At 42.6% G+C, this 551,010-nt stretch overlaps 11 protein-coding genes and 1 long non-coding RNA gene across 24 annotated transcripts; 5 read left to right on the plus strand and 7 right to left on the minus strand.

Moving 5' to 3' along the window:
* The first annotated feature begins 107,671 nt into the window (after window positions 1–107,671).
* Window positions 107,672–113,636, plus strand: NANOS1 (nanos C2HC-type zinc finger 1). The gene has a single exon (XM_081005323.1). The coding sequence runs from the start codon at window positions 107,969–107,971 to the stop codon at window positions 108,848–108,850; it is 882 nt and encodes a 293-aa protein (XP_080861449.1). The 5' UTR covers window positions 107,672–107,968; the 3' UTR covers window positions 108,851–113,636.
* Window positions 113,637–115,626: 1,990 nt separating this feature from the next.
* EIF3A (eukaryotic translation initiation factor 3 subunit A) lies at window positions 115,627–147,569 on the minus strand. Its single transcript, XM_081005192.1, has 22 exons — window positions 147,411–147,569; window positions 143,599–143,789; window positions 143,122–143,258; window positions 142,631–142,794; window positions 141,742–141,941; window positions 140,635–140,843; window positions 140,295–140,466; window positions 139,745–139,849; window positions 138,257–138,355; window positions 136,465–136,581; window positions 134,960–135,145; window positions 133,782–134,129; window positions 133,054–133,158; window positions 132,822–132,935; window positions 132,114–132,236; window positions 130,771–130,924; window positions 130,141–130,325; window positions 121,430–121,524; window positions 119,115–120,043; window positions 118,109–118,277; window positions 117,457–117,650; window positions 115,627–116,867 (listed from the first exon to the last, which is right to left on the minus strand). The coding sequence occupies exons 1-22, from the start codon at window positions 147,457–147,459 to the stop codon at window positions 116,647–116,649; spliced, it is 4,266 nt and encodes a 1,421-aa protein (XP_080861318.1). The 5' UTR covers window positions 147,460–147,569; the 3' UTR covers window positions 115,627–116,646.
* A 2,597-nt stretch (window positions 147,570–150,166) lies between these two features.
* DENND10 (DENN domain containing 10) lies at window positions 150,167–167,983 on the plus strand. Of its 3 annotated transcripts, XM_081005316.1 has the most exons (10): window positions 150,203–150,307; window positions 151,014–151,131; window positions 151,798–151,994; window positions 154,240–154,319; window positions 155,470–155,618; window positions 156,912–157,023; window positions 163,542–163,642; window positions 164,367–164,474; window positions 165,230–165,324; window positions 165,934–167,983. In XM_081005316.1, the coding sequence occupies exons 3-10, from the start codon at window positions 151,962–151,964 to the stop codon at window positions 166,108–166,110; spliced, it is 855 nt and encodes a 284-aa protein (XP_080861442.1). In that variant the 5' UTR covers window positions 150,203–150,307; window positions 151,014–151,131; window positions 151,798–151,961; the 3' UTR covers window positions 166,111–167,983. The 3 variants fall into 3 exon arrangements, with proteins under 3 accessions (XP_080861440.1, XP_080861441.1, XP_080861442.1); XM_081005314.1 differs by lacking the exon at window positions 151,014–151,131 and having other exon boundaries at window positions 150,167–150,307; XM_081005315.1 differs by lacking the exon at window positions 151,014–151,131 and having other exon boundaries at window positions 150,175–150,307; window positions 151,778–151,994.
* A 687-nt stretch (window positions 167,984–168,670) lies between these two features.
* SFXN4 (sideroflexin 4) lies at window positions 168,671–183,704 on the minus strand. The gene is made up of 14 exons (XM_081005320.1): window positions 183,597–183,704; window positions 181,961–182,026; window positions 180,446–180,520; window positions 179,725–179,751; window positions 179,583–179,637; window positions 178,764–178,789; window positions 176,299–176,352; window positions 176,117–176,200; window positions 175,955–176,017; window positions 175,123–175,210; window positions 173,570–173,685; window positions 171,897–171,982; window positions 170,929–171,046; window positions 168,671–169,594 (listed from the first exon to the last, which is right to left on the minus strand). Exons 1-14 carry the CDS (start codon window positions 183,633–183,635, stop codon window positions 169,517–169,519), a joined length of 975 nt encoding a protein of 324 aa, XP_080861446.1. The 5' UTR covers window positions 183,636–183,704; the 3' UTR covers window positions 168,671–169,516.
* A 2,629-nt stretch (window positions 183,705–186,333) lies between these two features.
* PRDX3 (peroxiredoxin 3) lies at window positions 186,334–195,101 on the minus strand. The gene is made up of 7 exons (XM_081007249.1): window positions 194,953–195,101; window positions 194,157–194,277; window positions 192,931–193,072; window positions 191,806–191,941; window positions 189,065–189,168; window positions 187,608–187,773; window positions 186,334–186,492 (listed from the first exon to the last, which is right to left on the minus strand). Exons 1-7 carry the CDS (start codon window positions 194,995–194,997, stop codon window positions 186,439–186,441), a joined length of 768 nt encoding a protein of 255 aa, XP_080863375.1. The 5' UTR covers window positions 194,998–195,101; the 3' UTR covers window positions 186,334–186,438.
* Window positions 195,102–195,936: 835 nt separating this feature from the next.
* LOC308477115 lies at window positions 195,937–210,254 on the minus strand. The gene is made up of 2 exons (XR_013986396.1): window positions 209,458–210,254; window positions 195,937–196,250 (listed from the first exon to the last, which is right to left on the minus strand). It is a non-coding gene; the product is annotated as an uncharacterized lncRNA (long non-coding RNA).
* GRK5 (G protein-coupled receptor kinase 5) lies at window positions 205,373–364,629 on the plus strand. 4 transcript variants are annotated; one of them, XR_013986355.1, is made up of 17 exons: window positions 205,383–205,790; window positions 252,774–252,869; window positions 282,454–282,566; window positions 298,492–298,569; window positions 328,453–328,553; window positions 331,278–331,370; window positions 333,665–333,728; window positions 335,344–335,484; window positions 336,439–336,629; window positions 339,497–339,534; window positions 340,883–340,972; window positions 342,019–342,227; window positions 348,851–348,988; window positions 350,696–350,833; window positions 355,002–355,133; window positions 356,690–360,660; window positions 360,719–364,629. XR_013986355.1 is itself a non-coding variant. In XM_081005260.1 (16 exons), exons 1-16 carry the CDS (start codon window positions 205,739–205,741, stop codon window positions 356,538–356,540), a joined length of 1,683 nt encoding a protein of 560 aa, XP_080861386.1. In that variant the 5' UTR covers window positions 205,373–205,738; the 3' UTR covers window positions 356,541–364,629. The 4 variants fall into 4 exon arrangements, 3 of the variants coding, with proteins under 3 accessions (XP_080861386.1, XP_080861385.1, XP_080861387.1); XM_081005260.1 differs by having other exon boundaries at window positions 205,373–205,790; window positions 356,532–364,629; XM_081005259.1 differs by having other exon boundaries at window positions 356,690–364,629.
* Window positions 364,630–367,915: 3,286 nt separating this feature from the next.
* LOC308477085 (uncharacterized protein) lies at window positions 367,916–375,903 on the minus strand. 2 transcript variants are annotated; one of them, XM_081005335.1, is made up of 3 exons: window positions 373,448–375,018; window positions 373,161–373,413; window positions 367,916–368,840 (listed from the first exon to the last, which is right to left on the minus strand). In XM_081005335.1, the coding sequence occupies exons 2-3, from the start codon at window positions 373,359–373,361 to the stop codon at window positions 368,322–368,324; spliced, it is 720 nt and encodes a 239-aa protein (XP_080861461.1). In that variant the 5' UTR covers window positions 373,362–373,413; window positions 373,448–375,018; the 3' UTR covers window positions 367,916–368,321. The 2 variants fall into 2 exon arrangements, with proteins under 2 accessions (XP_080861461.1, XP_080861460.1); XM_081005334.1 differs by having other exon boundaries at window positions 373,161–375,903.
* A 13,576-nt stretch (window positions 375,904–389,479) lies between these two features.
* RGS10 (regulator of G protein signaling 10) lies at window positions 389,480–409,353 on the minus strand. 3 transcript variants are annotated; one of them, XM_081005342.1, is made up of 5 exons: window positions 409,200–409,353; window positions 400,779–400,897; window positions 399,615–399,701; window positions 399,020–399,163; window positions 389,480–391,620 (listed from the first exon to the last, which is right to left on the minus strand). In XM_081005342.1, the coding sequence occupies exons 1-5, from the start codon at window positions 409,246–409,248 to the stop codon at window positions 391,474–391,476; spliced, it is 546 nt and encodes a 181-aa protein (XP_080861468.1). In that variant the 5' UTR covers window positions 409,249–409,353; the 3' UTR covers window positions 389,480–391,473. The 3 variants fall into 3 exon arrangements, with proteins under 3 accessions (XP_080861468.1, XP_080861469.1, XP_080861470.1); XM_081005343.1 differs by lacking the exon at window positions 409,200–409,353 and adding an exon at window positions 406,784–406,899; XM_081005344.1 differs by lacking the exon at window positions 399,615–399,701.
* Window positions 409,354–425,408: 16,055 nt separating this feature from the next.
* On the minus strand, window positions 425,409–445,150 carry TIAL1 (TIA1 cytotoxic granule associated RNA binding protein like 1). Of its 4 annotated transcripts, none has more exons than XM_081005308.1 (14): window positions 444,859–445,148; window positions 439,283–439,350; window positions 436,143–436,239; window positions 432,841–432,939; window positions 432,567–432,621; window positions 431,957–432,044; window positions 430,019–430,094; window positions 429,239–429,347; window positions 429,028–429,123; window positions 428,859–428,943; window positions 428,050–428,173; window positions 427,601–427,740; window positions 426,892–426,983; window positions 425,409–426,512 (listed from the first exon to the last, which is right to left on the minus strand). In XM_081005308.1, exons 3-14 carry the CDS (start codon window positions 436,152–436,154, stop codon window positions 426,460–426,462), a joined length of 1,029 nt encoding a protein of 342 aa, XP_080861434.1. In that variant the 5' UTR covers window positions 436,155–436,239; window positions 439,283–439,350; window positions 444,859–445,148; the 3' UTR covers window positions 425,409–426,459. The 4 variants fall into 4 exon arrangements, with proteins under 4 accessions (XP_080861434.1, XP_080861433.1, XP_080861432.1 ...); XM_081005307.1 differs by having other exon boundaries at window positions 432,841–432,990; XM_081005306.1 differs by lacking the exon at window positions 439,283–439,350 and having other exon boundaries at window positions 444,859–445,150.
* An 8,327-nt stretch (window positions 445,151–453,477) lies between these two features.
* BAG3 (BAG cochaperone 3) lies at window positions 453,478–473,940 on the plus strand. Of its 2 annotated transcripts, none has more exons than XM_081005270.1 (4): window positions 453,478–454,006; window positions 469,324–469,665; window positions 471,085–471,450; window positions 472,705–473,940. In XM_081005270.1, exons 1-4 carry the CDS (start codon window positions 453,821–453,823, stop codon window positions 473,467–473,469), a joined length of 1,659 nt encoding a protein of 552 aa, XP_080861396.1. In that variant the 5' UTR covers window positions 453,478–453,820; the 3' UTR covers window positions 473,470–473,940. The 2 variants fall into 2 exon arrangements, with proteins under 2 accessions (XP_080861396.1, XP_080861395.1); XM_081005269.1 differs by having other exon boundaries at window positions 453,480–454,006; window positions 471,082–471,450.
* Window positions 473,941–506,287: 32,347 nt separating this feature from the next.
* Window positions 506,288–548,540, plus strand: INPP5F (inositol polyphosphate-5-phosphatase F). Its single transcript, XM_081005199.1, has 20 exons — window positions 506,288–506,585; window positions 518,929–519,009; window positions 528,777–528,913; window positions 529,305–529,433; window positions 531,462–531,629; window positions 531,830–531,886; window positions 532,771–532,969; window positions 534,283–534,462; window positions 535,549–535,616; window positions 536,470–536,594; window positions 537,201–537,278; window positions 539,258–539,378; window positions 539,742–539,870; window positions 541,181–541,298; window positions 541,845–542,043; window positions 543,706–543,777; window positions 543,917–543,990; window positions 544,436–544,564; window positions 545,308–545,395; window positions 545,854–548,540. Exons 1-20 carry the CDS (start codon window positions 506,489–506,491, stop codon window positions 547,013–547,015), a joined length of 3,411 nt encoding a protein of 1,136 aa, XP_080861325.1. The 5' UTR covers window positions 506,288–506,488; the 3' UTR covers window positions 547,016–548,540.
* Window positions 548,541–551,010: the final 2,470 nt, after the last annotated feature.

Here is a 551,010-nt window from a genome sequence, read left to right on the forward strand (position 1 = left end):
GATAGGTTTAATCTTCTTGCAGTCCATGGGACTCTCAACAGTCTCCTCCAGCACCATAATTCAAAAGCATCAATTATTTCAATAATCTCTTTAAAACAAGGGTCTGTCTCCTGCCCCTATTTACCCTTCAACCAACCAGCATTTGCTTCTGGTATTCCAAGACTTTATGAAATTCCTGGAGCAGATTAGTATACTGAGGACCAAATTACATGCACATCACAGAAAAAAATCACTTTACCCTGGTTTTTTGGGGGGAGAGGAGACCGGTGCTTTTCAAGAAATGCAGCCACGGGAGACAGTCCTGTGTAATGTGCAGTTCATGGTGCAAGGGCCGCCATGCCCCTTTGGTCACATCCCCATCCTGGGTGCCCCATTACTGACTGTGCAGTCAGGCTGTTCGGCATTCCTAATGTCCAGCTTCTAGCTGCCAGCATATGGAACGTCCTCAGGGGAGATGGAAGGATTTTGCTTTTTCCAAGGGATGCTCTGCACCTGGCCGGAAGCTCCGGAACCCAGCTGGCAGCCCAGGCAGCTGCTGCGATTACAAAAAGTCAGTATCCCTTGTAATCACATCAGCACGGGGGACACGCTCATAACATAAGCCCAGATTTGTTAGCACTTCCAAGGCATCAAAGGCTGGGGGGAAGCCAGCTGACATCGCACCATTGGACCACATGAGCAACACTGCTTTTGCAGTGGAGACGCCAATGTGGGCCATATCAAGAGAGGCCATAAGGATCTCTCCGTAGGTGGAAAATGAAACAGCATCTTGATCAAAAGGCTACCAAGACCTGTGCCCTACTGAAAAAAATGGTCCCCTTCCTGCCCCTTTCATATCAACCCACCTGATGCTAATCATAGCATGCCACTAGCTAAGAGCAGGTCCCCAGAGCACCAATACTCTTGTGGTGGTTCAGTCAAATCAAACCATGCTGCCTACTACAGGGAAATATACACAACAATCCATCCAGAATCAAAATGATATTAAAATGGAAGATATTTTAGTGTGTGTGTGACTCTATTGTTGAAATAAATGTGACCTTGAAATGTTTAATCTTGGTTGGATTGTGCCTCAGGAAACATTAGCCAATCTGGCCTAAGGGGCACCGGCCAGCTTATTGGTCCAGGGAGCGGACCTGAGTGAAGTCTGTATCTCTCAGGTCTGCTCCCCCAAGCAGATAGGCTGAATTTGAATTGAGCACCTTGCGGTGCCCATAATGTTCCATGGCAGTTGGGAAGGTGTGCCAACGGTCCAGGACCAAGATGGTGAGGCACCACAGGCTTGGAGGTGTTGCGGCGGGCCTCAACTGCCGCTCACCATGGAAAGAGGTAAGCGGCCGTTACACTAGGGAGTTCTCCTGAGCAAATCCTACTGAGTAGCAAATCCTATTGAGATTAGTTCTCTTGCATAACTCCCATTCATTTCAACAGGAGGCCTGGATGGTGGATTCTCTCATAGTGATCAGCCATGTCTTGAACATGAGCAAATTAGAGATAATAATTTGGGAGTTTCAGGGCCAGAATCAACTGAATACTTGTGCTAGTGGGGGCCAGCACAATGAGTCCTGCTAGTGCAATGTGGCTTTTCCTCATCTCTTCTCCCCATGTGCCCCAAATCAGCTCTGTGGGGTTGGGAGAACATGCAAAACGTCCCAGGTCGCACGTAGAGAGAACCCATCTGAAACCCTGAAGAGCCATTGCTAGTCAGTATAGTCTATATGGAGCTAGATGGTCTGATTCAGTATAAGGGAGCTTCCTATGTTCCTGTGTATAGGAGCATAATTTCCTGCTGGGTTCATGGGACTTGTACCTTTCTATAACATGTAGCAGCTCAGTGCATTGAATTAGGATGCACATCCCAGGCCTCCCAGCAAATCCCATGCCTCTCAGCAAAAAAAGGATGTTCCTCAGTATATATAGGAATATTTAGCCAGTTAAGGAATTTTCTTCACAGGAAAGAAGCTCAGAATGATTTAGCTCTTTTCAAGTATTCTGCAGTATGCTCAGAAAACCCAAACACATTCTGAGACAAGCTTGAAATAATTTGCCCACCATTAGAGCAAATACATCTCTCCTTACTGCCAAAGAAAGTGTATTGGAACAGCCATGCTACCACACTGACTATGTCTCATGATGGCACCTGCCCTAGAGAGAGGGAAATGGACCACTGAGCATATGTATGAGGAGGAAAGCCCTTCCTGATCTGGTGGTCCACAAGCAAGGCTCAGGAGTTCAAATCAGAAAAGAGATTTCATAAATGATTCAGGTTCTCTGTCTTGAAAGCCACCGTTCTTCCACTTTGACACCTGCCAACCTATTAGAAGAGTATTCTTTCACCTTGGATAATGCCAACAAATTCAACTTGGATTTTATCATCAGCGTCAAAAAATTAGTAGCTCTTTTCTGAATGATCAAACTCTGAATATCAATGGCATATCAATGACTATCTGGTTAACTGTTTCCACCAAAAGAGATAACCTCAAAGGAGGTGAGTTACAGTTTTCAAATTAAGCAAACAGTTCCCATTTCACAAATGAGGGTGGAAAGCTGTATTTGCTTCAGCTCCAGCACTAATCTTTGCTTTCATGTGCCTGTAATTGCCACTGAGCTGGTTAAATGCTGTTTCCATGAAGAGCATCAGTGAAGCCAGTGGTTCTCATCATTAGGCAATTTTTGCTAATTGTAGGTTTGTGGCTTCAGTTTGCTCCGTGTGCATAGCTAGCCTCTTCCTCCAAAGGAAAAAGTCTTGTAAAATAAAGAGAAGGTACCTAAAGGGATGCACACATCTATCTATTTCCCAGGCAGCCACCATGCACAACACCTGCATTGCTTCGAATTGTTCTCTTGTACTTGTTGTTTTAATCTGGTTGCAATATGCTGTGCCACTCTAATCAGACTCTCACATTTTTCACAAAATGTCATGTGTGTTTATTATTAGATTAGGCTTAAGAAGGTTTAATTTTAGATCTTGTGATTTAAGTGGTGCAGTGAAGATTAAATGCTAGGCATAATTAAAGATGCTGATGTAGATGGAGTGAATTATAAACCTCATTAAGTGCAATGTCCTAGACAAGTTCAGGAGATAAGCTACAAAGGAACCAACTCCCTCCCTTGATCCTAAAGTTATTAGAAAGTAGATTCAACACACCGAGAGAAAGACGCACATAAATTGAAACGAAATTGATCATTTATAATTTTTATTGAATGGGAGCCAGTTTCTTGTGTAATTGATTCTCTTGCTATTCGCAGACTACAACATTTGCTATTTAAGTGAAATATTTTCTCCCAGACACAGAAGACTATGGTTGCAGAAATTCAGCACAATCCATTGCCCAGATCAGCAGCAGTATTACAGTACAGGGAAGAAGACTTTGAAGAACTTTGGCCCCTCACTTCAGGAAACTTGGACTCAAGTATTCCGCCCAGGCTTTTTTATTGGTATCAGGGGGTGGGAGTGAAGATGGACCCCAAAGAATGTAACCATCTCCAGACCTTGGCTAATAGGTGTAATGAGGGTTTGGCTTACCACTTATGATGAGGATTGTTGTTTGCCTGCTATAAAAATGCTTTGCTTCCACTTCAAAGGCAGGGTACCTTTTCAAAGTTGAAGCTCCCAATGTCCCAATGGAACCAACACTAGTTCATGACATAGCATTGTTCCCAAGGTGTTCCCAAGATGGCTGCCCCCATTTCCCAGCCTCCTCATCTTCTGAATCATGCCATATAGAAATCTACACAAGTTCACAACATTGCATGAGCAGGTCTGGGTGGGCATAGTTCTCTAATAATATGTGGGCAAAGGAATAAATGCATAGATTTGATTCTTGACATGAATTAGAATCAGCTTGATTGCAATAAGCTCCTCAAATGAGCTCTGATCCTAACATTATATTAAGCATGTGAGCACAGGAAACAATATTCCTTCCTCCCCTCCCCTCCCCTCCCCTCCGACAAATTTGTGAAAACAGGTTGGCTCTGAATTCATTTATATTGCATATGAGCTTTTGCTGCTATAAACCTCATGGAAATGTGCATTTATCTCCCTTTTGCAATCAGGTAATGTCAAAGTCAATAAGAAGCAGTAGCTTGATTGGGGGGAGGAATCTAAAAGAACCGCTACACTTGGAAATTGTACATGGCAATGACTTGATTCATATCCAAGTGATGCAACTGTCAGATTCTTATATCCACTATCAAGATGTCAGATTAATGTTCATCTGGTGGCCTGAAACCATACTGGGGTTGGGAGTAGGCTGTAATCCTTTCTGATGAACCATCTCGTAACTGCTGGTTGCTGAGATTCTTGCAAAGAGGGCTGAATGAAGTAGGTGGGCCTTGATCTGGTTGAGTAAGGTGTACCTGGTGTGCTTAAGCAGTAGGGCATAACTAATCAAGATCACTTAACACAAATTAGTTATGCCTTATGCGCTCTCCCCAAAAAGTGCACTGTGAAGTTTGCCTGTCACTGCCTTGTAGGACAAAATCCACATCCCAGGATTGCATCCTGACTTTCTGTAGTACAAATGGAAACCACTGTGCAGCCCACACCACGACAGAAGAAACGCCTGTGCAATGTTATTGGGTACAAGAGCAAACGCTTCATTTACACAGGAAAGGGGTGTGGAATTAAAAACATGCAATCCAACCAAGCTTTTACTAACTTGATTATGCAGATTTTGGCAGATGGATGCTAAGGGCCTTTCAAACAAACACAGAAGATGTTTTCTAATGATTGGCAGATAGGTATCTCGATGTGGGTATCTAACTGGAAAAGCTCTTTGTGGCTACGCAAACAGATTGGGTTTTCTTATCTTTGCTGCCACATTAGATTACTATTGGAGAAGCCTGAAATTGGGACATTTTCTGGAAGGAGACCCAGCGATCCCACTGCATGCATTGAGTTCACCAAGTCATCCTTCATATCCTTTCTTCAATTTAGGGGTGAATTTAAACCACGTACTTGCTGATTATTATTTTTCACATTTCCAGCAGAGTAGAAAAGTCCTGCTAATATTTTTGGTGATTGCTTTTCAAATGCATGAAAGCATTTGGCTATCCAGCTGTTGTAGTTTTGGGGTGGGAAAGTATTTCCCTTGTACTGAGTTGGCTTTGCCCACAATGATGTCAATCAGAAGACCAAGCCAAATCTGACTGGATCTGTAGCATCTTGGCATCATCCCAGCAATCTTCAATTGGAGATCACTTGTGCGACTAACCAGCAATTAGAAGGAGGGAATTGCTATCAAAGCAACAGCATATAATTGAAACAATGGGAGCAAAGGGTTAAAAAGTGAACATTCTCAGAAGTAGGAATTTGGGGGTGAGAGGATATTTCTTTTTCCTGCCCATCCCCACATAAAGGACATTTTTTCAACCAGGAAATCAAAATGAGAGAACACTAGGACAAGCTCTACTTTTAATGAAAGAAATCAAATAATGTTCAAAAGCAGGAGTGGTTAGCCTGTGGGCCCCCAAACGTTGTTGGACTCCAACTCCCATCATCTCCAGCCCAGCATCTTGAGGTTCACAGGTTAGCCACACCTGTTCACGAGTGTCAAAAGCTGATGTGGAGAATGTACTAAAACTATTGTTTGAATTTGAATGGGGGGGGGGGACCAGCTTTTAATTTGAATGTGCATTTCTGACTTTTGGGAATTAATTCCCACTGGCAGCAATAAATAAATGTTTCATTTATTTTTGATGTTTCACCCTTAATATTGCTTATTATTATTATTATTGTGCAAAATGTAAATTTACTGCATTTGAGCAAAGCAGTTCTTCAGTCGTGTGGTTTGTGCTGAGATACGTCCCTCTGGAATTTAGCCTTTAGTCTCTGGGTTTTTCTGGCTTGCAGACTGCTTATCATCACCTTGGTAACCCTTAATGAAACAGAAATCTCTCCAGTTGTTACCACTCTGCTGTTTGTTGTAGCATAAATCATAGTGAATTAGTGTGGTGCGTACTAGATCGTGGCTCTTATGTTTGGATTTCTCGGGCGCTCTCTCTGTCGTCATGTAACCCCTTTCACCAGACTCCTTGGGCAGCCATAAGGGCAAGATTTCAATGTTTAGGGATAGTTAAACCTCCTTCAACACACTGCAGATGCTAGTTTCTTCCCAAGGAATGAATGATAGGCAACCATTTTTCTTCGTAATTGGGCTTGTCCTTCTGAGCTTTCTTTAAAAAAACAAAACAAAACAATCTTTAGAAAACTGGGATTGCATACCTATCAACTGTCTCAGAAAAACTGAGACCTTCCATTTTCCCCTACAAGAACACAGATGCCATTTTGGGCCTTGTGCTCTTGTGTGATTTCAGGCTGAGTTCTTGCCCTGAAAAAAAAGCATTTTATCTGGGTCTGTGATCTGGTGTGGTGCCCCAAAATGCACGGTTTTGGGCCACGTGCCCCCCAAAAGTGCGATCTCAACCTGGTCACGTGACCCACGGGGGATTGTGGACCCAGAAGATGGCATCCCAGTTCAGGGGCCACTTTGCATTGGAGGATATGGGGCTGAAGACTCAGTGGTAGAGCACGTGCTTTGCATGCAGAAGGTCCTAGGTTCAATTGCCAGCATCTCCAGGTATGGCAGGGAAAGAGTTTTGTCTGAAATCCTAGAAATCCCCTGCAAGAGAAGACAATGCCTAGCCAGATTGTCCAATGGTCTGATAAGACAATCTCCAATGGTCCTATGAAAGAGCTCTTCCAGCTAAAAATATTGGTGCCCAATGAACTATGGGGAGCTCCCAGGAAGCCATCACCACCACTTCCGCCCTGATTTCTCCAAATTTCACTTACCATTATGATGGGGGAGGGTTACTGTTAGCAGGAAGTCTTGGAAGCAGCAGAGGCTTACAGGGAGGGGGGGTGACAGAGGTCTAAACACTCACACAAAACATCCATTTATGTGTTGATTCAGCAGAGCATAGGAAATGTAACTCCTAATGCCCCCTGACTCAATTCTTTGACCCAGCACAGATTGAAAACTAAATTTCCCATGCTCTCCGGCAATTAATAATTTGTCTTTTTAAGTACCTAGAGAAAAATGAGCCTCTCATCTCTCTGTTGACAATCCCACCCAACCCCTCACAAGGCTAGGTTTGATGGAAAGGTGGGAGGGGGGCAATTACACAGGCTGGGATGGGCTTGCAATGGACTGAGCTAATCAAATATAGAAAAGGAATAGCTGGCTGTGGTTAACTTCGGCAAACTTAACACAATCAGTGGTGCCCATGTTGTTGGATGCTAACCCAGTAGTTGAAGAACATTTCACAATGTGCAGGTGTTCCAAACATGCCCTTTTGGTTTCTGTACCAAAATGAAATGTTGCAATTCCTACATGAAAACGACAGAAGAATATTTCTACAATCTGCAGCTAGCACAGGGGCTAGACCACCTGAACACGTCTTATCCCAAATGCTCAGAGAAACACTGCACCAGTGAACCTCCAAGAACTTACAGTGTTTGTGTAGAAACTCTCCACAAGATCAGGATATCCACACTGAACAGCACCTTTTAAACCATAGAGATTCCCCATCATCAAACACAACACAGAGGCATTTTCTCAGATGGACGCCACACTATTTGGGTCATCTATTCCTTAGGGAATAGCAGCTATGGTGCAGAGATCTCTACCCCAGGCAAGGACTAATAGTTTGGGGGCCAGCCCTCCTGCTCAGATGAGGTGATAGCAGAAAGGTGCTAAGAAGAAGGGCCCATGCCAGAGAGGGTTTTGCAGCTTGAGGAGCCAACCCAGGAAGACAACCTTGCCTCCGGCAGATTAAAGAAGGTCAGGTGTCCCCTGAGGAAAACTGCTTCCCCTTTGTCCCAGTGCCTGTTCAGACTCCTCTGACAGCTCTGCTTCCAACACACCTCCTCATTAGAGCCCACAGTACCAAGCTTTATCCAAAGACAAGTTACGGGCATGAGATGCTCTGAACAAGAATAAGAAGATAGATTGCCTTTCCTCCTCTGATGGCTGAAGCAAAACTAATAAGGTTACGTTATATCTGACCTTAATCTACTGAACTGCGCCTCCATTTCTTGAATCCCTGCAGCTAGACATAAATGAGCCCTGCTGAGATACTTAGATTACACAAACTTACATGTACATCTAATTATGCAGGCACTGTCTTTTTCCATCAGTAGATGGCAGCATTTGGGACCAGTTTTTATTATTTTGTTTTGAAAGCTTATGATCACGTTAGGTTAAAAAAGACTTATATACTGAGGTTTCTTCACCACCAGGATGATGATGGTGGTGATGATGATGATTTTATTCACCACCCATAAGTCACAAGTTGTGATTTTAAAGCTCAGTGCATCCCTGACTCAGTAACCAAGAGTGATGAGGTAAGAGATGCTTCTTCTTCTTCTTTCCCTCTACCCAGCTACAGGTGCACAGATGGGTGTGTATGTGTCACTTAGGATTTCCCCCCTTCTCTTTAAAAACATGGGACTGAATTTCAAGGTCTTGGCTCTTTCCCCAGGGGTGGGCAATTCTGAAAGGTGAGTTGCTAAAGAGAAATCTTGTTTTACATCCCATTATGAATTCTGGGAATTCACGGCAAGATCCCCACATCTCACACAGTCTTTCAAGAGACACACATTCAGATGGGATACGGGTGTACCCTGCTTATTAATAGCAGCACTCCAGCTGCCAAGTAAGTTCCCAGACATTCAAAAGGTCGCTGGTAGAAGTTTCTGTAAAATCTTGTGCTTGTCAAATGACATACAGCAGAGCAACATCATTGGGGAATGTTAAGGTTGTTTCATCTCAGGGAGGGAGGAGGGGACCTCAGAATTTTCAATTAGCATCACCATCACCAAGTCATGTGAAAAATAATACAGTGAGACTCAACTTCCTGCCAAGTTTCCCAGACTTTGCCTTTCTCTTGTCATTGCAACACAGTGCTTTCTTTAAGCAAACCTAATGAACTTGCATTCCTCTGCTGGGCCGTTCCCAGCATGGGAGAGATGCTTGGGATTTTGCTGATGAAGTTTCCTTGCTAAGGAAACTGATTTTGGGAACAATGAACAGACAGGGCTCTCCCTCCCATCCCTATTTTGTTTTTTTTAAAAAAAATAGCTGCCATAGTGTTTTACACGTCTGTTTTTATGCCCTCCCACTCATAGTATTTGGTTTGCTACATAAATGAAAGTTTGCATTATCATTTTAAAAAGAGCAGAAAACATAGTAAAAGTCACAATTGCATCACAGACAGACTTGCCTAATGGTAATAAACAAAGCCCAGTTGACGAAAGATCAAGGTAAGGCAAGGCAAGGCACCAATCCAATAGCATTTAAAAGCCCAAAGATGTGAACTTAAAAAAAACAAAAACAAAACTGAAATAGTCTGTGGCAGAACGGGAAAGCTAGCAGTGGCTGCACAAGAGCCCAAATCTCATTGACATCAAACTGTGCATAGGATAGGCAGCACCAAGGTTATTGACCAGAAGTGAACAGTAACACTAACTGAAGTGCAGAGCAGCTTTTGAGCAGGATAATAGGGGTCCAGACCAATCCTAGGATTTGTATCTGACTACAGCGAGAAAGTGCATACAAGAAGAAGCCCCAAAAAGCATAATAAAGGGATAATAAGTGGAATACACACAGACATGACTGGGATCCAGGAAGAGCAGTGCACAAGGTTTGTTGGCAAAGCAAGAAAATTCAAGCCACATTTGACACCTTGGTCTGCAGGCTGTCATTATTTTTACCTACCTAAGTCTAAAGACATTTTCTTCTTCTAATTTTCCTAAGCATGCTTAGACACACAGACATTATAAGGCATGTAGGTCAAATGTGTACCTTACATGTGCATTTGTTCTGCACAGTTGAGGAAGTCTTTGATGCAAACGTTCAAAACATAAATAAACTAATATGGACAATGATTGTGCAGGATATGCAAATGAGTTAGATTTCTCATGGGCAGACTACATGAAAATGCCCTTCAACAGACACTCTCCTTTGTCCAAGGCTACATGCATTAAGAAGATGTGATGGGACCCTCAAATTTCACAAATGGCATCATGCCCATTGGGCCACAATTCAGTTCGTCATTAGGGTAGTTCACAAATAGATGTAGACCACTTGATTTCACATTACCTGGTTAGTAATCAACAGGACTTCATAGCAGGCTGTGGACTGGCTACACTGAAAAGCAATGTCTTTCAGGTGAGATGCAAGTTCTCTCTGTGTTGTTATCCAGTTCTGGGCACCACAATTTTAAAAGGAAGTTGACAAGCTGGAATGCGTGCAGAGGAGGATGACCAAGATAATATAGGGTCTGGAAACCAAGCTTTATGAGGAACAGTCAAGGGAGTTGGGTATGTTTAGCCTGGAAAAAAGGAGACTGAGAGCAGCTATAATAGCCATCTTCAAGTATCTAAAGGGTTGTCACATAGAAGATGACGCAAACTTGTTTTCTCCTGTTCCAGAAGCTAAGACCCGAACCAATGGATCCAAGATACAAAAAAGGAGATTCTGACTAAACATCAGGAAAAACTTTCTGACAGTAAGAGCTGTTCGACAGTGGAATGGACTCCCTTGGAAGTTGATGACCTCTCCTTCCTTGGAGGTGTGTAAACAGAGGTTGGATGGCCATCTGTCACATATGAGCTTTTTGAAATTCCTGCATTGCAGGTGGTTGTACCAGATGACGCTCATGTCCCTTCCAACTCTACAATTTTATGATTCTGTTGTTGTTATTTTTATTTTTATTTTTATTTTTATTTATTTTTATTTTTATTTTTATTTTTAATTTTCTTTTTCTTTTTATTTATTATTTATTTTTATTTTTATTTTTATTTTTATTTTTATTTTTATTTTTATTTTTATTTTTATTTTTATTTTTATTTTTATTTTTATTTTTTTCTCCTTTTCCCCAGACTAGGACTCAAGACGGCTTTCAGATAAAACAGAAATAGCTTAAAACAGAAAAAATAATAGAAAAGTTATTTGATCTCTGAAGGCTCATTCACATAGAAAACTTATCATTTGACGCTGCAGTCATCAAGAGAACAACATGCATTTTTTAATGATCATGAGTGACAACAAGGATGCATTTGGGAAGTGGTAGCTTCCTGAATAAATTAACACAAATAAGATATTGTGAGTGTAATGTAAAACAAAGCAGCCCTAGAATATAACCCCTAACTATAAGCAACAGTAGAATTAACAGTGATTAGGAGCATGTTATGATTTAATCAGAGATTAATCTGTAATAAAACATTCTCTTTCAAACATAAATGGTAAGCAGGTGGTGAGCTGTGATTACACTCATTACTGCTACTTATTAGCTTTGAAATATACTAGGCAATGGCTGTGAAAAGTGCCAAAACATCTCAGTACTTGTGCTGATGTCCCTCATCCTGCTTCACCACCTGTTTGTTTCATTGACCCCTTAAATTCTACTCTTCCATTTGAAAGCCTGCTGAGCCAAAAACTGGTGCATCAATTTAATCCACTGGAGGGGCATGACATGTGTTCTTTGTTTCAATTTAATCTGTTTAAATCTAGGCCCAGTTGAGCTCTCCATTTTTGCTGCATAAGAGGGCTTCTTTTCATTATACATTGACACTGGATCCTCCCAATAAACATATTTAACTCATTTGGGTAATACAGATACCCAATTTCTACCAAAGATTTCCGATGTTCACTAGCTTTCAGCATGGTCCTTATGAGAGCCACACACTCTTTGCCATCAAGGGTAGCAATGAATTACCATTTACTGGGTGGTCACCTGTCATCACTTTAAAACTTTCAATATTGTGGCTATAATCCTTCTGAGAGCACATGATGAGCTGGGTGTTCCTCCAGCACCACAACCATGGAAGAGTAAAGTTTGGCTCACAACAGATGATCAGATCTCTACATGCTTGGAGTGGTGACGTTTTGAAAAACGATGCATGCAGTAAATGGGCTTGCATCTCAAACCTATAAGCAAAGTAGGAGAACTTTAAGCTAATATGCTTGCCTCCCTTCTAGGCTAAAACTGAGTTATTTCACCAGCTTCTGGCTGTACCCTTTGAGGCTACTGCTGTTGGCTGACCCAATAACTACATTATTATTATTATTATTATTATTATTATTATTATTAAATTTTAATTTATATCCCACCCTCCCCGGCCAGAGCCGGGCTCAGGGTGGCTAACACCAGTAAAATCACAATAAAAACATAATAGGGGAGGAGGGGGAAAAAATTAAAATACGGGTTAAAATACAGTTTAAAATGCAGCCTCATTTTAATAGTAGCCCATAGTTCAAAACCATAACGGGAGGGAAACAGAAGGGTCAGACTGAGTCCAAACCAAAGGGCAGGCGGAACAGCTCTGTCTTGCAGACCCTGCGGAAAGATGTCAAGTTCTGCAGGGCCCTGGTCTCTTGTGACAAAGCGTCCCACCAAGTCAGAGCCACTGCTGAAAAGGCCCTGGCCCTAGTTGAGACCAATCTAACCACCTTGCGACTTGGGACCTCCAAAGTGTTGTCATTTGTGGACCTCAAGGTCCTCTGCAGGGTATACCAGGAGAGGCCGTCCCGTAGGTACGTAGGTTCTAGGCCACATGGTAAACCACACAGCACTTCCTCCTCTTCAATGGCTCATTGTGTGAGGCAGAACCCAGGGAAGGCAGCGCCCGCTCTGCCCTGGGCCATGCCATCAAGCAAACCGAGCCGAGGATGGTGGGGAGCAGGCCTGGGGTGGGGTGGGGGTTTGAGGGGGAGAGGGGAAAAGGAAAGTAGTGTGAGGAGAAGTCGCCAAGGCAGCTCTCAGCAGCTGCTGCTCTCGCTCTGGTTGTCGAGTCGACGGGGGCTGCAGGAGGTGAGCCAGTCACCAGTGTGCAGCCAGGGAAGTGGACTTCTAAGCAGTGTTACGATGTGGCAATAGTTGTTTGAATTATAAAACACCACACTGCTTCACAAGCCTTTCTCTCTCTTTAAAATCATAATAGCTAGCTATATGATAGAGGGATAGATGATAGATGATAGACAGACAGACAAACAAACAAACAGACAGACAGACACATGACTTGCAAATTTCATAAACACAGGCTGGTGGATTTTGTTCAGATGAATGCAAACAAGACAGGTACTAATAGAAAGACGAGTCTAGCCTGATAATAATGGAGAGAAATTTAAATCTTCCAGATACTGACTAAAGTGCTCAACTTTGTTTATATGAGAACGTAAATTTTAGAAATTGAGGTCCATATCTCTAAACACCCACAAATCTTTTGTAGGTGATGAATTGTATAGAACATTCAGTTACACTGGAAGATTTTGAAGGAGAGCTTCATAGCCCTTCAGAGTATTCTTTAGAGGTTATCACTGCAAGGCAGGTGGAAGAGGAAACAGATGAGCTTAACCCTATAAGAATAATTACGATGTATTATTAGCAACTAATGGCAATCTAATGAAGTCTTTTCAGCAGAGTCACCATCGACTGCAATATTTCTCTGTCAGAAGCATGAAGGATACTTGAAATAGAATAATACATCTTCTAGCAATTTCTCAAACTAAACGGGGTTTGGAGAAAGCGCTATATCATTAAAACTTCCTGGACTTGAAAAGATAAAACGATTAAAATGGCCCTGATTCCGTTTTCTGCATATAGCCCCCCACCTTCCTGCATTGTCTGACAAGCCATGCTAGCAAGTCACACGAACATCTTATGTCTGTAGAGAAGTTAATATTCCACTCTTCAATGCAATAGAGATTCTCAAATAAGCCTGGAATTCAGTAGCAGGTGGCATCACACTCCTGACCTCCCATTGCCTGCATCGCCATTGCTTACTGGTAGGTAGAAGGGGAAGAGCAAGGCAGTCTCATGGCTGGCCAAATACAAGGCCAAAGCAGTGTGCACTCTTTATTTGATGGATATTGCAAGCTGTCCAGAAAAATTGGTTATTAGATGGCACATGAATTATTATTATTACTGCCAATATTAATATTATTAATATTTAAGACAGAATCTTAAAAAGCAGAGACATCACCTTGCCGACAAAGGTCTGTATAGTTAAAGCTATGGTTTTCCCAGTAGCGATGTATGGAAGTGAGAGCTGGACCATAAAGAAGGCTGATCGCTGAAGAATTGATGCTTTTGAATTATGGTGCTGGAGGAGACTCTTGAGAGTCCCATGGACTGCAAGAAGATCAAACCTATCAATTCTTAAGGAAATCAGCCCTGAGTGCTCACTGGAAGGACAGATCCTGAGGCTGAGTCTCCAATACTTTGGCCACCTCATGAGAAGAGAAGACTCCCTGGAAAAGACCCTGATGTTGGGAAAGATGGAGGGCACAAGGAGAAGGGGACGACAGAGGACCAGATGGTTGGCTAGTGTTCTCAAAGCTACCAGCATGAGTTTGACCAAACTGCGGGAGGCAGTGGAAGACAGGAGTGCCTGGCGTGCTCTGGTCCATGGGGTCACGAAGAGTCAGACACGACTAAACGACTAAACAACAGCAACAATATTTTCTCAGCTCAGTACTCCATAGCATTCACAGCCTAGGTAGGTGAATTATTTTGTCTAGTTTACTAGAAAGCCTGTACCCTAAACAAAAGGCCAGACACACAGTTAAACAAATGCCTGCTTACAATGTACCTTAGAATGCAGAGAGGATAGGGAAGTACTAAATTGATTCACATGTGTGTGAATACATGCTATCAACCATCACTTGTTAATGTGGACAGACAACATCAAGATCCAACTTCAAGGTACAAAAGTGCACACAATAAAATTGCAGCTCACACATGCATTTACACTCTGGTGTAAACACAGTCTCGGATTTGTCTTTGACTCATAACCTAAGTAATAAAACTTGACAAATACAAAAAAAAAAAGTGTTACACTACTTTCAAATTAAAGGCGCAAAGGGGAAAGAAGCCTTCAGAAATGAGCCTATTTGAGTCCAACACATTGGGGGAACTCTTAGTCACAACCAACTTGCAACTTTAGCCTCCAATTTTGCCTGTACTTTTTAATTAAGGCAATGGAGAATGACAACACCTGGGAAGGGTTAGACAAAGTCATTTAACATTTACACAAATTGCAAACATTCTCATCAGGATGAAACTCATTAAACTCATGATTGGAAAGTGCATGTTAAGCATCCATCCGTTTATATGGCCAGTGATTAAAGCACCCTTTTTACTAACAGAAAAGTTATGCAGAGCAGAACATTCAATCAAGTTCATATTGTTTTCAAGCATAACAAGAAGGAATCAAATCCTTCATTCTTTCAGTCATCAAATGCTAGGTTTTGATATGGAGTAACCTTCTTACTTGAAATATGGTTTCAAGGCTCTCAGAGACCTTTCAGGCAGTAGAGTCCACTTGTGCTCTGAAGGGATTAGGTTACACTGGATTCAAGAGAATGAATATTCTCTATTAACTAGAGAGCCTTTCCTGTCTTCTTGTACCAAAGAAAAGCTTTGAATAATGATGAGGTAGTTCTCACAAGGGGGAAAGCCATTTCACATTGCTATCATGAAAACAAAACAAGTCAGGGGGCTTTCAAGATCTTTCTACTCTGCATTCCCAAACACACACACCCCAGCTCAAGCAAAACAGAGAACGGAGAATTCATGCAAAAGCTTCTCTACTGTGTGTAAACAACAACAAGAACCAAAAGCATGTCTCATCTTATAGATGGTTCTCCTGCCCAGTAGAGTACCAGTTATCTGTACGAAGCAGAAACAGAATCCAAGGCACTGAGGTGTGCATGTGGATACTCCCATATGTGATTCAATATATTGTGGAGTACATTTGGAAGTTGCAATTCCCTAGGTTTGAACAGTCAGCAGTGGCATTTATTTTTCCTTAACCAAGCAGTTCTACGGAGGTGGGATGGAGGAAGGTGGGGGGAGAGAAGCCTGTGGTGGATGAACCATCATTTTCAAAAGGGGGTATCCCGGCATCTATTCCCCCCCCCCACCATCCCTTAGAGTCCCTGTCACGGGGGGGGGGGGGAGGCCAAAGGCCCCAGGCCTACCTTTGGAGTGAGGAAGTCCAGCGACGTCCTTCCCGAAGAAGCTCTGGAGCCAACTGAGGATTCCCAGGTAAGATCCTCCCTCTATTGTGTGGGCAGGTAGTCCCTCCCCTACCTGGCCTGGTCTCCTTGACAACGCTTCCCCCAGGCGGGATTGGACAACTGACTGAGGTAGGCGGGGACCTCCAGGTATCCCACCTGGGGGAAGGCAAAGCCAAGCCTGTGCTGATGGAGCCGCACCGGGTCCAGGGGCTGCGCGCGTCCACGCAAAGGGCGCCCCCCATTTAATGCGGGGAGCGGTCATTCCTTAACCAAGCAATTCTACGGAGGTGGGATGGAGGAAAGTGGGGGGGAGAGAAGCCTGTGGTGGATGAACCATCACTTTCAAAGCCCTACCAGGTTTGAAATGGAGTGGATTTTCACATTTCCCCCTCCTTTTTCCTCACCAGTTCCTCTTCTTAATCCCCACCCTCTTCCGTGAAGGGATTGGACTTTTCTGTCCTGGACTGTTTGTATGGACCTTGTTTATGGGAGTGCATATCTTTCTTGCCTGCCTTATATCTTTTTTGCTTGGTCATTAGAGGATTATAGGGTGAACTTGTGTAGCCATATAAGAGGAGACAGTGATATAAAGCAGACAGAGAAAAGTTACATCAACAGGTAGCCAGCCTGGAAGTCTTAGACCAAGGTGGATCTCAGCGTGGAAAAGAAATGCCCCCACAGGCCTGGGACAGAAATACAGCAAAGAAGGACAGTAAGAGAACAACAAAATGGTTTGCATAAGATTCCATCGCTTGGGAATATGCTTAGAGATAGGGACATAAGATTGCAATTAATCTTTGCTTGTTTGCTTTTTTGCGCTATTGGGGAATTTGCTGGTTTTCTTTAAATTTTCTTCTTTTTTTTAAAATGATATTTATTGAGAATTTTAAAGATACAAAGAATAAAGAAGGAAAAGACAAGAGAAGGAGAAAAAGAGGGAAAGAAGTAGATAAACATAACAATTAAACAATACAGATCAATAAAAACCAAAGTAAAAAAAAAATAATAAAACACACAATGCATCTAAATCAAAAACAAAAATAAACAACAAATTTAAAAACAAGTCTAATATTCCCAAATCCTTAACTTTCATTAACTTATTTCAACGACCTCCTCACACCTCCCTTTTTTGTATTCTAGTTGTTAATTATCTCAGCAAATCCTTTCCATCTTTCACAATATTCTGTCATTAAATTACCTTAATCTATTTTAACCTTCTCTTACCCTAAAAGACCTTAAAACTTAAATCTTATATATACCAAATTCTTTTAACCATAACATATTCTTACATAATTCTTTTTTGACATTTCTGCTAAAGCCAAATAATTTCATTCCAACATTTTTCTAATACTCATTAATTTTACGATACTTTTCTAAATAATTTTTTAAAACTTTCTTCCAATCTTCATCCATCGTCTCTTCTTCCTGGTCTCGGGTTTTGTCAGACCTTTCTCGTCCATCTAATCCATCAACCTGGTGCTCTTATGTCCGAGGCTCTTAAGTCTTTTCCATGTCCCTTCTGCAGGTCTTCTTCTTGTTTATACCTGCCTTTTACTTTGTCTTTTGTTGATCTTTTTCTTATTTTCTTTCCTTTCTCATTGGGGGATAGGTCTCGGGAGGACTCCAATCCAAAAATATCTCCATCTCTCCTCAGCAGATCAGCCCATTCCCCACAGTCCCATTCCCCACAGTCAACACTGTAATCCAGAAAGTATTTAAAAGCATGTTTCAAAGTCTTGCCAAAATTAAGAGCCCTCACAACTCCAGACCCCCCCTGGTCCACTCCAGATTCAAACTTCGAGAACAGCGGCTTATACTCCTGCAAGACCTTGGATCTCTCCATTTGTGTTATTTGAGGTTCAACAGCAACCTCCTCCATTTTCTTCTGCACTTGCACTTGCCCTATCGAAACAGGTTCCTGGGCTGGTTCTTGAATGGTTTCTATATGGGTATTCACCGTTTGTCCAAAGTTTTTAACTGCAACAGTCATCAAATCCATCTTCTCATACATCTGCTCCAGCAAAGCACTTGTCTTGCAAAAAGCAAGCACCAAGACTTCTTGTAAACACATTTTTTTTCCCAAGGTTAGAGTCTGGTCTCACGATCCTAATCATACAGCTGTGAAGTCCCCAGATCAGTTCCGGCAACAAATTAACAAGCTCCCTCTAGAGGAGACAATTTTGATTTGTATCCATCTTTTAAAAGCAGGACCAACAAAGAAAAATTACTTTCACTTTTCAAATACTTTGTTTCTTTTGATTGCAAGAAGCAACATTGGAGTCAATTTGTTTCCCCTTTTTTTTTACTATCTGTCAAAAGACGTTCCATTCACAGTCGATGAACTTGCCCATAAATTTCTGTCTCTGACACCCCGTTCCCAGGTTTGAGACGATGGAAAATTTATCTTTCTTTACTCTCTCTCCTGCAGGCTTAAACAGTCAAATATCCCCCTCTTTTCTCCTGCTTCCAAGAGGGGTTTTGGTGGTGATGAATGAAGGAAATTTAGAACTTTATATACAACTTTCCAGACTTTAGCTTACAAAGTTTTTGCTTCAATCTATTTACAAAAAACGGGAGGCGGACTTCCTGTTTAGAACCTTCCCGTTTCGGTGCCAAATTAAAATATTTCTTAATCCAATTTTCCGTTCTACTCATGGGTACTTGTTTAGAGTCCAATTGTCCACAGGAAAAAGTCAGCGCTCTCCGGCAACGGCTGTGCGGCTTCACTCCGTAAAAGTAGCGGTTGATTCAAAACACCGCGCCACTCACCCCACGTCGCTTCGGATCCCTGAAAAAGGGTTTCCCTGCGAGTAGGGCACTCCTGGTGTCAGCCGAATCCCACGTTCCCAGGCTTCCTCTGCCTGGGATTTTTAAAAGGTCTTCGCCTTCGCCGCGGCGGCAAGACCCGATTTTCACGGAGCGGGTTCCTCTCGGTCAGAGGAACTCCGCCATTGCCGATGGCGCTGACCCGGAAGTCCTAAATTTTCCCTTGTAATACCTTTTCCTTTGAAAAACATAGGTTTTTTTATGTTAAAAAACTTTTGTTCCTAAACCTTGCAGTCTCAGATAATTGTAAACACCCTCATCCCAGGAAGCCATAACCCATGGCATCTTGGGAGGCTTCAGGGAGACCCCAGGGAAGTGTTTAGGTAGGTTGGTGGATAAAGGTCAGGCTGGTAAGGATAATTTTCCCCTTTACCTGGTGGCAGCGAGTTCTTTAAGTGGGGAAGGGTGGCTGCAAGCAGAGGGGTACACTCTGCTGTGGCCAGATCTCCCTTTGCCAGGTACCACTGGAGCCAGAGTGGCTGAGAGGCAGCCGCCACATCTCCCATTGGTGCTATCTAAATGGAGGGAGAATAACCATGGCAACTTGAGGTGTAGGGGGCAGCTTTTGCCTTTTGGGGGGGATGTCCTAGGAAACAATAGGGCCTTTTCTCTAACTGGTTCCAGAATGTCCCCATTTCATCATTAGTACCTTTGGAACACTGAAGGAAGATCAATAATAGCAATGGGATATTGTTATGGCCAGCACTGGGAAGGCCTCTAGCATCAGAACTCTCCCTTGGACAAAAAACAACCTCACTAAACAGGAAGAGAAAGATCCATAGTATTCAGGAGCCCACTCTTCCTGGAAGTGTAGAGCATAAAACTCGGGATCATATGTTTGAGCCCCACATTGGGCAAAAGATTCCTGCATTGCAGGGCATTGGACTCGATGATCCTTGTGGTCCCTTCCAACTCTACAATTCTATCATTTCCTCCCTCCCTGACTTCTGGGCTTACCAGCAAACACCTTTAACTGTTGCTCTCATTTTGCTGTTCAGTTTGCTCCCAAATGGTCATGGAGAGCCGAGATTTCAGTTTGATTTCTGTGCTTTGGGCGTGTCATTAGGGAACGTGTATTAATTTTATGGCATCTGTACCCCACCCTTCCTCCAGGGAACTCAGAAAAAAATGCATGTGGTCCTCTCTCCCACATACATCCTTTAGCCTCACAAGGATCAGTAATGTAAGGTAAAATGAGAAACAGTGGCTGTCCCAGGATTAACCAATGAGTTTCATTGATTTAGCAATACTGTGCCCACTCAAGTTGTACATTCTTCAAGTTGTACATTTTAATCCCATTTGCTCCAAACGCTTTGTATCGTTTAGCAGCATTTCCATTCACTTTCATCAGTACTTCCATTCTCTTTCATCAGTACTCCAGAAGAGCTGGCATGTACTATTTCATTTTCTTGCAACACCTGTCTCCCTACTAAATTTCCTAAAATACTTGTTTGTGGCAGGCTCAAGAGAGGCTTCCCCCACCCCCCATTCCTTTCCCTTTTTTGCAAAACACTAGTCGAGCAGTAAGCAAGAGAACAGCACAAACAAATATTTAATTTAGCCAAGCAGTAAATCTTGCCTAATGACAGCTGATCTTTGCATCCAAGTAGCTAGAACAAGTGATACATTCATAATGCAAAGAGCCGGAGGCATAGGTCTCTGCGTTTAGAAAATGGCTTCAGGGTTTGTTTGTTTGTTTGTTTGTTTGTTTGTTTGTTTGTTTACTTATTTTGTCATAGGGAGGGGGGTTGTTTAATCCCTATTCAGCAGAAAACACCAGCACAGGTATTTTATTTAAACTGACAGCTAATTCCACGCCACCACGCCCAAATATTTTGCTGTCATTTGATCGCAAACGGAAGTGGGAAGGCAAAAGCTTTTCATCAGTGGAAAACATAGCCCAGGAAATGTCACCATGGACCACAATATTTTTCCATACCGAGCTGTTAATCTAGAGAGAACACTATCATTACAGCTAACAGCATGGCAGAAAAAATAACATAGTTTCGTTTACAGGCCTGTATCCTTTGAAGGGGATCTTCCACCTTGCTTGCAGGAATAAGAAAACAGCCAGCATCACAGTTATGCATATTTCATCCTCGAATGTCTGTTTTGGCTAGTTAATGAGTCACTGGTTCTATTCTAGTCATAGCACTAGGCTGAACTGAAAGGGATGTGACCTTCTAGGAAAGTGGTGGTATTGGTGGAGGAAGGAGGGTGGCAGCAGTCCAGCTGCAGGCACTCTTGGAAGAAGCTGATGATCATGTTCCATTTCAATCTTGGTTCAGACCTGATTTGGGGACAGGATCAGTCTTGGACACCCAGATGGATGACCTTCTGCTCAGGGAGAGTGTGACTTTGTTGCCCTTGTTTGACCTCTTGGAGCTTTAGACACGATTGGCCGTGGTATCTTCCTGGACCATCTCCATGACTTGGGAGTTGGTAGCCCTGTGTTGCAGTAGTTCTGCTCCTAGCTATGGGGCCAGATTAAGAGAATAGCATTGGGGGATTATCGCTCCACCCCAGTTGTGTTGAATACTTATTTTGTAGTACCTTATTTCATGGGGGGGTTGGGGGGAGACCTATTTTGGAAACTGCACCAGGGCCTCCAACCTCCCTAGTCCAGCTTTGCTCAGATGCAAGACTGCACATTGGCCTGTGAGTCTGGGGATTGGCTAGCAGAAATCCTTAATTTAAATTCTATCTTACACCAAGCTGTTCTCTGCTCTTAGGTCCTTTGCTCTTTAGAGCTGACAGGCTCTTGTTTGTGTGTGCTATTGTGCATTGCATTGAGGCCTCCTTATCGAGAGCATCATCTCTGACCATGTGACCACACCTCTTTGCTTTTCAAGAAAGGACCATAGCTCAAGAGTAGAGGGCACATGCTGGGTGTGCACAGGGTCTTGGGTTCAGCCCCTGTCCATCCCCATTTAAAAGGTTCAGAAAGCAGATGATGAGAAAAGTTTCTGCCTGAGACTGCCAGTCTGTGTAGGCTAGAGGCAGTCAATGTGGTGTACTCCAGAAGTTGTTGAAGTACAGTTCCCAGCATGGCCATTGTTCAAGGATGATGGGAGTACAATTTGGTTCTGTGGTTACAGTGTCAAGCCTTCACTAGATCTCAAATCTCCACTCAGCCCCAAATATTACTGTGTGATCTTGGGGCATTTTGTAGCTCTGTTGCAAGGATAAAAAGTAGGGCCACCTATGTGCTTTGAGTTCCTTGAAGGGACAGCAAGTTAAAAATTGAATAGATAGATAGATAGATAGATGATAGATAGATAGATAGATGATAGATAGATAGATAGATAGATAGATAGATAGATAGATAGATGATAGATAGATAGATAGATAGATAAGAGAGAGAGAGTGATGATAGATATAGATGATGATGATGAAAGATGATAGATAGATAGATAGATAGATGATAGATAGATAGAGTACAGTTTTTAAATCTGTTTGTAAATCTGGGTTGAAGGGGAAAGCACTCGACAACCCTGCTTCAGAGTGGACCCATTCTACACATCCATGCCCATTTAATTGGCATGAAATTTCTCCTGTGCTATCCCTTCTTTCTGTGTACACGTGCCTCACACAATGTGGATTTAATTGTACAGGTGAGAAGGAAGAAGGAAGTTAAGGAAGGAAGGAAGAAAAGGTGGGGATAAACTTTAAATGGCCAGAAGAGTAAATTAGGAAGTTCAGGAAACCCGACAAATCAATGTCGGGATATGAGCTGGAAATAATTATACTTGGTGTTTATGTCTTTTTAAGTCTGTGTAAAACTATCAATAAAGTCTACAAATAAATTCAATACAAATTTTAGGTAGGCAGCATCAGAAAAGGACATGGCAGAATGAATGAAGTTTGTATTGCAAAAATGCATTGTAGATTTATGTATAGCTCCTATTTAAAATGCTTCTAAATTAAAGCATTTGTGTGTGAAGTGCTTCTTAATTAAGGCATTGTGTTTTGTATTTGAAATGGATCTTGAGTTAAGTTTTGCATTATGTATCTGAATTGATCAGGCATAGTTATTTCATGGAAATGTAGGAAGCTGACTTATACCAGGTCAGACTGTTGTAAACAGAATGTTGAGGCCAATTTTGGAGGAAAAACTGGGCAATATAGAAACCAGCATCAGCAGAAGTATCCTGCACTAGATGGTGGCTGCAGAGGGTCACAGCCTTTGCAGACCACCCCTTTGGTGTGCCAACTTTCAGGGGCAGACTTTGGTAATCTTTCATAATATGGCGTCCTGTGTGAGAATGAAAGAAAGGGAACTCACAAATATTTATCAGCCACTCAAAAATAAGGTAAGTGCACTCCAGCCATGGGAATTTCACTGAAATTGTCTCTCCCTTGGACAGTTTTCTAATGCAATTTCTTTTCTCATTCGTTGATGGAGAATGGGATGGAGAAACTCAGCACTAACCAGCAGCAACAGATGAAGCAAAATATATTCTTGTCTGTTTTTAGGTTCCTATAATGAGGTTCACCAAATAATAAATGAGCGCAAGTCAGGTTATTCTGGACATGTTTCTGTTTAGAACAATAATAGCAAAAGCTATAGCTTCTCTTCCTCATTAGGGTTGTTTGATTCCTGTCTTAAATTTACAACTGATTCATCTCTGTCAAACACGAGAGTTTCCTAGTGATATGGATAAGCATTCATTGCTTTTTAATTAACAAATATTTTCCTTTAGGGGTAACCTTAGGGGACACTACTGCAAGAGCGCTAATGTAAAATGAAGATTCATCTTCTGTATACATCTCAAAAAGTCACTTTGTTAATATTTTATGCCTTGGCAAATAGTGTACACAGAGCCAGTTTAAACTCACTTCAAGCTCCATTCTGCACTTCTTTCCTTAAAGGTCAGGAGTTAGTCATGGGCTTCATCCATCATAAGCTGTTTCACATTAAGAAGTGTTGCACCTACAGCAATGCAATACAATCCCTTATTTGGCTGTGCTTTTTGTCTGAAAAACCCTTTTCCTTCCATGATGTCATTTAAGAATGAGGAAAGGAGATGGGAAAACTGCTTATAAGCCCAAAGACAACTTTCGCACAGCCTACGTCAGCCCCAGTTCAATCACAAATTGGAACCAGCCAGCTTCCACACAGCCAACACAGAGTGCAGAATAGATACCACCACTGACCTGTAGTCAGAAGACTATTCTAACCATGCACTACAGATACACACAAATGGGCCAGAGCAGTGGTCTTCATTCTTTTCTTTTTGCAGACTACAGTACAGTGGTACCTCGGGTTAAGTACTTAATTCGTTCCAGAGGTCCGTACTTAACCTGAAACTGTTCTTAACTTGAAGCACCACTTTAGCTAATGGGGCATCCTGCTGCTGCCATGCCGCCGGAGCACAATTTCTGTTCTCATCCTGAAGCAAAGTTCTTAACCTGAAACACTATTTCTGGGTTGGTGGAGTCTGTAACCTGAAGCGTATGTAACCTGAAGCATATGTAACCCGAGGTACCACTGTACTTGAAAATTTCAAGGGGTGTCAGTAGGCTACTTTGGGTTTTTTTTGTTTTTTAAAGTACATATGTAACTCATTGTTTAATAATGTTGCTTCTTCATTGATGACATCATCATCAAAATCAGTGCTATATTATGAAAATAAGAAGGGCCCTTTTAACTGGTAATTTTTTCAGGGTGGAATCCACACATGTTACCTAAAGTTTTATAAGTCTCTCCCTGAAGCTGATACAGTTGTATCCCCACCCTCTTCCCACGGCTCCTAGCCCTTCACCTTTCCACAAGCTTATAGGAGCTTATCATTTAATGCAAAAGCCCCACTACCAACAGGAATGAGCCTGCTCCCCACTCCATTTCCCATGGGGTGGGGACTCCCATCCCCATGTTCTGCTTCTTTACCAGTTCATGGCCAACCAGAGGAATATGACAGAGGCCACGGCCAGTTTGGACAGAACTGATAATAGAGTGGAGCCATAGTGTTGCTGAGCAAAAGCCTGGCTCCTGGCCACAGCCTTCTGAGAAAAATGCAAAGTGTCTCTTGTGTGCTTGGCATCCTGGATAACATAGGATATTTTGGTTGGAAACTGAAAGAAATCAGCTAGTTTACTTGTTGTCTGGAAGTTTTTCCATGATAATGAATAGGCAACATTGCATTTTCTGGATATTTAAATTAATTGCCATGTGCAACTGGTTTCTGGGGGCCTTTTCGGTGATGGCACCCCAGGCATGGAATGTCCTCCCCAGAGAGGCTTCCTTGGGCCCTTTCGGTGCCAGACAAAGACCTTTTTTACTTCCCCAGGTGTTTTGAGTTTGTCTTTTAGTTCTTTCAATGCAGTTTAATATGGTGGTGGTTTTCTCTTTCCTGTTTCTTTTCATTATTTTTGTTTTGTTTTATTTTGCTTGCCTTTATAACATTGCATGGCTGGTAAACGGCTTTGTAGATGTTCGGTTACGCATGCTGCAAACAAATAAATGAAACCCAGCCCCAAACCACGGATGGTGATCTTGTAGCAAAGCGATGGAAAGGCTGGGGCGTGTGTGGCAAGTGTCACTGGGAAAGAAAGGGGAGGCTGGCACTTGTCAAAGAAGAAAGAGTTGAGGAAACCTCTGTAAAAAGCAGAGATCAGCTTGGTTTCAAAGAGGGCAGCTTCACAGATTAAACCAATAATGTGTCCCTCGGCTTCATATAACAATAGCAGCCTGCTTTGTTTTAAGAACAAGTTAACTTTTCTATGATAGGGTGCTTATTAAGAGGTTTTTGTCCATTCTTCCTTTGTCTGCAATGCTGAGCAGGCTGGGGGAGAGAAGGTCAAGTGGAGTTCTGGACAGAGCACATACAATGGTGCCTTGCAGAGAAAGCACGCTCCCGACATGAATAACCAGGAGATTAACAATTCATTTCGCTCCGGAGGAGAGGTAGCTTGCATTAAAGGCGCTATCATTTCTCATGACTTTCATACGGCACAGCCGCTGAGAGGCATTGAGACGCAACCCCTTTTATTTTGCACAAGATTGTTTCTAAAGCTACTGTGGTGATTGGCAGTCAGCAGAATATAATCGCAGTTGACATTTCAGGTCAATAGGAATCCAGGTCTGGAGCCAGCCATTTTGGAAGCAATCCAGTTTGTCATTTCAGTTCTAATGAAGACGGCGCTGTGACACATTTTATGCAATAAAACCTCATGTAGATTTCTTGATATATTTTTTTAAGAATGGATTTTCTCTGCAATGCTTTAAATGGCACTTTAAGTGTTCTGTGTTTAAAGTTCACGTGTTATTGTTTCGCTGAATCAAGCTAATAGCTTTCCTCCCACTCTGCTTAAAAATAATAGAGCAGCGCTGCAGTCAGGTTTTCTATCTTTGACTTGTATATACAAACTTTATGAAAATAAGTCCCACTTGTGGTCTGGATTACATGAGTTAGCCAGAAAGGGGAAGGTGAGGCAGCTGGAGGGCCTGATCCTGCCTTGTGATGGTAGTTAGACTGGATGATCCTTTGATTCCTTCCAGTTCTGTGATTGTGATGATGGATCTGTCTGCAGAGAAGCAGCAAACGTAATGAAACGGAAAATTATCTAGCTTTGAACACAAAAACAAACATGTCCAACCATGTGATTTCTCAAATTACACGCAGGCATATCTCTGTAATTATTGCTCAAATTAGTGCAGAGATACATTTCAAGGACTTCATAGAACCACAGAATTGTTGAGTCGGAAGGGACCCCACAGGGTCATCTAGTCCAGCCCCCTGCAATGCAGGAATCGCAGCTCATTTGTGATACTGTGCTTTGCTTCTCATTTGTTTTTAATCAGCATTCTCCTTCCAGCCATCCCACTGCGAAGACCCATCGCTTCTGCTGCGACGTAAATCAGCGACCTGGGCTTAAAAGCCAGGGCACACTATCAGCAGATCAAACTGCACACAAAGGATAGGCGTGAAGCTTGTGGAAGCATACTACAACTACGGATTTATTCATCTTAAATCAGGACAAAGAAACATGTCGTCTCTCTCTCTCTCTCATCTTCTCAGCGAGAACAGGAAAAGCAAAAGCTATACACAATAGAAGTTCCCAGCAAGCTGTGCTTGAATGTACACAGACATGTGACACGCAACAGTTCCACACGTCTGCTCCTTAAGGTGGAATGGAAATCTCAACATATGTTATTGAAAGGCTGATTAATAAGAATGTTGTTCGACCCTGAAAATGCCAGTTGCAGGAGGACTGAGATACAAGATTGCCTATTATTTATACTGGGATGGGGGCAGAGTTGAGATTGCATGAGTATTGCCTTGAAAGCTGCTGGGATTTGGGTCCTTTCTAGATCTTCAGATGTCAGCAAATAAGGGTACCCATTTGCCCACCTACTTAAAAACGTACCACCAATGCAACATGACATCATGAGGTCACATCACAGCACGGGCGCCATTGGGCACCCATAACCTAGGGCCCAAGTCAGCGCCCCTGTCCTATGACATCTCACATGAAACAAACACACACACACCAAGTGCATCATTTTTCAGCAGCAAAGAAAAGTCTCTATCAAACAGTGTTCTGGGCCACTGTGACATCAGCAGCAAACAGACCAATACTCATTAGCACAAGGATTTACACTTGTGCAATGGAATTTCTCCCTTTCTTACCGCCATGTATGGTCTACCCCCACCCCCACCCCATTGGAATCTAGAAGGTAGGGAGAACAGAACACCCAGTAGAGTTTACCTCCAGCATCTCATTGACTGTCTCCATTTGCAAAATGTGTACAGGTCACAAAATTCTGTGTGGGAGTTTATGCCCATGGAAAGAAACAGTTTTCTCATATATATATATATATATATATATATATAAAATTTCTGGAGGTCGTGGGTGATTTTTTATGATCAGAGGAAATAAAGCAGTGTTTCTTATTCTCTGTTGAGGCACAGCCAACACAGAGAAAGCTGTACATTATACTCATTTTCTGCCCTCCCCCCTATTTGCATGTTGGGATTTTTGTTTAAGGTTCAAAAATGACAATCACATCTATTCTTCTTATAAATGTAATCTCTTGTACAAGCTCAAGGGTCTTCCCTGGGGTGAGAGTTTCCACCTTTTGGTAAAATGATACACTCCCAGGACTGAGGAAACATGACCCCTGATGGAGATAGAGTTATTAAAGTAAGGTGACTTTCTTGAAGCTGTATTCCAGAAATGGAGGCAATGAACCATTAAGATTTTTTTTTTGTTAAATTCTGATTAACATTGTAAATTGTTTTAACTGATTTTTAATCTACTAATTGTCCTGGGAATGTATGGCGAAGGCAGGTAAGCAGTATCAACACCATCATCAAGATTCCCCATGAGAGACTGTGCCCTTTGGGTTGCAAAAGGTTGTCTCCCTCCCCCACCCCCCGTTTATTTTGTGTTGCATTCAGAGCACCAAAAAAATTACTTCATTTTTATACATTCTGTAAAACTACAGATTTCGTGACTCTAGTTTCAAGTCTTATTTGTGTCTTGTACAAAACACTGATATTGATACAGATAGCTGTGCACTCCCTTGAACTCCATTTTCCCCTCTATTTAATTCCACAGGCCAGTTGGGAGTTGTAATATTTTCAAGAGTTTAGCTTACAAAAGATCTAAAAATAAACCAACTTCCATGAAAGGTTTGGCCTCTCAGTCTCCAATTTCAGAGAGAAGGATACGTCTGGTCTTGGCTTTAAGCTGCCAGGAGGTTCAGAGCTAATATAAAGGAGTCACATTAGATTGGGTTGGGAAAAGACGAGAAGATAAAGTGAATTCAGCTTGAACTAACAAAGCTTCTATTGAAAGTTTTAGTTTCATCTTTCAAGGCAGTGGAGGAGAGGAAAGATGTATTTAGATACAAGAACCCATTTCCCCAAACAACAATTCTACTTTGACATCATTGCAGCTCCAGAGTACACCCACAACTTCTCTGCAAGTAGGAAAATACAACCTCTATATGTGTTTTAAGAGCACAGCCAATTAGCAAGTTTCCTTGATTTCAGCTGGATTTATAGACACACTTTTTGTGGTTAGATTTAAATATACCACGCTAAAACAGCCAGTTTGTTGCAGACGTTCACCATCAATATAACTTTGTTCACATATATAATGCTCAATCCCTAGTTGTGAGAGCAGACTATCATGTTCAGAAATATAAACATTTAGATACTTAAGTCATCCGTTCTAATGTCACTGAGAGCAAGAAGGCTGTCTTTGTGGGTTTTTGCATCCTGACAGCTTAAATTGGGTTGTGGAATAACTGGGTATAAAACACAATAGCAAACCTGTCACAAAAGCATGTTAATCACTGTGCAACTGATACATGACATCCACTGGTGAAAGGCATTTTTTACAGTGTTTCATTAAAACTAAAAGGAGGATTAAGAGCCTACTCCTTGATTAATGTCTTCTATGACTGCAAGATGTGAGCTCTAGATATGACTGAAATATAGCGGATATGAAATTAAGTATCTGCCAGTGGAGCCTTCTAAACACATACATGAGTAAGCACTAAAATAATTAGTTAATTCATCAAGGTAGAAGAATTCTTCTTAAAGCCATACCTGCGGCACCACAATCTAACTTCCTCACCCACTGTGGAACCAAACAATCTTGTTGCATGACACAGAGTACAATTGGTACCCCACCAATACACTCTTGCTAAGGTCAACACCTTAAAAATAGAAATGTTCATCCACTTTGAACAAAACCAGCTACGAAGCTGACGCATGACACTTTGAAGATATTTGGGTCTCCTCCAAAAAGAAGTGGGTTTTGTCCGAAGCAAAGTAGGCTCTTCCCAAGGTTTCAGAAAAGTGTTGGGGAGGAGGTTCTGGTCAATACCTGAACCTCCCCCAAGCCCTCCATAAAAGGAAAATGCCAGGCAGAAGGAAAGGAGAAGAGTGTTGTTGTTTTGTGACTAACAGCTGTATCTTCCAACTGCAGAATAACCTTATCAGGGCTCTCCAATCACTACATTTGGGAGGAACAGTGAAGAAAAACAACAAAAATTATTCCCGGGTTTCCAATACCCTTTTCCAAGTTGCGTCTCCCACGAGCAACAACATGGTGGCGGCTATGTTTGGGTTGTGTGACCTTATTACAATCCAGGCCAATCCTAACCTAAAGCCCGTCCTAAAATGCAATCCCTTGTATCCAAAGTCTTGTTTGCTCTTGCTACTCTTTGTGTTTGCTTTGAATCAGTTATCAGGTATGTCATTTCCCTTTGCTTGGCTCCCACCCCCCACATTTGAGCCTTACTTGATAGTGGCAGGGAATTACATTTATATTCCACTTTTCCTCCAAGGAGTTAAGAGGTGACATACCTGGTTCTCCCCCTCTCATTTTTAATCTCACAGCAACCCTGTGGGGTAGGTTCAGTTGCAAAATGTTGACTGGCCCAATATCACCCAGTAAACTTCATGGCTGAGGTAGGATTTCTTCTTAACTGGATACTATTTCCACTTAATTTTTTTTTTTTAAAAAGATATTTATTCCAATTTTAAGATTACAAAAAAGAAGAAAAAACCATACAAAATAGAATAAAACATATAACAAAAAACAGACAGTAAGAAAAACTCAACAAAAAATATAAAAATACATTACAATGAAATATAACAAAAATCGAATTAAACCTTTACAACCTTTTTCCCTTTTACTTATTTCCGTGACTTCCTCTCACCTCCCCGCTTTGTATTCTAGTTTAAATCGTATTTCCAGCAAATCCTTCTAACCTTCTTTTCATTTACTTATTTTAACATTCAATAATATAATTAATCCTCCTCTATCCTCAATTTCTATACTTCATTTTTACTTAATCCATTATGTCATATCTGCCAAAACGACCTAATATTCTTTTTCCAACCTCTTTCTAACATTCTTTTATGTTGCAGTATTTTTGAAGATATATTTTAATTTTTTTCCAATCTTCTTCCATCGACCCTTCTCCCTGGTCTCGAATTCTGCCGGTCATCTCAGCCAGTTCCATATAATCCATCACTTTCATCTGCCATTCTTCTCGGGTAGGCAATTCTTGTGTCTTCCAGTATTTCCCAATAAGTATTCTTGCTGCTGCTGTCGCATACATAAAAAAAGTTCTATCTTCCCTTCGCACCAATTGGCCGACCATGCCCAAGAGGAAGGCCTCTGGTTTCTTTAGAAAAGTATATTTCAATACCTTTTTTAATTCATTATATATCATTTCCCAGAAGGCCTTGATCTTTGGGCACGTCCACCAAAGGTGAAAGAAAGTACCTTCGTTTTCTTTACATTTCCAACATTTATTATCAGGCAAATGATAGATTTTTGCTAGCTTGACTGGGGTTAAGTACCACCTATAAATCATTTTCATTATATTTTCTCTTAAGGCATTACAGGCCATAAATTTCATACCTGTGGTCCATAACCGTTCCCAGTCAGCAAACATAATGTTATGTCCAACATCTTGTGCCCATTTAATCATAGCAGATTTAACCGTTTCATCCTGTGTATTCCATTTCAGCAGCAAGTTATACATTCTTGACAGGTTCTTAATTTTAGGCTCTAACAATTCGGTTTCCAATTTGGATTTTTCCTCCTGGAAACCAATCTTTTTATCTAGGTTAAAAGCCTCCCTTATTTGATAATAATGAAGCCAGTCTCGAACTTTAGTTTTTAATTTGTCAAAACTCTGCAGTTTTAGTTTATCTCCAACTTGTTCTAGAATTTCACAGTATTTTGGCCAGTTTGTCTCCATATTAGTTTTTTTCAAAGCCTTAGCCTCCATTGGTGACAGCCACCTTGGTGTTTTACTTTCCAACAAATCCTTATATCTCACCCAAACATTAAACAATGCTTTCCTGACAATATGGTTCTTAAAGGCCTTATGCGCTTTAACCTTGTCATACCATAAATATGCATGCCATCCAAACACATTATCAAAACCTTCTAGGTCCAAAATGTCCGTATTTTCAAGAAGTAGCCAGTCTTTCAGCCAGCAAAATGCGGCTGATTCATAATAAAGTTTAAGATCTGGCAGGGCAAATCCACCTCTTTCCTTTGCATCTGTTAATATTTTAAATTTTATTCTAGGCTTTTTGCCCTGCCAGATAAATTTAGAAATATCTCTTTGCCACCTCTTGAAGCAATCCATTTTGTCCACAATTTGCAATGTTTGAAACAAAAACAACATTCTAGGCAATACATTCATCTTTATCGCAGCAATTCGGCCCAACAATGATAACTTCAATTTTGACCATATTTCCAAATCTTTCTTTACTTCTAACCAACATTTTTCATAGTTATCTTTAAACAAATTCACATTTTTAGCAGTCATATACACCCCTAAATATTTCACTTTATTAACTAATGTTAATCCTGTCTCCTTCTGAAACCTCTCTTTCTCAATCTCTGTAAGATTTTTCTCTAATACCTTAGTTTTCATCTTATTCAATTTAAAACCTGCTACTTGACCAAATTCTTGAATTAATTGCAATACTCTTTTTGTACTGGATTCTGGCTCCTGTAGTGTCAAAACTAAGTCATCAGCAAAAGCTTTCAATTTGTACTGTTTAGCTCCGAATTGTATACCCTTAACCAATTGGTCTTTCCTAATCATATTGAGCAAAACCTCCAGGACCGATATAAAAAGCAATGGGGAGATTGGGCAACCCTGTCTTGTTCCTTTCTCTATCTTAAATTCTTCTGTGACTACATTATTTACGATGAGCTTACCTTTTTGTTCCGAGTAAATTGCACCTATACCATTTTCAAAACTTTGGCCTACCCCCATCCCCTGCAAATTTTTCTTCATAAAGTTCCAAGAAATATTGTCAAAGGCTTTCTCCGCATCTACAAATATTAAAACCGCTTTAGTATTAATATTAACTTGCAATTTTTCTAGAATATTAATAATATTCCTCGTATTATCTGACAGATGTCTCCCCGGGAGAAAGCCCGCCTGATCTTTATGAATCTCTTTCACCAATACATTTTTTAATCTTTTAGCCATAATTTCCGCAAAAATTTTGTAATCCACATTAAGTAGGGATATGGGACTGGATACTATTTCCACTTAAGAACACAACTCTGCCACTCTCCAAGTCTATGGTCTCTTTAACATATTCTGGAAGGTTGTATGTGATTCCCCCCCCCCCCAATATAATAAACTATAATAATCTGAGGTTAAGGACACATTTATTATTTCGCAAAGCTCTTTAAAATGTTAATCACTGTACACACACACACACGCCATTAGCCACTGCAAAAACTACCTGCAAAATACAAGGTTCCAGGTTTTGTAGAGTGGTGGCACTGAAGTGAGAAAATTAATCACTTTGGTACCAGAAATGGAACATCCTAGGTTCATTTAGATTAACAGACTGTTTTGAAACTAATGATATATATAGATATATATAGATATATAGATATATCCAGTGCTCAGTCACAGATTCTTTCATGCTGTTTCTCCAACTCTGCATTGCAGTGACCTAATGGGTGAAAAGAGAGAGGAGACAAATTGGAAAGAGAGGAGGTCAAGCAGGCTGAACACTGTCAGAAAAAGAAATAGTATGACAAAATAGTCTGTTTACCCCAGCTATTTATTTCCTATTTCCATCGCTACGATTCTTCTCTGCTCGCCACCCAGAAAATAAAACAGGGCTGCAAAGTGTTTTCAAACAGCAAAAGAAAAAGCAGCCTAAACTGATACAAAATTATCTAGACAAAAATATTACTGTCAGAGCTGCTTCCAGATCCTAGCTCACAGAGGATCACGCTAGCCAGCGATCATTAAATAAAAGTCTTTATTGAGTTACAGTTTCCATTCTCAAGCTGCTGCGTGCAACTCTACGTCTCATGGTTAGATCGGCGAAGCTCCATCTGAGTCTCCGCCCCTTGTACACCAACTTAATATCCTAGCCTTGCTCCACCTTTTCCGCCTGACTGTTCTTCTCTGGGTCCCTCTGCCCCCCGGGGTCTCTTCCTTCCGGGATTCCTCTGACGCTGACGCTGACCCCCCTGACTCTTCTCCCTCCTTTCGGCGGGCTTTAGGACCTGGCTCCCTTTCCGGGCTGCCTACTGCGCCACCTTCCTGTGCATTTGAACTTGGCACGCGCGCCCAACCTTCCACCTTCCGTCTGACCGTTTCTTCGCTCCCCGATGGAGGTGTGGCCACTCCTGACTCGTGCCCTCCCCCCTGTTGTGAGCTGCCAGCGCTTGATCCCTGGCGCCCTTCCTCTTCCCTGCTCTCTGGCGGTGACGCTGGTCCTGATTTCCAACTGCTCCCCTCTGAGTCCCCTCTGGCTCTATCTTCCTGGGGTGTCCCCCTAGGCTCCCCCCTTGCCCTGGCCACTGGTGCTCCTTTCTGTGAATCTTCTGATTCACTGGAAAGACTCGGAGATCTCGGGTCGTCGTCATCACTCATCTTTTCTTCTGCCTCCTCTCCCTCGCTCTCTGTTTCCTCCCTTGCCCTTGCCTCTGCTCCTGAACCCCTGACATCCATCCCCCCCTCGAAGCCCCCTCTTCCCCCCTCCCCTCCTTCCGGTGCGGGATCTGGGTGCTGCCGTGTCAGGGGGACGAATGTCGGATACAGTTCGCTTCCCGTGGCGGGCCGCCATCCGAAGTCTTCCGGTTCTTCCTCCCTGCTCTCGTTGACGACGGTCACCTCCGCTTCCATCTCTGTGCCGCCGTGCTCGAAACCCGGGTCGTCCCCGAAAACGTCCATGTCCGTCTCTCCCTCGTTGCCTTCTGGAGACGTTGCTCGTCCTGGACCCTCCAGCCACCTTCTGCGGAACTGCTCCTCTGGTCGATCATCCCACCAATACGAGGGTTCTGAAGCAGATCCCGAGGGTGACCCCTCTGGGGAACGGGCGTCTCGTGTCGGTTCCTCGTCCGAGTCGAACCCCCGGAACGTGCTGGCTGAAAGCGTGGGCGTGAAAAGCCAGTCGTCGAAAAAGTCTGCTGGCATTGGCCTATGTGGGAAGAGGGCATGAAACTCTTCTTTGAGCAGAGGTTCGTCTAAAGCGTAGCCCGGCACCCAGCTGTTGGCACTGGCCGGGGTGCCCTCCTTGGCGAGAAGGTATTCTACCCCCTCTTCCCCCCATCTGGAGTCCAAAATCTCCGTGACTTCGTTGATGCGCTCCTCCTGTGCCACTCCCCCTTGCCCGGTTCTCTCTCGGAGCGGACCCGGTGCCGTTCCTGGTTCCTGAAACCTGTGAGGTGCCTTGTAGGGAGTGAGCACCGATCTGTGGAACACCGGATGCATTCTGGAACCCTCCGGAAGAGCCAGCCTGAAAGCCACCGGGTTGACCTGTTCGTCGACTTGGTAGGGCCCCAGTTGTTTATGCCCTAGTTTCTTCTTCGCCAACGACCTGGCCGGCACTGCGTGGGCTGCTAACCAGACCCAGTCTCCCACATGGATCTCTTCGCCAACCCTTCTGTGTTTGTCCGCTTGTACCTTGTATGCGTGTTTAGCCAGCTCCAGGTGCCGCCGCAGCTGATCGTGGACCTCCTGCAACTCCGACGCGAACGCATCTGCTGTCTGCGGCTCCCCCTCCCCCATTCTTTCCAGTCCCGGGAAGGTTCTAGGGTGCCTCCCGTTGTTGGCGAAGAACGGCGTGACCCCCGTGGACACGTGCTTCGTGTTGTTGTAGGCGAACTCAGCGAGAGGCAGGTAATCCACCCACGTCGCAGGCTGTTGATTCGCATAACATCTCAGGTACTGCTGCATGATGGCATTGACCCGCTCCGCTTGCCCGTTGGTCTGCGGGTGTCTAGCCGACGCCAGGTTGATCTTGACGTTCAGGAAGCCCATCAGCCTCTGCCAGAAGTTTGAGATGAACTGTCGCCCTCGGTCGGACAGAATAGACCGCGGCAGACCGTGAACCTTGAACACGTGGTCTATGAACAGTTTGGCGGTTTGTTCCGCCGTGGCCACCTTTGCACACGGAATGAAATGTGCCATCTTGGAGAACAAATCCACCACCACCAGCACAGCCGTCTTGCCCCTCGAGCTGGGCAGATCCGTGACAAAGTCCAGGGCCACTCTCTCCCATGGCTCGAACGGAGTTTGCAGCGGTTCCAGCAGTCCGGCCGGCGGTCTGTGCACTGGTTTGGCCCTCTGGCAGGTGTCACACCTCGCCACGTAGTCCGCGACTTCCCCTCTCATTCCGGGCCACCAGAAGTCTCTGGCTACTAATTCCACCGTCTTCTCCTTGCCAAAGTGCCCGGCAGTGGGCGCGTCGTGCAGCTGCTGCAGTACCTTGGCGCGAAGTTCGTCTCCCGGCACGTAGATGGCCCCTTTACGGATGAGCAAACCATCTCGCAGCTGGAACTCGTCGGTCGCTGCCGTGCCCCTGTGCACCTCTGCCATCGTTGCTTGCGCGAAGGAGTCATCCTGCAACGCTCGTCGCACCGCATCCAGGTCAACTGTTGCCGCCGCGCACGCCCACACTGTCGGTGCGAAGATGTGCATGGCGGCCGCTGGCGTTGCCTCCTCCAGATACTGTGGCTTACGGGAGAGAGCATCCGCCATGATGTTGGTGTCCCCCGGGACATACTCTATTCGGAAGTCGAAATTCGCAAAGAACTCAGCCCAACGTATCTGCCTCTGGTTCAGGAACTGTGCCGTGCGCCAGTGCTCTAGATTCTTGTGGTCCGTGCAGACCTGCACCGTGTGCTTGGCGCCGATCAGGAAGTGCCTCCACGCTTTGAACGCTGCATGAATGGCCAGCAACTCCCTGTCCCAGATGGTGTAGTTCTGTTCGGACTTGCTGAGCTTCCTTGAGTAAAACGCTCCCGGCCTCCAAACCCCCTGCGGGTCTTTCTGCAGCAGGACTGCTCCCACGGCTCTGTCCGAAGCGTCTGTCTCCACCCTCATCGGCCTGCTAGGGTTGACATGAAGCAGCTGCTCTTCCGACGCGAAGAGACGCTTGAGTGCCTGAAAGGACTGCTCCGCCTGCTCTGTCCAGATGAACTTCTTTTTCTTGGAGCTGAGCGTGTCTGTGATGGCCGCTGTCTGCATCGCAAAGCCTTTGATAAACTTGCGATAGAAGTTCGCGAAGCCGACAAACCGTTGGACCTCCTTCCGGTTGCGTGGGCTTTTCCAATCCAACACTGCTCGGACCTTGGCGCTGTCCATGGCGAGCCCTTTATCAGACAACTTGTAGCCCAGGAAATCCACCTCGGTCACGTCGAATTGGCACTTCTCCAGCTTGGCGTAAAGCCTATGTTGCTGTAGCCTGCTCAGCACTTCCTTGACGTGTCTGTCATGCTCCTGCTGCGATTCCGAAAAGATCAGGATGTCATCCAAGAAACAGACGCACGTCTTGTAGAGGAGCCCCGCCAACACGTGATGCATGAAAGCTTGAAAAACGTGGGAGCCATTTTGCAATCCAAAAGGCATAACTCTATATTCGTAGGTGCCCAGGGGCGTGAACATGGCTGTCTTCCACTCATCTCCCTCCCGCATGCGAATGAGGTTGTATGCCCCTCGCAGGTCCAACTTGGTGAACACTCTGCCCTTCCGTACCTTTGCGAGGAGGTCGTCGATTCGGGGCATGGGGAAGTCCGATGGCTTGGTCACACTGTTCAAGATGCGAAAGTCCACTACAAGTCTTTTTTGGGGCGTGTCCCGCTTCTTAACAAAGAATACCGGACTGCCCCCCGCTGCCTTGGACTCTCGGATGAAACCGCGCTCCAAATTATGATCTATGAACTCTTTGAGTTCCTGCAGTTCGTCCTCAGACATGGAATACAGCTTCCCTTTGGGCAGCGCCGCCCCCGGCAGCAGGTCAATTTTGCAGTCATATGGTCTGTGGGGGGGTAGCCTGTCTGCCTCTTTCTCGCAGAAAACCTCCAAAAATTCTGCGTACTTGTGGGGAACCGCTTGCAGCGTGCCTAGCTGCAGCTGTGACTCCTCTTCCCCTCCTTCCTGCCTGGGCACGATGCAGTGTTCAGCGCAAAAGGAAGAGCCGAAGGTCAGCTGCCTCTGGTACCAAGCCAGCGTCGGGCTGTGCTTGTCCAGCCAACTCATGCCCAATACAATGGGCGTGTCCGATAGTTGAGTGACATTGAAGCTGATGATTTCCCTGTGATTCCCAAGTCGCATCACCATTGGTGGCGTCTGCTTCACCACTTGCCCCCCTAGCAGCTCCCTGCCATCCACCGTGACAACCTGCAGGGGCAGCGTGGCAGGCAGCAACTGTATAGCGTGCCGGTCGACAAAGTCCTGCCCTATAAAGTCCGCATTGCTTCCGGAGTCAATGGTGATTGGCACGTCCATGGTGATTCCATTGGGCAGCTGGAGCGACGCGGTGAGCTTCACTACCGGTTTGGGCGGGAGGGGGTCCATGGGCTGTAAAATCTCTGGGGACTGCTTCACTGACACGTCTGGCTGGGCCCCAGTGCCTCTTCTTCCAACCAGACTCCTTCGTTTCCCTGCTGTGGTTGTCCTTGCTGCGTTGCTGCAGTTACCATTGCTGAGGCTGCAGTGTGCTTGTGGAGCCTCTGGGGACACTCTTTCGCCATATGCTGTGGATCATCGCAGATGTAACACTTCCTGTTCCCTCTAGGAGGCTTCGCTTTCACTGCTGCCGGTGCTAGGGCTCTGGCTGCTGACTGAGCCCTTGCACCTCCAACCTCCATAGGTTCCGCTCCTCCTCCTGGCGGAGGCGTGGATTGTGCACGCGCTGCTTCTCTGGGAAGGAAGGAGGAGCCCCTGGCTGGTTCGCGCCCTCCACGCCCTTCGTCCCTGCTCCACGGACGTCCTTCCAGCCGCACCCCCACCGCCAGCGCCCTCTGAACGATCTCCTGCGTGGTCCGGGGTCTCTCCCCCCTCGCAATTTCATCTTTAACCGAGCCGTGCAATCCCTCCCAAAACAGGTCTCTTACAGGAGCCGAATCTCTGTCCCATTCCAGGGCACTGACCAAAGCGAAAAAGCGGGCATGGTACTGCCTTACGCTGGCCCTCCCTTGCTTCAGTCCATGTATCTCCTGCCGAGCAAGCTCCACGTCAATGCTTGATAAAAAGCACCCATCCATCGCTTTAATAAAGGCATCCGCATTTTGGAGCGCCGGATCCTTATCTCTCCACAAATTGCGCAGCCATGCTTTAGCATCTCCATGCAAATGGGACATGATGAATCCCACCTTCTCTTGCTCATCTCTAAAGTCTTTGTTCAGCAGTTGCAGTGCACACATTACATCTGCTCTAAAGTTGGGGTACTGTTGCAAATTCCCATCGAAGTGAGAGACCAGACCGCCTGTTCGTCTCCCCAACCCAATCCCCTCCGGTTTGGGTGTCAGTTGCCCTTGCTTCGTAAGCACTTCCAACCTGACCTGGAGATCCCTGTAGGCGGCAGCTGCGTCCTCCTCTCTCTTCCTGGATGCAAGAGCCTCGGCATTCAGTCGTGTCACTGCTTCTCTGAGTTCCACTATCTGCTGTTCGGCCGTCATGTTGTCTGCCGTTCGTGAGCTCGCTAGTAGGCACCCGCTTTCTCTCCTCTCCGCGAGGACGTAGATGCCCACAATCTAGGGATGGAGCTTACTGTCAGAGCTGCTTCCAGATCCTAGCTCACAGAGGATCACGCTAGCCAGCGATCATTAAATAAAAGTCTTTATTGAGTTACAGTTTCCATTCTCAAGCTGCTGCGTGCAACTCTACGTCTCATGGTTAGATCGGCGAAGCTCCATCTGAGTCTCCGCCCCTTGTACACCAACTTAATATCCTAGCCTTGCTCCACCTTTTCCGCCTGACTGTTCTTCTCTGGGTCCCTCTGCCCCCCGGGGTCTCTTCCTTCCGGGATTCCTCTGACGCTGACGCTGACCCCCCTGACTCTTCTCCCTCCTTTCGGCGGGCTTTAGGACCTGGCTCCCTTTCCGGGCTGCCTACTGCGCCACCTTCCTGTGCATTTGAACTTGGCACGCGCGCCCAACCTTCCACCTTCCGTCTGACCGTTTCTTCGCTCCCCGATGGAGGTGTGGCCACTCCTGACTCGTGCCCTCCCCCCTGTTGTGAGCTGCCAGCGCTTGATCCCTGGCGCCCTTCCTCTTCCCTGCTCTCTGGCGGTGACGCTGGTCCTGATTTCCAACTGCTCCCCTCTGAGTCCCCTCTGGCTCTATCTTCCTGGGGTGTCCCCCTAGGCTCCCCCCTTGCCCTGGCCACTGGTGCTCCTTTCTGTGAATCTTCTGATTCACTGGAAAGACTCGGAGATCTCGGGTCGTCGTCATCACTCATCTTTTCTTCTGCCTCCTCTCCCTCGCTCTCTGTTTCCTCCCTTGCCCTTGCCTCTGCTCCTGAACCCCTGACAATTATGAATGTTTTAAAGGGTTGGAAAAGAACACCGTGGTCAACCCCAGGGTGGGAGATCCATTTAATGTTTTAGATGCTCTAAACCTCCATCTGTTGATGCAGTCACTATGCTCATACTGATGCAGAGGGGTTAAGGAAGGTCTCCACCAGCTATTACAGAAGATAATTGTGCATAACGTTTCCCCCCAGACTCACATCCTATATATGACTAGTGAATACTCTCCCAGTGCCTATCCCTGTATAGTCAAAATAACTTCTAATATATTTAAATAATTTTTCATGGGTGGTCTTGATTTTTTTTAGGAGAGTTGTACAAGGTCCCCCCACTTCACTTTGGAGCACACTCAGTATTGGCCCCCTATTCACTTCTGATCATTTTGGGAGGCCCTTTCATCCAAAGCAAAATTGAGAAGAATAAAGTGTCTGTGATCCCTTTAACTTGCATTGGGAAACCAAAACAGCCAGAGCTTTCTGGTTTCTTCACATAGGTGCATGAAACCTGCAGGTATAGTAGCCCCACAAGAGAGGATTAACCATACCAAATTCCAGACTGGTACAGCCAGGGGTTTCTGTTCTCCCTACCTTTACCACTTGTTGCTGTTTTTTTCAAAAGTAAAATGTCCAAAACTTTCAGGTTCAGTGGTTCACAAAGGTACATGAAACCTGCAGACATACAAAGCGTTCTCACAAATATTGGCACAGGGGAGAAGTGACACAGCCTATGTAACTAAGAACTGAAGCCTAATAAGTGTGAGTGACTAAGAGGTATAAGTCTGTATTAATGCACAGACAAGGGGCAGCACACTATTTTATTTTTATAATTTATAAGTAGAGGCTGTGTTGGATTAGGAAGGATGGGAAAAGACAGAAAAACAAACAGGTAAGCTGGCTATAGCATAAAGGATAAGTGACCAGGATTGATTGGGAGAGGATACAGCTGTGAATAAAATGTAAAACCAAAGACTATGGCCCAAAAATGGAGGTGGGGAAAGGAAGGTGACACTGCCTAAGTAACTAGTCTAATTAAACCCTGATTCAGTCTGAATACACCCACCTCTCCTCAGTATTCAAATACAAAGTGGCTGGACAAAGTGGTTGCCTAGCCCTAGATTTTAGCAATTCACATTCTTTATAAAAACCTCAAATTCTTCTTTCTTTGCATCCCTTATTGCCTGCTTCCATTTCTTTTGCCAGAGTTCCTTTTTATTCTCCTCTTTTGGACAAGACTTCCATTGTCTGAAAAACATCTTCTTGCATCTAATAGCTTCTTCCTTGAGTCGCTCATTAACCAAGCTGACATCGTCTTGGTCTGATCGGCAGCCTCCATTCTAGCTGAGCTTCTATTATTGTGATTTTGAATAGCCTCCGAGCATTCTGGAGAGAGTTGACCCTCTTGACTTTCCCTTTCAACTTCCTACAGTTCCAGTCTACTACTTTTCCTACGGTTACAATCAACTGTAGCTATATTTGAGCATTATTTACTCCTGTGTACAGCAACTCAAGAGGAAGGAGTGGGACCACACAGCAAGTGGGCCAAGGAGAATGGAATGGAGTTTGGAATTGGGTATGGCTGGCTGGCACCCTGTACAGAAGCAATAACTATATATATATATATTGCAGGTACTATATGTATGATTGTTATTTTTCATTTATGATTAAATTTTTCATTTATGATTGCTGATTTAGGTGTAAACCTCGCAAAAGATAATAGATTTTTAGAAGTGATGTTCCAGACAATTATCATATGTGCCCAGAATGGAAACCCAAGTGCAAATAAAATTTCAACAAAAATGTAAGCAGGCTCTTTGTAGCACTCCTGTCATATGGAACTCTTAGCCCACCCTGGTCCAGCACTCACATGCTTTTGTGGTACAGAGAGGCCAAGGCCAGAGTAAGAAGGAGTTGCTGGTTATGCATTTGCATCCCTTCAAAATGTCATCCAAACAAACCCATCTCATGCTACCTGCTCTTTATTTCCTCTCTTCATTGTGAGAGAGGAGACAGAAATAAGCACTGTGAAAGTGATGGAAATGGCCTAAACTAGGCTTCCTCAACCTCAGCCCTCCAGATGTTTTGAGACTACAGTTCCCATCATCCCTGGCCACAGGTCCTGCAACTAGGGATCATGGGAGTTGACTTTCACGCACAAATAAGACCCGGAAACACAAAAATCTCATTTCCTTGTCTATAAAGGAGATGGGCAAGTTGATATTGCAGGCAACAGTTACACCAGCAGCCATTCCTTCATGGATAGTGCAGGTGTCTTAAACATAAACACAAGTTTCAGAGCTAGTTCCAGGTTTTTGCACATCTTTGGACCAGATGCTTCTGGTAGGGTCTTTTCCTTAAGTGAGCCACTAACCACCACCTCCTCCTTGCCACTGCCTCTTTGCTTGTCTCTGAGCCCAAGCTGCACCACCTCAGAGGAAGAAGACAAGGCATCAGGAGGTTAGAGCTCCTTCTCCTCACTCTTTTCGTTGCTTTCAGTGAAATGTGAATGTACACCTGAATTTTGCAGCCTTGTTGATCTCTGAATTTAATTTTGTAATTGTTCTGAAAATTATATAGCAAAAAAACAAATAAACCAAACTAATTCTCTTTCTCTTTCTCTCTTGCATATTCTTTCAAAGCAATCATATGAAAGAAAAGGTGCTACATTGAAAGTGATTGCAAGTCTTCATTTGCATCTGAAGTTGAGCAGAAGGACAGCAGATCTTTAAAGTGCTTTTGAAAACTTGATGATTTCCATTCATTGTGATTCCCTTCAGAACTTCATCAGCCCAGCTATGCAAACAGCAGCACAGCCAAAACAACCCGCAAACTGCAGCACCCAAGGGCATTTCAGCTGGTAATGTTTTCACCTCTCAACCGCCGTAGATGGTTACAGCATGGGGAATGGGAGGGACTTCAGTTTTCCTATAGACGGCATACATTTATCATCTGATTAAAAACATTTATTTATCTCTCTAGAAAAACATCCATCTCCTAACAAGCAGAGACATTTATAAATAACTTATGGTGCTCCAGCCGACTACTAAACATAATGATTTAGGATGAAAGAAGAAGCCTCTCTGATCATTGTCCTTTAGAGTTCCAAAGCCCATTTTTCATGTTGATCTGCTGTCGTCGATAAGTGATTGCCTGATGGTATATTGCATTTCCTCTGCCGTGCTAAGTTGTTTGCAAAAGGAACAAAGGACAACTTGTCACATCAAAGAAAGGACTGGAGCCCACTAGGAGGTGAAGCAAGAGTTTATACTCCCTTGCCCTGAGTTTTGACAGTTAATTAGTTCTCATCCAATTTATGTTCTTGTGACAGCTAGGCTAGGGTCAACAGAAAAAAACCTTCAAGGTTAGACCTGTGCAAAGTATACCTAAACGTCACAGGTTTTTTCCTCCATCAGGATTGATGGAATAACTACCTTGTTTATTATTACCTGGTATGAAAAGAACATTCAGATCTCCCTCTATACAGTTATACATGACAGAAAGGTTTGTTTACACAATCAGGTGTGGTTATAAAGGCAGCTACTTGGAGATTGACAATATCAAGCAAAACAGTTTGCTTCAGACTTGTTTACCTATACAGCGATACCTTGCTTCTCAAACTTAATCCGTTCCAGAAGTCCGTTCCAAAACCAAAGCATTTCAAAACCAAGGCGCGCTTTCCCATAGAAAGTAATGCAAAATGGATTAATCCATTCCAGACTTTTAAAAACAACCCCTAAAACAGCAATTTATCATGAATTTTACTATCTAACAAGACCATTGATCCATAAAATGAAAGCAATAATCAATGTACTGTACTATAAAATAAGTAAATCAGTACTGTAGATGATGAAAATTAAATTTAATTTTTTTTCTTACCTGTATTGATGATAGTCATTGTTTGGATGGGAGGCTTTTATCCATTTCTGCAGTCACACAATCAATCAATCAGTAGCTGAACTTGGTTCCACACAGTCACAAAAACAAATTAACCGAAAAAGCCTCAAAAAAGCAAAATAAATAGCAAAAACAAAAGCACCAAACTTAATCCATTCTGGAAGTCTGTTTGACTTCTGAAATGTTCGAAAACCAAGGTGCAGCTTCTGATTGGTGCAGGCGCCCCGGAAACAATAGCCGACAGCCGCATCGGACATTCGGCATCCAAAAAACGTTCAAAAACCAGAACACGTTTGGGAACCAAAGAGTTTGAGAACCAAGGTACCACTATATTGTGTGCTGGTGCCTCATATGCCAAGGTGGCAAGGAAGGACCGGGTGGACTGAACTGGGGGAACCTGGATTGGAAGAGGCAGCGGCGTAGCATGGGTTGTCAGCACCCGGGGCAAGGCAAGTAATTTGCGCCCCCTAACCCGGGGCAAGGCAAGTAATTTGCGCCCCCTAACCCCTAACCTGCCGCCGCTGCCAGCTTCTTCTTGCTGCTGCCTGAGCTGGTCTGGTGTGGTTCTCTCCCACGCTCAGCGCTGCGCTGGGCGGCCGCTGCACTGTCCCTCCCCCAGATAGTCCCTCGCTCTCTCTCCGCACCGCACGCCTGGCACCCACCCCCTCCACAGTGGGCGGCGACCCAGCGGCTCGGATCGGATTCGCACAGCCAGCACTGCAGTGAGAGAGAGTGAGTGAGCCAGGTAGGGGCAGAGAGCTGCGAGTGCGAGCGCCCCCCCCCCAGGTGTTGCGCCTGGTGCGGCCGGCTCCCCCCTGCACCCCCCACCCTATGCCACTGGGAAGAGGAAAAGTTCCACCTGTGCACCCCAACTTCAATCATTTTGAAAGGGTGAGCAGGGATGTCAACTCTGCCCTCTGACCTTCCTGTGAAGTGGAGAGGCTCAGGGGAGGCTTGAGGGAGCTTTGATCAGCTGAGAAGGGTGGCAGAAACTGAGCAGGAACCTGAACAGGGGGGTGCAGTCTTGTTGCCTCAAAGCAAGGGCCTCCACCAGAGATGGGAGCAGACCCACCCATCCCAATTAGCAATCCCAAAATTCCCACAAGGCAAGAGAGTCTTACAAGTGAGTGCATCACTCCTTGTCTGTAAAAGCTTAGTGGATGAGGTGGGAAATAGTTCTGTCCCATTAGGGATTTTCTTGGCCTGCTGTGGAACTCCTGAATTATGACTCTTGAGCACAGAGTCTGCTGTCAAGCTTGTACTTTTATTTGCCTGAATAAAGATATATTTCCTACTTCCAAGTAAGAACTTCTGTGGGTGTCGGGCTGGAGCCAGGAAAATATCACAACTGGGTGGCTAGAGGCCTATCAGGTGCATCTATCACATGCAATTAGCACCACTACCATGACAAGCAGGCTAGCAACCTATGAAGTAGAAAAGACCCAAGCAATTGGCCTCTCAGTTTTATTTATTTATTGTATTATTACATTTCTATCCCAGCTTTCTTTTAATGTGCTCAAGGTGGCATATGCGGTTCTCGCCATCTCATTTTTATCCTCACCAAAAACTCTGTGAGAAAGCGACTGGTCAAAAGTCATCCAGTGTGCTTCCTAGCTAGGTCAAGATTTGAACCCTGGCCTCCAAGTCCAACAATCTATCCGCTACACTACACACACTTCCAGAAATGCAACTGGCCTACACAAAATTTGGGGCTCATCCAGACTTCCCTTTGTCCCACTGTTTCTCCCATTTGTCCCATGATTGTCCCAACAGATGTTTGTTCCGATTCAGCAGCAAATCACTGGTTTTCCTGGGGAAAGCAGCATAACAAAAGAAAATCATCTCGGACCCCCATGCCTAGAAATCATGGGACAAACAAAAGTGTGGAGCTTGATTGGGTTTGTTCCCCTCTCAGATTCCAGTACAATTCACCTCGATTGATAAGCCTCATTTTATATCTTTGTTTAAATGGGTGATTTACACAGCCATTGGTTAGCACCTCTTACTTTTATTAAAAAACAGAGGCTTTTCTTACAGCAGCTTTGAGAAGCACATCCCCACACAGCGAATGCTCGTTGGTCACATGCTGGGAATTTGATGGAGAGCCAGGGACTGTTTCTCGCTGAAGAAATAAGCTATTTGCACTCATGATGGGTTACATTCTACTACTGTTCAGAAGTGGACTTTATGACAACCTGAAATCAACTCCAAAATAAAATATTTCCCCAGTGGCATGATGTATTTCAATGCTTGGCATCCATGTACCAAGATGGCAGCTTGATGATAATTACAGGAAGGCTTCAAGCAAATGCTGCAACATTCATTGTGACACTTTTGATCTCTATCAGGTGTTAGATTTCATCTCTTTCTTTCATCATCCACATTCTATAATTGGTTAATGGCTTCTGGTCTCTCTGCCTGCTTCTTATTTAAATTGTCTAATGCAGTGCTCTGACCCTCCCTCACTTCCCCCCATACAACTTAGCTCTTTTTGGCTTGTTAATTTCAGTAACTACCTTTCTCTAAGGCAGTATGTAATGAGATGTGGTTCTTTATTATTCAGCTCTTTGTGAGGAAATTTAGGGCACATTCAGGCCACTCTAATTTAGGGAAACGAGTGCACTATATCAGATCAGATCATCCCCAGCAAATAAACTGGTGGGCTGCTTCAAACTGTACTGGTTTCCAGCACAATCCAAGTTGCCTGTTCACTCAGAAGATGTTTCATCTTTTTCAGTCAAATCTGGTGGTGGCTGGACCTCCTTGACAATTATTTCCACTTACACATATGCTTGTCTTCACACACCCATTTACTCTACATTCAGCCTATGTACACACAATGTTATGTACACACAATGTTAGGCACAATCCATATCTATCCTGTATCTACCTTCTTGGGGTTTTTAAATGCATTTTGATGTGTCCCCCCCCAAAAAAAAAATTACCTTCCATCAAGAAGAACACCCTGGCTGCATTTTAAGTCTACGTTGCATTTGATAGTGATGTGGAGACTGTTCCCAATCGACTTGTGGGGACTTCATTCATCATATTTTTCTGAGGTAAAGTTTTGTATATTAGGAATGTCTAAGGGATTCACTATGTGAAATGAAAAGGGTTAAAGGTAAAGGTAAAGGGACCCACGTCTCCGCTCCTCCACATGCAGCTGCTGGGTGACCTTGAGCCAGTCACACTTCTCTGAAGTCTCTCAGCCCCACTCACCTCACAGAGTGTTTGTTGTGGGGAAGGAAGGAAAAGGAGAATGTTAGCCGCTTTGAGACTCCTTAGGGTAGTGATAAAGTGGGATATCAAATCCAAACACTGAGCATTAGGTCCAGTCGTGCCCAACTCTGGGGTTGCGGTGCTCATCTTGCTTTACTGGCCGAGAGAGCTGGCATACAGCTTCCTGGTCATGTGGCCAGCATGACTAAGCTGCTTCTGGTGAACCAGAGCAGTACACGGAAACACCTTTTACCTTCCCGCTGGAGTGGTACCTATTTATCTACTTGCACTTTGACATGCTTTCGAACTCCTAGGTTGGCAGGAGCAGGGACCGAGCAACGGGAGCTCACCCTGTCGCGGGGATTCAAACCACCGACCTTCTGATCGGCGAGTCCTAGGCTCTGTGGTTTAACCTACTGTGCCACCTGCATCCCAGAATGAAAAGGGTTAGCTGCATTTAAATTCCCTTGACAGTGTGTACAAGGTATCAGGGGGACAGCAAACGGTTGGTGGTCAGTGCAACTGTCAGCTACATGTTAACAGGGGAGCTTTGAGAAATGAGGTCCTGGTCATTTATACAGAGAAATCTGTTAGCTTTTATTGGTTAAGCAAGTGGACATTCTGCCTCACCCACACACGGCCTAATTGTTATGGCTTAATGAGGGCGGGAAATTCTATTCCGATTTAAAACGATTGGCAGGAGAGGAGACCCTGATGGAGCATTAAAAGCAAATCTCTACCTGCAGGAGAGGGAATCTGCGAGTGCCTGAAGGTTGGCAAAGAAGAGGGCAGAAGATTCAGCTGAATGCAAACCTGGAAGCTGAAGCCAGGTGAGGGGCGTCATAGCCTGATGAAAAGTCAAAGATATGACATCACTGGTTAGAGCAGCAGAACAATGGGAAAGAGGAGAATTCTCATGAGAGGCTTTGGGGAGAGCTCAGAAGCCAGAAGCCGGCATAGAGTCCTGAGTTCCCAAGGCAGCAGAGAATTGCTGGACCAGAGAGGGAACTTCGGCAGGAGTTCTGAATCTGGGTGTCTCTTAGGGTTGCCACCTGTCCTGTATAGTACAAATTTGCCCTGTATTTTAGGTCCTCTCTCTCTCTCTCTCTCTCTCTCTCTCCCAAGTTAGGGATGCTCACCAAATGCATGTATTTGAAAGACTGTGTGAAAGGTCATGTATTTAAGTTCTAGGTAGCCAAGCACAAACAGATTTACAAATTCATGTGTATGTGTGTGCACACGTGTGACAAATTCCAGAGGGACACTTCAGCACCAGATGGCAGTAAATCTCCCCCAACCACCCTGCCCTGCCCTGTATTTTTCCAGAACAAAGGTGGCAACCTCTACTCCAGAGGCAAGTGGCCAACTAGAAGACTTTGGGTATAGTCCTCATTGCTTGGATTGGTGGCAGTTAACTGGGGTGGAATGGCACAAGCTGGGTAATGGGCAATTGGTACTGGATAGGGGGAAGTACTGAACCTTATCAGTGGCTATTAAACCCTGATGACCATGTTCTACCCCCACTGTCAGAGGTGGTATCCTCTTTAATGCCACATGCTGGACACCACAAGAGGGAAGAGTGCTGTTGCACTCCAGGGTCCTTCTTGCAAGCTTCCCATAGGCATCTGGTTGGCCTCTGGGGGGACAGGATGGTGGACTTAACAGGCTGCTGGCCAGATGCTCTTCCTCTGCCCTTTTAAAGCAACAGTTACCTGGTATAGTACCTATTTTTATTTAAAGCAACAGTAGGCAAATAAGTTTGATGTAAAGTAACCCTTAAAGCTAGCATTACCATTTGTTTCATATATTTTTATCTTAAAACAAAATATATCTTGCTTTAAATTAGTCACTCTAAAAATGAGTCTGGATTGTTTTTACCCTTACAACACAGTTACTGGTGGGTGAATCAAGCTTAATAATTCAATAGTAATTTAAATACAGTCGTACCTTGGAAGTCGAACGGAATCCGTTCCAGAAGTCTGTTTGACTTCTGAAACATTCAAAAACCAAATTGCAGCTTCTGATTGGCTGCAGAAAGCTCCTGCTTCCAATCAGAAACTGTGGAAGTCCCGTCGGACGTTCAACTTCCAAAAGAACGTTCGCAAACTGGAACAATCACTTCCGGGTTTGTGGCATTTGGGAGCCAAAATGTCTGAGTTCCAGCGTGTTCGACAACCAAGGTATGACTGTATATATATGTTTGAGAAGAGAAACTGCTCTAGTTCTGCAGACTCAGTAAGTGCCTAGACGCTTAAGGAATGCTACTGGTTTGAAGATGACGAAGCTGGAAAGATCCTCGGATACTGCTGCCCAACAACGATATAGAGGACATCCAAATTTTAGTGGTTTTCTAACAAGCTGATGTTTCCTGCTGTCGAATGTACTAAAACACAACATTGCTCCAGCAGCACTCTTTTCACATTTCTGATTCCTTTGTCTACACGTCCATCAATGATGGGAGTTGCTGAATAAAAGCAACAACTCTGATCTCCAGGCCTAGCCAGCTAGACAACACTTGACACATATGCCTGCTAAGTGCTGCTGATGGATTTGAAAGGTGACAGGATTGTGTGATGCTTCTTTATTGTGCTCTTTAAGCTTTGGCTGAGATGCTCTGGGTGGATGAGCATCCTTTGGTGAGAAGGGTCTACTTTTTAAAAGCCCAAACAACAAAACATTACATTAAATCATGCAACAGATTAAGAGTGCCTTCGGGTGCTGTAAAAATGAACAGCATCTTACAATTCCATTAGAAGAAAGTCAACTGCACTTATTCTATTCACATTTTCCATTCCGCCCCCCAAAAGAAAAAAAAACCTCACCGTTTAACACTTCTGTTATCATAAGAGCTTCTTCTCTGGCAAAGCTCAAGCTACCTGCCGAGATTCAACTTTCCTTGTCCTCTCTGATGAGAAACCCTGGGGAAGCCACCTACATTTGCCCTCTCCTCCTGCACATTCCAGTCTTTCAGCAATACAGCTCCATATAATGTTGCCAGATACTTCGGAAAGTAAATGAGAAGTTAAAGCATGCTAGCTGCATCCCTAGCCACCCCCCTGCAGTTCTTTGCGGAGAGCATGCCATATTAAAACAACGCCTGAGGCATTTAATAACTTTGATCAATGCTGAGCCTTTACCACCCTTTTTGTTCCCAGTTATGACCTGCTTTCTACTACTAGCTAAACACACTTATATACTCTCAGCCTTTCTGGTTGCTCCTTTGGGGGGGGGGGGGCTTCATGTGTTCATCTTGGCCAGTAGCTCAGCTCAGGTCCAGGCTGTTATTGAAAAAGAAAGAGCCTTGTCACCAATGGTTAATTTCAAAAAAAACCAAAAAAAAAAAAACCAAGGTGAATCCAAAGGCCTTTTATTTCGAATGTGTTGAAACTAGGAATGGGGAAATATGTCAATTTCAGTTTCTTCCAGTTTCTCATGTTTCTATTCTCCACATTTCCATTTCAGTTTCAGAGAGAGATATTTTTGCAAGGCAATTTTCCCTAATATAATGCTTTTTATATATTATTTACATGAATATATGCACACTGAGATCTCTTGATACAGAGTGATATAATTAATTAATTAATTTATTTATTATTGCACACTTTGACTTCTGGCAACTTTGGAGGTCTGACAGAAGCTCTTTTCACCCCTGGGGTATTTATATGGTTTCATCCCTGCGAGGAATCTTTGGTGTGCAATAAGGTTTGACTTCCAGTTGAAGTTTCTCCCACATCATTCACATTTATGGGGTCTTTCTCCAGTGGGAATTCTGTGCGCCAACTTCTGCTAGTGTATGCAGTTTTGTACACAACACATGACCAGGGGCTGCATTGCAAAATTCAGGTAAGTACAAATTTTGAAGGTTGTCTGTGTTTTAGTTAACGTATTGTTTCAGAAAGTGTGAACTAGGTAAGTTTTCCTTTAAATGCAACCTGAACTGACTTTCTCCCCCATACCTGGTAGGAACCAAAGGTGGTTACGCTGCTGTGAAGGAGTAACGCTTCACACACGCTTGGATACCTCTTTTCTTTATCATCCATTTGTGTGTTCCAGGGTGAGTCCTCTGTTCAAGGCGGGTTCAGGGTCTGAGCTTTGGAGAGCTGTGGTTGAAATTCAGCTTGTCTCTGAGCCAGTCTTCAGAGCTGAATGTGCTGCCTGGTTCACTTCAGATACAGCCTAAATAAATTTGTAGACAGCTTCCTTTCTCCCAATTCCTAAAAAGTGATTTGGATTGTAGAATCATTACAGAGTTGTGTTTCTCAGAAAAGCCCAGGAAGTTCTAGGGAATTTCTTTCATGCTACCTGGAAAGCTGGGATCTTATGATGGTGCAAGGCAGCTGTTTGTGTCCCTCAGAGGTTTTGGGACTTGCAAGTGAGAACTGCACGTTTAACCCCCCAACTCATTATAAAACCCATCAGATAGCCAGTAGACATCATTATCAGCCATCACCAACCTCACAAGGCTGTTGTGAGGCTGAATAATTTATTTTCCATTGCAGAAAAATAAGACGACAGACATAACTCATAACTAAATGAATTCCTGTTGTGAGGGTTAAAAAAAAATGAGTTGACCTGTGGCATTTATTATCAACATATTTATAAAATACAATGTCAAAGCAATGCAGGGCAGGGCAATCTAATAACCAAAGCAAAATAAAACTAGTGTGAAGGTAAAGACCCTCAGTTTGCTTTAGCTATTTTCATAAAAATACAGACCAACAGCTTCACAAGCCTGTACCTGATTTCCAGATTCAACACACACACACACACACACACACACACACACACCCTGCATTATAAATACAGTCAAGGTCAAGCACTACAAATAGAGCAGATAATTAGGGGGCAACTTTGTGCTCTAGCGCAAACAGATCAGAGCATGGAAGATATTCTCCTTTAGGGAAAGAAGCTAAATTGCATGTAGAAAATCAACCAGTCATCTTTATTGGATTGTATATGCACACCTTCCAAAGCTCAGGAAACTCCCAGCTGAGGCAGTGCGGTGCAAGCACATTAGCAGCGCACATTTGTGGTTTTGGCAGCAACTGTTCCTCTTAATTATTCATTCAGGAAGCACAGATGTGAGTGAGGAGTGCTTTACAAACTTGAATGGCAACATTAGTGTACACAGCCTTCTGTGCCCTCTTCCTGCCCCCCAGCCTTACCAGCAGAGAGCTAGGATTTCTTCAGGAACTTCATTTTGATGTAAATTTTACCATGATACCACTTGCCCTCTCCCAACATCTTCTGCTAAGCTATAAGGAAGCTGCATTTACACCCCCATTAGATTCTCACTCACAACTTAAAGATATCCCGGCCCCATTGCTGCACCAGAATGGATGCTAGTGTCTCTGACAGGTTTATGAGGGACCAGTGCTCTTCCCTCTACAGCTTATCATGTATCTCAAAGCAGTGTGGCTGCTGGCAAACCACTTGGTATGTTGCAATGGCAGCAGGAGTTGAAGAAAATGACTAGCAGTGCAGCCCTGATGGTGAACCTGTGGCCCTCCTGGTCTTGTTGCCTCCAACTCCCATCAGCCTCTGCCAGCACTGCCAGCAGCCAGGGGTGATGGGAGCCAAAGTTCCTCAGGTTCCCCATTCCTACTATGCGTGTATACTCAGAAGTTGACAAGCAGGTCTGGGATAGCCTCAGAGTGTAACCCTATGCCCCCTTCCCTAGCAGAAATCCCAACTGAACTCAGTCAGGCTTGCTTCTGAGTGTCCTCGAAGGCTGCAAAGAGGGGTGGACTTCAGTAATATAACACTCTGAGCAAGGACAAAATTCAGTGCACCCCCCCCCCCCCCAGTTTTCTTTCTTACTTATTTTCACAAGAATTCCTTTTGGTACAGTTGCATTCTTAATGGAACTTCTCAGTAGGTACCCGTATAAATTGTTTTTGGTTTGGTTTTGTTTTGTTTGTTCATTTTAGGTTTTTAAAATTATTTTAATTATTTTGCACTCCCTCAGCTCGGCGTCCTGTGCAGGGGAACTGCTTGAACCACCCTAAATCTGACGCTGCTGTAAACATATATGCACTTACCTGGGAGTAAGTGTAATTGATCTCAGTGGGACTTATATGATTTGAGTAGGTATGCATAGGATTATAGACAATAATCTGCCTTTTCACCCCACTTTTGCTGTGGTGACTAATTGTGTAAGTGCCTATTGACTCTTAATGGTGGATTGTAACAACACAATACAGTGGTACCTCGGGTTACATATGCTTCAGGTTACATACGATTCAGGTTACAGACTCCGCTAACCCAGAAATAGTACCTCAGGTTAAGAACTTTGCTTCAGGATGAGAACAGAAATCGTGCTCCGGCGGCGCAGTGGCAGCGGGAGGCCCCATTAGCTAAAGTGGTGCTTCAGGTTAAGAACAGTTTCAGGTTAAGAACGGACCTCCGGAACGAATTAAGTACTTAACCCGAGGTACCACTGTACAACCAAACCATATGAGTGGAAGGTTTTTGCATGTTACTGGAGCTAAGGAAGGACTACAATGGTAGTAGGTTAACTCAAAGAATCTTGGCACCTTAACTACCAAATGAGGCTAGTATCCAATGCCCACCATTAGCCAACTTTGTCTCCTAGTCAGAATCTAGATTAATTGCCAACTCTCATTGTTCTGGATGCCGATGAATCAGCAAGGGATACACTCTGGACATGCTCAGTGGCAGTGTGACTGCTCTTTGTCCTTGTCTGGACTGGAGAGGTAATGTTTTGATATGTCTCTAGCAAAATGAATTCTACACTTGAGTACAGGCACTCTGGCCAATTTGAGTATTTGAAATCAGATGTCAGACAACTCGGCCGCGGTGCCACAATGTGTTAGTGCATGTTACCAGAAATGGCCTAAGATTATTCCTACATTTGTGGGCGAGTGGGAGCACACAAACACACACACAAAAGCCCAGCAGAAAAGAATTTTAAAAATGCAAAGCCAGTGTTAAATATGAATGCTCTCTGAATGATCTTCAGCAGGAAGGCAAAGAGTCTCACAGAAAACAAGAGTAAAATCTCTTTGTGCTGTTATGAACGACCAATGTTTTTAACATTTTTAAACCCTTTATCTAGCATTAAATGAAATTTAAGCAAATATTCTTCAGTGTTATAATAGCTGGAACAAAACCCATTAGCCAAGCTAAATGAATTCTGCTTCCAGGCATTGTGATACATTATCAGTTACTTCCTTCATCCCAGGGGAAATATTTCACTATAGCTGTCAGTCAATTGCATGAATGCTTCGACTTGTACCAACTGCATCACATATATTGATTTTTGACGAATGACGTCTCTCTTTCTGGGCTATTATGGTTTTGTTTCCAAACCTTATTTAATTGTTTGACTTTTTTTTTCCCCAAGAAAAAAAAGGCAAAATGTTTATTCTCCAAAGGCTGTAAACAGAGATCTCGGGTCTAGTTACTATGACAACCCCACTTGATACAGCAAGCCTAGATTATCTCTAATGACAGACATGAAGTTTAAATTGCATATTCTGAACAAACAGTGCACTGTTGACCTTTTATTGAAAAATGGAATACAGCATGATTAACATAATGTGGCTGATAAAAAAAGTTGTAAAATAACGTGCTTTAATCATTACCTGCAATACTAATCTTTAGCAACCTGTTCATCTGTACATAAAACTCTAAAAAAAATCAATTTCAGTACCATTTTCAAATCTTGGTAGTAATGTAATTTTGCAAAATAGACTTTAAGAAGCACTTGTGGCTCTTGCACTTCCACCTTCCATTGTTTCTTTCAACAGGGGAATAAAAATAGATGCGGAAATATAGCTATTTTGGATGAGGATGATGATTATGATGATGGTTAAGATAAAGAAGAATAAACTGTGAAAACTTCTTATGTTTATATCTCTGATGGTTAGAGGAAGTGCAGGTTTTCTTTTTGGCAAGTGCCATCACTTGAAATATGCTTGCTTCAGTAAGATGAGAATTTGCATTGTTATTGTGTCAGCTTCATCCATCAAATCCGTAATGGTGTTTGAGTGATTTATTTCAGAAGTCCCTTTCTGAATCAACTCACTGCTGACAAAGTGGAGATTTTAAGATGGCACTACCAAGAGTTTGTGGAATGAAAATTTCAGAGGTATTCACAATCTGAAATGTCGCCACGAACTACATGCCACAAAGCTAAGTTCCGGAATGCATCCACCATTAAAATGCTTGCCATCTTTTTACCTTTGCTGTTTCTCATTGTCATACACTCCTAGGTGGAGCACTCCGTACCCTTTCTTAGCCCATGTGATTTTTTGTAAAAAAAAAATCTTCAGAAATAACCCCTTGAGTCAAATCTGCTCTCTCAATAAGGTTTCACCTAGTCCCAGGGTTGCCAGCTGAGATCAGAAGTAGAGAGCTAGAAAAACATACTGAAGTTTATGGCACAGTGGAGAAGGGGGTCTTACTGGGCAACATAGTAGCCTTGGGCAAGCAGAGAAAACAGTTGTGGAAATGTCCCATTTTTAGAAGGTCAGAAAGTGCTTTGGTCCATCACCAGCCCCACTATTCATGCACAGAGTGGCTCTCTGACAGTACTAATTCCAACAGAAGCCCTTTCACAGACCTAAAGAAGTTTTCTGTCCCATACAGTGGTAGTTCAGGTTACAAACACTTCGGGTTACAGACTCCACTAACCCGGAAGTAGTACCTCGGGTTAAGAACTTTGCCCCAGGATGAGAACAGAAATCGTGCGGCAGCAGCAGAAGGCCCCATTAGCTAAAGTGGTACCTCAGGTTAAGAACAGTTTCAGGTTAAGAACAGACCTCAGGAACGAATTAAGTTCGTAACCAGAGGTACCACAGTATAAGCAACTCTTCTTCCCTTGTCTCTTAATCAGAAGATAGTATGCTGTTAAACTACACAGCACCTATCACAGTTGCAAATTTCATCAGGTAAATACATTAGCAGATACATTAGCACTCAGAGTTGTGTCTGCAGTGTTTTTTCAGAATGTTAATACATAGAAAAGCTGGCACACACATGAAGGTTTCTATTACACTAAGAAGAGCTACATTGCCTTAAGGGGATAACAAAGCGCTGAAGTGTTTTGATTTTCCTAACTCTTTACCTTTAATTTCATTCCTTCAGCATTCATAAAACAACAACTGGAAACATTTGTGGCACCTAATGAGTTGTCATCTGCATTTTGTTTTCATTTTAATTCCATCAGTGTAACTGCCTAGAGGATGTGGGCTCATGCAATGCCAAATTAAAAGACAGCTTCGGGAGAATGGCTAAAGCATTTGGAAACCAACATCATGTTCTGGTCATAGGCTGTGTACACGCTAACCCATTTGTAGCACAAAAGTGTGCAATCCATGAATTGTTCATGTTCATCCTCAACTTGCTGCTTTCTATCTAGGTCCTGCCATCCATAAATGAAGCATCATCTGTAGAAACTGCTTCACTGCCCTTATACTTTGTTCTGACTTTGATGGTCCCTTTAGCCTGCGGAATTTATTAACCTTGCAACAGGTCTTATTGAACGATAGTGATAACATTTTCTTTCTACACCTGATTGTCTCATTACCATGTGAATGCATTTTTGCTGTCTCACCAGAAAGACCAGGACAATAGGAAAATTCAACAAGGTTATACCTAGAAACCTAACCTAGAAGCCTAGTTAAGGAAGTTTTTCTCCTTCCAGTAAACTAAAGTGTCGAGAGTTCAAATTCACAAGAACAATGACCCCCCCCCCTTTTTTTTTTACACAATACCTTCAGGAAGTCAGGCAGCTGATCCTCCTTTGGTTGAAAAAATGTCTTTGACTCTAGACAAGTGCTCACTTAATTTGCTGTGTGTTTATTCTTAGAGATGTAACTAGGTTTATAAATATCAGAAAGTTAAGACAAGATTTAGTTGCCAGAAATTGAAATCTGTTTTTACCTTGAACGATCAAGACCTATTTAACACTGCCTACACACAACTCACAGAACTAATCTAAACAATCAGTGATACCACAGAAGCTGGAGGCTTGTCTAGCCATTACAGAGACTGCCACAATGGCTCATGACAAGGAGTCCCCAAGATAATCGCAATTTTCACTACACAGTTGCATACTTCCCATGCCTTTCTCAGAAGAGTTATTCCCCTTCTGAGTGTTTTCACAGATTATCACATAGCAAGGCTACTCATGAACAAAGGGTCTGTGAAGAGACAGTCACATTCCCTAAAACAACCCCAGGTTCCACGCATAGGTTGGCTGTGCAAATCTGTTTACCGGTCCCTGTACTGATGTGGCCAGCAATACTGGCATAAGGTTTGGAGCACACAATACAGTTGTATGACAGGCATGCAGGTGATTCCATCTCAGTCTACAAGTGTTTAAAGACAATTGCCACATGGAGCTTGGCTGTCCAGTTTTGATAGTCAAGCTCTTTCTGGCAGGGTTCATGGATGAAGTGGAAGCATGGAGAATCCATGGCTGATCTCCACAATCTTGTGGGTATCACTTACCATGGAGAAATTTTTTTGGGCAACATTTCCATGACAACTGTAACATGTCTCTGGTCCTTGGTTTTATATCGAGTAAGGAGGTGGGTAATGCAGGGAAGGATTTGGACAGAAGCCGGAGGAACATTTATATTTTTGTTATCTGTAGATTTATCAAAGCAATCAAGCAGTCATTCACCACACACACACACACACACACACACACACACACACACACACAGTCCACCTATGGTATCTTTACCACACATCAGTTACCATCTCAGCTGTTCATCTTAAACCCTAAGACTTGCTTTGTGCTTCAGATTTTACTCACAAGGGCATGATCCTTGTATAAGAAATGGAAACACAAGTGTCCTTTTGGTTACAGGTATTTTGAATGCAGAGAGTTCAACCAAACACATTCCTCTGACTATTCATAAATCACAAGATAGTAACAGAAGAAAAACTAGTGGGATCAGGCCCATGGCTCATCAGGTGCAGCATCCTCTTCTCACAGTGGCTGACCAGATTCCTATGGGATGCTTACAAGTGGGACCTGAGAACAACAGCCTCCCCTCCTGCAGTTTCCAGCAGAATGCATATCTACTCAATGAATACTGAACGAATATCTACTCAACCCACTGAGTGCAGCAGAAGATGGCCCAGACTCCAAGAAGACTGGAATCTTATTCCCTCTATAGATTTAGGAGCACGCCGCTCAATTTTATTATTACCCAGCCTGTGAAAAGCAAACGAGACACTCCCAAGCTGCCTGGCATGATAAGAATGTCTTTTTTTTTTTTTAAGAATATTTATTCCAATTTTAAAATTACAAAAAAAGAAGAAAGTAGAAAAAGAAAAACAAATCACATACATCTTATACAAAGAACAAACAATACAAAAGAAAAATACAAAAAACAAAAAATCACCATAAAAAGGTAACAAAAAATCAAATTAAACCTTTAAAGCCGTTTTCCCATTTACTTATTTCCGTGACTTCCTCTCACCTCTCTGCTTTGTATTCTAATTTGAATCGTATCTCCAGCAAATCCTTCTAACCTTCTTTTCATTTACTTATTTTAACATTCGAAAGTATTTAATTCTCCTCTATCTTTATTTTACACTTCATATTTACTTATTCCATTATACTCTGTCTGCCAATACGGTCTAATATTCTTCTCCAACCTTTTCTAACATTCTTTTATATTACAGTATTTCTGAAGATATATTTTAAATTTTTTCCAATCTTCTTCCATCGACCCTTCTTCCTGATCTCGAATTCTGCCGGTCATCTCAGCCAGTTCCATATAGTCTATCACTTTTCTCTGCCATTCTTCTCGGGTAGGCAATTCTTGTGTCTTCCAGTATTTCCCAATAAGTATTCTTGCCGCTGCTGTCGCATACATAAAGAAATTCCTGTCTTCCCTTCGCACCAATTGGCCGACCATGCCCAAGAGGAAGGCCTCTGGTTTCTTCAAGAAAGTATATTTCAATACCTTTTTTAGTTCATTATATATCATTTCCCAGAAGGCCTTGATCTTTGGGCACGTCCACCAAAGGTGAAAAAAAGTACCTTCATTTTCTTTACATTTCCAACATTTATTATCAGGCAAATGATAAATTTTTGCTAGCTTGACTGGGGTTAAGTACCACCTGTAAATCATTTTCATTATATTTTCTCTTAAGGCGTTACAAGCCGTAAATTTTATACCTGTGGTCCATAACCATTCCCAGTCAGCAAACATGATATTATGCCCAACATCTTGCGCCCATTTAATCATAGCAGATTTAACCATTTCATCCTGTGTATTCCATTTCAACAGCAGGTTATACATTCTTGACAGGTTTTTAGTTTTAGGTTCTAGCAATTCCGTTTCCAGTTTAGATTTTTCCTCCTGGAAGCCAATCTTTTTATCTAAATTAAAAACCTCCCTTATTTGATAATAGTGCAGCCAATCTCGAACTTTAGTTTTTAATTTGTCAAAGCTCTGCAATTTTAATTTATCTCCAACTTGTTCTAAAATTTCACAATATTTTGGCCAGTTTGTCTCCATATTTGTTTTTTTCAGAGCCTTAGCCTCCATTGGTGATAGCCACCTTGGTGTTTTACTTTCCAACAAATCCTTATATCTCACCCAAACATTGAATAATGCTTTCCTGACAATATGATTCTTAAAGGCCTTATGCGCTTTGACTTTGTCATACCATAAATATGCATGCCACCCAAACACATTATCAAAACCTTCTAGATCTAAAATGTCCACATTTTCAAGAAGTAGCCAATCTTTCAGCCAACAAAAAGCGGCTGATTCATAATATAGTTTAAGATCTGGCAGGGCAAATCCCCCTCTTTCCTTCGCATCTGTTAATATCTTAAATTTTATTCTAGGCTTTTTGCCCTGCCAGATAAATTTAGAGATGTCTCTTTGCCACCTCTTGAAACAGTCCATTTTATCCACAATTTGTAATGTTTGGAACAAAAACAACATTCTAGGCAATACATTCATCTTTATCGCTGCAATTCGGCCCAACAATGATAATTTCAATTTTGACCATATTTCTAAATCCTTCTTCACCTCTGACCAACATTTTTCGTAGTTATCTTTAAACAGATTCACATTTTTGGCAGTCATATTCACCCCTAGATATTTCACTTTATTAACAATTGTTAATCCTGTCTCTTTCTGAAACCTCTCCTTCTCTATCTCTGTAAGATTTTTCTCTAATACCTTAGTTTTCATCTTGTTTAATTTAAAACCTGCTACTTGACCAAATTCTTGGATTAGTTGTGGCATGATAAGAATGTCAGGCAAAGGTGTCTGTAAACTTCTGCTGACCCTCGACATCAGCCAGGTCAAGAGCTCTTTCATTAACTCTAATGGTTTGCATATTAGAACTCCACATAAAAGAATCTTATTGACTACCAGGGTCAGGAAGTTCACAAGATGTCTTGGTTGCTTCAACAATGTGTTGGTGATTCTTTCTGACATGAAACCTTTGCTAATGAAGCACTGTTAGTACAGGGCTTCAGAAGCAAGACAACAGTGTGTATGGATTCAGACAGCCCATTATGTAGTCGAACAACCTGGGATTATTTAAATAATTAGAAGTCTCTTCTATTATTTGTGGGAACTACCATAGCGAAATACTAAGCAGAGGAAGCTCGATGGCCACCTATCAGGAATGCTGTAGCTGTAGATGACTTTTTTAGTTCCTTCCAAATCTCATGACTCTGTAGTTCATCTGAATGGTCAAAAGAGCAAATGCACATAGATATTTGACTTAACATTAGTGTTACTCACCTACAGACCGACCGGCACACTGCTACAGAAGAGTTTGTGTAGATTTAACTAGTCAGGCAAGACATCCTAGAAGTCACACGAGTTGACAGTGAGTTCAGCATTGTGCCCTGGTTCCCTGCAATAGGGAAGGTAAATGATTAGAGATGGCAAAAAAATCCATTAAACAAATTGCGTAAAGTTTTTAAAAAATGTAGTTGAGAAATGCCCGGTTGATATCACAGGAGGGCAGATGCAGAAACAGGATAACTAGGCAGGACAAATCATCAAGGCTTAGCTGCAGTTCTACTGTAAGCATCCAAACCTGGCTGTCTTTGAGCAAAATCTGATCCCTCCGATGGGTGCACAATTTCCAAGAATGTGGGGCAAATTGGAGTGATTCAGGAAAGGTTCTCTTATTTATGGTGCACCATTAAAGGGCATGTTGAGGCTGATCAAAAACTCCCTACGATTCTGAGTGGCTCCAGCTCTCTAAAAACACACAATCAGATTTTTTTGCTTGCAAAACAAAATTTGACTGGGGAATACTCAGACCTGAAGATGGGAGATGGTACACAACGTCTTTCATTTTGACTGACAGATCTAGCTGTTAATCATAGTGAATTATTTCAGCAGGGCACACCAATCACAGTGATTTGGGAGAGGCATTAACAACTGTGTGTGTTTTTCATTGACCTGTGCCTCCCCCTGTGCAAGTCAATAAAGAGATCTTCATTGTATTCCCCAAAATACGAGGGAGGCAGAAGCATTGGGGTAGTGGGGCACTCCTGCTGTGGAAGTGGCATTTTCTCCACCCCAATCTTCTCTAAGAATTTCAGCTATTTTTCCACCATCGCCCTATGCAAATTGGTCAACAAATTTCTCCCCCAGGGAGAAGAGGCTGTATTCTCCAAAAGCCATGGAGGGGCATAAGCATCCCCCCCCCCCCCATCTATATCATACACCTTAGACAACTCTGGATAATAAAACTATGATAATAGAAAAGAACTGCAGCCATTGGAAGGAAGAGTGAATGGGAGGATGGGAAGCAGAACAAGAAGCAGCTACCCCCCAAAATATTTTCCTTTCCTGCTGTGAACAGATTCATTCTTGCTTTAATTGAAATTGATGTAAAGGGTTGCTAAGGGCTTGTGCCTTGGTTTAATCCTGGTTGTAGTATAGTTAAAACACGCGTGCAGGCCCCATTTATGAGACATACATGAGCAATGGGATATATATTTTAAAGTGTTCATTGGTGCCATTTGTGGTAGTAAAAGTTGACTCATTTCCTACACGCTAAAATCCAGTCTAAAGCAGTTCAGCTTTAGACATCAGGCACAAATGACATTAAAAGTCACTTTACAAGCTGATCCATAGTGAAAAGCACAGCAATGAAATGAGCAATCATATAGCCAATTATTGGCATTCATAGTGTTCAAAATTACTGCATTGGTTTCAAGGGGAGTGTTGCTGTAATTTGTGTTCTATCTCTGGGAAGAAATTACTGAAATGAAAATTTACTTCATTAGTAATAATTTCTCCAAAAAATAAATAAATCTTTAGGCTCACATTTGGCTGCATGGTGACAAGTTCATAACCGATTCTCTCTCTCCTTCCCTCCCTCTCTCTCATCTCACTGTAGCATGACAGATGTAATCAACTTAGCCTTAAGTAGACTCTACCCATTCTCATTGCTCTTTTTTTAGCCCATGACCTCTCCCCTCCCCTCCTGTCTTATCAATCTAATATAGACTGTACATTACACTGGACAAAAGAGCTGGCCTCAATTAATTCTGTGTAAAAGGAGTAGGTGCACAATGTGTATGTTGTTCAATGTGTACTTTTGGGTGTGCATTTTAATGAACACAATATAAAGAAAAATAGATTTTAATCCATGGGGGGGGGGAGTTCTATTTGGATGCAAAACCTAGCAATGAAGACTTACATATTAATATTTCAATCATGTGCTGAAGGTCCTATTGTTCACTCTTTTCTATCTACCCTTCCTCTGAGCCAGTATAATTGAAGGATTTTAGTTTACATTGTTTGGTTCTGTATCTCTCATACCAATAAATAAAAAAAACCTCTTCATGCATCTCAAGACCTTCCACTGGAGTCATACAGACATGCAGAGATAGGACAATTTCCCATATTATTTTTCTGTAACTAATGAAAAACAAAATAAATACACTTGCCAAGAACTGTGATCAGCCTAATGAATTATCTCTGCTTGGTTAATTCTCCAGCGTTATTAATCAGACTAGAAGCATAAACTGTGGACTTCATTAGTAAGATCATAAAAGAGTCATAATGACAACGATCATTTGACTTGTGTTAGGAAGCTCAGTTGTCTATTCAAGCGAAGTGGGAGAGATTAGTTTGCCTGACATTTTCTCAACTAAAAGAATGTGTCTTAGGTCTAAAATAGACCAAACTATTCTGCTGATAGAGAGTAAATTTGTCATAAGTCTGTGTGGGAGTTTATGCCCATGGAAAGAAACAGTTTTCTCATATATATATATATATATATATATATATATATATATATATATATACACACACACACACACACACATATATATAATTTCTGGAGGTTGTGGGTGATTTTTTATGATCAGAGGAAATAAAGCAGTGTTTCTTATTCTCTGTTGAGGCACAGCCAACACAGAGAAAGCTGTACATTATACATTTCCCCACAATGCTTATCATCTACCTCAAGTCAACAAAGCTCTTTTCTTTAAGTAAAAAATCTGCAGCCTTTTGCTTCTCATGAGGTGTTTCCTGAGCCAAGAATGTTTTCAATAGAATTCCAGAGCTTGTGAATATCTTTGGGAGGAGATCTGACATAGTTTGTAACTTTCTGTTTATATTAGTCTTTATTTGAATTCTGCTTTTCCTTCAAAGGGAAACCCAAAGTGGCTAACAAACTACTGAAAATGATTCCAGTGACATCAAAATATTGGCCAAACAACAAGGCAAAGTGAACAATTTAAAAAATGCTCCAATAAACCTATAGCGTTAAAGAGAAACCAATTCAATACAAAATTCATAAACATTGAACCATTAAACAACAAGAGGGCAGCACACTATAAGTTGGCTATTTGAGGTAGATGCTGGCAATCAAGGGTGCCAATCTGAATAAAATATGGCGGGAGGCAAGTCTTGCCCCACATAATCACAAAAAGTGGCACATGCACACCATTTGAATGGCAATGCCCATCAACTTTGGGGGGGCGGCTTCCTCAAATGTTTTATTACGGGGGCCGAAGGAACCTCAGTCCCTAGGAGTTGGCGCTTTCCTTCTTTGTTCTTTTTTCTCTTTTTTATTCTTTCATATGATATAAATATATATTATATACAATGAGGAAGAAAGGAAAAGGTGAATCAATGAACAACAATAAAGGAGCAGAATAATTATAATGCATATTTTCCTTTCTCACTCTATACCAATCCTCTATATAACTGGTTCAAAGAAAATAATTGATTGCATTATACCTAATAAAGTATATGGATTTGCATTTTCCTGCACCTTGTTACATCAGTACACTATGAACACACTCCACTTCCCCACAAAATGGCCATAAAAACCTTGAAGCATATGATGTGGGCATCCTATGGTTCTTTCTTGCTAGTCAGAAATGATTGTTCACATCAACTTTGTTTTGGAGGAGTCCTTGTTATCTGTGGATGTTCTATATTTCTGTATCGTGGGGACTAAGAAATGGACAACAGAAGTGGATTCTGCCAGCCCTTGTGGTGGCAAGGAGGCTCTTTCCCTCTGAAAAAGAGAGAAATGTTTTAAAGAAGGAAAGCAGCTGTGGCAAATAATCTATGTAACATGCAAGTTCCCCAGGATTCCCTGGAACACCACAGCAGATACTTGGAGGCAATTCCTGCTCCCATGCTCAGCATATTGTTCTCTCCATGTATAAAACAGTCTCCAGTGCTTCCCCGGGTAGTTTCAGCTGCGCACCACAGACTTCATATATTAGGCTTGATTTGGCAGTAGTTATGCCACCCATGAGAAAGTCCAGCAAAGTTGTATTAGGCATGAATTTTGCGTCTGTGTTTATGTATTTCAGCTTGTGTTTATTATATTTGCGGTTCTGCTTTGGCACTGGAGTTTCCTAGGTTGAAATAATTAGTTAGATTCATCCCAGTTTTGGCTTCTGCCTGGATTTGGAATGAAACTGTCTTGGTTTCCCTGCTGGATAATGTGGACAGAGAGGGTGTGCAACTCTCCTGGACCTCTTAGCATCATTAGGCTTCCTGGCAGGGATGGACCAAGATGGCACTATTGCCCATGGTTCCAGCCTGATCATAACTGGAGTGTCAATCTGGAATGATCATGATAGAAAGCCACTTTTCCACTACATGACATGCTTCTCCCATGCTTTTCTACATCTGCTACATCTGAATTGGTATCCCACATCAGTTTTCTGCCGAACATAACTCTCTTGACCTCTTTTTGCACCAGAAAGTGTTGCTTGAAAGCAGCACCTTTGCCATCCTTCAGAGGAAAGTAACAGCCAGATACAGGATAATTTTCAGCAGAAAATCAACATAGGAACCCAATCCTAATGGGGAAGACATTCCAGATCAGATTATGTGGCAGGAGTTCCTCCAAAATAAAAGTGGGCAGTTTGGCCCTCAGTAATTCAAGTTCGTGTTATTTCTTCAAAACAGAACATGACAATAATGGGGAGAAAGCAAGAACGTAATAAGAGATAATGATCCACGATGCATTAAAACAATCTGATTAGCACAGTACTTCTGACAAGCAAAAGTTCAGCATACCAGCAGTTTAATTGACCAAAAAAATATTCTCACATTTTGTTCAAATGCTCTAACATAGCTGCCAAAAGGAAAAATAAAATGGGAATTCTCACTAAAATTGAATAAATTCATTCAGCTATTCCTGAAAGTACTGTGTTTATTTTCTTATTCATTTATTGGATATCATGAAAACATATCAATTGATCAATAGCAAATAATTAGATAAGCTGTGCTAAGGAATGGCTGAAGGAATGTATAATAAGAAAAAGGCACTGTGTGCTGTATTTCTTTATGATTATCTAACTTCCCTGAAATGCCATCAGGGAAAAGTTTTGATTCAATAATCATAATAAAAAAGAGAAAGGGGGAGACTTTCAAATTAAACCCTCATAATGCAATAACTTCTTAGATCATTAAAACATACTGGGGAGTTGCATCAGAAATTGTTTAGAGCACATAATACAGTTTTAATATTTAACTGTGTCCCATGGCTGGGATCTTTATACTTCCTAGATTGACGAAGGCTGTACAGCTATTAGCTCTCTATACATTTCATCTTCAATTTCTCTTCACAGTAGGAGGAACATAAAAATGGAGGTCAAAGCCTGGTCATTATATTACCTCTGGCTGAGAAATGTATTTTGTAGAAATGGGAGAAATAGCGTAGAAATGACAAAAGGCAGAGCCCCAAAGTATGAAGAATTATAATGATATCATAACAGAGATTTCATAAAAAAAACAACATTAAAATAATACACAGCATACCTCTAGTATTCTTATCAAAGTGAAACTCATTGCTATCTTTCCCCCTCCTCTTTTTTTTTTAAGGGCCATTAGCAAAACTCCTGCAAATGAATTGCTCAAGGTCGCAATGAAACCAAATGAGAAGGCCTGAGCAATAATTCAAAAGCGTTAAACCATTTACAGCTTTTGAATGGAGAGAAACAGAGGAAATCAAACCCCAAAATCTTTCATGTAGATTCTGTAATAACACCCTGGTCTGGAATAATAGACTTTCTGTCGAAAATAGTTCATCAACCTATTACACTTGAGAATAATAATGCAGTTTAACTCCCAAGTATACATCTATGAAATTTGGGGAGGAATTGAAAGAAAGGACTATTCTGTTCTTTTTTTGCAGAGGCTGCCTTTCTTCTGTGACTGCCCACAGTGGATACTTGATGAGCAAGTCGTTTGAGCTGTTTACCATTAGCAGAAACTATACTATTGCATGCCACCAGGCAACACTGCACACTGAGGAAGTTGTATGCAATTACCTCTTTTATGTCTACTCCTGGCAAATGAATGAGATGACCTGATTGCCCATTATCTAGTGGCCTCCTTGGAGACATGGAAAAGATCAGCCCAAGCAGTATAGTCATGATTTGAGCCAGGGTTGTCAATGAACAGAAGAAATAGTTATTATTTCACAAGTACTTCATCCATTCTTAAGGAAATCAGCCCTGAATGCTCACTGGAAGGACAGATTGTGAAGCTGAGGCTCCAATACTTTGGCCACCTCATGAGAAGAGAAGACTCCCTGGAAAAGACCCTGATGTTGGGAAAGATGGAGGGCAAAAGGAGAAGGGAATGACAGAGGACGAGATGGTTGGACAGTGTTCTTGAAGCTACCAGCATGAGTTTGACCAACTGCGGGAGGCAGTGGAAGACAGAAGTGCCTGGCGTGCTCTGGTCCATGGGGTCACAAAGAGTCGGACACGACTAAACAACAACAACTTCATATTTGGTGTGGGTGTGGTGCCAACACACACACACCATAATTGGTATTAGGTATATTTTCATAACCAGTGACAGTTAGCAGTGGCAACTAGGTATGGATGAACAGTTTATTTCCAGCCCATGTTAATTTTGCAAGGATTCATTCATAAGTTCATTCTGTACCATTTCCACATTAAGCTGTGAAACTTTGTTTTAAAATGCACAACAAATCATATTAAAGTATGCATTTGTGAACACATTTTCCCCAAAAAGTATACATTTCTAAATGTATTTTTAATTCAAAGTTTGCATTTCTAAATATATTTTATCATGTTTTGGTACATATACCCCACCTAACCTGGCTCAAGAACTGCATCACAATATTCAGAGAACTGAGGGATCTGAAGGTATATTTGCATTTTGATCTGCACATTGGCCTGGGAGGTGGGTCAGGTCAGCTCCCACTGCATCTCACAAAGATAGAATTGCTCAAGCATCCTGAGTGACAAAGAGAAAGCTCTTCCATGTCCTTGATGGATCAAATCAAATGTCCTTCTAGTTCAATATTCTGTTTCTAGAACAGGCCATTCAAAATCTCTGGGAACCCACAAACAGGACACTTGCTCAAATCAGCATGGCTGACTTTGTTGCCAGCTGCACATTTAATTCATTCTAAGTTGGCAATTATAAGCCATTTTACACTCATACAAATTTAAATTAAATGAGAAGGTGTGCCGTAAAGTAATGGCTTGTGTTTCTGGGGTTGGGTTTTTTGTTTTTGTTTTAGAGCAAATTGACATGGCACTCTCATGTCCTCAGCATAGAAAATGGAATAAAATACACTGTTTAAAAACTGGTGGTGAACACAGGCCAAAGCAACAGATTCTAGTTGCTCTTGGGATTTTTCAAAATTTTCTACAAATCCATTCCTTTGCTGCTAATGGTACTTGAGTGTATGATTCTCTGTGTATGCTTCTTTCCTCTGTGGTACTGTCAACCATTGTAAGGAATCTTATGTCTATCCAGCACCACTATCATTTCATCACCACTTCACTCTAACATATGCATTCTAATGAAACAGCTGTAAGTCTTTGCTACAGTTCCTCTTGTTCCCATGGAAACCACCAGTGTCATTTACATCTGCCTGGGCTTTGCCACAGGAGTGCAGCACTTCTCATTTTAGGCTCGTCAAGGTGCCCAGAAGAAGCATTATCCCAGGAGCCAGCATGGGATGATGTGCCTCATGAACAGGTGCTCAAATCTCACCTTGGCCACGGTTTCACTGGATGGCTTTGAGCAAAGTCATTGCCTCTGCCAAACTGGACACTCAAAACTATCGGCCTGAATCTTTATGGAGTTATTTTGTCTAGAAAATAAACCTACCATTCCACAGTAAAAGCAGTGTTCAGGGCAGCTAACGTCATCTAAAAACAAATAGCAGTACACTATCCAAAACAAAAGTCAGTAGCAGTAAAAGAGATGACTGTGGGACATGAAAACTCATGAAAATAGTAGGACATGCCATTTCAAAATCCTAACCTGTCAAGCCTAAACCTTGTCAAGCTGAAACCAGGTGACTGGAGGAAAAGCAGAAAGAAAGCCTCAGGAAGGGAGTGCTACAAAGAAGGTTTTCTCACAGGCCCCAAGAGATCTAGATTCCCTCATTGTCAGGATGCACAGAGAAGCTGCCACCTCAGATCTTAATACAAATACAAGTGTGATTTAGACATGCACTGGAACAGCTTTCACTCCACACCTCCAAAAGCAAAATGAATGTATTTTGCTGCAGCTCTTAGTACCAGGTGGTAAGGGCACTATTTAGTGAGGCAGAGGGCTAGTTTTCACACATACACACACACACACACAGAGAGAGAGAGAGAGAGAGAGAGAGAGAGAGAGAGAGAGAGAGAGAGAGGGAGAGGTACCAGGCAAAGTATTGTTCTTCAGAATCACCTATGAGAATGTGAAGGAATTAAACCATTGCACCATTTTATGTTCTGTTCAAGGCCGGCTCTGCCATTAGGCAAAGTGTGGCAGCCATCTCAGGCAATGTATACTGTCTGTCCTACAAGCTTGAAGCTAGCTTGCTGCCCTTCCATGCAGTGGAAGATGTAGTTCTGCCAACAACTGCCAGTTTCTCTATGTGGAATGAGGGTGCCATCTTGTCCTTCCCCTCAGGCAGCAAAATGTCTTGGGCCAGCCCCAGTTCTATTCCTTGTTTTTAAATGGGGCAGAAAGCCTGTTCTAACCAGAAAAGTGACATTTTCAGTTAGTTTGTTAAGGGGCAAATGAAACCTTTAGGCAAAAAAAAAAGGTGGGGGGAGGAAAAAATGTAACAAAATAGGGGAACTGGAAACTTTTTAAGGATTCTCCTTTCAATTAGCCATGAGTTAGAATATCGTACATAAGGGGAAAGTTAATGTAAAAGCAAGAGAAGGAGCTGAAACATTGTAAAAGGAGCTGGAACACTCTGGATGTCAGAAAGCACACTAGAAGCACTGTAGAAGAAAGAATCCTAGAGAAAAGGCTGCAAGTGGAACCTGAGGGTTGGAAATTGTTAAGTGTTGCTTTGGTTACAGAAACAGTCTGGTCTAACTAGATGCATTTTCTTCTGTTATTTTTATTTTGCTCTAATGGGGGAAGCTGTTAAAACTTTTTAAAAAGTAAGTTTAAAACTTCTTTTTGAGAACTGTTAACTCGTTACCACAGAAAACCCTTAAATATAAACTGAGTATGAATGGGTTTAAAGTATGTCTGGGGTCTTATTATTCACCCCATTCCTGTATTACCGCTCTATTCAGTATAGAGGGTTGGCTGGTTCACAGTGAAGGCTGCAGCCCATGCCATCACAGTGATATTTTTAAAAATATCCACATCACATCCTTCACTGCAGGGCTTCAAAATTTGTTGTTTCCCACCGCTACCTCCCCTGGTTCCAGAGGGTGATGTAATTGGGCATTTACCACAAGATCTTCAAAGCACATATCACCCAAATATTGCAGCTATTCTTTTTGTGCACAGTGTAGATTTTGGAAAGAACATTTACCCCACATGTTGGAGAGAACTGATCTGGGACAGCCCCATTAGTAGAGCTGGTTATTGGCTATATGTTGCCAATAAACAGGTCACCTGGAAGTGCTCTGAGGCAGCTTGGGACAATTATCAGCATTCTACATCATTTTTTCAAGTTAAGGACACCCAGTGTGAGGACCTTGAATAAAAGTCCCAAAATGGTGGTGGTGGTGGTGGAGGAGGAACTGTGCCCCCCTACGTCTCTTTTCTTCCACCCAAAATAATCCCCAAATGGCACACAAGCCAGTGTGTGCTAACATTAAGACTACTCAACAGACCTTAAGATGGACTGTCGGGAACTGATGGCCCTTCAATTGTCTATGGGTTCCCACCATACTGAAGCAAAAATGTTGATGGCTGCTGTTTTGGTGCAATGTGAGCAAGCAAATTTCAGCACTAGAGTGTTAAACCTGATCCTTATGCTCCATGCAACAGAGTACAAAATTGTATTTACTGTGATTTAACTTCCAAGGTTGTGAAGTTGAGAAGGACAAGTATTTAAAAGCATCTAGTTGTCAAAAAAAAAAAAAAAAAGGTGGAGTACAATTGGGGAGTTAATTTTATATTTCACAACTTATGATGAATTAATTCAAAATCTGAAAGCTTTTAAAAAACAACAACTCTGTTTTGCTTCCTTGTATGAATGGAGGCAATTGTTGAAATAGCATGGCATTCATGCAACTGCTACACCATGGGGGTAAAGAATGTCAGGATATGACCCTTTGCCTTTTGTCCTTCACTTTCCCTCCCACACACACACAGCACATGACAGTAGCTGCAATAGTATTTCTGGAGAGATGAAGTCTGTAGCAAGACTGGCAGGGGCAAGTAACCACCAACCATTTTATCTCCACGTTACTGAAGAAAGAGACAAGCATTTAGATTTAAGTACTTCCCATATATGATACTTCGCTGTTTTACCGTAAGCACATGATCTAGTCTTCAACACTTCAGAAATATTAATATAGAAATTTATTTATTTCTGGAGGAAGCATGTAATTTAGGGCTGTTTCACACTTTACCAGCAGACAGGGTTGCACCATGAGTCTCCAGGTAATTGCTGCAAAATGTAAAGCCAATTAGCTGTTATTAACCAGGGCTTCCTTGTGCATGTCCAGAGGTGCACGTCTGCACCTTAAACTGCATGCTGCTCATTGTGGCCCATCAAATGAACCTGTGCCACATGCAATGTTAATTGACTCTTTTTTTCTTGCACTTTGTTGTTGTTTAGTCGTTTAGCCATGTCTGACTCTTTGTGACCCTATGGACCAGAGATACTCCAGAGATGCACAGCAGAAACTGAGAATTTCTTTCTTTCTCTCTTTCTCTCTCTCTCTCTCTCTCTCTCTCTCTCTCTCTGCCTTCAACATTTGGATTTGATTTATGAAAGATACTTTGAAAACACCTTCAGAAACCACACTGAGTTTTGTGAAGAAGTTTTAGATGTCACTTAGGCTATATGGGTGAAAAGTAGCCCAATGTAGACTCAAACATGGGTGGCTGTGAGCTCCTATGACATCCCTGAGATTGCCAAAAAACATTCTGAACCGCCTACAACCTTTGAAGTACCTTCAAGGTCAGCCCTAATTTGGACGCCACAAGATAGCAAAAATAAAGATTGTTGTTTAATCTGCTTCCATTTAGTTGAGTACAGGGCAAAACTCAAAGCAAAAGGTCTTAGTTGAATTTGCCCACTGAATCAAATCCTTTCTTTTCTTTTCTTTTTGAAAGGCTATGTATAAAAACAGATTACACATTAAATAACTTGTAAATGGAAGGCATTCACATTGTGTACTGGTAACTGCAGGACAGCTCACTTGGAACTAGATTTATTGATGCTTGAAATGGATTACCTTTCATTTACTGCCTGAGTGTGGATGTAAGGGGTGGGGGGAAAGAGATTTTTGTTAGCAGTTCCATTAATGTCTTGCACCTGGCTGTGATAGACTGCTGTTTGAAAAAAGAAACAGCACAAAGAACAGAAATTCCTGCAAAACAGAACCACGCTTCTCTGACTGAATGTTTGGTTCACCAGGCTTGAATCAGCAGAATATTGGGGAAAACATCATTCTGTTTACAGTTAAGATTACAGCCTATTTTTCAATGCGCTGTATGTAGTCTGCTCAACAGACTGCTTTATTGACTGAACACAAGTAGTTAGGATTAAAACGAGCACTAAAGATATGCAACACAGGGAGAGGATACACACAAGCAATCACATTAGAGTGAAAAGGCTTTCATTATTATTGAGAAGTTTATTGATAATATTGAGGCAGAAGTGCTTCTGAAATCCTAAACAGGGTGGGCTCAAGAGTATCTGCATGAAAGCCTTGTGTTGTATGCCCTGAAGTCATCTGCATAAACCATAAGCCTGGTGTTTTTGTATAGATTAGTTAATCTGAAGATCCCACTAGCCATAATGTTAAATTCATCTTTGCGGGGGTTTTTTAAAAAAAATAGCAAACGGCAAAGAGATCTGCATACTGGGACATGGATGCAACTTGGTGCGCAACTGTAGACATAGGATTCCCCAATGTCTTCACCATGTATGCCCAGGGTTGGGTTTTCATCCCAAGAGCAATTTCTGCAGTGGTGGGTGTTAAGTTGTGGGTGAACATATCAGACGACACAGTGATTCTTCAAACAGCTCTTGTCTAGTCACAGGCCAGGACAGAACTGATATGAAGGGTTCAGTCAGCCTGCTTATATAGAGCTCCAGTACAACGTTACTATAACAACTTTCTAAAACTATCCAATCACTGAACGTCACTTTCGATCCCTTATTTGCATAACTATCTACAGTATCCCCCTGCTGGCCCAGGGTGAGAACTTCAGTACATAACAGTGGGTAAGGCTGGAGGCCGGTATGTGTGTTTGAAGCCTGTATTTGACTCCTGGAAAGATGGAAGCGCTTTGGGTTGGGTGGTTCCCATGTCTGGGAGATAAGCAGATTCCCATGGTTCTTTGGGGAAAGCCACATGCTTTGAACGTATGGTGTGAATGTGACCTGTATGTGCGGCCCGTGGCCTCCCCAGCATGCTACCCCCCTGAGTAGAAATGTATCCTACCCTGTGCAGAAATAAATGGTATTCTTTAGTTCCCGTAAATGTTTTGGGGGTGCTACTTCAGGATTTGATACCACTAATTGATATTAATCTTATGGACACCGATTTTAGAATTGTGAATAGGCAGATCACAAGATGTTCACATACTCATAGTTTTTCATATTTAAGCATATGCTGCTCCCTCCTACTGTGTTAACCCTCTTAATGGGTTTAGAAAATACAGTCATATCCTCATTTTATTTTATTTTTGCTTCTTTTTAAACTAAGTGTTATCGGTAATCCATGTGATCTTCAAAATGTGGGGGTTTTTTAAAATCCAGACTCTATGAATATGTACTTTACTCTTTGCATTTACAACTCATTTACATATTTTTGATAAAAGCATGCAGTAATTTAAATTTCCAAATAATAGTGTATTCTATGTGATCTAGTGAGGATGAAAAACTGTTACTTTTCCCAGAGCTTCCCAAAATATCACTCACTGAAATACTGCACTATTGATTTTTTATATAAAAATCTCTCTTGTTCACTTAATTACTTAGCTACAAAAAGGCAGTTATTCCATTAAAAATCCTTTTCATGATGCTAATACAAACATATATCTTGATATGCCATTATGCAAATAGGTTTCCTAACACGCTTTGCAGTTTCTTCAAGATATGTTTCTCTGATAGAAACCTTTCTCTAAAATATTTGGTAATCTATAATAGTATAATACTATAATGGAGACAGAATTTTGGGGGGATGCAATCCTATACACAAGATATACCAGCTGAGAAACTACAGTGCTACCTCGGGTTAAGAACTTAATCCGTTCTGGAGGTCCATTCTTAACCTGAAACTGTTCTTAACCTGAGGTACCACTTTAGCTAATGGGGCCTCCTGCTGCTGCCGCGCGATTTCTGTTCTCATCCTGAAGCAAAGTTCTTAACCCGAGGTACTATTTCTGGGTTAGCGGAGTCTGTAACCTGAAGCATCTGTAACCCGAGGTACCACTGTATAGGGTTTGGTAGAAGCTCTGCTACACTGGCAGAGCACCAGATATGCTGCCTAACAGATATCTCAGTGGTACACCTCAGGTATGCTGGTGATAATGGGGCAGTATCATGGGTGGCACAGGAGAGGAGGAACACACTTATGCCACATCTTACGGCCCTTCAGTCTACAGCCTCATTGATGACACAACTTTGGCATTTAAAAAAAAGGTCCTTTTGATTGAGAAGAGAGCTGAAACGGGCAGAGCTGTAGCAGGCTGCACAAAGGCACAGTCAATGATTGCTTGGGGAAAGCCCTGGAGAGGAGGGGACTTAGACAGCTGTAGGGAGGGGGGACTTGGCAATTGATTCATGGAGCCAGACCTACTGAGGATCAGGTGCTGCGCTCATTAGGCCTAACACTCAGCCAAGCCTTTGAAGATCTTGTTTTTGCTAATAAAGAGTTAACTGCAACTCTGAACGGTGTGATTTACTGCGAGCAAGCTCTTTGACAGTATGTAGCACCGTTTGTGTACATGGAGCTTTGCAAAGGGCACGCTCCTGCGCCATAGATCTTGCAACCTAAAATCCAACATAGGAAGTGAGGGGAAAGAAGTACAGTGGTACCTCGGGTTACAAACACCTTGGGTTACAAACACCTTGGGTTACACTTTGGGTTACAAACTCCACTAACCTGGAAGTAGTACCTCGGGTTAAGAACTTTGCCCCAGGATAAGAACAGAAATCACGTGGTGGCAGCGGGAGGCCCCATTAGCTAAAGTGGTACCTCAGGTTAAGAACAGTTTCAGGTTAAGAACGGACTTCCGGAATGAATTAAGTTCGTAACCAGAGGTACCACTGTAGAGGCGTTGGTAAACAGAAGTTGTCATTGTTCCACTTGCACATGCTTAGGTTTGACTATGGGTGTAATGTTGCAGAAGTGGATAGGAAACTAGAGGCTGAGTAAAAAAAACAACTTCAAAGAAAAGGTGGGATTTGAAGAAAGGAAGAGAAGAAGCATGCAGGATTTCCACCTGGACAAAATTACACCAGACTGGTAGGATGCCTAATGAATGGCTGAAACGGAGACAGTGGGGACAGAAATATTTCCCCCCTCAATAATGCCTCCTGGGCATAGCATATTATTAGAAAACAAACATTTTACTCAGTGTAGCTAATATGCTCTTTACCAAAACTGGCTTTAAAGAAGGAGATGTTTATATAAATGCTCTTAATTTAATAACCATAATAAGATGCAGTTTCTTCCAGGTAATTTCTGTAATACAAACAACGCAGAATCTTCCCCCATCCCTGCCAGAGGAAGTGAGGCTTATTAAACATTGCACTGAAAGGCAAAGGAATGTTTCTATTGACATGTGAAAAGATCGTGTGGAAATGCCGGCTGCTCCAGCGCACATTTCATGTGCTCCAGATACAAATCTGTGGTACATCCCCAGAATAAGTTGCCTAAGAATTGCTGCCTCTGCATTTTAATTATGAGGAAACCAGTGCAATTTAGAAAATGCATCTGTGAAGAAAGAAAGGGTTTGCTTCCAAGGAAGATGTGTGTGTGCTTTGCCTCAGCCTGGAGGACCAATATGACTGGAAAGACATCTTGAAAATATTTGCGGCAATGTTTTGCTGGGTCAGTACCAAAAACATACTTGCTTCACATTGATGTGGTTACTAGCTAGGAGGCATAGAGGAAGTAAAGGATTTCCCCCTTAGTTTTATTACTGAATGCTCAAAATGTTTCCTTTAGTAAACAACATGAAAGGCGTCTGAATTTTTCCAAAACAAAAAATGGGAAAACAAGAAGGCAACGGGTGAATGGGACAGTACAGGTTTATAGACAGATAATGGGCCCTGCTTTCATCTAAGCAGAATGCATTTATATTTCTGACACACACTCTAAACAGCATTAGAAGAGTTCAAATGTTTGATTTCTGGCCTGGTAGAGTCTGCCTAATGAATAAGAGAAATAATGACCAAGCTGCCAGCCAGCTCATTAAAGACTATTTTTTTGCCATGAAAAATAGCAGTTTCCAAAGTTTTTTAACACCACAAGTACAACCTGTTGATGTAATAGCTCCAATCAGTTTCTTCCTTGCAAAAAGAAGCAAAGGCAAGGCAATGGGGCCACAAAAATATTTCTACTTCAACATATCTGTATGGGACAGCTGCATATTCCTGCATTGCAAGAGGTTGGACTAGATAATCCTCATGGTCCCTTTCAGCTCTAAAATTCTATGATTCTAAGTGCACAAAAAATCCTGCCCATACTTTCCTCATCTGTGGCGTTGTGATGCGGTTGCTCCCATGCTTCCATCATTATACTTGAACTAATCTGATCATGTGGGTAGGGCCAATGAAGGGGGTATTCACAGAGAGATAAGCAAATATATTCTTACGGCAAATACAGATGTGGTCATGAAGTTGTGAAGTGATACATGACATGGAATACATGTTCTAAAACACACAGTGATTGCTGGTGAGTAGCCAGAGTTAGATCACAAATTAGTCCCTCTGAATACACCAAAACACTGATAAGATTTCTTTAAAATCTGCACTTCTTGAAAACCTTGTTTCTCATGAACAGTACTGATTTGTGCCAGGGGAAGGGGTTCAGACAACCATGGCCCAAATGGTACACAAATTTGTAAGTTATCGTTGCTAAGCCTATCTGGGGTTCTTGGCTGCTAAATCTCTTCCAAGGACACTAATCCTGAATTTTGCTACTATGATAGGTGGAGGGGGTAGTACTATCTTATGAGGTGTCTTCCCTGTTGACCCATATTAATATAGCCCATGTATTTTATTAAGATATATTCCTACAGAGCAGTCTCGGGGCATTCTGTTCTCTCCTTTACTCTCCTCCAGTTTCCTCCTCCACACTTCTTGTTTCTCCTTCCCTGTCATTGCTGATTTTATTTCTGAGCTCCATGTATATCACTACATACTTCCATCTTCTTGTCTCACAGCAGAGATAGAGCAACCTGCACAGTTATGTAAATCTATCCATCAGTATGTGATTACAACTATTCAGCTTCTTTCCATTTCCATTAGATTTCCAGCAAATCTAATATAAACAAGGCAGATTTCATTTGTATATCTGAGCTTTACGAGAAGCCTTTGCCAGATGGGAAGCAATACTCCAGCAGGACTATTGTTTAAGAGGACAGAAACACCTGGCCGGCTGTTTTGAGCTGATGAAGTTCCCACTCTTAGAAAATCATCACCACTGGCTTTATCCTTATAATTAGGTAGCATTAATACCCTCAGCTAGCCTGTGAAAAAGTCTGAAACATCACTCTTGTGACCAGCCAGGCACAGGAGACATAATGTCACTATGCCAAGCTGTCAGCCGATTCATCTCTGGCATAAGTCAAACCAGGCCATAAACCAGGAGTTCTTTATCTCGGGGCAGCAGACTCAGCTTTGCTTTAATTACTCAGCTATGCTAATAAGCCTAATTTGCGACCTCAGGTGTGTTGTGGTGGTTCTGTTTGGAAACAAGAGAAACGCAGGTCTCCAAATCAGCTTTAAACAAAAAACAAAACAAAACACAGGATTTACTGGCTATAGAAAAGAATTCTTGCCCTTGCCCTTTCAAAGAAGCACATTATCAAAAGGCATCAATTAGCAGCTGCTTCATGATGCAATCCAGTTGCTTTGAAAGCAAATACATTTGGAAACATGACCAATGAATCAGGAACAGAGAGAGAGCAAGGAGATACATGCAAATATACTCTGGGTAACAACATCAGGTTTTTTAAAAATTCCTGTTTTGAATACTTTGCTGCTGATTGATTCACACATAAAAGCTGAACTTCAAACAATTTATTTTAACAGCCATTTTGAGATGCCGTTATTCTCAGGTATCATAGCTGTTCTGTGCTGCCCTCAGGGAACTGAGATTCTTTCCTGCTTGAGTTCCTGACATGGGGAAAGTGAACTTATTTGCTAGGCTGGGATCATGGCTGGGATCAGCTCCAGGTTTTAGGAAGTCCTTAGCTTAAGTGTTCTCTGGTGAGCCATCTCCTCTGCCCATAGACCCTTGTAGGTTTACTTGGCTGTGGTGGCTTAACTACGAGAGGTGCTGAGCAGCTGGGTGTAATTACACTTTTAATTTCCCACAATACCCAAGAGTGTTGCTAAATCAGAGGCATTGTGGAAATTTAAAGAGTGTCTAGATCCAACTGTTTGGCCCTGTTTCCAGTGCTGTGAAATTTAAGGGTAGCAGGTCAGGCATCAGCAATAGACCCTGCCAAGGTGCTAGGGCCCTGGTATCTGCCAAGGGATTCCAAGTGTTAATGCCAGTTCTGTTTTCCTATACAGATAAGTGAGAACAATAGGGTACAAGAACCTTCCTCTGAGTCAGCTCAGCATGTGGGATATATGGATAGATGACGTAATACTAGCAATACTACCAATATTGAGGTTATCAGTCCTACTTGAGATGCTTATACCAATGGCTGGAAAAATTAGTGGAGCTCTTGGTCACTCTTACTTTTGAAGCATTAGTCCATTGCCCTCCTGCATTTTTAATATAACCAGTTTTCTCTTCAAAATGCACATAAATTAGCTACATTTACAGACATACTGGATGGATAAAAAATGTTTCCAATCTCAAAGTCCAGGACTGCTTTGAAAGTCATCCTGAATGCAAAGTTGTTCTGCTCATGTTGTTCTCTCAAAATACTAGAACCTGGCAGGGCCACCCAGTGAAACTGAATGCTGGAGGGTTTGGGTCAGACAAAAGAAAGTACGCCTTCACACAATACATAGCTGAACGATGGAATTTGTTTCCCCATAGGAGGTCATGATGGCCAACCACCTGGATGCTTTAAAAGAGAATTGGACAAATTCATAAGGGTAATCCTATCGATGGCTACTAGCCTATGGTAGTATTGAGGATGCATCACAGAGCAACTAATACAGCAGAATAAATCCACCAGTATCACACTATTATTGTGTCAATAACATGTTACAGAATATTCCTGGCGTAAACACCAATCTGGAGGGGCCCTCGGAAAATCAGGGTGGACTGATGAAAGTAGGCATGACTCAGAGCAGGTCTGGGCATGATTCAGACTCAGGAAATTAATGGGATACAGGATGCAGCATGTCTGTCAAATGAAGCATTCACTATGTCTGTCAAACCTGTCAAGGGATGCAGCCTAATGTAAGAGACAAGACAGTGCATGGAGAAGGAGAAATGAAGGAAGAATACAGACAGGGACACAAAACACAGGAAAGCACAGCAAAGAAAGCAAGTCTAGTTGTGAGTTGTTGACTTGTCAGACAGCAATCTCTGATTGACCGGCTGGAGCCATTTTGGCCAGGGTTGAGAAATGAGTCCCAGGTGAGCTTAACAGAAAACTAACAGGGCAGAAGCAAAGAGGTATGATTCCTGTGCAAACATTTGCAGTCATCAGATTTAGGCCTCTGGTTTTAGGCAACAAAGGAAAGCACTCCAGTCTGGTCCTGTTTCTTTCACACCAAGTTAGCCAATGTTCAGTTGAACGAAACCATGATTAATAAGCATTAATTCAGGAACATTGCAGATAATGGCATTGATGCAGTTATTAAAACCGAGTAATAGTACTGAGTGGCATTTGCTCCCACCATCCATTCAATGTAATAACATTATAGCCCTGTTGGTATTTAAAATTGAGACTGGACAGATTTGACATTGCAGTCTGAGAATTTTGATCCTCCAGTGCTCTGGCTTTTCTCTTTGTGCTAATGCATTCCACATGAGAACATCCACTGTCATCTTGCTGCTATGAGGAGCAGAAGTAAACCACCTCCTTGTTAAGGGCTCTACAATCCATCACCTGTTTTTTTATGTTAACCTACCACATGTTCTTAGACTGTCATGAGCAATTTCTAGGTGAGTTAAAGACATTGCACAACCAACAAATGTAGCTGGCGTTACCAAAGTAGACAATGTGACTATATACAGGTGGCACAATATATTCCTGAAGGCTAACTACTTGCTGAATCTACTGGAGATTTGCAGCCTTTAAATAACAAGTATACTGTAATGCTGTGGCTAAGATAAACAGCATAGTGAAAGTATTTTAATAAGAAATTTTAGTCTTTCCAACTGCTCAAGGTCCTTCATATGCTTTACCTCTGCAACCCTTACAAAAGTTCTGAAATATTGACCAGTGAAATATTGACCCCTATCTTGCAGATGTGAAGACTGTGGCTGAAAAACAGCTCTCTGTCTAAAGCCATCCGGTGAGTTAATAGCTTAACTGAGATTTGAACTAGGGAGATCCTAGGTGTTTATATTACCCTATATACTGATTGTAAGAGTATGCATTGCACCGAATGAAGTATAGCTTTATTTTTATAATCATTCATAGGCTATTCAAGGTGTTTAATGGGTTTTTGTGTTGCTATTGTAAGCCATCCTAGGAGTCCACTCCTAGGCATAAGGCAAATTTCCATCTAAGCATTATTAATAACAAACAGAGGACAGGCTTCAACCAACAAGTCCTGCTAGTGGAAGCCTGTGCTACTGCAATGGGAATTCCCCCCCTCCTTCCACCTTGAGCCACCTACACCCCCAAAATTGGCTTGAGGGAGTCAGGAGAACCCCCAGAACAGAGTGTAAGGGGAGGGGGCATCATTCCATCTGGCAAATGGAATTACTGCACTGCATTTCTCCCAGAATTCACACAAGGCATAAACTATGGAATTCATCCCCACAAGATGTAGTGATAGCCACCAATTTGGGTGGTTTTAAAAGTGAATTAGACAAATTCATGGATGAAAGCTGTGGCTATTATCCACAATGGCTATGCTCTGCTTCTACGGTCAGAGACAGTATGCCTAGGAATCGCAGGTGGGGAGAGTATTGTTTGCATTCAAGTCCTGTTTGTGGGTTCCCCATGGGCATCTGCTGGCCCCTGTGAGAACAGAATGCTGGACTAGATGGGCCTCTGGCCTGATCCAGCACAGTTCTTAAAATCTTCCATCCTAATTTCCATGCTATATTATTGCTCCTCTCCTGACTCCCATTCAGACCGCAGTGGCAGTGGCTGTTACTTGAGTGTTAGTAAGAGATCTTTATTAAGGCAAAGTATAGACTCAGCAACAGGTCATGAGACACAGACTAGGTGACAGGAAAGATTAGACTAGCTGGGCTAGAAGTAGCTACATAGTCCAAGATCAGGGCAAGGAGCTCAGAACAGCATGGAAGCAACAGAGCTGTCACCCACCTGCCAAGCTTCTAAAGATGGGCAAGCCAAGTTTACTTGAGAAACCCTTGTGCCTTATGAAATATGGAGGTGCTCACTTTGTCAGAACATGGGTGTATTGCCAGTAATGGGACCACTGCCCAGTCTTGGGCAACCAAGCTGTGCCCTCCCCTTCTTACTCTGGTTCCTCCACCCTTAGCCATTGGTTGGTGCCCTCCCTGGATTCCACTGCTGTGCTCCTCCACTGAGGTGGGAAGAAGGGTGGTGGTAGTCCTGTTTCCCCACTCAGGGCAGCTATATCCTGGGAAACAGAAGTACCTGCTTCCTCCAGCTTCATTCCCCGGTTTCAGCTCCCGACCTCACTGTCATTGCCTTGACCTCCTCATCTGTCTCAGCCTGCCACCCAACACACCTGAGCCCAGTGGTGCCTCTGGAACTATTACAGTCCCAGGTGGTCCCTTTTTAAATATGCCATTTCCAGCATGAGGTATCCTGAGAGCACAGAACAACTATCTGGAGTAATTATGTGAGTGGCTTTATATGGAAAGATTACATGGGGGATTAGGCACCCATGCAATTTTTCCAGAGCCGAACCAGTGAACAGCATCTAACAGAAATCCAGAATCCTCTTTGTGAATCCATGAGTGAAATGGTACAAACCCACCCATGTAATTCTCCTATTGAGAGTTGCCTGATGTTTTCTTTCAAAAACTATTTGTAGCCTAGTGCTGATTAGGCTGGAGATGGACAATTATTTTATGAGAGCTGAAGGTGGAATGATAGAGCAATAATTGGTGTGTGTGTGTGTGTGTGTGTGTGTGTGTGTACATACCCATTCTTTTGTCTGTTCTCAACTCTGGTCAAAAAAGGTCTTGCAGTTCTCCAAAGAAGACCATACATTTTGTGACCTATGAACAGAGATGATCATAGGATAAATTTGACCACAAGAGATAACAATGACTCTGTAATACCACCTTCAACTTGCTGAAAAAAGCTGCCAACTCTCTCCAGCGTTAGTTTGAGTTTAAAGCTATGACGTCACTTGCATAACTGGATAATGTGCAATTGGGCTATGCAGAGCATCTGCTTCTAGGAACTGGAATGTGGGAGTGGTGATTAATTTACCTCCATTTTTCATAAAATATCACAATATGGTTTTGACCATTTTAGCACTTGAGGCTGTACGTTTCAAATGACATGATGCATATAGGAACTACAGGACTCTACTAGAAAGTAATGATGTCACAAATGTCCTCTATAATTTTCAATGGTTATTATTACAACATTATTTCACTTTCCTTCTTTCTTTTTTTAAGCAACTGAAAATTATCTGTATCAGTCTTTGCTCTTCGGAAGAAAAATATTGGTCAACATTTCTGCTGTGAAGTTACAGCTGTTGAGTCCCTGTAGAAGACTTTATTTCTTTGCCTAAATATTGTATTATTGCTTAATAGGTTTTGTTGGTGGCAGCTGTGCCCTTGAAGTGGTCTTGTTGTACTTTTTCTTTTGATGAAATAAGCTAAGAATGGTAAAATGAGCCCAACGTGAATTTTCAGCATGATTTGTGACACATAAAAATAAAAGCCAAGGACAACTGCACAATAGGTTGGTAGATGGATAGATGTGGTTCTGTTTGGAAAAATAGAACCATCTACACACCATTAAATTGTATCGTATTTTTATGGGTCTTTTTAATTGACTTTGCTATGGCATGGTTAACCTATCCATTCTTAAGGAAATCAGCCCTGAGTGCTCACTGGAAGGACAGATCCTGAAGCTGAGGCACCAATACTTTGGCCACCTCATGTGAAGAGAAGACTCCCTGGAAAACACCCTGATGTTGGGAAAGATTGAGGGCACAAGGAGAAGGGGATGGCAGAGGACGAGATGGTTGGACAGTGTTCGCAAAGCTACCAGCATGAGTCTGACCAAACTGTGGGAGGCAGTGGAAGACAGGAGTGCCTGGCGTGCTCTGGTCCATGGGGTCATGAAGAGTCGGACACGACTAAACAACAACAATGGCATGGTTAGAACTCTTCCATGGAATCCAAATGTTGAATTCAAATGCACTAGCAGTCCCTTGCTATAGTTCAGTTTACCCCTCATTGTCCCAGTACATATTAGTTTTCACACCTTTCATCTGCAGTGAGGTGCCAATACTTGATAAAAGTGCAATGGATGCCAACGCATTGCTGGATTCATGCAAACCGTGTTTGTGCACCCATATGCATACTAATCTCTGTCTGACAAAATCACGGGTAAGAGAGAGTAACCAGGGTAAGACAGGATGATAAAGTATTCAGAGCCCACCCCAATACACTAACAAGCAAGATTTCTATGGTGAATAGGTATTTGTGCAAAATCAACTGTACATGGGGCAGGTGGGAGAAGGTATGTCAACGCTTCCAGTCATGAAGGGAAGACAATGGCCAGGAAAAGGAGGAGCACATGAAGCAAGTGGAAGCATCAGCCCTGAAGAATGTGCACATTGCTTCAATGGTTGAATTTGAATTGAATTTGCATTTTGCTTTAGCTCTTCAGTGATTTCCCTATTCACCTGTTTTTCTAAGTCTCCATGTGCAATTAATGCCCTTAAGTTTAGAAACTGGCTTTCGATACTTGGAAAAAATCCAAGTATCAGTGTACCTGATGGCCAAACAAGACATATTTGTTCTGTAGGTTGCCGTTGCATAGTTGCTTTTCTTCTGTAGCTGATAGCTGACATGCAGTGGAGGAGTGAGGGGCATGAGCTGGATTTGGACCATGGCGTGAGACAGAGGGCATTAACCCTTGGTCTAGGTCAGAATTTCTCATCCTCCCTGAACCATGATCATTTGTACTCAATGGGTATTTGCTTTTTGCTGAGAAAATCATAAGTTCCCTTCTAAACAAAAGCACAGGTCAAAAGCAAAACATGCTTTAAAGCGTCATTTTGTTTCCACAATCTCATATTCATATAATATATGACCTCTATCAACTGCTCAAAGGAGAATGCTCCTCTGGAGACCTGTTATCTGCCCAGGTGAAAACCTGCTGTAATAACTCATTAGTACATAAGGAAACATTACATTTGCAGTTATGCTTTTTCTCATTCTGACTGTAATAATATTTTCTAACCAGACAGCATTTTCTAGTGAATGGAAAGACAGAGGAGGGCAACATATCCTCTGCAAATTGCTGATACGTTTGTAGGTTTCTTTGTGGGGGGGAATGGCAGGATTAAATGGCAAAAGTCAGCCCAATATGACAAAGAACGAGGAACGAGCACATTTCGTGCCTGGAAGTCTACTGTGTACAGTACTGTTTTATTTTAAAAAATAACCTGTATTCCCAGTGGTGAGAAAACTTTCCTCTTTTCCTTTTCACATATTTTTCTTCCCATTTACAGAATTAAAAAAAACACCAAACATATCCATATCCATTTGACACAAAAATGAACCCTTCAGTCCCAGCCCAATTGCTGTAATGCTATAAAAATTAAAGTCAGAAAGCATTTTGTTCTGAAATAACATGTAAGTACTAGTAAGTGGAAGGACACAATTCACTAGAGAGGACCTCCAAAATCAGATGACGGGAAAAGATGTTTACATAGTGCAGAACCAAATTTCAAACAATTCAAGTTCAATAAGCAAAATTGGTACAAAGTGCTCTCTTTTCTCTCTTTACATATTTCCTCCTGTAAGCATATTACGTTATTTTCAGATGGCATGTTATATTGGGTAAGTGCAAGTGCATGTTTATTAATACAAAAGAAATGGGTGCAATGATTTATCCCTCCTGTGAGGCTGAAAGCTTGCACAACAGCAGTGAATCGAAAGACCAATATCCATTTAGCAAAATGCACGTTGTTAAGATGTGATTTATTTATTTTTTGACAGTTCGGTTATTTTTTTCCTCTGTGCCCTGTAATTATAACCCTGGTTACCATATTGCTCCTAGCGTTTTGGCTAGGTTTACATATGTGTCCCCAGTTTTACTCTTCACAGCCCTTAAATATACAAAGCTTTTCTATGTATGAATATAACTCTGCACACTGGATCAGGGCTGTAGCTTAGCAGAAGGGCACATGCATGTAGAGAGTCAGAGGTGAAACCCTGGCATCTTCAGCTGGGTGAGGAAGGACTGCTGCCTGAGACCCTGGAGACACAACTTAACAATACCAAACTATGATGCTGCATAAGGAAGCTTCTACGATCCTGACCTAAGAGGCGGGTGGCATCAACAAGATGCTCAAACATGGCCCGCTACGACATAACAATTCAATGTTGTGCAGTGCAACCTATTTTGCTTTAAAATGGGGAGGAAAGGGTGATTGTTCTGCCTGGCAAGCTGAAACGCTTGCAGATGGAACTAACCTTTGTAATAGTGCAGCAGTGAATTCCATCCATGGTGTTGAAATTTCAACGCACAGTGGACTGGTACACGTGAACACACAAAAGCCATACAGGAACCTGCAAATCCATTTGCTGGTTGCTTTTAGTTCACTGCAATGGCACAGTCCAAGTCAGCAACGTTGCATCCACAGAGATGAAACATTGTGGCCTTCTGCCATAGAACACTGACAGGTGATGAAATCTTTGTCTCTTCCAATGGTGAGCTTTAAAAGCCTGCTATGTTGTTTTGGGAAACGAATTAATTTAATACTTTCATCTTAGTTAAGGACTAAAATATTCTCTTTCCACCTACTAATAGACATGGTAAACATCATTGCTTATAATGAATCAGAGCTGCAGGAAAATATAGCCAGGTGAGCTTCTTTAACAGAATAAGCAAGGAGCCAATGAGGGTGTTTAAGAGTAAACATTGGTTTTATAGATAAAATACTGGTGGCTGGTCAAATAATAAACATTCTCATTTGCTGAAATCTGGAAGGGGTGTTTGTGTGTGATGACAATGGACTTGTATTTATTCATATTAAAGAGTAAGAAGAGTCTTGCTAAGACCAAAACCCATCTGGTCCAGCATCTTATTCTCACAGTGGCCAACCAGATGCTAATGGAAAGACCAGGGGTAGAACCTTAGTGCAACAACGCTCTGTCTACTTGGGATTCCCAGCAAATAAATGGTCTCCAAAGGCATACTGTCTAGTACCCACTGAGAGCCTTATCCATACATTTTTCCTAATCCACTTTTGTTGTTGTTTAGTCGTTTAGTTGTGTCCGACTCTTCGTGACCCCATGGACCAGAGCACTCCAGGCACTCCTGTCTTCCACTGCCTCCCGCAGTTGGTCAAACTCATGCTGGTAGCTTCAAGAACACTGTCCAACCATCTCGTCCTCTGTCGTCCCCTTCTCCTTGTGCCCTCCATCTTTCCCAACACCAGGGCCTTTTCCAGGGAGTCTTCTCTTCTCATGAGGTGGCCAAAGTATTGGAGACTCAGCTTCACGATCTGTCCTTCCAGTGAGCATTCAGGGCTGATTTCCTTCAGAATGGATAGGTTTGATCTTCTTGCAATCCATGGGACTCTCAAGAGTCTCCTCCAGCACCATAATTCAAAAGCATCAATTCTTCGGCAATCAGCCTTCTTTATGGCCCAGCTCTCACTTCCATACATCACTACTGGGAAAACCATGGCTTTAACTATACGAACCTTTGTCGGCAAGGTGATGTCTCTGCTTTTTAAGATGCTGTCTAGATTTGTCATTGCTTTTCTCCCAAGAAGCAGGTGTCTTTTAATTTCGTGACTGCTGTCACCATCTGCAGTGATCATGGAGCCCAAGAAAGTAAAATCTCTCACTGCCTCCATTTCTTCCCCTTCTATTTGCCAGTGGGTGATGGGACCAGTGGCCATGATCTTCGTTTTTTTTTTGATGTTGAGCTTCAGACCATATTTTGCGCTCTCCTCTTTCACCCTCATCCACTTTTAAAGCCATCCAAATTGGTGGCTGCCACTACATCTTGTGGGAGTGAGTTCCATAGTTTAAAATGTGCACTGAGCGACAAAGCCCTTTCTTTTGTCTCTCAGGAACCTTCCAACGTTCACCTCCACAATCTCCTTTGTGAGGTTTGACAGTTTTGTGTGCATGCTCACCCAAATCCTTTACCAAGTTAAGACTAGTGTACTAATGAAGACTTTGTTTAACTGAAGTCAAACAGAATATTCGTCCTGCACTTGGATGAGTTTGTAACCTGCCAGGTCCTTGTGAAAATAAGAGCCTCCAAAGAATGTTACATTGCCTATCTGAGACGTGTACAAAGTTTTGGATACATGCAAATTCTTTCACCATCCCAGCGTGGTTATCTAGCTTGAATCAACTCATTATGACAACTGAGTTATTCCACCTCCCATAAGTCAACATTCCACTTCCCAGTGAATAATCACAATGCTTGAAAAATTGGCTTGGCACTTAAATGGGAGCATGTGACTACTTAATGCAATAGGTCTACAAACTGAGGCGTGAAAGCAGTGAGTCACACTGGTGGTGGTGTGTTAGGAATTCAAATTCCTCTGAGGGAGGAAGGAGGGTCTTGTGATTAAAGTGTTAGAAGTAACTGTTTCTTCTATGCAGTTTTACCAGTTATCTGTGTGGCTTTCAGTGTTTATGCTGTGCTTTCTTCATGGTTAGAAGTAAGTATTGCAGGAATCCAACAGCTAATTTCCAAAGAAAAGTATGCTATGGCTCACAACTAGGCTAGGCCATGTTCCCTCATTCTGGAAGGGTGTGTTGTTGAAAGAGTAATGTTGCTGAAAGCAAAACAGGCATTCTTTTTTGTTTCTGGACTGAGGCCTGGCATTCAAACCAGGGTCCGTGACTCAGCATTGGTGAGTCCCAGCTCTGAGGAAATCAGTGTAAGATACTCAGGGGGGACATAGGTGAAAAAAACTTCCTTGGCACATCATTGGCAGTTTCAGCCATAGTTTGCTTTCCCTTCAGCAGAAGACCTCTAATGCTGCTGTGAAATGGAAGTAAGGGGTGTGGGGATAGATGGCAGCCATAGAAACATCAACACACACATACAAAAACCAATCCCCCTGCCCACCATGAGCTTCAGTGTGTCCACAGTCAGGTAACATACAATTTTTTGCTGGATTTTCTTCCCTTATCAGATAGCTCACAGATTGGAAAATCTGAATTTACAGGAAGTGCCACTTGGGTGGATGGCAAGCAGGAAGATAGACACTGTGTGTAATACTAGGGGCTGCATCCTTGCTCATTTGTCTTGCTATAATAATTTATAATAATAATTAATTTTTTCCACCCTGCCCATCTGGCTGGGTTTCCCCAGCCACTCTGGGCAGCTCCCAACAAATTAAAAGCATGATAAAGCATCAAACATTAAAAACCTCCCTAAACAGGGCTGCCTTCAGATGTCTTCTAAAAGTCGGATAGTTGTTTATTTCCTTGACATCTGATGAGAGGGCATTCTACAAGGCAGGTGCCACTACCGAGAAGGACCTCTGCTTGGTTCCCTGTAACCTCACTTCTCGCAGTGAGGGAACCGCCAGAAGGCCCTCAGCGCTGGACCTCAGTGTCCGGGCTGAACAATGGATCTGGAGACACTCTTTCAGGGCTACCCCAACTACCCCCACCCAATGCCATCCTCCTCTCCTTAGACCTCACCAACCAACCAACCAACCCCCCAATTAAGATTCATCAAACCTTTCAACTCGCCTTAAACCTCAGCATCAGCATCATCATACTGCCTGCCTCACACCAAAAATGTTTCAGCCTCAGGGTGAGGGCAAGGAGGAGGGAATTGGCAGGCTGATGCAGAGCAGGATGGTGTCAGGGGAGTTGCCCCAACCTGTCCTAAAATTGTTCATCCACAGCTCACCTGGACTGCCCACCTGCTTCCATCTCTCTCCTCCGCTTCCATTGTGCCAGCCCTCAGGCACTGCTGAGGCCAAAGCAGCAGCATCAGTGTGAGGTGGGCAATGGCGGTGGCAGAGCAGGATGGTTGCTGGGGAGTTGCCCCAGTCTGTCCTGACAGCTCCTCCTCATCTTGCCTGGGCTGTCTGCTTGCCTCCATCTCTTTTGTCTGCTTCCCTTCCCACCCTCCAGTGCTACTGTGATTGCCCTGCAGCTCTCAAAAGTCCGTAAACACAGTGCCACCTGTTGGAGGCCAAGTGAACTGCAGCATGATGACAGCATTACTTTTTAACTGTATATTAAGATATATAGTGCTGCATGCCACTCCAGTCTCTGAGCGGTGCGAGATTCCAGGGGTTCTAGGGGTTCTCGGTTTTGTCTTTCTGCCTACCAGCCTGTTGAGGGAGCGGGGTCCACCCATTTGCAGTATAGCATAAAGCCACTTCCTTTGCTTCCTTTCATCAGGAAGCTAGCCTGGCTACTCATAGGAATTAGAAGGGGGAGCAGGCATACCATAATGCCCCTCCCCCACAGCTCAAATCATAACAATAGGGTGGAATTGATGCAAAAGCACTGAACAAGGAATTCCACTTGCATAGCAGGGCTTCCCTCCCATGTCCCCTGCATGCACACCCCAAACTGGCCAAGGGGAGGGGGTCAGGAGAATTCCCAGAACACATGTCAGGGAGGGGAGGGGGATTGTTCCACCTGGCAAGCTGAAATGCCTGTGCAGGCAAAATGAGTGAAAGAGCACAATTCGACCCATAATTTTTACAGAAGTGAATGAGGCCGGAAGAATGCATAGTTCTTGAATGAGCTAACTCAAATCTCTCTGGTTATTACTTTTCAGTCCATCTGTTCTTCTGCAGATACTTCCTTAGCCTTCCCACTTGGTTAACTTTTATTCTCAGACCTCAGTGGCTTCATAGTTATCTCCCACTATGAAAGTTGTCCATATTGTTCCAAAGCCAAGTGAAAAGCAAAAAATGCATCTGTGGATTTTCTTCCTATCAGGTAACCATTATAGGCAGGGAGGCTGCCTTGGGGAAGGATTTCACTAAATCCCAACTTCTCCAAACAAAGACTACGATGCTAGGAAAGACCAGTTATTTAAAACTAAATCCATTACCCTGTCACTTTGAATAATAGACACTGACTCTCTTACTGTATTTTATTTTATTTTTAATGTGCTGGAGCTTTTCACTTAAGAATGTTAATCATTAGCCATCTTTTTCTTACTCTGTCCTGCAGGAAAGCTTATAATCTAAACCTTGTGATATCTCAAACATGCAACTAATCTAGGCCTCCGTTTTGAAATGAAAGTCCAGCTTCACTATAGAATCAAAAGACCATTCAACAAACCCCCTCAGTTATAAACAAGTTTGCAGTAAAATATCTCTCATTAAAGATACTTATTATGAGCAAGATATCTAAAGCTACAATTCTAGCTCCTTCAATTATCACTATTTTTGTGAATTTCAGGATTTGGGGAGGGACTGCACCTCATCTTTGGAGCACATGCTCTGTATGCAGAAAGTCTTAGTTTCAATTGCTATCATTTCTAGTGAAAAAGGATGACTGGAAAACCTCTGAGACCCTTGATTGTAGGAGATAAGAAACCAGTGCCTCTCTAGATGTCATTGGACTCCAGCTCGTGGTCAGCAGTCAGGGCTGATGAGAGTTAAGGCTGCAGCCATACTATAGTTTTAACACACATTTGAAGCATGCTTTCTGCCTCAAAGAATTTTGGGCACTGTAGTCCACCCCACGTAGAGCTATCATTCCCAGTGACTCAGAATTGTTTGAGGGGGGAAATGTGCTTTGACTGTCCTTTAAAGGTTTGGTGTGTATGCAGCTGTAGTCTACAACATCTGGGTGGCAACAGGTTCCCCATACCTGCAGCAGAATCACTGCCACTCCCAGAAGGCAATGGCAAGCTGGACAGACCATTTGCAAGTTTGATTAGTAACAGCTTCCCTTCGCTCATGCTTTTAAAACGTTATAAAGTATGTAGCTTACTAGCAGGCAGACCGGATGGATAAAATAGTACAGGTATCAAAGTAAGCAAATGCATTCTTCATTTAGCCTAATTTTAGAGTCTGCAACTCACCTAGGGATCCTTCATGAAGCTTAAAACCTGGAGGAGAGGCAGCTGTGACTTTTCCCACTTGTTTCCCCCACTGTTTCCTCAATCCACCTGCTCTGCAGCACACCTGGAGTCCTGATTGCTATGTCAGCTGAGGAAGGGGGGGGGAGGCCAGGTGGAAACGGGATGGGGGCAGTCGGGTGGGAGAAAACTGCTGCCACTGATTCATCTGCTGATTCAGTTCATTCAGAAGCAACCTGACAGCCATAAGCTATATAGTGCTTTAACCAGACTAGAAAGTTTCATGTCTCCAGCTATTGACATTTAGCTGCAGTACCAGAAGAATGCAGCTTATCCTGAGAACATTTTGATAGGATTCTTACTGACAGAAGAATTTTGGGTGTCAGGCATGCTGATTTGACGCAACCCATGATGGCAGTGTCTGTGCTGATGATCCCTGGCAACTGAACTCACTAGTTCTGCCTTCCTTCATTTACTGGAGCATTGTACAGGCCTCCACTGTAAATCTTGGCAAGCAGGGAGAGAAAGCACATGGAGCTGCACAAAGAATAGGGCCTCATACCTGCACAGGTATTAGTGCTATCAGCCTTTGTGCTTTGAATGCTACTATCACTAACAGAGGAGCCAAGTCCTAGAGGTGAAGGTCCCTTGGCCCCAATAAAATAATTGAGGGGGTGCGCCCCCAGGTTGGTGGGCATTGCCATTCAAATGGTGTGTGTGTGGTCTTGTGGTCAGTTTTGCAGGGGAAGGGCTTATCTGCCCTCCCCCCAATGTTTTATTCAAGTTGGCACCCTTGTTCACTAATCATTATATGTGAAGCCCACCTTCGTCCAAGTATCTCAGAAAAGTATACATGGTTCTTGTCACCCAATTTTATCCTCACAACAGTCCTGTAAGGTAGGTTAGGGTGAGAGATAGACTGGCCCATAGACACTTTGTGGCCAAGTGGGGATTTGACTCTGGGTCTCCTTCATCCTAGTCTACTGCTTAAGCCACTATACTACATTGGCTCTTGATGGTTTATTGTGGCTATAGATATCTTAACAATGCCATGAACTTCTCTGTGATGGACTATGATCATCCCAACTGGGTTAAGCCAATCTCTAGTGTCAAAAGCTAGGATTATCTTCAGTATAAGTCAAAAGCTGTATGACGTCAGTGCCAGAGGCACCTCTGTGGGAAGGGAGTTCCACAACTTCATGGCTGATCAGAGATGTGAAGCCAGATCTCCCCAGCCACAACACCCCAACCACTGCACCATCCTTTACCATCCCATGCTTCTTCATCTTCATCATCATCACTCTCCCTGTGGGTATGGGTACAGACTCTCTTTTTGGTGTGTGGCCCTAGGAAATGTAATGACGAACTCCGGCCCTTCAAAATTCATCACTACAGCACTGGGTGCAGGTACCAATGGAACAGAACCATCCAGTCCTGAAGGGCTCACATTTATATTAGGTTTAATTTGCCCCATTAATCTCTGGGTTAATTTCCTCCTCCTCCTCCCATCTATTTAGGCAGGAACATAGCAAGCTGCCTTACACCAGTTCAGATCATATGCCTATTTAACCCAGCATTAGCCAGCATGGTACCCTCCAGATGGACACCAGTTCCTATCAGCCCCAACTAGCACAGCCAATGATGGGGGTGATGGGAGTTGTAGTCCATGAACATCTGGAGGGAACTGCACTGGCTACCCAACCAATGACTTGAAATTGCTTTCCATGGTTTCAGGGACATGGTCTTTTGTATCACCTGCTCCTGGAAATGTCAGGAATTTAACCCCAGAGACCTTCTGCATGCAAAGCCTTAACCCCTTATTAATACCCGGAAACTACAACTAATCCTGAATGCGGCAGCTAGACTGGTGACTGGGGGCGGCCACCGAGACCACCTAACACCGGTCTTGAAAGACCTACACTGGCTCCCAGTATGTTTCCGAGCACTATTCAAAGTGTTGGTGTTGACCTTTAAAGCCCTAAACGGCCTCAGCCCAGTATACCTGAAGGAACGTCTCCACCCCCATTGTTCTGCCCGGACACTGAGGTCCAGCGCCGAGGGCCTTCTGGCGGTTCCCTCATTGCGAGAAGCAAAGCTACAGGGAACCAAGCAGAGGGCCTTCTCGGTAGTGGCGTCCGCCCTGTCGAATGCCCTCCCATCAGATGTCAAAGAGATAAACAACTACCTGACATTTAGAAGACATCTGAAGGGAGCCCTGCTCAGGGAAGTTTTTAATGTGTGACATTTTAATGTATTTTTAATCTTTGTTGGAAGTCGCCCAGAGTGGCTGGGGAAACCCAGTCAGATGGGTGGGGTACAAATAATAAATTATTATTATTATTATTATTATGCAGCCTGCTGCTGCCCTGTGCATGGGTAGCATGCAGTATATGCCAAGTATAAAGTACTGTGAGAGCAAGCATTTACTCTGGGAGCTCACTTGTGCTGATGATTCCTCCTGGGCCATTTTCCATTTAAAAGATTTAGATGGCCCTTTGTTTTCAGACATTAGTCGGTACGTGAAGCAAGGAAAGACCTCTCCAGAGAAACACTAGAGAATGGCCTAGATTATGACAGTCACATGTTTTTGTGCCAGTGAGAATGGCTCAGTTGAACAGTAATTGCAATACACCAACACAGCCTGTAGACCTTCCTTTTAAAAGTGTTTACATTTAAAAAAAACAAAAAAACAATCCAGTTTGGTGATCCCTTTGAAGCTGTGATATAACATTTTGGTGCCTTTCTTGTCTCTTCTCTCGTTCAGCAGTTTTTCCCCTTCACTTGCTCTGTTTTTTTTCTATAGAACAAAGAGCCAACACGGATTTTCTTTGTTTTACTTTTTTCTGTTTCCATAAGCCGCTTGGGAGCTGTCACAGACCTAGGATTAGGGCTGTGAGTTGACCAGGGTCTTTCTTTTACAGGCCGTTTCCGAGGCAAGAAAACCAGAATGTAATGGTTGGACTATACAGAAGTTTACAGAGCACAGCTCTTCTTAGCATTTTGGAGGGTATATTTAGGCTACTGAAAACACTTATAAGTTGTGTTATACTGAGGTGAATTTAACACAGCATTGGCCCTATGCAGGCATTTGCTGGGATAGTGGGATTCTTCATGTGGAAGAAGAAAATGTGTGCCTTCACCATGCAAAATCATGGAAGCGTTCCAGTGTAGTGAGGAAGGAGACAGTCATGGGCTCAATTTTAAGATATAATTAGGTTCGATTTGATAAGTTATAATTTTGATTGGCTATTTTAAACAGGATATAACTGAATATTAAAACACTGGTGTGCGAAATATCCCATGTTCTGCTGGCATTGAGTTATGAAGCTTACAATACTTTCAGAGCCTCAAAATATTTGACACAAACAGAGAGTCTATGTACAGTCAGACTCCGGAGCGGCTGTGCTGTTCACAGGTCTTCCATATGAGATTGTTGTGTGTTTTTTCCATTTACATTCAGAATTACATTCAGCTCAGCTCAATTTATTATTACAGTTGACAGACCAAAGCTGAAAACATTTCAGATTCAGTCACGGTTTCTAAAAGAACAAAATGCAGAAGCGATATGCTGTATGGATCTATGGTGATGTCATCACCCTACAAGGGCGATTTCCAGGTGAGGAAGTTCTAGCTGTCAGATATGACTTGTAAAACCTGACATAGCAAGTGTTTAAGATGGTTGCATGAAAAACAACCTTGAGAGCTGGGGTGGGGGATTTTTTCCATTTTTGTTCTCTGTGTTTCTTTTACTTCCTTGCCCTCCAGCAATCTTGAATTCAGCTCTCCATATTTCTGCAGCAATTGTGGATTTTTTAAAAAAAACTTCATGAAACTGCATCAACATTTTAGTGCAAATTTATCCAGATAAACACATTTTTGTATGCATTTTTGACTGATCTTTGCAAGCAATTTCCCTGGATATAATGCACTTTTGTACATTATTTTCACTAAAATATATACACATTTTGTAAACGTTGGCTGGTTGGAAAACTATTTTGCTATATTCGGATAAGTGCGAAGTTTGGAGGGTGGTTCTGTGTTTCAGTGTGAATTTGATAGATTCAGTTTTAAATGTGAACTGAACTGAATTTCTCCCCCCACCCCTCCTTGAGTGGCTCCTTCTGCTTTACAAAAGCACCCAATGTTAATGTATTCTTTCTAAATGACGACCTAAATTACATATTCTTTGAGAAATTTGCCACACATCAGTTTTAGTGAGCCAGGCTTACCAGCTCTATCTCCTTCAATGTAGCCTTGGGACAATTTTTCTTTTCTTCTATATGTGGGTCATTTTAATTATGATTTCTTTTAGCTTAACCTACTTGACAAATGTCCCTAAAGAATCTGCAGTGCTTTCCACTGAGCTTTAATTCTGAAAATGTTCTCTTTGGTTGCATATATTTCTCTTGGGTGGGATTTATGAATCGAGGCCTCCCCAGTCCTGCTCTGGCACTCTGATCACTAGGGCATACTGCCTTTCACTATCAGCTTGCATTAAATTCACCATGTAAACAGCAGCCATGTGAACTAATTCACCATACTTTTCTATCATAGAGGGGGCTCCAAACTGTTCGCAGTGGCCTGCAGCATGTCCACATTAAATAATCGTATAGATTTGTAATTCTATTTTCATTGCTTATTTTATTTCTTATATTGTATTTTATTGTGTTACACTTTAAATTCTGTATCGTTTGTGTGCTCAGGTATTTATAGCCAACCTTTTGTAGTAAGTCCCAGGTAAAGAACATCTTAAGAGCACATTCACAGGACAAGATATGATAGTTCAGTGTGAAGGCTTTCATTCATTTGCTATATTTCAAGAAGAATTAATTAAATCCCATTTGTTTCCTTTCAGCAATAACTCTGACCTTCAGAGATTATGAGACTTCAAATGATCAGAACGTACCATAAAATAACTTTACATCTTTCAATTTCCTTGCCACACTCTGTTGTGATATTTCCCAAGACTGTGCCTAGATTCATCATTCATGCTCTGTTAATGGCTGAGTTGGCAGCTTTTATTAAGTCTCCACAAAGAGAGCTAACATTGTAGTACAGCAGTATGTCACAAAGGTCTTTCAGGTGCTCCTCCAGTATCAATGGCATGGTATATGTTTCAGCTAGTTCCTTTTATGAAGACACAAGCATATATTTAGTGTTATGGTGTATAATACGTCATTTAAAATATGACGTTTGCTGCAACTTCGCAGCATGAACATCACAACTGTTGTGTTATGGTTGCCTAATGTTATTGCTTATGTCACTGTGATGCTAGGGCATTCAGGACGCTGCATATTGTATGTGCTGGTGGTGCAAGTCTTAAGAATGGCTTTGGCAGCATAGCCTTAATGACACAAAGCGTCTCCATTAAAAAATCACACAGGTCAATTCGTAATGCCACTGAAAAGCCTCCTCTTTGTATGTGTAAATAATATCTGCACAATGCTAATTGTTTTGACAATATATATGTGGGCTGAGCCTTGACCTACCAAATCATCTCAGTCCAGGCATCATGCCAAACAGTGGTCAGGGAAACATAATTTGCAGTCTCTAGTTGAACACAGGCACCCAAGTTTTAAGTATGCACAGCTATATGAGGAGCTGGTCCTCTAAAACAAGGACATTGGTTGAACATGTGGGGACATGTGGAGTGCTTTAAATATTCAAAAAACATATTTTTTTCTATTTATATCTCACGCCTTGGTTTCCTGTCCAAGGCTGCTCAGTTTCAGCCATGTTACAGCATCAGATGCTCCCAGACCATTAACTGGGCTCCATGTTTAAATGTTCACCATGTGGGCATGTGTTGCAAATGAGTGGCTAGACATTCCCAACAGATGGATGTCCAACCTGCTTGAAGACCTTCAGCCCAATGGCCTCTAGGCTATTGGTGCTATTGTTGAACTTTTCTGAATTCTACCCTCCTGTAGCTTAAGCCCATGGCATCTAGTACTTCCCTCTAAAGCAATAGAGAGCATATCTTTGCCTTCTTTTCTTTGAACATCCCAGGTGAGATCTACTGTAACTAGTGCAGCATAAAGAAGAACTTCTACTCCTTGTGACTTAGAAACCATGGTTCTGTTAAGACAGCATAAAATTGAATTTTCTTTTTCCTTTTTTCCTTTGCCACCTTCACATTGCTTACACGGTCAGCTTGTAACCAGCTGTAATCCTGAAATCCTTTTCATTTGTACTACTGCCAAGATGGGTATCCTCATTCCTATAATTGTGCATTTTATTTTTGGTTCGGGGGATAAATGTCAAATTTTCCCTTTGTCTCTGACTCTCTAATATTGTTTTGTTTGACCCCTGTATTTATTTATATTCACATACTACTACTACTACTTATCATCATCATCATCATCATCATCATCATCCCGCCCTTCCTTCCAAAGAAATATATGTCATGCACATTAACAGGACTTCTGCTTTCTGGAACTCTACTCATATGTGTTTTCTTTCTTTCTTTTAGAAACTAAACTCAACTCTCCTTACTTCCTGACATCCTTTACCTTCACTGGTTCCGCTTGGAGCACTGCAGCAGCCCCCACCCCCTGCCCCGGGGGGCTTAAAAAGTCATGCTAAGCTCAGAAAATCTGTGCAATAGTCCCAGCAGGCACAGGAAATGTGCATTAGCATTCACAAAGGTCTGAAACGAGCAGCAGCAATAACTCCCAATTTAAGCATTAATCCTCCCAGAAATTCTCCAAGGGCCTCATTTTCATAGAGGACAGATCAATAAAATGAATTTGGAGTTTATTGCCCAGTTTCTTTTTCAACTACACTTTGGGAAGAACACTTCCAAAGACTTTTAAAAATCACAAACTCCCCCAACATAAACAGCTTAAGTGGAGCTGCACAAAAGGTCGACATGAAGAGCTTGATAATGCAGACCTGCCCGGGTCATTGCAAGGATTGCTGAGAGAATTGCTTTGAATACCCTGAAACTAAAACACAATACGAATTATCTTCTATAAACGTTATTATTTTTCTAAGCTAGAGTGCATCCCTGTGATACATAATGGCCAGGAATTTCAGACTCCATACAGAAAACAATTGTTCGTCATTGAATGACCACAGACAATCCCCAGTAAAGTCAGAGTGCATGTGACTCACAGACAAAACCTCTCTATTTAAAGAGGACCTACATCTGGTAGACTTACTGTTCAGCGCCGTGTGGTGTGTGGCTCAAGTGGCAAGTGCACCCTCAGGTGTGGTGAAACATACTGTCTCTTTGAACTGTTGATTCACCTGTCGTCTGTATTGTGGAGTGGGAGAGGGGGCTGCCTTGTCCTTCACTTCTGGCACTAACATTTATTGGGGCGGGCCCTCATGCTAACAGTGAAGTCTACGAGCACCAGATGTATGGGATGGAAGAAAAGAGTGATAGCCTAGGAACTTGTTCTCCACCTAAAGTTTTAGTGCTGGCTTTCCCCATCCAACCCCTTAATTTGTTACTCACATTAGCATCCATTACCAGTGGTCTCAAACATTACCAGTTCATTGCGGTACTTGCTATATCCATTATAATATAAAAATATATATATAGGGCTATCTACATTTCTAGGGGGTTTCCCCATAAAGCAGGCATAGGCAAACTTGGCCCTCCAGATGTTTTGGGACTACAACTCCCATGATCCCTAGCTAACAGGACCAGTGGTCAAGAATGATGGGAGTCCCAAAACATCTGGAGGGCCGAGTTTACCTATGCCTGCCATAAAGGCAGAAAAATCTGCAGTGCCCATGGCATTCAACCCAGAGGCAGATCTTCCCTTTACTCAGCATGCAGCCAGTGTTGGATTAGGTCCTGGGAGATCAGGGTTCAAATCCCCACTCAGCCATGAAGCTTACTGAACCAGTCTTGATCTCTCAACCTAAGTTACCATCAAAGGGTTGTTGTGAGGGTAAGAAGGGTGAGAACCATGTACAGTGCTTTGATCTCTTTGGAGGAAAGGTGGGATCTCAATGTGTTTTCAAAAACACAGCAGCCTCAGCTCAGAACAAATGGGCCTCTGGTGGGGAGTTCTTATCACATCTCTGTGTCAGATGCTCTAATCGGTTTTCTGGTAAAAAGGACAATCCCTTTCCTGATTTGGGGACTGACATCCATATAGAATTTGTCATCTAGCTGCTCTTCTGCTATAATTGCAAAATAGAGCCACACAAACTGCTCTTAAATAAAAGATGCCTTTGGATTTTCAATTTTTGAAAGGCTGCTTAGTTTTCATCTAAAAAGAATATATGAATATCTATGACATTTTCACTTTACCCCCCAAGCTATCTGAGTTATAATATCCTCTAGGATTTTTAAAAAAGTGTTTTCATGACAAACATTAGCTCCTCGGCTGCAGTCATATTCATAGCAATGTAGCTCCATCCAATAAGATGAAATTCTATTACCCTTTCAAAACTTATGTTTGTGTCTTTCATTTCACAGCAAGCTGAATATACGATAAAATGACACACTAGCTGCTTGTTGACAAAAATACATTGTCTTTCTAGGATGTTTGTTGCTACCTAGATTTGCCAGAAAGCTTATTAAAAGTTAACTAAATTTCACATTAGGAACTGGATGGCACAAAGCTTGCCAGCCTAGTCTTCCAGGTTGTTGGAAACAAAGATTGGGAAGTTTTGGAAAGAGCTAAACATTTTAAACAATGTTTTGAAATTCATGGAGAAAACCAAAGTCTAATTGCTGAACATCAGCCAAGAAGGAAGTGAAAGGTATGAGGTGATTCGTCACACAACAATAAGCACCCCACTGGTGCCACAGGACCAGTACAGAAGACTTTAATAATGTTGGGATGGGGAACCGAGTCCTTCCAGATGTTATTGAACTCCATCTCCCACCAGTCTCAGCCAATATCAGCAGCAGACAATATGGAGGGGACAGTTGTTCCCCCCCCCCCCATCCCTGCTTTAGTGACTTGCCTCAATGCAGGTTCAGCATAGATGCACTAAACATTTCGTCCTCCCCCTGCTGTCCCTGGTTGGCATTTGATGGCGTTGGCATGAGGTGCACTCCATGGGAGCAGCCAAAAATTGCACCATGTACCCCCATCTTAAACAAAGCAAGTAAGAGCAGGTAGGCCTTTCTGCGTGGAGTCTTTTGCCAAACACAACTGTTGTTGAAGTAAGACATCCTTGAGCCGGGAGAGAGACCCTGCCGGTGGCTAGGTCTGACCTCTCTGGTGTGTCCAACTCAACCATGTGTTGTTTGTCTCCAAGACTTGCCTTCCATAATCAGAGGCACCATGCCTCTGAGTACCAGTTGCTAGGGAACAACCGTGGGATATGGCTACAGTGCTCATCTTCTGCCTCTGGGTTTCTCTGTATCTGATTGGCCACTGTGGGAGTAAGGGTGTTGAACCAGATAGGCCTATGGTCTGATCCAGCAGGGCTCTTCTCTTCTTACATGCGTGCTCTTGGGTGTTTCATTCCCCACTATAGCTTATTAAAGGCAGAGAAAATCAGTGGAATACTATTTTTCCCCATATACTTGCCCTGCCTGTACACTAGCACTCCCATATCTGTCAGTATGAATGAGCGATATATATTTCTAAAGCAAATATTTTATCATGGTTATGTCTTTATGCTGCTCCTCATACGTTGGCCAAGAGTCAGTGACAGACATCCCCTTTTAAAACTTATTTACTCTTGTATCTAAGATCATTCACTTCCCCAAACCGACTGTAAATCAATACCTGCACTGACTGTGCAAATAGGAAAAGACAGGGTGAGAATTGTGGCTTTGATACATCCAGGTTTACAAAGGAATGGCAATCAGTCAGTGTGGCTTTTGTTTACATTGGCAATTGTGAGTGATGATCGTCTCCAAACCTCAGAATGTTGAAAGAAGCAACACCTATGCAGCTTCATAAAAGAAGTTATCAATTTGGAGAAATAGTTTTCTATAGACATACATGCAATGCCACCTGTTATACCTAATGAGTGAAAGCAGGTTCCCACCCTCAGCAAGTGACCTCCAGCCCACCTCCACAGAGGGAAACATAACTTAGGACCCTGAGAAGGAAGTATCTGTTGGCAAAAATGTAAAAGTTTTGATTGGAGGAGACAATATCACAAATTACGGACTATACCTTGCTGGCAGAGAAGAGATGGAGAGGCATCTGGATGGGAAAGAGCTATGGTCCAGTGTCCCCTTTCTAGCCTTGAGCTGTTCTTATATTGCCCTTCTAATTCTAATTTGAGCATGTTGGTGGGCGTTGTTTGAAATCATGGCTTGACTTCTTTGCACAACTGTGTTTAGAAACCAGCTTGTTAACTGAGGCACTCCAGAAATGGAGGTTTGCCCTGAGACACATGTGAATGTGCACACATAAACACACCCATTTATCAAGGAGGATAAGTCTATCAATGGCTACTCACCATGACGGCCATGGTCTGCCTTCTCCATTGGCCATGTTCTACCTCTGAATGTCAGCTGCTGGGGATCCCAAGTGAGGAGAGCACAGTTGCACTTAGATCCTGTTGGTGGGCTTCCCATAGGCATTCTGGCTGGCCACTGAGAGTGAAGGGTGCTGGACTAAAATGGGCCCTTGACCAGATCAAGCAGGGCTCCTTTTACATTCTTGTGTTCTTAGCTTATACAGCAAACGTGGTTGTGGACTAGTTTTAGTGACTTCACTGCAAAACTCTGCTTAGTTTCAGCAGTCGTGATGACTTTAGTTTCATGTTATTCTCTCTTCTCTACACGGTTCTTTTTTTCCTTGACATTGTTTGATATTTCAGCTGATTAAAGCCCCATAATACACAGTAATCTGTATTTAATTACAAGGGCCACTTGTGTCATGCCTAGGAATCAAGGTTGTCCTAGCAACAGTGAAGGAAATCTCACCTCTGAATGAGGAAACCGAGCCCAGCTCCCTCAGCAATCTTAGCTAACCAGTTGACATGAAAAGCAATGTGTGTGTGTGTGTGTGTGTGTGTGTGTGTTTAGCAAGTGTCTCAAAAATGTGATAGAGTGTTTCAGAACTGTATTGGTCTTGCAGTATGTATTCTTGGCCGCTGCCATGAAACCTTAACTGATAACTAATGGTAAGAGCTGTTTGACAGCGAAACAGACTACCTCAGAATGTGGTAGACTTTCCTTCATTGGAGGCTTTTAAACCGAGGTTGGATGGATGGATGTCAGAGATTCTTTAGCTGTGATTTCTGCATTGAAGGGAGCTGGACTAGATGACTTGAAGCCCATTCTGACTCTACAGTTGTATGATTCTACAATGCTATGATAACTGGTCATCTTGAATTATCTTGCATAATTGTACTTACATTGTGTTATTTTACTCTTTCTTTTTTATTATACTTTGCATCGCTTGAATGATTTAACAGGGCAGTGATTAATAAGCATTATAAATGTGTGTGCGTGTGTGCGTGTGTATGTTAAAATATATATTTGATAACCTTGTAGAAATACTTATTTACAGTTATAGATCATTTCCAGGAGTCTCTACTGCAAGACCAAGATTAGCTCCATCTAACATACCCACAGCAGTATTCTATACTCCCTGGTTTATTAACGTAATTCCATTGATTTGGACCACCACTTTGCCAGCTTTCAGAGAAAGGGTTGGTCAACCAGGCAGAAACAATGTCACAACTTCACAAAGCTGTCCCAACCAGAGACTGGATGGTGGGAGGCATGGCACTGCGGCTGATTAAATGTCCCTTGGGGTTATTCTGTAATTTGTTTTTGCAGCGTTCACTGGATGACTAATTGGCATATTTGGGAGGAACCTTTCTGCTGCTCAGGCTGGTGGCCCCCAGGAGATGAAGGACAGAGCAGAATTGCCTTCTCCTCTACTATACCTGACTGGCTGCTTGCATGAGGCCTCTGAAATGCCTGCTTGTGTCTTTCTTTACTGCACCTGCATTTTGCCTGTGAAGCATGGGATAGTGTAGGCTGACTAAAGAGGAGGTGGGAATACTGGGTAAATAGCCGTGCCTATCAGAAGGGGCTAAGGGCTTTCTGGGACAACTCCTCACCCATACGTTCTCACAGGATCCTAGCAAACCCTGTTTGACCCTGGGGCTAATACACAGCATAGGTTAAGGTTACCAGATTTTTTTCAATGAATCCGGGGACACTTTTCAACTTCCTACTAAATAGATGGATTTTGTCAGGGGACTGATTTGTAAATCTGGGGACTGTCCCCGGGAAACGGGGACGTCTGGTAACCTTAGCATAGGTGCCATGCCACAAACCACCTTCACTTGTGATTCAGTCCCTGGCATCTCCACTTGGGTTGCAAAAGATCCTGACCTAAAATCCTGGAGAGATGCTCCCAGTCAGTAAAGGCAATGCCAACCTAGATGGACCAATGATGCAACCTGATATAAGGCACCTTGCTATGTTCCTAAAAGCCGTGCTTGTGCCTTTCTTTACCAAGCTCTTTAAACTTGCATTTATTCCCGCCTGGGACTGGAGGTTTGCAATTTCCATTTAAAACAGGAATATATAACTATGCTTCCCAATTTGCTTATTCTTAGCAATATCTTCCCAGTGGGAGCTTCTGTTTACATTTCCCCTTCCCCTGGCATTTGCTTCCAGTTTATGGATAGGGTGCATGTTTCATAAGCGACCTAACTGGGATGATTATGGGAAAAGCATAAACAGGACCTCTTGGTTCATCTGCCCCCTCAGTTTCACCGGCCTTATTGGAGGACTCATCTTGAATATAGAACCATCTCATGCTCCTCGTCTTCTTCCTTTTAGGGTAAATTAAGATAGTCTGCATCCATTGAAGCCGGGCAGGAGAGTTAAATACCGTATTTTTTGCTCCATAAGACGCACTTTTTTCTTCCTAAAAAGTAAGGGGAAATGTCTAATGGAGCGAATGCGTGGTCCCTGGAGCCGAATTGCCCAGGGGCAAAAAGCAGATCATGTTTTTCTTTTTCTTTTCTTTTTTTGAAAGAGGGAAGTGGGTGTTGAGCTGATCGTTTGATGATCAGGGAGAGAGATAAGGGACACTAGAGATAAAGGAGGCTGCCTGGGAGGGGGGAGGTAAAGACAGCAAACTAGCAAAGGGGGGAAACAGGAAGACTTGAGCAATAAGGAGAGAAATTAGAAGAAAAGGAGGAGTAAAAAACTGCTCCAGCTAAGGAAAAGACACTAGGGCAAACAAGAGGGAAGGGAGTGTTGAAAGGAAACAGCTGATCGGTGGGATCGGAAGAGAGATAAGGGTTGCTAGAGGAGGCTACCTGGGAGGAGGGAGGTAAAAGCCCATGGATCCTCAGGATTTTTACATTTAGTCACCCCAAATTCACCATCATATCACATAGCATGTCCATGGCTACAGCCTGCACCAAAAGAATAACGCACCCACTGTTGCGTGGGGCTGCAATGGTGCAAAAACGTGGTTACAAAGCACAGATCCACATGGATCCTCGGGATTTTTGCATTGGGTCACCCCAAATTCACCATCAGATCACATGTTTGTGGCCACAACATGAACCACAAAAATCATACATCCATTGTCTCGTTCAGAATTTTTTTTTTTCTTGTTTTCCTCCTCTGAAAACTAGGTGTGTCTTATGGTCAGGTGTGTCATGGAGCGAAAAATACGGTAAGTTAAGAAAGGTCATGGTGTATATATGTGTGAGAAAGAGCACATTGTGCAACTGAAAGTAAGCAGACTGATATGTATAGTGATTTGGGGTTAAGGCTTACCGGTATTTGGAAATGGTGAACTGGTTTTAAGGCTTATTTGGAAATGAGGAACTGGTTGTTGAACTCCCATCATCATGGAAACATAGGAAGCTGCCTTATTCGGAGTCAGACCATTGAGCACCGTCTATACTGGCTGGCTCTAGGATTTTAGGCAGCGTCCTCTCCCAGCCCGACCTGGAGATGCCACTGAGGGTTGAACCTGGGATGTCCTATACACAGCAGATGCCTTACCACTGAGCTGTGTGTCTGGCCCAGAGTTGGAATCCAGCAATATCTGGAGGGCCACAGGTTCCCCATATCTGCCTTAACTAAAGTAAGAGGAAACTTAAACATAACCCTACCTATCATTTGACTGTGGTGAGGGGAGCGAGGTGGCATCTCTATGTTCAAAAAAATGTAGTGGCATAATGTCTGCAGTAAATAACTCTGCACATATTGTCATTATTATATACTCTGTAAGATGGAGAGAAATAATGCATTGGGAATATCTTTTGAGCTAATGTATTCCCTGTATGCCATTCCAGTTGTGGCCAGTGACTCCTGAAGCCACGCATTAGGGATATTGCACAGCGCAGGTAATGGGCAATACAACCAAAAATGGATCTCTTCATATGCATGCAGGTGAATTTACACTTTATGTGTTGCCATGTTTTTTCCCAACTGGATTCCTGTTTCGCCTGTGAAATACAGCTGTTCCCTGGGAGAGCAGGGTCAGCCTCAACATAGAGGCAAACTATGCAACTGCCTGGGGTGTCTAAATTCCAGAGCTATCCTACCCACAGTATGTAAATATCCGAGAGAGAGAGAGAGAGAGAGAGAGAGAGAGAGAGAGAGAGAGAAATGCTGCTTGCAAGAAGGATGTATAGAGATGCAGCCGAGTAGCTCATCAGCTGGGTAACATATCCTGCATTCCAGGGGATATGATCAAGAGCCTTCTGATTGTCTTCACCTGCTGCCTAGGGCATAAATGCAGTTATGTGGCACAGATGCTAAAAATGAAAGTGTGCTATTGTTATGCTGCTTAGCATATGAGGAGGAAGACAGGAGAAAACATTTTAATTCACACTGGATGGGGGGAGGGAACAACCCTTGGGCAAACAGCTGACCATTCTGAGCACACCCAATCCCTGCAAGACATGCAGCTCTTCTGCTCAACCCACAGAGGGGCCCCCAACTGCTCACAGGGAGAATCAGCAACAACTTGTGCACATAGAATACAGAGGGAAGAAACACCCCTGGTGTGGGGGTGGGGTGCACCTTTAATACTAGACAATTGAACCATGAAGACGGAAAGCCCTCATTAGGGCCCATTTCTTTTCTTAATGAACAGAAGCAATGTGCCTTTAACAGGAGCATAACAGGCAGAGATGAACAGGTGATGCCTTTTTCCATCCTTGAATTTCTATGCTGGGAAGTTTCATTTGTTGATTCCTATCCATAACTGTGGAAATGACATGTCCTGCCATGAAAAAAGGAAAGTGACAATATTAGTCATTTTATTAATATGCCATTAGGGTGTCAACAGGTAACAAGCTCCCATAGAGTGGTAGGTGTGAGCAATACCATATCTAAGATGTTGGCACCCAGCTAAGTCATACTCAGAGAAGACTCACTGAAATCAATGGGCTTAGGTTAGCCAATCCGGTTGATTTCAGTGGGTCTGGCTGAAGCACAATCCAGAAATGGGAAGCTAGTTTGTGGTTATTCAAGAGCGAGAGGTTGCCGTTCTGCATATGCTCATCTCATTACATCTTCCCTAAAAGCTGAGCTTTTGGAAGGAGGAGGGGGAAACGTCGTTCCAGGGCCAAGTCCTGTAGTACATAGAACCATAACAGCTAGTTTGAGCCCCTGCAATGCAGAAATCTCAACTAGATCATACATCTGGTATGGCCATCCTCTCTCTGCTTAAAAGACTCCAAGGAAGAAGGAGAGTCCACTACCTCTCGTGGGAGTCTGTTCCACTGCCGAACAGTTCTCACTGTCAGAAAGTTCTTCCTTATCTTTAGTTGGAATCTCTTGTAACTTGAAGTCGTTTGTTCGGGTCCTACTCTCCAGAGCTGCAGAAAACAACCTTGCTCCATCCTCCACGCAGCAGCCCTTCAGATATTTGAAGAGGACCATCCTCTCTCCTCTCTAGAGTGCTGAACATCAGCGAGAGAGACGGAGAGTCCGAGCGATCCCTGCTTTTGCTAGCCTGGCGACGTACCTGGACCCCTTATCCGCTCCGGATCAAAAGCCTTAGGAAGCCTCGCCCAGCTGCAAGAGATGAAAGGGTGCTCGGAGTAATCAGCCAATGACAGGAGGCGGGGCGGCGGGGCCGCTTTGGCGGCTGTCCAATTAGAGAGCAGCCCCGGGGCTGCGCCTCCTCCTCCTCCTCCTCGGTCCGTCCCTCCCTCGCGAATGTATCTATTTCAGCCGCGCGAGCGCTAAAAGGCTCGCCGAGGAGGAGGAGGAGGAGGGAGGCGTTTGCCCGGCTGCTGTTTCGGCGAGCGGGCGGCTTCTTGGCGCCGCCAGTCCCCTCGGAAGAGCGAGCGAGGCCAAGCGCGGAGCCGTCTCGGGTCCCATGGAGGCTTTCCACCCCGCCAAGCTGGACCACCACCACCACCACCCGCCCGTGGAGTTTTTGCCCGGGGGCGCCCGCTACGGCGCCAAGAGCCACGGCGCCTACGGGAACGCCTTCAACTCGTGGAACGACTACCTGGGTCTGGCCACGCTGGTCACCAAGGCCGTGAGCCAGCAGGAGAAGGGCTTCCGCGGGGGGGCCTCGTCGGTGGTGGTGGCGGCCACCGTGCAGCAGGTCGAGGAGGACGACGAAGAGGACGAGGACGACGACGAGGAGGAGGAGGAGGAAGACGAAGAGGAGGAAGGCGGCGGCGGCGGCGGCGCGCCTTATTTCGAGAGCGCCCTGGATTTGCGCGACTTCGACTTGTGCAGCCACCACCACCACCACCTGAGTCCCGGCGAGAGCCTGCTGGAGGAGCGCTTCGCCGACTTCAGCCCCTTCTCGGGCCGAGCCAGCCCGGCCTCGTCGGTCGTCTTCAGCTGCTCTTCCGACCCGCTGGAGAAAGATCGCTCGGCGGCGCACGCCTGGCCCGGCGGCGGCGGTGGCCGCCTGGTGGTGGACGGCCGGCTGCACCCGGCGGCGGCGCCCAAGACGGGCTCTCGGCTGCTCAAGCCCGAGCTGCAAGTGTGCGTCTTCTGCCGGAATAACAAGGAAGCCGTGGCGCTCTACACCACGCACATCCTCAAGGGCCCCGACGGCCGGGTCTTGTGCCCGGTGCTGCGCAGATACACGTGCCCGCTGTGCGGGGCGAGCGGGGACAACGCGCACACCATCAAGTACTGCCCCTTGTCCAAAATCCACGGCGGCGGCGGCGGCGGCGGCAGCGCCCCCAAACAGCCGCTCAAAAGCGCCCGCCACATCCTGGGCAAGAAGCTCCGCTAAGGGGCGCTGCCCGCGCGGGGCCAAACACAAACAACCCATCTGTTTTTTCCTTGCGCGTGTGTGCCCTCTACAGGACAAAGACATTTCTTCGGATTTTTTTTTTTTAAATAATGTTCTTTAATCGAATGATGTCCCCCTTCTTAATATATTTAAACACGGAGACGGTAGAATGTACAGAGAAATGTTCTTGATCTATGTATCAGATAATCGAAGTATAGGTTCTAGTTTGTATACTTAGTAGCCGGGGACGCCGGCCTATGAATTAACTCTTAAGAATTATAACATGCCGTTTAGAGGTACTGTATTTGTTTATTGTAAGAATATATCTAATTTTTAAATGGAATTAAGGATATCATTTATAAGTGTGCTTCCAACTGATGTAGCTATCTTTAATATTAATTCTTGGCTGGGAAGGGAGCACTCTTTTTTTTTTTAATTAAAAAAAATCACTCTTAACAGCTTCAGAGGAGCTAACCAGCATATGAACTATGGTGATATTAACCCCAGTGAAGGTTATTGGGGTTTTCTAGGTGTGCATTTAAACTGGTGGTCCCCACCTTGGTGAAGAAGGGCTGAAATGGTACTGATGAATTCTTTGTATTGGACTGGCAAATTTGTTCCTATTGATGTCTTCACTGTTTTACAAGCAATACTTGGTTGTAGAAGTTGGAGCCAGGGGTTACAGGCTTATGTATGTCTGAGAGATTTCTTGTGGTCTAGAACCACTTTGCATTGAACTTTCTCCCCTCCTGAGTCAAACTTCATATTTTCAGTGCAATGTTCTTCGTTTGCCATTCCAAAATTGAATGCTTAATCTACTTTGGCCCCTTTTTTGTTTCTTTAAATGCCGTTTATTTCCCTGTAGCCCAGCTAGGGTGACTTGGTTGATCTTTATGAAGTGTGGAAGTAAAGGTGTCTGAGAGACTGGATTTCACAGCCTGTTCTTTCCTCTTGACTCTTCTCCCTTCCACCCACTAGGCTAACTTGAGCCTCCCAAATTCAAACCAATGATTCTGGGGCACAACACTGGGCAGAAAGGCTAGATAATGTGCTTTAATTTTACCATAGATCCATATAAAAGCAAGGAACCATTCTAATCCACTTCAGCTGGCTTTCAGGTGACCAGGCTTCCCCTTAAGGTCATGTAGCAAAAAGAGGTCAACAGCAACAGTCATGACACTTTCTACCCCAAACTAAAAAAAAGATTACAATTAATAAATTGGGAGAGGAGAAAATGAAGGGTGGTTATTGTTCATGCATAAATACTAAACATTTAAAGACACGCTTCCTAGAAAGTTGCATAGACTTTCAAGCACATAAAGCAAGCTTGTAATAGCCCAAACAAGACTGGGGAAAGAATTGTAATGGTGAGGAATTGGTGTGACTCATGGTCTCTCACTTACCAGCCATCCCTGAAAGGTAAAATGATCCAAATATAATTTGGAGGGAGTAAGCCTGACTCTGGTTTCCTGATACTTGCAAATAAGAGCAACAAAGTTTTTGTTTTAAAACTTCCTAATGTCTAAGACTTTCCTGTTGTTATTACAAAGGGGTAAAAAAAAAACCCCCGCAGCTTTTAAGTATTTAGTTAATACTTGCAGGTCCTTCACGGGCCTCCTAGTAGGTCTGTTTCATATTATTTTAGTTCTCCCAATGTTTACAATGTTGTACAGCATCATGTCTAAACAGCATGTGTATTTTATTTTAAGAAACCTATGTGCTGCTATTCAGATGAATATAGCAGTTCAACAAATCCTCAATAGGTTGCTACAAGCCTGTCAGTTTAAAATTGACACTAAAACCAGCAAGACTATATTACATCGCTGCCTAGCAGCAAAGCATGATGGTACCTTTAAACCACCTATCCAGTACTCTGCCAGCAGTGATGGAGTGACAGTGGAAGAATTGTCTGCGTTCCTCTATTTCTGGGTTTCTTTCTTTTTAAATGCCTTTCATTATTATTCCAGAGAGATTTATTTAGACACATGCAGAAACATGTCAGTTCCCCCTCCTGCTGGCTTGAGGGCATGAGACATGCAGAGCTTCTAATCTCAGCTGCTTCCTGGCACGCCCCCTTCCTCATGCTTTTTACATGTTGGGCTGTAAGAGCCATCCCTGTTGGATATCCCAGTGTCAAATCTCCCTCTCCCAAATTGACATTCAGTCTCCAAAGTGTGTGAAAGGGAGGGGTAGATGCAGTCTGTACTATGATCCCTGAAACCCTCTCCCAGAGTGTCAGACAGCAGCCTAAAACAGCAACGTCTGAGGGACAGCATTTGCAGTGGAGCATAGCTACGAATCTCATTTGGAATGTCGAAAGACACTCTGAAAAGTTCTTAAAATTTCTGCAGGAAGTGGGTTGTTTTTCCTGACAAGGCCCTGGCTGCAACAGGTGGAGATGAATCTAGGCACTGTATAAAATGGTATTGAAAGCAGAGCCTCGTTTGAAGATTTGGAGTGGCAGCGGAAACCCCACAAGATGATAGTCCCAGAGATAATTAGCTCCTAAGCTGTTTGCCCTGATTGAATGTGTCTGGAAGCCACGGTGTGCAGAACCTTCCAGAACACATTTTCTGACAAAATGGACAGCAACCTAGTTCTTGGTGTATAGATGAATGCCTTTGTGGGCTTAAAATTCTGTGCACACTCAAGCAACATTTGAAGTACACTTGCATGTTTTCTTAAAAGTTCACCGAGTCTGATGAGGATTCTAAAATGTATTGTAGGTCTGCCTTTAAATTGAACAAGCCTAATATTTTCTGTTTTGCAGTGTGGAATGTTTTGTTTTGTTTTGTTTTTAAATGGAGAGGTGACAACTAAACATGGGTTTATTCCCTTGAAGAGAAAATGCTAGGCTTTGGGTACTTTTTGCAAAAGCAACCAAGATTAGAGGATGTTGAAAGCTCACAGTATGAGCTGGACTAAGGAAGTTAAAGAGGCCAGAGCATGTGTAGGGCAAATGCAAAAGGAGAGTGGGTTGCATCTAGTTGTGTCTCCTTTTGATGGAAGGCTCTTTGATCCTGTAAAAGTTCCCAAGAGTCAAAGGAAGGGGTGGCAGTTGCCAATTTTCCCTTAGTCCGCTGCCCCACCGACCACACAAAGGGTCTCACAGTGCTCTTGAGAAGATTGGGAGAGGGGGACTGCAGATGGGTGAATATCTGGAAATTGCAAGGCTTTGCCCATTTCCACTAGTAGAAGCCACTGGTAGATCAGAATCCTGTGTCAGCACCACTGCATCCAATGCAAATTCATTAACTTTCATTTTGTTAAGCTGCTTTCTTGCCTTTTCCCACTTCCCATATTATTTTACTTGATGTAAGGTTCCATTCACCTTTCAGATCTAGGGAATGAGTTGCTGTTTTTAAAAGGACTTTCCTACTTTATGCAAATAAGAAATCCCAGAAGCTGTTTAAAAAAGGCATGTGGTTGAGAGTATTTGCACCTCTAAAATAATAGATGCACTAGCATGGGATTAGAACCTAAGGGAAAAGGTGCTTTAAAAAAAAGATGTAGTGTGGTCCTAAGCTGCGTTTGCAGGAAAATAAGCCCCTTTAAATTCAAGAGGGCTTACTCTCATGTAGTGATGCATAGAATTGTAGCTTTAGTAAAAGTGACACGGGGCTCTGGGCCTGCTGACCTGTGGAGGTCAAATACATTTGCCAGGGCTGGGGAAGCTGTTGCCCTCGGATGTTGCTAGACTCCATTGGGCCCAGCCAGCAGAGCCAATGATGTTGGAAGTTATAGTCAAGAGCTGGAGGGCTGGTTTTCTAGCCATGCATTAAACAAACCAGCTTACATTCTGGAGAATTGGCATATGAAGACTTACGTTTTGTGGGGCAAGAAGAGACCAAGAAGACAGGGACTGAAGGGTGTGGCTAGTAGAACTTGCAAGCTGTGTTCTAGTTTGAAGAAATTCCTGATAATTGTATGCTGGGCAGGGGAAATGCAACCTAGAAATTTGCTTTAAGCAAATTTATTGCTCCTGCTTTGAGTTGACTCTTAACCATCATTCTGACTCGTATGCAAATACCTAAAGTATCTATTGTCAGTAAGAGTTGAATGTGTAGTGTACCATCAGAATAATTTTATTCTGAAGAAAATAAAAGTGGTTGCTACCAACACACCTAGTGGGAAGGTCCACAGGTCTTAAAAGGTTTTTTCCTATAGCTACTGTGCTCTGACAATGACTATGAGGTCAAGTGGCTATTGGATGGTTGTTACATTCAGCTGGTACTTCTGAGAACACGTTTCTCCCTCTTGCATTCCTTCTGGTTTTTGTGCCTTCTTTGGGGTTTTGTCACTTCGCATTGAAACGTTGGAACTTTGCATGGATATTTGACCAATCTTTAGGATATGAGCAAAACACCAGAGTTCTCACTTGCAAGTTAAGATGCTTGAGGAACCATGCCAGTTGTACTACTACTGATGTGTTCATCTCAGCAAAAGCTATTATTCAGCTACTAGACCCTTTCTGTGGCGAGTGTATTAAAAGGTTGTAGAGAGAAGTAACCCAATATCTTGTAGGTTATGCACTTCATGGGCCAAATCCAACACCGCTGCTTTGCTAATGCAGTTAATTCTGCGTGCAATTGAGTGTCACTTCTTTTCCAGCCCTGTGTGCCCTCAAAACTAGCTCTGGACAGTTGGGGGTGCTCCAGAGCAGATGGGGGAGAAGCACAGGAAAGAAGAAACTCAAGTCCCATTGCACCAGCAGAACTGTGTACATGGAGTACTGGATAAAACCCTGAAACAATTTCAGTGTCTAAATAAATGACAGTATTAAGGACTACGTCTCAAGCTACCGTTTTCATTCCTAAGAATTTCACCTGTTCTCTCTCTGTGTGTGTAACTGTATGGTTTAAACTACATTAAAGGTGCATCAGGTCTGTGTACCTTCAAACAAGGCAAAGCCAGTGGTTCAGGACAGATACACGTGAGCAGATCAGGAAGTCCCCAACTTTTTTAGTAGCTTCATTGTCCTCGTTCCTTCCCCCCTCCAAAAAATAATTAAATGCGTGAGGTTTTTTTTCTCATTTCTGAGTAGCAAAACCAGGCTGGATTGGGGAAGGTGATACTTCATTTTGACAGACAGGTCTAGCATTTAATGAGTGAATTATTTTTGCAGCGCACTCCAGTCTATTTTCTGAGTGTGAGAGCAGAGCAGAACCAGCAAACTAGAGGAATTGTGTGGCCTGCTTTTTTCTCAAGTGTTCTTTTTCCTAAAAATTAAAAATAAGCTTTTTTCTTCATGGAGAAGGGGGGGAGCAAGAAAAAGAATTCTGTTTTTTGGTTTGTTTTTATATTGCAATTTTATGTTGTGGACCACGCTTAGATCTAATAAAGTAAATATAGTAAAGGTAAGATCACCTCATGCAATAGCCCATGGAATGATTTGCCTGAGCTTTGGGAGGTTTGTTTAGGAAGTTTCTTACCAAAGGTGAAAAGGAAGTGTTTTAGCCATTTTTAGTTTCCCACTTAGTCAATAGGGATGAAACAGAGCTTCAGATTTAACTGATCAGATGCAGATCTGAATAATGAATTGGAAGGCACAAATGGTACAAGCTACAAGGCAAATCTTGTCATTGCAAGCCCCTAGTTGAAACAAGTGTCTGCATCTTGAATTGCCCGTATTTCCCTCTGCCCCCACACCTTCAAATAAACTATGGGAGAAGAATTCTGTTTTAGGAATGCAGAAAATGAGAAACTGACTGGAAAAATAAGGGAAAGGAGTTTCCCGGTGTCTTCTATTTAACTACACCATGTCTAAACTTGTTTAGCAATCTAAAAACAAGGGAACAGAAAAATATCTGTACTTAACACAGGGCAAAGGAACTGCTTGACTTGTTCAGGCCCACAGAGCCACAACCCTTTTCCAGAAGGCCCTACTGCTGTTCTTCAATCAAGATACAGCTGGGAACTTTTTGCCTCCTGTCTGATCATTAAAGGTTCATTGTTCTGCCTGTTCCTCTTCCTAATTGTGTGAAGTGTGAAGAACATAACATGTAGGGATCTGGCTGAAAGTGGAGGTGGCCAGCAGGAAAAGGCAACAGGAAGAGAGAGCAGACTGAGAAAACATGGAGGGGACTAGCAGAAAATGGCAAAAATGGTTTGAAACTCTTTGTAGTCACTCAGAAATTGAACCACAATCTGTAGGGGGAGAGAAGGAATTAAAAATCAAGTAAAAAAGCCAAAGAGAAATGAACTTCTTTATTCTTTGTTGAGGTGGAGGGGAAGTTGAGTAAGGCTACAGGATTTGAGCTATTTTGTAAAAGAAATAGCTCACTAGGGAGCCGGGATGGGTTATGGACAAGTGTGTGAATGGTATATTCATAAGTCTGCATGTGGCTTAAGTCCTGCCCATCACTGCCATACAGTCCTAGGAAGGAAATGTAGTCTTTGGGCTAAAGAATGTTTCTCCACCTCTGGCTTAATCCAATTCCAAACTCCTTTCTCAAAACACAACATGCAGGTGATTCAACTTTTCTTCTACAAAACAAGCAAGTGAACCTATCATTTCAAAACATGATTGAAATCAAGGCATGGAAATTGCCTACATTTTATACTTGAGCATTTTTTGGGAGAGATTCACTCAAGTATTAAAATAGCGATCTGATCCTTTGGATGGAGCCCAAAGGTTTGATATGATGCTTTTACATCTCAGCTTCTGCAAGTCACGTGTGTTGAATCGTTTCACCAGTATGGTGAAAGGACCTCGACTCTAGGCAGACTGAGTGCACAAGCTGCAACGATTAAGAAGCCACACCAAAAAAAGCACCTTATTTTGTTAAGTTTATTTATCACTGAAGTTAACACATAGTAGCAAGTTCTGTGTTGGCTTCAATTAAAAACAATCATAAACATTACTACTTTGCCCTCAAAATTGAAGTCAACCCAGCCCATACTACAAAGCACTTGGTTTAAGGTAAAGCACTTACCCAGAAGACAAGAAATTGGGAAGGAAGGAAGGGAAGAGTGAGCAGTTCCTCCAGACCACATACTTGAAATAGGATACTATATATAAATGCTTCAAAAGGCATGAATTATCCATGAACAGAAAAAGCAAAGTCTATATGCCAAGGGTCGGAAACTTCAGCAGTATGATTGTTCTCAAACGCTTTCATTTTAAAAGCCTTATTTGTTGTTTTGAGACTGCTGTGCTGGCATTCATTGTGAGAACAAAGACTGCAAAATGGCTTGATAAGTATATGCATTCAAGAAAAATCTACCCAAAAAAACCCCCGTGTGGCTAAAAGGTCCATAACATTTATCGTATGCAACTCAAAACATACTGACTTTGTATAATACCATCAGAAAAAAAACACCTCTTGCCATCAAAATACCCAAATAGAAAGTGTTTGCTTATATCTATTTTAGGCAGTAGTCTCACAAAGCCATCACTTCATGTAACTAGAAATGTTGTTTTAAATGTACACTTTGCAGACCATACCGATTTTCCAGATGAAGAGCTACTTAAAATAAAAATTGATTTCTTTTTGATTGAGATATACATGCCACTCAAAGATACCTACTGGGTTCATATTTTTTATTTCTTACCACCAAGTGATCTGTGACATATACAACATTTGAAATTTCAGGTAACCAGTATTCAATTTCTGACTTTTAGTTGCAAGTTCTGTGCATGATCAGTTTTCACACGTGTAAGAGTTTCATGCTTTCACATTACCTAGAAAATTTTGTTAAAAGAATTCCAATTCAGAGTGTTAAAGCACCAATATTATAATTTGTTACCAATCAATGCTAAACACCAACATAAAAACCATGTTTAGGTTTTGAACTTAACGTCGCACAGTGGTCCACCCATCTTCATCAGCTTCAAGTTTAGTGCGGCGAAGGGAGTCCCGGTCTTTTTCTGTTCTCCAGGCCCCCTTCTCTTTCTCACCATCTTTTTCTCGTTCTTTTGACACAGAGGGAGCTGGAGCAGCAGCAGGTGGTCTCCGAACAATTTCCCGTTCTTCCTGCTCCTCCTTTTTGTCATCGCCACGTCTCCATGAGCTCACTACATGGGGGAAAGATAGTATTATGGCTATGCTTCCTTCACTATGTTTTACTATTATCAAATTCAGAGAAAAAGTTTGATGACACTGGAATCCAGGCCATCCAAAACAGCTTTATAGCAATTCGCAAGACACCCATAAACTTGTGATGAGAATGTCCAAAAATAGAACTTTTTTAAAAAAGAAAAGGCGGAGGGATCTTGTATGAATCTTTCCACATAGCTTTGGAATGAGAAGTTAACATGATTTATAGGTGGTCTGATTAACTGATAAGCTATGGATTTGAAGACCCAGAATAGAAAAAAAATACTTATTGTAACCAACAATGTTCAAAGCTAAGGGGCAAATACTTTGCAAGTCTTTTAAGTACAAAAAACATTTTAGAAGTGATACGGCTTTTGTATTTACCTGTTTAAATCATATCTTGCTACACCATCAAATTTCATTTCTTTAAAAAAAAATATTTAAGTGTTCTCAAGTGTGACCCTATTTGCACAATTATGCAATGATATATACTGTAAGTGTGCTTCCTTTGTGTTTTCCTGAAAGGGAGCTGTATTTAGGGTACCCAACTACAGAAAACAAGTCTACCTTCTTCCCGATCTGTTCTGGGAAGGGGCCCTGGCCCTCTCCTTTCCCTGTCTTCAACACGCCGATCTCGAAGATCACGGCCACCCCGGTCATCTCTAGAATCACGGCCACCTCTGTCCCATTCATCACGACGGCCTGACTCTCTCCAGCTAGAGGTTTCCTCAGCTGGTCCTCTTCTCCAGCCAGCGTCATCTCTTTAGTTATAAAAATGTATTTTAGTAATAAGAAAAAGCATTTAACTCCACATTCCAGGGAATGAATGAAAATCAACCATACGACCCAGAAGCTACTCTTATGCAAACTGTTACTGGAACAAAACAAAACTTTTTTTTTTTTTTAAAGCACTATTCAAAATCATTTTTTCCAAGAAACAAGCATTTGTAAACATTTGTGGGTAAAAACATTGCAAACTATTCTCCAGCTAATGCTCGTAGCACTCAAGTGCACATTTTGGTAACATAAAACTCATCAAATTAACAAAAAACAACAACTCTGCTTTTGGCTACTTACTACCACTTCAAAATTGTTCACGTGCCCCAAACTGTGATGCCCAATATCCCAAAGATTTTTGTGGTGGGGCCTTACCCCAGTTCATAAGGGTTGGGGAGGAGAAACCCAAGCTACACACAATTTAAAAGTAATGAAATCAAACCTAGGACGCCTGAAACGATCTTCCCGATCAAAGTCACGGTCCTTGTCAAGTTCACGATCCTTCTCATTCTCATCACGATCTTTATCCCATTCATTATCTTCTGAAGGTCTGGAATCTCGTGGAGGGCCCCAACTATCTTCACGAGCCTTTTCTCGTTCTCTCCAACCACCTATTGACAGCGAAATATCTGAACTTAGGTGTACTACTCTCAATAGTGTAAGAATGTGGAGCTTCCATTCATGCATTTTATATAATTGACTTTTTATTTCTATTCTTTGTATATTGTATTGTTGTTTTATTGCTATGGCTGATAGCTGACACAAATAAAGATTCATGCATGCATGCATGCATGCATGCATGCAAGCAAGGAGTCTGTATTCTATTTCTTATGATTCCACACCACAACTGAGATTTCCACATGCAAAATCCCATTCTATTATGGATATCTGAGATGGGAATACATCTGGCATAAATGGAATACAATGTGGAATAACTTGTTTCATGTTTACATGTGCTTTATTATGATTTCTTTGAATAAGGAAACGAGAATGTGTTTTTTTCCTTGTAATTATCCAGTATACTTGCATCCAACTAATTCTGGAACCAGTGTTACCCATTAGATCATCTCCATTTTTTAGTCATTTGTTTAAATGTATCTAGCAATCAAAGTACAAGAACTGCACTTTGGGATACCTTCAATTAATCAGCAAAGGAATCAAATTTTTTACACTGCAGTGGCAACGATGTAAAGAAGTGCAAACAAATGGATATAATTTCTATGCCCTTTTGGCACTTGTTGGCTTTTGACTTGCAAATATGTAACCCTTTAGATTCTTATATTACCGACATTACTTTCCAGACAATGTTCAATAGAAACATTATGAGGTACTTTTCAGTTTGCTGCAGTCATCTCAGAATGCAAAGCGTTTTCTGTGCAAACTTAAAACAGAATGTATGCTAGCTATTCTCAGAACACAAAATGAATGGCTCCAATTTGTATGTTTACCCGGTTTCCCATATGGTCTCCAAGGTCCAGTTCTGGAATCCTCTCCACGCCTAGAATCATCTCCACGTCTAGGACCTCTGTCATCATCACCAGCACGTCTAGGTCCACGATCATCATCACGCCTTGAAATTCTATCTTCATCTGTGTTACGCCATGGTCCCCTATCTTCATCACGCCTTGACATTCTGTCATCATCCAGCCCACGCCGGGGAGGCCTATCTTCATCTGCAGCTCTCCAACTTGGTCTGTCATCATCCAAACCCCGCCTAGGGCCTCTGTCATCATCCAGCCCACGCCTGGGGCCCCTGTCTTCATCCAGCCCACGCCTGGGACCCCTGTCATCATCCAGCCCACGCCTGGGGCCCCTGTCATCATCTGTGTTGCGCCAACTTGGCCTGTCATCATCCAGCCCACGCCTGGGGCCCCTGTCGTCATCTAAGCCACGCCTGGGGCCCCTGTCGTCATCCAGCCCGCGCCTGGGGCCCCTGTCATCATCCAGACCACGCCTGGGGCCCCTGTCATCATCCAGCCCGCGCCTGGGGCCCCTGTCATCATCCAGCCCGCGCCTGGGGCCCCTGTCATCATCCAGCCCGCGCCTGGGGCCCCTGTCATCATCCAGACCACGCCTGGGGCCCCTGTCATCATCAAGCCCGCGCCTGGGGCCCCTATCGTCATCCAGCCCGCGCCTGGGGCCCCTGTCATCATCTAAGCCACGCATGGGGCCCTTCTCTTCTGCTGAGCGCCAACTTGTTCTGTCATCATCCAGAACTTTCTTAGGACCTTTGTCTTCATCAGCCTCCTGCTTCGGCACTTTGTCGTCTAGTGCTTCACGAGGAGACTCTACTCTGTCTGCTGAGATACCACGCCGAGGCAAATCATCTCTTCGTAAAGGTTTTTCATCCTCACGTGCGTCTCCACGCCGCCACTCTCTGTTTAAATAGAAAAATTGTGCATTTTGAATATAAAAGTTTTGTTTTCAGTTGTCTGGAAAGCCACTTGGTATATTTACTCCTACACAGTAGTACTAATTACACCACATCACATGTTATTTCCCATAAAGAAATCTGTTCCATGTAGGAAATAACATACAACCTGTGAGTAGTCAGCTTGACATTTTGGAGTGGTGAGGATAAATAAAACATCATATGTAACAAGATACTAAAGAACAATGGTGTCACAAGGGATGGATAATTATAAAAAGAGAGCTTTATCCAGCAAAGTAGTTCTGTTAGCACAAGTACTTCTGGCTGCGCAACAGGACTTCCCCTCCCTCTTCTTCCCCTGTGCACCCTACATCATCTATTCTGGGTTTCTTGTCAACCCACCATTTGGGGGAGGGGGCTGTTGGGAGGTACAGGGATAGGAAGTCCTTGCACTAACAAAACTACTTCACTGGGGACTGCCCACTGCTGAAATGTTTCAAAGGAAATGTCAGGATGCATGGATGTTGCTGAAATATTAAAAAATAGACAATTCTGTTAGAGTTCTGATCAATGTAAAAGATGTACAAATAATCTTTTTTCTTTCCTTGCTGCTGCCTATCCAACTATATTTCAGGTGCTCTCTTCCAACTTTAGCCGGGAACTTACAAACTTTTATCCAAAAGTCTACGTATGCTAGGAAACATAAGAAATTAGTATACGTCATTGAACTTATAAATTCTGTTTGATAACCAAATGAATTGGAGAAAGGTTAAGAGGCCAAATCTTCACTTGGGGTGAAAAACTGCAGACCTAAGGTTCTCATTTAAATGGCTGGTTGCTTTCTCAATGTAATACAGGTTCTTGTATTAATTTGCAAAGCCCTTAACAACTTGGATCAAGGATATTTAGGGACTGCCTAATCCCTGAGGTCTTCAGGTGAGTCACTGTTAGTATCCCCTCATGGCTTAGACACACAACTTGCATCTACCAGGAGATGTACATTCAATACTGTGGACCCAATTTTATAGAACTCCCGTCCAGTTAAGTTCAGATTGGCCCTCTGCCTGTTGAATGTCCAGCATGTACTGAAGACTTTATTCTAGAATTCTGATTTTATCCTTTTAACAGATAGTTATCTTTATTAAATCAACCTTGTACACTCCTTAGAGACTATTGCGTTAAACTGTGTATAAATTGTCAAAATAAACAATTAAGTAATTTTGCTATTCTAATGCAATTTTATTGCATTCTGTGCATGCAATGATTTAGTTGGACACAACCCATTTTATTTGTACGCAGTCTGCAACAATACTCACCTTTGCAGAGGACATCAGGATCACAAAGGAAACATTAAGAAGTTGTAGACACTTTAAGCATTATTCCAATAAATACCTTTCTGGTGGTGCTGGTCGCCTCCATTCTGAGTCTGGCTCAGCACTTCTTCTCCAGGTGCTTTCACCAGGTTCTCGATCACTCCAACGAGAGTCCTACATTTAAATCAAAAATAAAAAGTACCGTTACTAATAACCCAACCAATGTGGTTTTGTATATATCACATGCTTTTATTTCAATAGAATAGTATAGGCATGACATTATTTTGACTTGTAATAACAAACTGAGAACCTATGAACTCATCTGTCAGTGAAACTTGTTTTTTGACTAGTTATTAAAAACAAAAGTATATATTGAATTCTGTGGCATTACAAATTTAATGAGACCTCATGTGACAAATATATGGATGGATATTCAGCATGGACAAGTGCAAAGTACTGCATTATACTGGACCTGAACTATTAGTTACAACTCAACAAAAGGGATGGGGAATAGGTAGTAAAATTGTCCCAACATGACCCAAACAAATTGCTCAGTTATTAATAAGAATTATTCACATATCTCTGAGTGACATGTTCAGTACTGAATACTAACTTGAGAAATGGCATACAAATGCAAAATGTAGCCACAAGAGAAACCACCACTATGTTTTGTAGAGCATAGCAAATGAACAGCTAAGGCGATGACAGTTCAAATTAGAATAAAATATGGCAGAGGAAGAAATGACAGAAGTGAACTGGAAACAATAGTCAATCCATTCAAAAAAGGCTGCAACGTCTTCTGTCATTTTTCCTACTCCTAAAAAGCAGGAGAAAAGGAATAGATCCCAAATTTCACATACAAATGGACCCTTCAGACATGACAACTACAATATGTAAATTGAGGATCACCTCTAATACTCCACTAGAAAAATTACGAATAGAGTAAGAATGAGAAATTACTAGGGCTGCAGATTATCCAAATTAATACACACATTTTCACCATTATAAAATTTCAAAATGCATGTATTTTCTGGTGCAAAGTTTACCCATTGAAAAGATTACCAATGATTGAGCCGAAGACAATATTAATATAAAGCAATACTTAAGACAAAAACAATGAAGACTCCTGGGGCACCATAAAGGCTAATGAATTGATTATGACACGAGCTTTTTAGACCAGAGTTCACTTTGCTGCAACAAACCAACATGCTACAGCTCTGGAAACACTCTTTGTAGTTGAGCAGTGGGAAGATTTCAAGCATGCAGGCTCTTCTACTTTGGTTTTTTTTTTTACTACAGTGGTACCTCTGGTTGTGAACGGGATCCGTTCTGGAGCCCCATTCGCAACCTGAGCAGAACGCAACCCACGTCTGCACGGGTTGTGATTCGCTGCTTCTGCGCATGCACGTGGTGTCATTTTGAGCGTCTGCGCATATGCGAAACCCGCATACGCGTAACCCTTTCTGGTACTTCTGGGTCGCCCTGGGACCTGAAAACACTCAACCTGAAGCAAACACAACACGAGGATGACTGTAATACCACAAGTTCCGCCAACTAGAGACTGGTGCAAAATAGTGGCTCAACTGGGCAGACATACAAAAAGATTTAAGGAATAGACTGTCTCTGAGCACATGCTTATCCCAGGATTTTTTTGATAAGTAACAGAAGAAAGCTTGGGAATCTCTTCATATAAGAATCCACTCCTGTTTTCCACCACATCCTTGGGCATTCTTTCTCAGCCAGCTAATTTAGGTAAAATAAACTTTTAAGCTGCTGCTATTGTTAAGACAAACAGTGGTCAAAAGCTCGATCTATTGCAAACTACTCAAACACTAACCAACAGATCCTGATCCTTCTTCCCCCTCCTGATCAACTTCATACTACATTATTTCATAGTCATCATTTGATCACAGAGATACTAAAAGGCCAGTTGACAGTTAATTTTTTGGTGCCCTTGTGCATCTGCTAACAGAAAAGGGGACCGATTTTTTTTTTTCGGATACACCCCCCCCAACCCTGGTAGCGTTCTTCATTTTAATAAACTCTTTCGAGGAGACCAGCTTTTATATTCTCAGAGACTCCTGGTGAAGGCACCCTGAGTTTTTTACAGGAAGTTTTTAATCTACACAATAACTCCACAACAGTGTATCGGATAGGACCCTCTGGAGGTTTGGAAAACCGGCTTCAGCAAGATATCGTTCTGTGCCCTGCCTTATGTGGTAGGCCTTTGAAAGACTACCTAGAAGGAATCAGCGAACCAGCCCACAGAAAGTTTCCCTTCTGGGGCTCTTGGATATCCTTCGTTCAGTATAGGGCGGTGGCCTCTAAAGACTAAGCTAGGCCTCTAAAGACTAAGCTAGGACCCGAAATACAAGGTTATCATAGCTGTACATGCGCTATAGCCAAACTCCACTATTATCCTTTTCCAGCTGCACATAAATTGCCTAAATAAGGCAATTTTAATTTTAATGTAGTTTTTAGCCGTTTTATTACTGCTGTCTCTTTGGCAGCATTGTTTTATTATTATATTCTGACTAGGTTGCAGCATTTGTGAAACAGCGCTGGTCGCATGATTGAGGTGAAAACTACAGGCTTAGGACAATTGCCAAGATCTAAAAGCAGAGAACTCAAAATAGAGAAATATATTGAGGCTGTTGATGAGCACATCAGGAAGCTGTTGCAGAGAGCAGGTGGGAATATAGATTGATACCCCCACTTGCCCCCCAATCTAAGGCAGTTGCACCTGGGGTAAACTGCCCTCTCTCTATATCAAGACCACTTTTACCATGGTTTTTACTAGAAGAAAATACAAGGAGTTGGGTATACTGCCTGACTCGGCAATCAGCCCCTCGGGCCCTGGTAAAAGACAAAGCAAAATCACAAATTACTTTCCTAAGATGGAGGAGGGTAAGAGTCCACAAAAAGAGTTAATTCTTGATGAAGTAATACCCCCCTCTCTTACTGTTCTTGATTGGACGTCTAATTTTAAAGAGATATACCAAGATACTGGAAATATTAACTCCCCATGCAGCCTAGCGCAAGAACTAGCTTTAGCCGAGGAACTTCAGGAGGGAAATACCTCTATTACTAAGGAACAGCTACCCACGGAAGAAATTACATCAACCCATCAAAACCAGATACCTACTCCAAAATACTCTCAAACAGAATTGAGTGACGGTCGCCCTTTGGATTATTCCCTAGCAATAAGTTATGATTTAGCCAACATAAAAAATTATCTAACAATAACAAACGGGCTACTGCTGACGTTAGTAGAAAATTTCACATCTCAATTAAAAGAGTTAAAATTAAATGATATGCCACAAGAACATAAAACAGTTGAGCTAGCGTCGACGAACAAACCAGTAATAAATAAGAATCTGCAAAGACATAACTCAAGGGTAAAAGTGAAGAAAAGTAAAAATATTAAAACAACAAGGAAAGCCAAGTATACCCGCAGTAATCGAAACATACATTGGCAGAAATTGTTTAAACTTCTTCCCCCAGCCCCAAATAAATCGACCACACGGGGCAGCAAAAAGAAGGGTAAAAAGAGAGAAACAAAGGTAGTTACACAGCAACCGGCTAAGGAGGACTCGCCAAGGCTGACTCCAGTAGCAAGTGAGAAGGCAGAAGTAACAACTCAGTCCTTGGATAACCAACTTTTTAATAAACCTGATGCTGCGGAAGTAGAGGCCTCTTCCTATGAAGGCAATAAAACACTTAGCAAATCGAACAGCGGGGAAGAGGAAGCGTTTAGTAGAGATGATACCCCCCTTCAGACCTGGCAAGCCTCCAGTCAGGAAAGAGATTGGAATTTGATCCTAAATCCCCAAAAACTGGTATTCACGAACTTCCCGAAGCCTAAGGGCTTCCTTACAGGGAAACAGCGAATAATGAACTTTGTATCTAGTCTAAATGACATACTGCCAGGAATGGTTAATGCTAATGATATCACCTCGGTGGAATATTTACATTATGATGGTCACTCAGTGAGAGCACTGACCACTTTTAGGGATCAGAACCTGGCCAAGTATATTTTTAGGTCAAGACCTGCCTTTTTAAAAGCACGGACAACAATACTTAGGCTCTTTGAAAATAAGGCTCCTTTGAGCCCCCTTTTGAAAACTAAGCAGGTAAATCTTAGAAAGGGGAAACAACTCTCAAAATTCTGGCCTGACAAACAGAACCCGCAATGCCTTGCAAGCAAAGGTGAGGATTTCTTTACTATGGAAGAAAATATCCTAATTGACCAATTCTGGATGTTCCCACCATTAATACAAACTGACATCTTGGGAAGACTAGATAAGCTAAGAGATAAGCTGGCCGAGAGAGCTTCAGGCAATGAGGTTATCAAGGGGGACCAAAAAAAGACCACAACACGTAACCTTCAGATCAAAGCGGAGATTAACTTTCCACCAAGAGAGAATGTGCCACCCTTCAAGGAGAGTACTCCATCACCCCCCCGAAGGAGAAATATCCCCAAGGTGACCCCACAAGACGTATGGGACAAAATGAGATACCTAGATGAAACAGAATTGGGCCAAAATCAGGCCAAAACAGACTATCCACAGAAGGAATTTATGCATAATAAAGATCTGGTGTTCACAAACGTGAGCACTTTGCATCCACCTATTGAAATCATAGAGCGGCTGGATAGCCCGCCATTCAAAGACGATAGGCGTCCGATACATAAAGCGACAAACCCTAAAAGTACGTTAGCTAATAATTGACAAAGATTCGATTGTGATAAAGCCAATCTTAAATTTTTATCATGGAACATTGCTGGTTGGCTCAACAAGGCGACTGACCAATCATTTGTCAATTTTATTCAAGATCATGATATAGTCTTCTTGCAAGAGACATGGCTAACAGGGGATCTAGATGTAAATGGTTTTGCCTCATTTTCGCTCGCAGGTTCACCAAGCAACAAAGGGGGACGAGTTAAGGGTGGGCTAGGCATTCTAATATCCACAAGGCTGAGAGCATCTTTTGTCGAGCTGGAGCCTCTGAGCAGTGTGGCCATGGCATTATTAATGAAATGCAGATATTGCACACTTCTATTGATTAATATATATGCCCCTCCCCAAAGAGGCAAGCAGCTTATCAAAAATCTCTGGCATAGGATAGAATCTTATGTCGATGAGCTAATGAATCAAACTCCTGCTGCGGCAGTGCTGCTGGCTGGGGATTTAAATGCCAGAATTGGCCAATCAGACGAAGCGTTATATGCTCATTTTCACGACGTACCTCCCATTTCTGAAGAAGCCCATTCTATTCCCCCAAGGCTCTCAAAAGACAAGGGCTGCAATTACGCAGGCCTATGCCTTCTACGTTTTTCCAACAATCTGGATTTGACTGTATTAAATGGTCGTGTCGACAGAGAACCCAGTGGGGAATTTACATTTATATCCAACATGGGAGCCTCCACTATCGATTACGTCCTGGTGTCATCTAACCTTTTGAGCAGAGCACAGGAATGTAAAGTGGTGGAGAGGGTTGACAGCGACCATCTACCGCTCTGTTTAATACTGGATGTAAGAAAAGATTTATTTTGCTCTGATAAACTTGTAGCCCCATGCTTCGAAAACATGGAGCTAAGATACTCACGTATTAAATGGTCCAGCAAATTGAGTGATGAAATATCGGAAAGACTTCACTCAGATATTTTTCTTGCTAGAAAGGAGAACCTCGTTAATTCCCCAACTCCTGAGGCTAGATTAGACATGTTCCGGGAACTGATTTCGTCGCTACAACCTTATCTGACCAACAAAAAAACGCCACGGCAATCTCTACACTTTAATAAATCCAAACCTTGGTTTGACCAAGAATGCATGGCTATGAAACGCCTCCTGCTGGATAAGTACAGGAACTATAGAACAGCGAACTTACCTTCGCTTCCATTAGACTGGTTTGAGTCAAAACGCAGTTATAAAGCTTTGATTAGCAAGAAAAAGCTCCAGGCACAAAGGGAGGAATGGCAGTGCCTAGTGGAGGCCTCCCAAAGGAAAGATTCTGCCACGTTTTGGAAAATAATTGCAAAAAGCTGGAGAGACTCCCCGATTGAAATCGAATACTCTATACCCGCTGGAGCATGGGAGGCCTATTTCCTCTCATTATATTCATCAAATCAACTGGCCCCAGCTCTGCTTCCTGCTTCAAGTGAATTTGGTAAGGAATGGCCCCCTGTAACCACAGAAGAAATTACTGGCCTTATTCAAGCTCTTAAATCAGGGAAAGCCCCGGGTGCTGACAATATCCCACCAGAAATTCTTAAGGCAAATGTCGAATGGTGGGCCCCTGTGCTAGCCGCCTTGTTCACTAGTATAAATCAAGCGGCTATTATCCCCGAGGACTGGGGTTTAGCCATCATCATTCCAATATTTAAGAAAGGAAACAGAACTGAGCCAGCTAACTATAGACCAATCAGTCTATTAAGTATTATTAGCAAACTGTATGCTGCTCATTTATGTGATAAATTAGTGGAGTGGATGGAAAGAGAGCATATTCTATCAGAAGCTCAAGCTGGTTTTAGAGCAAAGCGTTCAACTATAGACCAGGCCCTTACCCTTCAACACCTGGCAGACAAATACTCTAGAAAAGGGGGGTCTTTATATGCAGCATTCGTGGATTTTAAATCGGCGTTTGATCTAATACCAAGGGATAGACTCTGGGAAAAGCTTGGTGCTACAAACATAGATAAACGCTTATTACGCCTTATCCGTGGTCTATACGAAAACACCAGGGTGAGGGTAAGATGCGATCGGTCAGGCCATCTAACTAAAGAAATTCAAACGCACTATGGGGTTAAACAAGGATGTGTCCTCGCGCCAACGCTATTTAATTTCTATATCAACTCTCTAGCAGTAAATATGGCGAAAGAAAATGCCCACCCTCCCAAACTGGCAGGTATTCCCATCCCGGTGCTTCTGTATGCGGACGACGCAGTCCTACTCTCCTTTTCCTGCGTTGGCCTGAGGAAGCTTTTGAGATCACTTGCTGACTATTGTCAAGCGGAACAACTATCAATAAATTACAGCAAATCTAAAATTATGGTGTTTTCAAAAAAAAGAAGGAAACACAAATGGAGAATTAATGGTCAACCTATTGACCAGGTAGCAACTTTCAAATACCTGGGAATAACTTTTCAGGAAAGGGTCTCGTGGCACCAACAGATGAAAAACGCCATTGCCAACGCAGGAAGGGCTAATAAAGCCCTTACAAGATTTTTTCACGGGAAAGGGGGTAAATACGTTCCGGCGGCCTCCCAGGTTTTTGCTGCAAAAATACTCCCACAACTCACTTATGGATCCCAGGTTTGCAGTTTTAAAAATTTTGCGCCTATGGAGGCATTTCAAACAAAATTCTATCGGTGTTTATTGGGGATCCCCCCCTGTGTATCTAATATAGCTGTCCGCTTAGAAGTTGGACAACCACCCGTTAATGCGCGGCTGTGGATTCTAAAGATACACTACTGGTTAAAACTTATTTTTTCCCCGGCCGGTTTGGCTCCTTTAACACTCTTAGACACCTTTCATTCCACCTGGAAAGCTTCCCTGTTTGAAAAGATAAGAAGCTTGGGATTCTCCCCGCAGATCTTGATAGCGGCAGGATATGAGAGAGCCAGAAGTCAAGTGCTCCAACGCATTAGGGACATAGAGCTGCAATGTCATATGGGCAAAATGGATAAACATGCCATAATTAGAGACTTTGGGAGAGGGTTCTCACCCGCAAATTATTTGGCTGATTTACAAATACCTAAGTACAGACACTCCTTTACCCTGGCCAGATTTAACGTTCTGCCCTCTGCCCTGCTGCTAGGCAGATATGAGGGCAAACCATATGAGTCACGTGTTTGCCCGTGTGGCTCATCGGAAGTGGAAACAAGTCTGCATGTATTGCTGCACTGTAGTTACTACGAGGATCTACGTTTGACCTTTATTGCCCCAGTTCTACAAAAGCTTAAAAATGAACCAGAACTCCAACGTATGAGAGCCTTGGTAGAAGATAAGGTTCCTGAAATTACGATCAATGTGGCCAAATTTTGTGTAGCCGCTATTAGGCGCAGGAAACAAGAGCTTTCCAATGTCAATATGCAGGCGAAGGCAAATACTTAATTTTATTTATGCTGTCTAATTTTAAATTGCAGTTATGTATCGAAATTGTCCTTTGTTTTTTCCGGTGTTATGCTTCGCTGACTAGCTGTACGAGTTAATCTGGTCTGTGACCGTTTAATAAAATTTGATTTGATTTGAACCCTGGTAGCCTCCCAGCACTTGCTAAATTCAGCTGCAGTGAGTCAGGGGACCCTCGAGAACATGCTGGAAGGTGCCATAGAAAGCTGCAAGAAGGTGGAATCACTTTCTCTTCCATAGCACCAAGGCACAAAACTGAAGTCCACTCAAAAGCTGTACGTTGAAAGCTTCCCCCTTAAATATGAATTCTTGAATTTGAAGAGTTCTTTCACATATACTTTTTTTTAATGTAAATTATTCTCTATTTAAGAATAGAGGAATTTGGAGGGTTATATCCAACGCTATCTGTGCAGAAGCAGAACAAAACTCTCCTCATGCAACAGACTTCACCTTCCTGTCCTCCCCCCACCCAGCAGGCCTCCACATTTCAAAATATACTTCAAAGGATTGAGGGACTCTCCACAGATGATTTTGCAGACTTGTGGCGGTGTGCGGAGGGGAAAAGAGAGAAGTGAAGTCCTGTTGTTTGCACAGGACTTCTGCTCATGCAACGCTGGATTCTGCTTAGAAACGTCAGTTTATCAGAAATAGAATTTACCTTCCTTGAAAGCGGATCTTCAAGATTCCTCCTCTCTTCTTCTCGACGACGTTCCCTTTCTTCAATCTCCAGTTCTCTTTGGCGTTTCTTTCTCTCTACCTCTTCTAGTTTTTTGACGCGTTCCTGATATTCACGCATTTCTTCCTCACGTTTTTCACGTTCTGCACGTTCTTTTTCTTCTTGTTCTGCCCAAAATATTAATGCAGATAGAGTGACTTTCCATCCTATATTTGAAATGTCTATCATATGTCCTCTCATTTACCAATTTTGTTTGCACAGCATTTCATGTCTGCTTAAAATTTAATGGGCCAATGTTGTGCAAGCAGACTTCTGGTCGTATGAGAATTCATTTTTCTTTCCTGTCCCACAGCCCCCCATGCCGTCTCCAAACTCTCCAGATCGTATTGGGTGGGCCTAGTAGAGGGAATCTATTCCACAAACAATGTCTATTCTGCTAGTGGACGGACAACACTGAATATTACCTATTATTATTTTACGAGTAATGAAATTCAAATTCATTTAATGGCAGCCATGGCACATCTATATCTAGATAAGTAAAATAAATACTGCTGGAAACACAGCAAAGATCAAGGGTGCTTTTTCAGCAATAGCCTTTTATTTAGTGTTTACCTTTAAGCATCTTCTCTTCTTGCAATCTTTGTTCTTCTTCCTCTTTCTCCTGATAATAAGCAATGCGTCTTTCCTCTTTGCGCTGCCTTTTGCGTTCCTCTAAGCGCTTATGCCTTTCCTCTGCTAATCTTTCTTGGAATTGTTTAAGTTTTTCCTAAAATACATATTAATACATTGAACTCCAGACACGTTACAGGCAACCTACAGGATGAATGCTCAAACATGAACTCCAACTATCTGGTGTCCACAAGTGTTAATGACTAATTGTAGCTTGGCAGCTATACATAAAGTCAACTCTTAGGCCCGTTGCTCAATATCTTTCTAAGCAACTTGGATGAAGGAATTGAAGGGATGCTCATCAAATCTTAGATGACATGAAACTGGGAAGGGTAGATAATGCCGCAGAAGACAGAATCAAAATTCAAAATTACCTTAACAGATTGGACTAACTGGGCACAAGCTAACAAAATGAATTTCAATAGGAACAAATGTAAGGTTCTGCACTTAGGCAGGAAGAACCAGATGCACAAATATAGGATGGGGGACACCTGGCTTACTAACAGTACATGTGAAAAGGATCTAGGGGTCCTGGAGGACCACAAGCTTAACATGAGTCAACAGTGTATAGTTAACCCGGAAAAGAGACTAAGAGGAGATATGATAGCCATCTTCAAATATTTAAAGGGCTGTCACATGGAAGATGGAACAAGCTTGTTTTCTCTTGCTCTGGAAGGTAGGACTCAAACCAATGGCTTCAACTTACAAGAAAGGAGATTCAGACTAAACCTATGTTAAAACCTTCTGACAGTAAGAGCTGTTCGACAGTGGAACAGTTTCCCTTGGGAGGTTGTGGACTCTCCTTCCTTGAAGGTTTTAAGTAGAGGTTGGATGGCCATCTGTCATGGATGCTTTAGCTGAGATCCCTGCATTGCAGGGGGTTGGACTAGATAACCCTTGGGTTCCTTCCAACTCTATGATTCTAAACAGTTCTGGAATCCACATTAATAGCAGAGATGTAAAACAACTGTTTTGAGAAGTTTAGAAACAACTTATAAAATGGGAGAATTCTCCGATGTCTTTGGAGGAAGGGGAGGATACAAATGAAATAAACAAAGAGGAAGATACACATAAAGCTTTTTATATGAGATTATTTTATCAGAAAGGACACCTCTCTGCTGATGCGAAGCGTAATATTGTTGCCTCTCATATCAAAACAGGCACAGACACTAACATGCTAAAATGACAAAGGAGAGAGGATACCAGTGCCATCCCTCACTCCATTTTCTATAAAGTTCTGATCAGGAGTAATCTCATATGTGTCAGAACACAAAAATCAGATTTACCTCATACACTGATCTTCTCGCTTCTTTGAGCCTAGTTACAAAGAAATCACTGTCCTCCAACATCCTTGACATCCTGTTCTTATGTTCAAGGGCTTTCTCACGTTCCAACTGCATAGTTGAGATCTGTGACATACACAAAACCAAATCAGTAGTAGAGTGATGCATACAATTTGTTTCAAATGTCTTTTGTGAATTTATGGGCACCACATGCCTCTTTTTTTAAAAAACTGTCTAGATGCCAATAAAATTTAGCAGACCACTTAAACCCCAGTAGGCCTATTATTGTTACGCAATGGTATACGGAAAAAGAGCTTGGGTACTAAGCCTATATAAACCCTATGATCACTTTTATTACAGTTAAAATGATGGCTTTCATTGTTCCCAAACAGATTCTAACTATTACACAATTGCAAGCTGCAAAGCATTCTAATGATTTACATTAGAACTTGGTGTAGCTACACAATTTATTCCAGTCAGAAGATTTGAATTCTTTTATGGCAAAATTGGAGTTCTAGCACAGACTGAAATTCTTTAATTGCAATATATCCAAACATCATTCATTCTTCATCACTCATGTGACAAAGATTTCTAAAACACTGTCTACTACTGCATAAACTATATAATCAGCTGAGAAGTTCATTTCTAGAAACTAACAGAGAAAAAATATCAAGTAACTACGTCACACCAGAGTACTCTCAGAAACCTCACCCTTTCTTCTTCTTGCTGCTCCCAAAGCTCCATGTCTCTGACTCTTTGCTCTTCATATGCACTCTTAATCAGTGGGATTTCTTCCAAGCGTTTTGCCCTTTCAAAATGGTCAATCTAAAGAAATGTGATTGTTCAGGTTAAAGCGTAAAAGGAGCACACACACAAATGTCATCAATAAATGCTGTTTCTCCACCTAGTTCTCAGCTATTAACCGTACATCTTTTTCTTATACCTTTTTCTCCTGATTCTTCAGACGCTCTTGCAATTCCTTCTTCTCTTTCTCCAGCTGTTCAACTTGTTTTGCCATAATGAAGTCTGGATCCAATTCTTCAAGATCCTATAGTCAAGACATTAGATGTTAAAGAATAAAAATCAAACTGCCATTTCTGAGAAAAACACACATTCTTGTTTTTAATTTTAATACAGCTTCCCCACTTGATGCATTATCTACTATATTATTTTATTTTTAGTCCTTTAATCCATTTTATTAAAATATTCTAATATTCAGAAATAAGGGACGCGGGTGGTGCTGTGGGTTAAACCACAGAGCCTAGGACTTGCCAAATCAGAATGCCGGCTCTGGTTCGCCAGAAGCTGCTTGGTCATGCTGGCCACATGACCCGAAAGCTGTACGCCGGCTCCCTCAGCCAATGAAGCGAGATGAGTGTCGCAACCCCAGAGTAGATCACAACTGGACCTAATGGTCAGGGGTCCCCTGAAATAGACTACATTATTTGTAATCAAGCTGTTTGATTAAGGTTAGGAAACCTAGTTGAGGGAAGTTGGAGATGCTACTGGTAGGGTATTCAAATGGGGTTTCTGTCTTCCTGAAGAATGTAGAAATGGACTAAAAGTCTAACAAAATATACAATATTTTCTACAATGTAAACTTCCCATTAGTGAATGGTCACTAGTGGTTACAATAAACAAGTCGTCAGGGGGAAACAACAAGCTTCTTACTTCAATATCAATATCTTTGAAGGCCTTGGCTCCCAGCTCAGTTTTCTTGATCTGCTCCAAACGTTCACGAACAGTTTTCTTTTTAATTTGCTCATGTTCCTGCAGAATGCGCTCCTTTTCCCGCTCTTTCGCCTCCTGACGCAATCTCTCCTCTTCGGCTTTGCGGACCTTTTGGAGTTCCGCTTCACGCTGCTCCAACTCTTCTTTTTCACGCTGAATGTTCAAGCTCTCAAGACGTTCCTTTCTTTCCTCAATAGTCTGACGGCGAGCAAGGATACGCTGATGTTCTTTCCTTGAATTTTTTAAATAAGCTGTAACAGCCAGCTGGTGTTGCTCTTCCTTCTCTAGCTGCAAAATGGTTAAAGGCAGAACAACAAAAACCCATTTAAATACAAAATACAAATGGGAGAGTAAAGCACTGCTGAATTCTGAGGAATTATTAATGCAGGTTCTTTTGTGTTTTTCCCCCACTGCCAACTCAGAACAGATTCTTCTTCTCTCTTCCTTTCTTTAAATCCCACCTTTTCTTTGAAGTTGTTTTTTTTACTCAGCCTCTAGTTTCCTATCCACTTCTGCAACATTACACCCAGAGTCAACCCTAAGCATGTGCAAGTGGAACAATGACAACTTCTGTTTACCAACGCCTCTACAGTGGTACCTCGGGTTAAGTACTTAATTCGTTCCGGAGGTCCATTCTTAACCTGAAACTGTTCTTAACCTGAAGCACCACTTTAGCTAATGGGGCCTCCTGCTGCCGCCGGAGCACAATTTCTGTTCTCATCCTGAAGCAAAGTTCTTAACCTGAAGCACTATTTCTGGGTTAGCGGAGTCTGTAACCTGAAGCATATGTAACCTGAAGCGTATGTAACCCGAGGTACCACCGTATTAGAATAAATATGCCAGCACTAAATATTTTTAAGCAATGCATGTAAGTACAGGCAACTCCCCATGTACACGGTGTGTGTTCCGAGGCACCGAGAGTGTAAACCCACCCTGCACTCTTCCAGGGCTGAAAGCAGTGTGCATCAGCGGTGACATGTGCCTTGAACACAGGCAACAGGGGAGTCAAACATGCATTGGAGGGAAGAGAAGAAATATTCAAACCATGACTGAACATACCAAGTTTCCCATAAAGCATCAGTATTCTTTTAAAGATGTATCAAAAGCTTACAACTTACCAATATGTGAGGTGGCTTAATCACTTCAAGAGCCTTTGCAAGCGCAGATGACATAGCTGTCAACTGGCTCCTGATCTGCTCAGATGGCATGTTCTGCAGCTGAGGGCCAAGAGGTGCATCTTCCCGAGTGCAATAGTTCAAGTCTGACCCAAAACTCAGTGTTCGAGTGGTATGATCAATGCGAACCTAAGATAGAGTAATTCAGAAATTCATTATTAAGGGCATGTTTAGGATAGTTTCTCACAGCTGCTTTTAAATCTTGTCTAACCAGCTCTTATTTTTCTTATGTTACTGCCATTTAACATTGAGATCAGCACGGTATACAACAGACTTCTGAACTGTACTTAAATGATAAAACTCAAAAACTGAAATTACTTCTTGATTAAAGAAATCTTAGCTATATTATCATATGATCTAGTTCATTAACCAATTACATGTGCATATGGTGATATGATGAAAAAAATCTTTAAAAAAATGTTATTAGATTACGTACACATGTATCTAAGCAAGCATTTTCTAAGAGGCAGAATCCTCAATTCTTTTACACACGGAGGGAATACCTCTCCTAAGACATAAAAACTGCAGTTGCCAAGCTCAAAGTACTTCAACTAGAAACAATGCTACATGATTAGAACCATGATTTAACTGATGCATCTAAACTAATGGTGTCCCAGGGTCTATAGGATTTTTCAAATCTTCCTCTCCAATGGCAGAAAGAGATGCCTGCCTTCGGAGAGGGAGGTCAGATTTTGTAAGGCCCCTCCCTGTCACCATAGAAACCCCTGTGCCCCTTATATAAACACAGTGTTTCCCCAATAAAACCATAGAACAGGGACAAACTATGTCAGCCCTGGAGCTAGTTTAGTTTATTTCCATAAATCATAAAAGAGAGCAAGTCAGAAGGGGGGGGGGCATTCCTTCTACCCTTCCTTCTGCCTAAACCTGGCAGGGCTTTAGAAGCTTCAGTTCCTTTGTCTGTTTCCACACACACACCAGCTGTAACTGCTCTGTAACTGTTACAAGTTTCTAACTATATTTCCAGAAAGGTAGCTTTTGAATTCTAAAAGTCAACCATTTTACAAGAAAACATATTGACTGGGAATCAGAGAAGTCTTGCTTGAGAAGCCAAGCACTTTCACTTGCATATGGCAGCCCCGCCTAATTCTTTGGACTTTTCTGTTCTGCACTGTTCTGGGAATGCTGTTCCAGGAGTCAGGAGCAGCTGGACTACTACCAAGCTGTACAGAGAAGTCAGGAAAGCCTGCTGTATGGCTCAATCTTTGCTCACTCCAACCATTCAAGGTTGCACAGGTGAAGGAAATTTTGTTGGACTTCTGGTGAAAAAGTTCATTCTCTTCACCGGCCAGAGGTTACCCCACCACTGAAGAATGTGCTGAAACTCATTTTTTGGAATTCAAAAGACAAAAGTGACTGTTATGTTTGACTAAACAAGCTTTAATCAGATTTATCTAAATACATTTGACGTTTTTCGCTACTGCACTTACTTGCAAATCACAATGTCTGGCAGCATCTACTATTGCACGTTCCAGTTGGAAAGCATCAACAAAAGGAACCAGAGTAGTCAGGCGAGAAAATTCGATGCTTTGATAAATTTGGGCCACCTGCGTAACACATGAATATTCAACTCTTTCCAATTATTCATCCTAATATTGTACAAGCATTTTTAAGAGCTCAATTAACTTAAGTCAACAGCTCAACCATCAACAATAGTGAATAATCATTCACATTTAAGAAACACTTCACATTTTCTGTCAAGCGTTTATTCAAAGGAATTACTCACTCTCCCAAGCAGCAACTATGTGTGCAGGAGACTGGCAGCAGTCTCTCAACGGAGTAAAGCTGCTAATTAGCCTTCAACTGTTCCTTTAGCACATCAGAAATAACACTGCTTACCACTGTAAAGGAAACAGGTCAATGACATGTGCATTTGGAAAACTGAAACTAAAAATGCCTTGTGTTAAGAATTTATTATTTAACTAGGTAGATCCATCACCCACGCCTTGTACCTCTGTAACCCAGGCAATGTTTCTGTCTCCTGTAGCTTGTTCAGAGCACAGCAACATTGTCTGTGTTTTCTGTTAAGCATCAGAAGCCTAATCCAGACAGCCATCATGCAGAAGAAATCAAGCAATAAGCCCAGCCCCAACTTATGCTCAGTCATCTGTGTAGTCTTTACACACATGTGTACTAATAGTAAACACCATTAGGAGGCCACATATACAAAGCCTGTGCATATTTGTGCATTGGTAGTGACTATACAAACAATATAACTGGAAGTGGGGGTTCTCTACATGGAAATAATCCCACATCCTACACATGTTCACTTGAATGAGCAGGGCCAGAGGGCATATGGAAAAAAAGTAGTTTGCTGCATGTGGTTCTTTGGTGCTGTTTCATACATTATTCAAAATGGCATTGCACCAACACCACTCTTTGGTAACTACATCTTCTTGTCAAGTTACAGCAGACCACATGGTTGTGTGTCACATTAGTGATGTTTCCTTAATTCAACAAGAATTACAAGTGTAATATATTCCCTATATGATATGCTTTAATCACATGGGCAGAACTTGAAGACATTACAGAAAACAGTGTATGACAACCATGTTCCTTATGATACAGATAAGCTCTTAGTCAAAAGGAACTGACAAATATTAAGGTTTAATTTAAGAGATTTCAGAGTTCAATCAAGGAACACGTCCAATATCTACTACATACAGGTGCAACTAAATTAAGGATGCCCCTTATATCTTTCACTAAGTGATCCTTAAAAGATACATAGGAACAGAACATTCTATTTAAAAAAAACACACTATCCTGCCAGTCATGAGATACCAGGATAGTTTGCATTACAACAGTAAAACACACAACTTATAGGGTAGAATTCAACAATGCACTCTGATGAATATACCATCTGCAGAAACATTACAATGATCCTCTCCTCCCTCTGCATGCTGTTCTAGTGGTTCTCCTCACCATCACCACCTCAAGTCGGTTTCAGGGAGCGTGGAGAATGTGTAGGGTGAAGAGAGGAGTGGAAAAAACCATTGACCAAGTAGAAGTCCTTGAGCAGGGCTACTGTGGGTGGGGCTCCTTAGGTGCCCCATCCATATTGCTCAACAAAACTTATACAAATATGGCATTAAGAATACCCTAAAAGTCACAACCAAGCTCCTCACTTGTGCAGTTTGGGTGAATCTTGATGGATTTAGGAATTCTGCAACATTCACTCCAACTGCACATTCCAATTTGAAGATTCTTGTTTTGCAATCATACCTGCTGAAGCAGCCTGAGTATGGTGTTATTTTGAAGATGGGGGATATACAGTTGCAGTTCTGGTTCCTTCTCAGATTGGTCTCTTACCCAGTTCAACACCTATACAGAATTATTTAGAGATTGTAAGATAGCATGGCTGGTTCAGACAATACCTTTTCCTCACTAAATTGCATCAACCCTCCAATTTTTCACAGTAGTTATTATTTTTTTAATATTTATTGAATTTTATAACAATTAATGATACAAATCTTATTCATCATGTTATTTACAATTATTCTCCCTCCCCTCCTCTGGACGTCCCTCTACTCCCCCTCTGCTGAGTTATTTAGTTTTATTTATCATATCCTGCTTTTCCTACAGAAAAATAAAATCCCTTATCATTTCTTTAAAATATCTGTTACTCCAATGAAGTTGTGAAAGTTTATTCAAATCCTGTCAGTGAATCCAGTCCATTCTGTTGTTTCTGCAAATAAACTGTAAATGGTTCCCAGACTCATTTGAAGTCCGTTTTGTCCTTCTCTCGTAGTTTGTCTGTTAGCTTAGTCAATTCTGCATAGCAAAGTGCACTTTAAAGAGCTTCCATAACATGTCAGAAACATGCTAATCTTCTCCAATATTAAAGAGGTATATTTTTCCAATTAGCAAGAAAATGGGAATGCCTAAAGCCAAAAACTAGGGACTTTTGGGCTCAACATGCACACAGGAGGGTATACTCAGGAATACACAGGGAGCGAAAATTAAGGCAAGTCTTTAAACTTTTTCAACCCAATATATTCTCTAATCCAATATACCTCGTCCTGTTTTAAGGCCACAAAATCATTACTTAGTTCAATCACTAAAGTGTTTCTAACACAATGTGTATTAAATTGTGTTTGAAGGTGACTGACAGTGGTGACAATGTGTGCCACACTGCTAATTTACCTTCACCTTTTATCTAGCACATTAGAAATATCTTTGTTCTTATAAATAGTAAGAGAAAGACAATGAAACGTGCTTCACCCTGTACAACTCCGGAGAATTACATATATGTCAGCTAAGCCTACAACCTTAAGCACACACGTATTAGGCAAAAAGTCCACTTGAATACTGTGGGATTTACTTCCCTGTAAACATGTACAGGAATACACTGCAAGCAACAGTTAATGCTGTTTTCTGGCTGTACAATGACATTTCAAATCAGAAGCATCCATTAGTCACTTAAAATACAAACTAGGAACCTACTCTTGCAAAAGGGCATTTTCCATTTGCATGACCAGATTTTGCTTTTAAATGTGTAGTATTTATATGAATGGAAATTCAAGCAGCATTTTCATGCAGTTAGAAATTCTAGAAACAGATTGGAATGCTATTAATAGTGACATAAAATAACCTGGACACAAAAAGCACTTTAAAAATACCATACATCATATGGTATATATATCAACATTTGTGTGAATTTTGTCAACTACACAGAAATTACATACTTCTGAATAAAATTTCAGGACTTACCTTGCATACGCGACCACATAACTTCAGTGGATGAAAATCTACTTCAAGCCAGTTATAAAGTTCCTTTACTTCTGGGACAACATGTTGTACAACATTAAATCTCACCTATAAGACATGAATGTTTTTAACGGTAAATATCAAACAAGCTTTAACACTTAATGTTTCATCTCAAGGATAAGCTAAACCACAATTTTTAAAAAAATAATCAAAATGTGATAGATAAGAAACATACTCTTCATGTGCAATTAATGTGACGGGGGCATACATCTCCAAATGCTGAAACACCTAGAATGTCACATTTACAGATCTTATGAAGAAGCAAGGCCAAAGTCATGAAATATGCCCCACTGTAGATGGACAGCACTAAAGAGTTCCAGTTGCTGCTGTAGTCTGCAGCTAAACTGGGACTGGAGGGAGAAAGTAGGTAACAAATGAAACTTTTAATTTTCAATCACATTGTTTACTATTCACATCATTCTGAAGTTTTACTAAAGTTCCTTTTAATCAAGGATGCAAACTACATAGAAATGTTTTATGAAATGTTGCTTACCATATCATTAATGAGAGAAATTCGTGTAGGTGGGGCCTGGAGGCCCAACAGAGTTGCCAATCGCCGCTGCTTTTCAACAATGATGCCATCCATGTCTAGAAGACGAGCAATGTCAGTTCGTTCAGGTGTTATAGGAATGGACAGAGTGGCCAAAAGGACTCTCGTTGACATCCTACAGACAGAAGATTTAAGCAGTTGAATTGCATTAGCCTCCATTCTAGATGCCATACCTAAAATGGCCTAACTGACAAGCTTTAAATCCAGCTTCCAACCATTTGCAATACACTATTGATGCTATTTCTAAGTTTAAAAATGCACCTGCAAACAAAAGTTTTCCTACCTCTGCATCTCCTCCTGCGTGAGGTTCTTTCGCATTTCCCTTGAGAGATGATAAAGACGGTGAAGTGTGGATGCATGAAAGAGCGCATTTCCTGATTTCCAGAAGACAGTAGAAACTTTGTGATAATAGTTTGCCATCAGCTGGGGCTTTGGTGGTTTCTTGGACAAGGAGAATAATCCATGTATGTCTTCCACAGCTTTGAAGGCTTCCTGAAAGGAGTTTTTTTAAAAAAAATCATGTTACACTACAACTGTATGTCAAACAAGTTGGAGGGGAGGGATATATAGAAACCTCATACAATGTAAAGTAACAGGCCTAGCTTGTGAGGTCTGCCAGAATAGTGGTGTATTAATAAATACATGTTATTAGATAGATAGATAGATAGATAGATCTAAGCGGGGAATTTCCAGCCCACAAACCAAGCACTGCCTGCCAGGACATCTTGGGGAAGCCACGCCCACCCACATGATATCAATTGTGGGTCAGGTAACGGGACAAATGGGACAACTGGGAGCTTGAAATAGTTTCTGTTCAATTGAGCCTTCCCCCTCTCAGCAGTGCGCTCAAGCCCTCTGTCTGTAAAGCTTTGAAGCAATATTATGGGAGCTGTTTGACCACCATTTGTACACATCCTTGCACTGCTCCTTAATATCTCCATTTTGTTTAGTTTCAAAGGAACAGGATGGGGGCTCTTTGATTGACCTTTGTAAACAGCAGCACAGGGTTTTGTTTTGTTTTTACAAAGAGCTGCTTAAAATACCCCACTGTGCTTTGAAGTCTCATCAACCAGGCACCTGATGTCACTATGATGCCAGGTGATTGACAGGCTTCAGCCACCTGTCAAATGTGCCTTGCAGGGGAGATTAAAATCTGGTCCACTGACCAGAAACAGTTCCCCAGTCCTGGTATGTTCATTATCCCAAGTTCTGAGCCTAAGCACACTTTTACCAGAAAACTTTATTAATGAATAAATTTATGTTAGCTTATTTATGTACAGCTCTCTAAATTACCAGATCCCTTAAAGCAGAAAACAGAAGGTAAAGCTTAAAAGAATTTGGCAACAGAAAGAGAGACTGTCAGTACCTCAATAACTGTGTAATTACATACCTGCCACAGTTCCATGCTTATAGCACTGTCCAACTGTACAAGTCTGGTTTCCAAATGCATTGACTGACTCTCTGGGTTATTGAGATTGATAGCTGTACTCTGATTGTGATGACGCTGGATCTGACCCAAATGCATTCTCAAATTGTCACAGAGTTTGCGAAACTCAGCTTTACGAGTATATTGCAAACAGAACCTGAAAGCTGCAAGATAAAATTATGGCATTTGGAAGCAGTTAAAAAGTCAGTTTGGCCTTGTTCACACAACAGAATAAACTGAAGTATGGCTTATTGGGACCATGTGCAAATGTGAGCTACTGGAGATTAGCTTGCAGCCGCTTTGCTCCTCACCAGTCATTTTTACTCCTCACTACATTGAACCATGCAGGTTTGGATTAGCATGCTATTCAAATCTGAGCTCATGGTTAAGCTCTCTACTCACTAACCACTTAACCATGAGCTAGGTGCAGACACTAAATCAAACCTTAATTTTGTTCAGAATGGCACAGAGGTAAAAAGACCAGGGAACAGCAAAGCAGTTGCCAACACCTCTCTGGGACCCTGTTTCATGCAGTCCTGGCAAGACATAGGTTGACTTACTGTGCTGCACTAACCAGACCAGCAGTTCAAACTGACAATATTTTCTAACACTCAAATTTACACTTTGTTTTCTTATCTTTTAAAAGACGCTTTTTACTGTCCTTAATAAAAAGTCAGGTAATAGTTGAATCATTACTATAAAAAATATTTTAACCAAAGATTTCTAATTTTCTTTTTAAAGAACAAAATGCTCACCCCTGCACCTGCTGGAAGTAGGCAATCAGTAAGAGATTCCAGAACTTTAAAAAGTGACTGCATATGTCTTACCAAAAAAACAAACAAACAGATTTTACCTTGTTGTGCAATATCATGATAAAGCCGCTCCACTCTAGAATTGTTTCTGAGAAGGTCCAAACACTGCCTGTATGATTCCCATAGAAATTTAACCCAGGGAGTCAAAAGTAACCGATCAGTACGATCTTGAGTGTCTTCCCCACTCACAGCACTTAGGAGAACACTAGAATTAAGAAACAAAAGGAATATGTTATTCTACACAATCTTTTTATCATGTCCTCTCACTTGCCAAGATGCATATCAGGAAGCACAATGAAATTCTAATGACACAACAACAGCATTCTTTGAAAGCATCTTTCAAAGTCACGGGAATGCAATTCTTGTTTTAGTCTTCCACATCAAGGTGAAAGTTGATTTGACTGAGTCAGACATAAGTCTGCCAAAAGAACTCAGCTTGCATCCAAAATCATAAACACAAAGTGTTTTTCAATATGTATGCATAATACAAAATTAAGCTTCAAACAAGAAGTATCATAGCACTGTTACCTACCTCTCTGGAGTCTGAATATTATCTAAGTCTTCAATATCTAGCACCATCTGCTGAGACTCTTCTTTAGCAGATTCAGTTTTTTCTTCTGCTAATTTTAAGTAAGCCCGAACTACATCCTCCAAGGATTTGATGTTCACCTGTATCAGAATTAGAACGGCTATAAATAACTTTGCTTAGACTTGAGGTGAAGTTACTTATATAAGAATATATACAGATATAAATATAAAACTATGACAGTATAATGAAGTGTAGCTATGCATCTGTGAATAATTGACTTCTGCAGCTACAATTCATTCAAAAGTGTTCTATTGGTGATATATGCTCCTTATCTCTAATCCTATGAAGCTTTTATAGTCACATATATAGTACAGAACCATCAAGTACATTTTTCTAAAACATCTAGAAACATATACTTTATTATAATGCTTGTTTTTAACAACATACTATTAATATGATAACACTTTTCAGAGCCTTTACCTGTTGGCAGATATTCTTGTACTGATATAGGCCTTCTTTAGCCAGGTGGCTCTTGCGGAGGTCCACACAGAGCTCCAAGTACTTCAGCATAATCGGTTCGTGGATCTTTTGCCATGTTCGGTGTTTTTTACTTTTCATAACATCGTAGAGAACATCAAGAGCAGGTTGCTTCTTCCCAACCTCAAGAAATTCTGAGAAAAATAAATTATGACTCTTAATACAAACTGTTTTCATTTTAATAAATATATTGCTTCAGAGTGGAACAGAGGAAAGTTGCTATAAAGAGCCATTTCCATAGTATTGTTGAAAGTAATAATCACCTCCAGGGAATCAGGCTGAACAACAACTGTAAAATGGGGGGAACAGTCTAATTTTATACTTTGCAGAATGCTGACAGCCAAAAATTACTTTTAAAAAATGTGTATCAGCATACTAGTAAACATTTTTGCGGACCACCAGCTTTTGTGAACTTGCCCACAAATTCTTAATGCTTCAAAAGGATTTCAGGAAACTAATACTATAAACGATTTGAGTCAGCCACTTCTGATAGCTCAAACTAACTATTTAAGTCTCTAGGGAAGAAAAACAGAAATATGGTGAAGTGGCAACAGTTCTTTGTAAAACTGTTTCACTTTAAAAGGAAAGGTTGCAACAGATTGGCTAAACCTTTAGTAAGCATTGTTGTGTGTTCTAGAATAACGAAAGAAGTGATACAATTTGTAGTTACAAACTGTTGTCATTTCTGTCCTTCAGCTATAAGAGTTCTGCAATATCTTCCGTTTCAAATATGAATAGCTATGACTCTACAAACTAAAATGGATGAACACTTATGTTCCATCTCATGAGGACACTCCAAGAACTACCATACCTTGCTTCTGGCAAGTTACAAATACTTATTACAGTCTGATGCCATGCATGTGCAATTAAAAGTCAACCCCAATCTGCTAAATGACATTTTGGTTTATCATGGTTAACAGACAATGAACAATGAGCTGGTGCATGCTGCCTGATTGCTCCTGCTGCACTCTTCCCTGGCTGTAAAGGGCTAAACAAACCAGGAAACCTTGGCTTTGTATTACAGGGATAACCAGGGATATATTTATGATCAGGAAGCAACAACAAACCATTGGTTCATGATGGCTGGCAATCATGGCTTGCAATGGAGAAACAAACCATGATCCCTGGTTTCTACGTAACACAAAGCCAAGACTTGCACTTGCACCAGGGAGGCAAAGTGGAAGCAACTGAGCAGGGCGCACCACACATGCTGTTCATTCTCAGTAGAACACAGTAAGCCAGAAAGCTTGGGTTATCATGAAGTGCAAGTACAGCCAGTACACAATCTTGCTTACTATTCTTGTATGTTTACAGACAAACAGAAATCTGACTCCTCTCCAAGCCAAAATAAATTTGCAGCACAAAAGGCATGTGGGCTGTATGGCCAAAGCTCCTGAATTATGCTCTTTGGTTGTATAAAATCCCTCTTTAGTGGCAAATGACTATTTATTGCTATAAATACCAGTAAATATGGCATTTTGGTAAAGAAATGTATTATTTTCAACGTAAGAAACCTGATTTCAAACAATAGATTTTTAAATTATTTAAATCACATTTTGACTTTTGAAATTAATACATTTTCAAGTTTCTTGTCCAAGAGATTCTTGGCTCTAAAAAAACATTTAAAATTATGAATCCCAAAACAATGTCAATATTAAGATCCTGGCCACTTACTCTTGAATTCACTATTCATACGCTAGTAACATATAGCCTCCAATGCAATGAAAAATATGTATTCTGTCAATACTTTTAAGCAATTGCCAGATGATAGATGAAGTTTGTGTTCTAACATGACGGCAAACCCCATGGTTAGATATTACAAGAACCACCATTGTACATTCCCACTTAATTTGCATGCCATCATTAGTAGCTTCCTATCCTTGTCCACAGCTAACCATCATGTTTACTTTTGTCCAACAGACAAATTATTGTTTGCACATAGCAACAAACCCTAGTTTGCCACGAACAAGGATTAGGCATTTACTGAGTGAAGTGTGTGAGGGGAGTAAGTGTGCAAGACGGGCATTAGAAATCAAACCATAATTTGGTGTTAAGTCTGAATGGCCTGAATGTAGGAAATGGAAAAATCAAGTGAGCAGATTTGAATAATTCACATAATGGTAATATGCATGTTAATGATTTTATAAAAAAACTTTTAAAAAAACTTAACTGAAATTTCAAGACTTAATTCCATTTGACAGTAATGGTTTTTATCAAACTTTACTTGTATTTATTAGGTACATATAACCTGCTTTAATTAAATTATAATATGCTCACACATATTTGGCTTGAGTCTACTGTAACAGGCAGCCCTACTATTTAAAACTGGTTCTTACCAGCATTTTGGTTATTAAATTAGCTTTTAAAGTGGGTGTGTTTGCTGCCCTACATATTAATACAGTGAGCTGTGTTACTGGAATTTTCAGTGCGCTACATAAAAGACAAAGAAAAGGATGAGGGGAGGAATGGGATGTATCAAGCACAGTAACAACAAACTTCCTGACTATCACTTGAAAACTTTAAAATCTATTATGAAATTCCATCTTGTTCAGTTGTCTTAAGTTTTCACAATGACATTTCACGGTGTTACAATTAAAAGTAACTATGGTAAGTAACTCCTTTAAATAATGGTTCTTTGTTTACTGAAGCTGCTTAGCAGTAGAGACTTTCCACGTTACACTGGAAAGCAAAAAAAATTGTAACCTTTGTTCCATATGCTTAGTTCTGTGTCATCAGATGTGATATGAACTCTGAAAAAGACCAAATATTTACTTTTACATCATACCAGGCAGTGCACGCTCTGGGGTAGGCATGTCCAAAGTCCATTTGGGGGTCCTAATCTGGCCTGCTGGTCGATTTAATCCTGGGGTAAAGCCCTAAAAGGCTCAACAAAATCAATCCTAAAAAAGGTCAACAACTTTGGTTTGCCCTCATGCATGTTCACTTCATCAGATCTGGCCCTCTTTGAAAAAAATTTGGGCACCCCTGCTATGGGGGTCTCAAAATGAACGATATTAATTTCATGGTTTAAAAAAATGGGGAACGGGGGAGGGGGAAGATAGAGGCGGAGAATGACCGCCCATTTCCTGCAGCGCTGTAGCTAGATTTGTCATGGACGCCACTGGGAAACTGAGTTAAACCAGGATTCTTGGAGCAGGCCATAATTCCTAACGAAACGTAGGGAACATGCGAGAGGGATTTCGAAACCCAAAGATGCCTACGCGAGATAAAAGCCGCCCTTTGTTTATTGATTCGGGGGTGGTGGGATAATCAACTGTGACGACCGTGGCCACTGGGAACAGGTATAACACGACAGCCACTGAAGACAAGCGCTGCCTAGGGAGGCACTTTTAAAAAATGTGTTTTATTTACTGACGAAAGAGGGGGAGGAAAAACCAGGCGCATCCCTCTCCCCGCTCACACCCCTCGCGCGGAAGCCTGGCTCAAACGAGAGGAAGTGAGTCGCGAGAGCCGCCACGAGGAGCGGAGAGGCCTCGTGTCTAAAGGGACTTTCACCGCCACTCCTTCCACCTCGGCTGCGTGGCTGCCGGGGCCGGCCGGCCACCCCAAGCGAGAGCGCGGAGAGGAGGGCGAGGCCGTGCTGCGGTCAGCGTGGCGGGTGCCTGGGCCTCCCAAGTGTGGCGGGAGCCTAGGCCTCGGCCTCCATTACTAAGCATAATGGGGGCGCGGGCGGGGCGCGGAGGCGGGCCCTCCCCCGGCCCCGCTGGCGAGCGGCCCCCGAGCTCCGCACTCACCGTTCGCCCGCTTTAGGGCGTTCTCGGGCCGCTGGAAGTAGACCGGCATGATGGCGACGGCTTCTCCTCACACGGCAACGAGCCCCAAGGAGCGCCCAGCCAGGCAGCAAAGCGAGGCCGGAAATGGAGCGCGTCACGTGACGCGCCCCGCGCACGGACGTGTCCGGAAGCGAAGGTGCCTGTCGCGGAGGCGGGTGGAGGGGGCGGGGTCAGTCCCGAGCTTTCGAGGCGCCGAACGTTCGAAGGACGCATGCGCAAGGAGGCTGTGCTTAGAGCGGGTCCGGTGGTAGGGAGTTCGAGGCCAGCGCTGCTCAGCGGGTTAGGCGGCGACGTGATAAAACTGCGCGGCACGGATAAGAAGATTTTCTCCCTGTCGCGGGATTCTAGAACTCGAGGGCGCCCGATGAAGCTGAATAGTGGAAGGTTCAGGACAGATTAAAAGAAAGAGTTTCTTCCACGGTTATACTGTGGAACTCACTTCCACTGGAGGCAGGGATTGCCACCAACCTGGATGGCTTTAAAAGAGGATTATGTTCTTGTGGCCTGTTGTGTTTAGGATTAGAGCACTCCTTGCTGAATTCTTTGGGATTGAGAGCCAGTGTGTGTAATATGGTGTGCTGTGCTGCATTAATGTGTTCGTCTTTTAGACCTAAAAGACCCAGGTTCAGATCCCCATTCCAGCTATGGAGCTCACACAGTGGCTTTAAGCAGTCACTGTTATAGCATAGCTTACGTTGTTGTGACATTCACATGATAACATCTTGAGCCCATTGGAGGGGGAAAGTGGAGGGTGTACATTTAATTCATAAATAATTTTCTCCTACACCATTCCATTCCTATACTTAATTAAGTGAGACTGAGAAACTGCCTTTGGTTAGGGTTAAAAGTCTACTGGCAGCCAGTGCAGCTATTTCAGAACATGTGACACACTAGCAAGCCAACTCAAATATGTCAATAGGCAAGAAACAACATCTGCACTAGCTGAAGTGTCCAAACCACTCTTCAAGGCAGCTTCACAGAGAGCTCATTGTAATAATCCAGCCTGGAATTCACCATAGCACTAATGAAGGCCATGCATGTGGTTGGAACTGAGATCACTGGAACTGATTTTTTCTAAGATTTCTAGCTGCATGGGAGATCTCCATTTTGGATTACAAGAGGAGGGTGAAGAGATAAACCTCCCTGCATTGCACACTGCCTTTCCAGTAAGAATCCCCTCTGCCCTGCACATACATGCAGGGCCTGAGACAAGTGATGATGTTTTATGACAATCCTGCAAGGTAGTAGTGTTGTTACTGCCACATTGCTAATTACCTGAAGATTGAAACCACTATGTATTATGACCTACACATTTTAGATAAGAGCTGAAGTTGATTGTGGTGTCTACTGGTGTGATTAAAAGAGGGAGACCAGGACTGGGGAGACCAGGGTTCAAATCCCCACCCAGTCCGGCAGCCCTGTCACACAATGTCAGCTTATCCCACTTTACAGGGTTGTGAGGATAAAAAAATGTGAATTAAGTGTGGCTCCCTTCAGGGTTCTGGGAGAAGTGGTGGATATAAATGCAAATAATAATAAAGCAGTGTTTATAACCACTACATTGCTGTCTCTATTTTGGTGTGTCACACATTGCAATACCATGCAGCACATCCCATGACAGTATCTCTGCTACAATACTACATAGTACTGTAGTACATAGTACATACTGTAGTACATAGTACTACATAGTACATACATTATCGTAGTGCAGATGGAAAGTAGGATATAATACATCAATATTTCAAATAAAATCATTGCGCTAAGTGGCCATCTCTAAAAATCAGCTGAAACAATGGGAGTTTGTTTTTTTAAAAAATATTGATGCTTATTGAGAAAATCAATTTCACCAGCAATGGATGACTAAGAGTGCTTGGCAAAAACTTTGACAATAACAGCCCCCCTTTAGAAGACGTGGACAACAAACACCTATGGCCAGTTGGAGACTTTTGTGTTGTGCTGGAACAGAATTAAGATGCACTAAGGCATGTGTCAAGAGGGACGCAAGTGGCGCTGTGGTCTGAGCCTAGGGATTGCTGATCAGAAGGTCAGTGGGTGAGCGCCCATTGTTTGGTCCCTGCTCCTGCCCACCTAGCAGTTCGAAAGCATGTCAAAGTGCAAGTAGATAAATAGGTACCACTCCGGCAAGTAGATAAACGGCATTTCTGTGCACTGCTCTGGTTCGCCAGAAGCAGCTTAGTCATGCTGGCCACATGACCCGGAAGCTGTCTGTGGACAAACGCCGGCTCCCTCGGCCTATAGAGCAAGATGAGCGCCGCAACCTCAGAGTCGTCTGCGACTGGACCTAACAGTCAGGGGTACCTTTACCTTTACCAAGGCATGTGTCAGAAAATACTGAACTGCTGTATTAACTTACTTTTTTATTTATTCGTGAAATAAATAAATAATATTACATAAATTCGTGCCCTGCTTTATGTAAGTAATTAAAACCTTTAAACAATATGCTGCTTAATACTAAAATAGGCTTCTATAATCAAGAGGCAACATAGCATTAAAAAAAAAATACCCTGTCGGAAAACAACTTTCCAGCAAATTTATATCTAGTGAAATTGCCATCTCCTACGCTCCTTTGGATTGATAGATCGAGAGGCAGAGAGGTTTCAAGCCAAAGCTAAACGGAAAGCAGGCGCTTTCTCCTCCTCCTCCCGCTCTTTGCGCGTAAAATGGAGTTCCCCAGTGGAACCGGAAGCCAGGAGGCGGGGAGGACTGGCTTTCTCTCGCTCTAGGAGGCCCAGGATGGGGCCGGGGAAGGCTCTCAGGAAATAGGCGGGGTCCTGGAGAAGGGAGGAGGAAGATGGCAGAGACCGAGGCTCAGCTGCTGCTGAGTGTGGGGCTGATTGGTAAGCGCGCCCGCGTCCCCCGCTTCCCTGCTGCGCATTGCAGGGAAACAGCTGGGAGGGAGCAGGATCGCGCCCCGCTGCCTCTCTCTCGCTCCGGCCCCCGCTCCACAAATCCCCGCTCCCCCCACCCCGAGAATAGGCGGTAGTTCGTGCACTGATGGAGATGGGCAATTTCCTCTTCCTTTCCTGCCTGCTTAGTGCCACTGATCGATAATACCCCGTATGCCAAATCGGGAGTATGGGCGAATGATCAGAGGGCGGGTGTTTCGCTTCTTCAGTACACGGCTATTTGTGGAGGGGAAGCTATTCCGGATTAATTTAAGGCTGGGGAGTTCGTGTTTGCTCCCTTAGCGTGTGTTCGTAGACCCTATCAGGACTTGCTTTCCATCAGCCTTGCCTGTAACGTCGCCTGTCACTTATAGTTCCCTCCCCTGTGCTGATGTACAAAAGAAGACCTTATAGATCTAGGCATGTGAACTTGCAGTCTTATCCATACTGCTGTGATTATGAAGATCTAGCAACTGACATATTTTTCTAAATGACCCATATGTGCATATTCCTTGACTTGTCAACATAAGTGTGGTTTATTAAAGTCACTGTGTGTAATGGTGCACTCCATATTTTTTTTAAGTCATCTGCTTGAGAGTGCTTCTGAAACTTAGGAAATGAGTCAGTAGTTTCATTTGCTTTTCTTTCTTTCTTTTAGTGCCATCAGTGTGTCTGTTGCTCTTCAGAGTTCAAGAGGGCAGGTCCCTGCCCTGAGGAGCGTACAGTCTAAAATTCAGTACAAGGGGTGCACAGAGGAAGGGAAAAACAGGGCAGTGGTGTACAATTGTTTTAGCTGCAAGTGCTTAGACTACAATTACAGGCTTAGGCTACAATCCAAAAGTAATTTGTGCCAGTCCGGGTGTGGGTGGGTTTAGAATTTGGCAGTGGTGTCCTTTTGCCTATGCCTGCCAGCAGGATCAAGACAAGGGACATTTGGTGGGGAAGGAGCTAAAACAGCCCAGGATCCACTGGATCCTGAGCCAGCCCCACTGCTATCACTTGATGACACTTGATCCAAATTTACCTGCCCCCTCCTCTGCTTTCCATGGCAGCCAGCATGAGGAACAGGGCTGTGGGTGTGGCACTGATTCTTGTCATATTTGACCACTGACCTGGCTGAGGTTTAGATTGCCCTATTAGTTGCAGCAGGGGGTGGGAATGGTTCGTAGTTTTCAGTAATACTACTGCAGAATCTCTACCCTGAGCACCATAGGTCATGACCTCATATTTTAATGTAAATAAGGCATTTGTGTATGTTGCAGCATACATCTAAAACAGAAGAAGTGAATTAAGTTTGTAATAGATGTTAGCGGAAACCAAAAGCTTTAGTGTGTGTAAAATGCAGGTGTTAAAGGTGATTGCAGCCAACAGATCTGATTAACCAATCAATTTACTTCCTTGCTGCTGTTGGCATTCTCACAGTGAACATCTTTCCACCATAGAAAAAGATACCAATGGAGATGCTCTGTGGGTCTGGTGCTATCCTTCTACAACAACTGAATTAAGGGACCTCTTGTTGAGAAAATGCTGCCTTACAGATGAAAGCAAACAGCTTCGCTCGTTCGCATTTGGTCAATACAGGCTGACGTGGTTTTATGTTACAACCATGGAAGTACCAGATTCTTCAGCCTTGAAAAAGGTAGGATGGAAATATTGGAGAAAGGAGCTTGATACAGAAATATCTTATCCAGCACATCCATTGTTAAACACTTGCTATAAACTTACTAATACTGGGTTTAGGAATCCTTGCCAGGCATGGCCTATATTATATGCCTTAGTGTCTACATTGTTTTACATACAGTGGTGCCTCGCAAGACGAAATTAATTCGTTCTGCGAGTTTTTTCGTCTTGCGAATTTTTTCGTCTTGCGAAGCACGGTTTCAATTTTTTCAAAAAAATCTTCAAAAACCTCAAAAAAGGCTACCACACCGCGTGCTATGAGTTGCTCCCCGAAGTCAAGTCGCAACTGCACCTCTTCAAGCAATGCACCCTGTATTACTGTAACGGTTTTAAGAAAAAGGAAACAAACTTGCAAGACGTTTCCGTCTTGTGAAGCAAGCCCATAGGGAAATTCGTCTCGCGAAGCAACTCAAAAAACCAAAAACTCTTTCGTCTTGCGAGTTTTTCGTCTTGAGAGGCATTCGTCTTGCGAGGTACCACTGTGTAAATAAATATCATATTGCTCTTAATTTTAGGTGGCCCTGGAGAGTTTTCAAATACATTGCCTAACTGCATGGCCATGCATATGTTTACAGTTTCCTCCCTCCATCCCAGTCCGTTTTCTTTTTGACTCATGTCTTTTTAGTCTGTAAGCCTGGCTGTTAGTTTTTTTTAGTTGATCTGAGAGCCTTTTTTTGGCTGAAGAGCAGAATAAAAAAATCTTTAAATAAATAGCGAAAACTAAAAGCCATATTATCCCACTAATACACATTTCCACTGAAACCTACATGGGAAATCTGTCTAGAATTCATGGTCATTAGGGTGGGGAACAAAGAGTAGGTTTTCCGTATTATAACACAACTGGTTTAGGCACAGCTTATCAACCTGCCCTTTCCAGCTGCCCATTCTTGTGCCATTTATAGCAGTGTTCCTATGTACTAGCATGTAAGGTTTGTGGCCCATACAACTGAGCTGGATGTTGAGGCCTTGGGTGATCAACTGAGGCTGAGGCAGGGCTTACTTTAGAGCAACCATGCATAGTGTTGCACTGTAGATTATAAATCGGTGGATTCAAAACCTGATGGCTATTTCAAGGTGGATTGTAAATGAATCTGTCACCAATGTCGTGTTGCAGCTCAGTAATACACTGGTACTTCAGGTTAAGTACTTAATTTGTTCCGGAGGTCCGTTTTTAACCTGAAACTGTTCTTAACCTGAAGCACCACTTTAGCTAATGGGGCCTCCTGCTGCTGCTGCTGCGCCGCCGGAGCACGATTTCTGTTCTCATCCTGAAGCAAAGTTCTTAACCCGAGGTACTATTTCTGGATTAGCGGAGTCTGTAACCTGAAGCATATGTAACCCAAGGTACCACTGTACCTGAGAAAGTTGCAAAAAAAACCAACCCCAAGCCAACTCCCAAACCCTGAGCAGATTATCCCATACGCAAGAATGGGAGGTGAAGGAATAAAGTAGCAGTTAGGAGAGTGTTCTGGAAGCAACAAAAATAAGCATTCTGATGAATGGGAATAATGAGGAATATAGAAAAGAGTGCTGTGGTTTAAAAACCTCTATTTGCGTTTATTAAAATGTCTCTGCAGATTTGTTTTTACACTTAATGTATGTTTGTTTAGCTTCTTCCTACCACTGCAACTCCATTCCCTGCTTCACCTGAAGGTGTCAGGGTGGGGTATAAATACCATGAGTGATCTACAGCACCTTTACGTGGTTGAACGTGCTTTGGATGCTGTGCAAGTGCTGTTTCAAATGCCTAACGCTTTGCTCTGAAAAAAGGAAGAAAAAGAAAAAAGAGATAAGACGGTCAAATCTTGAACACACTTTTGCAGTCGAGTGAAGCATCCTCCTCACTGCTCCATCTTTGGAAATGCAACGAAACTCTTAGGTCTTGTTGTGAGCTCCAAAAACAGTGTTGAACTTGCTTATTTCTTGCAAAGGGGCAAATGGACATGCTTCCCCATCTAATGGGTGATTCTTTGCGTTATCCCCCGCAACACTCATGGGATTTGAAGTGGAATGGTAGAAGGCATTTCTTAGCACTTGGCAGATCATATGAACAACTGAACTGATTTAATTTTGTCTCGATTTACTGTATTTCGATGAGATTTGGTGAGCTGATCCTCCTGGTGTTGCTATAATGTCCATGTTTACAGTATGGTGTTTATAATGGCGTATCAAGCAACCTTTTCTTTTTCCTGTGTGTTGGATAGGTGACCCATTTTTCCATTGTCCTGACTACCAAAGACTTTAACCCAGAGAAATATGCAGCCTTCACTAGGATCCTCTGTCGGTGTGTATAACTGCTGTGTTTTATACTACAGGTTTGGTAGATAAGTTTTTTAAAACTTTTGGTTAACTAGAAAAGTGCTCCCTATGAATTAGGCAGTAGATTTTTAATAGATTATTTAATTGTGTATTTGCCTGTTAAAAGTGCACATCATTTATCTTAGAAGATGCTATCCAGCTTGCTGTCTCACATGGGAGGGGTAACCTCTTTTAGGGCTGTGCGTGCAGTGTGTTCTAGCAGACACTAGCTTAAATCAAAGAATCGTTTTTGCACCAGAACTGATGTTCTGTGGTGGGCATCTATTTGGGATTTATCAATTGAAACACGGCACAGAATTGCCTTTGAAGAGCCTTCAGAAGCTTCACAGCACAGCTTGTCAGGCGGTCAGGAAGTGTCCCGATCATGACACTGTCTCAGCAGCACTGGCTCCCATTGTGCTTCCATGCTCAGTTCAAAGTGCTGGTTTGGGTCCAGCTGCCCACTCAAGCCCTCCATTCAACAGTTGAAGACTTGTTGATTTCCTCCCCCTCCCCCCACCCTATAAAATCCATCAGACTGGGTAGCACGGTGGGGCCTTTTTGACTGCATTGCCAAGCCAGGGATGGGGAAGCTGTGGCCCTGAACAAGTTGTTTGATGCTATTTCCTATCAATCTGAGGTAGTGTATCAAATGGTCAAGGATGATGGGAGTTGTGATCCAACAATAGGTGAACTGCTGCAGAGTCCCCATCCCTGGGCTAGATTCTAGTATGACTCCCAGCTAGGCCATTGGGCTACCTCCTTATTTGCCTTTTAGCAGCTAAAACATGGCTTTTAAAGATAGCATTCATTTTTGTTCATTGCTGTAATTTCATTTTGGCTGTTTTCTTGCAGCTGTTGTCAATAATTCTTTAATTCTTTTTAAATTTTGTGTTGTAAGCTGCCTTGAGGGTCTCTGGCGGAAAGGTGGGCTATAAACATTTTAATAAATAGTGTATTAAGCAAACCATAGATTGAGAAAGACAAACCTGTGTGTGAGTCTTTAATCTTAATTAACAGTGAACGTATCTTAGGGCTGTTGTCCTAGAAAGTGCTGGCTTGTTTTTTTTCAATTCTCTTTGGGGGTTTTTTTGTGAAGACATAAAAAACTTGTTTCATTATGTTTATTTTTCAAGAATATACCTGAAATATGGGAGTCCTGCAAAAATGATGGAGAGCTATATTTCTGTCCTTACAAAGGGGATCTGCCAGAGTGAAGAAAACGGATCTTTCCTGAGCAAAGATTTTGATGTCAGAAAAGCTTACCTTGCAGGCTCAATCAAAGGTGGGAAGAATTTTTTCTAAAGCTTAGGGGATGATTTTGCCCCAGTCCCAAACATGTACTCTTGGAAGTGTCATGGGAACAGTACTAGTTTTCAGAAGTTATTTATTAGTTTCATCTGTTGAAGAGCACTCAGTTGATAAAGCACATTCAGATTCACTCTCTGCAGGAATCTAGTTACCCAATAATGTTGTGGCTAAAACCACATTCACACTAGACCTCTAAAGCACTATGATACCATTTTAAATAGTCATGGCTTCCCCCCCAACAATTCTGAGAGCTGTAGTTTGTTAAGGCTGCTGAGTTGTTAGGAGATGCCTAGTCCCCCTCCACCAGAGCTACAATTCCCAGAGTTCCCAGTGAAGAGGGATTGATTGTTAAACCACTTTGGAAAGTATAGCTCTGGGAGGAGTATAGGAGTCTTGGCACCCTTAGAAAATTTCAGCTTCCATAATTCTTTTTGGAGAAGACATGACTGTTTAAAATGGTGTCATGGTGCTTTAAATGAATGGTGTGAATGTTTCCTAAGTGGACAGCTTAGTAGCACACAGAGAAATAGTGCAGTGGGGTGAGGAGGAAACGCTATGTTGCTCCTTAGGTTTTCACCCAAAGATTTCACAGTTTTTGCCTCCCCAGTTCTTATATCCTCAGTTCAGTCTTTGGCTTGCATAGCTTCGTCTTGATGGCAGATATTCTCTGCACTGCAAGGCCAACTTGGAAAGTTTTGGAGATTGCAAGATCATTGCGTTATTTTTCCGACCCCCCACCTGAATTCCTCTAGAATTGCAAGGCTTTTTCCAGCAATGTGACTCGAAGGTCATAATCTCTGTGCTTATCTCTCTGTCCTTATCGCAGTGCCTTTAGGGTCTAGGCAATTGAACACAGATGTCCTGGAACATGCAGTTTCATCTCCCAAGGAATGTTGTTTGTCTTCAACCTGATGTTTCACTTAAAACAATGCCCTGCTTATATCCATCAACCACTGGAGCTTGCTTTTCCTGACTTGGGCCACCTTTCCAAACATTCACTCGTCCTCTAATTCATACAAGTTATAACTGCATTATAGTACATTAAAAATAGCAAGAATAACTGTATGCACAAGCGTATTCACAACACCAGAGTCACTTTGCAAAATAACATCAAATGTAGCGCCTGACAGAAGTAAGCTCCATTTCCTGTTATAAAACAACTTTCTCATGATCTCTCATCCAATCCTAATACTTAGGTTGTTGCAAGTTGTATAGAAGTCTGCTTCCTTTCATTACTAAAATCCTATTTTTCCATCTCCTGTTCTAGATATAGTATCTCAATTTGGAATGGAAATAGTCATCCTGTATACTGCACTCATGTTAAAGAAAAGAATTGTAGTATATCACCCCAGATTAGAAGCCATCCAGGAATTTACAAGGTACAGCACCCAGGTGAACTAAAAAAGTTCACCAAGCATGCTTCGTTTTGTTTTCATTGATCATGAGTATGGTCATATTCATTAATACAGGTAACTTGCATCTTACACTTATTTAACTTACATGATGGCAGCTTTGTGCAGGCTGGGGGTGGGATAAATAAATAAATGGAGAGCAAATGAAACCTACTCTCCATTCATTTATTTCCCCTCAACCACCTGAGCAGATTTGCAAGATTACTCGCTTTGAGATGAAGACGTGACGGCTTGGCAGAGTCCTAGAGCCCTCCCTTCTTTCCAAAGGTAGGCAAACACTCGCAGGACTTTGGAGAGGAGGAAGGGCTCTAGGACCCTGCCAGAGCCCTCACATCCCCCTTTCCAAAGTTGGCTAAACACCTTGTGGTAGGGCTGGTTCCACAGGTTCCTGGCTTTACACGTTTTTGCTTATATGTATGGAACCCCCGAAACTGAACTCTGACATAAGATGCAAGCTACCTGTAATGTTCTAGTGCCAATTCCTACATATCCAAAACAGCACCATTCACACAAATGAGGGAGATACCAAAGGGCTTGGAGGAGCAGCAATGTTTGTAGAACTTCAAATAATTTTTTTGGGGGGAGACCTTTGTGAGGGGATGGGGAGACTCAAAAACATCCTAATGAGGACTGAGCATGCCCACTAGCCCTGGAATGCTGACTGGCTTTTAGAGCTGGGATGATGATGGAAAAAGATGGGTGAAAAATGGAATAGAGTATTGTGATGGGACGATGAGCTGCTTGTGTGTAAAATCCTAGTCCCTCAGAGTTTGGTCAAGTTTGCAAACCTCTGTCTGTAACGGAGCCCCTTAAACATGGCTCCGTCAGTCGCTGGCAGATTCCGACAGTGGTTGCTTTCGGAATCGCTTCCAACATAAAAGCTCCTTAACGGAAACACGTCTTCTGGACTCTCTGCGTGACAGTTTCCGGCGAGGAGTGGGTGTCCCTACAGGAGGTCCTGAAACCTCCCCACTGTTTTCGCTGGAAGTGTCTCTGAGCCATCCCTCCAGCTCCCTTTCCCTCAGCCCAGCTCCTCTCCCCCTACTGGTTCCCTCTTCAGCTGCTGAGTCTCTCCCAACCTGTGTGAGCCCTTTCACTTCCCTTCCTTCCGATGGCAGTTCCCTGACATCCACCTCCCCTCCAGGGCCCCCTTCATCCCCTCTCGCCCCCTCCTCTACGGGCGGTGAGGAGGCAAAACCCCGGAATGAACTTCCTTCATCTTCCGATGTCCCGAACACTTCTCTCCACCTGTTGCGGTTCCTGGTCTCGAAGTACTCCTCCTCCTCAGAGTCCATCTCCCCTTCCCCTTCCGATTCCGAGAATCCTTCCAACTCCTCCTCCTCATCGGTGGTCCCAAAGTATTCCCTCCGGAACCTCTCCACAGGCTGAGGTTTCCTTGGGAACCTTTGATGGAACGTTTCTATCAATACCTCGTCATTGATATCTTCTGCCATTACCCAAGTGTTTTCTGACTCCGGTTCTCCTTCCCACGCTACCAAATACTCCACCTGATTCCCCTTCCATCTGGCGTCGAGGATTTCTGCCACATGGCTGCTGCATTCCCTTTCTTCTATGACCGGTCCCCGAGTGGCCATCCCTTCTCGTCCCCCCTCATACGGTGACAGTAACGACCTGTGAAATACTGGGTGCAGTTTCATGTGGTTGAGTAACCGGAGCCTGAAAGCCACTGGGTTGACCTGTTGAATGACCTCAAAGGGACCCAATCTCCTGGGTCTTAATTTCTTACAACCTCCTTTGAACGGCAACCCTTGGGTTGACAGCCACACCCTATCTCCCACCCTTATGGTTTCACCTTCCCTTCGGTTCTTGTCTGCCTGCCTCTTGTATTCTTCCTTCGCCCTTTCTAAGTTGAGTTGGAGCTGACGATGGATTGCTTCCATTTCTTCTACAAAATGCTCGGCTGCCGGGACACCCCATCTCTCCCCTTCTCCCCCTGGGAAAGCCCTGGGATGACACCCATAATTAGCCAAGAAGGGGCTCATCCCTGTGGACACATTCTCGGCATTGTTGTAGGCAAATTCCGCCAGCGCCAACTTTTCTACCCAGTCATTCTCTCTGTCATTGACATAACACCTCAGGTATTGCTGGAGGACCCCGTTTGCTCTTTCCGCCTGCCCGTTGGTTTCAGGGTGCCGGGCAGTCGAAAAGTTGACCTCCACCTGCAGTAAGCTCATGAGCTTCCTCCAGAACCTGGAAGTAAATTGTTTTCCTCGGTCTGAGACCACCCTCAATGGCACCCCGTGCAACCTAAAAATGTGTTCTACAAATAACTTCGCTGTCTCTTCCGCCGTGACTGCATGCGAGCAGGCTACAAAGTGGCACATCTTTGTTAGTAGGTCTACCACCACCATGATGGCTGTTTTTCCCTTGGACTTCGGCAGATCAGTCATAAAATCTATCGACACTGCCTCCCAAGGTCGTTCTGGGGTTGGTAAGGGTTCTAATAGCCCCGCCGGTGCTCGCCTCTCCCCTTTGGCTCGCTGGCATTGCTCACACCCTCTTACATACTCCCGTACATCTTCCCTCACCTTAGGCCACCAAAATTCCCTGGTGACCAACCACATGGTTTTGTGTTGTCCAAAATGCCCCGCCGTGGGGCTGTCGTGCAACTGCTTGAGTACCCTCCCCCTTAAGTCTCCTTCAGGGATATACAGTGCCCCTTTGTAATACAAAGCTCCATTTCTTTCCTCGAAACCCCCTGGTTCCTCTCCCTCACCCCTAAGACCTCTGAGCTTATTCTGGGCGTATTCATCATTCTCTGTTTCCTCTACCAGTTCTCTTTGTCCCACCAATGCCGCCCCACACACCCAGCGGTCCTCTGGAATGACATGTCTCTCTTCGGGTGCTCCCTCCTCCTCCAAATATTCAGGTTTGCGTGAGAGAGCGTCCGCCCTAATGTTCTCTGGGCCTGGCACGTAACAAATCTCAAAGTTAAATTTGGAGAACTCCTGGGCCCATCTCACTTGCCGTTGGTTGAGCACTCGTGCCGTCCTCCAATACTCTAGGTTCTTGTGGTCAGTGCACACTTGCACCTTATGTTGTGCGCCAATTAGCAGGTGCCTCCATCTCCGGAACGCCTCATGAATGGCTAGTAGTTCTCGGTCATACACCGTGTAGTTCCTCTCGGATTTGTTCAGCTTTCGCGAAAAAAAGGCACACGGTCTCCACTCTGACTCCTCCTTCCCTGGCTGCAGAAGCACCGCCCCAATCGCTCTGTCTGATGCGTCAGTTTCCACTCTCATCGGTTTTTGTAAATCCACATGCAGGAGTTGTTGTTCCGAGGCGAAGGCCCTTTTTAGTTCCTCAAATGCTCGCTCCGCCTCCTCAGTCCAAACGAACTTCTTCTTACTGCTGAGACAGTCCGTAATGGGCGCCGTCAGGTGGGCAAAGTTTCGGATGAACTTACGATAGAAGTTCCCAAATCCTAGGAACCTCTGCACATCCTTCCTTGTTTTGGGTGTTTTCCATTCCAGCACCGCCTGGACCTTGCCGGGATCCATGGCCAATCCCTTGTCTGACAGGCGATACCCCAGGAATTCCACCTCCTTGGTATGAAACTGACACTTCTCCAGTTTCACCCACAGCTGGTTGGCTTGCAGCCTGCTCAACACTTCTCTGACGTCTCTCACATGCTGCTCCTCATTCTCAGAATACACCAACACGTCGTCTAAGAAGGCCACACAATTCTTGTAGAGCAAAGACCCCAGGACGTGGTTCATAAACGATTGAAAGCACGCGGAGCCTCCTTGTAGGCCGAAGGGCATAACTAAATATTCAAATGCCCCCAAAGGGGTGAACATGGTGGTTTTCCATTCATCCCCCTTCCTTATTCGTATCAGGTTGTACGCCCCCCTTAGGTCCAGTTTAGTAAAAATCTTTCCCTTCCTGACCCTTGTCAAAATGTCGTCAATCCTGGGCATAGGGAAAGCCACTGGTTCTGACACTGCATTTAAGGCCCTGAAGTCACACACAAGCCTCGGCTTGTTCGTGTTTTTTTTATCCACAAAAAACACTGGGCTGCCCCCCACCGCCCTGGACTCTCTGATGAACCCTCTCTTCAGGTTCTTGTCAATGAACTCTCTTAGCTCCTGCATCTCTCTGTCTGACATGGCGTACAGCTTGCCTACAGGGAGCTGTGCCCCAGGGAGTAAATTGATTTGACAGTCAAAGGGTCTATGCGGGGGTAATTGGTCAGCTTCCCTTTCGCTGAAGACGTCGCGGAGATCTGCGTATTGTCGTGGTACCTTCACGTTCTCCGTTACTTCAGTCCCTGCTAGGGTGGCTTGGGCCCCTGCCAACCCCTTTCCCTCTTTGCAGTGTTCTAAGCAATGTGCTGAACCAAAAGAAACCACTCTCTGATGCCAGCCCACCAGCGGATCATGTAACGCTAGCCAGCTCATCCCCAATATAATGGGAGCTCCTCCCAAGGTGGCCACATTAAACGCTATCAGTTCGGTGTGCCTTGCCACCTTCATTATCATTGGGACGGTCTGCAAGCTGACTTCTCCTCCCAACAGCTCCCTGCCATCGATCGTGGTCACCTGCAGGGGGTTGCTTAAAGGGATCGTCTGTATCTGGTGTTCAGCTGCAAACTCTTTGCTCATGAAATTGCAGGAGCTGCCTGAGTCCAACAGCGCCTTTATCTTTAGAGGGTGTCCGTTTGGCAGCTCTAGCGCCACTTCTATCACTAGGGCGGGTTTAGGAGGTTCTGGCGTGGGCACTTTCACTGCTCTTTGGCCTGACTGCTGTGCCCCGACGGTGGCAGCCAGGCGTTGGCTTTTACTTGCTTCGGTATTTCTTCCTCTCTTCCCTCCACAGCTCCTACCATCCCTTGCCATTCCTTCCTCTGGGGGCAGACTCTGGCAAAGTGACCTGGCTGTTGGCAGAGATAGCATTTCCGGCCGCCTTTTCCCTCCTTCTTTCCCCCCTCACTGGGCTTTGAAACTGCGCGCGCGCGCGCTGTTCCGATTTCCATCGGCTCTGCCGGCGGGAAAGTTGGCTCTGGAATGTCTGGAATGCGGAACTCCTTCCAACGTTCCCCCTTCCCTTCCCGCCTCTCCAATGCTCTCGCCTCCTGGCGCGCTCCTATGGTCAGCGCTGATTTGGTCAGCTGGTCCATAGACTCCGCCCTGGGCGCCCGGGAAAGTTCGTCTTTCACAGCCGAAGAAAGCCCTTCTTCAAAAAGCATTTGAATGGGTTCCGCCGATAGATCCCACCCCAATTTATGGATCAACATGGTGAATTCAGTCCAGTACTCACGGACAGATCGGCTCCCCTGTTTGCAAGCCATTAACTGTCTGCGGACCACTCCCTGTTCAATATCGCTGGAAAACATCAGATCCATGGCGCGAAAGAACTTCATCGTGTCCTTTAGGACGTCACTATTCGCTGCCATCAGGGGTCTAACCCAGTCTCTCGCCCCCTTTTCAAGATGCCCAATCACGAAAGCCACTCTTGATTCCTCGTCAGGGAATTCATCAAACTGCAGATTGAGGGCATATTGCATCTCTGTCCGAAAGCCATGATAGTCTTTGGGCTCCCCCCCAAACTTCTGCACCAATCCTGGTACCTTTCTGACGAGCTGGGTGTCTTTCCCCTTTTTGTCTGCATCCTGAGCCCTCCTCTCCTCAAGCCTCGCCGTCTGCAGCGCTAGCTGGACCTCCAACACCCGGTACCTTTCTTCCAGGCTTGGACCCGCTCCAGCTCCTGCTTCTCCGGTTCCGGCTGGGTTGCTCATGATGCCTTCTCCTGCACAAGCTGCTCACGAAGACTGTCGGAATGCTGTGATGGGACGATGAGCTGCTTGTGTGTAAAATCCTAGTCCCTCAGAGTTTGGTCAAGTTTGCAAACCTCTGTCTGTAACGGAGCCCCTTAAACATGGCTCCGTCAGTCGCTGGCAGATTCCGACAGTGGTTGCTTTCGGAATCGCTTCCAACATAAAAGCTCCTTAACGGAAACACGTCTTCTGGACTCTCTGCGTGACAGTTTCCGGCGAGGAGTGGGTGTCCCTACAGGAGGTCCTGAAACCTCCCCACTGTTTTCGCTGGAAGTGTCTCTGAGCCATCCCTCCAGCTCCCTTTCCCTCAGCCCAGCTCCTCTCCCCCTACTGGTTCCCTCTTCAGCTGCTGAGTCTCTCCCAACCTGTGTGAGCCCTTTCACTTCCCTTCCTTCCGATGGCAGTTCCCTGACAAGTATCTTGCTAGTGGGCAGAGTTTCAGCTAGCCAGCCACAAGCAAGAGCACTCCAGCTGCAACATTTTTTGTTGCAGGTCCAACTTGTGATTTATATGCAGCATTTTCTCTTTCTCTGTTTGTATCCCAAACATTAAACAACCTATAACTTTCAGTGATGTGCTTTGGTCTTCATGGTTACAAAAGACTTTGAGGCACAGGCTAAGCAGTCTTCCTTGAAAGCTACTGTTGTATTGAGTACAATGTCAATTGTGACTTGGTTATTTTCTTAAGGACTCTACCAGCCTTAGTGTGGCATCGCCAAGACTGGTCAATCCTTCATTCACATGTACATCTGAATGATGATGAACTGGAAGCATTAAAGACATGCCCAGGTATTGATAATGAAGGGTGGGTTCTATAAACTGTTCTACACAATAACTAAATTCTCCTTTGTTGACCTGGATAGGACCGAAAGATGGAATACTATTAATCTTGTAATAATCCTCTCTCAGAACTGTGGTTTGCAGATATTCTACTTTTCAAATATAGTTGTTTCTTTTTTGGTTGGCAAATCACACGTCAGTAGCACAAATGAGATACTACTCATTCTTTGTCCCATAATGCCACATTGACAAATATTGACTGAGTTATTTTTCTGCGATCCAATAATAGGTCCCAATCCAGCATCTCAAAATTGCTGTTCTGAAGCAGTCCTTAATTCCCTTTCTAAAGAGTAATCAATTGGTCCATTTTTTTTTACAACTCCTCTTTAAGCATTGATCAAAGAAATTCCCTCAATATATCGTGTTGTGTGTAGAGCTTTTCTATTTTATTTTGAAGTAAAATAATTTAATGCATGTTACATATCATGTTGCTGGCCTCCCTTCTGGGATTTTTCTGTAGATGCAATGAATAGCAGATGGAATTCTGTACATGCCTTTTTTTAAAAAGCAATTTGACATGGAATTGGTAGCAATTCCACACTGGTATGCAGGTTTGAGATGGTTAAAAGACAAGGAAATAACTGTGGTGAAAACATTTTTTAAAATTATTATTAAAGCACTTCACATTGGAATGTACTCGCTCAGTAATCATGGTAAAAATTTTCCTGACCAGGTTATGTTGCTGGATTTATAGACTCAGAAGTGAGCAACAGGCCAGACCTCTATGATGTATATGTGAATCTGGCCGAAAGTGAAATCACCATTTCACCGCAAGCAAAAGGTTTGTTGCCTGAATCACGTGCCTCCCCCATCCCTTGCAAGTTGCAGTTTGCACTTTGATAGATGCACATTTCGGAAGAATTTGGCGTAACTTCGTAATGTTGAAAAAAATTATTGCACAAACTCACTCTTACGCAGTCTGGGTCCCAGGATATGTTCTGTTGTTTCCTTTATCCCAAACGCTTTGATTGGCATGCATTAAAGTAAACATCAAAGGGAGATGCTGTGGTTGCCAAAGCTAATTTCGAACAAAAGTGAAAATTGTAAAAGGTATGCCAAGGCAGGCACCTATGAAATAGTAATGATAATAAAGAAAGGCTAAAGAAAACTGGGGAATATTATTTTTTAATGAGTATGACAAGCCTGTGATTTTCATTGATAATGAATGGAAACTGGATAAAATGGATGGTAATACTCACAAGGACGTGCCTTGACTGGAAAAGGAAATTTACAGCATAATAGAAGCAAAAAAAATCTAGATTCTAAAAGTGGGTAGTAAGAAGGGTTCTGTCAGTGCAATGTTTCTACGACATACGCAGCAAAAATATGTTAACTCAGTACTGGTATGAAGAATCTGTGATACTGGAGGTGAGAGTTCATTTGTATTTACTCTGTCTTGCTGTCAGGAAACTTTTGGCATCCACTGACCTCATTGCTTGTGACCAGAGCCATAACATAGTCTGGAACTGCACATTACAGTATTTTGCTGAACTAGATAATGGGGAATGAATGACAAAGCTTTTTCTCTATCCCCAGAGGCAATGACGATGGGGAAACTCCACAAAGAAATTGGTCAGCTCATCGTTCAGTCCGCAGAAGATCCTGAGAAATCAAACAGTCAAGTTGTTAAGGTTAAGTTCCTTATCTTTGGACTGTTCAAACCTTTCATACAGTTCTGTTGCCCAGGATGTTGTGCCTTTGCCTTTCTTCCTGAGATCAGAAAACACTGGTTCAGATGATCTGCTAAAAGCAGAGTTTAGGTGACAGGGAATGAGCTGGGCAATGAACCTTGGACCAAAACACTCCTCCTCTGCATGGGAGAGGAGAGTGAAAGCATAATTTTGGAACAAACTGCTGTTCTACATTGCATCCCACACTAGGAACAGCAGTTTGTGCTAACAAAAACTTCAAAAACTTTTTAAAAGCTTACGACAAACTCCCTCACCAGACTCCTGAGTAAACAAAAATGGGGGGAAAGGAGTTCCTCTTGTGCATCAAGAATTAGTTAAGTAACAGGAAATGGAAAGCCAGAATAAATGGACAGTACAGGGATGTAGAGTAGAAGTCCCCCAAGGTTTAGTATTGCAACCTCTGCTTTTTAAACTTTTTTTATAAATGATCTAGTCTGGGGTGAGCAGTGAGGTGTCCCAAGTTTGCTGTTCTCTCAAAGAAAAGTGGGAAGTGTTGTTGGCACCCTCATTTCCTGTTTGCTCTCTTTTATTTCCTCTTTATGTCTCTAGGATATTTCACTGAAGACGAAAGAAATCTTGACAAACCTGGCCTCCTTCACAGAGGTCTTGCATGATGGAGAGAAGCCGTCACTTAACTTTGAAGCACTGAAGCAGAAGAGATTTCCACCAGCTACGGAAAATTTCCTCTATCATTTGGCAGCCGCTGAACAAATGCTAAAGATCTGATGGGTGGACTTCATACAGCGATTCAAAGTTCTCTCTGCCGCCATGTTTTCTGAGCATCCCATACCTACGCAGAACATTCCGCAGAGGAAAGAGGGGGGAGTAAGGATGTTGCAGGCTTGAGATAAAACACTGCAGTGTGTAGCGGAAAACACTTCTTTTTCCCCCATTTTTTTAATTTAGGGTTTTCTACAAAATGGAACAGATTTCTTCTTTTTAAGGCAAAATGAAAAGACAGCTTACATAAAGGACACAAGTTTTTCTGTATTAAAGTGGAAAATTTGATAAACCCTATCAGCATCCTAGTGTAAAGAAACAGGATGCTGCAAAAGTGATAATGAAAATATGAAAGCCATTAAAACAGACAAGATAAATCATCTGTCTTACGTAAACCATTTATAGTCGCTAATCAATGGGAGCCCAAAGAGCTGCACAAGAGTGGGGCCCTCTTTTTATTTAAATACCTATTGGGGAGGGGAGCAGAATTGCATAGACTGGCCACAGAATGTTAATCTGCCTGCTAGCTGCCTGTCTGGTGGCTTGGCTTTTAGCCTTGATAGATCCCTTTGCACTTACAGCTTTTCCTGGTGATTATGAACCCATCAGTTCAGGGTTCCTGATTACAAGGAAGAGTCCTGTGTCTATGTATACCTGTGCATGTTTGTAGAGCCCCCTCTCATTAATTCTGGGTGCATGGGGAGGGCTGAGCATTCGGGGCAGTGAGCATGATCCCACCCCCGCCAAGAAACCCTTCATGCATTTGGTGGCAGAGGTTGTGCTAGAGTCAAGGGCTATACCATCAGTCTTAAGAGGGAAGACGAGAGCCAAATTATACATTACGCACAAATCTGTGTATCTGAAACCCATGGCTCCTGCCGTTGGGCAAAAGAAGCTGCAAGAAAGACGGTACTGCCTCTTCCTGCTACTACTTCCCCCGTGGGGTGTCGAGAGAGGTTTGTAAGAGTAAGCATGTACCTGAAACTTAGCAGGATGGACTCATCATCTGGCAAAAATAAGTCCAATTAAAGTTGTCCCCGTCCCCCCCGCCGCCCCTTAAAGCAGCTGCCATTGAGGTTTGAATATATGTGTCTGTGTGTAATATGTAGTCTGGCCCCGATCCCAAAGGGTTAATTATTACAAACCAAGAGTTTTGCAGAGAAATATGAGAACTGTTGAAGAGCCTCTGCAGTTGCACTTTCTGTACAAAAAAAAAAAAAATCCTTTAAGTTCCTGGGCTTCGTAAAAAAATATATGCCTTAGAACATGGTGGGTGTAGAGTGGAATTCAGCATCACACTATGGTGAACTTTCTGTCTGCACAAGCGTTGCAGAACACGCCAGATGGAACAGTCCTTTCTCTCCTGCACAGTTTAGGGGGTGGTATCCTGTCCCCTCTACCCTTAAGCCAATTTCAAGGGGCAAGCCCTGTTGCAGAAATTTTTGCACAGGGTATCCGCTGAATCCCACCCTATATACTTCTGTTATTTTTAAAAGTTTGTACTTATTTCTACTGCTATCATATTTTGAAATACTATTCAATTATTTAAGTCATGACTGTGTTCTAGCAATATCAATTTCAGAGTCATTTGTCTTCTACTTGTACTATGACCTCTAAGGAACTTGAATTAGGTGTTGTAGTATGAAGGATACAAAAAGAAAATTAAGACAGCTATGTATACGTATGAGTCCTAGAATGTTTGTAGGTTGACTACCGCTCTTCTATTTTCAGGGGGCCCATCATTCACTTTTGTATAGAAATGTTTGAGCTAACTGTGTGTATATCAAAAAGCCCGCTGAACAAAAGTTTACCTCTCCAGTTTTGGTGCAACTGCATTCCTCCCATAAATTTCAAAACTGTAAATGTCATTTTGCTAATACAGATGAAGTACTGTGCATTTCTTTTTGCAGAAAGTGTGTACATTTTCTATTAATACAAAACAGCACCCATAAAACTTGGGCCCAACTTAAATGTGATTCTGGACATGTAAAAAGAATGTAGCTTTGTGATTTTTCAAGTTATGTATCATTTAAAATTAGCCTTCCAGTTTCCATGTATATAAAATGTTCTGGTTCTGGGACCAGCAGTGTCTGCATAGGTAAGAGAGGCCTCTCTCTGTGTGTACACAGTGTGTACACACACAAATATGTATATATGTATTTATATGTGTGTGTATATATATATATCCCACACACCAAAGCCTAATCAGAACACAATCAGGATCCTGTTGATAATCATACTATTTACATTTGTACTAATGAACTGGAGTATACCCTACAGGGAGAGCAGAGTACAACCTCAGCAGAGTACACACTGATTCTTCAAATACTAGTTCCAGATTATTAAGCAGAAAAGCATTTTCCTGCATCTGTACTGCTGGATTAAACCTGACTCCTGTTTGGGCAGACACTGTGATAAAGCCAGTCGTGTGAGCAGCATGGAACAGGCTACCTTGGCAGCGATAAAACTACGCATAATCTTCTGTTCCTACCTCTCTAAAAAATGCTCAGTACAACTTTACCATATCGACAGCAGTTGAAACTTTTGAATGAAACATTTGCACAAGTGCACATGTATGAATATTTAATAGATAAGGATGGGGGGGACCTGTTGCCCTCCCAAGTGTTTCTCCATGTGCCAGCTCCCATCAGCTGCAGCCAGCAGGGCCAGTGGTTAGGGTGATGGGTGTTGGTAGTACAGCAACAGCTGGCAGGTGCCATATTGGCTGCTACTGCTCTAGTTCCTCTACCCCAAACACCTCTCACAGCACTTTGAGCACCTTCCTTCTATATAGAAAACATTTCCCCTATTGAAAGCTGCTCCCAAGCCGCAAGCTGTGAACGGTTTCGTGACGAAGTAGGGAACTTTGTAGAGCCCACGCCACAAGCTACAGCATTCTTGCCATAGGGTAAACCACAGTACAATTTGCATAGCCTTTCTGAAGCTTTAACCAGGATCCAGCTCGACCAGGGAAGCAGCTTAAATTTCACCAGAAGGTAGTGATCACATAATGTTCTCTTTAGCAAAGTCCTTTGAAGTTGGCAGTCACTGAAAGCATCACTGGGTAGCTGGGGGAACTTTAAATTGTCCTTTTGTTCTCTGCCACAGGCTTTCAATGGATACACACAGGTATTTCACACAATTAAACCTTTTCTCTATTGAAGGGCGTTAGTAATATGTTGGGAGTTTTCTCAACAAATGTAGTTCTTTTCATACATGATTGCATCAGAAGGTAGAGATTTTGCATTAAACAGATGTACAGAAGATGAGTCTGATCAAATGTTGATTCATGTCTTTCAACATAATCAACAACTTCCTAGGTGAAAGATACCAAATGTTCACTTCCATAAGTTTGAATATGCAACTTTGATATACCAGGAACAGCAGTCCTGGTCATTATCAAGTGCCCACATTAAAGTCCTTTGTAGTAGAAGACTTCAGTTTCTTCCGTGGAAGCAGCTATTTCAGGTTCAAGATCACTTGTTTTTATCTGGAAAACAGACATGAAGTTCTTACAATTTCAAACTTATTACCGGTTTTTAGGTACACCACATGAGTTCAGCTCTGTGCACAAGGATAAGTCAATATATTTCCATTAGGATCATCACACAAAATAAGTGTGTTACAGGAATCGTATAACACAAATCTTATGCTAGAATCTCTGAAGCATTAGCACTGAAGACAACAGAACTACTCAGAAGTCTATCCCTCTTGAAAATAAATATGAAATATAAATGTGCTTAGGAAAGGGTTTCAGTTTGACTTGCCACATTTCAATGCTGTTTCTAGTTATAGGTTAGCAAATACAGTCTCTAGAACAGGAGACAAACCCCTGTATTAACTTGAGAGGTAGGCCCCGTCTGAAATTCTCAGAGTGTTTTAACAATCCCTCTTCCCAGGGAACTCTGGGAATTGTAGCTCTGTGAGGAAACAGGAGCCTCCTAACAACTCTCAGCACCCTTAACAAACCTGTTGTTGTTGTTGGCATCTGTCTGTCTCAGGAGGCAATGGAGTGTGCCTCTGAGGGTGAAGTCAAACAGGTGAGGAATCACAGCACCTGCTGTGGCTGCAGAGACCAGAAACTCTTAACTGTTGTCCTCCCATGTTGTTTTTGCTTCATTAGCAACACCAAAGTGAGGTCGCTGGGGAGCAAGCCTGCACAGTGCCTATGGAGGTCCTGAGCTGCCCAGACGATATGTCCCCCATCTTGGCTTCGCTGAAGTGGTCCAAAGGAAAGCAGAGCAATACATTTGGCACCAGCTTGAGTGCAGGAGTTGCCAGAAGGAGGGGTGCAAGAACCCATCCAAATGATTTAGGGATTCCACTCCAGCTTTAACAAACTCCCCGATTCTTTGGGGACTGTTTAAAGTGATATAATAGTGCTTTGCAGTGCTTTTTTCTAAAGGTTTAGGGGTACTCTCATTTTCCTACTCATATTGAAATACTGCCCCTCAATGAGACCAAACGTAGATTCACAAAATGTTTATTTCAAAGGTCCCTCCCCCCTTTTTAAGGTATCTGACTTTCAGGAGACACAACACCCCCTATGCCAAATCTGCACCTTTTATGTGGAAGTATTTGAAAACTTAGTCATCATACCAGGCGCTGTGCTCCATTCCAGGTTTTCTTCTCTCTTTTCCCCATAGCAACTCATATTTAAAACACAGCCGTTCTAGGGACACTGGGAGCTGCTACAAGGAAAATTCCAAGGAGCCACATGCAAACCCAGCTTGAGTAGATTTCTGCCTTTCTGATTCTTTCAATGCTTTTTGCCCTTAAGACCACCAGCAGAGATTTGCAAGGAGGACAGAATGCAAGAACTACCTTGCCAATTGGTGGCATCCAACTGAGCGAAACGGGTACCATTCCTCCAAGGACTGCAACGGTCAAAACATATCTCAGCGGACTCAAAACAAATGGCTTTCGAAGTAAACTGCTTGTGCTGCAAAAGAGATGGCATGGGTAGATTATTATATAGCATGGTACTGTATAGGCATCTGTATAACCAGTCACAAGCTCTCTTGTATGGAATCACAGATTTGTAGAGTTGGAAGGGAACACAAATTATCATCTAGTTCAACTCCCTGCAATGCAGGAATCTTTCGCCCAACATGGGGCTCAAACCCACAACCCTGTGATTAAGAGTCTCATGCTCTACCAACTGAGCTATCTGAGGAGCAGGAGTGCTGGAAGACATTTGGAAGAATAGCTCAGGAAGACAGCTATGAGCTGCTGCTGATCCAACACTGTAGGGACAGTTGTCTCATCCTTCAAGGCATTTAAGTTGAAGGAAACATTTCGGTCTTTCTCCTGGGTCAAAGTACAAAGTGTCCTATTGTCTCAGACTTTTCCCACTGTGAGTTTTCCCACCTGTGAGTTTACATTCCCAGGGTAATGCTCAAGGTAAAAGTGTTCAGGTTAGAGACCCACGATACCTTTTGCAGAACGTGAGAAAATCCCTAAGGTTAGCCTACTGCTGTGAGAAGATGCAGAGACTTCTAAAAGTCAGTGGCTTGCTTCTGTCTCCAAATCTGTGGCCCTCCAGGTGTTGCTGGTCTACAACTCCCATCATCCCTGACCTCTGGTCATGATGTCTAGGGATGATGGGGAAGACAATAACTGGAGGGTGACAGGTCGGGGCAGGACTCATGTTCGAGAATGACGCCACATTCTCTCTGATCCAAGAAATGTGAAGAAACTTGCAAGAGGCAGAAATAAGAATAGCTGCGGACCACCCCAGTAGCAAGGTAATGGGAGTTTTGTTTAAGGGACCTACGCTGAAGACGCCTTACCGCTTTAATAGCTGCAGAGCAACCTCTGGAAAAAACATTGCTGTACCAAACATTACTGCTCGGGTTAGCGCTGTTTGCTCCACAGCCTAGGGAGAGTGAGAAAACACATACACAGAGGAAAGTAAATGTCACAATAGAGATTTGTGTACTTATGCTGCAATCTGTCTAACAATCCTGCTTTTTTATATCACACAAAAATATTAGGAAGGTACATTTGTTTAAAAAGAGGCTCAAAGTGGCACAATGGGGGGCGGGAGGAAAAACAGGAGAGAAAACAGAAGTCAACGAAGTGAGAATTCAACTTACTTGAATTCTCTCTCTCATTACTTTACTAAATTTATCCTAAATGCAGATCCGCTAAGGTAAAAGGTAAAGGACCCCTGGACAGTTAAGTCCAGTCAATGGTGACTATGGGGTTGCAGCGCTCATCTCGCTTTCAGGCCGAGGGAGCCTGCGTTTGTCCACAGACAGCTTTCTGGGTCATGTGGCCAGCATGACTAAATCACTACTAGTGCAACAGAACACCGTGACAGAAACCAGAGCGCACGGAAACACTGTTTACCTTCCTGCTGCAGCGGTACCTATTTATCTACTTGCACTGGTGTGATTTCAAACTGCTAGGTTGGCAGGAGCTGGGACTGAGCAACGGGAGCTCACCCCAAAACAGGGATTCGAAGCACAGACCTTCTGATCGGCAAGTGCAAGAGGCTCAGTGGTTTAGACCACAACGCCATCTGCTAAGTCACCCCCTTAGCATAGCCATCAACTTTTCCCTTTTTTTAAGGGAAATTCCCTTATTCCAATTAGGATTCCTCGCAAGAAAAGGGAAAAGTTGACAGCTATGCTCCTTAGCTTCTCTTGTCACAGTGAGGTGCACCAGAATATGGAAAACCTTGTCAGGATTGGGGGACTAGCAGCCCTCCAGATGGATTACGACCCTCATCGACCGTGATTATTGGCTATACTGACTGGGGCTGATGGAGTTGGGATCTAAAGCATCTGTTTCCCCATTGCAGCTAGGGGTTTCCATTACATGAACAACATGTCATGAACGTTTGGTGGGGTAGAGGATTATTGGGCTATGGAAAAGTCACAATATGGGACATTAGCTCAGTACTGCCTTGTCTGGACAGGCAGTTGCTCTCCAGCATTTCAGACAGGGGTCTCCCCTAGCCCTACCAGGAGACACTGGGGATTGAACCGGGGACCTTCTACATGCAAAGCAGATGCTCTACCACCAAGCCATCTCCAAGGCCAGTCTTGCCAGCAGCATAGATGACTATCTATGGAGCAAGCAGCCAAGTCCTTCTTGGTTCTACCACAAATAGCCACATCCCAGGTGTCCCACAGAGAAAGAGACAAACAAGATTTTGTCCCCACTGGGGATGCATACTGAACGCACCACTCTGAAAAAGGCAGCTGGAGAAATGGATGAAATATGAGAAAATTGAGCAGACAGCCACAGGAGGCATTGGTGGTGGGGAATCAAGGAGGAATCCCTAAGTGTTACCAGACAGCAGAAGGAGAAGGAAAGATTGAGTCAGTTCAGGCTCTTTTATGTCAGAGTGGTCAGGGGCAGCTGATGAGCACAGGTGCCAGATTTGGGGACATTGCTTCCCACCCCACGAGAGGTTGAGAAGGGGGATAACGAAAATACCTGTTGCTTTACTTACCTTTTCTCCAGCTTTTTGAGACATCCCAATGACCTGGCCTTGGCTGTCCACGACCTCAATCCCGTTCTCATACTCACTGCTTCTAGTTACCATCACATTCAACGCACACAAGAGGGCTGCAAAAGAAAAGGAACGCAAACATTTGTCAAAAAGTAGGTCACTGGTGATTTTTACGTTCACACTGAATGCACGTTGTATCACATATTCAGGCAATTCTGAGTACTGTTGCCAAGTCCATTTATCTCACAAGAAGCTAGACTTCCCAAAGGATTACTTTCAGGCTTGATGGCAATAGAGTGGTACCTCAGAAGTTGAACAGAATTCATTCCGGAAGTCCATTCGACTTCCAAAACGTTCGAAAACCAAGGCATGGCTTCAAATGGGCTGCAGGAAGCTCCTGCAGCCCATCAGAAGCCACAGAAGTCACATCGGACATTCGGGTTCCAAAGAACGGTCGCACTCACTTCCGGATTTTGATCGTTTGGGAGCCAAAACGTTTGACTCACAAGGCATTTGGGATCCAACGTACGACTGTATCCTTAAAACATGAGGCCACCTGAGCCTCAAGAGACAGCAAAGAACCCAGGGGTACCCCCAAGCCATGTACCTGCTCCTTCAGAGGGAGTGTAACCCCATGAAGAGCAGACAACCTCCCACCCATCCAGTATAGGGAACTGCCCATTAACAGTGCCTCAGTCTTGTCAGGATTGAGCCTCAGTTTTTTTGGCTCTCATCCAGTCCATTATCAAGGCAGGACAACCATGTGCAGGCTTTCCATGTCTGGGAAACTTGAAAATTTATGGTTACTCATCTGCAGCACACTTCCTGGAACGTTTAATATCCCAATGCTGCCACCAGCTCAAGGGGACAGGGACCAGTTTCCAACCAAACCCCTGCGCTGCAAGGTAGTAAACTGCCCCCACTCCTGTTTGCCATCCAACCACTCAGGCCCACGAGAAAGCGGAGTGAATGGTTTAGATCAGGGGTCAGCAACCTTTTTTCAGCTGTGGGCTGGTCTACCGTCCCTCAGACTTGTGGGGGGCCAGTCTATATTTGGGAGGGGGGGAATGAACAAATTTCTATGCCCCACAAATAACCCAGAGATGCATTTTAAATAAAAGGACACATTCTACTTACATGCTGATTCCCAGACCATCCGTGGGCCAGATTGAGAAGGCGAATGGGCCACATCCGGCCCCCGGGACTTAGGTTGCCTACCCCTGGTTTAGATCCTTTATCCCAGGGGTGGCCAACTCCCATGAGGCTGAGATCTACTTTCTGAATTAAAATCTGGCAGTGATCTACCCCTGTTTTTGGGGGGTTCAGCTCAAAGTTGTTAAGCTTCTGTGGGGGAAGCCAGTGATCTACCACTGACATCCAGTGATCTACTGGTAGATCACAATCTACCTGTTGGACGTGCCTGCTTTATCCTGTTTGGAGGCAAGTAAAACCATCAAGTCAAGCAAGAGCCCATTCCCAGTCTTAACCATGGAGAGTTTGAAAGAACAGCTTTCCATCTGTAAGGTTCTTGAATGATTTTCTTGTTTTCTTACCTGTAAGTGGGCCAGGCATGAAGTTCCTGAAGACGCGCTGCCCGGAAGGACTCAGATTATAACGAGTTACAAAGTAGTGAGGAAGAGCCTAGAGACAAAAGGCTGTATTCTTTTATTTATTACAACATATATATCCCACCTTTCCTGCAAGGGAGTTTAGGCAGAGAGACTGTGACTGGCCCATGGTCACACAGTGCGCTTCATGGCTGAGTGGAGATTTGAACTCTGGTCTCCAAGGTCCTAGATTAATACCACTCTCTCTGTGAAGAAGGATTGACTGTTAAACCACTCTGGGAATTGTAGCTTGAAGTGGGGGGTGGGGCAGGGACTAGAAGTTTTCTAGCAACTCTCAGCACCCTTAGCAAATCACAGCTCCCAGAATTCTTTGGGGGAAGCCATGACCGTTTAAAGTGATATTGTGGTGCTTTAATGTGTGGTGTGGATCTGGCCTTGCATTTCCTGCTGTATAGCAGCAAGTCAGATTCAAAACATGAGAGGGAGTCGTAGAGTTAGAAGGGACCACAAGGGCCACCTAGTCCAATCGCTTACAATGCAGGAACCTTTTGCCCATCAAAGGGCAAATGTGAGGCAAAGGCAGCCTTCCCAGGCCATACACCACCCCCAGACACACCTGCTCTCTCTAGACCAAACCCCTTACCAGCTCTGAGACCCTCAGATGTTTTTGCCTGGCTGGAATGTGATAACGCTTCTTTTGCTTGCTTCAATGGAAGAAAGATGGGGGGTGCAAGTGTGTGCAGAAAACAGTCTACTGTAAAAAGGCAAATGCCCCCCCCCCAGAAGGGAATGTGGTATAAAATTTGGTAATACGTACTCCCATGCACGAGGCATACGTGATTACCCCAAAGGAGAGAAGTAATTGCTTTCGTGAAAACACCTATAAAAAACAAACGCACAATCAGAGGAAATTCATTATCCACAATGCTGGCACAATTCACCTCATACGGCCTTTTAAAAATACATAGCTATGTTTTACCATTTCTGTAGTTTTCTTCTCGTCTTGTTTTGGAGCATTCCCATTTGCCAAGCTGACTCCAGCGATATAGTAATGGAAAAGGAACTGCAACATTCAAGACGACAAGCACGCAACCTCAACGTTAGTTAATACATCCACTAATAAATATATGACAAATTAACAGAAAATTGATTGCTCGTTACCTGGCAAATAAAAGCTGACGATGTTTTTCTGTGTGGTAATAAAGTAACGACGACCTGTGAATAAAATGTCGTGAAGGGGGATAAGTATTGACAATCTCACAAGGACACACTTCAGCAACAACAATTTGGATAGCAGGTGATAATTTTATGTTTTGCTGTCGCACCTAAGCAGCTTCCCACCCTCAGCAGATGTTGCCTGACTAACTCCCATCATCCTCATTAGCCCTGCTGGCTAGAGCTAATGGGAGACGTTGAAGTCTAACATCTGGAGGACCACAGGTTAGCCACTCTTAACCTAAAGAAGGGATGAGGAACCTGTGGTCCTGCCAGATGTTGCTGGACTATAACTCCCATAATGTTGATGGGAGATGAGAGTCCAACAATGCGGAGTCAGCCAGCCTTTCCTTGAGGGGTCCTCCAACTCTGTTGGTGGAATTAAGCTGATCTTCTGATTTGTGATGCATCTTGTATTTTAAACAATGCAATTTTATTTTTGGCTTCATGCTCTTCACAGCCTCTTCCCTCCCCCTTAATCTTGATGGTATACAATTTCTGCAAACAAACTAACATCTGGAAGGCCACAGGTTTCCCACTCCTTATTTAAAGAGACTGATCCAGAAGCAATACACACTGGCCACTATCTCTCCCAGCTCCAATGTTATCAGCAGCAATATGGGAGCTACAGAAATGTGGTTGCGCCCAGGCCGCATCAGCAACATCTGAAGGAATTAAGATAACATTGATAGGGTGGGGAGCTAACAACACGCTTCTTCTGCTAGCATTCTTCTCACCCTGAGGCCCACATCACCCATGGCTGTCGAACACTGCCTGAATAGTATAGCAGCCACACCATACAGCATAATGTAGCTAGGCTTCAATTATGGTCATTCACACATTACAAAAGCCCTATACACAAAGCTGCATAAATTCAGCATATACAGGAATCCTCTTGTGTGACAATTTACATACAAGGTTCATGTACGCTTACCAAATTCAACGTGCTTACAGTATGTACGCAAGGGATGCATTTCCATGGAATGCACTCCACACAAAACCTCTCTCCATCTACTGCAATATTCAGAAATAAAGGGTGCCTAGTGGAAGTTTTGTCATAAAACACATCTTAAGTCCACATGCTGTTTGGAGCTACAATGTTGTTGTACAGAGTGCTTCTGCTCAGTGCCCCAACCTATCAGCCACACCCCCTTCCAGGATACTTCATTACAATTCCCTTTCTCTAAGCTTCCCACTTCCTCCTCCCCACAACAGCAATCAGTGCCCTCTGATTATGCTCAGTCCTCGTTGGGCTGTTTGCATTCTCTCCCACCCCATGTTCCTCTTTTTCCATAAAGTTTTCTGTACTTCCGAAAAAACCTGCTTTCCCCGAGCCTGTTGACACGAGCCCGTCGTTTGTGGGTGGTGCTTGTTTCAGGAACAAAAGGATAGGCATTCCAACTGTGAGTTCACTATTAGTGCACATGTGTGTGTGAATATATTCCAAGTCTTTATAGGCCCTGGATCATAGAACCGTAGAGATGGAAGTGACCCTGAGGATCATCTAATCCAGGCAAAGGGAACCTCGGCCCTCCAGATGTTTTGGGACTACAACTCCCATCATCCCTAGCTAACAGGACCAGTGGTCAGGGGTGATGGGAGTTGTAGTCCCAAAAAACATCTGGAGGGCCAAAGATTGCCTATGCCTGATCTAATCCAACTCCCTGCAATGCAGGAATATGCAGCCATCCTATACTGGGATTGAACCTGCAATCTTGGGTGTTCTCAGCGCTACGCTCTAACCAACTGAGCTATCCAGACTGACATGTCAAAACAAGTGCAACTGCAGTTGCTGAGTCGATAGCTCCTTTCACTAGTGCAGGTATGTTCCACTGACATAACGTTAGAATGCCCCTGCTTAACCAAGCCAGTGGCCTACCTAGCATCCTGTTCTCATGGTGGCCAATGAGAAGCCTGCAAGCAGGATCTGACCAGCAATAACGACCTTCTCTCCTACGTAGTATTCAGAAGCAGGCTAACACTGACTCTAGAGTTAGAGCTTAGCCACTGCGGGTAGCAGCCAATGACACCCTTAATCTCCCTGAATTTGTCCAATCCTCTTTTAAAGCCATTGTAGCTGGTGACCATCACTACCTCTTGCAGGAATGAAAATTGTTTTCCTTTAAATGACACACACACACTCTCTCTCACACACATACACACACACACACACAATGATTTGTAGCACATCATAACTATAGACTACACAAGTTAAACAGTTAATTTGGGTGAAGCAAGCGACTGGTGGCTGAAGAGTCCTGCCTTTGCGGGGAAGGCATCGAACCAGACTTCTCCTTCAGTAGCTCTTTTAATGGGGAATCCACTCAATCTGTGAGATTCTGGACTACAGCAAGGGGAAACTGGCACATTTGCAGCTCACAGACACTCTGGAAATGACTATCATTACTCACCAGTGGAGCATAAATAGGCAGGAAAGCTGAGAGAGAGAGAGAGAGAGAGGAATTTTTTTTAAAATTCAGCAAAATCAACTGTTATGTAGGTTGTCTCAGTGGTCTAACTGAGGTCCCTATACATTTAAAGCAGTATCATACCACTTTAGAAAGTCATGGCTTCCCTCAAAGAATCCTGGGAGTTGTTTGTTAAGGATGCTAAGAGTGGTTAGAAGACTCCCCCCCTCCCAATCCCCCTCACAGAACTACAATTCACAGAGTGGTTTAACTGTCAATGCCTCTCCCCAGTGAACTACGGTAATTGTAAATTCTGTGAGGGGATAGGGGCTCCTAACAACTCTCAGCACCCTTAAATTACTGTTCCTAGGATTCTTTGGGGACTATTTATAAGATCAGTGGAGTCATTTATGGAATAAAGGGAGCACGATAAGAAAAGGAAGTCAGTTATTAGAGCGAAAAATGCAAAAACAATGACACCTTATGAACCAATTGTTTATGTGAGGGGAAATGCAATGAACTTTCCACACATTTCTTGGAACCAGCACCTTGCAAGTGACTAGAAGGCAAGTACATTTAAATGAAAACTGAGGTCTCCATATCTAACACATATCCATCAACTGCACAAAAATGATTACAGGTTGCATGTTGCCTACGATCCCAGCAGCGGTAATAAAGGCATTTATGAAGCAACTAGCAGAAGTTCCACCGATACAATTTGTTAGTAAGTTGAACAGTATTTATATTACTCAGGATAACAAGCCACAAACGTTGTATAAGTATATAAACAGCTTTTAGTAAAAACTATGTATGGAAACTGACCTGGAGGCCTAAGTAAGAAAGGAATTGTTTCACCAGTGCAAGGATGTACAGAGGCCTTCATGGAGAAAAGCAAACAAAGAATTAGGATATGTTTTTTAAAATATCAGCTAAAAGAATACCTAGACATGTTATAAAAACTCACCAAACTTAGCTTCCAGGCGTCTCTTATCTAAGCATTAAAACAAAGAGATTTTTAAAAAATCATTTAGAGTAAGTTTTGTTGCATATCATGTCCCTGTCCCACCCGCACATTATGTTTTGAGTTTTCAGGAATATGCTTCCAGCATTTTACCACAGCAGTAGAGATTTAACCAATAAATTTTTTGCCCAAGCAACCTCTGGAAGACCTCTCAGCTAGATCCTGTAGAAACCATCAGGAACGTGGAAGACAGACTTTCCAAGGATGCTGTAATATACTCAAAACTATTTTGAACAAGGAGCAGACATTCCACTGAAAGGCTTCTAGCCTTTTGTCGGTTCCCTGACAAAAGTGAGGTGCTATCTACTCTCTCTAGCTGTGATTCCAGGGATGATCAGGTCGCACACGGCACTTGGCAATTTACACACATCTTAACTGGCCCTGAAATTCCCTCCTGTTGTAAAGTACTGAAACACACTATCTACAGGAGCAGTCCTTCCTTACCCAGAAAACAAGAGTCAGCCCCTAGTGCAAAATGAAGACATTTGGGCCACACTGCATCCCCAGTTACCCACCACCCCCACCTCTCACACAGGTGTTGGGAAGATATATGTGATGGGTGGAAAATCTTCCTGTCGCCCTGTCACTTTGCATACCGCAAATGGTAATTAATTACAATATACTGTATACATAATGTTGTTAGTGGAAGAAGAAGGTCAGATACCTTTTTGTCCTGCAAGGACTCTGCGATGTTTTCTTTACTAGTTGGCAAAAGGGTTCTGGATATGAGGATTTCCTTCTGTTTTACAAGGAAAAGCAGAGAGGTAGGGTCACGCACATAGTTTCTAACCCTGCTTCATCATCTACCTGTATTCGAACTGTACTTTTGGCAGAGAGGGTTGGGTTCAAAGCAGCTGCCTCTCATTTAGATCAGGAGAACAGCAGCTCATGGAGACAGGGTTAACCCCCCTTTTTTGTCCCAGAGCCGCTGCTCTGATCAGCACTGACAGTCCTCCATATCCTCGTGGGGAAATCAGATGTCAGGAGATCAGATCACGAATCTTCCACATCACATATAACCCATCCCTGTGTGTGTGTGTGTGTGTGTGTGTGGAATAATTCTATAAGCTCCACACACAAAACAGGTACCGTATTTTTTGCACCATAACACTCACTTTTTTCCTCCTAGAAAGTAAGGGGAAATGTCTGTGCGTGTTATGGAGCGAATGCCTACGGATGGCGGGGGGAATCTGCTGCAGTCGTGAGCAGACGATCCATGGTTCCCCTTCCTTCCCTCCTCCGTGGCTCGCTTTGAAACAGCAAAGCGGGAGAAGAGCTTCTGAGTGGGGAGGAGAGAGGGACAGAGAGCCTGCTTGCTTTAAAGGAGCAAAGTGGGAGAGGAGAGGAGCCGCTTACACGAGTGTAAGCGGCTCCTGTCCGGTTGGCTCCTTTAAAGCAAGCAGGCTCTCTGTTCCTTTCTCCTCCCCACTCAGCTGGCTAAATAGCAGCAAAGTTTTTCAGCGAGCGGGGAGGAGGGAGAGAAGCAGAGCCTGCTTGCTTCTCCTCTTATACCCCTCTTCTGCATTATTAACAGCATCCTTCTCCACCCACCCCACACGTGTTCCTTGGCCCTTGAGTGCTTTTCCTTCCCTCCCCACTTAAAACGTGATTACAAAGCATGGATCCACATGGATCCTCAGGATTTTTGCACTGGGCTACCTCAAACTCACCGTCAGATCACATGTCTGTGGCCACAGCATGAACCACAAAAATCATACATCCACTGTTTCGTTTAGAATATTTTTTTTCTTGTTTTCCTCCTCTAAAAACTATGTGCGTGTTATGATCGGGTGCGTGTTATAGAGCGAAAAATACGGTAATTGCAGATCCATTTTTAGAGGCTGAGAATTTAAAGTTGGGACTCCTATGCATGCTTACTAGAAAGAAAGTTCCACTTAAATCAATGGAAATAATAATCAGTAGGGCACACTTGGGAGTAAACATGCATAGGTGTGCCCTGCAAAGAGATGTGGCAGCCTGGAGCGGAGGTGGAAGAGAAACAATTGGGGGGAAACCAGTTGGGGGGAAAACTGAAGGGGGGGGTGAAGCAGAAGAAAACCAGGCCTTCACATTTCTAGCCTGGCGTGACATTCAAAATGCAGACTGAGAAACATGGTTGATCTAGCATTAGCTCTTTATCAATGTCAAGGTACAAAAATTAAATAGATAAGCTACTTACATTTGGTATAAACAGGAGCGTAGGGTCCAAAATATCTACCCAATGAAGAAACCTTTGAAAAAAGGTCTAAAGGAAGAGATATGCTTTTTGAGTATTCAGGTATTTTGTGAAGCCGTTATTCCTAAACCAAGCATAGGTAGCCAATAATCTGTGCCTGATACCTAATTCTATTTGCATCTTAAACACTTCTTTTATTTCAACTTCCTAAACTGCCCTCTGTCTCTTTATTGTGCTAAAGCAACACAAAAATAAAAATTAAAAATTAAAAATTGTCCAGTAGCACCTTAGAGACCAACTAAGTTTGTTCTGGGTATAAGCTTTCGTGTGAACAGTTGGCCACACACTTACCTAGTAAAAAACTACACTGAATACAGTTGGGGAGGAATACATGGGACTGTGTCGTACAAAGCACCATTCACAACTATTAGTACACACTGGAGTTTTGTTTTTTAAATGTGCACCCAAATAAAAATCCATGTCTCCCAAGCCATGAACCCAAGCTGTGAATTAACATATTTTCCCCCAAATCAACCTGGCCACATGACCCGGAAGCTGTACACCGACTCCCTCGGCCAATAAAGCGAGATGAGCGCCGCAACCCCAGAGTCGGCCACGACTGGACCTAATGGTCAGGGGTCCCTTTACCTTTACCTTTATCTCCTTGGCAGCTAAGTGAACTGGTCAATACATTTTAAGATGTTACAACAGATTTTCCAACAACCCCAACATGTGAAGTGTTAACTGCACTTGAGAATATTCACATTCAACAAACTACTAACCTAGTTTCTGCTTTCTGGAGTATCCCAGAACAGGTATCAGCAGGACACAGCGAGTAAGGTAAAGGTAAAGGGACCCCGACGATTAGGTCCAGTCGTGACCGACTCTGGGGTTGCAGCGCTCATCTCGCTTTATTGGCCGAGGGAGCCGGCATACATGTGGTCATGTGGCCAGCATGACTAAGCCGCTTCTGGCGAACCTGAGCAGCGCACAGAAACGCCATTTACCTTCCCACCGGAGCGGTACCTATTTATCTACTTGCACCGTGACGTGCTTTCAAACTGCTAGGTTGGCAGGAGCAGGGGCCGAGCAACAGGCGGTCACCCCATCGCAGGGATTCGAACCGCAGACCTTCTGATCGGCAAGTCCTAGGCTCTGTGGTTTAACCCACAGCGCCACATACTTTTGAGTGGGCATGTATTGGACTGCACTTTTGCAAGCAGTTTAAGATATTTCTTTGGGTGGGATAATTGTTACGAATACGATTGTAGTACACACACGCCGCTTTGTCAATTTACAGTTGGCAGCCTTTCACTACAATTCGGACCGGGCCACAGAAATTCGGGTATCACAATCTCCTGCACGCAATGGGAGCAAGGCTCTCTCTGAACGATGCAAGGCTCCCCTCTGAATAGACGTGCGTGGTTGAGACATGCATAGGATCGCATGAGGGAGAAGTGTCGGCAAATCAATGCAAAGGGAGGAGCGATGGGCGATCGCCGCCGCCCGCTTGCAAACGCCATTCAGTCCTCCCTGCCCTCCTCCCTTCCACCACATGCTTCCCTCCGACCTTCTACTCGCCGCGATCTGCAGCAACCCCCCGCCGCCGCCCCATAACCCCTGCGCTTCAAAGTCATACTTGGCCCTCGCTTCTCCAGAACTGCCAGTTCAAATCCATGAGGCTCAGCGCGCAACGCCGGAAAGCGTCTGCTCCGGAAAAGCTTCGGCGGCGCACGAGCGGAGCCCACTTCCCTTCTCTGCTCAGGCCCAGCCTCTCGCGCGAAGCGTATTCTGCGCGGCTGGATCGACAGGCTTCTGCCTTTACCTATGAATGGCTAGGGGGATAGTTTTTGCTTTGCTGGTCAAAGGCGCAGGGAACTGCGGCACTGCTCTTGCGCATTTGAGGAACAAAACAAAAACGCAACCCCTTTATCGATCTCCAAAGAGGAGCGCGGTTTTATGCTGCTTACTTTGGAGTAAGTTTCAAGTAAGCATGCCTAGGATTCGGCTGCCGCGCCTCCCCCGGGTAAGGGACCCGTGGTTTTAGCAATTGCACGACAGTCAGAAATTGGACGGGGAAAGCTTTTCCCGATGTGAAGTTTTCGGGGTGGAGAGGGCAGCAGCTCACGAAGCTCTGCCAGGCAAAGCGGCTGCCTCTCCACGTAGCGCACCTTAATTCCCCCCTGGACTGTTTAAAATAAATAGGGGCTTTCTACTTAAGTGTAGAACTAGGGAATACGAAAATGAACGACACCCCCTTATTCATTTATGCAGATTCGATTTTCCCCTTTAACCTATGTATTTGAAAGGGAGACTCCACCCCTTTATTTACCACTCGCAACGTCTAGGCTTGCCAGGTCTAGATGCTGAGAGGGCTCCTCCTGTACCCTTATTATGACATTTGTTTCCCATCTCTTTCCTGAAGCTCAAACAGGCATACATTTATTTATTTGTTACAGCAATTTGTATTCCACTTACGCCCATTTAAAAATTCAGCCATGAGAAGGCAGGGGACAGCAACCATGTCATGTGTCATGGCTGCTCCATCAATATGGATTGGCAAAAGCACAGAGGAATGCGCTAAGTGGGCAGTTCTTTTACACTGCCAGCCCACTCCCAACAGAATAAGGCCGATTCAAACATACTTAACGCATCAGCGTTCAGCTCACAAAGGACCACAAAGGAAAGCACCGTAATTCAGTGGCTGAGCAATTGTTTTGCCTACAGAAGGTCCCAAGTTTATTCCCTGGGTATCTCCAGATAGTTGTGAATGTCCCATCTGAAACCCTGAAGAACCACTGTTAGTGTAGACACTAAGTTATACATGTTTTATATGAAATCTTTGTGGTTACTGTTTCACAGATGAAAGTCACCATCTAGTGCTGGAATTTCGTCTTCGCTCAAGGAGCAACTTTGAGTTATCCATTGTAACTGTATTTCCCTCCCCGACCCCAAAATCTGTTTCAACTGCAATTTAGCCCAGTGCAGCCTTCTCTTGAGAGCCCAGAGGTACCCTTTCCTACCCAAAACTGAACAATCTTACAGTAACTGAATGTGTGCTCATTATAAACTTTCCTATGCAGCCCAGTTGTATGAGTGTGTATTCACAAGTCCCACTGTGTTAAATTTAATTATTAATTTAAGTAATTGTGCATAACTTTGTGCATCGGGCAGAACAAATTCTCTGAGGACTGCCTGCTATTGCCGCTGCGATGACATGATTGGGGTGAATGAGTATTTTCTTGTAAGAACATATGGCCAAAGGCTTACCTAGCATCCTAGGTAACCAGTAGGTTACCTAGGTTACCTAGCAACCAGCATCCTGCTTCCCAGAGTGATCAGCCGAATGGGAATCCCATTGGTAGGACATGAACACAATAGCCTTCCTCTGCTATTCCCTAACAATGCTGTCTCTTATGTGAGGGGCGCTGTCTCTTATTTGAGAGGCAGCATATAGCCATCATGACATGTCTCCAAAAGATGTGGTGGTTGCCACAAACTTGGCTTCAAAAAGGGGAAAGAGTTTCCTTCATAAATTGCCATCTTGTTTCCAGAAGATGAGAGTCATAGTTCGAACCTCTATAGTTCTGTTTTTCGGAAGTGTCTTTAATTCATAGCTGCATATTTTGATACAGATGTTCAAGATCATTCTAGAAACAAGCTGTAGTAATTCGCAGACCCATTAATGGATCGACTCCATAATTACAAACATACCATGAAATACATGTGAAAGTGGCAACAGACAACGTCAGCTATTCAACAATTTCATAGAAGGCATGAGTCTGTTGAGCAACACCACCAACAAAGATTTTTGGTTCACAGCTTCACCTTGGGTTTATTTGTAAAAGAAAAGCATTAATCCTTCACTTTATTTCATCCTATAGGTGTCCCATATTGCAGGAATCTTAAAGTTTAATTACTTCAATTTTCAGTTCACCATTCACATGTTGTGTTGGCTTTCCTTGCAGAGGTGCAGGAGTTAAGCATTGCATTTATCTGTGCACAAAACCCCATTGCAGAACAAGTTTAATCCTAAATCTGTGAATATACCTCTGTAATACATCCCACCTATGGCCAAAAGAAAAGCATGGGCTGTTTAGGTGGAAAAGGCAGAACCTACTGGGGTGGGGGTTGTTTTGTTTTAAAAATCTAACCAGCTCCTTAAAGAAGGGGAAGCCTGCAGTTTACCTTGTAAGCAATTCAAAAGCATGGATATATCCCAGATTTAATATGGGTAGGTAGGCATTGTTTTGCTTCTGAGTATGCTGCATGTAAGAAATACCATGAATGTTGCTTAAATCCACTTGGGGACAAAGTCACTCCTCCCTATAGTAAAAACCTTGCAAAATATAACAACTTTTCCATCACAACAGATATTAAAATAATTTTGAAGTTTTATTACAATCATAGTTGCTCTTTCTGGAAGTCAGCTTTGTTTGGAGGAAATGTAGTCTACTTCTACCTCATTATTACTCATGATCTTATTTATTTACTTTCTCAAAATACTCCTTTGATTCTTCTGGATTTGGCTTGATCTGCAAAGCAAAAGCATTAAAACAGAAGATCAGTACCAAATTATATTCATTCCAAACAGGAGTTAAATAAACGATGCCCTCTATGCTGTTAGCACTAACGAAAAATGTTAAAAAGAACAGTTGGAAGAAATATTAAATCCTTGTCTTCCTTATTCATGCTAACCAAGCACACATCCAGACAAAAAAAAAAAAAAGAAACATTCACCATTATTTAATGACACTGAAGTTAAATGATATTTTATGGGGAAAGTGTGAATATGGTAGGAGGAGAATCAACTCCTACATTCAAAACATAAGCTCTTATACAAGCAACTACGCTTAGCTAGGTTTCACTAATACCAGATGGAACTTGCATTTGTGGAAAGATTGTTAAGACGAGTTGTCAGCTAGCTTTGCATTCCCAGTCAACATCCTTTCATCTTGCATGGTTTACAATTTTCTATGTGGGCCGGTTGCTCAGAACTGTTCTTTGTGTGTTCTCTAGCCACAGATAATAAATGGAAAGGCTCTATGGGAGTGTTTGATCACACATCAAGTAGGCTGAATGGCTGGTGTGTATCAAAGCACTAGCAGTTGTGAATTTGCAGGGGTTCACTGGATGATGAGTCTTATAATTTATTTGAAAAGATAAATACCTTCTTGTAATGTTCTGGAAGTGCAAGGGTAAACCCTGATTTGAAAGCCTGTTGATATGTGTACATAGGATGCAATGTCGTGCTTTAACACACCTCACCCCAACAAATAACTCAATTGAGTGCTAGCACACCAAAGCTGCTGTGACACAAGTGCCTGATACAAAAGGCATTGCACCAATGTAGCATGACAGATTGTTATACCAGCAGAAGACATTTCTTTCTAATTCTGTCCAGTTAACAGGGTAGCAACTTACCTTAATAAAACACTCAGATAGAAAAATGCATTATTTTGTAACAAGATTTCAGAAGAGTCTAGATTAGCCCCAAATCACATTTATGTATTAATTTAATTAACAGTCATTAATCAGTTAATCTCTTTTCAATTTCAATAAGCTCAGATATGAACCCCTCCTGTATAGATGATCGGAGGCTTGCCAACAATTACATTAATGTTTGTGAATGTTAAGTTTGCCAACGCACCGTGGGGGAATGTGGAGTCCAATCTGCTGGACAGACTTCTCCATGCGTTTCTACAAACTGGAACGCCTTCACCAAGCGAAGTGTTTCCTCTACGCTTCGACCAACAGGGAGGTCATTGATGCTCAAGTGCTTGATAATTCCATTAGGATCAATTAAAAAAAGACCCCTTCGAAGAAATAAAGCAGAATTTATAGTTTAGCACTCCAAAGGGCACTTGCTGTAGTTGTTTTTCAGTTTGAAATGCATACTGGCTGCACACACAGGTATTCCCCATCGCATTGGTGAGCAGCTATAATGGTTATGGAACTTAGTATTTCATAGTTTTGTAGAACTTAAATATATTTGAGGGATTCTAGTGTTCCTGTATTTCATGGTGTTGGTTGCACTTTAAAGTATTTTACAGCTCAGCAACAGATGCCAACCTATACACCAGAGCTTTCCAAATTGTGTGTCGCGACACATTAGTGTGTCGGCTGCAGTGGGTAGGTGTGTCGCACGAACGCTCCTCGTGCTCCCTCTGGGGCTGGAAAGGGGTTAGTTTAAGCTCCAGTTTGCTAATAAAACTGAATTACTGTGTCGCAAAATGATGCATGTCCAAAAAGTGTGTCAGCAACGTGAGAAGTTTGGAAAGCTCTGCTGTACACTTTGGCAACACAAGGCACAGTAGAAAGCAGATATCTGAAAAAGGCTTTCAACTGACTGATATTAGTAGAGGGATTTTTCTGGGTTTCAACTCTCACCATGCATGCATTATACCAAGAATGTATCTTGTCTCTGATACCAAATACAAACCAAGCCTTGCACAACCTCTAGCAAGGATTCCGCCAAAACATTTTAAAAGTGGACTCTCTGACTCTCTCTTTCTAGCACTCACAGAGCTGAAACACATGATTAACAGACTTGCTTTGATTGGTCTCTACCAGCAAAGAAAGAGGGATGTTTGAATACTCCCTATTAAAAACGGGTGGTATTGACACAAATAAATGTGTGAGCAGAGCAAGTTCTACTTGTACAACAGGACTTCTCCCCTTCCCCTTGGCCCCATGCATACTCTGCAACACACCCAAATCTTCTCTGGAGGGTTTGGGAATCCCCCAGAACAGTTTTAGGGGGCACATGGAGGAGGAGGAAGTCCCACTGCTCATGCGGAAATCATTCTCCTAATGGAATGACTCACTTAGTGCTATTTTGGACACAACCCATTTCCTGTGCACACAAGGCTCTACCATGTCAGGTAGGAGATCAGGCTAGATGCATTATGGAAAGTCTGCTAAAAGTATGCTTAGCCAGCATAGTTTATCTTTAAAGTATGTGGGGTTTATAGCTAGCAGACCATCCACTGCTCCTCTGAGCTTAAGCACATTTAGGCAACTCCTGGCACTAAAAAGGAAGCTTCAGCCTTAGTGCAGTCCAATTACAGAAACACTAAAGGTAGCTAATAGATAAATCTCTCTCACCTTAATGCAAGACCAGGCCCTTCCAAAAGCACACCATAATCTCGAGAGATCTGTTTCGTTAAGTCTGACAGAAGTGGGATATTCATGTGCCCCAAGCCACCATTCTAAGAAAGAGAAGAAGGGGGAGGGCATCAGTTTTCCTCAACTGGAGACTGTCCATATCAAAACCTTGCTTCAAAGCATTGATAGAGAACCTGTGGTCCAACAGCACCTGTGTGCCTACAACTCCCATCAGCCCCAGCCAGCATGGCCAACAGCAAGGAGTGATGGGATCTGAAGTCTAGCAACATCTGGAGTGCCAGAGATTCCCTATCTCTGGGTTAAAGAGACTCTGTGATGATAAGTTTCAGATACATTAACTCCAAGGCACGTTTAGTCGTCTGGGGAGAGGAAATCAACCATGGGTGACAGGTGGGTTTTCATGAAATGCTCTATTGTCGCTTGATGTAGGTTTAAAGGCAGAAAAGCAATAAGCATAATATGAATAAAGGTATATTCCCTTTGTGAAAGAGGCTCCAAAGTAAAGTGGAGCGCCTTCACTAAATGCAAATTGTTAAGGAGATTATCTACCTACTGTTTATCTACCTACTGTTTTTATATATGGGGAATAAGTCCAATTAAAAGCCATAAAGTTGGTGTGTGATTATTGAAATGCAAAATAAATGGGCAATAATAAAAAGCCCCTTTCCCTCTTGTGTTTAGTGAATCAAATATACCAACGGCAAAATTAAATATTTCAATTATTTGCTTTTATATCTCAGTGATGCAATAGTGCTGTTGCTTATCATTAGCAGACACGTAAGCCTTTCACACTGCACTCGTAGTTATTAGTATTGATGGGTGTATCTATTGAATTTCATAATATTTCCAGAGCTACAAAGATAAACAACATATCCTTGAAACAAGGCCGACAAACTTCATTAAGTGTTCAGGAACCATCCCGGGTCCTTCTCTTGTTGACCTTGGGTGATCCACTAACACTTTACTTTTGCAAATACTTATGCATAAATTTCTTCACATGAATACACTGGCTTCAAGGCTGTGGGACACGTAAGAAAAGTGAGGCCATTTATAAATGCATGCAGCCGGTCCCGTCTGTACTAAGGAAACGTTTTGCACAGTAACACAGCGTCATACAGCATGAAGATAGACTTGTGTTCTGAAAACCTCTGGTTACAATTGCTATAAGGAAAAAAGCAATCCTTGTAGAAGAGGGCTGTGCAAAAAGGCTTTATTTCTGCTAGGGAAAATATTCATAGACACCCACCCACCCACTTTAGGAAGACATGGGGGGGGGGAGGGAATTCTCATAGTTCAAACCTATCCATTTATTCCAAGGAAAGAAAATATGAACATGGTAGAAGAATAGTAGTTATGTGTTTCAAGTGAGCAACATCCTTTTTAATAACATCAGGCCCAAACTGAACGACTCCTTCCTAAGGATTCTGAAATCAGGGAAGCAAACTGTCTCTGTAGCCTAACTATCCTGCAACTCTCCAGCTCCTCAAAAATTAGGGAGGAAAGCACCCTCCCACTAAAGTACCGTATTTTTCGCTCCATAGGGTGCACCGGACCATAGGGCGCACCCAGTTTTTAGGGGGGGGGAATCAAGGGGAAAAATCTTATTTCCCCCCCAGCCCCAAAGAGCAGCGTACAGGATGCACGCAACCTCTCCCTGCCGGAGGGGTTGCGCGCGGCTATGGCGCAACCCAAGGCAGCCAGCGGGATGGATCCCGCTCGCTGTTTTGGCTTCCTCTTTAGCCCCACGCAACCTCTCCCTGCCGGGAGAGGCTGCGCAGGGCTAAAGAAACCATAGCCACGTGCAGCCTCTCCCTGCCGGAGGGGCCGCGCCCGACTATCCCTGAAGCCTGGAGAGCGAGAGGGGTCAGTGCACACCGACGCCTCTCGCTCTCCAGGCTTCAGCAAAAGCAACGTGAAGCCTCCGGAGCACGGAGGGAGTGCTCCCTCTGCGCTTCAAAGGCTTAGCGTTGCTATCGCTAAAGCCAAGGAGCCTGCATTCGCTCCATAGGACGCACACACATTTACCCTCAATTTTTGGAGGGGGAAAAGTGCGTCCTATAGAGCGAAAAATACGGTACATGGCAAAGCTCATTGATTGGGATGTCTATGAATGGTCCCAAAGTTTTGTAACCATAGAATGATGGCTGGTTAAAAACGGAAACAAACTTGTGGACATGCATGAACCCAGGTCTTGTGTACAGAGCACCAAACTATAGCTGAACATTACATCTGAACCAGGTCTACCCTAATCTTATTATTCCCCAGATGCATTTCAAGGTGATGTACAGTAAAAAAAAAGATTTTTAAAAAGCTAAAAAATAATAATGAAAACAACACACAAAAAGCCAATCTATTGTAGGAAGTGGACATACAAGTTCATCAGATTCACTAGATATGTGAGCATGTAACCAGTCATTTTGTGAGGGCTCCCCCTAGAAGCTTCTTGCTTGCCTAGATGGGAGGAGCAAGGGGTGTGTGTATGTAGAAAATAGCCTTCTGCACAAAGCTACAAGTCACACCCGTTGCTCTGAAGGAATGGGTTTCTGTGTAGTAAGTTTAAAACTGACTCAACCCCCCCCCCAAAAGGCTACAGCTCCACCCACTTTTACCTCTGGCCCTGTTCCCCACTGGGATGTGGCCTTCAGAAGGGAATTTGGCCCTCAGCCTCAGGCAGAAGTTTCATCACCCTTGCTTTAAATGAAAAAGCGTCCAGTCTGTACCTTTCGTGGTGTATTTATCCAGGCGAGGTGAGTAAAGTGAGAATCCACCGACACACCAACTACTTCGCAGTTCACCTGATGGAATTCGTTAGCTTTGTCGCTGAAGGCGACAATCTCTGTTGGGCACACGAACGTGCTAAGGGGAAGAAACACAGCAAGAACGTGAAGGGGGAATGAGCCAGCCCTGATTCAAGAATGCACCTATTTTCCCCCCACTGCAAATTCAAACAGAGAAGAGGAAAAGGTATTTGCCCCTCCTGGGCATAAAGCCTGCAGAAGGCGGGTAGGGAGTTCACAAAAAGGTCAGAGGAATACTGTCATTCTGCCATGAAACCACATTGAGAAATTTAGCGTCAAGATTGGAGCTCTATTCGCTGTCAATAGGTTTAACAGATCCTTACTCAGACAACTTTATCTGGCATTCCTAAGGATCCCAAGTTGAGCTGTAGGCGGCACCATTCTTCCAAAGTTTGGTGGCATCATCATCAAGATGAGCCACAGCACGACTCCAATGAGGAGGAAGCTGGTGACTTACATCTAACAAGATCGTATGGCTACCCAAAGTATGCATGCTGGCAGTTAATTTGCTAGGTAGAGGCATGCTTTTCTTAGTTTTATCCACCAAAAATAAGTAACATTCCTTCCCCTCTAGTCACTAAAAGTACTGATTCCATGTTTGCCTGAAATGCTCAAATGGTGGGCATTAATGTTCTTCTATTTTGTGCAGAAGCACAGGATTCTCCACAAGTTTAATTTCCCTTCGTTACAATCTACCATATGTGGATGTTTCTGTCTGTTCTATTCTCTGTTGTGAAAGATACAGCAAAAAAAAATTCTATACAAAGAATTTTATCTTTTTTACGTAAATACATTAGTTTTCTATGTGAACCCCACCCCACCCCACCCCCAAGCAACACACCAACTCCCTGCCTTCAACAGGCATTGGTAAGACAGCTTCTAGTTCACTTCTTATCATTCACAGCTTACATAAAAGGCTCAGGCTATCCTGCAAAAAGATAGGCAGGATTCAAACGAGAACAAGTTAACTGTTTTGCAGATAAAGGGACCCGCTAGTTAAAGGAGTGTAGGCAAAGTCTGTATAAAAGAGATAGAAGCATTACTTACAAGTCCAAAGGGTAGAAGAAAAGAACCAGATATTTTCCTTTAAAGTCATCTAAACTCAGCTCTTTGAAATCCCCATTAACCACAGCTGTACCCTTGAAATAGGGAGCATGCTGGGTGACAGCAGGAACAAACCTTGAAGAACCTAGGAGAAGTTAGATAAAGCATGTGATAGAGGCATTATAGAAGAAACAAGTGTAACCTGCAAAGAACTGCAGTTCTCCACACTGTTAGGGGTGCCAGCCAGTCACAAATTCTTCCAAGACATACCATCCCACCACTAAGCATCTCTATATTCATTGGTCTATTTTCCAGCCCTCCACCTTATAGAGATTTTGCCTTCCTTCTTCTACTGCCTCCACCCCCCCCAAAAAAAAACTTCTGTAAACCTTGGGGATCCCTGAAACCTGCTGATACTCTCTCTCTCATATGTGGATGCCATTTTGAACCCCTAAGGATCCATATTCAGAAAATGGGATTATTATTAACATATGAGAATCCTATTTCTTGGTGTCAGTTTTTATCTCAACACTATTTCAAAACCAAGGCTTCACAGATAGCCTGGAATGTTTATGCTCTGTAATCAGGCCCTGGAAGGACATAATTTGGTAAAGAATTCAGTATTGTAGCGTGTGGGTTTAACTCAACTTATTTACGGATTTCTGTCACCAGTAAACTGCTCTCTAGCTTACCCGCCTTTGCCTTTTGGGAATATTTTGAGGATACCTATTAAGGATTTGTCCATTCAAACTCCTAGAACTGCAACTCCTTACAACTCCCTTCCTCACACACACAGTTCTGAAGTCCAGAAGTAAGCAGTCTAAAGTGTGTGCATGTGGGAGGGGGAGACATGTACACTAACGCACATTCCTGAACATCGAGGCACATGTATGTTATTTTCACACGTTACAGCTGGCAAAAACTCCTACTGAGCTGCCAGTAACGCATTCTGGGACAATGATGGTGTTTCTTCAGCAACAAAATCTCTTTTAAGCTACTCCGATTTCAAATCACTGCAGAACCAACTGGACAACGGGCCAAATAAATAACATCACACGCAGAGCAGGGGAGGAAGGATCTTCGGCATTATCTTGGGAAGAGAGCATTCAATGGAGCGTTAGTACAAACAAGTTCCTACGTGCATTTACTTCTGAGTAGGAGAGTGCAAGATCGCGCTGTCACACACACCCCCCACCACCACAGCGCCCTCCAAAAGGCCGCACACTTACTAGTGCTGAAATGCCGCGGAGGAAAAGCGGACGCCGCACCGTCCGCGCACTTCCGCCCTCCTGCAGCCGCGGCGGCTGTAAGGCACCTTCCGGCAGCGGCGCACGCCCTCCAGGGGAAGACCTGAAAACAGACGGCGGGGAAACGTTACGGGCAAAGGTGGCGTCCAGGAGCCTCACTGGACCCACATCTAGGGGTTGCACGAGATGCGCCCTCCAAAAAAAAAGTTGCGAGCCTAAGCAGAGCTCCTGCAACTGGGAAATATCCATCCGCGCCCCCAAATTCCCCAAAACGCACTGGCAGGCTGCAGAGGAGCACTTGGGCTCTTTCCCCGACCCAAACACTTCTGGGGGGCAGAAGGGAAAAGGGGGCTTCCGATCTGGAAAAGGCAGGGAACCTCTGGCTTGACTCTGGTTAAGTAAAAAAGTGTCACGGCGCAATAATAATAAGCATGATCCGTCCGCGCCAGCCTTCGAGGTGGAGCGAGTTGTCAGCGGACCCATTTTCAGAGGGCAAGTTCGAGTCCCCGGGGCAGAATCGGTTTAGCCTTCGGAACGGGGCCGGTGGAGCTAGTCGCTGGGGCGGATCTTTCCCTCGTGCAGACTGCACTACGCCTGCAAAAGTCAAGATAGTCTATCTAGAGGGAGGGGAGGAGCAGGCCTTGGAAACGGGAAAATGCGGCCCCGGAGGCGCAACGCGCGCGCAACGAAGGCTCCGCAGGCCCGCCCGAGCGCCCGGGATCATGGCTTCTCCGGGACTTGCGGAACTGCGAGGGAGCAAAGCGGGGCTCGCACTTACCGAGGGCCTCAGTAACCTTCCTAGCGCCCCCGCGACAGCAGCCATTTTCAGCTCCAGAGAGGGACTGGCCGCGGGAGGCGGAACCGGCCTCACGCTCCGCACATGGAGCGCCAGGGGTGGGGCTACGAAACCTGTCGCCCGGGGCCGGGGCTTTTTGATAGGCGCAGCAGCGGGAGGGGCGAGCCTAACGGCGCGAATGGGGCGCCCAAATAGCGAAGGGCACCGCAAGAACTTGAAGCTGAGCCCCGTTGCCCAGAGAAAGAAACAGGCTTGCAGCGCGACGCGCCTACCGTGGGTGCGTTTCAGGCAGACTTGAAACTGCTTCATTTTGCACGCAATCCTGTGCATACTTCACCCCATCCCTCCCCCTTTTAAATGTTTATTTATATACATATATATATACATTTTCCATTCATCATCTTATCTTTTTTTATATAGACTTATCTTTCATTGACATCCTGTTTCATATTTTTTGGTTTCCTACATCTCCTTATGTTTCTTGATCCTTTTTTCATTCTTTCTGATCCCTTATCTTGTCTACTGCTGATCATTAGGCTTATCCCAACTGCTAGTTAACCTTGATTCCACCCTTTAAAAAGTATTCTTCAAGATACTCCCACTCACTTCTTGTCCCATCCCCCCCCATCATAATTTCTTATTTTGGCCACCAAACTTGCTAACTCAGCAAACTTAATTTCTGCAACCATTGATCCTTTGTCAGAACAAGCTTTTCCTTCCAATTCTTTGCCTAAGTTATTCTTGTGGCCACTGTTGCATATAAAAATAAATCCCTTCTTTCCTTGGTATCTCTTCCCCTATTATTGCCAGCAAGAAGGCTTCCCAGTCTTTTCGGGAAGGTGAATTTAAGCATCTTTTTAAGTTCCTCATATACCATTTCCCAACTATTATTTTTGCATGCTTGCATAGCCACCACATATGGTATAGAAAACCATCTTTTTCTGAACATTTCCAACAATCATTGAATCCTCTCATACATCCTGCTGAGTTTACTTGGCATCAGATACCATCTATAAACCATTTTTTGGATATTATCTTGAATTGCACAGCAAGCCAAAATTTCCATCGTCTACCATTTTTCCCATGCCAAGAGTTCAATGTTATATCTGATTGGGGGGGGGGGGAGTTCTCAACCCTGCCTCCATGTAGTCTTCCTTGCTCCATTCTGAACAGCTTCTTGTCAAGCTAACCACCCCCACACTACTATTCCTCAGTTGGAAGAGGGCCTCAAGGAGGATGTTTTCAGATTCCAGAAAGGAGGTCAGCCATCTCATGAGATCCTGAAAGAAATCAAAGGACAGAGGAGAAATGTCAGTTCCCTGTGGACATTACGAGGGCTGCTCCAGGCCCAGGGTTTGATTTCAGTAGGAATTAGGAATTCCATGCCAAATGCCTGCACGATCCCCCTCTCAGCCGAACTCGCAGGCCTTCCACCCAGTGTCCCCCAAATCCCATCCCAGTCTCTCCTTCCCATCTCATCACTGGCTATCTGACCACAATTGCCTCTGAAACCAGATTTTTCATGCATTCCCCTGAGCAGGTGCCCAGAACTCAGACCAGGAACATCTGATCCCTGTCCAGTTGCTGAAATGGCAAAAGTCAGGCTGCCAGTTAAGGGTAGGAGGGCCACTCTGTATCTGAGACTGTAAGAACTGGGGGCAAACATTGCATTGGCGGGGGGGGGGGGAGATCTGAGGGATTTAGCACCTGCTATTCAATTTTCTCATATACTAACCCCAGGTAATGGGAAGACCTGCCTCCATGGCGAAAGTGCAATGAGAGAAGCCAAGGAGGACATGGGGAACAGGCCTGTTAATCTCTTAGTACTTTCCACAAACGGGTATGACAACATTCTTCCTTATTTCCTTGCTTCTGCTTTTATTGAAATCCTATAATGAGGTGGGGCACCTCAAGCCTGGGAGGCAAAGTGCAGCTCCCCAGGCCTCGCTGGCTAGCTCCTGGGACACTCTCCAGGTCATACGCCTTGTAGGCCACACCTTCTTTGCTCCCCCTCCAGGCCAAACCTATCACACGCACCCCCATCCTCTCACTCCTTGACTGCTTTCACCTGCCTGGAATGTGTTCTTCACCTGGGATCATGTTTCTTGCTTGCCTGGATGGAAGTGTGTGTGCATTTGCAAACTGGTGACTTCTGTGTGGCTAGAATATATGCTTGTTTCGAGAGGAAAGAGTCACATCCATTGCTCTTCCCACTCCTCCCTCTGGTCCCAGGCGCCACTAGCATCTAGTCTCCAGAATATGGTTCACAAGAGAATGTGGCTTTCCAGATTAAAATCACGCCTCCACACCCATGTCCTATCAGCTGTTTCATCAGACCCCACAAATTTATGGAGAATGAGGCTACTGAGAGTGGCGAATTGGCATGTAGCTCTGTGTTAGCCTCTAAATGATGCCAGTTCTGGGGATTCACAACAAGAAAATGGCTCCTGGGTTCATGTCCTGTTATAGGCTTCCTCACACATCCCTCCAGATACCTGGATGGCCATGGGGGTGTGTGGCTTCCAGCCCTGTCATTTGATGCATTACCTGTACAGTTTGCTGGATTGTATGACATCATAACAGCTACGAAAGAAGCAGCCAAGATGATCACAGGCTTGGCGAATAGATAGATAGGGAGTTCCCGCTCCATCTACTATTACATCTTTGATGGGGATTTCTTCACATAATGTTGAATTGGTTTATGAAATTGGCAGGAATATTTATAGGGATAGCGTTGCTTATGCTTAAAAGAGGTCTGAGAACAGCAAATAATTAGCTTTGTTCACTTCCCAATGTCAACTGGGAAATTTGCCAAACACACCAAAGATGCATCCACCACTTATTATATCATAAATTTATAGACTGCTTAGTATAAAAAACCCTCAAAGCATTTTACAAATATTCTACTCAGCTCCTCCACCCTTCCTCTTCCCCCTGGATCTGGTTAGAGGTTGAAATTAAACTTTGGAATATATAAGAGGCAGCTAGGATCTCTATTTTGGCAGCCAGTGGCAATCCTACTCCCCTCCCCCACTCCAAATTGCATTTCTGGAAACAATTTGAAGGGTTGTGTTTTGTTTTAAAAAAAATACTAGTGGAATCATTTGGCAGTGGCTGCTTTAAATTAAGTAATGACGAGAGATTTTGGAAACGGGCATTGTGGATGTAGCACTAACATGCAAACCTCACCGTTTAACAACTATAAAATGCTACGCTTCAGAGCCTGTGGAATGTTTTGAAATAAGAGGCACTGCCCTATTGCTATTGCTAGGTGACTGCAGATTCATTCCATACACGGGGAGAGTGTGTAAGAATTCTATGATACGCAGGCTGCCTGCCAGATGTTTTGAATGAGGTCAGCGTACTCCTAACCCGCTGTTATGACACATCATCAAATGTTGAGACAATATGCCAATTTGTAGGGTCATAACCTCATTGTAGCCCTCACAATTAACTGAAGGCAGGCAAATTGTTAATCATTTGGAGGGAGACACTGAAAAGGCATAATGAGCTGGTGGCCAGCAGCTATGCTTACAGATTTTATACTACAGAGAGGAAAACCTAGTTCTCCAGCCATTTGAATGAATATGATGTTGATCAATTTGCATCGACTCAAACTGCTAAGCAGGCTTCCACTTTGGTGGTGTCATTTGTTTGCAATTTCTGGTACATCACGGCGAGCAGTAATAAATCTTGAGATGCTGTGGATGCGATCATTTCACTTCTGGTGGCATTAATTAAGATTCAGCTTGGAAAATATTTGCAGACAAATATAAATGTACCCAATTTAGTGAATTAAAAGGCCTTCTGCACCACATTTTTCAAATATCACGTATTCTCTGAAGCTGGGGCACTCAAACTTGATTTAAAAATAATAATAAAAACAAGAGCAGCTGCGTTCCAACAAGAGCTCTGAACTACACAGATGTGCTTGGACGACCCCAAGCAGCCGAAAAGGTCTGTGGCCCATCGACTCCCATAATTACATGGATGCAACAGTTAAATATGCAGAGAGGAATGGAGAACAAGTTATTGGAAAGCTACTCCCATGAATAATCCTTATAGAAAGTATTTGTTTCTCATTGGAAATTTTGTCTTGGGAAAAAAACAACCCAAGATTTTTCGCCTTCTCCTGTAGAGACAGGAGACAGTCTGTTACTGCAGTATTCACAGCTGCAGACCTGCAAGCCCACTCAGTTGGTGACTCATCCGCTGCAACAGCTCATAACACAGCCCTTCATTTACCAGTCTTCTTTTCTTATTACAGTGAGGCCAAATTTCAGCTTTTGTACTGAGGGGGGGAATAAATGTGTTAGCGTTTCACTCCCAGGCCCCTGAAAGATGGCTGCTCGACCATTTTCCCCCTCTGACAGCCTGTGTTTATCAAAAGGTGTTTTATGAAGTGTCCCTGCTTAGCTGTGAATGAAAAATACCTTCCTTCTTAAAAGAGACTGTGAAGCAAAATTTAAAGGTTTATTTGGGACTCTCCACCCCCCTTTATACCTTTATAATTCTAGGCTTAGAGATTTTCCTTAGCCAGTTCCAAATGAAAACTACACTGGGTTATGTGTCTTTTAAAAAAATATTTCTTCTACAGAGGAGAAAAAGTACATGGGAGACTAAGCTATGGAAAACCCTCTCACCATGAATTAAAGGCAGAGTATGGGTTGCAGTGCTGGGTCAACCCAGTAGGGCAAATAGGATCAGACTGCAACGTTGCCATCTTTTGCATGCTTAATTGGGAGTAGGTTACGCCGATCTCAGTTTAGTTACTCCCAAGCAAACACGTGTAAGATCATGCACAGCAAAGACCTAGCACAAATTTTATTTAAACGTCTACCTTGCCTTAGCCAAAGCACCCTGGGTAGGTAATAAGTCTGCAACTGCTAGGAGGAAACAGCAAGGTTTTCTTTAAAAGAAGTTGTTGACCCAGTTATCATTCAGTAAAGGCCAATAACATTTAGTACATCACTGTAAATCCGCGTCCCTCTCCCAGTTCAACCTTGTCAACACCCCCCACCAAGAGCAATTATTTGGTCAACAGCACTTTCAATACCTAGCCTTTGTCAAGCATGGGGCAGTGAGGGGTGGGGGAGAGAAACTCTATACTTGTGGGACAGCCACCTAGAATGCAGGTCTGCAAACTCTGGCTCTCATGAACTGGCAAACAGAAGAGGAAGAAGAGTTTGGATTTGATATCCCGCTTTATCACTACCCGAAGGAGTCTCAAAGCGGCTAACATTCTCCTTTCCCTTCCTCCCCCACAACAAACACTCTGTGAGGTGAGTGGGGCTGAGAGACTTCAAAGAAGTGTGACTAACCCAAGGTCACCCAGCAGCTGCATGTGGAGGAGCGGAGACGCGAACCCGGTTCCCCAGATTACGAATCTACTGCTCTTAACCACTACACCACACTGGCTCTCTCAGATGCTAATGCTAAGAGACCAGGTCCTCCAGCCCAGCCGCCATGACTGGCCAACGTTCCAGGATATGAAGCACGTGAAGCTGCCTTAACCTGAGCCAGACCATTGGCCCATCAAGCCCAACCCTGTTCTTCAGGGTCTTCCCCATCTTGCCACCCGAGACCCTTTCCGCCAGCAATGCTGTGGCTGAATGTGGTGTTCTGCTACAAACCATATGCACAAAGCCTTACCTCCTCCCAGTGAAGAACCTGAAACAGTTATCAGATCCAAGTAAACATTTTATTTTAGATCATTTATGCAAATATTGAAATGGAATATTTAAATATTTGGCTACGGAGGTATTCATCTGCATGCACGATCAGTGTTAGTGCTTCTGTTATTGAGGAAGAGCTCATTTGGAAAGAGCCAACGTCATCAATGAGATACTTCGCTGCCATCCACAAGGAGGCTTCATCAAAGCATTTATCGCTGCCTCCGCTTCCTCTGCTGGTTCCCTGGGGAGGAATATTAGATTGTAAGGGCATCGGGGCAGGGGACTGTCCTCTGGTAGCCTGTAAGCTGCTGTGCATACTGTTACCGCTATATGAAAAATAATGAAAAACAACTTATTATTTAATCAGAACAGTTACAATGTGCCACAGTAGAAATGGGAAATCAGGTGGAAGCAACCGGCACAGCCTGTTCAGAAGAGGTCTTTTAGAGGGCACAGTGGGCAGAAAGGGGTGCAAAACTCCCTTTGCATGAACATCCTTGTGCGAGTACAGCATTGGATATTTCCAAGTAAGTATGTGCAGGATCAAGTTCCGTAGATTTCTGAGCTATTGTACCCCAGGCTTAACTGTGGTATGCAAATCACACTCTCAAGTGGCTATTATGTAGCTCCTATTATTCCCATTTCATTTTGAAGGTTGTGGCCTCTTTCCTGACGTTGTCAGGCACACAAAACTCCCTGTTCCTTCTGCAAGACAGATGAAATTCAGCTGATGCACTATTTCCTGCTACAGAGCTGCAGTAATGGGGAAATAAAAAATTCATATGAAACCAAATTTAAATCCACATTTAGATATGTATTTAATCTCAGTGTATGCCACTCGTAAACGATTTTATCCCATAATAGGCACGCACAGACATATATGGTACTTTTTTGAGCCAAGAATACTGCAGAATTCAGAGAAATGCAGAATCTGAAGGCTCATTCTGTTCTGATCCATGCTTCAGCCCCAGAGGTGCAAATTGGGTCCGTTCACTTAAAAATGCAAATCCATCAAAAATTCTCTTCCATCCCCATCTGCCTTGTGGGTGTTTTATGAGCACAACTGAAGAGGATTGTAAAATGCTCCACAAACATAAAAATGCTACACAAATACTTAGCAATTAACTCCACTGACTTTAATGGTTCAACAGATGACTACAATCCAAGCCTCAAAATGCAGTTTGTGGTGTCATGCCTGTGGTCTTCCATTAACGTAACGGAAAGCTAGTATTCTTCTGAAATCACACGAGCTACTGCTATGCAATTCCATGAGAGAAAAGGTCTTAAGGAGAATGCTTTGGGAGCTGTGGTTAAAAATGCCAACCCCAGATAATAACCAATAAGCCTCCTTGAGAGAAATACACTGTGTATCTTATAAAAAGATAAGGACTAGTATTCTCTGGATTACACCTGTGGCTTCAACATTGATGTCTCATTAAAAATAGTGATCCCATGATGAGGGTGGATTCCTGCTCCCCTCTCTGTTTCCCCCCTCCCAATCTCTCTCTCTCTCTCTCACACACACACACACACAGAGAGAAGTTGGCAAACCAAAAATGCTTGTTGGAAAAATACGTCAAAAAAAGACGGCACTCAATGCCTTTTGGTGGGCTGTAAAATGGGCATTTGGACTGTAAAATGGGCACTTGCTGTTGAACTGTTTGAGATCGGGCAGCTCTCCCATACCCAGGTATAGCATGCTGGTCCATAGACCACACTAGCTAAAACATCTATCTGATTTTAGCTGTTTATAAATATGCATTTTTGCTATGTTTGTATACATTGAGGGCTCCATAGGGCCATGGAAAGGGACAGAACTTGTAAAATAAATAAGACAAAACGTGAAAAACTTGGGAAAAGTGACATCATTTGGGGTTAAGGCACAAGTGGCTAATCTGTGGTGCAGGCAATAGTTTTTTTGTAGCATATCTGCCCAGAGCAGGCAGACCTGCCACGGTCAGGGCAGCACACCAATCTCTCACCTCAGCTCCCTGACCAGAGCAAGAACCATACCAGGCAACAGGCTGCTGCATATTCTCCATCATTTGCACTCGCGTGGCACTGCCTGATGCTCCTGACTAGACTTGGAGGCCACTTGCCACAGAGGTTGGGCGCAGCCTGTCTTCTTCATCCCAAATATAAGAAAGCCACTAGGTGGCACCATGGCACAACTCAAGGTCTACTAGGGGGATTGCTGTGGTCAATTAACTGGACTTCTAGCACAGCTGTTGCTGAAGGGATGTTATTAATCACCCCGGAGAAGAGACAGAAGTTCTGGATACGCTTGTCTCCAAACAGTAAGCATCTGAACTGCGTTTCTCATGAGATCTCATAATGGTCTCTCATGTCTTAAGGGGCTTACTGTAAACAAGTCTTAAATTTCTGCAGGAAAGAGCCAATCAGAAAGGGGAAACAACTATGGGCCGATTCAAATATTGCAGCTCCTATCTGTGCGGAGGCCACTGAAAACTGCTTCCGTGTGATCAGTGCAGAAGCGAAAACAAAGCAGTTTTCCACGTGATTCACCCTACTTAGTAGGGAGCCTCCATGTCGGCAGAGTGACCAGTTAGGAACACTTGCACTAGTAAACACTCTGCTCTTAACCCACCAATTGCTGCCTAACCCTTGTCATAGTCCATGGAACTACTCTGAAGTAAGTGGGTTCTGACTGTATACCTATTGCTACCCAGGTTGCAATGCCACTGTTTTATTTCAGTAAGATCATAATTTCTCAATCACTCCACCTGAGAACGAGGGCAGCGTCACATGTTTTAGCAAATGAAAAGCCTCTGCATTTCTATCAAGGCCTGTTTGTCCATGTTTCAAACACACCAATGCCCTGTGGCTATCGCAAAAAATGCATAGCCATCCATATTGGAAACACAGGGATTTCTCTTGTTCAGTAGAAGTGTATAAGGCAGCTCCGATTTGGGCTGTAGTTGTCAAATTACCTGTTTAATATGCAACCTTGATCCTATGCACACTGACTTGGAAAGAACTCCCTCTGAAGTCAAAGGGGCTTGATCTCTATTAACAGAGCAAACCTAGCCCCTTATCTGTGCTCCTGGCAAGTATTAGGATGTGGCAAAGGTTTCTCTCTCCCATCAAGCTCAAGTCACTGTGCACCCCTGCGCTCCACCCCCAGATGCAGGCTGCTGTCAAGCTATCACCAGCAGAAATTCCGTCAGCCCTAGCTGACGTAAGGCCCTAAAATGGGGCATTTTGTGGGGTAAGACCAAAGCCAAGGATGGATCTGCAACCAGTCTATTTCCCTCAAAGGCGTCCAATCCAGCAAGTGAGGACTGCAGCCGACTGCAGCCTCTAAATCACAATTCATTGTTGGAGTGTGCATTGCACAGTACAACCCAATGCATGTTCATTAAGTCACAAGTTCGGTGGGGCTTACTAGTCCCTAGTAAATCGGTTTAGGAAGAGGCCACAGGCTTTCAGTGTCTTCCCAATTCATTTATCCTATCCAGTAGAAAACAGTAACATAGTTTTATATAAGGCTAAAGTATCAGTCATAAACTCAGAATTATTTGGACTGGCCATATGAAATGCTTGTTAACTTTGTTGTTACGTTTATCCCGATTTGATCTCGGATCCAAACAGCAAACCTGGAGACAGGATTGTCACTCAAATGGTATTGTCACAACTGTGTTTCAGCCAGCAGTTCAACAGGTTCTGCCGTTCCCAGTAAAAACTACACCACAGCCACTTGCTCTGAACTCCTTGAAGACTAGGACGCAAATATGATAAAATGCACAGCAGGAGCAGAATCTATTTAACAATTGCAACAAAATTGTATGGAAGGAGAAGACGCAGCCTGCATCTTAAGTAGTTTATGTCTCTTTCTTCCATTCAATCCTGTTGCCGTTCAGCCAAAGGAAAGCAGCATCGCAGCAGACATCCGAGCTCGCAGTATTTCCACCAGCAACTTCTGTCGCTAATGCGAGGGAGCTGATAGACAACCTGCAGAAAGAGAAGCTGCTGAATTACAACTCATTACCAAACTTAAAACCATGGAGAGACCTGGCCTGAACAAAGACATTGGATTCTTATCTCATTATACATGACAAAGCCATTTCTCACCTTCTCACCCCTTGCTTTTTCCTGTAAGACCTATTGCAGTCATTAAGAGTCGTCAACAGGCTCATCTCAGCTATCTGCCAATCACCCATTCCCACCACCCTTCTGAGTAATACCCCTCCCCACCTTCTCACTATATAGAAGGGTCTGGCAACTTCTGTTTCAGTGTATCTGAAGAAGTGTGCTTGCACACGAAAGCTCATACCAAGAACTAACTTAGTTGGTCTTTAAGGTGCTACTGGAAGGAATTTTTTTGTTTTGACTATGGCAGACCAACACGGCTACCTATCTGTAACTGCAGAAAGATCGTTACGGTCCACCCTCCCTGGCGCAGCATGCAGCCCAGTTTGCAAGTCCAGACCATTTCCGCTCGCTCTGCCGCTTCCCGTCTCCTTTCCCAACTGCACAAGGCAGCTGCAAAACGCACACACAGATACACACGCGCCCACCCAGCTCTCCCTCCGGCCAGCTGCGAGCGCGCGCGGGAAACGCACAGCCCGGGGAAGCGCCCCCGAGACTACATCTCCCAGCATGCCCGGCTCGGCACGGCCGAGGTGCGAGCCAGCTGTGGAGCACGGCGCCTGCGCTATGCTGCGGAACTGGCTGGGCCGTGCCACACCCCCGCGGAGGGAGGCAGCGAGCGCCTGTAACCTGACACCGTCAGAGGAGGGGAGGCAGGCGGGAGGGCGGGCTTTGCCTGTCGGCGCGGAGAATGGAGTAAGGGAGAGACGTAAGGAGGGAGGTGCGCGGACGGGACTCGAGGGCTGGACGGCGGAGAGCGAGCCAGCGAGCAGGCAGCGGCGCTTCGCCGAGGGAGGCAGCTCGACGGAGGGATCGAGAGGAGGAAGAGAAAGAATGCCCTAGGGACGGACGGCGGGACCGGGCTGCTTGCTTGCTTGCTGCTGCTGCTGCTGCTCCTTCCACGAGCGGAGCGGAGAGAGAGAGACCCGGGCGCGCCTCCTGCCATTGACATCCTCGCCGCAGCGCCCTGACGGAGCTTGTCAATGGAGCTGGAAAACATCGTGGCCAACACGGTCCTGCTCAAAGCCCGCGAAGGTAAGCGAGCATCCATCTCTCGCTCGCTCTCTTTTCCGCCTGCCGCATTTCACCCTCCCTCGAAGCGACGGCTCGCCCTGCGCGGTGGGGGGAAAGGGGCAAAGGGGGGATGGCGAGGCTTAGGGGCGCACGGTGGCGGAGCCGCGCGCAGGCTGGCAGCCCTCTCTCTGCGCGACGCGCACCTTTCGAAGGAATTCGCCTGCCGCTCGTGGAGGTGGGCAGCTCGGCGGCATCGAGACGCCACGAAACTTCCCCTCCGGGCTCGCCCCTCCAGACGTGCGGGTGTGATTTCGGCGTGCATTGTTTGGAAAAGGTCAGCTGCGAACGCATCCGCTCCCGGGGAGCGCAGAAGCGAGAACTTCTGGCTCCGGAGCCCGGAGGGGGCTCTGTGTGTCTGGATGAAGAGGGCTGACGTAAGGGGGGGGGGAGTGTGCAGAAACTAGTCGCCAAAGGGCTTTCTTGGGGTGTTCTCCGCGGAGACGAAGAGGAGAGAAATGGATGCAAGTAGATTTCTGCGAGGGGCAAATTCGCTGGCATGGGAAAAGCGCCCCGCCCCAACTGATGCAAAAGAAGGCATGGCATTCAAAGGAAGGGATTGAGGGGTGCTTTAATTTTCCTTTGCAGAAGCTGCTGTTATAATACGTCTGTGCGTGTGTAATTTAAATTTGCAAAATAAAAGGAGGGGGCTGTTTGCTTGTTGGGAAGGTATGATAGCCATCTCTGCTCCAAATGGCTCCTGGGTTTATTATGACCATCGCCAGCTTCATCACTGGGAACACCCCCCCCCCCCAATCTGTTTTACTGTCTCGCATCATCTGGGTAGGGGAAGTGGCTTTCTCTTCTTGAATGACAGCATGTTTTCTTTTTTCCTTTTATCCCTTTTGGCTCAGCCTAACCCCAACCTTTCAGAGAAGGATATCCTCTGAGAGAGGCAGTTACATCTGAAGGGCTTTCCTTTCGAAGACAGGCTTGCAGTATCTGAAGCTCTCATTCACACCATTTGATGAATGAAGAGCCCCCCCCCCCCAAGTCAGAACCAGAGGCAGGTCCTGTGTGCTACCTTTTGACCATTCCCAGGCTGATGCACACCTCCTAATATACAGAGAAGGTGGAGGAGAGTGTTCTTTATCTGGGAGAGCAGCAAGGGAACAATTGCAGCTGCTCAAAGCGACCCAAGGCATTCATTTTCCACTTGTGCCACATCCCTGGTCTCTTTAATCAGGTAGTGGGTGGGGTGCTTTAATCTCAGCCTTTTGTTTCCTTACCTCTGAGCCCACCAGCACGCTGTGATTATTTAAACGTCCCACCCTCAACACTAGATGATCCATTCAGAAATGCATCTAATGGCCCCCTAACTAATTTTCAGACTGTGGTCTGGATTGCATAAGCAGTTGGGGAGGGCCTGTAGAGAGATGGTCCCTGTATTACCGCACAGGCTGCGTTAGGCGGTCTTTCAAATTTTATGAATGTGGTCGTCGTGTCTCGTCTAACTTCTCATATTGAACCTCGTGAAACTCTTACAAGGATACCTCCCATAGTATCCAGAGAACAATGTGCATTTGCGCAATTGATTACCCAGTAAATATAAACATTATGTAAGAATATAGGAGATAAATGCTGGGCTAATTCTTTTCGGTAATGAAATGTGGACAGAATAACATGCCTGATCTGAGAGGAGAAACAGACATTGTTCATAACAGACACTTGGCAAAAATCCTTGCATATCACTAAGAGCTTTTCTAAAGGCACTGTTAGTATTAATGAAAGAGGCAGCACATACTCCCTCTCTCTCCCTCTCTCTCTCCCCAGCAAACGCTAAAGGGAGAAATGGTCCCAGAACATCTGTGATGAGCCATCTAGTGGCTGAACATTAGCATGCATTTAATGGTTAGGGGAAAACTTTCGAACCTTTTGCAGGTTTCAGAAAAAGTACTTGTGATCAATTTGTTGTTGGTTCGACTGGTGAGGTGGAGATGCCGTTGTTTTCTTTGCTTGAAGGTATTGGTTCGTCTACAAGGGTAGGTTAAATGCTCACACAATCCTCACATGGATGCTTTATGAGGATTCTTCCCCACCCCCTCTAGAAAGAGCATGAAGCAGTGTTTGCACATTTTAAACTGCTGTAGACTTGTGCCTCTGTTTATTAGAGGCTCAAGGAGGATTCACACATGACTGGTTTTGTTCTCTATGCAGCGACTTTCTAACCTGTAATCGCAACAAGCCAGCCACTTGAACATTCTTCAGACGTATTACTGCTGTGTGGCTGTTTCTTTCCTGCTTTTCTTCTTCCAATGAGGTTTTGTGATGGATTTAGATTCTCCTGTTGCTCTTCCAACCGACTTCAGTTATTGCATGTATTTATTTATTTCACTGCCTTTAATATTGTGGAATGTTTCTGCCACTCATAATATTTTACTTTATAATTTTTAATGTGAAACGTAACAATGGTGCTCTGCTGTGAGTGCACAAAATGATATGTCTAAATACTGGGTTGTAATGGAGTACTTTAAATTGGTCTATTTGTCGTTTCACGTTCATACAGAATTGTCTGCTCAAGACATTTCAATCCACATCAGTTGTTCAACAAACAGACCCCAGTGTTGATGAAGTGTTCAGTTTGGAATAGGTTCCTCTTGTGCAATCCATCACTTATCAGCTTCTCCTTTTTTTTTTTCTAAAAGGAAGCCTATTTCTGTCTGTAATGGCTCTTCAGAGGTTACACTGGTTTTCTGCTACTTTTTTCAATAAATGGACACAATGTAGGGCAACACGTGTTAATTTTGGCTACTTTTAAAAAAAATTATTGAATGTTCAGATCACATTTCAATAAAACATAACCATAAACCCAAAGACAATATGCATTAGTCATTTCAGAATAAGACATACTTCAGCTGTGACATAGGACAGGTGAAGAAACGCTATATAATAATGTTATCCTAAATAGACCCCAAGTCTATAGCTGAGGCAAGAGGGGCAGATTAGTAGAAATGAGTGTCCATATAGTTATTGGATGTTTACCTTCCAACTGAACATGGGAGGTGCTTTAATGCAGATCCTCCCTGAATCCTGCCTTAATATTCCAAAACTCCAAGCCAATATTTTCCTTTCCAAATTAGTTTTGCCTGTAATTCTGCATATAATGTGTGACTGGTCACTCCTTTGCAAATGTTCTTCGTGACTAGTGCAGAAATGTACCCCTTGAGCCAGCAGTTTTAAAATCTGTTGGGAGAGCTGTACTGTCACCAGAAAGCAAAGCAATACACACATCATCTTTGGCGACAGGAGCAGCGCTGCGTTCCCCACTGTTCTTTTGATCCTGTGACCAAACATTCAGCTGCAACTTGCAAGCCACAATTTTTTTAAAATAAAAAACAACATTGCTGGCAAAATACACCGTCACAAAAATAACAAGCAAGAGTTGTAGATCGGTGATTGATAGCATGCTTTCCATGCAAAAAGTATCAACTGGCATCTCTAGGTGGGGGGGGGGATATATTGAACCCCTGGAAATCTGTTACCATTCAGTATACAGTACTGAATTAGACAGAGCAATGATGTGACTCAGTTTTCCTGTGTTCCAGTCGTGGTCTTTTGCAGAATATTAATAATTAAGTTACTTTTGCAAAAATATATGTTGCAAATCATTTAGTTTCGGAAAGTCTCTTACCTTAACCATGGTTATTTTTCAGCATCTGGACCTTCAGCCATCTACGTTTTAGAGGAAACACTTCTACTGCAAACTTCAGCTGCTTGATCTTTTTGGTATATGCACACTCCCCCTGTGCTACAGAACTAGGTTTAAAATAGTCATTCCGCTTGTCTAGTGGTGGGATACACTTAAGCACTTCTGGAGAAGCTTAATCACAAGGGTCAAATACGTAGGTTAAGAATAATCCAAGTCATGTCATGACATTTTGGAAACCTTTACATTCTAAGAGACTTTCGTCCAGACACTTCAGATAACAGCTTGGTGTGGAGGCCTTGATGTTTCAGAAATGAGAGATAGAGGCTAAAAGCAATGTCAGTACAGCAACCAGGAAGTGGACCAGAAGATTAATGTAGTAATAGAGTAAAACCTGCCACCATTTCAGCCATGGCTTCTGCTTCCTAGGTGAAGTATTATATTGTTCAAAAGAATCCAGATAACTGAAGGAAAATGCTTCGTATGTTTGTCCATTAAAGTTAGCCGGCCTGACTAGTTTGATGATGTGGCATGCACAAGATTTTTTTGGGGGTATTTTATTGACATTGGATATAATTTTTATTTATTATGCCATAAACTGCTCTGTGACTACTATGGGATAAAGGGAGGTTTAACAATTTGGTTAATAAATAAATGTGATGTTTATTATTATACCACAATCAACAGGGATAATTCATACCATACAAAATATTGTTCAAGCATTGCTATAACTAACAAATTCCAAGTTTCTCTGCTGCACTGCCAAAACCATATGTGAGTATAATTTTTTGTTTTTGAGAATAAAGAACTGGTGTTCTCTATTTTTTTGGGGGGGGGAGCAACATTTCTCTGTTTTGCATCTCTTGATTTTAAACGATTCTGTGTGATCTGATGTGCACACAAAAGGAGTTTTGGAAATCCTCTCACAAGCATTCCGGAGTGAAGTGTTATAAACAGCTCATAGGATTGGTCCTGGGAAGTTTACCCAGGCAAGGTGTTCAGCTGTAACCTTTTAATGTGTTTGCTGGTGGCTTAGCCTCAAAAACTTATTGCAGGAATGACTCTGCCCACAGTTTAAGAAGGACTTGGAGCCAGTTCACAGCATACCTTTTTGTGTAGGAGCATCACCAGAAAGTGACGTTTTGAAGGCATCTCCCAAAATACAAATCTCAACGTATTGCACACCAAAAATGCTTTGTTGTTTTTCTTGCAGCTTAATCGCTGGTGTGCATGAAGGGGAAACGATGCAGCTCAGTGGTAAAAGAGAAGCCAAAGGTCCAAATTTCAATCCATGGCATCTTTAGCTAGGGCTAGGAAAGATCTCATGCTGACTGGCAGAGCCTCTCCCACATCTCAATCTCCAACCTGGTGCTGTCCAGCTGTATTGGATTATAGCTGCTGTGCTAGCTGGGGCTGATGGGAGTTGTAGTATCAAATGTCTGGTTGGGAAGATGTATTAACATTTAAGTTAGGTAACAGACAAGACTTAATTGTTTCTATTGATGGGAAGTCTGTCCCCAACCCCCACCTCAACTTTGCATGCCCTCAAAACACAATTGTATTTAAAATTACACTTCTTCATGCTTTCTGGGTACCTGGTTTACCTAAATAGCATTATTTCAGTTGCAAATAAATTCTTCATACTTAAACCGGACAGGGTCATCAAGCCAATGCTTTTTGTTTTGGAAATAGCAAAGTGACCTGTTTTGTTCCAAGACATTATTTGCTATTTATGAACTGAAATTAACAACTCTAGAATTGAAATAAACAGGCTCTAGAATACCACAGACCCTGTTTAGCAAAGGTGAATACTGCTGAAATTGATTCCTTATTTGGCATCAATGGTGTGTTTAATCTTGATGTGATGGAACAATAATTTGCATGCTGCTATCGTTTTGAATGTAGCACCAGTAGATTGTTACAGTGATATGGAGCATGAGGTGTCTCGTTCTGCAGAGAAGTTTACATTCTTGTTTTAACTAATGAAAATCCATGCAACATATGGAAAATGAAACTTTTCAGTGCGGATAAATTTTGATATCATGCAATAGACCCCCCCCCCTTCTTTTTTTCTGATCCTCAAATATCCATATCTTTGATGTGTGCCTTGGGCCATCAAAAGAACTGAAAATCAAAGAACTGAAATCCCACAAAACATTTTAATTAAAATGATAAAAACAACCATGTAGTAAATATAAATGGAAGAGCCTGAAAAAAAGTCTAGGAGTACAGTTCCTACCTTGTGCCTTTGCTGTGCCGTCATACATCTTAAACTAGAAAACGGGTTACTGTATAGGAAAGGAAATCATCGGTTTCTGGGCAATTGACTCGCTGTGCAATGAATCTCCAGGTTTTGTGACACTAGCTCAGCTTTCCCCAACCTGATAATCCTCCAGATTGCTGATGGCAGTTGTCGTCCAACATATTTGAAGAGCACCAGATTGGGGACAGCTGCACCAGCATATTTATTTCCAAGCTGAAATTAGCTGGGCTACACTAGGCTTTAAGGGATGTGGTGGCGCTGTGGGTTAAACCACAGAGCCTAGGACTTGCCGATCAGAAGGTCGGCGGTTCGAATCCCCTGCTCCTGCCAACCTAGCAGTTCGAAAGCACATCATGTGCAAGTAGATAAATAGGTACTGCTCTGGCGGGAAGGTAAAGGGCGTTTCCGTGTGCTGCTCTGGTTCACCAGAAGTGGCTTAGTCATGCTGGCCACATGACCCGGAAGCTGTACGCCAGCTCCCTCGGCCAATAAAGCGAGATGAGCGCCACAACCCCAGAGTTGGTCACGACTGGACCTAATGGTCAGGGGTCCCTTTACCTTTACCTTACACCAAGCTTTGCCTTTTGATGAGTCTGTTTCATCTCTTAAATCCCTTCTCTGTAACAGGAGTGTGTCTTCCCACCTTAAAGTCTGTATGTCCTATACTGAGGGTTACAGCAAATGCTTTGCAGATGGTCCAAAGTTCAACCCCCTCTATCTCTAGTTAACCTTGGATGTCATATACTGCTGCTGGGAGGGATCTGCCTGATACTTTGAGAGGTTGCTGCTGGTCAGAGTAGATAATACTAGATGGACCGCTGATCTGACTCTGGGAAAGGCAACTCCTCCTGCTTGTCTTGTTTCTCAAGGAGCAAGATGGCAGCCTTCATTCCACCACTACAAATTGATGCTCCTCCTTCCATTACAAGTGGGTTGGATATCATACGTCAAATTGGGATTTGCGGGGCTGTTTCTCCAATGGCTAATTTGACAAGGGAGAAACTGTTAGTCCAGTCTTTGCCAACCCGAACCCCTCCTGATGTTTTGAACTACAACTCCTGTTATCCCTAGCATTGACCAGGCTGGCTGGGGCTGATGGGAGTTGGAGTCCAACCGCATCTGACAGGCACCAGCTTGGTGAAAGCTGTGTTAACCTGATAATGTGCATGTATTCGATGCCAGCAGTCCACTTTTCTTGCAAGAGCCCTTGGGCGTGAGTTGGTTTTGAAGATGGCGGTTTTGATCTTGATAAAACTGTCTTGTGTGGCTGCAGCGAGTGGGAAAGTGTCTTGAGTTCATGTGCAGGTAGTTACAGAGGCTGGGATGTTCATTTTACACATCAGCTTCTGAAAGGGGAAAGGGCTCCCTTTGTCGGTGTGAGGGGCGCCTTTCACAACTTGCAGATTGCCCTTTCTTCAGTGTAGCATTGTGACCAGCCATCGGAACAGCTCTGCATTATTCCATGGCATTGGAATATGCATGGGCCACGCCTTCCCGACGTAATGCAAGATGGTGCAATATTTAGTAGATGCCAAAAGATCAGTTCTAGTCGAATGGCATTAAATGTTATCTAATAAAATAGAGTGCAACAGACATGCTCACTGCGCTGATGTGTGTGTGTGTGTCTGTCTGTCTGCCAGCTTCTCTCCCTCTTCACAAGCAAGCTTACACATACTGTGCTAAGAACAGAAATTGCTCCCACAAATTGGTGTTTGGAAAAAATGTATATATTCATGTGTATGCAGCTGCTGTGACTGCATAAACACAATATGTTTAAAGCACTCCCCTGATGAATCTTGGGAATTGTGGTTTAAGGATGCTGAGAACTGTATCTCTGTGAAGGGGAAACTACAGTTCCCATTATTCTTTTTTATTGAGGAAGGTGCTTTAAATGTTCGATGTGTTGTGAAGTGTTATCCCCATTAATACCACAGTAAGTAGATCCAAAATCTCTTCCCTGGGGAAGTGGCAGTGAGAACAAAGGGGATAGGAATGAAATTTGGGTCTGGATGAATAGATATCTGTCTATCTCTGTCTAGCATCTAGTTTTTCAGTGTAAAGGTGTCCCCAATGTGCCCGCTTTCCCTCTTTCAAAACTTCACCCTTTGAAGAAGCTGTTTTAAATCTGCAAGTACTGAAATGAAGTAATAACGTCCGTATTCTGTTGCAGCAAAAAACCCACAACGGTGTCCTGTGGCATTTTAAAGACTTGCAAATTTATCATGGCATCATCTCATCATGAAGTGGGCTGTAGTCCATGAAAGCTTATTCCATCATAAATCTGTTAGCCTTTAAGCTGCCACGAGAGCTGAAACAAATATAAATCGGCCCTTTTCCCATCAGAGATAATGACTGACTTTGAGGCTCAGCTGACATGAGATGCATATACATGCAGAGTCCCACCCCAAAATCCTGAGACTCTTTGTCATCTAGCACTACAAATTGCTTGCCAGATGTGATGTTTATCCCACCCTGGCCAACATCTTGTGTGAGGACAGGTTACTGTAAATTGTGTGAGCCTCCTGCAAGTTCTTCACAGTGGAGTACTGTTGGCATACATTTGCAGGCTTGGGCACAAAGCCTGCTGTTCTGCAAAGCCATTCGTGTGCATGCGAGGGACAATCACGCATCAAGCCAAAATAAAATAAAATAGGATACTCCTCCTGCAGTTGCTTGCAAGACTGAAGAGGTAAAGCCAATTTTAATCCTAAAGCAGCTTGCCCATTCAAGCCATGCAACAGAATGGCCAGGTGCCTGCAGATCCATGCCTTTTGCTGCACTTTATAGGACTGTGGCCTTGATGCTTCACAGCTGGCAAAACACCTGGAATTCCATCAAAAAATGGAAGGATTTGCCTATAGTAGAGAAATATTTTCTGGTTATAATTGCTTCCTGAAACAGGGATTTACACATCCCTTGGAGATTAGATAGTGTTAGGACAAATTCCAAAGAAGATAGCTTAAACGCTTTACCGTATCACAGGTTTCATTGTGTTTCAAACAGTAGTATGCTTACTATTCTGCTCATACAGAAGCAGGATTGAGTGACAACTCCCTTCTTCGCCAGCAGGGGCAGCGTAGAGCTGTAGTGTTACTGAATTTGCACAGTGGAGATGCAACGAATAAGCTTATATATAGGGAAATAGGAACGTTTGGGCCTTTATAGCATGCTGTCACTCCATTTTTTAAGCCGATGGAATGATACATAATGGGAAGCCTGGAACTGTGCAAGGGAGGGAGAAGCTATCAAAATTCGCATTCTTCCACCCTGTAGTGAAAATGGGTCCAGTCTTTACTTCATTTATTGAATGGATCCCAGCGTTTCGCTTACAGAGTGGCAGCTGTACTGTCTGAGAGTGGTTGCAGCAGAAACTCCAAGCTCTTCAGCAGCTTCCCCTCATTTCATTGTGGTATCATGGGCCACTGGCTGTCCGTTGCACCGTGGCAGAAAAATCTCTCTGGCTAGAGCGTCCTCCGTAACAAGCACAAATCAATTGGCACTCCAGCTTGTTAGGAACTGGCCGCATCCCAATGATTGTCATTTAGCCGAGTTACAGGAGTTACCCTTGTTTCGGGGTTTGAGCTTGGAACTCTCTTTGGCACCACCCATCCTTAACTTCATCGCGGTTCAGTTCAGCACAAAAACAGGGTCATTTTTCATTCAGCATGGCGGCGGCTGCAGGCTCCTACCCTGGGATAATCATCTAGGAATTTCATGGGCTTAGCACTTCGTTCCGAGAAAGCTAAACAGGAACAGGGTTTGATTCGCAAATGTGTGTCTCCTTAATGGATGGGGTGGTAACCCTTGCTGGATTTTGCTTTATCTGTTTTGCTCACAAACAGAAAACAAGCAATTATCCAATGAGCCTCACAGCTGCACAGCACCCTCCCCCCCTTCACGTATAAGAGTCTAGTGGTGCATACACAACTGGAACTAATCAAATTCAAATTCTTCTCATTACGGAACAGTCTTACGGAATGTAGTAAGAATGAGAGCAGTCTGGGCCAACAGATATTCAAGTCTTATGGAATTTCTCGCAGCTTATGTTTCCCTGCAGGAAAACACTGGAACCACAATCCCGGCGCAGTGATGTGACTCAGGTTGAATCTAGACAATCCATTGTCCTGACTCTTGCAAAAGTGGGAGGCAACGTGCCTCTTTTACATAATGTGACCTTGTGGGTCATTCCGGCTTCATGCAGAAGCCGAACTGGTGTCACGTGAGGTTACCTTCTAGGTCAGGCCTGAAGGACCTGTAGCCCTTCCAGATGTTGTTGGAATCCAGCTCACACCAGCCCTATCCAATGATGGGTGCTGTCTGCCAACAGCATCTGGAAGGCCACAAGTTCCCCCCACAGAAAATCTACCTCTGCACTTGGGCAACTAACCCACAGCACAATACAGATAACACAGGGCAGCTGAGCGGGACTGGCTCCATGTTTGAGGTACCCTGGCCAGTATGTCCTCTAGTGGGGATGAGGGGCCGCCTTCTGTTAGTTGCCCTGGCAGACTGATCTAACTGTGGTAGAAATGCTCCAGGCAACTCTTGGCAGTTGACCCTAGGCTGTTAATGCCTTGGGGGCAATGCTCTCTCGCCCACCTGCTCCTTGTTAGGAGGGAGCTGCTGAGGGGTTCAGTACAGTAAGCCCACAACTTAACGTCTCATATAGTCAAAACACATTGGGTTCAACGGTAGGTGGGATTGCCAAAGTCATTTGCCCCAGAACCCTTTCTGCTCCTTATTTTTATTTTTTGCCACAAGTTAAAGAGTTGCAGGCTTACTGTATTGTATCTTTTCCTTCTCCCACCCACCTAGTACTCATTAAAGCTGCTGCTGTCAGTGCTACATTGTAGTGATATTACAGTTTCTGTTGCAACTCTTTATCGTTATTGTAGGCTATTTATTTTCCGTAAACTATTTTGTCAAAAAAATTGTGTGTGTGCTGAATGCAGTATATAAGTAGACTCTTCTGGTACGCTACAGTAGGCTAGGGGGTAGAATCATTGGCGCTCAAGAGGCTGGGAACCTGTGACTCTCCAGGTAATGGTGGACTTCCATCTTCCTTTATCGTTAACTCTGCTGGATGGGACTGATGGGAGTTGAAGTCCTACATCTGCTGGAGGACCACAGACTCCCAGTCCTTGACTGTACCGTTTCATCCCACAGGTCCAAGGACACAGCTTTTGAATGCTTTGCCCATTTATTTATTTTTAAACTTATTTAATACAAAAAGCCATCACAGCAGGCAAAGGGCTAGAGCAAAACACAAACAACACTCCACGTTCTTGTTTTCTGTTTCAAGAGTTTGGTTGTGGCGTAAGTGGTTCGAGTGTTGGACTCTGCTCTGGGAGAATAGGGTTCAAATCCCCACTTGGCCCGAAGCTCACTGGCTGGTCTTGGACCACTCACTGCCTCTTAGCTTAACCTACCTCACAGGGTTGTTGGGAGGAAGAACCATCTACACTACCTTGAGCTCCTTGAAGAAAAAAGGTGGAATATAAATGAAATAAATTAACAAAACCACAACAGATGAGGCCTCCAGACTGAGTTGCAGAGTGCTTTATTCAAACAAGAATATATTAATATGATTTCTGTGGGCTGCACTAGTTTTTTTAAGTTTTTACAGCACAAACTTTAGCTTTTTCTTTTAGTTGTGTATATATAGAGACAGAGGCAGAGAGAGATAATGACCACACTTCCTCTAGCTTGTTGTGATCTTGGCTTTCAGCACAATAACCGCTCCCCACATTAAATGGAGGGTGCACTTTGCGTGGTCGCGTGCAGCCCCCTGGACCCTATGCGGCACCATTAGCACAGGCTCGGCTTCGCCTTCCCCAGGTGGGATGCCTAGAGGTCTCCACCTACCTCAGCCAGTTGCCCAATCCCACCTGGGGAGGCGTTGCCAAGCTGATCAGGCCAGGTAGGGGAAGGTACCACCCTGCCCACACAATAGGGGAAGGATATTACCTGGGAATCATCCTGGATAAACGCCCAATGCCTGAGCCAAGGTCTACCCACATCTGAAACATATTAAAGTTGTGGCCAATTTTTAATCCCATAGCATGTTGTCTTGAGTCGTTATTCCACATGGCAGCCACCCAGGGTTTGGGGGACTCCGTCTGTCCACGCAATGCTTTCACACACTCATTCATGTGCTTAGGCCACCTTTATCGCTCAACATGCCAAATGAACTGTCTACATATTTGCATAATCTTCAAGAGCAGGGTCACTTGAAATAGACTGTTGAGCAAAGCAAAACCCAGCTTTTGGCTGCATACACACTATTTCTTTAAAGCACATTCAAAGCAGGCACACCCCAAAGAATCCTGGGATTTGTAGTTTACTGGCTGAAGAGCTACAATTCCTATCAAACTATAAATAAACTACATATCCCAGTATTCTTTGAGTGTTATGTGTGTGTGCTGGTTTTTATTTTATTTTTAAAAAGCCGTTCTGTTGTTTTGGTCCTTTGTTTCTGCTAGCTTCGTTGTTTCTAACCAATTCAAAGTGAGAGAATTCATTATACCGTTTGATGAACCACTGACCTCTCTGTTCCTCACTAGAGTAGATCTAGTCAACAGCCACTATCTTGGGGACTTGATAGAAATGACTTGTGCTCATGCTGGAAGCTTTGCTGTCCCTCTGTGCTAGAGCACATTTTAGTGGAAAGTTAGCCCTAGGCTGTCTTGCCCTTGCAAGTATTTTCAGATGAATGAAATTGCACCTATTCTTCATTACCTGCCGTGCAAGGAAGATTCCAAGAGATGGCAGCTGCCCTCTCAAAATATTTCCTGCCACTCCATTCATTCCCCTAGCTTTCAGTCACAGTATCTTTGTATTTAATGTGTATAGCATGCATATTAGCCAAATCCTTAGTCTTGACCATCCTTTGCTTCCCTAAACTAGTTTTCCTGGATTTGCTATTATGACAGAAATATTTTAGTGGTTGATGAGGATAGGGAAATGGTGGCTCTCCAGATGTTATTGGACTCCAACTCCCATCAGCCCCAGTTGGCAAAACTGGTTGTCAGGCATGATTAGAGTTGGAGTCCAACAACATGGAGGTAAATTGACTCTGTAGAGGCAAGAGCTCTGATTTGGAGTTGCCAGCTCTTGAAATCAAATTTCTGTTGGTTTCCTCTTCTAAATGCTTATTAGACCTTTTCTTAAGAGCATTTTGTTTTCCGTGGTATTTTTTGAGGAGAGGTTGAAGTGATGCAGCTTCGGAATGCAAGGGGCAACTACTTAATGCTCTCCTGCAAAAATAAAAAAAACATATTTGACACATTGTGGTTACTGAGGTCAATATCCCTTTTTCTTGGCTTTAATGAGAAAAATACTCATTTACTGCACACAGTTTGCCCACTTTTTGTGGCAGGCAGGGGAAAGTGCTGCTACATAAATGGAATAATTTTGGGAAGCCCTGGCTTTAAGCTGGTACAAGTTACAGTTGATGACCAAAAGGATGCGAGCAATTACCATATTCTGAAATGGGGAGATACACTTTTGCCAGTGTTTCATCTCATCCTGTGAATAAAGTAGTAGATACTTCAGCGTTTGTGATAGCTGAAGCTCTTTGATTTTTGACTTGGCAGAACTTTGAGCCAAGGCTTGGGGTTTTGGAGAAAGTGTCCTTGCTTAGGTGGAATTCTACTCACCATGACTTACACCGCTGGATTCCAGGATGGGAACTGGAGTGAAGGTCATAAGATAAAGATTTCGCTTGAGGTAGGACATGACTTCTTACTCATGTGTTGGACATTGCCTGGTATTATGCAAGAAACCACAAAAGCAATTCACAGGCTGTAGCTTATTTGGCTGAAGAAGGGAAAGAATAGTGAGAAGAAGCACCAGAGACCAAGTATCATGTGAACTGTGATAACAGCTTTTTTTTTCCAGCCTTGTGTGACATGGAGACAGGATTGGTAGGCAACGTCACCCCTAGTTAGCTGAAATTCTGATGCCAAAGGCATTGAGAATCCTTCTGATTTCGGTGTCCCTTGGCTAGTGGGGTTTGTGTTCAGCACCATCAAAATTTGACACCAAATGAAAGCCCTGCTGGGATGGATTTGATGATCAGCAGATCAGTGGCAGCTTGTGCTGGAATCCTTGGAAAGAACATTTGACTTTGGTTCGATCCAGCAATGCATTTTTCAAATAGGACTGCATGCTAGGAGTCACTTCACCACTAAGGCAGACTTTCCTAATCTGGTGTCTTCTGCATTTTGGCCTACAACTCCCAAGAGCCCAAGCCAACATGGCCACGCTACTCTGAATTAGGATTTTCAAAGTGCTGCAACATTTGGGACCAGGTTTTTTTGCAGTCCATATATTATCATACTATTCCAGGTCTTGAGACTTTGAGGTGAGGCCCTTCTTTTTTCCTGACCTACACCAGAAGCACATTTGCAGGAAATTAGAAAAGAGCTTTCTCAGTAGCTGCTCTGGATCTCCTTCACAATGGAGGTCTGTCTTCTCTGATGACCTCTTCTCAGCAGGTGAAAATGATTTTATTTAGACAGGCCTTTGTCCGCAGAAGCTGAGTTGTTATAGCTACTATAAATGTGCTGCAGTTGGTTCTACCAGCCTCGATGGTCTGAGGAACGCTGTGTTTGGTGCCAGACAGGGGGCAACCAGAGACCCCCAAAACACACACAAAAACCATTTGCTATGGTATGAACTTTGGCTACACTTAATCAGATGCATCAGCTGACAACTGTATCTTTGTTTCAGAATGCTCCCATAGAACAAACAATAAAGTTTCAGAAATACCTTGTAAAATTTGATTTGATCTGCAAACAGTATGAACGATTAATAATGATATTTCTACATATAGCCCCACTGCTGCTGTTGATCTTTAGGCTGCTAGTTGCAGAATGTGAGACAAAAGGTTAGTGTCTCGGAACCGTTCTGTCCTTACTTGGTAAAATCAGCTTGAAGTTAAGATTTAACAGTGAAACAATGAAAAAAAGGCTAGCAGCTCTGATGTCTCTATCCCTAGCTGCAAGGCACGATTACTTACAAAGCAGTTCCCCACAAGTAATCCAGATGGCGGTCTGGAAGCTCAGCAGAGCAGGGTGCTTACAAATAATCCGAAAAATTACTGCGTAATAAAATTTTATGATTTACCTTTTGATTATGAAGCGATGTCACTGGTTTAGAGGACTGTTATCCTATACCACAAAAAATTTCCTCCACAATTCTGGTCAACCAGAAACAAGTAACACAGATATCTCAGTCAACTTACTAGCACTTACCTGGAACCCAAATTTTGCCGCCAATGCACTTATTTTTCTTTTCTTTTCTTGCTCCTTCCCTTCCTCTGCATTAATATGGGCCCAGTAGAATCACCATTAACTGCAAGGTTTGTGTTTGGAATGAGACGGCTTCTGGCCCATTTCCTGATCTCCTTGTTGAAGGCGAGGCTTGGCATACTATTGGGTAGGGAGGTCTGATCTGCGGGCCCAACCTATGGCCAAAATGAAGGGGAGAAAACGTGTTTCATTTGTTGCTTTAAAAAAAAACACCTCAAAAAACTTTGGTAGGTCTTGTTCAGTTAGTATTTTTCATTTATCTGCAAAAGGGCCCCTTGCCAGAAATAACGGATGACATATTTGCCAAGAGAAAATGTATGCCAAGAGCCTGCTACAGTTGTTAAAACAAAAACTTGTGAATCATATGTGTAAAAGCACAGCCACGGCAGTTAAAGAAGTAAGGAACCGTTTCCATTCGCAAAGGCACTGCATTAACTATTTTAACGGTGCTTTTAGAATGATCAGGAGTGGAAATGGTAAAGAGAGAGAGAAAGAAAGGGGGGGGAGTTACATGTGAGCCAAAGTTAACTCTACCTAGCGCTTCTGGCCTGGCCACCAGACATGGAAGGCTAGCATCCTAGCTAAATGTTGTTTTATTACATATTTCTCTCAAATATAAAGGCTTTTATATGAGAAACATTCAGGCTCTTGTCCTTGGCCGCTGCATAGTAATAACATTGCATGGTGCCAGTAACTGCTGCTTATGAAAGTCTGGCCTAACATTCTTTTGTGAAGAAGGAAAATGAGCCATTTTAGAGCTAATACAATGAAGCAGCAGGCCAAAGAATAGCCTCTCTGTGAGGCCGGGGGTGGGGTGGGGAGGCTCCTGTGCCCAACTTTGCAGAGCACAGTCCTCTGTTGGAAGGACTGTCCTGCCCAAGTCAAGTTTAAAGATAAAGAACCATCAGGAGAAAAAGCCAGGGACCGTTGAAATTGATAGGAGACTAAACTAGCATACAGGTCACCTGGTCACAGTAGTGAGATACAGAAATTATTTTTGAATTTGCATATAAATCAGCATGTGTACATTTTATACACTTTTTGGCCTCTTTCTTCTCTTGGTGATGAATAATTGGCTACCTTACCATGGATGAAGTGCTAACAACCATCGTGTGGTTTAACTTGGTCCTTTTCTAAAAACCTATTCAGTGTTGGACATAACATGACACCATGACTGTTGTACTATACAGTCATATCTCAGGTTACAGATGCTTCAGGTTGCGGGGTTTTTTGGGTTGTGGACCGCTGAAACCCGGAAGAACCGGAATAGGTTACGCTTTGCACATGCGCAGACGCACCGCTGTGGGTTGCAGATGCTGTGGGTTGCAGACGTGCATCCCACACGGATCAAGTTCGCAACACGAGCTTCCACTGTATAGCAAAACAGCCTACCTATCTTCTGGAAGATCAAGTTTATCCAGTAACAAATGCAAAGTAGCTTGCTTCCCCCCCCCCTTCATTTTTCTTTGTGTTGGATACAGATGTATCCAGCTTGAGGTACATTTCATTTTTGCAAAGCTCCAAGAAAAATATACTGATGTTTGGGAGCCCTAATAAGTATTCTAAATTACTAGGACCCCAAATGATCTTTTAAGTTGTTATCATTATCATAATTGCTGTTTTACTCATCATAAAATCATAGAATCATAGAGTTGGAAGGGACCCCAAAGGCCACCTAGGCCAATGCCCTGCAATGCAGGAATCTTTTGCCCAACATGGGACTCACATCCACAACCTTGAGATTAAGAGTCTGAGGACTGCAATACCTCAAGGACCGCCTCTTTCCCTAGGAACCTACCTGGACCCTGAGATCATCTTCTGAGGCCCTTCTTCGTGTGCCGCCTCCTTGAGAGGTTTGGAGGGTGGCAACATGAGAACAGGCCTTCTCTGCAATGGCTCCCTGTCTGTGGAATGCTCTCCCCAGCGAAGTTTGCCTGGCACCTTCATTATACACCTTTATGCGCCAGGCAAAATAAATGTTCCTTTTTAACCAGGCCTTTGGTTGATCTGATTTACATCTTATGCCCTTTTAAAATATGGTGGGGGGTTTTTGGGGGGGGCTATTGGGTTGTTGTATTTATTTGTATTAGGTATTTTGTGGTTTTATATCTTGATTTTATCCTGTGAACTGCTCTGAGACCCCCAGGTATAGGGCGGTATATAAATAATAATAATAATAATAATAATAATAATAATAATAATATCCCAGCTTACCCATCTCAAAATGATTTACCATATGAATGTATTGCATGTATATGTGTTATATATAAAAATATGTATATGTGTGTGTGTGTATATATATATATATAATATTATATATATGTGTGTGTGTGTGTGTATATATATATATATATATATATATATATAAAATTAAAGACCCACAGACAGTGGGCAAATATCATATATCCACGTAATTGATGATGTGGACGCCTCACTGCTACAAGAATGGTTTTGTTGCACAAGGACAGCAAATCCACAGTATCTTCGGGGCTGTAATCGTACACACATTTACCTGGCAGCAAGCCCTGTTGAACTTATTGGTGTTGTTTCCAAGTAGACATGCAAAGGAATGAACTGGAAAGCCCTGTTAATTCAAGGCAGATCACTTATACTGTACATATAACCATTTGCTTATGTTATCCTTCGCCAACCTTGTGCTAGCGGGGAGGTGGTAGCCCAAAACACATGGGGGGGCACCAGGTTGGTGAAACCTGACTTACGTTGGTGTAAGCAACACAACATTGGGGGATGAAACTTGTGGAAGATTGCTGCTGTGCTTGTCTGAACTGGGAATGCTCAAATAGAAATCTCTAGGTTGTATCCGACATAGCACTAAGGTCAACATTCTGCCAGTGCAAGGGAATGGTTTCCCCTTCTACTATCTCCACATGCTCCCTAAATTTGATAGAGGGTTTTCCTCTGTAGCAGACTTGAGGACATGAGGTGGGAAGAAAGCAGGAGAATCCCCTTGCGCTAGCATTAATCCTTGCGGTCGTGCAAAAATTGGGTTGAATACTGCCCTCTGAGTTTTCTCTTTGCATTTTATGCTGTTCACATGAGTAGACCTTCTCAAATAAGCCCTGAAATGTTTGAAGAGATGGTTAGTGCAAAAACTGGTGTTTCGAGCCTTAAGGATTAGAAAGGTTTGGGTTTCTAAGCTACAACGCTAGAGTAGATAGGACAAAAATACCCAGCTGTCTTAAATTTACTAAGTAACTATATCTAGAACACGACTGCTCAAGCATTGGGTTTATTTAACTTGGGATACACAGATTGCCTTTTAAATTTTCCAATTAAACTTGGTATTTGTGGGCTATTTGGGTAACCACACCTTCATCCCTTATACCACAGTTATTATTAATGCTTTCTGGGGTTATACCAACCAACAGGAAATTTTGTTTTTTATAATGCTATTACTTTCTGTGTACAATCCTTGTAATAAGAGATTTCTGACTCTCACAAGTATAAAAAGGACTGCCTCTGACTACAACCTTTGCATTCAGACATCTCAGAATCCTGGCAAATTTCACCTATCAAAAATTGTTTTTAGGTGCTTTGAAATACAAGAGTTTGGGTGAGTTGTGGGTTTGTTTTTGGTATTGCAAGATTTGCTAAATTCTACACATTGTTTTCTAAACAGTTTGGAATTGTTTTCACTCTCAGAAGCATGGCAGGTTTTCAAGCATTTCAGTCCTCATTTAACCCTTACTTCTGTAGCAGACGCATAGCAGTTCTCAATAAACAGGCCAGAGTCCTCAAACCATCTTCAGTGGGAATGCTGCAAAATGTATGTCAGTTGAGGAGCAGGCTGATTTTTAAAGTGCACGGTTGATAGGTGTGTTTGCTTTCATGCATTTATGACTCAATACTATGCATCTGAATTTAGAAGTAAGTTCCACTGACTTCAGTGGGAGCCACACCTGGTGTATCTGCAGAGGATAGCAACGCAAACTTTTCCATCCTACTTATTTTGATAAAACGTCTCTTCTTGGATTTGCATTCCGTCTTTGACATTCAAGAAGCTGAAAAATGTGAGTTAATGGTAAAAGCAAGAATTAATACTCAAGCAGTGCATTTATAAAACGAGAGTGGTAGACCTCCGTAGAGACACATTCCAGGCATAGCTTTGATTTTGCATTTGAAGTGGGAATAACTTTGAAATTATTTCCTGCTATGTAATTCTATGCCATGTACCTGAGAAGGAACAGACGGGGATGATCAGTCGGATTAATCTTCCCTGGAGCACTTTGCATTATCTTCCTTGTATCTTGCTATTTAAAAAGATAACTGCAAGTCTAACCTCTCCCAACTAGTGCACTCCAGATGTTTTGAACTCCAACTTCCATCATCCCCAGCCAGTCTAGCTAAAAGTCAGGAATGATGGGAGTTGTAGTTGCAAACATCTAGATGGAGAAGGCTGGGTTAGGTGCATGAGAATAAAAGCAAGTAATAGATTGTGTCACTTTGGTGACTTGCATGTATGTCATTAATTATCACGGGTATATAGCCTGAAGGTTGGTATCTATCACACTGTTCAACATTTCTGAAGTATGCTGATTACTAGCTCTTTGAAAGCTAGCATTTACTGCACAGAACAGTATGTTGAAACAGCTGAAATTGGGGACTCTTATGAGTGTACCTCCCAATATAACAAATCCTATTATTAATCTTAACATAATATTTAAAGAATAATATATAGAACATCAATACTGTACCGCCACCCTTAAAAAGCAAACAAACCCCAAACTTTTAAATCGCCTTAGCCTTTGTTATATAACTTCAGGATTCTTTGGACAAAATAACAAACCAAAAGCCCAAATAGCATGTAAGGGTTGTTATCCCATTGCTCTTCAGTCTGCCCCCCAGAGGCCCATCACAACAGCAGTGATGTGTCACTCTGCCAGTCCAAATCATAGATGAGCTCTTGTGCCCATGAGATGATTCCAGAAATAGCCTTTCAGTCCTTCCATCTCCAGAAAGTCTTCTCTAATAGCATATTGAGAATCTCCAAAATAGTCATGGTTTATAGTCTGGCTGGGGTCCGTAGAAGTTGCTGCTAGAATAACCCATACAGACACCTCTATATAATAAGCAGAGTATACCCAAAGGAGCTAGACCTATGTCTGCATCTACAGGCTGTCCTCATACAAAATCCATCATGTCTGATTTTATTAGAGGACGCTAAATAACAACATAGGGACACGGGTGGCGCTGTGGGTTAAACCACAGAGCCTAGGGCATGCTGATCAAAAGGTCGATGGTTCGAATCCCCGCGATGGGGTGAGCTCCCGTTGCTCGGTCCCTGCTCCTGCTAACCTAGCAATTCAAAAGCACGTCAAAGTGCAAGTAGATAAATAGGTACCGCTCCGGCAGGAAGGTAAACAGCGTTTCCGTGCACTACTCTGGTTCGCCAGAAGCGGCTTAGTCATGCTGGCCACATGACCTGGAAGCTGTACACCGGCTCCCTCGGCCTATAGAGCGAGATGAGCACCGTAACCCCAGAGTCGTCCGCGACTGGACCTAACGGTCAGGGGTCCCTTTACCTTTACCTTTAAATAACAACATAATGGAACCATGAAGCTCTATTGATACTTGTGCTTTCTTCGCTTGAGCTTTCTGTAATGAGAGGCCAAGCATAAAACTGAGGCCAAAGAGGAAATTTTATATCCTGTAGGGTTTTTCTGGTGCCTGTAGGCAGGTTTAATGTCACAAAATGTCCCGAGCACCCCTCTCGATCAGTGATTCTCCAGTGCTCTCTACCTTCCTATCTCTGTAATTCTAAGCATATAACATTTAAACTATTTGCCTACTCATTTGGGATCTGTCTAACTGGCTATTGTAATCGCTCTTCACATTGATATCAAGCAGGCTGTCCAAGTGCCTCTTAAAACAGAGATGGCTAACCTGTGGCCCTCTAGGTTTGTTCGATTCCCATCAGCTGCATCAGGCACGGCCAATGGCCAGAGAATTTGCAATCCAGCAAGACCTGGAAGGCTGTCCCTGATAAAAGACAATTCTCCTTATTTCAGAGCATTGCTCTAATTAGGTCTATTAATGCAGGATTACTGTATGCAAATTCCACTGAACTCAGTCATTAGTAAATAGCCAATGGGCAACCTGCTGTCATTGTGACCAGTGCCTTGCCACAATGGTCTTACGTAGATCCTCTTTCTTTGCCTGCCTTCTGTTAAATTGCTCCACAGCGGATGATTTTCCACCTATGTTCCACATGATACCTTGATGGTCACACATGAGGTTGATTGATGTGCTTCTTGAGCTGTTGTGAATATGTCCAAGGAATATACCTATAACATCTAATTGAAATTGAAAGGAGTGAAGAGGCTGTTCAGCCCAGTTGTGTACATGCATGTCCACTTGCCTCAAAGGGTTGAACGTGTCCTCTTCCCTGCCCCTCATACATACACGCTGCCATGAACATATATCGTCCAGACCACACTGTGTGTGTAAGCAGATTGCAGGTGAAACACAGGAGGCATCTTTGGCGCAAGTAAGTCCAGGTAACGCAAGCTTGTCTGAGGGATAGGATTCTGGTTCTTATGTCCCACACGTCTTCATCAAGAGGGTAATGTGTCAGTTGCTATTATATGAATGAGACATGGTGTCTCATCTAATTGTTTTTCTTTATTCGATGGCTTTTGGCGACGAGTCAGATTTCTTAGGTCCAATGGATGCTTGACCGGCCTTGAAAAGAAGAGCAAAATGATCTGGCATGCATCTGCTGATTTACCACCAGCAAGTGCATTATCTACTGCTGCAGAACGTACGTTTGTGGAGAACCTTTATGGACAGCCTCAATGTGCAAAACCTCACCCTGTCTTTGCCTTACATAATTAGAAATGGGGTGTTCTGAGAATACAGCAGCCTCCCTCTGAGCTCCATTACCAAAGCAGGCCTCCGCTGATTTCCGTACTGCTACCGCAATTTTTACATTTCAAGCTCAGAAACATGACACCCTCCATCCATTTATTTTTTTACAGCGTGGGATTTTTTCTAGTGGACACTAATCCGAGTAGACAGCTCCAACCATTTACTGTGTCAACGTAGTTTCTGATGGTGTGTGTGAGATGAAACTGTTAACTAGCTTTTGGAAAATGCAGGCACAGTAGGTACATTTCAGCGATGACTCACTGTAGCTCCATGTTTGATGCTACTGGGAAGGTCACCAAGGACTCTGCAAGTCCTAGGGCACACAAATGTATGGTTGCTCAAAACATTGATTACTGAAGTGGGATTCCTGCTGATTATGGGAAGGAAAACAGACGACAGATGTATCTCCTGAAAAGCCTGGGCGATGCAGTTAAAAATCCTGCATCTGGGAGAAATACTGATGAACTGGTATCATTTGAGGTGGGTGGGGGGATGAAGCAGTAATGTATTATTTAATGGCCGAGACAAAGCTTTTCCCAAGCCTTGTGAAATTGTACCCTGCTTCTAAACTTGATAGATCTTCAGCCCCTCCCTGCAACCTAGAAATCTCCTTGCAACCTGGCTTTTACATCTCCTGTATAGCTTTCCTTCTGCCTATCTGGCTGGTCCCAATTTTTGCCAACACAATCCACAAACACAGAGCAGAACCCAAAAGCTGAGCAGGTGGATCCAGGTAATAAAAAATAAAAAACCACCGTGAGGCAAGGCACATGTTTCAAGAGACGTCAAATACAGTATATTCACGTTGCACTCATTTACTGTCTCACTGCTTGTTGATAGATGGTTTGATTTTTATGGTGGGGTTTTAAAAATCAGAATTGTGCCCTGCTTTGGGATGCATTTTTAGTGAAAATCAGCCAACCAGTTTCAATAAATGTATGCATTTAGATGACACATGCCACATTTTAGAGCTGTGCAACACTAAGCAGCAGCAACAAGTGCTTCATCCAAGATCAGTCATGGCAGGATTAAAGGATGGGAGCATATGCTTTGAGCATGTGCAGAATGCTCTTCCCATACCAAAAAGCAGTTCCAGCAAGTTCCAGCTAAAGAAAAGAGCTCTGATTATAGTACAATTTTTACTTTGTTTATATTTTATTCTAACTACTGTCATGTACACTGCCTAGAGAATTTTGGTTATGGGGCAGCTTAATAAATAACTTTTAAATACCAGGGCCGAGCCCTAGAACATTACCCTTCCCTCTCCAATATCCCCATAAAAAAAGAGTAAAACTGCATGTTTACATTAAACAAGCTAGTTCTAAAATGTGACCATGGCCACCCACTTCACAAAAAGCAGCTCTGGGAGGGTCCAGTCTAGATGGGAACAAGGCACAGGGGATTTAATCTCCCCCACAATGCCATTTCCCTGTCAAAATAACACCATTTTTCTCTCAGAGAGAGATTTGTAGCTGGGCTTCAGCTTTTGCTAGGAGAGGAGCATATAGTACAAAAAAAGGAAGGGAGAGACTGAAATCTAGTTCCAACCTCAGAAGTAGACTTATTGGAGAATAATTCCCCAAACAATTATAAAAACTCTGACTGTTCTGGCTGAACTGAGATTTCTCTAATCAGTCTTTTAAATGCCCACATTAAAGCCCCCACTTTGCAGGCTACTATCTATTTGTCTATGCATGAAGCTACCATTGAAAGCTGGCAATTTTCTGAAGGTTGATTCTCTTAAATTGCTGGAGCATTTACAGAGAATACTTTCCTTTGATGATTTGTCTATTCATGAGCAATATTTTCTAGTTTGTGCATTCAGTTGATAGTAGGATTTCAACACCACCAGGAAACGTTTCCGACTGAGGGTAATGCTGCAATGATTTGCCTAAACCTGTTAAGCCAGGGTTGTAGTTTTAAATTTATTTAACTGCTGTGGTGTTAAAATATTTCATATTCCAGTCTAAGTTTTAAGATTCTGTTTTAAAAAATAAACATCCTATATATTTAACTGTTTTCCATTTCCTTTAGCAACCCTCTTTTCACTTATTTTTTTTTTTAATATACCAAGGTGGCATCCATTTAAAAAACAATATAGTACAATAGTAAGATAATTGGAAGTCAGTAAAAATACTGTTCCCCCAAAATGAAAAAACAGAGTACGGTTTCACTTCCTTGGAGGTTCTCTCATTTTCAGATTTAATGGCCATAATCAGTGCTCCCCCCCCCTAAAAATGTTTAGGGGTACTCTCATTTTCCTACTCATATTGAAATATTGCCCCTCAGTGAGGCCAAACTTAGATTCACAAAATGTTTAAGGGTATGCGTACCCCTGCGTCCCCCCCAGAAAAAAAGCACTGGCCATAATAATATATTGTAAACAGTTCTGTTCCAATCATGGCAACATTTGCTGAGTTCTGTCCTTTTGGCTATCCTGTACATAGCCCCTTTAGTTTATGCAATCTGATCATAGTAACATGGCCTGTCAAACTTCTGTAAGGGCCTGTTCATACCTTGGCTTAATGTGGATTGTGAATCCCTTGTACCTCCTTTATTTTCCTCTCCCCTATTCTATTCCACCTTCCTCTCCAACTATTGCTGCCCCACACTTCCTCCTCCCCGAATCCAGAGATTCCCTATGGAAGAGGAGAGCTACAGCGATTGCACAGGGACTCTTGGGATTTAAGGAGGAAAAACTGTGGAACATTTTGTGGGAGGGAATTAAAGGTGGCATGGAGGGGATCACGATCCACATTAAGCCTGAGGTATGGACAGGCCCTCAGTCGTCTTAACCTCAAGCACTGTCTGCATTACATACACCTGTCCGTATCTGTGTCTTCTGAGTCATCTCCCATCATTTGTTAACTGGGTTAAATAAACCCAGTTAAATAAACATGTGTGGGGTGGGTTCCAACAGTTGGACAGGAACCATCTGCAACAGGGAAACTGTTGTATAATGGTACCTCCTGTATGTTTTTCAGAACCCTGAAAAATCAGGGTTCTTAAATGTCTCTGTGAGTAGAGCAGGCTCCCCACTGCACTACAGGCACTTCTTGAAGTGTAGCTGGGTTCCCACAAGGCAAGACACAGTGATAACAGCAAGAGCCTTTATTGAACTAACAGAACTGGACAACAGGGGCAAAGCAACTGCTTATATACATTTCTAAAGGCCTGGGCCACTCCCACTCCCAACGTGATTGGCTATCTAAACTTGCAAGCTGTGAATCATGGCTCAGAGTTTAAGGGCCAATGGCAGAGGCCCAAATCCTGAACTGTTCTGTGATTGGATATCATGTATCGAATCAGAGCACAGGGGCTCAGAATCCTTAGTCCAGACTCAAGCTCAGGCAAACACAGACCACTGAATACGTAACACTACCCTTCCAACTCTTGGAGGTCAACTGAAACAGCAGTGGAGTTGTAGCTAGTGCAGTCATTCCTGCAGCTCCTACTGCTTCTTCTTTAAAGCTATGCCAGTTAATGTACACCTGAAGATGGCTGTTGTCTGTTCTTACCTTGGTAGTGTTCTTTCTTTCACACTTGGGCTTTTAGGTGCTGTGCCCACCATTTCTCCCTCCCTCCCTCTCAATGAAAGTTATGGTTTAATTTTTTTTAAAAAAAGCATTTCAACCAGAATGCCGCACTTCATTCAGCAGTTGTACAGAGATGGAGCTCTTTCATTTTTAGCACTTCTGTTCATGCAAAGGAACTGCCAGTTTAACCAAAAAAGCTGCTACTTCAAAGGGCAGGCCTCCAACCAATTTCAGAAGGGGCACGTTGCCATTTTAACAGATGGGCATTGGAACAAATAACAAGTTCTGCTGGAGCAGCTCGTGACGTCTGCTTGCTGTGGAAATACTTCCCACTTGGGAGATTCAGCCATATATCTCAGGTCTTGAAAAAAAGGTGTAGCTTGTGATTTATCTCTTTGAACTCAACAATAATTCATAAGTGTTGTAAGGTAAATCATGGTTATTCTCCCTCACCCACCCACTGCCGCCCAACCAACATCTTCTGAGTTCCTTAAGAACATCTGTGGCAGACTCTTCTCTGGCCTCATCATAAACTGCCCTGCGATCTTCAGATGAAGGGCAGTATAGAAATTTAATAAATAATGATGATGATTTTTAGAAATAAGGGTTGCTTGCATCCAGCTAATGAAATGTGATTTGGCAAATTGTATATGAACTGATTAGATTATGGAAAACCACTTCATGATCCAGAGCGCTTGCCCTCCTCCAGAGGATGCAATGTTGTGACACGTGTTGCGTGCATGACGCCACATGTGTGTGACGCACGGTGGGCCCCCTCAATCTTGGGAGCAACCCGGTGCCTCTGCAGGCAAGGAAATAGGAAGGAGGTGGTCTCTTCTTTCTTTGAGAAGGCCTCTCCCTGCTTGAGATCTCGGAAATCCATTGTTAGTCAGGGTAGACAGTATTGGTCTAGAACAGGGGTTGGCAAAGTTTACCTCGCCTGGGCTGGTTCACTCCAGTGGAGATTTCTCTGTGGGCCGGATCGCGCCTGCGATTTCTGGCATCTGCTTCTGCGCAGACGTAATTTACGGCACCGCGGAAGTGAGTTCCCGCGCTGCGCTGCACCGGTTTAGCGCAGCACGCAAGGACTCGGCGAGCGGGCGGCTTGGTTCGGGGGCGGCTTGTGGGCCAGCTAAACTACCCCTGTGGGCGTTAGGTTGCTGACCCCTGGTCTAGAAGGACAAATAGTCTGACCTAGTAAAAGACAGCCTCTAATGTTTCAGGAGTAATGCCCAAGTTGCCCAAGAGGTAACATAGCCTGAGAGTGAGTCTCAAGTTCACCTGGTGAGCTTCATGGCTAAATGGGGATTTGGGTCTCCCTCGTCCTAGTCCAAAAGTATGATGACGAATTAAGGAATGTTAGAATGATGTTGGATTGAAAATAAGTGGTTTCCAGCTGTACAGGTTAAAGTTAAGGAGAGATTAAGATTAAAGATCAAGATTAAAGATGTTTAAAGAAATGGAAATTTGATAATAAAAGGGGAAAATTTAAAGGTATATGACATTAAGAACAAGGATTAGGCTTAAAAAAGTTGAAGTTATATATTTTAATATTTTATCAAACTAAAGATTGGGTTTAAAAAAGTGGAAAAGAAACTGCTGGACAAATAATGTAGATTGGAATACAAAAGAGGGAGGTATGAGGAAGTCCAGGAAATAAGTAATTTAAAATTGGGAATGGAAAAGAGAGTTTGTTTTTAATTGTTATGTTTTGTGTTTTTATTGTAAAATTTTGTATTGTTTTTTTGTGTGTGTTGTTTTTCTTTTTTCTTTGTTTAAAACCTTAATAAAAAATTATTAAAAAAAAAAAAAACAAAAGTATGATGACGAAGAACATTGTATACTATCCTGACCCTGCACCATTGGAATTCTGATATGCTGGCTTACAGAAGTTGCAACGAGGGCTCTTATTAACTAATAGTGTGGAATGAATGCCCCAAATGTGTATGCAGTTGTGTCCACTTGCATTCTTGCTCTATCATCCTTGCTTTTCACTCTTCTCTTCTTTTGAGAATTAGTCACACATTGCAGTGAATGCATGAGAAGAAGGCGGTCCTCTCCCCATGCCTACAAACACTTGGCAAAATCTGTGGAAAAGCCTACATGTGACAATTCTGTACATGTTGATCAGGGACCCTTGAATATGTGCATCCATGCCCTCAGAAGCTATGCTTTCTATGCATATACTACGTAGACTGCCAACCAACTGCATAGTTATAGGCTCTTTCGCAGGTTGTGTCAAACATCTGTTCCCTTCAAGATACATTCCATGTACCATGCAAGGGTCCTTCTGCTGATATTTTCCCAGCTGTTTCCAGGAACCCTTTGTATCTAAACCATATTTAGAGTCCATTGATAAGACACTCAGTAATAGCAGAGAACCATACATGGTAGAGGATGGCTTGTTTAGCTTCCCTTGTGCTGTGTATTTGCCAACAGATGCTGGCCATGCACACTCTCATGGTGTAGCAGGAAAAGGCAACCCCCTGTGTGAAACCAAATGAGTGTGCAGCGCAGAACACCCAGAAACAAACACACAAATCCCCTGCCGTGTGGACGAGTTGTTAGATTAGACAAATCAATGTCAAAAGGGGTTAACTGAGAGTTTGACAAGTAATAGTCTACATTTTGGGCTTAGACAGAGCATGCATTTTATTCTATTGATCTAAATAGCACATTGCATGATGCTAATGTGCAATGATTTATTTTTATTTTTTTAAGCTTTTGGGTCAGCTTTGTGTGTGGGGAAAGCCATTCCAGCAGATGGAGCCTGGCCTTGAATTCTTAAATATTAGAACTGTCTGTGTTTATTTTCTTTCGGTGTTTAATATGATGGCAAGAGATGTTATCGCTGCTAATCCATGTGGGTTTGGGAGGAATTTCTTGGGTCTGTGAGGATTAGTGGTTCACTGGTGCATTCCTTTAACTGGCTGCAGTCTCTGCTGCAGAAGCTTTCCAAGGGCATCCCAACCATACAAAAGCCCTGTCATTGACAAAAACCACAGACACAGGCCTTAAGGAAGCTTTGGGCAGCGCTGAATTTAATAGCTTATTTCCTCTGCCACTGAGACCGAGATCAATTGCCTGAAATCTCTACAAAACAAGGTGAATATGGGTTTCCCTGCTTTTCTTCTTTCTTGTACACCTCTCTTGAACATTTTCCCCCTCTCCCCTCCAACATATACCCTTTTTTGATGAATGAGTTCAGTTTAACTTAATAACAATCTCTGGCTTTGAAGCAGAAGAGCCTCGCAAGAAGTTGCCATCTGTATTGTTGTGTCCAAAAATGGCCAGTGTTCTTTTGGCTTGCCAGTCTAGTACCTGAATGCAGCTCAGAATGACACAGGCTGCACAATAGTCAATCTATTGTTCAGGAAATTTCCATTCAAAACACCTGCATAATGTTGGCTTGTTGGCTAATAGCTCTGGCTGACCTCGGTTTGTGTTCAAAGTCAACTTGATGAAGGAGGATAAAGCTCCATCTTTTAAACTGGGGATGTGGAAGCTGTGACCCTCTCCATATTGCTGGACTCCAACTCCCATCAGCCTCAGCCAGCATGCCTAATGGTCAGAAATTATATATAGAAGTCCAAACAGCATGTGGAGAGCCTCGGGTTCCCTTTTCCATTCTGTAGCATGGTTTTCACAGTCTTTGTCAGCCTTCCCATACTTGCTGAAACCTTTGCCTTGGGTGGAGCAGCTTGTGAGGTAGTCTACTTTGCAGATGGCATTAATGATTTAGGATGGTAAAAAGAGATTGTGAAGAGCTCCAAAAGGATCTCTCCATACCGGGCGAATATTTTTTATTTATGAACCAACTTTTACATGATGTTTGCTTAATGGTGTGATACAACACTTCTCACAGCATCTTATTGTATGGTGTGGATAATACCACCTTTCTAGGAGAAAGGTTGCTAGCTTGGGAAGAACTCCTTTTGCTTAACTTCAGGGTTTCAGATAGTACCCTCACAGCATGGGGAAGGAGCCCCTGTTTTAGTGGCCAGTGGCGCTGTGGTCTAAACCACAGAGCCTAGGGCTTGCCGATCAGAAGGTTGGTGGTTCGAATCCCCATGAAGGAGTGAGCTCCCATTGTTCGGTCCCTGCTCCTGCCAACCTAGCAATTTGAAAGCACGTCAAGTGCAAGTAGATAAATAGGTACTTCTCCGGCGGGAAGGTAAACGGCATTTCCGTGCGCTGTTCTGGTTCGCCAGAAGCGGCTTAGTCATGCTGGCCACACGACCTGGAAAAACTGTCTGCAAACAAAAGCCGGGTCCCTCAGCCAGTACAGCGAGATGAGTGCCGCAACCCCAGAGTCGTCCGCGACTGGACTTAATGGTCAGGGGTCCCTTTAACTTTACCTGTACTTTGAAAATAATGCTAGAATGTATGCCAGGTTAAGCAAAATGAGATGGTAGATTTGCAGGTCATAACCTGCATTCTCGGTCAAAAGAAACAAGTACCCTATCAGCAATAATGGTTCTTTTTTTCATTGGAAATAATGTTTTTTTATCATACAAGCTTTGACTTTGGGTGAGGGGGGACCGCACTATTGTCTGTCTCCATCTGATAGTGTGGAAAGCTTTTCAAGGTTCCAGAAGGAGACTGTGTCAGGGCCAAATTGGCCAGACCCAGTAATAGCGTTCTGATGTCAGGTGTTTTTTTTAAAAATAAATCTCAGTGGTGTTGTGGATCAGGTACGTGAACAAAGATTTAATAAGTTCTTAAAGAGGTGCTTTCTCTTCCAAAATAAATGGAAATCTTTAATAGCAGGACATTGCTGCGCACCTCAGATAGGCAGGAGCCAGCAGTCATGTTTGTGTAATATTTATTTCTGAATTAATCAGGAGATAGCTAAATCAGCTAACCTTCCAGAGGCTTGTAAATTCCTAGAGCAAATTCCCCCCTTGGATCCACATGGCAGATCTCGTCTCTGATATGCCAATCTCACTACGTGTGCAGAGCTTCTATTGACGTCAGCAAGAGATACAGACTTTCAGGGATAAGAGAAGTTTGGAGTATCAATTTTGCTTCTCAAGGGAGTTTTATTTTTAGACTGAGGAAGGGGGATTTTTCTTAAATTAATGATATGGTTGATTTTCTCGGTGGAAATCATACTAAAGCTTACGTTGTGTGTATATCTAACTGCTTGATGAGAAGGTCAAAATTAAATGGACAGGAGGATTAAAACATCCTTTTTCTTTTTTGGCTAGAGACACAAGCTAATTAGTTCTATCAGCAACCTTTAAAAGGATGTGTCCACTTTCTATTTCAGTGAAAATGTTCTTTCTTTTTGCAATTGAGAATTGTACAGAAACATTCCATTCATTCCAGCCTACTGCTTTTTTTTTTAAAAGGCACATCTGTCAGCATTAAAGCTCTAGACAGCAGTCAATAGTTGAATCATAGTGTGTTCATAACCCTTGGCATTTAAATCTGAGCCCTAAAGGTCAAGTTGTGTTCAAATCAAACATCTGAGATCTGGAAAGTTATTTATAGAATGTATTACGCTTGAAACCATTTAAATGAATGGAAGTATCTTTCAAATAGTCAATTGCTCTGTATAGCGTACATGTACTATACCATCTGCCCAACCTTCATACTTGCATTTGTAAATCCAAATACGCTTGGATTGAACATGAAAATATAGAATATAAACATTAGAAATGTTTGTGATCAAATCATACTTCGCAAAAAAAAGAAAAAAGCCTTACAGGAAGATCAGTAATTTATTCCTCCCTTTTTTCAGATGGTTACTAAAACTGAGAGGTCAGAGTATTGTGTCGGATGTTTTAAATGAAATGCCAGCATTTTTGTGTGAAGAGCAACATACACAGCCAATTCTGCATGCTCTCTTTGGGCATTCAGAACATGCAATTATCATCATGGCCCAGAGGCAGGGGCTGCAGATGTTCATTCTGTGCCCACCCCAGTCCATTGCTGTCCATGCGTTTGGACGTCTGCAGCAGGGCAGCCTACCAAATACCCAAGGGTTTCAGCTCCCAGAGACAGCCTGTGTCCTTATGGCAGGCTGCCTTATTGCTGACATGCTCCAAGATCCACGAATGATGTTGGGGAGGGGCCAGCACAAGGCCCAATGGTGGAGGTGGGATGAGCAAACCACACCCCTACTTTCCTACCCTGCATGATGTCAACGAGAGGGCTACAGTCTCAGTCAGAACCAAGACCTGTCAAACCCTTTTGAAGAGTGGGAGGCAAATGTGAATATTACCAATTCTGGAAAGACCTTTTGCACAGCCAAGTGGCTCCCTGGTTAAGCAGAGACTTGGTCCAAAGTCTCCCAAAGTGATTGTTGTTTCAATCATGGACATTTTAAATGCTGGAAACAAAGCTTCCTTCATGTGATCTGAAAGGTTTGGTAACCCTGCCTATTGCTGTCTTCTTTGGAGGGCTTTTCACAGTTGTGCAACTTTCCTAATTATTCTGAAATCTGATGAAGCTAAAAAGATTGATGGCCACATCAAAAGCTGTCTTATGGAAGGCTGAAGTAGAAAAACTGTACTATTGGTGGGGGGGGGGGGTATGTGGAATTCAGAGAGGATTTTGAAGACTCTTTGAAAATAGCCATCGATTTATGCTTGTGCACCCAATAATTTTACTCCCAGTATTTTTTGTTCTGCAGGTATAATATCCATTTTTATTCTATTTTTAAATCATTTTTAATGCTTTCAATCATGAAATACATATAACCCCCCCCACACACACACACACAAATGTGCAGAACATCCTTGCAGTTATTGTCTATTTTGTTCCATAACTATGGAATGATTGGTAACTTAATCTTTGGTCTAGTTGGATGTCTGCCAGCATTGACCAATGGAGTTTTGTCTCAGCACTGGTTCCACATTAGATGTGTGACTTAGCTCAAAAGGCCTATCCATAAAAAGTCATGACCCTCAACATCATAAATACTGGGCAAGGGGGAGAACCTTATTTCTGAGTTTTTCAGCTGATTAGATTATTCGTTAATGCATGAGAACGTGATGGACTTTGTTATTTATACCCTAATGTTGATGCAGATGCTATTCTTGCTAGCTATTTTTAACTGCTTTTTGCTTCATGGAAACTTTTCTGAGAAGGAAACATTTTTGCTGCACATATTTGTAAGGTTCTAATTTACTGGATCCATGCATGCTTGTTTGGGGTTAACTGGAACAGGAATTCTGGTATTCTAAGCACACCAATGGGTGCAATAGATATTGGGGCTCTGGAATGCGTTCAGCCTGTTCCACATTGATGGTTGTGGCTTTTATTAGCTTTCGCAAGCAAAGCAGAGCACATTATCGGGTTGGAAAATGTATTGATTTATTTAAATATTTATAAATTGCACTTTCATATAAAATATAGCAGGGCAGTCTACAACCTCAAAACACAATGTTACATTAAGAGCATCAAACATGCCAGTAAAAACTGATTGGCAAAGGATCTCAGGTCTGAAAGGACTATCTGAAGAATACAGTTTTTAAGAGACATCTGAAATGGAGCAGGGTTTACACCTACCCAATCTCTGTTGGCAAGGAGTTCCACCTGCCGCACTAAAGGTTTGGTCCCTGGGAAAGGCCGGCCAAACTTCAGGGGCTTGTGGGACTGCCCAAAGTTCCCCATCAAAAGACCATTGAAGTACTTAGAGCCCAAATTGTTTAGGGCATTGCGGATTAATACAAGAACCTGGAACCTGGTCCAGTAGCAAATTGGTGACCGGCAGAGCTCTCTAAGCAGCTGGCATCTAAGCAGAGTAACATGCTGCTAGTAACCTGCTTCTCTGAGCAGCTGACCCACTGTATTCTGCGTTAGCTACAGCTTGCAGACCAGATACAAGGGCAGCCCCACGTACAGCGCATTACAGTAATCTAGTTTTGAGGTCGCCAGTGTCCGTGGCTGAAATAAAACCAAGAAAATGGTTGCTCCTTTGAATCATAGCAGCTCCCTCCGCTGAAACTCCACAACATACACGTTGCCCTAGAGACCCGCAGCAGAACAATCAAACCTTGGAGGAAACTAACCTCCTCTGTTTCTGCCTGAAGCATTGTTCTCCTTGTGACTCATCCAAAGAAGCAACAGGTAGAGTCTCCTAACTGCGGCTAATTATGCTGTCTCTCTGCACTGGGAGTGATGGAGTGATCCACCCACATCCAATGCAGAGACCTAGCAGAGTTGGCAACATCCAACAACGGGGGACTGGAAGGTGAAAACGATGAATCATGCAGACACAACAAGGCAGCAACCTTGGTGCCTGAGGACTTGGGGATTAATGGGTACTTGGGATGGGGAGGTTTCAGTTTTTTGGGATGAAGCACATGTCATGCATCCAGAAGATACTGGGTTCAATTCCTGGCATCACCCATTAAAATTGGGATACAGCAGGTAGTGGGAGGGACCTCTTCTAGAGAGCTTGCACAGCCACTGCCAGTGAGAGTAGACAGCCCTAGATGCTCCAACAGTCTAACTTGCTTTAAGCCAGTTTCCTATATTCCCACCCACTTAATTTGCCTTGGCATACACCTGCAGCTCACTCATAGCACATTAGTGTGTCCTGGTGGAAAGATACCAGTTTATCTAATGGTGTGAAGATGTTTTGCAGAAGTGATTGCACTATGCTTTGTGGAAAGCAAAGCAGAACCTAGGTGCTCTCTTTTAGTGGAGGGCATGAAGGAATATTGGGGAGGTGGTTTACATGGAAGCTTGGACATGTCAAATAGGATGTCCCCAGCAAACCCTCTCCTTAAAACGAAACAATAAAACCCTTGCACAAGGACTTATTTTGTCTGATGAGCTTGTAAATGGTGTGTTCGCCAAGAGATGATAAGTAGGACAGATTCTCAAGCTGCAGGGCAGCTGCCAAAGTAGTCCTTAGCTCAGGTCCGCACTTGACAGATGAACACATACAAATGTAGTGCAGACAGAAATAGGCTGATCCATATAGGTTATGAATTATGGATCCTGCTTGCCAGTCTTGCTTGGGGAGAAATAGCCGATCCACTCCCCTGCAGTTCTCATTCCTGTTTAGCAGTCTTTACAGCCACTCCTAAAATGCCCCTGCCCTGCTAATTCCTTACGGCCATCCTTGCCTTGCCTCCCCTGCTGCTTCTGCGTTGCAGGGGAGAAGCTTCATGGGTCAGGGATTAGGAGAAAGTGAAGGAAAACGGAGCTATTCCCAGGACAGGCTGTTCTTGTTGGTGAGACCTCAAAGCTTCTCTTGGCAGTGGACCTAATGCACTTGCATTGTGTGCTTAATCGCCAGGCCGCCTTTGCCTCTACAGTTGCTTGTTCACAATGAGTTTTTCCATTCAGCTCTTTTCTAAAAACACACACAAGCAGATGTGGAAACTACTAAGGCTCCGAAACATCAGGGCATCAAAGGGAGAGCGCTCTTTTTAAACATGTGTCACTGTGGCTGCAATTTAGGTTGTGAAATATCTCATTAGATTGAAATGTCGTAACAGGCCATCTTCGGCCCTTCTGTGCAAGGGTCCTTTAGAAGTGCTGAGACATTGCTCTTGTAAAATATGCTAGAAGCAGTTGCATCTGTGGTTCCCCCCTGACATTTAGTATAGCACTCTGTTCCCATTGCCTTCTCCGAGAAGACCCCTTTACTTGGTAGCTAGGCACAGTACCACAGATGGTGGATGAACCTGAATGAGGGTCTCGGGTGGGGATTTTAATGTATAGACCAGCACATGTGGAGACAAGCATACCTTTCAACTGTCCCAATTTAAGCAAGACATCCCATTTTTGCCATGGTCTCACACAAGTTACCTGGCTCCCTTGACATCACGGCCCCGAAAGACACACGTCCTGGTTTCGCTTTGGGGCATGTTGGAGGGTATGGACAAGTGATCTTTCACATGTTCTGGTCCAAAGCCACCTCAGAAGGTCAAAATCAGCACTGTGATTCAAACCTGGAAACAGAATGGGAGTCAGTGCAATTGGCAAAGCACTGGTGGGACAGTAAGAAAAGCTGGTCCATTTTACACAAGTTAGAGTAGACCAGATGGGTGGGTGAGCAGGTTACTTTCCATTCTTCATTCCTCTGAGCTATTTGGGGGGTGGAAATTCACATTTTAGGCAGCAAAGGGGAGGCTGCTTCAAAAACATGGTGAATAACTTGGTTTAAAGGGAGTGGTAATCAATGCGTAAAACTGGAACTATGAAGGAACAGCAAGGGAATTATTTACCTTTTCCCTCACTATTTGCATCTGCTATACATTATCTGCAAAATTGTCATTGGTCAATCTTTTTGCCAAGGGTCAAGGAAATGCTAAAAGAGATCTGAGGATAGTGATAATTGTCCGCAGGTTCCCATAGCCCTGCTGGATGAGGGACAAATGGCTGGAGCTTAATGGGTTGACCCGGATATTCTTGCCAGCTACTGTTCTTCAGCCACAACACTATGGTGTGCTAACCAAAGATCGCAGTCCTATTTGGAAGTAAATCATATTGAAATAAATAGGACTTACTTTTGAGTAAACATGTTTGCACCATGCCATGGGAAATTCATCAGGTTATGCATATATAAGACCGTTGCGACAATCTTTGATTAATGATTATGGAACCACAATAGTAATTGCTTGTTGCACACAAGTGCCATGAGAATTAATTAATGTTTAGTATGCAATAAAATGTGAAGTGCTCTGTAACTGTTAAGTACCATTAAGACAAACACTCTGTGGATAAAACAGCTGGAAAACTGCTGCTTGGATCCACAGTGCTGTGTTCTTCCTACACTTAAGGAGCACCTTCACAATAAGGATATTATTTACTATAAATAAGATCAGGCATAGGCAAACTGGGCCCTCCAGATGCTTTGGGACTACATCTCCCATCATCCCTAGCTAACAGGACCAGTGGTCAGGGATGATGGGAGTTGTAGTCCCAAAACATCTGGAGGGCCGAGTTTGCCTATGTCTGAATAAGATGAACATTCCTTCCCTCCCTTCCCCTCTCTGAGGCCTCCAAATACCATGACAAACCTTGTTGCTACTTATTTCACTGTCCGCTCTGCTTCAGTGTATATATAATAGTCTCTTGTCAGCTGACTTGGGATCTTTAAAGAAGGAAAAAACAGAGCTATGTATTTAATAGAGTGATCATTTACATGGTTAGTACAGGGCTGCTTGTAAGAACCTTCTTTAACTCCATATCCTTGGTGGCACTGTTCAGCCTTTGGTGTGGAAAACATTGGAAGAAGTGGGAACCTTACTGGTGTGTGTGTGTGTGTTTCACAGTTGCCGCTTATCCTGCAGCATTACATTGCATTGTGATTTCAAAACAACCATCGTAACTCCAACCTGTTTGAATTTTTGTTCCATCCTTGCTTTGCCTCCAAGCTTATGATCATCAGCATGTTACTTCAGGGAACCACCTCCTTGGCTGCCCGATTAGTTTGTAATCCTTTTCCTTTTCCTCAGAAGCAGAATAGCCTAATTTTATCGGTCATTGGCCATTTGTTTCCTATTAATTCTCACTGATAAAAATACAGCTCAGCAGGGTTACCACTGGGTCCTGGGACGGGGGTGGGGTGGGAATCTGGAATGCTTTCTAAAGACACTGAGTTCTTCAGTTGCCTCTCCCCTGGTTCTTCTTCTTCCTCCTGCTCCTCTCCCAATATTTCCCAGCTTCTCCCCTCTGCAGCCTTCTGCAAACCATTGTTGTAAATCTATACTGACTCCCTCTTCTCTGGGAAGTGCAGGAGATGGGGGGCGGTCCCCACCATTCCTCCTCAGTCCCATCCCTGACACCTAGTCATGGTCTTATTCAGTATAAGGATACGTATTTCTGTTTAAATTATAATAATTCTGTGTGGCGTTCGCACAGAGCTCCTGGTCATTCCACAGACTATTGACTCTGCACCACCACGGCTTATCCTTTCCACTGCCACCAACCAGGTTTCCCCGGTAATATATTCAGACTCAGTCAGGTTGTAACGTATTAACAAAGCTTCCAGTTTATTGTGAACACAAACAAGTTTTAAATACTTTGAAACACTGTAAGCCGATTCACTCTCTCTGTCTCCCCTGTCTCTAACTCACTCTGACTCCTATTCCTCCCACCCACAAGAAACCAACCAAACTAACTGCCAAAACCCCTGTGTAGAGCCTTAAACACAGTTAGGCTCCACCCCAGGCTTTCTTATTGGTCAGCTTATTAACCCTTTCTCTTTCTCCCCCCCAGTACATCTCCATAATGAGTGGGCAAACACCACATTCTGTCTAAATTTGCATTTATAGCTATGAGGCAAATTTTATTTAAAAATCTTTAGAAAATGTTGCCATGTTGCCCCTTTAAACTAGTGCTCCTATTTTTTGTTAATACGTGCTGTTGATCCTTATATCCAAGACTTATTTCAAGGCATATTTCTATCCTGTGTCTTAGTATCAATAATGCCTCTCAGCATGTCCAATGTCACTAATTCATTTGAACCACATTGATTCCAATATGGGAGTACTCCTCTTCAAAGCTCTAGCCTGCCTGAAACAGAAGCTGTGTGATGTCATTCTGGCCTTGTGGGGAGGGAAGAGGAGGGTTGAGGAAGAAGAAAGGTGCCATAAACACAGCATCTGCTGCTGCTTTTGGACCATATACGGCTGCTTTTGGACCATATTGTTCTCTCCCTCCATGGGAGAAGCAGAGTGCCAATAGCATCCGATTGACACTACAGGTTTTTGAAGCGGAAATAGCATCTAAAAAGAGTACCTTTCTGTTTTAGTATTATTCTGAAAGTGATATTTCATGGGTGTGGTTTCCACCAGGCTAAAAATAAATGTCAATCCACAAAACAGACAGAAGAGGGTAAGCAGTCTGTATTAATAAAAATACTACAATTGGTACCATTTTCCTCCAGGAGAGGAACGCTGCATAGGAAGTCAGTATAATGATCTAGCAGTGCAACAATAGGTGCATTCAAGTCTCTGCCAACAATTTCAAGTAGTCTCAAACTGATTATTTTAATTAATGGACCATGGTGTTGCCATTGTCTGTTCACTGCCATTTACTACGTCAATTGCTTTTGCCCAACCCATGACAGTAAATCTCACATCAGTGACTAGAGGAAAGCTTAATCTTCTGTTGTGGTAGTATTGGTAAGATGATCAGAGTGGAGCAAGGGCTTAAATTGGACTTTTGAATGTGGGGAATCTTATCAAGTCCTCAAATGATCAAGTGTGCTGAAAACCTCGGCTCCAAAATGCAGCTCTACTGCAGCACGTGAGACCCGAAACAAAATGTGGTCGTGTAGAGTGCTTCCTGTTCAGGATTCCTGCTATTCTCTTCTATTTCCCCTTCTTAATTTCTTATCCCCAACAGTCAGTCAGCATACCAGACCCGCTGCCGCAAGCTCAGTCCTCATTGAGCTAATTTGTTTTTCTCTTTTTGGCGGTGGGGTATGTGTGTGTATCTCCTTAAGGTTCCCCCCACTTGTAAATGTTTTTTTTTCTTTTTGTACTTTTATGTTCCCCACATACCTGCCAACTTCTTCCTGAGCATGAGTGATGCTGTTTTGGCAACAAAAGCATTGGCACTCACGGCCTGAACATAGAAAATAAAAGGAGCAATGTATGTGATGTAGCTCAGGATTGACTCAGTATGAAATGCCTACGTATTTCTACAAGCTGCTTGGTACCGTTGTCAGAGAAGAGACTCATAACAGAAGCACCTTCAATGGAAAAGCAGAGAGTAAAATCAAGGCAGGTTTGTCAAATGCAGAAGTGGCGACATGACAGCCTGGAGCTGGAGCCAAAAGCATATTTTTTTTCCAGGGAAGTTGGGACTCCTTCAAGCTTCAGAAAATCCGTACAAGGAAAGTAGTTGTGTAAATAATGTGAATGTTTTTCTTTTTCTTTTTGGTCTTGCATACAGAGCTGAAATATTCACATTCCCCATATTAAGAACAAATATTTATATCATCTGAATCACTGGGATGGCAGGGGACATTGAATATGGGGCTGTGACATTTTGGGGGGAGTGAGTGATGAAATCACATCTAAAATCTATCTTCAAGAAACATAAGAATTTTTAGAAGTAATGAATCATTCATACATTTGCAGAATTAAAACCTGGTTGAAGTAAGTCTTAGTTTCTGTCGTAAAGAATCCAAACAATGGCAGTTGCTGGCTGCATTCCCCATATGTTAGCAAGATAATATGTGCCACTAGAATTTCCCCCTCTTTTGTTGCTCTTTCATGATGACATTTCCTGTTTAGACTTAAGATGCAGCAGGACAAAAGCTCCACCCAAATTGTGAAAAAGAAGCTTTTCCTCTATGAAGGAAGGGTTTCTACTTGTAAAAATGCTTTGTTGTTTCCTCCTAGCAGAGTAATATAACACTGGGTTTGTTTGGGGTTTCCCCCTCCCACCACCAACTCTCTGTGTATATTTCTGAAATGTCACAACTGAATAAACTGAATACTGCCTTCATTTGAAAAGAAAGGTGACTCTAGTCTCCTGCCTACAGATTCTTCCTACAGTCCCACCTCATCTCAAGTTCCTCACCCCTACTCCCTTTTTCTTTAAATGATGCCCCTAATTAAATGGACTGAACTAATGAGAACTCACTGATCTTTCAAGCACCCTTGTAAGAAGCTACACAATTCCCCTCTGCCCACCTGCTGTTGCGCCATTTTTGTTCCAACCCTGCTGTCATACCCCTTCCTGCCACCACTGTGCAAGAAGCCAAACCAGAGGTATACCTGATTATCTGTGACAATGCAATCCAGCACCTGAGCAACACAAACTAAAGGTTAATTAAGGACAGCCCTGTTGGATCAGACCAAAGGCCTATCCAGTCCAGCATCCTCATTTGCTTCAGTAGCTAGCCATATGCCTGTCAAGGCTCTTGACATGGTCGCCATTGAGCAATGTCATCCACATTCACTGCAGCCTCCAACACAATCTCTGCTGAGTAACACTATGGAATTAGTGATAACATACTGGAGCCCAGGTGCTAGGAGCAGGTACACACACATTGTCATTACCCTCTCTTGACGCAATATTCTGTGCAAGTTGAATTTGCTGGACCATTTTCAAAGCCAGCCTCACATGGAGTATGTTATGGTAGCCGGGTTTGGAGGTCACCCAAGCATGAATCTTCCATCAGCATGGGTTGCTGGCACCATCTGTAACTGAGGAAAAGCACTCTGATCCACAGCCCTCCTCTCAGAATCCCATAGCAATGCAGAATCTAAGAATATCTGCAAACTTCAAAAGATGCTTCCTTAGGGGAGAATGGAAGCCCATCTGGAACATGCATTTCCCATGCCAGAGAGTTGCCCAAGATCCCCGCCCCTTATCAAAGTCTCTCTTAAATTATTCACCCTTAACCAGCCTGTTAGTGATTCCAGATACAAGTTCAGTGGCGCACGCCCTATGGAACACCCTCCCATCAGATGTCAAGGAAATAAACAACTATCTGACTTTTAGAAGACATCTGAAGGCAGCCCTGTTTAGGGAAGTTTTTTATGTTTGATCTTTTTTTGTGTTTTTAATATTTTGTTGGGAGCCACCCAGAGTGGCTGGGGAAACCCAGCCAGATGGGCAGGGTATAAATAAATAAATAAATAAATAAATAAATAAATAAATAACTTTGTCTTTGATACAAAGGACAATTAGAGCTGGGTGTTACAAGCATACTGATAATACTCTACCCTAGGGGTAGGCAACCTAAGGCCCGGGGGCCGGATGCTGCCCAATCGCCTTCTCAATCCAGCCCACGGACGGTCCGGGAATCAGCATGGTTTTACACAAGTAGAATGTGTGCTTTTATTTAAAATGCATGTCTGGCTTATTTGTGGGTCCTGCCTGGTGTTTTTACATGAGTAGAATGTGTGCCTTAAAATGCATCTCTGGCTTATTTGTGGGGCATAGGAATTCGTTCAATTTCCCCCCAAAATATAGTCCGGCCCACCACATGGTCTGAGGGACGGTGGACCGGCCCATGGCTGAAAAAGGTTGCTGACCCCTGCTCTACCCCATATCTCTGGGATTTTCGAATGTGATAAAAAGGATAAGATAACAAGTCAACCTTGTAGGGCATGTGTTGGGAATTTTTTCTTCTTTTTCTAGGGCTAAATTCCCTCTTTTTGCATGGCTTAATGTCCTCTCCGCGTGCTGAGAAAGGGCAGCCTGCAGCAAGGAAACTAAGTGAAGTAGTGAGGCAGAAAGTGATACCTTCCCGCATGGCTGGTTTTCTCAGAATGGGACAGATGTTTGGGGAGGAGCATGGCTTAGGGAGGGTGCCAGGGGCTGGATTAAAAAGCCTGGTAAATCAGATTACACCCATGGGCTAGAGGTTTCCCATGCCTGATATAGTGCTATTTCCACAAACAACAGCAACAGTACCATAGCATCACCTCCTGGGATCAGCCATCCAGGAAGGAGCAGAACTACTGTGGAAAGGTATCCCTACTCCCATCTGGGAGGTGGTCCAGAAGGGTACCATGGTCAATACTGCCAAAAGTCACAACAAAGTCCACAAGAATCCATAGGATCATACTCCAAATCTCTCTAGAGCATAAAACTAAATTTCTAAGACAGGTCTGGGTGATCACAGCAATATCTGTGTGAAACCTATGCCTAAAGCCAGACTAATCTAGCAAATCAGTTTCATCTGGGAACACCTGGAGTTGTCCAGACAACATCTTTTCAAATCCTTTATCCGTAAATTTGAGACCAACCTATAATAAAATGTTTACCCACCCCTTCACCCAAGAAAATGGCATGGCTTTTTTCACTTGATATAGCCGTAATTGTGGTGTGGATGTTTTTCATTTCGTTTAATCAATTAATTGTGGATTATAATAGGCTATTGAAGGGGTGGGGGGAAAATTGACCCCAAGGAATTTATTCAGAAACCACTGGAGTTAATACAGTCTCAGCGTGGATCCAGGTTTCCATTAGCAATAACGGAGTCCCTCTTGACTTTGTGGAACCAAGATATTGTCCCTTGTTTGCCTCTGGGGACTGGATTCTTCTCCAGTGTGTTTATTTTCCACCATAAAAGCATCCTTTTGTAAACACATGGTATCATGGTTGATGTGAACAACATTACAAGAGAGGAACAGCCATTAATCAACATTAATTCGTTGGGTAATTAAGCCTGTGACCTCTGACATCGCATCATTAAGTGCTGGGTAGGATTCCACCGGAACATCTGTTCACTGTCAATCCCCCAAGCTGCCTTTATTTACAAAGAGACTTAGCCTTTATCTACTCCCAGACAAACACATAGACTCTGTAATGAGAACTGTTAATAAGCCGTCTGAGCCAGTGCTGTCTTAACCTGAGGGCCAGGCACGAGAGCAAACAAAAGGCTCTCTCTCTGTGTGTGCCTCTGAGAAAATGTTGACTTTGAGGCATTTGAAAAGGCTTCCAGTTTGTTTTCTATCTTTCGAGATTTCATTTTAAATGGACGCGTTTGAAATTCAGTTGTAGATGTGAGTGCAAGTGCACCTGAAAACCATCTCGGGGGGGGGGGTCCTGGAAAGGATGTCCGTTGGACCTGCCAAGTTGATGAACGTTGCTGGAGCTGCGTGAGAACCTCTGCTCAGAGGTCTGGTCCCAAGGCAGCAACTGTTCAGAGAACTCTGGGCCAGCTGTGGTTCCTTCCCACAGACATGTCACCAGCCACTGAGAGAGGAAGAGCTCTCTGTGTTTGTCTGCATCGTCGGAAATTGTGTAGATGTGAAAAACAAATCTGCGCCGAACTTTGTCTGCACTGAACGTTCAAGGCCGAACTTGGAGGGGATGACAGTGGATCTGATTGATTTAAATACAGGTCTGTCTAATCCCCTAAAAGGCAAGAACTGGGAGGGTGTGATGTCGGGGGGGAGAAAGCACACAAGTGGTAGGATGCTAACCTGCTCAAAGTAATCTTCCTGCCATCTCCCCCCAGTCCTTTTGTTCTCAGCTGAGCTCCTATGCTGAAAGCAAGGACATAAGTACTGGGGGAAGAGAGGTTGCGGGGAGATCGCTTATTTTTATACCACCTTTCATCAATAAAAAGATATTAGGGGAGTGTACAACATGGGTGAAAACATAATACAGCGCAATAAGTCAAATATCATAAAAAATTAATAAGCATAGAATATTTTTTAAATGGCAAAAAGACTGCATCAGCAGCATATTCAATAACACCTTCAAGTAAAAGCCAGGGGAAATGGGTGGAGTTTTTTTTAAAGTTTCTTAAAATATTGCAAGTGATGGAGTCAGCCATACAGTATATCTGTCAGAAGAGTATTTTGTAAGGTGGGAGCCACTACAGATAAGGTTCTCTTTCCAGTGCTTTCTAGGCTGTGCATGGGAAAAATTTGGCCCCATTTGTATGTTGTTGGGGAATACTAGGGTTTACACAAATGGGGTTTCACTGTTGTGTTTGTTAGGATTCAGCTGTTTTGATGCAGTTTGGACCGAACAAGAGCATATTTTAACCCTTCAAGCACCACCAGCCTTTCCAGCTGAATAACCTCAGCCCAATCCACTTATCTGAGATTAGAGTTTTCCTAACATAGACAGCTTTCAGGCTAGTTTTGACTGCTCTCACCACTGGAAATTAGCCACTGGGATAGTCCTCTTCCAACTACTTGGTGGTAATCAACCAATTCAGGTACATTGCAGCTCCTTCACAACCGTGTATTAGATTGGACTTTCCCTGCCCTCTGCTGTTGCTGCAAAATTCACTGATTGCCATGGCCAGCCCCACTTCCATACCCATAATTAGGCATTAAACAGTCAGATTTCTTCATCCATTCAGTGAATTCCCACATATCTACTAATGACAACCCTATTTCATGTGGATCACAGCTGAGCACTAAAACTTGCTTATTGATCCTTTTAGCACTGTTGCACAGTGAGAGTATCTGAGTGGCTTAACTCAGTACAAAGAGCTCTGTCCAAATGCTGAGTCTTTAATGAAAATCACAGATCTCTCTCCCTCCCTCCCTCCCTCCCTCTTCCTCCAGTGGCATATTCCCCCCACCCCACAATGGTGCAAGCTAGAATCCTGATGTGTCAGACTCATTCAGTTAACTTCAAGCCCAAATGGTAAAACTGAGGCATACGATATGGTTCTTCCACCTAGTTTTTTTGTGGCAAAAGCTGCGATGGAAACCTAGCGAGCCTCTGAACATGGCAGCAGGAATCAAAGTGAGAGGTGAACAGCCTTCATTTTCACACCTCTGCAATTACCATTGTATCCAGCGAGATGCCTCCTTTTAGCTTTTCACTCAGCCAGACAATTTTACCTTGTCTCAGCTGTCTCGGTGCATTATGTCCTTCAAGTCCTCACAAACCCGCACAAACATACACACACGCACACGTACACTCGTCGTCGTGCCGAACTGCATTTGGAGCGAGCCAAGCGAGGATGGTTTTCAAGAGACAGGCTGCAAGCTGGAAAGGTCAGACAGATTAAAGCAGTTGATTGGAATCTTTAACGTAAAGACGTCACAGGCTCAAGAGTGCCGCTATATTACGCTCGGATACAAGCAAATGAGTCATCAACTGATGCTGCTGTTTTTGTAGGACGAGGAACAGGAGGGGAGAAGCCATTGGCTATACTGTGCACCAATCATGCTTGTAACTAGGGAACTCCAGCCTCTCCCCACCCCAATCTTGGCAGACATTCATGTTTTAAAAAACCACACATCATTTTGGTATGCCCGTGCATACCTTTTCCACCCAGAGTAATTTACATCCTATCTCGCTCACATAGTAACAACTTTTGCTTCTGCTTAATTTGCACCATAATTGCTTTTCATTGCTTTTGTTCTTCAGTATTTAATACTTGTAATAGCTATTCCATCTTCTCCTTACTGCTGTGAGTAAAGGAGTCTACAGATTGCCAAGTCTGATAAGGACACTCTAGCCAACTGTTTTGTATTCTGTTCCGTAATTAGTGTTTATGTAGCTCTGTGAATTCCCCAGGGTGATTTTTAAAACCAGAGAGTAGAGTTCTTTCTAAAACTGTGAAAGGTACGGCAAGATAAGACTCCAAGACAGAGAAGAGGAGGAGAAATGTGGTGTGTGTGTGTGTGCGCGCGCATATGCATATAAAACTGAAGAAACAAGGATGCGTGTATTAGAAGATAGAAATGCAGAGTTTAGGAAAGGCATGTGATGGCATTTCATGGAAGATGCATCTGTAATGAATTCCAGAAACACAGAGTGATTCAGAATGATATATTTCTTGAATAAAAAGTGTGCAGGAGATGAATGCAATGACTGAGGAATAAAGGAACCTGAAGATGGAACAGTCAATGGGACCTGTAAATAGCTTTCAGGTGGAATGAGACTGGAAGTGTCAGAAATTCGCTAGATCATTTTCGAAGCAAATTATCCATGCCAAAACGGGAAGTGTCTCTGTACATGCAGACATGCCAGCTCTGAGGGTGAATCTGATGATATTGTCCAAATATGACTCTGTCTGATTTTTAATGCATTAATTTGATAATGCATTGATAGGTAGGAATTCGTATTAACTCTGTGTTATTAATGCATGATATAGGTATCTGACTTCTCCAAGGACTTTATTTATATGTCACTTGTAAAGCTGTTCTTTCCTAATGACCTCATCCAGCTGGACACAAGACTAACTCTTTCTACCACAATTGTGATGAGCAGAACAGCTACCTTTTCTGTACATTGACTGGCCAAATATTTTCTAATATAAATTTTCAAAAGAGAAAGCCAAAAGTCTGGGGTGGGGGCAGAGTGGAGATCTTGGCAGGGCCCTAATGTTTTTGCTGGTTTTGTATATGTATGATAACACATACATTTGGAATAGTACAGGCAGCTTTTGGACCAGACCTAGTAATTACATTCATTTTGCTATTTCCCATAATATTATTTAGACAAAGGGGTTTGATGAGGCAGGTTCATACAGCTCCTTTTGGGGTTGTATTGTGGCAAATTATCTCTTGTTCTGGCACAGCTAGGGATGGACTATGCATGTGTCCTGTTTTCTGACAGTTGTGGCCTCCTTTTTATGGGTCTTTAAATTTGTTTGGGGGGATGTAAGCTGTTTTGCCTGTTTGGGGGTGGGTTTCTGAGCATCGTCAGTTTTTCTTCTGCAAAAGGGGTGTGTTGTACTGCCCACAGCAGTTTATTCATGCAAGGCCAAGAAGATGTGCTCATGATTCCCCATCCGACTACTGTACATCAATAACACAAAACCTTGAACACTCTGTGCATGCATGCATCTGCGTCCCACAGCTGAGATGTGTGGAAGAATAGGAAAGATGTGAACAGAATACAGTAAAGAACTTAATCTCAATCTCTTTTCTACTCCTGCAGGGGGTGGAGGAAAGCGCAAAGGGAAAAGCAAAAAGTGGAAGGAAATTCTGAAGTTTCCACATATTAGTCAGTGTGATGATCTTCGAAGAACAATAGGTAAGAACCGTTTTCTTTGTTTTGTTTTTCTCATGTCTTTTATCAACACCCTTTCATGTAGGAAGTTGTGGGAGGCTTGGCTTTAATATGAATCCTAGGGAATTGTGATTAAACCAGCTCATCATTTTGCCTCCAAGGTAACATTTTAAACTTCTTAGCATCTCTTAATTAAGGTCTGACTTATACCCAAAAATGCAAGAAAATGATTGAGGCTTATTCATAGAAGGCTTTATGAGTCTCACCCACCCATGTTTACAAGTACCTAAGATGCTTGATGCCACATTAATTTTAGCAAGGCAGCAATCAATGGCCTGGACTGATTCCTTGCTAGTAGGTTCGCCTTGCATATGAATGGTTCAGTGCACATGGATTTGCATTCATGGCTGCATGGGGATATCTTGCATAAGTATCTTGCCCTTGTGCCTTGTATAAATTATGTGCTAGATAGAATTAGGTGGGTTTTAGGTAGTGTGGGACATTCTATCTGTTACTGCAGGCATCCCTGTATAGGGAAGTTTTTTAATGTTTGATATCTTACTGTGTTTTAATATGTTGTAAACTGCCCAGAGTGGTCGGGGCAACCAAGTCAGATGAGCAACATATAAATAATAAATTGTTTTTGTTGTTATCCCATTTTCTTTTTTGGAACTGTGAGCTGGAAAGAGAAAGATTTGTACACAAGGCACAAACCACTGAAGACATGCCTTCATCCCATCTGCATTACTTTTTTAGGAGTTTTGAAGGGTTTTCTCATGCCTAATGGATGTCACACTTTATTTGATCTTTGAGTTGCAGCCTCCCCGGCCCTATCGCAAACTACTATCCTCGAGTTTAAAAGCAGTTTTGCACTTATTCATATCCAGTTGTCTTCCCAGAAGCACATACATAGGGTTATTTTGATCTCCCAGTGGCACTGAGATACTAGACCATCAGAGAGAGTGGCTGCTTAAAGGGCTACCCAATGAGCTGAAGGAAGTTCTGAACCCAGGTCTTCCTGGTCAAAGACAAATACCACCCCAACCTCTCTCAACCTGGTACCCTGCAGAACCAGTTCGACATGATTCCCATCCTTCCTGGCCATTGCTGGCTGGGTCTGATGGAAATTGTCATCCAAAAACATCTAGAGAGCATCATGTTGGGGAAGGTTTCTCTGTCCATTACACCACTGATGGGTACACCATGGATCATGATACACCAGACCATCACACTGACATATCAAGGGCACTACGGACTTCTTCTCATTGCTAGCCTTGATTGCAAGCGGAGGCTGAGGTTCCTGGCTCTTTTCTGTCCTGGGACTGTTTTGGTGGCAGCAGCACACAACCCTGGAACAGAGCATAGCTATGGAACCCTAGCTTTCAATTACATGGCTTTGCTAAAGTTAAGACCAGAGGAGGAAATTTCTGTGTCCTAGCACCTGCCTAGAATGCTGTGCCACTAGTCTAAATTAGACTGTTCTGTGTCATTGTGGGACTTGCTAATAAAGGATTGATACCCACGCTGCAGTCTCAGTTCCTCAGCTGCATGGTTGGGATTTGGAATGAAAACTGCAGAATTCTGTTGCTGTTCCTTTAGTGAAATGCTTGGAATCTTCATTTATTTTGCAGGTGTACTTAACTTACATTAAATAAAATTGAACAGGCAAAAGCTGATGATTGTGATTTGTGATTTTTGATTCACATTAATTACTTTAAAAAGAAACGTCTAATAAACCAAGATTCCCCACCCCCGCCACACACACATCAAAACAATGAAGGTGACAAAAAGGCTGATGAGTTATGTTACCCCTAATTAGTTCAAGAAATGTACCTGATTTAGTCTTAAATAGCACTATCCACATTGAAATAAATATTTTCTTAACTATTTAAAGTTGAAGCCTTCCTGCTTCATTCTGATTAATCTCTGGCTACGTGTTTATAATAATATACTGATTAACCTCTGCTTATGTACAATCGTACCTTGGTTTTTGAACAGAATGCATTCCAGAAGTCCGTTCAACTTCCAAAACATTCAGAAATCAAGGCGCAGCTTCCGATTCGCTTCCAGTTGTTTCCAGGCATGCTGGAAACAATAGCGGAAGCTGCACTGGACGTTCGGTTTCCAAAAAATGTCCGAAAACCGGAACACTCACTTCTGGGTTTTGGTCGCTCGGGAGCCAAAACGTACGAGTACCAAGGCGTTCGATCACCAAGGTACAACTGTATTTATAATAATTTCACAAGGAAGATGAAAGCAATTGTGAACTCATAACTGTTCAATTGTAACTCTGACGTCTTGGATTTCTAATTTCTAGATTTCTGATCGAGAAAACCAGTGTTGGCAAGTGCTGTGCTACAATGTCATTATTATGATCATTTCCAGGCAAAACGGTGAATGATAAGTTGAGAAACAAAGTAGGGCCCCGCTTTCAGGCTTGCAGCTATTTCTTATTGTGCTGACAAGAAGCGTGGCCTGTACAAAAGCAAGGGTATTTCCCCACGTTTATCAAAGGGAGCTCAGATTAGCTCCAAATGAAGTTCCTGTGGCTGGTTTCCCAGCATGTTAACTCAGTAAACATGGGGAAAGATGCTGATTTTGTGGCAGTGCGATGATCACATGCAAACAGTATTTTGTTAGATGGTTACATGAGTCAACCACTGCAAAATGCTATAAAGCATTCTTGTTGGCTAATTCTGGGTGGTGGCGGGGGGTGGGGGAGCGGAGGGACTCAAAAGGACTCCTATCTGCAGCAAAAAACACACACCCCAAAAACAAATAAAATCCAGCATGGATTCAATTGCTGAATTAGCCAGGCATGGAGCCATGATGGCCTCCAAACTATGGGTCATTAAGGTAACAAAGGAAGTGGCTCTTCTGGAGAAAAGGGAACAGATAGCACTGAGAAACTCTGCAGGTAATGAGAGGCAGCAGTTGGTCACAACTCCCAGGTTAGATTGTGTGTAAGGCATTCTTCAGCAACCTGGTGCCCTTCAGATGGGACCATAACTGCCATCAGCCTCAGCTGGCCCAAGGCAACATTTGATTGTGGTTAGGAAGAAATTAAGTAAGCCTGTGTGCGTTTATTGTAAGCACAAGAAAAACCTAAATAACGAGCATTAGTTATGATGCTTTTCAGGTCTTCTATAGGCACTCCTCATACATTTCCATACCCCAGCTATCTAGAAATTCAAAAATGATCCAAAAGTTGCAATGAGACACTGCGTGCTGGTTTCACCACATCACAGGAAACTGCAAACATGCCCAGATGGGCTATCTCACACCCATTGTCTTTGTCATTGCAGCATACTTCCTTCCAGATGCATAACTTGCCCGTTAAGTGGTGACTGTTAAAAAAAACAAAAAACCTCACTATCTTGGGGGTGATAGTTTCTTTTCCTGCCATGTTGTGCATTCATTAATTTAACACAGCACATGGGAGCGCCAGGTTTAAGACTATTGTCTTAGTTGGCTGGTCCTAAATCTACAAAGCTGGTGGGTTCAATATAGCCCCTGATTGGCCAAGTGATCCAATAGGAAGTTCTGGTTTTTTCACTTAACAGTGATAAGAAATCACCCACCTGGGGCAAATGCTGTACGTCATGGTTCCTCCAGTTCTTGTGATTCTAACAAATGTCCTCGGCACCCTGGTGAATCCTTTGAAAGAACTATGTCATTCAATAACAGCTTTAATACCACATGAACTAGGGCTTTGCTATGACTAAATGCTATTGTTTCGCCATTCTTGGATCTCTTCTCTTCAAATACTTGAAGCTCAAATATATTTTCTTTGAACACCATCCCAGTATTGGATGAACTGTGGACTGTTTTCCGCCATTGCGAGCTTTATTGCAGTGCATGGAATCAAGTGAAAAATGTCATTTTTCATAATACCATCAGAGAAAGTATGTGAAAAACAAGCCGTTTTCTGCATCTGGGGAGGCTGAAAACCTAACACTGAACAAACAGGCTGACTGTACTTGACAGGTTCCAGGACTTCAAGGGGTCACAGGGGAAATGAGTTTTAAATGATCTCAGCCCACATTCTATTTGCAGCATTTATTTCACAAAACTTAATCCATTAAGGATTACTTTGGCAGTGGACAACTAGAGAGGAACCAAGAAAGCTATTGCTCTTTTCCCATAAGGGGGCAGGCAACAAAAAACCCATCTCCTCCCCTACGTAAAACTAGAGAACCCATATTTGACAACTTTGCTCAAACGAAGCTTAGAACTAATACCACTAAGTAACTCATTTTATTTTATTTGTGGTCAAGAGTAGTAAATTTCCTACAGTGAATTCCCATGTGTGTGGTGCTCAGTGTTACAACATACACTGAACATGCTCCAAAATCCTAATACAATCACGGGCAGAGGGGAAATGGCCTTTTGTTTATCACTGAAAACAAGAGGGGTGTTTGTCGGGCGTTTCTGGGCCTGTCATGATCTTATTTGGTAATACGAGTTATTGAGTCTTAATTAGTATTTATGCAGAATCCTTGACATTAGAAGGTGGTGCCTTAGTGCTCTGTATTCATGCTGAGATATATCAGCTGACTGTTAAGTAAACTGTCTTCGAAAGGAATTTAAGGGACCTGATGTGCAAGATCTGTGCAGGGGGGAAGATGAAGAATTCAAGTGCAGCGGCATCTGGGGAGTGGAGGCTGGTCCATTTGGGTGAATGGGGCGCTGTCTGACTCACCCCAAGCCTGCTCACAGCCAGCCCCACTTGGCATGCCCTACAACCAGTCCAGGGATTAGCACTGGCTGACAGCCTTCTGCCTCCTTAGTTTCAGGCCACGTATTTAAAGCACTGTGATCCCACCTGAGACAGTCATGGCTTTCCCCATAGTTTTTTAAGAGTGCTGTCAGTTGTTAGGAGACCTCTATTCCACTCCCAGAGCTACAATTCCCTGAGTAGTTTTGCTATCACTCCCTCTTCTCAGGGAACTCTAGAAACTGTAGCTCTGTGAGGAAATGGGAGGTCTCTTAACAACTTTCAGCACCCTCAATAAACTTCAATTCCCAGAATTCTTTGGAGGAAACTGTGAGTGTTCAAAGTGGTATTGTATTGCTTTACCTGTATGGTGGGAATGTGGCATCAGTGTTTCCTTTGCAGAGCTCATCAGGGAAGAGCTTGGGGACAACACTAGAATTAGTTGGCTGTCTGACATTAAATCTGGCTCTGCTTGTCATTAAATTTGACTCCAACTTGACTGACTGCCTTCAGACCTCGCAGTCCCAATCAATACCACCCACCACTGCTGGTATGTGGGAGGGACAGTGGTGGGAGTGGGCAGATTTGCACCTCAGAATCAGTATTTTTTTTTGGGGGGGGGTCCACAACTTTTCCGCCCCAGCATTGTGGCATTGATCCAAATCAGCCCTGTCCTGATTTTTAGGAAAACCAAAAGACATCGGGAGCCATAGCGACAAGTCTCCTGCCTCCCTAATATTTATTGCTTGAGGGAGCAAGAGAGCAGAAAGTCGAACTTTGTGGAAATGTGGAATCCATATTCAGTTCTGGAGCATTTACCACAAGTGGCTGAGAGACAATGTTTCACCCTTTCAGTCCTTGCTGCGCAAGGTGAAATTTCACATTGTGCAGTTTGTATATTGAATAGTGACCTCTAGCCTTCTCATTTTTTGTGGGTTAGTGCCATGAGACCCTGGGAGATTTAATACTTCCTGTACTGCAGACTTTCTTTGGTTTTGCTGCTGTTACTACCTCCTTGGCCATCTGTTTCTGCAAACAGTGAAATACTGTTGCATCACACACTCTGCAATGATACAGTATCATTGCATGTGTACACCACTGAACAGCAATGGTTGACAACCTTTCTTTCTGGCATGGTGAGTTTGTGTGTGTGTGTGATGCATAGACGGGGTCATGCTAATCAAACACATGTGTTATCTCAGAGCGAAATACAAAAGGTACTTAGGACAGATTTTACCACGTGGAAAAGCATGTATGAATAATGGCCCCCGTTTATACACAATAACATTTGATTATATGTCACCCTGATAATACCTTTGAAGGGTGTGGTATAACATAAATAATAAATGATTATACACACACTCACACACATATACACATGTACAAAAAGTCCCATGCATTAATTCTTTCTGTTAGGAAAGCAAATAGGCCATAAAAATTGATACTAGAATTATATGTCAAACTACTATGCCACAGCAGCTTTTACAAACTTCTGATTGATTGTTCAATGCCTAAAAAGCACTCCTTCTCTGTTCATTTGATTGCCTACTTTTGAGGGGCTTACTTTGGGGGCAGGGGGAAACATCATCCTGCCTGTCACTGTATTGAGGTTTTTCTGTTTTGTCCAATTTGAGGCTTGGTTGTCAGTTTACTTTGTGAAATGGCTTCACAATTTGCTCCACAAGGGACAAAACATGCTGTAAATTAATTTTTTAATGGTCTTAGAGGTCCAGATTAATTTAAAACTGCATACTTTAACAATCCATTTCCTCTTTTTTTTTTTTTTTTCCTTTGGAGGGGAAATCATACCCCACTTAAAATAGAAAATAATACAGTGCAATAAGAGTTTCTGGTGCAAACACCAAGGATACATGCACTGGATTCGCACATTGCAAAACGGGTCCAAAACAGCCCTAATCTAGCTGTTCAGGATGTGTGCAACAGCTGTGAGTTTGTCAGTTGAAGCATTTGTTTGCAGAATACATTGCATTTGCTGCTCTTGGAGACCTGTGCTTTTTTAAACACAGTTTCTAGGAGAATGGAGGTGGGGAAGAATACATGCCAGCTAAAATCATGAGTTGTAAAGATTATGGAATGCTTTAATCAAAAACATGCATTCCTGACAAGCTTAGATTAATATAGGACATCAGCAAGTTATGTGGCAGCTCCCCATCAGAGTTCTTGAGCTGCAGTCCTGTGTGCATCAGTAAATCCTATAAAACTAGACAGGACTTACTTTTAAGGAAACATGTATAGGATTGCACAGTTGGAACATGAGGGTACCAGGTGAGAGGCAATTCTGCAGCCAGGATGCCACTCCTCAGGATGTCTTCTCCCCAGTAACAGGTGACTTTCTGCCACAAAGTCCATCCTCTCCTTCACCCTAGACCAGCACAACCCATAGGTACCTTCTTCTTTTGAGGCTGGAAAGCAATGGGGATTATCTATTTGTACCACAATGGGGGGGGGGGAGGATGGTGTTAGCAGCAGTACCGTTTAGTACATGGTGGATGAAACTGATTATTTCTAAGATAAACAAGATTTCCTTTAAGAGATTACAATGCTGATTGTGTAATATTGAAGGCACTAAATGACAAAACCCAAGCACTGTACTGCATAAGAAGTAAGGGGGGGGGGGTAACTCCTAAAGAGAAGTCAACCCTTTGCACTACCTGATGATCTCAGCACCTTCATCAGCAGCAGAACTTGGGGTCTTCTCTTTAAACCATGATTTTGTTTATTCTGTTAACTGGCAATTTATCCACCCGCCCCCCCGCCTTTTCTTGTGAGTATGGAGATTCAAGTGATCTTTGGGTGGTTGCATTCTGAGGAATACATTCCAGCCAAGAGCAGATCTCCAGCTACAGTCATTGACATGTAAACAGCTTTCCTAGTTGACAGATAGGGCAGGAGGGGGGCTGTATTGATGTGAGTGGAAACAGATGCTCAAGTGGCGTGTCTTCACAGGTTCCATGTGCCAATGTGTCACTGTCAAAAATAGCAGAGCACATATGAGAAACCTGAGCCATCACAACTCTTTGAGTTGAAAGGGCTGTAAGTTCCTTGATTTCATTGGAGATAGGCCAAACAGATCTTGAGGTATGAGTTCCTCAGTCCTTCACCAATATTTTGCCTCTAACATGTCAGAAGACCCCCACAAGGTGGGAAACTAAAAAAAACACTTACTGAACAGTATAACCAGTAGGCTACTTTTTGTTTCTGATGGTCTGATATCGCACAGGGAGAGCTACCAGAGATAGGGCAGGATCAGTGAAAATCAGGTGCCTCACCTTACGCAAGAGGGAGACCTTTTCAGTAATGCAAAGCTATCAGTGGTTGCAACCCACTGAAAAAATGTAGTCCTCCTTCCACTTCTTTGAAGACTTTTGATTTTGCTATTTTCGGATTTAAAACTGTAGATCTAGGAGTGGAGAGCCAGTGATCTTTTGGTTGTTGCTGGACACTCCAAGTCCCATCAACCCCAGCTAGCTTGGCCAATGGGAGTCCAGCAGCGTTTGGAGGGGCACAGGTTCGACATCCATGCTTTAGATGTTTTGATTTCAGATTTCATTTGTATTCCCCCCCTAAAATTGTTGTTCTTGTTTGCAGCCTGTTTGACTAAAAATAGAGATGGTAAGAACAGCCAGGCCAGAATGAAAGAAACTGGTTTTTAAGAAATATGATCAGGCTTTTCATCTTGTGTGGCTAAAGAGAGGGAGGGAATAGGGAAAGACAGGAATGGTCTTAAGACCAAAAACTTTTTTATATGTATGGCAAGCTCTGGAGTGGAGGGGGGAAAGGGCGTAGCACAGATGCTAGTGTGTCCCCTTGAAAAGTGGGGTGAGAGCCGATGCAAAAGTCAGAACGTCTGAAATTGGTGTGATGAATATTGTTTTACAGAAGGTTTTTTGCATTTGACATTTTGAGCATGTGATTTAATAGTGGTTTGGCTGCTTCTAGAAAATAGGAAGAAAATGTTCCTGGCCTTTGGCAGGAGTGAAAGCGACAACCTTCCCAACACCCTCATTTCCTTTAGTTTAAGGTCTGGCTTCCAGGGGGTGGGAGGCTGTCGTCACATCATCAGTGAGTTCAAATGAGAACACTGTAGCGCCAAAGAGCCGAAAATTCAGGGAGACGGAACTGAAAGCAGACAACTTTGTTTCTTTCTTGTGGAGCATGTCCCAGGTATCGCCAGGAAGAAAATCCGCAGTATAGTTTTGCTTTCCTCCATAACAAGTGTCACTCAACAGTCTGTACCACATTTTGGGATGGCTGGGGTCAGTTCAGCATCTTACAAGCCCAAGTCATATAAACTGTGGTCTCTTCAGTTTGCTTTCTGTGCATCTTTCGGAGGAGGCCAAAACACTAGCTTACTGTCTGCCCTGCTTCTGCGCCTGGCGTTTTCTTGCTCATGTGTTTAAAACAAGTATTTCAGATGAACCTCTTGGGTGTTTGCATGTAGCGCAACTTTCAAGATTTTCCTTTGGAGCAGGAACTTTTTTCAAAGAGGGCCAGATTTGATGAAGTGAACATGTGTGAGGGCCGGAGCATTTGAGCTTTTTTTAGGATTGAAGCTTTTTTTCTTTTTTTTTTTACAATTTTACCCCAAAGCAGACTTTGGACATGCCTGCTTTGGAGGATGATGACTTCAATACGCAATAAAAAATGTAGAAGGCTGCTTCCTAAATACAAATGAGCTCTACTTCCATGTCTCTGGTCAGGAATGGGGAATCTGTGACCCCCACTCAGATGTTGTTGAACTCCAACCCCCATAAACCCCAGCCAGCATAGTCAGTGGTCAAGGATGATGGGAGTTATAGTCCAGCTATATTTGGAGGGCCACCTGTTCCTCACCCCACGTAAGAAACTTGAGGACTAGCAGATGCTCTGGAAAGTCTTGGGCTTTAAGACCTGGTTTGTATTTACAACTTAAGGGTAAAGGGACCCCTGACCATTAGGTCCAGTTGTAGCTGACTCTGGGGTTGCGGCGCTCATCTCGCTTTATTGGCCAAGGGAGCCGGCGTACAGCTTCCGGGTCATGTGGCCAGCATGACTAAGCCGCTTCTGGCGAACCAGAGCACTGCACCGTTTACCTTCCCGCCGGAGCAGTACCTATTTATCTACTTGTACTTTGAGGTGCTTTCGAACTGCTAGGTTGGCAGGAGCAGGGACCGAGTAACGGGAGCTCACCCCATCGCGGGGATTCAAACCACCGACCTTCTGATCGGCAAGTCCTAGGCTCTGTGGTTTAACCCACAGCGTCACCCGCGTCTCTATTTACAACTTACATGCATCTTAAAGAAAATGGTATTAATCCTTCACTGAAATATGCCTCAATCAGGAACCCATAATGAGGTTTTGCTTTTTACCATTCATGCGTTATTTGTCTGTGTTATTCTCTAGGAGATGGAAGTCTGTATCCCACTACTGCAAAACGGGTTAATTGAATAGTGTGGCTTTTTGCATTGTGATCTTATTCTTCGTGCGATTTCTTGGATCAATGAATGCAACAGAGGGAGGGCATTGGGGGCGGGGGCGTTTTCATTCAATGTTACGATTACACCATTTTGTCTGTAATGAGCATCTATATCCATAGTCTCAGGTCCAAGTTTTCCCAGCCCTTCAATCTAGGATCTTTTTTGTAACTTGAAATGTCCAAGTATGAGTCCCCACCCACCCACAGATTTACAAACCACAAAAAACTTTCAATTCAGCTGTACAATTTTATAAAACAATTGCATTTTCCCCTGTGCAACATTAAAATGAGGGGGGAGAGAAGTTGATGAAAATATTGGTTCAGTTATTCTGATTTTCACTATTTGTTGCTGTTTAGAAACAATAAGCGATAAAGAAGGCAGGGCATGCAGAAAGGTTGGACTTTTTGACAAGCAGACCCTGAAACTTGGCATGATAGTTAATGTCAATATTTGATAGTTGAGCGACCAGCATAAGTCCTAGTATCTGTTAATGTTGCTCAATGATTCCAGTTTATTTTTAGCCAGACATAATTAACCTGAATAACTGGTTGCACTTGTAGTATTTTTAGAGAGTTCACATGCTTGTTTAACTGAACCATTATTTGTTGCTTCCTTGTACTTTGCTGTAAAATTCCTAATAAACTGAACAAGAACAATAGTCAATTGGGCTGGATGTCAACACAAAATGAGAGATATTGTAAATCAAGGGTACTCCAACCTTGCCATAGGGTTCATGCAGACCTAGAAGAAGTTTATGAAAGAAGTGTTTCAAGATGCATCTTAGCTGCAGACTAGCGTATTGAAAGTGAACTCGCTTCTTGATGGTTCCCCATTGTTGAAAAGTGTCATGAAATGGACACATGCTGAATCATTTGTGAGATAAGTTGAAGGTGAACTAATCCTGGGTGGGTGAGGTATAAGCTCTTGTTGACTTCAACTTGCAAAAAAAATATATGGTAATTTGATCTGGTCCTTTCTATCAGTCCCTGCCTTCTTTCATTTTAGCATTTTAAGGAGGGGACCCTGTTAACTCAGTGGAAGGCCATGTGGCTTTTATCCAGAAGACTAGTGCAGCCTGGCACCCCCCAAATGTTTTTGGACTACAACTCCTATCAGCCCCAGCCAGCACAGCTGTACTGGTTGGGGCAGATGGGAGTTGGAGTCCAAAATGCGTGGAGGGCACCAGGTTGGCAAAGGCTGCCCTAGTGTTTTAAGGTAACAGGTAACAGAGCTAGAAGAAGAAGCTATATAGACTTGAGACCTTGAGAAGTCTCTGTCTTTCAGAGTGTGTGTTGTACTGGCTGAATGGCTCAGTTGGTTAGAATATGGTGCCGATAATCCCAAAGTTGCAGGTTCAATCCCTGTATGGGGCAGCTGCATATTCCTGCATTGCAGGGGGTTGGACTAGATGATCCTCAGGGTCCCTTCCAACTTTACAGTCCTATGATTCTATGTAGACCAACAGCCTGGTGTGATACTAAGCAACTCATATTTGCACGTTCGTCAGTTTTACTAGATAAAAAGACTATAGCTCTTTCACTTTTTAATGTAATGGTTCTTTAATCCACCTTTCAGGATAAATTATCCTCCCAAGGCAGTTTGCTTGGCACGGCATTTATCCCTTCAGCAAACTTAGGACCATGGTGGCTGCTGTATATTGTTGCAGAATGCAATTGCCTGTCTTCTTATATGGGATTTTTCAGTTTGTTAGTTTTTTTGTTTGTTTGTTTCAAGTATTTTAACACTGCTTTTCAATCATAATTCCAGGGCAATGCTTTCTGTTTTCTTAGAGTCATAGGGTGGTAAGGGGCTGCAAAGATAATGTAATCTAATTTCCTGCTAAATATAGATAAATGAACTTCCATCCTCACCTTAAAAAAACACCACTAAATGGAGGAAATCCCATACCTTTCAAGGCAACTCATGAGAGGTAAAATGCTGGAAGATATTAGACTCTAGTATTAAAATGTTTCCACTGATGCTTTCTCAGTATTGGCCAAAGCTGTATTTTATAGTTTTTCTTCTAAAATGGTCCCTTCAGTTCTACTTCTTATTGAATGTGGCTAGTTCTGCCTATGATGGATGTACCTTAGCCTCAGCTGGTGATTCTGGGCTCACCAATTGGCGTACCAATGCCTTTTATCTCCCCAAATGCAGTACTGTATTCTAATTTATTTTAAAGAGATTCTTTCTAATACTGAAATGAGTGCAAAACTATATTTGTTTTGTTTTGTTTTAAGCAACAAGTGTCTCAAACAATTCCACAAGTAGGATGGGGGGACGGTATTTGAGGTGGAAAGAGGACTTCATCTTTTACCCCGATCCTTTGCACTCTGTCCCTCTCATCTCCACCCTGGACTCCAGAACTGACTTGCTTGATAGAAACAAAGATGTCTTTCTGCTTGCTTACTCATCATGGCCATCTGCTGCATGGGTGGGGAACCTTCAGCCCATGGGCCAAATTTGCTCCACCGGAGTTCCCAATTTCCAACCCCACCTGTCAAAATTTGGCCCACCAGGGTTGCAGAGATAAGAGCCCAGCCCATTAGCTGAGAAGGTTCTCCACCCCTGATTTTCCTGTCATGGGCCACAGACTGATGGAGCACAATTTTCACTGGCCTGTGAATGCACTCAAATGCTAACTTCTGCAGGAAGGGTAACTGTTTTGAGGAAGTTCAAAGCGGGTGCTTAAATGAGCAACCTTTTCATTTTCATTACAGCAGTTGCCGCTGGCAGCAATAGTGCCTGAACAGTTCCTGCTTACGGACTATTTCTGGTTATTTTTACTGTTGTTTTCACTCTTGAACGAGCCCCCGAAAAGGGAAACAATGCGGCGTTGTCTGTTTGCGAGAGGCCTTCGCAATTTTCAGCACACTTGAACTTTTTCTTTTTTTCTTTTTTTGAGCCTTAAATAAAGAAAGGAGATTTCAAGGGCAGCTGTTCAAAATGAGGCGCCTTTCTCAAGAAACCCAGGATTGACTGTGGGGAGCAAAGTGTCGGGCGTGTGCTGCTCGCTACCTTCCCCCCTCCCTCCCCACTTTCTTCTCCTTCTCCTTGCTTCACAAATGAGATCAGTGGAAAGTGCAAAGGGAAGGGCACGGAGACGGCAAAATCTATTGGAGGAAATGTACTTTTCCATGCCTGTCTGGCTTGCTGGGCCGCACATTCCTCTCTACCTGATGACAGTATTATATGCTCGGTTGTGGTAGTAGTTCGGCAGTTGCCCAAAGCAGCAGATCCCAGGTGCCAATGAAACTTTCCATTGACAGGGGTGGGTTCAGGACTAGCTGTAACAATAACTTCAAACACTTTATTGCTGTTGTAGTGCAAAGCTTTACTGGGAGAGATATTTTCAGCAAGCATCATTCCCCCCAAACCTTAAATTCCTATAGCTGCATCTTTACTACATACCTGAACACAGGAACTCATTACTTAGAAAGAAATACATTGAGGTTTATTGATGTTTCATATTTTTGCTGTTGCTGGCTTTTTACAGGCCTGGTCGGTGACTCAACCTTGAATTTTTTGAAGTTGGGCTGTCCTGGGAGCTGTAACCTCAGAAGCCCTTGCCATGTGAGAAAAAGTGTTGAGTGCAAAGAGATCTCGGGGAAGCTGTGCTTTCTGTTAGAATCAGCTCAGCGCTGGTGTGTAAGAGCAATTGTTCTTGGGGATATGTAGGAGTATATGCACGTGTGCAAATGCCAATATGTACGCACACAGTCTTAAAATAGACAACTCCTACATTGTACAAATTAAGTTTAGTCTAATGAGGGGCGGAGGAGCTGCACAGTAAACAAAGATGAACGTGTTTTGTATAGGCTACAAGTTTAGTTTATTTTTTTCAGTTGGGAAACTTCTTATTCCCAAACAGCTTTGGAGCAAGCAGTGTGGAAGGTTATCTCCCTTTTTGTCAATCTGTCCATCCTTTAAGATGTTGTGCCCCTCTTGCAAGTGCCATTGTCTTCTGAGGCAAGGCTGGTGGCAACACACGAGAAGGTGTTTTCTTCTTCTTCTTCCTGTGTTAGCTCCCTGTTTATGGAATTCCCTGCCCCAAGAGATTGTTGTTGTCATTTAGTCATGTCTGACTCTTTGTGACCCCATGGACCAGAGCATGCCAGGCACTCCTGTTTTCCACTGCCCCCCGCAGTTCCATCAAATTCATGTTGGTAGTTTTGAGAGATTAGGTGGGGTTATCTCCATCTTTATTTTGTATCCCAGCAATTGGCAATGTTCCTTTTAAAACAGGAATTTGAAGGTGTTGCTGTTTTAATGTATTTATTGCCCTTTGTATTCGTGCCTTTTTAATTTATCAATAATTTGGACACTACAGTGGTACTTGAAGTTCATACACAAATGGGCACATGCACATAATAAACCAACAGGATCCCATGCTTCTACATTGCCTTCAAATGTGTTGTTTCAAAACAATAGCAACATAGCCTATTCTTGCTTATTGCCGCCTCCCCCCCCCCCCCCCGTAGTTCACCAGTTGCTGGAAACTGTAGGAGGGGAAGGTGCTCTTGATTTTAGGTTCTGCTTGCAAGCTTCCCATTGGCCGCTATGAGAGCACTTGACTAGATGGACCATTGGCTTAAGCCAGCAGCCTCTTCTCATGTTCTTACATAGTCCAGTGATTTGTGTTTTAATGTTTAGATTGTTGTGGCGTTTATATTTACATTTATGTGTACAAGCCGTTTCGAACAGTTCGTTTACAGAAGAGCAGTAAAAAGAATTTGAATAAATCTTCAGGAGCAAACTAGGCTTTGCACCCTTCGCACAATTATTTGAATGTTTGTTATCACGGCCACATGTCTCTTGATCCGGATCTCATGTGTGCCAATGGAAGCTTTCCTTCCACTGCAACTAGGAGGTGCAGGAAATCCCATCCAGGTTGTGACTGTAGCAGAGGGCTTATTCCTCCCCTACCTGGGAACTACAGCTCCCATCATGCCTTCCCTTTGATTGTTTCCAGCTGGGGTTTATGGGCAGTGAAACATGAGAAGGGCAACAGGTTGGGGAAGGCTGCTACATACCATCAAAATGACATTCTTGTATATTCTGTGTTGCCATACTGAAAGGTCCAATAAGACTGCCAGATATAGATCAGTGGGAATGACATCATTGTTTTCCAACTCTGATGGGTGTCTTCCTCATCCCACCCCGAGCTAAGGTGACTGTATACATCCATTTAGCATGACCTCCCCTCAGGCCCCACTTTACTGGGCAGTCTCATATCCTAGGAGGTCATGTGACCTCTATTGGAATTCTTGTGATACCCCCCCTTCCTTGACATCCCCCGCCTTCTCCCACCAAGTACCTCTAAGTAGTCTTGCAGACTCCTTTTTTTTTTTTTTTTTTTTTACAAGATTGAAAATTAGTTGCAATATGTTTCCTTCAGTTTCCTGGAACTGGAAATGTTTGCTTTGTGCCGCATGCAACAACAGTCCCAGAACCATTTTAAGCATTCAGAGTAGAGCCTTGCCCTGAAATACTCTGTAAGCGGATATCATCAAACAGAAGATTAAATAAAAACACAAGAGATGAAATAAGTTGTGCATTTCAGTCAAAGGACCTATAAATGGATTGTCCGGAGGTAGAAGAGCTATTTTACTAGTTCCCTTCTTTGACGACAGAGTACTTAACACAGCAGATCTCTGCCAAAACCGCTACAAACATAGACTATAAAACCTTTATTCACACAACTCCAAGGAACGCCTCAGAACTCGGAGGTGACCTTTAATATTCAACCTTCCCCAACCCACACCCCCAGTCATAGGATTCGTCAACTCCCAAGACTGTCGAAATCTCGCCAAGATAAAAACTAAATTACTATTTTACAAGCATCTCACTCTATATCAAAATACAATTTAGGAAGGTACTGCACGATCACGGCAAAGCATCTAATCATGTCAGGGATGAGCAACAGTAAAAAGAGAAAAAATATTCAGAGGCAGGTGAACCACATGAATTTATATGGGGTCCTGTCTCATTTGGCATACGTAGCATGCAGAAATCGTGTCCAGAGGTTACAGGTTTTAGCCCATGGAGGGGAAACAGGGTGTGTCTTTGCTGCCAACATCCCTACACGCACTGGCTCCACCATTAATGCAAAGATCCGAAGGGTTTTTAAAGCATGTTCAAGTTGAACTTTATTATTATTTTATTAATTGCCTTCAGCACATACCCACGGCAGAGACCTACTAATCCAGCTGGGAAAACCTGTGGGAGCCAAAATGCCTCCACCTGTTTCTGGAAAGTGCAGATAGCAACCTCTTTGACATATCATCTCAACAAGAATGATGATACTCTTACCATTAAACCCCTAAACTGCTTGGGAGCCTCCCTATTACAGTATCAAGCCACGCCTGCCCTGACCAGGTGGCTTCTAAGCATGTTGAACTGAGTGCTGACACTCCATTCCAGGCTTCCTCAAACTTGGCCCTCCAGATGTTTTGAGACTACAATTCCCATCATCCCTGACCACTGGTCCTGCTAGCTAGGGATCATGGGAGTTGTAGGCCAAAAACATCTGGAGGGTTGAGTTTGAGGAAGCCTGCTCCATTCCATCCGGTGAGGCATCGCCTTTGGGGATTCTTTCTTTCTACTCTATCTCACTCTTCATGAGTCTTGCTTGAAGGAGTTGTGGAGATGCAGCTGATTCAGAATGAAGCAGTCATCTGGGATGTTACTCCCAAATCCTTATTCTACTTAAGTTCCATGTTCTGGTGGCTTTATCCTTAAAGTGCTGTACAGACTAAGAATCTGGTATTCTTGAGGTAGTATCTACTCCCCTCAGGTGAAACTTCAGACTGTCTTGTACAGATAGCCCACTTTATCATGTCACTAACATAATAAAAATGGACCTTTCTCAGTGATGGCCCTCTAGTTTTAGCAATCATTTCCTTTTGAGGTTCTCCAGATTTGAGACTTCAGTAATTTTCAGCAGGCTTGAAAATCCTGTTTTGTTTCAACAACCCCTTTTTGTATATAGTTAATGTGCCTATTTGGTTTTACTGATCTTTATCATTTTCTGCTTATCAGCTTCCACAAATAGTCTTACTGATGTGTTGATTCCTTCCCTCGTTCCCACTTGAGAACTGTTACACTGAAAGGTAGGCAGTAAAATTTTCTGAACAAGTAAATAATGGAAGCTTTAAAACGCTTAAAGCAGCTTACTTTCTTCTTTGCTGCTGCTGGGCATGACTTGAAAAGTTATGTGCTAAGCCTTCCTACCGCTTTCCAAAATCTGCAGAGATGGCCCTCATAAACATTTCTGGTGCAAATATTTGTACAAAGACATTTGTACAAGTGCGTGTGGGATTCTGCTTTCCAGCAGCATTATAAGAAGGAAAACATCCCTCCAAATGTTTGTAGAAAACAAATTTTAAAAAGGGTTTTGTGGACAACACTGAAGCACATTTAATTTGGAAGCCATTGAAATACTCTCCAAATGCTGTTTGCAATTCTCGCCTGGTTTTTGTTTTGGAACATTTCCATACTGAACGTAATATTTCTGCAATGCATGATGTATATCCCTGTAGCATAATACCATGACTGAAAGGGAAGGATATAAAAAGAAACTAAGAAATGATGCACAAAGCAAACATTGTCTGAATCTAAATAATTAAATTTCATAGATAAAGATGGGAAATGGGCTTTGTTTGTTTTTAAGAGACACAACTGACAAGCAGAAGAAATTAAGCTGGCAGGCCTTAAATACCATTTAAAAGAATTCCATTGTCGAATCCTGATTGCATCTATATTTTTAATTAATCAGACCAACGTCATGTGCATCAAAGCTGTACCCACTCTGGGGGCTAAGTTAAGGATCTGTCAGAGTTTCCATTATAAAAACCCTGCATTCGGCGGGGAAATAACTCGGGCATAAAAATATGCTCCAGGCTGAAGCTGTACCATAGTAGGTCTAGACAGCTCTGAATTATGCAAGTGTTAATGGACCTCCTCCCAAGAAGCCTTTCTTTTACTATGCTGCTAACTGAAAATGGTTGCAGTTTAATATAAGAAATTTGACAGACGATTACCTCTTCAAGTGACCTAATAGACTTCATCATGCAGCCCAAATAAAAGTGAAAGTGGATGAAAGATTTACTTGCAGATATGGCAGCAGCATGTATTATGGATAGCTTTTTCACAGAAGCTGCTTTCGGAATTAGCTTTCTGCACCTGTGCAATGCTATTGGCACATCCCCTTAGTGTGCAGGCTTGTCTTCAAGACAATGCTCGTGGCTTTCTTTTCCATCTCTGTAGAATGGACAGACACTCCAGTCCCAAAGTAAAACAAGACGATTAGTTGTGTTGGACATTTGCAACATGAACCTGCAGAGCTAGCGAGGAGCAAAGACTACAGGCTTACTGCTGGGTTAATGGAAGATACACATTTTAGCTGTGCAGGGGTTCTGATTAGTTGAATGGCCATCACATCCATTTACAACAGGATTGGGACTTCTACCTGTCATCCATGCACATGGAACAAATTGCACAGGGAGAGAGCCACACAACCTGGGACCCTGTGGGAAATAAGCATACGGCTTATGCATGAAGGCACCCTTACTACAGATAGTATTGTTTGCCTGTCATGGACTGGCTGGATGCAGAGGACTGGTGGGAAGCACCAGCAGGGGAACCCCCAGCAGAAGAAGGCTCAGAATCAGGGCATTCCTGGTGGGACATTGATGTGTGATCACAGGGAAAAGAGGGAGCATACAGGGAGGAGGAGCTGTTAGAAGCTGAAGAGACAACAGGGTTTAGTGAGCAGGAGGAGGCTGTGGCAGAGAGCAGTTCAGAATCGGAGGCAGAAGTGGAGGCTGGAGAGGAGAGGGTCCAAGATGCAGAGATGAGGCAGGCTGCTGAAGAATCCAGGAAGTCACCCCTCCTGCTGCGACCAGCTCCCCTCCCTCCTGGTCTCCCAGAACATGCAGAGAAATGAAGAGGGTGGGGGCAACGAGAGGCAAGTTGACAGAGCCTTAGGTTGCTGGGGAAAGAACTAGGGGAAGAACGGTGAGAAGACAGGAACCTTCTGTCCTCATAGCTGCTTCATTGGGGTAAGACCTGCTGGGAAGGGTTGCTGTGACCACTAGAACTGAACTGTTTTTATTTTATTTTTAATAAATAGTTAACTTCACTGACAACAGAGGTTTTTTTAATTACTGATCTACTCCTGACAGTGCCCAAATGTCAGGGCACCAGGTGGAGTATGTGACACTGGGAAGGGAGGGTTAGTTAGCACTGTTCATTCATTGCACATCACGTTTTTATCTAGTCAATTTCACATCTTAAAATTTCATGGGATGTGGGGGAGTGGTAGCAATTAGGAAAAGGAAGTAAAGAGGTGTTTCTTCTCTCACTTCCTCCATTGCGTTTGTTCAGATGTCCATCTACTGGTGCTGAATCAAGACTAGTATTGTGGTAGCTTTAAGTCATCCCTGTTGCCTCTCAGTCATTATTGTTGTTGGCTTCCATCTGTCCCGAGAGACAATGGAATGTGCCTCCAGGGGTTAAGTCAAATTGCTGGGGAATCGCAGCACCTGCTGTGGCTGTTAACTTGTAGCTGCTACCTCCTGCATTGTTTTTGCTGTGTTAGCAGCACCAAAGTGACCTCCCTGGGGTGCAAGCCTGGGCAGTGTGCATGGAGGTCCTCTCAGCCTTGCTGAGGTGATCCAGAGGAAAGCAGAACAATATGTTTGGCACCAGTTTCACTGCGGGAGTTGCCAGAAGGAGGCGTTCAAGGCATCTTTGGGACTCCATTCCGGATTTGTGGAGGGTTTCACTCCTTAGCCTTTTCTTCTCCTGAAGATGTCCCACAAGTCAGCGGATATGGTTTATCCTTGGGGTTTACTTCCAAAGCCTTTCTCACAAATAAATATAGCCACAAAGCAGCGGAGGGCTAGGATCAGAGTTGTATATGTTGTTGTTTAGTCGTTTAGTCATGTCCGATTCTTTGTGACCCCATGGAGCAGAGCACGCCAGGCACTCCTGTCTTCCACTGCCTCCCACAGTTTAGTCAAACTCATGCTGGTAGCTTCGAGAACACTGTCCAACCATCTTGTCCTCTGTCGTCCCCTTCTCCTTGTGCCCTCCATCTTTCCCAACATCAGGGTCTTTTCCAGGGAGTCTTCTCTTCTCATAAGGTGGCCAAAGTATTGGAGCCTCAGCTTCAGGATCTGTCCTTTCAGTGAGCACTCAGGGCTGATGTATATACACAGCCTTAAATTCAGTGGTGTATTTAGACTTCACCTTAAAGAAATTCACTGATTTTTCCCATGGTGGTTACTGACCCAGTTTAGAGGCATTGGGTGTTAAGTGCTGCCAAGTACCTGTATTTGCCTAATACTAATTACATAGCATTTCTTTTGAATGGTTTGTAAAATGTAGTCCTCTCGATAGGCCAGTTTCCATGGCTTTAAATTGAATACCGAGGTCAGCTCACCATTGACTTGACTTACCCGGGAGATGGTAGGGTTCACTGTTGACTTAATTGTTTTTGCAAGCAGTCATTTATTTGAAGCGATGAGAATTATTTTCTTTCTAGCCTCCTATGCACCTTTGAGGGGTGCAGTCAATCAACTTTTTTACACAACGAAACAATAACTTGCAGTTTAAAGATATTTAAAATGCACTCACTAAATTTCATGGACCTGAGGTGGGATGGACAAGACTGTATATCTTATCAGCAGCGGTGAAACAGGTACTGCTGAGGAAGTTGAGAGCCAGTGTGGTCTAAGGGTTGAAGTGTCTGACTAGGACCTGGGATACCAGAGTTCCAATCCCCACTCAAGCCATGAAGCTCCCTGGTTGACCCAGGGAAAGTCACTAAAGTGGTACCTCGGCTTACATATGCTTCAGGTTACATATGCTTCAGGTTACACACTCCGCTAACCCAGAAATAGTGCTTCAGGTTAAGAACTTTGCTTCAGGATAAGAACAGAAATCGGGCTCCGGCGGCGCGGCGGCAGCAGGAGGCCCCATTAGCTTCAGGTTAAGTGGTGCTTCAGGTTAAGAACAGTTTCAGGTTAAGAATGGACCTCCGGAATGAATTAAGTACTTAATCCGAGGTACCACTGTATATCTCTCAGCTTAACCTACTTCTCAGGGTTTTTGTGGGGTTCAAATGAGGATGGGGAGAACTGTACACCACCTTGAGCTCCATGGAGAATATAATAAATAAATAAGTTTCACACTGCTGCCATAGTGGTGGGTTGCACTTACTCATTACATTCAAACTGGATATTATTATGGCTTCCATAAGCCAGGCTCCAAAGAACTTCACAGCCAGTTCCCTGCACCCAAATCGAATCTGAGCTCAAATAAAGCATCCTTTGTACCCCATGGCAATTGTTCCTTGATGTGGATGGGACTTATCAAAAGAAGTTGGTTTCATGCCATTAGGGTTTACTGTTCAAAGCAGGGGGGAAGTTGACATTCCACCAGGTTTGCGGAAGCCCTTTAACATCCCTAAAGTAGCTCTTTGGATTCTGGCCACAGCATCTGTGCATGTGAGGGGGAAGCTCCTGTAGGTAGAGGGAAATTAAGTAGACTTTAGGCCTTTTGTGAACTGAATGCAGGATAATCTTTTGTGCTTAAACCCTATTATTATAGGAGAAATTAAACTCCCTCCCACCCTTATGCACAGACTGTTGCCACAAGCAATAACACATCTACTCACTTTGCATTTTTACCTAATTCAGTGGTAACAGAGGCAGTGTTTACTGATGCAACCAGCACAATGTATAAGCTCTCTTTTTTAAAGAAAAAGGTCCATTAAGAAACTTAAAGCTGGGAAGAAAGCTGGGAAGCAGCTTTCATCTTTTAAAAGTCAGGGTGGATTAGTGTATGTTCTTTCTTGGATTTACATGGAGACAATTTCAGTTACATTTGTAATTTGCGTTTGCATGAAAAAGTTGCTGTAAATTCGAGTCTGGCCTTCGAAAATAGAAGGGGGAAGTGAGGCCTAGCAACAGTATGTTGCTTGGGAAAAGGGGAAGCGTTGAGGGCATGGATTCGGGGCAGCTAACAGCCAATCCAAGCCACGCCTTCAAGGACTTTGGGACATCCCTATGGCTTGGAAAGGAAGAGCTTTGAACGGAGTAGTAGAGCAGAGAAGGGAAGGGAAAAGCAGGGAGCAAATGTGGTGGCTGGTCTGTGGCTGTATCCTGAGCTCTGAATGAGACTCAAGTTATGACCTGACTGGACTTTTGGTCCACACTCATTCTGCTACTCTGCACGTGGGTGTACAGAGTATGTGCAGTCTTGCTTTTCTTTGTTGGGGTGAGTTTTTGTTCCCTTTATTTATTTTGCACAAGAAACATATACTTTTGAAACTTTGGGGCTCTCCTGAGATTGTTAAAGCCTAGCTCTTTTGCAGGGGTGGTGCTTCATTTGCTACATCAGCACTGGCATTCATGCCTGAACATCAAAAATAGAAGGAATGACTGGTGCTAGTCTTGAGGCCAGAAAGAGAAGGAAATTTGAAGGGGGGGAACCATATGCTGGCTTAAACTGAACACAAAATGGTCCTTATAATGCACAATCATGAATTGGTTAGTTGGCCCGTGACTGAAGATGTGGCTTGAGGATTCCAGCCATAAAGCCCTTAGTCCTCATAGGATGTGTCCTTGCATTAAGTATGGATACATTTTGATCTCATTTTTTCCTGTTTTCAAAGTCCTTAAGTTTGCCAAAACTGAATGGCTGGTTCCTCCTTTGGCACAAGCTTTGGGGACAGAGTTAAAGTGAATGCCCAGAACTGGTAGCCTTCAAAATTGCCTACGAAGTGCCACTTAATGGTTTAGACTAATCTGGGTATACCAGGCCAATTTTGTTTTGGACTCTTAGCATAACTAGGTTCTTTCTGAAGTAACTTTTTTTTTTGGTCTGTTCCAGATATCTTTATTTGATGCTTTGTATTTCACTTTTCAATGCAGTGATCTTCAAGGAGACTTGCAACAGTTTGCAGTAATGCAAAGACAAAGCCCTACACACACAGCCCAGCCCAGCCCTCCATTCCTTAGTCCTTTGGCGGATGTGGCCAGAGTGTTCTTCCTCCCCTGGCTCTGCAGCTCCTGGGCAGTTGAGCAAAGTGTTTTTCTGTCTGGCAGGGAGATGTAGTAGGCTGAGTGTTGGAAGGGAAGGGGGACAAAGCATACAGAGCAGTCAACTAAAATCCAGCGATGCGTTGCTTTGTGAAAAGTTAGGGTAAAAAAGTAAAGTTGGGGTGATAAAGAAATAATATTCAGAAAAACATTTATGCACACAGTGCAACTCTGTACATATCTACTCATAAGTAAGTTTGACTGTGCTCCTTGGAACTTACTACCAGAATTGCAACCTTGTATGCGTTGCAAGTGGCAATAGATTTGTTATCTTTGGCCACATATGCACTATACCTTCAATGCACATTTGAAGCACATTCTTTCCCTCAGATAATTCTGGGCACAGCAGTTTGTTAAAGGTAGCTGGGAATTTTAACACTGTGAGATGTACACCACAGTGCTCAGAATTCTTTGAGAGAAAGAATGTGTTTTGAATGTGCTTTAAAAGTATAGTGTGTACACAGCCGCAATAATCCATGGTTTAGATGCACCTGTGTTGTTGCGTGAGCAGAAGGCAAAGTTCCCAGTTTTTGCCAGTCTCCCTTCCCCCTTTTCCCACTGCATCCTTCCCTCCTTTTTATGCCATACTGGAGGGTCCCCCAGTCTTAAGGAGTGGAATATGAAGTTATGGTGGAAAGGGGAGATATGAAAGCCTTATTCAGCAGGCAGCACGATCCAAGCCTGTGCTCATTTTCTAAAATAAGGAAAGTTGAAGTTATACGGGGTCCTGTCTCTGTATAAAGTTTCTCCAATCCGGCAGGATGTGTCCTCTTCTCTCGCAGTTGTCCCTACAACTGTTATGTCCACGACATCATTTGCAAACATATGGTTTCACTTCCAACTATTTAACATTTCCATTTCCTCAGGAAATCATTCTCCACATTTGTTAAACTTTTGAATCAGAACTGCTGTTTTTATTGGCATCTATACAGAGAACGATATAATTGACTCTTAAGGCAGGTTTCTGACTCTCCAGTTGTCCATTTGCGCACTCAGTTTTTTCCTTTTCCTTTGAGACTGGTAAAATGGGAGAGGAAGAGTGTGAAAAATTTGGTCATAGTTCATGACGCCTTGGATTGTGATGTAAAAATATGCCCCCAAAAGGAAGGTACCAAATACAAGTGCTGGGGGAGGAGAGGAAGGATGCTTCTGGCGCACAGAAATATTTCTCCCAAGTGTTTTCATTGTCTTCAAAGAACTGAAGTTGGGGAACAAAGTTTTGAGTTAGCTATGTCTAAGAGCTCCCCAAGGAAGATACTTGAAATGCAGTGGACTCAAAAAATAAATAAAATATGCACTTGGAGACTCCCCCCCCCTTTCTTCTTCATCTTGGATGTGCCACTAAAAAATTGTCTGTGAATTTGTGTTTACTTAATACACAAAAATGTGCTTTCAGTTAATCAATAAGGTATGTGTATCTACACGAATGCAGTTCCTCAGTCCTTCAGGACTGAATCTTAGAAGCTATTTTATGCCACTTAAAGGGGAATAATAATTTCATTTATTATTTTAGCAGCAAGTTCATCCTGTTCTCATAGACTAAAGTTGCCAAGGACTTGATGACTTAGAGCTATTGTACATGTTCTTGCATTCATCCTGGTTTAATTTTTGGCCTGATACTTTCTTATAGGAACAAAAAAAAGGGGGGGTTCTGTTTTGGCCATAATTTGAGTTATTATTTTTTTAAAAAAATGTTACTGTTCAAAAAATGGGCAATCATAGCAGATGGAGATGGAAAGATTATCCTCCCACTTTTATATGTGGGATATGACTGGAGCCGGTACATGGAGACTTCTATCCATGGGGTTATCTCGATTTAGCTTGAGCCAAGCATTCTCAATATGCATCGTCTTTATCCAATTGTATTCTGCATCCAAAAACCCAGTATGACGATGAAGCACAGCTTATGGGATGAAGAGTGTTGTGCACACACCAGGAGCTGAGTATACGTTAGGACCACAATCTAATGAACGCATTATAATTTATTTTTCTTTTTTTAAAATCACATACACAGGGAGGGAGATTTGAGCAGTTTAATTCTGATTATTCATTTTCAAAAAAAGGTTACACAAGATTATGCAAAACACAGGTTTTTTTATTTTTAAAAAATCATTTTCAAAAAATGGTTATAGATTCTGCAGTGTTTTCGAACAGGAATTCCTTTGGATTCCTTCAGCCCTTGAGTGATGTCCCATTTCTCCCAGAGCACCTGGGATTGCACTCTGAATCCTGCGGTCCATGGAACCACACGAGAGTGATACATAGGTAAAGGTAAAGGGACACCTGACCATTAGGTCCAGTTGTGACCGACTCTGGGGTTGCACGCTCATCTTGCTCTATAGGCCGAGGGAGCCGGCGTTTGTCCACAGACAGCTTCTGGGTCATGTGGCCAGCATGACTAAGCCGCTTCTGGTGAACCAGAGCAGCACACGGAAACGCCGTTTACCTTCCTGCCGGAGTGGTACCTATTTATCTACTTGCACTTTGACGTGCTTTCGAACTACTAGGTTGGCAGGAACAGGGACTGAACAATGGGAGCTCACCCCGTCGTGGGGATTCGAACCGCCGACCTTCTGATCGGCAAGTCCTAGGCTCTGTGGTTTTTACCCACAGCGCCACCTGCCTGCTATTTGCTATATTCCATACCAATCCCTCTAAAGGGCTAAGAGTTTGCAGCAGTACTGCTTTAGGGCAGGCACGCTCTGTACTATTGTGGAAGCTGAATAAAATGTGTAAGTGCCTACCTCTTTATGCTCAGGCTATGCCAATCAAAAGCAATACTGCATGAGTTTTGTGTAGACAGAGCTAGCCATTTGTCTATTTGGGTAGTCAAAAGCAAATGTGCTCTGTCATTTTTCTGGGCTCCTCCTAATGTTACATGCCCAACTAGGAAAAACAAAAAAATAAAAATCAGAAGATGACTGAAGATTGTTGTTGTTGTTATATCACAATGGTCAGATGAGAGAATGGGATAAGATCTGGACCATCAAGACGCCTGTAGAGTCCACACATATCATGGTCACACCCTGACCATTTTTATAATATAATAGTTTGTGTCTTTATCTTTCTGGATACTTGTTTTGTATGGAGAAATGGTAAGCAGTATCATAAATATTCATGAGCCTTGGCATCTTATTACCCTATTTATTCCAGGCATCTGATAGTTCATGGTTCAGAGAGAAGAATCTATTTGCTGGATCACATACAAATGAATAAAAGCCACTTGGATATCCTCTCTGCGTACCCCTCCCTCAATTCTTGCACAACACACAGGAGCCGCAGCGAGCCGAAGGCTGATGATGTGGAAAGCCCTGTATGATTACGTTGGGGGCCAGGGAGGGCACAGTATGGGAATAGGATTGCTCCATAACCAAGGGGAGAATTTTTGTTGGATCAACGAAGCCTTTGACTGAATTCTTAGATCTGGCACGTTTCCCTAAAATGTCCTGTGAAGCTGTTGTGTAATCAGAAGTACATGATGCAAAGATATGAGGTGGCTTTTGGGGAAAATTTTACAAGGACTTTCCCCCAGGGAATGTGGACTGGGGAAGGGGTGCTTTTGCCCTTATTCCCTTTAGGAGAATGGGTCATGAAGTTGTAACCAGGTCCACCTGAGGTGTCTAAAATTACCAACGAGGTGTGGGTTCATTCATGCAGGCTTACTCTAACCAATCTTCCTTGGTTTACCAACTTGAGGAGACTTTGTTTGCCTGGTGGTTTCATTGACCTCTAGAGTCACCACTGTTGGAGCCTGGTAACATACCCTCCAATATTTCGATAATGATAATTTTGTTGTTTATACTCCACACATCTTACTGGCTTGCCCCAGCCACTCTGGCCAGCTTCCAACATATATAAAAACATAATAAAACATTAAACATTAAAAAAAACCCCTTCCCTATACAGAATTGCCTTCAGACAGCTCGTGGGGCAGATAATTCCATACCCTCCAATATATTGCCAATGAAAATTGGGACATCCTAAGGAGAAGTGGGACATTCCAGGATCAAATCAGAAACCAGGACAGCTTCTCTAAATCAGGGACATCTCTGGAAAATAGGGACACTTGGAAGCTCTGTGGTAATTCTTCCAGAGTCATCTCAGCACATCCTTTGGGTCAGGGGTGGGCAGAAGATAGAGCCAGATCTACTGGTAGATCTCTAAGTGATTCGCAGTATATCATCAAGGAGTTTGACTCCCAATTGTTTAACAGTAGCAACAAGGGGGGGGGAAAGGTTTTTCCATCTAAATTAGATTGCTGAGCTGAAGAAACCTTGGGGGCAACTGTGAGCTCAATTCAGGTAGTGAGAACAAATTCCTGTGCTGTGTCCAGAGGCACCCTACTCCTTAATTCTAAGAGTACATTGTCTCCACTCCACCATTTTTGCATCCCACAAGCCTGATGTCTTCCCACCCTTGCCTCAGGTGTGTGGGCAATGAGAAACAAAGAGCAACATCATTACGACGCCAATTTTTCGATCCAGGAAGTGTTCATCTAAACAAGGCAGGCAGCCGCAGGAGATGCGGTTTCCTAATCCTTGGCTCCGTAGCAGGACATCCACACCAAACAAAATTGTGGGGAGGAAGTTTGACAATCATTAGTTGTGGGCATTGCAGACCAATGAATGTAAACAAGTAAACTAGTGGCCATTCGTTCAGCTAATGTGTCTTGTGCCGTTATTCCTGGGTAAAGGGAGTGATGGAGGATGAGCTTGGCCGCAACATGAAAAAGGTCTGAAAAGAATGTGGGGAATTAGTGGAGCCACTCAGATGGAGGAACATTGAGGATTTTTTTTGTAAGGCTGCTAAACTTTGGGGTAATGCTCAAGCTTCTTGGAACCTCTGTATTAGCCTGGACTGTGCTATTTTTCAAATTTTACAGGTAGCCCAGCTTGATCAGGTATTGCAGAAAAGGGAAGGTACCCCAGCAATCTGGAAAGGCAACAGCTTGCCGCTTAAATAGACCTATGTACGAATAAGCAACAGCCAGCAAACGTCATGGTCATAATCTCGAGCAATTCAAGACATGCCATAAATTTTCCTAAAGTTGGAAAAGAATAGGATTTTAATCTGGACGAGCTGTTGCGCTTTTCTGTAATAGGTTAAATGAAGGCAGCTTGTCTGCTTCACAGCATCATCATGCCTTAAGATAAGGAGTGGTTTGTTGCAGCAGCAATAGAAATTGTCATATGGCGCTGAGAAAAGTCAGGGCAAGAATGTTGAAGAAAACACAGCCTGTGGTTTCATACTTTGTGAGCTGTTTTGCTGTTTTTAAGCCATAAATATTTCTTTAGCAAGGCCAGTGCTACGGCACGTGCTGCGGTATCCTACTCCTGAATTTACAGTCATAACAGCCTCATGCACCAGCTGGTTTTATATTTGTGCCAAGCTAATTCCAGATTTTTTTTCATATCTTAACACACAAACACACACACACCAAGTTTGAGTTTATTTTATGTAAATAATAGCTATGTTTCTGTTCAGAAAATGATCCTAGCTGGGGGAGATGGAACAAATAGCCTTCCACCTTTATATGGGGGATATGAGTGACCTCGATCCATGCGATATCTCATTAAGTGAACATGGAACGAGCATTCTGGCAGATACGTGTACCCTTGTCTTCTATGGCAGTATCCCAGTCTAGCAGTGGAGCAAAGATGGCAGGATGTGGAGTGTTAGGGACTGGGCCAGCAGCCCCTGCACTCAGGGAACAGGAGCACCACAGATATGCCCCGTATTTGGTTTCCAGCTTGGTAGTCTGGACTCACATGAGCAGTCCCAACAGTCAACTCTCTGAGCAGAAGTAAGAGCAATGGGACGGGGTGAGGAGTAATTTCTTCTGCATTTACCAGTTGTGGGAAGGGCAAGGGACTCTGAAAGGCACTGGAGGTCCCTGATAGAGTGTTATCTTGCTCACATTCCCCTGTTCTGGAGATTTCAGCAGGCCTTGCCTCTCTGATCTCAAGTCTCTGTTTGCAACGATTAGAAGTCAGAAGCATACATCCCTGAAAGCGAGAGAGAAATCTTGACTTCATAAAGATGCTGGTACAATCAATTTCTCTGCTTCCACGTCACAACTGCACATAACTTTCTTTGGCTACAGCCTTTGTCCCTGTGAATTGTTTGTGTGTGTGCGTCATTTTGCATTGCTTGTGCAGAATGTGTGTGTGTGTGTGTGTGTGTGTGTGTGTGTGTGTTTTACGATCCTTAAGGAAAAGAAAACATGGACACAATGTAACCAGACCAAAATTCATTAAAAAGTACCTCAGTTTTTCACCTTACCTCCTCCTCTTTATTTCCTCTAGAGAGAGATTACTACAGTTTATGTGACAAGCAGCCAATAGGAAGACTTCTCTTTCGGCAGTTCTGTGAGACTCGCCCGGAGCTTGAGTGCTGTATTAGATTTCTTGACTCGGTGGTAAGTTGCTTCTTATGACTGTTGCAAAAGTTTATTGCGCCTTCTTCCATGGTAAAATAAAGATGGAATTGGCCCCTGCATGCAGGTGCAAAGAATGAAACCTTGCTTTCTGGAGGGTAACATACCCTGGACGTGTCCCTGGGCTTTTAAAAAAATTTTGTTGCAGACTATGCCTCTTGCAGTTCATGGCCTTTGTGGCCCCATGTTCACATCCATGCCCCAGGCCATGTGTGTGTATGCATTTGTGTGTCCAGGGGTCATCGGTCAGTAGTAGAATACATGCTTTGCATGAAGAAGGTGCAGGGTTCAATCCCTGGCACATCTTGTTAAAATCGGGCTGCCTGGATCCCTGAGCAAGAGCATTCCTCTTTGGGAGTGGGGATCTGCTGCAACATTGTGTTGCAGGTCCTTCTTGTTTGTACAAAATTTGCAATCACCTGAGAAACTGATTACCTACTTTCCTTACCTTTAAAAGAAAAAAAAAGCCAACAAGAAAAAACTGTGTGTGTTCAAAGTTTGGATTTGTTTATGCCCGACATGTCTAGACCCTGCAACTGAGATTTGTGCTGCTTCAAGTAGAATTTACGAGTCATAAAAAGACCATGTTGTTTTTCAGATGCTAGTCGACAGAAGCCTAGCAGGATCAGCTTTAATAGATGAGGCCAAAACAGTGATCACAGCCACACCATACCTTTAAAGCACATGGCTTCCCCTTTCCCCAAATTCTGGGAACTGGTTTAGCTTTGCAGAGCTACAATTCCTAGCACCTTTAACAAACTGCAGTTCCCAGGATTTGGGGTGGGGGGTGGAGAGAGGAAGGCATGTGCTCTAACTGTATGGTGTGGATGTGACCAGCAAATGTGCAAAACCAGAAGGCCACTTTAGTGCCCCCCTCCCCCCTTTCCAGGTTATTCCATGCAACATAGAACACCATGAGGGAAAGCCACTGCCTGGAAAAGCTGTTAAAACTCTGGAGCAATCCCAACTATATTTATCGTAGACATGGTTATTTCACATTTTAGGTCACGGAGATTTTGGGGGAAATTGTTTGGGAGTTTGGGGAGATTGTTATGTGAAATGTGTTTACTCATTGCACTGTTCTCCAAAATACCGCATTTTTCCGTTTATAACAAGAAAGACCCCTATTTTTTGGGACTTAAAATTGAGGAAATGGGGGGAGATTGCTCACCCGCCGCTGCCAATCGCACGCATCCACAAAGCCACCAATTGTCTGCCTGCTCGCTGCCAGCGGCCAACTATTGCACACCCAATTGCCACAACAGCCAATCACAAGCAGAACTTGCCGCAGCCAACATTCACCCCCCCCCCAATGCCACTGGCAATCTCCTGCTCGCGGCAGCCACCAATCGTTCATCCCATCTCAGCACTATCTGTGCATACAGCGGTACCTCAGGTTAAGTACTTAATTCGTTCCGGAGGTCCGTTCTTAACCTGAAACTGTTCTTAACCTGAAGCACCACTTTAGCTAATGGGGCCTCCTGCTGCCGCGCCACCGGAGCCCGATTTCTGTTCTTATCCTGAAGCAAAGTTCTTAACCTGAAGCACTATTTCTGGGTTAGCAGAGTCTGTAACCTGAAACGTATGTAACCTGAAGCGTATGTAACCCGAGGTACCACTGTAAGACAACCCCAATTTTTTTAGCATTATTTTTTAATAAAAAGACCTCGTCTTATACACAGGAAAATACGGTACTTGCTGCTCAACCAAGAAAGTTTCTTTGTTGCAGGAACTGCCCTGTTATTTTTTTATTTATTTTTTTGCCTCTGGGAATCAGCTCCACCCGTGTGTGTGTTTATGAGAGAAACCTGCATCTGCAAAAGACTACTGCGAATTTCTGAGCTCCTGCAGATCACTGGATTAGGGTGCCAATCAACTGAATTCAGCAAAGCCAGTGCCATAATTTAAACAATATATCCTTCATTATTTAGTTGTTTTTATGATACATGTCACGGGTAGGATGAATGATCTGGTGCGGTGGAGGGGGCGGGGGAGACACAATTTTCTGCAGGGAAATCAAATGCAGTCTAATTGTAAAGGTTCCAGTCCACAGAATTTACATTCCAATACTGTAGTGTAAAACAGCCAGGTGCCAGCATAGCATCTGTCATGAATAAGCTCTGAAAAGCTGTTTTGACAGGTTTGTAGGTTAGTTGGGCTGTTTCCATGTTGAATTTCAGAAGCTGATTGTGGTTTTTACATTGGATATTCATGGAGCAAAATGAATGCAAATAAAATATTCTTTCTGATGAATTGCATGAGTGCATTCTTCCAGATAAAATGTTTTCATCTTCCAATGTGGCCTAGCTTGATTAATCCCCCCCACCCGCCCCAAAATAAAACACGTAATATGAAAATGTCTCGGTTTTGCTGCATTTGCCACACACACCATCCTTACTTCCTAACCCATGAATGATGTTCATAGCATATTTCCTGAGATCGTTCCCTTTTAGTTACTTTTGCAGTGGCTAGATTGCAGGTTTGTGTGGAGGCAGGTGGTACTCTGAATTTTGTTACCTATTCAATTTGCTGAATATTCTCCTGGAATCTCTATCCTGACTTGAACAAGGACCTCATTTGTGGCAATATGAATGTCATCTGTCTTTCTGGAAACTTCTCAGCATAAGCATAGTGAATTGAACTATTCCATTGGTAGAGCTTGGCACACCTGGTACTGATGCCCTCACTAACTGAGCGAAGGGGTCACAGCTCAGTGGTAAAGCCATCAAAAGAAGCTTCCAGTATAACTGCTGGAACTAGCAGCTTGAGTGAATCTTCAAAACTTTCAGAAATTCTACTTGGCAACTGTGAAATCCTTATTATAAAGATGTGGCGATGCCAAATTGATTTATTTACATTTAAAGCACATTACGTATCCAAAAATATCATGGGAACTGTAGTTTGTTAAGAGTCTTGGGAATTGTAGCCCTGCGAGGGAAAACTACAGCTCCCAGCATTCTGTAGCAGAAGTCATGGGCTTTCAATGTGTATCGGAAGTGCTGTAAATCTAAGGTGCAGTTCTGCACCTTATGAAAGAAATAGCAATGTGGCTTCTGTTGTCTGTTCCAAAGGGTTTACAGAATGTTCCAACTATACATAGAGAAAACTGGACCAGTCTTGAAGCTCAAGGCAATAATTGGTCCTGGCAATAAAGCTTTGCCTAGAACAAATTCCCACCTATGGAGAGCTAGCAGCTGTGACATTAATTCTCTTCTAGCCTGAGGGCACATATGTGGAGACACCATTATAAAGGGGTCCGAGGGGGTGGTAAAAAAATGAAACAGCTGTGCTTATAAGTTAAAAGCCACCACTGGCCCAAACAAATATATCAAATCTTTTTTCTGCAGTCATGCTCTTCCCCCTACATCCTTTGTTTTCTGCATTCATCCTTGCCAGTCTGGGCTGTTGTTACCTGATTCTTGCAGTATAGTTTAGAGTTGCATCACTAGCCATTCCGGCACCTCAGGTTAAAAACATGTACCTCTTTATGTACATGCTGTTTTCCATTCCCCAAAAGAAAGCAAAGCTTAATAATAGCCAAAGAAAAGTGCCTCTGAACATGTCCAAAGTACCTTTTCACTGAAGTGAATTCTCCTCACTTTCCCCAAGATAATTCAAGGGTGCTATCCTGTCCTCGGGACGCGGGTGGCGCTGTGGGTTAAACCACAGAGCCTAGGACTTGTCAATCAGAAGGTTGGCGGTTCGAATCCCCACGACGGGGTGAGCTCCCGTTACTCGGTCCCTGCTCCTGCCAACCTAGCAGTTCGAAAGCACGTCAAAGTGCAAGTAGATAAATAGGTACGGCTCCAGCGGGAAGGTAAACGGCGTTTCCATGTGCTGCTCTGGTTCACCAGAAGAGGCTTTGTCATGCTGGCCACATGACCCGGAAGCTGTACGCCGGCTCCCTCGGCCAGTAAAGCGAGATGAGCGCCGCAACCCCAGAGTCGGTCACGACTGGACCTAATGGTCAGGGGGCCCTTTACCTTTACCTTTATCCTGTCCTCAGCCTCAAGTTTTTTGTGTCAAGACTGTCTTGCATCTTGACTGTAAAAAGATCTCCCTGCACTATTGTCTGCCTTATTCATCTATGACTTCTCCCCTGCTACACACACAATACCAAGACAAATAGGAAAAGAAAAGTCCACAAAGTCAATAAAACCAGATCATACAATTTGGACTTTTGAATTTGGTCAGATTTTATTTAAAATACCTTTAAAGCAAAAATATGAAGGTGCTTCCTATCTCTCCCCGCCCCCCTTTTTAAGACTAAAAAGTAGACTGAAGTCTCCCCACCTTGAGTCCTGGTAGTTAGCAATGTTCTTTTTCATAATAACTATCAACTATCAAATCAGGAATCTTCATGCAAAACAGATGCTCTTACCACTGAGCTACAGTCCTCCCCCTAAAGCTGAGTTTCCTCAAGGACGACTGTTGCAAAACATGGACACAATTTGCTAGGGAATTCTCCTGTGCTGTTTTCCATTGGCAAGAATGGGCAGGAGGGTTTCCTGTGGATTGTGTCCTTTTTCTTACCCTGATTGCAAAGAGCAGTGCTTAAAGCACCTCAATGAAGGAACATAATCATCTTTAACACTTTAGGAAATTGAAAGAAAAACCAGTGGTAAGTGGATTTTCTTTTGCCCCTAAGTGGCATGGTAGGTTTTTTACTCTGGCAGTATAATCCTATACATATTTGCTCAGAAGCAAGTCCCATTATGTTCATTGGGGCTTACTTGCAGGTGAGTGAACATTGGGCTGCAGCATAAATGTCGTGGAACAGAAGCCATGAGCAGTCCTTTAGAGACAATTCAGACAACGCCTCAGTCAGCAGTAATTTGATTTCTGGACCATTGACTCTGACCTACTTTTTAGTTTTCCTTTTTCTGGGTGGGGGAGTGGGGGAATCACCTTCATACCCAATTTAAAAGACCCTCCCCCCAAGTGTTCTTACCTAAAAGTCAGCATTGATTTGTGTTACATAGAAAATGAACAGTGTCCTCTTGCGGCTGCCGCCACTGATGTGATTTGAATTGGCTTTAGGAGAAAGCTCTTCGATAGAAAATCTAATTTTTGTTATTTAAATACCCTACTCAGATTAGAAAACCAGTCACTGCTCCCCCCCCTCCAATCTACTTTTGGAAGGTTGGCTGAACAGTTGACACACAAATGTAAAATGGCAATTGCTAAATTAAACCTTTTGCCCATTTCGCACTCTAGAATCCTAAGATAAGAGTTATGGTCAGTTGACCTTGTCTGGAGGCCAAGCCTTGCATCTTGACCTATTCATCCTTGCTGTTCCCTGGGCTGCCTAATCACTTGCAACTGACAGTCACTTCCCCCTTCCCCTCCAAAAGTGGAGCATTTTAATGGGAGCCTTTCAGTTTTCCACCAAAGTTCTCAGCTAGGTTGATCTTTGTCGTCCTTGGCTCTCTTATCTTAGTGATGCAGGAATCCAGAAAAGATGCTACTCTTCCCTGATGGTTAAGGACAAGCTTCCTCAACCTCGACCCTACAGATGTTTTTGGCCTACAACTCTGATGATCCCAGTGGTCAGGGATGATGGGAATTGTAGTCTCAAAACATCTGGAGGGCTGAGGTTGAGGAAGCCTGGTTAAGGGCTATTGTTGCCCAGCAGGCATCTGTAACACCCAATTCTTGATATAGCATACCCACAAATTTGGATAGACCCAGTGCTTTTTTTCTGGGGGTACACAGGGTATGCATACCCCAAACATTTTGTGGATCTTTGTACTTTTGTCCATTTACTGTATTTATTCCCCCCCCCCCCCGATTTGAACCCCTAAACATTTTTAAGGGGGGGAAAGCACTGGATAGACCCAACAAGCTCCTTCCTTCCTTCCTTAACATTTTAAGACCACTATTTTTTCCCTGATTAGAGCCCATGAACAAAATAGCTGAGGGGGCAGGGCTGCCAATCACAGATTTGCTGCCAGTTTCTGCTGCCAGTCTCCAAAATTGCCCAACCAGTTCTCTGCAAATGGGATGGTGAAACTGAGACTGGGCTGAGGGGAGGGAGAATTTCAGCTCAAACCTAGTCGTCGTTTATCTGTGAAATGGGTAGATGTTTTCCATTTATTTAGAAAATTTCCAGACTCCGTGACACTTAAAAAAAAACCCCAAACCATGTACAATATACAGTTAAGCACAGCAAAAGAACATGATATAAAATCATGATTTTAGATCATTAAACATGAGAATAGTTTGTATACAGTTAAAGATCCACCATATACTAAATATTTATGATTTTGGCACTGCTGTAGTTTGGGTTGTCTCATGGCATATGGGAATATGATACCAAGTATGGATGGTATCGCTTGCTGGCAGGGAACTTCTGCAAACATACTGCAGCTGTGCATTTTAGGCGAACAGAATAAAAACTGTTTTCTGGTTTTACTTCTGCGCAAACTGTGGTCAATGCAGGTAACCACAGGCCTATCACTTTTGTGCTATAGAATTTCTTCAACCTTTCTGAGCTCATATCGCATTATCTTTTGGGCCTTGATCAACTCCACCCATCTTATCTCTTCATAGGCCTCACACTCGTCTACTCTGTGTTTACCTGCATGCCATTTATTAGCTTTAAAAGCTGTGTATTTAGATCTTGTTTTAGTAAGGATTTTTTAATGTGCTGAGGTAAAAAGTACCATGTGTGTATTTTTAATTGGCTTTACGAGTCATCTTTAAACTTTTTAGCTCAGTTTACAACCCAACCTTTATTTTTATTTTATTTTACATTCTAAATGTATACCCAGCCCTGTCAGCTTGAGCTCTCTGGGCAGTTTACGGTCAAGTCTTGAAAACATGTTAAGAATGTTTATTCAGAAGGAAAGTCTCACAGAGTTTAGCAGGATTTACTTCCTGGTAAACAGGATTGCAATCCAAGAACTTAATCTCCAATCACACTTCAGCCTTTATGCTTGAATGAAAATGAAATCGGCAACAATAAAATTAGTAGTTTAAGCTGAGCTCAAATTTAATTAGGCTTAAGAGCTTCAAAGTAGACTCCATAGCTAGTTCTCTTAGGACTACGAAATCTCTTTTCAAAAAACTTAGAAGAAGAAAAAACCTCCTTCATTGTTGGCTACCAATGATAATGGAGGGCTCAAAACTTTCAGATAATTTTTTATGGGCTCCCCATTTTTGCCACCTGTGAGAATGGTGGTGAAAATGGGGGGAAGTGTAAGTTATAGCAGCATCTTATCTCAGTCATATATTTCTTTTAATAATAATACCTGTGGTTTAACTTTCAAAATACAAAGGAATTAATTGTAAAATAAAGGTTTGGCTCTCACTACGTTTCTGAGCACAATTCAAAGTGTTGGTGCTGAACTTTAAAGCCCTAAATCGCCATGGCCCTGTATATCTGAAGGAGCGTCTCCACCCCCATCATCCAGCCTGAGGTCCTCCTCTGAGGGTCTTCTGCTGGTTCCCTCACTGCAAGAAGTGAAGTTACAAGGAAACAGGCAAAGGGCCTTCTCAGTAGTGGCACCCTCCCTGTGGAACACCCTCCCTTCAGTTGTCAACGAGATAAAGAATTACACAACTTTTAGAAGACATCTGAAGGCAGCCCTATATTGGGAGGTTCAACACTTGATGTTTTTATTATGTTTTTAGATATGCTATAAGCTGCCCAGAGTGGTTGGGGAATCCCAGCCGGATGGCTGGGGTATAAATAACAAAATCATCATCATCATCATCATCATCATCTGATAGAAGTCTGAGAACTGGTCCACATGTTCTGGCTCTGTTGCAAGAGTCTCTTTAAGGCAGCTTATAAAAGATTGTGTGGATTGTCTCCATTAGCTCAGTCTATTTGTTTACTTTCATTTAAATATTTGTGTGCCACACTTTCATATAAAGTAGAAAACCTAGAAATGCAACATTGTAGTGAAAACAAATTTAAAAGATCACAGTTTGCATGTGAGTGCAGAGATCACTCCTGCTTCACTGCTTCCCTAGCACAAGCAACAAACCTTGGTGTTGCATTTGTTTGGAGCAAAAGAAAATGCAAGCCATATTAAATGTAACACTGAGCCAGGATTGTGGTTTGTTGGCCTCACTTATGCTAGGGGTGGAGCAAAGTGAAAGCGTTCTCCTATACTCAGAGTAAAGCATAGTTTACTGTGACGTGTGAACTCAGTCACTCATTTTTTATGTTGCTGCCACATGCAAAGGAGATGAGGTCTACTTGTATCAGCTACTGTGCAGATATAGTTTTGTATTACCTCCATGTTAAGGATCCTAATCAGCATACTGGTTTTAATTCTCCTGTTACTTTTATGATCAGTCATCGCTATTTTTGCAAACCACTTAGAGGTTTTCTTAAAACCAAGCAGTAAATACATTTTGTTAAATTAAGCACACACAAATATACATACATATATATATATATATATATATATATATATATATATATAATGTCTTTAAAAACACAAAGCTTGGCATTGTTCAGAAACAGAATGAACAGGTTTCTGGCTGTGGCTTCAGTCATTTTAAAATAAATTTTAAAAAGAAAGGAAAGGGGAAAACATTTATACTAGATGGATAAGACTACATAAAGAAAATGCAGATGGTTCATATAATTTGCACAAGACTAGAAAAATAACCAAGGTACTTAAACAGAACTTCAGTAAAGAAATGGAAGAGAAATGGAAGCCTACAGCTTGTGGTTATCAAGGCTTAACCACGGTCCCAATTTTGAAGACACGTTAAGCCAAACCTTGGCTTAGCTCAGTGTGGCACAAGAGTACCAAAGACCAGGGAGGTGAAAAATGGCTATGAGCTCCTGTCTGAGAGCCATATGCTTGTGCAAAGAAGGCTACTGTTGGATGTGCAATCCAGGCCACTGTGTTATTGGGTTTCTCAACCAAGGAAGGGTTAACCACTGATCTAAAGAGAAGTTGCGATGGAGTGTCTCACCCTCTGGGATTGCTCATGCCTATGCTTTCAGAAAGCCTTGCTGAGCTTTTCTGCATTCCAGCTCTTAGTGGATGATATATTCCCATTTCCCTAAGCACAGAAATCGGGGTCCAATGAAACCCATGTAGGACGTTTCTACATGCACGAACATTCCTTTCCATTAGTACTCCCTTCACCAGATGGATTGCCGATCCGAAAAGTCTCTCAATTTGAGGGGCAGCTTTTCAGGGTGTGGGAGAAATACTATTCGGATGCTTTACAGCCTCTCAGTCACATGATGTCCCTTGGATCCCAGCTAACCTTTTATGCATGCCTCTTCCTCTTAGCTTTCCGAAAGCGCCAGCATTGGTTAATCAGCTGAGAAGCCATGGGCATGCTGCCAGATATACAATCTCGGAACATGATACAAACAGATTTGTCCACTTGGGATGTAAATGCAATTAATGTGAAAATTGTTTTAGTGATTTGTAAGCCAAATCCTGTATGAGATTATCCGATTTTATAGTGATAAACACAGGGCTTGAAAGGTAGTGAGGGGAGAAGCTGTGCCATTATTATTAGCTTGTGAATTGTGTGGGTTCAGGATATGATTGCATTTTGAACTGTTTTGCCGTTCAGTACTTTTGGGGTCTTTGTACAGCTGTACAAGGCATAGAAGCTGAAATGCAAATGCCTTCCTGTTAGAAATGCTGCTTTGTATCTCAATAATTCTTTAATCTTACTGAAGCCTCCCATCTTCCCTTTGCCGTGATCGTAAATTATGACAACTGAGATAAGACTTCAGGTCTCCTAACCTTTTAAACATAGCTCTTTTTATCTGTGCGATTTTATTCTTCAGAATAGGTTCAGAAGGGTGGTGAGGAAGAAATGTTGTTAAGATGCTATAAACATTCTTGGCTGTTCATGGTTTCAAGAGGCAAAATGACCTGTAGTCAGATAGTATCTAAATGGACAGGAAATTGGATGAAAGGGTTCTGCAAACCCCTTTGTATTCTGTTTTATGAGCATATAATTAGTTCATCCCTGTACAGTCAGGGTATTGGAAGAGCTGCAGTCATGCTTTTTCACAGTCCATGGATTTCTCATCTGAAGTACTGTTATCTTAAAAGTTTATTTCACAGTTGCCGTTTAACGACACGAATCCAATTGCATTGCTGTACTCTTAAAGCATCCTGAGATAGTCAAATAGCAGCCGCTGAGTCCCTGCTCATATCCCACAAGCCCTTCCGAGCGACACAATAAGTGCATACTGTCTCGCTGTCCTCGGGTTGAAAATGCTTGTGGGAATACCACAGAATTTGCCACATCAGAGAGGGAGTCAGTTTTCATGCTCTGAGTTGAAGATGGTATTACTTCAATAAGGACACTGTGCAGGCCAAGGCAAACATTAGTCATGTGATATAGGCCCTGCCATGACAGAATCTGGCCAAAAGCAATGACGTAATTAATGTACAATTTTCACGTTTGGAAGTACAGACGGTGTTCATTTTAGGAGCATCCAAGTGACAGACGATTGCTAATGCGCAGGTCCTTTTGGACCAGGAAAAGGGAAGAACAGGGGTGGGACAGAATGGGCCAGGGCACACTTCCAGTGGCCGGGACCAGAACCCCCATGCGAAATGGTCATCACCTGTAATATGTAAAGGGGTTGGGCAATTGGCGGTAGAGTGGATCCACTTCCATTTTTGACATAATAATTTCTGGTTCATTTCTGAAAGCACTGCAATGCTCCTGTGCAACATTCAGTTCACCATGGGGGCATAAGAAGCTACCATTAAAGAGAGTCAAACCATGAGTCCATTTGGTTCAGCGCTGTCTACACTGGCTGACAACGGGACTCTCGGGATGTTGAATGTGAGTCTTTCTCAGTTCTTACATGAAGATGTCAGAGACAGAACTTGAACCTTGCATGTAAGGCATGTGTTCTGTCTCTGGGATGGAGGTTATTTCCTGCAAACCTTCTATGTGAGACAATTGGGGAGGGGGGCATGCCTCAGAACGCACATCAGTATTAACAAACAATAAATTGAGAAGAAAGGGAAGTGAGGCCCTGGGGATTCTTCAGAAAATGCTACAGACAATTAGTAATCCTCATGAATAGGTTGACTTACCCAGTGGGCAGAGTCACCCAGAGCAGAGTTAGGCTTCATTCAGACAGCACTTTATTCAATTTTCTCAACATTTCCTTACCTGAAATTTTCTACATTTTGTGTGATCATTCACACGATGTAGAAGGCATTTCTGGAAATCTAGCTGAATGCAGTGGTATTTTAGTGCTCATTTCTATGCTAATTTTTTTCCAGATAAATATCTGTTAGATATTTAACCAATATGGGAGAAGCATGTATTGTTGTTGTAGTTGGGGCCTGTTCCAAGATAGGAGGCCAATTCAGGCTGGTCAGATCCTGCACCATAATGTTCACCAAAGCTAGGTAAGCACACCTTTGCCAGGTAGCAACTGTGTTTCGGGAAGGACAGGATTTCTGCCTGGCACCTCTCCAAGGTAATCTGACCAGTACCATCCAGTTGTTGTCTAGGTGACAGACAAAACAATAGACACAACTATGACAGCTTTGCTGACTGCCAAAATTCAGCTCTGCCCTTTTAAAATGGAAACCAGAAATGTCAAGCTGCCTGAAACTGTGGCCAGAATAGGCCAGGTGCAAGGTGAAGGCATGCAGAAATGTGAAAATAACACAAAGAAAATTTCTATAGCCCAGATAAAGCAGGTAAAACATTCTTAAGGTCATTGGAACCCACTTAAAAAATAAATGTGCATCTTTAATAATGAGAGGTCCATCAGTCTTTGGCTATTCATCAAACGTGTCTTCTGAAGAATTTTTGTTGCACAAGCTAGACAAATGGTATTATTTTGACTGAGGAGATCCCTTTCAAATGTAAGCTCAGCCTTTGGGCCAACTGTTCTCACAAAGGCCTAGGCTGAATGGAAGAAGAACCCACAAACATTTGAAACTATCCTGTAAATTTCTTAACATAAGATGTGCAAGCATTTCATCACTAAAGCTGAAAGACAATTCTTTTCAAATGCTGTTTGGGCCAGTTTTAAGTGAGCACTGTACATGCACAATCTTACCGTTCCTGTCTTCAGGTTATCAAACATAGTCAAAACCATTGAGAATAATGAACTTGGATGTAGAAGCATCGGCATCAACTTCAAAGCATTGGGAGTGGGGGGGGACTTGCATTCTTTCCATGTGGTGAGGATAAAGTTGGCAGAGGTCTTAGTTTCATTTGATGGAGGTGTCCACAAGGTAAAAAGGTAAAGGACCCCTGGATGGTTAAGTCCAGTCAAAGGCAACTATGGGCTGTGGCTCTCATCTCGCTTCAGGCCAAGGGAGCTGGCGTTTGTCCACAGACAGCTTTCCAGGTTGTGTGGCCAGCATGACTAAACTGCTTCTGGCGCAATGGAACACTATGATGAGTGCCAGTGCGCACAGAAACGCCATTTCCACAAACGCGGTACAGGATGCCTGTGGGTGTAACACAAGCCTTCTGTTAGCAGACTTGCACCGCTGGATACAAAGCAGTGCTATCCATGATGGGATTTGACTAGCCTACGCAGTGAAGATTTTGGGGGATATGTTGGATAAATATGCAACAATATCCCCCCAAAGGAGCAAGTATGCATTTTGGGAGTGCTTCCAGCTCTGTCATTGGAAGCCCAGACAGGTTGAGTGGCCACAGGTACATTTTGCTAGCTGTGACTGCTACAAGCATTCCTGGACTGGGAAAGCTTGACCACAATAGTCCAGGCATCGGTGACTTCAGGGTTGGATTACAGCAATAATAATAATAATAATAAATTTTATTTATATCCCACCCTCCCCAGCCGAAGCCTGGCTCAGGGCTGCTAACAACAATAAAACAGTACAACAGTACAACACAACACAACACTCTAAAATCATTCCTTATAAAATTAATTCAAATTAAACCACTGGCAACCATTGGGCCAGAGCTCCGCGAAGATTGCCGAAGGAGGGAGTCAGGCTGTGCCCTGGCCAAAGGCCTGGTGGAACAGCTCTGTCTTGCAGGCCCTGCGGAAAGATGTCAAGTCCCGCAGGGTCCTAGTCTCTTGTGACAGAGTGTTCCACCAGATCGGAGCCACAGCCGAAAAAGCCCTGGCTCTAGTTGAGGCCAGCCTAACCTCTCTGTGGCCTGGGACCTTCAAGATGTTTTTATTTGAAGACCGTAAGTTTCTCTGTGGGACATACCAGGAGAGGCGGTCCCATAGGTATGAGGGTCCTAGGCCGTATAGGGCTTTAAAGGTTAAAACCAGCACCTTAAACCTGATCCTGTACTCCACCGGGAGCCAGTGCAGCTGGTATAGCACCGGGTGAATGTGATCTCGCAGCGAAGACCTCGTAAGGAGTCTCGCTGCAGCATTCTGCACCTGCTGGAGTTTCTGGGTCAGTCTCAAGGGCAGCCCCACGTAGAGCGAGTTACAATAATCCAGTCTGGAGGTGACCGTCGCATGGATCACAGTGGCTAGGTCAGGGCGAGAGAGGTAAGGAGCCAACTGCTTAGCTTGGCGGAGATGGAAAAATGCCGCCTTTGTTGTAGCTGCAATCTGCGCCTCCATGGAAAGGGAGGTGTCGAAGATTACACCCAAACTCTTAACGGACGGTGCTGGCACTAATTGCACCCCCGCAAGAGATGGGAGTTGCCCTCCCAATCACATATCGTCCCGTCCCAGCCACAGGATCTCTGTCTTCGAAGGATTTACCGTATTTTTCACTCTATAACACGCACCTGACCATAACACGCACATCGTTTTTAGAGGAGGAAAACAAGGGGGGGGAATTCTGAGTGAAACAGTGGATGTATCATTTTTGTGCCTCATGCTGTGGCCACAGACATGTGATCTGATGGTGAGTTTGGAGTAGCCCAATGCAAAAATCCTGAGAATCCCTGTGGATCTGTGCTTTGTAACCACGTTTTTGCACCATTGTGGCCCCAGGCAACAGTGGGTGCTTGATTTTTTTGGGTGCAGGCTGTAGCCATGGACATGCTATGCGATCTGATGGTGAATTTGGGATGACCCAATGCAAAGATCCTGAGGATCCATGTGGATCCATGCTTTGTAACCACGTTTTTGCACCATTGCAGCCCCAGGCAACAGTGGGTGCATGATTTTTTTGGTGCAGGCTGTAGCAATGGGCATGTAATGTGATCTGATGGTGAATTTGGGGTGACCCAATGCAAAGATCCTGAGGATCCATGTGGATCCGTGCTTTGTAACCACGTTTTAAGTGGGGAGGGAAGGAAAAACACAGAAGGGAGAAGGAGCACGAGAGGGGTGTGCAGAGAAACAGCTGGCTAAGAATGCAGGAGAGGGGTTTAACGGGAGGGAGGAAAGGAAGGCAAAAGTTTTTCCCCACCCACCCACCCAAGCCAGCCCTCTCTCTCTCTTTCTTTCTCTCTCTCTCTCTCTCCTACCTGCATGTTTTCCGGCTGCCTGCGAGTCCCTAAAATGCTTCCCTGGACGCAGCAGCACCGGAGCACAGAGAGGAATTAGAAGGAAGGACGCGATCCTTTCCTTTCCCCTCTGCTTGCCTGGAGGGGAGGGGATTTGCTTGCTCTTTGTTCCGTTTGATCAAACAGCAACCGAAACAGCAGAGGGTGGGCAGTAAGACCCTGAGGCAGAATGCAGGAAAGCAACAGCTTCCTCTCTTCAGGCGTCCCTCCTCCCTGACACGCGCGATTGGATTTTTGCCTGATTTTTGCCCCTGCACTCGGGCCAGTCGGCTCCAGGGACCACACATTTGTTCAATAACACGCACAGACATTTCCCCTTACTTTTTAGGAGAAAAAATCTGCGTGTTATAGAAAGAAAAGTACTGTAGCTTCAACCGGCTCCCACGTAACCATCCAGCCACAGCTTCCAAACATCTGGTCAGTGTGTCTGGGGCCGAGTCAGGATGGCCATCCATCAACAGATGGAGTTGGGTGTCATCAATACACTTCACGTTGTGTCAATACACTTCACGTTGGGCTGCTATTGTGCTTGATCTGGAAACTTCAGTTAGTGCCGAATATAGCAACACGTTTGTTGACAGGAGTGAGACTCTGTCAGTATGTAGCACCTCTGCTCAGAGATTTGTACGGGTTGAACCATTTCCTACTGGGGCAAGTTCATGGTGTTACTATTAGTATATAAAGCCCTTAACACCTTGGGGCCAGTTTACTTGCAGGATTGCCTTACCCAATCAACCATATGCCCAGTCAACCATTTTGCAGAATGGGCGCTGTTAAGAGATACCACATAATACTCATTATGCACTTGTAAGAAATCAATCTTTAGTGTAGCATCACCTACCCCTCAAAACTCCCTCTATTGATGTTGGGCAGGTGCCTGCACCATTCTCTTTTTGGTGCCTGCTTAAAACAGGGGCAAGCCTGTTCAGACATGTAGAATTTACATGTGTCTTATTCCTTTTTAGCTGCGGTTGATTTTTAATCATCTTTTGAATATTTTTAAATTCTTGCTTTTAATTGTCTTAGTATTGATAATTTTGATGTATAATTTTATATTTTTGTAAACCACTAAGAGGTTTTCTTAAAATCAAGCGTACATAAATTCTATTAAAATTATTATTATATTATATTATATTATATTATATTATATTATATTATATTATATTAATATTCCTGGAGTATCTTGATGTATGTAGAGGGCAATGCCTTGTCCTTCAATTTGTGTGTGAGAGAGAGAGAAAGAGAGAGAGAGAGAGAGAGAGAGAGAGAGAGAGAGGAGGGAGAGGGGAGAGTGTGTATTTGCATGAAACATTTGTTTAATAACCTAACAAAATGTTAATCTCTAACATTATCAGGCTCTGTTTGGAAATCTTCCAATTGTTCCCTTGGTTGTTAGAATGCAACAATCCTGCTCTAAACATTTCCCAACTAGAAAACACAGCAGCTAATCCTTTCTCATTTTCTTTTCCAGGCAGAATATGAAGTTACTCCGGATGAAAAACTAGGAGAGAAAGGCAAAGAAATTGTGATGAAATACCTCATCCCAGAGGTAAGGAAACACCTGAAAAGGTAGTGCTAAAAAATGCAGCAGGACAGCTGCAAGCAAGGTTCTTGTTCTATTGTCTAGCAGGTCCTGTCAAAATAACATGCAGAGAACAAGATCAAGGCCTAAATTCTCTAAGTTCAGGAAAATTGCGGGGTAAACCCTTCTGGAATTGCATCGTCTCAAATGGAATCTCATGGCTGAACAAATACTGGTATACCACACCAACATTTCTTGCAAAAACCAGCATGTACAGACCATCAAAAAGGAGTTGGGGAAATCAAACATAGTGGCAAGACTAATATTTATTAGAAGATCCCAATGAATTTCAAGCATATGACTTCACAGCAGTCATGGCTGTCAATGCCTGTTTTCTAGGCATGTGGATTCTGGTAAGGGTAAAGAGGGCTTGTTTCTACACACAATTTAGGGTTTTCCGTCATCTCCTCTGGTGGCGTTTTGACCTGCTGTCTCCGTACTGTTGTTCCCTGCAGCCAGCTTGTGTTCTGTACCACGCACATTGGAAGGTGTTAAACGTATCTTCTGTTTTCCGAGAACACAGTTAAAGATACCCTGCCTTTCGAAAAGCAAACACACAGCAAGAAACAGCCCCAGTAAATGCATCCTGAGAGACTGACATTAAAACAAGTGGGAAGCCAGGTATTCAGACTTGTCTTTAAAGAACAGTAATTCCTGTTTTTGAACTACTGGCTTATGTCAAAAGTACATGCCCTTCACATGAGGAGTTATATTGAGCACTGTTGCCTCCTACTGGCGGTCAAGCCGTCTTCATAGAATCATAGAATTGTAGAGTTGGAAGGGACCAAGAGGGTCATCTAGTCCAGCCCCCTGCAATGCAGGAATCTTTTTCTCCAGGTGGGACTCAAGTCCATAATCCTAAAATTAAGAGTTTTATGCACTGCTGGCTGAGCTCATCATCATAGATTCTGACAGTTACTTTCCCTCAAGACTGAGGCAATTTCTTATTATTCTTGCGTGGGGAGATACTTGGCCAAAATCCTTTTATTTTCCCCACATTCAGCGGTTACTAACTTCCTTTCACTCTGGATTAGGGGTCATTAAACTTGAGTTGGCTTGAACAATTGGAGTTGTTTGTTGGAATATGACAGCATTTGTCAATCTTTGATGCTTGTATTGGACTGCATGTGCTGTGTGGTGTATCCACTAGATGGCAACCCTAGCAGGACACAGAAACTCACAGATCTGGTTAGGTTGCAGCTGGATGGAATAAACATCATTGGGTTTCTTGTACATTCACCACCTTCCCTCAGCCTCCCTGCGAGATTATCTGCCACTAAGCAGTAAGTGCTCTCAGCCTTGAGTACGTGAATTATCCTACTTTTCCAAAAAGAGTTACGGGGCCCCGGCATCATTGCTTAGATGCTTTCACTGCGGAAACACGTTTGACCCTGGGAACAACATGTTACGCTTTTTAAAAAGTGTCCCATTTAAAATTTAAGTGATACAACATGCTTTGGCAGGAGAAAAGGCAGATTTTTGCTTTGTTTTGTTTAGTCAACAGTTTTCCTACCATAAATTTTTCATTGGTTTACGTTTTCTCTCGGGGAGCTCTTTGGAACCTGTTTTTACTTACTTAGTCTGGTTAATATCAAGTACATGAGAATGTGATGCCACTGTTGCTGCTGCCCATTCAGAATCAGTTCTAAACCTGGTCAGGTTTTTGTCTTGCCTAGGTGGCATTCGACTCCACACCAGAAGCTTGTAAACTGATGAGGGATACAGAGCTAATAGTTGAAAGGGCCACTGTTTTGTAAGGAAAAATGAGGCTTTCCTTCCATTTTTTCAGATGCCATAGTTCACTCAGTTTGATTTCTCTTGAACTTTGGAAACAAGTGCTGCATGCTGAGTGATATCCTGGAGGTAATAAAAGCTGGTAAGCACCACTAAGTAGTGCTGGCAAATGTGGTGTATCATTCTCATACACATTACCAAACAATGCTTTTTCACAGACCCAGTTCTCACGTTCTCAGTGTTCCTTGCATTAAAGACTCAGATTTCTCAATCTTTACTTTTAAACAGCACAGTCCTACGCGTGCCTGCTTAGAAGTAAGTCCCACTGAGTTCTGTGAGGTTTACTTCCCAGTAAGTGTGTGGATTGCAGTCTAAAGCCCTTAATAGAAATTTCACTACATTTCCCCCCGTTTTAGTGTCATCCTACGTATGTACATAAGGAAAGTCAGACATGCTGGATGTGAAAAAGAGAAAACAAATTTCAGATCTTTTTAGCGGTTCAGGATCGACATGCTTAGTTGTGTTTGCCACATCTGTGAAAGCAAAAAATAAAATAAAATGCATTTTCTATGGGCTTTTCATAGAGATACTAAAAAAACTGTTCTTTGTTTTCCTATGTAAGTAACAAACTTTAACTTGGAACATTACTGTAAGAAGAGCTTTGTGTGTGAATTTTCAACATGACACATCTTTTTGAAAGATGGTTGATTTCTAAGTTCATAGCAAATATTTGGTTCAGATCTGCTCCCACGTATTAATAGCTTCAGTGCTGTCATCTTAAACTGTAGCCCAGCTGCTGTGTGTAGCAGAAGTTGCTTTGGAGAGAAAGTTCACTGCAAAATAAAAGTTAACCTCACAAGTCTCGTTTTGTCCCCCTCACACTACCATACACTTGGCAGAAAGCAAAGAAACTGTATTTCTGAAATACACCATCTGATCCAAATATAACAAACTTTGGAAAACTGTACTCAATAATTTAAAGAAGTGAGTGCTCTCAGACAAATTTTGGAAGCTCATATCCTTGTAATAGCCGTAGTAGTGAAAAATTCTTCAGTCCCAACTCTACAGCGTTTTCTAAGCCGCTGCTATAGAACCATTGGTTCAAATAATTCTGATCAGGCTCTAACCTAACTCAAACTGGAGGAAAAAGAGGGATATGGATAAAGTAGCCTACTGTACAAAAGTAGTTTGTACAATAATTGGTGTTATTTTTTCCATCCAGTTTTTCCACTCACCTGGCCCACCAATGCCATGTGGCCCTCGGAAGATGGCTCAAAGGATATGTGGCCCTTGGGCTGCAAAGCGTTTCCTATCTCTTTTCAGGGCATGAGATTCCTCCAAGTTCCTTCTAATAGCATTAACAAAATGGAGTGGTTTTTTTCTAGATAAAGCAGATGGTTCCCCCCTCTCTGTTGCTACTGTTGATAAAGAGTGGGGATTTTTTGTGTGCAACAATTCATACTGCTCAGGGTGAGAGCCTGGGTGGATTGGAAAGCAAGGAGAGAAAGGTGTTAAGTTGCTCAAAAGCCACAGGGTGAGTTAAGTTGGCACAGAATGGGACCTCCTTTGAAAGAGAGACAGATGATGAGAGAATGGGTTGCCGTAAGTGAAAAACAGGATGGGAACTGTTGCTAAAGCCAGTGGTTGTTTATTCTGTTTAAATCTGTTTCAGTACCTTGCGTTTGTTTTTACCTAGTTATTCGGCTATATTGGAAATCCCAACATGCTGTTATTGTAGTTTTGCTTGTTTACCTTATGACAGAATTGTTAAATTGTTGTTTATTGGACCTGTTTATGTGATTTTGTGGGTTTTTCATATTGTTTTTCTATGCCTCGTTCTTTCTTTTTTTTATTACTTTGTTCCTTGCTCTGGGATTCCATAAAGAACGGGCTATAAATAATTTATATGCAAATAAAACAAACAAACATTCCTTTAGGAAAGCAACAAAATACTGAGATAGGTGAAAAGGTGATTTAATTCACAGATAATTTGGAGGTAATAATCCATGTGTGAGCCCAGACCAAACCTGGGTTCCTTTGGGACAAAGAGTGAGGCCATGAAGTTAACTTGTTAAATGAATGTTGCCCTTCTGCCTATTTTTCATTGTCCATCTTTCATTATCCTGGCAGAAAAGGTGATGCTCATACTCAAGTGAGCCTTTCTCTCTGTATGGTTTCCAGAGAGGGCTTCTAATAATTCTTTGTGCAAAGGCCACTTTTGCGCTTTCATTGTTCCATTGTGGGTGGGCTCTGCAATTGTTCGTTCTGCTTTGAGAGTTAAAACAAAAAGAACTCTCATTGGATGAGGGCAGAAAACACAATCTCTCCCATAGACAATGTTCCCAGTGATTCACATCAGCTCAGAAGTAAATCCCATTTGAGTTCAAGGGGGCATGCTCCCAGGTAAGTGGGTATAGAATTTCAGCCTCTGTTGTTTTGGCTTGGCCTTGAGGTCCATGGACTCTTGTCAGAAAAAGAAATTTTGGAGCACACTTGAGGAAACATGAGCAATATTAAAAAGCAAATGTGCAGCAAGTACTGAGGGAGACAAGCCACATTCAGATGATCATGTCTCATATTGATTATCCAAAATACACGCCCAAGCATGCACCCCTTCACCCCTTCCTTTGCAGAAGTCAAACCAGGAAGCCTCTAATTAATCATGTTTCCCTCTTTTGTCCAAGCCGGGAAAGTGTGGTTGCCAGCTTGGGATCAGTCAGGTTATTAAACTGTGGTTTGAAATAACTTTGTAGCCAGGATGGGGCAAATGGCACATACCCACCTACCAGGACGTACGTGTGTGTGTGTGTGTGTGTGTGAGAGAGAGAGAGAGAGAGAGAGAGAGAGAGAGAGAGAGAGAGGGTTTGTCTTTTTAATTTGTGAAATGGTAGATGTCCATGTTTAAATGGTGGCCTCCATTTAAAGAATGACAATTTGTTTTAATAATCAGAAATTGCAAAATAGGACCCTCTGAAAAATTCAGTAAATAAGACGGGGCAAGTGCACAACAAAAGGCTTATCAGGAAGTGCCCCACATCCAAAAGTCTGTTTACTCAAGACTTTTCCTGATTGAAGATGGATTTTCCATTACAGTGGTACCACTGGTTGCGAACAGGATCCATTCTGGAGCGCCGTTCACAACATGAAAAGAGCGCAACCCGCAACGGCACATCTGTGCACGCGCGGGTTGCGATTTGCCACTTCTGTAAATGCACGTGATGTCATTTTGCGCTTCTGCACATGCGTGAGTGGTGAAACCCGGAAGTAACCCTTTCCGGTACTTCCGGGTCACCACGGGACCTAACCTGAAAGAACATAACATAGGTTCAGTAGGCTGGGGGGGGGGGAGTCTGTATGGTGGCATAACTCTTGAAGAGTTAAATATTAGACCTTTATGTTATGAGGTAGATTTAGGCTCTGTTTTTCAGTTTCCATTTCAGTTGTGTTCTCTGCCCAGCTAGCATAAATAAAAAAGCATGTTTGTTTGCTTATTCTGCGGAGTTTGTTTATTCTGCAGTTGTTAACGGTGAATAGAGCAGAATTGGGTACTTATTGCTAAAGGGTGAAATAAAATGCTTTGGGGAAAATAGCTACCCTAAGTTATCCTTTACTCTTTTAAAGCAATCACTTTACTATGGCTAGCTGTCTGAGTGTCCAGTGTAACTCAGGCCTAATTTCTAACTTACCCAATGTGTACAGCTCAGCATGAGGTCTTTTCAAGATTTCTGGGCATAAAAATCAACCTGGAACTGGTTAAAAAAAATCCAATTGCTTACCATAATTAGTTTCCAACCACTTACTTAGCCCTTTATATAGCAATGAGTTAAACATTTCCCCCTTGATTGTCCATCAGGAAAGAAAATCTAAAGGTCAGAAACACAACAAACACACCTGAAAGTACTTTCTCTCTGCCCTTCCCTAAACTTGTAGCTTGTACAAGTCTGTTTTTCTGCTGGAATCTAAAACTGAGATACCTAATCCAGCATCAAAGCCATGCTGATACTCAATTTCCTGTTCACTTGACCTTTACAGAGTCCATTGTGTAAGTTAACACTCACGGCATGGAGGAGAAGTGAAGAAGATTGCTGTGTTTCCATTCCACCGGCCCTCACACCCTTTCCCCTCAGGGAGAAGGGAGGATTGGCTGGCACTGTGCACCTCCCCCTCAAAAATGCCCCACCCGGAACAGAGGTGCCAGTTTGCCCCCAAGATTGACAGGGGGCCTGGCATGTGTGTGACATCTTGCATGCGATGCACACCATCTGGAGGAGGCTGAGCACTCTGGAGAGCCAGCTACTGAAGCTGCATGCCAGGCCCCTTCAAGATTGAGGGGCCCCCAGTCCCCTGCTAACAAAGATTGAGGGGGCCAAGGGATCTTCTCTCCCCCTAGGGTTGGTATGCTTGCCTAGAAATGTGGCTGCCACACCAAACATAGTAGACTCACTACTGTTTTATTATTTATTGAATCCTGGCTTGTTCTGGAGTCTGTGATCAGACAAAATGGGGATATATGTCCACTTTGGAAGAAAAGTGGGAAACAGAAGCTTAATGGTTGGAACTTGTCCTCCATAAATGGAGGAGCAAAGGGGCTACATATGCAGGTCAAAAGCTTTTCCTAGCTCAGTTTATTATTGCCCAAACCAGGCCAGAACAAGAGCACCACTGGAAGGAATGCTGTGCGTTCACCCACAGTGTAGACTTACTCAAGAAGCTTGGCTTGCGTACAGGCCTGTGAGAGGGTGATGCTGGGAATTCAAGGTAGAAAATGTCAAAAGCATCCTTTTCCTGCTTTTGTATTCTCACCGTTTCAGCAAATCCACTTTGGGTTTCAGATTTAGCTTCTATTGTGGAATCAAATCTGGGGGGGGCGTGGGAGAGAGTTTAATGCGGTTATAGCTGAACTGGCTGCACTGCCATTTCCCCTTTCTTCTCTCCGTTTTCCCCTTGGCTGTAATAGACCAGGAGAAATGCCTGCATCCGTCCCGCAATGCCACTATGTGCTGCCTCCGCACACCACCCCCGCTAGCCCGTCTGGGTGAAAGCTACCATCCCTGGTTCACCTAAATCATTAGCTCATTATCTCCTCTCTCTCTCCCCCAGCATAACTGCTTATGATCCATTGTCTGAAAGATGCTATACAAAAGCAAATTGATTGGAAATTGCTGTTAAGACGCTCTATGTGCCATTAGGGCTTATATTTGGACTCAGCTGGGTACTAAAAACATTGCTGAATAGCGGGGCTAATGTGCACTGTTATTGCCATTAATGTACTTTACAGATTCTGAAGAACAACAACTGCAGCAGCTTTATGATCTGAATTCCTGTTTGTTATCCTTCTCTTCAGGAAATGCACATAATAATGGAAAGGTTTGCAGGAGGTGAGCAGGACGAGTGTATCATTGGAATCTACCCAGAAGAAAGAGGGCAAGGGGGGGAGAAACAAGCAGTTTGTTCAGTAAAATTGTTCCCTTTGTTTTTCAAAACAATGATAGGGTGACGAAGGAAGGACCTACTCTTAGAAAGGGGAAATTACCTTATGCTTTCTACTGGTACGGCAGCTGAGGAGTGCATAAATGCTTTGTTTCTCTCAAGGGTTGTAGAGAGGGGGAGAACATTACAGCCATATTAATCAAAAGGTTGCCTTTCTTTCTTGTTTCTTGCGAACACGCAGATATGTACTGTTGGTTATGTCAGTGGTAATGGTGGGTTGTAGGCAACCATGTCTGTGCACAAGCAGAACAGATGCCGCTTGTGCAAAAGAACTTGATCATCTCTCCCCTTGCCAAATCTGCTTTGGAGGGTTGAGGGACGCACACACCCAGAAAAGTTTGTGGAGGCGCTTCAGGTGGAGCAGAGGAAAGGGAAGTTCCATTGTACCGGCAGGAATCTGCTCACACAACATTGAATGCAGCCCCTTAATTTTGATCAGGCAAAAAAAAGTTAATTGCAGCAATGGTGTACTGGGGAGGAAAGCAAACCTAAGTTTTGAGAGCTTCTGGGTGTGCAGCTCTGAATGCCATCCAACCTCTGTAGCACACTTGTGTCACTGCTCAGCGCTGACATAACTGTCACGTCTGTCCTGACATCTCCGCTTCTGCTTGTGAGCAGCACCCTGCAAAACATCAGCTGCTGTTTCAAATATCACTGTAGACTGCCTTGATGTGGATTAAATGGTGATGTTCAGAAAGTGCATGCTCTGCTTATGGACAGACCCGGAGTCTAGATATCTGCTCTTAATTACCCCCCCCCCCAAAAAAAGTTGTAGTTATAATAATTGCTGTGTTGCACATCCTGACGTTTGTGTGAATTGGTCCAGCCTGCTTCCTGTTTGGGGTCATCATATCACATAATTTTTAGCAATCGGTGCAATTTCATATTATACCAGTCCATTTCTAGCAAGCCCTTCAGTGTCCCCCCCCCCCCAATCCCAGGGCTTACTGCTGTTTCAAATGGTGCTCACGCCTTGGAGCCTCATCTCTTCCCTATTCACCTTTTGCTAGGTAAGAACTCTTTAATTTCAGTTTAGAAAAACCAAGAAGCCACTTGGGGTTTGCCAGCAATGCATTTCTGAGGGGCAAAAGAACAGCTCAAGGCGTTTCACATTAATGACTTTTTCTCTCTCTGATAAGACTTCCATGGATTGTTTTTTCCCAGCGTGCTCACTTCCTCAAGCAAAATTCAGCAAACGGGTCAAATATCCAACCCGCTCATTTTCCATTTATAGGGCTACCTCCAAGCAACAGAACATCCCCACCCCCTTGATTGCAAATGTGCCTAGAATTTTTTAATTTTAGATTATTCAGTATATATTGCTGTAGCTTTAAGACCAACTCGCAGAGGGCCTCTAACAGGCAAAAACTAGTCACATGACTAGACGGGGGGGGGGAGATCTGAGTGCCACCTGAGGCCTGTTGTTAGTATCGATTCCTGTGATTGTTATAAATCAAATCAATAAAGTCGAGCCCAAGGTCTCAGATGGAAGATGAATGAACATTATGAGTGTCTTGAGGAGCTGGTGGTTCTCTTGTACAAGTTCTGCCTTTTGCTAGGTTCTTACGGGTTCAACTTTATGGGTGATATCCAACGAAAAACATTTATTTCCGTGGGTCTGCTCTGAATCTGGCTTAGTTGAATAGCAGCCTATGTAGCATACTCCAGAAATAATCTTGATGTCCCTGAGAAATCAGTAAATTTCAACAAGTTTCAGTTTGCCCAATTATTTCAATAGCTTTTCACTCTGCATAGGATCAGACCACTGTCCTAACAAACAGCCTTTCAAGGAACTTTCTTCAGGCTTAGGTGTAAAGGGTAGTCCCACTCCCTGCAAAAAATCAGTCTTGTGTTGCTAGATTAATGGAAGGATTGTAGTTTAGGGCTTCATGTACATGCTTTCCATTCAGAAGTTGTGTCCTTGGCATCTCTAGAGTAGGGCTGGGAGAAAACTGTGTCTGAACCCCTGAAGAGCAGCTGCTGGTTAATGTAGGTCAATGGTGGAGGATCAACTTCACTGGGACTTTCCTACCCCTAACTTTCTGTGGTCTTGTGCCTTCTATCATTCCCAATTCACATTGGCGGCCTTCTTTTCGACAATAGTTGCATTAGCAGTGCTGTTAACCTTACTCTTCCATGTCAGTTTTCCGTGGCCAGGATTTATTATTAATAAGCATTTTTCCCATCAACAGAGCTGTGCTATAATATAGGATCTCAGTGGGACCTAAAAATACCCCTTGAAAGACCAGCTTGATTAGGGCTCATTTTGCTTAGAATTGGTGGCTTTCTCACGGTCTCCCCTGGCCCTATCTTCTAATCCCTTACCCACTGTTTATAAGCCAAATGCTACTTTAACTAAACATTTTTGAGAATTTCTCTCCTGGTTTACTATTGGCAACAGTATGCAGTCTGTTCTGTTCCATATATCATTGTCATAGGAAAATAAATATCAGTAACCCATGAGTAGGCGTGTGTGTGTGTGTGTGTGTGTGTGTGTGTGTTTTGAGTTGAACATGAGGGCAAAGTTCTGTGACCCAGGGTCTCACATTGAGGACACTAGATCTGCTTATTCAAAATAATTTTTTCAGAGGCCCAGACAATGATCTGGAAAACACATGGAGCAGTTACGTGGATGGAACTAAGCAAGCTTCCTCTCATTAGTACCCTATGAATGTTCCTGTGAGTTCCTATGGAGAAAAGGCAATGCAAGACGAACATCATATTTAAATAACGCACATCCACATTCTTTCTACACAAGGCTCTGATGAATGCTGACTGGAATTACTTAATCAGGGATCCATAAGTTTCACAGCAAAGTATATGCCGCCTGAGGTTGTTTAAATGTGAAAGTTCCATCTTAATTCTCCCAATTTTTGCAAAGCAAAACCGGCCACCTCACAGGTGGGAATGCATTTTTACTCTTTCAAAACTGATACGTAGGTGAGACTTTGGTGGTTATGAAGCAGTTTTTAAAAATCTGTGTCATATTTTGAATCCTGCACTACTTTAAAACACACACACAATAGAAAACAATAAAATAAAGCAGATAAGACAAGAATTTTTTTAAAAAACTGCTAGAAGAAGAAGAAATTCCTGCATTAGTACCGTATTTTTCGTTCTATAGGACGCACCGGTCCATAGGACGCACCTCGTTTTTTTGGGGGGGAAATGAATAAAAAAAATTATTCCCCCCCCCGCGGCTGCCGCCCCAAGCCTCGCGTGCTTCGGGCTGCAGGCTACCGCCCCAAGCCTCGCGCGCTCGGCGGGACCTCCCACCGGGCGCGCGAGGCTTGCAGACACTCGCCCGAAGCACGGGGAGCCCTCCGGAGGGCTCCCCGTGCTTCGGGCGACAGACTGCCGCCCCAAGCCTTGCACGCTCGGCGGGACCTCCTGCCGGGCGCGCAAGGCTTGCAGACACTCGCCCGAAGCACGGGGAGCCCTCCGGAGGGCTCCCCGTGCTTCGGGCGACAAGCTGCAGCCCCAAGCCTTGCGCGCTGGGCGGGACCTCCTGCCGGGCGCGCAAGGCTTGCAGACACTCGCCCGAAGCACGGGGAGCCCTCCGGAGGGCTCCCCGTGCTTCGGGCGACAAGCTGCAGCCCCAAGCCTTGCGCGCTGGGCGGGACCTTCTGCCGGGCGCGCAAGGCTTGCAGACACTCGCCTGAAGCACGGGGAGCCCTCCGGAGGGCTCCCTGTGCTTCGGGCGACAAGCTGCTGCCCGAAGCCTCGCGCGCTCGGCGGGACCTCCTGCCGGGCGCGCAAGGCTTGCAGACACTCGCCCGAAGCACGGGGAGCCCTCCGGAGGGCTCCCCGTGCTTTGGGCGACAGGCTGCCACCCCAAGCCTTGCGCGCTGGGCGGGACCTCCTGCCGGGCGCGCAAGGCTTGCAGACACTCGCCCGAAGCATGGGGAGCCCTCCGGAGGGCTCCCCATGCTTCGGGCGACAGGCTGCTGCCCCAAGCCTCGCGCGCTCGGCGGGACCTCCTGCCGGGCGCGCAAGGCTTGCGGACACTCGCCGGGGCTGCAGGCTGCTGCCCGCAAGCCTTGTAAGCCCGCGGGAACTCCCACCGGGCTTGCAAGGCTTGCGGATAGCTTCCTGAAGCCTGGAGAGCGAGAGGGGTCGGTGCGCACCGATGCCTCTCGCTCTCCAGGCTTCAGCGAAAGCCTGCATTCGCTCCATAGGACGCACACACATTTCCCCTTCATTTTTGGAGGGGAAAAAGTGCGTCCTATGGAGCGAAAAATACGGTAGTTTTTTAAAAGCATAGGTAACTAGAAGTATTTCTGTTGGGGATGTAAATGATATGAATGAAGATACCAGGCAGACCTCCCTAGTGAGCCAATAGGAAACATTTCAAAGAATGAGGAGCCATTATTAAGATGACTGCCCCTCCAGTTACCACAAACGAAAGACTCAACTCCAGCCTCTCAGTGCTCAACACTGTCTCTTCTATCAGTTATGTGGGATGGAGAAGCTTATTTCTACAAGAGATTTCTTCCTTTTCTTCCTTCTGGTTTACAGTACAGTGGTACCTCGGGTTAAGAACTTAATGCGTTCTGGAGGTCCGTTCTTAACCTGAAACTGTTCTTAACCTGAGGTACCACTTTAGCTAATGGGGCCTCCTGCTGTTGCCACTGTGCTGCCGTGCGATTTCTGTTCTCATCCTGAAGCAAAGTTCTTAACCCGAGGTACTATTTCTGGGTTAGCAGAGTCTGTAACCTGAAGCGTCTGTAACCTGAGGTACCACTGTATAATAGATTTGGGATTTTTTAAAGCAGATTTCCCTGTATCAACTTATGGGGGAAACGAAAGAAACTCCACCTGCTCCTTTACTCCTTTAAAAAACTCTGACCTGAAGCTGTGGTAGAAAGGCAGATGGAAGCAGTTGCTGGAATATCAGTGATCTTCTGCCAGAGCACTGTGGGGACCTCTGGGTGACATTTTCCAGACTTGATTGCTCAGCACACGCTTTTCAATGAACCTTACCCTAGTTGCAAGGGAGAGCATAGCAGCAGGTGCACAAAGGGACAGGGGCAAGATATCTGGACAGTTTAATTAGGGGCTCAACAGAGATCATACTATGAAGGTGATGCATACAATTTATTCTTACTCTCATTTAAGAACTTTGGAGTGTTTCCTCTGGGTTAGCTTTTAGTTGACTTTTCCATCCTGCTGTTGACCCCCTTTCCAGTTCCAGAGTTTATGTCATTTGATGATGGTGGTGGTAACAACACCTTCTTAACATTTAGTGTCACTCTCACTGAATCCATTTCTGGACATGTTTGACAGTCACTTTCAACTCACTGCTCTCAAAATGGCTTTGTTCAAAGTTACTGCTTTACATCCATCACCTTAGTAATCTGAGTCGTAGATTTTTCCATTTCCTTTCTGCTGAAAGTCGTCTCCATTTCCTTTCTGCTGTTTTCCTCTCTGCCATGAAAGCTACAAAGGCTTTGTTATACAGTGGTACCTCTAGTTGTGGACTTAATCCGTTTCAGGGTGCCGTCCGCACCCTGAAAAGTCCACAACTAGAGCACCTCTTCTGCGCACTTGCGTGGTGTGATCGAGCGCTTCTGCACGTAGCACGCAGATCACTTCTGCGCATGCACGGGCAGCGAACCTGGAAGTAAACACTTCCAGGTTTGCCGCGTTCGTAAGCTGAAAGTGCGTAAGAAGAGCAGAACACAATTTGTGCCAATTTGTGTGATTTTTAAAAAATCAATCACTATATAAGAGGGCGATGAATAAAACAACAACAACATGCAAAATCTCAAAATGTGCTGTGGAATTAGTTTATTGAAGAAAAGAAACCCCACAAATCTTTGAGACCAGGAAGCATTTCTATAGCTGGCAGCACTGTTTTAAAGTCAGATGTGAAAAGACAAGTTGCCCCAGAAGAAGAATAGAAATATTCAGCCATCCACCTGTTTTTCAGCAGATTACCAGAAAAGATCTGTGCTTTTCAGTTTCATTTTAACTCCTAGCATTGTTTTCTGAATACAACAACTAGCCAAAACAGACCGTTCCTCTTCTGATAACTGAAGAGTTTGCCTCCATCCTTTCCCCGCTGCAGTGGGGCTGCTGTTGTTGCTGCTGCTGTGCTGTTGCCCCAACTCAATTGGCTTGATAAATCAGGAAAAAGCCAGAGCCCATTATTTGTTCACAGGGCAATTCCAGATTTGATGGGGCCTGTGGCAATGTGCCTTCTTGGCCCCTTCTCCATTGGTGGGCCCTGGTGGTGGCAAGTATAAAGGTAAAGGTAAAGGTAAAGGTAAAGGTAAAGGGGCCCCTGACCATTAGGTGGCAGGTATAGCTCTAAGCAATACCAAGTGGCTTCATAGAGGGGACCATCTTAATTCCTCACAATACTCCTGATGTAGCAACATTTTAAATGGGGAATGTTAAATCACAACTAGATGCAGCTGCTTAGCGTAACTTGGTGTGCTAGGCAGGTGAGAAATGTGAAGGTATGGGAGGGATGGTACAGGGTTATGTGTACATCAGTGGTGGGCCCTACCAGGACGTGGTGCCCTGGCACCCACCTCAATAGGCCAGGTACAAATTCTCATCCTGATTGTCCACTCTGAAATGTACCTGGATCATCTCCCAAACACTCACACGTTGTTTTCACTGAAAGTCGTCCAGCAACCATCTGCCTCCCCACTAGCACTGTCTTCTTCATCTCCTTCTAACATTTAGCACGCACTGCAATTATGTCTTGAAAAAAGAACAAAGATCCAACTCCATTATTGCTGTCTCCTTTGAAGTGGAGTGAGAGTGCTGGCTGAAGATGAGCCTCCTGTAGTCTCTTTCCAAGATGCAAAAGGTTGATCTACTGGCAGCAAAAATAATGATTTTGAGTGCGGTTATGACAAGTCTTTTAACTATTCACTTCCTGCCTTGAGGTTCTGTATGCATGAACAATACTGTCGAATGGAGACATTTTGCACTCCAAGGAGTCATGTAATTAGCAAGAACAGCAGTGTTGATGCTGTTGAACAATGGATAATAAAAACTTGCTTGTTTGCTTGCTTGTTGGGTTACAGCAATTTGTATCTCGCCTTTCTACAGAAGCGGTATTTGAGGCGGTCCACAATTTTAAAAATAAAAGCAATGAAACTGCAAATAAAAGAGTGAATTCTAAGAATAGCAGCAGTTTATAACATCATATTAGTGCTTCTAGGGGCGGAAATGGTTTTTGTTTTCTTTAACAAGATTTAAATGCCACTTACGTAATTAAACAACAACAACTTAAGTGGTTTGCATAAAACCATAAGAGGTTTGTGTCAGATGTGACAGTTCAGGTGTTACAAAAGAACCACATGACAACAGTAGTGGACTTGGGTACTATAGTACCCTGTGTGAGACCAAAATTTGGTAAGCACACCCTCAGCCCTCATGCTGCCTTCCCAAAGGTGGGTAAGAAGCACCCTGCTTTGCGAAGGAGCCACAAAAGCTCTGGCAGGGTCCTAGAGCCCTCCCACCTCCTAGCCAAAGCTGGGAAAGTGCTAACTAGGATTTGGGAAGGAGGTAGGAGGATTCTAGGACCCTGTCAGAGCCTCATGCCTCCTTCCCAAAGTCCAGCACCTCACTTACCAGGCTTTGGTTCAGTGCACATAGCACTGTCCCAGTGACAACCCTGTGGCTGCCTTGTAATACTCTCCTGAACCTCTCAGTGGTGCTCACTGTCATCAACAATGGTATCCTGACAGGAGTGGTTGTAATAAGTGCTGTGTTGTGTTGATGCCACTCATGTCTGGGAAAAAGGACCCAGAAGGTGATGACGCTGGGGTACTACAACTCTCCCTTGCCTGACCTGTTGTCAGTGGGATTCCAAGGGGTTGCATCTTAATTACTTGGTACTATTTTAAATCTTCACAAAACCATTGTGCAAAGTCATACAGAGATGTGCCCCACAGAGTTGTTAGTGTGCAGGTGCTACCCAGATCATATCTCTCCTGTGTATGTAGCTCTAGGGAGGCAGTGGAAAGCCTGAGCAGCTGTATGTTGGCTGTGAAGGACTGGGTGAGATGGAGTAGGCTGAAACTTAACCAAGGCAAGACCGAATTACTGCTTGTGGATGGACAAGGATGGCTTACAAACAAGAATCAGCTGGTGCAGAAAAGGTTAGTTTACACCCCTTCCCCATCCCTCGAATTCCCCAGCGAATGCAGGATTGGACCACACATCTTGCTGAGATTGCGTCTTGTTTTATATGCTCATATGCTTGAAATTCCACCGTCGAGGTCACTTGGGGTTTGAAGACTGGGAAAGAGTTAAGCACTGTTGCTTCTCTGCTCTCCCTCATGGTTTAATGGAAGTGGCTTTTTTGGTTCAAAACAAAACGCTTGGCTACCACTGCACATTTGCAACATGCAGTTTGGCCAGATATCTGTAGATGTGCCTTGGCAGATGGATCCGGTGGTTTTCTTGCCTGGATTCATGTGGGTTCCACACTTTTGCTTCCTGGGGAAAGTGGTTCCCTTTCGGAGGTCTTAAGGAGCATTACGTTTCTTTGTGCTGCGGAACGCTTGTTTTCCAAGTCCTAGATCGCTTTAAATGAAGAGGAATGTTGCTGCAGTGTTGAGAAAACGACATGCAGAAAAGTACTTGACCTGCCAGCCAGGCCTCTCCATGTAAATTAAACTAATATCATTTAATCAGGCTCACGCTGGACGCTGTTCAAAATCCAGAGCATCACAGTTTAAATATTCTACCACAGCTGTTGTTTGTCCCAGCAGTCAGAGCTGAGGAAAAACAGATCGTGCCACTGTAATTGTGTATCGTCTCCCATGGAAAACATGGTCGTGGTCCCCCTCCATGTCCCAAGAGCTGTTAGCGAGGGCTCTCACTTGGAGGGTTCGGGTCAGCCTTTAACTTTTGGAGCATTTTCAGGGCTTGGGGGATTGTAATGTCATTTTCTTCCTCAAAAGCCCTTTCTTCGGCCGTGTCCATTCTCAGTGAGCCCAAACCTTGGAATTCATTTTCAAATGAAGGACAAAATAAGAGCCAATGAGCACCCAAGCATATTGGCTTCCAGCTTGCACGTTCAGAACCTGTGCAGGTACAGTTGTGCGCACCTGACTTTACGCTAAGCATGAGAAGTTTGTGGAGAAGGACATTTTCACAGGACATGGATTTATGGTATGAAAAATGCTAGTGGTGATGATCACGTTCAGAATATTTTTCACGCATTAATACCTGGAGCCTTTTGGCCCTGAAATATCACTGCTGCGTTCGGCCAACCATGGGAGCCTTGTGGGCTTTGGTAGAAGCTACTGAGTGTGTAAGAGGGAACTGTTTCTTCCCTTCTTCCTGCTGAGGATCAAACTGAATGTGAGCGTTTCTCATGACTTTTGCCCCTGCAGAATAAATGGGGAGTGGCCCTCCTCCAAACCTAAGATACACCATGGTATATGGGGAGGGGGATCCTATCTCTGTGTCCCTGCAATGGCCCCAGTTGGTATAAGAGTCTCATATCTGCATCACAAGTGGGAAGAAGCCTCCCTGGTTATGTTAAATCATTTTAAGCTTGGAATACTGTTTTAGAAGCCTTTTTTGAAAGCAGACATTTTTCACGCCATCTGTTCACTTGCATTCCTCAAGTTTTGCTAAGAACATGTTAACTATTATACATACTCTCCCTTATATCGGTACCCTTTTGAAACCAAGAAACAGCGTTCAATGCAATGACCAGTAAGGACAGGTAGGAGCTAGTTTAGGAGGGAAAGTGAAGGCTTTGGTTTGCCTTTGGCAAGTTGTAAAGAAAGATCAGAGGCAAACCTTTATGACAATACAGACTTTCCATAAAGTAGCTAATCAGTTCCATGGTTTGTGCCAGAACAGGGCCAAAATTTGACATGAGTTGGAAAGGTTGAGATAGTTCAAATTCCCCCCTACTCCACCCTAAACTGCATCATTTCTCTTCCTTAGCTTTTGTCTTCTGTTCCACAGAGATAAGTTTTTAAAGCTGGTGTATTATATAGGTTTTGCTTTTTGTTTTGTTTTTTACAAAATGGTATGCCTTGATTTTGCAAAAAAAACAAAGAAATGTACATTTATTAAAGAACGCACTTTAAAACAATAAAGTACAAAAAAGGGAGCAACTGGAACAAAACACAACATCAAATTGAAAAGGAGTGTAAAACAGACTACAGCTCTTTAAAAAGTTCTAACTCTATAACAAGGCCTCAGAGGATGCAAACATTTGGAGGACCAACAATTCAGTAATGTGGCGATTTGAGTGGCTATTGAGTAACAGGACAGTGACAGGCAGCTATAGCCCCTGCTGAATCTCTCCTCTGAAAAGGAGGAGTCAGACACAGCTTCCTCTGAAGACTGTAAAGAAATAATGTGTCTCACATGGGAAAAAGCTCTCCTGCAGATGCAGTGGGACCTGGCCATGTAGGAGCAAACAGAATAAGTAGTGCTTGCTGCCAACATTTGCAATTAGTTGGTCTGTTCACAATTCCCATCAGTGTAACAAACCACCACCTTTGGCTTTGATCTTTGCTTTGATATTGCTTATTGTTGATCCCTTAGCAAACTGATGTTTGCAGATGTTCAAAATGATTTTGCTTTACCTCCTTTACCTCCTCTTTACTGTAACGCATTTCCAAGGTGCACTTTTACATGCATTCATAATATGTTTCACAATATAAAAATGTAGGAGATTTTTTTTCTGATTTTATCGTATTTTATAACATTGGCCTTGGGATTCAGAATCAAAAAACTGATTCACACCTGGATTAGTTTGTCCTGTACTATTTATAGCCAGCATTTTAAATTGGTTTCATAAATATACTGGCAGCCAATATTGATGATCAAGGAATGGATTAATATATTCTTTGTATCCAGCCCCCATTAGGAGGTATGTGGAAATATACAGCATAAGTGGAAATTTCTGAACCATTTTTATGGGCAGTCTATTATACGATGGCAGGCCTGGTGAACAATTTGGGGAAAGGTACAATTCCAGCTGCTTTTCTTGAAGGTTGAAAATTGAATTAATAGTATTTATTATGATAAATATGAAAATTGTGTGAATATTGATATCAGCCTGGAAGTCTTAAGATTTTTAGGAAGCCTGGTAACAATTACTGCTTAAATTGCAAGTGCCATTTGAAATACATCACTTTCCCCATTTACCGTATTTTTCCATGCATAAGACTAGGGGTTTTTTTAACCAAAAAATTAGGTTTAAAACTGGGGCTCGTCTTATACACGGGTAGTGCTGAGGGGTGTTTTCTTAATTTGGAGTCTCCAAAAATAGTGGGTGTCTTATACATGGGGGCATCTTATACACGGAAAAATACGGTACTTGTGCCCAAGCCTTGATATGTTTTTCAGAGGACCTGTCCTAGGTCCTCCCATCAAATGAAGTAAGACAGGTGCTACCAGGGAGAGGAGTTTTGGGTGGTGCTCCCTGGTTATAGAGTGGGTCATCTTGCATATTTTATTGTCATTTCAGCACATGCTGAAAACCCTTTTACTACCCCAGCCCTTTTAAAAATCAGAGATCTTAAAAGATAAGAGGGGATTTAAAATTATGTATTTTTAGTTACACTGTAAAGTTAGTTTGTTGACATTTTTGCTGCAGTTTGTTTTACAGTTTCTGTGTTTTGGTCTTTTGTTAGCAAGTTATGAGTTTCCCAGGGAACATTGTCAAAGGGTGGCTTACATAAATGCTGCAAACGGATGCATAAATATTAATTTTTATACTAGTGTCTATCATTTGCAAAGACATGATGGCAAATATCCTGGAAACAAGCCTTGTAACGCAATCAAGGCAAATGCCATACTTCGCTGGTAAACAATATAAAAAAAGGATGAAATGTAGTCATTAGCCAAAGGTCTTGATTTGTCTTTTACTGGGCAACATAGACGTTTTCTGACATTTTCCAGCAAGCTCCTGAAATAGTAAGAAATCCTTGTAAATTTCAGTTCTGCCAGGGTTTCTGACATTTGCTACTTTGCTTGGCTTTATGCATACACCACAAGACTCCCGGGGTTGATTAGAAGCCGCTTCCCGTCTGTGTACTGGAACGTGCATTGGGCACCATTGAAAAGTGGAGGGAAGGGGTCTTGTGTGTGTTGATGGGGTGCTTTATGGAATTTTATAATTACCTTAAACAGAGAAACTCGCCGCATGAGGCAGAACTGAAATCCATTAAACAGCTAGTATGCACTATGTAGATAATAAGGTGAACCTTATTCTGACTGAAAACCCATTGGAACCAGTGCAATTTTCCCCCTTTTGTTTAACTAGGCTTTAGTTGAGGCCTATCCAAGGCATGTCCCTGGGGCAGGAAAGGCATATTTCTGTGCCAGGCAAATCTCCCTTTAATGACATATGAATAATGTGCGATATTTCCAGGGGACAGCTGCAAATTATACTGGAATCGAGAACAAGAGCTCTGGTTAGATACAAATGCCTTGTCAAAGGTCATAGGCATTTAAATCTTATGTTTCGGGGTGTGGAATGCGACGCTTGGGCATTATGACTTAACCACAATGCTGCCATTAGAACCAGTCCAGACAGAACAAATGTGTTCATTCTACTTTCCTTTTTTCCTTAAAGGGGAGGAAACATTTGGAACAGATGCAATAATAAGGCAGAGTTAGGGTTTCTGTTTTGTTTTTCTTCCAAATGATCCGTTTCCACCCTAGCTTAACTGCTTGGTTGCAAAGAAAAACCTTCATCGTTGGTTCTGCTGGCTTGCAGTGTTAAGCTGCCAGTTCCACATTGCTGCTAATGCCTAAGAACAGATGTCCAACCTATGGCAGTGACACTAAGGGGAACACAAAGTTATCCACCTAGATGTGACAGGCCTGCCCCAAACACAGCCATTTGGAAAACCAGGATTATCCTATGCTCTGTTGTGTGGTGGCCGCGAAGTACGGGAGGGGTCCAGAGCTGGCAGCCCTATGTGCTCCAGTGCTGCAACCCACTCCAGACCTCCGTAGATCCACTGAAATGAATGAATATGACTAATTTAGGGCCATTAGTTCCCATGAGTCTTCCCTGAGTAAAATTGAGTTGAATGCTTGCTTATTTACCAAGGAGTTGTAGACAAACAAATCGAGAGCAAATATGGCTGCAGAAGACAAGCTGGTGTTCGGGCGACATTCCACCCTGACTTCCCTGCTTTGCATTTTAAAGAGATTCTTCTAGTGAGAATAGTAGTTTGACCACACAGCGTTTTCCAAGCATTTTCTCACCCAGAGACCCTTACAAATTGCTTATATTTGGATGTCAGCTGCCCACATGTATACCACACTGTTTGTATTAGATGTAGAAGCAGTTTTGAAAGAGTTACTAGCTTAACCTTTTGTTTGGCAAATGAACTATTTTAAATTTGAGGGTGTGTTTGGATAGTTTTTCACTAGGACACTTTTTGAAACTGAACCATAACATGCTAGACTCTATTTGTTTAATGCAAATGACATTTAAAGCTACACACCATATGTTAACTTCACCTGATTTGCTGCACATTTAAAACCTGGCAGTATCACAAGCTCATTTGTGGCTGAATATTTTGTATAAGGCCAGGGCTGCTGCTGCTATAATTATAATTATAATTTTATTTTCCTTTTAAAAATCCAAGTTTTCCTAGTCAGATTAAAGTTGTATTTGGATCTGAAGTCCCATACATTTTGTCTGAGGAGTATTGCCTAGTGTTGTGGATGAAGACAAACTCCATTTTGAACACTGCATTTTCTGCCCTGAACACAAATGCTTTGGGATGTAGCAGATGGGCATTCAACCCTTTTCTTTCAGGGTGGAATTACCTGCTAAAGTAGGTACCCAAAGGAGGTACTGCCACCCAAAGTAGTAGCCCATATTAAGTTCTCTCCCCGACCAGTAGGCTCTGTCCCCTCCCCTTCATGACATGTAGAAAAACAGAGCTGTGACCTGCTGTTAAAATGTTATGAATTTCCCCATCCGTGCCATCAGAGCCAGTGATGAGACGGAAGGTACAGAAGCATAGAATATAACTATTCTTTATATAACATGGTTCTGACCTGACTTATCAATCTTCCTGAGGTCTTGCCCACTTGTATTTGCTTCACTCTTTGAATAACAACTGGACATGCTGTGGATTCTTCTTGAGTTTGTGGATCTGGTTGAATCATGTGCCTGTGTCATGGACTGCCTGGATGCAGAGGAGTGAAGGAAGGCAGCAGCTGGGAAACCCACAATGGAAGAAGGTTCAGAGACAGGGGATTGGTGGTGGACGATGATGAGTGGTCAGGGGAAGAAGAGGGAGCAGATTGGGAGGAGGAGGTGATGGAAGCTGGAGAGGTAACAGGGTTTAATGAGCAGGAAGAGGCTGTAGCAGAGAGCAGTCCAGAATCAGAGGCAGAAGAGACGGCTGGAGTGGAGAGAGGCCAACATGCAGAGATGAAGAATCCAGGGGCTGCTGAAGAATCCAGGGGGTTTCTCCCTTCTTTTGTGACCAGCTTCTCTCCCCCTGGTCTCCCAGAACCCACGGAGGTATGAAGAGGGTGGAGGCGCTGGAGCCTCAGCTTGCGTGGGAAGGACCCAGTGGAGAAGGAGTCTTAGAGAGTGGTGGGAAGGCAGGGACCTTCAGTCCTTGCAATTGCCTCATTGGGGCAAGATCTATTGGGAAGAGTTGCTGTGCTCACTAGGCCTGAGTTGTTTTGTTTCTCTGAATAAAGAGTAAACTTCACCGATACCTTGTGAGTTTCTGCTGCCCTGCTGTGAACACCTCCCCTGACAGCCTGTTGGAAACCTTGACTTTATTCCATTTTTCTCATGTTTCTTTACTTGTTAATTTCCACGTTTTGTGTGATCAGTCACACGACATAAAAACCACTTTTTGGAAATCTGGGGGAACCTAGTGGAATTTAGCACTTATTTTCATGTTAATTGTTTCCAGCAAGAAATCTGTTTGCAGCCCTGTTAACCCAGAAAATTGTGGGAGTTTTGCAGTGTAATTTTCCCACTGTTTACATGGCTCACACCATGTGAGGGAATCTGAGGCAGTATTCCCGTATATCGTTCTTTCCTGCCATTTTTATCCTGGGTGAATCCTAGGGAACAGAAGCACTCAATGGCAACATGTCAAATGGCACCCAGTGCTGTGTCACTTCATGCCCACTGATTGTGATGAAATTTAGTGTGACATGGTGGTGTTATTGATCTAAAAACCACCATTTCTAAAAGAAACAGATAATGCAGTGTAAGAAGAGCATTAGAAACTAGGACAGAAGCATAAACAATATAGCCAGGAAAACGAACATAATAATTCCGTCTCCTTATCATTAGGTTTACTTGGGTGGAAGGGCAAGGAAGAACAATTATGGAGAATAGTGTTTAGCGATTGACCAAAAGATGTTGCACAGGATTTATATTCTACCTCAGTTCCATGGAACTCAAGGTGGTTTATAGGGTTCTTAGGTTGTTTCCCATCCAATAACTGACCAGGCCTGGACCTGCTTAACTACAGCAAGGAGGTTGCACCATGTGCCTTCAACTCATGCCTTGAAAAAAGGCTGGCTTTAAATTAGCAATAATAGTAACTGTAGAAGCAAATGATGCTAAATGTGCACCACAGGTAGGTTGATACAAAATGTGTTGTGGCCAAATCAAGTTCGGCGATCAAGGTTATTTGTTTCCCATTATTTTTAGGGTGGAGGGAGGTGGACATTAAAGCAGGTCTTGTGGAGTTACTATAAAACAAGAGTTCACACATCAAAGAGAAGTGCTTTTCATGACTCTAAAAATGAGTCATGTTGGCCATAAATTAAAGGGTTCCATATTTTCCCTTACTGCTTTAGCTGATAAATCACATCTATGAGTCACCAACAAACCTCAAGATTACAGAATCTTGGTACTAGAGGCACATGTTGAAGTATTTTCTCCTCCTAGACCTGAATATAGTCCTAATAAAATGCAAGCGATCCTATCTCCTAATAAGACTTTCTTCTAGCTCACATTCCTTCCATAAATTGCCGACCCAAGGGATTTGTGTTACTCTATCCAACTATGCAAGAATATTCAAGTGGTTAGGACTAGAACTCCATATAACAGCTTGATTTGCTTTGCAAATGCAGAACATCATTTGTAAGAATTGAGCTTAGGACTAATGGAAGACTTTAAAAAGAGAGCAACTGTTTGCAGTCCAGCAGTGACCAGAGGACAAGACCATTTGTTTGGCATATTTTGCAGGCAAGCTAATCGCAGCACGTGTCATGTCATATCTTCCACAGTGCCCATGTCTGATGAAACAGAGCAAATGACCCGATTTTAGGTTGGATTTCAGTGTGATGCTGGGTGATTTTATTACATTAAGAACCAATGGTTTCAAACGAGAGGGTAGGTCCATAAGGTGTTTCTCAACCTAGACATATGACTTAACATCTTCATGCCTAAATTTCTGGGTTTCTCCTCAGGCCCAAATGAAAATTTTAGATAACTCTCACTGTGTATATTTATGAATGGAAATATTAGTTGATTAACTGAGTCTCAAACTAGTTGATTAATTGGGTCAACCAATTCAAGTTGTCATCACAGATTAAAAGCAGGAGCTTCAGTTAGTTGAGCTTTTACCCTTTTCGCACTGAATCATAAGCATCCATATGGTGGAAGGAATAGTTAATCTGTGGTACAGGGGAACCTCCATGTCTTGTTGTCCAGAATTCCCATGTGCCTGTTTGATGTGCCCACCTCCTATTGAATATCATTCCACACACACTGTTCTAACTATTTAAACGTCTAATAGTTCCATAACACAGTGGGATTTTTGGACTGTTATTTGCTAAGGAGCATTTCACTAAAGCTGCCTTGTCTTTTCTCTTTCTACCTAACCCCATTTGGCAAGACCCAAGGCTGTGGTTGAGGCCCAGACCTTGTTTGATTGGATTGGAATAGACTTTTAGGCAACTTAAATTGAGTTGAACTTCTTAATTATGCTGTTTGTTGTTTTTATTTGAGACTCTGATTGGGAATCATTTCCTTTTGAAGCAGTATCATTACTAGTTGAATGTCAGGGGGATCAATGTGGGTAATTAGAACATGTTATCCCCTCTCCCCGTCTTTCGGCAATTTCAAAAGAGTATTTCTTTTATCACGCCAGTCTCTGAAGTGCACACACATGGTAGCCATAGGTTCCAAAACACTGGGATGTAATGTAGGCCATTTGGCTAAATAACTATATTTGATCCTGCAGACTTCTGTTAGGTTTGGCTAGCAATGGAAACACAAACATGTGGAAGCCATTTCTCAGAAGCACATGATAGTGGAAATGCTTGGAGCAGGAACTGGAATATACACCAATTGTTTTGCCAGTGTTATAACTAGGGATGGAAGAACAATTTGTTTGGTCCATTTTTTGCAGCAGACTGGTCCAGTCTGGCGCTCCTTGAACATACTTGCATGAAAAGAACACAGCTCTCTGTTTGATGATGCACTTACCTACATTTTGTGATGCAGTTTTGGGGTGCAAAAAGAATGCACTCACATGTGTATTTTACGTTTTTAAAAATGGAAAAATGTGTATTTTGCATAAAAGTGCATATTTTATGTAAAAGCTGTGCACAGAATGCATAGAATTTTAATGCGGACTTTTCATGAAGTCTTTCAACAATAACAACATCGACAAAAAACGCAATGGGACAGACCTGTTGTTGAGTGCCAGCAAAACTGAAATGGGAGGGAATTTAACTGCCTGGTCCGCCCCTAGCTATGAAATGTCCGTTTAGTAGAGTCCTTACAGAATGCTGGAGCCCGTGCTTATTTCTGGGGGGACGCATACCCCTAAACATTTTGTGAATCTAAATTTGGCCTCATTGAGGGGCAGTATTTCAATATGAGTAGGAAAAAGAGTACCACTAAACATTTTTTAAGAAAAAAAGCACTGGATATATCCAATTTTCTAGCTTTTCTGTCTATCTCTAGATATTGTACTAAGTATTACTCAGAGTAGACTTTTTCCTCGGGCCACACAGTGAACTTTTGATTGTTCAGCAGCCCTTCCTCACACCAGCATTTTCTCATTGCCGTAGTAACTCAGTGGGCAAGTTATGGACTGGCAGAAGCTCTTGCTTGCCACTAAAGTTTCTGGCATTGCTCAGGGAAGATGCCCTGCCAGTTCTGGAGCTCTGCTCCTCAGCCACCTTCCAATTGCTGTCAGTTTCTGTGGCCTGCAAATGCTGGCAGTGCTGTTGATTAGAACCTGATCTTGAGCAGCAGGCAAAGGAGGTAAGTTAGGGCAGTTGGCTAAGGGGAAGCTAAAGCTTGCTAATCGTCTCTCATTCTGCCTGCCACATTTATGGGCACTGTGCTAGGTCTTTTTAAATATAATTCAGAAGGCATTGCTCGTTGTCAGCATGAACCCATTGCTTCCAACTGTGAACCTTACATCCATGGTAGAGCAGAAGAGGCCCAGAATAAGAGTTTCTAAGCAGGCCTCTCAGATTTTTCCCCCCCTCACTGCCTCCACATCTGAAGTGTGTTCTTCTAGACTCTCCGCACCTGGGGTTTTCATGGAGTTAGTATTTTCAGTAGCAGGTAAATCCAGATTTCACAAAATATAGAACTAAAAAGTGCCTTCAGTTGTTTTAATTAATTACGTTTGAACACATGTCAAGCAGCTCTGAAAAAGAAAAAGTGTCCCAGCTTGCAGTTTAAGAACTCTCTGGCAATGTGTCTCAAGCAAAAGTGAAAAGAGTGAGTAATGTTGATGTATTTAATGTGCTCAGAACTCCCTTTGGGACTATAAAATATCTACAAGGTTAGTTAATGCTGATTGCGCCACTTGGAATGGCTCCTCTGGCTTGAGGCTGATACTTCTGAATGGTTTCAAGGTCTACACAATTACACAGCTTGTTTTCATAGATATGCAATAGAGGTGGGTAGGGACAGTGTCATCATTTAGTTTAATCACTAGGTGGCACTGGATTTCGTTGTCGGGAGGGAAGGTCAGAAGGTTTCCCGTTGCTGGTCTGTTTAAATTTGAGAGAGGCAATAAAGTTATTGTCTAGCTTCCTGGCTGGGGTGTCTTCTAACCTTTCCACGACATAAGCTAAAAGGAAGGGGAGATTATTTCTGTTAAAAATAAACGGTTTGCAGCATTCCATAATGGGATCAAGTCCATCCATATGTTTCTTCTTATGTGTTAGGTAATGAATGATAGCATTCTAAAGAGACTTGACTCACATGGATAAACATGTTCTAAATACAGATTGGCTCGCAAAGAGGAAAAGTGAGAGATTAGATCAGTTCTGAAAAATGAAACTCAGTATGCATCTCTCATGAAATTGCAGCAGGAAAGCGCTCATTCCTTTGTTTTGTCCTGAATTCTGTCTGTTTTCTAGAAAGCTGGACGGAAAACCCTGCATGATGCGAAGACATTTTCATGTTAATTAGTTTATGGAGCTGATTTAAAAAGAACTTCAAAACACATGGCATCACAGAATTGTATGGTTGGAAGGGGCCCTGAGAGCCATCTAGTCCAACCCCCTTGTTGTTGTTGGAATCTGTATGTCTTGACAGACAACTAAAGAGTGCACCATCAAGAGTGAAGTCAAACTGTTGGAAAGTTACAGAGCCTGCTGAGGCTGTAGAGACCAATACAGGAGAGACATGTTTTATTGCAGCTGGGGCAGATGAAGACGTTCAATTTTGCTGTTAAAGGTGCACCACGGTGTTTCTTCACTCTGTTCTCCCTCCTGTGGCCATTTCTCCTCTGGTCACTGCTGTGGATACGTGACCTGTCTGTCTCCAGGCACTGCGATCATCTGCAAGAGATTCGCTCACAGCAGGGCTAATGTTGCCAGCCTTCATGGAACACCTGGAGAGCCACAGTTTGCCCATTCCTCCTTTGCAGTGTCACTTTAGTCTTGGTTAACTGGTTGAGAAAAGTGTGTGTCGGTGTGTAAGAGAGAGAGGTGATGGAGAATATAGTTTACTGTGCTCTACCACTGCTGGATATTTAGTTTTGCTTCCACCTTTCTTCCCTGATGGGTTGTCCATGCAATTTTTAGGCATGTCTTGCAGGGATTTATTAGGAGACTTCCCATGATATTGCATCCTTTTCAAAACAACAGATCAAGGACCTGTCAACATTAAGCATTGTTTAGCTGTCAATCCACTCCCCCCTCCCTTCATATTAGCCCAGAGAAGTCCACACCACTCAAATCTGTATTTGAGGGGCAACTTTGGTCTTTTATGTTCATACCAGCATGTCTCTTGTGTTTGTCCCTGCCTTCTAATTTGTTGATTCTGTTATACTTATTTGTTATACTTATCTGTGTGCGTGTTTCTTTAAAAAAACAAAGCTGTCCAGGAAGTGCACAAAAGAACACAGTCAGGCAATTGCAAATTCTCAGCACATACTTTTCAGATTGCTGTGAAATATCTTGTGTAAAAAAAATGTAAGGTGGTTTTCTTGTCCAGTTTTCTGTTTTTTTGCAAATTTGAGGGATGAAAAGAAAAACTTTATATATAAAACTATGTTCCTCTGTTCGGGGTGCTGCTGTAAATAAGTGCACACACAGCTGTAAAAGAAATGAAATCACTGAGGAAGTAGTGGGCATGAAAAGGGGAGTAGCAGAAAGCGATTATTGATCCAACCACCTCAAAAAAGCAAAACAAATTGTCTGCTCCTCCAAGTGGCTTGGAGCCCTCTTCCCCCCAATTTATCAGATTACCCTTTTATCAGAATTTCTCAAGTAAGTATATGCAGCACCGACTATGGAATTTGTTGCAAATGATAGTATCTGATTGTCAGAGGTAGTAATGCCTTCTGACACTGGACTGCTCCTACTTAATGTGAATATGGCAGAGAGATACAAGGATCCATTCCCATCTTGCACACATTCTGTTGCCGCATCTGCAATTTTTCTATGCATGTTGCAGATGTGTGGTGGGATGTGTGCATATCCAGAGGATAGCTCAAACATCAAAAGAGAGCTTATATGTTACATAAAATTATAAATCTTTACTCTTTGGAGTTTACATATGTGAGTATACACCCACAAGCAACTATTCATACAACCAGTGCTATAAATTATAAAAGCATACTATAAATTAATCACTTTATTTACATTTTTAAAAATACTCTATTCGAACTGTTACATTTTAGGTTTTGAATTTAGTAACACTATAAATAAAAATAAAACTCTTGACCAAAAGTTGGTTTGGGTTGTTGCATAATGCTATTTCTGTCTGCTACCTTGCATGGTAGGAAGCTCCTATGGCTGCCTTCTTAAGCATGAATTTCCTTGTGAGGGGAAAGAACTGGAGTCTTATGAAGTGATTTGTAATATCTGATTGCTTATTAATAATACAACATTGAACAGAGGAAGCAGCAAAGCACCAGGCATCCTCGCTTTTAAAGCAGGATTGTTTCCACAAATACAAGGCTCTGCATTTGATCCTTCTTTTGCTGGTTATATTCAGGCTGCCATATTCCATCTCTCTAGAGAATATACTCACAGAGGAAGGGAGACAGAGCACTGATTTTAGCTCCTGTTCTTTCTCATGCCAGATGTGTCACAACTTTAAATAGCCATTAGCCAACAGCACCATTAAAAAGGCAACCATACCTCATGAAACCCTCGAGGTAGTCATCGATGCTAGACTTAAAACAAATTCCACAAAAACAGGACCAGCACTCCCTCTGGGAGCACATTCAGGTGGTGAGTGCCAACGAGATTGTCACCAAAATGGAGCCACTTGAGAAACAAGAGGGAAAGTATCGGTATGCTTGGTGTTTCAGAAGTGCAAAACAAAGAAAAACCGAAAAACCCTCCCCCCCCCCCACAACAAAAGTCCAGTCCAGTGAGAAGAACTAAGCATGTTCAGTAACTATAGGGTGCTAACTGTTAGAGAAGAAAACTGTTGGAAGTAGGAATGGCTGCTGGAAGAGGGTAGGGCTGGCCGATGGGCTGACTCCTATTAGGAAGTGGGGAATAACAATAATGCTTTGAGAGTCCCACAATATTCATTCATTTGCAGCTAACTGGCAGATATCAACAACACAACTGAATTGAATTTTATTATTTCGGTCACAGACCGTTCCAGCCCACATACAATATCAAGGAAGTCATAAAACACGATAGGGATACATTTGAATTTGCAGTTAGGTATAACAGAGACAATACAGATATAGCAACAGTTTAAAAATATATAAATTAAAACTTAGTCACTAAGCTATAACCTAAAATTATCATTTAAAACCTTAATCATTTTGATAGCACAGCTTGTTCCCTAAGTTTTATGGCAATCGCACAGAATTTGGCTACCCGTAACATGATCTCAGGATCCTAAAACACAACACTTTTAGGGAGATTTTGTGGAGGGTTCTAGAATATCTCTAAACAGGGTCTCTATATTTAAGAAGGAAAAGAAGGTGGACTGGCTACATCTTGGCTTACTTTAGCGGGTTCTCGTTTGTGCTGCAAATAAGTCCCAGATTCTTTCGTGTGATGAAATGTGTGTTTCCGTTTAAAATACTGCATTCACGAGCCACAGGGAGATAAATTCTGGCGTTGTTTTCTTAAGACTGCAAATATTTGTCTATACATGAACCTGGTTGTCAATGGAATGCTTTCCCCTATCACAAAGCTAATGTGTTGCTTAATCTCTTTGCTTTTTTGTAGTCTCCAGTTTATGTAGCAGAAGTCGGTCAAGATCTTGTCCAGCAGACAGAAGAAAAACTTGAAAACAGTCCCTGTAAAGAGCTATTCTCACCTTGTGTGAAGTAAGTTAGGGGTATTTCACTGTTGCTGTCCGAAATATTCTTTTCCAATTAGGTACCAGTTAAAGGCTGAGTGTTTCAATTTGTCTCAGCTTCTTATTTGCTGCTCGAAACGAACATTTGTTATCTTAAGGGCTTTATACAGGCAATGTTTTTGTGGGTTTTTTTGTGAAGAGGGGAATTTAGTGTGTCCAGTGTTAAACACAGCTGGTTCTGATTGATTTGATATTTGTCCTGTATTTGTGGCCCCTTAATGTAATGAGAATAACAAGAAGGTAATACTCAATAAGCCAAAACTGAAAAGGAATCAGTACTAGGTCCAACTCTTCTATTGGCATCCTTTACTTGTTTTCTTTAAAAAAATTATCCAGTAACACCCACAACCCCTGCAACATACACTTAGCATTTTAAAAACTTCTTTTGAACTCCCAATAGTTTGCAGTGGGATAGCATATTTGGCTGAATGCTGTCGGCTGTGCCACTCATTTGTCTTTAAAGCCATATAGTAAGAAACGCCAGAAAACAGCAAGTCAATCCCCTCTCCTGAACCTTGTCATTTTTCATTTTGTTAGCTAAGTGGTATAACATCTGCTTTGCATCCAGAAGGTCCCTGACTCGGTCCCTGGCATCTTCAGGGTAGGGCTTGAACAGATCTCCATTTAAATCTTGGAGAGTTGTTGATAGTCATCATAAAAAATACTGAACTAAATGAACCAATGGACCATATAAACTGACATCTTCCTTTCTTCTTACACTCATAAAACTTCCTATTTGATCTTCCTGTACTTCCCTCTCCTAAAGGCATGAGTGAACATTATAATAATAGCAGTAACAAGGGGTGGGGGGGGGATGTGTCTGTTTCTTGCTAGGGAAAAGGATTTTCCTTTACAGTGAACAGGGAAGTGCCAGCCCTGATTGGTGTAGAACTAATAGAGAAATACAGGGTTTCTTTTTCTCTGCCAGGGTCCCTAGTGAAATACGTAACATTGGCCACAACTTGGCAATGTGCATACATGTGACAAAATAGGTTTTTCACTCATGATGGTGAACATGCTTTGCCCATGCTTTTTCCTGTGTATGTATGGGGTATTGGAAGGTCCTGTACAAAACCCAACCTTCGTGTTGTTTACAGATGGGTAGCCGTGTTGGTCTGCCATAGTCGAAGTAAAAAAATTTCCTTCCTGTAGCACCTTAAAGACCAACTAAGTTAGTTCTTGGTATAAGCTTTCGTGTGCATGCGTATCTGAAGAAGTGTGCATGCACACGAAAGCTTATACCAAGAACTAACTTAGTTGGTCTTTAAGGTGCTACAGGAAGGAAAAATTTTTTTACTTCGTGTTGTTGACAGTCTACATCAATATATTCTAGCCAAAACAGCAAAACAAAAAGCTTCAAATCCTCGTGCTTCCAAGGGAGGTGCAGGGAATCCACATCCCTTTCAGACTGAATTGCCTCCCATTCAAATTGGAGAGGGAGGGGGGATGAATTAATTGGCTGTTAGCCTATGTGGACAAAAGACTGTGCAAATGCTGCTGTGCACCATGGCATTGAAATGTACATGTGTTGTGTCATCCTATTGTCTGTGAAAGGGCTTATCGATTTTCGCAAAGTCGCAGCAATTTTGCTATTGTACCAAAAAGGTCTGCATAAAAAGATTTGCGTTGCAAACCCTAGTTCCCGTGTTTGTCGGGACAGTGGGACCTTAAAATAACAAAAAATATCAAAAGCCAGGGATCATTGAAAGCCGTCACCATGTAGTCTCTGTTGGCTGGGCGGCTTTTGTTGCTCCCGGATGGTTTAAGTGGGTATTTGCAAAAATAGACCAGTAGTTCTGCTTATGTGTTTGAATGACTTTGTCCTGCTTTTATTTTTCTCTTTGCCGGGGAAGAAAATGAGAATCATTCACAATGTTAACAATGAGCTGGTTTTGTCCCCTTGGCTTTGTTTGTATCAAGTAGGGATACTGCCATGCAGTTATGAAAAAGGCAGAGCTGAGCTTGGTGTTCAAAGCTGTGCCTTGTTCCTCTGCTGTATACTGATTTCAAAGCATGGGATTTATTGGTAAATCTTGCCTTTTAAGACCAGAAGAAGAGTCTGCAGGCTCACACCAATAGCCCATCTAGTCCAACGTCCTGTTCTCACAGTGATTGACAAACCAGCAAGCGGATTCAAACACGATCAGCCTCTGCTCCTGTGGTTTCCAGCAACTGGTATTCATTGTCAAAGTACAAAACTAAAACTCAAAGAGATACATGAAAGGCAGCCATTGTTCCTTTAAAAAAAAAAAGAATTGTTCTTAATTATCTAGTTGAAATAAACCAGCTTTGCATAGCATTTAATTAGCTATGTACATTCAGGTGTGCATGAAGAAACCCTGCATTTTTTGCTCAGTGAATCAGACTGTTGCAATACCTTTAATACAGAGTTTACTGGCAAGGGTAGAAACTATAAACACTGGTTGGTAGAGCATGTTTTGGTTTATCAGCAAATATCATAAAACCCAGGTGTTTGAGAACTGCTAACCTCCTAAAATATTAACAATTACTCATACCATCAACATCCGCAGAGTTTGACATTAACAATAACATGCTATATATTTTTAATGTATTTACATTTGAACTTGTGGAAATTCACCTAAGCAGCCTCGCTTCAAAGAGACTAGAGTACGTCTTCATAATGAGACTCGGGATTGTAAAATGTTTGTCTTGTCTTTTTCATCTGAGACAGATCTGTTCAAGACTACCTAAGTGGAGAACCTTTTCGAGAATATTCAGCCAGCATGTACTTTGATAGATTTCTCCAGTGGAAATGGCTGGAAAGGTAAGTGGTCCAGGTGGGCGTTGTATGTTTTTATTCCATGATGGGACTTAGGAAAGGATAGGGGAATAATAATGTTAATAGGACTTCTAGCACTTGCAAATGAATTGAAGTTCACTCTTTTTGACTGCCCTTGGACAATGGGGAGACTTTGTCCAAACTTTTCATGCTAATCATAAATGTAAGCCCATGTTCTTTATTTTTAATATTAAGAAGCTAAATACTCAGTTAAGAATATTCAGTTACTAGAATAAACAAAAGCAGGGATAAAGGACAGCCCTGGTTAGTACCCTACTTCAATGGAACTTGGTCCATTGGGTAAGTGTGTGTGCTAGGCAGCTGCACCAACTTTATGAGGCTGAGGTGTTTTCAGCCCCCTCAATATCTTTGGGCAGGCGGCCGGGTCACCTCAGTGTTGAGGGGAGATCTGAGTACAGCACTGCGTCAGTGGCTGAGTCCTCCTGACCGTGAGAGAGGAGGTTGTTGAAGCCACATTTTGCTGAGTTCCCTGCCAAGGTTGCAGCGTCACACGCATTACATCAAATGTGCATGATGGGCCCCCTCAATCTTGGATGCAAGTCGGCGTCTCTGATACTAGGATGGCAGCCTAACTCTCCCAGACCGCACATATAACTAATGCAGGAATTTTACACTTTGGCATAAGGTTACCAGATTTTTTTCAATGAATCCGGGGACACTTTTCAACTTCAATGGATTTTGTATGGGGACTGATTTGTAAATCCAGGGACTGTCCCCGGGAAATGGGGATGTCTGGTAACCTTACTTTGGCATATTCCCAGTTTTGGCAACAATGCATCAATTACTGTTGCTTTTACTGGGTTTTTCTTTGGTTTGTTCTTTTTTAGTATCCATTCAGACTTTTTATATTTTTAAAGCTGCCAACTGTTGAGTCGAGGTATTTGTTGTATTGTTTTGGGGGGGGTTAAGCGCATCTCCCAGTTGCTGCCTGCCACACAAATACTTCCTTTTCACTATTGAGTAACTGCAGGCAAGACAACACCCACACATCTGGGATTAGAGAAAAGGGCCATGAGGGCAGATGGGTGTGGAGCCTAGTCTAGCTGCTGGTACGTCTCACTTTCAAAATTTAGCATGAATGTTTCAAGGCAAGACTTCTGAATACAAGCCTGAAGGCTGCAAGTTTCACTATCCTAGTGTTGCTGTCTTTGATAGCCCTAAGCTCACCCTCAATGTAATAGCACGCCGCCCCCTGGTGGCTCGATCAGTTGTGGCAGGAAAGCAATAGTAACGATACTCCTTTGAGTAGCAGTTGTGGATGTTCATTTAATTGCCCCCTGAAGAACAAATGACAGCGATGTTCTTTTTTATATATATAAAAAAGTGAGGTGCTGGAAGAAAGAGGACCCATTTCCCCCTTGGATTTCAGAAATCCAGTTATAAGTGAGAGTTCGATGGTCCAGGCTTGACTTTTCTTCAAAATATCCCCTGAACCTGGATGGGATAGATGGAGTTAGTTCCACAGTTGAAATGTCTTCAGCAAGGAGCTGGTGAGGCAGTAGTAAAGGAAGCTGCAACTGTGGCTTCACTGACCACATGTAGCAGTGATGTAGTGGAATAGGCCCAGATTAGGTCAACAGAATATTTTGATAATCAAGTTGGCCCTTAATATTTCCTTGAGGGAGAATTGCTGTTATCAGCACCCTAACTGCTACTCAAAGGGTGCTTCCGGACCATCACAATTTGGGGGTAGAATTTAATCACATTCCAGCAGATTGAGTACAGGGCGTACAAGCCTCTCTCTCCTGATGGGCAATAGAGGTGTCCATGTACTCAAGTTATTTGCCATAGAACAGGGCTGGAGAAGCTATGACCCTCCAGAGGTTTGTGGACCACAAGCCTCATCTTTCCCGACCGTTGGCTGTGCTGGGTGAGGCTAGTGGGAATTGGGAGTTGAGCAACATTTGGAGGGTCAGGTTGGTCTGCCCTGTAGGAACAGGAAGCAAATTGCTTGTGTCTAATAGCTCCACGGGGCTATAATGAACAGTGTCATTTGAGAAATGTGAAAAACCTGCAGAATTTCGAAACAGCTGGTAATACTATCATTGTGCATTGCTGTAGGAATGGCTGACTTAACTTTTCTTTTGTTGAGCTAATAGCCTGGGATGGTGAGCTAATGGTTAGGGGATGATTTTCTTCAAATCACCTTTAAAGCAACATTCTTTTTTTATTCTTCTTTTTTCTTTCTTCAAAGATAGCATTAAGCATTTTATCTCTTTTCTCTCTCTCTGTCTCCCATTCCCAATCTTTTTTTTCAGACAACCAGTAACGAAAAACACATTTAGGCAGTACAGGGTATTAGGAAAAGGTGGATTCGGGGAGGTAAGTAGTTCTGGAAACTTCTGTTGAAAACAATGTGTTCCTCGGAAGAACAGTAAGCCAGCCCCACAAATATCTGATGGACTGAGCATGAAAATGTTAAGGACTGTGTGATTTCCATGATTTAAGGTTAAAGAATCTTTAAGCTTAAGCCATAGATGGTGTGCATCAGGCTGTGTTTTTGAGATAGTACATGTTTACCTGTATGTAAATATAAAACACTAGTAAACCATATTGCTTGAGAGAAAAGCAACATCTCAGTAGTAGAGAATCTTCTCTGCATGTAAAAGATCTCAGATCCAATTCTTGGCATCTCCAGGTATGTCTGGGAGAGGTGTCTGCCTGAAACTCTGAAGAGCTGCTTTCAATCAGTGTAGCCAATACTGGGCTAGATTGACCAATGGCCTGAGTTGGGATATGGCGACTTCTTATGTTCCTTTGTTGAAGAGGCTTCCAAGACTCCTTTATTGCATCCTGTTTCTGTGGTTGCTCTTTTGAAAAGTGAGGGTTGCATCTCAACCCCTTGGTTGGCTGCAGCAGGGTCTTCTTCTGCCTCAACCCTCCAGAATGGGAACTTGCATTTTCTGTAGGTCCCAGAACCTCTTTCAGCCCAAGGGCCACAGCCCCTTCTACACAGCCTTCCTGGGGCCACAGCCCAGTGGTGGGCTGCACTCGAGACAAAAGCGGGAGCAGTGAATGCAAATTGTACCTTTGTACAGTAGGCTAGTGTCTAGGTACATCCCCATGCACCTTCTAGTCTCTATCCAGGCAAACAAGAAATACAGTGGTGCCCCGCAAGACGAATGCCTCGCAAGATGAAAAACTCGCTAGACGAAAGAGTTTTCCGTTTTTTGAGTCGTTCCACAAGACGAATTTCCCTATGGGCTTGCTTCGCAAGACGAAACGTCTTGCGAGTTCTTGCGAGTTTGTTTCCTTTTTCTTAAAGCCGCTAAGCCGTTAATAGCAGCTAAGCCGCTAATAGCCGCTAAGCCGCTAATAGCCATGCTTCGCAAGACAAAAAACCCGCAAGACGAAGAGACTCGCGGAACGGATTAATTTCGTCTTGCGAGGCACCACTGTATTAACAGAGCTGAAGAACACATTCTAACCAGGCAAAGCATTCAAAGAATGTGCAAAGAAGGTCTGGGAAGGGTGTGGCTGAGGTATGGAGAGTCTCAAATGCTAGATGGAGAGGCCAGGAGGGCCAAATTTTGGGTGCCAGGCCTGAAGTTCCCCATCCCATTGTTAGAGGTTATTCTGGTCAGTGTCTCTCAGTTTAGGATATTCAATGAGTTCTGTAGCTCAATGCGCTCTGAATTTTCCTTCAAACTTTGCTCCTTGTCCCATACCGAAGTTCATCTATTAGTTAGTCTCTTCAGTTAGTTCTGAATTTCCTTTAAAAGTAAGATGGGGGGGGGGTTTCAGATAATACAGTTTTATCAAGAAGTGATTTTGGTAACATAGGCATCAATCCTAACCCCACCTACCTTGGAGCAAGCCTTGTCGAATGCAACAAGACTTCCTTCTGGACTGTCATGGTCAGGATTACCAGTTTTAAATTCCTCCTGCATAACCCCCCCCCCTCCACAATTTGTTGATGTTGTTGTTTTCCTTCTAGGTGTGTGCTTGCCAAGTAAGAGCAACTGGGAAAATGTATGCATGCAAAAGATTAGAGAAAAAAAGGATAAAGAAGAGGAAAGGTGAATCCATGGCCCTAAATGAAAAGCAGATTCTAGAAAAAGTCAATAGTCAATTTGTAGTAAGTATTGCCAAATTTGCAATGGGCACAGGCTTTCCATTGGGCGGCACACCCATCAAGGAATGGCATTAGTCACAGGAAGTGTATAATGCTTCCAGAAAATATCTCGCCTCAAGCCAACATTCTGAAGTTGGCTGTACAGTATATGATATGTTTTGTCACTCCCAGTACAGCCTCTTCTGTGCATCATTCTTTGATAGTCCAAAACGTCAGGGCGTCTCGTGCTTCATTTGTCAGACCTTGAGCTGCTGCAGACATAGGAGATGCAGGAGTAAATTGAGAAGATCAAACCCAGAGCAGCACAGGAAGCCAAACCACCACCACCAATGATAATTGTGTAAAAAGTGATTGATAGTTAAACAAAACATGGCTGCATGTAAAATAATCTAAGGGGGAAGGTCTACTGCTGCCATCTGCAATAAATTATCTGTTTTGTTCTGATGAAGTATGAAATAGGGTGCAGTCTAGGATATCTCGTCATAGTAACGTAATAATCTGAGCTGTTTGTAGAAATTGTTGTGATTGCTACAGAAGAACGGCTACCACAGCTTTATGTGCTATCTTGTGTTGTTCAACTATAATCACTTTTTACATGATTGTTATTGTTTTTTGGGGACTCCTGTAACTTGGTCTGTTGTTTCTCATTCTTTTGGGGACTGTCTCCTTTGTTTTGGTTGTCATCAGGTCTCTACTTTTGCTGAAAAAATATTCATGGCAGCATGACACTATGGACCTGCAAGTGATAATCTTTATGAAAACGACCTAGTACCACATTGCTTCCAAATTTTCAGAGTTTTGTTTTTTAACCCTTGACGATTTGCCTATCTCCCCTTTGGCTCCATTCAATCATATGATACTTTATGTCATTCCAAATGCAGAACATTAGCAATGAATGAATATGTGTGCACCAAGCACCTGTCTTTGTGCTTTAAACTATCCCAACTGTTCTTCTAGGTCAACTTAGCCTATGCCTATGAAACAAAGGACGCACTCTGTTTAGTTCTAACCATAATGAATGGGGGTGACCTGAAGTTCCACATCTATAATATGGGGAACCCAGGCTTTGAGGAAGAAAGAGCCTTGTTTCATGCAGCAGAGATTCTTTGTGGCTTAGAAGACCTGCACAAAGAGAACACTGTGTACAGGTAAATATCATTCTGGTGTGTTCAGAAACTTGTTGCAGAGTCTGTTTTATTTTCCTGAGACTTTACATAGATATTTATGATATGCAGAACCACCTCCATGTTTTGTGCTTGTGAGTGAGCTTTTCAGGAGTATCACATAAGGACCCACACATTGAAATTTTATGTAGAAGCTGCTCATCCATTAAATAATGAAAGCCATCTACTTAGAAATTGAAGATCCTGTATGTGGATCTGTCTGGAAAATGTTACAATCCTTACCTAGTTTCCCCGCCTGCGACAGCCGTAAGATTCCTATATTCAGTCCCCAGCCTCTCTGTCAAAAAGGCTCTTGAGTAACAAGGCTGGGACCTCTGCTTAAGACTTCGGGAAGCTGTGTTATATGGTTACCAGATTTTTTTCAATTAATCCAGGGACCCTTTTTTTTTTTTTTTTTTTTTTTTGAAGCTGAGTAGCAACAGGGAGACAGTAGTCGGGATGGTGAGGCAAAAGACCCTGGGTCCAAGCACACATGCATATTGTATAAAGGTGCAAAGCCCTTCTTTCACACCCTGTGAAACATAAATGCGCAGAGTTTTTAAAAAAACTGGGGAGTGGCACGCCGCGCGCCCATGACTCCCAAGCCTTCCCTGATGTCCTTTCCCCTTCTCCCTTTGTTTTGAAAGATCATGGAGGCTTGGGAGCCACGGGCAGGCAGTTGTTGCCCAGGAGGGGCCAGCCTGTTAGCGCAGTTGGCTCTGGCTGGCTTCAGGAGCTGCTCGCTGCTGTGGTGCAAGAAACATGGTGGGTGCCACAGCAGCGAGCAGCTCCTGAAGCCAGCCAGAGCCAACTGCGCTAACAGGCTAGCTCCGGGCTGCTGAGGCTGCTGCTGCCATGTTTCCCGGGGACAGATTTGCAAATCTGGGCTATGTTATAATGATTAGTTATCTGACTTTATAGACTCATATGTTCAAGAGTTTCAGCCCTAGGATTACAAGGGAAGGGGCCATAGCTCTGTGACAGAACAGATAGTCTGTATGCAACGTGGACTTCATTTTACTGGTGGAGAAATAGGAGGCAGGACTATTTTGTGATGCACCGGGAGTCAACTTCTCCTTGATCTCGAAGAGGATAATTTATCAAAGAGATCCTTTTTCAAAGGGACCAGAGCCTGGTGTCAAAGATCAAAATGGTTGGGCACCTCCAGCAGGGGTCCCACTGGCAAACCTCCTGGATGGGCTCTCACCACTGCAACCTGCTTGTTCACCTGCATCATGCCCTGACTCAGAGGGAGATGAGCAAGCAGAAGGCAAAGAAGGTGAAAAGCAGTTTGTAGCAATGATGAGCTGGAGGAGCAGCAACATAATGACCACGAGTGGTGGAGTCACTAAGGGAGGGAGACCATCGAGGGCATCTTGCTCAAGAACCCCTACAAAACATGGAAGTAGCACTGGATAAGACACAAGTGTCTTATCTGTCCTGCCAAGTACATGTTTGAACTTCCACGAACATTGTAAGAATTTCCCCCTATTTTGTTTTATTTTATTATTTTGCAATAGTGGGGGTATTGCCCCTTAGCTACCGATCAACAGCCTACATGTAGAATGCAAGAGAATTAAAACATTTTGGACTCGTCAAGGAAACGTTTAAAATTGGAACGAAGAGGTTTGTTGAGAATGACCTTTCATCCCACCTCTCCAAAGCGAATCTTTTTGTTAGCACTGAGAATAAGCATACAGTAGTATTTAAAATAAAGCCATCCATTTTCTTCTGCCTTCTCTCACCCTTCACATATTTTCTCAGAGTTGTTTGTTTGAAAAGTAGGCCTGGTCCCATTGGTTTATCTTGTGAAGTTTATCTTGTGAGGTCAATAGGGATTTAAACCAACAAAAGGAAGGGAACAAAAATGTTCTTCGTACATGTGCCTTGGCTTATAATAATAAATAATGTGCATGATATGTTTTGAATAAACAAAAAAGTTCCCACTTGATTAGTAAGGGGAAACCACTAAGTTTTCTGTCCGGTGATCGCAAAACCTAAAATCATTTAAAAGGGAGTAAATTAAAGCTCTGTATAATGGGTGGTCCTCTCACAGTGCAAATTGCTCTAACAATCAACTTGGAGAATTAAAGTCTAGCCAATTCACATGGTTGTTTCTGTGGTGACAAAGATCTGTGTATCAGTTTGCCCACCTTATTGTCACATGGGGAGGTGTTTGAAGCAGCCCCTCCCAAATACAATAATCTGTGAAGCAATATTTTAACAAGTTTTCTCCAATGCATGAATTTAATAAAGCAAATAGTTATCCTTATAAAAATTGGGTGGTAAATAGACTTTTCGACCTCAGAAGTAAATATGTATAAATTGGCATTGTCTAAAAATAGGTTGTGAAATAATAATAGTGCAGTGGCTTTTTGAAATCCAGAAAGCCAAGTTGAGTGTGGATTTTTTTTTAGATGGTCAGCACCCCTTTGGTCACTTCCATACACTGGGGCAAGCTAGCCCATATTTATATGGGTGGCATATAAATAATAAAGTGGTTATAAAATTATTATTATTCTAATATTATGATGGTGGGTTAGACACTATCACCTACATGATTCTCAGAGTTCTCTGTCAACACAAATCTCATTGAACTGAATAACCTTGTGCCAGCAGAGCGGAATATTATTTGATGGACCGGGAGCTTCCATCTTGCAATAGTTTAAAAAAAAATAAAAATAAAAAATGATGTTTGAAATCTGTTTTCTGAGAATTGGCTCCCTGCTGTGTTATAGCTGGAAGGAAGCAGCATTCTGATGCCTTGCTATTCCTCCAATATCAAAGCTGCTTTCATACAAATAATTGCAATCTTTCCTCTTTCTTTCTCTCTCTCTCTCTCTCTTTAATAGGGATTTGAAGCCAGAAAATATCCTGTTAGATGATTATGGTAAGTCTGAGAGCTTTAGGCAAGGCCTTTTCTTCCACAGTAAAGTAGCTTACATTTAGTTGTATGACATGGTATTGTTCAGAGCCAAATCATTCTCTGAAGTGGGTAAGACATGGAGCAGCTTCCACTGCTTTTCTTGGGATATAGAAAAGGATAGACTTCCCAGAAAAGAGAGAGAAAAGAAACTGCTATTATGAAAATCAGTGGGTGTTAGGTTCAGGGCAACAGATCTGTAATAAGTAAAGTTGTTCATTCTCCTTATTACTTTGGGAATTTTCCTTAATAAATAATTATGGTGCTCAGATTTGTATGCTGCCCCCCACCCTGCCTTTGCAGAGGCACTCTATCCTACTTTTCGGAACCGTTTCCAAGATGAAACCCTGCGTTACTGTTTTTGATCAGCTGTGTCAAAACTAGTAAATAAAATAGGCACTGAGTGGGCGACAGTGAGAACAGGATTGCTGTACTAGATGGGTCATTGGCCTGATCCAGAAGCACTCTTTTTGTGTTATGTTCCCTGCTCTCAAGAGAGAAATGGTTTTGAGTTGTGCTTGGTTGTTCTGTATTCCTGTTCCTAGGAATACTATTCCAGAAAATAAAATCTCAGAGCCCAGAAATGAATGATGCTTTAGCCTGCTCTTGTCCACAAAGATGATGCAGGCCAGCATAGGCCAGCCAATCAGCTTCCTGCGGGGGAAAATGAAATCCTGATAGTTTAGGGTACCAGATCCCATGGAGGCTTTTACTTATACAGTCATATGCACAAAGGGCCCCTCTCTATTGACACTCACTTTGTGCACACAGGTGTCAGGGAAATTACTAGAAAGAGCATGCAGTTCTGGGTTCGGGCTCCCTAGTGTGTCTCTGCTCCTTGTTTCCATTCTGCTGTACACGAGAGCTGATAGTGCCCAAATTGGGATTATACGGAGCTTGATGAACAAATGCCCTGACCTGGAATAAGGCAGTTTCATTTGTTCCTTGATTGGTTTTTGAGATCTTTCAAAGAGCCAGTATCATTTTATTCCTTTAACGTGCTTAGATTTATTTTTTATGATGTGAATTTTTAGGAAAAAAAGATTTGGTTGTATCAGCTGATGGCAGGCCTTCCACCTGCTGAACAGTATGGGGACCAGTTTGGGGCAATTCTCCCTAACACTGTCTTCTCACTGCCCTGGGCTCCTCTTTCAGTATCTTATGGAGGGGGAATTCCCCAACTCTCTGGAGCAGATTTAGGGAGGTGTGGGGCTGAGAGATGCCTTATCACCAGCGGAATGATACAACCCATTGTTTTGTAGAGGTATATAGCTATGCTAGAACATTTGTGTTTTTTCCCTCCACCTCCTTTTAGGCCATATCAGAATATCTGATTTGGGTCTAGCTGTTAAAATCCCTGATGGTGAATCAATCCGTGGACGGGTAGGAACAGTCGGTTACATGGGTAAGTGATTTAGTACCTTATGTGTGTTGCTATCAAAACTGTCTTCTCAAACTTGGTAATGCAAAGTAATACCAAAAGGAAAAATAAAATAAAATAAAATCAAGCACAGCAAAGCAGTCACGAGCAAAAGGCTCTCTTTATTTTGATAAGTTTGAGAAAGATGTCATGACATAAAAGAAGTGTGAAATCCAGTGTAGCACTAAGTTTCTTTATTATTATTATTACAGTATTATTATTATATAATTTTTAAAATAATTTTTCTATTTTACAATTTAGAATATTCATTTAAACAACTTTAAAATATCAAGGACTTCCCTTCTTCTCTTTCCATGGTTCATTTTACATACCATAAATCCCTGCATATTTTACATAAACTAAACCATTCAGTGTTCCATTATTACAGCCATCAAAACTTGTTTACACTGTTGAATTTATCTTAATGCTGCCAACGTTTTCAAGTGTACACAAGTTTCAGTCCACATATTAGTCAAAGAGTTATATATCAGGGGTTGCACTCAACATACTGCAAGGTAAGTTGCTCTGTCAGCGCAAGGATTCATTCATTCAGAAGAAGAAGAAGAAGAAGAAGAAGAGTTTGGATTTGATATCCCGCCTTTCACTCCCTTTAAGGAGTCTCAAAGCGGCTAAAATTCTCCTTTCCCTCCCCCCCCCCCCCACAACAAACACTCTGTGAGGTGAGTGAGGCTGAGAGACTTCAGAGAAGTGTGACTAGCCCAAGGTCACCCAGCAGCTGCATGTGGAGGAGCGGAGACGCGAACCCGGTTCACCAGATTACAAGACTACCGCTCCTAACCACTACACCACACTGGCTCTCAATTCACAGTGGAACTTCCTCTCACCATGCTCCCCCAAATCCATTCTGGGGGTTCCCAGTAGCAGATGTAACATGTGAACCGATCCTTTTGCCAAATCAAAGCTTAGATGGAATCTTTTCTTTCATTCTTGAATTATGGCTGGTTATTTAGCCATGGGTGTGATGATGTCAGTTCAGAAATGGATCCCATCTACCTCTCTTGTTTTCCCAGCTCCAGAAGTCTTGAATAACCAACGATACACCCTCAGCCCTGACTACTGGGGGTTAGGTTGCCTGATCTATGAGATGATTGCAGGACAATCTCCCTTTCGCGGAAGGAAAGAGAAGGTGAAGCGAGAAGAGGTAGACAGGAGAGTCTTGGAGACCGAGGAGGTGTATTCCCATAAATTCTCTGAGGAGGCAAAGTCTATCTGCAAAATGGTAAGGGGGCTCTTTTTCTTTCTTTCTTTTTGGAGACGTGAAGCCCAAATTTGTTAGCAGCCTGCATTGAATAGGTAATTACAGTTGAAAAAGATTAATCCAATGTTAACGCTGTACTTCAGGAGTATGAAAATTAACCAGAGGTCATAGAAGTTGCACTGAATAATCATTTAGGTTTTTTAGTTTGCTCCCTCCCTAGTGATGTTTCTGTCACTTTACACAACAGAAAAGTATTAGCCATCCTGTGGCTCTGGAAAAAAACTTTTTAGGAGCTTCTAGTGTGTTGTCCGTGCCCTTGAGAGATAAGGGTAGCTTAATTAACTCTCCATACTAGTTCCAGAATTTTGAAGACCCTCAATCAAGGCACTTTCAGTGAACCCCTCCCCCCTAATCTGGGAGACCGGGGTCTCTCTTCAAAATGAATATTGAGGCAGTGGGTCCTTTGCTGATTTTAGCCCAAGAAAATGCCCAGTCTTGCCACACTTCAGAGCCCGCCTTGACTCACATTCACATGTCCGAACTGTCACGTGCTTTAATTCACTTGCACAACAAATTCAAATAGCTACGTTATTTTCAGTGAGGTGTGTGTACATACAAGTGTACATATTGAAATGTATCCATTTCCCACTACAGTCCTTTACATGTCTTCATCTTGAGTCCTAAACTTTTAGGAGACACAGGGACATGCTGTTGGCATCCATCTGTCTCAAGAGACAATGGAGTGTGCCCCTGGGGGTGAAGTTAAGCATTAAGCATTAAACCGCACCAAAGCGGCCTCCCTGGGCCGCAAGCTTGGGCAGTGTGTATGGAGGTCCTGGGCTGCCCAGATGACAAGAACCCCCCTCACAGCCTCACTGATGTGGTCCAAAGGAAAGCAGAGCAATATATTTAGCAACAGCTTGGCTGCAGGAGTTGCTGAAGATACCATCCAGCCATCTTAGGGACTCTGCTCTGGATTTGTGTGACGTTTACTCCTCAGCCTTTTCTTCTCCTTTCAAGGCTATGTTTCATTCAAATTAGCAAAAACTCAGTTTGAACACACTGGGATGCTCTGTGAAGAGACAAGAAGAGGGTTCTCCACACAGTCCCTTAACGGCATAAGGGATGAATAGCTTCTTGGTGATGCTTTCAACAATTTCTAAAGGGATATGGGCCACAAGAAAATGTCTGGGCTTTTCTCTTCATTACTGCAGTATGGCCATGTAGTAAGATTTCTTGGATTCATTTACAAAGTAATTTTTCTCTTGTCTTCCATTTCTGACATGGGTCAGCCATCTCCCATCATCCCTGATTGTTGACTGTGCTGACTGGTGTAGATGGGAATTGTCCTCCACAACATTTGGAGGACAACCACATTGGCTACCCTTGATCAGAATAATCTCCAGTTGTGACTGTGGCAGCCATAATGTCAATAACAGACACTTGAAGGAAGATTTCACCATTTATTCCATTTACTATATGTGCTCTTCCTGTTCCCACCTGTGAGAACTGTGAGACTTAACATGTTCACAGATCTTCTTACATGTTGTGATCTACTAAAGCTGTGCAAGAGCCAGTCCTGATCTCCTAATAACTTCCCTCAGTGATGCCTGTATTCTGTTGTATGCATTTCCACTGCCTGTCTGTCTATATTTTTCTAGCTTTGGGAACAGTTTAGTTGGATAATTTTTCCAAAAACAGTAGCCTGATCATTGACAGGACACAACAGGAGCTGTTCCTTACCACTGAAGCTGAGATAGATAGATAGATGATAGATAGATAGATAGATAGATAGATAGATAGATAGACTCACAGTATTGAACTTTCTGTTGCATGTATAGCTGAGACCTGATTATGTCCATTCATTTTTTTAAAAATGATTTTCTAATTACAAGCCTATACAAACATTTTTTGTTTACATGGTCTGTGTTAAGTTTTCCATTGCTGCCCTCTAATGGACAAAGAGAAGACAGCTGTATTGCAGCCAGTGCCGGATTTATGTATAGGCTAAGTAGTCTGAAGCCTAGGGCCTTTAAATCTAGGGGGCCTCGCCAGCCTGCCCTCTCCCCAGTGCTGCAGTCTCCCCTCTCCCAAAACTGCAAACCTAAGACTTCATGCAAGGGCAGGGCAACTCAGGCCCAGCAACTATGAGACTCAGGGCTAGCCAGTGGGGCCCAATTTGAAGCAGTGGGGCGCAAGTTGAAATTTTTTTTTTTGAAGGGCCCCAGTTCACAGCCAAAGTCTGCAAAAAATTATAGATATAAATAAAATCCATTTAGATTGCCCTGGTGCGGGGGGCCTTAGGAACAGCACGCGGGGCCCAATTTGGCCAAATTGCTCCAATTGCCTTAAGGTCAGCCCTGATGAGACTATGCAGGGGTTGGACTGACAAGCCCTGCACCTTCTAGGTCCCTGGTGTCACCATTCAGAATACAAACTCAAGGACTTGTTATGGAAATAAAGGAGGGCACTTATTGGAAATCAGTTTTGTCACATCCCCCCCCCAAACCCCGAGACAATGAGCCCAGCCACCTTTTATTCACAGTCGCATAAGCACTACACTACAGCATGGTCATAAACCTGTACGTCCAACCGCTGAAATATACACCCAATATGTAGCAATGGAGATTTATGTCACTGCTTTATGAATGAACTCTGTGTTGTATGAATGGACTCTGTATTTTGCGAATTACCTAAGAGCCACCAATACGGAGCTCTAGAATCTGACAGCTAACCAACTGAGTACTACCAAACAGCGACCCCTATTGCTGAAAGCAGGTAACCAGCAGGGAATGCTTCAGCTCAGCCTTTGCACTGTTGACTGAACACCCCCTGCTGTGCAGATAATGGAGAAAGCTCATAAATTGTATCCCTTCTGGCATCCTGGCCAACTCTATTATGCTGGTGTAAACCCTGGTGCACCAGAAGCCCAGAATAGCAGCAAATAAAATCCGCTCATACGTCAGTGACTGATAAGACTTGTCAACCAGTTCTTCCAAAGTCTTCCTAAATTATAAAGCTCCAAAATACAGGCCAAAAGAGAATAGGTCTGGGAAGAGCAAGGCATACAATCGGCACCACCAGTGAAAAGGACCTGCTCCGTGTAGCTCCTGCCCTGTCATTTGATAGGGTTCCCACTTGCCCTCCTTCTTGACATGGAATGCTCTCTATTGGAGTCTCCAGGTCCAGTACAAAGACCATAAGAAGGGAGAGCAGGAACCCTGAAGTTCCCAACAGCTGTTAATCAACCAAGCAGTCACACAGGTCACCTTTGTCACAGTCAGGACGCCTATGTCCTGGCCAGGCTTGTGCTCAATCTTGTTTTTGTACAATGTTGTTCGTTCTCAGTAACCAAAATTATATTATCAACATATATAAGCAGAAAAGTTGTTTTCCTTCATTTGCAAGGAATCGTACAAAACAAAGTGGCACTAATAAAGAAAAGTTCCAGGGTGGCAACAGAAAGCAAACTAAAAATGCTTTTGCAGTTCATCAGAACTATCCAGCAATATCAAGTAATATGAAAACTGGTGCTATTAACAGTAATCCTTCTAATTGGTTAATTGGTTCGGCAACTTCCATGTACATGACATGTGATGCTAATTATTTCCCCAAAGAGTTAAATGATAACTGATCAGAGGCAGCTACAATTGGCAACAAAATATCTGTGAAAGGAAGAGGAGCAGGTTTACTCAAGTGTGTTGCAGGCAGAAATACTGTTTGTAATGAAGTGAGAGCAGTAGTTTACTTGCTCAAATTAACAAATAAGAAAGTTTTAAGAATTTAAATTCTAGATTAAAATTGATTACTTAATTGAGAAGGGGATTGTAATAAAAACACTGGGGTCTAATTTGAATAGTATAGTGCCTGGTATCTGGTGGGCAATCTCATCCTTTATTTCCACACTGTGGCTGCAGACCAAATCACCTGTCAAGAGAGTTATGAGCTTCAGGTGAGGGTCAGATGCCTTGTCTTTTTTTTATAAAAAAAAAAGATATTTATTGGGGAAAAATTTAGAGTTACAAAAGAAAACAAAATAGAAAAAGAACAAAGAAAGAACAAAGAAAAACACAAACCACATCCAACAATACAAATTCAAAAAAAACACAAAAATACACTGCAAACATTTAAAAACAAATCCATTATTCTCAAATCCTCAACTGTCATTACCGTCTTTCTTTGACCTCCTCCTCCCTTTTTTTGTATCCTAGTTGTTAATTGTTGCAGCAAATCCTTTCCATATTTCATAAAATTCTGTCATTACATTGCCTTAAACTATTTTAATCTTATCTTACTATAAAAAACCTTGAAACTTAAAACTTAAATCTTATTTTTACCAACTTCTCATAACCATAATATTCTTACATAATTCTTTAAACATTTTTACTAAAGCCAAGTAATTTCATTCCAACATTTTTCTAACATTCATCAATTTTATAAAACAATCCTAGTAGTATTTTTCTAACATTCATCAATTTTATAAAACAATCCTAGTAGTAAAAAAAGAAATAAAAACAATCCAATCTTCATCCAGCGTCCCTTCCTCCTGGTCCCGGGTTTTGTCAGTCCTTATTATCCCATCGATCTAGCGCATTAACCTGGTAACCTTATATCCGAGGCCCTTAAGTCTCTTCCATGTCCCTTCCGCAGCTCTTCTTCATATTTGTAACTGTATTTTCCCTTGTCTCCTGGTCGTTTCACTCGTGGGAACTCCAGCTGAACAATATTTTTGACCCTTCTCGACAGATCAGCCCCTTTTCCATAATCCACACTAAATTCCATGTGGTATTTAAGAACATGTTTCAAAATCCCTTCAAAATTAGGAGCCCCCACAATCCCAGACATCTCACGGCCCATTGCCAGACTTGAAAAGTCCAAACATCCCTGCATAGGGGGGTCTATCCAGTCCCCCATTTCCAAACCAAACCAAACTTTTTCTTTCCAAATCTGGCTTTTTCCAAGTTCATTTGTCAAATCCGAAAGCTCATGTTCCTGTTGGGCCTGTTCTGTCAGGGCACACTCCTGATTTAATTCCTGGGTGGGCTCCACATATTTTCCCACGGCCTGTTCAAAATTTCCCACTGCCTGTTCAAAATTTCTAATCGAATCAGCCATTAAATTCGTCTTCTCATGTAGCTGTTCCAGTAGGGCATTTGTTTTATAGAAAGCACACAACAGAGCTTCTGAATACATTGTCCTACAAGGTCAGATATCTATTCCCACGATTGTATTCTGTAACAGCTGCCAGCTCCACAGAGTTGGTTACAGTTTCACAGTCTCCCTCTAGGGGGAAAACTTCTATTTGTTCTTTCTTTTAAAGACAAGTCTAGCAACAAAAGTTTCCTTTTTCAGATATTTTGTCAATATTTTTTCCTTTAAGAAGCGAAGGGGAACAATGGAGTCAAAGTTTCTCTTCTTATACCTATCTGTCAAAAACGTTGTCTCTGGTCAATGAGCTTCAAAAAACGTCAGTCCTAACACCCCGCTCCAGGATCAGGACGGTGGAAAGTTACTTTACTTTACCCTCACTTCTGCAGGTTTAAACGGTCCGAAAAAATCCCCCCTCTTCTCCTGCTTCCGAAGGGGGTTCAACAATTTTAAATGATGAAAGTTAATCTTTTACAGGCAATTTTCTGAGCTCTAGTTTGCCATGTCTTTGCTTTAATCTATCTACAAAGAAACGGAAGGCTGACTTCCTGTTTAGACCTTCCCGTTTCAGCGCCAAATTGAGATAAACTTTTAAGTCCAATTTTCCTTTCTGCTCACAAGTCCTTATTTAGAGTCCAATTGTCCGAGTTTAGGTACTCACGGGTGATTATTTTAGAAGCCAGATTGTCCCAGGAAAAAGGCAGCGCTCTCTGGCAACGGCTGTGCGGCTTCGCTCCACGGAAGAAGCAGTTGACTCTCAGCACCCCGCCACTTCCCCCTCTTCGCTCTGGAGCCCGTTAATGGGTTCTTTTGTGGGTTGGGGGGCGCTAAGGGTGCCCGCCGAGTCCTATGGTCACAGGCTTCATCCGCCTGTGATTTTTGAATGGGTCCCCGCTTCGCCGTAGCGGAAAAGACCCGATTCCCGTGGAGCTGGTCCCTCCAGTTCAGAGGGAATCCGCCATTGCCGATGGCGCCACCCCGGAAGTCGGGTCAGATGCCTTGTCATCTCAGCAGGTATATAAGAGGACGACCATCCTGGCTAGGCCTTTGCACTGGCCAGCTTCTTATTAGCTGTCCATTTAAAAAAATTAAAATGAAACATACCAGCTTATCGATATACTTACTTTATTGTATAATTCGATTATATACATGCTATATTTAATGCTTGATTTGGATTGTTTTATTGTGCATTTTAAATTAAGGATGTTTATATTTCAATGCTTGTGCAATTAATCTTATTTATAAACCACTTATGAGCCTATTCTGGCATTGAGTTGCATGTGAATATAATTTATTCCTCTAAAGCCTTTGGGCTGAGATGCACTCCCTGTTTTCTTTTTGTTAAAATGTGTAGTACAGTTTGGTTGTGTGAATTAATTTATAAAGGCCCTATTTATGGGTAGGCAGGGCTGTGAAGGTTTAACAAATGTACCTGTGTGTGTGTTCAAGTAATTAAACAACCGCCATCTTGCCATCCCATTTGTCTGTTTCTCCAGCTACTGACCAAAGATGTGAAGCACAGGCTGGGTTGTCAGGAGGATGGTGCAGCCGAAGTAAAGAGGCACCCATTTTTCAAGAGCATGAATTTCAAACGCTTAGAAGCAGGAATGTTGGACCCTCCTTTTGTCCCTGACGTAAGTGATGCTTGAAAGAGAATCTCAGTACTTGAAGTGGATCTTGAAAGCAACCCATGGCATACACCACTTGAGACTGTTCTCTCACATAAATGGCAGCTGCTTGCTTTCTGTTCCCTGTTACATTCTGTTTTACTTGAGAGCTAGCATGGTTAAGTGGCCATATGTTGACCTTGGATGCCAGGGTCCGATAATTCTTCGTTCAGTCACATACTTTTATTTCAGGGTACTATTTTTGATAGGGCAAAGTCACTGGAGGGCATAAATGGATTTAACAGTAATTTCCAAGAACTCTTAGGACCTGTAATCCTGTGAGGGTAACTAACGATCTCTTAGCAAATACTTCTCGGAACATTAATTTCAAATACAGTTCCCAGGATTTTTTTGAGGAAGCCATGACAATTGCATTGGTGTATAGAGGTGAAATAAGCTTGTAGTGTAGATTACTTTTCCTTGCAACTTTGCCATGGTGAAATTGGGCTAGTATGTGGTTTTTCTGCTTGAGGGGATGAACAAGATGGTGGTTCCCTGCCCTCCCCCCCTCCAATTCCACAGACAGAAGCATACCATACTGACAGCTGACTCTTACTCCCAACAGTGGTGGGAGAAGAACATCCTCCAGACTATCTTAGAAAGGATAGGACAGGCTGTGTGGCATTCACATCTGTACCTTCCAACACCTTGGCAGGACTACCTGGGAGTATGGTGGCCAGGCAATCTCTGTACAAAACGGACTGGAGCTGGGGAACCACCTATAGCTGAAAGTGGGCTCTCCTAAATAATGAGGCCTCCTGAGTCTCCAGTGACCATGTTCAATCCAAAAGAACCCCCAAGCTTACACAGAAAGTATACTAAGAATAATATTTCATCAAAACAAACCAAGCTGTTTTACCATTTTCCTCGCGAAATAGATTTGAAGCGTCACCTTCAAAGCGCTTGGCAATGAAACTGCATTCGTGTCTTGTAATTGGCATCCATTTAACTTCTTTTTCAACCAGCTCTCTAGAGTTTGGCTTCTAAGCCAAGATTGAAAAAGTTACTTTGGATGTCTCCCACTGGGGTTTTCCAGTTATAGCTATGCGTAGAGTGGCTGCAGTTCACGAGAGACAAAATCCATGCCTGCTTGGACAAGCAGAGCAAACTTTGTGGTTCTGCGAGCCCTGGCCTAAATGCCAAGTCAACTGAAATTTTCATTCAGTTAGTTCTCCCCTTTTAAGTTGTTTCTGTTTAAATGGGGGGGGGCTGTTTATCACTTTAAAACATTGATACTCCACTTAATTATTTTTTTAAACTATGTATATTTTTTCCTTTTTAAATATTGGCGCTGCAATTTTCTATAATGGAAACGCTTCAGTGTATAACTGTTTTAATGGGGAGGTGAGGGCAGTAGGTTATGAGTGGAGCACTTGCTTTGGGTACTGAAGTTCCCATGCTCAATCCCCAGCACCCCCAGGGGAGAGACTCCTTGTCTGACACCATGGAGAGCAACTACCAGTCAACGCTGAAAAATCTTGGGGCCCATGGGTTTGAATCTGTATAAGGCAGCACGTGACGTTCCTTCCTAGGTATTGATTGTAACCATGCCTATGAGGCACAGCCTGACAATGTTTGTATTACAACGCAGTGCTGCTATTAAGCATTCTCATTCAGCGCTTCACCCACACATTCTGGACTCTCTCACTTTTCTTTTCTTTTCTTCTGCGGCAGCCCAGAGCAGTATACTGCAAAGACGTGTTGGACATAGAACAGTTTTCAACTGTCAAGGGAGTGAACCTGGACCAAACAGATGACGATTTCTATTCCAAGTTCTCCACAGGCTCTGTTTCTATTCCATGGCAAAACGAGGTAAATAAATACTTCTTTTTCCCTGTCAGGTGATTCTAATGCTTCCCGCCCTCAGCCTTTAAAAATTCCATAAATACCTATATATTCATGGGAAAATTTGACATATTGCTATTACTTTCAGAGGGGAACAATTGTTTTGATAATGTTGGTAATGTTTATGTTCATGCCTATTTTCTTTTTCTTAAAAATTAACGAGTATCAGATGAGACCTTTGAAGTTCTCTAATGGACCGCAGAGTACTCTTCTTTATTAGATTTTGAAATATGTTTCAGTGCACAGAGATAAAAGCCTACAATGTCCGAAAGATTTGTATAGATCTTGGGGGTAGATTTGAAGGGGGTACCCTTCAGATGCGCCCTATTAGAAGAATGAGGCAAGATTAACCTTCTTTTGCTTCCTTGTTTTATTTTTAACTCGTCCTGAGGTCTCAGGCATGGCCATGTCAAGGAGTGAACCCCAGCAAGCTTGCAATAAAGCACCAAGGCAGCCTTTCGTTTCTTTAAGTTGACATGGGTTGCTTTTGTCTGCAGTTTTATTTCCAAATTTGTTCTATTTAAGGGCTTATAAACCACTTCCAAACGAGTGCTGCCCTGGGCTGTTTTGGTAGAAATGGTGGGGTATAGATTTAATACATAAATAAATGTTTCCTAAATAGCATACAGCAGGGGGGGGAAACCCAGCAACATGCCGAACTTTTCCATGTATAAGACTAGGTTATTTCCCTTAAAAATCATGCTAAAAAGTGGGGGTTGTCTTATACATGGGTAGTTGGTTGCTGCCGCAGCTGTCAGCAGCTATTGTATGTGTTACTGGTTGCTGCATCAATGGGTGGTGTTGATTGGCCAACGCTGCGTCAATTGGGTGGGCGATTGGCAGCTTCTGCTGGCAAGGGGACAGACGGGAGGCGGATTTTGCTCAACAACTCTGGGCAATCCTTTCCCCCCCCCCAAAAAAAAAGCTCAGCAACCTTTTGCCATCTCCCCCCATTTTCTGAAGTTTCAGCCCCCCAAAATAGGGGGCGTCTTATACATGGGGGCGTCTTATAGACGGAAAAATACGGTATGTGGTAAAAATGAGCAGCATTGGAGCTGAGCTGCAACACTGGCTTCGTAGCTGCAGTGTCACTGCCACTGACCAGGAGGAAAGAGGCAGTGGGGATGTCAGGGTTTTGTCGGCACAGCAGCTGAAGCTTCGGATTGACTCTGCTGCTTCCCTGTATCCCCATCCCTTACCCCTCTCTCTCCCAGTAAGCAGCAGTGAGCTGGGGAAGCTGGTGCTTCCACCCGGAGAGGCAAGCCATGAATGAAAACGAGATATACCAAGTTGTCTTACAAACAGATCTTAAATAAAGAATGGGGGAAATTTATAATTTATCTTAAAAAGCATTCTAAATAGTTAAAATTGTTAGTAGGATTGGAATAACACTTGTAGTTTAATGGTGAATTTTGGATATAATGGAGATGTAAAAGATTTGGATTATTATAAAAGATGCAGGAGGAAATGGCTAACAATAGGGCCCACAAAGGGAAGGAGGGAAGTCCAGGAGATTCTATGGAATCTTGTCTTTATGTTGTATTTTGGATATGTGATTGTAACACTGCAAATTGAAAAACCGAATAAATAAAATTTAAAAATAAAAACAGATCTTAAAATCATCAAAACACAAAATTCTTTGCAGTATTTAATATGAAATGGCCAAGTCACTCTTCAAGAAAACCTTCCTTTAAGAAAGGTAAATTTCTAATAGCCTCCTGAAAGCAGAAGTGCTGGGTGCTTGTGTAAATTCAGTCAGAAGCTGATTCCAGACATACTTATTGGGCACACAGAATGACGGCCCGTCAGAAGAATGCAATTGCTCACCAGGGCCAAATGGGATAAGGCGTTCCCACAGTTAACACGGTGCCACATAATTTAGAGGTTTAAATGCTAAAGCAACATCTTGAGCTGAGCATGGTGGCATATTGTCATCTGCCACAGTTCACTTAGCAGAGGTGTCCTATTGTGTTGGGAGAATGTCCCAAATCCACAGCCTGGCTGCTGCGTTCTGCATGAACTGCGGCTTCCAAACTATGCCCCAGGGAAGCCCCACACGGAGTGTGTAGCAGGAATACAATCTTGAGTACCACCATGGCCAAGCCATCCCAGCCCTGGAACGGATGCAGCTGTCTTATCAGCTGGAGTTCGTAAGAGACACTTCTAGTTGTTTCCTAACCTGTTTCCTCCTTCCTGTTACTGACTGGTAATGCATTCCAACAATGGTGCTTTTGAAAGGTGAGCCCCTTCACAGCCTTGGGAAACCTCTCAGCTCAGTTTCTACAACAAGAAAATTTGAATCTCATTCACAGTACGGAGCTGAAAGATTTAAACTTCCCTCACTCCTCCAGCACTGTAATGGACGAATTGCCCCATTGTAGCACTGAGATGAGAGGAAAAATTTGAACTTCTTGTTTGAACCTCAGTGCTAAGATGAAGAAATTTGTTGCCCCCCCCTCTCTTTCTCTCTCTCTCTCTCTGTGTATGTGTCACACACAGAGAGAGAGAGAGGTGGGAGGGTGAGAGTGGGGCTGTATGTGGAGGTTTGTGTACTAGGTTAGTATATATGGAGGGCATGTGAGTGGCATTAAGCCCTCAGAGATTTCATCAGCCTTCAATGTGGCCCCCAAGCTTCAAAGAGTTAGCCATCCCTAATGTAACCAGTCTTTGGATCATAAATTGACAGGATGGAGTACAACTTAGAGATCTCCAGAATGGTTATTTACTAAACTACTATAACCGTACTGTTGTGTTTAGTTTACACTGTTATGCATATAATATTCTCCATCATTGTGAGGTTCATTTTATTATAGAAAATAGGGTTAATTGGTTCAGTAGTAATTTGTTGCAAAGGCTTCGAGATTCCACTTTGAGTTCTGTTACATTTCCCTTCTTCCCTGTCGCGCTAGTTTGAGGTTTAACAATGAACACTTGTTCCAGTAAAACACATTTCCCACTGCACGGCAGCATGGAGGCAAATTCGTTTCACATTGTACTAAATAGTTAATACATTGTGGGAACCCATAAATGGCAAGATAGTCGACAGAACTGCTGCCCCTCTCTAGACACTATCGGAGTCCCAAGGTTGGCCTCACAACCATTTAGCCATTTTTCCTTTCATCATCTATCTGTAGAGTTGCTATCCTGTGCACCACGACACTCACATAAGTCTGTGCACAGCATCAAACTGTGCAATCAGTTTGACACAGAACGAGTGCAGAGTTGAAGCTACAAGGTTATCCATTGAACTGCAGAGATCTTCACAGACAGCAGACTGCTGCTTATCCAACACCAGAATGAGAGAGAATGAAAAGGTCAGCTAGTTGAGCTGCCTGCTAGGCCACAAACCAGTTTTAACTTCAAAGATGGCAGCCAGTCGGGCTGTGAGTAGAAACCACCCGGCAGGTTTTCTCAAATGATCATTTACTGATGGATAACCCCCCACTACCCAGCTTCAGCTCTACTAGCCCCTGATGGAAAGCATATGCTTGAAAGCAGTGGAGGAGAACCTGTGGTCCTCCAGGTATTGCTGGACTCCCATCAGCCCCAGTCAGCGTGTCCCAGAGGTCAGGGAAAACGAGAGTTGTTGACTAGCAATATATGAAAAGCAATAGCTTCCCTGTTTCTGCCTTTAAAGAATGGTGGTCTGCAAATCTGAGACTGTGCGGTTCAGAATACCACATGGGGCGCCTTTTCCCATACGAACCTGCCCAGACTCGGAGATTAACAATTGAGACCCCTCTGTGTGTGTGCCTCCAAGAGGTTGGCATTACAGAATCCTCTTCCCTGGGACAGTGACAGATTTAGGATGGTGCAGGTGGTTGTTTATCTTGTTGACATCTGATGGGAGGGTGTTCCACAGGGTGGGCATGACTACTGAGAAGGCCCTCTGCCTGGTTCCCTGTAACCTCACTTCTCACAATAGGAAACCACCAGAAGGCCCTCTGAGCAGGATTCAGCCTAAATGATGGAGGTGGAGACAGGAACATTTTGAGAATATTTGCATTCCTTGGGCGGGAGAGTAGGGACTGCAATTTTCTTTGGCTGCCTAAGCATTTTCAAACAAGAGTTTTCTGAGCCAAAAGAGAAAATGCAGGTGCAATAATGTATCCCCCTCTTCTTTTCATTTTGCTAGATGATCGAAACGGAATGTTTTAAAGAACTAAATGTGTTTGGACCAAATGGTACTATCTCACCAGACCTTAACAAAAGCTACCCGCCGGAACCACCGAAGAAAGGATTGCTGCACAGAATATTTAAGCGTCAGGTGAGAGCCTTGAGTCTTTGTGTGAGTAAGAGCCATTCTAAATGGAAATGGATTTTCACATTGCATATGAATATTCATTAGTCTGGATCGAGGCTTTCTTTCTGACATACAGTTGAGCAGAAAGTGCTTTAAAGGAAAAAGAAAAAAACATTTGCGCCTGCTGTAACATTAGAGAATTTAAAATTTCCCATCGCTGTTGAAACAAACATAATGTGTTTTTCAAATAAAAACTACTGCATTCTGCAACAAGTAGCAAACAAAAGCAGAGAAGAATTCACTTAATGAGAACTGTAGCTTGCTCTTTTTCAAGGTCATGTATATGAGATCCTCATTTTAAGCAGACTCGTCCTTTGTTTCAGGAAATACACAACTTTGCAGTGGGATTGCAGCAAAGATCAGGTTATATTCAACATAAATGCATAGTGATTCCACTTGCACAACAGGACTTCCCCCATGTGCCTCCTAAAACTGTTATGGGGGTTCTCCCAGCCCCTCAGGAATGACAGGGAGGAGAAGTTCCCACTGCGCAAATGGAAGTTGTTCCGCTCGCACATTCATTTAGTTGAATACCGCCCATTATTCATTACTGTTCAAGGAGGCCAATAGCAAAGGCTAGGGGTAAGAGCTTGGAGATTGGAGAGCCATTCATACTGAGGGTGAGATGAAACTGAGTGGCCACGGCTTATAGCTGTGTCCCGCATTGGGATTGTTCAGGTATTTAGCAGAGAGGAAAGGCATGGAGCAGAAGTCGGGAGTGGGTGTGCATGGGGTTCAGTTGGAACAACGTGTAGAAGAAGGGGGGGAAAGGAGCCAGAAATATTCAAGGTGGAAGGTGCTGAGACAGTTTTTGTTATATGGCAATCCAGGGAATTGTGCAGTTAGTTTAGATTTGCATCTCAAAGGGGGAGGAATCCAGCAGAGCAGAATGTACTGTAATAAAATTCACTGATATTCTTCACTTCCCCCTGTCTTAATCCAGTGAATTTTCTGACATAATCCAAGCACAGCCAAATCAGGTAGTCCTTATAATCCTTACAAAAAGTGCTCAAGCTTGGACGTTGGCTTACCTGGATGGGGAACCTGTGGTCCTCCAGATGTTAATGGACTACAGCTTCCAACATTCTTGACTGTTGGCCATGTTGGCTGGAGCTGGTGGAAATTGGAAAATCTCTGGAAGCCACAGGTTCTTCATCCCTGTTGTAGCAGAAGCCCAATAATGAGTAGACACCAAGAACACCTCTCTTCATGCCCTGGCTGTCTGAATGTCACACATACCTGGAGTCGTTATTTGCTTAAAACTGGGGCTCAACATTTTATGAACCTAAGAGGAGTTTGTGGGAGACATGTAAACTTGACAAGTAGTTTAAAAGGCTACAATTTCCCCCTTTTGTACCACAGGTTTGTTAAGGATCCAAGATTCAGAATATTTGCAGCTCATCATTGGCAGATAACATTTCATCCTGGGAACTCTAGACCAATGTGGTGGATGCAGAACATTCTGGGAATCTTAACTTTTTCCCCCCAATCTCTCTTTCACTCTCTTTTAACTCTTTCAGCATCAGAACAATTCCAAGACTTCTCCAAACTCAAAGGCCAGTTTAAATCACCATATCAATTCCAACCATGTAAGTTCAAACTCCACTGGAAGCAGCTAGTTCTTGGCTTTTGTGAATCTGCACTTTGCATCCTTCCACTATACTGTATGGAGCTTCGAGGATGAGAGAGAGAAAGAGAGAGAGAGAGAGAGAGAGAGAGAGAGAGAGAGAGAGCGCACCCAACATTGAGCTAGAAGATCAACGAGTCTCCTACTGAGGGAGATCCCCCCCCCCCCACCGTTCCTTCCAGTGGAGCCTCCCATTTTCATGAAGAATTTTCCTCTCAGGTCTGTTTTTGGAGGGGGCACTCGAGGTCTCGTGACTCACCGTTGTCTCTGTAGGACCTTGCAATAGAAATCGGAGTCCAACAACTTGCACGTATTTAAAATAGCATCATAACTAGAACTGAACTTTGTCCTTATTATTTTTAAAGAAAAGGTTTTGTAAATTTCTCTATTGTCTCAGTTTACATTTTGTACATTTGTATTTAAATGAAAGTCGGACTTGGGGATGTATATTTTCTGAGCAGCAGCTTGTAAAGCCATGTGTTTTAAGATCTTTTTTTTTTTTAAGAAAATCAAAGTGACTCAAGACTTCCAGAGACTTAAAATAAGATGGTTTTGTTTTGTTTTGTTGCAAATATAGAAATTTATTCATACGTTCCTTTTTTTCCTATCAGTTCTGTTGATATGAATTTTTATGCCATGCGTCATTCTCTTTTTCATCTGTTTCATTTACAGCAACACTGCAGACTAGTGTCTTCCCCCTGTTTTGTTACAGGCCTTGCATTTAATGCAACCTCAAACATACAGTCAAGATCTGCCATCTCTAAGGACGCTAATACACTATGTCTGGGGTTCAGAATGTCATGGGACCAATGCTGTTGCTATTTGCACTTTTTTGTAGTTAGAATTCCCTTTTATGTCTGTTTGCTGAAAAGCTGCCCCCCCCCCGCACTTAAAGTCCCTCCTCTCTCCCCTCCCCCACAAACCCACCACCCCAAGCCTGTTTCCAGTGTTTTTGTTATTCTTGCTAGATCAAGAAGAGCAAACATACATGAGCTCAGACACAGGAAACCACCTGCTCTCCACATGAGAAACTCAACCTTTGCTGCTCATGTCAAGAAGATGCCAAGAAATTGACTTGATATCATCTCCAGGTGGAGTTTTGCACAGGCCCATTGAGAAAGGGTGCTGGATTCATGTTGGATGTTGCAGTCATAAACTTGTGACTCCTGAGTTCCTATTGCACTGATCTATATAGCTCTTGCTGGTTCCCGCCCTTGTATACTGCATCCCAGGCACAAGAGCAGAATCGGTATGGTTGATGCAGTCTACCTACCAGCAAGTATTCCCAGCCCCCTTCATCTTCCATATGCAACATTTTGTTTTGAAGTAAAGAGAGTCCCAAACCACCAAGCTTTGCTCAAAATGGCAGCTTCCTCACATGACAGTACATCTTTTCTATTCCATGTCTCTTTTGCCAGGAACTTCAGAGACTTCAGAGTATAACTTCACATCCTTGGCATTAGGGCATAAAGAAGAATTGCAACATGATCTATCGTGTGGGCATGTGGATCACTGGAGACAAATATTTGCTTTTACTTCCGTCTTACAGATGACAGCTCATGCAAATTTTAAGAGCTATGAATAGCACAAACAAAGTGAGCTACAAACAGTTTGTTTCAAAAGAGATTATTTTAGTCAAATCACCACACTTAGTCTATATGTTTCTAAGCAGCAGGGGGACACAACATTTCAAATATTCCATAAAGCAATTTAAAGATTGTCTTGACCCAATGCATAGGAACCCATTTGTCTTAGAACTGCTTCATCTGTTATATTTGAAAGACATTCTTAGGAGTTGTAGCTGAGCTTAAAGATTTGCAAAATGGAAGATATAGGAAGATCTGGGAGCTGTTTGAGATTTTTACACTCCCTGCATCATTTTACCAAGATAAATTAAGATGTTGACCACATTTAGCACTGTGTGGATGAGCAGAAACTGGCCTGTACAACACATTTGAGCTTCCACTCCCTTCCTTCTGCTTCCATGTGACTGGGAGAAGGTATTAAATTTTGCTTAGTTTCATTTCCCCTGAATCCTATTTGTTACATATGGAAGTAGGACAGGGGAAGTGTGCGACCTTGTTCCTGCTTTTCAATCTCGCTGTAACTATTGATACCATTGACCAGCTCCATGGAGGGAAGATGGTGTTCCAAGGATTCTGGTCTGATCTACAGGACCAAGTCTTTGGGAGAGTGCTTTTCAGTCCCCTGGGAGTTATGCAGAGCATTATTTATCCCCAATGCTTTTTGATCTAGATGAAGCCTCTGGGAGCAGTCATTAGGTATTTGGGAGCAATTTGCCATCAGTATGCTTATAGGGACGGGGTGGTGCTGTGGGTTAAACCACAGAGCCTAGGGCTTGCCGATCAGAAGGTTGGCGGTTCGAATCCCCGCGACGGGGTTAGCTCCCGTTGCTTGGTCCCTGCTCCTGCCAACCTAGCAGTTAGAAAGCACGTCAAAGTGCAAGTAGATAAATAGGTACCACTCCGGTGGGAAGGTAAACGGCGTTTCTGTGCACTGCTCTGGTTCGCCAGAAGCGGCTGAGTCATGCTGGCCACATGACCCGGAAGCTGTACACTGGCTCACTTGGCCAATAAAGCGAGATGAGCGCCGCAACCCCACAGTCGGCTACGACTGGACCTATGGTCAGGGTCCTCTTTACCTTTACCTATGCTTATAACACTCAGCTCTGTTTCTCTGTAACACCTGCATCAGAAAAGGCCATGTGGGCCCTGGGCTAGACAGAGGTGTAGGAAGGTCAGGTGGTACCCGGTGCGGAACATTTCTTGTCACACACACCCCACACACACACATTGATTTTTATTTTATTTTTTATTTTTTGCCTGCAAAAATGGTGTTACATTATTTCATATTTTCTTACAAAGAAATGTGGTTTCTGAGCCTCTGATAACAAGTAGGCGACTATGGACAGATGGATCTGTTCATAGTCTACAGGATGGATTGTGTTTTGGCTTGTGTTATTTTATTTATATTTATTGTTTATATATTTAATAAAATTTATTTTAAAAAACCTGCAAAGTGGTTTACCTAAACAAAAAACAAAAAAACACCACAGCAGTAAAATCAAGAAAAATTAATAATCCTACTTTAAAACATACAAAAGCTAAAATATTAAGATTAAAATTACTTCAGCTTCCTAAGCATCTAGTTATGCTTGCCTAAAGAAGAATGCTGTCAGCAGGTGCCCGAAAAGAGTCTAGCAAAGGCACGTGCTTTGTTGAAATTTCAGCCTTCACGACATAGGAAAACAGCCAAGTAAACAGCTATTTTCGTGGAGGAGGGTCAAGATATTAACTGATATGCATGAAATTTCATATGTAGCTATGTAATGCCTAGTGTAGTAAGAGGACCTTTGGAGCAGGCTTTTTTTTTTTAAAAAAAAAAGTTTTTAATGAACCGCCCTAGTAGGGCAGTAATTGTTCTTTGATAATTTATCACCACCCTTCATGATGGCACCTGGGACGGCTCGCCCCCCCTTTCCTACGCCCCTGGGCTTAGATGCAGTGATGAGATGGATGAGGAGAAATAAGCTGAACTTGAATCCTGGCCTTACAGAGGCTCTTGGGGTGAGTGCTTCCCATGTCTGAGAAACTGGCCAATTGCCTGCCCTGAACAGGTTGCACTCCCCTCTAAAGGAGCAGGTATGCAGCTTGAGGGCCCTTCTGTATCCAGCTTATTCACTAGAGGCATGTAGCTAGATATGCCTTCTACCAGCTCCAGCTGGGGTGACAGCTATGACCTTCCCTGGCCCAGGAGAGCTCAGCCACAGTAGTTCACATTTTGGTGACTTCGAGACTGGATCACTACAACACACTCCATGTGCAGTTTGGTTTGGAAACTGCAGTTAGTGCAGAATGCTGCAGCAGGGTTGAGACAGGCATGGGATCCTGTCAGCGTATAGCACCCCTGCTCAGAGATCTGCACTGCTTGCCATTTTGTTAGTGGGCTGAATTCAAGGTGTTGCTCTTAATATATAAAGCCCTGAGCAGCTTAGGACCAGTTTACTCAAAGGATCACCTTATCCCTTATATACCCACTTCAATCTGTGGAACTTGCCCTTCTGCCCCATAATGTTTGTTCCACTCTTGTAAGAAATGGATCTTTTAATGTGGCAGATCTTGACTCTGAAACTCTCTGCCAGTTGACATTAGGCAGGCCCCTTCGCTGTATTCTTTGAGGCGCCTGCTAAAAACTTCCTTGTTTAGGCAAGCCTACCCAGCATGTGAAGTTGATGTGTTTTAATCTGTAACCTTAGTCCATAATGTAGTTTTAACAGTTAGTTTTATTTATGTTCTGGTTTTTGAAATTTGTTTTTAACGTGTGTGATTTAAAATGCATGTTTTATATGCTTTGCAAACCGCTTAAACGTTTTATTTACAATTAAGCAATATACAACTTAAATTAATTTTTTAAAAAATGAACCTAGATGGAGGTTTAAAACAAACCCTACTTAGTTTAACATGTCAGCTTCTTATAGCCAATGTTTGAAGTTAGCTTGTTTTGAGACTGACCAGAGTTTGCTTTGAACTATGATCCCTGGTTTTTATATGTCAGGATTCACAGCTGACTAGTAAGACAAGAGGGAGGATGCCTTTCTGCTCACACATGTAGTGCTAAACCATGGTTTTCTGTTTCATGCAAATGCAGCAGTTGTGAAAGATACAGAGCTGCTGTGAAAATTGGCGTCTCCATGTTGAGTTCTTCCTCACACCGCATGGCAGCATACATTAATGGTCCCTATTTCTATGTTTCATATATCCTTTCAACAGTAGCCAATGATGTGATGTTGGGGCTGGGAAAGACATCATCTGCGAAGAAGCATTTTAGTCTTTTGCCATGGCCACACCTGTGGTGAGAAACATATTGTACCCCAGATATGTTGATATGGCTTAAGTCATAAATGCTTCGCAGAATTTACAGCGATTCAGTTGTTTAGCTCCTCTGGATATTTTAGACCAAATTGGTTTCTTTCCTTTTCCTATCCAACCAGCGTATTTTGAAACTAGTTTTGGCCACTGACTTTCTCCTCTACTAAGCTCTTGCATGATGAATAAAATGATGATGAGTAAGGATGATGCAGTGCCCATTGCTTTTCATGTGCAATGATATCATATTTGCAAGAGATCTGCTGGAAGTGGCTTGTAAAAAGTTGTTCTTACTTAGATTGACAACTCAAAATTCCTGTAGCTGGTTAGCTAATACAAAAAGGCTGTGCGTATTGGATACCAAGGTTGATCCAAGAGATTGAAACACGTTGATTTGGGGGTGATGCATGAGGGAGATAGAAAAAAACACCATGTGCAACAGAGGGTATTTGCAGTGAGGGCAATTGTTTCATCAATTCAAGGTGCCACTTCTCTCCCCAAAAGTACAGAGCACATCATGAGCTTTCCCTTTCCCTTATCCATCTCTGCTTCATCTTAGCCATAGTTCCCTTGTGGATTTTCTTACCTTTCTTCCTCTTTCTAGGCCAATTTAGTTGGATGGTTTTTCCAAATAATATTAGGCAACACTGAAGACAGAGTTTTGGCCTTCTCTCCCACCTTAACAAGAACAAAGATAAGTGATGAGGAGAGAACTGGGAAACTTCTAGAGCTGCCCCATATGATAGGAGTCGCAGAGCCTTTTCCCATTAAGAAATTCCAGGTTTGATTTATTTTTTTCTTGACCTGCACTAATTTTCCATCAACATTAACAGTTTTTGTTTTGAACAGTAATAACAAAAAATCTGGTACAGCAATAAGAATGCAACTTAGCACAGTTGCTCAGGACACATTATTGACTTTTAAAAAAGATTAAATGGAGAACCATGACTTGCCATGTGTAACAAGACTCTTGAACTGGAACATTTGTATTTTTTAATCTGAAAACTTTTCCTCTGCAAAAGTCCATGTATCTCAGATTTATTATTTGCATCTCGTTTGTAAAAGGAATCATGAGTGTGGGTGGCCCTCTCACTTGATTTTTTGGTGTTTTTTTCTGACATTGATTAAATCAGTAATTTTGTAATCATCCATTTGAATCTCTGCATAACGGTGAAAGCTGTTGGGTAACAAAACATGGAATTCTGTAGAGGCCAAGCTGTAATTTGGAAGGTTGCTATATTAACTTTAGTCTTTGTATTACCTGGAAAAGATGTCTAGGACTATTTCCTTTATAGAGCACCTCAGTGAATTGAAAACTGAATAAAACCTTAGAATTGAGCTTTGCATTTTAAGATTCCTGCAGAGTTAATAGAAAGACCATTCAACAAGTGGAGGGAAAGTAGCTCCATAAGTTGTTTACCTTGTTAATATCAAAAACCAATAGGCATGAAGAAAACAGTGAAAAAAATATTGGTATCTTTCCACCCATATTTGTTCTGATTGCTTAGACAGATAATTCTGTGGCCTTCTCATCCAAAAATTCTTACACATAGGAGCACACTGCTGTGGGTACTATCCCATCCCATCCCATGTGCAAGTGGAGACTGGACCTCACCCCATCTTAGAAGCTTGAATAAGCTGTTAGGGAGGAAAGTACTTTATATCAGGCCAGTCTATGTATTCATCTAGTCCATTATTGTCTACTTTGACCAGCGGTGACTCTCCAGAGTCTGCCTGAGAGCTTTCTCCATTACCTGCTACCTGACCCTTTTAACTGGAGATTCTGAGGGTTGAATTTGGGACCTTCTGGAAGCAAAGCACGTGCTAGGGGTCCCTTCTCTTGTTGGAAGCTTGTTGTTGGGTTTGTTTCCATCGCATTAGAAATATTTCTCAGCAAGTCTGTGAAGCATAGTGGCACATATTCCAAGGTGAATGGATGTCAAAAAGGACCTCGCTTCCCCAGCAAATAGGTCCATGCTGCTAGAGAAAGCAGGAGCAATCTCTTCGCATCCCTGAGTACTTGGGGTGGGGTGGCTCCCCCCAGTCTACACCTGCAGGACCACATGCAGTAGGGCAGATGCATGGAACCTGATCCCCAAGGCAGATTGCCAAAAAGGATGCCTAGCTGCATCACAGAAGGCCCTGAAGGCAACTGCCATATATTCAGAATCAAATGATTTTTAAAAAAAACAACTCCAAATATTCTATCCTTCCAAAAAACGTTGATAAAAAGGATGTGTTCATTTCTATTGATGCCACAGCAGCCACTCTTAAAGATTCAGCTTTTTGCCTGTATCAAAGGAGGCAATTGATTTAAATTCTCTGTTGCATTTCTGAGCAACTTAAAACACCTTCATCTATGATTTAGTTCACCATAGCAGACTTAGCTAAATTGATTGACTATATTATGACTAGACGTGTCACATTTTTTAAATAAAAAAATAATCACAACTTGCTAATTACAAATGACATCATGGGTCCGGTTTTAAAAGTATATTTAGGAGTCAGTGTTTTAAAGCACTCATCATACTTCAGTGTCTGTAAAAGACAGGCACTTCTTCAATAATGTTTTTCATATGTTAAAAAATATATAAATTTTATAATAAATGGAACCTAATGTTCTCAATTAGAAAAAAATAGTGGCTGTTGGTATTGTAAGATAATAATAATAATATGATTAATAATAATAATTCTAGAATCCAAAGGGTTTTTTCATTTTGTTTTAATTTTCAGGGAGTTTCTTACATTGTTAAATGAGAATAGTTTTCATTTTGAGGTTGTTATTGACAATAATGGCTTCTGTGTTTTCTGCCTGTTTGAATTCTCCGTACGCGTCTAATAATATTGCAGTGCTGCTGTATCTAGATCAAACCACTGTTTCGTTTTCCAATTTTTGTTTTGAGATTCCTTTTTTTTAAAGAAAAATAAATTCCTTTATTTAAGTATATGCCAAGTATTGTTCTGTTCTGCATTCACTTTACGCCCTTTTACCAGTTGCGTGCTCATAACTGAGTTAGATCCACTTCTCCATTGGGCATGTAAAATTAGTACAGTGGTACCTCTGGTTACAAACTTAATACGTTCCGGAGGTCCATCGTTAACCTAAAACCATTCTTAACCTGAGGTACCACTTTAACTAATGGGGCCTCCCGCTGCCGCTGCGCCATCACCACCGTGCAATTTCCGTTCTCATCCTGAGAAGGTGTTTGTAACCCGAGGTACCACTGTACTGTAATATCAACAAGGGAAACTAAACCAAAGTTGAGTCAGTTCCACTGGTGCCAATGGCAGAATCAAACACATGCTTAAATTTAGGTGTATGCACTCATTTTGGAATGAATGAGAAGTTAAAGCTAATAGAGGCCATTCAGTTCAATCTTCTTTTTCACTCTGTGCAGGGCTCCCTTTGGGTCTGCTTCAGAATGCGGTGCAGAATGCAATGGCCGATGGGAGCTTCTGGTTGAGACAGAGCCGTCTTAGCCATTAGGTTTAGTGGTGCCCTGCGCCAGGGCACCTGCCCATCAGGGGTGCCCAGCAGCAGGAGTCCGGGACCAACTGGGAATAGCGAGGGCATGTTGGATCGCGGCGGCAGCAGCTCTTCCTATGGCTAGCCACGCTCTCTTGCTTCCTGTCTGGGAGAGGAGGCAGCAGTGGCGCACAAAGCTACGCAGCACCCTTCTCCCTCCTGCCCGCCCAGCGGCAGTAGAGGGACTGCTGAGGAAGCCCATGCGGCAAGCAAACCTCGAGCTGCCGAGCGCAGGGGGTGTGGAGAACAGGGAGGGGGAGGGACACCACATCAAGGAAAAAGGTGGAGGAGGGATTCATTCAGATTTGGGGTGGTGAGAGGGGAAATCTGAGGTGGGGTGCACTACCATTAGGACTCAGTTCAGAGGTAAGGATGGACTCGAGAGCGTGCTCTCCATGCAGTTAGTGGTTAAAAACAAACATAAACAAAAAGTCCTTTAAAGATGGGGACGGGTTTTTAGTGAGGCATAAGCTTTCATGAGGGATGCGGGTGGCGCTGTGGGTAAAACCTCAGTGCCTAGGACTTGCTGATCGCATGGTCGGCGGTTCGAATCCCCGCGGCGGGGTGAGCTCCCATCGTTCGGTCCCAGCTCCTGCCCACCTACCAGTTCGAAAGCACCCTTAAGTGCAAGTAGATAAATAGGTACCGCTTTATAGCGGGAAGGTAAACGGCATTTCCGTGTGTGGCGCTGGTGCTGGCTCGCCAGCTGCAGCTTCGTCACGCTGACCACGTGACCTGGAAGTATCTTCGGATGGCGCCGGCTCACGGCCTCTTGAGCGAGATGAGCACGCAACCCTAGAGTCGGACACGACTGGCCCGTACGGGCAGGGGTACCTTTACCTTTAAGCTTTCATGAGCTGCAGCCCATTTCGTTCTCTTAAGCGTGTGCAGAGTGCCTTGATCTACCCACAGCTGCCCATGGTGCATTCAAAGAAGAGCCGAAATGAGCTTGAAAGTTCCCACGAATTTCAAGTGTGAGCACATGGATCGTGGGACTGTCCTCCACAAAAGTAAAATAATACATATGTGCGAACCAGGTGCAATGTGGAGTAGGAGGAGAGAAGCTGCAGAGCAGAGCTTGCTGCTGTTAAATTTGCCAGAAACCTGCAACTAGTACAGAATGCAGCAGCTAGGTTAACTGAGTTATGTGCCTGACTGTGACATGCAACACCATTGCTAAAGGAAGTGTACTGGCGGCTGCTTTGCTATTAAGCCAGGTTTAGGGCTCTGGTATTAACCTATCAAGCCCTAAAGAACTTGGAACCAAGAGAATGCCTTCTCCCATACAGATCTGACCAGTTGAGAATATAATCTGCAAAGGTCCTCCTGGTTGTGCCACAGCCTCCAAACATCCATCTGGCATCAACCAGCACACTTTCTGTGGGGGTACCTGCTCTCTTGAATGGTCTGCCCAATCCCCATGCTAATTTTCCTCTCTCTTTTTTACCATGGCTTTTGCTATCTACCATTACCAGCTGTTTACTGTCTACTTGATTATTATATAGACATTATATTTTATTATATTGTTGTACACTGCCTTGACATGCCCTGGCTGCCAAGATTGTGTTGGGCTGACATAAGGGCTTTAAAATGCAGGCTATATTAGGAGGTGGGATGTCATAGCACAAGACAACTCTGGGAAAGGGGGGGGGGACACCAGAGGGATCTTTGCACCACGGCACCGGATATGCTTAAGATGGCCCTGGGTCAAGAACATGTGACGCCATTGTTACAGCTGCACTGGCTGCCAATCTACTACCAAGCCAGGTTCAAGATTTTTGAATTAATTTACAAAGCCCTGACCAGCTTAGTTCTAGGGCACTTTGGGGTTGCCCGAGCCATCGTATCACAACTCAATCTCCTTTTATTTTACCACACTATCTATTTTCCCCCTTTTAACAAAATACAAAACTTAAAACCAACACTCTTAAAGTATTTTAGTGTTGAATGTCAAAATGAATGATGGCATATTCATAAACTGGGTTTTTTGCCAGTAGTTATTATATTGCTTCTACCTTTGAATTTTTTAAAAAAGCATTTGGCATGAACAATGAGTAAAGAAGTAATTTGCTAATTTAGCTATCGTTGCAATAATTCTTAGCCATTCTTTTTAACTGTGGAATATACTGGGGGGGGGGGGTTCCAATCTGGAGCTCTCCAGTTCTTTTGGATGGCAACACCTATCAGCCCCAGGAAGTTGTCATGCTGCTGCCATATGGTAGTATGTATCATCTACCTTTATGAGTCCCCCCTCCCCCAAGAATACTTGTAGTAGTAAGATGATGCTTGGTGTACACAGGCTTGGTTCATATTTATGGCTTCCAGTTCACAGCACATGTTCACCTTTCCTTCCTCAGCAGTGTTTTTTGTACCAGCTGCAACCTTTTGGTCTTCAGACCTATTGGCAATGGGTCGAGCTCAAGCACTAAAAACACAACGTGACTGCACCAGGGTTAAATGGAGCGAGCTTAACTATGCACATGCTACAAAGTGACCATATCTAAGCTCTAAACGTCACATGAATATAAGAAGGACAAATTAGCGTCACAATAAATTTATTATCTAAACCAAACATACAATACCTCATGTGTGTAATATCATTACCACCACCATCTCAATTCTATAGTGCTGCTGACACACAAAAATATTTTGGGATATTGGCAAACTAAAGGTGGCATACAAATGTTTTAAATAAGTAATATAAATGACTATAAAATACACTCTTCACCTTGACATCTGCCAAGGAAAAACTTGATGCTTCTGTCACATAAATGCTGCACATAACAATCCTAACCCTTCTTATCTGGGAATAAGCCCCATTGAATTCAATAGGAATTATTTTTTAGTTGACTTGGTTAGTCATGCGTAGAGCAGATCTAGTGAAAAAGAATGACTTCATTGGGCTTATGCTAAGCATGACTAAGTTTTGAGCCAATCCTATATATACTCTTCCAGACTGCAATTTAAATGTTCCCACCTGATCATGGGAAGCTGTACAATTGTCTCAAGGTCCAAATAATTTATCTATCATGTAGCATAAGAAATGTCATCATGCCTTTATTGAAAGGTAGTGGGAAATTGTTCATTATAATATCTGCTTGAATGTTCCAAAATTATGTCCTTCGCACAAGCATTTCTAGGGGACCATTGATGCTCAAAGTCAAACTTTCTAAATAGCTCCTTCTCTGAGAGCAATCTTCAATATTCTGAGTGTTGCTGTGGTCGTTGCTGCAAATTGCTATGTATTCATTGACTGGATCCACTGACTCACGGGATTTTTCTGTCAATTTCATGTGGTTCGCCTGTATCATGGCACTACAGGTGCTTCTCCGCCTTAGTCCCTTGCTGGTGTAGCTGGGATTCTGGTTCTCATTAAGATAGACTTTTACCTTCCCGTTTGACGTTTTTGTTTCATAGTTTCTAAGCTTCAGGAGTCTCTCACTGAAATAATCTTGCAAAGATTGGTCACAAACACTGCTTTTGGTTTTACTGTGCCCTTTAGCGAAGTGGACTGCCGAGTTACCCAGGTTTCTGGCTTGACCCTCAGAGCTTCTGTTTGGTGGGTTTTCAAATTTTGTTCTTCCCAGATCCAGCAGTGTGAAGCAAGAGTTGGAACCTCTGGAATAATTATTCTGTTTTGGAAGAAAAGGAAGAAGTGTGAGTTAAGAAGGGCATTGTGTTGCTAATTGAATTTTATCCTTAACAAACAGACTCCCACCGATCCACCCTCAACAGTCTCACCTGCCAACTTTGAGTCATTCCAGTCAGGCAGACCAACCTACTAACCCACATTGGACAACTTACACAATGCATGGATTTACAAATGAAGTCAACAAGACTGGGGTCAGAGGTAACGTGCCTTTGACAAACGGTTGTTGGCGTAAAATGGTGGGAAAGGGCCATTACGTTTATGTTCTGCTTACAGGCTTCCCACTATGGGAGACAGGATATTTTGGTCTGATCCAGCAGATCTCTTCTCACTTTCTTGCAACAGCAAGGAAGGGAAGCAGTTGGGCCTGTGGCTCTGGACATTGCCATTGGCTCCCCAGCTTAGACGTGGGCCTTGGCAGCTGCCCAACACTGCCAATCTCTGATGCTGGCCTTGGGTATTATTTGTCAGTGGGATCATAAAAATGGTCACTTCCAACATGATTTACCGTATTTTTTGCACCATAACACTCACTTTTTTCCTCCTAGAAAGTAAGGGGAAATGTCTCTGCGTGTTATGGAGGGAATGCCTATGGGTGGCGGGGGGATCTGCTGCAGTCGTGAACAGAGGATCCATGGTTCCCCTTCCTTCCCTCCTCTGTGGCTCGCTTTGAAACAGCAAAGCGGGAGAAGAGCCGCTGAGTGGGGAGGAGAGAGGGACAGAGAGCCTGCTTGCTTTAAAGGAGCAAAGTGGGAGAGGAGGGGAGCCTTCTCCCCTTATACCCCTCTTCTTCATTATTAGCAGCATCCTTCTCCACCCACCCCACACGTGTTCCTTCTTCCCTTAAACCCCTCTTCTGCATTATTAGCAGCATCCTTCTCCACACACCCCACGCGTGCTCCTTGTCCCTTGAGTGCTTTTCCTTCCCTCCCCACTTAAAACGTGGTTACAAAGCATGGATCCACATGGATCCTCAGGATTTTTGCATTGGGCTACTCCAAACTCACTGTCAGATCACATGTCTGTGGCCACAGCATGAACCACAAAAATCATACATCCACTGTTTCATTTAGAATATTTTTTTTCTTGTTTTCCTCCTCTAAAAACTACATGCGTGTTATGGTCGGGTGCGTGTTATAGAGCGAAAAATACGGTATATGTATACTTGCCATAACTGGTGTGTGTGTGTGTGCACCTTTGTGTGCCAATCAGTGCAAACAGAAGTGTTTGGGGGAATAAGCGGGGAGGGGAAGAGGGCTCAGGATTTCTTACCCCATCCCTATTGGCAATGACATAAATAAACACAGTACTGTAAGTTTGTTATCAACACAAAGCGTATGGCTCAGTAAAATGTGAGCACAGGCTTAACTCTCCCATTGACGTAAACTGGACTTCAACATGGTCAGTTTTAGCTGAATTGTGACCAAAGAGTTGCAAAATTTCACTGAAAGACAAAGAGCGTAATCCAGAGGAAAATAGCCTCCCTTGAATGCCATTGAACTACTGGAATTTGAGCACTTTGCTGCAGACTTAATCTCATTTGTTATTTTAAAGGAATGCAGACATGCCTACTTGAAGACATCCAGATATTCCGCCCCCCTCCTCTCCCCTAGAAAAATAAATTCTAGTTTAGCTAACAGTTGAATGTTATTGTAACTAAGGTAGCTACCTTGAGATTCAAGGACTTCTATGGCATTTATTACCATCTAATATTATAAAAGCGCATGAAGTGCGTTATTTTTCTGATTCTGTATTGCTAAGGTGCTTGCTGCCTTGGAAACTAATTACACTGATACTTGAAGTTAAAAATAGCAAAACAAAGAATGTATTCCGACTCAGTAAAAAAAAAGCTGGCATTGATCAGAATAGCTGATTTACATTTTGATGTGATTATATTGAATATATAAATATTGTTTTGCATATTCTCCAAGCTACCAGCTGTGTACTTGCTAACTTTCTGCCAGTATTGTGGGGGGTGGGAGAGAAGGTGAAAGAGGGCTATTCTATCACCGCTGCTGAGAAACCAGGCAGCTTTATCCCTCCCTCAAAAGTCACTCAGCAGCTGCCACTCTGTAGACTATCTGGACTGTTTCCATCCTAGATGGTTGTTATAAGGTTCCTGGACATGTTTTCCGCCCTCCTCCTTTCCCATACTTTTTTCCTTGTGTGCCATGATGTATTTTATACAGTAGCCCCACAGGAAGGAACTGTGTTCCTAGTGGCCTTGCAAAACACTCTGGGAGCTGTTTTGACTAAAAAGCAGGGTAAAAATCTTTAAATCAATGCACAAGGCAGAAAATCCATGTCTATAGCTGACAGCCAGTCTTGGCTATTTGAAGAATCTGTTTACTCATATTTGAAAAGAATGTGTCGGTTGTACTCACATTTAAATTTTTAGGTGTACACTTAAAAGTGCTCAGGTGTACAGCCAAATATATTTACTGCTTTTCAGTAAATGTGTTTAGGATTTAAGCTAGTCAAACCTTTCTGTCAAAATACTCTTTAAAGGCCAGCTTGAACAGATATCTGTATGTATGTATTTAGGTGTTTTGCTTGTTTTAGTATAAGCAGCTTACTCCTTCAAAGACTACAGCCAAAACTAATATTAAAAGAGCTTTTATATTAAATATTAAATAATATTAAATAAATATTAAAAGAGCTCCAAAATATCCCAAGGTATTTGCAGTTGCAGGCCTATTATGGTACCCCTCTATTCTTCCAGTTTCTTATATTGTTGTGCTGCATTCCACTACAGATATACAGCATTTGGCTCTTTAGAGAGTCATCAAAATGTGTAGTGGCAGATGAGTCACCCTAAATATTGGATAACATAAGGACAATAACTGCGACATAGCCAATTTTAACCCGAGATTGATTATTTCCTTCTCAAGGAGCAGTCACACAAAACGGATCATGTTTTTCAAAAACCAAGGCTAGCTGGTTACACTCGTAAATGGGTTGAGACAATTTTAAGCCACCTGTGATTGATTATTTCCTTCTCAAGGAAAAATATCATATAAAATGGGTAATGTGGTTTTTCTTAACCACCAAGGCTAGCCAGTGACACTAGTAAATGGGTTGCACAACATATAAATCTTCAGAATAAAAATGAAATGAAAATAAAATGCGCACGGCATATACAGCAACAGTAAAGCCTTCATCCTTTTTCTTTTAAAATAGTATTCAATGGTGGTGATGGGAAGTATCCCAGATTTGTTATCTATATTCACATTTAAGCAACATCTACGCAGGAATTCCTTGATTGTGGCTCTTTGAAGAAGCCACTTTAAAGTAAAGCAGAAGCAATCAAAATATACCCCTAATCAGAATGTCTGTGAGAGTTGATTCACATTGTCCTTCGGTGTAGAGCAGGGTGAATATTTTTCTTTCTTTTTGGGGGGTCTTTTTAGTCCAGATTGTGCTAATCACCTGCATAATTCATCTGAGTGCAAATCAGATTCCAGCTTGCTGATCTCAACCCACAGCAGAAATAACTGCTGCAATGTGTGTGCCGCATTGCTCTTTGTTCATGTGGCAAACCATTCAGGCAGTGCATTCGTCCCACACCTAGAAAGTGCCGCTTTGTCTCAGGACCCAAAAGTGGCACAGCAACAGTAACTAGGCTTCCCAATTAGACTTCACCATTTTATTCATGCAGTCTACTGAGCCTGTGCATGATGAATGTAGGGCCTGCCACATGAACAGGCTTCCACTCCCCAACCTGCCCCATATGGAGTTATGCACCATGGATTATTTGTCTCAAAAGGGCTCTAGTGGGAGTTCAGTCATTAAATGGTGCTTCCTCGTGAAAAGCCGCTTCCTAACTTTTTTCATGATCTTCCTCTCGATTCCAGGACAAAGAATAGCACAATGTGGGGGCTTTAGACAGCTACTCATTCTCTCCTTTGCCTTTGGTTGACCAGACGATCGTTACCAAGCACTGCCCTAGATACGTTCCCCATCAACTACCAATAAAGTCATCTGTGATTAGTATTTATATATTGCATACTAGTTAACTAACAAAATTGCAGTCTTGGTGTTCCCAGAATGGCCACCACTATAATAGGATTGGCTACGTGTTTAATGAATTATATTTGTGAGTCTACAGCAATGTTCTCTGGGCGATGAAGAAAATGAAAACAGCTGATCAACACTATTAATTGTATCAAAACTGATTTAATACTGAAGAAACTTTTTGCACAAACTCTCAATGATCTCCCAAGTCCCCTCTTTTATAGAGTGACAACAAGGGATTGCTGTGTAAAGCTTGCACATTCTTGCAGAAACAACTCTCGATACCTACCTTAACATCCTGGAAGCCTGGATATTCCGGGATGCTTGGTAAGGTGCAGATGGTGAAACTATTTGACCGCCTCCGCCGCCAAGACCGACTTCTTGAAAGATGGCATTGCCCTGCATCAGTTGGCTTTTCATTGTGGCAAAACATTGTACGATCTTTCAGAAGGCTGGCCGCTGGGTGCATTTTCGAATCTCTTTGCTCCATCTCAGCACTTTTGCAAACTTTGAAATGCCAAACAAGTTCTCTCTCTCTCTCTCTCTCTCTCTCTCTCTCTCTCTCTCTCTTGTCACCACTTTGGCCTTTCAGTCATTAAAAAAACATTTGATAGGCTGGGCCAAGTTGCTGCGTGGGCGCTTCACTAGGTAGCTGTTGAGAGGCTGCTGGTGTGTGTAGCTCTCTGAACCGCCTGTGAATCTGAAATGCTGTGGCCCTTAATGCTGCGTTTATAAGCTGCCAGCCCTCAGTGGCAAGACGGCAATGCCAAGTCACCAACGCAAATGGATTTTAGGTGTGGGGGCATTTGCAGGGATTATGAAAGCTCTGCCTTCTGGTGTTAAATCCCCCACTGCCGTCAAATTGCGCCAGACCTGATGCAAGCGCCGATGTGATGACAATTACAGAGGATCAGTGGCAGGCTATGCACGCAAGCAGAGCAACTGGTGTCCCCAGGATGACATCAATGAACATTGATTCTTTGAGATGCTTGCTCTTAGTCACGCAGCTTAGCAAAGCATTTATGAGCTTATGCTAAATGTGAGATAATGCCGGCATGTGAGCCTGTTAACCAACAGGTCAAAAGGTATACTGTATAGTGTGTGTGTGTGTTTGTGTGTGTGTGTGTTAAACAGGAGTTAGTAAAAATAAAAAATGCAAAGAAAAGTCAAGCAGTTGGGGAGGACTTTTTTCTTCTTCTGCAGTTCCGCTTATTAAGAGAAGGCAACGTGCCTTAATATTAAACTCTATTTTTTCTTCAATTAAGAGGCCACTTTTATGTGCAAAGGTCAATCTGACAACCTTAGTTAAGGATACTGACCAAATTTCTGGGCCAGAAGGAAGCACAGACCCTTTGCACACCCATAATCTGGGTGCTTCCAGCCAGAATTAATACATTGCTTCTTGAACTGTTTTACTGCCCGTCGGTCAATGCCCTAAAATGAATACTGTACTCTGATGTGCAGACCCTTGTATGTACAAAAGCTAAGTTTCGCATTCTTCTCATTGGTAAATCCTCCACCCTGGAAGTCTTCAAACTACATGTAACATTGTTCACACTTCTAGAAAAGCACACTGATTGTGATGGGAAAGCACTAGCAAACACATGGACACTTGTGTTCCCAGCTCAACAACTTAGGCTCACGAACTTTAGTCAATCCAACGGGTAGATCACTGCCAGTTTTTTAATAGTGGGAGTAGATCAGTCTCTTGAAAGTTGGACATGCCTGCTCTAGATCGTTTGATCTTATGCTATCATAAGAAGATGACTGTATGGATCCTGTGTTATTTAAATTCGGTACTGCGATGTTATATGTTCACCTTTTTTGAGGTATATAACTACAAATTTAGCACACACCCAAAATTACTGAATAGAATCCAATGAGAGCCTAGCAGCTGTCTTTTCTAGGGCCATGATTTCACAGAGTCTTTTAAAAGCAACAACCCTAAATTGCCCTTCCCTATGCCTGTAGCTCTTGGTGCCTGTTCTTGGGATGGTGGTGCTCTTAAGAGTTTCCCTCATCAGATCAGAAGCGGCCACATCTTATGTAGGCGAGACCTTGCAGAAGGTCACGGTGACACATTGCCTCAGTCCCCAAGGGGACAACTTGTGTGAAGTCTGTTTTGTGACAGAAGGTCCTTTACACAGCTGAGGAGAAAGAAAAACAGCAGCAGCAGGAGTCAGGCTAATTCCACATGTGACACGAGGAATTATTATTTCTGTCTTGTAAAGCTGGGGATCAAGGTGCTAATGATACAGCTCACGGTTGTCATCTGATTCGGAGGAATAATTAATTGCTCCACAAAATAGCTGCAGTTGACGCCGCTGCTTTTTACGTGAGGAGGCCTATTATAAACTAAGAGGCTTCACCCAGGCCTCTTTACAAATGCAGCACTTACTGTCAGCACAGAAAATGAAGCCTGCAGATCCCAAACCTGTTATTATAATTGTTACCTTTCCTCATCGAAACACACTTCCAATCCTTCTTTCCCCCCCCCCACCCAAAAACCTGACGCCTCACTGTGTTGAGCAACCTGCATCTTTCCATCACAATTGCTCGTTGTTCTTAATGAGACTGTGATGGAGTCCCTGAGAAGGTGTCACTTATGCAGAGGCCTGGTGGGAAGGAAGATGGCGGGGTCCCACTTTAATCAGAGGTTTGGGCTCTGTTCCCAGGAGCTTGAAATCGGAGTCTGCAGCGAGCGCTCACTTATAATCCCACACGCTCTGCTGTACCTTGCCATTACTACACAGTGAGGAGGGCAGGAAATGCATTTCTGTCTCTGCAGTAAAGCTACGTATCCTGTTTAACATGAAAGGTTATCATTAGTGTTTCAATTCTTTTATCCTCGGATGAAAGGAAATGCAGATTTCTGCAACATATAGAGCGGCAAGCATGTTCTGTGCAGGAGGGCAAAGCCAAGAGAACGGTTAACTGTATGGAACACTTTGTCAGTGCTCGAATTATGAGGGTTGAATAAAACCTACAAACAGCTGATGGACATTGCCATTCAAATGGTGTGTGCACATTGCATCATGTGATTAGTTATGTGGGGTAGGGCTTACCTGCCCCCCCTCAAAATATTTTATTCAAGTTGGCACCCCAGTAAAGCCACAGTAAATAGCTAACATGGCATCAAAAACAAAAACAAAAACCCAAAGCTGCAAAGAGTCAGAGGTTTATCCCCAGTCTGGGAACATTCTTTTTCCCCAAGAAAACTTAAGTAATTTGAAAATTGCAACCCCAAGGCACCTAAATATAATTTTTATTTACATTAATCACATTTCTATTCCACTGCAAGATGGCTCCTCAGTCCAGGGCCCTTAATCTGAAAAGCTTGCATTGTAACTGCCAGGCAACAGCACATGCAAACAATCGTCTCTTTAAATCATAGATGACTGAAGGACCATTTTGCCAAAGCCCTTGAGACAGAGCAGCTGCAGGACTGATCACACCAGTACCCTCAGAAAGCAGCCTAAGCACTTCACACCGATGTATGCCAAAATCAATGAACAGGTGTAGTACCTGAAGGGTATAGTAATAGTGCCCCTGTCAGGTGGCTTAAATAAAAATGAATGGCAAAGAAAGGCAAATGCCAATCGGGTCGGGTGCTGAGTGGAGGTGAGCCAGAGATGAACGAGTCAACAAAAAATAAAATGAAATGGTCCCTCAGCCAATCACCAACTTATAGTGATTTCTACACACTAGCCATCTCTCTTGATCTGCCGCCTGAGCCAAGAGGCTCATCTGTCCTCATAGAAGGACTGAGTCTGTTTCCATATGATTCACCATACCATGTGAATCAGAGCCAGTATGGTACAGAATATAGGGAGTGTCAGGTTGGAACTGAGGAAATCAGCCATGAAACTCACTGGACAGTCTTGGATCAGTCACTGTCTCTCAGCTTGATAAAATGGCCAATGGGGAAAATATGTACATTTGCTACCCTGCGATCCTTTGGGGAAGAGCTGGGAAAACATGAAGCAATAGTGAAGCAATAATCAGCACTGAGGGTAAGCATGCTGGGTTCATGAACCAATGGTTTCCCCAACCCTCCCCAATTATATCTCATCACTTTTACTTGCACAGGGTGGAGAGTAAATGTCAAAAGGCAGCTTGATGCAAAACTTCTCCTTTAAAACAGGATTTACTCTTGTTCGATAAGGCCTGGGCTGTTCTGTTCATGTAAGTGTTAAGATCAGATTTGTCCCTTTAAATAAATAGTGTTGGACTTATGCATAGGCTTTGTTTCACTCTCTTCGTCTGTTTGTCTGTAGCCTGAGGCGACATCAAATTTACCCTCACCAGGGAAAGATTCTGAAAGTAGGTCTGAAAAAGCACCTCAGTACTTTGTCCAGTGCATTAGGCAGTAATAGATCACTGTCCAAGGCATTTCTTTCTCAGAGGAAGTGTTAAAATGCTGGTGTGAATCAAAACATCAAGTTCCTGGAGTCATAAAGGCCTGCAAGGAAAAGAAAGAAAAGCCAAACAGATGCTGCTATTTTTGTGCATAGTGCAAAATGGGTTTTTCCCTCTCGCCATAAAAACAATGTCATATACCATGTTGCTTTTCTTAGAAAAAAGGTGGCCTTTTTGATCAGCAAGGGACTCTTGAAGCAACATACCAAAGTGGAAGGGACTCAAAGGTCTTCTATTCTAGTAACTTTCCCTAAATAAGGCCATCCAATACAGCTTAGGTTAAAGACTTAAAGACCATATTGCTACATGAACTTGCCTAGGTTCTGACATCTTTCACTTGGCCCCGCAATCCTCACAAGCAAATTGCTGGTGCACATTCAAGGTTTGTTCTGTTGTAAAGGGCACATTAACGACCGTGTTTGCGTCACAAGGCATATGCTCCCTTTGAGTAGCACAGTAAACCTCACCTTTGGGATGTGCTAGTTCTTCTGCACAGCAAAGGAATGACAGATGCACCTGAAGGACATCTGAGCAGACACGACAGGATGCAACACATGAAAATGAAACAGGAGGAGGAGCAACGTCAACGCAGAAACTTAAGAGCAAGCTTCATCCTGCTTATGGCATGCTTGCCCTCCTGACCTTGCTCCCACTTGGAGGCAGAGGGCTGCCTAGCAACAGCACTGTCAACACTGCACAACAGAGAAGCTTTGCATGGGCTTCTCCATCTCTGATCCCACCTGTGGCAGTCTGCACTGACACATTTTTGCAGGATGCATACAAGCTTCTACATCAGAGGTCAGCAAACTTTTTCAGCAGGGGGCTGGTCTACTGTCCCTCAGACCTTGTGGGGGCCAGACTATGTTTTGAAAAAAATATGAACCAATTCCTATGCCCCACAAATAACCCAGAGATGCATTTTAAATAAAAACATTCTACTTATGTAAAAACATTTTGATTCCCAAACTGTCCATGGGCCGGATTTAGAAGGCAATCCGGGCCCCGGGCCTTAATTTGCCTACCCATGTTCTACACCGTAACTTTACACTGTAAATACCTGATCTGTTAGGTATATAATACTATCTTATGGGAAGAAGGAGATTTCGTTCCTCCCCCCATTGCCACCACCTCCCAAATCTCACTTTGCCGCCAAGCCTTTAATCCTAGTCTCGCTGTTCTCTCCTCCGCCCCCTTTCGCACATCCCTTTGCCTTTATTAGACAGCTAATGCCAAAGCAGATGGCCCTCATTTAGAAATGCAGGTCCACTTGGAGGGCGGTGGCTGCTTGGAGCACGCAAGCGTCTCAGCCCAGATGGGTCACATGCCGACAGTGTAATCACTTGTTTAAAAATAGAAACATAGATCCCCTCTGATTACATTCGTACCTCTTTGTGCTTCTGGGCTAGGAAATCATTGCGGACTGTTGTAGAGGAAACAAATTACAAATGCTTCGACACAAGGAAAGGGAGAGTTATGTGGGTTGCGATATTCAGAGAGGAACAGACACATGTTAAGCCTCTCCCAAAAACAGAAGCAGCAACAACAACACTGTTGGCTTTTTGTTAGAATCAGCATCCCTAGACAGCTCAAATACAGTGGCGGGGGGTCTAGTAGGGCATACGGGGCACTGCCCCACCAACCTCAGCCTGCCCTCAGCCTCCCTCACCTACTTACAACTTACAACTTCTTACTTATAACCAGTCCAAAGCACGGCAACCCTGGTTGTGAGCTTCCTCCTCCTCTGTCTCCATGCTGCCCCTGTAGGTCGACCCATATCTGTCAGATGATGGTCATTGGTTGTGTGCTACTGAGGATGGAGCAGGGACAAGCAAGATGCATCCTGTCAGGCTGCCCAGAGTCCTCCATTTCATTGCCCTGTTTGGCAAGGGGCCCAGGACTACAGCTCCCAGGATTCCATTGGGAGGAGGAAGGACTAAAAACGTATGCAGCATAGTGGTTAGGGTGTCAGACTAGGGCGTGGGAGACCAGGGTTCAAATCCCCGCTTGGCCATGAGGCTCACTGAGTGACCTTGAGCCAGTCGCAGTCTCTTAGCCTAACCTACCTCACAGGATTGCTGTACAGGTAATATGGAGAGAGGGAGTGGGGTGCATGCTACCTCAAGCTCTTTGGAGAAAAGGTGGGATATACAATGTAATAAAGAGATAAATCAATAAAGTAGTGATAGCTTTGCCGAAGAAGAAAGTGCTCTTTTTCTAACACAAGTCAGGGTACCTGCTTTTAACCAATTTCTCCTCCAGTTTACTGCAGCCTTCCTGCCATTTCCAGTAAGGGAAAGTCACTAATGGATACAAACCATAGTCTTATTTTTTTTTTTAAAAAAATTGTTAAATAAATAAATAATTTCACCTTTGAGCAGGGGTGGAGAACCATTGGCCCATGACCCTAATTTGGCCCATGAGACCCCATTGGCCATGCCTACCTGCCCCTGCACCAGGTACCTTGCGTGATGTCATTGTGGTGTCATCTGGCTCCACCCACATATCAAACTTGGCATTTGGGTGAGGATAACAATCTGGCTGGCCGGCCAGATCCAGTCCACCACCACCTTAGGACCTTCTAAATAGAAACATCACTTTGCACAGCACAATCTTATCTGTTTTCACTCAGAAGTAAGTCCCGCTTTTTCATTCAATATGGCTCCCTTCCAGCTGCTAATAGGATGGCATTAGGGCCTCAGGTTTTTAAGAATGTGTAGCTAGCAACTACATTCATAAGGACCAGATCAGTCATCTGCCTACGAGGGAAACAGAGAGGAGAAAGAATGGCCCTCCTGTGGGGCAATGCACCTGGCTGTTAACCAGAAAATTGGTGATATGACCCCACCCAGGGACGGCTGTGGGCAGGATTCCTGCATTGCAGAGGGATGGTCTAGAATAGATGATTTCTCGGTGTCCCTTCCAACTCTACCATTCTATGATTCTGTGAATAGCAGTAAACCTTGTGTGACCAGTGTGGTCAATGTTGTTGTCCATAGGAGGAAAAGTCTCCTGGAAGTGGTGTAAGCCAGCGGGAGGATAGCTATACAGGCCCAGAATAAGAATAATTTGTTTGTTTGTTTGTTTGTTTGCTTGCTTTTTAAAAATGAAACTACATATTTTACATTTGTTAAAAATAAAATGGAAATGGCAGTTTCTCCTTAAAACACACTGCCAGTCCCAACATAACCTTTTTGTTCCTGTGTATTGCTGAGAATATCATCAACTCATCAACTCATCAACAACATACAGTGGTACCTCTGGTTACGTACTTAATTCGTTCCGGAGGTCCGTTCTTAACCTGAAACTGTTCTTAACCTGAAGCACCACTTTAGCTAATGGGGCCTCCTGCTGCCGCCGCGCTGCTGGAGCACGATTTCTGTTCTCATCCTGAAGCAAAGTTCTTAACCCGAGGTACTATTTCTGGGTTAGTGGAGTCTGTAACCTGAAGCGTATGTAACCTGAAGCATATGTAACCGGAGGTACAACTGTACTACAAACAGAGGTAAATGTGCCTTCCCTGCCGTGTTTGCATTCTCACACAGCCCACTGCCATTATTACAGGTCTCTAACTACAGCATAGAACAGGAGTGCCACCTGCTGTCTATTTCTTGCCATCAATCCTACATAGTGAAATATCCTATCATTTCCTCCTTTGGGGGCCACGTGACTCATAGGCAGATTCACACGGAGGTGCAGAAGATCAGACTGCCCCAGTTCAAGGAGATGGGCTGAAACTGGGTGGTATCCAATGATGCAAGGCTCTCTGTTTATGCAATGGGACTTTCCCCCCCTTCCTTCCCCATGCACTCCCTCCATAAGTCGCCTCTGGGGGTTTGGGACAACCCCTAGAAAATATTTGGGGTCACCCGGGGGAGGGGTGAGATGGGGGAAAGTCCCATTGCACACACATAAACCCTTGCTTTGTCCTGACTTGGTGCTACACTGGATATTATTTATAAGTCAGTGGTGGAACAAATGCCTAGCATTCCAAAGGTCCAGGTTCAATCCTGACCATCTCAAGGCAAGGCAGGGACAGATTTCTCTGCCATTCAGCGTCTACAGTACATCAATGATCTGACTGAATATAAAGTAGACTTTCTATCTCCAGTATATATTTTCCACCCTTTAAATTATCTGGCTCACTACATACGCTCTTGTGCTGAGATTACTCTCTCTCTTTGAACTTCTTTGAACCTCAGTGATAAGATGAATAAATTTGTTGCCTCTTTCTCTTTCTCTTTCTCTTTCTCTTCCTCTTCCTCTTTCTCTTTCTCTCTCTGCTGCACAAAAATACAGTACAGAGCTGGCTTGAGGTCATGACCCTGGGGTCCATTGGTGACCAGAACACAGAATCAGAGGCTATAGTATCACTGGCAGAATAGGCAGTCTGGATTCCTGGTTCTGAGTGATCGGGGGGTCGCTGGCAGGCAGAAGAAGAAGAAGAAGAGTTTGCATTTGATATCCCGCCTTTCACTCCCTTTAAGGAGTCTCAAAGCGGCTAACATTCTCCTTTCCCTTCCTCCCCCACAACAAACACTCTGTGAGGTGAGTGGGGCTGAGAGACTTCAAAGAAGTGTGACTGGCCCAAGGTCACCCAGCAGCTGCATGTGGAGGAGCGGAGACGCGAACCCAGTTCCCCCGATTACGAAACTACCGCTCTTAACCACTACACCACACTGGCTCTCAACTCTCTTGCTCTCAGCAGGAGCAAGTTGAACCAAATCCAACAGTACCAGAGTCCATTGAACTGGAAGACCCTGATGGGTATCTTCCCCAGCACCTGAGAAATCAAACGACTTCCACACTACATCACCAGTCTAATGGTGCAGGGCATGCTTTAGGTGGAATGTCAGAGTGCAGGAGACGGGCCCATCTGCAGCCCAGAAGGCTGGCCCTTTAAGACACTCCAGACTTCAAAAGGAAACAGAGCACAGGTGAGAGGTAGTAGAGGCAGAGTCTCAACAGGCTGCAACACTTTATAACAGGCTTGAAGTTACACACACACACACACACACACACACACACACACACACCAAAAAAAGTTATGCCAGAGAGATCTTCTGAAATGCTGTAAATATATTGAGTTGCCAGTTATCTGAGGCTCTTGCTCAGCTTTTGCATTAAAAGGTGTTTTGTTTTGTTTTTTAGAAATTGGAAGTCAAGAGAATCAAAACAACAAATGCAACCGAATGTAAAATATATATCTATATAAATGCCGTACTCAGCAAATTGCATCACTGCTGTGTACGTTTTAGGGAGGCCTCAGATTACTGCTTTATCCAAGGTTCAGAATACAACGGTAGGATTTTTAAGCTTACAGCATTGTTGGCCCAGCTACAAAGAATTATCATTTCCTTTCTGCCTTTGCCCAGGACCTGATGATAACTCCAAAAATAACAAGATTCCTTAGGGTTGGAAACTCGAGTTCAAAGAGATTTTGTTCATGTTTTCTAAAAGATACACAGATATTCTCCCAAACAAATGGAAAACACTTAAAAGGTTTAAACATGACATGCATCAAAAGAAAGAAAGAAAGGCCAATCCTAAAATGGGAATAATTTGCTTAATCCTTTGCAGGGGTTGCTGTACTGTCATTTACAGGCAGTCTGTTTACTTAGTCTATTAGCGTCTCTGAGGGACTTTATAAAAACACAAATCAGAGCCAGTTGTTCATTGATTTCTTTTCCAGTGAAATACAAAGCAGGAACATTACATCTGAAGTGGACGACAATCAATTTATGGGTAGGAAAAATATTTTAAAATATGGATTATTAATTTCCTTAGTAAATCTAATGGAGGTTTCCCCCCCCCCCCATAACCCAAATTTACACATAATAGCCAGCATGATTTACTGGAAAGTGAGCACTGGAACTAATTACTGTATGTTGAACATTGTCAAATTCAGAACAAAAACAAAAGAAGGTTTTTAACTGCTAGAGATGTTAACATTTTGAAATATCCCTGCAAGAGTGATCAAGGCAAAGGCAACAACTTTATTCAGCAGATCAATTTATACAAAGATATTGAGGTCAGGAAGCACACTGCCCCAATACACACAAAGAGATAGGTTTTTTTCCTCTCTCTCTCTCTCTCACACACACACACACTTTTCTTCTGGGGCATCAAAAAGGATAGGATATTAGTGGGCATGGAGATGTTTCCAGTATATTTCGCTTGAGATGTTTTAAGCACACTCAGAATGTGACAAACGGTCAGGTGTGGAGTCAGGAAGATTTCCCCCCCGCCAGATCAAAACAGCAATGATGTGGGACATTTCTTGCTTTTCCTTCCACTGTGTGGCTTGGCTTGTTTGCCTGAAGCATCTTGAGCTACTTGCTCAGAGTCTATACAAACCTGTGGGCTCACGGGGCTGTGCTGTGCCACCTGCCTGCCCATGCAAGGAGCAGCCTGACCAGTTGATGTGCCCTTTGGCAGGCACATCCCCCTCAACACTGGCTAGGCGGCCATTCAGTGAGGGGGCTCGGGACATGCCCAGAGCCCCCAGAAGCGGGCAGGGTGGGACTGAGATCCCTGCAACTGGTTCACACACCCTGAAAATTGTGTGTCTGGGGCTGCACTCCCCCCCCCCCCGTCCCACGCTACACCTTTGCCTAAAAACTATTTGGAGTGCTAATGCTCAGGCCAGGAACATGTGAAGAAATACAGGTCACAGCCACACAATGCAGTTAAAGGACATTTACAGCACATGGCGTTCTCCAAATAACCCAGGGAACAGGAATTTGTCAAGGGTTCTGGAAACTCTAGCTCTGTGAGGGGATCAACTATAGTTTCCAGGATTCTTTGGGAGAAGCATTATATAAGGTAACTGAAATTTCAGTTGTTACTTCTGTTGATGGTAGTGGCAGTAAGCCTCCAGTCCCTATAAACATTTACCTGGGAGTTGAACTTAATGAGACTCACTTCTGAGTAGATACATAGGAGCACACTGTAAAAGGCTTGCAGCAGCAGCAGCAGCAGCAGCAGCAGCAGCAGCGAGGGCATTAGAGCAGGCAAGAAAAGGAAAATCCTATTCATTCACTTCTGAGATAACAAACCTTCTGAAATTTCCCTGACCAGGGCAAGAATGGACATGAACAACTTACTTTGTCACACTTTTGAAATATGATTTAATGAGGAACTGTTACCTGAATATGCCCTCCCTTCCTACTCTACACACTCAAAAGAAGATTGAAGGGTTCTATTTGTCAATCATTGTAATGTGGAGAATATTTTTTGATCTGCAATGCTCTTTGGCTTCAAAAACATAGAAATCTGGTTGGCTGCTTGAATGCTGCTTGATATTGTTTTATCAACAATGACAGTCCTACATGACTTGCAACTTACCAAGTTGAACGCAGCACACCAGCTATGGATGTTGGCCAGCGAGAGCTGATCAAACATGCTAGTTCCGTTTGGCAGCGTGGGACTGCAAAAGCAAGGCAGCTGTCTCAAGCATATGGTAGGACATCACACTTGGCTGGCTGGCTGAGATTGCCTTGGCAGATCACAGGTACCGTAAATGCAGGCCTGAACTGCATTAGCCACGATCAAACACACAAATCACTACGGCTGTTTTCACAAGTGAAGCTAAGAACATAACATTCATGAATGTTACTTATGTGAGAAAGTGAATGACGGGTGTTTTTAAATTGAATCGGCTGCAGGGAACAGATCAGGAGTGAGGCTGCATGGGAAGCAGGGACTGCTTTGAGGTAAAGGGACACTGAAAGGGAAGGATGTGGGGGAAAGAGCCATTGCAATTTGTCATTTGAAGCAGTCAGTAGGATTGGCCCCAGGGTAAAGGGAAGATAGCTTGGGTTAGGCATACGATTAAGAGGTGAGGCCTCCTGTTTCAGAGGTTTGTGTGTAAGAAGATCCCACCATAGCTCCTACCATAAGTAGTGCTATATTAACCAACAAGCTTAGCTTGGTGTTTGTTTGTTTGTTATTAGTAGTAGTAGTACTAGTAGTAGTACTAGTAGTAGTAGTAGTACCCCACCCATCTGACTGGGTTTCCCTAGTCACTCTGGGCAGCTTCCAACAAGATTAAAGGTAAAGGTAAAGGTACCCCTGCCCGTACAGGCCAGTCATGTCCGACTCTAGGGTTGTGCGCCCATCTCACTTAAGAGGCCGGGGGCCAGCGCTGTCCGGAGACACTTCCAGGTCACGTGGCCAGCGTGACGAAGCTGCTCTAGCGAGCCAGCACCAGCGCAGCACACGGAAACGCCGTTTACCTTCCCGCTATAAAGCGGTACCTATTTATCTACTTGCACTTAAGGGTGCTTTCGAACAGCTAGGTGGGCAGGAACTGGGACCGAAGGACGGGAGCTCACCCCGCCGTGGGGATTCGAACCGCCGACCATACGATCGGCAAGTCCTAGGCACTGAGGTTTTACCCACAGCGCCACCCGCATCCAACAAGATTAAAAATACATTAAAACATCAGTCATTAAAAACTTTAGGGAAGACAGGGCTGCCTTCAGATGTCTTCTGAACATCAGATAGTTGTTTATCTCTTTGACATCCGATGGGAGGGCGTTCCGCAGGGCGGGCGCCACTAACGAGAAGGTCCTCTACCTGTTTCCCCTTTTCTCCTGAATAAAATCCATTAAACAGTTGCACCTGGTCTGTCTTCCAAGGAGTTCATCTTTCAGTGATCTGAACACTCACCCCAAAGCAAAGCATTCACAGTAAGAGAATGTGGCAGCATATTCTAGTAAGTGTGCCTTTTTTGCTTTCTGTTTAAAGGATAGGGAGAGAGGGAGGGAGTGATGAAGGACGGAAGGAAGGAGCAATTTAATTTGTAAAATGTACTCATAAAAACTTCCCAAGCCTGTAAGAGAAATATGACAGTCTGAAACTGTCAGAAGGGAGGATTTTTTTCATTATTATTTTTTGGGGGTGGGTGGGGGGATATATTTGGCCAATATTTTTGCAACCGAGAATATTCTGAAAAAGAGATAGTGTCTGGTCCTTTGGATAACATAGTTATTAGTGTCTTGTACAACTCTAAGGAGAGTTATTCTAGAATATAACATGCATAAAAGGAGAATGTAACAGAGTGACACTATGTTAAAATTGAGGAATTAGTACCAAACTGTCACCTGTCAAATTTTATGTCCATTTAATTCTTTGAAGTAATCAGTAGAGGGTGCTGTTCCATCTGCCAATGCATTCCTTTCTGCAGCATAAATCCATGTATTTTCAAAAGAATGTGATTCAGACATTGCAATTTTTAGCTAAAATAAAGAGCTTGCTGTCTTAACTGACAGCAACCTGCAATCACCCAAGCATTCTGACTTAGGGCTGCCAAGTCTTAATTAGCAGCTTAATCAGTGAAAGTTTTTGTTGATTACAGACTGCACAGCTTGATATTGAAACTTATGGAGACATATTCATACGTTGGCACAAATGTGATTCTGGAGTGTCACTTAAATAAGACACCACTTTTGCACACCACTCCAATCTCTGAGCAGGGCAAGATTCCAGAGGTTTCCAGGCGCTTACCCAGGGTTCATGCTTCCTTTGCAATGAGATACAGAGGGTACTTGGGTGTCTTTATGATGTATGGTTTACACATGTATACGACCTGAGCCTATGATGGAGGGCTTCACAGCATTAACAGCCCAAGAGGGGCTTGCTTCCCCATATCCACAACCTTGGATTCAAAGAAAGATCAAGCATTACTCTGTCTTTCTGGCTTCCCAGCCTGCTGCCTTGCTTCCACCTCCTAACTTCACTCTCAGCTCTGGCCTTAAATTACCAGCCAGTTGAGGGGGGGTGTCCGTCCTTTTGATATCTAGCAGAGAGCCACTTCATTTGTTCCTTTAATGGCCCATAACCTCACTAGGAAGCTAGTCTGGCTATTCCAGGAATTTGAATCCTTGCATAAATTTTGACGCTTGCTGGATCCAGGAATCAGAAGGGTCTCTGCATGCAACCTACTCCCCAATGAATAGATCTGGAACTTCAAAAGTGCACATAAAATGAGTCATTGAACCCATTTCAAATATTATGGTTGTTCCTCAGGGGCAACTCAGAAACTTTGATATGATGTGGAAGAGAGCTTTGGTTATCCTTTGAACTAAAATGATTTGCCCCTGAAAAAAGGCTCTTAAGACTTGAAATGTATTGGGCTGAATAAAAAAATCTTCTGTGCAACTTTGACGTCTTGACTTTGCATCTGATGCCCTCTCATCCCTTCTATATCTGGCTCAAAGATCTGACCATGTGAAGCAATCACATTTGCAAACAAAATTTCAGATGGCATAATTGTGCATGGACACCCTCCCACACCCCCCGTGGTGGAAACAGCCATCTAAATCCAGATCTTAAGATTGCACTAAGCAGCTTGACGATTGGACAGCTGGATGAATCTTAAAAACAAATTTCCCCAAAGTAGTACAAGTGGCTGTGTACAACTGCAGCCACAGGGCTAGTCATTCCACATGCAAATACTATTTTAACACGGCTAATCTTGCACATCTCATTCATCCATGCTACTACGAAGGTAGCAGAAAATAATAATCTCTAAATAAACCTGTTGTGTCTGCTGTTGCTCGAGAGCAAATACTCATTCCATGCCTGGTAGTAATAGCTGCTGATTCTCCATCCATTCTTTCACAGTGCCCATCCAGAACTTCATGGTCTTCCTTCCCTATCTCATTTTCACAGGATGTTTCAGTTTGTTTCATGGAGAAAGTTTTGCTCCTTCATTCCCTCTCCTAAATCAATGCTGAAAGTTCAAGCCTTGAGCGAAATCATTGTACAACAAGCAAGGGTTGTAAGGTTCATGGCAACTAATCTAGCCTGCACAAATCCTTAGTAACAGCACAAAATAAAGCACATATCTGTGAAGGAATTGTGGATATATTTGTAGGGAAGCAATTACTATTCCTATAAACATTACCCTTGGGTACAGGATGACTCAAAGGAAGAGAACATGAGCAGACGAAGTCTTTCTTTGCTAGTTTCTTCAGAACCCTCTCAGATATGTGCCTATTTAAAGAGGAAAGGAACATAATAGCTGCTACTGTTTTTCATTTGTAGGTGACATGTGTAGTTGGGAAGACACTGGTGTTCACTACCCCCCATAGCTACGTATAGCTATGTACCTCCTCCTGGCACATAATACTGCCAAAAATAATACTGTACAAAGCACAACTTGCTTCCAGGTAAATAGAATGTTCAAATATTTAAGTTAAACTGAGCAATAAAGGCCACACATAGAGGGGGGGAAAGAGTAAATAATGAAGAAAATGTAAGCCAGAATAATGCTGCACATGGCAGAACTTGTAAACAAAGTATGCCAGCCAATCTGCTTCCTTCATGATTAACAGCAGTGCAGTCATTTGGCATCAAACTAACGAGTCTAAAAAAAAGTAAACACATGGAAGAACTGTGCCAGAAAAGCTTTTCTTCCCACATGCAACCCCAGCCTTAAAAAGGTAGCTATTTCAATAAAGTTTCCAATCAAGATTTTCTATGTAATTTTTAATAGTTTACCTTTGCTCATCATCTCAGTCATAGAGAAGGAGGAAAGTTTCCAAATGCAGCCAAATTCAAATATCAACATCAACTAGAAAGATATATTCACCGTTCCGTTGGCATCACCAACATTTGCACATAGGAAACAGGCAAATCCAAACAAGGTTATTTTCAAGACTGACAAACTCAATAAAACCTCTCAATTATCATTTGTGTAGTGCATTGAAGCAGAGTACTGTACTAGAAATTGGAATTTGTCCATAATGTGCTTTATATCTCAGCAGCTGTTCTTTTAACATGCACACATACATTCAAGCAGAATCTGATGAGCTTAAAATTGTTCCCTTATTTTAAAGCGGGATAAATGCTGCAAGACTGATTTAGGAAGAGAACAGGGAATGTGATGTCAGAAGTTCCAGTCAAATATCTCTGTGCATAGCTAGCCAGGCAATGCTTCTGCAAACCAGTGGAACCAATGGATTAGGTGCACACAGCAGCATGGGGAATACACTTCTAGAGCATAGCAGCATCTCTTTTCATGTACATCTGTTTGCATGGTGAGTTGCCAATCATTCTTAAATTCATGGGTGAAACTACTGACAGGTGAGTTATGCTGAATCCTTTGCTAGATAGTATGCTTCTTGGGATGTGAGACAGGAATTTATGGACACACAAATAATAGGTTTGTAAGAAATAATTGAGTAAGGCATATTACATTTATTTATTTATTTATTTATTGCATCTATATACTGCCAAGGCACCCAAGGCAGTTTACAATATAAAAAGTAATAAACCAAATAAATGTTATAATATATAAAAAAATCAGACTCCTCTTGGGCTGACTGATGGTCTCTTCACAGGAGTGAATGGTGGGTGGTCCCTTGCCTCTGTTTCCTCACTCCTGCCTTCCCACACAACACACAGGTCTTTCTTAAGCAGCCAAAAGGATGACAGCTGGTCCCTCCAAAGTTTATGGTACTATTTTTCTAACTGCAGACAAGCTGGTCGCAGGAGTTGTAAATTTTGAGGGGGGGGGGAAATCACACGTAGAGTGAAATCCAATATGAGCAGAGTCTGCAGCATGGTCCACATATCACATTAAGCTGCTGTTTAAAACTGAGCTATGGTTTAATGTGAATAAGCATCATGCTTGTGCATATAACTCAAATGTTTCCACGATGCTCCTTTCCCCCCCAAACTCAGTCATGTCACTTGAACCCAGGTTTGTGGATAGTTTCTATCTAAACAAACCATGAGCAGGAGCCAACGTCTCTCCTTGGCTTACAGCTTGTGTTTTGCTTGTGGGAAACAAACCAGGACAAGAGCACCTTGTGAGCAGCATGCACCAACATTAACATTAATTCATGGCGTGGATCATTCACATTAAACCATAGCGTGCTTTAAACTATGATGTGATGTGATGTGCAGACTGGTTCCACAACTTGGAGAGGGGTTGTTTTGATTGCTAAGGGAGTGCGCTGCTGCAGAATATACAAACAAGTTTAGGACAAAAGCAGGTGAAAATAAAACCTGGTTAGAATGTCTGTACAAAAGAAAAGAAACAAATTTTGGCAACCGAGACAGAATTCCTTGGAACAAGTACACAAGGCTTAAAAGCTAGTTCATACATGCTGTTGAGCTGGAAATAGACACTCACTGGGTGAGGCACTAGCTTTGCATTTCGTCTTTCTGGGTAGATTAATGCAGAAGGATGCTACTGGCCAGTCTCCAAGTCTAAGCGTACTTTGAATGCAGACAAAAGGTAATTTGTGGCCTAGGTTTGTTACAGCAGTAAGCTAGCTGTTGTTTGATAAAATTAGTAACACTCTTCTTGAAATTCAGTTAGGGAGTCTCAGTTTCAGAACAAAGAAGGGGGAGAAAAAGTAAGAACCCTGAACAATAAGGGTTCACAGGAGAAATAGGCAATCTTTCCCTAGTACAAACAGATTTAAAACCAAGCCACAGAAAACCCTACAAAAGCCATTCTGAAAGCAGCTTTTAGAGTGAATAGCATGTGTTGTATTACAAAGATAGAGAAACTGATTGTTTTTCAATTATTTTGATTAGTTCCAGGGGGAAAAAGGTAGGCATGGTTTTAAACTAATGCCTCAGAGGAATAGTCTCCTGCCTTTGTGCTTCCCTTAACAGAGGCTTCTCTATTCTTGTCAGTATCAGAAAAATATTTCAATTCATTTTCTTTTACTTCAGTTTAAGCAAAATTTAGGCAGAATTTGAACCCGCTCAAATAACAGTTAAAGCTTAAAAAGTGGAAAGTCTATTTACACAAGGCTCTAAGAGTGTTTTAAAAAACAGGTATACTGCCTCTCCCTCATACTACCTGTGTTTTTAAACTTATCACAATTTTATGCTACATCCCCACTTAAAAAATAATAATGATTCACAAGGAACGGTATCAAAACCAGAAGGTAAAAATAACCGAGTTTTCCGTTCACAGATTACTCTTGAGTCCTTCAGTCCTTTTAGGGGTTTAGTATAACTGCCTTGGCCGAGGGTTTCGGTGGTAGCCATTATGCAAAAACAGTTATGTCATTCAAGCAACGAAGGTTAAGCATCGCCTAACAGGGTTCTATGTTTTCCAAGCTTGAAATGCAGTTGTGTTAACCTCACAGACTAATCCTGAGAACTCATTTGGTTATTGTAGTCTCAGTGGGATCTACTGTTTGTTGTTGTTTCAATCATGTGTTGTAAATTCTAGAAGCTCTTTTCGCTACAGTTTGAGCATCTGGTAAATTCTCTTCCTGTTCTTCGGTCTGCTTCAGCTTAAGAAACACTTCTGATTTCAAGAAGCGGCTGTAGCTGTCGTACTTCATGAGGCTGAAAATCTGAAGGGGGGGGCAGGGAAAACAATCTAGATGAAACAAAGCCTTAAAACACATAAACTAAGGAAGTCGTACAACAGAGATCTTCAATGAGCCCCCAAACTGTTAGACCATAATTCAACATATTAAATGAAAAGAACAAATCTGTGTCAGCTGTACTAAGAAGAATATGTTGTTACTATTACCTCACAATAGCCATCCCAAATAAAATATGATCAGCTTTAGAATTTGTTGGGTAACTACATATCTTAAAAGTATGCAATAGGCAACCCCGTTTAAGGAAGTTTTTAAGGATTGGTACTTTTATTATGATTTTAGATATGTTGTAAGCCACCCAGAGTGGCTGGGGAAAGCCAGCCAGATAGGCAGGGTATAATAATAATAATAATAATAATAATAATAATAATAATAATTGCAATATCACATTTTTTAAAAAAATACATCTTGAGTACTATGTATGGCACAATATACTGCTATTCCTTTTTATAACAATCCAATTTAGCCATTGTCAGATAAATGACCGGAAACCACTCTGTTACGTTATGATTTGTCTTATGTAGAAAATATCCCACTGCTGAACTTAGCCAGAACAGCATATCCCCAAATGCAACCAAGTAACTACTGCAGAATCAAAAATAAAAATGAAAGCTTTGTTTTACTAGTTTTTTTTTAAGTACAAGACTTCCTAAACACTGTTATTAAGTAAAGCCACTAATTCAAAGTGCTGATTTTGACCTACAAAGCCTTAAACGTCTCAGGACCACAATACCTCAAGTACCGCCTCTTCCCATATGAACCTACCTGGACCCTGAGATCATCTTCTGAGGCCCTTCTTCATGTGCCTCCTCATCAAGAGGTCTGGAGGGTGGCAACACAAGAATGGGCCTTCTCTGCAGTGGCTCCCCATCTGTGGAATGCTCTCCCCAGGGAAGTTCGCCTGGAGCCTTCATTATACACCTTTTGGTGCCAGGCAAAAACGTTCCTTTTTAACCAGGCCTTTGGTTGATCTGATTGACATCCTATGCCCTTTTAAAATGTGGCTATTTGGGGGGGGGGGTTATTGGGTTGTTGTTTTTACTTAGATTATAAAATTGTGGTTTTATATTCTGATTTTGTTCTGTGAACTGTCCTGAGACCTCCAGGTATAGGGCGGTATATAAATTTAACAAATAAATAAATAAATTTTGGTTTGACTCAGTATACAGGTGTTATTTTATCCTAGATCACTCATTCAAAGTTCCATCTTGGCACAGCCTTCCTGACACCCTGTAGTGCAGTAAGCCAACTGGCTACTGCCAGACTTTGGAACTCCCTCCCTAGAGAAGCTAGACTGGCTCCCTCCTTGCTGTCCTTCCAATGGGTTTTTGGGAATGAGCTGCTTTTAATTAAAGGGCTGGTGCTCTACTGTTTATATTGTAATTATTTTATTGTCTAGTCGGGGGGGAAGGCAGGGTATAAATAAATATATATAACAGGGGCCAGCAAACTTATTCAGCAGGGGGCCAGTCCACTGTCCCTCAGACCTTGTGGGGGGGGATACTATATTTGGGGGGGTGAACGAATTCCTATGCCCCACAAATAACCCAGAGATGCATTTTAAATAAAAGGACACATTCTACTCATGTAAAAACACGCTGATTCCCAGACCGTTCGCAGGCCGGATTTAGAAGACGATTGGGCCGGATCCGGACCCTGGGTCTTAGTTTGCCTACCCATGATATATAATAACAACAACAACAACAAACAACAACTTATGAGCAACCAACAAAATTGCTGCAACCCATAGGTAAGTCTAATTTTGCCTGTTTCCAGACAGGTGGCTCCTAGTACTACCCAATCATTGTTACAAATGAAATGGCCACTGACTTGCAATTAACTTGTCACACCATCAGGAGTACCGTGTGTGTTTTCTGTGTGCCCATCCAGTTATATTTTGCCAAAACCTGCTGCTGTAAAAGGGAGCCACTGAAGCCCAGCACATATGCCCTACCTATCATGCTTGCCATTTTTGAGCTCCATAAACTTATTTAAAATCAGTCATTTATTTATCACTATCTTTTATTTTCTAATAAAAGACAGACATAACACTAATAACACCTTATTGTATTTTCTTGTTAAGATGCTGCAAAACTATACTACAAATGGTCTAGCAGCATGATATTGCCAGCTCAGACTGACAAACAAAATAGCAAAACAGTAGAATTAAAATCATCATCCTCATCATTATCATCAATACATCAAGGTTGCCAGGAACAGTTTATTTCAGGAATGCTTTTAATTTTAAACTAATGAAAAAGACAGACACTTCTCTTCAGGGTACTGGGCATAAGTCCCTCATGTAGTGAGCTGTTAGCCAATATGGTTGTTGCAAGTGTCCTGCTCATGTCCCGAGGCTGCAATAACTGAAACTGATCCCACAGGCTGTAACTGCATGGTACTCCGGGGACCTCTTATGGCCTCAAGTTCAGCATGGATCTGAATGATTTTGCCCCCAAAGTGCTTCACCAATCTCTCACAGCAGCCTGCCGAATGGTCCACAGTTAATGATACCACCCAGGTCTGATGTAGTCGATGTACCACTGCACACAAAAATCTTTTTACTGAGAGAAATTTGCACTAAATGCTAAAGACTTTTCACAAGAATTCTCTTTTTTTTAAAAAAAAAAGGGGGGGGCAGAATGCAAATTCCTTCAGAAAAGTGGAGAACTGAATTTAAGATTGGAAAAGGAGGATCTGAGAGAAATGAAATAGTAATGGAAGTAGAATAGAAGCCTATATAATCCTCTAGCTGCAGAATAATCAGAGTAGTTGTGATGGATTTCATTGCACAGTGCTTAGAGTCACTAAACTATTAAGGAATGTTTTGCATTCTCAACCCAAATTGGGAACAAAATCTCATATGCAGAAGTTTCAAAAAGTCTGTTTCTAAAACATCATATATATGGCTAGTGGACTGCAGGCTTTTTCTTCTCTTTTTTAGCCCACAGCTGCAGGAACTCAGCACAACTCAGCCATATTGCAACAACTTTTAAATTAAAATGTATCTTTTGTGTTTCAGCTACAACATCATGATTACCAGATAAGGAGCTTGGTGGTGCTGCTTATTTTCAAACCATTAAGATGCCTCAAAGCTGTAATTTAGTTTAAGCAAAAGGAAGCATTTCTAATCTGCCACATTCAGTGACTTCCAAATAAAGGTATCATATTGAGGAACCAGAGTATTATATTATTCTTCAACAGTGTAACACTTTTTGCATACCACATTTAGTGATTGCCAAAAGAAGATATCATATTGACGGACTAGAGGATATTGTTGTTCATCATTGTTGCACATTTTGTATACAAAGTTCTTAAGATACATTGAGCAAAACACCAGGCAAACATGGTTGAATGTTGGTACAGTATTAGGGAAGGAAAGAGAGTGTTCAGCAGATCATATGATAGAGATCATATGATAGGGTTTGTGCAACAACAGATTCAGCTATGAAACCACATTTCTCAATGGTCATCTAATGTAACAAACTTCTGTACAAAGAAAACTATCACATCAAGACATGGATATAATGTTCAGGCCTCAAACCCCTCTCAACTAGGTAACTAGTTGGTCTACTACTATGAACTGCATATCAGTGATTTTGGGTTGTTGTGATAAAGACACAACTTATGCCATTTTTCAATTAAAAAGTATACAGTCTTCCCTAGAGACATTACCTCAGCCATTCCAATGATGAAGGGAGAAGTTTAGGCAGGAGGGGGGTTCCTTCCAGGGGTGCTATATGTATAGCAGAAATAGCATGCACACTAGTACTCAAAACACACACAACTGAGAGCATTGGTAAAACTTTCAGCTTGTCAGTTTCATCAGGGAGCAGAGTTAATGGTGAAGGAAATGATTTCAGAGCATGACAGAAATATACCTGTGGGATTGCATCACAGTCTAGTTACAGGTCAGAGAAGGGCAGCATCTGAGATATGAGAGCAGTGGTGGGGATTTCTCCAGTACTAGTTGGAGGGGTGTGTGGTCACATTTAAAGCAGGGGGGGAAACATAACTTGTAAACAATGGATTCCTTGGGTTTTTTAAAAAATGCACACAATTTTGGTGTTGGACTCTGTAACACAGCTTGGAAAAGGAATGCTAATGTAACTGCAGCTTCTAATTGCCTTATTGACCTGAACAAATAATGTAATAAGGTAGCACTAAGAAATACGTTTGTTGATTATTTTTTAACACTTTGAGCTCTGTGCTCTCTGATACTGTTAAAAATTGCTTTACTAAATTATATGTGATTGGGCATTGGCTTGTACCCACACCTCACGAAAGATACTTTATTGCATGGGGTTACTGTTGTGTACTAAGCTTGGATCCTAGAACAATAGGCAAGTAGGATCCTAGAATGCAACAACTGATGGCTTGTAGGAAAAGAACCAATCAGGCTCCAGGAGGAAGTTAATCAGCCTATTAGGCTGGTAGGATCGTAGAATGCAACAACTGATTAGCCTGCAGGAAAAGACCAATCAGGCTCCAGGAGGGAAGCAGAATCAGCCAATCAGACGGGACTCATTGTGTAAATAATGTATGTAAAAGCCTGAGGTCTGGGGGGGGGGGCACAATTCAATCACTGTTTTACAAGCTGCAATAAAGAGCATGAAATCACTACAGGACTCCAAATATATTTCAATTACCTTTTTTTAAAAAATGAAAGAAATGAGACTTAAAAGGCAACTAGAATTCAAGCTGCCACAAACTAAGGATGTAATTCAAACCTTCTACCACCAACAGGGGGGCTCTGTGGAGCCACCAAGGCATCCAGCCCTCCCACTCACCATGGCAGCAAAAGGTGTGGCAGAAGGGGTGATGGGGCCCAATCCATATGTAATAGAATCAGGTCGTAACACATATTGAGAATTGTTAATCAATGGCTCTTCTGGCAGCCGTTAACACAACCTTTGCATTTCTAATAACCATCTAAATGAGCTTACAAAGAACTGCTACATTTTAGAATTTGGTGTTCTAAATCTAAAATGCTATCCTGCATTAGGACCCTCGTGAAGGAAAGGGAGAGGCATGTGCGGGCCTGCATTCTTCTTTTCTTCACTCTTTCATTCTTAATTATTTTACATATATATATATATATATATTTATATATATATATACATGCAGCCTCTCACAGTTCAGGCTAACAGTTTGAAATGTTACAATTGGAAGTATTTGCTCAAATATGATTCGCTGGGGAATCAAGTTTAACATGCATTCCCTCCCCCATCTTTCTTTTTAGTGCAGAATCTCTCCTAGCTCAAATTAGCAAATATAATTGGTCCCACTCACCCTTCAAATGATATTTTTTTTTCAGAGTGATGTGTCAGCTTCCTGTATCTTTGTGCCTTTAGAATTTGGACAACTGTACAAACAAACCTTAAAGCCTGCCTGAGCTCCATCTTATCAGTTCATTCACTTGAGTCAGAGAGAAGGGAAGTGACATAACTGGACCATGGAGAGGCAATCATCATGCTGTCCTTGGTGAGTTGTGTTGTGAATTGCTGGGAATTTAGTTTTCTAAACAGAGCTAATCAGGGCTAAAAATTTACTGCACTTGTCCAAGGCTCATGAGGTAGGCTGGATATCTTTACTGTTTTAACGTGATGAAATAAGATTGGGGGGGGGGACACACTAAGTGAGCTTGAACAATCATATCTTTGCTTAATAAAATAAAGATATGGACGTGTATTTTGGCTGCATATATAACCCCTTCGTTCCTTCCCTTTGTGCAAGCAGCGAAACAAATTAGGAAGGCTTTATACTCCCTATAGCTTCCAAACAGGTAAACTGTGGCTAACAGCTTCGGAACAACTCAGGTTATTATACCAACTTCCAACCATGGTTTAATATGCTATTTTGATGCTGTTAAGCCTAGACTTCCTGCGTTGTTCTGCAGCTTGCTTGAAGGAAGCAGTGAACGGCTGCAGCTCAGCCATAAGGCTCATTTGTATCTGGGCTTAGTAAGCTGAGATATGATTACCCAAATGCAGCCAATAAAAGCTGGTCCTTTGGTCCTAATAAATGGTTCATGAGAAATATGTTCATAACTCTCATAATTCATTATGTCAGATACTGGACACTATTCATAACCAGTATAAAGCAATATAAAGCACTGACTCTAAGCACCCTGCAGTATTTCTCTGTTGCTTTAAATGTAATGAGTGCCATTTGCCAGACCCTGCAAATGAAACAGATTTATGTAGATAAACACTATGAATGTTGCTAGGCATATAAGCCTATTTATTGCAATGCTAGGCATATTTACTTGGACGTTTATTTACCTCTGAGTAAATATGCTTAGGTTGGTGTTCTGAGCCTTGCTTTCCTCCCCAAGATTAATATGTTCACAGAAACTGGTATGACTGTGAAACTGAGGTACAGCACAAAATATTTTTTCCTAGCACAAAATATACAAATTCAAGCTTTTTAAAACTAAAAAAAAAAAAATTACACACAGATAAAATCTCTGGTCCTCATGACTGAGAAAAAACAACCTAAAGAATCCTTTACTACTTTATGCATATGGGTAGAGAACATCTGATATCAGTTCTTTGGAATGAAGTTTCCCCCATAAGCATTAGTGAGATCTAGCACTTCCAACAAAACTAGGTAACTTTTATTATTCATTTATTTATTATTAAACTTATTAGTTTCTTTTTTTACCAAAGTAACTCAAATGTATAACAATGTATAAACAAGCAAGCACATACACTGAAGCCAGCATAAAACAAAACAGAGGAAAACTTAAAAGCAAATAATATTTTTTAAAGGCAGGATTAAAACGTCACACTCACTAAAGGAGGCCACAGGTAATAAAAAGCCAAAGGCCTGGCAGAAAAGAAATGTTTTTCCCTGGTACCTAAAGATATGTACTGATGTTGCCAGGTGAACCTCAGTGAGGAACCACCACTGAAATGGACCATTCTCATGTTGCCACTCTCTGGACCTCCTGTTGAGTTGCCACATGGAGAAGGGCCTCAAATGATGATTGCAGGGTCCGAGTTAGTTCATATAGGAAGAGGTGGCCTCCCCTGGGGTCCTGAGCCATTGCCAGTGTTCCAAATGCACTTTTTGACATATATCAGCTTCTGAGCCACAAAAATAATTCCAGAATCCCAAAGCCTCTGTCTTCCCACAGAAACTTTCAATAAAGTGCCTAAAAAAATGCTTGGCAAATTGTGTGGGGAAGATTAATCACTGTGGAGCTGCACCTACACCAGTGTTTCCCAAACTTGGGTCTCCAGCTGCTTTTTGGACTACAACTCCCATTATCCCTAGCTAGCGGGACCTTGTGTCTCTTTTAGCTCAGTGTTCTTGTTGGTAGCTAGACAGCCACCTAATCAGGGAAGTTTCTGAACCTTACCTGGTCTTGAAGTCTCTGAAACATTAGAGGGTGAGGTTTTTCCAATATTGACTCATCCAAACGGGATTGCCCTTCAACATTAACTTGAAAAGAAGCTTTACTTGACAGGAAAGTCATGTAAATTTCATTTGCCTTCGCTTGCATCTGTAAACAGAAGGACACATATACTAAGCAAGCGTTTTATTTTTCAATATTGTACATCTGTGGGTTTGCTAAAGCAGGAGAAAGGGGAATAATGAATGTTACGCCAAGAAACCACAGTAACAAATGCATTTCAATATGCAGCAGAAGGAAATCCTACAGACTTTTTAGACATATATTAAGTAAAAAGAATTGAATATACTTCTTTGATCTTAAAAAGAATCAGAGAACGATAAGCTTTGTCATCCATAAAACTCTGTCCTCATCTGCAGTCATGTTTTTACCTCACCCCCAATGAGGTTATGTTGTTGTAAACACAAGAGAAGTAGGTCGTATTATTTTCTATGTATATTCACATGATTTTGAAGCATACCTGATAGCTTTGTAGGAAATGCATGCTATGCCTCAAGACTACAATGGAATCTTTCAGTCAAATTGGTTTCGAAGACAATACCTGTTTCTCATCTTTTATCTTCTTAAACTCTTCACATGCTAGCCAGAACAAAACATTTTCTTCACTAAATTCTTTCTTTAAAAACTCCTGAAGAAAAGAGCGAGCTGTTAGATAATAAAAAACCAGGTCATCATAACCTTGCTAGCCTCTCTTACTACAGGGTAAGTCCTTTAAAAGAGGCCCCGCGGATACAGAGTACACATGTTCCACAGGGCCTCTTTTAAAAGACTCACCTTGTATTATCTTAACTGGAAGGTCTGATGGAAGGGGTGGGCAACCTCAGGCCCAGGAGCCAAATGCAGCCCTCCAGGCTTCTCTATCTGGCCCTCATCACTCTCCACAGGCCAAACCCCCTCTCCCCATGCTGTATGCCTCAGTGGCCAGGCTCATGTTTTCGCCTGGCTGGAATGTGTCCTTGGACTATAATAACCCCTCTAGCTTGCATGGATGTGGAGATGGGCATGTAGAGATCTCTAATTTGAGCATGGCTGGACTGCAGTCTACTGACCAAAGGTAAGTCACATCTGTTACCCCACTCTCAACTAGCGTGTGGCCCCTGAACGGTTACCCGCAAAGGAACTCAGGCAGAAAAAAGGATTCCTGCCACAGCTTTAGAGACTGGAACTTGGCACTTCACACACCCCTTGTCAAAAATGATGGAATCAGTCCAGAAAAAAGTTATCACCTTAACAATTTTTGCCAGTGATTCTCAAGTCTTTTATTCTCACTAAATTTTACTCAAGCCAACCTCAGAATCAATTATTCTCTAAATTCTTCAAAATGAAGTAACAAAACTTAATTCTACATTGCGTCTACACCATATTGTTGGAAACAGTACTGAAGCATATGTAAAAAGGTAAAGGTAAAGGACCCCTGACAGTTAAGTCCAGTCACGAACGACTCTGGGGTTGTGGCGCTCATCTCGCTTTACTGGCCGAGGGAGCCAACATTTGTCCACAGACAGTTTTTCCGGGTCATGTGGCCAGCATGACTAAGCCGCTTCTGGCAAAACCAGAGCAGCGCACGGAAATGCTGTTTACGTCGCGGAGATTTAAACCGTTGATTTTCCAATCAGCAAGCCCTAGGCTCAGTGGTTTAGACCACAGTGCCACCCGCGTCCCCACCCCCCAAGCATATGTAGGCGGTAGTAATTAAGGTAGCAACCCTAAATCTCTTGACGCCTTCTGGATCCTCCAGTAAATTTTCTAGCGATGTCGCCCATCTCGTAGTGCCATTTAAACTTTGGTGGCTGCTGCTTGGCTTGCTGTCGCTGTCGTTTATTTCTGAAAAATTAGAAATAAAGTTGATTGAAATATATTTTTTTCACATCTCTGCCCTCTCTTATAAGAACTGGGGGCCAGCTTTGAGACTGTTTAACCAAAGCTGTTTAACCAAAGTAACTGAAAGCTCATGTTGTGCATACATTTCAGTGTGGTGTCATTTAGCCCGGAATAGACCACAGACCTCCGTGTTCAGGAGCAAAGGCTTCCTGATGCTCCCAAGCATCCTGGCTCAAGTCCTTCAAGATGCTGTAGCATCATAAGAACACAGAAAACCACCTTATACAAGATCAGATTATGCGTCCCTCTATCCCAGTATTGTCAGCTCTGACAAGCGACAGTTCTGTTGGGCTTTGGGCAGGGATCTTTTCCATCATCTGCTACCTGATGCTTTTCAGTGGAGATGCTAGGGACTGAACCTTATTCGTACATAATATGTGCTCTGCTGCTGAGTTATAACAGCCCTTCCCCAAAAGGAAGGTGAGAAAATGGCCCTGGACAGGCATAGACAAACTGGGAGGAAAACACCTTTTCCGTTCTGCAGTTTTGAAGTTGCCATGTAAGCCAGTAATTTACAAGCAAGTTTAAAACAAAAAACAAGCACTGCCATCTTATTAAGTTCATTCATTTCCTAACTGTACCACAAACTGTCTCCAAGCTCTGCTGCAAAACAGTGGAACTGTCAATGCTGCTATCTGCTTTACATCACACACACCGAACCTATGAGACAACGCTTGGTAAAATGCCAAGACCGTTTCCAAAATTAAGACCTTGAGACCCATGTAAAAGTGTGTGCTGGGGTGCGGGGAGGAAAGTGGCTTTGTTTTTTAGGGAAGGGGAAGGGAGGTGCAGCGTGCAGCTATAAGTTGCTTTAGTGAAAAGTTGGCTGGAATTACATAAAACTTTTTTCATGCAGTTCCACAAATGAACATTTGGTTCCCGCCCTTTAGATGTGTTGGGGGGGGAGGGTTTTGAGGTGTAATGGGATTTTCAGATAGGTGTGATTGACAGTAATCACTACACTTTATTTCTGTAGCCTACATCTGTACTGCTGTAGTCTGTAGGGATTCTGTCTCTCTCTCTCTCTCTAGGCATCCCATCAAGTTGAGTGGATGTCTTGAGTGTACTTGCCAATAGGGACGAGGCAGCCTACTGCTAAAGTGCCTTTCCACTCTCTAAAACGAGAATCTCTTTGTTGCTGGTTACTGGTTCAATGGAAAAAGTTCTGCATAGGTACACAACTCAAATCAAGATCAAACCAGACATGACACAGGAAATCTGCCTGCCCGCTGAACTAGACAGTAGTGTGCTTGATGGACAAAACAGTGCTGTTTGTTTTAAGGCAGCCTCCTGTGATTCTAAGGCCTCATATTCACTCTCAGGCATCTCAAGTAGCAAGGCTAGGTGGGGAAATTCTGCCTGAGACCCTGGAAACAGGGTGACAGTGGTCAAGTCAGGCTTATAGTCTGATCATATAATGCAACTTCATTTGTTATTCCGTTTATGGGAAAAGGCATAGTGCTCTACAGGGTGCCAGCTACTCAACCAACAAACTTCGCTATCAAAGAATTGTAGAGTTGGAAGGGACCAATATAATCCAATCCCTTGCAATGCAAGGATATTTTGCCCAGCATGGGGCTTCAACCCAGAGATCAAGAATCTCGTGCTCTACCAACTGAGCTATCCCAACTGAATTATTTGCCAGATTTTTCTTTTTTACCTGCTATGCTGCAACAGCAATCTGACATGGAAAAATAAAGCGGACTAAAGTTTTTCCTGTTGCTTTACTTCCATGCTAGAAAAGGCTTCCCAAGCCACATTTCTGCATGGCATACTGCTGCTAAAGGCACAGGAGCAGGATTTTTTTTCTTCCTCCAAGGTGGCAATGCTATGAATTACCTTAGTTTTTGGAACACCAGAGAATGAAGAAACAGCAATTGCTGGTTAGCACTGAAGACTTGGGATATACATAACCATGTGGAGACTTGACAGTCAGATATAAACTACTCTGCACTGACTCCAGTACTGTCTGGAAGTTATCCACTTGTAAGGAGAGACTTGTCTGCATTCCCAAAATATAATAATTTATTTCTTAAAACTAGCTTCTGTTTTTGGCAGAATATTCATACGTGAGCAAACATTTTTACTGCCCTAGCACTGGATATGGCATAAGTCGCATTAGAGAAGAATAAATTCCTTCAACAAGAGTTTGCCTTCCTTTATTCATACATTACATTTCCTAAAGCCATGAATTTGGGCAGCAATCAAATGGTGAAGCTGCGGAAGGAGAAAGTTGACGCAAATGTATTTATTTTTTTGCTCACTACACATTTTTAAAATGCCGGGTTTGCACATTTTTATTTGATTTGATCATTTAATTTCTATACCGCCTAATATATTAAAAATATATCTAAGAGGTGTACAGAAAACTGAAGCAACAACAGACAACTTAAACAAAACGTTACAAAAATATAACATTTAAAAAGATTACATTAATACAAAGTTACTAATATATATAAATAAATTTCAGTTCATTTTCCCTCCGACACACTCTTCCTTTCAGCCTCCGGGTTCTCACCCAGGTTCCAAACAAACTCTCAGCTCAACCACAAATAAGAAGAGTTCCTGGAACCAGCGGACATTGCCCTAGTCTCTCACTCCAGACCTGCTCTTTATGGGCAGGACCAAGGTGTATGGTACTTCCTCAGGGTGCCCACAGCTGTGTCCTGTTCAGCTGTACACTCCACACCAGTTCCAGGTGCAGCAGGTTTGTTGAGTTTCCCAGGGGTCCGAAGGATGGGGAAAGGGCCCCCTCCACACCCAGCTCTTTCTTCACCCTCTGTGCCCTCTCCTCCTCCAGCTGCCCTGTAGTTCATATTTTCCTGCAATTTTTCCTCTATTCTTGACAAGTGAGCATCCCCTGCAGTAGTTGCTGCAGCTTGCTGAATCTCACATGCACAACTAATACCCTATATTGCTCTCTCATATTTATTAAATTATTTGTTTGTTTCATGAGATTTATGATGATGCTCGGTTGTAATAAAACCTCAGCAAAAAGAATAAAACAAAAAATTATCAGTAAAAAAAAAAAGGTTTCAAGCAACTATTTTAAATATTTTTAAAAAATTAAAATTAACAAGAAGCTGAGGAAGCTATTCAGTTCAGGGAAGGTATTAACCTCTTTACTGAGCTTAGCAAAAAAATATCTGCAAATGCAGGATTTTTGTGTGTGAACATTACGGGTTTTTCCCACCAAAGAAAAAAATGACATTGACACATTGTGAGAAGGTGGGGAGGTGGCTGTACCCAGATATATTTTCCTTCTCCCTCCCTCCATTCCTCTCCCATGATCCCTAGCTAGCAGGACTAGTGGTCAAAGATGATGGGAGTTGTAGTCAGGGATGATAGGATCTTCAGTCCAACAATATCTGGGGATGCAAAGTGTTGGACTAGGATCTGGGAGATCAGGGTTCAAACCTTCACCCTGTCACGAAGCTCACTGGGTGACTTTGGGCCAGCCACCATCTCTCTGCCTAACCTCTCACAGGGTTGTTAGGAGGATAAAATGAGGCAGCGGACGACCCATATAATGCAACCTTGTGCTCATTGAAGCAAAGGTGGGGTATAAAATTAATAATGCTAACAAACCACAAAGCGCAGCTTCTTCCATCCCTGCAGTACAATGGTACCTCGGGTTAAGAACTTCATTCGCTCTGGAGGTCTGTTCTTAACCTGAAACTGTTCTTAACCTGAGGTACCACTTTAGTTAATGGGGCCTCCTGCTGCTGCTGCCATGCCGCCACCACACAATTTCTGTTCTCATCCTGACGCAAACTTCTTAACCCGAGGTACTATTTCTGGGTTAGCGGAGTCTGTGACATGAAGCGTCTGTACCCTGAAGCGTCTGTAACCCAAGGTACCACTGTATAGTGTCAGAAAGGTCATTAAGTTAATTAGACAACTTTTTAGAAGTTCTCAGGGCCTAAACATAATGCTAAATTCAGATGAATACATCTACTCTGGGCAAAAACAAAACAGATTTCATAGGAGCAGACTACAGGAATATATGTAGTTGCTTTGAGATTGTGCTTCTCAAAGTTTCTCTCATTTTAGATGACGGATAGCGGATCAAAGTACTCCTTTAAGATTTGATTAGTTCCTTTGTTTGGCTATTAAAGAGTTACTGAATGCCAAGAATAATGATATGTGGAAGTGCTTCATATTTTCATTTAGATTCAGCTTTTGATCTTCTGATGGGAGTGCTTACTTGCTTTGGTTGATGTATCTCAGGAAGTTGTTTATTCTTTTTTTGGAAGCTGATTAGTAGGAAAAATTGACCCAGCAGCAACGACTGTTAGAATGAATTGTTTGCTGGATCTGCCTTTGTTTGTTTTGTCCTTTACTAGAATGGCAGATGATGGGTTTTTAATTGAGCTCTTACACTACCCTATTAATTGTAAAAAAATAAATTTCTTCCTTGAAATCTGCAAAAAAAATTAGCAGATTATCTAACAAAAAGTTGCATTAGAACATTCATTGGTTACAGGATACTAACTGTAAAAATTATTTTCTTCCTCTAAAAATGCAAATTAGATAGCAAACTATCTAATACAATGTTTCACTAAAACTTTCACTGGTTACAGAAAACAACTATCCTGTTGTTGTTGTTGTTGTTGTTGTTTTGCAAGAACCAACAACTCACAAATCTAATTGTTATGATGCTCCGAGTAGGAAAGGGAAAAATAGATTCACTACTTGGAACTTATGCAGTGCAAATCTATGCATATTTAATAAGAAGTTAGTCACATAGATATAAATGCTACTTACTCCCAGGTTAGTTTAAGTAGATTGGGTCGTTGTGTTTTAGATTTACCTTGTATTTGACTATATAAATATTATGGCAACAGACTATCCACCCTTCCAGCCCTCTCCTCCTTTTTCTAGTCAATTACATGATATATGGGGGACTGGATGGGGATATGGGATGTACATACAGACTTCCCATTCCCCATAATGACCCATTGTCCCATTCCCCATAATGACCCATTGTACACATGCAACTGCGTAATCCTCTTCTGAGCCCTATGGAGAATCCTCTACACATGGGCTCCATGTCTGTGCAAAAAATAATTACACTCAAAGGGTTGAAAAAACATAGTTCAATATGTTTGTATGATAGGATCCCATCCAGTAAACATATGACGGCTGAGAAACCTTAGCCTGTTTATGCCTTTCTTCTTGACTACAAAATGATAATCAAGAACATGAATGCACATTACACAAGTACAGTTTCTTATCTTAAATGTGAGAATACAAGCATCCAAGACTTAGTACAGGATTGTCAAAAGTATTTGTGCACCTGACACAAGTTAAAACAGGTGGTATTCATAACTGAGCTCACTTGCCTAACTATAACTCAAAAGGATTTTGTCTCTATTTAGCCAGTACAATTGCAGGTCTACCCATTAAGTTCAATGGTGCTTGCTTCCATGTAAGTGTGCATAGTGTGCATAGTGTGGTTGCGATAATCAGCACACATAATCTAGATGTAAATCTCACTGATATCTGCTAGACTGTCTTCTTCAAAGTAGAAGCTGGTGTAAGCCATAGAACTTAACAAAGTGAATACAGAACTTCAGAAAGTTCTATCAGCTATTTAAAGCTGGCTCTTAAATTATCTTTTCTCATTACTTACATCTCTACCCTCCCCCCCCCCAAAAAAAGCTGAAAAGCAAGCAAATAGGCAAACAGTTAATGTTAATGACAATAAGCAGCTTTCTCTAAGATAATAATAATAATACCCTTTCCTTTGCAAACTTCAGCTTGGAATTAATAACCCATGGTGAAAATCATTCATAGCTGTAAACTAAAGAGGTAAATTCCTCTTACTTTCCATGTAGATAATAATCACTTGAGACGTTCCAATGCCTATTTTCTTCTAGGAGCTGCTGTTTCTAATGGACATTTCGGCTACAGTAGCTTGTGCTTTGAATGTCTGGGTTTGCTCAAATTACAAGCCCAAACATCCTCTTTTGAATCACTGGTTTCCACTTTTAACTATGAGGAAGGAAACCTAAAAGACATTCTGCACATGTAGCATATTTAGGAGCCTTCTCAAGGTACATTTCATGTTTTTAAAACAATTTTTTTTTAAAGGCTAGGTTTAAAGCTAGGTTTTCTCACAAAGCAGAACTCAAATATTATAATACTACACATTTCAACCCCAACTTCTCAGAATGCTTTGGTTTGGTTTGCTCTTTGCAGCCTAACTATTCATACAGACTATTGGGTTAAGATATATTAATCAGAATTTTTCAAATCAATGAAATTATAGGGAGGGGGCAATCTATTTTCAAAGCAAATAAAAAAAAACTAATTGGACATCAAACTCAGACATCAAATTTCAAGATATTAGTAAACTGGAAAAAGATTCAGGGAATAGCAACAAGTAGGAATGATTTGGAAGTATTTGGAACATATGAGAAAAAACAGGAGAATACAGCATTTAAGCTATGGAAAAAATTAGAGGGAAAATAAGCACTATCCGAAAAAGCTGCTGTGAGGACGTTGGAATTCATGAAGAGCAATAATGGATTTAAGATCCTAACCCAAAGACATTACTAGAAAGTGTCCTGTTTCTGTAAGAGTTTCAGATGAATGCATCTAGAACTGTAATACTGAGTTTAGGCTGAATATTTGGGGAAATTCCTTTCAAATTGTAAGAAAAACAAATCAGTGGACTTCATGCCTCATATGAGCAATAAATCAGTCAGCATTGTCAAAGGAAGAGTTTAAAAAGAACCGGACAAGCATCAATCAGCAATGTACAAACTAAGGCATTTCATGCTTATGGTCAGGGGGCTTTTTAAACCAGATGACTTGGGGGAACTTCCACACCCCCTTCTACTTTTGCAAGTTATAGTTTTCTGTTAATACTGTGTACAACCAGGGGTTTAAATCCAAGGCAGGTTCTTTGGGTCTGCACATCCTCAAAAACTTTAAAATGTGATTAAAAACAATGCAGAAAAGCATTCTTAAACAGGAACTCTAAAACAGAACCACTCTGTTCTACAGTGTAAAAGAAGAAGAAGAAGAAGAAGAAGAAGAAGAAGAGGGGATCATTCAAATCTTTTTTGGTAATTAGGATCTGCACTTCATAATCCCAAACTAAAACTTTTACCATCAATACTTTTAAAGACAATGTTTATTATTCCATTTTACCATAGTCAGATTTAAGATGGCAGGAAATAAAGTATTGCATTTTAGGGAGCTGCTCAAAGGAGACAGGTTTAAACATTTTGCAACAAGCTGGATTTCTCTGCATTTTTTTTGGTAAGGCAATGTTTTCCATTATGTCCTAAACTTAATGAATAAGCTTGTGAGAGTTTATTTTTGAGAGACTGAAGCAGGGCTTGCTCATTGTGACATCCATCCCTTCTTCCCTAAATACGTTCTTATTTCAAAGTTCTCTTTCTGCCTCCAGTGGAAGTCCAGGTCAGCTGACTCAAGCTGACTTGGGTCTCTTCTTGTTATTCACCGCTGAACGTATGAGACGCATTTTCCCTTGAAAGGGACGTGCAGACCAGTGGCATCGGGCGCCACCTTCTTCTCCTGGGTGCCGGGCTCCTTTCGAAGCTCCTCGGTGGCTACAAAAGTAACAGCAGCGGGAGCGAAGCCAGCCCGTCGTCTGACTCACAGTCCCGGGCGAGAGCGAGAGCCGGCGGGCGGGCGCATCTGCAAGCCAAAGGGGCGCTTCTTCCCCCTCCCATTTCCAGATGCCCCGCTCTTCAGACGGGTCCTGACAACCGCGCTCCTCGGCCAACAGGGGCGAGAAACGAAGGTTCTCTTCCTCCCTCGCTTTTCCTCTTTTAACACGAATCCGCCTGCCTGGCAACCGCTAGCCAGACAGCCCAAACCCCAGCGGCGCGCCTTCCTCTTTCGGCTGCACGCTTCCTCGGGCTGCTGCTGCCGCCCTCCTCCTCCTCCTCCTCCTCCTCCTCCTCTCTTCTTCTTTTACTTTGCGGAAAGTTACCCTCCTCCGGCTGCCTTTCTGGAGGCCGAGAAGCAAAACGCACAGCGAGCGGCTTCCTCCCGTGAGGGAAAAGAGCCGCCAAACTGGAGCAGCCCCCTCAGGAAAGCGGGGCGACGGCGGCAGCAGCAGTCCCACCCCCTCCCTCGCGAGGCTCAGGGCGGGCACGCGGCGCTTCTGCCCCCTTGCGCTCCGCGGCCGCCCTGGGCTCGACCCCCCCCCCCTTGCTCTCCGCGGCGCGAAAGCAGCTGCGCGCGTGGGACAGAGAGACCTTACCTGACGGGGGCCGCTTCCTGCTGAGCCTGCTCACCGCGCGGGTGAACATCTCTCGCCGGCCGTGGCAGCGCCGCGGCGAGGAGGAGCCCGGGGGGCGGGCGCCACGTCCAGGAGGAGGAGGCGCTCGCGCTCTCCCTCTCTCGGCTAGCGCTCGCCCGGCCTCCCTGGGAGGCGCCTCGTGCAGCTCCTGGCGCGCTCTGCTTGACGGCGCGCGTCACGTCAGCTCTCGTCTCGGCGGCAAACGGGGAGCGCGCGGAGGGGGGTGTACAGCCGCGAGCGCCAGCTGCGCCTCGCCTTCCTTTTGGCGGGAAGGAGGAGCGGGCCACTAGCTAGGCGCGCTCCTAGGCCCCGCGTCTCCGCCAAGATCCTCGTGCGCTAAGGCCCCTTCGATAGAATCATAGAGTCGGGAGAGATCCTGAAGGTCATCTCGGCCAAGTCCAGGATCATTATGCGCAGGGATCTAACCAACGGGGCTGTCCCGACTGTACAGCTTTTGCGTCGCCTCCAGGCTGCGCCTGCTCATCACGTGGGCGGCCTGGAAACAGAGAAGGAAAGAGCCGAGGCAGGGGCCACTCGCCTCAAGAGCCAGGCCTTCCCCGCAGCTTCAGTTTTATCCATGCAATAGAATCCCTCTTGGGAGTAGCTCTGGTGGAAAGCGATGGGACTTCCTTCCCATGTTGTGCAATTGTGATGGGTTCATGGGGTGGCAATGAGCAAGACTGGCGCATCGATAACAGCAGCAGCATTTGGGACTCGTGTGTTTTCTGTCCAAAGCATGTATCCTTCAACAGTCCCAAGAGCATATTTGAGGTGTGCACCCTCCTTCTCTCAGTGCACGTTTCTTCAGAAGGAGCATGGCCTTCAGAGAGGTTTATATTCTCAAGTAATGCTGGGCTGCATAGCCTTAGGGGGCAAAAATGAGAACCGTCTGTAATAAATTGAAACTGCCTTGTAAATGACTAGCCAAGCATGTCCGTGCAGTTATGAGCATTTTACAGGGGCAGTATCTTGCTGGCCCCAATCGCTACTCTTTGCAGATAACGCAAAGATATGGTGCACATAATCAGCTCCCACAAGCTGCATGAGAAAGCAGATAATGAGAAAGCAGATATTGTAACCGTTAGATAAATTGAATGAGATTGGCACTTTTCTTGCAACTACTCAAAATGCAAGGAAAAGCTTGTCAAAATTCTGCATGAAGGAATGACTCTCATACTTGGATTCCTTTTTGGACCAGGTAATTCATAACTGATAGGTCCCAGGGATGGAGGAAGGTAAACATAGCAAGCTTTGTAGTTTATTCACGTTTTTCCATCATTTGTACAATATGTATTCACAAAATATAAGCATACTGTACCAAAAGAGCCAGTGTTTCCCAGTAAACACTGGTCTGCCAGAGCTCCAATTGGAGAACAGTCTTTACCAAAGGTGTCATGCACTTTGAAGAAGCACAAACTCAGGACAAAAAGGAGACATGAGCTAAGAGGAAGGCATGTTTGGCAAACCCTCACCGTGATCAACTCCCGCCCGGAAACCGTTGTCCCAACCGTGCAAGGACATGTGGATCCAGAATTGGCCTCTGCAGTCATTTACGGACTCACTGTTAAGACCATGTTCATGGAAAACAATCTTACTCACTTATGAGTGATTGCCGAAGAAGAAGAAGAAGTCCAAAAGAGCCCCTCCTCTATGACCTGCTGTGGTATAGCAGCCAGAAACAGTGAAAAGCAGCAAACCTGGAGAAAAATAATGACTTTTAAAAAACAAAACAACAAAAAAACCTGCATAGAAGAGTTCCATGCACCTGCTATGTCCATCTGTAGTAAAACAAGAGCCAAAACAAGTGGCAAGAACTATGACTCCATGGGACAGGGATATTTTATGCCAAACCATTTTACTTTCATTCCTCCAGCTTCATTTGAGCAACAAATGCGCTTTGTAAACAGTGCCCTAGTGTGATCTACAGACTCCTCCAAAATTATTTTTATTGACATGTACAAGGGGCGTTCATTAAACGCCCCTGACGTACTTCCTGTGGATGAGACAAACGAAACTGGACAGTTATTAGTCCTTCTCTACATAGCTACCAGCAAGAGTCAAACACCTCTCCCATCGCTTTATGCAGCTGTGGCGACCTCGTCTGTAGAAATCGGCAGGTCGTGTCAGAAGCCACGACTTGACCTCAGAAATCAGCATTTCATCATCTGGAAAAAGCTTGTCCTTCAAAAATAACTTCATGGTTGGAAAGATGTGGAAGTCCAACAGTATGAGGTCGGGAGATAAGGACGGTGAGGAAGGATTTCATAGCCACAGGACCATGCTTCCGTCTGAGCAACATGTGAGTTGTGAACTGCAGGAGGCGGACACCTTTGGTCAGCATACCATACCACGCCTCTCGATTTTGATAGCCCTCTGCAATTTCTGCAGCAGTGAAGCATAGTATGTTCCGGTAATTGAGGTACCCTTTGCCAGGAAATCCATCATCACTACTCCGCAAAACACCGCGAACATGACCTTGCCCGCTGACAGTTGGACACGTACCTACTTTTGGAGGTGGTGAGGCAGAGTGCTTCCATTGTTTGGACTGGGATTTAGTCTCTGAATCATAATGATGGACCCATGTTTTGTCTTGAGTAATTAGTCTGGTGAAGAAGTCATCATGGTTTTCGTGACCAAAGAGACCATGAGCATGTGACTCATTCCCGCTTCTGGAAAGGCAACAGCAGCCAGGGAACCCACCATGGGGACACCTTTCCCATGTGCAAATGGTCATGGATTATTTTTTCTACAGAGCCCACACTGATCTTAACATTTGCAGCTTGTTGGCGAATGGTTATGTGACGATCCTGCAAAATGGCAGCCTCCACTTGCCAGATGGTGTCTTCATCAATGGCTGTCATCCCCTAGGAATGGGAGACGTTCCACCAAAGTCCGACCACACTTGAACTGACGATGCCAGTGCTTGACTACATCATACGATGGGGCATCCTCCCCATAAATCCCTTTTATCTCATCAAACGTCTCCCGTGGTATGTGCCCTTTCAAGTACAGGAACCTGATGACTGCTCTGCATTCAACTGGTTCCATTATCAGACGTTTATCCACATTAGCACCAGTAACATTGAAACTGTTAGGAGTTCAAAACTACAAATTACCACATTACCTATGGAGAGATGTATCATTATGCTTGTGCAATTTCATCCGCCTACGATAACCGGAAGTGGGTCAGGGGAAATCTTTAATGAGCGACCCTCGTACAAAGTTGCTCTCTTGCGGTGCAATCCTGTGCATATTTGCTAAGTTTGATAGGACATACTACAAGGGAACATGTGTATCGTATTGCAGCCAGAGGTTTAACCTAGGTGGAATCTACACACATATAAAAACAGTTCTGAAAATGCTTTTTAAGCACTTTTTAAAAAAAAAAATTCAATTTTCCATAAGGCTCACCATTGCCATATAGTGTCACATTGTATATTTCACTTAAAACACATTTAAAATGTTTTATTTGCAGCTGTATAGCTGAGTCCCTACTCTTGTCAATAACCACTTGCCTGATCAGCCTGTGGGGAGGACAAATCAGTTTCAAGTTCCAGGCAACTAGGCAGAAAAGCTGTGTAAAAAGTTAACAGGCAGGAGTGGGGAAATGAGGTCCACTCATACAACAGGCCACTTTACTCCACCCACCCACCTGCTTCCACCCCTAAACCTGGGCTGGAGGATTGGGGAAACCCAGAAAAAGGGTTTCAGAGGTGGTGGTGTAGGCACAGATGGGGAGGAAAAGATGGGAAAGTCTTGTCCAAGCAGATCTCATTCTCCACACACATACCTCACTTAGTGCAAATGTTGAATCCAAACCTTTAAATTGAATTGAAATTGACTTGAATTAAAAACTGCCCAAAGTTCCACAGCAAAAGGAACGTTATTCATTACTCAGAAATTATATTAACAACTTGCAGGTGTAATTCAGATATTTATTTATTAATTCAGTGTATTTGTTCAGCCTGTACATTGACTAAACCATGGTATTGCATTACATGTGAATCAGCCCAATGAGTTCTCCGGTCAGCTCTTTAAAAGCAGGTATTTGGTACTAAAATTTTCCTTTGAATTTCAAATACCCATTTCAATGTTGAATATGGTAGAAGTGCTTGTATTTTTTGCGCAAGTGCCCCAAAGGCTATTACATAATTTGCTATGTTGTTGTAGTTGTTGTTGTTAAAGTGTATTAATACCCCACCTTTTTCTCCAAGGATTTCAAGTTAGCATACATGGTTCTCTCCCCTCCTTATTTCATCCCCAGAACACTATGAGGAAGCTTAAGCTGAGACTGCTATCCCTGGAAACTGCTGGTGTGAACTCTTGAGTTGAGATAACATGACTTTGTCCCAAATTTAATTTTCTGTCTAAATCCTTCTCTTCCAGTTTATAAAATTCATCGCATTCAACAACTACAGGCAAATTTTATGAGGTCCAAATGACTAACAGAACTGAAAAAATAAATCACAAAGGGACAGTGATACCAAAAGGTGTCTGGCTTGTGCTCTCCACCCGCAACATTTTATTTGTTATTCTGGGCAAAAATTGTACTTCTCCATTCCAGGCGGAACCCAAAATCCTCCTTGTGTGCAGTAGCTTTCTGACTTGCAATGTCCTTTTTTCTCTCTCACTTCTCCCTTGCTTCCTTTTTTCAGTTCTCTTTCAGCACTGCAGACTTTGAAACTGCTGAGCTAAACTTTCCATCCTGGCTAACTTTAGCAAGACCTGCGATATTTTGTGCCTGAGTAATACGTTGTCCAGGAAATATCTAGTAGCTAGAGAGCAAGACGACAGAGTGTTTGCTGGTATTTTTTTATTTTATTTTTAGCTTTATGAACAGGAGTGTGTGATTCTGAACTCATTTCTGTGGTTTATCTCTGTAGATCGTAGCATAAGTATAAATGCTGACATAACTTCAGTGTGACGTGAGATTCTCCATCATGAATGAACCTTGTTCGGTACAAGCCTGATAACCAGCCTCGTCTCAAAAACGTGCCCTGGATTTATTCAGAGAGAACATCCGGAACTCCACAAACCTTGTAAAATCAAGTTGCTAGCAAAGTCTATTCAAACTCCTGAATGGGGTCCATCAAGGTCATGGTGCAACAATAATAAGGCAGAGAGCAGCCAAAGATGGCCAGGTTCAGTAAATGGCTCATGATCACAGTCTTTCACCCTTTTGTTAAGCAAACAGGGTGGCCAGTTTTTAGTCATTTTCTCACTAGGATGGGCAAGGTGAGAAAGGGGCAGGAATTGTTCGTTTCAAAGCCCCCCTCCCCCACTTCACTATTAGGAGGCATTAGCTAAATATATTATTTAAAACTCCAGATTCCCAGTAGGCAGTTGGCTCTGCTAGTTCAACAGAACTTATCCAGTGCTCTCAAGGACCAGCATATGTGCAGTTAAGGACAGGTGTATTTTTCTGCCAGGCTCTAGTGTGTGTTTCTGTGGAAAAAATGTATTTGAAAAACGTTAAGTATTTCTGTTACTCTTTAGATCAAGGTGTATTTGTATTTTGCGAGCTGCTGCCTGCTTAAATTGTAATTTTGCCTTCTGAAGTGTCACTTCTGTTTCATATAATAAACCAAGCTTTCTTTATTCCTTTGGTGTGAGAAATTATTGTGGGCATAAGTTAAAGGGTTAAGACATATTCATAACAAGGGCAGCAGCAAAAGATCCCAAACCTCTCCTTGGGTTGTGTATGAATCCACGTGAGTGCTTGGAGGAAGCAACCATTCTAAATTTTAAGAACATCCAGCTTCTAAATATATATATATTCAAAAACTTTCGTTCTACAGATGCATTTACAATAAGCAGTGGAGCTTGTAAACAATGCCATTTATGTTTGCAGGTCAAGCTGTTTAAAGGGCAACGAGAGATAAAATATGACCAAGTGAAGTCAGTTTTCACTTATTCCTCTTTCGTCTGTGTTGAAATGGCTCCATGTGCCGTGATTAAAAGGCATTTCCTGTGTTTGCATATGAAGCGCAGCTGTGGAATGTTGTTCAGAAGACTTTTACAAAACTTAAAAGTTTTAGATTTTATATATTTATATGCATAATCTTGAATCTTCTGTCATTTGGCTGGAATTTACTTAGAAGTATCTAACGAACAAGTGCAAATGTACTGTAAGAAAACAAAACTGTAATGACATCAACAAGGGTGCTACAAATGCTAAGAATATAATTTGGGTGGGAAACATAGACAATTTCAATAAGAACCTCTCTCTCTCTTAAACAACAGAAAGTAAGCACATAACTAAGGGGCCAAAACCAAATATTTTTTTGCAACAAGATTGTTGTTGGCATCTGTCTGTCTTGAGAGTCAGTGCAGTGTGCCTCTGGGGGTGAAGTCAAACCACTGTGGTAGCAGCACTGAAGTGACCTCATTGGGGTGCAATGTGTATGGAGGTCCAGGGCTGCCCAGATGGCAAGACTGCCCTCTTGGCCGCACTGACGTGGTCCAAAGAAAAGGAAAGCAATAGATTTGGCACCAGCTTAGCTGCAGGAGTTGCCAGGAGGCAGCCTACAAGGTGCCATATAACTGTCTTAAGGATTGCACTCTGGATCTGTATAGGGCTTACCCCTTAGCTTTTTCTTCTCTCAAAGATATTCTGCAAGGCAGTGAAGGTTTAGGATCAGAGTTTTCCTCCTCCTACATGGGCTACCTTCCCAGTTGGACAGGTCCCATCTATCCCTCACTTCTCTCTGCAGGACATAACGAAACCACCTGCTTGATCACTGGACCCACTATTGGTCTTGCTTCTCAATCTGCTGGAGCCTGTCTTCACATGCAGGGAAAGCCCCTAATTCACTGAGGGACTTCATTAAATGATCATCTTCTTCATAAGATAAACTCTTCCAGGAAGAAATTCCACTGAGGATTCTGAAACCTCATGATATGACCTAAGAGAACCGGAAACAGCAGAAGTCAATACTGTATTTAATTTTCCATCTGCCCTGATATGCTCCATTATGCAGAAGCAGGCCTCCAGGCAAAGCTCTTGAGATGGTAAGAATTCCTGCAACCCACTTCTGAAAGAAGGCCAAACCTACTGGCTTGAGCAGTTCTGCAGAGAGAAGCAGGGAAAGAGAGCAATGACTGCCAAGATCATGATCTGAGGAAGAATCCGGAAAGAAGGATCCTTGCAGAGCCCTATGACAGACTGGGAGACCTAGATTCAGGTAGGTAGCCGTGTTGGTCTGATGCAGTCAAAATAAATTAAAAAATTAAAAAATCGTCCAGTAGCACCTTAGAGACCAACTAAGGTTGTTCTGGGTATAAGCTGAAGAAGTGTGCATGCACATGAAAGCTTATACCCAGAACAAACTTAGTTGGTCTCTAAGGTGCTACTGGACGATTTTTAATTTGTTTATTTATTGAGAGACCTAGATTTGTTTTGCTTCAATTTCAGACCAATTCAAGCCACACTTCCCCCCTCTTATCCTCTAGGTTACATATGGAGCAAGTAGAACACTTATGTTTTAAACTGGCAAACTTGAAGAGCCCTGAATGCAAAGCAGCAGACCGCTTCCCAATTTAAAACAAAAACAAATATTTGAGATGAACCTAGAATCGGGGAACAGCAATCCGCATCTGAAGATAAGAACCAAGAGAGATGAAGTTCAGAGTGCACAGAGAACAGGGATCTGGGCACCTATGCAATGTTTACCATGGTCCCCCAAGCCAACGCCAGAACAAATGTCATTGGCCCTTAAGGTATTAAATGTTACTACTTGCCAGTATAATTTACAACACTGGGGAAATGGGCATTTAACTGAAAAGATGAAAGGATAGAATCACACCTTTTCCTACACCCTCCATGGACAATGGTAGCTTTCCATTTAGTTCAAGGTGTTAGTCTCTTGGATCTCTATGGTTCTAACATGTGATCCAGTTGCAGGAAGCTTAACGAGGGTTAGATGCTTGCAAAGAGTTTAGGATTTGTGCTATTGACCTCAAAACATCTTCTTGCCATATGGATGATTTGATGTGTAGATGCTCCACAGTATTTATATATTTAAATTCAGAGGTTTCACATTGCAATCTCCCTTGGAAGTTCTTTTGTGCAAAGATGTCCATCTTAAGTTCAGTTAGACTCCCCTGAAAGGGTGAAATGTCCCCCCATGAGCTTTTCTGTATTGTCATTTCTTATGTGAGATGTATGCCCATTTATCCTTTTGCATTGAGACATGCCTCTCTGTCCTATATAGAATGCAGAAGGCCATTGTTGCTTAACTAGACAGGCAGCCCAGTTCCAAGCATAGTTACTGAGAAATGTGTCTTGCCATGGGACTCTTAATGCACAACCATTGTGAACCCACACGATGGACTGCATAAACGCAGTAAGCCAGCGGAGAGCCATCATTATTTTCTGTGTGTAAACTGAGAACGGTCTCTTACTCTAAATATTTTTAAAGTCTTTTAGGATTCAAGTTCTCTTTATATAGTCCAGCATGAATCTTCCTGGAAAGCTTAAAAAAACACACCCCATGAATGTCTGCCAAAACTGTAATGAATACAAAGATGCTTTTATTGCCTTGCTGCCCTGTAATACAACATAATGTCCAGAATTCGTGCCCAGAGCATATTTTTGTTAAAAGACCTGAAACTAGCAAAGCCAAATCATGTCAAAACATTACCAACCTTTAAATAGGAGAAAAAGGAGAAAGGGGCCTTTTTTATATACATAACGAACACAAAATGTTCTATAATCTCTCAATGCAATATCTCTATTTACAAAATCTCTCTCTCTCCCCATGTGGATTTGCCAAATTCCAGCATCAAGGGAATTCTTATAATTGCTGAGGTGCAGTAACTTTCAACACCAAGCCGCAAGTCCAAGCCATTGCTTATACCGTAATACAAGTGTCATACATCTTTGGTTTTGGTAGCCACTTTGACTGTCTCCATTTGAGATAGAATTATGAGATAGAAACGTGTTATAAATAAATATAAACAGCTCCATAGCTACTGGAATTCCAAAGCCACATCCTGTCCTCATCAGTTTACTGCACGGAGATTTACAAGCAAGGAAGAAAGTGAGAACAAATTGCAGAAGACATGGGGCGTGTCCACATTTGAGCGTTATGCAGCCGTTAGCTACTTTACCCACATTCAAATCAGACCTTATCAACTTTCCCCACATTCAAATCAGACCTGAGGAATCCACACCTGAACGTATTTGAATTTGTAAACGAGGAGCAACTTCCACTTTTCCTGTTCATACCAGTAGGTGTTCCCCTTTTTGTCCCTACCTTGAAATTTGTTGATTCTTTTATGCTGGTTATATACTGACAGAGCATGCATGCAAACAGCTGCATGCACACCTTGTTTTTTAAAAACTCCCCAAACAGGAAGTGTGCAAAGGCACAGTCAGGCAATTGTGAATTTGCTTGTGCATTTTTGTTTTTGTGCAAATCTTACGGATCAAAAATGTGTGAGAGAGACACTCCAAGGAAATGAAAACAATTGAATTCATAGCACACACTTTTCAGATTGCTCCATAATATCTGGTGTACAATTTTTTTTAACGTGGCTTGCTTGTGCAGTGTTCTGCTTTTCTGCAAATCTGAGGGATCAAAATAAGTTAGGATCACTGCTGGAAAAGGAGAGAAAGCACTGGGGAAGTATTGGACATGGAGTAGCAGGAAGTGACAATTGATCCACCCTTCCCAAAAATATTGAAACAGATAGTCTTTAACCCCAACCCCAATTTTCCCCAATTTCCCAGACTATCCTCATATCCAGTTAACTCCAATTTACAGGAGAAAGCTTCGGGTTGTGTTGTCTGAGGGTGCCATGTGACTATGCAAATCAAATGGGAATGCAAACACAATAAACTCTGGTGTGGACAAGCCCTATCAGGAAGTACGCTTGGGGTGGAAACATCTTACAGTACCTGCAGGACTGTAGAGCAGAAAGTTGGCTTGCAGTAATCTGGCTGGTAATAAATAAGAATAAGAATATCTGTTTTAGTTGTTTTATTATATGGTTTTTAATCACCTTGAAATTTATATGAAAGGCAATTCATAAAATTAATTAATAATAGTTTCCCTTCAAAAGTATTTATTATTTAAAAAGAAAGAAAAACCTGCCCTTTCATGAATTTCATTTTACCCGGTTGTTGCTCTCTCTGTTATACTGTTTGTAGTCTCCACATTATTTTCTTTCTTTTCTTGGTTGTGTTAGACAATGACATATTATTAATAGTGAAATAGCAAGGACTACACACTGCCTGGTGTCTTGTTCAGAATGGTGTTGAAAAGCTGGGCTTCAAAGCATAATGACTGTCAGAGTATCTGCCATCCAATTTTGTGTCTAAATACAGAAGACATCTGGTTTAAATAAGAGACACTTCCACAAAGGTTTTTGTTTTTGCTATTAATGAATGAGATCAACACACTTCAGAGAAAAAATACCACTGGTTAAATACTGATCAGCACACATCATTAAAGCCATCCACAATGACGACGATGACTACTATCACACACACACAAAACACACACACCACAATCCCTTAAATTGTTGGCAACTTCACATATTTTAAAAGCTTTGATGTAGATCACAATCCCACAGGAAGAAATCTGAGCAAGTCCATGTCTGCAGAGTCTGCCAAAGCAGTAATTTTTTTGGCAGTAGCTGTCAGGTATTTTTCCTGTTGCATATTCAGTTGTAGGTAAGCGTACACATAGCATAGCATGGAATAAAACATACGGGAAGCCTGTGGCACCAATTGGCTAAACGACTGTGATTTCATGGAATTTTTATAAACAGTAAGCAAATTTATACTCCAGCATCCCTGAAAAAAGGGATAGGTTTGACACTTTGGGGGGTGGGGAGAAGCTCACATAGACCCTAGTCTTTAGCATATGCGCTGCTGGGGTGCAAAGATCCACCCAGCTCCCCCAAATTTAGTTTAGCTCCCAAATTAACTTTTATTATGCTTATGTCACTATTATCCTTTGATAAATAGAGCTCACACCTGTGTGGATCCAAAAAGAGTTTTTTGTGTGTGTGTTTAAAACCAGCTTTTCTAAAGAAGACAAAGAACACATTGGGAGTTGGTGTAATGACTCCACGCATGCGCTTACGGTCGTAGGGAGGTGTCTGAAAGAAGAGACGGGCGAGCCTTTCATTGTGGGAGCAACCTTATTTCTAGAGGAGCTGGGAGGGCCTTTGCGAACGCGTATATACAAGTTCTTCTTGGGAAGGTTCTGGAGCCTTTGCGCGCTCCTGTCGCTGGATAGGCACATTCTCTTTCTGTCTGTCTCTCCCTCTTTCCTGTCACTCCCTCTCCGGCAGGCAGGCGGCGCAAGATCAGCCATGTCAAAGATGCCACTGACCCCACTGCCATGTAGCAGCTCAATACAATATGCGGCGGGCTCCTGGTGCCCCCCAGAATTCGGCGCCCGGGTGCCCCGCATCCCTTGCACCCCCAGGTAAAGATGGCCCTGACCCTTGTGCAGAAAATTCTGGCGCAAACGGGACAGACATCTTATTCTGCAATTAGTGCATGCACAGCATGATGTGAAAGGTCATAGCTAATTTACCAGCTGGTTACATATGACACCTGCATATTATTTCCTTGGAAACAGAAGACGCCAAATTGTAGCTGGGGCATGTTACAATTCAAATTATGATACACAAAGAGAAATGAAGGACCTAAGCAGGGTTTTGTTCACCTTAGTGGTTACCTTTGTGGAGGGAGCTGTAAAATACCCTGCACACAAACTGGATGGAAGCAGTGGCTGTGGGGATCCATACACAGCAGCCTCCTGGTGATGGCAAGTTTGGGTGCAGCAGCCCCTAGGAACGGGGTGGCTGGGAGCAGGCACAAGAATGGTTTCCATTTGCTTTCTGTCCTTCAGTATATTTGCAGCCACATTTCAAACATTATCTCAGCAAATATAGAAACGAGTACCTCTTCTCCGTTTTGGTTTCAAGTAAAGCTGATGGTACTGAAAAGCGCTGCCCACTCCTATGCTTAACCTCCCAGCAAAAGCAAGTACTGTATGCGGAATGCATTTTCACAGAAATGTCTAATTTTGTCCTTATCCCCTGAAAAGGCACGGACAAGGGAAGACTGAAAACCAGCGTGCAAAACTTGGGACTCTTCTTTGCAAAACTTTCAGTCATTAAATATATGATGGTTTAACAGACCCTGCTAAATAGCTGCATTATAAAAGTTGAAACCAACAGGTAAATTAACTCTCAGATGCCAGGAATTAATTGACGCTATACATACAGGGCTTCCATAAGAGTTCCCAGTAGCCATATAGACTGTTGAAACTACCATATGCATGACTGTAAAGCACGGTAGAAGAAAAATTCTAATCCATAGTTAAGTATAACTCTCTTACGGAACAGGTTACGCTTTCTTTCTTATAGAAAGTACCATGAAGTATTTGATTAGCAGTTATTTCTAGTTTACAGCCTCCTGCCAATAAATACCCAAGTGTAGAAAAGATGAGTATTGAGAATGAGGTAAAGCGCTCGCACGCTCTCTCTCTCTCTCTCTATATATATATGAATGCTGCTACATCTGGAAGATCTAAATGCAGATCTTCCCTTGAGAGTTTAATTGTTCGCTCTTCGGATAAACTGGTTAAAGTACTCCAGCATCTTTCATTGTTTTATTAACTCAGTTTATTTCACTTTGGCCATTTTTTATTAGGCACAGATTAGTTCTGCAGAAAACACATACATATTTAAATATGGAGATAGAGCACCTAGTATCCTATGCATACAGTCCTGAATTCGGTACCTACTTTGATAAAGGGCATTAACCACAAATAGGTTACATACCATTTAGATCAGGATTCAAAACACTGCTTCAGCAGGCATGAGCCCAGCGGACCAAATAGAACATGTGACCTCAATGCCATGTCAAAAACTTTTTCTCTCTCTTTCTTTTTTGGTAAACACACCATTTCAAAAACAGCTTGTGATGTGGTACAAAATAGGGATTATAATTTAATAGACATAAATCTAAAGTGCTTGTGTGCATGTAGCAAAGTTCATAGTTCTTTAAATCCTGGATCATAATCTTTAACCTGCATCCAAATGCCAACTTTGCCAGATTAGTTCAGTTGGGCATCCTTGCAATGACAAATATACTAGATCACGTTTTGGGCCCTGAAAGCAAAGGGGCCTGCTTAATCCCTCTATAAAGCTCAGTGTGTGTGACGGAGATATTCGTTCCCTCAGCTCCTGCTGCTCACAAGCATACTGTCCCATAACATTTAACGTGGAGTAATATCCAACAATTTATCTTTAAATTAGTGGCTCTAACAATATATTGTAGTAATGCGTTCCAGATTGTGAAATGCTTCCTAACTCTATCCCTACCAACTACAAGGCACAAATTATGCCCCTTTGTTTAGTTATCCAGTGAAATTGAAGTAATGTAACATAGCTGCTTTCTCACCTCAAGTTCAATAGAAGCCATGGTCTTTGGGTCTTAGTACTAAGTTATAGAACTTACCAATACTTATCCAAGGGTGTCTCCAGGCTGTCAGTATTCTGCAAAGGTGATTGGAGCATTCTGCAACTTTAAGCAATCACAACTTTAGAGTTTGCATGCTTAAAGTGGATTAAAGTGTCCCGGCACAACCATCCCACTGGACTTTTTGCAGTTTTGAACGTGGCAGGAAAATGCAATTAAAAGCATGACATGAACTCTACAATTCTATGAAAATGCCTGACAGGAAGGTGTGTAAACACCCCATAAGCAAATCAGGATGCATGATCAAATGACTGCCTTGTGAATCAATTAGAATGAATTATCCATAGACATCAGGCATAGACCAGTCACCGCATAAGCTTTGTGCAAGCAGATCAGGATGAATGCTGAATAAACAGGTTCTCTGTAGGAGCCCCATGGCAAATTAATACTCTGTCACCTGCAATAATTTTGCTTTAACTGCAAGGGATCAGATGGTAGCCTTTTTAGTTCTAGCAAGAAATTAGTTCCTTCATAAATTGAGGAAGTAGTTCAGTATGGGATAAGCAAGAGCCTAGTTGCTGTTGTTATTTCCAAAAATAAACAATGTCGTTTCATTCCAGATCACTCATTAAACATCACTTAGGGTTGTGCTTTTTTTGTATATATGTTTTTTGGACAGCTGTTTACAGATTAGACAGAATTTCCTTCAGTATTTTCCATGTTTCAAAAGCTATGCTGGATACTAAGTACCAAAGTTTAAGTGAGAAATTAGCAGTATAATCTATGCTTAAACAGAATTTCAATCAATCTGCACAGATATAGACTCTTTAGAAGTTCATGGAACTATGAACATTTAATGTAGGCACAAACATTAATGTACTAGAATACTTTGACAGACTTATCAGCTGAGTGGTGTTAAGTACCACAATTCAGAAGTTTTAGATGTTCTCCTGTATCTATGAAGATACATTTAAGATTTTTTTTTTCATTCTGTGCTAAGGCCTACAAACATAACCTACCTTCTGTATCAGATAGCCTTTTGCTGAGCGATCCAACATGGCAAGACCTTGAATTCCTCCCATGGTATGCATGCAAGCCCTACCTCAAGAATGAGGTTAAACGTGCAGCTTAGATTCTATCTCTTGAACAAGGCTCTTATCTTAGGCTAAAGCAGGGATAGAGATCCTGTGTTGCCCTATACATGTGGGTTGGACTACAACTTACATCAGCCCTAGCCAGCATGACCAATGGCCAAGGATGATGGTAACAGTAGTCTAAACATCAGAAGAGGGACAGGATGAAAAACAATTGTTCTATTCAAAGAAAAAACAAAACACTTCCATTCTGTCTAACTAGTACTCCAGCGGAACATATTGATTACATTCATATTAGGCGCAAACACTAAGAATGCTACTAAAAATATATGTAGACTCCCAATACACTGGAAAGCGGTTCTGTACAGGCTACACTGTTATAGGGAAAACATAATGCAGAATAAATCAGATTTTGCTTTATTGAAAAATTGTTGAAGGATGTTGATTAAAAACCTTGGCTCAGGTCATTGCATGCATGTGGGATAGCATCGTGCTCCTTTCATCAGGATTCCACATCCCAGTGGTATGAGGTGGGCAGTGGTTGATCTCTGCAGGTTAGATTCCAATATAGTATAATGTAGCATCAAAACTTTTGAGTGCCAAAAAAACCCACTCAGCTGTGCTGGTGAAATATTTAAGAATGCAACCATTAGTGGTCAAAGAAGAAAACTCACAAATTACATCTCTCTGGCCTAAAAAACCCCTTTAAGTATCTTGTGGCTGGAGTAAAATTGAAAATGATTTAGTTTTGAAGGAAAAAAAGTTTCCTATAAAAAAACTGTTCCACCTTGGTATGTTAATCTAGAACTTTTACTTTTAGTGGTTTCTGCATCTTCAATTCATGCACTTGCTAAAAACTGCACGGTAAGGCCCTTAAGATAAGACCAAGTGAGGTATACTATTGAAACCAAATACAGACTTGGGAAACACATTTATGTAACATGCATCGCTCCTGAAAGACATTATATTTCATTACTTTTCTGATTACTGTTACATTCATGTTGTAAAACAGAACCAGAGGATAAAATTCCTTTGGGAAGCAGTTGCCGGTCCACGTACAGCATGGATTCAATGACGAACAAAATGTTATTTAGCAGGAGTAGCATTTTTTAAAAAAAGCAATTCTATCTTCTTAGATTTTGTAGTCTGCAACAATAGAGTTTGTGCCCTATCTTCCCAGGTTTAACACAATTCAGAAATTCAGAACACCTGAAGAATATTTCAGATAAAGCACAGGGTTTAGAGATTTCCCTGCTGCTAATGCTGACACCCCTTGAAATAATTTAGAAGAGCCACTGCTTGAGCTGCAGAAAGTCTCCTATTCAGTGTTATCCAAGTCACAAGACGATTGGTTTGCCCAGAAGAAAAAAACACTTAACAGTCTCAGAGAACACATGAAGCATTTTCAAATTGCTCTAAATCTGTAATGTGGGACTTTTGTCACATCCACTTCTTATTCAGGATTAGTATTTTTCTAGAATTGGAGTCTACTGAAACGCAAGTCTATTTTGTTTATTCATTGGAGCGGACTATTTATCCAAGTGGAGTGCTTCAGTGCATTCAGAGATGAAACATCTGCACCCCCTAGCTGTAGTAGGTAAAACACACAGTTATTGTATCTAACTTACATTCGTTTTCAACTCAAAATTTATTGAGGCAGTTGTGTCAGTGTATCCACAAAATAAGTGAGAAATAACCCAAGTATACCTTTTGAACAACTTCATGATTTATCCCAGTAATACTCGGTGCACAAACGACCCAGCCTCTGTACAGGTTTGTCACATGCAAGCCACCCCAAAATACAAAAAAAAAAAAAAACAAACAAAAACACCCCCCAAAACATTTTAACTAAGAATAAGCCACAGCTCAGTATACTTGTTTCAACTGCATTTCTGTTAACCAAATGGCACATTGAGGAATTTCTAAAATAAGGTATTTTAACAATCTGGTTAAAAAAATTCTTGGGCTAAATATTTCTAGATTTAAAAAACATCCCCATTTTTTTTTAACACTCCGTTACTATACAACTTATAGGAACCGTCAAGTAGGTATACAAGGTTGTCAACCAAAATATTTACATACTGAGTAACAGAAAGCAAAATAATTCAGGTTTCTAGTGACAAAAGGTATTGAAGAATTAAGGCTCTTTGTATAGTTCTGTCACTTTACATAGTAGCCAACTTTGGAAGTATCAGTCTTTCACATTCTTGTCAATCTACTGCAAATATAGCAGCAGAGCATATTAACTATTATTTTGAATAATTACATTGCTACTTCTATCTCTGAGCATGCTTTTGCAACATTGCAGTTAGGTACAAACTTTTATGTAAAAGTACAAGTATGACTGCTTAAGCACCATACTTTGGAAAAAACTGCTTCCCCAAAATCAAATGCAATTTTTTTCACTTCAAGCAAACAAGATCTGGAAAGATTTAATATGCTCCTGAATGTGGTTAACAAGTGTTTGCTCAAGTATTGCAGATAGCACTGTTTTTCAGCAAAGACTGAAATATTTATACCAGACTTCAGTTTCTTCAAACATATGGAAAAAAATAATTTGTGGAAAAAATGCTATTTCCATGAGTATGTCTTCTGAATGATGGCTTTGTGGTTAATGAAGAAAACACTGTCTTCTTTGATGTAATGTTTGGTCCACAGCCAAAACGTCAGGATTTACTGTTCAACTAAAAGCATCTTTAATGTCATTTTTCTTAAAATCTGTGATGTAAAACACTGAAGACAAAAAAAATGGAATGGTAATCTAAGAATCAGGTTGTTAAATATTTCTTCCTAACATACCAACATTTGTAGTCAGAACTGTCTTTATTGACTTTATTTTAAATTTTGTACATAAAGAAAACATGTTCATATCCATCATGAACACAAAACTTAAAAAGGCATAACTAGAAGACATTTGTGTCCTTCACCAAAGCAAATGCTGTGCTAAAGGTTCCAAACATTTTAAATTTTCAAAATAAATATTCTCTCTCCTCCCTCCCCCTGCCAATGTCTATATTCCAGGCTTCAGAATAATCACTGGAAATTGAAACCTATCTTGAAATCACACTTCTAAACAGAGTCCCAGCTCACTGTGTTTGGTAACTTGCCATACCATATCCAGCCTGATTGGGTATTACAGGAGCTGCTTGTCCCTGGGCAGGCTGGGCACCAAATCCACTCATCCAGGCTGCAGATGGTGTTTGACTTGATTTAAAAATAAGAAAAGAAAAGAAAAAGGAATGAATTATTTACTGGGGGAAATCGGGCATGTTGTATTTTGCAACTATCAAATTCCAGAACTGAGAGATGCTAAAATGTTGTAACATGACTTGGGAATTCAAAAGATATTTTGGTTAAATCAATATAGTTTCTCTTTGTAAATAATTACATTTAAAAATGCTGACTTTCTTACTATGCATACATTCAGATCTAATGACAGCAAATAAAAAACAGTGAGTGTCAGGTTCGTTGAGCTCTCTTCCTACCTCCCGGTCCATAGACAAACTATAGTTTGAGCAAACCAAAGTTCATTTTTTAAATGAAAATTGCAGGGTGTGTGAAACCAAGGCTCGCAACTGCTGATTTACATAGAACAGTAGTTAGTACTGAAGACAAACACATCACCCTCGTGTCCCCCATTTCATCAAGGTTGAAAATTAGCATTAATATAAAGTATGAGAGGTGAGTTAGAGACAGTAGATTTCCTTAACCAAGAACAAAAGTGATGCTTAGTAAGGCACAGGCAAAGATTCCAGATCAGAGTTTAAACTGTCTTAGAAAAGTGTCTGCCAGCAGTAATTTTAGTGAAACGAATTACTTACTCCACACCAAATCCCTGTTGATTCCACGCTTGTCCATACATTCCATAAGATGGCACCTGCCACCCATTGGCCACATACTGTCCATACTGCTGTGGATTCCCATACACTTGACTCCAATGTCCCCACTGACTGTAATCCACCTAGGGATTAAAAAAAGGATTAAGATTTAAATAAACTTGAAGCAACAGAGTGCACACTGAGTATATAAATAGACACAGACTCCATCAACTAAAATTAGCAATTTATTGGCAAGTAATTTAAGCCCTATATACACATTCAGCAAACTGGGCAAAGTACACACACTGTGGGGCAGGTTGACTGCAACCTTCCACTTCGATAGGACAGTTTGCCAATGGTGCAGTCACCTCTAGATTTCATGCACTAACTTCAATCACTTAGAGAGATACATGCAGAGGCTGTAGGAAACACTATACAAACAATCCAATTACCTGCTGGAAGTTTTTACTTATATCTGGCGATTCTTTACCCCAATAGCATTTAACAACATGGCCTTCAATTGTAGTTCCATTTACTGAAACAATGGCATGTGCTGCACTTTCATGAGTTGAAAACCTATGAAACAAAACATGAAGTCAGATTTTACCAACATATGTACAAAAATGGTGCAGTTAACATATACTATTGTCTACAGAAGCATTCCCCAACCAGGTGCCCACCACATGTTTCAGACAACAGCTCCCAACCCATAAATTCCAGCTGAGCTGTGGCCCAAACTATATGGACACCAGGCCGGCAAAAGCTGCTCTGTATTTTGCTGCATGAAAGTGCAGAGAATGACATAAGAAGAAACTTCTTTGCTTGCAAAAATGATAGCTATTAATACAGCATCAATGTACATTGTGCTTTATAAAACAAACACAAATAAATCAGGCATGCGCCTTTCCAGATGAACTTACAAACTTAAATTTCAACAGAAAATAAAAGTCCAATGGCAGATAAGGCAGAACCTGAATCCTCAGCATTCAGGGACTTAGTGATTTAACTGTTCAAGAAACTCCAACATAGATGCCCTAAACTCTAAAAAATATACATGGAGAGCACTACCCACACCATTCAACATGTTATCACTTCTTTTGACAAAAACAAGTTACTTCTAAATGCAACTCCACGTCTTCTTTTAAAGGTTCAATTCTTCCTTTCTCTTTAAGGACAGTAGATTTTGGATAACATTTTCATGTTTTATTCTGTAAATAACTTGCTACTTTAAGACACAAATAAATAGTAGTAATTGCCCTACCTCACAAATGAGTAGCCTTTTCCTGGAAAAGCTCTTGTTTCCATAATCTGTCCAAAAGGTGAAAATGTCTGTCTCATCAACTGATCTAAAGGTAGTAACATTTTCTGTTAGTAATTTTTATGATTAATGCCTTCAATAAATGTATTATAAAGAGAAATGCGATCCCTACCTGTTAATCCAGAGGCAATTCCTCCGCAGTAGACTGTACAGTTTTTAGGGCTTGACTGATTTACTACATCTTCAAATCTCAGTTGTTTTGTGCTATCTGAAAGACAAATGACACTTTAAATAATTGCTTTTCAGTTATCTTTCCATTTCATAACAATGAAATGATTCACATTTACCAATACACCCCAGCTGACCTCCTTTTATTCACTTACTTTCTTGTGTACTTTTAGGGGCAGGCGGTTTCCGTGTTGCCCAGTTAGTTCTGATTTGTCGACCTCCTAACCACTGGCCACCCATATGCACAATTGCATTTTCTGCATCCTGACAAAGCAAAACAGATTCTGCTTTCAGAACCAAAACACCTGCAAATCTGAAACTTTGTACATACGTAGTCCAAGAAGCTCTGATTACTGAAAAAGTATTGTACAGGGGTGCTCTGTTGCTACTTAGCACACTTTTAAAAATCACTAGATACCAATGGAGAGATGCTTCGGTCTCTTTCACTGATAAGGGTATCAGAATTGCTAAATTGCTTCCTTAATAGACAGAGCATTCAAATTGGGCACACAGGTCCAAGCAAACATAAATTCCACTCATGAAAAGGAGCATTTCTGCCTCCACAGAACAGTATTCCTTATAGCAGAAGGAAGTTGGGCCATGTCTCTGTACAGTGGTACCTCTACTTACGTGCCCCTCTTGTTACGTATCCTCCAGGATACACACACAGCAAACCCGGGAAGTATATTTCTGGGTTTCTCCCCACGCACATGCGCAGTAGCGCTTTATCACACTGCGTTTGTGCGCAGAACATGCACCTCCGGTTGCAGAAACCTCGGGATCCGACTGGAGCTCCGGAATGGATCCCGTCCGCAACCAGAGGTACCACTGTACTAGAATTAAAGGATTTGGAAAGCTGCCCTTCACATGCCTTTTTATATTAATACCTCAAACACATTCAGTGTCAACAAGTGGCAAAGTTTCTGATTGCTTACCAATTTATTATAAAACGATACAAAGCCATATCCTTTAGATTTTCCTGTTGCCATATCTTTAACTACCCGTGCATCCCTGGGAAGAGAAGCACAGTTATATGAGGAAAACATTAAATATTTTCGAAATAAAAACTAAAAGGAACCACACACACTGTATTGTGAGCATAATTTTCCCTATTATAAACTCAATAACCCCTATAACTATAACCATTCCTAAACTCTCCCTATTGCTTCTTTGCCTGTTAGAAAAAAAGCAGTAGGACAAAAAATAACATGTAATAAACATGCAACCTATCCATATAACCTGCACTTTCTACAACTATGTTCAGATTTGAAATTTTAAAAAAGGAACAAAGTTTCCTTTTCTAATACTCTATCTGCTAGGGTCCTCTTCACTGTTCTATAAATTACTCTAACATTTCTAACTATTTTTACCATGCATTTTCTAAATAAATGCCCTCTGCCTAGTGATATAAAATATGAAATATTAAAAAATTGAAAAAGAGGAAAAAAATAGGAATTAAAAGGCATACATGGCCTGTTAACAGATTTCTTTATTTTTCTTGGTCAATTCTCTACCATCATTTTGGAGTTTGGGCAGCTGTAAATTTTGAAAAATTGACATTTTCAGAAATTTAAGAAAGGAGAATAAAACTAACAACAATGCTAAGCACACCAGTACGAAAACAACAAATTTTACACATAAATTTTAGTGAGTAAGTTAAAATGATTGGAAATATAGAACTGCACTGAATATAGAATGTTAAAATGTAAATACTAAGATATGTATATATAAATAATGTATAATAAGAATAAATAGAAATGAGAAAAAAATCTACAACTGAGTTCCAGTGTGCACAGTTCCTTGCAGTTAGCTTCAAGATCCTGTCCATTCTTATGAGCAATTCTGCAAAATAATCAGAATGCTATTACTTTTAATTGTGACTTGGACTTAAGAAAAACTGCAGGTCTCAGGTATAAATAAAGATTGAGAAATAGCAACCTGTATTCAACCTTTTTTATATTTGCTCGCAAACAGTACTACTTACCACATTGAGATAAAAAGCAAAGTAAACAAAATAGACAAAATAAGATTTACGTTTCAATTGAAAATATGTACAGATTGTATATAGAAAAGATTGTTTTTTTAAGCAGAAATATATTCCTGTAAAGTAACACAAGATGTTCAAGTTTTGTTTTGGTGTTGTTAAAAGGACAAAGAAAACAATAGAAGAAAACCTCTGAAGAAACTAGATTATGCAACAAAAGAGACAGACATGCTATAGCACTTAACAGGTACGCTTGCAATGTTTAAAATGTTCAATTAAAAAACTATAGTTATTTGGAAATCTATTCCCAATTTCTACTGTCTAAAAATAAAAGGTTGTTTTAGAAGGGCACACTTGTGCGCCACTACAAACGAAAGCTGCTAAACTTACCAAAACGTTTGGTTTAATTTCCAAATGCATGAACTCTAAATATAACACCACTACTTGTCAAAATGATAAATGTACACTAGATTTTAATGCTTTCTACACTACCTTATATAACTTGCCTGCAGTTCAACACTATCTACAAAATTATCAGATGAGTAAGAAACCTTGATGTATCTAACACACAACTTTATGTAAATTCCAAGAACCAAAACACAGTTTTCTTGCCAGCAATGTAACCCATTCACCACCAAACATACCAGGTGTTAAAAGCATGCAGCTTTCAATTGATTTGATGCAGAGACCTTGTTAATTTTTGTGGGGGGATAACTGAATGCAAAGAAACCCACAAGATCACTGTACCCCACCCACTGCCCATTATCAAGAAGACTTTAAAGAAACAATCCGAGCAAAGTGAAAGACATTTAACTTGAAGAAGAAAATACAATCATGTATTATGACTTGTTCTGTATTAGTGAATTAAGATACAAACTAGGATACTTACGATATTTTACCAAAAGGAGCAAATGCTGACTTGATGTCTTCTGTTGTTATTTCTGGACTTAAATCTCCCACAAACACATGGAAGTGATCTGGAGGAAAGCAAAAACCAATTAAATATATTTCTCTTAACCAGCACTTTAGTTCTCAGTGTAGAAAGGGGTGCAATTCAAACAATCTTGTGTTTAAATTTCCAAGTCACATCTGAATTAAACCAGTAATTAAACTTGTTCAGCCAAAGAGTATCTATGGAGATTATAAAACCGAAGTAATTCAGCTACTATACAAAATCAAATTGCAGTAAGTGCATGAGCTCAGCTCCACAGTCATACCTCGTGTTGCGTTAGGTTCATGTTGCGTCTTTTCAGCTTGTGAACGCGGCAAACCCGGAAGTGTATACTTCCGGGTTTTGCTGCGCGTGCACAGAAGTGTTCTGCGCACTTTGCACAGGCACAAAAGCGCTCTATCGCACTCCGTGCTTGCGCAGAAGCACCACTCTAGTTGTGGACTTTTCGGGGTGCCAACAGCACCCTGGAACGGATCGTGTCCGCAACTAGAGGTACCACTGTACTTTAATAGTTGATTTTGGTAGAATTGTTACAAGCATTACTTACTTGATGTATCTTTTTTCTGGCTACTTGGTGTTGTTGCCCAGTTAACCTTTACTTCCTGAAAAAAAGAAAAATATCAGTACAAACATAATTTTAGAATAGATGCATAAATTCAATCAAGATATAGTCATATTCTAATAATAACAGCAACCAACGTTAATTTTCAAGGTACTTCTAAGTAAGAACATGGTCAAAAATGCTTGCCATGGATCATAAATTAACCTATTCATTTACTATGTGTCATTCTTTGTTTTCTTTTCTTTTTTTTGCAACGTACCTTTCCCAAAATTTTTCTCCCATTCATAGCAGCTAATGCAGCAGCTGCATCCCTGTGTTCATAAAATTCCACAAAGCAATAAGGGTCATTGCTTGTATGCTGCAAAACAGAAAATCCAACAGAAGAGTTGACCCTTCTGCTATCGGGTTGCTGAGAAGAAAATCCAGGAAAATATATTACTTAAAGCTAGAAAATGAAGTATTACTACACATGCTTATAAAGTAACCTTAAGAATGGTTGTCCATTGTTTCACACTGTCAGTTTAAGATATAACATTCTGCTGTGACCCTGAACTAGACAGCAGTACATAACAGTGCTGCATGACCAGAGCAGCACACACTGATTTCTCTTCCCAATGGATAGTACTGATAGCAGAAATATTCTTGATCATCTGCTGAGGGGGAGGGAGGCATAGCTGAATCAGTCACAGGCCATTAGTGCTGTCAAAACTGACACAGCCAGCTATCTATGTGGTGGGCAAAAATGCAGCACCTATCCAACAGAAGGACACTGAATGCACACAGTGTTCATCACATTTTTGCACACTTACGACTAGATCCAGAAAAAACCTGTGCATAAATGTCTGTTTTGGCATAAAGAATGCCTTTACTAGATTGGGCTATGCAGCCTTTACAGTTTGCTCATTCATTCACATAATCTTTAAAAACTGAATTCTCAGACATGATAGTTATGGAAGGGAAAAATTCTGCCTGATATCTGGGGTCAATTTCCTGTACCTAGAGAGACAGAGGTGGTTATGCACATGTAGCACCTCAAGCACCGATAATTCCCAGGGTCCAGATTTTTTGGGGTGGATGAACAAATATTTGCAACTTTTACAAGGTAACAGAACCAAGATACAGGCTAGAAGTTTGAACTTTTGGGTCTTACAGCAAAATATACCAACTTAGCAATCTGCAGATTGGGGGGGGGGGGGGACAACAACAAAAACAACACCCAACACAACAACAACACCCAGCCACTCTAGGCAGCTTACAGCATATATAAAACATAGTAAAATACAGTTGTACCTTGGATCCTGAAACCCCTAGAACTCGGACGTTTTGATTCCTGAACGCCGCAAACCTGGAAGTGATTGTTCCGGTTTGCAAACGTTCTTTTGGAACCTGAACGTCCGTTGGGCTTCTACGGCTTCTGATTCTTGCAGCCAATCAGAAGCCGCAATTTGGTTTTTGAATGTTTTGGAAGTCAAATGGACTTCACACACACACATCATATATCTGCCACCACCAGAAGATGTAAAATTGTAGAAAAGAGAGACAACTGCCAGCAGTATGGCCCTTGCACCACTGCAGACTCCCTGTCATGCCTGCAGAGAGTTTTGTCAATGGAGATGTCCCCAACAATAGGAAATGTGTTATACCTCAGCCCCTGGAATTGACAACTAGAATACAGACAGAAGAAAGTAATTCCAAAATTTCTGCTTGGGGCTACTCCAACAAATGTAGGGCTCAAAAATAATGTCCACTCTGGGGAACAGTAAACTCACTGGCAGTGAGTAAGCTCACTGACACTGAATAACCAGACACACAATGGGACTAGCAAAAGTTGATCAAGACTAATTTTCATTTTATTATTTTCAATGAGATTTCAGTAATTTTTGCTGGATTATGTCCAGCGTAGTTTCAAGGTACTTATTAAAAGCAAACAATCTAGCAAGGGTTATTTGGGAAAACAATAAAATGATTCATCAAAATATAAGGTATGTTGCCATGTCAAAAGCACAGTCTTTTCCTGAAGCTATGAAAGCCAGAAATGAGGGTGTAAAATAGGAATGGCATGCAGCACCTATCTTTTCTGGGTCCGAAAAGAGCCTAACTTTGATTCCTCTTTATTTTCAAGTGGCCTTTTAGTGAAACAAGATAAATATCCAGCAGTGGTGAAAAGCACTGGGGTGGGGGCACAGCAGGCAGCAAGAAAGATCAGCAGAGTATCTAGGACCAACAATGCATATTGTACTGTGTATATGATATATATAGGTGTTTGCATGATAATGCTTTAAAATCCTGGACCTATTCTTTTTACAGCATCACTCAGGGAAGAGACATCTTGAACTTGCTCAGAGTCACACAATGAATCCCAGAACAGGCAGAGCTTAATATACTGCCTTTGTTTGTGAAGTTATGACTCTAACTGGAACATATTTTGATTATCCTGATGAAACAAGGATAGTAGTGATTATCAATATGGTACAAGAGATATCATGTATCTCAAGTACCGTATTTTTTGCCCTATAGGACGCACTTTTTCCCCTCCAAAAATGAAGAGGAAATGTGTGTGCGTCCTATGGGACGAATGCAGGCTTTCGCTGAAGCCTGGAGAGCGAGAGGTGTCGGTGCGCACCGACCCCTCTCACTCTCCAGGCTTCAGGAAGCTATCCACAAGCCTCGCGTGCCCGGCGGGAGGTCCCGCCGGGCGCGCAAGGCTTGCGGGCAGCAGCCTGCAGCCCAAAGCACGGGGCGCGTTGCGTAGCACGCCCCGTGCTTCGGACAGATGTCGGGAAGTCCCGCCGGGCGCGCGAGGCTTGGGGCGGCAGCCTGCAGCCCGAAGCCCGCCCCCTGCTTTGGGCAGATGTCCGCAAGCCTCACGCAGCCCCCGCGCCTGGGGGGGAATAAATTTTTTTCCCTTTATTCCCCCCCCCCCAAAAAAAACTAGGTGCGTCCTATGGGGCGGTGCGTCCTATGGGGCGAAAAATACAGTATTTCAAATAAAAATGTTTAGCATACATACTTCAGATGCAACTATTATTGCATACAATAACTTACATCTGTTGTTTCCCCAGACCTGAGAATCATTTACCTAAATCCTTTAAGTTCCTTCTGTCAGAGCAATAACTGTATCATATTATGCAATTAAAGAAATCTTAGTTATTAACTGCATGTTTTAATTGATTAAAAATGAATTCATTTGCATACAATTGTTTCACAGGAAAGAACATCCTATATAGTTTATAGATAATCTATATAGTTATAAATAATCTATATAGTTATAGATAATCTATATAATGGACACCATTTTAAAAGAGGCATTTCCTCCTGAGCAGGAGAAAAGGGAAGATTGTGCCTCCCTCTGCACTTTATGTACTAAAAATTTAAAAAATAATATTTTAAAGATGTAGTGCATGTTTAAAAGGCACATTTCAAAAGATTTTTTGATTCAATTAATCAATCAATCAATCACTGCTGCAGCCCTAATAGAAATGTTTTAGGTAGCAGGATCAATAATTACTTGAATTTTAAAATGAAACAATACTGACATAGATTAGACTGAAAGAGTCTTACCTCTGTTATCATTTTACAGCTTTTGCAGGGTCCAATTTGGCTGAATAACTGAAGTATAAGTACTTCAGTCACATCTCTGGAAAGATTTCCTACATAGCTAGATAGACAAAAGAAAAGGTAATGTAAATCCCATCATTCATCTCAAACGATAATCTGTGCAATTTATTGAAATATCAGCTATCAATTGTGTAAGCAGAAAATATAGCATCTGTTAATAAACTTTATGAACACACTATTAAGTAGTCCACAGCTTTTAAAACTCTACTGTGTATTCATCAAATACTGGTAAGTACTAACATTGTTGTCATTGAAGTATCACAAGTATGCTGATCAGTTATGTTGCTTTTTGTTAGATAAACCCTAACCCAGAGTTGAGGAACCTGTGGCCCTCCAGATGATGATGGACTCCAACTCCAATCAACCACAGCCAGTATGGCCAATGGCCAGAGAGGTGGTGAGCTAGGGCTGAGTAACATCTGGCCAGATACATGTTTCCCATGCCTGCCTTAATTCTTGTGGAGCACAGGAAAACTAGGCTACAGTTTCAGAGATGGGTATGTGCAGAAGTCATGGATGCTACCAGTACTTTCCTGAGTTTCTTTTTCAAAAGATACCTCCACAGAATCCAACAAATGGACCTCTGAAGGCCAAAATTCAAAATGTTTGGCATACGAATTTTAAAATAGAAATTAGTGCATGCACAGGAGTGCCATTTTCATTTCAAAAAGTCCTTGCATGCATCAGAGTCTCTAAGTTTTTTTATTTAACCCAAGGAAATTTAAATAGTGTGCTGGTTCTGTATGGGCGCCTTCCAAGGGGTAAACAGTACTCAGAAAAATCTGGATATAGTCCCATTGAAAATAATGAATATAGTTATGACTAAGATCTGCTCTAAGTAGGACTTAGGTGGATACAATCCTTCACTTCTGTTAGAAATAACTATACTTTCAGAGCAGGAAAGGGCTGACAATTTACAATCAAGCAATTCATATACTAAATTAAAACAGGTTTCTAAAAATAAATTTCAACTTCATTTGAGAGGCAATGTGGTATAATGCAGTGAGTGGTTGAAGCAGCCTTTCCCAGTCTTGGATCCAAATTAGATGACAATCTCCATCATCCCTAGCCAGCATGGCCGAAGGACAGAGATGGTGGCAGTTGGGAGTCCAACAGCACGAAGGTCCAAGGTTTGGGAAGGCTGGGTTAAGTACTGACATAGGATCAAAGAGAGATTCAAATCCCCACGCAGCCATGAAGCTCAATGGGTGACTATGGGTAAGTCACCGTATATCAACCTAAAGGATTCAGGGAGTGGGAACTATGTATGCTGCCTTGACCTCCTTTGAGTAAAGGCGTGATGTAAAGAAATAATAAATGAAATGCTGCCAAGTGTTGAAAAGCCACATGCCATTTCCCAAGGGTAAAAAAGCTTTTTTCCATAACCACTGGTCATTAACGCAGCACTAAATAAGCTTATTCTAGTGCTACCTGTATGCTACTATTGCTCCTAATAAAAATCCATAGTAATAAGTCAAATAGCTTTCTTAATACCACTTTGAATTTACTTATAAAGCAGCAATATCATAATATGCAATGCAGAATATTACTGCAGATATATCACTGGGGATCTCTTAGGCAAGGATAGGTGATCAGGAGTTGGCTTCTACCCTTCTCTAGAGCAACTTTCCACTCACACCCAACTTAAGGTAAAGGTAAAGGTACCCCTGCCCATACGGGCCAGTCGTGTCCGACCCTAGGGTTGTGCGCCCATCTCACTTAAGAGGCCGGGGGCCAGCGCTGTCCGGAGACACTTCCGGGTCACGTGGCCAGCGTGACGAAGCTGCTCTGGCGAGCCAGCACCAGCGCAGCACACGGAAACGCCGTTTACCTTCCCGCTATAACGCGGTACCTATTTATCTACTTGCACTTCAGGGGTGCTTTCAAACTGCTAGGTGGGCAGGAGCTGGGACCGAAGGACGGGAGCTCACCCCGCCGTGGGGATTCGAACAGCCGACCATACGATCGGCAAGTCCTAGGCACTGAGGTTTTACCCACAGCGCCACCCGTGTCCCAACTTAATTGCCATTAAAACATACATCAGCACTAGTTATTGTTAGTGCTAACCACAAATAGAAGTTGAAAGGAGATTATGGATCCTGGCAAAACTGTGGGTAATGCTACTGAGGTGGTTAACACTGGTTTCAAATATATCTTAACCTCAATTAAAGCAGGAATAGAAAATGTGCTCTACATTGGGTAAGGAAGCCCACTCTCAAGCCCTGAACTACAGTTCAGAGATCCTCTGAATTAGGTCTGCAGCAGGTGATAATAGCTGAATATCCTTTGCAACACCACAGGAAGTTCTATAACAGATGTGAGAAATCTTTGACACTTCAGATGTTATTGCACTACAACTCCCATCAGTCCCAGGAAGCATAGCCAGTGGCCAGGGGTTAAGGGAGTTGTATCTGGAGGGCCAAATGTTTCCCTGTTACTGTTCTGTAAGATAAATGCCACTGACTTAAATATAATTACAATATGATTTCAGTGACCAGCCTTGAGCAAATTACAATCAGCTGAGGGCCCGTCCCCCCTCAAGATTGGCCACTATTTGTAACACAGGGTCAGTAATACCAGCTCCCATCATTCTTATGAAGTACCCTGAGAAATAGCAGAAACATTTTGATCATTTAGGAGGGAAAGCAATATATATGAAGTATTTACATATCTTCTCTGATACTTTTGAAAACTTTAAAAAAAAGTCACGCACACAAGAAAGTGGAAGGCGTATGGAAAATGAACAGAAAAAGTAAGGAGGCTATTCAATGCAGACTAATTTGCAAACCTTACCCATGAATCACATATTGGCTTTTGAATGAATCCCTTCAACTGAGAAAAACAGTTGGTAACATGAAGCCAGCCTATAGAAGCTCAATATCAGTTTTGATTTTTTAATTTTTTTTTAAAAAGAATACATTTAACAACTGGTGAAATGTCTATTCTGAATGAATATTGTAATCTTAAGGAACACTGTAATAGAATATTTGAAGCACACTAAATATTTTTCAAGCCATTTCCTATAAGAATACACAATTAACTTGGCAAAACCATAAATAATGAAATAAAGGCATATACTATACCTCTATAGGCTGTCTCCCTAATTCATGAGACATCACTTATGCTGCATTGACAGGCATAGTATAGAAACCTAGATAGATAACAGGAGTAGTTTATATTCTGACATATATAGGTTCCAATACTAGGTACTGTTGCTGCATGTAAAACAAAACATTTATACATCCTCCATCTAGTAGAAGGGAAAAATAATTCAAACTACATAACTAACTAAGGCTACAATTCTATGCACAGTTACCTCACTTGGAAGTGAACAGTGTTAGGCTCAAACGTTGTACCTACATACCTCTATGTAACTGGCATAATAAATCTTGTGTACTAGTAGTACATGTTACTTGTTATACAAGTATACAATTTATAACCAGCAAAATGAAACCTAGATTATTCGTGTAATACAGTGTCCTCTACATCAGAAAACAAACAAGAATTTGTTGGTAAACAATGTGAAAATTACTAAGTTTAGGAAATGTTTCATTTGAAGAACAAGTTTACCATGTATAACAGCAGCTAATAAATCCTAAAAGTGAAAGTCTGCACTCTGGACAGATTCCAGGCTTTTGTTTTTTACTAGAACCCCAAGGTACACCAACCAGAACCTGGTTCAAAAAACATATGCCAGGATCCAGACTAGGGGCACAATCCAAACCCCCACCCCCTGCTGACAGGGCTTCACAGAGCAGTGGGGCTACTGCTGCACCTGAAAGCCCTGTCACTCATGACAGCTGCAGCAGAAGGAGGTGGGCAGAATGATCCAAAATTGATCGTTCCACCTGCTCCAGTCTAGTGTAGTTATGTGGTCCAATGAGGTTATGAAATGACAATGAGACTGGCTCAGGGTGCTGGGTCAGTTCGGCTCCACCTCCATCCACAGAACATCATGCCAGTGAAAGGTACTGACAGTGGGCCTCCCAGCCAGCCAGCCACTCATTCAATGGAGGACCAGCTCAATCAGATGAGAGACATCTCTGCCTAATTCAAACTCACTGCAGGCCAGCAAACGAAACATTTGAGTTGCTTTGTAAATTAGTTGAAAGTAGGTTCCATGGAAATCAATGGGACAAGTGAAACACGAATAAGTGGAATCACATTATTGCTATGGGAGCTTAAAGTCAACCAATTTAGTCTGGATCAAATTCATTAACTTAGAATTAAAGAATTCAGAGTACAGTAATTTCTTTTGAGTACTAGAATGGGACATAATTCACAATCCTTCAAAATAAAAATCCACTTCTGGTTATCCAAGGCCTTTTTCATTTCAACAGAGAAGAGGGGTCATTTTGTTGTTGCTATTGTTAAAAACCCCGGAAAAGCTAGAAATCCTTGCCAATCCACTGCAAATCAGCCAGAGATCTACCAGCAGATGTAACTCCACCTCCTGCCTACCCTGGTCAGTACTATCTTACCAATGGGAAATTACACAAATTGAAAATAAATTTTAAAACTAAATTAGGAAACAGAAAAAAGAATTCACCTGCTCCTATCTCAATGTCATGCTGATATTATCCCAGCTCCAAGAAGGGGGGTGATTAGCCCATGGTTCCCTAGATGTTGTTGAATTTGCCATGATGGCTGGAGCGGATCGGGCCAACAACATCTGGGGGCCCACAAGTTATCTACCCTGGCCCTAGAACCTCTTTCATGCCTCCTGCTGTCATGTAATGGACAGCTCTTAAAGATCTTACTTTTATTTGATTTACTGAATGACTTCTTGTTCTCTACTGGCACCTTTGACATTATGCATCTTGGACCCTTGTGTGCCCCTTGTTGTGGCAAAAAATCCCTGCCTAGATTATATGAGCCACTACATTTAAAGTGTTTATTAACTTTTTGGTCCAGTATTGTTAGGAACTGACTCCATGACTTGTATGTAGTCACGAAGGATTGTTAGGAATTGCACCTTTCTTTAAACTTGTGTCCCCAGATGTTGCTCAACTACAGCTCCTAACATTCCTGACCATCAGCAAAGCTGGGTGGGGAGAACAGGACTTGTAATCCAACAACATCTGGAGACCGGAGGTTGAAGAACTCTGGATTACCTGACCCTAAGACATTCAAGCTTTGTAAGTTTTACACAGAAGTGTCCTAAGCACAATGTTGTCTCTAAGACAACCAAATATTAAATGGCAGTTTTCTATTTTAAATAACTTTTTATAAAAGATGACAAGACATTTCAATACATCATTCACAGGCATAAATCTTTTAGGCACCCACAGAACCAGATGCTTGATATTTTTCCAGCCCTGTTTCTCAGAAATTTGGATCCATCGGAAATTCTCCCTTACAGGGCAAAAAAAGATCAATGATTCGTCTACAAGCATTGCAAAGTAAATTAATGGCTTGCAAAAGTATAGCTCAGAGCATAACTATTATAGTTCATGAATTCTTTCAGAGCAGTTGACAAAAACTGTGCCAATTTTTAAATACAAAAGAACTCATTCATATTGCATTCCCCCCCCTCTTATATCACATACGGAAATCCTAACTTTCTAGCAGAATGGAATTTGAACACAGTGCATACACCAGCTATATATATATATATATATATATATATATATATATATATACATATATACACATATATATCACAATTCTGCAAGGCTGTTGAATTAGGACTGGTAGCCATTATAGTGTTCCGTGAAACAGTACAAGGATGGCTGCACGTTTTCTCTCTACTTAAGGCCAGAAGACAGAATGTGAGCCAAAGGCAGGCAGCTAACATAGCGTTGTACTCCAGTTTCTTAAGAAAGGAAACAGTGCAAAACTTTGGCAGCTGTGCACATATTCTTTTGGCACAGAAAACAGAGCAAACTGGTAAGACTTTATAGTGTTGATCCAGGTTTCCAAGAAGTATGGCAGCTACAAGAGGGGAGAGTGAATAAGTACCTCTGTATGCTTTCTAACAATGTGCAGTTTAAAAATGCTTTACTCAGAAGTAAATTCCACTGAATTCAGTGAAACTTAAATTCAAATAAGTTCAAAGGATGAAGATAACACCAACTGCAGTTGGGTTCTGGGTACTTTTCCAGCTCTGATTTCCAGCTTTTCAATCTATTAGAAATACTCCTGCACGGGTGTGTGTGTGGATCAATTATATCACTGGGAGTCCTGCAAAGCAAATTTGGTAAAATCTGACATAAATTTAGTTTTGCCAAACTTCTTGCTTGTTCTCATTGATAAAAACTTGATTAACTTGTAGCCAAGAAGAGAAAAATACCAAGCATCTGGTTATGCTCTAGTCTCACAAGCATGTGTGCACACAATCCTCTAGCATACAAAACCTTTTAATACTGACACTTCAAATGTTTATTCAACTTAAAAAAAAAAAAAAAGATAACGCAGTGGACATTTGTCAGCTGCATGCTAGTTATATTTAGTATCCCACCACCCTGGCACATCCTGTCATTTCTCTCTTCCACTATGCACAAAAGTGACATTCTGAACTCAGGCTCTCAAGTCAGTTAAGATAGTTTCCTAAAGATTCAGAGTAACCAGAGTTGGTTTCAAGCATGCAATCAGAGTGGAGACAAAGTGGCCAAGTAAATAATGTTTGCTTGACTTCTTAACTTTTGTAGACTGGGAAAAGGATGGGAAGACAGACATGCAAAAACTGTTCTGAATGAACCACAGGAGCTGAGTCATGATTTCCGTACAGAAAGATTATACTCCCAACTACAATCTGTTTAATTACAAAGAACATTTTGAAGCTAGCTTCAAAATCAGTATAGTACAAGAGAGCTAGGTATATACTACAAAAGCTGTCTTCCACTTTCAAGGATATGGTCCAGGACAGAAGTGATGAACATGTAAACACACTTGTACAATGTAAGATATAATCACAATCCTGAGGAACTCCAAACTTTAAAAAATATATACTTTCCCAGTGACCATGGTAGAAAGTTGTTTTAAAATATTAGAGGGGAAAATGCTAAATGATTAGAGTAAGATTACAAATTAGGTTTTTATTTTATCTTGTGAACTGCCCTGAGATCTTGTGATATTTTTAAAAATAAATAAATAAAAGGTTGTCCATTATTTTCAATTTTTATTGCATAAAGCATCCAACATTTTTTCAAGAGCAACTAAATTTTTTACATTAGGGGATAACAACAATGTTCTCTATTTCCACAAGTATGTTCAACAGTCAGATACAAGTTATATATACTGTAAGTCTGCTTATTTGCATTTCCTTCCTTCCTTCCCCTACAACATGATGCTTCCAACATGGCTAACAGCACTAAACTTGCTAGCTCCTGAGCTTACTACCTCAAAATTTAAGTAGCACTGAACGGCTTCTGCATCATCAGTAGTTTCTTAAAATGTTTTAAGCATGTTTACATGCATTAGACAAAGTAGTGGTGACCTCATTTATACACTGATTGCTCAAGAAGCCCCACTACCAATGTTGCCTGGTTATCACATTTTTCTCTCCTCTCACACTTCAGAGGTGGGATATGAGAGCTAAAACAAAAATCATTTACTTGATCACAATCAAAATACAGCAAGCATTTTGTTTAGAACAATTATTCTGCAAAAAGGAGGAAAAGAGGGGTTTGGCTTGCAATATGCCTTCTAGTACAGTGAGCATATGGTTCATAAGACACATTCTCTCTGTTTCATGAATACAAAAAGAACCTTATATTTCATGGAATATAATTTTTTATCCCTCACTCAGGTTTTTGAATCATAAAGACATCCCTTTCACTTGACTATTCAGCTTTATTCTCTTGAATTCAGAATGCTGCCCCCGCAATGTTTTCTCCAATATATGCATCAGGTCTCCGGAGGATCTGATTACCCATATCTTCATCCACACCTCTCTACCTACTGACCTTTCTCCCCTTCTTGTTTTACTAGCCACGATTTCCGACACGGAAGCCTCCCTGACCCAAGCCTCCCACCCCCCACATGCCTCAGAGAACTCCAAACTCAACATATGTTAAACCCAGCCTGTTGACACGATTACAACAGCCCTAGTGTTCAGGATCCCACAGAAGAGCCCCGCGCCTCGTGGAGAGTGAGAGGTTTTGCTCTGTTCCGAATTACATCCTCTCCTAATTCCCTTTTGGCGAGAAGAGAATGCTTGACCCCTTGGCAGGAGGGCCCAGGACCCACATCCACGTAGGACTGATGTTTCCCTGACAAGGGACCAAGGGCCTATGAGTTATGGAGCTACAGAACGGAAAACGTTTCCCAAAACCTTCCCGAGGTGGGGAAAGGATCCCCAGCCCCACAATTCCTGGCATGTCGCAAAGAAAACCATTTTGGGTTGTAGCTCTGGCTCCAATGAACTGTCTTTCCCCTCAACAACATGCTTGTCTTTTTCCCCCACCCCCAAATCCCCCTTTGGCTGAGGCATACCAACCCCTTCCCCATTAAAGGGATCTACTCGATCACCTCGTAATTGCCTACCATTCCCTCCCCCCCCCCGACCCGCTCGTTGCCACGACTCCCCTCCCCCTCGACCCTCTTCGGTCCCTCAAGAGGCGCCACCCCGCGCACGTCCCCGCCTGTCAGAGGCCTCCACCCCCGGTCTGCCCACCTGCGCCCAGGTGCTCAACCCACCCACCCCAACCCCACTCACAGTGTCTTGGGCTGCCCGTCGTCTTCCATCGCGGCGAAGGAGGGCCGCTCGCAGACGGACCCAGGACACCGCGCGGAGGGGGGAGGGGACTACCGGTAGGCTCCGACAACCGGGAAGGAGGGGTGGGGTGTTGGGGGGGGTTTGTAAAGAAACGCGAGAGCTCCGCGGCCCCTCGTTTCACGTCCCGGCCCCCGGCAGAAGCAAAAGACTAAGACCGAGAGAAGGCGGGGGGGGGGAAGAGGAGGAACCAGAAATCCACAAAATGGCCGCAGCCGCCAACCACTCAGGAAGCGGCGTAACACGCAGGCGCAGCAAAAACACCTCTCCGGCTTAGCTTTTCCCCCTCACGACCATGGAGAAAGACCGGCTAGAGCGGCGCGCGCGCGCCGAGTTCCGGTTGGGCGGAAGGAAGGCGGGGCTTCGGGAGGGGGCGGCGTCTTTATTTTACACGTAAGAGGGATATACGATTAGGACGTTTTTTGCGTGCTAGTGAATGGAGCAGGGGAGGGCTTTGCACTGAATTGAATATGTACAGTACAGGCGTTTAGAGGCCTTTTTTTAAAAAAAAAGCCAAATGTAGACTAAAAGAAAGAAAAAAGAATTTTATTTATCAGTCGCCCAATAACTTCGGTTCTCCGGGCGATTGTGTAAAACAATATATAAAACGACAGATGCTATAACTGTATAATACTATTGTTATGTACTGAGTTGAATAGGATCCAAAATGCAGCAGTCTGATTGGTCCTAGAACAATAGGATCCAAAATGCAGCAGTCTGATTGATCCTAGAGCAATGCAGCAGTATGATTGGTCTGCAGGAGCCACCCAATCCAGCTCCAGGTGGAAGTGAATCCACAACCTGATTGGCCTACAGGTGAATCCCGGAATTAGCCAGTCACGTGCAGCCCATTGTGTAAATAATGTATATAAAGCAGATATTGTGGGGGAATTTGCATTCCTCCTCACCGCTATGAGCTGAATAAAGAGTATGAATTCCACTCTCGACTCCGAGTATATTTCAATATATAACTCTATCTAACGTAATAACACGGAGCAACATCTCAACACATATTGCTATCAAATAATACAAAGCTTTAAAAATTAACAGCCAGGTACAAATCATAGCATAATCTCAAAAGACTGCAAATACAGAGCTGTGAAAATAAAAGGGTATTTGCGTGGCATTAGAATTATTTTGTTGTTAAGTTATATCCCGCCTCCGCTAAGGAACTCAAGGTGTTAAACATGATTCTCCCCCTCAGTTCATCCTCACACAGGTAGAATACACTGAGGCTGCATACGCTACTAGTGCTGGTTTGTGGAGCAGTGTACACACAGCTAGCCACAATCCACTTTGATCCTGTAGTTTTTTGAGAAATACTGCGTTTTGATGCATTTCCTCCGAAGCCAGCTTCAATCTGATTTGAACAAAAACCATAGGAAGCCATTTACACCCACCCACTGGCATAGACAGACAGCAGTGACAGAACACACCCAACAAAACTGAAGTGTAAGTTAGAAATGAGTCTGCTGTGCGTGGAAATTACCTTGGTACATTTTAAGCCAGTAATGTGTATGCAACCTAAGAGATAGTGATTGGCCCAAATTCACCCCATCTGAACCTGGGTCTCTCTGGTCATAATCCAAATAATTTAACAATTAAAGTGGGTTCAAGGCAAACCTTTCCAGGGAGGCCATTCCATAATCAATAGGCCATAGCTGATAAAGCCTCCCCTTTTGCAACCACCTGCTGGATCTCATATTGCAGCAGCACTAGAGTGAGCTTTTCTGTAACCTGAACCACGATTTATGTGGGATCTCTTTTGCTCTGAGTTTTCAACATGGATGTGATTTAAGGTGAATACAGTATAGATGTTCTACTAAGTGGCTTAAAACAAATTGCATTCTGCAACATTGGTTTTTAGGGTAAAAAATGTGTGGTCAACTGCCTCCACCACACTACTGTTTGTGTTGCATCACTGTGCAGCTGTAGTTTTGGATAACAAGGAGGCTTTGCTTTTTATGCAGATGTCTGGTTGAAGGCACATTTACCTGAATAAACTATTCAGATTCTGAACTGTGTTATGCTAGTGGGCAATATTATCGTGGCTCAGATAATTTCTCTCAGGGGTACTTCATTCTTGCTTTGAGACTCATGATTATGAGACTATATTATGAAGAGAGAGAAAACCTGGATGCCTGTGTAATATAATCATGAGTGTAATGGAATGCAAATGCAATACAGAATTAATGTAATGCAAAATTATCTGCAGATCTCTGTACATTTTTTATGCTTTTTACAACACAGATGGTTTTCATCTAGTATCTAGCATGTGGAGGCAGGGGAACCTCAGACCTGGAGGGACCAAGAGTAGCCTGCCAGGCCTCTTCTAATCAAAGCCAGTGAGGGATATGGTATACCTGCACTCCCTCCTTGAGTACTTTTGCATGGCTTAAATGTGTCCCTGAACTGTGATAATGCATATTTCTTACCTGGAGAGAGAATTATCTGTGTGGAAACATCTGCATTTTGAATGGTTTGAATGTAGCCTACTGTACAAAGGCACAAGTCACATCTGTTACGCTTCCGACTTTTGCCTTTGATCATGGTCACCACGGTATGAAGCCCCTGGAAGGTTGCCCACGAGGGAATGTGGCCCTCGGAATGAAAAGGTTCCTCACCTCAACAGAGCATTTTGCCTAGCCTCAACATCTTTGCCCAGTCCACCACTGCAGGAAGAACCTCATGAGTAGACTGAGCGGACACCCAGCCATATGGTAGAACTGTCATGCCCTACTTTACCTTATCCATAGTGGGTTGCTCATCTTCAGATGCTCAACCATGGTCTCAGTGGAGCAGCTTTATTCCCCAGACAGTGGTACTGGCAGCAAATGTGTATTTTGCCATGGAGACCGACTCTCACACCAATGGTCCAACTCCAAAATAAAAGGATTGGCACCTGAATATTTTACATGTGTGGAGTGCATGCATACAAGCATTGCATAACCTGCAAATATGTACGTTGAGATGTGACAAATGTGGAATGTTTACTTTTCTGGCAACTTAAAAACAATTTTTTATTCCTTGCTGATGAAAATCTCAGGCAAACTCTTTGATATCATTTGGCTTATTTTAATCCATTAGGTCATAACAAAAGAATTATGAACATTCAAAGATAAAATGATGGATGTTTTCTTATTTAATTTCTTCATCCTCCCCACTCCCAAAAAGTATTAGAAAAGTCTGTTATTTCAGCACCTTTCCCTCCCTACCCCCATCGTTAAACTAGCTCTTTGATTAGCAGTACAACTTAATCAGGAACTATCTAGGACCTTTGCATGTAAGATAGTTACTGGAACATAAATAAACACAGTGTTCTTGCCAGCTTAAAGAAATGTCATCCTGACAATACTTCAGTTCCAAACCACCTAAAATGCAAACATAAACCTTGGATCTATGCTGGTGTCCCTATTTAATCACGGTATAAATCAAGACACTCTTTGGACACAGTCCCACGGAGTTAACCAACATGTGATCTGCCAAAAAACAGTCAGTAAAGTTTATTAATAGACAAGAAAATTTGCTGCCTTCATGCTAACAAAGAAGGAGGGGGGGAAGGAAACTCCTGGATCTTGCAAACACTTGTTTTGTTTGTAGAGAAACCTGAGACCTTTTTAGCAAACAGTTAAACATGATAACAGAAGAATTATAATCCTCTGTCTTGTTTAGTTAAACTAGAGGAACATGATTCCCCTGCAGAATGACCTAAGCAGACACCTGTCCAGTTTTTAGCACCACTGCTGAAATTCTATGACTTTTTTCAGCAAACTGAGTTTGGGCCAAATTCAAAATTGCATAGTGATTAGGATTCTAAGGACCTTTACCATAACAATTTTTGCCAAAACAAATGTGCATTTCTTGTGAAGCTTTACTGAAAATTAACACGCTTCTCCTGTTGCTTGTAGGCGTGTGTTGCTTTCCCACCTCTCAAACTGTATTTTGTTCCTATAAAAAATAATCATCCTTCACAAGGTCAGCTAATAGGCACAGAACTTGAAGGAAACACAGACAGACACAAAAACACACACTCACACACAGCATAGACAGCCAGGTCACATTCCTCAGATAAGGGAACAGTAGGGAATGGCGCCCTCCCCCTTTTATAACCCACAACTTTAATTATGTATATATTTAATAAAGGTTTGTGACAATATTTAATCAAATAACCTCATTGCCTCTGCCTCTTCATTGTGTTTGAATTGTTACTAGCCAGCCTCTCCACACGCACCATATTTTTTGCTCTATAAGACGCACTTTTCCCCTCCTAAAAAGTAAGAGGGAATGTGTGTGCGTCTTATGGAGCGAATGCAGGCTGCACAGCTATCCCAGAAGCCAGAACAGCAAGAGGGATTGTCGCTTTCGCTGTGCAGCAATCCCTCTTGCTGTTCTGGCTTTTGGGATAGCCAATAATTTTTTTCTTGTTTTCCTCCTCCAAAAACTAGGTGCGTCTTATGGTCTGGTGCGTCTTATAGAGCGAAAAATACGGTGCCTACATCAGTAATGTGTAGCTAAAATGAGCCAGCTTTTGTAAGGTTCTGCTGCATGATCTCACAAAGGTAATTTTTACTCATGGCAAGTGACCAAGTAACTGGCTAATCTAAACCTGCTCTACTTGCTGTGCAAAGTGACTATACCAGATGTATTTTTGCATTTTCTTGTTCCCTCTCTTCATTTCCCTTGTCTGTACGCCGTGCATCTAAGAAGGAAAAAAAAAGCTGGAAATATAGTCAGTTCTTTTGATGATTAAGGTAGAGAGAGAGAGAGAGAGAGAGAGAGAAACAAGCACTGACAGTATGATGGAGGGGAGAGAGAGAGACACTGCCACACTATATTGCCTTGTTTACATCAAAAGACAGCTGTAGTAACAGCACATTAAGCACTAAAAAAATCAATGGAGATGGAAGTCACAGCTGAATGCTCAATTTTCTCTGGTCCATTATGTGCTTAATAACACCACTTCCATGGCTGAGTTTATACAAGCATTTTTTAAATTAAAATTCTCAGTAGAACTGCAAAGGAGGGAGAGCCCTTAGAATTTCACCAAATGCTGCAGAAATGTTTTTTTAAAAAATACACATAGTATCTCTGTTATTTACAAATTGCCCAATACAAACACAGACACAATTTACATACAATGCAGCACATATGATGACCATGGAGTTATTTATTATACTGTAGTCTCCAGTTTAGCTCAAGTTTGGATATAGCACATGTAGTGAATAATGCTTCGTTGCAGTAGTATATCTTGCACCCCACTGGCATAGCAAAACTGCCAAATCCTAAAGCATCTCAGCTGGAGGAACTCGAGTAAAGGATTGCATCCCTTACCTACCTCTCTGTAAAACAAAACTTATAGAGGAATGACTTGTAGGCTTCTAAACAAAAGATTGGCATGTGGTTGCATGCTACAATAGTTTAAAAAGATGGACTGTAACAAAAACATTTCATGAAAAGACTACAAATGTTATTATTTTTTGTTTCAGCCACAAGGTCTCCTACATAACACCAAATTGCTCTTATTCTTTTTGGAAGGTTCAGTAGGAGTCTGGCTCAAGTTCCACCAATTCTTAAGACCAGGATTATCCCTTACAAAATCATTATACCATAAGAAGTAAACTAAAAATCCCATACAATCATTAGGAGACTTTCAAACCTGCCAGCAGAAGACTGTATAAACCAGAGCTTTCAAAACTGTGTCACGACACGTTAGTACGTCGGCTGCAGTGTGTAGGTGTGTCATGCGAATGCTCCCCATGCTCCTCCTGGGGCTGGAAAGGGGTTAGTTTAACCCAGGCATAGGCAAACTCCAGCCCTCCAGATGTTTGGGACTACAATTCCCATCATCCCTAGCTAACAGGACCAGTGGTCAGGGATGATGGGAATTGTAGTCCCAAACATCTGGAGGGCCGGAGTTTGCCTATGTCTGGTTTAACCTCTGGTTTGCTAGTAAAACTGAATTACCATGTCGCAAAATGATGCATGTCTAAAAAGTGTGTCACCAACATGAAAAGTTTGGAAAGCTCTGGTAGAAACAATACAATTTTGATTAGTGATAGCCACATAACCTCTTGTGAGGAGTTATCTACTTAGGAATGGGTATCAGCCACTAAATTTTCAATACTATCATGTATAACTATGGCAATAGTGCAGCAAGCTGAGGCGCAAGAAATCCATTGCATAAACTTCTGCCTCCTTTCACTGTATATCTTTGCCATCCTCTCATTTGCAAATATAAATGTAAACAAAACCGCATAAAACTCATTCTGGAGGTGTTAAGCCAGGGTATGATCACCTAAAATGTCACTCCTTCACTTCCCCGTTTTCCCACAATACCTAATCAAGACGTTTCAGTGCCCTAAGGCACCTGCCAGAAAAAGCAACAAATACTGGTAAATAAAAACCTCCCACTACCCAAACAAACAAACCCTGGCTGGCAGAATGAAGATACATTTTGAAAAGCCTCTTATCAGACATTCAGGGGAAAATCCTCCTGACCAGCAGTACTGGAACGCTTATAATCAGTGTCGCTGCTTCTTTTTAAGAAAAAGTGTGTCAGTACAGTACTCACCATGAAGTTATTACAATGCCACACTTTTAACATTGGGGGGGGGGGAGCTGCTGGTACTGCGTACACGAGTACCCCCAGAAAAAGCACTGCTTATAACACCCCAATCAGACTGGAGTAGCAGTCTTTGTATTTAATTTTTAAGCCCAATTTCTCATTCCCAGCATCACATGATAAGGACAGGTAGCTATTAAGCCCTCCTCTATTGGCAGAAGCCTTACTTTCTTTTCTCTTCTCTTTACCTTTCTTCTGGTTTCAAGCCTGGCCAGGTCCCGTTTTTCTCTTCTTGGCTGTGACATCTCAAAATCTTAGATTCCCCCTTCCTCGTAACCCAGTGCCACCAACTACTGCTCCTTTGCAGAAAAAGTACTCTCGGGTCATTCTCTGGCCACGCCTCAATCGTCCAGTTGTTAATTCTTGCCCTAAACAGTTTCCGAAGCTCCACAAAATCACTACCTCAGCCTTCTTCCTCTGACAACCTCCACTTTACTTTCTAAAGCAAGTGGCCCTATTTTCCTCCTTTCCTTACAGACCAGCAATCCCTTTTTCTCCTAGCTTCGGCCAGCATCTTGCCCAGCTCCCTGCTTCATTTTCCCTAACCCATTTTACAACTTCTTGGCTTCACTATGTATTAAAACGTTATGCTTCTTTTAGAAGAAGTAGCTTGAATGATTAGTGATCATGCCTTAATTGCACCCATATTATATTACTATAGCATGTTTCTCATGGGGTTGCTGTAAAGCACTGTAAAGTATGCCAAACATATAACCTCTATTCCTCCAGCTGCACTGCTTGCCAGTTTGTTTCTGAGTCCAGTGCTGATCTTAACCAGGTTGAATGAGGCCCCTGAGTTCTTGGGCTGAAAAACATCCCAGCCTCTGCTATACAGCTAGTCAACATTTATTTGTTCTCTTGAGTTTGCAGCTGACCCTGCCAAGTTGTGAAGCTCATCATTATTTTTCACTTTCAGATGTGATATTTCTCCACCTCCCAAATTCCTTTGTTGTACAGCCAGACTGCAGGGTTTCTACATCTCTTCAATGTATCTGGCCAGGTAAACAATCCGAGGTATTTATTGTACTTTCTGAAGTTCATTGTCAGTATGTGTGATTATGTAAAATGTTATGGAAACTAATTGTTCTATTTATCCCTGGTCTAGAATGTAGGGCCAAGGTTGCCTGGAAACGAACATCCTGTGGTTCTAATGGGAAACCACTACCATTAGTTAATTGGATTTATGATGTCAGCATTCTCATATTGCTAGCTAGTCTTGGGGTGTGGGAGGGAAAGTAGCTTGTTTGTTCTAGAGATGGAATCAAGCGTGCTTTCTCACTAAAGCAGACAGGAAAGGCATGGTCTTCACTAAAGAGCTGCAGCTGTTTTCCTGAGTCAGAGCCATCATGGCTCCTTGCCCAAAATCTGGGCCAGGCAATATGGAGTGTGCGGCGTGACATGGATTTATGAACTTTTCGCAATTCAGGAACATAAACATTGCCTTGCTGGGTAAGACCCGTGCTCAGCGACCTACCTCCCAGGCTGCCCCGAGGATGATCGAGAGACAACGGCTGTAAATAAATGTGCGCCTTGAAAGCGCCACAGAGTAAGAACTGAAAGGTCTGGCGCTTGAAGCGGATACCTTAAGAAAATGTGCTTGGCATTGCAGCATAAAACTAGGAGCGCACTTGTTGCGCGTTAGGATCTCTTGGCCACCCTGCCATACCTTTCAGGATGTGTTCATAAAGCACAGCAAGGGGGCAGCCTTTCCGTGCCTGTTCAGGAACAAACGCGTGGTTAGTTACTCCGGATCACTGAAGCAACTCGGGAGTTTCAACCCTACGACGGGCGCGCGCGCGCGCAATGCCTTGGACGACCTGCTTCCAACCTCGGAAGGAGCCCAATTAAATGAATCAGCATGCTCAAGCGAGCGTCGCCCGAAACCGCCGCCCAGCAGGCGGAGCGAAGCCGGCCGCTCGCCTTGGCGAGGAATAGCGCAATGACAGCAGCAGCGAGGGAGAGCGACTCCAGGAGGAGCTCTTGGCCCGGCTACCCGAAGGCGCGAGAGGCGCCCAGAAGTTTCCAGCGGGGCAGCTGCCCTGCGTCTCTCCTCCTCCTCCTCCTCCTGTTTGGCTCGGAGCGGCTATTTCCAGACACTTCCACCCCCTTCGGTGTCCCCTCCCTCCTCGCCATCGAGCGATAAAGGTGCCCAGCCGGCCGGGGCCGCCTCGCTTGACTCTCCAGCGCGTGGCCCAGCGGGCGCCTGCGCTGCTCCTCGCTCGCTCTCCGGCGCTTCCCGTCTCTTTCGCGCTCGCTCTCCGTCCGGCGCGCAGCAGCAGCAGCATGAGCGCGGCCGCTCAGCCCCCCGCCATGGTCCACCTGGAGGCCGGCGCGGGCGAGCGGGAGCCCCTGCCTCCGGGCTGGGAGGTGAAGGTGGACCCGCAGACCGGCTGGCCTTTCTTCGTGGATCACAACAGCCGCACAACCACTTGGAACGACCCGAGACTCAGGGGGGATCCGCTGCCCAAGGTGCCGCCCGGTTCTCTTTTCTTCTTTTTGCGCACGGGAACTTGGGAAGAGTTTGGCGAGGGGGGGGTCGGGCGGAGAGGGAGAGGCGCACCCCCCCCATTCAGGGCAGGGGGCTCCCTCCCGACTTTATCGGAGTTAAACCTGAGGGGCGAAGGGCGCGCGCGTGGAGAAGGGGGTTGCGCGCGAGACCTTTGGCGCCTCGAGGTTTTTTCTTGGAGACGGTGGGGGACACTCCTTGGGTCTTGGCAGAACCGTCCTGGTTGGCGTATAGGTGGCTTCTGTGTAGTGGGGGTGGGAGTGGGACGCCTCTCTCAGACACCGGGAGAGGGGGCGCTTCTTGGTCTCAGACTGGGGCGTTTATTGGGGGGGGGGAGTCCTTCCTCTCCACGGAACGTGGCGCAGGGCGGCCTGCGTTGTGTGCGTGACTGTGTGTCTCGTTCTGCTGTGGTGACTCAGGAAGAATGTTGTTCGGGGCCCTCAGCTCTTTCTTGGCGGTGGAATTGGGAGTTGGTGGGGCGGGAGGGGGGTGAGACCGGCCGGGGAGCCGCAGGCAACTGAAGGGCGCCGGGGAGCCTTCCTCAGCTGCAACTCCGGATGGCACCGCTTGAAGGACAGCGGCGGCGCGCTTCCCCGAGGCTCCGTGAGCAATGCAATGCGGGTGGGGGCAGTGCCAGGAAAAGCCTGTCCTCTCTCTCTCTCCCCCCCCCCCCCCCCAGTAGATGGCAATGCAGTGAGGCCAGGAGTTGGCTTTTGTCTCTGACGCACTGCAGTCCTTTTTTTGTGCATTAAATCATTTGATACCTCGGTCCTCGCAGTGTTTATTTAAAGTTGGCTAACTCGGCCTGTAAAAACTTTGGATTTACTTCGCTGGGGTGTGCGCCTCAATTACTGAACAGCAGTTCTTTTAAAATCCCTTGTATAGGGGATTTCCTTTTTTCTCTCTCCCACTTTTCTTTTCCTTTATAATTATTTATTTTTAAAAAGGCTTGATCATGGAAAGATTCCCAAATCTGGTGGTATCAGTAGACAGAGACATGTCCTGATAGCTGCAGAAGGATGCACTTTAGAAAAACCAAAACTTTCCCCTCTGAGGTTCTGTCATATTCATCCTGAGATGTGTAAGATTATGTAAAAAACCAATGTTTTTGTTCCATTGCCATTAATCTGTTGGTTATGCAATGACCAAATGACTTGTCTGAACTAGAAAGTTAATACCATAGTGGAAACAATTGCTGGGTTTTCCTCCTATTCACTTGCAGGGATTTTTGCATATGCTTGTTTTAGAGAGTAAAACAGTGATTGGCATACATTGGTATGTGTCACACCTCTTGGAGAAGTCATATTCACAATTGTCAGAAGTACAACTTGCTTAGTTTTGGGGATCTTGTTGAGCATGCCGGAGCAAAGCTCCAAAGTGCCAGTCAGATAGATTTGAGTGATCTCTACTGAACAATGTACTTGGCTTTTGTCCTGAAAACTTCATTGCTTCAGCTGTCAGAGAGAGTTCTTGATGTTCTGGAAGCAGCTTCCAGCTTTACTATTAAAAAGTTGTGCAGTGCCAGTGATGTGAGGGCTTAAAACTAACAGCCACACTAAAGTGAAAACTAACACTCAAACCATTTTACAATTACTGTAGTTTCTTTTAAATTAATTGGGATTTTTAAGCAAACATAACAGCCTTTTTGATTAAAAATATTATATCCTTGAAGGCTAAACCAGAGTAAAACAGCTCTCTTTGAAGAACAATTCAAATAACAAATTATATAATTAGTTCATTTAAAAATTTGAAAAAGGTCCCCATAGCTGAATAACATTGCCTAACTAAAAGTCACAAGAAACAGAGGTCTTCTCAGCTTTTCAAAAAGAGTGGAGTGTGCTGGACTTCCAAATGTCAACATGTATGAAGTTCCAGAGACATGGAACCAGGTGCATGCGAGGAGGGGGCACTTGCCCTGGGCCTTGGAGGGCTAAGCCAGTGCAGGGCCCTGCTAGGAACCTGCCAGACTTATGCTGTTGTGTCAGAAATGCCCTGGGCCTCCTAGCCAACTGGGGACTCCTGCCCCGGGCCTCAGACGAGCTCTGCACATGGGACCACCACAAAAAGCCCTATTGTACATGACAACCTCACCAATTTAGGTGGCAGGCAAGGAAGGAGGGACAATATGTGTGCATCTCATCCCTCAAATAGCTTGGACCCAAACTGTTTAGGATATTAATGATTAAAACCAGCACCTTAAACCGGGCCCGAAAGCTCACTGTCAAGCACCCCTCAGGATTTTAGCAGCAGCAATCTTTAAAAGCAGCTCCATGTAGAGCGAGTTAAAAGTACTCAATCCTGGACCAGGGCATGGAGTCTTGTGGTCAGGTTGAACCTCTCCAGATAGGGCTATAGCTGATAACTCCACTTTGTAAATGCCCTGGGCGAGGGGAGGTCTATATACATAACCAACTGACACTAGAGGGAAGGAAAACCTTCCTTAGTTAACTTATATTCAGCTTCAAGTAAAGTTTCATTGTATTCATTTATTACATTTGTATACCATCCATATAACTAATTTCTTTGCGTGGTTTACAAATATGTTTAAATATGTTTAAAGTTAGGGAGGGGAGTTAGAATTCCTCATGGCACAGAGGAATGGTTTTAGTAGACACACTCCTTATAAATGAATACTGAATATATATGTGGTACAATTTCCTTAACCCTACATGGTTATTTTTTTAAAGGAAACTAGTGCTAACTGCAAAAATCTGCCTTGTCACTTTTTAAGATTATCTCATACTAGTATTTGAAGTTTATATTTTGCATTCATAGATGCACAATTCCAGTTCTTGTTGAAAAGACCTCCTCTCCCAAATCATAGGCCAGCAGCTTGTTCTGTGCTTGTATCCTGGCCTAATTGTTGATTATATCCTGTTTTGATGGATAGATATAAAAATATTGCCTATACAATTGTTCCTAGTAATGGGCTATATCGTGCACATCAAATTTCAGCTTTCTAAATGGCCTGAAATGATCTTGCTCATGCTGGGGTACAGTTTTCCTTTTTTCTAGGAAGAGACGAGTACTATGTGTCAGATTTCAGCCTTCTAGTGGTCTGAAAGCAGTGATGAGAAGCAGATATATTTCCACTACTGTATTTTTCTTCAAAAATTTCTCCATTTCTACAAATGCATTGTAAATAGAAGGATAAATAAAAATGAGAAGTACACATAATCTGCACAAGATAAATCAATCCTGATTTATTATGGACGTAAAAAAAATATATTCTTCATCCCCCCCCCCCCAAAAAAACTTATAATTGACTGGAAGTATCTTATACATAAGGGCATACAAATTGAGAAGAGTGATGTACAACTGTTCTCTCCCCCCACCCCCAGCCAAAGCAGCAGAATGTCTTGGACTACATTTGGATCCAATTTCAGGGCTCTGCCTCATTAGAAAATACCCTACAATTTTGATTCACCATGCATGAATCAGTCAGTGAGGCACAGCCTGTTGAAACAAACTGATTTAACATGGAGACAGACTGCCTATGTTTGAACTTAATACAGTATACGTAATGATGGAATTTTTGAAGTTCTTAAATACAAGCCAAGATTTTAGCACATAGATGAAAAATAATCTATGGATTTTCTCATTCAGACATATCGCATGACACTAAATACAGGTTAGTTTGAAGCTGGAAACAAAAAAAGCCATTTCCACCTAGGAATTTTGTACCCAAAAGATTTGATACTTTGCACCTTTTGGGTAATCGGTACCTTCCAAAAGAAAGTGGTTTAGGTCTTTGTGCAGCCAATAAGATTTCTCTCATCCTGCAGTACGTCATGCAGGAATTGGGTACACTGAATCAGCATAGTCAGGTTCCACCCAAAAACTGTAAAACCCTGGATGGCCATGAATGTCTAATGCCTCTTTTTTATTTTGTGAATTTCAGATTGATTAATATCATAATCATTCACTGTTAATGGGTTGCAGCTGAGAACTCAAAATATATTGCTTGAAAAGGAAACAAAATATTATTCTTTCCATGATGGGGATTAAACATACTTATGTCAAATTAAACTGTGTAACAAGTGGAGACATGGTGTACAGCATTTCTCGCCTACTGAAGTATCATTTACTGGGGGCCAATGAACTGCTGCTATGTAAAAGCTGGTTGAAAATGTTGCTGCACAGCCGCCACCCCAGGTGGCGTCTGTAATGTGTAGGAACAGCTAACCACCTGGGTTGACCCTAGCATGTGAAGAATCTCCATGGCAGCACTGCACATTCCTGTCAGCAGTTAGTGCTGGCATGGAGACTCTTCATAATAATGGGGTGATCCACCTCATAAGCTCCTTCTACATGTTCCAAAAGCTTCGTGCAGCCATCCACTGCCGTAGTAGGATGGCCATTTGAGCAGCCTTTCCATAGCTTTATGAAATGTGTGAATAAATCTTTCGTGTGTTGAGATTCTCAGCCCTCTTTGAGTGTGCTATATGCATTTAATGTTACAAATGGAAAGGTCCCCTTGCTTTTGCAGGGGTACACAATTGGAAAACAGGAAGGAGAAACTTAATTCCCATAGTATGATTTAAGAAGCCAAGATGCTAGATCGTGGATGATATTCAAAGTGCATAGCCATATCAGTTTAATTAGACAAGCACTTTAATTAGACTAGCAGTGTACTAGGCCAACTTGGATATTTTTGCACTGAAAAAATAAAGGCTTGTGAACAGAAATAGTTGGTGGTTTTTAAAGTGGTTTTGCTATTTCTCTAAAAACAGTGTTTCAGTTATAGACCAAAATGTTAGGAAACGTCAAGTGAATTTTTTATTTTAAAAATGCTTCAGTAGTTATAAGATGCTTTTTACTCTCTTGAAATAATGGGAAATGTTGCTGTACGTGAGCTATAAATAAAAGTAGCATTTGCAGTGTTAGGAATACTACTACTGTACTAATGCAGTAGTAGTATACAATCATAAGAATACTTGAAATCTTATTATATCCCACTGATTTTAATGGAATTTGCTTATGTAGCTTATGATTGGTTTCATGGTAGATAAACAAGTGGTAGTTAAAAGTATTTTTCTTCTTACCAGGTTAGAATAAATATTTATACATTTTTTAGAAGTAGCAAAAATGTTTGCAGCATTTGAAGCACTGACTGGGAAATAATGTTTCATAGGAGAGGAAAATTGGTAAATATGCCAGCTAAAATAAAAATAAGGGTTTTCTCCCTAGGCTTGATTATTATTATTTAAATGTGTTGATTTAAATGTGTGCTGTTAATTTGTCAACAGAGTAGGCATTAGTATAAGCCAAAGATATGACTATGGCCTAATATAGTTTTTGGAATATGCCAGTATGTTGCACACATTCAAATTATGTTGTTTGCAACTGGTAACCTTGATTGGCATTGTGATTTCATGCTTTAAAATAGCAGAGCTAGGAGTAATTTCACATGCCAGTAAAGTGGCCTCAGATCTTCCAAACATGGCTGCTGTTAGGGCCAAAGTTAGACAGACAGACTGTATGTACATAATAAGATGGGCAGATGGATGCTACTTCATTCTAGATTGCTTCATGACTAATTTTGAAATATATAACCTCATTTGCCATCTTGAGTGTTGAAAGTCTGACACAAGATAGGAAAGAGATTTTGTTGAGCCGTTTTTCTTTTGGGTCAAATTTACTGACCCAGTAGAGCCGACCAAGTAAAATAATAAATTTTTACTGATGGATCTGACCAATGGGCCAGCTCGCCCAGCTTCCAGTTCACATAGTGGCCAACCAGATGCCTATGGGAAGCATTTTTAAATTTTATTTCTAAGCCACAAACGTGGTCTTCTTAAACTGGCAAGTGTGTGTGTTTGCGTGTATGCACGCACATACACATGTATGCATATTTGAATGAGCAAGGAAGTGGCTCCCAGCTTGCCATCTTGGTGAACACACCTAGGGAGCAAATGGCACATCTTCCAAATCATTATTTGACTTTTTACTCCCTTGAGGTCCTGCCTTTTGAGCCTTAAAGCATGCCACACTTGTCCCCATTTCTGTTTATATACCAGCTTCATGCTTGGGACAAATATGAGTGTTACCTATACTGTACCTGTCCATGTTACTTTTAGGTCATCATTAAGGAGAGCTTAAACCGTCTGTCTGTAGGCTGAAGAGGGTTGGTACAACCAACTGATAAACAAGAATGTTTTCTTGGTATATAATATTGTCTAATTGTATAAATACTATAAGAAGAACCTCCTGATTTTTAGCAAATGATTTTCTACCACATTTCCTTTCACTTATGAAATAGTGCTCCTGCCCAGCTTCTAAGCTACCTTTTCTTCTTCTACCCCTCTTCTGTAATAATTCTGTCTCCAGCTTAAGCCAGCGGTGAAGGACCCTGATCCCCCTTCCATTTAGCAACTCTTGTGGACCTATGATTTACACTTGGAAATCTACATAGGTTTGCCTACATTTCTGTGTGTTTATTTTGCATTGTGCATTGCAGTATCCTTATTTTGGCCCACTGAGCATTAAAATCATGTACAGGTTCACTGCTCTGCCTCTGAGGCACATTCGTGCTGTAGCAAATAACTTGCTGGAAACTCTGTCTTCCTCTTCTCCAAGGAAAAGCTCTTTGTACTGCTTGCTTTTAGTCTGGTGAGATGAAGCGATGGTGCAAGTTCAATTTATGCAGCATTTATTTCATCACCTTCTGATGGAGCCTGAGCCTAGCATCCATTTATAGGCATGTGGGGTGAATGGTTTTGTATGCTCTAAGGAAGCTAGGGCATTGTTGCCAACGAAGGCCCATCTTGATACACAGGCAAATGGTTTATTTTCTATTATTTAAAAACCAAGAAAGAAAACTGTATCACTAGATTCGTGCAGTTTCTGAATTGCCTCAGGTACTTTCTTTTCTTGCCAGCATGTTTACCAGACACTGCTTCAGGAAACAACTACAAAGCCCACTTAATTAGCATTAAGTATAAATCATGATATAAAATTGATTTAGATATCAAAAGTAGACAGGTGCATAAATACACTGCATGATGAACCAACAGAGATAATAAATATGAACTAAATTGAAAAATGAGTCAGCTTGGCTTTTTGGAAGTATTCTTGGCAAACACTAATGAACCCTGGATCTTGTATATGCCAGCACTAAAACGTGAGGATTGAAACAATAGAAATCAAGCACATATCTGCTTGGAAAAAAGGTGGTGATATTGTACTTGGACTCAGAAGACCAGAAGTGTCTTGATCATATTAGGTAAATGAAATGGAAATAATATTCTGTTAGGTGTTTAAAGTTCTATCGGTGTAAAGTACTTCTATATAACTATGATAAATGAGAACATAGTAACCTGGCAAGGACGAAAGAGACCAAAAGCAAACCTCACCACCACCAAACCCAAGTTTAATTGAGGCGATTAGCTACTGTCTTTGTGAGAGGATGGTAGAAGGAAGCAGGTGGTGATTCCATCTTTATTCCTGCTTCTGGATCACCTGATAGTTCAATGCGCTTATCCTTTTCCACCTGTTCTTTTGCTCTGACCCATTTGTTTATATAGACAAAATACTAGCCAGAAAAATGCACATGTTTAGCACATGAGGCAATGGGGTGGAATCAAAATGGGTCCAGAGGCCGGTAGAGTGTTGGGAAGAGAGGGATCAGAAATATTACAACTTTAGAGGTATGTTTGTGGTAGCTGTATGTTTTCAGGTCAAATTTCTATCTGAATAGCTTGTACTGAATAGCATGCACTCATTCTGTTCTTGACAGTGCTGCATTATAAAGTTTTACCATAATTCTACTCATGCTGGCAATTGCCCCACCACCTGTCATACACCGTTAATTGACTTGGGCCACAATCCCTTGCACAGTAACCTAGGAATAAGCTCCATTAGACAAAGGGGAACTTGCATCTTTTTAAACGTGCACAGGATTGTGCTGTGTTAAATGCAGCTCATAGTTCTCGTGTAAACGGAAAATGCACTAAGAGAGCACCAGCAAACTTGGACAAAACAGATCATGAAGACCTGCAAAAGAGGCTACTGTAGGTACACCCTCAAATTAAGATTGTGTTACATATTTTTGAGTAAACATAGCTCTTCTTCCTGTTGAACATGCTCTCAAATGAAAAATCATGACAATCTCATACCATTGCATCTGTTGCAGCTTTCCTACACTAGAGCCAGTGTGGTATAGTGGTTAAGAGCAGAAGACTCATAATCTGGTGAACCGGGTTCGCATCTCCGCTCCTCCACATGCAGCTGCTGGGTGACCTTGGGCTAGTCACACTTCTTTGAAGTCTCTCAGGCTCACTCACCTCACAGAGTGTTTGTTGTGAGGGAGGAAGGGGAAGGAGAATGTTAGCCGCTTTGAGACTCCTTCGGGTAGTGATAAAGTGGGATATCAAATCCAAACTCCTCCTCCTCCTCCTCTTCTTCTTCTTCCTTATAAATTTCAAGATACAGCTAGATCATAGGAGCATTAGCCTACATAAGGAATGCATGAAAACTGAGCAAGATTTGTTTCACCAGTGGAACAAACTTCCACTCTGCTGTGGGGAGAAATGCTTGCCAAATCCTCTTAAGAAAATAAAGGCATTCTCTAACCTGAACAAACTGCAGGTGTGTAAAGATTGTCGTCTTTACCTATTATGTTGTTGTTGTTGTTGTTGTTGTTGTTGTTGTTGTTGTTGTTGAAGGGTCTGGCTTAGGTCACATCCACACTATATTTTTAAAGCACACTGCTTCCTCTTAAGGATCTTGGGAACTGTAGTCCCAGCGACCTTAATGAACTATAGTTTCCCAATGTTCCATGTGCTTTCAGTGTATGGTGTGGAAGTGAGTATGGCTGAGATGCTTTCTGACTGTGCCTTCTTCCTGGGAAGTCGTATGAAGGATGTAGCAACAGAGCATTTTTCTTTCCCAGTTGCAAAATTTTGTGCTGACTGCTCCTCCTTTATTTATCCTTTTGGTAACCTCTCAATAGTAGCCATATCCTTTAGACAAAACAGTTCCTGTAATTCCCCTCAAGTAAATCTTCTAGCACGATTTGACTGTCTCTTCCCTGGTTTATAATTAATATTTCCAGCAGGCCTCTCTGCTGAGTGGGAGCAAGCTCCTTCCACAAGTGGCCTGCTGGTAACAATGACCTCTGACCCCTCCTTCTCCCTATGTGTAATAGCGAGGAAGGGCAGTGGGTAAGAGTCACACACACAAGAGAAGGTGGTGTAGAGACCTCCTTGAAATGCAGTCTTCTGTCTCCTTCTTGCCTTTGTATATGGCCCCTCTCCCTGCCAGCTTGGAAAAGCAAAAACGGTATGTGTGTGTTTGCGGGTAGCTATCAAAAGGGCATGAGAGAGCTATATATCTTTCATGTGCTCTATTCTGTTTTTCTACCATTTTTTTCAGTTCAGGAAAAGCAAATGGGAGACAGACAGAAGAGTGCAAGGCTAATAAAGCCCACGGTGGTTTTGAAAGTCAAGAGAGGAAGAAAAGTATACAAGGAACAGAATTCTCTTCGCACACCCCTTTGCCTCTGTCCTGCACCTCCGAACAAGGAGGAGGGGCTGGGTTGAGCCTGCAGGCCTACCATTTCCCAAACCTTACTGTGTAGCCTATGCACACTTGCAGAACACTTATGGAGGGAGAAGTACACATTAACCCCACCTTCAGTGTCCCCGACCTGTTGGCTCCATCCCTGGCCTTCATTCTTCTTCTTGATTCTTGAAGCAGGAAGGTTGGAAGGGGAAGCCTTCACTGGTTCAGCCAAACATGCTTGGAATTATGCATGGGAATGGAAACCTTATGTGGCCAAGGCTTCCATTCTCATTAAGTATTCAAAGTGAATGAAACTGAATTCTGTTCAAAAATGTGAAGGTTGGGGATGAAGCTGGCAGGTGCAGTGGAGGCAGGCAAGCATGCACAGCCCCATTCCTCCATGGGTTGGAGGCAAAGCCTTGAACCGGGTTTATATCTTCTTTTATGTTGCTGTAGCAGTTGTCTTTCTGGTCAAAGCATGCCTGGTCATGTAATGCCCTACAGAGTGATTTGTGTAAAGCCGTTGATTGGATATCATATAATGCTGCTTAATGTATTGTAAGTGTAGCTAGTACTTAACCCCAGTACTTAGGGAATTGTTTAAGGTGTGTCTGCATTCCTCACTCATGTGCCTTGTAATTTAAGAATCTCTCTCCCTTCACTGCACTGGTGAAGCAAAGCAGAGATAAGATGCTTGGGCCATTCGTATTCATTCTAGATCACTTGGATTTAGCAGATCTAGTTTAGACCCTTTTGATATTTTTGCATTTGATTTATTTAAGATAGTTTTATCTTAGGTAAAAAGTCCCAGGGAGATTTGCATACTAATTAGAATACAAGTAAAGCAGATGCAGTAATTATAAATATACAGTACAGAAATGGTATCAAGAACTGAAAACCCAGATGAATACAATCACTGGAGGCTACAGTTGTGCCTGAAAGTCCAGGGAAAATAAAAAGATCTTTGCCTGGCACTGAAAGAACACAAAAATCCAGTTTTTGTGATAAGCCCAAGGTATGATAACTTAAAATGTCCCTTCTTCCTTCTCTTCCCCACAATAACGTTTCAGTAGACTGAGACTTGCACCAGAAATCCCAAAATATATTTTAATTGCTCCTCCCACAACATGGACAGCAGAATGAAGGTGCATTTTTAGAAATGATTAAAGATTTCAAACAAACTCTTTCTGGCTAGCACAATTTTAAAACTTTTTAACACTCAATCACTTGTCTTTCTTTATTCTAATTGATTTCTAAGGCCAGATTTGGCCGTAAAGGCTGCTACAGGCAGCTCAGAATTAGGAAGCTTCTCTCCACGTGAAAGAACTCTTCTCTCTGAATTGCAGAGTGTGACTCCTACCCCTTCCACTTGCAAGGAACGAGGGTCTCTCCTTTGCAGAACAAGTTGTATTCCCTCCCCTTTACTAACTGTGCTTCTCTGGAACTAGGCATATTTCACGTTCATGTCAACTTTGTTGTTAATATTAAACTGCTTTGAGGGTTTTCTACAATCAAGCAGTGTATAGATTTTATGAAATAAACATTAGTTTTTTGCTCTTTTGCTCACTTAGACTAGCAGCATGGGTAAGAAACAAAACCAAAACTCAATGCAATGCAGAAACAATAATAATAAAATACAAGACCAGTAAGCAAGTAAGAATATAGAACATTCTAATTTTCCTAGTTTATACACCTCTCTGAGATCTTAAGAAAACCTAAGTATAGTAAATGCGGTATAGTAAATGCAAACCACAAAAAATATAGTTATAATTAAATTATGTAGTAAGAGTTAAAACAGCAAAGAAAATGAAATGACTGGTTCTAAAGAATATTGGAATATTTTTTATTGCAAAACAATTAGCCCTTGAAGGTCAAATAGGTGAATAGCTCTTGCCTGATAACTGATGGCAAATAAGAATTGCTTCCAGATATGATAAATATTGGCTGAAAGAGAGCTGACGCTTCCACTTGTTAAGCTTTCAGTGCACTGATGGATATAGGTCTGTGTGAGCAGGAAGAGGGATAACTTTTGTGGGTAGTAACAATCCGCTCATATGTCTCTTTTCCTAATTTATTCTCATTTTCTGGAATTAATATCTGAAGTTTATCAATCTCGTTTTCTAAAAGCCTTCAGATAGACTCAGACTCTGTGTGCTTGTGGTAGACTTCTCTCTATGTTATGTACTGAGGTTCTCACCCTGGGCCAGCAGGGGATACTGTAGATAGTTTTCACTCAGGTCCACATATGCAAATAAGGGATCGAAAGTGACGTTCAGTGATTGGATAGTTACAGAAAATGGTTACTGATGCGTTCTAGTGGAGCTCTATATAAGCAGCCTGGATGAACCCTTCAGTTCAGTTCTGTTCTGGCCTGTGAATAAACAAGAGCTGTTTGAAGAATCACTGTGTCGTCTGATATGTTCACCCACAACTTAACACTCTATACATTCAGGCCTGCTCCAGTTATGCGTAAAAATGCAATTTAAAGCACAAATATATAGCTGAAGGGCCGTGAACCTTCCTCCACGTTATCTTCACAGCTACTTGCCATCTGGTTGCTTTCCTTCCAGTATATTTCTGGTCTAAGAGCCTGACCCAGGTGGGGTGGGTGGTGGGGAGACCCTACGAGACACGTGTAGTTTGTCCCTTATTTAATGATGTCTACCCTGTGAGCAACAGCAGTACTTGTTATCTGATCTCACACTTGGAGATACATCTAGAATGCGAGCCCAAAATAGAAAGACCACTGCAGGAAGAGCTTCATTAGAGGTCCGGGGGGATTTCTTGTACAAAGTTCCATTTCCATCCTGTGTAGTGTGTTAGTATCACATTACAAGCATACTCCAAGCTTTTATCTTCCATTCTCTCTGAATGGTTTTTTGTTTGATCTTCCTACTTGTACTTCCTTTCGCCTTTCCCCCACACTTTCACTCTCACATTATTGCGGCTGATAAACCCTTGCTTGATATTCAGTATATCCATCTGTATCCACCATCAATAACATTCTTTAAATAGCAATGAAAAGAACAATACCGGCAACGTCTCTGCATTGTTCCCTGTTAACTTACGCGTTTTGAATATTTCTGTGCTGCTACCAATTTTGTTGTGGAGAAGGAATGGTGTTGTCAGCCATTATTTGTAAATACACAATGAGGACACTTACCAGGGATGACACAGAAACCTTTACAGGGTTTAAATGAAATTGCGTTTCTCAGATGTCCAGAAGATTAAGCATTTGAGGCAAACTTGTCCCTCAGTTTACAAGAATTAAAAACTGACCCTTAAGTACAAATGATTGTTACAACTCTGGCTTCAATTTATTGAAACAAGTATTTGCAAATTAATACGTACACATACATGTGTGTGCACACACTCCAAGCATTTGCAAATCCTAAGTATTTTCACTTTAAGAAAACCTGGAAAGCAGCTGTAATAGCATCCACAGGGGTCATATGATCAGGGCCTGCTTTCCAGCCTCCTTCTGACTTAGCTTCACAGCGTTTAGTATTCTAGATCCCTTGTTTCTGGCTTCTATCTCAGCGCACAGTTTCTGGGAATCCTAGAAAGATGTTGGAAGTGACCCTGAGGGTTCTCTAGTTCAACCCCCTGCAATGCAAGAATTTCAACTACAGTATCCTCACAAGGTTTGGTTTCCAGACTTTTTATCATCTTGCACAGCTTGCCAGTATCCTCCTTAAATTGGGGTGCCCAGAACTGGACACAGTACGCCAGATGTGGCCTGATTCACTCCTAAGCAGTAGTGGCTAGAGGGGTGGAATTGCTCACCTGGCTTCCCAGTGTGGAGGTCGCTGCCAATAACTGAGAGGTGGTAGGCAGGTTAGCATGGTGTGGGCACAGTTGCAGTAGCATCAGAATTGCTGCTGTGCCCACACTGCGCTGAAGTCCCTGACACCTCCCCCTCCCTCTCAGTGACATGTGCATTAGGAAGCCACTGTGAGCTATGCTGCCCTGTTGTGCTCCGCTGGCTGAGTTTTTGCCAACAGAACATTTGTGAACAGTCCATGAAATCACAGCACATCAGCCAATGTGGACAATTGCCTTCTTGTCTAGGGCCAATTGCTTTGAAACCAAAGCTTATGTTCTCTTCTACAAAACCCTTTGTGAAATGCCTGAAGAGTGTTTATGTAACTGAATCTTGCATTCATGAAAATCACTATAGGAGTTGGCCTAATAAATGGTAACCCTACCTCTTCTGTTCTGTACATGCTGCTCCCCGTGCTGTGTGGATCATGGGATTGGACTTAGAGACTTCCCCCCTGACAGAGCAGGAAACCTGTTCCAAGGGATCTACAGTTTTGGCTGACCTTAGTTGCCAAGCCTAAAGTGATGGTTGCCAAGACCTTGGCCCTCTCCTTATCCCTGACCTTGCACTGTGCCTCTGCATGAAATCTGGGGCAATCTCCTGCCCCTCTCTCTCCCAAGTTCAGAGCTGGAAAGGAGGAGGCAGAGATTACTCCCTTCCAAAGCACAGAGTAACTGCAGAGATGATTCCCGCAGCCTTCATCAGCTCTGAACTTGGAGCTGAGCGGTGTACCATTTTGCTGCAGCAGCAGTCTCTAGGCTTCCTTTCCAGAGCCAGAGGGAAAGGCTGAGACATGTTTTGGTGCTGAGTGTGACAGGTCTTCCTAGTAGTTGCGCTGTGCTTCTGAGCCTCCCTAGCTTGAAACTGGAAAGGAATGCTGGGCTTTCCTTGTCTCACTTGCCCAAGAGAATCTAAACCCTCAACCTGCAGAGTGGCATTGTTGACCCCTTCACATTACGCCAGCATGCTCTGGTCTCTTGTGTTTAATCAGCAGTAGGTGCAAGAACTGCTGTTTCAGAATAGGGAAGAGTTGCTAATGTTGTGCACAAGCTGTGTACAAAAGAGATGGTGGGAATGTGGCAAAGAGATCAGGGAGAACCCTGGCATTTATTCCAGGAACGTTTATGCTAAATCAAATTATTGGTCCATCTAACTCAGTACTGTCTGTGACCTGACTGGTAGCAGCTTTCCCTTGTTTCTTGTAAGAGTCTTTCCCAGCTCTTCCCAGAGATGCTAGGGATTGAATCTGGAACCTGTTGCATGCAAAGCACATGCCTTGTCACTGAGCTGCAGCCTGTACTATGGACCCACAGGTTCTAATACTACTGAGCCTTTCACCAGCTAGCAAAAAGCTACATGGGGTGAATCTGCCAAGGTCTCCACTGCATGTCTCATGCAGCATGTTGTGGTAGTTTCCCAGCACAACTCTTTCCATGCTCTGTATCAGCCACTGGAAGGTACAGGATTAGGCTGTAAATTTGATACCTTTAAAAATATCTCTCCCACCCTCCCGACCCCCCAAAAACCTGCATTAAGATATTTCAGTGGTTAATGTAATGTCTTAATAAACTAAAGGCAACTTAATAAACAAGGCTATAGAATAAAAACATAGTTAACAAACAAACAAACAAAAACTTTACAACATGCTGTTGATAGTACCTGTGTTAATTGCAATGCATGTTTGAAAATACCTACCCTGAACTATCAGGATAGCTTTTCGAGAGACTGAAATATATTTTGTCTTAGTACCAACTTGATTCCCTGGAGTTCTTATAATTGTATTAGCAGTTATAGATGCCTTTTCAAGTTAGAATGCAACTAGGCAAAGGAGTTCCCGTGGGCATACAAGAAACGTTCTGGTGTGTAGATCAACACTGCTTATTAACAGCTTGTTCTGAACTGTATAAATCCCAACTCCTAAATCTGTACCGTGTGATCTGTTTGTTTGCCTAGGAAAACCAATCATCAGCAAATGGTCCATCTCAAAATAACCAGTCCCAAGTCAGAGACGGAAACATGGGATACCCAAAGCTTCGTGCTGGTTACATCCCCATTCCAGTCATACATGAAGGTGCAGAGAACAGACAGCAGCACTATCCTGGCTATCAGCCTAGCATGCGAGCCAAGGCAGAAACCATTCCTCCCACAGCACGGGCCCCGTCACCTCTAAGAAGAAATTTCGTCCGTTCACAGTCCCCAGCTAGGGGATTTGCAGAAGCTGCCCAAACAGATAAACCTTGTGGACAGACAACAACAGCTGCACCAGTCCAAGTACCCCTCTCACATAGATCCGAGGTAAGTTGACAGAATTGCTGTGGTATGTTTTGCATTAGAATATTTGCACGGTTTAGGATTTCAGTTATAGTGTGGAGTTGAGTTATAGCTGACACTTAATTGGCTTTTCTTCCTTCTCTCCCAAATATTACTAATTTTGTATGTGTACTTCACATATATGCTGTGGTAGTAAACAGATCTTGTCCCCCCCCCCCCCCCCGCATGTATATAAAAGAAATTTCATACATATAAACATTCAGGGCATCATTATTTTCTTGCATACTGATCAGTTTAGAAGGAGATGCATTTCATTGCAATACCTATTCATTTGATTACTTGTTTCCAGGGAGAACTAGATACTGTTGAAAAGGAAGATTATTTGCAAGCTGAATTTCACATATAATTAAATTGCTTGGTTTGTAAGCTCTGAACCACTTTGAGCTCCATAAAGTGAAGCTATAGACATGCTTGCATTCACTAAGTTGGACCAAGCAGTGCAAATCTGTGAGAGTAAAGGTGAGACTGTACCTGTTGCATTAAGTTTAAAGCTTCTCCTGCAGGAAAGGAAAACCTAAACCTGAAATAAGACTATAAGGGATTTTCAATCCCGTATGTTTACACATGATTTCTATTTAAAACTATAAAGAAATAACAAATTGGGCTTTGTCGGCACAGCTGCCCATCACTACAAAGCTTTAATCTCCTTTTTGTTACGTTTGACTAAATTTAAAACCAAAAAGTGGTGTTTTGTTGTTGATATTCTACTGGTAAAATGCAGGAGGGAGTCATAATGCAACATACTGTTCGAAAGGTATAGACAATGCTATGCCAAGACTGCATCTGACTCTGGCTGCAGCACAACCCAGCGATACATTGAAGCTGCCTTCACCCAGCCAGCAAAAGACATCACAGGCAAAGGACCCCTTTTATAGTTTTATGCTGCCCTCAGTTTTTTGCACAAGTAAGAGTGGACAAAGCCACTCAAAATACTTCAGGTTTAAATCCTTCTGATTTTTTTTGGTATCTAATATGATACCCATATATAATCTCACATTTGTTTTGCTAACTGTGACTCATGAGTTTTACAGCTCCAAGATTTCAATTTTCTTAAATTAATTTCCATTTATAATTAACAGAACAATTTAAAGGAATGAATTAATTTGGTTTTCACATTTCTCCAGCATCCAGACTGGGGCAAGGGAAAAAGTCCAGAGGGAGCTTTCTTCAGATTAAAATATGCTGCCAAGCATGCTTCAACCTGTTGTTCCAGGCATTGTGGAGTGCCTAGTCTAGTGTATAAATCTGCCTAGTCTCTATGCCATATAACTACTACCACTGCAATATCATAGATACAGTAACCTCTTTTTTTGGTAAACAAACTTATGGCTAATATGATAGTATAATATGAATAACAATTTTGGTTTGTTTTTTCTCCAGCAGTCACCATCACCTGCACCTTCTGAGTCACCAACCCTTTCCCCTCAGTCACCAGGCAGGCCCAGTTCGGGAAGCCACCAGCTCCCTCGTGGATATATTCCTATCCCTGTTATTCATGAGGGGAATTTTCCAAGGCAACCATTACAAGTCCACCATCAAACACAGAAGACACATTATCCAGCTCAGCAAAGTGATTACCAACCTCACCAACCGGTTTATGGCAAAATTCAGGTTGATGATCTGGATCAGAGGCCACAACGGGCTCAGTCACCAATCAGGGTGTCACAGAGAGGTTCAGCTAGTCGTGAAAGTTCACCAGGCAGAATCCAGTCTCCGACTACCATAAGAATACAGTCAGTTAGACCTCAGGTAGGTGTGGTGAGCTTATACTTGTCCCACTTTGATTTCCATTACTATTTATTCTGCTGATTATATTTGGATTGCATTACTCATGCTAGAAATTTGCAAGGTAATCTAAAAGCCAATATCCATTCATTGACACAACTAATCAGCTAATGTATTCGTAGCAGATGAAAAATTATAGCTCCCATTTTTATTTTTTTTTAAATGAAACTATTTGGGCTCTGCCAGAACCATAATCTTAACTTTTGTCTGTTTAACATAGTTTCCTTATCCAGAGCCTGTTAGTTGTGAGAGAAGGGGTCCATAAATTATAGTATACACTGTATTGTGCAACCATTTCCCCTCAGTTGAAGGAACCTAGAGTCTTACTATTAACAACATATTACTGAGTGTTCATTGGTTTTATCTACAATTCAGTTAACTAGCCTTTGAACTTTTTACCCTGTAGGGCATGCATAGGCAAACTTGGCCCTCCAGATGTTTTGGGACTACAACTCCCATCATCCCTAGCTAACATGACCGGTGGTCAGGGATGATGGGAATTGTAGTCCCAAAACATCTGGAGGGCCAAGTTTGCGCATGCCTGCTGTAGGTCAGTGCTGAGGAGCCTGTTTGGCGCAAACCACCCCCACCACCAGACACTATTTGATCTGATACTTTTTGTGTCATTTTTGTGTCATTGTGTGGCAAAAGAAGCAGCCTCCAAATTCAAAAAGCACCTAATTATAAAGTGAAGGGTCAGATTAAGGCTGGAAAGGAAGAACTGGGAGCACGTATAGAATGCACTGCCACTTCTTAACTTACAGTTACAGCCACAGCTTGAATTCAAGTGGGGGGTTTCAAAATATTGCTTTGAATAAGGCATGTTTTGTTCCTCACTATTAGATTCTCATATACATACATACATACATACATTTATCCTTCCGGACCTTAAGAAACAAAACAAAGATCCACAATTTTCTCCCCTGTTCCTGTCTATTCATGTTCTGTTACTTTTCTTCATAACTTTTGTATCCATAGAAGTCTCTTCTCGGGCTCTGGTCTATTTTTTTGAGATTTGTCTGTATTTTAAAAATTGGTGCACGTTGAGTGTAGTCATATATATATATATATATAGACACATACAACCTATGACTGAACATTTAAATGTCATACATCCGGAAATGCCGAACTCAGTGCTGTCATTGTATTTAAAGCTGAAATCCCCTTACTTCTTTTCTTGGTTCCTGTTTACCACCAAATGTTCTTCTCATTCTTCAGGCCTCGCAACCCCAAGTGCCAACACAAGCATCGCCACCAACTCTACCACCTGATATCAAATTTGAAAAGAAGACTGGCTCCTCTGGAACGGAAATCCCTGCTGCATTCATCCCCATTCAAGTTAGTCATACAGATACAGATGCTAAGCCAACTTCACAAAAACCTCCTCCTACAGCAGAAAATGTGGATAAAAAAATTCCTTGCCCCCCTAAAGCTGCACCTGTCGAAGAAAAACCTATCCCACAAGAGCCTGAACCACAGAAGACTTCAGAAGAGCTTCAGAAGCATCCCGGAGTCTTGAAAGTTGAAGCCATTCTGCACAGAGTGCAGGCCCTGGAGCAGGCTGTCGATTCCTTTCAAGGCAAGCAGAATGACAAGAAATACCTAATGATAGAAGAAGATTTGACCAAATTGCTGCTAGCTTTGGACTCTGTGGACCCTGAGGGCCGTGCGGACGTCCGGCAGGCCAGGAGAGACGGTGTAAGAAAAGTTCAGAATATATTGGAAAGACTAGAACAGAAAGCAGATGATGTCCCAGAGCCCGTTGAAGGGGACGGACATCAGCCACCTTTGCCTGAGAATAATCCACTGTCACAGGGGAAAATGGATGTTGATCCTGCGATGGCGAACCTTCCCAAGGAGGCAAGTGATGAGAATGCCAAGGAGCAAATCAAAGTAGAAGTGAATCAACCTGGATCTAAGGAAGAAGTAGCCACCAGTCTTGCCAAAGAAACAAATAGACCTGAAAACGTGACTGAACCATAGCCACAGGGGAAAAATTAAAGTCCTCGGACTGTTTAAGTTAAAGTGTGTGTTAAGTGAAATTTAACTTGCATGCATTTCAGGAGCTTTGCACCAATTGGTTTTTAATAAACTTAGCAGCTTGGGACACTGTAAACACTCAGGTGGGGGCGATGTGGGGGCATAAGGAAGAAGAAAAAACATTTAATCTATTTTCTGTATATTGCTCAGAAGATGTGTCTGAAGAATATCTTCTAAAAGAATTGTTTTCACACCACTCTGTGGTAGGGGAAGTAGGGTCAATATCAGCAAGTGAAACTTTTTAAAAGGCACTCGGCGGCGGCGGGAGGAGGAAATGTTTTCAATATTAGGCACTTTAAGTAATGATGCCTGGATAGCATGGTAATAAATTGTAGGGATATTTATATGTGTTAAGAACTTCAGTGCTATATTTTAAATGGAAAAAAAGAAATAAATAATAACGTAGAAACCTGATGAACCTGTGTGCTTTATAAATGGGAAACGCTGACGGTATTTACAAACCATTTTGTTACGTATTTCTAAAAATAGATTTCATCCAATACCTTATCCCAGCTTTGGAAATGCCAACTTACACATGCTTTTGAATTAGTCTGTGAGTTGTCAAGTTTACATGCATTCCATCCAGACCTAGCTGAATTGCCTGAAGGGCCCCACCTAAGTATTCAGAGTTGCATAGTCAGATGACGACTCACACAAAAAATGCAGAGAGAACACAACGTAAGCAACCAGTGCTGCTGTTCACTTCAGGGTAGAGTTGTCAACAATCATCTCAGCTGCACCATATCTAACTTAGAAACTACAAAGCTGGTGCAAGCGAGGAGAAAAGTGCTTTAAGTGCAAAATGACTTGAAACTCACAATCCAACTACAATGTTATTTAAAATTTTGGTTGCAAAATGGGCAAACCATGAGATAAAAGGTACTGACTGGTTCCGCAAGCATCCATTTGTAAGGCTTTGCTTACACAAGCAGTTATCATCACATGACAGTTCTTTACATTCTTTCCACACTCTAATTTCTTTATTTGACCCAGGGTTGACATTAAAACAAATAAAGAGGGAAGGGAGAGGTCTTTTGAATAATCATAGTAACCGGTGGGGACTGGTGTGCACATCTGTACATTAAGTCTCTTTTATCTACTAGCTAATACTTTCCTGATCACATCCCCAATGACCTGTTTTTTTACCACTTTTTTGCCCAGCTCAGTTTCAAAATAAGCTCGTGCTGGTGGAAAATAACAATGGAGGTCATTTGCATGGAAATATCAGCACTGCAGCAGCAGTTGACCATCTGTACAATTTTCTCTTGTAAGGGTACTCCCATCACACTTAAAAGCTACTTCAGCATACATTGGCATTTGTCAAGGAAATGATGAGTAGTCAAAGGCTCTGTATTTGGAGCATATGTATGAAAACCTGGAGCAAAATTAGATGGTGTAATATTCTCTATTGGGCACCTATAGAGGGGCTGCCACCACCTTTTATAACCTGTGATGGAGACAAGTTTATGATGTAATTTCCAACCTGTCGGCTTGGTGGTGGCTGAAAAAGATGGCATGGGCCACTGGATGAGGTTTGCAGGGTTCCTTGAATTGCAGCGCAACAGCAACCTGTTACAAATATAGTCACCGTTTATGGCTGGTGCACTTGTCCATCCATAGACCTGTCATTTTAGTTTCACTTTGAGAATCAACAAGGTTATAGTCGGAACACTACCCTTTTATTGGCAAAAGGGCCACCACTCCAATATAAATGTCCCTACATAGTTTTTGTATGAGCTCACCAGCCGCGTACTCCTGCAGATTCAATTTTGGCTGCAGACACACAGCTGACATCAGGCAACAAGAATACTTATTAAATTAGGGGAGTCAGCCACTGTGACTTCCCATATGCAAGATATAAACAGGAACTCTCTTGCTTTCTCCCTTATGCATGCATACAGACACACTTTTATAATGTCACGCTGGAAGAATTTATCCTGAGTTAGCCAAGATGGCAATCTGAGACCCTTTGCTACAGTCAGTACAACTTGTGTGTGTTTTCAAGCAATCATTCTTTTTCTTTTCTTTTTCTTTAAAAAAAAGACTTTTATCTGAAAGAATGACTACATTCTTGAAATCAATAAGGTTATTGTTAAAAATTTAGTCTGCTGTGATGCAATTGATTGCTTGTAGGTGTTTCTATACTGTCCTTCAAGCATATTCCCATGGCAGTTAAATGAACCAATGAGAACAAAATAGTTAGAATTTAAATATAAACAAAATGTAATAATCTAAAAGGCCTGCAAGATCACAAAAGCAAAACGAAGTGCTGAACTCAAGACATTTTTATAGGAAGTTGTTGTTTTGTTGTTTTTATATATTTATTTATACCCCACCATTTTCCCTGACAGACTCAGGGCAGCTAAAAACATGGGGGGGAGGGGGAACAATAATGAAAAACATTTAAATAATTGAAACTATATATAAGATGTATTAGAAACATACAGATAATTGCAATAAAAACAGCACAGCACCGGCTCTTTCACTTTTCTTTTTTCTTTTCCTTCTCCTCCTGCGATGAGGCTACATTTTAATATTTTAATGTTTCAGTATTTTAATGTTGTATTTTAATTTTGTTTTTAAGTTGTAATCATTCAACTTGTTTTTATTATTGCTTGTAAGCCACCTTGAGCCCGGCCTTGGCTGGGGAGGGCGGGGTATAAATAATAATAATAATAATAATTATTATTATTATTATTATTATTAAAAGCTCACAAAAGCTTAGAATAAGGTTTTCAGTTGTCAAGTAAGAACAACATGGAAGGAGCATATAGCCTATAATAAATAATAGCATCACAGCAAACTATTTTTTTTAACAGCAGCATAATTGATTTCAGTAATGGAGTCACTGCCATTATTTCAGATAAAAATCCAGTAACTTGGTCACTAATTCTTGACACGGAGAGGGAGAGTTATTGACACAAGAATTTGATGCAAATTCAGTTTGAATGGGTTTAAAGAATATATGGTGGATACGTCGTGCCATTCCCATTTATCAGTTTTGTAGTCTTTTTTAAAAGTCATGCCATGCCAGCGTAGTATTGACTCTTGGCCACTGTGTGGATAGTGTCATACGTTTGTCACTAAATTTGACTTGGGCTTGTATCTGGGTGGAGACCGGTTCTATATCGGTTCTGGTTAGAGACAATAAACCTATTGAGTCCCCTAACCTTTCCATAATGGTGCAGGCCACCAATGGAATCCTCAAGTTACAAAGGCAATGGCACAGTTCCCTGCACCATAAGCCTTTGAAATTAATAAACCTGCAGCATGGCCTGAATGGGGCAGGGGGAGGTTGCTTTTTCCTAGCTGCAAAGTTCCACAAAGAGGTAGGAATAGTGCAGGGGAGTTCAATCCATTGTGCTATGTATGCCCCCAATGTTTATAAATCCTTTACCTTTGCCAAAGTGGCCACGAGTATGACTGATGGTGTTCTGGCTGAATTATCCCCATGAGGAATGCAGTTTATGAGAAGGACTGTTTTTTATGAGCTTAGAAGCCTGGGGAAATGGTTCAGTCATTTCTTAAGGCCTTGAATTAACAGGCTGAATACTGTTGAGTTCACTGATAAAAAAGGAGGAACACTTCAAAGATTAGTACTTGGAATTATAGACAAGGAGCTTTCTGAGAGAATACAATTAATGAAAGAGTTAACTCTTCATAGAGGCAGCAAGGCAATCCAAGTTGATCAAGACTCAGGTGAGGGAGCAAAACCAAACTGGGAGTGACTGGAAACAGGTAACCTGTACTCCACAAAACAGTAAAAGCAGCTGCCGCAGCCATTTAAAAAGGGCAATTTTGGTTGCTCTCCCCCCTTCCAATCTCTCTTCCTTTTGTAGCGAATCTTAGATCTGAAAGCCTGAGAGCATGTCTGATTTTTGTAAGGCATTCAAGGAGGGTGTTTTTTTTTAGAAAAACGACAACTGAAGCATAGGATAAAAATACTTGAACTCATTCTTCAATTTTCTGCAAATGCAGCACAAAGACCACTCAGAAGGAGCAATTCAGCCATTTTTGAAGATCTCTTTAGCAAAGAACCCTGTCTTTTCAGACAGCCTTTAGAGGGGTTTGTCCTTGAAGAGAAGCACAGGGACGGAAGTGATAAAAAATGGCATTGATTGCCAAAGGTCTCGACAGATGCACAACCATTAAATCTAGTGTGAAATTCACGTCCTGGGTTTTGGGACATGCAGCCTTTACAAAGTTAAAAGACTTCATCTCCATTACTCCCATATTACAGTTTTATGATGGCAGCAAGGCAGCATGCAATGATTGGCAGCTATGCTACTACAACTGCAGGGTTTAGAATGGATACCAGTTGCGTTCTGTTCCAGAACACTTAGCAAAGCAGGAAAATGTTATGCACAAATAAAAAAGGGGCGTTTTTCTGGCTAAGTCTTTCACAGCTACCTATGCGGTTTATCTTATTTCAGTCTACAAGCCATGAATGCTGGGTGGCCATTATAAAAGAATAACTAACTAACTAACTAACAACAGCTTTGGACTGAGGACCATTATGATATCAGCATCTTCTAAGAAGAAGAAAAATGAGTTCAACCTAGTCGAGTGTGTACTAGGAAATAATTGCTCACAGCAGCCACCTTGTAATAAAACGCTGCAGTGTGAGTTGCAGGAGATTAAAGCTTAGTTTCATGTTGTGCATGCTTCTTTGACAGCATCTTAGGTTTCATCAGAACCATTATTTGTTTCTTTAATTTGTATTGCAGCAGACATCAACTTGTTAAAGCAATATAATTAAAAATTAAAACATATTAAAAAAATTAAAACATTGAAATGCATTTACAACATCTACAAACATCTTAAACCACAAAAGTGTTACAGAGCATGCTCTGAGGGCACATGATGAAGAAAATAAATAGCTGGGTTCGGTCAGTGTCTGGATGGGAGACTACATGGGAAGTGTGTGTACGCTGCTTTTGAGTTCCATGATGGGGAAAAGGTGGGATAGGACTATACTAAATAAATACATATATCCACTATATCAGATGAAAGTGGCTTATAGACCTTAGCAATGCTTCCAAGGTGACTAGAAAATACTTTGACCATGGGCAACTAAGTGAATTAGAAGGCCTGATCAGAAAATTATACCAAACCATATGGAAATACATTAAACAAGTTCTAACAAAATGCAGTGAACTCACCAGGTAAAACAAGGGGCGGTAAAGGACCCCTAGATGGTTCAGTCCAGTCAAAGGCAACTATGGTGTTGTGGCACTCATCTCGTTTTCAGGCCAAGGGAGCTGGCTGTTGTCCACAGGCAGCTTTCTGGGTCATGTGGCCAGCATGACTAAACCGCTTCTGGCGCAACGGGACACTGAGACAAGTGCCAGGGCGCATGGAAATGCACCATGCAAATAGCAGCTCAGTTGTTTAGAGCGTGCTGCTGACAATGCCAAGGTTGCAGGTTTGATCCCTGTAAGGGAGGGACAGATGCATATCCCTTCAGTTCCAGGAGTTGGCCTAGATGATCCTCAGGCTCCCAACTCTTTGATTATGTTTGTGAATGCCAGTTGTTGAAAACCACAGGAGGGGAGAGTGCTCTTGTGCTAAGTCCTGCTTGCAGGCTTTCCATACACATCTGGCTGGCTACTGTGACAGTTGTACTAGATGGGCTGCCAGGCCTGCTGTTCTTATGGTGGCATCATATTGGAAACAACAAATGAAAGAATCTCTACTCCCTATACTGTTTTCTAGTAGACCAGCCTTTGCCAGCCTGGTGATCTTCAGATGTTTTAGACTATAACTCCCATCGATCCAACAAGCACACTGGCTTGGGGCTGATGGGAGTTGTAGTCCAAAACATCTGGAGGGCACAGGGTGGGAAAAGGCTGTGATAGGACTTGGAAATGACTTGCAGCTAACCTGTGAAAAATGGAAGATCTGTGTGATTTGATGGTAAACAACACCAAAAGGAAGACAAATCAGAACACCCATTCCACCCAAGAACAAATCCTATTCTACAGTGGCCTGGCCTGAAAAAGTTGTCCCATATGATCACCAAGCTAAGAGGAGTTAGGAGTATTTCTGTAAGTCGTGCAATTCAGTTCACGAACTACCACGCTGAGAACCTGGGAAGAGAGTTTGTATCGAACAACAGAGACAAAGCATCTCAGACTCAGACACTGTGTAGTTAAAAATAAAACACCCACATCATATTCTGTTGAGACTGAATGTGAAAAACGTAACAGAGAAGACTTGAATCAGAAACAGAGAATGATAAATTTTATAATGTAAGTGGGTGTTGAACTCATTTAATAAGCTGTCTGCACAAAGTGTATCAATCCTATGGCGTGAGCTGTAACTAAGAAGCTTTTCTGTTTACATAATTGCTGATTCCTGCATTGGAAAAAATCCAGTGAAAATGACAACTATGGAGACTTCCATAATGATGTGTTGGGATATCTTATAACCCCCTCACTCCCATCATGGACAATATATTCTTATGAGTTTGTGGATGGCAGACTCCCCTGTGTAATGCGTTGTTGGTGCCAGACACGAAATCCCTGGACCCAAATGTTAAAAGCTAAATAAGCCAGGCTAGTTTCTTCATGAGCTAATCGCCTGGGAGATGAGCCATTTAGAGAACAAAGGAAATGTAATGGGCCATTAAGAAAGGCTCTGTGCCAAAAGCCAAGTAGGTGGTGCCCCTCCTCCAACTCTGAGTAAGAAAAAGAAAAGACAGAATCTAAAGCTGAGATTGAGCTATAGGAAAGGATGTTTCGGGTTGAAAAGGGCAGCAAGCTGGAGAGGGGCAGAGCGTGATGGTTGATTTCTGTTTGAATCCAAGGCTGTGGCTATGGGAGAAACAAGGCCCTCTTGGGGTGCCAGTGCTGAGAACCTCTGCATCGTAGGCTCAGGTTGTATGTATGTGAAATAAATAAAAAAATTAAAAAACTGTCCAGTATGTTGTAAATAAAAATATGCCCTTTTCCCTTATGGGGTATCCAAGAGCCCATATAGAGTCCTTACATAGGTTCCCTATTGGTAGGAGAAAATAACAGAGGCCAACCAGAGAATATTGAGAAGCAAAGCAGCTAGTAAGCTGGATCTTTATTGATCTGTTGCAACAGGGTGCTCCCCTCACTCGCAGGAAAGGAGGAGGACCCACAAAAATGACGTGCAAGGGCTTATAAAGACTTTTGAAATTCCCATCCTGTAGATCAAGACCACCCCCAGAAACATTATACATACATCACAGAAGGGGTGTAACCTAAGACCACCCCTCAGATACGTCACAGAAAAGGCGGTCTAAAACAGAACATTTGCATGTTGTTTTTCTCCTGTCGCTTGTTTATTTCCTGTCTGGCAGGTTACTTGATTGGATTTCTTGGGGAGCCTGGGCAGTCTTTTGTAATGATAAGGCTCACACCCTTATTCAAACACAGACATACCCCCAAGACAGGATTTGTGAAGGAAGAGAAAATGGGGAGGCTTTTCCATTTTGACCTTGCAGAGAAAACATTTGGTCAGTTTAGGAATCAAAATGGTTCCAGGTTGGTCTTCCTGTGTTGATCTATGTATGTGCGGTTATGAACATTACCATATATCTAAGACCATAAAATTTCTATCACAAGTAGCACCTTAAAGACCAACTTAAGTTTGTTCTGGGTATAAGCTTTCGTGGGCATGCAGACTTCTTCAGAAAAGCTTCTTTCCAGAACAAACTTAGTTGGTCTCTAAAGTGCTACTGGACATTTTTTTAATTTATTTCAACTGCATCAGACCAACACGGCTACCTACCTGAATCTAGGTTGTATATATGCACAAACCATGTATAGTGGTACCTCAGGTTAAGTACTTAATTCGTTCCGGAGGTCTGTACTTAACCTGAAGCACCACTTTAGCTAATGGGGCCTCCTGCTGCTGCTGCGCTCATCCTGAAGCAAAGTTCTTAACCTGAAGCACTATTTCTGGGTTAGCGGAGTTTGTAACCTGAAGCGTAGGTAACCTGAAGCATATTTAACCTGAGGTACCATTGTATAATGAAAGACAGCACTGTGTCTGCTGTGCCTCTTTGGGGAATGGCCTGGAAAGTGTGTATGGAGGTCCTGGGCTGCCCAGATGGCAAGACCCCCCTCTCGACCTCAGTGATGTGGTCCAAAAGAAAGGAGAGCAATATATTTGGCACCAGCTTGGTTGCATACAAGACGCCATCCAACCATCTTAGGGACTCCACTCTGGATTTGTGTAGGGTTTACTCCTTAGCACCTTTTCTTCTTCCAAAGATGCCCTGCAAGCCAACAGGTAGGTCATCAACTTAAGTATTTGTTTTGGAGGGGGAAATGTCCTTTGCAGTAGGTCAGCCAGAGAAGCATTGGAGATGGTGCTTTGTCTTTTTGGAATGAGCAGGAAAGCAGAACACTCCCCAATCAACAGTAATAAAACTACCTTAAAATATATAGGATGCCTCATTACTTGCTTTTGTTTGGGCCATTAGATACAAAGCCCCCAAATAAAAAGTCTAGAATTCTTTTCACTCTCACACACATTGCAGAAGAGAACCATTTTCATTACAACTGAAACTGGGAGCAAGAATATGATTACACCTTGGTTAAAGTTAGGTTCCAGGTTGTTTTCTTAAACGCATACTACCCGTCAGTGGCAATTTTCAGGGCCTTTCACATCCAACAATAAAACATAAAAGGGTAATAAAGCAACAGCAATCAAAAAGCAGAATGGTAAAGCAGCAGTAAAACAAATAATAAAAAATCCATTAGATGTTAAAAGCTTGGAAAAGAGGGTTGTCTTGCCAGAGCCCACAATTCAGTCTCCTGACCAACCACTGGCTGTCCTGAGGGAAAATTTGGCTTTCTGTGTGTCTTACATGCCTGTGTAAAATTTCATGAAGGATGAGAAAGGCAGGATTGAAGAGTTGTGTTGGTGAATAATCCTGTGATGCCAGAAGGCTAAGGTGAGAGCTTCTTCCTTAAATCCCAAATAATGCCTATTTTCTGATCTGCTCACTGGGACCTAATATCCCGACTAGCTCCTGCAAGCTGGGACAGGCTGAAGAACCAGTCTGATCATCCGGTTGAGCATTTACAGTGTATGTTGTTTTTGCACATTTCTTCTTCTGAGGAATGAATCAGACTTCAGCAAACAGCTCCAGATAAGTAGTGGGTGTACCTCCTTTGAACCTGATGTTAGACAATACGAGGACACATTGCACACAATTTATGACACATGATCAGACTAGGTTGGTCCCTTGCACGCTGTTTGCAGGAGTGTCTGCTGCACCACAGTTCCGGAAGTCCAGACTTCTATTGCTGCAGTTTGGAAGCATCACTTCTCTACAAGTTCCACACAGTACTGACAGCAGTAATACACCCACCGCCTCCTGGGTTGATCTGCCTTGCGTGGTTCAACTTCCCTGTGCTTGATCCAAGTGGTTTCAGCTGTGTTTATAAGTCCAGTAATACCAGAAAGCTATAATTTACAGGCTGCTCTTTTATACAGCAGAGAGAAGATTGCTAGATTCTAGACAAGTTCCCCATTCCTTTGAATATTATCTAGGATGGGTCTTTCTTCTCTACATGATTGGGCACAGAGATAATAAAATATAATGACCCATCTTGATTCTGGCACAGGTTGTTTCTAGAAGTTTTCAAACCTCTGGACAGAATGGGAGCAGATGCCCCCTGACCAACTTCTATCCCAAAATGCAAAATCAAACAGAACAGTTCGTGCTGTTTCTAATTCATGTTTCATGTAATTTAATGCTTTCGTTTTGTTTTCATGCATAACGTTTGCATGAAAGTCAATGGAGCACATGGTGTCAGAATGCAGCTGAACTCTGGATTTTGGCTGGGAGCAGATCTGGGGACACTTTAAGGATATTGATCTCTGCTGCAACTTCAGTGTTGTGCTGTGTGTGTGTGTGTGTGTGTGTGTGTGTGCTTGGCTGGAAATCTTAACCAGCCTGGCTTTCTTCAATTCTCATGGGTATTTCTCACTTTGCCTTATGGGAGAGAAACAGGAAGTTCAGGTGTTGTGTCATTCTGATCTTCCTCTATCTCATTGTTTGGGTAGTTGGGGGGATCTTGTATAGCTGGGGGGCTAGGGTGTCAAGTTGTGGTAATCTTCCTTGTTTTTCCTTGCAACTTAACCAGTCATCATTCCACTCCCACTCTGGCTTTGTCAGATTTCTCCCCTCCTCTGTTGCAAGAGCTGCAGTTCCTCCTCTGCATTCCTAGCACATGTTGAAGTTAAACAGATGCTACAAACGGAATTTGGGGCTGACCCTTGGTCCACCTCACCTTAGTATTGTCTACACTGAGATTTAAATGCACCAAAATAGAGGCTCAAATGTAAATTACATGATAAGCAATCCCCTCCAAAATATCTGCATGGTTAAAAGCCAAAACAACAGCAATAACATGGTATAAAAAAAGAAGATAACACCTAGATATACAATCATACTCCAGTTGAAATGTGTACCGGTAACAAACTCTGGCATATTCAAACAACAGGAAGGAGTTGAAAACTTTTAGAAATGGAGTAAGTTGGAAGATCTTTATGAAAACATCAAAGTAGGATTCGGCAGCAGCCAAATGTAAATGATGAATGTAACTATAATGAACACCAAACGGTTAGTTCATGTTTTTAAATGTACCATATATGCTTTTTTAGCCTTTCGTTCAAATATATGTAAATGGGGATTTGATAATAGTTTCAGAGACACATTTGTTGTCAGAATGCAAGACATATCTTTCTAGCATGTAAAGACTTAATAACAGCAATAAAAACAAATACTATTGTCTGGATACTACAGCTATAGGTGTGTAGGAAATATTCCGGTGCAAGCGCAGAGACCTGGTTATTTGAAGGGAGGATATGGCATTTAGTGAGAACATAGGAATGACAGCAATAATTATATTGTTTAGCACATCAACACCCAGAAGCGCTAGACTTCCTTTAAGATCTGTTCTTTCATTTGTTTTATTTATTAATTGCTGCCCATGAAACATCTCAAAGCAATTTAACTATAAAAACACCCATGATGTCAGACACCTCCCTCAAAACTTCTCAATTTTACATAATAATAATAATAAGTATTAAATGCTCGGTTGGTATCTGTCTGTCTTGGGAGATAATGGAGGAGTGCTGCTTTGGGAGTGAAGTCAAACTGTTGGATGGTTACAGCGCCTGCTGTGGCTGTAGAGACCGATATGAGAAAGACATGTTTCGTTGCAGCTGGGGCAGATGAAGCATTGTTGCAGCAGTGGGTGCACTCCCTCATTTCGAAAGGAACAACGTGCAGGGCATGCTATGCTAGGCAAATATAATACAGTGGTACCTCGGGTTAAGTACTTAATTCGTTCCGGAGGTCGGTACTTAACCTGAAACTGTTCTTAACCTGAAGCACCACTTTAGCTAATGGGGCCTGCTGCTGCCGCCGTGCCGCCGGAGCACGATTTCTGTTCTCATCCTGAAGCAAAGTTCTTAACCTGAAGCACTATTTCTGGGTTAGCAGAGTCTGTAACCTGAAGTGTCTGTAACCCGAGGTACCACTGTATTCAGTGGAAGCACTTGGACCAAATGCAACAAAGACAGTGGTACCTCGGGTTACAGACGCTTCAGGTTACAGACTCCGCTAACCCAGAAATCGTACCTCGGGTTAAGAACTTTGCTTCAGGATGAGAACAGAAATCGTGCGGCGGCAGCGGGAGACCCCATTAGCTAAAGTGGTACCTCGAGTTAAGAACAGTTTCAGGTTAAGAGCAGAGCTCTAGAACGAATTACCGTAAGTTCTTAACCCGAGGTACCACTGTAGTCAACTATTGCACTGAAACCTGCTTGTCTGGGAAGATCTTCTGAGCGCAGTTCCTGTGGGACTCCATAAAGGTCAATCCATTTTGCCCCCATGCTGTTCATAAAAGGCATGTCCTGTCTCCCCCCCCCGGCCCCCAAAGTACTGAATCTTAAGAGCTCCTGATGCTCTTATCTCTTCAAGTACTGGACAGTCACCCTCAAAAGGAAGCAATCTGTCCAACCATAATTAAAGGGCCAGAAATACTTGTTGAGGAGCCAAGTTTTTACACAGCCCATGGGAGAGGTGGATAGCTTTGGGAAAAAAGACAGAAAATTGTTCACATGCTTCACAATGAGAAACAATTGGGAAGCACTGTTTTAACAAGCAGGGTACTTCTGCATCCAGTACTTAAGGAAAGATTAATAACTTTGAATGCAGGCAGCCTCCTCGGAAAACTGTAACCTCACCCCTTCGTTCTCCTTTCAACTTTTCGTCAGTCATGTAAATGACACTGCTTACATCATGGAGATGATGTAAAGCTTAATTGAGGCTTGGAAAAATGCTTTAAGATGTATGAATGAAAGATGCTGTGGCAGATCAGACATTATTAACTCCCTCTAAGCTAACGCCTGCACCTGAGGTAAAAAACTACGGGTTCCAAGGCAATGCATCTTTGAACTGTTTGGCATAATCAGTGTGATTTCTTTGGGGTACAATTACAATGTTATATCTTGCTATCAGATTTCTACTATGGAAATTCCTGAATCCTGTCCAGTCAGTACAGTATGCACCTTTAATAACTCAACGAAACATGAAAGGTGAAACAGGTGAGTGTGTGAGAATGTAAGAGAGAGATTACTAGAATAATAAAACTGAACTGTAGAGTTGGGCGGGGTCCAAAGGTCATCTAGTCCAAGCCCCAACAACGCAGGAATCACAACGATAGAATCCCTGATAGATGGCTATCCAAATTCTGTTTAAAAACCTTCAGTGAAGGAGAGCCCATCACCATTCCACTGTCAAACCGCTGTAACTATCAGAAAGTTCATATTAGTATTTAGTTAAAATCTCCTTTCTTGAATTTCAATCCATTGGTTTGGATGCTAGCCTCTGGAGCAGCAATTTATGCACAATATCTTTTATTGCTGGGGACAAGATCAGAGCTGATACAGGCTGACAAATCTGAATGAACACAAGCTTTTAACAGTATCTTTGTTTTCACCACCTGCTTGACCAAGAGCTGTAGAAAACTTGCATGTTTTCATAGCATCACAAATAGATATTAACCAACTGTCCAAGGGGATGGAGAACCTGCGCTCCTCTAGATGTTGTTGGACTACAACACCCATCATCCTGTGCTGGCTGGGAATCATGGGAGTTAGGAGTGACTATCTGGAGGGCAGCAGTTTCCCCATCCCAGAAAGGTGTCAGCTGATCCAATTTGCACTCTTGCTAAGTCTGACTATTAAGACATTGAACCCTGCAGATAACTTGTAAAATAAAAACAACAACATTGTCAAGTTCAAACTGATAGCAAAATACTTGTATGAGTAATAGAATTTAACACCAAATATTATTTCCCCTAGTCAAGACACAGGGTGAAAGTAATTTTGAAGAACCAACACTCAATGGACAACATCAGTCACAGCACACACTGATATCATGTTATGTATTTGTTTTCTCATACTTATAACTTGTCCTTCCTCCCAATGGGAACACAGAATGGCTAACAGTACAAACAATAAAAATAACATTAGCAACACAATGACAATATATACAATGCAGCAGTCACAGAAAGAAGGCTGGTTACATTTCATAGGTCTGGGTGAAGGAGAAGGTTGTCACCTTGCATCTAAACGAGGACAACATGGAAGACAACCAAATGTTGATAAAGTTGAGGTGGCAAGCAGGGCATCCCCAGATCTTAATAGATAGGTAAAGCAATACTGGAGAAGGTACTCTCTTGATTACTCCATCTAGAACCTGCTGCCTGCATAATTTCTGGACTCAGGAACCACTGGTATCTGTATCATTTACACAAAAATATAAAATATACAAAAAATTGTATATAAAATATACAAAAAAGATCAAAAATATATTGCCAGTATCAGCAGATTTGCTGGTCTAGATGGTCCAATGGCTTCACCCAGCAAGAAGTTTATGTTCTTACATGCATGCTAAGCAAAAATTGCAGTAATTTGTAAGAAATAACTGTTTTGTGATTCTGCATCCTCCTTGGATAGACTTCTATCTTTTGACAATAGGTTCTGTAGGATCACAATAAATCTTTAGAAACATGCCACTTGCCAGATGGTAGGTGGTGGAAACAGACAGAGTGGTGCTAGCAAACAGTAAGCTTGCTCTGCAGGAAGATCAGATGAATGTGAGCAAACAAAATCTCAAATAAGGGTGTGGCTATCTTGGGATGGGCTGGACAAGGCGGATGTGAAAGCAGTTGCATCACAGCTTTTCTCACAGCTTTCCTTGGCAGGGTTCCTAGCAGAACCAAGCTAGAATGTGTAAAGTTTCTACCGCAGATTACTGAATGAACTTAAAAGCCATATTTTTCTGTTAGGGGAATATGAGCTGGTGCATTTGTGCAGATCAGTTTGTGCACTGGCCTTATATGAATACACAATTACCTGTGAGAAATCTGGCAGGCTGCAACTCTGAGAAAGAGCTAGCCTGAATAATGCAAGCCTCAGCTCTGCTGGTGAGAATGTTTTGTGTTCTTGGTCTTCTTCTATGTCTACAGCAGGCATGTCCCTGGGTTATCCTGTCCCAGAACCGGCCCAATGCATTTTGCCCCCTGAGGCAAACCACAAAATGCCCCCCCTCAAACCAGGAAAAAAATGGATGAGTGAAGATCTACATCAGGAACAAGGCGAGGGAATAAAAAGCTAAATTGGGAACAAGAGGAGAATCAAATTAACCTTACCCAGTGGTTGAAGTAGTAATCAAAGGCCATTGTGAGGGAAAAGGTCCCCCATTCTGAATCACAGTGGGTGTAGAGCCCAGGAGACCCCAGAGGGCAGCCCCTGTTTTTTTCTTCATAGAGATGGGAGTAGACCAGTAGCACTTCCTACCTGCAGCCAGGCTGTGGAGGTGGCATGGCAGGGCGGGAAGTTGCTGAGGAGGCAGCAGATCTGACCTCCAAGTAGTGTGCCACAACCATCACTGCTACCATGGCAGCGGCAGCGGGCAATGTATTCCTTGGAGGATAGATCTGCTGCCTCTGTGGATCCTGCTGCCTGAGGCAGTCACCTCACCTTGCCACATGGGTGGGTCAGCTTGGCAACTAGCCCTTGTTTTCAGAGGTCTTGGGACAACAATTCTGGATATATCTGGGAGTCAGTCCTATTGAATTCAACAGGGCTTGTTTGGCTTGCACTGTGAGGCTACATCTACCTTAAATTTAAAGCACTGTGATACCACTTTAAACAGTCATGACTTTCCCAAAGCAATTCTGGGAGCTTGTTAAAGGTGCTGAGCGAAGTTAGAAGACCCCATTTCCCCTCACAGAGCTAGGGAATAGGGGTTGCCCAACAACTGTCAGCACCATTAAGAAACTACAGCTCCCAGGATGCTTTGGGGGAAGATGTTAAAAGTGGCATTACAGTTCTTTCAATGTATGGTGTGACCGTGGCCTAAGACACTCAGAACTCTTCCTTCCTTGCCATGTCCCACCAAGAGCCTCAAGAAGACAAGGTTCAGAAACAGAAAAGCATCCATCACAGATGCTGCGGGAAAGACAAGACTTCATACTTTATAAGGCGGCAACTGCTAATATAGCTCACTCTGGCCCAAGACTAGATACCAAACAAGGCATACACTGGAGTTAGGAAAGTTAATACCATAAGATGGTTCTACAGTTCCTCTCACCTGGTGATTCACCACATCAGGGAGTGAGGTCAACCTCCCTAGTTTATACTTGGATAGGGGAGATCTGGGTTCAAATCCCTGCTCTGCCATGAATCTCTATCACTGTAGACCAAATGTGCATTCCTTCCTTACTCTGCTCAGTACCATTTATAATGATGAAAATGCATGCATGCATGAATATAAGTACTACAAGTAATTATTAAGAGAGTCCTGAGGGTGGGGAGGTTTCTGGCCCTGTCAGGAGGAACAGCATGTGACACTAGTTGTTTAGGAAAGGATGTCAAGAACATATCTATAGCAATCTGTTGATTGGTCTTCTTTGCTAAAAGCATGAGGTGTGTCCTAAAGGATTTGTTAGACTGAGTTTGCACATTGGCCAGAGCGCTTGAAGTAGAAGAATAGATATGTGTGTATGTGGTGTTTCTGAAGGTGGTATGTGACACAGGCAGCATGTGGGTACATTCTCACATACAGATGCTTCATACACAAAATTTTTCCCCATTAAAAAAACAAACAGGGAGGGAGAGACTTTAGTCACATGTCAAATACAGAGTGTATTCTGCCTAGCAGTGGTCTTCCACAACATGAATTGAATCTCTGGCCATAAGCATGTGAAGCTGCATCCTATTTTATTGGAATCTTGTTTCATTTAGGCAAAGCTTCCTCAATCCATTAGTCTGAGGGACCAAGGGGAAGAAATATTCTTTCAGGAAATAGATACTTTGTCATCTTTACCAGCAGAGGGCAGTTCACAACCATGTATATAGGGAATAAGGCTCTCTTCAAATAGCTGCTCTTTCTTCCTCTCTTCCCAGCCATAAATGATTGCTTGTTTTTAGCCTATAAATCAATATATTATCATTATTTCATTATTAAAATAGCATATTAGGAAGAAGAAAATCCACCCACCTTGGAATATTCAAAACGAAGAAAGTGGTTTATATCTTCTTTCTCAAATATGTACATCAGAAGTACCGTATTTTTTGCACCATAACACTCACTTTTTTCCTCCTAGAAAGTAAGGGGAAATGTCTGTGCGTGTTATGGAGCGAATGCCTGCGGGTGGCGGGGGGGATCTGCTGCAGTCGTGAGCAGAGGATCCATGGTTCCCCTTCCTTCCCTCCTCCGTGGTTACAAAGCATGGATCCACATGGATCCTCAGGATTTTTGCATCGGGCTACTCCAAACTCACTGTCAGATCACATGTCTGTGGCCACAGCATGAACCACAAAAATCATATATCCACTATTTCGTTTAGAATATTTTTTTTCTTGTTTTCCTCCTCTAAAAACTATGTGCGTGTAATGGTCTGGTGCGTGTTATAGAGCGAAAAATACGGTACTTTAAACTGAAAATATGGATTGCAGTAGGGCTTGGAGTGAAGACAGAAGCACACCAAAAAGTTTGTGGGTGCCAGATTTGTAATCCCTATAACCCTAGCAAGTGTTAAAATATAAGACAGGCTAGCTTCCTCATGAGGTGATTGCCTGGGAGATGGGCCATTAAGGGAAACAAAGGAATGGCTGTGTACCAGAGGGTAAGCAGGTGGGCCTCCTTCCCACAACTGTCTGTTAGATAGAAAGACAAAAAGTGAGCACAGAGGACCTAGAAGAAATAGCTGCAGGCCGGAAAAGCAAAGAGAAAAGCCCCAGCTGATTTCTGCTTGAATTCAAGGCTATGGCTATGAGAGAAACAAGACCCTTTTGAAGTGTTAATGCTGCGAATCCCTCCATTGCAGGCTCAGGTTGTATACACGTGTAAATAAACCAAATACCATAAAGACGCCACAGTCTCTGCTGTGCCTCATTCCCAAAAGGAAACATGAAATCATGCACCGCTTGGAGATTGGGGTAGTGTGCAACAGTATGCACCACAAAACTGGGGAAGTACCAATGGAAGGTTTTTTTAAAAAGGGAGAAATCCAGGTGTTGGAGATGAAATTTATCCCTGGCCCAATGTGTTTCAGAACAAATCCTTCCTTGGGGACAGTGCTTGTATTATTAATAATAAATATTAACTTTTATCCCACTTTTAACACCTCCTCTGGTCCTTTCGCCTTGGAGGAGGAAGTCATTCTTTCTCTTCCTCTTCTCAAGCCCCCTTGACTCAGCATGCAAGGAGTTCAGGCTGTGGCACTGAGGCCCACATGAAAGTGCCTCAAGAACAAGCCCCACTGGTGGTTCCTCCAGTCCACTGTCTGAGAAGCACTGTGCTATGACATCGGGGTGGGCTATTTTCATTTTTTCCTTGATGGCATATAAGAATAAGAAATCACACTGGATGTCACCAACCCCTGAGGCCAGCCAAATATCAGCTGATGTAAATATCAACAGGGGCTGTGAGAAAGTTAACTCCTCAAGTGGAATACTTGAAGGACTTAATACCCAAGTAACAGTGCTCAGAATGCCCATTTCTGAGTATTATGCTGAAGTGAAGAATTAAAGCTTGAATATATTTGTTTTTAGTCCTCCCCATTCTCAATATGTTGGGAATCACTGATTACCAACAAACACAGGATTCTTTCTTTCTCTCTCAGCAACATTTTATTTGCTCATTTGTTCTTTTTCAGACTGAACTCAGGGACTCAGAATGGTTGAGTAACAGGCTTGCAAAAGGAAGGAAGTGGCAAATTCTTAACAGCGCTGTCTTATAAATGTTTACTCAGCCAGAAGTAACTCTGTATAGGAGGCCACCCCCCCATAAATTTAAAACACCCCCAAGAATCCTGGGAACTGTAGTTTGTTAAGGGTGCTAGGAATTATAGCTCTGTGAGGGGTAAATTACAGATCTCAGGATTCGGTGCAGGTGGGTGTGCCTGCATGCAGCCTGTGTTCTCAAGTTCAAAGATCTTTGGTCCTTCTATCCCATCTTACCAGGATTAGCCTTTATTTATTACAGTTTTATATCACCCTTTGTCCAGAGAGTTGAAGACAATGTATATGTGTCTCCCCCACCCTTCCCCCACACCTTACAAAGTACTGAGTGAGGCCTGTGCTGAATCCTTTTGGCTCCCACTGAGCTTTGTGGCTCTATGGGCAATTTGAATCTGAGAGTGCCCACATACATAATCTAATCATGACTATGCCACACGGTCAATTTCCTCTAGGTCAGTTTCTCTACACCAGAGCAGGGAGGATGCATAAAATGGTTTGGAGAGAATACATAGGTACATTACACTTCTGGGGCAGCTGGCTCAGAACCCACCAAGGTCATACCACCAGTGGGAAAACTCGGGTTGTTTCTTCTTCTTCTTCTTCTTCTTCTTCTTCTTCTTCTTCTTCTTCTTCTTCTTCTTCTTCTTCTTCTTCATGCAAAGTCATTTCTGATTAATATTAAGCTATCTCCCTGCCAAGGTTATGGGAACGTCCTGCACATAATCGTATGTGCAAAGGCAGCAGTAAACATTTTTAGCCTCCGCACGATAGTGATCAGCGATTCCAATTTCGTGACTATAATACAGCAGTCTCAGAGGGTGCAGCTGTCCTTTTTAATCTTTCTGACTACCCCCTCTGAGAATTATGAACATTTCATTTAGAGTATGGTACTTCACTATGCAGAAAATATTCTAAAAGTAGCTACTGATATAAAGGCTTCAGGAGTGCCCTCCAGCCAGGAAGAGAGACCCATATGTAGTATTTAGTTTAAATCAGTTATTGGAGTCATACTTCATGATACTTAGAACAGGTCTCCCCAAGTGAGGTGCATGACATAACGCCGGATTAAGGTTCCTGAAAGATGCTGGTAATGATCCGTGGATGCTGTAGGCCCCTGGATCTCCCTAACCTTTTCAAAAGGTATCTGAAGAAGTGTGCATGCACACGAAAGCTCATACCAATAACAAACTTAATTGGTCTCTAAGGGTTTACTGGAAGGAATTTTTTTGTTTTCTTTTCAAAAGAGATATACATTAAAGGTATATAGGGCACCCCTCTTATGGTTTTGCAGCAGCTATCAAGATATATGCTGATTCATTTAAGCCTCTTCTAAAGCCATTAATGCCTCCTTAAATCATCCACTTACACTTTCAGGGATTTTTCTGCTCCAGAGTGAATTATTAGAATAATTGAACTGTACTACTACCCTTCTTCTGCCCTTGCCAGCAGTAGGGTTGCCAGTGTGGCAGGGAATCTGCTGCTCTGTCCCATCCCCAGTTATGATTGCTCCCTTGGTTTGATTTTAGGTACCTATGTTGCTTTAAAATGGGAATTTCCCCAATCTCAAAGAAGACATAGATTTAAATATTAACTAAACATCAAAATGCTCACATACATCTACACACTATGTCTTTGCTTCAGAATACAAATAGTGGTTAGCTAAGATGGTGGGGAGATGTAAATATTTTGCTTATTCGTTCCTGGAACTATTACAACTTAGAATTGTCATTGCTTTTTCATACATAGCTTAGTTAAAATGACAAGGTTGCTTGGGAGCTGAGCGGCAGAACAGCGAGGATTGCCAGAGACTAGAATGATTTGGCATTTTTGTGACTGTAAATCATATTATTCTGGTGGTTTGCATGGATGAAGCTATCTATCACACTGTCACCCGGCAGCCAACAGCAATGTAAACACCTAATAAAGGAAGTGTAATGATGTCCCAGTTTTTGGCAACTGTTCGTCCCCTTTGTGGAACCTGCGGTGCCAATTTTCAGCTGATCTTACAGTACTTAAGCAAGATTATTGTGCCAAGAAAGAAAAACACACACATTTTTCTGTTTATGAACTGTTGTCTGACCCTGTAAGCTCTTCTGTATGAAGAGCGATTTATAGCTTCAGGTACTGTAACAAATATCATTCCAAGAAAATGTCTAGAAGTGAGAGGACAGCACCATCTCAGACAAACATAGTCATATATTTGTTTGAATACAACTGATAACCTAAAAGGTTTTTCAAGGTGTCTTATTCTACCACCACCTGGCTTCCTGAAGGAGCGTCTCCACCCCCATCGTTCAGCCTGGACACTGAGGTCCAGCTCCAAGGGCCTTCTGGCAGTTCCCTCACTGTGAGGTTACAGGGAACCAGGCAGAAGGTCTTCTCAGTAGTGGTGCCCACCCTGTATACCCTCCCATCAGATCTGAAGGCAGCACAGTATAGGGAAGTTTTTAATGCTTGATGTTTTATTGTGTTTTTATATTTTGCTGGAAGCTGCCTGGTGTGGGTGGGGGCAGCCCTGTCAGATGGGCAGCATAATTTATTATTATTATTATTATTATTATTATTATTATTATTATTATTTCATCATCTCCATTTTTTGGCTACTGGTGTTGTGAGGGAAGTGCTAATTTGTAATGATTTGTCAGTTGCATACTATCCCATTTTATTCACCTTCAGGTTGACTTTCTTAGCTGCTCAATTTTTTAAATGGGGTTTTAGATTATGTAGATCGATTTGCTGCTTTTGCAATCCCCATTTTATAAAGATATTTAAAAACTGATCCTGTGGATCTGCTTTACTTGCAGCAGCAGAAAAGCAGTGACTTATATTATTATAAAGTCATCCTATTTCTGTCAAGAAGAGTGGAGTCAGACAATGCTGTAGAAATAGCCAGAGGGGACTCATCTATCTCTCTGCTCTGCTCCTGGCTGAGTGGTGTTGCTATAAGAAAACAGAGTTTGTCCCATGTTGATGCCAGGTGTAGTGACTTGTTATTTTGCAATGCTCTTCGGATCCTAATGCCCAATCCTATAAACTGTCTTGCTCACTTTATTGCATGCTGTTTATTAGCTGCTCAGCTGTAGTATCTGTTACAACATTTTCAGTAAGCCCTGTGGGAAAATAACTTCTTGGGCAACTGGAACACCATACTTTAGAAATAGTCACTTAATAACAAATAAAACAGGATAACAACTAAAACCGCCCCACTCCTGCCAATAAAAGATGTGATAATGTTACTATGTTTGAGTGCCAGGGTAGCTGGTAGACTCTCTTTGAGCAAATGAAGTGATAATGAGCCTTTCAAGTTTGTTTGTGACAAATTAGCCCAGAAGTTAAAGAATGAGAAAAATAAGCAGAGACTGTAAGCTTCTTTTAGTTTCTTCAATTAGTTTCCCGCTTCATGCTGGCAGTTTAAATGGCAACATTTCTTTGCAAAATTGTTTGCTAATTAAAAAGCTGAAGGTTGCATTTCAGCTAGCTGAAGACCACTTGTTGAAAGATTGCTTCAGACTAATTTTGATTGTGTGAAGTGATGCCCTACAGCCATGCAGTGTCACTGTGTGCACTAGCGCCCTCCCCCCCCCTCGTACTGCTGCCATATTGAATCTCTTCCTCTATCTGGTCTCTGAACTGGTGGAACCTCAGTTGCTCCTCTACTCCCAAGATCTACGTGAAGTGTGAGAAGAAGAAAGACCTGTTCCACCAATGTTATTAAACAGCAGCATCTGTGTTGCAAAAGATAAACCAGAGGCGGCAGCAAAGCTAGCCACTTGGACGCATGGGGGGCGGACGGAGCGAGATGCCCACAGGAGCAAGGCAGGGCGTGCTAGAATCCCAGTGCCTGAGCCCCGTCCCGCTCTGGCACTCTGCAGGCCCACATTGCTTTTTGGGGCAGCATGGAGCCTACAGGCGCTTGACTCCCAGGAGAGACGCATGGCTTGGACGCGGTAAGTGCCACCCCCCGCGGTGTGGGGCCCAGTGCCCCCTGCCCCCCCCAGCTACACCTCTGACCAGAGGGCAACATACAAGAATATAGAAGTGGCTATTAGGCTATTTTAAGCATGGACAAGATTAAGATTGTCTTGCAGACTTGTCAAAACAGTATTGCCCCAGGGCAATCTGAGACACCTGGCAATATCATTTCACTAATCAATTTACAGTGGTACCTCGGGTTACATACACTTCAGGTTACATACGCTTCAGGTTACAGACTCTGCTAACCCAGAAATATTACCTCGGGTTAAGAACTTTGCTTCAGGATGAGAACAGATTTGTGCAGCAGCGGCACAGCGGCAGCAGGAGCCCCCATCAGCTAAAGTGGTGCTTCAGGTTAAGAACAGTTTCAGGTTAAGAACAGACCTCTGGAACGAATTAAGTACTTAAGAACGAATTAGCCCGAGGTACCACTGTATGCTTATCACAGAGTCCTGGCGCTGGAATATACTGGAAAAAACTTTGTCCTACCCTTCATTATAAACTGGAATAGAATTACCAACTTTTGTTACACTCCCCTTGGCTCAGCAACAACTTGCTGGGCACACATGAGCAGGTGATAATGCTTATCTCCATGCTGTAAAAAGGTTTTACCTGCTGATTACTGCATTCCAGGCTGCTGTTAAAGGAAAGGAGAAACCTAGGCTGGGTTTTTTCCAGGCCAGATAGCAGCAATTCTAAACTAGTATAAGACTCCAAAGGACAACATCAAACATAGGCAGCAGCACACTTTTATAAGGATACTACACTTCTCCCAGAAGAGAAAACATGCTGTTTGCTCACTTGCACACTGACTAAAATTGAAATTGAGGTAAACTACCCTCAGCCTGGCAAAGAAAACTCAAGCAGGGTAATTTATCCCAGCGGCTGCCATTTTATTTACCCACGATACCTCAAACACGGCATCGTTCCATTGTGAATAAAATGGCACTTGCTGGTGAGAATGCCATTTTTAAAGGCATCTATATACTGCTTAATTACCAAAGTCTCTATGGAGCATAAATAAAAATTACATTTTAAAAAATGATAAAAACTGGAGAGTTAAAGAGCAACGCAGCACTGTTTACAAAAGAGCTTTCAAGCAGCCATGTTTACAGTCTTTGAATGGGTGAAGTGATCTTGATTTCAGGTGACTGGGGGGGGGGTTAACTTTTTCCACCGTGTTCTTCCTCCTTTCTCTCTAAGCACATGAGTGTGCACACACAGTCCCCTTCATACAGGTGTTCAAGATAGAATAATGAGCCAGGCTATCGAATAGGCTCCTGGTGAAGGGCATCGCTGGGCAAAGTGACCTAGCCTCTCAGCTTACAAGGTGGTTTTATATTTCTTGTGAAAAATACTGCTGACTATTGAGATCACTCTGAATGTACTTTGTAGCAAAGGCCTTGGGAGGACAATGGACACCTAGAAGCATTATAATTGCTATGGGCCAGCTCCCCCAAGCTGTAAAATAGCAAGGGAGGCAGGGAAATGCATAATCAGACCCGTTACTGGACTGTGAATACCGTGTACTTTCACACATAACGCACAAGGTCCCTTTGGAGCCTCCACGGAGGTAAATCAAACACGTTCAGAGACAATATAGCAGGTCAGGAGTGGGTATTTTATTACATTTCTCTGTAAAAAATATAGAGCGACTTTAACCATCTGTCCACCACTTGACAGTTCACCTGCAACATGTTTGATAAATTTATACAATTCATAAATTCATACAATGGAACTGATTCTGTCGGTTCTTCTGTTATCATAAAGGACCTGGTTTTGAGACACTGGGTAGTATGTTACTAAGGGCTCAATTAAACTTCCCTTTGTCCTGTGGCTTGTCCTGCTGTTTCTAGCCACAGGTTCAAAATAGCACAGGTTCATTTTCCCAGGAAAGCGGTGGGACAGAATAAAAAAACCTCCTGAACCTGTGCCTAGAAATCACAGGAAAAACAGAAGTGTGGATGAGTCCTACAATAAAGTCGGCAAAGCTATACTTTACAGTGGGGGATATACCTATCTGAAAGGGCAAGCTTCCAGGTTTCATAGAATCCTCAGGCATAATTACCAAATTTCCTTTACTAGCTCTGCTTCCTGGGCCTTTAAAAACAGGTAGACAGATGGAAATGTAGCAAGTGAAACATTTCCTGGCACGCTGTTATTTAAACCATTTTTACCCCCACCTTTCAACCAACTTTCTCAAATTGGATCACACCAAAGGTTAAACAGCATTGGTGGTATAGTTCAAGCGGGTGGTGCTGTGGTCTAAACCACTGAGCCTCTTGTGCTCGCCAATCAGAAGGTCAGCGATTGGAATCCCCGCGATGGGGTGAGCTCCCATTGCAATTTGAAAGCACACCAGTGCAAGTAAATTGGTACCGCTGTGGCGGGAAGGTAAACGGCATTTCCATGTGGTCTGGTTTCCGTCACGGTGTTCTGTTGCGCCAGAAGTGGTTTAGTAATGCTGGCCACCTGACCAGGAACAAACACCTGACCGGTGGACAAACACCGGCTCCCTCAGCCTGAAAGTGAGGTGAGCGCCACAACCCCATAGTCACCTTTGACTGGACTTAACAGTCCAGGGGTCCTTTACCTTTTTTATAGCTTAAGAACAAATACTAAAAAAACCCAAACAAACCCACAGCCACTGTGAAAATAAAACAGCAGCAGGATCAAGTTTAATCATGGAATGCCCTAGTTAATAAAAAGATGGTAACAAGCACTCCTAGCTACTGGGGCCACCAGGGCTTCAGGTGACAAAGCTATATCCAGGAGCAACCCCCAGACTAGATACCTTTCTTTCACCCTACCAAAAGGAGGCAATTTGCCAAGTATCTAGATTTGGAAACAACCCTCTTGCAGTGCCTCCGTCTTGCCAGGATTCAGTCAGTTTGTTGGCCTTTCTCCAGTCTACCACCAAGTCCAGGCACTGGTCCAAGGCTTGCATGGCCTCCCTTGTGTCAGATTTCACAGAGAAATAGAGCTGGGTATCATCAGCATACTGATGACACCTCGCCCCAAATTTCCTGTTAGCTGCTCCCAACCATGTCATGTAGATGTTACACAGCACTGCGGACAGGATGATATCCTCTGGCACCTCACAGCACAACGGCCAGGGAGCCAAATGACCACCATCCAATGCTATTTTCTGAAACTGACCATGGAGATAGGATCAGAACCACAGTAAAACCGTGCCTCCGTTTCCCAGCCTGCTAAGACGTGGCAGATGGATACCATGGTCAATGGTATAATGGAGAGATCAGTTAAGAATAGGAGGGTTGCACTCCTCTGCTTTCTCCTGCTAAAGGTCAGGACAACCAAGGCCAATTCATTCCCATCACCTGGACTGAACTCAGAAGGAACCCAACCAACCAAAGTCCCCAACCTCATAGAATAGCATTCCCAAACCTCTGATAGCTGCAGGCATATTCTCTCCCCACCTTGAATTAAAATTAGAGGTGCATTTCATTCACTTCTAGACTGTCATGTTGTAAGCCCAGCAACAACAATCCCTTGAGTGTGGACGTTGAGTCATTGTTCCGGGTGTGCCTCTTTATTGGAGTGAGAGTAGCTGAAAGGAGTGACTCATGCAGCAGGACACAGCAGGCAGCCTATTTTGTGGGTGTGCACAGTTGTAAGATGGAGGGGGGAGGGACAGGAAAGGGATAATGGGCAGACCTGCTGGACAGGTTAACCTAGCAAATGTCTTTTGTTAGGGAAACCAAGGTTGCCATGGTAGCTAAATAGTTAGCAGTTTGCTTCTTCATACAGCAGTGTTCACCAAACTGGCGCACTCCACACAATAACAATTTATTATTTCTATCCCGCCCATCTGGCTGAGTTTCCCCAGCCACTCTGGGCGGCTCCCAATCAAATGTTAAAAACAATACAGCATTAAATATTAAAAAACTTCCCTAAACAGGGCTGCCTTCAGATGTCTTTTAAAGATAAGATAGCTGCTATTTTCCTTTACATCTGAAAGGAGGGCGTTCCACAGGGTGGGCGCCACTACTGAGAAGGCCCTCTGCCTGGTTCCCTGTAACCTCACTTCTCGCAATGAGGGAACCGCCAGAAGGCCCTCTGCACTGGATCTCAGTGTCCAGGCTGAACGATGGTGGTGGAGACACTCCTTCATGTATACATGTTTGGAACTATAACTCCCATCAGCCCCAATGGTCCATGAGAATGGGAGCTGGGTCCAACAGTATACGGAGAATGTTAGGCTGTGATATGGCATCTTTTTGAGATTGTTCTGAGACAGCCATTTTGACAAAAGGACACCACCACTAACCAAGGGGAGGGGACTAATTGCCTGTGCAAAAGGATAAGACTGCAGTCGCACTAAGGCTCCATCAGTTCAGATACTTGTGCTCATTGCACAAAGACTAGGGAGAGAGGTTACTTCATGCATTCCTGAAGAGGACATCTTAATAGGGCTAGAAACAGTGAAGAGAGCTGAGTTTGGGGGTTCTGGAAACATTTCAGGGTGCTAGCTGTCCCACTAGAGATCTGTTGTGGACTTTGCCTTTCTGTTGGGAGTGCTTAAGCTGCATCCCCACCTGCAGATTTGTAAATAAGCACCAATATTACAAAACATCAATAAACCTCTGGTGGCCTCCTTCTAAACGGTACACCAAACATCGGTTAATCACTGTACCCCCTGGAGTGTCACTGCTTGGAGAAGTAGAGTGTGTGTTAACAGTACTTTTAAGTTCCCCAGAGCCAAAAATGATTTTACTTATTTATTTCTCACAACAACACACTAGGTTTATCTCCTTTCCACACATTTAGGAAAAGCCCTACCTGTTGGACTTCTGCCACAGCAGGATTACAGATGCAGTTTTGCAGCTACATTACAAGGGATCTATCACTAGATTAGGATGTACTTAATTATCTTTAAAAAGGAGATAGCTGCTATCCTTCTCAAGTGATTAAAATAAAAAAGGTAATAAGGCGGTTAAGTGCTCAATTAAAGAGATTGGGATACGTGATCCTAGACAGGTAGCGGAAGCTCATCAACATAGTATCATTGTTTCACAGTAAGATCATTCATTTTAATGAAGACCTAACAAAAAGGTTTTATTATTGGTTGGTGTGTTCATATCCTCCTGACCTTACAAATTCATGTTCGCATTTTCAAACCAACAGGGGAAATGTCAGGAGGTGCATGGAAGTTGAATCAGCAATACTTGTTCTTTTGTCATGCGACAATCAAATGCTGCAACTACAGCTACCTACATTTGAGTACATCTGAAATCTTACCAGAAAGTTGGCGTGCATTTATTCTCAAATGTCACCATAAGTTTATTTGCAGATGTTCTTAAGATTTATCCAGTGCCTGAGAAGACAACGTGGGCTGCACATGCTCAGTGTGCCTACTGATAAACATTGCCAGCAGCTTGATGATCCTTCACAAACCGCCTGTAGCTCATGGATGGATCCTGGAACCTGCCCATTCATACTGAGCAACAGTACTTTTAAAACGAGCTCTTTCTTCTCTTTCTTTAGAGAGATTAATTTGGAAGTGTTTATTATTCCCAATCCTCAAGCAAAACTACATTGCAGCTGCAGATTTATTGTTCCTTACACATCTCACAAGCACCACCCTTCTCACTAAGCACATGATAAAATATTCAGGCTTTTACTGTACAATATTGATTATCTTAGCATTTGAATACATAAACACAATGCAACCACTTTGGGCAGGAAGATCCAACTGCACCCACACAACCCAGAAGTCGTTTTTGTACTCTGTAAGGTACTTGGGGGGGGGGTATGGGGGACAAAGGCCTACCTTTTTACTTGTTAGTCTGTAAAGAGTAAACTCTACGGTGCCATGTAGGTAACTATAACATATTAAAACATATCTCCAAAGTTCTCCAGTTAGCTGAAACTTCATATGACTACATGCATCCCAAGTGGTGAGAGATTTTAGCACATAGCTCTGGTTTGGTTTCCTTTGAATGAAAGTCACTGGAAAGATGGACAGCATTAACAGACTTGTACCCCCCTTCCCACTTTAGACTCAGCACAGAGAGCAAGCCTCTGTGTCTTCCACGCTAAGACTGGCCCCCACACTATTATTCTCTTGCACTTACAGTGACATTGCCTCCAGCCAGGTGAGGGGGCTGAAAGCATCACTAGCTAGTTGTTTCTAGGCAACACACCTGTCCTTCACCAGCTAATTAGTCACACTAATTAGGGACATGAGTGGCGATGTGTCTAAACCATTGAGCCTCTTGGGCTTGCTGATCAGGGGTGAGCTCCTGTTGCTCTGTCCCAGCTCCTGCCAACCTAGCAGTTCAAAAGTACACCAGTGGAAGTAAATAGGTACCACTGTGGCGGGAAGGTAAACAGCTTCTGTGTGCTCTGGTTTCCGTCACTGTGTCCCGTTGTGCCAGAAGCGGTTTAGTCGTGCTGGCCACATGACCCAGAAAAGCTGTCTGTGGACAAACGCTGGCTTCCTTAGCCTGAAAGCGAGATGAGCGCTTCACCCCAGTCACCTTTGACCGGACTTATCCGTCCAGGGGTCCTTTACCTTTATTGTCACACCAATAAATGCTTAACAGGCCGACATTGGGTGAAAGATTCCTGCATTGCAGAGGGTTGGACTAGATGATCCTCATGGTCACCTCTAACTATGATTTTATGACTTGGCTTAAGGCCCCTGATTTGACCACTTAAGCAGCGTCTTCCACTAAAGCAGTAAGAATCCCATTTTACAGATACAAAACCACAGGCTTGAAAGGGACCCAGTGTGGGTATTCAGAACAATACTTAATCTGTTGTAGCTACTGTACAGCTAAACAATGTACTCCTATCCAGCAGAATTTGAAACTGAAGGTACAAGTAATAAGACAGCATACAAGTTGTCAGAGGGAGGAAGTGCATGCCCTGCCTTCAGCATTGCTGGTATTTCATCAGCCCACACATTTCCTGTTGGCCAGCAGCTGCCAATGAATCTGGAAAAAAAAATGTAAAACTCAATTCTACTGCTGTCGGAACCATGAAATCCGTCTAGTTGTCAATTTAAGAAGAACACAGTGCAACAGACCAAATACTGTGATGTTTAGTCTCTGTGTGTAGGAATCAGCACAATGAAATAGATGAGAGAAGATCAAAATAAGCTTTGTTCTTGGCTGTGTGCACATTACATGTATAAGCATGCGGAGGACTGTGCTAAACATTTGGTTGACAGAATTTAGATTCAGATGACAGCTTCGCCCATGAGATGTAACTCTATGAGAATCCTCTGAGAATCATCACCACTTTTTTTCCAGGTATCAGAAATAAATGTTTAATCCTCAGATCTATCTTCTACCCCAGCTGCAGTAGGAAAATATCCTTCACCTGTCCTTGCTCAGCAAGAGAGAGAGAAAAATAGATTGAAGATTGTTTCCTGTCAAGAGATAAGAAGGGTTACATGAGTTAAAACGAAAATAAAACAAAGATGGGAGAGGAGTAAAAGAGACCTTTGCAAAATGATAAAAATGAAAGGGGGGGTAATTAGAAGTAAACAATAAAAATAATTACATTTCCTACACAAATTAATTTGTGAGGATGTATCCCCCCTACCAGCCAATGTACCAAAACAACCACCATGTTTTCCAGCACTGCAAGGGCATGATGTGACATTGAAGGCAGACATGTTGGCTCAAACATTTAATATGAGGGTTTAAAGGAAGATTTTAGGTAATGGAATGAGAGAGAACCATCAGAGGAAGAATGAGCAACAAGCCCATAATAATCTCTAACCAAGCATGTTCATTCAACTCTCATGTTACAAATGGGGATTTTTAAATATATGCTATTTGTATGGAAAATAAATAGACATGAGAAAAAGAAGCCATTTGGCAAAAGAAAGCTTCTTTTCGAAGTAACAATAATAAATGTTGACTTTCTTGACATTAATGTAAATATTGCTTCCTTAGACTCTTCTGGCTATAATCTTGTTGAGGCACTGATTTTTAATGAAAGTGAAATGGTTCTGCCTTGGTATAATTTTTTATCTTATGAAATATTAAGATGACACATAGGGCTAAATGGCTCTCGGCATTTTCCTTCCAAACAAAACAATTCTCTTAAAAATGAAACAAAACCCACCTCTCTCTTTTTAGTGTGCTTCAGAATTATAAATCTTGCAACTAGTATAAACTTGGACATTTTATGCAAATTCTTCAAGGTATGTTTTAAAGTTCAAGTATGAACATTTTTAACACTGAAATCTAAATAATTAAACCTAGATTATTAAAATAAAGCAACAATAATGGGTTGCCTCCAATGGTGACTTTGCCTAAGTAGAAAGTGCTTTTTTCATGCAAGTCTTCTGCCCTCCAAAAACTGTTTCTTAGGCTCTGGAACATATCAGGGTCTTATCAATGGTGGCAGTATGTAGGTGCTTTAATGAAATTTGGGTACCTTGACTTGTTTGACAAGAAGTGCTTACCACTGAGGCAAAACCACAATTGGAGATAGGGAACTGTGTGTTATACAGGGGTTCAGCCTCACTGCCATTTAAAGTATGTCTTCTAACAACTTATAGAATGATATAATAGTCAAGTTCGAAGGGAATACACATTTAACAAATGCATGATCAATTTGCCGCTCTATTAATGTGATTAATTGATGGTAAGAAGAGCTTCAGATTATTTTTTATCTGTATATGTAGGGTTTGGAATGGTTCTTCCAATGAGAAGCCTTTCATTACCAACCACACGGCAATCTCAATTATTTCAATTCATTGAACGCCCATCTGATATGCCACAGAAAATATAATTTGGTAAATAGATTGTATTCTTGAAAGATAAATAAGTACATGATGTGAATAGATGACCTACATTTTAAATTACTGGGATTTACAAGCATGCCACCCAGTTCATGGATATGGCTCAAAGACCCTGTTCTGCTAATAAATATAGGTTCAATCCCTGGTATCTCTAGGTAGATCTGGGAAAGACCTGCTGTCTGAAAAGAGTTGGAAAGCTGCTGTCAGTCAGTGTGGAGACAGACCATACTGAGATAGATTGAACAATGGTCTGACTTCGTGTAAGGCAGAATTCTGTCATATTTTCCTAGGTACAACACAAGTATGTATCTTTTATTTCTGATAGTAGCAAACCAAAACAGAAGCCAAATTTATATTGACCTAAATGTGCAATGCAATCCTATGTATTTTAATTTGGAAGTAAGTCCCAATGAGTATTCAAATATGTATAGAATGTTGCCCTAGTGATTAGATGGATCACTGCCTGTCATGTGTGATCTAGTTGTGATTCCTGCACTGAAGGAATCTCTTCCAACTCTACAATTCTATAATTCTACGAAATGAACTTCAATAAAGACAAAGGTAAGGCTCTGCACTTAGGCGGAAATAACCAGCTGCACAAATATAAGATGGGAGACACCTGGCTTGCCAGTAGTATGTGTGAATCTCGTAGACCACAAGCCGAATATGAGTCAACTGTGTGAAGAAGCAGCAAAAAGGCTAATTCTAGCGAAGTATAGTGTCCAGATCAACAAATGTAATAGTACCGCTCTATTCTGCTTTGGTCAGACCACACCTGGAGTCCTGTGTCCAGTTCTAGGCACCACCATTCAAGAAGGATATTGCCAAGTTGGAACACAACATGTGCAGAGGAGGGCTACCAAATTGACCACAGAACTGTAGAGTTGCATGAGACCCTAAGGGCCACCTACTTCAGCCCCATGTAATTCAGGAATCTCAACACAGGGTCTGCCATCCCATTTGAAAGCATACCAGCTCATTTAGCTTTCCAAATGTGCTAGTAGTTTTATCGCTGCACCACTAGGAGGACCAAGGGTCTAGAAACAAAGTCTTAGGAGGAAAGGTTGAGTTGGGTATGTTTAGGCTGGGGGAAAAAAAAAAGAGACTGGAGAGGAGATATGAAAGTAATCTTCAAATACCTAAAGGGCTGTCACATGGAAGATGGAGCAAGCTCGTGTCCTCCTGCTCCACAGGGTAGGACTTGAACCAATGGCTTCAAGAAAGGAGATGACCCTTGTGGCCCTTCCAACTCTACATTCCTATGATTTGATAACCTTCCCCCCCCCCCCCCCCTGCGGACTCCACGTCCTAAAAGAGCTGGTGAAAGATGAGAAGCAAGCAAAAAAACAACGATGCTTTCTTTCTGGATGAGTGGCAGACAGCACCGGCCTTTCGTATACTATGTATACTATGCCTGGCGAAGAGGAGTGTCAGCAGCACAGCCTCCTCGCTGGTCCACCGCTCTCTCTCTGCACAGATCTGTGTCTTTTCCTAGGCCAGCGCGGGCGCCTGTCTCTGCCGAAGCAGCCTCGCTGCTTATCTCCAGGATCAAAACAACCACAAAGAAGGGCCTGGCGGCGGGAGTCACGTGTCCAGCGGGGCTCTATCTCCCCCTCGCGCGCCGGAACCCTCCCGGCCTGAGCGCGGAGCGGCGACAGGGGCGGCAACAGCCGAAGGAGGCGGGCCCAGCCTCCAGGCGGCGGATGTGGTGCGCCGGGCGTGAGCGCGCTCCCGTCACTCTTCTTGGAATTTGGAGGGCTCGCTCGGCTTCTGTGGCCGCGGCGCGCCAAGCGGGGCAGCAGGTCCCTTCGCCGCGCCTCGGAAACCCGGCGGCGAGCTGAGGGGAGGCGAGGCCTCCTTCCCTCCCCTCTCGGCGCCCTTCTCGCCCCCAGCATGGAGCTTTTCCAAGCCAAGGACCACTACATCCTGCAGCAAGGGGAGCGGGCGCTGTGGTGCAGCCGCGCCGACGGCAGCCTCCAGCTGCGTCCCGGTGAGTCGCGGGGACGGGCAGGCTGGGCAAGGAAAGGGGCGCGCCGCCGCCGCCGCCCGAGGGGCTTCAGTCTTCGGAGTACTGTAGCAATTCTCCTCAGGGGAGGAGAAGACTTAAGGTCGGCCGGGCGGAGGGAGCTTTGAGTCCGGGTAGCCCAAGGGCGGCGGGAGGGCGGCGCACCTGCTGCGAGGCGGGCGGGCGGGCGGGCGGGGGGAGATGCTGGGCGCGCGCTCAGGTGAGCGGGAGGCGCCAGGTGGAGGGACAGAGGGAGGCAGGCGGCCGAAGGTGAGGGGTCCTCCTGCCGGAGGCGGGTGTGTGTGTGTGTGACAGGCCGGGAGGAAAGAGGGAATTGTGGACAGCGGAGCAGGGAAAAGAGGCGACTCTTGACATCGGATCCACTCGCTTGGTGACCACTTTCACCTTTGGGAGGTTGTGGCTTTCATTATTTGCACCACCTCCTGCCTGACTCCAAGCGGCTTGCAAATAAGAACACGCACAATCCCTCCCCTCCCCCCACAATATGCTCTCAAACGAACGATATCTATAATAGTTCTTCCTTTCCTCACCTTCCTTTCCTCACTCTGAGTAGGTGACTCAGAGCAAACAGTGAACTCTTCGTGGCCTGAATTGTGTAGGTTTGAATTTCTTTTCCTGGAAGACCAAAAGCACTCTTAAGGACACGGAGTGTTTTACAATGTAAGTTAGTAGGGAATCTGTGCCCAGCCATAGGTCTGACCCACGGAAAGCAACACACACCCTCCCCGCCCCCCCAAGATGGTAGAGTTTCACCAGTTTTGCATGCCCTTGCACTGCATGGAGTTCTTCTGTCACCCTCAGGATGTATCCTGTGGCTTGCTGTGCCTGGCTGTCTGTGGATTAAAGCCATATGGAGATTTCTCTGTGGCTTGTGTAGCCCAGACCAGTGTATTACCTGCCTTTTTAAATGTCTGGGTGGGTCAGACAGTGACTGATGCCTCATTGTAAGAGGGGCTGATGCCCACCACATTAAAAGTGGTGGTGGTGCAAATGCTCCTTAAGGCCCTCTCTGGATCCAAAGGCACTGGACAACTGATGCAAATATTTCATTTTTTTTTAGGCAAGGTGATCAAGGTGGGTGGTGTTCAATTGCACTTGTTATTGGATGAAACCTATTTTCTAGACCCAGCCCAATCTGGCTTCTGACCTGAGTATGACATTGAGTTTGCCTTGTGGAGTATGCATTATTGGAAGAGAGAAGATGGGGGGTATGCTACCCTCTTTATTCTCACCGAACCCTCCATAGCTTTTGATATCACAGACCATGATATTGACCATGAATTGGGTGTTTTGGGCACTATACTACAGTGGTTCCATTCTTACTCTGTCAAAGAAAACAGCATTGGGAGACTTTTTCTTGTCCCAATGGTATTTTTGCTGTGGGGTGCCACATGTTTTTGTTTTGTCCCTGTTGCCGTTTAACTACTGGGAGGTGTCATCTGAATATTGGGATACTGATACCCAGTATTGTCTCCATTCCTTTTAAATGACAGGGGCTGTGCATATGCTCAACCAATGTCTCAAGGCTATGATGGGCAGGATGAGATCCAGTAAACTGAAGCTGAATCAGAGCAAAATGAAGGTGCTGTGGGTTCATGGTTCTTAGGCTCAAGAATATGGTCTGTTTTGGATAGGGCAGCACTCCCCTTGAAAGCGCAGGTTCATAGTCTGGGTGTGCTTCTGGATTCCAGGCTGTCACTGGATATGAAAGTGATGGTGCCTATTCCCACTTCTGGCTGATTTGCCAGCTGTGGATGTTCCTGAACCAGGAAGGCTTGTCCTTCGTTTTCATCACTCTAATAACCTCCTGTATAGACTACTGCAATGCCCTTTATGTGAGACTTCCCTTGAAAATGTTGCAGCTCAGTTGTTGTTGGTTGCGGCCCGACAGGATCATATGGCTCCAATCCTGAAGGCATTGTGCTGGCTGCCAGTATGTTACCAAGCCCAATTCAAGGTCTAAACAACCTGGGGCCTACATTCTTGTCAGAATATGTTTCCTGATGCCTGCCACCCTCAGCTTTAAGATTTGCTGGAGAGTCCCTGCTTATAGTCCTGCCAGCCAGTGGGGCAAGCAGGACAGTGACATGAGACAGGGAATTCTCAGTGGCATCACTCCATTTATGGAACTCTCCCCAAATTAAGATACAACAGGCACACACATATAGAGAAAGGCAAAAATGCATTTGTTTGTGAAGGCATTTGGAACCTTTCTGTTTGGTTCTGTATTTTATATTTTGTTATATTTTGTTGTAAGCTGCCTGCCCTATGCTCCAGTCTGGAGGAAGGGTGGAGTATGAAAACTTTGAAATAAATAAACAAGAGGCATATTGTAAACTTTTGAAAGGGCAGGCTGTTTAGATGGTTCAGTGAAGAGCCACGCTGACTGAGCTAAAATTTTGCTTAGCCAAATTGAGAAGGAGTGTTTGGGCTGAGGGTTTGCTGGAGTTAGCTAGGATAGAGATTTTTTAAAAGCAAGTTGATGGGAGTGCAGCACCTTCTGGAGAGGATAATATACCTGGGATTTGTGAAAGTACTGTATACTGATCCAGTTTTTGACAATTGGTGGTGAATAAGCTTGCTGAAGAAGGAAGCGTGTAGGAAGATGGTGATCTCATCTGGTGATGCACACAAGGTGGAGGATAGCTGGGGAAGCAGAACAAATGAATTATAGAATTATAGAGTTGGAAGGGACCGTGAGGGTCATCTAGTCCAACCCACTGCAATTCACCCTGTCAAGAGTAAGTAGGAGCATGTCAGATTTAGTATGAAAGTGCCCCCTCCCGCTTATTTAGAGCTCTTGGAACGTGCAAGCCTTAAAAAGTTAGATGTCTGGTAATGGATTTTTTTTTTTTTTGCTCCCTCTGTACTACACTTCAGATAGTTGAAACTCAAGTTGTCTCATGTTTTAAAGTGGAATCAATTACAGTTCACTGACACCACCTTCCAAATGCAATATGGTGCTTGGTATGTTGTAATTTCTCCTTTGTTTAGCACACTGTAGGAAATTAACATTTGCTTTTGAATGCTTTAGGAAGATTCAAAGTAGCTGTGTTGTGTGTGTTTGTAATACAACCTTCCCCAAACTGGTGCCCACCAGACGTTTTGGGCTAAAACTCCACCATATGTCTGTGCTACCTGGGGCTAATGGAAGTTGTAAGCCAAAATATTGTGGTGGCACAACTTTGGGTAAGGCTGCTATAGGAAGACTTTACAGCTGATCTGCCAGGAATTTTTGACATTAGAGGGTGTAACTATAGCTTATATGGAAATGACTATGCACTTGTTTTTGTACTGCTCATGTGTAAAGAGATTTCTTGCTTCACTTGCAGTCTTTTCACATGTTTTGTTAACGCTCATTTGATTTGCTCAGTTTGTGCCCTAATGAACCTATTGAATGATACCAAAGTATTGTCATAGCGTTTTGTTTGCTTGGTGCATTTTTTAGAGCAAGGGTGGCAGAACCTTTTTTAGCCCAAGAGCAGCATACATTTGTGGAAACCGGGGTGGGATGGGGTGGGGGTGAGGGGCTGCATTCCATTGGTGGTTGAGGCAAAAATCAAAAGTGAGTGAGACAAAAAGCAAAATTGGGTTCTATCTTTGTTATAAACACACACACACACACACACACACACAGCATCTTAAATCCAACCAGACAAAAAACATGTTAATTTATTTTTTCCCCCTCCTTGACCCCTCCCCCCGACAAAGTTCTTACTAATGTCCTTCTTTTTTCCAAAAGATGTGTAATGATCAGGGTGAGCACTTGTCAAGATTCCTCCAGATATTGCTACACTGACTGGCAATGTCTGTCCAGAGTTTCAGATACGTCTTTTCCGGCCCTATTTGGAGACACTAGGGATTGAACCTGGGACCTTCACACAAACCTTTGCTCCACTACTGAGCTATTATCTTTTCACTTACATGCCTAAGGGGCTTTTCCTGACATTGCACTGACCTTTATGGGAACCTCTAGAATAGCAATACTTTTTCAAGATCCTACACTTTTTGGGTAAACTAGAATTTGCTGTCACCAGGATACCCCCTCCACTCGTTCCTGACTTTGTACTGTAAAAGTTGGGGAGATAAAGTCTTTTAGTTTAGGTTTTTGAGGCCCCGGGTGTGGTTTGCTTGAGGATGATCCCTGCCTACCCATCCCTTCTGCAGCTCCAAGATTGAGAGGAAGTATGGGGCTTTTCATGCTCAAAAGAGGATAGCCTCACACTTGCCATGATGAGCAAACATGTAGAACCCTGTTCTACTTAACAGTTTTCTGAAGCGCAACACAAATGTTAAGTCACCATTCCATTCTGCAACTGAGATCTGGGAAAGAGAGCGATAGCCAACCTACTGCAGTCACTTTGAGACTTGAGCTCTGCATAGCGTCAGATGAGACCTTGTCCTCACCATTGGGATGGTACCTGGAAGGGTTCTTTTCAGAAGCAATATTTGCTGGCTAGCCAGATTTGTGGAACTCTTGAATGAGAACAAAGGAATAATTTTTCCTGTATGCTTTTATGTTGCTTATCAAAGTACATGATGTTTTGAAAAAGGAATAGTGGAGATGATGAAGGATACATTCATTATCTTTCTTTGTCTCCCTTTTGCAAAGAACTAGTCTTGTGAGATGGCAATTAGAGTATCTTTCCCATTTATTATATAGAAAGTAACATGCTGGCCATGGGAAATTAGCAACCAACAGTTCTCATTGATTTGCAGTTTCATGAAGTTATGTATTCTGGTACTACAAAGACTACTAATCAAATACAGGTGAAATTACGTAGTCTTATATGAGCTACTCCCATACAATCATGTACTTATTGAGTATTAAGCTATATATATAGTCAGCATTTGATTACAACTTAGCATTGATCACCCTGGAATGAAAAGTAAACCACCGAGTATTCTGTACTAATCACATAACACAAGGAGAATACTATACCTAGTATGAAGAATACAGTTAAGACTATTAAGGTAATGGATATGTTAGTGTCTCAGTTGTTTGCTGTATCTTTGATGCCAGATGTGTGTGCTGCATCCATCCATAAGCAAAATGGCAGCTGTAAGAGTTTGTGTGAATCTTATAATCATAAATATAGTCTTCTTTTCTTATATAATCTACAAGATGATGCATGTGCAAGTATAGACGTATAATAATGCATGTACGATATAGGCTTTTATGTTCCTGTGAGTTCCACCACTTTTACATTGTTTTCACTGCCATTGTTACCTGTAGCATTTCTAAGTTAAGGTGCTCTAAGCATTTTGTCAATGACTAAGTTGCTCTGCCATAATTTAAAAGAAAAATATTGTCTGCACCTGTTTCAGTCTGTGTTCAGGTTTTGTTTTGGGACAGAACCTGTCTTGGCCACTTTTATGGATGACCTCGAGGGAGTGCAGTTCTGCTACTTTTATTGGATCTCTCAGAAGATTCTGATACCATTGACCATAGCATCCTTTTGGTCTAAGTATGTGGGATGTGAGTGAGAGGCACTCTGAAGGAGCCAGTGTTCAGTTTGGGGGTGTTCCTGGGTCATCTTTGTTTCTGGAAGCCCAAGTGGCAACAGTGACTGGAATTCCTTTTGTCAGTTTTGGCTGGTATGCTGGCTGCGACTGTTCCTGCACAGGCATAGCCTTTCCACAGTGACTCGTGCATGGTAACTTTTTGATCTAACTACTGTAATGCCTAGGGACGCTGGTGGCACTGTGGTCTAAGCCACAGAGCCTAGGGCTTGCCGATCAGAAGGTCGGTGGTTCGAATCCCCGTGACGGGGTGAGCTCCTGATGCTTGGTCCCTGCTCCTGCCAACCTAGCAGTTCGAAAGCACGTCATAGTGCAAGTAGATAAATAGGTACCACAGAGGAAGGTAAACGGCGTTTCTATGTGCGGCTCTGGTTTGCCAGAAGCAGCTTAGTCATGCTGGCCACATGACCCGGACGAGCTGTACGCTGGCTTCCTCGGCCAGTAAAGTGAGATGAGCACTGCAACCCCAGAGTTGTTTGTGACTGGACCTAACGATCAGGGGTCCTTTTACCTTTTTGGTGTAATGCCTTCTATGTGAGGTGGTCCTTGAGGCTGGTTTGGAGGCAGTGGCTGGTACAACAGGCGCTGGCTGGGGTTCCAACTGTGCACACATTGTACTAGTTCTTAAATAATTGCACCAGCTGCCAGTAAGCTACTGAGCAAGGTTCATGGAGCTGTAGCTCAGTGTTAGAGCATCTGCTTTACATGCAGAAGTCCCTGGTATCTTCTGGCAAGGCCAGAAATGATTCCCATCTGAAACCCTGTAAAGCCACTGCCAGTCAGTGTAGACAGTACTGAGCTAGATGGACCAACAAATCTCAGGCAGTATAAAGCAGCTTTCTGGTGCCACAACTAGTAGAGGTTCAACTGATGGGGAAGCATTTTCTGTAACAGCAGCCTTTCATGGAATAGCCTGCCTTTTGACCTTAGGCAGGAGCTATTTTTAATGTTATTTCAGTGCCTTCTTAAAAACATATTTATTTAACCAGGCTTTTGCTTCTGTTTAATTCCCATTTGGTTCTTTTCATTCTGCCTGACTTGCAGCTGGATTTGGTTATCATACTGTTGTATTGTGTTTTTAAATGTGTACACCACTCATCACCTCAAGACCTTGGTTAGAGGAGGTATACAAATGTAATAAATAGCAGATCATGTGGCAGAATTCCTCCTAAACTGTACCAATTCATATTGCAGGCTGTGATCACATTCTTAAATCACTGCCATGTAAAATTCCTCCCTGCCTTGCTGAAAACTGCACATTGGAGAGAGAATAGGATTAGGATAAAATTTCCCTCCTTGTGTGTAGTCTAAAATGGTACTTTGTTAAGATATTGCTGACTTTGTAGAATGGATCTCACTGTGCAGTCCCATGTATGCTTACTCCAAAGTAGGCCTCACTAAATTCATTGTGGCTTACTCTCAGGGAAGCATATAGGATTGCAGCTTTAGTTTCTATAGGGTGCAAAGTGATGTCTTCTTCTAGAATTGTCCACTAATATATTTCCCTGAGGGTATTGCTGGGCACAGTGTCATTGAGTCACATGACTTCTTGTATGTGTCCCTGACATCATTTAGGCCTAGTATTGGATTCCCGCCCCCCTCATTTTGTTGATTGTGATTTACTATATTCACAGTCATTATCCTTTGACCCTCTAACAGCATGCCTGGTGGACTGACTTTTCAGTGGATGTGATGAGAAGGACAATAGTTACTGCTGTATAAGGCTCTTAAAGGTGATTCATTTAACTTAATATACCGTATTTTTTGCTCGATAAGACTCACTTTTTCCCTCCTAAAAAGTAAGGGGAAATGTGTGTGTGTCTTATGGAGCGAATGCCGGCTGCGCAGCTATCCCAGAAGCCAGAACAGCAAGAGGGATTGCTGCTTTCACTGCGCAGCGATCCCTCTTCCTGTTCTGGCTTCTGAGATTCAGATTTTTTCCCCCTTGTTTTCCTCCTCCAAAAACTAGGTGCGTCTTATGGTCTGGTGCGTCTTATAGAGCGAAAAATACGGTACCTGTTCAGATGGGGATATCTATCAATGGACTAATATTGTATTGTCTTCTGCATGCCTCCAAAAGCCTGAATTTGTAAAAGTATTGCTAGCCCTCTTTTTGTGTTGTGTTAAATGATGATACAGTGTTTGGCAAAACTGTAAGGAAAGAATATATGATGACTGTGCTTAGTAACATGCAAGGCTACTGTTATACGTAATTGTCAGAAACCCTATTTATGCTTAAGTGAGAGTCCAAATGGCTTATTGCATATAGGTGCCTGATATTATTTTGTTTATTGGGAGGTTCTTTTTTTAGCAATCTGACAGGTGTACAACTTTTGCTGTTATGAAGCTTACATCTTTGATGACTGAATCTGTTTTGAGGCAAGTACAAATCTATTTGTGTCATGCTTACTCATCATCAAAGCTGTATGTCAAAAGAACAACTTGCAAAAGTTGGTAGGAAGGAATCCTGAAAAGATATTCTGAATTTGAGGAAGACAAACCCATTCTGTGATCTAAAAATTACCATGTACTGGAACATATGACTGGCTAGTTTCCCCTCTCAACTTTAAATTATTACTGTTTGCACATAATTATAATCTAGACTTGCTGGTTTATTGGGAATGAGAAGTGATAACTCCCACTGCACTCCTCCCCAGCACAAGCAGGATAAACAAACCAGGAAGCATTGATTTCCCATTATGTCTGTACCAGGGATTATGATTTGTTGCTCCCTAACAAGCCAGAATTGCTATCCAACCTGATGCCATAGTTTTGTTATTGGATTGCTGATTGTGACTTGCAAGGGAGGAACAAGCCACAGTCCTTGGTTTGCATATAGTGGGAAACCAATGGCCCTTTTATTTATCATGTTTGAGCCAAGGTAGAGGAGTGCAGTGTGAGAAATCTGGCAGTGTACATATCACAGACAGAAAATCTGGCATATTGTTGCATCTGAAAGTGGCCTATGATTGTCTCACAGTTCCTGGGGCATGGAGTTGCACAATAGCCCTCTTAAGAGAAAATGACCTTGCACTCACTTTGGCTATTGAAGATAGAATATTGAAGATGATAACAGTGAAGGCAACCTCACTTGGTGCTTACATGCATCTAGGAATGACATTAATTTATAGCATGATATCCTAAAACTTTGTCAACACTATCTTCTGTTCACAGTATTTCCCAAAAAAATAATAGCTTGAAATAATTGTTTTCAAATACATGTTTGTTGCTCTAATTTATATATTTTAACTTCCAAGAACAGTGTCTTGAATTATTTCAGAGACTTACTTTTACAGGATGATAAACTGTAGTAGAAAGTTAACTGCTGTGTATTCAAATATGGGAATGCCTTAAAATGTGGAGCACAAGTTTGGGGAAGGCTGATTTCAAAAAAAGCCTGTGGAGGGAATGTAGAGAATGGATAGATTCCCTCCCCCTATAATATTATAACTTGGTCAGCCATCAAAATGATTTGATAATCTGTTCAGGATAAGCAACATGACCTTATTCATACAACGAATAATTAGCTTAGGAACTTGCTGCCACAAGATAAGGAACTTGCAGCTGGATTAAATGACTATACAAATTCATGGAGGATAGGACCAAGCCATACTACAATAAATTAGCCACCATCTACCAGGATAGAAGAGTTATGTTGCTCCCAGATACGTTGTGGTGTTCCACACATGTGTCAGCAGCATGCCAAGTTGGCGCCAGAGCATACCTCATCAACTGCGCCGGAGACATCTTGTCAAGAGGCTTTGCTAGTCAAACCACTCTTAACATGTACACTGATCCTAAGGACAGTACTGAAAGCTAGTTCAGCGGCTTCCTCAGAAGCATCTCCTGGAAAAATTGTTCTTTCTTAGACTGGGGAGGGTCTTCTCCACTTATCACCATAGGTGCCTAAAGTTCTTATGATGATTTGTGCCTTGAAATTATGCTGCAGGCCTCTGTGATGCACATCTAGGAATGAGGGAAGGAAGGAAGGAAGGCATTTGAACTGTGTTTAGTTGAGGCTGTGCTGAGAGTAGCCCAAAGATCTCAGAAGAGGCGATCATTCATGTTTCCTGCCTCGTTTCTGCAGCTGGCCAATGGTAAGAGGCCTATTTCAGTCCTTGGCAGCGGATAAGACATTCAAGTTAACACCTCGGCATTCACAGGAGAGTCAAGGGATGGAGGAGGAAGCAAAGGCATGTTAGGTCCAACAAACCACAGTATCTTTGTTCTTATGCCAACTTGATACTGGCTAGTTAAATTGTGGCTCAGTGTTGAGTCTGAGTGCAACTATCACGTTGAAGTGACTTGCAGCTTTGTTGTCCAGATCATTCTAATAGGTGGCAAAGTGCCAAGCCCTGCTTTGTTCCATTTCTTTGTTTATGAGCAAACCTAGCAATATCAACAGATCTATTCAGATTGTTTATAAATACAATAGGAATTCAGGGTAGCAAAGTGGCTGGCACCAGAAACATTTCCCAAATGGTGCTTAAACTGACAGTGTCTCTAGACAAAAGAGCATCAGCTTGGTCTGCACTTTTCACTCTTTAAACAATAGCTTTTAATCTTATTGTGAAATTGTTTTTCTTGGAATAGAACATTTCCCTATAGAATATTTCTTTGAAATAAAGTTTAAAAATACATTTACTCTGAGTAGCAGTTTTACAAAAACCTTTGTCCGAACATCAACTTTAGTTTGTGTGCTTTCATTTTAAACCTAAACAGCACTGTTGGTTGTTCCTAAAACCTTGATGGAGTAATCCATTAAGAATAGATATTTTTGCATTCTTTTCTTTCCTTGAAATCAGAATTATTTGTGCCAGAATAACTAATTTCCAACCAGGGAGTTGCAGAAGTTTTATCCGTTGTTCTGATCCATCAAACTAGATATGAGCAGAAAGAAAAAAGAAAGAAAGTACAGCAGCAAGATCATATACTCTCATCAGAACTGGCATTACTGCCTCTGCAGTATTTGTTCTTCCTAGCTGGTTAACCTACTGTTAAAAGGATATACTGTCTGTAGCATGGGTGGTAGACAGCATTCTTTTGTTGGGGGAGCTGCATACAGGATGTGGACAGAGATCGAGCCAACGGTGGGCAGAGCAGAGATAAACATGTTCTGGATTTATTAATATGGAACAAGGACCACTCTTGTTTCAATTTTCACCATGACTACATTGGATTATAATTCCTAAATCCTATGCTTTTTGGAAAAAACATCATATATACATCTAAGGGTGGCAGTCCATCAACACAAAGACTTTGGGCTGCACAATAGAATTTCCCCTCCCTCTCCCCTCCCTGTGTACCCCCTAAATTGGTTCTGGGGGTTCCTTACAACCCTCTGGAGGAGATTTGAGGAAGGCATATGGAGAGAGAGGTGAAGAAGTTCTGGTGTGCATGGGGCAAAGTGCATGTGGCCTCATATTCCATACATAGTTTATGCCCTCACACATATCTGCTGAACACCTGTGTTATGTACTGAGTTGAATAGGATCCAAACTGCAGCAGTCTGATTGGTCCTAGAACAATAGGATCCAAACTGCAGCAGTCTGATTGGTCCTAGAACAATGCAGCAGTATGATTTGTTGGCAGGAACCACCCAATCATGCTCCAGATAGAAGTGAATCCACAACCTGATTGGCTTACAGTAGAATTCCGGAATTAGCCAATCATGTGCAGCCCATTGTGTAAATAATGTATATAAAGCAGATACTTTCAGGGGACTTTCATTCATTCCTCCTCACCACTATGAGCTGAATAAAGAGCATGAAATCACTTTGTGACTCTGAGTATATTTCAACCTGAATAGGTGGTCTTGGAAAAAATGACCCTTACTGTACAAGTGCTCCTGGTGAGTAAGAATGTTAAGCACTCCAGAGATTGAACTGTAAATTCCATAGGCTATTTTGGAGTGTGGTTGTTCTGGTCTCAGGCATAGAAGCAATAGGGGAGTGCAGTGTTGGTCCTTTCAATGGCTACTTCTAAATTCCTTAAACTACTTTCTTACAGGAGAGTGAGAGCACTCTTGCCAAGTTTTCTTCAACTTGTTGAAACCATGAGTAGTATGTGAATAGAGTGGCATTCATACTTTAAGGGTGTGTCATCTATGCTCTGATTATGAACTCTAAATGAGTCATGTTTGTACAATTAAGTTACTGCAGAGAGCTATTTTCCAGTTATATAAACTGGAATGAACTTTGTAAAATTGTTTTTAACTCCTTGCTTAAAATAAAATTTGAAGAAAGCTTTTGGGCCTCTACAAGTAGGAATTCGGGTCTTGGAAGGTCACCCACCCTGATATTTCTTGCTGACTACAGCAAATAGGGCAGCTGGTGGTAGGAGGCTTTTTCTATCTAGTATATCTGCCTAGTCCTCACTTGGGGTATGAAGTAGGAGCAGTAGAACAGAAAACAGATGTTGCCTACAACCACTGGCTTGGGTTGCCTTGTAATTGGCACAGTAAACCTGACACTTAAAGATGAATTCTTTCTCTATGTCCCAGGGGGGCAGCTTTAAAAATGAATATGGTATCAGAATAATGGAGCCTTCACATATTCCAGTGGGAACCTGTTGAATCCGTAGAGAGCATCCCATTTACAAAGTTATTAGCTAGAAAAATATGTGTTGAGATAACGTACTATAGGAATGAGCAACTAGAGGTCTTGCTGCCAAATCCATTGGAGAGGTAGGATCAAAACAAACAAACAAATAACCAGACTTGCTTTTAAATTGCTTACCACAGATTCTGATTTGCATTTTTGTTTGTCTAAAATTTCTCCCACAGCTACTGACCTGCTTTTGGCTTGGAATCCGATTTGTCTGGGCTTGATTGAGGGACTTATTGGAAAAGTTCAGCTTCACACAGGTATGAATAGTTAAATTCTTTATCTTACCAGATTGATGGTTAATGTTAAAATTGCTGTGCCCTTTTGTGCTTGTAACTCCCCTGACAAGGCTTTGCTACCTATAATTGATAAAACTAAAGTGGGCTTTGTCAGCGCCTCTCAGACAGATTTGTCCGACACTTTCATTTGTTTCATGTCAGTGTCTGAATTGCAACACATAAATAACTGGTTCTATTTACATATACAGTGGTTCATGTATATTTTGTTGTGTTTTCTTGACCTGAGGAAAAGGTAATTGGGAGAGGGGGGAGGTGAAGAGTCAGTATCTTCCTGTAAATAGAATTTCATGAAGATACGGAGGTAAGTAAAATGTGATGCTTTAGTTCAGCTTGAGCATTATTCGCAAATATAAATGCAAAGTTCTTGTAGATATCAGTTTAATTTTGGCTTGTAAATAAAGGTGACTAGTGGTTTCCTACAAATGACAGGGATATAAAAATGTTCAGGGGAAGATGCAGTTTTCTGGAGCATTGATTACTAACATTTTTTTAGGCTGGCTTTCTCATCTAGTTTCCTCAAACACCATCTGCTTCATGTTGATATAAGAAAAGCTAGACGAGCTTGATTCTATTAATGGAATAGTATTGGAAATCATGCCAAAGAAACAGCTCTCACACATTGAATATTTCAAAAGTGAGGTCAGCATGCTTCTTATTTGCTTCTGATCTAAAGTTGTTTAGCTGACCTTTAAATAATAAATACTGTTCACAAGCGGTATTTGTGAATTGATCTTTTGTAATAGAAATGGATTAAAAACCAATAGTTGCCACAAAACACTAAATTCGTGGTTAACAAGAAAAACCCACACATCTGATTTTCACATATGCTTGAAAAAACTTCATCTAATACTAGATTTTATTTTAAAATAGAACCATGGTCTTACAAACATGGAACACAGATAGCGATGAGTGACCCCTATGCTCTTGCTGTGTACTGTTCAGATGTGACTTTAATATGGGCTCAACAAGACCCTAGAGATTCCATTCTGTGGACAGCCTGTGATTTATTACACACAAGAAAGAAGAGATTTCACAGAGGGGGAAAAAGGTTCACTCTTTCTTCAGTGATGCCCTCAAAGTTCTTTTAAGGCTCTATAGATTAAAAGAGAACAGTTATGTAACACAATAGTACAACTGGTTAGAAGGAATCTCTCTTCTGAAATGATCAGATTATTTGTGGAGTTGGAGTCATTCTACACATTGTACAGAATTCATGTGACCTGTACTATTAGAGGTTGGGGAAATCATATTTCTTAGTAATAATAAAAAGAGAGATTTAGTGTAGTTAAGTTCTTCATTCAAGGAGTTCTTATGTGATGGAAATTCGTTTAAGACTATCAGCAGTCTTAAACAGACAAGACCAGAATTGTTTGCAGTATCTAGAATGACACTAATTATCTGTCATGCCGCTGCACCAGCTATTGTCCTTCAACTTTGGATCCCTATCTAGAGGTTGTTGGACTGCATCTCCCATAATCCCTGGCCGTTGGCTAACCTTTTGGGGATGACGGGAGTTGTAGTCCGAACAACATCTGATGAGCTAACATTGAGGAACTCTGTGGCTAATTTCTTTTTTTTACAAATTTAGTCTTGAGCTTTCATTCCTGTAGTTTGTGTTTGTTCTTTCTCGGTTTTCAAAATCCGAGAAATGCCATTTGCTTCCGTTCCAATGATCTCTAGGAGTCTAGGTACTAGTAATGACAACTGACATTGGTTGTTTAGATTTGTTTGTGATGTATGTAAGTATGTTCATTTCTGATCTCTTCAGTGTAGCTACAGAGAGACTATATAAAGTGATTTTCTGCTATTCGCAAGGCATCTTGGATGAAGCCTCTGTTTTCTGTGAATACTAAGCATATCTGTTAAGCACAGAATTTAGAGGATTAGGCTGTTAGTGCTGAAGAAACCAGAGTTATTGGTAGATATCTAGCTTTCCCTGGGTTAAATGTAGTATCTGATTAAAATTTTATAAGAAGGCTCTGTGTGATGTGTCCCAAGTTAACAAGAACACTGCATCACCATTCCCTTGAAAGCCAACTAGCAGTTATTGATTCTTTGAGGAGCTGAGCTGGAAACATTGCTTTATTTCCTTGCATTGTGGAGCTCTCTGGTAATGTTGTCATGGACAAGTTGTAGAGCTTTGATACCATGGTTGATTCATTGATTAAGAGCACAGGCCTTGAATAAATAAAAAGGCATCTTGGCAGCCTGGAAATGTGTTCGGTTTCCAGAACACTGAATACATTTTAATGGCTTTCATATTCATGGGTGCTTATTAGTAACTACATTAGTTCTGCAATTTTGCATGTTCTTTTATAACACTTGCGGGTCCTTTCTAAAAATAGCTGTGAATATAATTTTAAAAATAGTTGACCATGACCCAATTAAATACTAATGTGTACCTTGAGGCAAAGGAGCAAGTGAATACACTTAGCATTTTCCGTAGAGAGAATATCTTTATATTCTATGATCACAAAATGGAAAATCTATTAATTTTATTGCAGATATACTGACATTTTGCTTTTTCAAAGCAAATATCAGCTATCTCTTATTTTTGTATATGCCAAGGGTATCATTAGAGAAGAAGGGAGGAAGAGAGCATGCTAGGATTGCAGGGATGACAAACTGTGTATTTTTAGGACCATACAGGAAAGCATGATTTCTCTTGGGCTCTGCAAATCTGTTGGGGGTTTCTCTCAAACCACTGGAATACTTTTAAGGGGGTACCTGGGGAGAGGAGAGGAATGGGAAGTTCAGTTGCTCAGCCCAGAGTGTCTGCTCTGTGTATAAATTAGTTGGATTCAACCATGATTCATGTTTTTCATTCTTTTTCTCCTAAAAAGGACGTTTGTTTTCTTTCTCAAAAAGCAAGGCAGGAAAAGGCTGAGGTGCACCCTTTGTGTCAATTTTTTGGAATAGCGCCACCACCATCACCACTTCCTCCTTTAAAACCACCTAGTTCTGGGCAAGGAAGAAACTCCAGGCAGGGACATTCATGATGTCCCAGCTTTCCTCTTCAGATGTACAGGGAAAATCCTGAGGCTACCAACTGTGTACCGTATTTTTCGCTCTATTGGACGCACCGGACCACAGGACGCACCTAGTTTTTAGAGGGGGAAATCAAGGAAAAAAATATTATCCCCCCCCCAGCCCCAAAGAGCAACGGACAGGCTGCATGCAGCCTGTCCACTTCTCCCAGAGCTTCTCGGGGCTGCGGGGAAAGCCCGGGTTCCCCCCCCCCAGCCCCAAAGAGCAAAGAAGCCAAGACAGTGCGCGGGATCTATAGCCGCGCAACCTCTCCAGCCAGGAGCTAAACCTCTCCGGTGCAGCTAAAGAAGACAAGGCAGCAAGCGCGATCCATCCCGCTCACTGCCTTGGCTTCTTCTTTAGCCTTGCACAGCATCTTTAGTCCTGCGCAACGGGATGGATTGCGCCTGCTGTCCACCGGGGCTGGACTAGATGACTCCTGGGGTTCCCTTCCAACCCTGCAATTCTATGACCTCGGAAGGTGTTTGGGTCTCCACCACTGGAGGCTTTTAAGCAGCGGTTGGGGGACCATCTGCCTGGCGTTCTTTAGCTGTGATTCCTACATTGTGAGGGGGCTGGGCTAGATGACCCTTGGGTGGCCCTCCCAACTCTATACAGTCCTACAGTTCTGCGGCAGGAGATCCACAGCCACTTCACACAATGCCCACTCCCAATTTTCATCTGAGAGACATGTGTCTCTCAGTACCCCCCTACCTGCCACACTTCCCCCACCCCACTTAAGCTGAGGGAATTCCTGCCCAGAGAAACTCCCAGCAATCAAGGAGGAGGAATCCGCTGCAGCCGTGAGCAGCGGAGGATCCATGGTCCCCTTCCTTCTCTCCTCCGTGGTTGCTTTGAAGCAGGAAAGTGGGAGAGGAGCTGCTTACACGAGTGTAAGCTGCTCCCCTCCCACTTTGCTGCTTCAAAGCAATTACGGAGGAGGAATCCGCTGAAGCCTCCAGCAGCGGAGGATCCATGGTCCCCTTCCTTCCCTCCTCCGTAGTTGCTTTGAAGGAGGAAAGTGGGAGAGGAGCTGCTTACACGAGTGTAAGCTGCTCCCCTCCCACTTTGCTGCTTCAAAGGGAGCCCGGGAGGAGGGAATCTGCTGCAGCCTCGAGCAGCGAAGAGGATCCATGGGTCCCCTCTTTCCCTCCTCCGTGGTTGCTTTGAAGCAGGAAAGTGGGAGAGGAGCTGCTTACACGAGTGTAAACTGCCCCCCTCCCACTTTCCTGCTTCAAAGCAATTACGGAGGAGGAATCCGCTGAAGCCTCCAGCAGCGGAGGATCCATGGTCCCCTTCCTTCCCTCCTCCGTAGTTGCTTTGAAGGAGGAAAGTGGGAGAGGAGCTGCTTACACGAGTGTAAGCTGCTCCCCTCCCACTTTGCTGCTTCAAAGGGAGCCCGGGAGGAGGGAATCTGCTGCAGCCTCGAGCAGCGAAGAGGATCCATGGGTCCCCTCTTTCCCTCCTCCGTGGTTGCTTTGAAGCAGGAAAGTGGCAGAGGAGCTGCTTACACGAGTGTAAGCTGCTCCCCTCCCACATTACCGCTTCAAAGGGAGCCCGGGAGGAGGGAATCTGCTGCAGCTTCCCCCAACTCCCGCAGAAGCCGCGCGCTCTTTAAAGGGGCTGTGCGGCTTCTCCTGGCTTTTCTGGGAGGTGGGGGGATTCCCCCACCTCGTAGAAAAGCCCGCAGGAGCCGCGCAGCCTTTAAAGAGGGTGCCGCTCTTGGGGGCTTTTCCCCCAGGAGGGAGAAGGGACTGCTGCAGCCAGTCAGTCCCTTCTCCCTCCTAGAGAAAAGTCCGCAAGAGCGCACGAAGCTTGTGTGCGGCTCTTGAGGGCTTTTCCCGCCTGCCTCCCCCCTGCATTCGCTCCATAGGACGCACACACATTTTCCCTTGCTTTTTAGGAGGGAAAAAGTGCGTCCTATGGTGCGAAAAATACGGTATGTTTCCTGTTAGCTAATATAGGGAATGTTTAGTGGGGGCAGCAGGGAGAGTCAGGTCTTTCATCTTGTGCTTTGATAGCATCCGTGTTTTCCGAGAGTGACAAATAAAATACATAATGCAATAGTTAACAGTGCCTTTGAGCAGGGTATGTAAACAATTGCTGTGTTAGTAAGAGCTTGCCTCATCTCGCCCAGCATGAGAACTGACTTGCAAGCTTTAATTGTTGACTCCTGCCACTGAAAGATGTGGCTACGCTTTGGCTGTTGCTGAAAGGAAAAGGAACACTGTTGGAATTATTATAGACTTGTCTATAATAGGCTGTATATTGCTATATAATAATGTGTATATTGAGGGAGGGAAAGTCCAGTTCTTTTACCATAATTTTCACATTGAAGAATGTGAAACTGTAAATAACTGGGGTTTGGGGGGTTGAGTAATAAAGAGTCCAATTTGAAAATTTATTACAGTAGCCCTGAAAAAGACCCTTCCTTTTTAAATAGAAAAGTGACATTTTTAAGATGGTAAGGGTCAGAAGGGTGGTTAGCAAAGAATATGTTCAATGAAGCTTTGGTATGTTTAGTGGCTTATAATTTTTTTTAATTATCAAGAATATCTGGATAGTTAGGCCTTCTCTCCCCACAGCATTGATTTTTTTTATTTTTTTTTTACATTGCAGAAATTTGTTGGCTTGTAAATGAATGCAAGAAATGTTTCTTCTGCTGCTCATACGCAGTCTGGCTTAAAGAATCTAATTTCACCTTGCATTAATCTTAGTGTAGCACATGAAATGGGGGTAGTGGCACACTTTTAATGAAATTTCCCTGTTTGTGTATGCTGCGGAATAAGCTGTCATACCATCTTAAAGCTAGAAACGGGTGATTGACAACCAGAGTCACACTCCCTTACAGACTTAACGGATCTATGAACTCATTAAGGCTAGAAGAAATGGGAACAGCACATATGGAGACATTGTAGTTTTTGGTTTGCTCATTAGTTGCTCTGTGCTTAGCGGCAATTGACCTGAAATATTTGACTAAGATTTGAATAAGACGAAAAGATACATCTCCAGATTACATTTGGTATTAACTCTTTGTTTATGTTCTGTTGCATCACTTAAGAAGTGCTGTTAGCCCCTGGTTCACTCAGGTCAAAATTAATTGTTTCTGCAGATGCAAGAAATATAATCACCATAGAAGCATAGCATATGTAATACATGTTTTGTTTTTGTTTCCCCCAGAGCCTTTTTGGCTTTACCATATATGGTGAGAGCAACAAGCACAAATGAACACAATTCTAGTTCTTATTTATGGAGCAGCTTTTTATTATATCAGGCCAGAGGTTATCTATTATTAAATCATTCAGGCTTTACATACAACTCTTCTTAAATATAAAATAAGGAAAATTCTTAGTGTATCATTCATACTAAGTTAAGATTGCACTGGAATGTTTTCTTGCACTTTCCAAGCTGTTTATGAACCTTTTGAATGCTGCTTAGAGATCTTTCAAATATTTAAGTGGTTTAGAACTGCTTTTAAATAAATAAAACAAAACTTTGAACCCTCATATAAATATATTTAAAACTCAAAAAGTGGGGGATTTCAGTTCAGTCGGATCACTTTGTGCATACTTCCTTTGTCATTTACACTTGAAAATGCAAATCAGTGAATTTGTTAGACGGCTGAAAATTTTTTAGAATTGTAGAGTTGGAAGTGACCATGATGATCATCTGGTCCAGCCCCCCTGCAGTTCAATGTAGGAATGTTTTGCCTAATATGCAGCTCAAACTAATGACCCAGATATTAAGAGTCTCATACTCTACTGACTGAGCTGTTATAGATGTAGGAATTCAAAATTAAAAAGTGATCAAGACTGTAATGTCAGATATTTTAATAGTCTTGCCTGTCTTGGCCATCAAGTCCATATTTCACTGGAATATTTATGACAAGCATAAGCACTTGAACCTACATGGAATCCTGTTTAAGAGAACTCTCCTCTTGCTGTCCAGACATTCATTTTAATCTATCAAGGTTGCAGGTTCAATCCCTGTATGGCATGGCTGCCTATTCATGCATTGCAAGGGGTTGGACTAGATGTTTCTCAGGGTCCCTTCCAACTCTACAATTCTATGTTGCATGATTACTATCACAATGAAGGATGGCTTAGAAGTATTTGTATGTGCTCTTTAGAACACTTTTACAGATTATTGAGTTCAGTCGTTGAGACAGAGTTCTGAATGCATCTATGCCACTGAACTTCAGTTCCTGTTTGCCTGGGTGCTTCCCAGGACAGAATGCTGCTTGCTTCTTGTGGCTGTGATCTGGATATATTTGATTGTATTAAAAGGAGGGCTGCCAACAGACCAGGAAAACAGTTGCTAGGCTAGTTTTGTTTACTTCCTGGGCATTGTTAGTGATGAGAGAGAGAAAGCGAGAGAACTGTTGTCTCCCATCCTTCTAATTCATTTAAAAACCATTCTCCCCTCATCCAACTGTGTCTTAAAAGCATGCTGTGAGGATGCTAGGCCCAGCAACAAAAATTGGTTTGAGCACCAGCTGTGAAAATTTAAAACGACTGTTGCCAGGGACTAGAGACAGCGGTGTCTGTTGCTGTGCTGGCCTGTACACACCACACACAGGAGGTGGTGGTTGAGTGCTGCATAGTCAGCAAAAGCCACAGCAGGCTAAAGTGTGAACAATGACCTGGGTGTTATCTGGGCTAGTGATGGAGGTGTCGGTCTTTAAGTTTTTATTTTTAGCTGCTGGTCTGTGTGTAGGAGGAGTCTTTGTTTCGTTTTGTTAGCGTGTTGCAAATGTTTTCTATCATAGTTTTGGGAGGCTGTTTCCCCACAACGTATTGTATGATACCATATAATCCCCTTTTCCTGTGGTATAATGTATTTATGTATACATATTTTTTAAATGTCAGTATTTGGAGACCCTTTGGTTCTTAAAATTAAAAACCAATTCTATGTTTCCATTCTCTTGAGGTTTGTACTGCTGCTTCTTTAATCTTGGTTTTGCAGAAATGGCAGGTAGGGTGTTCATGATGGGCAGAATAGCACACCAAAGTTTCTATGCTATCTGTAAAGTGTCTTGTGGAGGCTATGGTTATATAATGTCCCTAGAGAACAGCTTGCACTGAAGGTTTTCACGACAGATTTTGCTGTTAAAGCATTACTTTCTTTGTGACACCTTTTTAGTGTTCAAGCAGTTCTGTTTCAAATTGATGGAAGCTTGCCACCCTGCTGAAAATCTATATGTGTAACCTTACAACATCCCCCCCTTTAGAAGGAACCAAGAAACCTTCTGTTTCAGATTTGTTTTTGCAGACAAAACACATTTTTTTATTAGCAAAGGAAGCCTTTGCATCATGACACACAATTCTAGAAAATTGTATGACTATTCTTTAGTTAGCGAAAACATTATTGCACAAACAGTTTCTATTTTGTTACCAATCTTATTACAGTATTCTATAGTTTTGTCAGCAAGAAATCTTTCCATTGAAATGGATTGTTTTCCTATATCTAACCTTGGGAGGAGGGGAAATTGTGAAGTCAAATGTTTGTAAATGGGGGAAAAAAATTATAAGTATTCATTTTCAACAATAGCCTTCTACAAGAGCCTTTGGTTTCTTCAAGCCACCATACATGGTGGTGGCAGATTCACTTGTTTAAATAAGGGTCTGCACACAGTCATGAATAGTAGTGCCTCTCTCCCTTTTCACATAACTGAACAATGCTTTGAATAAAGGAAGTATTTGCGTGAGTGTTTTGTGGCTGAAGAAAGCCACCAAATTTGTTGTGAAACCTTGCTACTGTCTGTTATGGAAATGGTTTTGTTCCTGGGTTAGGGAGAGGGGACTACTGGATGGCGCTGCACTTCATGATAAGTGGCAGCTATCCTACCTTTTGTTGTTGCGTGGAGAAGAGCCACAGTTATGAATACTATATTCTGATGCCATTCTGCAGTTTGCAAGCATTGTTTTCAGACCCCCAGTACCAGACTGTTTGTATTGTGTTTTAACTGAGATGGCTCAATGGTGAGGAACATTAGTTTGAAGGGTTGCTGCCTAACTCTGTGGAAAATGCTTGGACAGAAGATCACCAGGTTGATGGACCATATGGATTGATAGAAAGGACTGGCAGAATCCGAGACCAGGGAGAAGAGACGGTGGAAGAAGTTTGGAAAAAAGTTTAAAATTTATTTATAGAAACATTGTAAAATTAATGAGTGTTAGAAAAATGTTGGAATGAAATTACACGGCTTTAGTAGAAATGTTATAAGGAGTTAAGTACAAATAAGTTTTAGGGTATTAATGGTAAGATAAGGTTAAAATAATTTATGACAATTATATGACAGAAAATAGTGAAAGATGGAAAGGATTTGCTGAAATAATTAATAATTAGAACACAAAAAAGGGAGGTGCGAGGAGGTCGATGAAACAAGTTAATGAAAGACAAAGATATGGAAATATTGGATGTGTTTTTAATTGTTTTTGCTTTTGCTTTTGCTTTTGTTTTGATGTATTGTGTCTTTTGTTTTCTCTTTTTTATGTATAGTATTGATTTGTATTGTTTACTTTTTCTTTCTTTCTTTCCTCTTTCTGTAATCTTTAAACTTTTAATAAATTTTCTTTCTTTCTTTCCTCTTTCTGTAATCTTTAAACTTTTAATAAATATTATTTTTAAAAAAAAACTCTGTGGAAAATGGATGTGTGGAAATGGAAAATGCCATACTAATAGATTTGGATTTGTTTCAGATTTGCCTTGGTGGTTGATTCTAATTCGCCAAAAAGTAGTGGTTGGCAAGCTTCCAGGAGATCATGAAATATGCAAAGTAACAAAGATTGCAGCAGTACCACTCTCTGAAGCAGAACCTCAGGATCTGGAACTGGAGGTAACTTTAACACTCGGAATACTTTGAAATCTAGCAGTTGATAAGATGAGTGCTTATATGCAAAACTAGGGCTTCACTTGTTATCTGAGGCTCTTAATTGGATGGTGTTTTTAAAAGCTTGTACTTTGGGATTTCTTCTGTTATCTGCTGCCTTGCTGAATTTGTATTTTTTATTTTATTGTTAATAACCTTCATTAGCTGCTTTGAAGCATACATGAAAATCTGCATATAAATATCCTGAAAATAGATAGATAGATAAGAATATGCACACATTCATACCTAAACCACATGCTTAAATAAAAGATAATTTATTTAACATTCATTTGATAGGACATATGTAATAGAATATTGTTTCTTTAAGCTTTATATTAACTTAATATTTTCTTTTCAGCTCTGTAAAAAACATCATTTTGGAATAAACAAACCAGAGAAGATTACCCAGTCTCCAGATGACTCTAAATTTCTGCTCAAGACCTTCACTCAGATTAAATCAAATGTTTCTGCTTCTAATAAAAAGAAGGTAGGGATTTCTGTGGGCTTTCAAAATGTTTTTTTCCTTGTAGAGTGCTATAAAAACTACTTGTATTTGTATGTATGTATGTATTCTGTACTTTTTCCGCAAAGTAGCTTTTTATGGTTTCCTGCCAATCAAATCTGCTACTCATTCTAAATAAGCATCGCTGGCCCCTCTGTTTTGCATTTCACCCTGCAGGTGATATCCAGTTATGGCATCCCACTTGTGCTTCTGCTCCTCTTCCTTTCTTTTCCAAAGCCTTTCTCTTCTCCTGTATTGTTCTTATTTATTTGACAACTTCACCATCCATCTGTTGATGGGGCACAAAACCTTGGACATTTTTTATTTCTCTTTCCTTTGAGCATATTCAGTCCTTTACTGAGTCATATGGCATTGCAAACATTTCAAAAACATGTCTCTTTCATTTGGCCCCATCAGCAAAACTTTGGGCCATTCTGTTTGTGTCCAGCTTCCACTGCTGCAGTCTTCCCCTCTGTCTAGAACAGGAGTGGGGAACCCAGCATCCCCAGACAGCATGACCAGTGCTCAGGGATGATGGGTGTTGTAGTCCGGCAACATCTGGAAGACTGCAGGTTCTCTAGCCTAGAATTCTGCACCCACTATTCATCTTTCATCATTCATTCTATGACATAGTTCCTTACATCCTCATGCCAGCTTCCTGTCTGATTTCATATTCAGCACAATTTCGTTCCAGGTCTTTGGCACCTCATACGTCTTCATGCTCATATTCCAGTATATCCATGCCAATGACCTTTTACTCATCCCAACTCCACCAGGCTTAGGTTTCCTTCTTGCTGGAATTGCTGTCTTTTCTTTGCTAGCAGCATTTATGCCTGTGACTTGTCCCAGCAGAACAAATATGTAATGTTCCCACTTTGTCAAAAGGACAACCGTAATGGCTAAAGCACAGCTTTCCAAACTTTTTATGTTGGTGACACACTTTTTAGACATGCATCAGTTTGTGACACTGATTCAGTTCTGCATAATTTTGCAACATGCTAATGCAGTTTTACTAGCAAACCGGACGTTAAACCCTTTTCTAGCCCCAGGAGGAGCATGGGGAGTGTTTGTGCGACACACATACAGACTGCAGCCAACACACTAACGTGTTTTGACACACAGTTTGGAAAGCTCTGGGTTAAAGGAACTAAAGCACTTTTTGTTCATAAAGAGGCTAAAACATTTGGGACTGTTTAGTTTTGGGATGGCAGAGGGACTAAGGAAGAACATAATAAAGATTTATTAAAAATTACTTGTGGTTTGGGGAAAGTGAATAGACATTTTTCCTATGCTGCCTCTTAGGCCTTGCCATCTGTGAAAGGTACACTCTGTACTGAACCCTTTGCTTTTTAGAAGATAAAATCTCTCAGTAGAACATGAAGTGTTTTGTAACATATGATGTGGTCTGATCTTTTTATCTCCCTCCATGCATCAAAATAGAGGAATACAGTATATTGTGTATGGTGCCTGAGCAACTTCTGCTACATTGGAAAATGGGCAGTCACGTTGATAGGGAAGGCCTATCAAATACAGTAGCACCTCGGGTTACTTTATCCTCGGGTAACGTAAACTTCAGGTTGCGAAAGCAGCAAACCCAGAAGAATATGACCAGGTTTCACCATGTGCGCATGCGCAGAAGTGGTCTACTACTGCATGCATGCGTACAGCAGTGATCCTCGGGTTGCAAAAACCTCGGGATCTGGCCGGACCTCCAGAACGGATCTCATTCGCAACCGGAGGTACCAAAGTATTCTAAATATCTCTCCTGACTTGAAATCTAAAAAGGCATAATACCCTATATGTATCTTCCAATCTACGTGACCTGAAGAAGCAAGACCTTAAATTTGTAGTTAACTTCTATGGCTGACCCATTTGCTTGATGAGGACAAAGTCGAAGGGTGGAAGATCTTGCTGGGCTGGAGTTTGTAAAAGTTGTTTAATAGTATATATTTGGATATAAAATTAGTCAAAGTAACATTTTCCCAGTCAGCCTAATATTTTGCTGTTTCACAGGTTAAAGAAAGTAAAGAGAAAGAGAGACTGGAGAGGCGGCTGCTGGAAGAACTATTCAAAATGTTTATGGACTCGGATTCCTTTTATTACAGTTTGACTTATAACCTAACAAACTCCGTGCAAAGGCAAAGTGCGTGTGAGAAGGCTAACTTGCCACTCTGGAAGAAGGTAAGGTTGTTTGTTGAAACATTATCAGTGTTTTGAACGAATACTTGGATTCCTGTGTGCATGTATCTGATCTTATTCATTTATCTGTAAAACCAAGAAACATGAATTGTTTCCTGTTGGCTTGTGTTCTGATAAGGGTGAGTTTGCATTGTTCTCTGGTTTTCGGATGGAAAATATTTACATTTTAATTTCATTTTCAGGTTGATGATAGATTTTTTTGGAACAAACACATGCTAGAAGACTTGATCAATATTGGTGTGAGTAATGTTTGCTATGAACTATGTATTTTGTTTAGAACCTCTGCGTAGAAGGTAGAAAGCTGTTCTACTTGTTTTTAATACTTAGTCAAATTGATTAGTAAAGAGATTTGCCAGGCTTCATGGGTCTCATTCTAACTTTCTGCAATATATATAATTCTGTAATAAAAATGTAGAAACCTAGTGTGGAAGGGGAAAATGCATAAAATGACACATTCATCAGACCATAGGAAGAGCCTACTTGTTCAGGCCAGTGGTCAGAGGTGCCATCTTCGGAAGAACATTGAGGGGGGGCACACACAATGTCCTGACGTCGCTCTGTTCTCGGCTCTGCATTTGGCTCGAACAATGCAGGGCTCCCTGGAGCTGGTGCCTTTGCCAGTGGCCCATCTACTCCATCATTCTGTTGTCATAGGGACCGATCTGATGCCTATAGGAAGCTTGCATGTAGGACCTGAGCATAAGAGCATGGTCCCCTCTTGCAGTTTCTAGCATCCAGAAGTGTGCTGCCTCTGATTACGGAGGCAGAGCATAGCCATCAAGGCCTGTAGCCATTGCTAGCTTTTACCTCCATTAATTTGCCTAAACGCATTTTAAAGCCATTCAATTTGGTGGCCATTATTACCTATTGTAGGAACGAGTGTGAAGAAGAACTTCCTTTTATTCACCCTAAATCCTTCCAACAATTAGTTTCACTGGAATTTCATGAGTTCTAGGGTTACGAGAGAAGGAGGAAATATATATCCACTTTCTCCATGCCTTATAAATTTCTATCATCTCACATTTTCTCCAAACCGGAAAAAAGTCCTAAATGCTACAACCTTTCCTCCTAGGGGAGTTGCTCCATCCATTTGCACTTCCTTCATTTCTTTTTAACTTTGTAGAAATCTGAAGTGGATTTTTGGATTATCCCAGTCATCCAGGGATTTGTTCAGATTGAAGAGCTTGTAGTTAATTATAATGAAGCATCAGATGAAGAGAAAAGCAGTCCTGAGACACCACCTCAAGAGCCAGTCTGCGTGGATGATATTCACCCATGTTTTCTTGTGGCCCTTATCTCACGCCGAAGTCGCCACAGAGCTGGTAAAGTTGCTATGATAGCTTTCATGGACTGTTTAATAATAGAAAAATATTGATTGAATCAAGAACTTGAAAAAGTTGCATAAGATTCTTTTTTCAAAAACGCTGTTCAGCTGATAATCCATGCTTTCCCCCACCCCCCGGATGACTGTACCCAGAAAACGGTATTGCTCTCTTTTATTCCTTTCACCATGTAGTAGTTCTAATAATATTTATTTTGATGGGATTAAAGTTATGCATTTTTCACAGATTTGCTTTCCAATTACATTGATCCTGAATTACATTGACCATGGATACCTGTCTGATTTGGGATAATGATATAAAACTACATTACTTTCATTCTTCTGTGCTAGTTTTGTGTAAAGGGGAAAGAAAGACTTGAATCATAAGGCAAATTAACTGCAAGGACATTCATGGGAGGAAAACTTTCCTTTCTCCTCCACACTATCCTGTGCTACTCCCAAAGCCTTTTTTGCGGGGAGCACAGGGGAGAGGAGAGGATTGGAAACTTTCCTTATGTGGACATCCTTATTAACTTAACAAAGCTATTGGCTTGGATCCTAAAGTTATCAACAGTTATTTAATATGCAGAAACATACACATTTCTAATTGAATTCTCTTACTGATAACCTGTGTGGCTGGCAAGAATAACTTTTCCAACTGCTTTGCAGGGCTTGCCATCGCCATATAAATCAGAAATGGTAATAAACACTGAGGGTGAAATTCATCATCATACTCTTCCAGTTGTTCCATCTGTGCAAGCATTGCCAGACAGAACAATCCTTCCTCTGTCCCACTGCCTGCTATTCTGGGGGTTCCCTCCCATGAGCCAATTTCAAGGTATGAAGGGGGAGGAGTCGGGAGGAAGCCCCATTGTTCAGGTAGAAGTCCTTGCACATGATTTCTGCTGACGGGGTTTGCTAGGTGAATCCCACCTTGAATATATGCCACACCCCTGCCCCCCCCAAAGGAATTAGTTTTCATAGCCCTGTGTATTCATTGTGAGGAAAATAAGCTGTTTTTAAAATAAAACTGGCTACATAAAATAAAATACATAAAATAAATAAACTACATAAGATTCACTGTAGTCTTCTGAATTTACAAATTGTTTTCAGCCATCTAATTCCCCCCACCCCCAAATATCTGCCGTAGGACTAATTTAATCTACTGATACCAGTTTGACTTTTGATTTGACATTTTTGATCTCTTCATTCTTTTGCTATAACGGAGTAGCATTTAACAGCTGGAAATTACTCTAGCAAATACATAGGCTTGCTATATCCTTCCTGAGAATTCTTTGTTGTTGTTTTTTAAAGGAATGCGTTACAAACGGAGAGGCGTTGATAAAAATGGGAATGTGGCAAATTATGTGGAGACAGAACAATTGATTCACGTCCATAACCACACCCTCTCTTTCGTTCAGACGAGAGGCTCAGTGCCTGTGTTCTGGAGTCAGGTTGGTTACAGGTACAATCCCCGGCCACGACTGGACAAATGTAAGTGTTGGTACCTTATGAGTGATTTATGCTCTTACTACAGCGTTTGATAGACTTAAATATTTATAGCTATGTTTCAGGTCGTAGTAAAGGTAGTCACTTTTGTCCCTTCACATGTACCTGGAGTATTGTCATTGCTGTTATCTCCATACTCCAGGATATAGCAAGCTGCTGCTCGCATTATTTGACACTCAGTTGGCAGAGGGACAATTCCCAAAGGGACAAGTGCCACTTGGATGTGTTGTGTGAACACTGTAAACCAAACTACACAGATGAAACTTTTTTGAGTTCTTAAGGGTGGCAGGGGAACAGTGATGTTCCAGGTACACATAAAGAATGGTATATTAATTTAATAACGTAAACCTACAACCCTTTGTTTGACATCCTTCTATGGAAGCAACCACTCTGCAAACTAAATTTCTGATGGCATCTTGAAACTTGCACAGATCACTTTATATGGAATCAGATCAAAAGCCTGAAAGTCTTGAATGTGGCTGTTAAGCTAGATCAGCTGAGAGCATGCTGCTTGTAAATCCATAATCAAGTTGAGAATGCCAGAGATTGAACCTGAGTTGTACTCTACCGCAGAATGTTGCTTTACCACACCTTCCCCCTAAAGCACAGTTTTTCAAGCAAAGTAAAGATGAAATTACATTCTTGCATTCACCTGACATTTGAGGAGGATAATACTTAAAATAGTACCGAGTTTCAGTTTAAGTATTTCCAAATGTATTAGAAAGGTACATCTCCCCAGGAGTTTCTTTTAGTGAATTAGATGCACCTGTTCACCTGGTAGTGAAGATGGTTGGGATAATAGCAAGCTGCAGCGTTAGATGGGATATCAGGCTGCAGTTCTTTTCTGGAGGGGTACTGAACTGGAAGAAATAGTTCCTATGGAAAAATGCTCTGAAATTCATTTATTCTCCAGAATTGCCCACATTCGTCTCTTAGCGGTAATTTTCTCTTTCCTATGAATTTCTTTCCACAGACTCCTCCATGCACGTACTTCCAACGTGGCCCTGTTTGAATACTTTAAACGTGCCCATTTCATCCCCCAAGCTTCCTTAACAAGGTTTTTTTTTGCAGGTGAAAAAGAAACTGTTCCATATTTCCGTGCACATTTTGAAGAACAGTTGAAAATTTATACAAAACAGGTGGGTTTCCAAATTATTACAAGATCATATATTAAAAGTTTGGAACTATTGTAATGGTGATGTATATCTTTTAACTTATGAAGAATAGAACTAAATGGTTGCATTTCATATTGAAAGCTGTTCCTGTTGTTGATGATGATGATGATGATATAATAATAATAATAATAAGAATAATAAGAATAATAAGAATAATAAGAATAATAAATAATAATAAATACCCCGCCCATCTGGTTGGGTTTCGCCAGCCACTCTGGGCGGCTTCCAACAAAATATTAAAATACAGTAGTCTGTCAAACATTAAAAGCTTCCCTAAACAGGTCTGCCTTCAGATGTCTTCTAAAAGTCTGGTAGTTGTTGTTCTGTTTGACATCTGGTGGGAGGGCGTTCCACAGGGTGGGTGCCACTACTGAGAAGGCCCTCCGCTTGGTTCCCTGTAACTTGGCTTCTCGCAGTTCCAACCATTGGAACAACAATTACAACCATATAAGGTGACATGCTTAGGACCAAACAGCAGCTGTATGCCAGAGAGCATCCTAACTATTGTTGCTGCCTTGGCAGGTTTCTGTGCATTTGTGTATGCAAACTCTTTTTATCCTAATCCTGAATGTTGGAGAGCTAGGAGAAAAGCAACTTTTCAACCATAATTAGCCCATAATGTTGGATTGCATGCAATTAATTGATGGCACTCTAAAGGACACAGTTTCTGAGGGAGCTTCTAGCACTTATTGAGAAAGCACACAGCAGTCACCTATAACTTCTCCTAGACTAGACATATTTGCCCCTTGTACATACTTGTTAGATTTCATTTGTCTTATGTACTTGTTTGCATTTTTATTTTGAAAACTTTTAACAGATTATCATTAACTTGGTGGACCAAGCTGGACGAGAAAAAATTATTGGTGATTCTTATCTTAAACAAGTTTTAATGTACAACAATCCAAGTCTTACATACGTTTCATTTGACTTCCATGAACACTGGTAAGTCTGTCAAAATGTCTTATAGCAATTTAATACAAAAATGCTAAATCATTCCATTCCATTCCATGTTTCTTGTAAGCTGGTATAGTATGGCAGGTGTTTTCCAGAGCTAGGTTATGCCTCTGTGAATGTTTTCAACATCTTTGTAAACTGTCATTTTGAAATATTGTCTTTATAAAAATGTTTAGGTGAGTATTTTCTTGTATGTGTTCATACATACTGATGTCAGAGAGTGAGTCAGGATTTTGGGCATGTGCATAGCTATTCAAGTTGATTTGTCTGTGACAGATATTAGAAAATGCTTTTTAAAAATCTCCATAAGGATTATTTTTTCCAGATTTCGTTTGATATAAAATTATACAGTACTGCATTCCTCTAAGAGTAAAAATTCACTGGAAATTTTAATCTTACTCTTCAAACAATGACCTGCACAATTCCTTATCTGCATCTCCCATGGTCATATTAAATTATGTGTTATTTTTAATACACCTATGTAGAATTGTACTGACCATTATTATATAAGCATCTCTCCGATGAATTTCCATGTTCTTGTGTTGAAAAAAAGAAAAAGAAACCAGTAAGTTGTATTTTCTTTGTACTTTTTAGCCGTGGAATGAAGTTTGAAAATGTTCAAACATTGACAGATGCCATTTCGGACATAATCACTGATGTGAAGTGGTGCTGGTTAGTATTAGCATGTTAATTTCACTCTGAAACAGAAAATAAATTTTCCATAAATGATTGCATGCCACTTGCCCCCTTGTAATGATACACACGCTGCTTGATAGGGTAGATTATTTTGGCCGGTGATTTACAACTGGTCCAAGATGAGCTTGTATATCCCTCGAAGTACCCAGTGTACACTTTGGCAGTTCTTCTGGGCCGGCTGCTAACTGGGAATGCTTGGTTAGTAGAAGTGGCCAGGGTGCTTTTTACCATCTTACGTTCACAACTGGTATACAAGTCTATTTGGAGAGGATAAGCCTTTTCTCAGTTATCATTGCACCTAGTAATGCCCAGCCTGGACTATGTTAATGCATTCCATTTGGGCTGCATTTAAATACAGTTTGGAAATCTGGCTGCCCAAGTAATGATGGGGTCAGGTGATCAGATCAAATGGAACCTATATTTCACCAGTTGCTGGTACATTTCTGTCCCATTTGAAAGTGCAGGTCCTAATAACCTTTGAATGGTGTGGAACTAAGTTGCCCACACTTTTCACCAGCTGAAGCCTTATTTATGTCTCTGCCATGAGAAAAATTAAGCTTGAAGGCATATAGGACAGAGATTTTCTCAGTGGTGACCCTACATTTGTGGAACATACTGCCAATTAGAGAACGTCAGGACTCCATTGCTGCAGGCCTGAAGTCTTCTTTGTTCTTTGTCACATTTTCTTAAATGGGCTTTATTGGGCTGCTGAATTAAATAGTTCTTAACCATAATTACTGAACTGGATATTTAGGCATAATTACTGAGGTTGGTTTCATCAGTGGTTATTTTAGTTACTGTTTGGATGTTTTTGTTACTCATGTTATATATTTTATGGGAAGTTTCCTTAGAAGGCTTTTGACTCTTAAAGGCAGCATATAATAGTGTTAATAAAATTAATTAGGAGAGGTTTGGACAGTATTTAAAGCTCAGGTTAATAAAATGATGGCGTCTCATCAGTGATAATACAGTTACCTCACACAGAATGGGTAATGTTTAGGTGCCCTTTTTGAAGGACAAGAAATTAGTTTCTTGAGAGTAATGTTCTTTGTTTCCCCTGTGACGGGGTGGGGAAGCTTTTTGGCTCCATGTTCCATATCCTTAACGGGATTTCTGTTTTAAGACAGCAAACACTGCTTTTTGCAAGCATCGTGGCAATCAAGAGAAACCCTCCTTTCTTGCAGATCCACTAAAAGGGGGCTTCTCTAGTGGGCAGTGATATGTCCTGCAGTGCGCCTGTAAGAAGTGCAGCGATACCTGTAAAATACTGGGGGTAGTTTCTCCTCTCCCCTATTCTTCTTCTCATCTCAAGTCACCCTGTCTGGACCATGAGACAGCCTTCCTCAGGAAATAGGAGAGAAGGGGAAAGAAAGCATGCTGTTTGCAAAGGCCTCTGTAACTATGAGAAGAGAAGGAGGAGAGGGCCTAAAGCTGAACATTATTTGGACAGATTTGTGGACATTAATGCAGCAGCAAGAAGACGATTGGAATCCCCTTCGGAACTTGAAATATGGGTACCCCCAACAAAAAATTAAAATTCAGCTTTGTAATTCGGAATTTATGTGATGTGATTTGATTGGTTAATAAAAATTATTTTTTTTAAAAAAAGCTGATCTAGTCCCCTCAAGCTGGACAAGGGAAAACACAAGAGAACTGAAGGAGATAGGTGCAAGACCAGCAGAATGGAAGAGGGGAGGGAGTTTCAGACAGCCCTTGCCACACTTGTTTGAACTGAGGAGGATTTAACCCCTGCTCATCAGCTGATGAGCAGGGATTAAATCCCACTACTTTGGCTGTGCAGGCACTCAGACAATGCAGAATTTAATCCTGCCATCCCACCCATCATTCGGATGGGTGGGGGTGGTTTAGGGAAAATGAATTTTTTTCTACACCGAGGGATGTAGGATTTTTTCACTTTAAGCTTTCTAATATTTTTCTTCTTCACTTTTTGCAAGGGTGGACCAAGCTGGAGTGATTTGTAAGCAGGAAGGGATTTTCCGAGTTAACTGTATGGATTGCCTGGATCGAACCAACGTTGTCCAAGCTGCCGTGGCCCGTATAGTTATGGAACAGCAGGTATTGCAACTTCAGTTTACAAAAACCTTTATTAATGAGAAGTATGTGAAATATAGTAAATTAGACTACAATGGAATGTGTGCATAGTCTATTCATACTTAAATTGCTTCAGAATAATTCTTCTAATGTGAAGCATGATCTTAGTGGAGAACAGTAGTTATTACCCTTGCCATGGTTGCACAAGTAATAGATGCAAATTCAAATTTTTGTCCGGTGTTTGGAGAACAAGGTTTCAGTGGTTAACAGACGAATAGAATAAACTTGCTTTCTGTAGCTTCAGAAGAAAGATAACAGCCCTATACTCCTAGAGTAAAAAAAGACGAAAGAATGGCACTTAGTAATAACAATAAAATTAAATTCCAGTTGAAGAAGTTGGGTGTGATGCCACCGGAACAACCACTGCCAATGAAATGCAATCGGATCTACCAGATTATATGGGCTAACAATGGTGATGCCATAAGCAGACAATATGCGGGAACAGCAGCTTTAAAGGTAAAAACATTTCACTTCAAGTAAAAATAACTCTTAGGGTAATTCTTTTCAGTTTTGTTAACTGAACTTATAGCAGGAATAGTTTACAAGGTTTATACAGGAGCTTATTGTTTTGGTTTAACACATCACATCTTTCTTAATGTACAGGACTTCTGCTGACTGGGCTGGTTAGGTGAATCCCGTCCATTGATTTCACTGTTCTACAGTTAATACTATAGATCAGGGGTTCTCAAACTTTCTACCAATGTGGCCAGCTAGAGACAGCTGAAAATTGCTGAGGCCCAGCAGTCAAAAAAAACTGCAGTGCAGGGGCAGAGCCTGTCACAAAATAGTGGCAGATTGAGGCAGAGGTTGGAATTAATCAGATGGAAGTTCCAGGCATTTTCTAGCGAGCCAGTCGATCTTTGAAATTGCTAAATTCTTTATTACAGCATTTTCTTTGTAGGAAAAAATTCCATAGCTCAGCTTTCCTCCAGCTAATTACAGGCATTTGCTCTTGAGGTATCATGAGTCAGCCTTCCTGTGTAAGGCAGAATTTGTTGATCCAGAGGGTTCTAAGTAGAAAGGTATTTCCCCTTCCCACCCACACAGGACTCTAAACATATTTTTACCTGTCTCCGGTGATTTCTTCTGCTATCCTCCCTTCACATTTAGTTTGCTTGCTATTCACCACCCACCCAGCTGCCTGTCTCATTCAGCCTTTTCCCTGATCTTCTTATGCTTTATTTTCTCCTATAAGAGCTTTCCTCCATTATCCTCTTTTCACTTTCCAGTTTGTTTAACAGTAATGATGATTGTGATAATAAATCATTAACCTTTTATCTTAAAAGTTTCCTGCAACACCTCTTCTGGCTTTCCCCCTCCCTCAGAAACCTTCCATTCCTCTTCCCCATCTCTCTTGAACTTCTGGGTCTCCCAAGCACTGCTACTCAGCATGCGAAGGGTCGCTGATGTTGGCATTGATCCAACCAGCTAGTGGGGTGGGATAGGCAAGTGAGGAGGGATTGTGCAGACTGAAACACTGAGGCCCACCTGAAAGCGATTCCTGGCCCACTTTTTGAGAAACCCCAATACAGATCTCGTGTTTAGAATCTGCAGATATGTTTTATAGAAAAGGGACATATTTCAAATGGTGACTCTTAAATAAGTGCTATTTAAACGTACAGGAGTACTTTAAAAAAAAATGAGATGTAACTCTCTGCTTCTGAAAGATGCGTTTCTTAAAGCAGTGGAAAGTTAATGTTACTTAAGATGTCTCTCATATGAATAACCAGTGCATTGAGTATTCAAAGATGTGTTTTGTGCAATAGGGCGACTTCACAAGAACTGGTGAAAGGAAGCTGGCAGGAGTCATGAAAGATGGTGTTAACTCTGCAAATAGATACTACTTAAACCGCTTCAGGGATGCTTATAGGCAGGCAGTCATTGGTAAGATAGTTTCAGTCAATTTCCGTACTGAATAATTGTCTACTATGTATCTGTTGAATTTTCTTTTCATGTTGGTTTCTTTGAAATGTTAAAGATGTTTGGGTCTGTGTTTTCTACTACTAAATAGGTCAAAATCTTGTTTTGTGTATTTTTAAAAGTATGAACAAGACTGACTCATTTTAGCTGAGCTTTCTAGAAGTTTTGGCAATAAAACTCTCTCCATTTGTAATCAGTGAATTGTTTTTTTAATACTTCAGTCTTGAATCATGGTGGAAAAGGCAGGGAAGACTCATAGCGAAATCCACTTCGCTCCTAAAGATAATGAAGGCATGCACCTTGTAACTTGAGCATTGCTTAGCTCTTGCTTAAGAATTAGGTCTTGGTTAAGAATTTCAAAATACCTAAATCCCAAGAGTCAGAGGTATAACTTAATCAAAGCAGTCCATTTAGTAACTTACCGCCAGCTTTATTCCTGTTATGCATTGATATTGTTATACATTCATTATGCATTCAGTGTTTTTTTTGTTTTGTTTTGTGTCTGTCTAGATTTAATGCAGGGCATTCCTGTGACAGAGGATCTTTATTCCATATTCACAAAAGAGAAAGAACATGAAGCGCTGCACAAGGAGAACTTGAGAAGTCATCAGGAACTGATTAGCCAGTTATTGCAAAGTTACATGAAGTTACTATTACCAGATGATGAAAAATTCCATGGTGGTTGGGCACTTATTGACTGTGACCCAAGGTATGCAGAATCTTCTATGGTTATATAGATCTGAAAGTACCATGGCATCTTTTACAGTGACCAAATGTGTAATAAGGTGGTGGAGGGATACAGTGGGGACTGGGGAAGAGTTGAGTCTTAAATATTTTTCAAGTACCGTATTTTTCTCTCTATAACATGCAGATTTTTTCTCCTAAAAAGTAAGGGGAAATGTCTGTGCGTGTTATTGAGCGAATGTGTGGTCCCTGGAGCCGACTGGCGAGCGCAGGGGCAAAAATCAGGCAAAAATCAAATTGCGCGTCATGGAGGAGGGAAGCCTGAAGAGAGGAAGCTGCTGCTTTCCTGCATTCTGCCTCAGGGTCTTACTGCCCACCCTCTTCTGTTTCGTTGCTGTGTTTGCTCAAACGGAATAAAGAGCAGGGAAATCCCCTGCCCTCCAGGCAAGCAGAGGGGAAAGGAAAGGATCGCGTCCGTCCTTCTAATTCCTCTCCGTGCTCTAATGCTTTCTAGGGACTTGCAGGCAGCCGGAAAACATGCAGGTGGGAGAGAGAGAGAGAGAGAGAGAGAGAGAGAGAGAGAGGGCTGGCTTGGGTGGGTGGGGGGAAACTTTTGCCTTCCTTTCCTCCCTCCCATTAAATCCCTCTCCTGCATTCTTAGCCAGCTGCTTCTCTTCACACCCCTCTCGTGCTCCTTGTCCCTTCTGTGTTTTTCCTTCCCTCCCCACTTAAAACGTGGTTACAAAGCACGGATCCATATGGATCCTCAGGATCTTTGCATTGGGTCACCCCAAATTCACCATCAGATCACATGTCTGTGGCCACAGCATGAAGCACAAAAATGATACATCCACTGTTTCATTCAGAATTCCCCCCCCCCTTGTTTTCCTCCTCTAAAAACGATGTGCGTGTTATGGTTAGGTGCGTGTTATAGAGCGAAAAATATGGTAATTAGAGGCCATATTTTCTGATTGTGCTCAACCTCTGGTACATGCCCTCCTAACAACAACAACAATTTATTATTTATATGCCACCCATCTGACTGGTTTACCTCAGCCACTCTGGGTGATTTCCAACAAATTAAAACACCAAACATTAAAAACTTCCCTGTACAGGGCTGCCTTCAAATGTCTTCTAAAAGCCAGAATGTTGTTTATTTCCTCCGCAAGGTGGGCATAGAAGGCCCTCTGCCTGTTCCCCTGTAACCTCACTTCTTACATTGAGGGAGCTTCTGCTTCTGTCATTATTCTGTATGTTTTGTTTTAAATTGGTTTGCTGCATTTGTTGTTGTATTTTCTGACTTGGAACTCCCCTGGGAACTTGTTTTGAAGGTGGGGAAAAATCCCTATAATAAATGCTGCCATGGTAATATCTAAAACGAGCCATGTGGGTGGTTGGATCATTCAGGATGTTACTACACCTATGCTACAACTCCCTGAGAGCGTTACTATGGTACCTCAGAACAGTAATTTACTTTGAAATATACAGCAAAACAAAATTTTGAAGAAGAGAAGGATTTCTAGGTTTTATTGACAGACTATATGAAGCAAGGCATTAGTAAACATGGTTGTTGTTGTCATTACTAATGATTGACGCCATACTAGTTGCAGGGTGTAAAAGGCTTCAGAAAAGTGCTGTGAAATTTTCATGTCATCCTGTGTAAAATACTCTGTTCATTTTTGTTTAGCCTTGCGGATGCTACTCATAAAGATGTGGATGTCCTCCTTCTGCTTTCTAACTCAGCATACTATGTAGCCTAGTAAGTAAGATTCTTTCTACTTTACACATTGAAAACAAAGATATCAGAACATCTTTGCTACTTTTTTATTGCATTGTAATAGGATTCAGGTGTGATTCAATCCAGATCTAACTCTGGGCATTGATGTCTTTTTGTCTAGTTATGATGATGAAGTAGATAAAGTAAATCAATACCAAAGGCTGAGCCTTGAAGATTTGGAAAGAATAGAAATAGGTAAGACCTCAAAGTTGTTGCATTTTAGCTGTTCTCTCCTCATTTCTTGCCTAAACTTAAGCTATTTGTCACAATCATTGAAAACACATGAATGAATAACAGTCTCTTCTATATGTTGAGCACCCAGGATTTGCTACATTTATATGCCCCCACATATTGTCAACAATAGCAATGCAAGAAGCGCAATACAAAAGGCAAAACAAGCAAATCCATTGTACCAACTATGTCCTTATATGTAATGCATTTACATAATAGAACAGCTGAGGACCATTCTAGGAGGGCAGTTGATCTCAGCTAAGTCAGCAGAGGGTGGTCTCACTGTTACACTTCTCCCAGTGATGTAATAAAGTAGAATGGCTGCTTAGGAAAAGAGCTGAAGGGTTCAGAGGTGTTATTTAGAAAGTTATGTTCTTTATTTCTAAAAACATTCATGCTTTTTGTAAAGGTCCCGAACCAACTCTCTTTGGGAAGCCCAAGTTCTCGTGCATGAGGCTCCATTATAAATACAAAGACACAAGTGGATATTTCCATACTCTTAGAGCAGTGATGCGCAACCCTGAAGAGGATGGAAAAGGTAACACACTTCTACAAAGTTTTTAGAAGAGAGGTAAACCACTTTTCCCAAGTCTGACCACTGCATATAGAAAGTAGAACTTAATTATAAGAATTGAGCTGAACAATTGAGTTGAATTAAACAAAATAGGTTCACTGAGAACAAGAAGTAAAGGAAATTGCTATTTTTCAAGAACTTGAGCAGAAAAACTCAACACTCCACATTTCAGAGCCTGGTTTTTTAGTCAATCAATTGAATTAATCAACATGAATTATAGATGCCAACTCCTTTAAGGCCCAAGCTATGGTGTTCTCCCAGCTTCGCTCCCTTCAATATCTGGGGAAAAAGGAGGAGGAGGGACAGACTGCAGGGTGGAAGAGAAGCTTCCCTTGCATTTATGTTGCTCTCCTTTGGCTCTTTCAGTGACACCCACTCCACCTGTTTTGTATGTGAATGAAGCAGACCTGCATTTAAAGATACATTTAAGAGGGGATAATACTTTATCCAGTCAACAACTCGGAATATTCCTCATTCTTTTATGCTTGTGTTCAGCTATATGGCTGCATTAATGTGCCAGTTGCAGAATGATGGGCGTCTCTCATTTCACATTGCTTTATGCTAAATGGCTCACTTGCCAGGTTAAAAGTGAGACCAATAGAAAAGCTTCACCGAAGCATCTACACACTCAGTTTTCACAAAACGGAAGTAGTAAGAGAGAATATGCTCTATTCATGGCTTTAATGGACAAATAACGTGCATTTCAGATACTCTTCAGTGCATTGCGGAGATGCTGCGAATCACAAAACAAGCCATGGGGTTAGATGTAGCTATTATTGAGAAGAAACTGGAGAGGTGAGTTAATACTCTTCCCTTGGGGAGTCCCAAATCTCTTGAATCATAATACTTGTACTGGTTCCTTAAAGCAGCTGTCTACTGACAATTAGTAACTAAGAGCTTATTTGCACATGCATACAAGTATTACAGTACCCATCTACAAGTTTTTAATACTGTGCCCCTCGGGAGAGGGGTGTGTCATTAGGGTTTTTTTAAAAAAACATGCGTGCTGAATGAGGTTGGGGGAGCAAGTCCACAAGGAGTGTTCTCTCTTCAAGGGGCTTTGGGTGCAGGGAAGGAAGATGATGGTCAATGCCTAGCTATCTAGGAGAAAAGTATGCAGAAGTATGCTGTATTTATGTCTCACTAAACAAAAAAATATTCATTAGAACGTGTCTGAATGTTAAGCAATGTGTTGAAAGTATATCTGAATGTACGTTTATCAGAGGAAGTTACTGATCTTCTTAATTCTGCAGGAAAAGCAGCAAACCCCATGAGGACATCATTGGTATTAGATCCCAAAACAGAGGCTCCCTAGCCCAAGGAAAAAACTACTTAATGAGCAAGTTCTCATCTCTTAATCAGAAAGTGAAGCAAACCAAATCCAATGTAAACATGAGCAACCTGAGAAAGTTGGGGAACTTTACGAAGCCTGAAATGAAAGTCAACTTCTTAAAGCCGAACTTGAAAGTGAATCTTTGGAAATCTGACAGTAGTCTTGAAACCATGGAAAATCCCATGGCAGATGCTAAAGCCAACGTAGAATCTGACATTGAGATCTCCTCAGATAATGATTCATTCCATTCTGATGAGTACCTTACAAATTCCAAATCTGATGATGACCAGCAGTTCATGGACTCCTTGGAGAACGTGGGACAGATAGATTATGTTCTGCCCAGTTGTGGTATCATCGCCTCTGCTCCTCGGCTAGGCAGTCGGTCCCAGTCTATAAGCAGCACTGACATCAACATTAGCATTCCTGTTCCTTCAGAAATCCACGTGACACACTATGAAGACCAAACTAACAAGTCTGAATCGGAAGGGAAAGGACCCCAGGAAACTCCTGCCACAGACAATGCTGTAATAGAGTTCACTAAGCCAATTGATGCCTACTGCCACAGATTTGTGCAGGATGCTCAAACTAAGATGACAAGTGTTTCAGAAACAGAGATGAATTCTCAAGAAGCTCAGCAAGAGTTGGATCGCATTAGCAATAACGCTTCTAAGAAAACTGAATCTTGCTTGGGAACAGCTGTTGAGGCTCCTTCCAGACCATCTAAATTGGATGTACCATTTTCAGAGTCAGGATCACAATTCTTAGCAGTAGAAAACACCAATGCTAAGTCTCATAATACTCCAGGCTCCTCATCCAGTGTACTGGAAGCTGGGTCAGGGTTTCATATGACACCTTCACCAGCAGAGAGTAATGGCAGTAGGGCAGTCTCTCCTTTTGCAAAGATTCGCAGCTCTATGGTTCAGGTGGCTAATATTACACAAGCTGGTTTGACCCAAGGAATCAGCTTTGCGGTGGCTAAAGTCCAGAAAAGCCCAGCTGAACCAGAATCTGTAAATGAAATTCAGCAAAATGAACTGAGAGAAATGTTCACGCAGTGTCAGACACGGATAATTCAGATCTAGAGAGCACACGCTTCAGATTTAAGTTGTACATATTGCTAAACAAATGGTTTGTAACGGCCCCTTGAGGGGAGGGGGTGAACCAACTGCCACTAAGTATTGGTATCAAAAAAATGCCAGTAACTATGTTTACAGAAAGGTTTGGGAGATGCTAATTGGGTTCTGAACAGGTTTCAGAATTATCCTCAGGCAGCTGAGCTGGTGAAGGTAAAACTACTAAACAGGTAGCTCATACACCAGTGGTTGATGTGCATGTTAAGATTGCGTGATCAATTGCACAGTTATTTTTGAGACCAGTTTCTATAGGCCTTCTGATTTATGTAGAAGGGGGTGGTACTGAACACCTGTCAACCTTATTAATCTTGCACTGTACCAGTGAACTATTTTACTCACAGATGACATTCTATTTATTTTTCAGACTAACTTTTTTTATTTATATTTGTAAATTTGTTTTCTTGTCGTTCTAGTTGCATTCCTAAGGGAGGTGGTCTCTGCAGAGGAAGGACTTAAATACCTATGCCTGTGGGGGGTGGTTTACTCTCCCTCCTCTCCCATCGATTCCTTGCTTCTTTCCTACCTCTGTTAATTTATAACTATGGTATCTAGGAGCAATCAATAATATAGTAATGAGTAAAAGCTTGCAGGGCAGCTGCTGAAAAGGTTTTTCTTACAACAATAAAAAAAACTTACGGTGTGTCTGCAAACTATTATGTGTCTTCTGTAGTGAAACTTGACACCCTACTCTTAGGCTACAGCCTTTTTTTCTTTTTGAGGAAAAACAAAGGTCTAAGTTTAAAAAAAATGCTGAATGTCAGGTATGTGCTAGTGTGTTCATATGAGGAGACAATTGCCTAAATAAGCACGAAAGCACCAAAAAGGACATAATCTAAAACATACTCATCCATAAAATCATACTGCTGATATTTAAAATCCAATTAATGCAAAGTGTTTCGAAACAGTTGTAGTTGTAATCAGTTGTGAGACCAATTCTGGCTTTGTCACAGTACTGGTGGGGAATGAGGCCGCATCTAAACGTTTCCCCGGGAATCTGATTCCAAAAACCTGATGTGTAAGAAGTAATTTCCTATATAGCTCATTCTGTTATTTCCCGGAGGAGTCTTGTGACTGATGTTCTATAGTAGAATGTAGCAGCAGAAACAACATTGGATTCTGCTAAGCTTCATAGCCTCACTAGTCCTCATTCTAGAGCCAGGGTCTCTGTATGTTAGTACATGTGTACTATAGCTAGACTGCATGTACTGTTCTAAGCAGTTAACGAGTGTCATAATGGTGGTATGATGTCTTTGAATATCTCTGCTATAACAGAAGTGATCATCACCTTAACCTGATTGTCCTTGTCTAATACTTTTGATACTGTTTCCATTTTGTTATTTATTTCTTATTACTGTAAGGTGTATTCCTTTTTTTGGAGTGTCTGTATAAATTTGTGGGTATATTTAAAATAATATTGTATTGTTTTAACGTGGGAGACCTATATAAAATATTTTAATAAAAAATACTAATAGTATGCATTTTGGTGTAAGTGTTTTTAGTTCTTGAGTTGCTGAATATATATAGCCTCTCCCCATTGTTGGTCTGAAACTCCGTATTCACTATATGCCTTTGGTTCGGTGTACACATTATGCTAAATCATGGTTTATGTAGACTATAGTTAAAGTTGAAGCATTTGACAGATGATCACGTAAACTATGCCAGAGAAGACACACAGGCCCCACTTTCTGAACACAATGTGTTCCTAGGAAATCGTTTGCTAGGTGAGTAATAAGCCAATGATTTCCATTATTTCCAATGGGAACATTCCTAATTTGTGATTTGTCTGTTCCCTCCCTCTTTCCCTCCCTCCCTCCTGTGGTGTCTGCCTGAAATTGCTGCAGCAAATCAGCAAAAGTCAAAGGAAAAACTGATTTGTCTGATCTCTGCTGCTCCACAATTTGTTTTACCTCCCTCTCTTCCTCCGTGGTTTCTGCTGGAAATGGCTGCCACCGACCAGCAAAGTACAAACAAGTAAGGAAATGGGCAAACTTTGGCTGTTTGGATATCTGAATCAGCTGTTTGTGTAGCGAGGTTTGGGTATAATTCTTTGTGTTCAGATAGCTGAGATTTTGAATAAGCATTGTGATAGTGAGACCAGCACGTCATTAAAGACAGCAATAGCTTGCATATAACGGTAGGTTATGATTAACGTTAACATGGTTTATAAAGCTACAAACCCTGGTATACTAGTGACTTCAGTATACAGTGGTGCCCCGCAAGACGAATGCCTCGCAAGACGGAAAACCCGCTAGACGAAAGGGTTTTCCGTTTTTGAGTTGCTTCGCAGGACGAATTTCCCTATGGGCTTGCTTCGCAAGACGAAAATGTCTTGCGAGTCTAGAGATTTTTTTTTCGCTTCCCCCCCCTTTATCTAATCTGCTAAGCCTTTAATAGCCTTTAATAGCCTTTTAGCAGCTAATCCCCTAAACCTTTAAGCCTTTAATAGCCGCTAAACTGCTAATAGCGCTAATCCGTTAAGCCGCTAATAGGGTTGCTTCGCAAGACGAAAAAACCGCTAGACGAAGACTCTCGCGGAACGGATTAATTTCGTCTTGCGAGGCACCACAATTCAACCTTTAACGAGTTAAGGTGCTGGGCTGGGTTTGCACTTAATGCTATGCCATGCTTGAATAAACAGTAGTTTTGTGTTATATACATGAACCAGACTTTTGCATCGATTCCTCAGATGTTGTTTGAACAGTCAGTTTATATAGTCCACAGCCCTATTTTAATTCTATTCAGTCTAGGATTTTAAAAAGAAAAAACTTCAGTTTGAAGATGTTTTTATGAAAGTATCTTATCCCATTTCTTTTAAGGTCAGCTGCACTGATTTGCCTAGTCCTCCCAAGAAAAGGCATCATGTATGGTATCCAACCATACTGGTGCTAGATTGCAGGAATGCCCAAACACCTACTATGCATAAATGAAGATTTGCCACTACTTTTGCCTTAAGGGAGTCTACAAGATTGCAAACATGGAATATCCTCTGGTTAGACATTAGTTCATTATTCATGCATTAAATCTGTAGCTTGTATGTTGTTAGTATTGGCTTCTATTCCACCCCCCACTTTTTTTTCTACAAATAAGGGCCTCCTCCATGTATTCACCTCTGAGTGCCACGGTGGATATATTTGACCTGGATGTAGTGTCAACATTACAATGATGCAGCCAGATTGCACATCAGATGGATGTATTGGTGGCAGTGGACTTGTGACCTTAGATGCATGGCAGCTTGCCACATCTGCAACAAAGGCTGTAAATTATGCAAGGTGCACCAAAGCCCCATGCGTATTACCCTCAGTAGTGTTGTGTTCAGCCACAGGATGGAGGGGTGGGGAACTGATGTTGTAGAAGCTGCACAAATGAAGTCGACTGCAGCTCTGTGGGCTTTCTTCCAAGCCAATAATGCAGAACACCTTTCTCACCACAGGAACCTTGAAACTTTCCAAGGACTTTTTTTGGGGGACGGGCAAAATATAAAATTGTTGTCCTGCACAAGGGTGATGCCCATTCACCATTGGCAGCTGCCTCAATATAAACAGCTAATGTGGGGTCAGCAAAGTTTGCCTCGACTGGGCTGGTTCACTCCAGCGGAGTTTGTGGGTTGGATCACGCACACACAATTTCCAGCATCTGCATCTGTGCAGACGTGATTTCTGACATGAGTTCCGGCGCCCCGGAAATGAGCCCCTGCGCTGCGTCGGTTTAGTGCAGTGCGCAGGGACTCGCCAAGCGGGTGGCTCGGTTTGGGGGCGGCTCATGGGCCTTAGGTTGCCAAACCCTGAGCTAATGGGACCTCTGGGAGAGGACTTAGTTGCTGAGGAAACGGAAACCCTTCTGGATGTGGGCTGCCTCTTGGGTTCTACACCAAGGTATGATGGTATGTTGAAAAGCAGAGGCACAAAATCAGCATTGTATCAAGGAGCTGCCTTGGTTTGTCAGGT

Source organism: Podarcis pityusensis, assembly GCF_964106645.2.
Source record: "Podarcis pityusensis genome assembly, chromosome: 5".
NCBI classification, from domain to species: domain Eukaryota; kingdom Metazoa; phylum Chordata; class Lepidosauria; order Squamata; family Lacertidae; genus Podarcis; species Podarcis pityusensis.

What these genes read in the sequence shown, in the direction of transcription:
- NANOS1 (XM_081005323.1), top strand. Translation starts at nt 107,969, where the DNA reads ATGGAGGCTTTCCACCCCGCCAAGCTGGACCACCACCACCACCACCCG.
- EIF3A (XM_081005192.1), bottom strand. Translation starts at nt 147,459, where the DNA reads ATGCCGGTCTACTTCCAGCGGCCCGAGAACGCCCTAAAGCGGGCGAAC. An exon ending in TACTCAGGCTGCTTCAGCAG is followed by an intron (nt 136,582 to 138,256) that starts GTATGATTGCAA and finishes TGTGTTACGCAG; the next exon opens with GTGGCCCAAATTTATCAAAG. An exon ending in CCAGACATTGTGATTTGCAA is followed by an intron (nt 135,146 to 136,464) that starts GTAAGTGCAGTA and finishes ACTCTATCTTAG; the next exon opens with GTTCGCATTGATCATACCAC.
- DENND10 (XM_081005314.1), top strand. Translation starts at nt 150,262, where the DNA reads ATGGCAGAGACCGAGGCTCAGCTGCTGCTGAGTGTGGGGCTGATTG. An exon ending in ATTCTTCAGCCTTGAAAAAG is followed by an intron (nt 151,995 to 154,239) that starts GTAGGATGGAAA and finishes TGTGTTGGATAG; the next exon opens with GTGACCCATTTTTCCATTGT. An exon ending in GCCATCCAGGAATTTACAAG is followed by an intron (nt 157,024 to 163,541) that starts GTACAGCACCCA and finishes TATTTTCTTAAG; the next exon opens with GACTCTACCAGCCTTAGTGT.
- SFXN4 (XM_081005320.1), bottom strand. Translation starts at nt 183,635, where the DNA reads ATGGATTTGAACTGGCAGTTCTGGAGAAGCGAGGGCCAA. An exon ending in CGCTCCTGTTTATACCAAAT is followed by an intron (nt 180,521 to 181,960) that starts GTAAGTAGCTTA and finishes CTTGTAAAACAG; the next exon opens with AAGGAAATCCTCATATCCAG. An exon ending in CGTCAGCTTTTATTTGCCAG is followed by an intron (nt 176,201 to 176,298) that starts GTAACGAGCAAT and finishes TGAATGTTGCAG; the next exon opens with TTCCTTTTCCATTACTATAT.
- PRDX3 (XM_081007249.1), bottom strand. Translation starts at nt 194,997, where the DNA reads ATGGCTGCTGTCGCGGGGGCGCTAGGAAGGTTACTGAGGCCCTCG. An exon ending in TTCTTCTACCCTTTGGACTT is followed by an intron (nt 191,942 to 192,930) that starts GTAAGTAATGCT and finishes TCTTCCCCTTAG; the next exon opens with CACGTTCGTGTGCCCAACAG. An exon ending in GGATAAATACACCACGAAAG is followed by an intron (nt 189,169 to 191,805) that starts GTACAGACTGGA and finishes TCTCTTTCTTAG; the next exon opens with AATGGTGGCTTGGGGCACAT.
- GRK5 (XM_081005259.1), top strand. Translation starts at nt 205,739, where the DNA reads ATGGAGCTGGAAAACATCGTGGCCAACACGGTCCTGCTCAAAGCCCGC. An exon ending in AAAGAGAACACTGTGTACAG is followed by an intron (nt 336,630 to 339,496) that starts GTAAATATCATT and finishes TCTCTTTAATAG; the next exon opens with GGATTTGAAGCCAGAAAATA. An exon ending in ACCCTCCTTTTGTCCCTGAC is followed by an intron (nt 348,989 to 350,695) that starts GTAAGTGATGCT and finishes CTTCTGCGGCAG; the next exon opens with CCCAGAGCAGTATACTGCAA.
- LOC308477085 (XM_081005334.1), bottom strand. Translation starts at nt 373,361, where the DNA reads ATGGAGCAAAGAGATTCGAAAATGCACCCAGCGGCCAGCCTTCTGAAA. An exon ending in CAGGCTTCCAGGATGTTAAG is followed by an intron (nt 368,841 to 373,160) that starts GTAGGTATCGAG and finishes CTTCCAAAACAG; the next exon opens with AATAATTATTCCAGAGGTTC.
- RGS10 (XM_081005342.1), bottom strand. Translation starts at nt 409,248, where the DNA reads ATGTTCACCCGCGCGGTGAGCAGGCTCAGCAGGAAGCGGCCCCCGTCA. An exon ending in AGATAAAAGATGAGAAACAG is followed by an intron (nt 399,164 to 399,614) that starts GTATTGTCTTCG and finishes TTCTGTTTACAG; the next exon opens with ATGCAAGCGAAGGCAAATGA. An exon ending in TTCAGAGACTTCAAGACCAG is followed by an intron (nt 391,621 to 399,019) that starts GTAAGGTTCAGA and finishes CCCCCCCTTCAG; the next exon opens with ATTTTCAGCCTCATGAAGTA.
- TIAL1 (XM_081005305.1), bottom strand. Translation starts at nt 444,887, where the DNA reads ATGGAAGACGACGGGCAGCCCAAGACACT. An exon ending in GCTCCTTTTGGTAAAATATC is followed by an intron (nt 430,095 to 431,956) that starts GTAAGTATCCTA and finishes TTCTCTTCCCAG; the next exon opens with GGATGCACGGGTAGTTAAAG. An exon ending in TATCGTTTTATAATAAATTG is followed by an intron (nt 429,348 to 430,018) that starts GTAAGCAATCAG and finishes TTGCTTTGTCAG; the next exon opens with GATGCAGAAAATGCAATTGT.
- BAG3 (XM_081005269.1), top strand. Translation starts at nt 453,821, where the DNA reads ATGAGCGCGGCCGCTCAGCCCCCCGCCATGGTCCACCTGGAGGCCGGC. An exon ending in GGGGGGATCCGCTGCCCAAG is followed by an intron (nt 454,007 to 469,323) that starts GTGCCGCCCGGT and finishes TTGTTTGCCTAG; the next exon opens with GAAAACCAATCATCAGCAAA. An exon ending in TACAGTCAGTTAGACCTCAG is followed by an intron (nt 471,451 to 472,704) that starts GTAGGTGTGGTG and finishes CTCATTCTTCAG; the next exon opens with GCCTCGCAACCCCAAGTGCC.
- INPP5F (XM_081005199.1), top strand. Translation starts at nt 506,489, where the DNA reads ATGGAGCTTTTCCAAGCCAAGGACCACTACATCCTGCAGCAAGGGGAG. An exon ending in CCGGCCACGACTGGACAAAT is followed by an intron (nt 534,463 to 535,548) that starts GTAAGTGTTGGT and finishes TTTTTTTTGCAG; the next exon opens with GTGAAAAAGAAACTGTTCCA. An exon ending in CCCTGAAGAGGATGGAAAAG is followed by an intron (nt 544,565 to 545,307) that starts GTAACACACTTC and finishes CGTGCATTTCAG; the next exon opens with ATACTCTTCAGTGCATTGCG.